The sequence below is a fragment of the Ursus americanus genome, chromosome 5, assembly GCF_024610735.1.
Source record: "Ursus americanus isolate L20-20 chromosome 5, mUrsAme1.1.p, whole genome shotgun sequence".
In the NCBI taxonomy this organism is placed as follows: domain Eukaryota; kingdom Metazoa; phylum Chordata; class Mammalia; order Carnivora; family Ursidae; genus Ursus; species Ursus americanus.
The window spans coordinates 14,352,755-14,929,470 of NC_142131.1; the positions used below are offsets into that span (position 1 = coordinate 14,352,755).

General features: G+C 38.6%; 9 protein-coding genes, 1 long non-coding RNA gene, 1 other non-coding gene and 4 pseudogenes across 26 annotated transcripts in view; 5 read left to right on the forward strand and 10 right to left on the reverse strand.

Annotated features, from left to right (window-relative positions):
- Window positions 1–2,643: 2,643 nt before the first annotated feature.
- On the forward strand, window positions 2,644–10,955 carry GLRX (glutaredoxin). Its single transcript, XM_045796451.2, has 3 exons — window positions 2,644–2,939; window positions 7,795–7,914; window positions 9,753–10,955. The coding sequence occupies exons 1-2, from the start codon at window positions 2,733–2,735 to the stop codon at window positions 7,906–7,908; spliced, it is 321 nt and encodes a 106-aa protein (XP_045652407.2). The 5' UTR covers window positions 2,644–2,732; the 3' UTR covers window positions 7,909–7,914; window positions 9,753–10,955.
- A 21,889-nt stretch (window positions 10,956–32,844) lies between these two features.
- On the reverse strand, window positions 32,845–86,049 carry RHOBTB3 (Rho related BTB domain containing 3). Of its 2 annotated transcripts, none has more exons than XM_045796453.2 (12): window positions 85,436–86,049; window positions 85,031–85,256; window positions 80,260–80,446; window positions 71,151–71,302; window positions 67,482–67,593; window positions 64,671–65,036; window positions 56,285–56,397; window positions 53,220–53,340; window positions 48,571–48,744; window positions 46,160–46,326; window positions 41,173–41,269; window positions 32,845–35,774 (listed from the first exon to the last, which is right to left on the reverse strand). In XM_045796453.2, coding segments are annotated over exons 1-12 (1,833 nt in total). In that variant the 5' UTR covers window positions 85,438–86,049; the 3' UTR covers window positions 32,845–35,658. The 2 variants fall into 2 exon arrangements, with proteins under 2 accessions (XP_045652409.1, XP_045652408.1); XM_045796452.2 differs by having other exon boundaries at window positions 71,151–71,305; window positions 85,436–86,046.
- Window positions 44,643–44,795, reverse strand: LOC123791595 (small nucleolar RNA SNORA62/SNORA6 family). Its single transcript, XR_006779458.1, has one exon. It is a non-coding gene; the product is annotated as a small nucleolar RNA SNORA62/SNORA6 family (small nucleolar RNA).
- SPATA9 (spermatogenesis associated 9) lies at window positions 85,035–148,826 on the forward strand. Of its 2 annotated transcripts, XM_045796250.2 has the most exons (6): window positions 85,035–85,174; window positions 116,652–116,748; window positions 126,381–126,469; window positions 133,773–134,000; window positions 143,280–143,375; window positions 148,349–148,826. In XM_045796250.2, the coding sequence occupies exons 3-6, from the start codon at window positions 126,404–126,406 to the stop codon at window positions 148,634–148,636; spliced, it is 678 nt and encodes a 225-aa protein (XP_045652206.1). In that variant the 5' UTR covers window positions 85,035–85,174; window positions 116,652–116,748; window positions 126,381–126,403; the 3' UTR covers window positions 148,637–148,826. The 2 variants fall into 2 exon arrangements, with proteins under 2 accessions (XP_045652206.1, XP_045652207.1); XM_045796251.2 differs by lacking the exons at window positions 85,035–85,174; window positions 116,652–116,748 and adding an exon at window positions 122,313–126,196.
- A 694-nt stretch (window positions 148,827–149,520) lies between these two features.
- On the reverse strand, window positions 149,521–163,931 carry RFESD (Rieske Fe-S domain containing). The gene is made up of 4 exons (XM_045796252.2): window positions 163,820–163,931; window positions 153,699–153,874; window positions 153,548–153,582; window positions 149,521–151,648 (listed from the first exon to the last, which is right to left on the reverse strand). Exons 2-4 carry the CDS (start codon window positions 153,871–153,873, stop codon window positions 151,385–151,387), a joined length of 474 nt encoding a protein of 157 aa, XP_045652208.1. The 5' UTR covers window position 153,874; window positions 163,820–163,931; the 3' UTR covers window positions 149,521–151,384.
- Window positions 163,932–182,215: 18,284 nt separating this feature from the next.
- On the reverse strand, window positions 182,216–185,022 carry GPR150 (G protein-coupled receptor 150). The gene has a single exon (XM_045796253.2). It carries the CDS (start codon window positions 184,322–184,324, stop codon window positions 183,026–183,028), a length of 1,299 nt encoding a protein of 432 aa, XP_045652209.1. The 5' UTR covers window positions 184,325–185,022; the 3' UTR covers window positions 182,216–183,025.
- An 8,238-nt stretch (window positions 185,023–193,260) lies between these two features.
- ARSK (arylsulfatase family member K) lies at window positions 193,261–236,080 on the reverse strand. Its single transcript, XM_045796254.2, has 8 exons — window positions 235,844–236,080; window positions 232,590–232,719; window positions 226,659–226,818; window positions 209,880–210,162; window positions 207,034–207,205; window positions 203,888–204,112; window positions 195,841–196,065; window positions 193,261–193,891 (listed from the first exon to the last, which is right to left on the reverse strand). The coding sequence occupies exons 1-8, from the start codon at window positions 235,979–235,981 to the stop codon at window positions 193,602–193,604; spliced, it is 1,623 nt and encodes a 540-aa protein (XP_045652210.2). The 5' UTR covers window positions 235,982–236,080; the 3' UTR covers window positions 193,261–193,601.
- Window positions 236,081–236,233: 153 nt separating this feature from the next.
- SKIC3 (SKI3 subunit of superkiller complex) lies at window positions 236,234–316,512 on the forward strand. Of its 4 annotated transcripts, none has more exons than XM_087861969.1 (42): window positions 236,234–236,301; window positions 245,540–245,630; window positions 247,457–247,600; window positions 248,865–248,956; window positions 249,393–249,468; window positions 250,015–250,155; window positions 252,379–252,477; window positions 252,586–252,694; window positions 258,691–258,831; window positions 260,657–260,758; window positions 261,574–261,713; window positions 263,834–263,920; window positions 264,183–264,286; window positions 264,786–264,912; window positions 265,782–265,961; window positions 266,267–266,391; window positions 268,212–268,465; window positions 269,596–269,698; window positions 272,065–272,241; window positions 272,330–272,474; window positions 272,644–272,722; window positions 272,809–272,870; window positions 272,990–273,046; window positions 274,453–274,521; window positions 276,280–276,354; window positions 276,990–277,131; window positions 279,519–279,612; window positions 281,747–281,824; window positions 284,507–284,631; window positions 285,467–285,590; window positions 286,372–286,590; window positions 287,552–287,624; window positions 289,294–289,347; window positions 289,748–289,859; window positions 292,971–293,099; window positions 296,216–296,337; window positions 298,021–298,179; window positions 302,611–302,763; window positions 307,679–307,809; window positions 310,304–310,427; window positions 312,330–312,406; window positions 313,627–316,512. In XM_087861969.1, exons 1-41 carry the CDS (start codon window positions 236,246–236,248, stop codon window positions 312,402–312,404), a joined length of 4,749 nt encoding a protein of 1,582 aa, XP_087718095.1. In that variant the 5' UTR covers window positions 236,234–236,245; the 3' UTR covers window positions 312,405–312,406; window positions 313,627–316,512. The 4 variants fall into 4 exon arrangements, with proteins under 4 accessions (XP_087718095.1, XP_045652213.1, XP_045652211.2 ...); XM_045796257.2 differs by lacking the exon at window positions 313,627–316,512 and adding an exon at window positions 241,677–241,742 and having other exon boundaries at window positions 312,330–312,759; XM_045796255.2 differs by lacking the exon at window positions 313,627–316,512 and having other exon boundaries at window positions 312,330–312,759.
- Window positions 240,383–240,804, reverse strand: LOC123791579 (small ribosomal subunit protein uS8 pseudogene; annotated as a pseudogene).
- Window positions 316,513–325,071: 8,559 nt separating the features above from the next.
- FAM81B (family with sequence similarity 81 member B) lies at window positions 325,072–370,417 on the reverse strand. The gene is made up of 8 exons (XM_087861971.1): window positions 370,359–370,417; window positions 360,972–361,215; window positions 355,958–356,076; window positions 348,321–348,450; window positions 336,401–336,507; window positions 328,647–328,782; window positions 326,881–327,076; window positions 325,072–325,207 (listed from the first exon to the last, which is right to left on the reverse strand). Exons 1-8 carry the CDS (start codon window positions 370,400–370,402, stop codon window positions 325,074–325,076), a joined length of 1,110 nt encoding a protein of 369 aa, XP_087718097.1. The 5' UTR covers window positions 370,403–370,417; the 3' UTR covers window positions 325,072–325,073.
- Window positions 370,418–387,272: 16,855 nt separating this feature from the next.
- Window positions 387,273–387,747, reverse strand: LOC123791563 (U1 small nuclear ribonucleoprotein C pseudogene; annotated as a pseudogene).
- A 31,118-nt stretch (window positions 387,748–418,865) lies between these two features.
- LOC123791564 (large ribosomal subunit protein uL13 pseudogene) lies at window positions 418,866–419,425 on the reverse strand (annotated as a pseudogene).
- A 36,491-nt stretch (window positions 419,426–455,916) lies between these two features.
- The window catches only part of MCTP1 (multiple C2 and transmembrane domain containing 1), a 501,045-nt gene continuing 380,245 nt past the window's right edge, over window positions 455,917–576,716 (forward strand). For all 10 annotated transcript variants that reach the window (XM_045796258.2, XM_045796260.2, XM_045796261.2 and 7 more), the window contains exon 1: window positions 455,917–456,636. In XM_045796258.2, coding sequence (XP_045652214.2) covers window positions 455,917–456,636 — 720 coding nt within the window. The remainder of the gene's footprint in view (window positions 456,637–576,716) is intronic.
- LOC148110041 (small nuclear ribonucleoprotein E pseudogene) lies at window positions 473,774–474,080 on the forward strand (annotated as a pseudogene).
- The window catches only part of LOC123791464 (uncharacterized), a 94,463-nt gene continuing 41,692 nt past the window's right edge, over window positions 523,946–576,716 (reverse strand). The window contains exon 4 of one of the 2 annotated variants that reach the window (XR_015724391.1): window positions 523,946–524,160. This is a non-coding gene — a long non-coding RNA (uncharacterized LOC123791464). Of the gene's footprint in view, window positions 524,161–556,282; window positions 563,512–576,716 lie in introns of those variants that run through there. The other variant, XR_015724390.1, reaches the window with a different exon arrangement.

The following is a 576,716-nucleotide window of genomic DNA, read 5'->3' on the forward strand; positions in this document are numbered from 1 at the left end:
GTGTGGGCAAAATTCTTGAGAAAGAGTCTGAGACAGAATACCCAGAGCTACAGGAAGAATAATAGTTTTTTTAAAAAGCAAGCCACAAATGACCTTTCAAAGAAGAGAACATTGTGTGGCCAAGTTCTGCAAAGTGGCAAGTCAGGAAAAAGCCTGAAAAATGTTCACGTGTGGCCAAATTTCCCAGCCCTCATCTGCCTGTGGGTCCACACGGGGTCACATGAATAGTACCAGCCACCATTCACACGCATCGCGGGCTTGCTGCCAACCATCTGCAGAGCAAGTCCTCCACTCCCTGAAGAGAAGTCCTCGCTTCCCATTATCTCTCCAAGTGCCTGGGGGGCAGGGCACAGGCCCAAGAAGAGTGCCCGCGTGCTCCTCCACACACGCCAGCCTCTGATGTCCACAGCATCTGGGGGCAGGGCCTCCCCGCAGCTGCCCTGGGACGCCCCCGAGGTTAATGGGTTCCGTCTCTTGACATGCCAAAGCTACACCTTCACGATGTCGAAGCAGCAGAGCATTCTACCCTCTGACTTCTCCCCTGAGCAGAAGCCACAGCATTTTCTGAGAAATGATGAGGACACCCCCTATTTGTCATCTGTCTGTGCTCCACGTCTCACAGAGTTCCTCACGAGAATGCCTTCTTCAGCCACGTGCCCATCTGTCTTAAGGCTTCAGACTCCAGTCCCTGGGGCTGAGCTGTGGAGCGGACAACAGAGTCCCCGTATCCCAGGCTCTGCCCCAGGTACCCAAACCCCCAGGTACCCACAGATCTTTTGGGACGTCCACTCCACCAGTTTACCAAAAACTCTACACCCACGGTTGTGGTTAGTCTGTCGGGACACCTGGCCACACAATGACTTAGCAAAGGAGTTTCAGCAGAATGGTGATAAGGAGGTCAGATTGCAATGAGGTGAGGAAAGAGTGGGAGATGAGGAAACCGCAGATAGCAAACAGAACAGCAAGTTTCCTGACACTTGGTTGTGGGGAAAGGGCAGAGGCAGGAGAGTAGGGTCGAAGGAAATGAAAGGTGGTGGTGGTTTTCAATCAGGAGGGACTTGAACAGAGTTGCATGCTGGCCGAAAAGAGCCCCAGAGAGGGACAGGCGAACCCCAGACACTGAGAAGACAAAGGCTCTGAGAGAATAGCCAGGTACAAAGCCTGCCGATGAACCTGGGGCCCAGGAAACAGAAGGCAGCACCCCTGAGGTCCCTGAAGAGATCCTGGGCCCCAGGGAGGAGCCTGGCTACCAGAGAGCCCTCTAAAGGAAGGAAGTGGGTGGCATAGGCAGAAGAGGTGAGAGAATCAGCCCTGTGCTCAGGCAGGAGGGAAGGAAAGCCATGGGCTGGGCAGGACAAGCTACCTCAGCCCCCTAACCCCTAAGCACATTCTTCTTGTTGACAGAAATCTCAGTAGCTCCCTCTCTGTGACTCAATATCTGGGTTTCTCTTTTTGCCATTTAATTTTAGTAATAATTAGAGCTGCTTCTGCGAGTCCATCTTCTTCCCTTTGTCAATCACACGATGCTGGGGGTTCCAACGACATGACAATCCCTGGAAGGGTCCCTTGCTGGCCCCAGCCCCACCTCTCCTGAAAGAGTCAGGGTAAAACTTCCTGCAGAAAAGGACTCACTTTTAAAAGTGGTGTTTCTTGGATTGATTTATTTAACTTACTGCACACAGAGGGGTCAGAACTGAACCTAGAACAGAAGACTCTGCTCCCCCTACTAGGGACTGTGGGCCATGCAGGGGAGAACATCACAGTTTCTGATGCCACAGCCCCTGCTTGAGGTGAATGTGGTGGCCGAGTTATTACACCACTTCATTCCCAAACGTTGAAAACGAAGGGGCACAAACGGAGGGTTAAACAGAGGAAAACACCCTCCTTGAACCTGCAGTTTGAAATCGTGGTGTGTGTTGGAATTTGCTTTCATGGTAAACTGATGTTCAAGGGTCCCAAATTCAAATGCTTATGGCAATAAAGAAGCAGATGTCTCCAAGACAGGAGCTAGCCCGTGGCCTGTAGCAAACTGGAGTCCCCGTCCACCCTGCTGAGAGCGACAACAGCTCCTCAGCCCCAGCTGCTGCCACAAATTGGTGTGACCTGACTTCTCGGAGAGAGGTAGAGGTTGCAGGACCGGATTCTTCTGTGAAATCTCTGGATTGTTAAGGGTTGGGAACTCATTCCATCAAAGCAATCACAACCACAAACACCCATCAACCATGACCAAGCCACAGCAAAATGGATGCAAAGTCCCAATTTCAGTTTCACTTCCTCTAAGGTGATTTCCATGTCTCGTGAGTGATTCTGTTTCCCTGTGAGTGTTGGTGTCTCTGAGACAGAAAACGAAGACTGGACTCCTAAAAAGTCACTGCTAGCTCAGCCCCCTCCCCGGTGCTGGTCTGCATACTTGATGCTTCCCCAAAGGGTACTTTGACTCTGCTCTCTGCCAAAGGGCGGGCACTCCTGAAAAAGCTGAGGACAACAATGACACCCTGGACATAGCTATTGATGAAATACAAGTATGCCATCCTCGGCATCTCAAGCTGGTGAATCACACCAGACTGAAACGACACTGGAGCTGTCTCTTTAAAACTCGAGCACGCTACCGGGCAAACTCCTCCTCCTGGGAGGTTCCTTTAAATGAGAGCCAGCTGGCCCAGCCACCGGTTTACACCCCGAGCAACCCCGGCAATTGAGGATTCCTCCCCGGGGGGCAGCTGCCTGTCAGCATGGCTCAAGAGTTTGTGAACAGCAAAATCCAGCCTGGGAAGGTGGTCGTGTTCATCAAGCCCACCTGCCCCTACTGCAGAAGGACCCAAGAGCTCCTCAGCGAATTGCCCTTCAAACAAGGGGCTTTGGAGTTTGTCGATATCACAGCCACCAGCGACATAAGCAAGATCCAAGATTATTTGGAAACGCTCACAGGAGCCAGAACGGTGAGTTCTCAAAGGCTGGGCAAAAGGTTCTCAGATTCCCTTTCCTTGTGGGGGCTGTGCAGGGGATACGCCTGCGCCTTTCTCTAGGACACCGCTAGGGCTCCGTCCCTCAAGGCGCGGGAGGGCTCTGCGGGGTGGGGGAGGGCGACGAAGAGGAGACACCACTCCAGGGAAGGGGCAGCTGGGCTGCGAGGTCCTTGCCGCCCCTGTGCTGTGCCTCCCGGTCAGCGGGCCCAGCAGCTGGCCCAGAGTGCTTGAGCTATCTGGAGTCTTTGTTTGAAGCACTGCTGGGCAATGACAGTTTGCTGCTTGCAGGGCTGGGGTTGAAAGGTGGGGTGCAGGGGCCAGAGTGACCTGTGCGTTTCTGTTATTGAAGGTGGAAATCATATGCACTCTTTCTTCAGTGTTCACTTGGCTAAGTGGGATTTGCTGTCCTTCAATCTTTTCTCTAAGCTTTCTTTAACCATAACCCAATTACTTCATTCTTCCATATCTTACCTAACTCCTCCCACTGGAAGAATCTAAAGGCTCAGGATTTGCCCCTTCTTCTGTGAGATGCTTCCAGGCCTGTGCTAGTAGGCAGTTCAGGGGCCAGAGGTCCAGCCTGGCTCTCACAATGGCCTGCAGTGTGGTCCTGGGCAGGACACCACCTCGGTGATCCTCAAGGACTGCCCCGGCTGCAAGACCAGACCGCCAAGTCCCCTTTACTCTCAGTAGACCATAAGCGTCTCTAAGAACTCTAAGAACTGCTTTTCTCTACCTCAAAAAGGCTTCCTCTTCCTCAGCACCCCGGGCTTCTGGAGGGATGGCCAGCCAGCCAGCTTGCCTGAGTCTGTTCTGGCGCTGGGTGGGTAGGAGCCGGCCCACCAGCTCACCCCCGCCGCACTCAGCGTGCACATTCTCCGACACAGTGTTTGCAGAAGCACATGTCCTGCTTCAGTTTGACTTTGACTCCCAGGCTTCTGTCTGGATTCCTAGCATGAAGCATTGGAGGCTGTTTCTCTTTGCCTCTCCAGTCAGAAATCAGTATTTTGGCCCAGAGGGAGGCTAAACCTGTGACGCTATTGCTTCCAGGGCTCCAGCTGTGAGCTGAGGACTCTTGTGTCTGATGGGGAGGTCCTGCTGCCTGGGTCCTGAGAGCCGAAGGGCAGGGCGGGCACTGCCAAGGACCCCGTCGTGATGGGTGGATGGAGCCCTCTCAGCCGGTGGCTCCCAAGCCTTGCGGCACGCTGGCATCACATGGGGAGCTTTTTAAAAAATCTGGACGCCCAAGTCATTCTGCATATCCATTAAATCGGAGGTGGGAGCCAGGCATCAATAGCTTTAAGGATGCCCAGATCAAAGGGTACACACTCTCAGCCATAAGATGGGGACGTTCTGAGGATCGAGTGGACAGTTAATAATACCGCACTGTGTGCTTGAAGTGCGCTGTGGAGGAGATCTCAAGTGTTCTCACCACACATACACAGACGTTAACTATGTAAGCGTTAGATGCGTTAACTAACTCGATTACGGTGATCGTTTCAAGATGTGTACGTAGATCAAACCACAATACTGTAGACCTTACATATATACACATTTGTCAATTATACCTCAATAAGGCTGGAAAAAATAGTTTATTTCCTACCAAAAAAAAATCCCCAGGTAATTCCAATGTGCAACAAATTTTGAGATCTCTTGTCAGCCTGGCAGCGTCTCTCCTTTAGCAGGAGAAACCTCTTCGTGCATTCATTCAACACCTTCCCCCCATCTCTTCATAAAGCAACAGTTAGTCTTGTAGTCTTTTAAGTTTGTTTTTGAATTCTTAAAAAGACCTTTCACAGGTTCTTGAGCCCTGAATGCATTCCTCCGAGGGGAAGATCCTTTTACAGGGTCTGCTTCCGGTTCCCTCCCAAGGAGGGGTTTATATCTGAAGAGACGAGAGACTTGGAAGTAGTTGCTCTTAACTTATCCTGTAATGACCTATGGTCGTGGGCACATAGTAGGAGCCCAGCAGGACCTGACTGATTCCAGAAATGTGTGTCTTCAATCAGTCCATGTAGTTGAAGAAATTGTTTGGGTTTGCTATGGCCAAAGTACCTTCATTTATTCTTTCTCTCATGCTCTTCCTTTCTGTAGATCTGAGTTTCTGGCTGTATCATTTTGCTTCTCTCTGAAGAACTTCTTTGAACATTCTGGGCAAGGCAGCTCTGTTGACAACAAATTTCCTCAATTTTTGCTTGTGTGAGAAAGTAATTTCTCCTTCACTTTTGAAGGATAATTTTATTGGGTGCCGTAGTTTTTTCAAGCACCTACTACATATCAAGGCACTTTTCTGGACACTGGAAAACCACCACGAACAGAACAAAAACTCCTGCCTCTGTGGAACTGATATTCTAGTAAACACAACAAGTAAAACAGTTTGTTGGAAGGTGGTCGGTGATAAGTGCTGCAGAGCAAAACTAGGCAGGACAAGGAGGTGGACAGTAGACAGCAAGGTCCAGTTTTAAACGAAGCCCTCAGAGCCTCACTGATTTTAGATCTCTAAAGGTGAGACAGCAATGCATGCAGAAATTTAGCAGAATGCTCCAGGCAGTGGGAACAGCGAGTGCAGAGGTCCTGTGGTAGAAGCGTGCCTGGCAGGGAGGCCTGTGTGGCTGGAACGTGTGAATTAGCAGGAAAGTAGGAGGAGATGAGGTTGAAGAGGGAAGGGTTTTCAAGCTGTTACAAGGACTTTGGCTTGTAAAGGGCAATGAGATTCCAGAAGAGTTTTGAGCAGAGGAGGAACCCCAACTGACTGAGTTTTGAAACGGTGGTGGCTGTGGGGAAAAGTGAGCATTGGAAGGCCAGCCTGAGGGCTAAAGCTGGGAGACATCCGGAGGCCATAGCAGTTACTCAGATGAAAAACAATGGTGGCCTGTACCCCGGATATAGCCAGGGAAGGGGTGAAGAGTTTGGTAAGTAGCCAAGTCACTGGCTCTGAGCGAGCACCCTGGAGTATAGTAGATGGAGATGGGGCCAGAGAAAGGTACCCAGGGACAGCACAGGCCCCAGGATCATAAAGCTTGTTTTTATGATGGTCGCTCTCTTTCTGTTCTTGACAGTAAGAGATTCTTAGGTTCCTGGAAGAGGGCGCTGGGGCCAGGAAGGGAGGACACAGCACATGTTCCTTCATCCTTCCTCAGCAGAAGCAACAGATAGCAGCTGTGTCACCACAGCTCCCCACACTGTCCTGTGCAGCCAGTAGCCCAACTCCTTTCTGTATGTGGTTTTGCTGGTGCCTAGCCTACAGGGTGGGAGGAAGGGCAGAGGGGCCTTTCAGCCCTCAGGCTAACCAACCCCTTTGCCAGGTGGGGTCTAAGGAGAGGACTCCTTATTCAAACTCCTAATTCAAACCCTCTTAACCAACAGCCCGGCCAAAGGTGGGGATGTGGCAAGCAGTAGGAGTCGTGACCGTTGCTCAATTCTTTTTGAAAATAAAGAAGTTCAAGAGTGAATACATCTCCTCCTTGTTGAAAGCTCAGATGATTTCAGGGTGCCTGGGTGGCACTGTCGGTTAAGCGTCTGACTCTTGGTTTCAGCTCACGTCATGATCTCAGGGTCCTGAGATCCAGCCCTGCTTGGGCTCCCCGTGCTCAGCGGGGACTCTGATTGAGATTCCTTCTCCCTTCCTCTGCCTTTCCCTCTGCTCCTCCCCCACTCCTGAGCACTCTGTCAAATAAATAAATAAAGCTCAGATGATTTCTATTTCATTAGGCAATGCCTTTGACAGAAGGAGCGTTGCAGTATAATTATATTGATGTTACACTGGGATTCTCTTCTAGTTCTTGCTACACTGACCACGCCAAGTGTTCCTAGGGTTATAAAAGCCCTCTTTCTCATCTGTCTCATGTTTTAAAAAATTCACTTGAATTGTTATGCCTTCGGAGGAAAATCAAACGCTTTGAAAATATTTTTTACTGCTTTCTGTCGTTCATCTCTGCAGTAAGTTTTTAGGGTTCAGGAAGAGGACCTGGTTGCTTCTCACAGTCAGGTGACCTGTACTGTTTGTCTCTCCCTTGCCAGTCAGCTTTTCTGTACAAGTTGGCCTGGAAGGTTTTGGGCCACAGTGAGAGGACTTGCTCCTCCCTTCAGGATTCTAAAAACATTCTGGAAGCTAGCAGTTGGGAGGGAGCCTAAGTGGGTCTGGAGATGATGGCATTCAGCAGGTGTAGTGACTGTGTCAGCCTGGCCTGCCTTGAGTGACCCACACATGCCAGAGGTGAGGCCAAATCTGCCCTTACTCCCAGAGCGACAGCACTTGAACATACTGTGAGAGGCCAGGAATGAAAAAAGGAGAGTCAGATACCACCACCCCCTCCCCAGCTGAGGACACAGCTCACAGCAGACAGAGATGACTAACATACCGTGAATCTAACAGTCAGGGACCGGGACCTGGCGCAAATACTTTTCTCCATACTTTTCTCACTGTGTTGAGAAACCAACTCCTTCCTGGTCCTCGTGGCTCAGCCTAAGGGCTCAGGTGTGGTCCTAGCTGCAGAGAAACCAGAATCCAACCAGTGTGGTCCAGCTGCAGCCAACCAAAATTCTTTCCCTGAAATGTGTTTCTCGAGAATGAAATTTTTAAGTTATTTTGACAAGTTAGACAATCTCACACGCTGCATTCTCCATAAGAAAAACATCTTGGCTTACAAACATTCTTTCGTGAATAAATTTACGCTGGTAAAGTTCTGACCTGAAAGAACATACATAAGGAGGTGGTAAAGTGATTTTAAAGGCTTTGGATCATGGGAAATTTTTAAAGGAAGGAAAACTGTCATTCTTTCTAACCTAGTAATGAAGCTCCTTACCTATCTTCGCTTGCTTGCTCTTTTAGGTACCTCGGGTCTTTATCGGTAAAGACTGCATAGGCGGATGCAGTGATCTGGTAGAAATGCATCAGAGAGGGGAACTGCTGAAGCGGCTGAATGAGATCGGAGCGCTACAATAGCTGTAGGTGAGTGGGGGGGGGTGCCCGGCCACAGCACTGGGAGATGGTAGAATTCTGCTGGATTTTATTATACTCCAGAGAGGCAGTTCAGCCAGAGAAAAGAGAGATGTGGGGTGATTTAAAGAACTATGACGTCATTTAGGAATTTCCTATTTTACAAAGAGGTTGTGTGGATAGGAAGAAATCCTTTCACTTGACCTTCATTTAACAAATATTTATTGAGCACTTACTATGTGCAGACACGGTACGAGGCACTGGGAGTAGGGAGGTGAACAAAAAGATAACCTGGAACCTCTCTTCTAGAGAGGTGGACTGATCAAAAACAAGTAAATAATTCCTGAAACAAATTAACAGAATGACATGATAGAATGAGGCAGGGGGTGGGGAGCAAACGTAGCTAACATGGGGAAGGAAGGCCGTTCTCAGCCGGTGGCCATGAAGGAGGCAGCCATGTAAAGATAAAGCCAAAGAGCTTCTCGGGCAGAGGAAAGAGCAAGTGCAAACTCCCCGAGCTGACAACAAGTCTGGAACATTCAAGGAACAGAAAGCAAGCAAGAACAGATCGAATGAAGTGCAGTGAGAAGGAAGAGTAGCAAGAACTGTGGGCAGGGGCCAGGCCACACAGGCCATGGTAAGCAATTTGGATTATTCTCCGCGTAATGTTGAAATCAAGGTAATTTTTGCATTACCTGTGTTCACACTGCAAATCAACTCCATCTAATTGGGTTCCCAAATGTCAAAACAAAGTTTTCTACAATTGTCACCCAAAGGAGATCCTTGGCTGAATGGAAAGCCATAGAGCGATGAACTCTTCAAAAAGGAACCAGGGTCCTTTTAGGGTCTGATGAGCTCTTCTTTCCCCCAGCTGTCGTCACTATTAGCTAGCTGCTAAGTAGGCCAGCTCCACTGACTCACGAGCAGAGAGACTCAGTGGGGGTTTTTTTAGTCAAAGGAGACTTTGACTAATGTATGGTTCTTAGACCAAAATATTCTCTGAAGTATATTTATGGCCCACTAGTTAATAACTTACCCGTGAGCAATGTGTATATGTAAGTTGTGGTGGTTACTCAAAATAGCAACAGAAGTTAAAAAAAAAAAAAAAAAAAAACAACTTCTGAAAAAGTATAATTGGATACCTTGAAATGAAGTGGTCAATATTATAAAGCTCCTAATCACAAGTCTACAAGATGATTGCAGCAAGTGAACACTAAGTCTGTATTAGCTTTCTGGCCTCACCCCATGTATCAAAGCACTTAAAACCCAAATAACTGTGGTGACAAATGTTTCCTATTCTGGAACATTTTTGAGCAATTTCGACTTAGATTAAAAATGGAAGAAAATGGGGCGCCTGGGTGGCACAGCGGTTAAGTGCCTGCCTTCGGCTCAGGGCGTGATCCTGGCATTCTGGGATCGAGCCCCACATCAGGCTCCTCCGCTATGAGCCTGCTTCTTCCTCTCCCACTCCCCCTGCTTGTGTTCCCTCTCTCGCTGGCTGTCTCTATCTCTGTCAAATAAATAAATAAAATCTTAAAAAAATAAAAAAATAAATAATAAAATAAAAATGGAAGAAAACTAATGACTTTGCTGGGAACAGATGAAAGACCATTTCCCCAACTACCTCTGCATTGGGGTAGGCGTTAGAGTCCCCCTTATTCACAAGGTCTGTTCACACTGTCCTTTAGCATTCTGTGATCTCAGTATTTTGTTGCCAACTCTATCTCAATGCCATCTGTAATAGAATGTGCTTAAATAGCAGGAGTAACTGTTTTGGTAATGGGGGGAAAAATGAAGGGACTTTACCTTTCCACGAAAATCCACGTCTTTGTGTTTTGTTTTTCTGGCAGGACAGACCCCAGGAGGCTATCCCCCTGAGAGCTGGATGGCACTTCAAATGACAACCACACTTCCTGGCAGATGGATCTGGGGCTAAAAGCCACAGCAACTGGTTATTTAAAATTCTGAAATATGTTAACCAAAAAAGGGGGGGGGTGGCAAAAAGAGCTTTTTCTTCTTTTGATTCGGTATTAAAAGTGGACCAACTTGCCCCAAACCACAGGTCTCAGAAGGTTGATGGATATCTTGGGTTTCTTCTTGATTGGCCCTTGGTTTCCAAAAGACTATGATGATTGATGGCTTAGGATTCACTCAATGACCCAAAAGGTCTTCTTTCTCTTTGGCACATGTCTCTTTCTAACTGTTCTCCATATGCCAGGACACCTCTACCTCTAAGCCAGTGTTTCTCAACCAAGTTTATCCCAGGCCCTCTAGGATGAATCTGTAATTGGTTTTCTGCTACTGCCTGAAAGGTACTTTGTTGAGTCTGACTTCATAGAATTTGCATTATGAAAACAAGACGTATTTTGAATGTGCTTTTTCAGGCTACATGGGTCTCCTCAGTTATGACCCCCATCCCACACCATCCTATCTTGAGAATCCCTGCTCTGAATCAGTGTTCTTCACCTTGACAAGTCACAGATCTCCCAGGAAATATTCAACAATTCCTTGAAGGGTCTTGAGGACCTAATTTGAGAAACACCACATGAAAACTTAAGCATGGCTGGTCTTCACTTGCTGCCACAGAGACCCCAGCTGCTGCAATCATGGGCACCTCTGTTATGTAAGATGGCCGTCCAGGTAACCCAGAATAAGTGTGTATTAACTTGTTTAGATTATCACCAGAAGTAAAACACAACATTTAAAATGTTATCACAGAAAACTTGCAAACCCCTCCCCCACGAATAGGTCTGTGAAAATGGCCGTATTTGAGAAACACTGTCCTAAATGGTTTTCTCTCTCCTTTTTCCCTCCACTCTACGAAAACTTAAAAGAGTCCCTGATTGTGAAGTTCATTCTAGAATTGCAATTTTAAGTTAATTTTCTTCTGCAGTCTCTAGTGTGAATGGTTAATTGACAGTGATTTTTGTCTAATTCTTTTCTATGTGTTCAATATCTTAAGGAATGGTATTAATGTGAACTGCACCATATTAAAACTTTATTCATCTTTGTCCCCTACCATTATGAATAAAGGCACATGCTATCGTCCTTCACTGAGTACAAATGGTTGATGTGATTTTTAAGTTTCATATTGAAATGACAAATAATTTGAATACATTAACACTAACCTATTGAATAATGTTTAGAATTCAATAATAGTTTCATTTCACATTCTATTTTTCCATTTCTTACCTAATAATACCCTTCAACCAGATGGCTGTGGACAATTGTGCAGGTTGCATACTGCACAATACTGCGAATGCCCCCCTCGGGGTTGTGTGGTATGCAACCTGCACAGTCTGTAATCCCCTCCAGACCATTTTCCCACACTTCATCCTCAGATACCCTTTCTTCACCTTTGGTTTACTTTCAGACTTCTCCTTTAAGGCCTGATTTACAGATTTTTCTCCCCTGTACCCACCCTCTCCTCTCACTGCCTTTTGACCAAAAAAAGCCATTGCCCTCTCTTCTGTACTCTAAAGCACCCGAATACAGGTACTTCAAAACTCTCCTAGGGGTGAACTGCAGTTAATTCTCTGTACTGGTCTCTTGCCAGATTGAGAAATACTCGAAGGCAAGAGTCTCGACTTAAATATCATTGTATGCCCAGTTTCTAGCGCAGAAGATCTTTTTTATCAAAGCAATACATGCGTGAGGTTTAAAATGTCAAACAATACTGAAAGTTCTTCCTCCTCCGCCCATCTGCAAACCCTGTTTTGACTGCACATTTATCAGTTTCATTTAAGCCTCTTAAGATAGGGGTACCTGGGTGGCTCAGCCGGTTGAGCGTCTGGTTCATCTCAGGTCACAATCCAGCGTCTTGGGATCAAGTCCCGCATCGGGCTCCCTGCCCAGCAAGGAGCCTGCTTCTCCCTCTGCCTCTGCCCCTTCCCACCACTTGTGTTCTTGTTTGCTCCACGCTCTCTCTCTCTCTCTCAAATGAATACATAGATAATCTTAAAAAAAAAAAAAAAAAAGAAATGTAAGATATATTAGGCCTATGTAAAAGTGTGTAGAATGCATAGTTCTGTGTAAATTACCAGCCATATATCTGCCTCCTAGGTTGAGAAATTAAACAGCTCTCTAACAGAGTCGTTCTGAAGTAATAAAGCACCAGAGAGGCCCATGTGCCCCTTCCCAACATATCCCCTTCCTCCCTCCACAGAGCTAACCACTGACTCATATTTGTTGTAATCATTCTTATGCTTTTCTATAGTTTTACTCCCTAAATATCCTCAAGCAGCACATTTTCATTTTAAAAAGCAGTAACGAACACCAACCCAGCTGTGTAAGGTAAGGGCAATCTTATCACAATCAGGTGAATGGCCCCAGGAGAAGATAAACTGAACCCAGGCTCTGAGTCTTCGACTGGCTTCGGTTTCCCTGGGAGTTTACCAGAAGGGTGACCCCGAATGAGTCCTTGGGAACCCCAGGAACCCTCTGGTTGGGAAAGCTAACATGGGAACAAGTACTGGGCATCCCCCAGAAATAGAGTTAATGGACGTGGGCTCCTCTGCATTTTCTCCTTCCATGGCCCCCCTCCAGCTACGACGAGCAGGTCAGAGCACGCCGCTTCTGTGGGAATGTGGCACGCCTGTACCCCCTCAGCTAGCGAAATGTGTGGTATGAAGAATGGAAATGTCATCAGCACAAGGCAAGCTAAGTACAGATAAGGATCTGCTGTGGGCTCATTTGGGCGCTCTCTGCTCAAGTTAGAAACAAACAAACAAACAAACTGAAGAGCCATCAACGGCTCGAGTCTGGGCTGGCTGCCCTCTATGTCCTGGCACGGCTCTCTGCCTGGGATCTCTCTTCTCTGTCATTCTGAGTACTCTGTTTCTCTCCTGGGCTGGATCTCCAGTTTCGCTCTCTCCATATATATTTGTTACAGCTAAACTGCTTTAACAAAGACGTACTCTCTCTCCTGACAGTCAAGAGGCAGGCAGGAGGCTTTGCTCCAAGAAGTCACAGTCAACCCAAAGGTTGTATGCACCACTTCCACTCACATCCCGTTGGCCAGAACTTGGTCTACGGCTCCAGTTAGCTGCAGGGGAGGCCAGGGGATGGTGTCCCCACTGGGAAACCCCATGCCCAGCTAAAACTCTGAGAAGTCTACACCAAAAGAAAGAAGGAAAGTTGGTAGATTGTGTCTTTCTCTTTTTTAGTCTTCTTTTTTATTCTGGAAGACCATATGTCTTCCACGGTTTTTAAGAAAGAGCATGGAAGGTAAATTTTTTGAAACCTTGCTTGTCTAAAAATGTTTTTATCCTACCCTCCTATTTGACTGATAGTTCATCTGTCTATAGCTTCTAGTTGGAAATCATTTTCCTCCAGAAGTTTGAAGACACTGCTCATTGTCTACCGTTTGCAGTGCTGCTGTTAAGTCTAAAGCCATTCTCATTCTTGGTCTTTTGTAGATGACCTGTTTGGTTTTCTTATTTGTTTTATACTCCGGAAGCTTACAAAATCTTCCCTTGAAGCCCCATGTTCTGAAATATCACGGTGATATGCCTTGGTGAGGGTCTAATTTTTCCATACATTTTGGGGACTACATGGAGGTTTGGAGGGTCCATAGGCAGTTTTATTGGATTATTTTATAGATAACTTTCCTCCCCTCCATTTTCTCTGTGTTCTCTTTCTAGAACTAGTAGTCAAATATTGACTTTCCTGGACTTGTCCTTTAATTCTTGTTCTATTTTCTCTTATTTTTTTCCCCTGGGGGATTTACTCATCTTTATCTTTTTATTTTTCTAGTGAGTTTTTAATTTCTGACATCAGGTTTTTAATTGCCAACAGCTTTTCAGTATTATTTCAATGTCCCTTTTTTAAAGGATTGTTTCTGTTTCATGAATGCAACGTCTTATCTCTCTGAGGTTATTGTGATTTTTCAAAACGCCTTTACTGCATTTTTTCCAACTGTGATTTGTTTTATTTCCCAGAGTTTTTTCTTGTTTTTAGTTGGTTTTTTTTCCCTTTTTCCTCTTGTTCTTATTTTATGAATGCAAACACTTTTTTTTTTTAATTTCTCAAAGATACTAATTTTACTTGGGGCTTTTCTAAAAGCTGTCTTCTGATTCCTGCATTATCTCTTTTCCCACTGAGGCCCTATTCTGTATTTCTGCTTTATATTTTAAGGCCATTCAGTGTTCTGCCCTGAAAATCTGATATCTGGCTGTCTGCACCTATCTAAGAATGAAGCCCCAAACACTGGTTAGAAGATCTGCGTGCCTGGATTGGGTTCGTCCACTGGTGAACTTCACCACAGTCTTTGTGCAAATGCCACCTTCTCAACGAGGCTCCCTGCATTACCCTATTTAAAATTTCACCTGACATTCCCTATCTCTCTTCCTTGTTTTATTTTTCTTTATAGCATTCATCACCTAATATGGTGTGCAATTTATTTTGCTTGCTGTCTGTCTTCACTAAGATGTAAGCCCCTCGAGGCCAGGAATTTGTGTCTGTGTATTTACTGCTCTATCTGCAGCACCGAGAAGACTGGTTGCACACAGTTGGCATTTGATAAATATCTGTTAGATGTTTGGATGGATGAATGAATGAATGAATGAATGATCAGGTGAGGATCCCCCAGTGGTTAGTTCTGGATGTTTTCCTTTTAAGCGGTTGGGTTTCCCCAGTTTCACAGCTGAGGGGTTGGGTCTTGCTACCAGGTTCTGGCTGCCAAGCAGGGGAAAGGGATTTGGCAGCCCCCGGGCCAGTGTGCAGTCTCTCCTGTCACCTCCTGTCACCTGTCAGCTCCTTGCTGAATAATTCTGTGGGATATGCAGGGATAGAAAGGAATATCATCCGAAGGGCACCAAGAGGTTGGCACAAGCGGTTAGCAGAGAAAACAATAAGAATAACCAGGCAAACAATTCAGAACCAAAGCTCTACTACTTCTGTTTACTTTAAAAAGAAAGTGATTCAATCTCCTGCATGTGTTCCATTTTAATAACGGCCGTAGGTCTGCTGCTTCCAGCCTGGCTCCTGGAATGGGATACCTAACAGCTGCTCTTCCAACTTCAAGGCTGTCCAAAGATGGCCCTTAAGGGGAAATAACATGTAGGGTGATAAATGGGTCTGTGTGACCCAGATCACACTATTTATATCCCCAGCAAATATTATTAGGCCATTATCTTAACACTTGGTTGTAAGAGAAACCCACGCTCCCTAATTCACTGTACCACAGCCGTTGGTAGCAGGTTCTGGAAAATTCATTAAAGAACCGGCCTCCTGAAATATTTTAAGTCAAATTTCTTTCTTATATTAATAGCAGTCTTTTTCTTATTAAATACATTCAACATTTGAATGAGTAAAATTTAATCTTACTAATTAATGGAAGAGAATTCTAGCTTGGTCCATTTAAACACAAGTGATATTTAGACACAGGTCTGTATTTACACACAGATTTATATTTGTTGTCCCCAGGTGACTTTTCTGGTGAGCTGTGCAAAGCTGAAGGGAGAGGAGAGAACAAGGGGTATTAGGAGAGCCAATCAACGTGAGGAACTTTGTGTCACCTTTCTGGGGTTGCATGTGGCACAACATTCTGGCTCTTCCTGCCCAATCAAGGTCCTTCCTCCCTGCCAGCAGGGCTGGCGCCTTGGGGTGCCTGCCGCTGAGTTTTCTCAGGAGAAAGCAAAATCACTGCCTTCTCGATTTTGTCTTGTGTGCCTTGTGAAACTTGGAATACTTTGTACATAAAATTACAAGTTGTTTTTAAGGTGGGGATTTTCTACTGCCTTTCCTTACGATTCTTCCAAGTCATCCCGAGGATTAGGTATGAATGTTCTTCAACGCAATCTGCCCTGACTGCTAACCAGAGGTGTCGAACAGGGACCAGAGGATTGGCTCTGGGAATGAAGAGCCAACAACTCCTGGGAAATCAGAGAATTCGGCCGGGAGCTGTGGCCATGAGGAGGGCTGTCCCCTCACCTCTAGGATGCAACCGCAACGTGTGGCAAGAGCTGATTCTGACTGCCTTGAACCAGCCACTTGCTTGGAAGACATCACTCATAAACCCAGTCACTGGATGACTGGCGAGTGCCACAGAGTGCAAGGGAAGAAAAGGAAGGATTACAGGCTGCCTCCTAAAAGGGCAGAATGTGGGTAGCCTGAGACTGACAAAACGCACACTAACCAGAAAGAAGCTGTGCTTCTTTTCCCACCCGGGGAAACCTGAGGCAAGCAGCACCACGGAGGGGATAAATGTGGCTCTGGGCCACTTTTGAGGACAACTTACCCCACCCAGATGGGGGACAGAGCAATGAATGCCAAGTGCCCTTTCAAACATACCCCAAGCTGGCAAGAGATGAGAAACCCCCTTCATAGGAATTTGAGGAGGAGGGATATGTGTTCCTCACTAATGAGGTCATCTTAAATATGAGGCCTCTTCTCTCCACTGGTTATTCTTTGACTTCAGGAGAGTGGGCCCTGGGAGCCGCAGAACCCTGGCATGGTCTCAGGGCTATTGAGAGGGTCAGAGAATATACACAGATATTCCCATTTTCCACAGGTATATATAAAAAGGTACCTTTCTATGTATCTTTTACTGCATCTGTTTTTTCTAATATTTCAATAAAGGTGAACAATTGGTTTACCCAGTTAGTTTTTCTTGGTTTATTTTCTTACATGGTAGCAGCAGCAGGGAAGAAAATATAAATTTGTTTAAAGAATCACGGCATGTACATATAATTATTCAAAATACTTAATTTACTTACTTAATTTATACTATTATTTCTCTATGTGGGGCTTGAACTCACAGCCCTGAGATCATGATCTGAGCTGAGATCAAGAGTCGGACACTCAACCGGATGAGCCACCCAGGTGCCCCCATACTTACTTTACTCTGAAAAAGAGAGCGTCGCAGCATTTACAGTAGCTTTTGACCATGACTGTTTTCTCAGTCAATGGTTAAAGCACAACCACTACATGTGAAGAGGCTGGGGTCTGCCCCATCTTGTAATATGGGGAGGGAGGTGGTCCACAAGTTTGGAAATACTAGAAACTATTGCCCTGTACCAAAGAGATGGCTAACACCATTGGTTCTCAGTCTTTCTACTTAGATAGATCAGAATCTAGAAAATAGCTGCGGTGTAAAGGTAATATCAAATCATGGTTGGGGCGCCTGGGTGGCACAGCGGTTAAGCGTCTGCCTTCGGCTCAGGGCGTGATCCCAGCGTTCTGGGATCGAGCCCCACATCAGGCTCCTCTGCTAAGAGCCTGCTTCTTCCTCTCCCACTCCCCCTGCTTGTGTTCCCTCTCTCGCTGGCTGTCTCTATCTCTGTCAAATAAATAAATAAAATCTTTAAAAAAAAAAATCATGGTTAACTCATCCAAAAGTCATGTGTAACGAATTTTCTCCCATGTTTCCTAGGCATTTCTAAAGGGCTATAGAATCTACCTATTAGCTGAAATAGAATATAAAAGTCTGCATGCTATGACAAAAAGGGCTTAGAAAGACCCAACTGCTCTCACCAGCTCCCAAGCTCATTCCAAGTTTTGAACATGTTTCACTCATGTGATCTGCACAGCAGCCCTATAAGCCAAATACTATCCCCACCATTTTCCATTCTAAAGACGTAAAAACCAAGACACGGAGAGGATGAGTAAGTTGCCCAGGGTCTCTCAGCAGAGCCAGAATATGAGCCCAGTAGGCTGCTAGGAGCACATAATGGTAACCATGCTGCCCTCCGCCAGGCCTTTCATTGTGAAGAAGACCTACCTGTGTTTCCTGGTCGAAAGAAAGGGCTGAAGGAAGGGCCTTTGCAGGCCCCTGGACCCTAAGCCACAGCCACAAGACGCAGTCTGATTCCTCTCCAGCGTGGACTGTCTCTTAGCTCAGAGTTTCCCAGAGTGGGTTCTTAAGGACACTGGCTCCATGCCACATTACTAAACGTTACATGACAAGAGGGGTTTGATGGTCAAATACATTTGGGAGAGGCTGGGCTACACAACACACTGGCCACAGGGCTTGCACTCATTTTGAAAGTCTAAGCGTTTTATCTGATAGAATTTAAAAACTGATGCACTTGAGGACCTCCAGTGTCCAATTCAATATGTAAGAAGCTTGGAAGTTGACAGTCTATCTCAACAGCCAGTAAAATGCTGAATAAACTGAAACATTAACAGTGTTCCTTAGATCCGTAAGAGGAACGAAGTCACAGGGTAAACCACGCCCCCCAAGTTGGAAAGACTGACAGGCAGATACAGAGAATCACAAGTTACCAGAGCCGAGAGCTCCGTGAGAATTAGAGCTGGGGGAGGGACAGCTGAACTACAGCTGGTGAATTGCTGGAGGCTCAGTGTGGACTACAGGGGGCCCCAGGCATCAGGGTGCCCCCACACTTTGTGGAGGTTTACTTCCTGGAGTTCTAACAAGGTTCTCACAGTGAATATTAGAGAAAAGTGCCCTCGTGCTTCCAGCAGGGGAAGGAGGGGGGGGACAACTTTGAAATATGCCAGAATACTTTGTTTTTTGTAACCAGGTCTATTCTCAGGAGTGAACTCTAACTGGGGCCTAAGCTGCTGGGCTTTTATCAGAAATTAACTGAGCGGGGGGAGGGGAAAACCCAATTTTGACCCACCGTAGTCTTCCACAAGGGAAAACAGAAATACCCAACTCTACTCTAGCTTTCCTATGGTGCCTGGCTGGGGGGGGGGGGGGTGACATGTGGAACTTACAGTCCAGAAGCACTGGCTCACTAAAACCTGACACCTACTCAAGAGACTAAGGAAGACTTCCCCTCCCTCCACACGTCCTACCACCACATTACTGAAGTCGTGTTTATCGCAGTTACCCAGTACACCGTGAAAAAATGATAAGGCATATTAAAAGGCAAAAACACAATTGGAAGAGAGAGAGAGAAAGCATCAAAACCAGATATAGCTAGGGCAGGGATGCTGGGATTATCAGACGGGGAATTTAAAACAACTATGATTAATATGCTAAGAGTTTTAGTGCATAAAGTAGACAGACAGCACACAAGAACAGATGGGCAATGTATGCAGAGGAAATTCCAAGGAAGAACCAAAAAGAAATGCTAGAGATCAAAAACACCATAACAAAAATAAAGAATGCCTTTGATGGGCTCATTAGTGGACTGACGTGTGCTATGGTCTAAATGCCACCACCCGCCACCATATTTCACAGGTAGGAATTCTCATGCCCAATGTGAAGGTGTGAGAGTGGGGCTTTTCTCGGAGGTGATTAGGTCATTAGAATAGAGTCCCCCTGAGTGGGGTTAGTGCTCTTATAAAAGACCCCCCAGAGCTCACTAACCCCTTCTACCTTATAAGGACACAGCGAGAAGCCACTAGCTACCAGGAAGAAAGTCCTCACCCGGCCATGCTAGCATCTCGATCTTGGACTTTGTAGTCTCCAGAACTGTAAGATATAAATTTCTGTTGTTTATAAAATACCCAGTCTATGGTAATTTGTGAAGCAGCCCAAATGGACTAAGACCGAGGAAAGAATCTCTGAGCCTGAGGACATCTCAATGGAAACTTCCAAAACTGAAAAGCAAAGGAAAACGAAAATGGGGAACAAAAATACGGAGCAGGATATCCAACAACCATGGGACAACTACAAAAGATGGAACATATGCATAATGGGAATACCAGAAAGAGAAGAAAAAGGAAAGGAACAAAGGAAATATTTGAAACAGTAATGACTAAAAATTTTCCCAAATTAATATCAGCCACCAAACCATAGATCCAGGAACCTCAGAGAGCATCAAGCAGGATAAATGCCAAAAAAACTCTATCGAGGCATCTCATTTTCAAACTACAGAAAATATAACAGAGAGAGAAAATCTTGAAAGAAAACAGAGGAAAAACCGTCTTACCTATAGAGGAGCAAACATAAAAATTACATCTGGCTTCTCTTCATAGGCCATGCAAGCAAGAAGAGAGTAGACTGAAATATTTAAAGCATTGAGAGAAAAAGCCCACTAAACTAAAATTCTCTACCCTGTAAAATTATTCTTCAAAAGTGAAGGAGAAATGGAGATTTCCCTAGACACAAAAACACTGAAGGAATTTGTTGCCAGTATTCATAATTGATCCAAGAGATAGCTGTTTATTCAAAATAATAATAGCAGCAATGTATTTGATTACATATGCTTAGGTGCACATATGGACATATGTGTGCTTCCGTATAAGTGAAATGAGTAACAGCAATGACACAGGGATGGGAGGGAGAAATTAAGATTAGCTTGGTAGTTACCTGGGAAGCAGTACAGTGTTATTTGAACTTGGACTTGGATTAGCTGTAGATGTATATTGTAAACTCTAAAGCGACCACTAAAAAAAGTAAGAGAAAGGGAACTGACATGCTATGAAAGGAGAAAAAAACTGAATCTTATAAAATGCTCAATTAAAACTACAAAAGGCAGAAGAAGAATGGAAGACAAAAATAGGAACAAAGAACAGGGCAAAAAATAAAAAATAGTAACAAATATGGCAGATATTAATCTAAGCGTATTAGTAATCATTGAATGTCAATGGTCAAAATGCACCAACTTAAAGACAGAGATTGTCAGGGTGGATCCAGAAACAAGGCACATACTTTAAATACAAAACATAAATTAAAACTAAGTGGATGGAGAAAGATATATCATGTTCACATTAATCAAAAGAAAACAGACAAAAGCTATATTAATTTTAGGCAGAGCAGACTTCAAAGGCACAAAAGTTACCAGGGATAAAAAAAGGGCATTACATAAATATAAAGGGGTCAATTCTCCAAGAAGACATAACAGTCTTTAATGTGTATGTGTCCAACAATCAACTGTCAAAATACATGAGGTACAAACTGATAGTACAACAAAGAATAGGGAAATCTACTATATATTGGAGAATTCGATACCCCTCTATCAGAAATGGACAGATCCAGCTGGCAAAAAATCAGTAAGGACATGGTAAATCTCAAAAACACCTTCAAAAGTAACTGGATATAATCAACATGGATAGACTGTTTTAAAAACAGTAGAATATATATTCTTCTCAAGCTTATGTGAAACATTTACCAAGATAAATCATAAAACACACCTTAACAAATTTAAAAGAATAGAAATCATACAACATACAATATCTGCTCTCAGACCAAAATGTAATTAAACTAGAAATTAATAACAGAAAGATATTTAGAAAATCCCAAAGCACATGGGGATTAAACAACACACTTCTAAATAACACATGGTTCAAAGAAGAAATCTCAAGAGAAGTTTGAAATATTTTTTACATAAAAATGAAAAGGAAAAAATGACTTATCAAAATTTGTGGGATGCAGCCGAAACTGTGTTTAGAGGGAAATTTATAGCATATATATTAAAAAAGGAGAAGGATCTAAAATCAGTCATATAAGCTTCTACCTTAGGAAACCAGGAAAAGAGAAAATTAAAGCCAAATTTTGCAGAATATAATAAAAACGAGCAGAAACCAATGAAATTGAAAACGGAAAATCAATAGAGAAAATCAACAAAACCAAAGCTCGTTCTTTGTAAAGATCAGTAAAATCAGTAAGCCACTAGCAAACCTACCTAAGAAAAAAAGAGAGAGGACACAAATTACTAATATCGGAAATGAAAGAGGGTATATTACTAAAGATCTCATGGGCATTTAAAGGATAATAAAGGAATACTACGAGCAACTCTATGACTGCATCTTTGATAATCTAGATGAAATGGGCAATTCCTTAAAAGATACAATTTGCCAAAATCCACACAAGAAGAAATAGACAAACTGAATAGGCCTGTATCTGTTACAGAAATTGAAAAAATGTTCAAAATCATTAGCTATCAGGGAAATTCAAATCAAAACCACATTGAGATACCACCTTACGCCAGTTAGAATGGCAAAAATTGACAAGATAAGAAACAACAAATGTTGGAGAGGATGTGGAGAAAGAGGATCCCTCTTACACTGTTGGTGGGAATGCAAGCTGGTACAGCCACTTTGGAAAACAGTGTGGAGGTCCCTTAAAAAGTTAAAAATTGAGCTACCCTATGATCCAGCAATTGCACTACTGGTATTTACCCCAAAGATACAGACGTAGTGAAGAGAAAGGCCGTATGCACCCCAATGTTCATAGCAGATTATCCATAATAGCTAAATCGTGGAAGGAGCCAAGATGCCCTTCAACAGGTGACTGAATTAAGAAGATGTGGTCCATATATACAATGGAATATTACTCAGCTATCAGAAAGAACGATTACCCAACATTTGCAGCAACATGGATGGGACTGGAGAAGATTATGCTAAGTGAAATAAGTCAAGCAGAGAAAGACAATTATCTCATTTATGAAATAAGAAATAGCAGGAAGATCAGTAGGAGAAGGAAGGGAAGAATGAAAAGGGGGGTAAACAGAAAGGGGAATGAACCATGAGAGACTATGGACTCTGGGAAACAAAGGGCTTCAGAGGGGAGGGGGGGTGGGGGACTGGGATAGACCGGTGATGGGTAGTAAGGAGGGCACATATTGCACGGTGCACTGGGTGTTATACGCAAATAATGAATCATGGAACATTACATCAAAAACTAAGGATGTACTGTATGGTGACTAACATAACATAATAAAAAATTATTATAAAAAAAGAAATTGAATCAATAATTAATAACCTTCAAAACAGAAAGCATCAGGCCCAGATGGGTTCACTGGTGAATTCTACCAAACAAGTCTTTATGATCTCTTTCAGAGCATAGAAACAGAGGGAATATACTTCCTAACTCATTCTATGAGACCAGCATTACCCCAATAACAAAAATACATCATAAGAAAAGAAAACTACAGATCAATATCATTCATGAACACAAATGCAAAGGTGCTCAACAAATTATTAGCAAATCCAACAATGTACAAAAAGAATGACACTCTTTGACTAAGTGGATTTATCTGCCCCAGGTATGCAGGGCTGATTCCACATTTGAAAATCAATTAACAGAATCAATCAATCAATCACAGGCTAAAACAAGAGAAGTCACATGATTGTATCAATAAATTCAGAAAAGGCATTTGACAAAATCCAGCACCAATTCATGATAAAAACTCTCAGTAAACTAAGAATAGAGGGGAACTTCCTCAACTTGATAAATATCCACAAAAAGCCCACAGCTAACATCATACTTAATGGCGACAAACTTGAAACTTCCCCAGTAAGATCAAGTACAAGGCAGGAATATCCCCTCTCACTACTCCTTTTAAATATCTTCCTGGAAATTCTAGCTAATTCAATAAGGCAAGAAAAGGAAATAGAAGGTATACAGATTGGGAGAAAAGAAATAAAACTGTCTTTGTTCACAGATGACATGATCATCTATGTAGGAAACCTAAAAAAAGTACCAAAAAACTTTAAAACTAATAAGCAATTACAGCAAAGTTGCAAGATACAAGAGTAATATACAAAAGTCAATCACTTCCTTATATAACAACAATGAACGAAAGGAATTTGAAATTAAAATACCATTTATATTAGCACCCCCAAAAAGAAATACTTATGTATAAGTCTAACAAAACATGTAAAAATCTACATGAGGAAAACTACAAAAGTCTGATTAAAAACAAAATCCAAGAAAAACTAAATAAATGGAGGGACAGTCTGTGTTCATCGATAGATAGATTCAATATTGTCAAGATGTCAGTTTTTTCCAACTTGATATATAGATTCAATACCACAGTTAAAATTCTGGAGATTTTATTCTTGGATATCGACAAACTCATTCTAAAGTTTATAGAGAGGCAAAAGTCTCAGAATACTGAATACAATATTGAAGAAGAACAAAGCTGGAGGATGGACACCACCTGACTTCAAGACTTAATTATGAAACTACAGTAATCAATATGTTGTGGTATTGAGTGTCTATAAGAATAGACAAAGAGATAAATGGAACACAACAGAGAGCCCAGAAATAGACCCATATAAATACAGTCAACTGATCTTTGACAAAGGAGCAAAGGCAACGCAACGGAGCAAGAAAAGTCTTTTCAGCAAATGGTGATAGAACAACTGGGCATTGTTTTGCAAAACAAAGAATCTAGACACAAACCTTACAACCTTCACAAAACTTAACTCAAAATGAAGCACAGGCCTAGACATAAAATGCAAAATTATAAAACTCCTAGAAGATACCATGGTAGAAAACTAGGTGACCCTGGGTTCAGGGATGACTTCTTAAATACAATACCAAAGGCACAGCCCACAGGGGAAAAACTGATAAGCTAGACTTAATTAAAATTAAATAGTTTTACTCTTTGAATGACACTGTCGAAAGAATGAAAAAGCAAGCCACAGACTGGGACAAAATATGAGCAAAAGATATATCTGATAAAGGACTGTTACCCCAAATATACAAAGAACTCTTAAAACTCAATATTCAGAAAACAATCTGATTTTGAAATGTGCCAAAGAACTTAACAAATACATCACCAAAGAAAATATGCAAATGGGAAACACGCAAACAAAAAATGCTTCGCATAATATGTTATGGGAATTAAAATTAAATACAACTACACAACCACTAGAATTGCCAAAATCTAAAACACTGACACCACCAAGTGCCGGTAAGAATGTAGAGCAAGAGCTCTCATTCATTGCTGGTGGGAATGCACAATGGCCCGGCCACTTTGTAGACAGTTTGGTGGAGTCGGACAAAACCACACATAGTCGTAACACACAATCCAGTAATTGCACCCCTTGGTATTTACCCAAAAGAGATGAAAACTGATGTCCACACAAAACCTGCACATGGATGTTTACGGCAGCTTTCTTCGTAACTGCCCAACTTGGAAGCAATTAAGATGACCTTCAGTAGGTGGCACTGAAAATAAACTGTGGTACAACCAGACATGGAATATTACTAAAAACAAATGAGGGGCGCCTGGGTGGCTCCTTCGGTTAAGCACCTGCCTCCGGCTCGGGTCGTGATCCCAGGGTCCTGGGATCGAGCCCCGCCATCAAACTCCTTGCTCAGCGGGAAGCCTGATTCTCCCTCTGCCTGCCTCTTCCCCTGCTCTCTCTGTCTCTCTCTGACAAATAAATAACCCCCCCCCAAAAAAAGAAAAGAAGAGAAAAGAAAAGAAAGCTACTAAGCCATGAAAAGACATGGAGGAACTTTAGAGGCATATTACTAAGTAAAAGAAGCAAACATGAAAAGGTTACATACTATAGGGTTCCAACTATATGACATTCCAGAAAAGACAAAACTATGGAGACAGTAAAAATGTCAGTAGTTGCCTGGGGTTGCAGAAGAGGGATGGACACACAAAGCCCAGAGGATATTTAGAGCTGTGAAACGATTGTGTGATACTATAATAATGGACATATATTATTATATATTTGTACAAACCCACGGCAAGTACAATATCAAGAGTGAACTCTAACATAAACTATGAACTTTGGGTGATACTGATGTATCAGCGTGTCCATCAGTTTTAACAAATGCACCACTCTGGTGGGGGATGTTAATAATGGCGGAGACTACGCATGTGTGGAAGCAGGGGTATATGGGAAATCTCTGTACCTTTGCTCAATTTTACTATGAACCTGAAACTACTCTAAAAGATAAAATTTATTTAAAAAACAAACAACTTACACTCTCAGCCTCACCAAAGCCCACATACATACAAACAACCTCTCTCCCTTTGCTGAGATACAGGAAGAAGGCAACAGAGATCAATGGTGGGCAAACAGCCTCCCTGAGAGGCATCGCCAGCTTGGAGGGATGAAACGGGGGAGGTCACTTAGGGTCGGAACTAGGCGGGCTCAACCATGCTCTAAACCCATGTACGCAGAAACAAAATTTTTATCCAGTCTTCACTGAACTCAACGTCATCCGGTGCTTATTGGACCAGATAGAAAACATTTTTCCAACTACTCATGTTTTATTTTCCTTCTTTCCTTCCTTCCTTCTTCGTCCCCTCTCTCGCTCCCCCACTTACTTCTTTTCTGTATTTTCCTTTCTTTCTTCCTTCCTTCTTTTTTTTTTTAACAACTTATTTAGCTATGTTTTATAGCCCATGTAATTCACCCATTTCATTTGTACAGTTCAATGAAACAATGTTTCTCAAACCTATAAATCTCCAGTAGGAACTGGCCCAAGACCTGAAATAGCTACTCCAAGGACAGATTTATTATTATTTTTTTTAATGGTTTAGAAGCAACATGGACTGAATTCAAATTCTGGTTAGGCTATTTCCTAGCTCTATACCTGTGGCTAAATAAATCTCTTCAGCTTGGGTTCTGACAAGAATTAAAATGAACTAATTAAAATGCAAGAGGATTAACGGAGAAACCTCACTACCTGGCTGCTGGAATTGAATGTGCCCCACAATCAGCTCCCTTTCGCTGGGATCGCTTCCTACCAGGATATGCTGATTGTCTTCCAGCCTTGGGTTATTTACTTCAAATATTAACCACCAGGGTGCTATGTTAACCAATCACAGCATTTGAAGCATCGTGATCAGATTAGACCTTGGAATAGTTTCCCCAGAGCGGGGTGGTTGCTGTTTGCTACCTGGGCTTTGGAATAAGGTCTCGATTCTTCCCACTCTGCCACTTATTAACACTGTGACCCACTTCAGGCTATTACTCCCTGTGCTCATTTCAGAAAGGACACACTGACAGCACGTGGCCCACAGCATTGCTGGGATGATAAGATAATAACAGTTAAAACAGTTAAAACTTTAGAGTGCTCACTCTGTGCAAGTCAGCGTTTTATGTGCATGACCTTACTGACTCTCCCATGAGACTGTGAAGTCGCTGCACGCATTAGCTTCATTTTATAAATGAACAAGTCCAAGGAGAAGCCATTTCTCATGTCTGAGGTCCCATGGTAAGAGGCAGAGCTGGAATCTGAATCAACCGAGGCAGTCCGGCTTCATCACCTGTGCGGTCTGTCAGCCCACCAGACGACCTTCCTCTGCTACCGTGGCTCTTCTAAAGGAAAGAATGTATGCAAAACGCCTGACACTTAGTGAAAGTGCCGTAAGTGGTAATGGGGACATAGTAAGTGACGCTTCAATCTGCCCAGGCTTCACCAGCCTATGGAATTCACACAAACTGCAATCATAAAATTTCACTCAGTTATACTCTTGCCAATAGGATGTGGGCCCCAGAGTCTCCCCAAGTTATTCCTGGGTGTCTCCTAGCCTTCCACACTGACCCCTCGCTGAAGGCCCTGCCCCTAAAGTGGGGCCTCATCCTGCTTCTGTTGTGGGTGTCTCTTGTGTCCCTCCCCAGGGCCAAGACCCCTGGTCCCTAAGCAGAAAGGGAACACCTGGGCCATAAGAGTCAACATGGTTGACTTGGACCCAGTATGTCTGCTGGGCTCTCCATCTTATACTCAACAGATGTTTCTTAAGCAGCTATTATGCTTTCTGAAACGGTGCTAAAAGACATAAAACTATGAAGTAAGAAACAAGCAATCAGTATGTCCACTGTGGTATCTTCTTGCAGTTCTGGGACCCCTGGTGCCTAGATACTAAGATCCCATACAAGATCAGTCTTTCTAACATACTCGTTAGAAGTAGTGAGGGTTATAAAAGAGAAAGTTTTCTTACCGGTGGTGTTGTGCAGCTTAGGAAAACATTCAGACCATTCTTTACTATAAATTCCAATTTATTTTATCTAAATGATCTGCTTTACATTTGGGTTCTTGCCAAGAAAATGTCCTAATGTTTGTTTTCCATCTATTCAAGGAAATCATTCAAACCACACCTGGGCACTGCTACATTCTAATCTGCCTTCTGACCCATTTCCAGGGGTTCTATCTTGGCCTCTCAGGTAGTTTGGTCTGTAGTTTAATTCTACCCCGAAATGTCCTAGTTTACTCTGAGGCAATTCTTTCCTCAGAGGAAGTCACTAGAAATTTAGAAAACCAACCCTACTCTTCTTCCAACCAAGGGGACATAAGACCCAAGAACAATGAGGTGTCCAGTTACCATGGTGACACATGGGGAGACTATTAGACGAGAGATTTCTAGGAAAATAAAAATGAATCTACATAAATTTTATGAAAACTGAAAGAGGAAACTGTAGTTATTCTTCTCCAGCTTTAAACATACTAAAGTAAAGGCAAAAGCAAGACTTCCAATCAGGAGGAGGAAGGGTTGAAGCACTCAGAAGTTTGAAGCAAGCCTGTGTGAGGGGGACACTGGTTACTTAGTAACTCCCTGCCACCTGTGAGAAGAATTTCTGGGACCCACAAAACCGGTTTAACCAAACTTTGATCTTCTAGGACCTTCAGTTTAAAAAAGATTATATATGATTATGCTCCAATGTTGCTTACAATTCTTACAGCAGCTGAATATTTTTTTAAAAATCAGAGACGACAACAAAGAGATAGACAATTTTCTGGAAAAAAAAGTATCCTGTGAAACAGTAGCAAAATATGTCATTGTAAACAAAAAAAGATTTAAGGACTTACATTTCCTGTTTAAACTCTTTCAAGAGTAGTATATAGGACTGTGTCTGAGGCCTTCCAGAGTTAATTTTACTTTCATTTATTGAGAGTTCAGAGCCGTGCATTGCCTCTTGGGCAAGAAGGTCAAAGACCCAGCACGCAGCATAAGCACAGAGAAACCGGGAGCTCCAGATGAGACTAAAGGTCAACAGTAATGTGAAGTGAGGCCTTCGCAAGGTTTAGTGCGTGATCTTGAGTGTCTGAGTCCAACCCCTCTCCTCTGACTCACCACCCTCAACCCCCCACACCCCCAAATAAAGAGAAATCATCCCGGGAGGCTCTGCTCTGACTGGCTGCCCCACAGGCCAAGGACTCAGGGGAAACTGTTGGCTTTTAGTCAAACTTTTATGAAGCAGAATCAGAAAAATGAAGAGAGGGTAACAGAGCTAGAAAAACTATCAAGGAGACAGAGGAGGGGCCTGGGTCTAGAGGTCAAAGTTCAAACCGAGAGTGGAGGGGGAGAGGGGAGGGCCTGGAGTAGTCAGAGGCTTCAGACCCAAGAGAAGTGAACTGTCCGATGTGTTCTCAAAGCATGTTCTGTGGACCAGCGGCCTGGGCATCCCCTGGGAACTTCTTTCAGAAGCAAACGCTCAGCCTCCAACCAAGACCTGTCAAGTCAGAACTCTGGGGTGGGGCCCAGCACTCTGCTTTTATAAGCCCTTCAGGTAATTCTAATGACTGCTACCATCTGAGAGTAACTGGCTTAATTAATTACTGAGTTCAAGGTATTGAGACCCCACTCAGGGCCTCCTTACCTGGTATTGATAGCAAAGGATACAATTCATGTCACCTCTGTATGAAGGAAAGAGTGTACTCATTTCCTAGTGCTACTGTAACAAACGATAACGAACTTAGCAGCTTACAACAACACACACTTATTTTCTTATAGTTCTGGAAGTCAGAAGTCCAAAATCAGTCTGACTGGGCTAGACTTGTCAGCAGGGCTGGTTCCTCCAGAAGGCTCAGGGGAGAATCCATTCCCTTTCTGAAAAACTGCTGGAGACTATCCTTCTTCCTTGACTCATGACCCCTTCCTCCCCCAAATTCCCCTCCCCACATTGTCTCCTGTCCGGACTCTCACTCTACTGCATCCCTCTCAGAAGGGCACTTGGGGTTACCAGGGACCCATTCAGGGTAATCTCAAGATCCTTAATTTAAACACACCTGCAAAAATCCCTTTTGCCATGAACGGTAACATTCACAGGTTCTGGGGATTAGAATGTGGATATTTTGGGGAGCCATTATTTTGTCTCCCATAGGAGGAAAATGAAAATATGCATTTTCATTGCTCATATTCACGTTAGTCAACACTGTAATGATGCCTAAAAAACGAATGCAAGTGATTATTACGGGGAACGTCAGAAACGGGGTGAAAGGAAACAGGTGGGAGCAAGGACTCTTTTCCCAAAGTATACTTTTTAGATGGTTTTGAGCTTTCAGCCTCACAAATACATTGCCTACTAGAAAGTGTTAACACTAAAAAATAAAAAAGAATGAGAAACCTTTTTAGTAATTTTTGGCTGTTGAATTGCTCTGCTTGAACATGGCACGTCAGAGACTAAACCACTGGCAAATTTGGAGTCAGAGAAGTTACAAGTATTTTAAGAGAAAAGCATTCCAGGGGTGATGTGGTTACTACAAGAAGAAGAAATAAGATAAAAGGACATCCATTCTTGTGAACAAAACAAGACAGGTACTAAGTCAGAGATGAGGGGCTAAAGCTCAGCCTTTAAGAACGTTAAGCTCTGACAGTTAACAGGACAACTAAGAATTTGAGAACTAGCTTCGCACGCCACAGAAATCACGTACATGCAGTTAAAGGATCATTTACATACAAGCATTATATGTGACACTGGGAGCTCCTTCCGCTTCGTTATTCACAGCAGAAACTCTTCTGTCCCCCCAGCTCATCTTTCTACTGACCTTCTATGGCAACTCCCAGGCAGGTGTCTCCAAGGATCACTTTGTACATGTTCTTCATCCCCCTCAATGGTCGGGAAATTATCACTCTTCCATCCTGTTCATCAATTCCCCAGAAACCCAGCCACCATGGTCACTCTGGGTCCCACATGCCAGCGGACTCTGGCTACTCCTGACACAGGGCAAACAAAGCTTCAAGTGTGAGCGTACTATTCACTTGCATTTACAAGTTTTTGATTATTGTTCCAACAGAAGCAATCTGGCCTTTTCAGTGCCATTTATTATACACAGTCTATGTCAGTCCCATGTTTCTTGGAGGGTTAGGGAGGGGCCGCAAAGGTAAATCAAGACATGGTCCCTGCCCTCAAGTTACAGGCAAGTAGAAACCACCAATACATAAATACCTAAAATGCAGCAGGTGCCATAAGAAAGGTATGAATAAAGAGCTAAGGAAAGACACATGCAGAAGCAATTAATTCTTATTCACATGTAGAAGCAGTTCTGAAGTCCTAAAGAGCATAAGAGATATGTTTAAGTGGGGTTTTCCAGGATATGCAGGAGTTTGCGAAATGGACAAGGAACGGCAACCCAACCCAAGGCACAGGAAGAGTATGAAGTGCGCAAGTGCACAGCCAATATCCCACACGTCAAGGCAGAGAGACGGGGCTAGTTAGGAAAGGCCGTGGTGGCAGCAAGGACTGCGGAGGTTCCTATAGGTAATTGGGGTCCTCTAGAAGAATGTGTTGGCAGCTCAGATTTGTGCTTGCAACATAATTCCAGGGGAGCTGTGGAGGCCTTTATGGGTTTAGCGGACTTTCGTAGCAGTTGGGTAACCTGGGGAGGGATTATAATATATACTGCACACTCCATGTTCATACTACGATTGCCTTGTCTTTCTCCCTCTCCTATCTGGCCTCCTCAGCCCTGGAAAGTTCCAAATTCTTTTTTTTTTTTTCTTTTTTTTAACTGAGATACAGCTGACATGTAACACTACATTAGTTTCAGGTGTACAAATAATGATTCAACATCTGTAGATGCTGCAAAATGATCACCACGTTCCAGTTACCATCCCGTTACCACATTACCTCTTAGCAACTTTCAGATAGACAATACAGTATTAACTAGTCACCATACTGTGTCTTACACCCAATGATGACATCTTATAACTAGAAGTTCATAACTTTTGACTTCCCTTTACCCTTTTCCCCCACCCCAATCCCCAACCTCCACCTCTGGCAAACACCAATCTGTTCTCTGTATCTGGGAGCTTGGTGGCTCTTGTTGTCACTGTTGTTTTAAGATGCCACATATAAATGAGATCACACGGTATTTGTCCTTCTCAGTCAGACTAATTTCATTAACGTAATACCCTCAAGGTCCACCCGTGTCACAAACGGCAAGATTTCGTATTTCTTATACCTGAATAATACTCCATTGTGTATATACACCACGTTTGCCTTATCCCTCCATCCACGGATTGAGACAGGTTGTTTCCATGTCTTGGCGATTGTAAAAAATGCTGCAATGAACATGGAGGTGCAGATAGATTTTCAAGTTAGTTTCTTCATTTTTTTTTTTCAGATAAATACCCAAATGTGGAATTGCTAGATCACAGGGTAGTTTCATTTTTAATTTTTTGAAGAACCTCTTCACTGTTTTCCAGAGTGGCTGCACCAATCTACATTTCCACCAGCATCACGTGAGGGTTCCCTTTTCTCCACATCCTCGCAGACCCCTCTTATCTCATCTTTTTGATAATAGCCATTCTAACAGGGGTGAGGTGATACTTCATTGTGGTTTTGATTTGCATTTTTCTGCTGAACATCTTTTGATGTGCCTGTTGACCATATCTATGTCTTCTTTGGAAAAAACTCTGTTCAGATTCTCGGCCCATGTTTCAATCACACTGTATTATTTTGCTTTGTTGCTATTGAGATGTATGAGTTCTTTACATATTTTGGATATTAACTCATTCTAGATAAATGATTTGCAAGCATTTTCTCCCATCCAGTGGCTTGCCTTTTCATTTTGTTGGAAAGTTCCAACTTCTTAACCCTTTATTATGCAGAGTGGCTTCTCTACTCAAAAGTCTTGGCCCCAGCCAACATTCAAGCCCACAGGGCTCACTTGCATGCTAAGTCATTATCAAAGAATTTTTTTTTAAAGATTTTACTCATCTACTTGATCGAGAGAGAGAGCAGCAGAAGAAGCAGGCTTCCTACTGAGCAGGGAGCCCAATGCGGGGCTCTATCCCAGGACCCCAGGATCACGACGTGAGCCGAAGACGGACGCTCAACCACCCGAGCCACCCAGGTGCCCCTGAAAGCATTTTTCTAAATAAAGGCAGTTATTTTGTTAAGAGAAATTCTGGTACCAGCGGTAAAGGTAATATAAATGTCTTTATCTCATCACAGGCATCTACAAAATAACAATATTCTACATATCTTACGTGTAATGGAAATTATCTGTGAAACATAATTATGCTTGAGAAACACAGGCAGTATTCCCAAATTTATTCCAACATTTCAACATCCGAGGTAAAATAATTGCAGGACACTGTGTTAAACTTGTTTTAAAAAAGGTTTATTTGTTACAAAATGTTAAATACTAAAACTAAAAACATATAAATTCAGGTCAGGCTATATTAAAATACATACATACCCTTAGCAAAATTATTAAAGATTGAATTAAACAGATGCTCTAAATAAAATAAAGTACTCTCGAGGAAAATTTTTTTCTAATTAAGTATGTCAGTGTAGTGTAGTTCTTAAAACTGCAATTGAAAAGTTAAGCTGTCTTGGAAGTTAAAATTACCCAATTGTTCAGTTTCCTGCAACTGCCCAGTATGAAGCCACCATGCTGGCTGGACAGGGTGAATTTCAGTTGTGTTACTGAAACTTCTATTTTATAAGTCTACTCTCTTATAATAGGAACAGAGAGCAGTCAGAAGTATACAAAGGGTTATATAAGGTGAAAACCTGGCCCAAAAAGAAAAGGCCTTAGTTCTATCACACAGTATCTTCTCTAATTAAAATGATTGGTAAATACATTGAAGCAGAGATGAACACAGCATACATTCATCTAGAAATAACCTTTCAATTAAAAAAAAAACTCAAAAAGAGCACTCATTTCTCCAAGATAGTTAAGTATTTTTAAATTTCTTGTTATTTTAAATTGAGTTAATTCAAAGGTACTGAAGAGTCTAGGTTTAAGAACTAATCTGATTACGGTTCTGACCAGCTCTGGAGAGCCACGACAGCAGCGTGTTTGAGTTACTCACACAGGTGGTAAAGGACCTTCGTAATAAAATCTACGTGCTCGACACCCACAGAGCACCAGCTTCCAAACTCAACTTCCATTCAGGTTAAACAACCTCAAAGTATCTATAGTCTATGAAAATGTTAAATAGTATTTTCAAGAAAATACTTTATTTTGCTCTAGAACTTAATGTTTTTTCAATTTCCTAGATCAAAAGTTACCGACTTGGAGTTTTAAGTGTTGTAATTCACACGGGGGAAAGACCACCTTAGGAAGAACATAAGGCTATTGCTGTGTTTTAAAAGATCTTAAATGTGATGAATTTCTAAAAATCTACTATAGTATTTATTCTTTACAATGTTTATCCTTATCAAATGGGATCTGCCAAGAGTTGATTATCTCAAGTAATTAAAATACAAAAAACATAAAATGCATTCCAGTAATCTGCATCAATACAATCGAATTAAAATCAGGTTTCTTGAAAGATACATATAGGGGATGTTTACTGTTTTACTCTAACAGTGTTGATATACCTCCAAGGACTAATTGTATAGTATTATGTCTAATACTGTGGTATAAAACTGTTTAATCAAGCTTTTGAATAGTTGGAAAAACTCGATGTTCTTGAAAATCATTAGAAATTAAAAGAAAAATATATCCCAATACTGAATTACAGATGAAAACAATGTTAACAATAAATAGTAATTTGGTTTTCCATCTCTCGGCTTGTGAGCTTCCGATGTAATTATTTCTGTTGACATGTGATACAAGAGAGACTGTAATTCTATCCTACTGCTATTTTCTCTCTATGTACTGAGTCTTTGATTTATAACCTTTCTCTTAACTTACTGGGTTATCTTGAAGGACAAGATTCATGCTACTCACTAAATAACCTTGCGGTCCTCAGAAAGAATTCAAACAATTCAAGCTGCTCAGTAAGTACACGAAACAAAAAACTCTTAAGCCACTGATTGCAATTTCTCTAGAAAGCATCTCTTCCTACGAGCATCATTTTAAGTGCATTTTAAATTCACACTGGTCAGTCGCTTTTACCAACGTCCTGGTCTTAGAATGAGCAAGAAGACATTTGTTCAACTGTGATAGAGCCAGAACTGTGAGTGTTTTAAAGCTGAGTAAACACAAGGCATGTGTCTCTTGCCCCCGGAGGTAGCAGCAGAGCACCGCCCCCCCCCCTACAGATGCCCCCAAGGATGGGAATTCCCACGTGATCTCTTCCCTCCAGCAAGCCTCCTTCTCTTCCCTCGATGTCAATGCCTCTTTTTTGCTTTCAGAGAGAATGATGTTTGAGTAAGAAAATGCAGTACATATCCTGCTAGGAGACATAGATAATTTGGGGGGCCCAGTACAAAGTGAAAATGCAGGGCCTTTCTTTAAACATTATTAAGAATTTCAAGATGGCGATAGCAGAGCATCGAACCAAGCACGGGGCCCTGTGTGACGACACAGGTTACACGGCCATAAAGCTAGCCCTGTGCAGGTTTCCTGCCCAATCAGGATCCCACAGAACAGACGAGGTGGTTCAGCTGGGTTGTCCACATAAAAAACAAAGTTTTCTCATGATGGTTCAAACACTGTCACTGATTTGAAACCAACTGGCGTTTTTCACTTTCAAAACCCCATGCACATTTCTACTCCTAAAATTTCGGATTGATCAGCTTTACCCTAGATTTTTCATTACTGAAATAATCATACTGGGTCTTTAAAATGCCCTTATTTTAATAGAGCAATTCATCAGACATGATGAAAATTTCTAATTAATACTACATGATTTTTTTTTAATTTAAACATTACTTAACCAGGAGGGGTATTAATATCACTAAAGCGACAGGGCATCTTAAAGAGAAAAAGAAGCTGTATGACAGCTTTATATACTAGGATGGTGAAGCCTTAGTTTTAGCCTGTGGTATATTTTGTTCCCTTTTAAGATCACAATAGTAGTTTTTTTCAGAGAACTAAGAAATACACTAAGCTGTATGGTAATTTTTTTAACGCCCATATTGGTTTCAGTCACAGAATTTTACTGGAACACAGAGGTATCCCATTCTTCTTCTTCATAATAGTAATAATAATAATAAAAAGCGTATGTATATAAAAGCTCTGGGTTACATTACTAAGCAACGACATTTCCGGGAGTGAATATACTTCCTGTATTCCGCAAGCTGCTTCAAGTACATATTCGATGGCCATCTGTGCTTTTCAACAAAACTGCGTTCTTCCACTAAAATTTTTAGAAAAAGAATGTTAATTGCATATATTTTATTTTGGATCAAGTTTAGATATTAACTACTGATGCCCTATTTAACAGATTAGATCTGAGTTCGGCTACATTTCCCCTACCTTTCCCTCAACGCTTCCACAACTGTTCAACACACTTTTGGTTAAATCAGTCATCAGGATTTAAATTATTATGTGATTTGCAACAATATATGTCTTGTCCACTGCTTCATCAAGTACTATGTATATTCTTTTGTTTTTCCGCATAAGACTTATTTTTCTTGGCGGTAACAGACTTGTTTTTCATTGACTTTTCCTTGCAGCTACCTCAGCCTCCCAAACTCCTTAAGGTCCTCTCAAGCCTATTCTCCACCCAGCCACAGTCACTCTGGTGGCAGCTGCCCGCCCCTTCTCCTCACAGCCCTGCACCCTCCTGCTTTCCAGGCCTCCTGCCTGCTTCCGTGTTGGATCCCTCCGTTCTTGGACTCCAGGCTTTTCACTCAAGTTTATTTTCCATTTCTGGTGAAGCACAACCTTTATTAGCTCCCTGAAAAAGGGGGTACATATGAAGTATTTTTGAGACCTTGCTTGTGATGAAATATCTTTATCCTCTTCACACACGATTGATAATTTGGTTTGGTATAGAATTCTAGGCGGAAAACTTCCCTCAGAATGTTGAAGACAGAATTCCATTGCATTCTAGTTTCCAAGGTTATTAAACACTCCTCTACCGTTCAGATTTATAGCTCTTGGCAAGTAATCTGTGTTCTTTTAAAACTTTCATATTTTTCTATTTATAGTCAGCATTCTTGCACGTCCCAGGGATGGACTTTGTTCACTCATAACACTGCGCGCTTAGGCGGTCCTTTCAATCTGAAGACTCGGTCCTTCAGGACCAGGATAATTTCTCGTATTACTTCCTTGGTAATTTCCTCTCCACTGTTTTATTCTGTATTAACTTCATTTACTCAGAAAATTCATCTCCTGGATTGAGCCCCAAATTTTTTTTAAAAACTTTCTTTCTTTCCTCTTTATCTTTTTGTCTTACTTTTTGGAAGATGTCCTCATTTTTATCTTTCAACTTTTATTTATTTATTTATTTATTTATTTATTTATTTATTTATTTATTTATTTATTTATTTTTATCTTTCAACTTTTATGTAGTTGTTTCAACTCTCTTATTTATTTAGGGTTCTTTGTTTGTTTGTTTTTGCTATCCTGTTTGCAATTTCCAAGAACAACTTCGTTTTTGTATTGTTTTCTAAACTACGTATGATAAAGCACACATAACATAAAATTTACTATCTTAACGATTTTTAAGTATATAGTTCAGTATCATCATGTACATGCACATTGCTGTGCAATTTCCAGAACTCTTTTCGTCTTGCAAAATTAAAACTCTGTACTTATTAACAACTCCTCATTTCCCCATCCTCTCAGTCCCTGGCAACTATCATTCTACTTTCTGTCTTTGGGAATACTATTTTTTTTTTTAAGATTTTATTTATTTATTCAACAGAGATAGAGACAGCCAGTGAGAGAGGGAACACAAGCAGGGGGAGTGGGAGAGGAAGAAGCAGGCTCATAGCGGAGGAGCCTGATGTGGGGCTCGATCCCATAACGCCGGGATCATGCCCTGAGCCGAAGGCAGACGCTTAACTGCTGTGCCACCCAGGCGCCCCGGGAATACTGTTTCTTTTTAAATAACATTTTCTCCTGCTTTATAAATTTATATCTCTTATTCTCTGAGGATATTAATTTTAGGACTCTTGAAGATTTTTTTTTTTTTCTATTCTTTGTTCCTCTAAATTCTTTCTCTTCTGTTTTTATTAATTTTATTTTGGTTTTGGTGTTTATCTTTCATGTTAGATATTGCCTAAAATACCTGAAGATCCTCAGTTGTATCCTTACGTTTAAGACTGAGGTGTGACATAGCTGTTTGGATATCTTGTGGTCATGGGTAGCACTTACTGACGGTGGAATAATTGAACAGATATCTGTTGGGTTCACTGAAAGAATTTCCAAATGATTGCACCTATATATTTTTTTTCCAGGGCCAGAGAAAGATGCTTCAATCTCATGCCCAAAGTGTGGGAGTCAAGGCAGCAACATCTGGTGCCAGAATTCTAGAATCTGGACACGGGAAGAGGCTGGTGGCTTACTATACAATGTGTACACTTCCACAGGATCCCCATGTATTCAGGTCAGCTCCTTAACAAATTCCAGCTCTACCTGGAATTTGTGATTCTATAACTCTTTTGGCTGAATTTCTCCAGGAATAAACCTCCCATCTCCAAGGATGATGAAGGAGAAGGAGTTGCCTGCCTGGGTGGGATGGAGTGCAGCAAAAGCTTCTTCATAACTTTCTTTTTTTTTTTTTAGATTTTATTTATTTATTTATTTATTTATTTATTTATTTGAGAGAGAGAGAGCGCTCACGCAAGCTGAGGGGGAGAGAATCACAAGCAGACCCCGTGCTGAGCACAGAGCCCAATGAGGGGCTCGACCCTAAGACCCCAAGACCAGGACCCAAGCCAAATCCCAGAGTCGGATGCCCAACTGACTGAGCCACCAGGCGCCCCTTCCTCATAACTTTCAACTAATTCTACTGCTTTCAGCCCCCAGCCTCATTCTGCTTTCTGAAATACCTGGTCTTGCAAATCTCTAAGGCTTCTTGGTGTTCTGCTGAGTGACTCAGCTTGCTTCTCATCCACATTCCCTTCTGTGGGTACTTAGGTTTCCTTCTGCTAAGTCAGTTCCCACTTCCTCATCTACTGTTTGACCTTATATATTAGAATTCAGATTAATGAGGTCATGATTCAGGCTGCAGGACTTGGACAAAAAGAAACGACCTAGTGGTTCAGGGAAGTTAGTCGTAGGGTTCATTAGTGAGCAAACGTGACGTAAGACTACTCCCTTGGTTAAGATTTAAACAGAGAGAAAAATTATCGCAGATGAGCTCTGGCAGCCAGCAAAAACCAAAACAAGACAAAAAACTCCACACTATATAATATGCAACATAATACTGAGCTAAATTAAACTGTGAGAATAATGAACCCATAAACGCCAAGAGTAACTTATATTCCTAATGCATTGCTGTTTGTGTTCCAAAGAGTCCAACATATAAAATATACCTAACATTTAATGAGCTATTTAACCGAGTTCTGCTGTATCAAAGCCAGCATTAACATGACATCTCTTCTCATCTCACTTTTCAGTTTCTAAACACCCCTAAAGAATTCTCAGGAAAGAGAAAACGGTTCACAGAGTTCCGATAATAACTCGATAATTTTTGAAACTTGAAAATGGGAAATTATTTAAGGGAGCTGTAAACTGTGATAAGAACCCTTCCAACTTCAAGTGACCGTGTAAGGCAGTTCAAGTGTGAGACAACAGGGAGGAGAGGTGACTAGGACATTCTGGAGGAGACATGTTCCTGTAAATGCTCAGCTCCAGGTTGCTGCCATGTGGGAAGATGGGCCCAGGGCTGCCAGATCTTCCAACTTTTCCAAAGAAGCCAGAAATTTGGATTTTTAAGATATGACATGTTACAATTTTTAAATGGTGACACTAAAAAAAAAGTAATACCATGTGGTCCAAATAAAACCTCTTGGTAGACTGTATTCTACTTTTGACCCACGGATTCCCAGTTTGTGACCACTCAATTAGACTATCTCGTTCTCCCTTATCCACCAGGGGCTTTTTCTCTGCCCCCAAGGACACGTCACAGCAGGTCCTGAACAGAAACAGGTACCACTGAATGGGAGCATTCATGATACCTTTTTAGTTCCTATCAAAGGAAGAGAAGACAGTCAGGGACACAGCCTCATCCTCTTACCCTGCTTCTCAAATTACACGGTGGAGTCCTATTTCTCACTATGCCAGGTGGTCATAACATACTTTATAGTCAATTATGTAAGTAATAAAATAAAAATGTATAACTCAAAGGATTTATAGAGCACCTTTCTCCGCAGGTTGTATAGTACTCCGTGTGTGGCATTCATCTATACAGGATAGTAAATGGAAAACAATCTCACTCTTTTAAGAATGAAGGGGACCTAAGGCCGCATAACAAAGGTAGTTCTACAATCACAATGTTCACTCATTTCATTCTGAATTGATTTCTTAAAGAATGACTGTATTAGAATGTCCCTATTAACAGCAAGAAGTGTGCCTTCTCTTTAGGAATGGAATTAGTTTGTTCCTTTTTTGCACGAAGTAGATAGTTAGGAAATATCTATATTCCGCTTTATTATGTCACTCTACTGTACTAATAACTAAGTCTACATAAGAAGGCTCCCAATAGGCATACAGTGTTGGTCAACTAACTGAATACATCTGCCAAAAATAGACTGTTTCCTGGTTTCCTCATCTGTGCAAGAAGATGAAAGAAGCCGGGGATTTTCAAATATTTCAGCAGCAGATTATCTTTTACAAGTAGAATTTTACGGAGAACCCTAAGATATAAAGCAGATAAAAGTGGAACTACTCTGGCTGAAGAGCGAAGGGGTCTAAGAACTACAAACTTAGCCTTCTCTTCTTCCTTCCCCCTCTTCCCTCAGCCATTCCTGGCTCTCTGCCCCCACCTCAGAAAACCTTCAGGAATCTCCAAGGACACTTTCCTGCTTAATGTTTAAAACTACTTAACTAGGTGATCTTTTTGCCTTTTAACTTGATTATTCCTTGAGCCTATTCACAGTATTACGCAACCATCATCACTATCTATTCAAGGTAACCTGAGCAAACCATCGTTATCTAAATTGACGGTCTACTCTGATGACTACTCTGTTCTCATTTTCTTTCCTCTTATGCAGCGCTCAGAAGCTCACACTTTGATTGGTTTTCATCTTTACGCCCTACCTTAAAGATCACACTAGGTATCCTCTCCAGTAAGTTTTGCAACATTCTTTGACTAATAAAAATACTGTTTTTTCCCAAGTAATATAATGGATTCCTACACAGATATACTTAAATAGACACATATATCAGAACAATAGACCCACATATTATAAATAACAATAGTTAAAATTCCTTCACAAGAAAAAAATGCTTAAATCTGTACTATTTAAATTTTGCTTCTAACTTAGGTGGTTAAAACCAAGATATCATTTATTACAATCAAATGCCACCTGAGGCAACCTTATCTCTCTACTTCAGAAAAAAGGTGCATTTTAAAACGGATGGGAGCTATAAAACTGTAACACAGGTCAAGCTATTTTTATAACCAGGTGACTGTAAGTTAAAGTGTCCTCAATTACAGCACTGTGTAGTTAAGAGGAATGTATTACACTTTTTTTTTACTTTTTTTTTTTTTTTTAACAACGACTATTCCTACAAACTATGTCTTAAACCTAAGAACAAAGACTGAAGTTTTCTTTTCAAAACAGTAATTGGCTATCTACCTGAAAGATCCTGAAATTCAGGTTTTTGGCTGAAGATGAGGTAGTTAGTGGCGATGAAATGGAGTAGCCAGGTTGAAAGGCAGTCGGAGTGGTGAAACTGCAAGAAAAATGGAAAGTGAAACAATGTACATAATAACCATCAAGACGATGACTAGGTGGAGAGAATGGTCTGGGAGAAGTCGTGGAGAGCCCGACTCCATCCCGACTGCGTCCAGGTATGATGCAGCCTTCTGCCTACTCTGAGAGCAGAAAGGAAAAGGGAGAATTATTCACATGTAATAATAAAATTACATCAGCGAGGAAACCAAATCAAACGAGTAACAAGCCGCCGGTGCTGGAGCCGCACAATGGCTTATACGGCGGCACGCGGCATCGGTGGTTAGCAGAGACTCTTTGAGGTTCTTAAGGATTTCCTTTAAGCTTTTAATCTTAGGTCAGGGCCTTCACTAACTGCGCTTATATCTGTGTAGCAGAGATAAGATTATGGTTAGCAAAGGTACACACTTGTCCATATCTAAACAAGTTCACCTGAGGAGCAAACCGAAAAACATTTTGTGGAAAGAATGTCAACAACCTAAGGGTTTGGGTTTCAATGTGTACATATATTTCTATGAGAAGGCTATGTCTGAACAGTTGCTTCTAACTAGGATGTAGTTAAAAGGACGCTTTTAACTAGGATGTAGTAATCCTGCTCACTGAGCAGGACTTCTAGCACATTTCTCATTCTGAGTTTCAAACGCTAATGGGAGGGAAACTCAGAGCACCACGGCCATGACATCCTCACCCTGGTGCCGATCCAGTGATGCTCACTGATCCATCTAACCGCTCAGTTCAGACTACAGTAACCTGCCGGCAGGCCACTCTGATACAAGAGTATAGTTCTTTTTGTTATAATTGTGGTTAAAATACACATAACATTTTAACCTTTAAGGGTACCAGGGGCATTAAATACATTCAGATGATCATGCAACCATCATCACTATCTATTTCCAGAATGTTTTTATCATCCCAAACTGCAACTCTATATTCATTAAATCATAACTCCCTTTTTACCCCTACCTCTAGTCCCCGGTAACCACTATTCTATTTTTCTCTCTATGAATTTGACTATTCTCGGTACTTCATAGACACTGACTCATACAATAGGTATGCTTTCTCTGTCTGGTTTATTGTACTTAGTATAATGTCCTCAAGTTTCATCCGTGTTGCAGCACATATTACAGCGTCATTCCTTTTTAGGACTAAGATTCCACTGTATGTATAGACCACATTTTATTTATTCATTCATCTGTTGATGGACATTTACGTTGTTTGCACCTTGAAGCTAAATATAGCTCTTTAAAGGAAACTCAAAAATAGTAGAGAAGCAATAAAAAATGCTAAATCAAAGAAAGATTTATAATCTCAAATCTTAAGGAAGAAACTCAAGTATTGCTTTTTCAAAAAGTATAATGTGGGAATATTTTCACATGTAAATCCACAGGTTCCTCTGATTTTCAGTATACAAAATCAGAATTTTTGAATTGTAAGACACTTTATGGTTCATCGAATCCCACATCACATTTTACCAATTTTTATTCGCCTTAACTTTTAGCAGATAAATGTGAGTGACCGCAAAGAGATAGAACAAGAATGTGTAGCTATTTCAGCAGAAGCCTCCGGCACTATCAGATGATTAACCCAGAGAAGATAACCCAGAAATGAAGGCTCGGAACATCGCCCAAGGGCTGTGACTTTAAAGAGAGGGAAGATCATAGAAATGAATAGCTGGCTATGAAAACATGGCTAACATGCAGAATTTTATTTTTGGCTAAGATTTAAGATATTGTAATTGTAGGCTCTTGGTGAAGATAGAAAACAGTTCACTGTAAGAACTACCTTTTTTTGGAAGAATATGTGCTAACCTGAGAAAGCAGTTTTGTTTGTTTATTTATTTAATAATTAAGTTATTTATTTGAGAGAGAGAGAGAGAACATGCATGCGCGTGTGTGCACACCCAAGCATGAGTGGGAGGGGCCCAGGGAGATGGAGAGAGAGAATCTTAAGCAGACTCCCTGCTGAGCATGGAGCCCGACTGGGGGCTCAGTCTCACAACCCCAAGATCACAACCTGAGCAGAAACCAAGAATTACATGCTTGTCTGACTGTGCCACCCAGGCACTCCTGACAAAGCAGGTTTAAACTGAAATAACGGAATAAAAAAGAAAGGCTTTAAAAATCCCATTAACAAAATGTTATAGCATTTAATAGCTCTGTGAAGAATAATAATGGTGGGGAAAATACCCAGAAGCTCACAAAAAAAAGATCAGATACAAAACTGGTGGCCTGAAGCAGCCAAATATTAATGCACAGATTATAAGTAAGATATTGAGTTTTTGTAAGTAAGATACTGAGTTTGAAACTTTAATACGGTTAACAGAACTTCAGAGGAATCACCGAAGTTCGACCAGTTAGGGTATAAAAGGGAGCAGAGATAAGGAGATGTCTACCTGAGTTCAAAGGACTTAATCTGATTAAGGGAAAGAAGCTTCTCTTGCATGTTAAAAGTTCAACTTGATGGAAACAGACAAATTTGCAGGTAGAATCATGGTAAAGAACTGAGAAATGTTGGGGGAAGGGGAAGGAGGAAGCAGAAGTGAGAGAATGCCAAACTGCTCAACTATACCAAAGATATGAAGGATGCTTTCTTGATAAACAACGCAAAACTAGCAGAGATGATAATAGAGTATTTGGATATTTTGATTATTCAAAAAGCTACTCAAAGTCTAATTCTGCTAAAAGACAATTTCACCTCCCAGAAGTCAGAGAAACAATGAAGGAAAGGTTAACTAAATTTTGACCAACAGTATGAACTGGCTGGTGAACTAAAACCTCAAACTAGGAACTTACAAGAGAACTGGCAAAGAAAATGATCCTGTTATCTTGCATTTGTAATTGCCGAATTAGGGACCACCAGGAATAGAACAAAGGAAAACTGGTAAATGGAGACTTAATCTGAGAAAATAGAAAAGTCTTCAGAAACAAAAAGAAAAATTCAAAGAGGGCTGGTATCTTCAACTTTTAAAGTTAAAGAGAAATAAATAAGGATAATTACATAATCAGAAAGCATAGAGTCAGGAAAAACAGGTCAGTAACAACCACTGACGCCACCATCATAAATGACACCGGTGAGGAAACGTGCGCAAGTGCACGCGTGTGACCTAAAACATCAGTGCAACTGGACAGGAAGTTCTCGGATGCAGGAACTAAAAGGATACGACGAGATAAGGAAGAGAAGATTATGATCATTTTTTTAAAGAATGACAGACTTGGTTGAATTGTATGAAAATGATATATCAAAAATGAAGAGAGATTGTGAAAAATACCAGAAAGAATGAAAAATAAATTTTAAACTAAATCTAGAGGTTAGCTATTTATCCCAAGCTCAATGTAAATACCTTACAAGGAGAGATCAAGGTTTTGTTTTGTTTTACTTGTAGCAAGAATTACTACCACAATGCACTCACTGGGCCAGAGACCTTTGTGGTGTTAGCAAAGGACTTAGCGCTCCTGTGCACACTGCCTACACTCGTGAGCTCAGTGGCCAGTCAGCGGCCTCAGCCCCAAGCTCCAACACTGTGCAGAAGGCTACTCAGTTTTTTAAATTTGTATTTATGCTTTAAATTAAATATATAAGGTCTTAAGACTTGATTATGAAAGAAATGAACTCCAAAATAGTTAAGGAGACAGAGAAGACCTAGATGCTTAAAATGAATTCCCTTCTATGCCCAGAAATACACGTTATTGCTTTATGAATTCAACTCAACATGGAGGCAAGCTTTTAGCAGTTTGTCCTTTGCCCTGTTATGTGGCTCCATTTTAGCAACTTGAAGACAAAGTTGTCCTATTTTTCTAACTTTGGATATCAAATTGATAGGGATAGCCAAATGTTGTATGCCAGATAACATTTTACAAAGTCCTGATAGTCACCAATGATGGACCAAATATATTCCTATAAAAAGATCTAGAAGGTTCAGCTTACAGCAAGTTCAATATACACCATTATATTCCACCATGGCCGCAAGCCCTAAAACTGTCATAGAGCAGAGGACAGGACAGTAGAATAACCATCGGAAGAATGCCGGGTCTGGATAAACTTCCTGCTCCCCCTTTAGTGGGAATGAGGAAATAACAGATTTTTGACTGGCACATCTGCAGGTGCCAGAAGATTTCAAGACCGCAAATCTAGTTGACTTATAGACCGACCTAGACCTTTGTCCGATTCAGATTCTAGGGTCTTTGTGACTGCAGTTATTCACAATTAGCTTAACCATGCAAGACCTGTTTCCGAGAACGTGTGGCAATGCAATTCTCAAAAACAAAAAGGCCCTAAGCTTAGAAGAAGACAAAAAGTATGGTGTACTGTAGTGATTCTCAACTCAAACGTTTTTACTGAATGTACATGAGACGAATCGATAAATGGCATTTGGAAAGTATTAATGAAGTACACCAATACCTCCTACAGACAACCAGGAACTTCAAAACATGGCCGTGAAGTAAAAACAGGAATGAATGAACAAATAAATGAGGTTAGCCTAACCATCTCTGTCAGTATGCATGGACCAACTCTGTCATTTTTCTTTTGCGAACCTAAGATGTGACTGCTCTGGGGAAATTCAACCTTAGTTCTCTTTCCTACAATGCCAATATGGCGCAATAAAGCACCATACTCTGATGACTCCAATTCAGGCCGCCATTCAGGTGAAAACCTTCCTGTCAGCAAATTCTACCTCCTTGGAAAAAACTGCTCAAATATCCGATGCTTCAAAATGATCTGGCCACAGAATTAGTTGTGAGGGCACTTCACCCTCATTTGGCCAAAATTCCAAACCGAGACAAGCACTACTGTATCTCTCAACAAACAGAAATTTTTTTAAAGTAGTAGAATTTTTAGAAGAATTTTCTTTTTTTTTTCACTCCAACAACCTAAGGTAGGTAGGGGCAAGTACCTTGGCCTTCTTGAGCAGGTCCACTATATCCAGGTTCATGGAGGCCAGCTCCCTGCTGGGCATGCTCTGCAGCTGCGTGATGATGAACAGCTCGCAGATGTGCTGCAGTCTGGACACCTGATACATCTCCGCGCAGATCAGGAGACACATAGCCTGAAAAATCCCAGCTGACGCGGGAAGGGAAGTAAGAAAAAATGGACAATGAGGCTGTTTCTGTTATGACCTAAAGCAAAACCACAACAGAAAGCAAACCAACGACAATAGAACAGGGCTGACTAGATCATCCAGCGTAGGACAGAATGCAGAGAAAAAGCCTGGAAGCAATGAGTCTGCAGTCTACACTAGTGAGCCATTTTCTTTCTTTACTTATTTTGAAAGATTTTATTTTTAAGGAATCTCTACACCCAACACATGGCACAAACTCACAATCCTGAGATCCAGAGTTGCACACTCCACCGGCGGAGCCCCTACAAATAGGCGCCCCTATTATGCCCTTTTAAAAAGAATTAATTTAGGCCTTAGTACTCCGAAGTGAATCTTTTCCTTGTTGTTTTTTTAATTCTTCAGAGAAGGCGATTCTACAATTGCCCTTAAATAATCAATTCTAAGGCTGTTATGTAATTCTTTACGCTAGCTAAACTAAATCCTTGCAATTTTGCTTCTCTTTAGTCACCAGGTGTGTTTGTTGTTTTTATTGTGGTAAAACAAACATACGATTTATCACTGACCACTTTAAAGTGTATGGTTCGGTGGCATTAAGGTACATTCACACTTCGGTGCAACCATCACCATCATCCATCTCCAGAACTTTTTTCTTCTTCCCAAACTGAAACTCTCTATCCCTTAAGCCATAACTCCTCATTTCCACCTTCCTTAACCCCTGGCAATCGCTAAGGTTGTTTGTTTTTAAACTTCCCTAGAAGTGATTTTTCAGGTTATTCTCTTTCTAAGCCCATCTGAAATTCCTTGCATTGTTTTGTAGCTAGGAACCAAGAACCCTATGTATGATCGATACTTAACATAATGAATAGACCACCTTTTTTTCTGTGATTTCCCAATGCAAACATTCTAGTACTGATCTACTTTGATTATTCACTTTGACTCATTTTTCTCCCCACACCTTTTATCAACTTTTAAAGGGCTTTGTCCTATAGTTATTAGTGCTTCTCTGAGCACTTTTTCTAATCAGCAAGAGAAGATCTAAAATCTGAAGCTTCAATGACAATAGTGGGAAGATGACTAAGAAACTAAATTTTCTTATTATTTTAAATCTGGGTCAAAATTTTTATTTAACAAATTCTCCAGTATCATTTTTCTTAAGCAAATATAATAAGCCAGTCTTTAACACTGACAGTAGCAACTCTAAGTGGCTCCAAAGTACTCTACAGCTGGCTGCAAGACCAGAATCAATTCAGTTAAAAAAGGAATTTTCTTTTTTTTTTTTTGAACTTCTAAAACCTTTCACTAGAGGGCTCACGACTTGTTTAAAACTTAAGAGATTTTAATAACAAAGGTTGAAAATCTTCCTAATCTAAAAGTAAAAGCAATAAATCTGAAGAGAGGGATGGTCTGAAATGTGTGTTTTCTTTTTATATTTGCTAGAGTACCTGGCCAGGTCTTGTAATCAAGGTCTCAGGCTCCTGATCAAGTAAACCACCAAGGATTTATTCTAGCTGTGTTTGTGGTAGTTGTGTTTGTGGTGGGAGCCATCTAGTGGCCAGAGGTTGAAGATGAATTAAAGGGGCTTCCGTGCCGGCGTCCCAAGGCTCTAGGACTGTAGAAAGGATTTTGCAATTTCTCCAAGGAGGCCCCAGCTAGAAAAAAACCTGCAAGATCTGTTCCAACCTATCGCTGCCAAAGATGATTAGTTTTTAGTCAGATAGTTCTAAGTCCGTGAATAGGGAAATAAATCCTACAGTCTGCTGGGGATCCTAAACATGTCAGGAAAAGTTTTTGGAGAAGTTAGTTTAAGGAGAGTATGACTTTAGGAGTAGTCAGAAGAAGCCTTTAAAAAACCCCACATTCCTGAACCACAGAGATGACCAAAGGGTCTCAGAATATTCAAAGTCCTTAAAAGTGCCTCAATCACAAGTTAGAGCCATAAAAGCAGCTGCCCAAACCTCTTCTCTTTATGGAAGGGATGTCCCAATCTGTAGAATTAGTGACTGGGTACCACAAAACACCTCCATTTCTAGGGTATCCACATAATCAACACACTGTTGGGGTTGGCTGGGACATGGGAACTGACTGAAAATTCATTGTTGTCCCACTACCACCTCACCTGACTACCACATTCCATGATGTCAACTCTGATCAATCTTAAGCAAAAACAAATTTCACAGAAATTTATCAAAATGAGTGACAAGGAAATAAAAAATCATGAGCTATTACCTAATATTTAGACTGCTCACCTGGGCAACAGGAATCTGTGTATAGGTATTCTAAGAATGACAAGAAAGTCTCTTTGGAAACACCATAAACTGGAATCAGAACACTCTTTGCTTCCATGTAATTCCCATTAAACATGGCTGCCATCACTTCACAACGGGCCACCAGGATGGCCCTGTGAGCTGGCACCGTTGTACCTGCAAGGTTCAAAAGCGAAATAAAGCTAAGTTACATAAACTTGCAGAGTTGTTATTCTAGCAATCTCCCTTTCAGTTAGAGTGGTACTGTGTTAGGCACAAATAGCTGATGTCAGAAAGCAAGTTTGGGGAGATAACCAGCATTAATCAGAAACTTTTTAATTTTTAATTGAAAAATAGTTCAAAAGTTGATTCTGAAACCGACAATTTATAAAACAGGCAATTATTTGTTACTCAGCTTATATTTTCTGCAGATAGAAACTCTGAAATGAAATATTTTGCTGTGTATCCTTTTAATTGGCTTGGAATACCATCACCCATTCTTCCCCATGTGCCTCCCAAGAAAACACTGCCATTATCCTTCTTGGACACACTCAAAAGAATAGGTCTTGGCCATGCTTCTGCTAATGAGAAAGAAGAAACTCTAGAAAGTGAACTATCCCTTGGCCTAAGCAATCCATGTTACAGCAAGTACGGCAAGGGACTCTTCTTGGAGCCAAGGGGAGCATTTCATAAGTTATGGAAAATTTGGAAGGGGATGACCTAGTCCCCGGATGTCTCTCCAGTGTACTACGTCCTCAGGGAACAGTGCTGCTTCTGGCAGAGCCAGAGCTACTTTGAATTTTATTTTATTTTTTTTAAAGATTTTATTTATTTATTTAACAGAGATAGAGACAGCCAGCGAGAGAGGGAACACAAGCAGGGGGAGTGGGAGAGGAAGAAGCAGAGGAAGAAGCAGAGGAGCCTGATGTGGGGCTCGATCCCATAACACCGGGATCACGCCCTGAGCCGAAGGCAGACGCCTAACCGCTATGCCACCCAGGCGCCCCTACTTTGAATTTTAAAGCTCCTCAGCCCATACCCTTCTCGGAAGCTCATTAAACTGAACTCTCTAGTGAAAGCCTGCTAAGCTCTCCAGCTACTGGGCTGTCCCACCAAGGCAGCACCAGCTGGCACATGGTGGGGAAGCCAGTGCCTACCACTCCCAGCACCTCAGGAAACCACGAATCCACACGTAGCCTTCAGTTCAGTCTAGATCAGTTTGACATCTTGTTAGTGAGCAGCCACGATGTGCTAATCACTATGTTACGCACTAAAGATACAAAGATGAAAAAGACGAAACTCCCCTGCTTGGGAGCAATTAAGCTTTTAATTTGGTGGAAGACACCACAGCCAATGAGAATGACAAAGTCTTCCAAAAAGTAACTCTATGAGCCAAACCACTCGGCTCTGCTCAATAGTCTTCACCTATATACCCCTAAAATTGCAGACCTCTCAGGAGCACATATTCTATGCTATGTAAAATATCCTAAAATATTTTACAATGAGGAACACCTGGGTGGCACAGTCAATTAAGCGTCTGACTCGGTTTCAGCTCAGGTCGTGATCTCAGGCTCATGAGATTGAGTCCTCCACCGGGCTCTGCGCTCAGCATGGAGTCTGCTTAAAAGACTCTCTCTCTGTTCCCCTCTCCCTCTCTCTCAAATAAATCAATAAATCTTTAAAAAAAATTTAAAAAATATTTACAATGATTGGATTCTTCAGCTTCTCTAAATCCAAGCAAAACGTCTTCTGATTCAGAAAAGAAGAGTTCCACCTAAGCCCAGTGACAATAATTTGTCAATAATCCCCTAGGATTCACACACAATGCCCAACATTACCAGTTCTGAGCTCAACGCTTAGAGCTATGCTTGGCACAAATGCACCTCCCAGAGGAGCAGGGAGAAGAGGCTACATACAGTGAACATTGCTACTGAGTCATCAGACACCTGCTAACAGGCATCATCCCCTCTCAGCTCTTTCCCCTCCCTGCCCTTGTGCCATTAGGCCTCCTGCTCTCAATGGAACAATGTCCACTGATGGAGATGACCAGTCTCCATGATTAAACACGCTGCTTATCTTTGTACACAACAATTCACAAAGAATCCAAACAGGTAATGCAATTGGGCTTATAATTCTAAGGTTTTTTAAAATCTGAAGTAGGACTATTAAAAAAAAGGAAAGGAAAAGCAGAAGCATGGCTTAAACAAACTAGACAGCCTCTTATTTGGGTTAAGCAGAGGGATTTCATATTGAACCAAATACCAAATGGACAGTAGATGGGGAAGGAATTTGATAAGTAACCTTGGAACTTTAATGAGAAATTTCCCATTGATAATATAGTTACAACAGTTACAAGACCAGCAGGAAAACACCCAGTACTTTAAAGCACTGTCAAACCCATTTCAAGCTTTGGATTTGGCTTGGAAAACCATTATACCTTCTGCTCAGAAAATCGTCACTTCGTTTCTCACCTTTTCCAACTACTGTTTGGTATTATAAACTGTTCCATTGTGAAACCATAATGCAATATAGTCACATTTTTCAACATAGTATAAAAACTGTATAAATATATAAACACTGTATAAAATATGCCAAATGAACACAATCCAGTGTTCTTATACCAACCAGCAATAAGATAAACCTGAAGAATGAAAGGGGGGGCATCAATTTTCTAGTTAAAAGATAAACATGTTATTTGAAAATGTCAAGGCCTAAGTATCTTTCCTTTGTAGAATTCAACTGTTGTTACAGTTTTAGAAACTTTGTTTTTAAAGGAAAATGCTTAAGAGTGAAATAAAATTTGAAAGCCCAAGTTTCCTAATAACCTTAACATAAATTATCAAAGATTTTTGTTTATACTATACACTAAAATAAAATCCTACGTTTCTCATACCTTCTTCCCATTACTTTCCAAGTTTCATAAATAAAATTTTTAGAATATTTTTTGTTTTATTCTGAAAATAGGAAACTTGCTCAGTTCAAGAGAGATTTAGAATATGTACCATGGGAGCTTTCATATACCGTTACATGCACCATCCCGATCCTCATGACCACTCTACCAGGTAGAGATCAGTGTCCCCACGTTACAGGCAAGGAAACGAAGGATCAGAGAGGTAAAGTAGCACAGGCACACCAGTCCGGTAAATACGCACTCACACAAGATCCCAGCCAGGTCTCTCTAGTCCTGGTCACTACCGGTGAACCTGCCTCCAGAGGAGACAGCACTGCTCCCTTCTGCACACTAGAGCTCTCTTACCAAACTCCAGAACCATCCTCCCACAGATGGCAGAGAAGCTGCTGCTAGACCCCGCTTCCACCCGTGCCTGCTGTCTCAGCTCCCGGCCTTGGGGGGCCGTGGTTCTGAGCTGACGACGCTACAAAGAGCAGCTGAGCATTAGCAAGGCCCCCAACTAGCCTGCCCACACCCAGCCTCTGCCTAGGTGGGGGGCCAGGCGGGGGCCCGCAAAAGAGTTGGCAGGTGGAATTGTGAGAGAAAAGCAAGAGATTATAAGGAGAAATAATTCTCCACATCACTGTTTCTTTCTTTCCTCTTAACGTGTATTTTCGTATGTGGCATATTCCTTTTAAGAAGCTTTTCAGCAGGTTACACTATGATGACGTGGGGTGTGAAGGCACCCTATGCAAATTATAAGCAAATACAGTCTCTTGTTAGCTTTTTTCCCCCAAATCATTTTTTATGTATTTCAGGGTCACCCTTATTGTCCCATTCTCGTGTCTCATGCTCACATTTCAAACAGTGCTGACTGGAGCTTATCAGAAGGCACTTGGGAAGTTTCCAATTCACTGTCTTGGCAAGTGGCCCAAGTTAAAATGAATCTTCCTGAGGAAAAATTTTAAAAAGCAAATGACTGCTAGCTGCCATACACTTCTCTCATAAAATTATAATTCTATCTTACTTCTAGTAATAGCCTACTGGAAGTTCTACTTAATACATTTGGAAACAACTCCTAGCCTTCTTGCATAGTTGCAGGTACCTGACAATTCACTTCCAACATTATGCTTTCAATCCACTGAAGTGGCAAAATTATCCAAGCGAATAATCAATAATGGGCATTAAAACAGCTTACCATTATTAAAATTAGGTAGCATTACTTTCCTACAGAGATAAAAAGCAGCTCTCAGTTGCTGTGGTGATAATTCTCAGAGTGCTGTGAGGAATAAATGTAGTAATACCTACCCAGGCCTAATGTAAGCCAGGCATGACCCTCAACGCATGCTTAGTTTCTTTGCTCAAACAGAAAGGAAGAGAACTGAGTAAGTTACAGGTAATATAATGTTAAGGGGGCTGGTTTCAGATGATTCAACAACTAGTATCTTAAAGAAATACAGGGACAAAAATATTCAATGACGTGATATTATAGATCAGTCCATTCCATGCTGGTCCCTAAAAACTAATGAAGCATATGGTAAGGGGGAAAAAAACTAGGAAAATATAAATTTCTTTTCTTGTCTTAACAAAATACTTCATTTCCCTAGACTTTGCTGAAATTCAGCCAGCATTAATCTATATCCTGCATTAGAGATTAGTCATCTCTTCACCCAAAATATTCAAAGCTGAAATAGAAAGTTAGGTAAGAAAATAAGGAGAAAAAACAAAAAGAGTTTTGAACTTTGTAAAAATTGAACCTTACCTTGTATTTCGAAGACAACATCAGCAAGCATTGGTTTATTAAGGAAAAACTTGAGGGAAGTGTTATAAAACCACAGAGGTTTTCTGGCTTGATAAGTTTTGCAATTCCTTAGACAATTAATCTATAAGGGAAAACAAAAATACAGGAGGAAATGTACGATATGCTCTGGTAATAAATTTATAGGTTGGTTAGAGAATTTGCAAAGCTGTACTAATCATCTGAAGAAATGATGACTTCCTCCTCCAGGGCACCTGTGCTCATGGCTGCCACGGGAACTTGCCCTCAAGAAGGACACGCGCTACACGAGAGGGAGCAGCGCGGCTCTGTGTAACGTTCTCAGCAGTGCGTGAACTGTCTAAGGGAAAACACAGCTCTCTGGCTGAGAAACGCCAAGTCCTGAATCCAAGCACGTCCGCGTTAGCTGGGAAACAGACAACGGTCAACCTTCTATGAATGCCTGGTAAAATATGTTCACATATACAACCTGTTCGCTTGTTCACTAGCTTAAAAAGTACACACGCAAAAACTTAATTTGTCATTTTAAAAAACACGTATTTTCTCCCATCGGATCATGTCCTACTACTTACTAGATCAACACTAAAATACCTGAGAGTGATGAACTGATTCATCTCCGTCTTAATGCACAGTCTTATAGTCCTACCCACAGCTGGGACTCCTGGAATCTATCAAAGGTCGCCTGGATCTCCACTCCGCAGTTCCAGAGAACCTCTTCCATGACTACACCTATCTGCTCACACACCTGCTCGCTCTAGGTGGCGGCCTCCCTGTAATAGTACCTCTGTCTGTCGGACTCAGGGGTCTCCAGCCCCCAACTACACCCCACTTGGGCTTTGGTGCTTTGTTTATCCTTCCTGTAATCTTTCAGACATTCCTTATTCCAACACATTCAAGAGCCAGCCCTCATCCCTCCCCTTCCCTCCATTTCCCTAGCTGAATCTCAGGACCTCTGCCTGGGTCAGAACTCTGACCTCTGCGCGGCTATCCAGGGAATATGGAAAGCTTCATTCCTAAGAAATAATCAGGCCTACAACTGCAGCAGTAGGAGTAAATGGCTCCTACTCTCCACTCTGGATTAATCCACTATGGCGGGAAATTTAAATCTTTGGTAAGAGGAAAACAAAATATTATCCGTCCTCACAAGGAGGGAGAAAACACACCCCAGACTGATTTCCATGAGCAAGGCGGAGAAGCAAAACAGGATCGTCCAAATCCTGCTCCTATAAGCACGTTCTCGGATCTTAATACACATGGAAGGAACTGGTGGAGAGGGTTCAGGTGAGTGCCACACACAGAGCAGAGCAAGTCAAAAAGCCTCACAGAATCTGAGAACCAGCAAGGGCTTCTGAAATCATCATTTATTCCTCATTTTACAGAAAGTCCTGAAGAGACTTGCTCAAAGCCAGGAATAACTCATGGCCAACTCACAACTTAATGTACATTTCCTGATTCCTAACTCAGGGTTATAGCTCTGTGTTGTACTCAGTGAATGAGAGAGACCTCTACCCTAGGAAAGCACAGGAAGAAAGCACAGAATTCATCTTTCCTCCTGTACAAAGGACGGAATTTAGTTCAGTATCACGGTATTGTATAGCCCCCAGCTTCTTCCCCAATAAGAATTCTTTTTTTTTTCCTCAGTACTTGAAGGAATGACTGTTTAAAATCACAATCAAGGAAAGGCTCAGGTTTACAATAAGAGGCAACACTTCTGTCCTCACCATTCACGTAAAGGTTATGAATTTGTATATCATCAGTACTATATAGATGTACATTATGTATGAATAGATAGGTAGGTAGATAGATCATGAATCTGGGTCAACAGATTTCTTTGTCACCTATGCCTTGAATTTGAAGGCAAAAAAGATAGGAAGATAGTAGTTTGGACAGACACTGATACACACAGTGTACATTTTCCCTGCTCTATAAACAAGTATTTCCAGAGAAATTTGGAAAAACAGCATGCAGGGTTTAGGTGCACATTCCTACAAAAGCATTATTTAGTTGAATTAGATTGCAAGAGAGCTACCACTCTGCCATCCCCCTGTGAAACGGACAGTTCTGTATACTTGCTTCCATGTGTGACAAGCTAGAAAAGGCCTGCCCCTTAATTCCATGTTACTTTGTTTACACTTTTTTTCTCAAGTCAGGAATCTTCATTAAAAGCTAGTACAGTTTTAAAATATTAACTTATAAAATATTAACTTAAAATGTCATTAACTTAGGTTGTAGAATTGACAAAGTCATCAGCATAAAAAAACTAAAAGAATGATAATTTCTCTTATATTTAACGTAAGTCTATAGTCGGCTAGGCATTGCATATAGCTTACCTTTTGATCTACTGAAGCCAATTTGTTTAGCACAGAATCTGAAATAAGAATACACTGGCTCAACTGTATAATGTAGTTGTCTCTAACATTAACAAATTTATTTTTAAAGCCCTTACAGACTGTGTAGTCTAAGGGCCTAGAGTTTTAACATGCACACATTTAGAACTGTATACAAAGTCTGTATTTTATAAACTTTGACCTTGTTTATAATTTTAAACCTATGCAAGATAAGATCTTATATCTTGTATCTTACAAATCCTTAACTGTCTACCTGATCAAATAGATTTCTCAGAACTCTTGAAAAAGGCCCACAGAGAAACCACCTTGCTCCTGAAAACTACTTGGACTTAAACTCGGAGAAGTGAGAGAGCATCCCCATTAACAAGCTCAAATGGAACTGGACAGATTCGGCAGCCCTTCATTCTTGACATAGACTGCATATTCCTGGAGCTCCAGGGGAATGTTTCAGAGGATGGAATTCACAAATCAACATTTTAAAGACATGACTCACACATATTTTAATTCTTACATGAATTCAAATCTGAGATGGTGAGAAATACATGTTTGTGTTTAAAATATTCAAATGGCAAAAATAGACTCAAGAAAAACATTTCTATACTGTTGACTCTTCTCACGACTCAATATTATTCATTCATCATCATATATTTGTTAAAATTCAAAGAACATCAAGGTAAACTGATTTTCAATAAAGGAATTTACCTTTCCTGGTGTTTTTAAAATGCATTTAACTTTCTCAATTACACTTGAAACATCCCCAGAATCTTTCACTTTCTTCCTGATGTCTTCTTCCAATTCTTCCCACTGAAAAGCACCTGTAAACAAATTAATATATGTTGGATTTTTATGTTTAAACAGGAAGTACAAAAGTAAATCTCTCATTAGATACCACTGTTCCTTCTTTTAGTATTTTTTGTCTTTACCAAATATATATCCTCGTAATTACACGAAAACATTTTAGACATTTTTAAAAAATCAGCTTCCCTTCCCCTAATGTATTTCTCAAAACCTAAAGTTTGCCTCCTTGGACAGCTGCTACCTCTTTATAATAGATGGTCACCTAAAAATGACAGCAACGGCCAGAATATTAGTTGTCATCACAAGCAGTCCTTCCGACACTCAAATTATTTACTTATCCAGGGTACGAAGGCAGATGTAGTTTTTTCATATTGAATTAAATCGTACTAATCATGGAAGGCAGTGACTACCATCAGAAGAATAAGCAGTAGGAACAGAATGCATTCAGAAGATCTCGCGCATTGTCAGGGTCAGATAAGGATGTTCAATAGCCATGTCCGTGGAACCAACCTGAAGAAGGGAGGTGGGTAACATCCTGAGGAGCTATATGACCATGGCACTGGAGCAAAATCACCGCACCTGGTACCCCAACCCACTTCCAAGCTATCTCTTCCTAGGCTCATGTCACGTCTGTCTACACTGTCAGCCCCTTTCCTCTGTGTCTGACAAAACTGTGGGATGATCTGCAAAAGTTCTCCTTTCTCCGAGCACTTGTCTCACTTGGCTTAGAGCAGCCTCCTATACAGCCTGCCTGCTCCTCAGTGGCCTTCTCCTCATTGAATCGATCTCCACACTTAATGCTGGTAAGTTTCCAAAAGTACGATTCTGATGATGATATTTGAAGAGATGACCCCTATCTATCCCATGGCTTACAGAAAGTCCTCTAACTCCTAAAAATAAAATTAACCAAGGTGTAGTGTGGTTGGGCATAACTGGGAGACCGAGGCCCTAGTTCTACCTCTGCCATCAATTACTGGTGTGACTTTAAGCAAGTCCTCTCACCGCCGCATAACTCAAAATCCTTTTTGATCTCTCAATCTGTTTCTTCTGATGCTCCCCTTTCTGTATCCAGAACTTTGCCAGATGCCCTCATGGACATCAGGGATGGGGAGAGCACATAATAAACATTTACTGAACCAATGGGAGCAGGCAATTGTAGCCGGCCTGAGCCAACCAGATCCAAAGCTACTCTGAAGAGTCAAGTGATAGTCCAGTGGCTCTCAGGCATCATTCCAGCGGAACCCTGTAGCAGTTGGCACTCTAGAGTATCTTTAAACTTCTCTTCACCTAACCCTCATGATTACTATACTGCACCCTGAGGTGAGAGGGAACGGGCAGGAGAGCCGTGATCTGGTCCATTTGCTACCTCTGTGGTGTAAATACTCGCACCATGGCCACATTCAAGCCACCGACATGACATCACAGAGCACAGAGTTGAGAAGAGATAAACACAATTGGCTCTCACAAGCTGGTGCGAGCCAGCTCCAGCACACCACTGTTTCTTCCTACCTTTCATGCTCTTTTTCTGACTTCACTGTCAGCTCCCCTTCCTTCTCAAATTCCTGAAGGTTTTCAGCCTAGAAATATCCAGGTTTCTTGTTTTCACTTTTCTGAACTAAGGATTTTTAACTTTAAAGTCACATATTCTTTTCACAATCTAATAAATTCTTTGCATTGTCTCCCTAGAAAATTTCCCAAACACACATAGACATTACAGTCTACATTAAAATGTCAGAAGTAAAAGAACCCCTGAGAAGCCAACAGAACCCAGATCAAAAGAATTTATGCCAGTGATTCTCAACCATAGCTGTGCTTTACATTTACCTGGACATCTTTCATAAAATACCATCAGGGAGGTATCATTCCCAGACCAATTAAATTAGAATTTCTGGGGCTGGAGCACAGACAGCATTTTAAAAGCCTCCCAGGTGATTTTAAGGTGCACTGGGTGCTGATTATCACTGCTCTTCCTTCAGACATTTCACCCATGATCAAAACCCAGGGTCAGTGGTACGCAGCAAACAGCAGGTATTTTTTGATTGTCTATACTCACATATGCTAAAGGAGAACAGATATTAGCTCTCAAAAAGAAATTGTATTAACTAACGAATATCTACACAATATCTCCAGTCAGATATTATCTGAGAGGGGTGCTCGGGTGGCACAGCGGTTAAGCGTCTGCCTTCGGCTCAGGGCGTGATCCCGGCGTTGTGGGATCGAGCCCCACATCAGGCTCCTCCGCTATGAGCCTGCTTCTTCCTCTCCCACTCCCCCTGCTTGTGTTCCCTCTCTCGCTGGCTGTCTCTATCTCTGCCAAATAAATAAATAAAATCTTAAAAAAAAAAAAAAAGAATATTATCTGAGAGAAAGCAAGAATTAAGTTGAAATACATAGGACTGAACAGCAGGTAAATCCCTACAGGCCACTCATTTGTCTGAGAATAGACACAGAAGGACTCAGTAACTAAATTAAGACTAGTTCATAGGGGACTCTAAGAATTGGGCTGTTCTTATAATTAGAAATGCTAACCAAGTCATCTTTGACATGTTTTGGTCCAAATAAAGTAATAATCCTTATACTGGGATTTTCTTTAGCTTTTTTAAAATTGTGATATAAACATTTAACAAGTGGAACGCCTGGGTGGCTCAGTCGGCTAAGTGTCCAACTCTTGATTTCAGCACAGGTCATGATCTCGGGGACCTGGGATCAAGCCCCAATCTGGCTCCACACTCAGCAAGGAGTCTGCTTGAGGATTCTTTCTCCCTCTCCCTCCACCCGTCCTCCCACTTGTTCTCTCTCTCTCCCCCTCTAACATAAATAAATGTATCTTAAAAAAAAAAAGAATATCTAACGTGATCTTTTTGGCAGAATTTTAGGTGTCCATTATGGTGTTGTTAGCAATAGCCATGATATTGCATGATATAGCAGATCTCTAGAACTTACTCATCGTGCATAACTGACTGAGATTTTCTGTTTAGTTCTCAGAGCACTGATTGAACTGACTGAGGTTCTGGGGAGCACGGTACACTCATGCATACAAGCTGTGCTTTTAGGCAGGGCAGAAAAGAGCATACCGCAGAATAATTCCAAAAGCCGGAAGATACCAGGCAAGCTGAGGACGAAAGCTCCCTTCCACATGTTCATGTGCTCTGGCGGCATTTCAAGCAGCCATGTGAAATTCTAAGGGCCATCCGTGGTGTGAAGAGCTCAAAGGAAAATTCTTGAGGCTCTTACATACATTTCAATTCCTAACCATCTGAAATTGTGTGCATCAGGAATGTGCAAGCATAAAGACTATCACGTATTGTGAGAATGTCACAACTGTAGGCCAATAAAGGATGACTCGATGAAGACCCAGAAACTGCTGACCCCACTCCTTCTCTTTGGCTAACAGTCTTCCAATTCCTATACAGTATACAGTGTTAGCTGTTACCCAACAGAAAACTAACATACACGAAACACCTACTTTTACTGGGTCTATTTATTTAGGAATTTGCATAGGAGAAAACACTGAAGCCTTAACGTTAACCAGACCATTCAACAGACCCTTTCTAAATACAGGACAAATGTCCATGGTGACACAATATACACAAAATTTCAAATTCCTAACGATTAAAAAGAAGAATGTTATTTAGAGGAAATTAAGACATTCTTTATAATTTGTTTTTGTTTTTGTTTTTTTTAAGCAGGAGATAGACTGAAGATGGTTTTTCAGTCCATGTTTGCTCAGGACGAATATTCCTGAGCCTGCTGCGTCCTGGAGTTCTACCTCTGCCTTACCGACCTAATAGACTCGAGTACAAACAGCTCCTGCCTGCACTGCCCCCGGAAGCTGATTTGTGGGTAGGCCACGGCTGCTGTGAGGAAACCACTACATAACTGGGTCTTCAAACTTGTGCTCGGTTCAAAAGTTTTAAAATGCTCAACAACAGCAGCAAGAAAAGCAAGGAAAACAAAGATTCCCATAAGCCTGTCCTCTTTACTGACGTCTCTAAAAATATGTGTGTGTGTGTGTGTGTGTGTGTGTGTGTGTGTATTTAAAACTTCATTAAAAATATTTTTTTAAAGATTTTATTTATTGAGAGAGAGCATGAGCTGGGGTGAGAGGCAGAGAAAGAGGAAGAAGCAGACTTCCCACTGAGCAAGGAGCCTGATGTGGGGCTCAATCCCGGGAACCCAAGACCATGACCTGAGTCAAAGGCAGATGCTTAACCAACTAAGCCCAGGCTTACCAGGTGCCCCGATAAAAAAATATTTCCTAAATAAATGGTAACCTATGCACGAGATAAAACAAAACATCAATAAGTGTTTCAACATTTGAGAGTAAGAGTTGATTTTTTTCTTAACAAATTTTCTCCATTTTTCACAATTGTCTTTACTGTACAAGTACAGCTTTAATATCTTTTTAAATATAATTTAAACACAATGTAACTCTTGTTTGAGTCTGAGGTTATACTCTATAAATACAGAATAAGTAATAGGTTCCTGCTAAAGCATTTCTTTTCCGTTCTCCTCAAAGCATCGGGGTCTCCCTGCAGCCCCAGGTCGATGGCCTGTGGCCGGGCTCTTACCTGACACCACCTCTTCTCTGGGTCTGGACATATAAGCAGAGAACAAATGGAGCAGAAATGCAATAGCTCAGTGGCAGGTTAGGAAGCCTGTCCTCTGACTGGTCAAGGGCCTGCAGCCAGCTCTCCTTGCCATGATGCACCTCTGCCTCTACTGGCTCTTCCTGGGCTCACGTCGTTTCCACCCAGCCACGAAGCACCCCCTGCCCACCCTCAGGCAGCAGCTACCACAGGGCACCTCCGGCTCCAGCTCTGAAGAGCTCACGTCAGTCTGTCTTGCAGCTGGCCCCATTTTGATTTTGTGCCCTGAGACTGATAGACTGGTCCCTGCCCTGGGCCTCTGGACTGAATGCCAGCCTCTTTGAGCCCCCTGGCTAGGGTTGGTACGTGGTTCCTCACAGGGCAGGTGGCGCAGCTGCGTGCGGTCCAGAGCATCAGCATGACGTGGGAGACTGCGTGAAATGCAGTCTCACGCCCCACCCCCCAGCCTACTGAATCAGAATCTGCATAGGAGGGGGGCCTGGGTGAGTCAGGTCATGACCCCAGGGGCATGAGATGGAGCCTGGCATTTGGCTCTCTGCTCAGCAGGGACTCTGCTTCTCCCTCTGCCCCTCCCCCTGCTCGTGCTCCTTCTCCCTCCCTCCCTCTCTCTCTCAAATAAATAAAATCTTAAGAAAAAAAAAAAAGGCTCTGCACATGAACAAGATAAGATCCCCAGCTGACTTGCATGCACAGTAAGCTTGAAAAGCACTGGTACAAATGATGGACAAGCTGTAGCCCCAACCACCTGTCGTCAGAATAATGGCCTTACTGAGGTTGATCTCCAGAATAATGGAGCTTCCTTATTAAACTCCTGTCTTGCCTCCTCTATTCCACCTCCCTACTATCGCCAGAGATGATCGTGTCAAAGCCCAGTCTGATCATGCTTAAAATTCTAGAACAGCTTCGATGAATAGCTTCCATCTGGCTTGCCAGCCTCATCTCCTGCAAGCCTTCACCTCCCACTCTATGCTCCAGCCGTGGGAAACTGTGCTTCCTGGAAAACAGCACTTACTCAAGATTACATTTTCCTTAATGTATGTTTCTCAATAAATTAACTGCTTTCAAATAGCATCAGTGTCAACACATAAGGGGGCTGAGGAAAGAACTTCTTTTTTTCTTTCACCTTTTCTTCCATCTGCATGTATTAATTTTGCAATTTAAGAAAAATCACTCCTCTGGGAAACAAACTGAGGGCTTGGGGGGGTGATGGGATAGACTGGTGATGGGTATTAAGGAGGGCACGTATTGCATGGTGCACTGGGTGTTACACGCAAGTAATGAATCATGGAACTTTACATCAAAAAATAAGGATGTACTGTATGGGGACTAACATAATAAAAAAATAATATTATAAAAAAAAAAGAAAAAGAAAAAATCACTCCCTACAAGAAAGACAAGTAGGTTCTGTCACTGGAGATACAACTAGCTATTTATTGCTACCTTATTAAAGAGGATATAACTGACTTCAAAGTGTTCATGTGCCTTCGAAAGTATTCAATAGATATTGTAGCAAACTTGCTGAATAACTCATAATTTCAACAGTAACATCACTGAAAAGCCAAACACTTCCTTCATAGTTCTCTAAACACCATTAATGACTTTTTTCTTTTAACATGTAAACATTTTTGTTTTTCAGAACTAGCCTTAAATTCTAAACTGTGAGACTCAAAGTTTAAACATAAAAATCTGTAGTAGTAAATGAAGTGTTTAGTCTGCTTTATTCATATGATGATTCACAGCTACTAGAGTCTACTCACTGATTCAACCAACACAAAACCTGCCATGTTGAAGGCGCTGTGTTGGAGTGCTCTGTAGGAGTGGTTATTTATGCCTTTCCCAAGCCATATTCACTGAATAATGTGTAAGACCTACTACCGTTCCACTCCTACATAGGTATATGTATGTACATATATAAAGGTTTTTTAAAACTTTTTTTAAAAGTAATCTCCACACCCAACATGGGGCTTGAACTCACGACCTGGAGATCAGGAGGCACGCGCTCTACTGACTGAGCCGGCAGGTGTCCCCATATACATACATTTTAATCCGCTTAAATCTTCATACTGCAACTGCACTTTTCAAAACCATTAATTTTTTACTTTAACTTATAGTAAAATTATATAACCACAGCCCAAATGAAAAAAAGCAAAATCTTATATTAACAGCTATTATTTCAAACTGAAGACTATCCAAAAGTTTCTTACAAATATGAAACAGCATTTTATTTGCAAACCTTTGAAGTCTAAAAACAGATTATGAATGTTTCTCCAGCCACATTCCAGAGGAGTGACCTTAACTTAATATTTCATCAGAACATGATTCCAAGCGAAAAATTAAAGAGAGAAGTTCTCGGAAAATTTTTACTTCAATGCTTACTTTAAAAATCATTTTACATCAATTCTTTTCCATTCTTATATGGGACACTTAGATGTGACACCCTCAATTCATTAGCTAAAATGACTCAGATAAAACTTCTATTTTTTAAAATATAGTAGCTACAAGTATTTAAAAGGACAAGAAGAAAAAAAATTGATAAGCTCTATCTTAAAAAGATAAGTGCACTGTAAGAAAAAAAAGTAAAATCTAAAAGAGTCAAAGTCAGGGTGCTTGGCTGACTCAGTTGGTGGAGTGTGTGACTCTTGATCTTGGTGTTGTGGGTTCAAGCCCCACACTGAGGTGTAGAGATGACTTAAAAATAAAATCTTAAAAATTAATTAATTAAATTAAACAAAGTTGTTCAGATCTCAGTCTAAACTAACATTAGATACTGTTTCCAGTTGCTAAACTGAACGCAAGGACCCTAATTTCTCTCAATTCCCTCCAAAATCTAAGAGTAAAACAGAAAAGTGAATAAATGGCCAGCTTTCAAGATGCAGATACTGAGGAGCCTGGGAAGCGCAGCTGGTTAAGCATCTGCCTCTTGGTTTCGGCTCAGGTCATCATCTCAGGGTCATGACCTCAGAGTCCTGAGACCAAGCCCCACATTGGGCTCCCCACTCATCTGGCAGTCGGCTTCCTCTCTCTCTGTCTTTCCCTCCACTCACCCTCTCTGTAGTCCGTGCTCGCGCTCTCTCTCGCTCTCTCTCTCTCAAATAAATCCTTTAAAAAAAGATGCAGATACTTATTTTCATTTAGACTTTGAAAATTTTGTTTCTTTAGAGTTAGTCTAGACAATAAATTCTCGTATTTTCACATTTTGGATATTTTTTTTTTAAAGATTTTATTTATTTGTTTGACAGAGAGACAGCCAGCGAGAGAGGGAACACAAGCAGGGGGAGTGGGAGAGGAAGAAGCAGGCTCCCAGCAGAGGAGCCTGATGTGGGGCCCGATCCCATAACGCCGGGATCACGCCCTGAGCCGAAGGCAGATGCTTAACAGCTGCGCTACCCAGGCGCCCCTACATTTTGGATATTTTTGTTTAAATAAAATACTAACACATCTGCTCAGTAGGAAAAGAAATTATTATTTTCACAAGTAGATTTAAAACCAGGGCAAGCAAACTTATAAGGAAGATGGAAAGCTTGAACGAATTCCTGTATATAAAGACTATTTCATGTATAATCCTTGCCTCAGAAGGTAGAAAGAAGATAAAACTGAAATTAACCAATACACCTGAGGACCACAGGCACAGTTGCTTTCAAAAGCTTAAGAGAACGTACCAGAACCATTTAACAAGATACCTGAATAAATGAAGCGCAGAATGTCCGACAAACAAGAACAGAAGAGGGCGTCTTTGACAATGACACGTAAGGGTGGGTTGCCTGGAGAATCCTGACTAGCACCTGGAAATGCAGTGTCTCTGTTGATAGCGAAGAGGTCCTGGGTAGTTCGGATGATACTGGAATCCTGAATGTCTGCGGGACTCTTCACATTGAAAAGTAGCATGAAAACATGGCTTACGGCACACAGAACAATCTTGTGGGCCTCGGCAACTTCCTTTAAATCTGGGTTGTAAAATACCACATCCACACACTGGCAGCAGAACAGTAAATTATTTAAATCAGAGTTATAATGCGATGCTTCAGCCTTTAAGACGGGCATTTTCTCTGTTTCAAAAAAGAAAATAAAAGTGATAGATTATTCTTTAGGTCTATAGACCTAATCATTTCAGGTTTCTTTTAAACACAACAAAAGAATATCTTCTTAGTATTATTAAGTTGAGCCATATGAAATTGCCAACATTTGGCCATTTGTGACCTACGAAAACAGCAATTTTGTGTAACTTAATCTAATTATAAACACATATAAATTAATTATCCTGAGATAACAGTCACAGAAATACTGTACTTTTTATAGTGCAAATGAAAATTATACTAATGCCATTAACAGCAATAAAATAGTACTTCTCATTATTTGCATGTCCCCAAATAAAATACCTCTCCAAAGACTAAATTTTAGTATGTTGGTAGTTATCATTCCTTACTTCCACCTGATAAAAAATTCAAACAAATTACTGAGCTAGCTCTGAAGAACCTAACCTCACATTTGAAGTCGTTTTCCTCCTGGGTTTGGACATGGAGGGGGGAGGAAATTGTAAAATTAAATTATGAAAACTGTAACCTCTCAAAGCCCGTCCTCAGAGTCTTGGGACTCCATTGTTTGAAACCATCTTGACCATTTTGTTTTGATCCTAAAATTAATATTTTTTCCCTCCTAGTAAAACAAGAACCAGTCTTTCCCCCTCAGCACACCTCAGGTAGAGTGTTGGTTAGACTCCCCACTTTCCAAAAAAAGGATGTAACCTTCCATTTCCTAGTTTGATCACTAACAAAGATAATGAGCCCTCAGTCAATTCAGAATATCCCCAAGAGCATCACACCCTAGGCCCTCATCAGAGACCCTAACTGTGAAATATCTGCTGGCTAGCTTTTATCCCAAGCTGAACTGAGGAAAGTGTTGTCTGTAAAGGGCTGCTTGAAAGATACACAATCTTCTAAATCAGAATTCAAACTTTTTTAGGAATGAAAATTCTTTAAAGCAAAACTCCAGTTTCTAAAACTGATAATAACAAAGTACTTTGGTGGCTAGGCTTTTCCTGAACTGTACCCCTTCCCTCCACAGCCTAAGGCACCTCACAGACCCCTAATGGCTTAAGGACAATCTGAAAGCCACATGCCCCAGAGCCCAGGATCTATCCTTAGAAGAAACGAGCACCAGAATGAATGTTCAGTGTGATACTTAACAAAAGGGCACAAGGTACCACCTGGGAGAACAGAGACAGCATTTGCTGACCAGACACTTGACACTTCGGAAAGCCCTGTCCACTACTAGTGCCCCAAGCGGAGACCCCCATGAGAAATTTCTCCTACTGCTAAATGCCATGAACTGCTTTGCTTTCTCAGAGGAACTATTGTGTTTTCTCTTCTTGAATAATAAGAACCAAGAAATTATCTATCTTCATTGTTTATTTGGCTATTCCCCACCCATCTTCTCATCCGGAAAGTATTTAAAGCAGCAGGTTTGCTACATAACAGACCAAGTCTCCACTCTTACTTTGCACACCAGGAAGTTCAAAGCCAAATTGTGTATCATCTAAGATCTATCTGCATCTAAAAAAAAAAAAAACCTGGAATTGACTTCCCATACTAATTTATGTTTTCCTGATTTTTAATTTATATAGATTTATTTAACAAGTACTTACCAAGTACCTATATTTTAAAACAATTTCCATAACAAATCAGTCTGAATAGAGTACTACTATTATATTTCTATGACATAATTATGCGATAATGTTGATAAAAGTTAATTTTGATAAAAATTATATTTATTTATTTTTAACTTTATTTTCCTCTAACCTTGTGTTATGAACATTTTTAAGCATTCAAAAAGTTGAAAGAATGATACGATAACCACACACATATCCTTCACCTGGATTTTGCAATGGACATTTTGTCATGTTTGCCTTATCTCTAGCTACATACACACTTACACACACCCTCAAGCTGCTGAACCACTTAAAAGTAAGTTGTAATCATCAAGATACTTTAGCTCTAAATGATGTCATATTCATTTCCAAAGAATAAGGACATTCTTCCATTAATCATACCCATTACCATACATATAAAAATTAACAATTCTCTCATGTCACCCAATTACCAGTCCATATTACAATTTTACCCAACTATCCTAAGAAAGTCTTTAACATGTTTTTATTGAACCGTATCCAATCAAGGTTCATGCACTGCATGTCGTTGTTCCTTCTCTCAGACTCGAGTCTACGATAGCTCTTCATCGCACACACTATTTTTTTAAAAAGCTATAGACTCAAGTTTAAGACAGTATTCCTCAAAAATGGGTTCAAGTACCACCTGCTTCAGAATCACCTGGAAACTTATTTTAAAAGCAGATTCCACACCCCATCCCAGATTTACTGAATAAGAATGCCAGGTAAGTCCTCAACATACTCAAATTTGGGAACAACCGCTCTAAGACTTGTGAAGTGATCTATAATAAATATCAATTGAACGTCTAGACATTGGTTAAAAATGCACCTGGTTGTTCAAGCTGAGGTGGTCTAATTCCATGAAATGAGTTGCTCATTTTCCTTTTCTTCATTTTTTCACTTGTCTTCTGATTTAAGGCTTGAATCATAAAATACTCCAACTAAAACATGAATCGAATTTTAATTAAAGCTTCAACAAAATTATGTATCTGACATGATTATTGGTACCCCAAATCACATTTGCCAAATGTTTTTAATGCCAATACCATCTACATGTAAGCTTTAGCAAACACTTTTGAACAAATTTTTATTTTAAAAAATGTATCAAGTAGAACAGACTGTGCTTTGTCTAAGCATAAATAAACTATCCATTCAAGAAGGAACTGTTTATTCTCTTGAATAATCAAGAAAGCCCAGCAGTACAACTGTGTGACTGTCAATAACCATCTCGTGGGCAACCACAGCAGTTAATACTAGAAAAACTCAAGGCAGGACAGACCCGGCTTTATGTCACAGAAGCTCATATCAGCTAGGGACGTTTACACATGCTCTATCTTTTTCTTGAATAAATTACATTGAAATACGTCCTTTAGGTTATAAATTAAAAATCCTGGGGCACCTGGCTGGCTCAGTCAGTAGAGCATGCAAATCTGGATCTTGGGCTTGTAAGTTTGAGCCCTACATTAGGTGTAAAAATTACTTAAAAATAAAGTCTGAGGGGGCACCTGGGTGGTTCAGTGGGTTAAGCGTCTACCTTCAGCTCAGGTCATGATCTCAGAGCCCTGGGATCAAGCCCCGCATCAGGCTCCCTGCTCAGGGGGGAGCCTGTTTCTCCCTCTCCCTGCACCCCCTGTGCTCTCTTTAGCTATCTCTCTCTCTCTCTCAAATAAACAAATAACATCTTTCAAAAAAACAAAAAGAAAATCTTAAAAAAAAAATAATCCTAACCACACGTACTCCTCGCACAGTTCCAGGCCTAAGTCTTACACTGTGAGGCTTGGGGCAAAAGAATAAATAGAGGTCTATGTACCATATACATAAATATTTAAACTTTGTAAATAAAGAAACCAAACTATTATGTAAAAGATATTCTATCTTCTTGCTTTGACAAATGTATCATCATGAAAGCCTAGAAGGCCAGGTTTGGATTTAAATTCTCAGTCTTCTCAGAGCTTCCTACAGCACAGGGAGAACTGGCCCCTAACTCCCGGGCCCCAAGACTGCCCCTTCTCTTCTCACCCCCTGCTCCATCCCATGCCTTGAGGAGCTTTATGCATACAAGTAGACATCCACGCTTGCGTATCCAAACTCTACTTTCCCCTCCCCCATTCCTCATATGCAGCCATCCTTTGGCCACCTTTCAGACCTATGGACACACACGCACTAGTAATGCAATCCACTTTCAGGAGGACTGATCCAGGAAAAAGGCCTGCACAGGCCAGAGAAACAGACTGAGAGCGCTGGTCAGAGAATTCTAGGCTCCTGGGTTTTGGAACACGGTTGCAGCACTGTTCTATTGTACAGTGTTGTTCTGGGTTGATGGAAATGCTCTGTAATATCTGTGCTATTGAATAGAGTAGCCACAAGCCACATGTAGCTATTAAGCACCTGAAATATGGGTAGTGCATCTGAGGAAGTGAATTTTCTTTAATTTAAACACAAATCGCCGCCTGTGGCTGGTGGCTACCATAATGGATGGTGCAGGTCTAGAAGGGCTACCAGCGCCAGGTGGGCATACCCCCTTGGCTCCATCAACTTTTGCCACGGCGGGGCAACTGGAGGAGGGCCAGATGGGGCTCTCTAAAGCTGAAGGGCACAAAGCCCTCTAGCCCAAGTCTTCATCCCTGACCCTTAAATACAAGGTTTAAAATGCTCCTTGCACTCGGACATTATCACCCCCACCTATACTCCTGCAAGTACCACTATTTCTTACACTCAAGATCGAAGCCGTACTTTTCAACAATCTCAAAACAGATAATTCTGATCTTATTTCCATAGTCTCACCAAGTCTTAAGGAAAAAAGAAACTGCCATGTCTTTCTTCCAACCTTGACCACATCTTCAATCCTTATCATGCATCCAACTCTAACTGCAACACCAGGTGTGAGTAACAAAGAGAAACAAGGAGGAGGACGCAGAAGCGAGCAAAGTGGGCTTGTAAGTTGGCAGGTGGGAAGAGAGACCTTGAGATCTCAGGTTCAGGAAGTGGAGCAGGGAACAAGGAGACCTCCAGACCCCCAAGAGAGCCAGCCCCCTCCTCTCCAACACATGAAACCAAGCTATCATTTTTCCCCAGTTTCCTGAATATTTCAAGAAAATGCAAGATTCTTAGACTAAATTAAGATTTTTTAAAATCCACTACAACATAATATCTTTGACAGGAAAATTAGATTTCAGTCCTCTCTACCTTTCCACCCTTTCTACTTTTAATTTATCACTGCAAATAAATAAGACAAAAGTTTCTCACAGTCATTATGATACCAATATTGTGAGTCTATCTTCCTTAATGCTATGTTATCAACATTTCTTTACATTAGTGGGCTGTATAATAGCCACTTATACATGATAGAAATCAGAACCATTTATATTTGGTTCTTATTTTATCTTTGGTTTTTATTTGGAGTTTGGTAACTGTCTGGAACAAACAAAATTTCTACAGTCATCTGTGGAGACCTCAACATGTTGACATGGATCAACATAATGAATATTCTGGCATATTGGAAAGAGTACTTGACGGAGATCCAGGGAACTAATGGAGAAGTTCAGAGTGCTCCTGCTTCATGCAGGGTTTGCTTTGGTTTAAACCTCTCATCCATGTTTAACAAATGTGTCTGTTGAGTGGAGTCACTTCTTAGAGGGTTGAAAAGATAGTTCCAAAGTCAGTTAATACTTACATGATACAGCTCCACACTATTCTCCAAGCACCACACAGTCCTAATAGAGTAGGGTAGATGCTGTGTGCTAAGACGGGCCTCAAAATGCCTATAGGACCCAATAAATGCCATAGTTACAGAGCAAGCAAATCCCAAATGTCTTTTTTTAAGATTTATTTATTTGAGAGAGAGAGAGCGTATGTAAACGCAAGCAGGGAAAGGGGCCGAGGGAAAGGGAGAGGAGAGAAGCAGACTCCTCGCTGAACGTGGAGGCCGAGGGCTCGATCTCAAGACCCTGAAATCATGACCTGAGCAGAAATCAAAAGTCGGACACTCAACCGACTGCACCACCCAGGTGCCCCAACAAGCTATTTGTATAAGTAGTTTCTATGGACATTTTTGAGCTGAATCATTTAGGAGTATACAAAATCTTGACGACGCACACGTGGAGGAAGAAAAATCATTCTTTTCAAATTGTAGTAGAAATGAAGGAGAACTTTCAGGGCCCAATGGTTTGAGTTGTAAGGCTCGTTGAACTATATAAAGATTACGAATCAAATGACACCGCAGGTTTGTGTAAGTAAATATGATTCGATATGTACAACAAAACACAACACTGTCACCAAACGGAAAATTCTAAAATATCCTATTGGACAACAGAAAATGCTTCATTTGGATAGAAAAATAAAATTATAATTTTACTCTTTACTTCTACTCTCAGTGTGTTTCTCAAAGTTAAAACCAATCATGCTTTTAAAACTAAAGTTCTAATTGAGGTTCTAAAAAATAGCTACACAGCCAACCTGACAAATGACTTAAATTTATGTAACAGGGATTGCCACTTACCACTCCTCCAAAATATTTCCCTATATAGAAGTCATCAAGGCTGTGTAGTTCAAGGTAGGTAGCTCCCAGTTCTTTGGCAAGCTGGATTCCTTCCGTCGTACTGACACAGCTCCCTCTGTCTGAGGTACACAGCGGGCACGTACAAGGCAATTCTTCTGAGAAAATAAGTATGAGTAATAACGAGCTTTGAAATTAAACAGGAAAAGAAACACACACAGGCAACCTGAACATTAAACAACAAATTAACAGCTCATACCAGAACCACAGTTCAGGGGCATTTGGTATATATACTATCAACTAGACTCTGAATAAAAAGCATCAGTGTTAATAGAAAGTTCCCTAAAGTAAACAAGCTTTGAGTGCAAGCGGAATAAACAGTATCTTAGAAAACAGAAAAACTTAAAAATAAGTGAATATATATTACCAAGACTTTTATAGTAATTAAACCAATCAACTAGTAATGGAGGACATGTTTCCCTTTATACAATGCTGACACCCTATCAATAAAAATTAACAACTTAATTGCCCATAGAAACCATGGAAAACAGTGGGTTAGCTCTTTTCCTTTTTCTTTCTTTCTGTCTGTCTTTCTTTCTTTCTTTCTTTTTGTAATAAACTCGAAATATATTCACCGAGTTGACTAGATCTGAATCCTCAAGGCTGCAAAATTTTGTAGATTTCATATAAAGTACATTTTTATTAATCCAGACATTTCAATTATTAGACTCTAAAGTATATTTGACTGCAGAAACCAAATTCAATCACTTATCTTTCTATTCAAGATTAAAAGTCATAAACTAAAGGAATAAAAAGTATTTATTCAAAATGTGAACTATCCTAAGCCTCATGGTTGTACCACGTACAGGTGTATGGCTGGGCAGGTGGTAGATCAGCATATCTATTAGGACACTCCTTAATAAAGCAAAAAATGTATATTCAACTCTAGATTCATCAGCAAGCTTTGTTTTGCTTCATGACACATCAGATACATCATTGTTTAAACGGCAGCCAAATCAAAGAGGGATAAATTCATTTCTAGAAATGCATGTTGTTATGGATTAGTTTCCCTAAGAAGCAGACTCTCAGATGGAGACTGGTGTACAGGAGGTTTATTGGGGGAATGATCTTGGGAACAAATGTTCTCAGGGATGAGGGAAGGAGGACTGGGCAGAGAAAAAAATTCAAACTGCAATATAGCTACAACAAAGATCTCAGAGGATCCTACTTGGGGTTCTGGAGCTTAGATGGCCCTTTAATGGTTCCCCATTTGGGGAAAGGCAGCTGGGCCTTTGTGCTCCTAAATCAATCAAGATAATCAGTGATTAGATGAGGGCTGCCATGGAGGGGGCAGAACCTTGAGCAGACAACTTCTATCAGCACAAAGTAATACCTAGGAAGGGACACAGCTGTCCACCATCAGCAGCCCACAGTGTGGTAACTGAGGGAGTAAGTACAGTGGCCCTCAAAGGGCATTTGGGGGACACCTGTGTGGCTCAGTTGGTTAAGTGTCTGACTTGAGTTCAGCTCAGGTCGCAATCTCAGGGTTGTGAGATCAAGCCCCACGTGGAGCTCTGCATTCAGCGTGCAGCCTACTTGAGAGTCTTTCCCCCTCCCCATCCCTCCCTGTCTGCTTTTCCCCGCTTTCTCTCCCTCTAAAATAAACAAATAAAATCTAAAACAAATTTTTTTTTTGAAAAGGACATTTGGGCAACTTCCCACAGTCTACACAACAAATTCCTTACCAATGAACTGCATATAGGTAGACCATATATATGTACACAAAGGATATTTAGGGCATGTGCGTGCTATGCATGTAACTACGTAGATAATTTCAGCTTCACTGAAAGCATTTTAGAGCTCAGAAACCAGGAATTTACATCCTCCTTTTGCAAAGGAAGAAACTGGGGCTCAGGGAAGATAAGTGACTTGTCCAAGTCTCTTTGTGTGTCTGAGATGGAAAAACAACGATAAAACTGTTACTTGCTCTGATAAGCAAAGTGATATCAAAAGATAAGATAAAAATTCAGTTTGAGTAAAGACAGTGATTTAAAAGTTAAGCATGGGTTCTCAAAATTAAGCCACGAATTCTGAGTTTTTGCTTTTACTTTTTCCAAGATCATCATGGGTTTGGAGCACATGAAGTTTCTATACAGAATTTAGCCTATCTTGAAAAATAACACATTGGTATTTCACATTCTTTACAAAGAATCATACACAGTGCCTTTGATTTTCTGAAGACAGAGGCCTTCTTATGTCTACAAAGCTCTCCTTATGTTGATGGAATGGGGTGAGTAGGCAGCCCATCTTATTAAACTGTATTTCTAAACAAAAATTGAGCAACCGGTTTCAAGTGAAAAATAAAGTGAACATAATGTAAAATAATTTTTAACAAGTAATCTTGATTTGAAGGAAAATCTATCTAATTTCAGGTTTAACCCAGCTAACCAGGGTTTTCCGTTGTGTGTAGCCATGGCCCCTTACTGACATACACGCCTAGAAAATTCCTCTTCACATCTAGTCTTCACATCTCCTCTGTGACACAGAAGACATTGCTTTTTGTTCACATGCACCCAAAAGGGAAAAAATGTCTCGTCATTATGTGGTGGGTATAGCAGGAAAACCAACAAAACATTTACGGAATAAATAAACCTACATTATGCATTTTACCAGGAACCATGAGAGGACCCAAAATAATTTTAAATTGCGGTGCCTTCTTCAGGAGATCACTCCTGTGAGCGCACCTCAGGGTCACAAGGACTCCAGACATCAGTGTTACACTTTTGGTTAACAGTACAGTCTTTTTTCTTTCTCTTATGTGACATCCTTTAAGGTGTTATCACAAATGTCTATTTTTTTTGGAAAGCAAACACACGGTAACTCTGGAATTCAAATGAATGGCATTTCTTTCAAAGCAGTGGCTTTCAGAATCTGTAGGGTGATTCTTACAATGTTGCCAAGTGCTTGAAAGTTTTAGAAATCCTTTTCAGAATTCTAGCCTAGCAATGTACTCGACTCTATCAGAATTTCAAAAAGAAAAGACAGGATGCCCATTTTGGGGAGCTTAAGGCTATGAATACCCCTAGGCATGTTCAGAAAAAAAATTCTTTTTAAAAGACAGGTTCAATATTTAGTAAAAGCCAAAAATTTGTTCAAAGCCAAATGTGGTGAAGAAGACACACAAGTCAAGCTTGTCAAAATATGTGTAACAAAGGAAAATGATGAGACTGATTGTGTTTGCTGAGCTAATTCTAAAAAGAGCTCAGGAGAGGAATTATCAGGAGAACACACAGCACAGATTCATGTATTGCAAGGGACTGGGGGAGGTTAAGCAATAAAAATCCTCAGGTTGAATATCAGATTTAGCTTGGTAATTACTTTGCAATCACATCTATATGTGAAATTAATTTCATCTTGTTTAAAACCATTCATTCACTAACTGAACAAATGTTTATTGAGTACCTACCATATATCAAACAAGAAATACACACAGATAAAAGCTCATAGTCAACTGAGCCAACATAGACATGACTGCAAATTATAATACATATAATAAATACTAAAATAAAGTATGCAAAATCACCACGGGAACAGAAGGGAAGAAATGAACTCTGCCTGAAGATTACGGAAGGCTTCACAGAAGAGGTAGTGATTTACTGGATAAGTATGAATTTGCCATGCAGATATGACAGGAGGGGCACTCCCATTAGAGGATATAGCATATACGGAGGTCTGGGTGTAAGAAAGAACAACAACACATTAGCTTCCAGTTTCAAAATGGCAAGCTAAGCTCACATTGCAACTCCTCTCCCTGCCAAATCACAGAAATGACTAAACAAAGAGGGGAGGGAGAGGGAAGGAGAAAGGAGAGAGAAATGGAAGGAAGGAAAAAGGGAGGGGTGGGGGAAAGAGGAAGGGAAATGTGCATATAGAGCAACACTCAAAAATTAAGAGGAGAGAAACTCATCAGCCCAGGAAGGAGGAGTGCCTAAAGGAGAAAGGCAGATAGCATAGGACCACTCCTCTCCCTGCCAAATCACAGAAATGACTAAACAAAGAGGGGAGGGAGAGGGAAGGAGAAAGGAGAGAGAAATGGAAGGAAGGAAAAAGGGAGGGGTGGGGGAAAGAGGAAGGGAAATGTGCATATAGAGCAACACTCAAAAATTAAGAGGAGAGAAACTCATCAGCCCAGGAAGGAGGAGTGCCTAAAGGAGAAAGGCAGATAGCACAGGACCAAAGAGGGAAGCTGAAGCTCAGAGGACGGGTGGGAAGTCACACGCTGGGCAACATCAAGAATACTCAATGCTCAATCATGGGGGAGCAATAAGGAGGCCCACCGACAACTGAGTGGAGGTCAGCTGAAGACCCCAGTGGAAGCAACGAGGCCTGCAGATCTCATATGAGCTCTCACTCCCACCCCAACCTCAGAGAGCAGTTGGGCAGAGGAGGAGAAAGGCGTTAATCCAACAGAGAATCTAAACTGCAAAACTACGCAAATTAAGAATTACCCAACATTTAAGAAGCCTCCATACTATGAAATAAAATCTCATCAAATGAAAAGACTTAGATTGTCTTCCTTAAAACAAGACTTAATAGACCAATCAAAACAGAATCTTAAAATAAGTATAATTAATTGAGAGAGGTTTTCTTCTTAAAGTATTTACATTCTTAAAACAGGTAGAAGAAATTATGAAAAACAACCAGAGATCTTGGATATGAAAAGCTGTGGAAATTTTTAAAAGTGTAATAATGCAAGAGGGCAGGATAGATCCTGCAGAAGTAATCTGTGAGCTGGGGAAAAGACCAAAGAATTCTCCTATAACACAACACAAAGAAATAAACATTAGGAAACATAAAAGAAAGATAAGAGAAACAGAGGAGAGATCCAGAAGTTTCCACATCAGTCTAATAAGAGTTCAAAAAGGACAGAATAGAGAAAATGAGGGAAGGTGATACCTGAAGAAATCATGCAGTTGAGACTTTCCCAGACCTAAAGAAAGACATTAAGTTCAAGCAGTTCAGTGTGTCGGGTACATAAGACACAAAAGATCGTGCCTACAGGTTGCAGAAGTAGTCAGGAGATAGACCATGAAGGATCATGTCTTTTAGGTAAGACATGACAAGAGAAAATTACTGAAGTGAGATACAAATACTGGATTGGAAAAAGAGTATCAGTGGGAACTCATGATTAAAAGATATGTATTTTAAAAATATATATATATCCAATGAAAGGGCCTTGAAGCAATGACAAAGTTATGAGCACCCCTAAAGCCCTGATCTTGGTTTCTAAATATCATGGCTCACTAAATGGAACCAGGGATCCCTGAAGAAATGACTGATTCCAGGTGAGCCTGGAACATCTTATGCCAGAAAACAAGGAAGCACTCAAAACTTAATTGCAACTAGCTTGAAAAGACTCTCTCCATGCAAATTTGGAGTAGTGTGAGCAACAGAAAGAATAATGAGAAGAACAGATTATAAAATATTGAATTAAAAAAATCCACTAACTATAATGATTCTAAAAGAAAGATGTGGGAGCAGAGAGAAGGGAAAGTTCTATTTACAGAAGAACACCAACTAATAAGTGTAGGTGGAATGATAGAAAATCACTATTTTGCAATCACAGTCATCACAACTAAAGGAATTATGCCAAATAATGGGCTTAGATTCTTTAAAAATGCCAATGTCATGAAAGACCAAAAAAAAACAAAACAAAACAAAACTCTGGGGAACTTTTCTGGATTAAAAGAGACGAGAAAGACATTAGAGACACATAAAAAAAAGATGTGAAGAGCGAAGAAATATGCTGGAAGAAACACTAACTGTAATTTTCTTCTCTATATAGAAAGTATCAAAAGTGGTTATCATATGAAGAAGTAATCAAAGACTATGCAGACAACGAACATAAGAAAAATTAAAGAAATGTCAAGCTGTTAAATAACAGAAATATTTTTTAGATATTTGCAGTATTTGACAGCTTTTTATTTTTTTTATTTAAATTCAATTAGCCAACATATAGCATATCATTACTTTCATATGTAGTGTTCAATAATTCATCAGTTGCATATAATATGCAGTGCTCACCACATCACGTGCCCTCCTTAATGCCCATCACCCAGTTATCCCATCCCCCCACCCACCTCCCCTCCAGCAACCCTCAGTTTGTTTCCTACAGTTAAGAGCCTCTCATGGTTTTTCTCCCTCTCTGATGACTTTCAATTCAATTATCCCTGCCTTCCCCTATGATCCTCTGCGCTGTTTCTTATATTCTACATGAGTGAGATCATATGATAATTGTTTCTCTCTGATTGACTTATTTTGCTCAGCATAATACCCTCCAGATCCACCCACATCAAAACAAATGGTAAGTATTCATCCTTTCTGATGGCCAAGTACTATTCTATTCTGTGTGTATATATATATATATACACACACACACACATATATATATACCACATCTTCCTTATCCATTCATCTGTCGATGGACATCTCGGCTCTTTCCATAGTTTGGCTATTGTGGACATTGCTGCTATGAACATTGGGGTGCAGGTGCCCCTTTGGATCACTACATTTGTGTCTTTGGGGTAAATACCTAGTAGTGCAATTGCTGGGTCATAGGGTAGCTCTATTTTTAACTTCTTGAGGAACCTCCATACCATTTTCCAGAGTAGCTGCACCAGCTTGCATTCCCACCAACCGTGCAAAAGGGTTCCCCTTTCTCTGCATCCTCGCCAACATTTGTTGTTTCCTGTCTTGTTAATTTTAGCCATTCTGACCAGTGTGAGGAGGCGTCTCATTGTGGTTTTATTTGATAGCTTTTTAGATTTGCAACTTGTCATGCTTCCTTTTCTCTTTCTAAATGTGTGTGTGTGGGGCGCCTGGGTAGTGCAGTCGTTAAAGCGTCTGCCTTCGGCTCAGGGCGTGATCCTGGCGATCCGGGATCGAGTCCCACATCAGGCTCTTCCGCTATGAGCCTGCTTCTTCCTCTCCCACTCCCCCTGCTGTGTTCCCTCTCTCGCTGGCTGTCTCTCTGTCACATAAATAAATAAAATCTTTAAAAAAAAAATAAATAAATAAATGTGTGTGTGTGTGTGTGTGTGTGTGTAATGTTGTCACTTTTTCCTTACAAAGGACCTCTAGAACTGTATAAGTTTTAGGGCCTACAAGATCAGGAACTGCCCCTTTAGGCCAAAAAGAAGGCCACTATGACAGATAATTAAATGACCAGGATCTGAAATCCAATGAAGATAAAGAGAAAACAATGAATTTGAGGTTTATTTGGAATGTGAAACCAAAAGAGCTTCTTAGCCCACTGGATATGGTGAATGGGAGAAAAACTGGGTTGGATGATTCTAGTTTGGGTGAATGCATAGGTTTGGCATCATTCACCAAGACAGGGAATTCAGCAGAAAGAGGAAGATTCTGTGGTAACACGGGTTGGAAGAGAAACTAGAGCTGGAGAAAGAGACTGGGTATTTCATCAGTGTCTATACAGGGGAAGGGAGAGCAACATATTAACAGATTCAAGGTCAGAGTAAACAGCAAGAAGAGGTGAAGCCAAAGGATGGAACCCTGGCAACAACTAAGGATCTACTGGTTCAATATGTGTATTGGGGGGCAAGGGGGGCAGGGGGTATTGACTAGTAAGAAGACAGAGAATTGAAACAACCAAGAAAGAAAGAGTAGCTTTTTTAAATGGAGGGAGAGATGTGTTCGAATAACCTCAAAGGGTGAATTGTTATTAAAATATAAATTAAAGTGTTAATTATATGGAAATGGAAATCAAATTTGGCAATAAGCATTTAACTGGTAACCCTGGGTGGGAACAAACCCAGTGTAATTGTGAAAGTCAAAGTCAGACTGTAGTGGACTGAAGAAGAAATGGGAAGTCAGGAAGTGCACTCGGGAAGTGTGGATGACTCTTTCAAGAGTCGAGGGCAGCAATAAAAAGAAACATAGGGAAGTAGAGGGGATGTGGGGTCAAGGAAGGGTCAAGTCTGCTTCATTTGTGTCTCCTAATACCCTATGACCATGACCCAAAATCCTACTCCTAGGAAACAACCTAAGCATCACGAAAAGGAGAATGAATAAATATATTACAGCACATTCACACAACTGAAAAATACACAGCAAAATAACAAGTTTAGATAAGCACCACATGGATGAATGTAGGTATTATGCTAATTGAAATTAGAAACAAGATACTACATACAGTATAATCCCATGTATATGAAGTTTTAGAACAGGTAAAACTAATCTATACTGTTAGAATAGCGGTCATCTCTGGGGAGGGGGGCTAGTAACTAGGAAGAGGCATGAATGAGCCTTCCAAAGTGAGGCAAACATTCTCTTTCTTGACCTGTAAGATGGCTGCATGGATGTATAAACGTGTAAAAATGCATTAAGCTGCACTCATGGTACCTAGTGAACTGTGTGTCCTTTACTTCGCTATACCTTAATGAAAAGGAAAAAAATAAATGAATCAAATTTTAAAGACAGCTTCACTGGGGAAATACCACTATAAAGAACTATCAAAATTCCACCAAACCAAAGTGAATTCTGAGTTGGTCCTAGGACTTCTGACAATGATATGCACAGCCACCACTGCTGGAATGGACTGAGCCAACGGAATCCATCAGCCATGGAGGAAATGATTCTCTCTCTCTCAGGCGGGACCGTCAGTGTCTCCAGCTCGCTCGTTCCTGGCTACCTAAAAATCCTGCTCCGAAGCCCAGTCCTTCTGCGGACAATCTATCCTTCCCACTGGACAGACATTTAGAATGTCAAAAGCAATCTTCCAGAGCTCAGTGCCAGCCTAATACCTCTCCTATATCAAAAGAATACAATTACTGACTTCCTTCACTTCTGTGGAAGAGCAATTTAGAAGACAAATTTGTTCCCATCAGAATCCCAGCAGTAGTCTGTGACACTTTCCTTTGATGTCTCACTATCATATCCAGTGATGGAGAGATAACAGCTGGCATTTGAACATAGTCATTTTTTTTTCCAAAAAAAAAAAAAGACCCATAATAATCATTAATAAACTTAACACTATTTAAAATGAACATGGAACCTGCACTCCTATCACAAGAAAAAAAAATTGAATACTTACCATTTTGTCTGGTACCAACAGCAGCAATGATTACTGGAACTGAATTTAATGCCCTTTTTATCACTGGAATATAATTATCCTTCACTTCGTGGAAGGAGAACTTGTCATTTACGTTGTATTTGATCACGATGATGTCGGCACTCCCAATTAGGTTTCTAGAGGTATACCAATCACTGTCAAAAATGTCCTAAACCAAAATGCAAAGAGCACTCTTTAGTCGACTTGTCTTCAAATCAGTCATGAAGTAAAATGGGACACATGCCATTTTTTGCTATAGTTTAATTTTTGGAATTCATAAAAAGAATTTGTTTTTAAATAAGTAACGACCTAAAATTAAAAATGTCTGAAGCCTACCAACTCTTCTCTTTTTACGTATTCATTTAGCCTAGACAACAGTGTAGTTGTTGTACTGTGAAGCAGATCTACAGAATTACTGAGTGTCTCATGAAATAAGCAGCCCCTTTTTAGTAGTTGTACTTAAAAATAAGCACTTTGTTTTAAAATTATGCCATACTTTTATCACCTAATAATTTTGAAAATGTTAGCACTACAGCATTAGATGCCCAAGCATCAGTATGAGTAAGGAAGCTTCAAAGGATTTTCTGTGACCCAATTAGACGCTGCAGGATTGTTCAGTGTTTTAAACTGCGATACATTGTGAATTCTCCGGAGTTCCATATATTTTATACATATTTTCAAAATTTATAAATACTTTTCAACTTTATCCATCCTTTGGACAGTACTGTATACATACGTGTGTGGTATGTCTATGTGTAGGGACATATGTTTCATAGAAAACACCGTGTATTATAAGGTCTTAACATGGTAAGAAACAAATTTTCAATTCATGTATTTAGCTTATGTAAGTCAAAAATTCAGGATAAACCTTTCAATTTTGAAATTTTCACTTCTGGACTACAGTTAATAATATTTATATTTAGAATCAGGACCAAAGTAATTTATCACAAAGCCTACTTCTTAAAAGCTTTGATATTTTAAAAGTATTTTTTCAAAGTTTTTATGTGAATAGTAGCACAAGAAAAATATATATCTTAATACCACTGCTAAATATGCATTAGTAGGTTTCTTCTCATATTCTAGTTAACTATTAATCATTATTTGTCCTTTCATGTGGCCTTTGGTATGTATTTCCAGGATATATTAAAGCTAGATTAAGAAAATAGTTAGATGTGGCTAACAGGTCCAAAAACTGTTGGGCTATGAAAGTCTGCACTTTGATATATGAGTCCAAAACAGGGTAATAATCCTGGAATCAGTCGATCAAGATCCATGTGACAGAGCTTCTACCGTATGACAGAAAATTCTAGGGAAGTGTTACACAGCAATGCCCTTTTGCAGAGAGAGCTGCTTCTCACCAGTACGTCCACGGTGTTCATCAAAGCCTCTCCCAATTCCCTATATCCACCCCAACCCACCCATTTCCCACAAGTACACTCACAGTAACAAGAACTGCAGAATTTTTAGGTATAAATACCCTATTGAAAATAGGAGCATTTAAAAATGAAGTTTAAAAGGACCAAAAGAGAAAAATAGGCAAACTATGGGAATATAAACACCAAAGGCAAAGTCTTGAACTTGAACTAAGAGGGGGGAGAAGTGAAATGGGAAACAGATCAAGAAAACGTGAAAGCTTCCCAGCAGAGTTCTGCTAATTTCCAAATCCCAAACCACAAACCCATTCAGTTCCAATTGTATCTGTTATAGTATCCGAGCTCAAAGTATACACGCATAACAAGGGTACGCAAGTGTAACAAAGAAAGAGAACAAAGTCAGATGAATGGAATAAAAAACAACAACAAAAGCTAAACATAGGTGGGACCAATATTAAACAGCCATTTAACTCTGAGAGAACAAATCAAAAGTAACTGCTCTTTGCATTCCAAACAGTTTAAAATTCCAGAGTTACTGGAGAGGTGTACTGGGCAAAAAAGAGATATTTAGAGGAAAATGTCATGAGAAAATGGGTTCGGCATTATCTGTTGTATTGAGGACACGAAAACTACAAATAATTTTATTTTTAACACAAATCAGATTTTCAAACCCTGCACAAGAAAATTGCACATGCATTACCTCACTACTTTTTGTGGAATATTTTTGGTAAACAGGAAAAGATCTAGAAATAAAATAACATAATTGCACAAAAAAAGGAGGGTAGGTTTGAGAAACACATACCAAATAATGAACTGCGTAAAACGAATCTGAAGCACATTTATGTTAAAAGTGCCAAGTATACGGCAAGGATCCAGAGTGAGGCTACGGATCTACAGAAGAAACTAGAAAAGAGAAGCACAAACTATCTCACTCCGATTCCAAGGAAACAACACCACATTTCTAATCAAGCTATGTCAAAGAGAAAATGCTCTCCCGGTTTCTAGAAACACGAAGGAAATCAAATTCTCCCACCCCTTGTAAATCAGTTCCAGGATTTCCTCTAGGAGGTTATGCAATGCAAGACTTGGAGCCACACTGGGAGAATGGAACTCATCTTGTAAAAAAAATAACCCAAAATGTTACAGCAAAACAACAATTTTAATCTACCTGACGGCAGGGCTGCAAATACAGCACCTACTAAGTACTAACACTGCTGCCTCAATGTACTGTATTTATGTAAATTTGAGTGATGTGTAGGGAAACTTAACTTTCACTCAGTATAAGTGATATATAGTTACACTAACGTTGCAATAAACACTTTATTACTATAGTAGCTACCACCTCGAGTACCTGCTACATGTCAGCTTTTATCCTAAGAACTTTACAGGTATTATCTCATTCACTCTTCAGCACAGCTCTAGGAGGCAGGAAGTCTTTAGGAGGCAAGCAGTCTTTTTATTGTATACACAGGGAAGAACAGGACTAAGAGAAGATAGTTGACTCACCAGAGAAAACCACTAAGCACCAATGCGGGGATCTGAAATCAGGTTCTTTTGCTATCAAAACCTGTGCTCTATCTGCTTTGCTATACTGAATATTCTGTTCCAGTACATGTCAAGTATCAGCTGATAAATACAATCAACTTGGATATCTCAGATGGAATTTACTTACCACAAAGAAAAGAAAAGCACCTTGTAAAGGGAAGCTCTACAAATGTTCTCCCTTATGCTTGAAGACCATTATAACCCAAAAAAGTGCACCAAAGCTCAATGTCTTAAACAGAACCAGAGTCTACACAAACAAAAGGTGATTATCACAATAAACCATAACGAATCAGTATAGGGCAAAAATCTGGACTACAGAGGCGTATTTTAATTCATTTGGAAGATTTCATTTACTACAATACCTGGGATCACAAGTATTGTTTTTTGCTAAATTAACAACATAAACGGGAAGGAGTTAACAGCTGCAAGAAAAAACAGGAAAAGTAATCCTAACATCCTAATTCAGCTTATTTTATGTTCCCTACATTTATTTACTCTATTCACTCACATTTGTTCAACTGTGTGTAAAACCAGTAAGTTTTTAAACTGTATGATCTTTCACAGTGAAATGGCCAAAGTAAAAGAAGTGTTTCATTTGCTTGCATAGACTCCAGCCAGCAAGTTCCTTACCAATGCTTCTTATCATTGGCATCATCACTATGATATATGGGAGTTTAAACCCGGTTATTGAAAAAAACCCATTTTTCATTTATTTTAGCCTATAAATATAAATATCCTTTAACTGAAAATTTATTTGAGCTAGTGATCTTTTCATCCCATAATTTGCGTAAGTAATTTTTCTCGGTATATTCCATACATTCCTTTAGAAAGGTGTATTAGTTCCCTATAGCACATAATTCAGTTTTTTAAAATTGATGTTTAAAGGTAAAATCTCACATAATGATAATTTGTATTCTTTTTCAGACACTAAGCTTTCTTCAGTTACAAAATATAATCTTTAGCTTCAGTTATAATATTGTAAGTCCAATATCAGAAATTTTCAAATAAGATTAAATGAAAACATTTAAATAATTACTGTTATTGTGTATTACATTATTACTATATTATTGTGTACTGAAAATATTTGTGTGTCAGAGAGTAGATTCCTTTCTCCTTTTATCAAGCACTCAAGAATCAGGCTAGAATTTTATCGACTTCATTACAATTTCTTTTAATTATTGCAAATTCTAAAGGTTTCTGAAAATTCCAAGCAGTTTTACTATTTCTGATTTATGAGTCACTGAAAGCAAACGGCCAATATAACAAGAGTAACTGCATTATTAAAATTAAAAACACTAATTAAAAAATTCAAAGGAGGATAGTATTATAAATGAGTGGTTTAAAATTAATTCTCAGTCTCTGTCTCTTCCTCTCCTTTCCAGGGGTCCTATTCCTGAACTGTCCCAGTGAAATTTATTTTTGCTTGTGTTGAGCTTTCAGAGGACTTTATTTTTAGAACACTAATATTACACTATCACCCACAGGGTAGGCATGAAAAAACATTGCTCTCTGCTGGTGAAACTTAGTGACCCCGTCCCTTGGGGTTGTCACATTCAACTGCCAGCTCCCAAGGGACAACCTACAGCCGTGAATCGTAGGAGTAAGTGCTCCATGTTGCCACTGGGGCTTTTTGCGTTCGAAGAGTGTTCTATGACCGGGCTGCCTCCTGCCTAATGAAACAAAGGAAAGCAAAGATTTCCCCCAAAATGTTTTAAAAACTCTACCCAGGTGACCCTGACGGTCCACATTCATGAAAGGGGGAAAACGGAGAAGAGGGAAAACCAATGAAAGAAAAGCTCTGTCAGCCTCGGCACAGAGCAGCTGCCACCTCTTACCCAGACGGGACAGTCGTGGACCACCAGCTTGACATTCCCAAACGCGCTGGCCTGATACTCGGTGAACACCGGCCGTGCGACCGTACTGGTCGCGTTCAGCAACAAGCTGCTTTCGTCCCCCGAGACCAGCGGGCTTCTCCCCAGGTAAGTGCGGATGAGCCCCGACGGCCGATTGTCCTGGTGAAACGCGTCCCCCTCGTTCCCCAGCGCCACGATGTGAATGGACCTACACGACAGTGAAGGGGAGAGGGGGAAAAGAGGCGCGTGGTCAGCCCGAGGATCACTTTAATCCGAACAGGAAGGGCGGGGGACAGCGCGCGGCGAGGATGAGCAGGAGCCCCTCGCGCTGGGGCGCACGACACGCGTTGGGGTAGAGACAATGGCAGGACTGCGACGCGTACGTACATGATCTCAAATCCAAGGGCAGGGCGGCGACTCGTAGAAAAGCTGCTCCTCGCGGCCTCTCTGGGCCAGGCGGCGGCGTATTTACCCGCAATCAGCTCATCCCCGGCCGCGTCCCCCTCGCGCGCCTCCACCGCGGCGCGGCCGACGCAGAGCGGGCCCGCGCGAGCGAGCGAGCGACAAGGGGGCCGGGGACGTGCGAGTCGGGCCGTGTGCGCGCTGCCAACCAGTCAGGAAGTGCCCGGGAACATCCCGAGCGGCCCGCCGCTCCCCGCCTCCCCGGCCGCCGCCGCCGCCGCTGCAGCCAAGAGTGGCCAGGCGCCCGGGCGCTGCAGCCCCCTCTCTGCCGCGCTCCCTGGGCAGGGCAGCTGTCGCCTCCTGCTGCTGCTGCTCCTCCTTCTGGCCGAGAGTGGCTTAGGAGAAAAGCCGGGGCCTCCGCCCCCTCGGCTGGCCTGGCAGGCGGGCGCAGCACGTGCTGGCCTTGGGGGTCGAGAGGACGCGGGGGGCGCGCTCCCCGCCGGGGCCCCGGGCCCAGGCAGCGGCCTCCGGATACAAAGGAGCAGCCCGCACAGGGCCCCGCGGAATATAAATTAATAAATACAACGCCCAAGCCTGGGAGCTCCTGATCGCCAATCCGCCTGCAGCAAGTTTGTTCAACTCGAAAGGCTGTAACCAGAGCCAGGGAAAGGGGGGTGGGGCGGTGAGGCCCCCGCTCCCTAAAGACTGGGGAAAAAAGAGGTAGGGAAGCTAGGCATTCAAGCCCGTTGGCCGCTCCAGCAGCCCAAAATTTTTTCCCCTCTTGGCCTTGACGGAAAGTGTTTTACCACGTCTGCCGCTTTGTCATTTGTCAACATGCGCTACAGCTGTTTTCTAAAAATCATACTTGTGAGAAAAAAATAAAGGCAACATTCATGCTAGAGCAGAAAGGGTTCTTTGTTCATACACCAATTAATTTGCTAATATCGCTTTTGAGGGATTATTTACTATTTCAAGCTATATTTGGCATATTTTGCCAAAAACTGCAGGGTTTTTTTTAAAGTGCTGGGGTTCTTATTGTGATAGTTTTAAAAAGAAGTTACGTGTGAGATGTTTAACGTGTTTACAAGCTAAATGCTAGTTTACTTGGAGATTTTCAGTACACATTCTGGCTACATATTTAATAATAGCTCCTTAGACCAACTGAAGTAATAACGATCATGCTAATGCAAGGATACTTCAGATTCTTTCATGATAACGCACTGAAGTAAAGGTTATGAAGGTTTCTAAAGAGACTCAAACTACCTTAATGCAAATGAACACTGGAATCCACTAACACCAAGAACAAGGGCCAGAGGTTACTCTGGGACTCAGCTTCTCCATAAACATAAAAATTTTCACAAGTGCTCTGTGTTGAAAGAGTTTTTATTTATCCCTTTCCTTATTTATTTTGCCCTACTTTAAAATTTCTTTTCTCAAAAGAGCTATTTTGAGGGCATGAGGTATTGAAGAGGTACTGAGGTACTGAGTAGGGCAGTGAAAAGACTAGGGTAAGAGGCCTTTGGAATGTGAACAGCTTTTTATTATGGGCCCTTGCTGCTCAGTTGGAAGCAGTATAATACAGTTTCTCATGCTTCTAGGGTATGACAAGAGGCATTCATTCTGTAGTCACTGGTTGGGTTTTTTTTTTTAATCTAGTTTCCCTTGCACTAAGTATAATTTCTCTTTTAGTCTCTAGAACATAAACCATCCTGAACTACTTAAGAGTTTAGGATCACCTTTTCTCTTGGGGCAACAGAAAATATTTTCTTGTCAGTCCCCTCTAGTAACCACAGGTCAAAAACAAAGACAGTAACAATGAATGGATAAAGAAAATGTGGTATGTACCTACAATGAAACATTTGGACTTAAAAAAGAAGGAAATCCTGTCATCTGTAACAACCTGAATGAATCTTGAGGGCATTATGCTAAGTTAAATAAGTCAGTCACGAAAAGACAAACACTGCATTATTCCACTAACATCAGTTATCTAAGCTAGTCAAAATCTTAGAAACAGAAAGAATGGTAGTTATCAGAGACTGGGGGTAGGAGGAAATGGAGAGTTGTTCAACGAATAGAGTTTCAGTTTTGCAAGATGAAAAAGTTCTAGAGATCTTTTGCAAACAAGATGCATATAGTTACCACTATTGTAATGTACACTTAAAAATGGTGAAGATGATACATTTCATATGTCTTTGCCACAATATGAAAAAGGGGGATCAGATTGGGACTGGCAGGAAGAGAGACAGCATTCATTTTTCTCCTCTATTATTGAGTATGTGAGCCAGGCCTGTGCTAGGCAGGCATGGGAGATATTAAGATATATAAGACTCAAGTGTTACCCTTGAGAAACTAAGTCTATAATTAAGGGTCACTATATTGTAAATATTAATCACCCAATCCTTTGAAAACATACTGGTTCCTTAAATAATTATAATACAGGCTCACACATTCAGTAGCAGAGGTAGGTACAAAGTACAAGGATAAAGTTCAGTGAACATTAAGAAGAGATCTGTGCCTGTGTGTCATCAGAAAGAAGTTCATAGAGGAAGTAAACATTGTCTTGGGTCTTAAAGGATGAGGAGGAATTGCTAGATATGGAAGAAGAGGAGAGAGGAGGAAAGAGAAAGAGTTTTAGAAAGAATGGACAGACATCATATGCAAATCACAAGTAAAGGTGTAGAGACATGGAAAATCATGGCTTGTTCAGGGAACGGCAAGAGCTGAAATTCCTGCTGGAGTGCAGATGCCTTTATTACAGCAAGCAAAAAAGGCAGTGACTTCCCAAGAGATTTCCAAAGGCAGACCTGGTGACACTCAATTATAGATTAGGAATGCCTCTGTATATATGATAGAGCTCAGCTAGGTGCTCACCAACCCTATCTTCTCTTCCAGCACCCAGAGCTAAACTACATTTCCCAAAGTTTTTACATGTAGATAGGGCCATACAATAGGTTTTGGCAGTAGAATATAATCCCTGCTGAGCAGTTAAGAAAAGCATGCCTTCTCCACTCTCTTTTATCCCTCTTTCTGCTAATTGAATGAAGCCACGTCAATGTTGAAGCCATGTGTTTGAAATTGTTGGTCTGCAGCATGGAGGAAGCCTGTGTCCCTGAATAACTGGTTATAGCACAGCTGCCCCACTGCATGCATTGTACTGAGACATGAGTGAGAAAATGAATCTTTACTGAGTTAAGCCAGACATTTTGTGGTCAATTACTACAGTAGCTAGTGTTACTTATCTTGACTAATTCAAGATCGCAGATGGTCCTTTTCCTGATATCTTAAAGATTCTTTTCAGAATTATCTTAAGACTACTTTTACATAGTTATTTTCCTTTTATTTACAATGTTTATTTGGCTTATATATTTGTAGTTTCCCTCAGTAGCATTTAACAAGAAATTTACTTTTACCAGGGTGTGACAAATTCGATTATTATTATGTCCTCCAATCTCAAGGTCACTGGGGAACAGAAAAGCAAGCACCTCTAGCCCAAACAATATGTTTTCCTATTTTCACAGCTGAAATGCCACTATTTTATATTCATTCTAATAGATGTTCTCATCCCCCAGATAAAATGTAGCCACATATGCGTGTCAGGTATGTATGAGGTAACTCAATGAGTTATTACTGATCCCCAGATCATGAATATTAATATACCAGCCTTTGAAAAATAGGCTGATTCCTTAATGACTAGAGAGGAAGCAAGTGTTACTACTAAGGGTAGATCTGAAGAATTAGGGTTGGCATAGGATTTTTCCAACTATGTTTCAAGGAAACTAGTTTTCTACCTGAGGAGGCTGGGGAGAAAGATGGATGCCTAGAGAGGTCTGAGCACCACCTTCTCGTAACTCAATCAGACCAGTGTTATTGTCATCTAATTTTAAAAAATATATTAGAGTTTCAAGTTTATTTTCAGTAAAAAGAGGGGGTTTCTAACACTAAAAAAACCCCACAAAATCTTAAAACACTTATCTAGAGCAAGGGTCTCCAAAGTGGGGTACAGAAGTTGACCCCTGAAATTTTAGAATAAAATATTTGAACTTCTATGTACAATTACATATATTTTTTACCAAAAAAGAGGGGAAAAATTAAGCTTTACTTATATTTAATGTGAAGACTGGCAGCAGCACCCCCACTTGATCCATAAGTGGGCAAGCAGCTGGGGTGCTCTGGGAAGAGGGCGGGGAGCACAGCAGCACATAATAGGGGAGGGGAGGACTCTTGCCTTTGTTCGCTTTCAACATACTGCCAAATGGTGCAAATTCTGTATCTAACTAAGTGGATTTATGTATGATATTTGAGTAAACTAATTGTTATGACATGGACCAATGGCGGTAGTGTTCATAATGCAAGAACAGGCAAACACAATTGGCTGAGCTACATTTCTGATGCCCTTTGGAAGCTACCTTGCAAAGTAAAAAACTAATGACTAATCAGATCTAACAAGGTGGCCATAATCATTGAAATTAGAAAGAACAATGTTATAATATGAATTTACACTATTACTGACTTTACCCTCAGTGCGTGTTGGAGTTAATAGATGATATTCTGAACTGATTACAATTAGCTAGCCATTTAAAAACTCAGTATTCCAAACATGAAGGCAAAACTCCACAGTATCTCCAGCATAATTAGCAATGTACTATTTAAGCAATACTTTAAAGAAAATTCATATATTATAAATGCTAAAAAGCCTCTTCTGAGCTTTCTTAACAATGAAAGTCAAAAAGCAACATATGATTGGGAAAACAGTTTTCTTCTTGCCAAGATGAAAATGTCTGAAATTATATATGGAACACAAATGGAAAAAAACAACTGCATTCCTTTGACAGCAAATACCTTGAGAATATGCATATAAAACACTGCGAAAGACCCCAAGACACAAGTACTGGAACAAGTTACACAATGTGGGAAGTTTACCATAAAGTTAAACTGAAAGCACAGATGTTTTTAATATGTCTCACATTATGGTAGATAGGTTCTGTTAGGATAGATTCTGTTTCAGTGTGGTATTTACTAGACTGTGTTTCAATAATGAAATACATTTTAAAATGACATGTTTCTGTGAGCCACTAAAGGAAAGCTACAGTAGATAATCTTTCTCAGCTACTTCTTTAAATGGTATTTTAAGTAATAATTGAATTTTTAAAAATAAAAACTATATTTTATGCAAAACTTGTGTAAGTGTAATCACTGATTAGTCGTTTTGACAAAAACTTTTTATTAAAAAAAATAATAAAAGGGGGCGCCTGGGTAGCGCAGTCGTTAAGGCGTCTGCCTTCGGCTCAGGGCGTGATCCCGGTGTGCCGGGATCGAGTCCCACATCGGGCTCCTCCGCTGGGAGCCTGCTTCTTCCTCTCCCACTCCCCCTGCTTGTGTTCCCTCTCTCGCTGGCTGTCTGTCTGTCACATAAATAAATAAAAAATCTTTAAAAAAAAAATAATAATAATAATAAAAGGGAGGATTCCAAGCTAAGGTTACAGTGAGCGCAACCATGTGAAATTCATTCATGGTACATCTTACAGGCAGTTATTCCAGCAAAGAAGTTGGGGCCAGAATACATAGTACTGTAAGATGTTAAGTCTACACCAGACTTGTGTAGCGTTTTTAAAAATTTCTTCACTGTGAAATAGAACACACATACACAGAAAAGTGCATAAAACCTATCATAAGTTAATAATTATAAAATAAACATTCCTAAACAGCTCCCAAATCAGAAAACAGGGTACTATCAGCATTCATGCAAGGGAGCAGGCACACGTGCTCACACACACACATGCACACACACCCCTGAGGCCCCTCCTCAGTTACAGTCCTCTTCCCTTTTTAAGAGATAATCACGAGCCTGACTTTTGTGATTATTATTTATCTATTTTTCTATATAACTTTACTATCCGTGCATTCCTAAACAAACGTCGTTTTGTTTCTTTTTGAACTTTTTATAAGTGGCATCACACTATATATACACTTGTGTGTCTTGGTTCTACGATCATCATCATTTGTCAGATTCACTCATGTGAATGTAGCTGTGGTTTGTTCCTCTCATTTGTTTTTATTGCTGAATAGCATCCAGTGGATACAGACAAGGCCTTTGACTTATCCATTTCATTGTAGATGCACATGAGGGTTATTTGTAGTTTTAGCCTATTACAAACAAAGCCTCAAGGACCACTCTTGTTAAATATATTTGTGGGTATGCTAGGTCACAGGATATGTGTATATTCAACTTTGGTAGATAATATCCAACTGTCTTTAAATGTAATTTTAATTATTACACTCTTCTAACAGCAGGGCATGAGAATTCTCCCCTTAATCCTTTACATATTTAAGTATACTTACTATATGTCAGATATTATATTAAGTACTTTACTAATATTTGAGTTATTTAATTTTCATAATGACCTTGTTGAGTAGGTTCTATTGCCATTCTAATTCACAAGAGAGAAAACTGAGGCACAAAGAGACTAAGTAACTTGTCCACGGCTACATAAGCAATGAGTTGAGGAGTTGGGAGTCCAACTTAGTAGACTGGCTCCAGAGTCTATGCCCTTACCCACTATGCTATGTTGATGCTTGAAAATATTTCCTTCATTATATAATTTTTGTGATGAAAAACACTGCATGTAACCTATAAAAACTCATATCTTATAGGATTTTTTAAACCCAGTTAAACATTTTCCAAATATAATTTCCATGCAGTTTGAAGCCATTTGTTAAAAATATAAACATTTACAACACCTTCTCATTAGACTGTAGAAACAAATGAGTAACAGGTAAATTAGAAATGTATTCATTAGATATTAACCAAAACCCTCACATAACAAGTGGTACTGAAAAATAAGTATTGTGATTTTGTAACCCATCTAAGGAAACAGTTCTTCCATTTAAATCCATATAACTTTGTGAGCTCTTTTCAGAGAACCTTTATTTAAAAAAAAAAAAGATTTTATTTATTTGAGAGAGAGCAAGAGTGAGAGAGAGCACAAGCGGAGGGGAGCAGCAGCAGAGGGAGAGGGAGAAGCAGCCTCCCCGCCGAGCAGGGAGCCTGATGCAGGGCTCGATCCCAGGACCCTGGGATCATGACCTGAGCCAAAGGCAGTTGCTTAACCAACTGAGCCACCCAGGCATCTCTCAGAGAACCTTTAAATAAACTGAATGTAAAAGGAGACATCTAGGGGGGCCTGAGTGGCTCAGTCGGTTAAGCATCCAACTCTTGGTTTTGGCTCAGGTTTGACCTCAGGGTCAGCCCCAGGGTGGGCTCCCTGCTTAGCATGAAGTCTGCTTTAGGTTTCTCTCTTTCCCTCTCCCTGTGCCCCTCCTCCAGCTTGCTTGTGTGCTCTCTTTCTCTCTTTCAAATAAATACATCTTAAAAAAAAAAAAAACAGCAGACATCTATGTTGCTGTATCACAAAATGTTAAACCAAGATTTAAAAAATACTGAGGCACATTTAATTATTGCTCTCTCTAAAAAGCTTTATTAACAGTAACATTATAGAGAAAATGTATTTTGTATTATTACTAATACAGTTGAAATTTATTTAAAATATGATTTACTTCATCTTTAGCTCATCTATTGAAATTTTTTCTGTCTCAGTATGTTAATTGTATTCTTAATGTATTAACAGAAACATATGCATGTAATTTATGAAAATATTGAGGGTGTGTTCAAAATTCTTTCTTATACGGTACTCAGTCAAAAACAGTTTGGAGACTATGGATCTGGCGGCTCGGGCTGTGCTCTAGAGAGCAAGCTTAGGGAAACATGGTAGTAGAGTCCTGCGCTGCCAGGATGCAGAATAGGGCATCAGGCCTGGCTGCTGGGGTGAGGGAGGCTGGGAGAGAGGAAGCAAAGAGGAGATAGGAGAAGGCAACACCGATAAAATGCAGAGCTACAGGCCCAGAAATCAGCCTGGTGAAAAGTGTATTTGTATTGTATTAACTTATCTAGTGAGAGATAAAACTTGCAAATTTACACAAAAATCATAAATTTCAAGACTAGCATTTTTTTTTTTAACAACAAGAGCTTGTATGTACTTCACATAGAGTATTGTAAGCAAAGTCACATACCAGGGTCAGTAATGATACAGTTAGTCATAAGGAAAGTTGACTTCATTCACTTTATTACCTGTGTAATTCTTCCTAGAGAAGTAGCTGACAGATTTCTTCTAGTGGATTTCTTCTAAACTGCAAGGCTGCTATATTGTCAATTCTGTTTGGAGAAGCCAAGGTGATAATCAGAATGATACTTATATGCCCAATCTAACTACCCTAAACTCTTTCAGAAAAGGTCTAAAATGTTCAAATGTTTGTTTGAATAGATATTATCCACCCACCTCTATCCTTGTGCCCAATTGTGTTTTTCAAACAAGCGTTGTTTTCCAGTTAAACTGTTACTTAAAAATACCAGAGCATATGTTCCTTTGAACCAGGGCTGCTTGTTTCTACTAGCGTTTTTCAAAGGATTGAACTTCAAAGAAATCTGGTTGTTCATCCTTTAATATGCCTGCTTTGTCATTTAGTCCTTGAAAAATATATATACAAGTATCATTATCAAGCATTATTGATGGTATCATTTACTTATGCATAATATTTGTGAATATTTCCATTTACAGCTATACAGAAATATAGACTATTAGATTTAAACATTTAAACCTTTCTGAAGATCTCTAATACATTAAAAAATAGATTTTTTTTTTCAATTTTACTATAATCTGGCTCTAGGGTTAACTGTACTAAAAGTTATGCCATTTACTATATGGTGAATAACATAAAATAAAATTTTTTTTTTTAAGTTATGCCATTTAAATGGGTAAATTGCTCTTAAGTCTTCCCATTTCTTACTTCTTCTCTGCTATGCATCCCTGCTATGACCATCCATCAGGCATTGTCCCAACTGGGCATTTCACAAGCCTGCTTTGAAATGTTCTTTTTCATTCAACAGCTTGGACAAACCAATTCACTTGACTTCTGCTCTCATACAATACTTCTGATCCTTATTTTTCTCACCTTGCTTTTTACTTTTCACTCCCGAGTCTATAATACTGTCTGCAGTTAAAAATTCTATTTTACAGTGAACAACAATTGAAATTTTCTTAGAGGCTTTTTTTCTAAGAAAAGCCCAGGTTATACCATTAAATATTAAGTTAACAGCTTGTATCTTTGGTGAATAGTCCTTTTGGCAACGTAACATCCCCTAATGAGGCATTTAAAATTTTCAGCTTAATTTAAGGAGATTTTTTTTTCTCTCTTCCTTTTGTCTTGATTCTCACCTTCTCCAGAGATCCCCCGGGCATATTTTTACTGACAGTCATCTCCATGCTTTAGAGCCCAGTCAATGTTTTAAATCTTGGTATGGGACTTCAGTATTATTTTTGATTGATATTCTCTCTTATCTTCAAGTTAAAATATCTGCACTTGCACAGCTATTATCATCTTTCCAATTATACTACCGGTTTTTTCCCCACTGTAGCCAGATCCAACCCTCTTTCCCAACCAGTAACTGCCCCCACTCCTACAGGGCTGATACTATTTCTGCTAATAAAGGGGCATGTCCAATATTCTTCCTCAAGATCTTCTAGTGTTACAAGCTCCTTCCAGTTTTAGGACCAGAATGGGACAAGGGCAATTCAATCTACATTAAAAGATTGAGTATTTTCATTCATAAGTATCTAGACCTTTCTCAAGGAAGTGATAAGTAGGAGAAACAAAGCAAAGATGATTCCGGACTAATCCCAGTGGCAAGCAGAGCTTCTCAAAATTTCCATTAGAATATCCCCCAAAAGAGAGCACCTATACAACCCCCTCCAACATCCCATCCCTAAACTCCCATCTTTCCCCACTGCCAGCCCAGGGCTTTGTTTAAATTCTCAAGTTGTGCCTTTAAGTCATAGTATATCCTTGCTGATTTAATATAAAAATAAGGATTAAGTTACTTACCAGCAGGTAAAATTAAAGGATGTGCATGTTTATACTGTGACTTTTTCCCCCCCACATACCAAATTGGCCAATCATTAAAAAAACTTATGAAATTCTGAGGGGCAAGAAAACACTTTTCTTCTAGTGAAATCTAGCAAGAAATGACATTTTGTTGAATTGGTTAGTTATCTTTTTATAGGTGAACAGAAACAAAAGAATAATCAGTAATTGTTATTGGAATGGTTGCCATGTTGGAAAAAATCCTGTTTTTATTGGTCATTATGTCCCACTCTTCAGAATAGTGGGAAAAGTTTATGATTCTATGAACGAGAAGAATGAGACACTCAGAAATGTGCAACTCTGGCATAACACAAGAAGCAAAGAAGTATAATACAAACAAAACAAACCAGTCAAAAGAGCAGAGTTTGCTTTGTTTTGTTTTGTTACAAGCATTTTAGTACTCACAGGCTATAGCCTTAAAATGGAACAGTCTGTTACTAGGTCACTACCCATGAACAGTCACAAATTATATACACTGTTAAAAACTCCCCGTGCTAGACTCTAGAATTAGGAGACATTTTCAGCCACCGTACCTTATTAACTCACTATGATTTCTAATGTATCACATAGTCCTCTTGCATTAACTGAGATTGCCACAATGTTTTGCTAACAACTCCATTGTGGTCTCACAGATTCTTATTGCAGGAGGTGAAGATGATTTCAATAGAGTTGCTGTTCTAAACAACCAAGTTCGAAGTGTCATAGGGAGAGGCCAGCTGGGCCTCACAGGCTGGCCTCAGGATGATATTGCCTCAGTCAAGTCACATTTTCCAGGGCTCATTCCTCAGTTTTGCAAGTCCAGAAACTTAATTTTGTCAGGGTGCCCAGAGTTGATCATACTCAAGGGATGAGGTTTGTGCTAACTCAATGCACAAGAGGCCAGTGTATAAACTAGAACACTAATTTGCTCATTTATAATGAGAAGGGTAACTATCAAAAGGCCTAGAAACCTATGATATGTAGCCAACACCTTCTTTTTCCTGCAGGAAAGTCTACATGGAAAGTCTGCTCTTATCTGTTCAGTTCAGCAAGCATTTATCAAGCACCTAAAGTACAAGTCATTTTGATCCCAAGGATGTTTTGTATATATAAATAAACATTTTAATTGGACTTATGCCAGCAATGAATTGTTAAGGAGACATCATTTTCCAGAGAAAACTGCCAATTTATAACTTGATCAACTTCTAAAGTTTTCTCTTCTGATTGGCTTAGGAGAGACTAATATCTATCTACATGATGGAATTAACCACAAAGATCATCCAATAGCCATATTTACAAAGCCATCTTCTAAATATAGCTCTTAACCTGGAGCTTCAAAGGAATCTGATAATCTACTGAACTAGTATGCAAACATTTGTGTTTAATGCACAAATGTTCTTTACTACTAGATTCTCATATCAGGGAGTGACCTAAAATCTTGGAATCTTCCAGAGCCAACCTGGGCAATGTGGGATACCAATACCACCCACTACTCAAAATCAGGGCATTTCTAGAGTGAATTCTTGAAAACTTTATAGCCAGTTTAACCTAATATGCCCCATTCCCTGATATTCTTATTACAGGTCCAACTATAACTTATCTTGGTCATCTAGGTTTGCCTATGCATTTTTTTCCTGCAAAACTTTTCTAGTTTATCTTCTGGAATTCCAACTGGGGCAGAGGGGAGAACCAGACCATTATTCCTCTATCCTTCTAAAGAACTGTTCTTCTGACCCAAAGGTTCATTTACTATACTTCCTTCCACCTGTCTTTGTACTGTCATGTAGCAACCTCCCAGTCAGCCCTACCCCACTTCATACACTGTGCACTATTTTTCTCTCTACTTCAAATATGTCTATGATCCTCCGTGATGTCAGTGTGCACATGAACTACTCTTTCAATTTCTTAGCCTCTTCATTTTGATGACCTTCACCTCCACTCAACTTCATCCCTCCTTTCCCATGGCCAGTCTTTAGGTATTATCCCTACCTGCAACTATTTCTCATTCATATATTCCATAACCTGGACACACCACCTTCCATACTTTCATTTCCTTCATTCAGTTGCTCTCTACTCATGCTCTCATATAACATCCAAACCCTTGACCCTTCCATGTTCTCCCTCTCTGCTAGCCCTCTTCTGTCTTCATTTCTCACCCTATCCATTTGAGATCCCATGGTGCTTCTCTTTGTCCTTAGCCTCACATTCCTTGTTCTATTGTCCTTCAGTCTAAAACCCCAACCCTGGATCCATTCAGGTGTCTGATTTTTCCATATCCATATTTGGGTTGCTAAGTAATGCTATATAAGTCACCATACAGACTGATGGTGCTAAAATTCACGGTCTCCAACTTCAACTGAGTATTTGGTACTTCTCGGCAAACCTGATTATTGCTTTTGTTCTCCAAAGTAGTTCAAACCTTCTCTCTGTCTTCTCAGATTTGACATCTCTTCCCCTTCCTCTCTTCCCTCATGTTTTCTGTCCCAGAGAAGAAGGAAGCATCAGATGGGGAACTCCCCTCAGCTTGCCACTACTAAGCCGACAAGTTTATATGCAGCCTTCAGTCACAGCGCAATAAATATCCCTCATCTTATTTAAGGCTAATCCCTCTGGTAGTGCTGTGTGTGTTCCCCTTTCGACGCTGGAGGAACTGCACTCCATCCGTTTCCTCTTTCTTCTCTGGTGTCTTCAACATTTACCTCTCTACTATTTATTATTGTCAGTATTTAAACATGTCCAAGTCTCTAGCTCAAAGCAACTTTTTTTTAAAAGAAAATATCTTTTAGTCTTGAGTAATTTAATTATTTAACTTGTCAGGACCTGTATGCTTGTTTATGACAAATTTCTAGTGTTTTAAACAGACTATTTTAAGTGCTACAGATTTGCTCACCTGGAAAATTGTTATGACTTTGAAAACTAAAGTATTATACAAGTTCTTACTGTTCAGTATTGTTGTCTTCTTTAAACTTTTAAATTATGAAATATACAAAAAGCACAAAACATAAACACATGGTTTAATGAATAATTGTGAAAACAAACGCCCATTTAGCCATCATTCATATAAGGAAATACCCCAACCCTTGTGTCCTTTCTAGATACTTTCTCACCCTCCTAGGGAACCACCATTCTGAATTTTATGGTAATAATTTCCCAGCTTTTCTTTATAAAGTTTAACTCATTCTTTGCCTACCCAGGCCCACTCTTTTCTCTTCTCCCTTCTCCACCCTCTTCTGTATACTGGGAAGTTAGCTTATATGAACTGTATCAACAGATTCCTTTGGCCTCTGGCTTCCACTTGCATTTATCAACAGGGAGATCAGAGGGAGTGGAATGAAACAGGATATTTTCCTTCCCTGCCTCCTCCCCTAGAGTCTCCCCAAGGGCTAGCCAAGTCAGTTTTATTACCAACTGTGTTCATCAGGGTAAACAAAGAAACATAATCAGCAGGGTGTGTGTGTGTGTGTGTGTGTGTGTGTGCATGTGCTTATATATATATAATACTGTCATACATACTGCGCTGAAATATCTGTCATATATATATATATATATATATATATATATATATATATATACATATATATATATGTCATACATATATATGAGAGAGAAGGAGAGAGAGATTTATTTTAAAGAATTGGTTCATGTGATTGTGGAGGTTTGGTAAATCTAAAATCTGCATGGTAGGCCAGCAGGCTGGAGATGTGGGGAAGAGTTGCAGTTCAAGTCGAAAGACTGTCTGCTGGCAGAACTCCTTCTTGCTTGGGGGAGGTCAGTCTGTTCTATTAAGGCCTTCAATTGATTGGGTGAGGCCAACCCACAGTATGGGGGGTAATCTGCTTTACTCAAAATCCACTGATTTAAATGTTAATCTAGAATGAATAAGTCACAGGAATAAAAGTCACAACATAGGGAATATATTCAATGATACTGTAATAGCGTTGTATGGTGACAGATGGTAACTACACTTGTGATGAGCATAGCATAACATATGGAAAAGTTGAATCACTATGTTGTGCACCTGAAACTAACTTGTGTGTCGATTTTGCTCAAATAAAAGAATCAAATAAATATTAATTTTGTATTTGAAAATACCTTCACAGGAATCCAGAATAAGTTTGACAAATACATGGGCACCATGGCCTAGTCAAGTTGATAAACAAAAATAACCATCCCAACAACCAAAGGCCACTATTTCTAGGAGACTTAACTCTCATGCAACTCTCACCCTCTGGGCTCCCTCTGCTTACCCTTTTGACCTTAGTTATGGCTTCTGCTGTTATCAGCACTAGGACACTGTATACCGTTCCTTATACCTTTTCTCAAACCTTGCCCATACCTTTTATTAAACAATCTTCAATTACCTAGCTTGAGAATATCAATACAACTACCCAAGTGTGCAATCCCAGAAAACAGAGTGCCTGTTTTAGAACTTGATGTAAGTAAAGTCAAGGTGTGTGTGTTCCATTGTGTCATGCTTCCTTTGTTCAGTGGTATTTACAGAAGTTTCACCCATGTAGCAACAGTTTATTCATCTTCAGTGCTGTATAGAATTGAATACATGAAAGTACCTTATTTATATATCCATTCTAGGGTTGATGTATCGATATATGTGTTGTTTCCAGTTTGGGGCTATCATAAATAATACTGCTATGAATATTCCTTACATGTACCTATGTATGCAATTTTTTCTACAGTATATGCATGGGACTGGGAGTATACATAATAAAATAGGCACATATTTAATTTCATGAGATAATGCCCATTTCCCAAAGTGGTAACCCCAATTTATATACACACATAGTATATGAGTGATTCTGTTACTCTATATTGTCAGTAAAGTAACCATCTTGTTATTTTCATACCTTTGAATTTTTGTGACTTGTGGTAGGAAGTAAGTCATTGTGATTTTAATTTGCATTTCTCTAACAAATAATAAGATTGATTTTATTGTCCATTTGGATTTCTTCTTTTATAAGTATCTGTTGAAACTTTTTGTCCATTTTTACATTGAGTAGTCTTTTTCCCTTGATCTGATGAATTATTTCTTTATGCTAGATTAGAGTCGTTTGTTGGCTATCTCTGTAACAAATATGTCTGCCCATCCTGTGGCTTATCTTTTCCTTTGTTTTTCTGAAGTCCTTCAATTTCATGATGTCAAATTTCCTTTAAAGTTAGAACTTTTTCTGTCTTGTTTAAGAAATTCCTCTCTAACCTGAAGTCATAATTTTTTTCTATATTATTTTTGTAAGTTTTATATTTTGCCTGTCACATGTAGGTCTTTAATATATCTGGAAATGACTTGTATATGATGCAATTTTACTTTTCTCCATATGGATATCCAACTGTTCAAACGTCATTTATTTAAATGAGTGCTCTTTCCCCACTGCTCTGTGGTGTTACCTATTTCATAGAGTAAGTGTCCATAAATGCATGGGTCTATGCTTTTCTATTGGTTTATTTGTCTGACCTGCCAATATCATGCTGTCTTAAATATTATGGTGTTAGAAAAAAAATAATTATGGTGTTAGGATAACTAATTCTACTCAATTCTACTTCTTCAAGTGTCTCTTGCCTGTCCTTGGCTCTTTACAATCCTATGTAAATTTTAGAAACATACTGTCACAGGGTGCTAAATGAGAAAAATATGCAGCCAAGAATACTTTATCTAGCTAGGATGTCATTCAAAACAGGAGTGATAGAAAGCTTCCAGGACAAACAGAGACTTAAAGAATTTGTGATCACCAAACCAGCCCTACAAGAAATATTAAAATGGATCCTCTAAGCAAAGAGAGAGCCAAAAAGTAACATAGACCAGAAAGGAACAGAGACAATACACAGAAACAGTGACTTTACACGTAATACAGTGGAACTAAATTCATATCTTTCAATAGTCACTCTGAATGTAATTGGGCTAAATGCCCCAATCAAAAGACACAGGGTATCAGATTGGATAAAAAAAAAAAGCAAGGCCCATCAATATGCTGTCAGCAAGAGACACATTTTAGACCCAAAGACACCTCCAAATTTAACATGAGGGGGTGGAAAACCATTTATCATGCTAATGGACATCAAAAGGAAGCTGGGATGGCAGCCTTTATATCAGACAAATTTGATTTTAAAGCAAAGACTGTAATAAGAGATGAAAAAGGATACTATAACATAATTAAAGAGTCTATCCAACAAGAAGATCTAACAACCATAAATATTTATGCCCCTAACATTGGCACAGCCAAACATATAAGCCAATTAATAACAAAAATAGAAGAAACACATTGATAATAATGTAATAATAGTAGGGGACTTTAACACCCCCCCCCCACTGTAATGGACAGATCATCTCAGCAGAAGATCAACAAGGAAATAAGGGCTTTGAATGACACACTGGACCAGATGGACTTCACAGATATATTTAGAATATTGCATCCTAAAGAACAGAATACACATTCTTCTCTGGTGCACTTGGAACATTCTCCAGAATAGATCACATACTGGGTCACAAATCAGGTCTCAACCAGTACCAAAAGAGTGGGATCATTCTCTGCATATTTTCAGACCACAATGCTTTGAAACTCAAACTCAATCCCAAGAGGAAAGTTGGGAAAAACTCAAATACATGGAGGCTAAAGAGCATCCTACTAGAGAATGAATGGGTCAACCAAGAAATTAAAGAAAAAATTTAAAAATTCATGGAAACAAATGAAAATGAAAACACAACCATTCAAAATCTTTGGGATGCAGAAAAGGCGGTCCTAAGAGGGAAGTATATAGCAATACAAGCCTTTGTCAAGAAGCAAGAAGGGTCTCAAATACACAACATAACCTTACACCTAAAGGAGCTGGGAAAGAACAGCAAAGAAAGCCTAAACCCAGGAGGAGAAGAGAAATAATAAAGATTAGAGCAGAAGTCAATGAAATAGAAACCAAAAGAACAGTAGAACAGATCAACGAAACCAGGAGCTGTTTCTCTGAAAGAATTAACAAGATTGAAAAAACCCTAGCCAAACTTATCAAAAAGAAAAGAGAAAGGAAGGAACCAAATAAATAAAATCATGAAAGAGGAGACATCACAACCAACACCGAAGAAATACAAACAATTATAAGAACATATTATGAGCAATTATTTGCCAAAAAATTAGGCAATCTGGAAGAAATGGATGCATTCCTAAAGACTTACAAGTAGAAATCCTGAACAAACCCATAATCAGTATGGAAATTGAAGCAGTAATCAAAAATCTCCCAACAAACAAGAGCCAAGGACTGGATGGTTTCCCAGGGGAATTGTATCAAACATTTAAAGAAGAAATAATACCTATTCTTCTGAAGCTGTTTCAAAAAATAGAAATGGAAGGAAAACTTCCAAACTCTTTCTATGAGGCCAACATTATCTTGATCCCCAAACCAAACAAAGACCCCACCACAAAGGAGAATTACAGACCAATATCCCTGATGAACATGATGCAAAAATTTTCACCAAAATACTAGCCAATAGGATCCAATGGTATATTAGAAAGATTATTCACCACGACCAGGTGGGATTTATTCCTGGGCTGCAAGGTTGGTTCAACATCCGCATATCAATCAATGTGATACTCTACATAAATAAAAGAAAGGACAAGAACAATATGATCCTCTCAACAGATGCTGAAAAAGCATTTGACCAAGTACACCATCCTTTCTCGATTAAAACTCTTCACAGTGTAGGGATAGAGGGAACATACCTCAATATCATAAAAGCCATCTATGAAAAGTCCAGAGCAAATATCATTCTCAATGGGGAAAAACTGGGAGCTTTTCCCCTAAGGTCAGGAGTGCAGCCGAATGTCCACTATCGCCACTGCTGTTCAACATAGTACTAGAAGTCCTAGCCTCAGCAGACAACAAAAAGAAATAAAAGGCATCTGAATCAGCAAAGAAGAAGTCAAACTCTCACTCTTTGCAGATGATATAATACTTTATGTGGAAAACCCAAAAGACTCCTCCCCAAAACTGCTAGAACTCATAAAAGAATTCAGCAAAGTAGCAGGATATAAAATCAATGCACAGAAATCAGTTGCATTTCTATACACCAACGAGACAGAAGAAAGAGAAATTAAGAAGTCGATCCCATTTACAATTGCACCCAAAACCATAAGATACCTAGGAATAAACCTGACTGAAGAGGCAAAGGATCTGTACTCAGAAAACCATAGAACACTCATGAAAGGAATTGAGGAAGACACAAAGAAATGGAAAAACGTTCCATGCTCATGAATTGGTAGGACAAATATTGTTACAATGTCTATGCTACCTAGAGCAGTCTACATATTCATTGCAAATTCAGTATTAAAATGGCATCAACTTTTTCACAGAACTGGAACAAATAATCCTAAAATTTGTATGGACCAGAAAAGACCCCAAATAGCCAAAGGAATGTTGAAAAAGAAAACCAGAACTGGTGGCATCACAATTCAGACTTTAAGCTCTATTACAAAGCTGTAATCATCAAGACAGTATGGTACTGGCACAAAAATAGACACATAGGTCAAAGGAACAGAATAGAGAACCCAGAAATGGACCCTCAACTCTATGATCAATTAATCTTTGACAAAGCAGGAAAGAACATCCAATGGAAAAAAGTCTCTTCAACAAATGGTGTTGGGAAAATTGGACAGTCACATGCAGAAAAATGAAATGACCATTTTCTTACACCATACACAAAAATAGACTCAAAATGGATGTAAGACTTAAATATGAGACAGGAATCCATCAAAATTCTAGAGAAGAACACAGGCAGCAACCTCTTCGACCTCGGCCACAGCAACTTCTTGGTAGACACGTCTCCAAAGGCAAGAGAAACAAAGGCAAAAATGAACTACTGGGACTTCATCAAGATAAAAAGCTTCTGCATAGCAAAGGAAACAGTCGACAAAATCAAAAGACACCAACAGAATGGGAGAAGATATTTGCAAATGACATATCAGATAAAGGGCTAGTATCCAAAATCTATAAAGAACTTCTCAAACTCAACACCCAAAAGAACAAATAATCCAATCAAGAAATGGGCAGAAAGGGGTTTGGGGGTTCTGAAACACACCTTCACCCCCCCACACACATTTACACCCCAATGTTGCTACTTATTGTAACAACTGAAAAAAGTAAACTGACTTTTTAGAAAAATGGAACTATTCTGTATGACACTGGAATTGTAGATACAACCACTTGCATTCGGCAAATCCCATACAGTTATACTACACAAAGACTAAACCCTAAAGTAAACTACAGCCTTTAGTTAATAATAATAATAATAATAATACAGCAAAGTATCAGTATTGCTTCAATTATAACATAGGTACAGCACCAATGCAAGATGTTAATAATAAAGGGGGAGGGAGTAATATGGAAACTGTACTCTCTGTTCAATTTTCCTGTAAACCTGAAGCTGCTTTAAAAACTAAAGTCTACTATTAAAAATAAAAGGAAAAAGTTAAAAAAAAAAGAAAAGAAAAGAAATGGGCAGAAGGCATGAACAGACATTTCTCCAAAGAAGACATCCAAATGGCCAAGAGGCACATGAAAAAATGCTCCACATCACTCAGCATCAGGAAAATACAAATCAAAACCACAATGAGATATCACCTCACACCAGTCAGAATGGCTAAAATTTACAAGTCAGAAAACAACAAATGTTGGCGAGGATGTGGAGAAAGGGGAACCCTTTTATGCTGCTGGTGGGAATGCAAGCTAGTGCAGCCACTCTGGAAAACAGTATGGAGGTTCCTCAAAAAGTTGAAAATAGAGCTACCCTATGACCCAGTAATTACACTAGTAGGTATTTACCCCAAAGATACAAACGTAGTGATCCAAAGGGGCACCTGCACCCCAGTGTTTATAGCAGTGTTTGTAACATATATAACAAAAAGCTAAAATTCTCACTTCATATGGGACTCATAAATAAATATATAAACATGCCAAAGGGAAAAATATTACCAAATATATATGTTACAAATGCAATATGTACCCTCCCCTATTTACACTTAATTTTCCTTTTCCAAAAGAATAGAAAATAATATTTGAGGGGCGCCTGGGTGGCACAGCGGTTAAGCGTCTGCCTTGGGCTCAGGGCGTGATCCCGGCGTTATGGGATCGAGCCCCACATCAGGCTCCTCCGCTATGAGCCTGCTTCTTCCTCTCCCATTCCCCCTGCTTGTGTTCCCTCTCTCACTGGCTGTCTCTCTCTCTGTCAAATAAATAAATAAATTCTTTAAAAAAAAAAAAAAAGAAAATAATATTTGAACATATGGCTTAATTTCATGGAATAAAAAAGTCACCTGATTTAATACGAATGGTACTTTATTGAAATCTTTAAAGAAATGAATGAAGTAAATGCAATATAGCAGAGCAAAGTGCTGACTGCTCCTCACTAGAGATTCTCCTCTATTTAAATCAAGTTATAGGAATGATTTGTAGATATTAGTGCAGAATATGCCAAAGAGCAGCAAATTTTTGAGTCAGGAAGATCTGGTTCTTATCCCATTTCTGCCCCTCAGCAGCTGGCGATAAGGGAAAAAATCACTTAGCCTCTAAGGATCTGTAAGCAAACGGTCTCTATGTAGTATTCCATCCCTTAGTAGATACTTCCAAAATGGATACTTATTCTTAAATATGAGAACAAAGTATATCTAGAGCCCTAAATCAGGCTCAGGTTCTCTGCCAAAAGTTTGAAGATAACACGAAAAAATATATATACGTTTTACATGTTTTATTTTTGGTTTTGCCATAATTAATTTTAAACACCTGGATTTAATACATCTTGCAGAGAAGTTATGTTTTTGTTTTGTTTTCTCTAACAACTCTGTTGACTAAAACCAAGTACTTTGTGTTGTTAAATTTTCCCTTGACAGAAGAATCTTGGCATGATGAAAGGAAACTACTAGCACAGTTGTAAATGGAACAAGGTATTGAACAATCCTTTAAGGATTTATATGTGCTCCATTAACTCTAGTTCAGTAAAAGTTACATCATGAAGTATTTTAGTCCACTGTTCTGGGGTATTTTTACTAGACTATTACTGAAGTAGAAATCTAACTTTACTAAAGCTGTGTTGCCGTCAATATGTAAAATTGTCGAGCTTTCTAATATGACTAGTGTACAAAGTGTACATCTCGTGGCCACTTTTACAGGGTGGTATTTACTCAGCCTGCAAATATTTACTTTAACACTGATCTTACTTACGTGGATCTTCTACTAACACTTTTCCCCAAGCATACAAGCTTTAACTATTTCCATAAGATTAATTATAGATCTTTTTTGGGGGGGTGAATTCCGTTTATAAAGATTAATTTTCTTGGCAACTGGCCTAATACTATTTTCTTCCTAAGTAGCAGAAGCTTCCTCCTTGTCTAGTCCAGGTCAGAGTATCACAAATTTTTATTTGATTAAGAATGAAGCTCACTGCTGATATGCTGTTTGTTGTCAGAATAGAAATGGTTCACGATGTTTTAGTTATTAAAAATAATGGGTAACAAATATTTTCACTCACAAAATACAAGTTATTTTTGTTAGAACAATTGTTAGTTTATTCTCCCATTACCTAATATATGCAAGCCCTTTTGAGGAAGCAGCCACTTGTGGAAGGTATGCTAGAATCTTTCCAGGAAACAGGGTATTATTTACTACAATTAGAGAGTTATTAATTGTGCCCCACTGGCCACTGGCCTAGTAAGATAACAGACTGACCCTGACTCAAAAAGAATTGAGGCAGAAATCTATGCTTCAGATCAAGAGACCAAGTGACCTAGGAATTAGAATTCTAAAATTGTAGAATTGCAGGGTTTTAGAAATCATAACTCACATTTTACTGATAAAGAACTTAGCGAACAGTGAATGACTGGCTAAAGTTCTCAGAAGAATCTGGCTCAATATATTCAATAGTATAAAAAATGTATAAATACTTTGTTAATTAGATATTTTAAAAATTGATATGATTTTTGTTGTATTTGCTGTTTGAACATTAGAGTATCAAAAAACTACAAAAAATACTTTAACAAAATCCTGTGGTGTAGTTTCTTCATATCACATAATTAATTGGAGTGAGGAAAAAGAAAAAAAATTTAACAATTAAGTATGAAAGATTCTATGAATCCATTCATGTGATAACATGGCATAAAATTGGGAACACATATATACATAAATGAGTGCGTGTAAAACTGGAGAAATCTGAATAAAGTCAGTGGATTATATCAATGCCAATTTCCTTGTTTTCACGTTGTACTCTAGCTATGTAAAATGCAGTCATTGGGGGACCCTGGGGGAAGGGTAAATGAGACTTCTGTACTATTTTTGCAACTTCCTGTGAATCTATAATTACTCCAAAATAAAAAGTTTTAAAAATATGAACTCCAACTGTACAAATGCTTTTTTATAATTAAATATTTAGAAATGATACATGACTGGCATTTAACATAAAAATAATTATGATCCTGGTTTGGTTCTCACCTGTTTGTCTATTTCTTAACTGATTGAGCCACCCAGGTGCCGCAAGTTTTTCCATTTCTTAACTGGAAATATCGTGTCTCCTTAACTGGGAATATTCCTAGAAATTGTGTCTTCTTGATACTCTCCATTAGAAAACTGATTAATATTCATGATTTCTGGGACCAGCTGTATGTTGGAGGCCCCCAAATCTTTCTACCAGCCCAGATGTCCCATTTAAACTCCAACTCTACTAAACTATTCTCATGTAAGAGCCTTACATGATGTTGTCCAACACCAACTTGGCACTGAATGAATAAATAAATAACTTTCCAACTATCTATAGGATGTTTGCCTTTGGAAGTTCCATCATCGCCTAAATTTGACATGTAGCAAAACAAAACTAGTATTTTCTTCCCACCACTCTTACCAACGCCACCTGCTCATTCTGCTAATGTCTATATCTCTCCCTTTTCTACTATTCTCCCATCCAACCAAGATTTAACAATTTAAATTGGTGTTGACTCTTCCTTTTCCCTTATTTACCTTATTATATCTAAGCAGTTACCTCTTCTGTTCATTTGCTCCTCAAATATTCCTTACATTTGTCCCTTGACCTCTATTTCATCTCTATAGCTACCATTTAGCCTCATTTTATTACTCAACGATTCTAAGTTTTCTGCCTCCTCCTAGTCTTGATTTACCTTCAGTCTATCTTCCATGCTAATGGCTGGTAAATTTTTCTAAACTACTATTTTTGTCAGGTCATTATACCAACTAAGATCATAGTAATCCTAATCATTGCTACTGTTTATTGAATGCTCACTGTTAACTCTTTACAACAATGCTGTGAAGTAGGCATTATGTATCCCCATTTTATAGATGAGGAAACTGAGAGTCCAGGAGATCAACAATGAGTCTGTCACATTTTTTAAGCAGCAGAACTGGGACATGAACAGGTTAGCCTGGCTCCAATCACTCTGAAAACACCATTCTCCTAAATATGTATACATCTTGCCCATTCATCGAAACACGCCCAGCCGAACCTTGGCCTGGCAAAAATAAATGCTCAGTGAATAGCTACTGCAACCACTTTATTAAAGGCCTAGAACTCTGTAGGGTGTAAGCTGAAAGGAAGGATCTCTTTTTGTCCCACTGTCCTCCAAACGTGCACTATCACTCTGCTCCAACTCTCAGTGCTCCACCTTCACTACCTTGAAATCTCAGGTCGATTTTGTAGTTTTGTGCTTGCTCTCATGTAGTAAATGAAGTTTTAGTACTTAAAGTCCAGTCCAGTGTCATAATCCAAACTCTAATCTCATTCCATTTAAAACTTTCCTTTCCTGATTGAGTTTTGCTGCAGGGGTGGGGGGGGCAGCTGGGGAGAGCTCTTACTTAACTACGTGGTTGTGACTAGCATTGGTGCCCTCAGGAGCAACAAACAAAGGTGACTGTATCATACAGAACCCTACTGGGAACTTCCTACTGCATTTCTAGCTAGATTACAGTCCTGAGAAACCCCTGGGCAGTCTAGCAGCCTTCCCCCCTCACCCTGCCCCTTCAGGTGGGGTCTATCTTGTGAAGATGTCCATCTAGGTCCCTCCACAGGTGCCCAGATCTAGTCCACAGTTTGCTCCCAAATAACATTCCCTCTCTCTCCTCTTGAATGTCATATGCTCATTTCATTCCAGCCCCACTGGATCTGCTTATTTGCCTCTCCCACCTTTCCTGTTCTCTGCCAGCTGAAAGGTAATTCCCAGCTAATCTCAACACACACCTTTCCCTATGAAGCTTTTCCTTTTTTTTTTTTTTAAATATTTTATTTATTTATTTGACAGAGATAGAGACAGCCAGTGAGAGAGGGAACACAAGCAGGGGGAGTGGGAGAGGAAGAAGCAGGCTCATAACGGAGGAGCCTGATGTGGGACTCGATCGCCGGAACGCTGGGATCACGCCCTGAGCTGAAGGCAGACGCTTAACCGCTGTGCCACCCAGGTGCCCCACCTATGAAGCTTTTCCTGATTTACCTCTTCTTACAATGATTTTCCCAGTCTAAAGTTCTGAGCACTACAGACTGTTTCGCTCCCCCCAAGTCAGTTTTACCTAAGAATATCCTGGATGAAGCAATGAAAATGATTGAACTTATTAAATACTGACTCTTAGGTGTGTATCATTTTAATGCTGTGTGTGAGTTAATAGGAAGTATGCATAAAGCCCTTCTGCTGCATACTGAAATACATGAATGCCTCAAGGAAAAAGCAGTAGTATACTTGTCCTGACCTGTGACCTGAATTAGTGGCTTTTTTCATTGAATATCATTTTCACTTGAAAGAACAACTGACAAAGAAACAATGGTTATACAGAGTTGAGTGTTAGGCAAGATATTTTCTCAAAAATAAAAGAAGTTAGGCTGTCATTTCAGGAAAACAAGTGACAGTGTTTATTGCCAATGATAAATTTAAAACAAAAACTAAAATTTGGGAAAACCTGAATCTGGCACCATGAATTTGACAACTTGTGGTGGTTGGGTAGACATGCCCCACATTCTTTGATCGAGTTCTTCTCAAGAGGTGGGGCTTAGTTTCCCACCCCTTGATTGTGAGCTGGATCATTTCTACTGAACAGAATATGGCTGAAGTGATGAGTTATTATATTGAGATTATAAAATGACTACGCTTCTGTCTTAGGTTAGTATTTTTATATTCATACTCCCTCTCCCTCCCCACTTTCTCTCTCATCACTCATCTGGGACAAGCTGCTAGGATGTGAGGTAGCCCTGGTAGAGGAAAGCCAACTGCTACAGCTTGAGAACACTCAAGCAGCCTATGGAAAGGTCCACTTGGCAAGGAACTGAGGCTTGCAAGCAACCATATGAGTAAACTTGGAAGTGGATCTTCTGAAGCCTGCCAAATGGTACATGAGTGAATTTGGAAGTAGACTGTCTCTCAATTGCGCCTTAAAATGACTGCAGCCCAGCCAACAGCTTGACTACAACCTTTTGAAAAACCCTGACCCTGAGCCACCCAGCTAAGCCACTCTGGATTCCTGACCCACAGAAACTGTGAGAGAGTAAAAACTTGTTGTTCTAAGTTGCTAAGTTTGGGTAATTTCTATGCAATAATAGGTAATACTATACCTTCCCCAAACTTAAAGACTTTTCTGATAAGAGCAGTAGTAATATTAACAAAGGGTTTTTGGGGGGTGGAGGAGTGGGGGAGGACAGGGAGGCTGTTGTGTGATAAAACATGTCAATGGCAGATCTGCATAAATCAGAGGACCAATATTATCCAAATGATCAATGCACGATGTAACAAAATTATGCATTAGAAGATCCAGTCAAAGTACAAGACAGACCAATAAATTTTAACATAACAGAGTATATGATATCTATGTTGCAACTAACCTTTGGGAAACTACCACTTATTGAAAGCTGGTATAGGATCAAAGAAGACTATGCACACTTACCAGGAAAGAGGATTATATAGTATATGTGCTGCAAAAGCGAGCACACTAGGAAAAAGTACTAAAATATTCCTTACTTTCACAACTATATTATCTGTCTGAGGCTGGATTTTCTTCACATATTTCAACTAAAACAATGTACTGCAACAGATTAAATTCAGAGGCAGATATGAGAAACCAGATGTTTTCAATGAAACTAAACATTAGAGAGATTTGCAAAAATGAAAACAACATCACTCATCTCACTACATGTTTTATTTTGAAAAATAGTTATTTTTCATAGGAAATATTATTGTCATTTTTAAAATGACTTCTATTAGTTATATATTGTGTCACCATTTATGCCAAAATTTAGCAGCTTAAGAGTATTTCTTTATTATCTCACCATGTCTGTGGGTCAGGAATCCCCATGTAGCTTCTTTGGGTTCCTCTGGCTCAGGGTGTCTCACAAAGCTGTACTCAAGGTATGAGTAGAGCTGCACTGCAGGTATCTTAAGGTTTGCCTGGAGTAAGATCAGCTTCTCAGTTCACTTACATGGTTATCAACAGGACCCAGTTCCACACTGCTGTTGGCCAGAGACATCAGTTCCTTGCCATATGGGTATCTCCACAGGAAAGTTACAACATGGCAGCTGGCTTTCCTCAGAGAGACTGAGAGAGAGAGAGGGCAATAAAGACAGAAGACACAGTCTTTCTGTAACCTAATCTTGAAAGTGGCAACCCATCATTTTGGCTGTGTTCTTTTTTTTTTTTAAAGTCAATAAATCCAGCCCACACTCAAGGGGAGGGAATTATACAAGGGCATGAATACCACAAGGTAGGAATCATTGGGGGGCATCCTGAAGCCTACCATATGAATTAATAAATATTTTATACATTTCTCAGTATTAATTTCTAATAAGTTATTATCAATAGATACAAATGACATAAACAAAAGCTATTCGGGGTCCTCAGTAATTTGTAAGAGTGCAAACAGATTTTGAGACCAAAAACTTAAAGAACTGCTCTTCTAGTAAGACAAATACTGGCTTTCCACATGGTAGAGATGCAGAGCATTATTCAAGAGTTGATAATTCATGTCTCATTTTTATTATCATTCATAACTATAAACTTTTTTCCCCAAAATGATAGTATTTATAATAGCATTATAAGATGCACAAATGCATAATGAAATATGGTAGCCTCTGCCACAAGTACATAGACAGTAGGTGTAGTATCAAGACTTATGAGTACTATACGTACTGTATATTTATCATGTATCCGAGAATACTTCATTAAAAATTTTTAATAATACTTATTCACTATATTAAGTGCTTAGACTGTAAGCACTCAATAATTGGTGACTTTATTTTATTATTATTTTGTTCAGCAAGTATTTGGGAAACTCTGGACAAAATAGTGTTAGAGTTGGAGATATATAAAGTTTCTAGCAAGAATTAATAATTTAAGCCAATATTCAGATATGATTGCCATGACACAGAATTTAATGATAGAACAAATAAAGTACAAGACTTTGGGGTGTGGAGAAAAGACAGAAAGAAGGAAGACAAGACATGGAGAATAGCCAGAAATAAAATAAAAAATTATCTTATGAAAGAAAAAGATGGCTACATTAAGAAATATGGGCTATTAATAGCATCAGATACTACAAGGCTCAAAAAGAATGAAGACTGAAAAAGGCTTAGATTTGGTGAGGAGACTTTAAAGGAAATCCCCCAGACGGCCAGAATGCAAATCTAAGTAGGAAATAAGAAAGCTGAGACAATAAAGGGAAAAGAAAACTTTGGTTGGAAACAAAAGAAGGTTGCAAGATCTAAGGAACAGGAGATCTAAATATGTGTCTCCCTACTGCTTACTACTTTCAGCATTGAAGAATTTTATGGGACAGTCTGTATTTATGCAAACCAAGAAGGGCCAATTTTGAATTATATTTGTTATATTTTTAAAACTGAAGAGCTTAATAAACTAAATTTTAGAGATTTTGCTTTGACTAGGAATTTTTCTTTTTTTTTTTTTTCTTGCCAATAAGTTATAGGTACATCCTTGATTTTTTCACCCTGTACTAAGTGCCCCTAATATCTGGTTTGATCCTGGAGAAATTACAGTTACAAAAATATACAATGACTATCTGTGATAATGTCGTACAGCTGCTAAGGTCAAACAAAATTTTGGAGATCTCTGTTTCAACTTCTTTACTGTACTGATTAATAAATTTGAGCGAAGGGATTGTAGTTCCTACAGGCAGCCAGATCAAGCCTGGCACTAATATCCCAGGATCTCTAGACTTGTAACCCTGGGGTACCTTTTGACATCATATTATGCTACATTACTTTTGATGATTTTTTCCAAAATTATTACTGGTGGGCTTTTTAAAAAAGTACTTTATTTATTTATTTGAAAGAGAGAGAATGCATGCTCATGAGTGGGGCTGGAGGGTAGAGGGAGAGGGAGAAGCTGACTCCCCGCTGAGCAGGGAGACCCACGCGAGGCTCGATCCCAGGACCCCGAGATCATGACCTGAGCAGGAGGCAGAGGCTTCACCAACTGAGCCACCCAGGCGCCCCTACCTACTGGTGTGATTTTAACAGAAACTTCGTATTTTGGAAGAGAGGGTTTCAGGGTGAAGAAACCTCTGAACAACAACAAGGCATAGTGATCTGACAAAAATTAAAAGGTGTTACCGTTTAGGATTAAATTAAAAGGTGTTACCGTTTAGGATTAAATTTTTCTGCTCCCTGGTAGTATTCTTGGGCTTCCTAAAGCCATCATCCCCTTTCTTCAAAATGATGTATGGCAGTACCTTCTCTCTTGGGCCTTCGTTTTCATCACAAATCAACCACACTTTGCACCATTTGCTCTTCTCCACAGCCAAAACTCCAAACCGCGAGGACAAGAGGATCTCCAGTTTGAGGCTGGAGTGCAGTTCTCTGGAGCGGCATTTGGGTCTCACGTACCAGGGCCCTAAGCATGTCCAAAGTTGGGGAGTGGGTTGGAGGAGACGCCAAGACTCCCCCACTGAGCCTGCGCCGCATCCGGGAGCTCCGAGAGGTTCTGAGTCCCACAATACCACCCACGCAATTCAGGCGCCTCCCTGTGCCTGGAGCCCTGCGTCTGTCCCAGGCTCCATCTGGCGACGCTCAGCCTCACGCATGACGTGTTGACGTCACACATTATGGCACGTGCGGCCGGGTCCGCCAGGACTAGCGCAGAGGCTCATGGTTACATGTATTTGGAAGTGGGAGTCGTTGGACCTTGGGCTCCTGGGTGTTTTATTTCCGTGTGGGAGGCGGCTGGTGGAGGCGAAGGCTGCAGCCCGGAATGCCGGAAGGGCCTTCGGGGAGCTGCACTGGTAGTGGCCCAGTGCGGAGGGCAAGGAGGCAGCCTGCACCTGGCATCTGCACCTGCACCTGCATGAAATGCACGGCAGCCTCCTCCAGACAGGACGCTTCCATGAGAGCCGGTGGAGGTGAGGACAGCCCTCAGGTCCATCAGCCTCTTGTGGCCGCTGCCCCAGGCTAGCCTCTGCTGAGAGCATCTCTGTTTATTGAAAGGAAAAGGGATCTTTCATCTTTATTTTTTAAACTGGGTAAGGATGAAACTTGAATCAAGAGATTTTGAGTTTTGGCGGAATTACACTATTTCCTTGAAAGTAAGCTTTATGTAGAATATAAAGGTACTGAGTTTTTAAAAACATACTGATTTTGCCCCCAAACACTAAGCAATAGCTATTCGAAGTGTTATACACCCCTGATGTCTCAGGTCCTTCTCATTTTCTCATGGGAGTTCTTCCTTGACATTTATAGTAACCCAGTTTTCTCTGTATATTGATATATTTCATTTCCAGTATAGCACTTATTAGTACATGGGATGACCTCATTTATTTGCTTGGTTAGTTATAGTATCTTCTTAATGCAAGGTCAGGGAGAACTGTGATCTGGTCTGTTTTATTTATCATCTCCAGCTTTTAACACAGTGCCTGATGTTTGTTAATTAGAGGAAATCTTTTATGACTCTTTGGCCACCCAGAGTTGGTGCCCTGCCTCTTGCTTGCAAGGAACAACATCCTATGTATATCCGTTTTATTGCATTTATATTTTATTGTAATTGTCCCTGAATATGTCTGTGTTGTACTGTGTGCTCCTTTATTTAGAACAAGGACTTTTATTATTCGTTTTTGTATCCTATGTGCCTGGCATGCAATGGGCACTCAGATTTTGATTGAAAGGGTGAAAGCTATCCATAATAGAATTTCTGATAATCTGTATCTTTTCTAAACTTCTTAGGCTATCTTAGAATATTTCTCCTCTTGATGGTATTTTTGCCCTGATATTGAAAGCCACTCACTCTAACTAAAAAAGGTAATAGATGTGGTGAAAAGAATTCAAATTTTGGAAAAGAATCTAGATAAGAGTGCTTGTTCTGCCATTTGCTGGTTTGGAGATACTTTCTAAATTTTTCAGAGCCTGGCTTATCATTTGTAGATAGAGATAGTAATATTTATATATGGTCTATATAACCATTCTGTTTCTTTGTATAGAATTTAAAAAATCTGACTTTAATACAGCTCCTTAAGAGAAAAAAATGAAGAGTTCTCCACTTTTCCATCCTTTGCCTACATAACACATATTAGACATATTTAGTTTTGAGTTTTATTGAAAATTATTCATGTAAAAAATGAGTAAAAACCACAAATTAGGCAGGTACGATTTCAATCCTTGGTCATAAAGACTTTATTTTAAATAAAGGGTGTTATTATTTATATAAATGTTATATATCATCTTTATAATTTAGGACTGTAGGCAATTAATTAGTCTTTTAACATGTAAGAATTATTTGTGTATAAGATAGCTTAGGAATACCTAAGAGGATTGGTTGGTACTGGCTGAAAATAAATGTAGTCTCATGGCAAGTTTAGATAAATTCACACTTAGTGAATTAAGTCTTGTCTGGGCTCCACTTCAAAGAGGTGTCATCAACTTGCTGTTAAAGTGTTGGGTCAAAATAAAGAGTGGGTTGCATCATTTACTATATTCATTTTTGGCACTGTTGAATGAATATTATTTTTTATAATTATGTAAAATTCCATGGAATAACTAATTATCTTTTTCATTATGCTTGAACATTATTGATTTGACCAGAGAGATCTTACATAAGTATCTGTACACTATGACTCTAAGTGAAGCGACCAAAATACACAATCTATATTGGTTCCTGCAAAGGTTACTGCAGAAGTAGATAAATCTAAGACTTCTAACCAAAGGCTGTTAAAAGTAGGGATTGTGAATACTTAAATGTATTTAATATGTGTTTCTTTTCTTGACATGCTTCAATCAAGATTGCCTGTTTCCAAGGTGGAAGGATCTATCAGAAGATATGCAGCTGCTCAGAAGCCCTTACTGGACAGTGATGACTACCAATTTGATGAGTGATATGTAAGAAAAGAATGATTTAAGTTTAAAACATAGATTTATAACAAAATTTCCAAAGGCTAAAATAAGATCTACTTTTCAATCAGGGGAATATGTTATATATAATTCTTTCAATTGTTATAGAGAATGTAGTTGTGAAACATTCATCTTAAATCTGAGCAAATTACTAGTGAAAGAGATGGCTTTTCTTAGTTCATAGAGAACAGCAATAAGTAGTTTGATTCTGTACCACTGTATGCAAGCTCCAACAGAGTCAGGCTTTTTGTCTGTTTTGTTCATGCAATGGTGAACAGTGGTAGCACGTAGTATATGCTCAGTAAATAGTGAATGAGTGAAAAAACTATGCTTACTGTTATTACTGGAATAGCTATTGATGATAATTTTTCACAAAAGTTCTTACAGCAATTTGCTCTTCAGGTTATTTCATTGTATTGTGTTTATGAAATATTGAAGAATCACATATATTTATAAATTGTGAGATATAAATAATTATAGTACATTGATATTTGTACACATCATTAAGTTTTAGAAAAAGTACGTTACCGTTACCCTTGAAATGGCCATGTGTTCTTGGTCCAATCCTGTCTTCGTCCCACCCTACTCTGAATTTTATGCTGTTCCCTTTCTTTTTCTTTGTAGTTTTACCACACATATGTGTACTCCTAATATATTGCTGAGTTTTGACTATTTTTGAACTTTATGTAAATGAAATCTTGCTGTGTTTTTTCCTGTATCTTTTCCTCATTCAAAATTATTACATTCCTAAGATTTATTCATGATGTTGCATGTAGCTATAATTTATTCATTTCTACTACTGTACAGTAACTACTAAATTATATAATTTATTTATTAATTCCGTAGTTAATAGATGCTGGAGTTGTGTCCATTTTCTTCGTTCTACAATTAGTGTAGTGAACATTCTAGTGCCTGTTTCCTAGTGCTAGTGGGGATATTGCCAGAATTGGAAGCGGTGGTCACAGCTATGCAGCTGTGCAGGTCTTCAGTTGTACTTAATAATACTGTTTTTCAAAGTAGGCATGCCAATTCACGTTCTTGTTACCACTATATGAGAATTTCTGAGCTCCACATCCTTGCCAGCACTTGATAAAATAAGAAAGAAATAAGAAATGCAAGGAAAACTTGACAAGAATACAATTTATGGAAGATTTTAACATTTGTTTTTTAGTAACACAGCTAACAGGCAAAAATTAATAGGCTGTATAAGAACTGAATAATATAATCAGTAAACTCAGTTTTTTGTAATGTAAATGTATTTTTACATTTTTTGATTAAAGAATATATGTTTCCTTTGTATGATTTAGGACATTTATAAAAAATTGTTCATGTAGTTCGTCCCAAAAGAAACCTTAAAATCAGGAAAGTAGAGATTTTATAGACCATATTCTTTGATCTAAAAGCCAATCGGGTAGAATCAAATAATAATAGAATATCAAATCTTAATTACTGGGGGGTGCCTGAGTGGTTCAGTTGGTTAAGCGTCCGATTCTTGATCTCAGCTTGGACCTTGATCTCAGGGTCATGAGTTCAAGCTCTGCTTTGGGCTCCACGCTCGGCATGGAGCCTACTTAAAAAAGAAAAAAAAAAAACTTAATTACTTGGAAATTATAAAACATAATTAACATTGTTCTTGGAGCAAGGAGGAAATCAAAGGAAGCGTTGAAATCTCTTCTTTCAAAAATGTATGGGTTAAAGTAAAAGATCTATTCAGAGTACTTTCATTATTGAAGAAGAAAGACTAAAAATACAGAAATTTTGTACTTATCTTAAATTCTTTCAGTGTGTGAATCAAAGAAAAAAGAGAAAGAAAAATATGTGAGATTAGAAATACTACAGATACAGAAGATTAAAGTAATTACACACAGCTCTGTGACAACATACTTGAAAATCTTGTATAATAGGATTTCTTAATGAAACAAATTATTTAAACTTCCCAAGAAAAAGACAAGTTTAATATACAAATGAACGTATATGAAATTTAACAGTTGGTAAACCAAATTTTTAAAAAACAATCAAGACCAAATAGTTTCACAACTGAGTTCTAGCTAGCATTTAAAAAAAAGGGGGTGGTGGAATTTTACTGTATGTAAATTATACCTCTGTTTTAAAAAAGGAAAAAGAAAGAAAGAAGAATACCAAATACTGTCAATGTTATTGTTCCAGATACCTCTGAAAGATGCAAGCCTTCTCAATTCATAGTCACATAATTTTATATTTCATATATTCCATAGTCACAGATTTTGGTACTAACCTGTTAAGTACACAAAAGAAAGCCATGGACAAATCTCACTTAGGAATATAGTTGCAAAAATCGTAAATGAAATATTAGCAAATGACTCTAGCAAGATATCAGAGAAATAATATGCTATGAACGAGTACACATTCTATGCCAGGAATACAAAGATGATTCCAATAACAGGAAAGCTAATACAGAATTTCTTATATCAACACACTAAGGGAGGAAAAAAAGTGATCATATCTATAGATTATGAAATGGAAGTTGATAAAATTCAATAACCATTCCCAATAAGAAAGAACAAAACCAGGGGTGCCTGGGTGGCACAGCGGTTAAGCATCTGCCTTCGGCTCAGGGCGTGATCCCAGCGTTCTGGGATCAAGCCCCACGTCAGGCTCTTCCGCTATGAGCCTGCTTCTTCGTCTCCCACTCCCCCTGCTTGTGTTCCCTCTCTCGCTGGCTGTCTCTATCTCTGTCGAATAAATAAATAAAATCTTTTTTAAAAAAAAAAGAACAAAACCAGAATGGGCATAGAAATACGAAAAAGATTGCTTAGAATAACACTTGCTGTTGGTCTTTTGGTGAGCAGTAAAATATTGAAGATATTTTAATTGATAACAGGAACAAGATAGGTGTCCCTTCCATAATTGTTGTTATTCAACATTATTTTTGGAAGTCCTAGTGAATGCAGTTAAACAAGATAATAAAATAATTTGTATGGACATGGAAAAAGAAAGATGACATTATTTTTTTCCCCCTTGATGACAGTGAACGCATGGAAAATCTAAGAGATTAGTGGAAAAACCAAGCTGGGGGGTGGGGTCGAGGAACTCCGCTGGAAATAATAGAAGGAAAAAGAAGAGTAGCAGAGACTTTCCTTAACAGAAAATGAAACATAGTACAAAGTCACTGTGGTCAAATTAGTATCATAATGACGTAGAAATAGACAGATCAGTGAATCAGAATAGAAAGTCCAGAAATAGTTCCCAATATATGTGTGTGTGGTAGTAGCAGTATTTCATATTGATGAGAACAATAGTTTATTTAATCAGTAGAACTAAAACAGTTGGATATTCAGATGGAAGGAAACGACAACCTATTAAAATTGAAGTATAGATGGATTAAAAAAATTTTAATTAATTTTTAAAGAAAGAAAACTGAAGAAAATTTGGGAGACTTTATGTCTAACTTAGGGCCTGGAATAACTTCATTAACAGGAAAACCATAAGTTTTATAAAGAAAGATAGTTTTATTTGACTATATGAATATTTAAAAACAAAAAAATCCTTTTTGAATATAAATTTTATTTTTTAAGATAATTTACTTTTAATTTATGAAGGTATTGGATTTTCACTGCAGTTCAAGAAGCACTGATGTAGGTTGTGGGTTGCCTATATTTTTGAGAAACTAGAAGATAGATTTAAAGTTAGATTAAGTTGGAACATTTTTGGCTACAGTATGTCATAGATGATATATACTTAAATTTTCATGATTTTAAGAGACACATAATATCTGTTCATGCCATAAATAATAATGCTGTATTGACCACTGGATTCGTATGATAATGGCTGATCATCCCATGAGACCAATAGGAGTCCCCTTAAGCTGACTTCTGGGTTCTCTTAATAGGATCCTATTAATCTTCAAAAACTTCCTTCCTTTCTGGATTGAGATCTCCCTGGTTTACCTTGTACTTCTCCTGTCCCAGACCTGATATCAGCTGTTTCTTCAAGGAGTCCTAGTTCATTGTAGTGAGGAATGATATTAAAGCCCAGATTCTAGGTACTAGGAGTGTTCTTTTCTACTGGGCTGGCAATGTTTCTAGCCATTCCAGTCTGTACTCCTAGAAAAAAATGCATTTTTAAAAATCATTTTTGATTCTGTTTACTATTACAGTGTTTTACTTTGTTCTTTGGTTTTCTGATTAGGCCTTTTTCTTTTTCTCTTATACTGAAATTCTTGATTCTTAATGTTATTAACTCAAAACTGTGTTTATCCTGTACTATAAGCAAAGTAATTTCAAATAACAAAACCAGTAATAATACTACCAAGAAAATGACTGAATGAAATTTAAAATGTCTTTTTAGTTCTTTTTGTCCTTGCAGTGTTCTGAACTGTATTCTAAAGTTCCTGGAAAGAAATCGTCTCTATGTGTTATACAAAAATTTGATACACAACTATTTTTTTAATTTTGTCCAGTTTTAGGGATTAGTTTTTAAAAATAAAAATTTTGAAAGTTTTTACATGTATATTCTTTTGATCTCTACTGCATTAGATATTTTCATTTACTTTACTCACATATTTATCAGTACTATACCTATTAATGTGCTACACTTTTATTTTCTATTCTCAGATATACAGTATAATAGACAGTCTGCAGTTAATATACCCAGCATTATTTACCCAAAAAAAAGCAGAAAGGGAAATCAAAGACAAATGTTCTCATCATGTCTGTTTTCTAGTTCTTAATGATTGAGCTTATATTGAATTAATTATTTCAGTTAATTAGGATATGTCACATGACCTAATATTCACTATGATGGGTAAAATAAATAAAAATGTAGTTGTATGTGGGAAAGAGTGTTCTTCCCATAATGTGTGATAAACATTCTGTGTGTGTGTTTGTGTGTGTGTGTGTGTGTATGTATGTGTGATGTGTCTTATGTGTACTATATTTACAGCTCAGTTGGTTGACTCCATGATAAATTTGTTAATGATAAAATTTTTCATCCTACCTGAGACATGAATATTAGGTTTGATTATATTCATTCAGGAAATATTCATTGTAATATTGTAAAATTATAAAAGTACATAAAAGCACCATCCTGGTTTTGGGAATATAGCCTTGAGCTAACTAAAGACCCTGAACTCATGGAGCTTATATTGTGATGAGGGAAACAGACAACAAATAAGTCTGACCTTCTCAGCTTCCTGCCGTCTAACCAACCTCAGCAATTCCCACAATTGTGTAGCAATGCTTACGTTGCAAATTTTGTCTCCTATATGGCCTGCCACTTTATTATAACTATTTGAAGACTTCCATTGGGCTTTCCAAGGCTACTCAGTATTAATGGTACACAACTGGAATTTTAGAATATAATTATTAAAGAATTTTTAAGAAACAAAGTGCTTCTGTTTTGAAACATTTTTGAAAAATCTACCTGTTTGAAAAATCTACCTATTTGAAAAATACCTGTTTTGAAACATTTTTGAAAAATCTGTATAAGCAAGATATATAGCAGGTATTTATTTTTGGTATTAAAAAGATGATAATTTACCCTACAGAAGAATTTTATCTAGGGTTACTTTTAAAGAGTAAGTTCCCCTAGTGCATTTCAAATGATTGAAGTTACAAACATCCTGTTTGCACGCAAGCTGCCTCAAATTTTTATTACAATGAGAAGGTCTATACATTTTCTCTTGTGACCCAGGATTTCCCAAGTTTGATCAACTTATGATTACAAGTTGGGATCACAAGAATAATAGTAACCTATACTTCACGGGTTTTGCCCCACCTGCAGAACTTCACATCTGAATCTGCTCCCTTCCCTCCAAGTATTTTTGGGAATTCCCACAGAGCGTCTAATTATTAAGAACAAATCTGGTCAGCTGCCTTGCAGGTAGCATCTGCTTGGCACTTGTGAGTACTTCTATGGATATCATTATGTCTCCCTCGGGCACTGCTTCAGTTGGCTCTGTTCTGGACACTGCATCCTCACAATGAGTACCACTGCTAATGCATTGATACTTACAAAGAGCCAAAGATCTTTGGCAAAGTCCTGAAAACGCCTCCTTTCCCTTTTTTCTTTCTGTGGGGGGGGAGGGGCACCCTAACTGTATAGCTAATTTGTGCGCACTGCCTTAAGAAAGCTGAGTAAGACTGTTTAAGGTCTCTCTTTTCATTCTATCTGAATCCCTATTGGATGTGAGATCAAGGATAGATCTGAGGGATATACAGCAGCCTATGCTCAGAATCACTCCTCTCTCAAGAAAATTAAGGCATCGTTACTTGATTGGCTTTGTCAGAGCTCGCTAATGTAATTAAATCTGGGTTCTCTCCCAGAAGGATCCTGCAGTCTCGTGTATGTATATAGGCTTTGATCAGTCTGCCGCATCTGTTGTCCAACATCAGGACCTGTCTGAGCCTATAACAGTAGATGCGGAGACCTCTCCTACACACTAAGCTGATTTATATAAAACTTTTCACTAGTCTCTGAGCAAAGTGATATACTATTGTATTTTCAATCACACTTCAAGACATAAACTTGGCATTTAATCAATTAGACATAAGTGAATAGTTATATGGAAGCAGTTTTTCTATAGTATTTTTAAAAATTTGTGTGCCTTGTTTGCCATGACACGCAACTTTTTAGGAGTAAAGAACCCAATTAACATTGATTTTTATTAGTATTTTCCTTTCTAAGCTTTGTGTACATGGAAACTTTGGGTTGTTATGAACTATATTGTTTTCCACACATTTTGTTTAGTTTATGTGCATAGATTTTTAAAGAGTCCACATTTTACAGATATAATGAGCAGAAGCTTTTCCATAGTCTTGGGGTAACAATCATTTGATGAATGTTATGTACAGGTATCCCCTACTTTTCAAAAGTTTGCGTTCTACCACTGTGCTTTTGTGAAAGACCTAGTGGTGGTACCTGATTTCACTATCCAAAAGAAATCCAAAGAAATTTTCACTTTTATGAAAAAAAAAAGAAAGAAAAATGAAAATAGTATTGGAAGTGTGTGTGTGTGTGTGTGTGTGTGTGTGTGTGTGTGTGTGTGTGTGTTGCAGCAAGCTATGATAGAGGGTGTGGGCACCCGAGCAGCAAGAGTGGCCCTGCCAAGCTCCTTCCTCGGAACTACACTCAGTATCAAGCTGTGATAGCTTTGAACCGTGTCTGTAAGCATCTGTGCTTTACCTCAATTTATTTTGTATATCCCTTTGCAATTTATTTTTGATACCCTTTTGTGTCCTAGGGTATCAGAAAAGCCTAAGAGAGGTTACTTTTTGGTCTGGAAACAGTCAAAATAAATTAATAATGTATAAATTAATAATGATCATTGCTTCTTCGCTTTACTCCGTTTTGGCTTACAAAACGTTTCCTAGGAATAGAAAAGCTCTTTCTGATAGCAAGTGAAACCTGTATTTGAATTATTTCTAATTTATGCCATCCTGAATAGCCTTGCATTAACTGTCTTTATACAAAGTATTATTGAGGATTTTTAAAATTGGGATATATTCCCAGAATGATGGTTGGTTTTAGTAATATTAATGTATTGGTATTGTTTGATATTTTCAGATTGCTTTCAAAACATTCTTACCTCTGAGAGTGATTATCTTTTTTCCATATTAAAGCCTTTTAAATACAAATAAATTTTCAGGGTTGTTATAAAATTTGGAGGTATTTGTAACTGTTGCCTAATTAATTTTTTTTAAGTATGGAGCACAGTATTATGAGCTATAAAGAATAACATTATAGCTAAAGAAGATAACCATTAACATTATTTATTTTGTCTAACTTTATTACCTGAAATAACATAAGATACATAAGGATATAGGTATAATTAAAATTAAGTAAAACCCATAATATGATCGGATATGGTCACAAATATAAAGTAAGTGTGGCAGGGTGGGATTTTTAAAAATCTCATCACCCCCTGTCTTTTTTTCATCAGTCCTCTCCCAAGGAGAGTCATTAAGAAAGCAAAGACAAAAAGAACTTTGTTAGAATGACACAGAGTCTGGTTATGCTCTAAGTGTGGGCAATATTAGCATGAGAACTTGTTTTTTCTTGTAGATTTGTTAATTTCGTAAGATGCTTAGGAGGGTGAGAACTAATAAAAAGAAAAAAAACTGGATGAAATCAGTTGGGAGCTAGGACAGACATCAGGAGTTGGCAGATGGATAAAAAGAACTTAGGGGGTCAATGAGAGTGAACAGGGAAGAAGATCAGAGACAAAAGGGACAGCCAACTGTTCCTTTGGGGTAAATACTGATAGGCACATATCATAATAGGACAAATAAAGGGTTACATTTCTAACAGACTTTCAGTTTATGTGTTCATCATTGTCTAATAAGATTTTCTTTCTGGCAATGGATTGCAGTTTCCACATATTAAGGGCGTAATTATCTTAAGTACTAGGGCCATGATGGAGGGAAACATGTTCTTCTAAGGTTAAGAGAAGTGTTTGTGGTGTGGTGAAGAGTGTTCTCAGACAGATCAAGACTAAAGACAAATTGAAGGTGGGGATCTGGCAAGCTTCACATGATAGAGGAATTCTATGATGAACATTTTTCTCTTTCCTAGACAACTCCAATGAACAAACCTCTAACACCCACAGCTTAGGCTTGCTAAAGACAATGGTCTAGCTACAATTAAATGTAAAGGCTTCAAATTAAAATGGGATTTGTGTTAATCAACTCTGAATTCATCCACACTAAAATATTAACTAGGTAATCAATCAAATCCACATGATATGAAGTTCTTCCTAGATTTGATAAATGGAAAATAATGAAGTGGGGTAGTACTAGAAGGGAAAAAGATGAGGAAGAAGTAGAAGAGGAAGAAGGAGGAGAAGGAGGAGGAGGAATTTTAAAGAAGAGAAACCATAGATTTTATAATTTTGCCTGTGTTTGACCTAGTGATCTTTATTTGAGTGAAGGACAAACTATCTGTTCAAAAGTCTTTCTGAACTAACTGCTGGTGTTTCTATTCTTCTTGGCATCATATGCGAAGCATTTCTTTTAAAGCATGTGCCAACTTTTTTCAAAGGGAGCTTTGTTCTCAGATGATCCATTAATTGAGGTATCACTGTAGAAGTTGGGTCAAAATTCCACATAATGCAGAACTTCTTAGTATGGTTTATTTTTCATTCTCCTTTCTCCTCCCTTTATGCCTTCAAACACATTCTTCCTCTTCTCACTACCAGAGTGATTTCAGAAGATTCTGTAACAAGCTCTCAGAGGCCCATTGTGCAGTAACAAAGAATTCTGGCAATGAGCTGAAGGTTCTGTCCTTGCCTGCTTTCCTGAGTGGAAGGGTGCCCTCATCCCTCACTAATGGCAGAGTAGGACAAGCGTTGCCCTGGCCTGCAAACCTGCCAAGTACTAGGAACCCAAGCAAGAATTTGTCATGCCAATCAAACCTGTTGGGTGGATATGTGGGCAGGTGTTGAAGAACTTTTCTGGAAGAAGTATATGCAATCTTGTTGTAAAGGGGATATGGGTGTGGGAAACAACGGGGAATAAAATCCCCTAGGGTTTACTTATTTTCCCAGGCACTTACAAAGTGGACCCAGTGTCCCATGTTCTTTTGAATTATGGTTAGGTGATAATTTTCCTTAAGCTTTTTTTCTTCCTAACTTCTTTTTGTCTTAGTCGAGGGGATCCAGAAAGTCATCATGGACCTTATAGATGAGTTTAAAGATGAATTCCCTACCATCCTAAGATTATCACAGTCTAATCAGGTAATGTGATTTCATAATTTTGAAAAGGATTACAAAAAGTATATTGTATTTTTAATATCATATCCATTATTTAATGCTTGACTTTGAGATCAGTGCTTGAAGCTTAGGAAGAAATTAATCTTGCCCAGAGGAATGAATTTCAAATCTTACTCACTGGGTGGGTCTATGAAAAGCAGAAAGATGGTGGACAAAGAAATGAGATGGATAAATTAAGTTTAAAGAAAATCACCGTGCTATTAGGTCGGAAATGTGGAGCTCTCTCATAGCCACAATTGCAATGTATGTAGTTTGCTACATTTTCTTAAGATTTGCTTTATATAAAAATCAGGACAACACCTAGATATATTTTAACTAAAATCTATGGCAATTAAATCAGTGAAAAAAAAATAACCAACATAAATTATAATAATGGAAAGATAAATATGGTATGAGTGTATGTTTTAACGTGGAAAGAAAATAGTGATATCAGATAAACAAAACATATGTGCATATGTTTTGTATAACCTCTGTTCCCAAAAGGATTTGAGACAGATAAAATATTGGGAGTGAAAGGGGGAATAGGTAGAGATTTCTGAAAAGACATCTGATCAGGAAAAAGTAATATCTTGTCATCTAATTTACTTAAAAGTACACAGCTCTTAATGGACAAGTGTATTTTAGTCATCTAGACCACAGTTAGAATAGAATATATTGTAAAGTTACATGGTACAGTAATAATTTCCTCATCCAGATACCAGAGTTTTGGCAATGTCAAACATGAGGAACATAGCCCAAACCTGGAAGTAAACAAAAAAGCTCTCTGAGTAACATAGTAATCACAAAGTCTTTATATTTCATTCCAAAGGAGAGACATTAGAGCTACTTTTACCCATTCATCCAGACAACCAGGCATCAGACATTTACTAAATACTTTCCTATTGGCTGGGACTGGGAGAGGGAATACAGGGATAAGACAGGATGCTTTCAGTCAGTTAGCTTAATCTAATGGAGATGGAATTGTAAACAAGTAATTGTTTTAAAATATGGTAAGAGGTAAATCCGACTTAGTGGAATGAGTGGCTCTGCCTAGGATGGTCAGAGAAGGCTTTATGGAGGAAGGATGCTTAAATTGGGTTTCAGAGGATGAATATGAATTTTCAGTAAAAAAGGGATAGGGTAAGTAGATAGGAGCAGAGGAAGCAGTGTCAGCTAGGACAAAAAGTATGAAACAGCACAGCATATTCCCAGAATATCAAGTAAATACGAACCAATGGCGTGAGTCTTGGGTCTAGACTTTGGGGAGGGCTGATACTGAAGTGTAGATATCTGGATACCTAGTGGTAAGATGGCATCCCAATGGTGGTCCACGAAGTAGGATAGAATGAGGCCTAAAAGCCCCAGACTGCAAACCAGATTTTATTAATCTGTATCTTAGACTCGGTGTCTAGTTGCTTCCTCCTGTAGCATTCCCCTAGTTTTAGTATAAAATCTTTTTAGATGTTGGAAATTTTTCTTGAGTATGCTCTGGAGTATTAAAGAAGAAATGGGCAGGTGACCATGCTTGGTCTAGGATGTAAAATGGGTAAGACTGGCACAATCTGGAAAGCCCTGTTTCCCCTTCCAAGTTGTGATTCTCTCACCACAGGCAATATTAAAGAAACTGGGTTTAATAATCTGAGAAGTTACAACTTTCTTTACAACTCCCTTCATCTCTTCCTACTCCCTGAATAGCCTCATTATCACTAGAGGCATAAATTTGGTTTAATAGTAAAATAGATTGATATTCTGATCTGAGTTCTCATTTCCAACTCACTGAAGTTATTTACTTATAAGAACCTTACCTCATTCAGAGAAGAATATAAACATAGTTACTTTATTTCTCATTTTCAAAACACTTACGTTGTTCTTTTTCCACCATTTACTTTGCTGAGATTGCCAAGAAACCCAAGTTCTTAGGGGATATTACAACAGATTGAAGTTACTTGTACTTCAAAAGTAAATTATTCAGAAAACAATGCTAATACTTGGATAACTAAATTATTTTTAAAAGGTCAGATTGTAAATGCTACAAATTTTATTATTTTGGGGATGATCCATAGTTCCCAAACATACTGAAAAGATTGGTTTTAAGAATACTTAGAGGGTTTTAATTCATTAGGTCGGATTTTAAATCTCTACATTTCATGATTAGTACTTAACACTTTTTAAAAAAGTTTTAGGCATTTATTTATTTAGGAAAAGGCCATCTTGTTGGCCTGAAACAAACAAAAGATTTGGTAGGAGTGATGGTGGGATTTTTATAGAGAGATATATCCAGAATAGTGGTTATTAAATAGTTCTTCATGACTAATGATTTTGAAGGAAATTTTCTTCCTAGGGCTGCGGGAAGTTAATTTTAGAATCTTGGCTTGAGGTCATGGCTTCTGATGTCATGTATGCTCCAGTCCAACGCAGACCCCAGTACCTTCAGTATCCACTTCCTTTAGCAAAAAAGTGATTTAAAGGTTTGCATTTGTAAATTGCATATGATTTTCATAAGAGGATTTAAAAATATTAAAATATTAAAGTTTTATATTCAAACAAATGAAAAATGTATTAAGTTTTAACTTAGATGATCTTTACTTGAATGAGAGAAATCTTTTGTGGTAAATAGGGTCAACTTTTGTGGTTTTAATTATGAAGGGTAATTATGTGTTTTATTCTGTAATTATCTTGCCCTTAACCTTATACTATAAAACTGGGAGTTGTAAGCAGAACATATTGGAATCCATACAAAACTTTGGATTTTTATAACTGTAGATGTACTTTTCTGAATTCTCTTGGCTTCTTCTTCTTTTTTTTTTTTTTTTCTTTTAAAATCGTAGGACAAAACTCTTGGGGCTGCAGCAGTGATGTCTGGAAATTACTTTCATTGGTATAGAATTTCCAGATGTGATGAGAGTAGGACTGTGTTCTATAATTCAGTTACCCTTTTGTCTTTCATGAGTTGTTTCAGTGGGGCACTGTCATAACTGTGGAAGTTACAGAGCACATTGTACATTGAAAACTTTCAGGGTGGTTTCTAATTTAATATTTGGTATATTTCCCTAGTTAATTTGTTATATTTTCTGATACTCTTCATTCATTCATTTCAACAAGTATTTCTATACCCTACTCTGTGCCAGACACTATTCTAGGTACTGGTGAAATATCAGTGATCCAAATAGATACAAAACACTGCTGTCATAGAACCTACCTCCTAGTCAAGTAGGAAAACAAGAAACAAGGAAAATGAGCTATATATTATGTTAATGGTAGGTCTTAAGAAGAAGAAGAAATACAGCAGAGTTATGAAATAAGGGTAGGGACAAGGAGAATAATTGACCATTAAGGTAGGGTGACCAAGAGGGTCTTAGTGAGAAAGTAATTCTTGAATTAAGACTTGAGGGAAGTAAGGGAGCAAACCTTAGTACCTTTGAAGAATCAAACAGCATAGCTTGTGCTAAGCCCCCGAGGTGGGAGCATACTTAACAAGTTCAACAAGTAGGAGGAAAGGGAGAAAAAAAGACAATGAGGTTAGGGAGGTAAAGAAAGGACAACCTTTGTAGGGCTTTGTAGACCACTGTTTGTAATTTGGCTTTACACTGAGTGCACTAGGAAGCCACTGAAACAGCGGAGCAGAAAAGCAAGATACAACCTAAGTTTTAATTCTCTCTCTCTGGCGGAGGTGTTGAGGAATAGAATGAACATAGATAGACAAGGATGGAAGCAGGGACACTGGTGAGGAGGCTAATTAACTAGTCTGGAGAAGAGAGGGTGGATAAGTTCAATGGACTGAGTGTTGGCACTGGAGAGTAGTGAGAAGTGGTCAAATTCTAGGACTATTCAGAGAAAGAATTGAATACGACTTGCTGACAGGCTGGTTTTTTTGGATGTAGAGTAGTAAAAAGCTGACGTAATAGAAATTGGAGTTCAGCATTGAAACTGCTGATGATAGAGAGATGAGTATGGCTCCAGAAAAAAAAAAGAAGAAGAAAAGAAAACAGAAAGGCAGGATATATTCAAAGAATGGGGCTCAAATAGCGAAATCTGGAGCAGGATTCTCAAAACAATCTGATTAATCGATACTAGGTTTCTTGTGGTAAATGATCATGACCTTTGTGTGTCTCTGAGGTGGCGGAGGGGAGGGAAGTTGGAATTTCTTTTCTCACGTTTGGTAATGTACTCAGATGATAATGATGACAAAAAGAATCATGTAAACTTGCACATCTTGCAACCAATTCCAGGATGCTTAGGACAGGAGTCAAACAAAACAAACCAGGAAAAAGAAATGAGCACTTCTTAATTTGGGGTCAAAGTTTAAATTTACACACATGGCTTGGTAGGAAAATATATAGCATGCATAGTAGACAAAGGGAAAAGCTGGTAGCTTAAACAAAGAAAAAAAAACCCTTTATTTAAAAAGTTTTCTATTAGAGCCTATTTTAAAAATTCACTGAAGATAAGAGTGAGTTGGAATTGTCACTATAAACTGGTACTATTTAAAAAAAAAGAGAGAGAGAGAGAGAGAGGAAAATCTCATCTCATTCTGCATCTCCAGGATTGTAAGTAGCCTCTTCTCTGTTGTTTCCTTTCTATTCTCAGAGCCACAAAAAAACCACTTTACATGCACCTCAGTGTCTAGATTTGGTTTCTAATACCATTCCGAAAAGCAATAATGGTCTTCTTGGGAACAAGCTGATTGTATGTTTTGTGTCAGGGAAGATAAAGGTGGTCAGAAACATTTTGTTGCTAGAGGTAATATTTCCTTCAGAGACTGAGATATCTATGAAAGTTTTGAAAAAGGAAAGCATTTTAAAAACCATGAAAGGAGGGGCAACTGGGTGGTTCAGTCAGTTAAGCGGTTAAGCATCTGCTTTCCGCTCAGGTCATGATCCCAGAGTCCAGGGATTGAGCCCCACATCAAGCTCCCTGCTCAGCAGAGAGTCTGCTTCTCCCTCTCCCTCTGCCTGCTGCTCCCCCTGCTTGCTCTCTCTCTCTCTGTCAAATAAATAAAATCTTAAAAAAAAAAAAACCAACCATGAAGGGAAGCATAGTTATCAAATTGTAATGATTTCAGCATTAAAAGGAAATAAAGATGATATTAACTAGGAACAAGTTGAGTCTGTTGGAAAAAGGCATGAATTTATGACAATACTAAAATGAGAAGCATTATTTAAATGTATGCTTGAATTTTTAAAAATATTGTTTATCATAAATGCTATATTTTGGTCAACACAAGTTTTATGATCCTACAGGAGAGTTTTGATTCACAGATTATCAATTACAAGAAGTCTTATTCCTCTACAGAGGTAAAGATTTAGAAAGACAATTTTGTAAAAGACAGGAGGGTTGAATGAATCCATCTAGTAAAGTGTTTGGAGGAATGAATCAAGATTAGTTAATAGAAATATCTGAGTAAAGTCAGTGAATCCAGGCCAACAAGTACAGATCATCAGAATTTTGTAGACACAAAACAAGGAGAGGGAAATTTCATAACGTTAATGTTTCATCTGCAAAAACTAAGAGTCCTTAAGGCACTGACTGACCTTGTAGACAAAATTTCAGCATAGGTAGAACTGCATATATCCCACTCTTGTTCACTGTGGCAATCTGGCCCCACCTTTTTTTTTTTTAAGATTTTATTTATTTATTTGACAGAGAGAGAGACAGCCAGTGAGAGAGGGAACACAGGGAGGGGGAGTGGGAGAGGAAGAAGCAGGCCCCTAGTGAAGGAGCCTGATGTGGGGCTCGATCCCAGGACCCTGGGATCACGCCCTGAGCCGAAGGCAGACGCTTAATGACTGAGCCACCCAGGCGCCCCTGGCCCTCACCTTATGACTATAAATTACGAGCGAAAACACAGTAAACTGTACTAGAAGTAAAACCAAACATTCTAGCTGCTCCAACTTCAGGAGGAGCTGGGAGGAAGAACCAGTGAGGCAAAGCATGAGATCACAAGAGAAATTCAATCTGCGTGTGTAGGAGCGCTGGACAGTGCAGGACAGTGCAGGTAATTGTGGTTTCTCTCCCCGGTGCGCTGGAAACCAAGCTACAGAATCAAGTGATTGCACCTGTGTCTCATTTTGCTTGTTTCACCCACCGCAAAACTGCTTTTAGGGGTTGCTCTGCTCTAAACTGGCTTGAAACTGCAGCAATTCTAGCAGCCCACAACTCAGACGGCCTTCTCTCCTGTTTGCATTGACTAGGAAGGTTGAGACCAAAGGTGGGCTAATGGGACTTTTTCAGTAAAGTTAACAGATTAAGCCACAGTATGACACCAGATGCCACAGATGCACATCCTCCTTGACAGGTGAGTAGTTTGTGGTTGTCTCCAGTCACAGATGCTAAACCATTAGGAGAAGCGTAGGACTTTAATGACAAAACCAGCGATAATAAAATCATTTCTTAGGATAACAGTTGAGGCATTTCAAGTAAATATACAGTACATTAGCTCTTAAGCAAATACATGTTGCTCGTTGTAGACCAAAACAATCCATCTTAAAGATGTTTTGTACTTATATATTTGGATTCAATAATTAGAGATTCAAAGTTGCTTATTTGTATTATAAACCATTCATTTCCCCCAAGTCCTATATGAAAAAGCCAGCATAGCCCATAAAATTGCTTAAATGAATAATAACAACTCTATTCGCTGTTGCCTGGAATGCAGTCTAACCACATTGTAAGTAATTTCTCTGCGGTTCACTTTCTGGTACAGCAGGGAAAGAGCTACATGTCATATGTTTTGCTAATGCCACAAATTTTTTCTGTCTGAACGCTCACAAGTTTTGAGGTTTTCAGAAGTAAAGTTTCTTAAGCTTGTTAATTGGTATGTAGGGAATTTGTTTTATTTTTTTAAAATTGAACCATGTGGTATGTATGAATGCTTTATCATTTAAATTTTTAAAATAAACTGGGAAAATATTTGTAACAGTTTTGAATAAGAATTATTGTTTGAATAATTCAAACATTGAGTAATATTTGAATAAGAACTGCTTACTTTCGAAAGTGCTCTTAAAAAAAAAAATCAGTGCAAAAATAAATAAACCCAGAGAGAAAAATGAAAAATTTAGATCTTTTGGCTTGTAACTTAAATTGTGGATATTTATGCTAAGGCAAAACTCATACATTTATTCAAAGATTTAGGTACACGGGGTATGGGATATAATTATTGGACACCGAGTATATGCGTAGGGCCATGCGTAATATGCTGTTATGTGGTACTTGTTCTCGGTCTGAAGTAGATTGTCATAACTCATGGGAGAATCACACACCAGTCACTTTTTAGAGGCTTATTTTCCAGAAAAGAGAACCCATGCAGAAAACATCCAAAATCAGAATGGCTGTCGCCTTAGCGAGGATCAACCGAGGAACATTAATTCAAGGATTAAACAGCATATCCAGATCTTCCAAATCAGTGGCCAAACTTCTGCAGCCTCAGCTTGCTTGTAGACTGCTAGAGTTAAGGGACATATCGCATCGTTTGCTGAGGGAAGTTAACGCACCGAAGCAACCCCTCTATAACGTGCAGGTGAGTGCATATTAACATTTGCACAAGATATGGACTCTTTTCTAAGAAACTGCTTTGAAATTGCAAGATTTTAAAATGGAGCACATTTGATTGTCTTACATATAAAACAAGAATAGTTGGATAGGAAATGAATGGTTTGGTCTTTTTTCACTATAGTATATATATTCTGGTTTAAATAAATCTGAAAGAGGAAGTAATGTGGACTTTTTCCCACTTTGTTATTTGATTGAGCTACATGAAACTGTACATTTCAAATGGTTCAACCTAAATATCAGCAGATTACCACTTACGTCAAACCTAAAAAGATTCCTATAAGCCTTAAAAATGATGGTTTTGTTCCTTTTCCCCCATAACCCTGCTATGTTTCCAAGATAATCTTTGTTTGACTGAACATATTTGACTATATTCAACTATAAACTCATTTTGCTAGACCCACCAACACAGTGTATTTCAAATGACAGGCTCTACGTTGTTTTATTGAGGCTCTGTTATATTTTGCTAAGGACAACAGCTTTTAAAACTTTTTCAGGACCAGTTTCTTTTTTTCTAAACTTTATGGCATAGAACTCTGGGTTTTTCCATTTGAGCATTATTCAAAGCATTCTAAATGTTTGTTATAAATGATTGGGAATCCTGCAAGCCTGGCACCTAAACCCCAGAGTGAGTCATTTTGACTCTGTTGTTGAAGGGAGAAGAACCCTGGCTCAAACAGAGTGAAGCCAAAAATCTGTATTAGTTCCTGTAGTCAAACAATCCAGAGTTGATAAGTTTTCAGGATATAGGTACTCAAAAGATGCCTTCAGGGTCCTGTTTTTCTCTTTCTACCCATCTCCTGGCTCTGCTTCCTCTGTGTTGACTCCATTCACAGACTGACTTTCCCTTCGTGGTTACAAGGTGATTTGCAGCTGTTCCCAGGACCCCATCCTTCCAGGTTCAATTACGGCCCCAAAGAATGACAGTCCTTGAGCCAGCATTCCTGGCCAAGTCCTGAGGGTCACTCTCAGAGAAAGGCTTACTTCTAAACTAGGGAAATGGGATGCACTGATTGGCCTCTGACCCGATTGCATTGCCTGCTTTCTCCCTGGATGGGGGTTGGAGCCCCATCCAGACCACATGACCAGAGAATGGAGAAAGGATGAATCCTCAAACCAAATTTTGGTTATTTTGAAAAGATGAGAAAAAGGATGATGGATGGCTAAAATCAACAAAATATCCATTCCCTAGGAATCTCTCTTTAATCAAAGATTTTAACATTTCCAGAAATCATGGGATAGGTTCAACTAGGAATTACCTGAGAGAGCAATTATAAAAAGCTCCCTTATAATACCTGATGTTTGAGAAAGTAAAAAATGCTTTGCGTTTGTTACCTACTGGTTTCTCTAAGCAGTATAAACCTTATTCCTGTATCTTTAGGTTGTCAAAAAGAAATACAGAGGAGCTGTATCATTTCCACTGAAATACATTTCTAAAACGAATGTTTGGCCTTGATGTTTCTTTCCTTGCATTGTTAACCCATAGTTTTTATAGAGGGTTGACATAAGAAATGTCCTTTGAAGAATATTTCTGTATGTATTAGGAAATCACATTTAAAGACACTCTCCATTATGTTATTCAGTCTTTCTTTTTGCTTCTCTTTGCTGAGTCGGAACTGAAGAATCTGAGATTTTACACTGTTTGCGAGCTAACAAGTTAGGGTGCTACAGCTGTACAAACACATACACCGAGAGGAGACACAAGACTCCCTTGAATCAGAGACAGAGATTGTTTATTTTTTTTTTTAAGATTTTTTTTTTTTTATTCGACAGAGATAGAGACAGCCAGCGAGAGAGGGAACACAAGCAGGGGGAGTGGGAGAGGAAGAAGCAGGCTCATAGTGGAAGAGCCTGATGTGGGGCTTGATCCCATAACGCCGGGATCACGCCCTGAGCCGAAGGCAGACGCTTAACCGTTGTGCCACGCAGGCGCCCCAGAGATTGTTTATTATTAACCGCAAAAGCAGCAGCCAGAACAGCATCTTGTGTCATTTCCCGAACCCCTCAGTTCCAGCAGGGCACGTGATGAGAGCTGCGTGTTACCTATGCATGTAGTAAGTTCCATCACAGGAGAGGAGACTGAAATTAGGAGACTCGGCTTTTGTAGGAGTGCTGGCGTATTGGCCCAGCCTGGGAGAGAGACAGAGACAGAAACAAAGGGAGAAAAGGTAAGAGGGGGTTGGGGAGAGAAATAAATGTTTCTGGAGGGTTTAAGGAGAAGGCTTTATCTTTAGTGCCCCGTGACATGTCTTGGGAAGTACATCTCTAGATCTCTCCAGAGGAATACACTTTCTCTAGCTCCTAAAGCTGTTATTCAACCACGTCCTTTGCTCAGTAGGCCCAATCTGTACAGGAACTAGAGATATCCACAGAGAATTGCCTCCCAATACTCAGGAAAATTCAGTGGCAGGAAAGTAATCTCTTTCCAGTTGAATTTATGTTTCCTTTCATCCAATAATGAGAACTGAAAAACACAACACATTTGCCTTTTTGCCCGACAGTGAGTTTCCCAGGTAAATTTAGAGCTTTATTGTGATAATGTATTCCAGGAACCTGAGGTGGAGGGAATCAGTGACCTGTCCAAGGTCCACATGCTGACTGTGACTGTCTCTATGACATCAGTTCAAAATCAACACCCATGAAATTTCTTCCCCTTTGCTCTTATTCTAATTGTCTTAGAACCTAGCTTTAATTTTTAAAATTCTTATCAATAAAATGCTTCAAAATATATAAAAGAGTTTATCAGAAGTCCCATCCAAATGCAAATTGGTAGTAATATTTTGCAATATAGCCTTTGGATATCTCCTTTATAAAAAGAAATATAGGGGCGCCTGGGTGGCACAGCGGTTAAGCGTCTGCCTTCGGCTCAGGGCGTGATCCCGGCGTTATGGGATCGAGCCCCACATCAGGCTCCTCTGCTATGAGCCTGCTTCTTCCTCTCCCACTCCCCCTGCTTGTGTTCCTTCTCTCACTGGCTGTCTCTATCTCTGTCGAATAAATAAAATCTTTAAAAAAAAAAAAAAAGAAAATCTATTAAAAAAAAAAAAGAAAGAAATATAATTAACCATGTCCCAATACATTCCCCATTTTTTTCTCTACAAAGGTAATCATTGTCCTGAGGTTGATGTGAGCATTTGTGTGCATACTTCTATAGTTTCACTACATTTGTATACATTATTCTCCATATATTTAAAATTTATATAAATGGTATTATACCGTACTCATCCTTCTGAAACTTTCTTTTTTCACTCAACATTTTTGAAATGTGTAGCTACGGTTTATTATTTTATCTTCTTTGTAGTATCCCATTGTAAGACAAAATAATCCACAGTTCATTATTGGACAGACGGGCAATTTAGTTTCCAATTTTTTTTTGTTTTGCAAACAGTATTTCATTGAACACTCTTGTAAATGACTCCTCATCTCTGTGTGAGAGACATTCCCCAGGTATACATCTAGAAGGGGGATTACTGGGTCACGAGGGACACATATCTTCAATTTTATTAGCTGTTGTCAAAATGCTTTTCACTTTCTTGTGAATCATAGTGGTTCTTGAATCTGAGGATAATTTCTTCAGTTCTGGAAAATTCTTAGCCATTGTTTGTTCAGATATTACTTCTTTCTCATTTTCTCTAATCTCTTCTTCTGGAGCATCTGTTGAACATACTTTGGACATTTTCATTTTATTCTTTATATCTGTTTACCTTCCTCATATTTTCCTTTTACTTATCTCTTTTTGATACTTCCTGGGACATATACTCACACACTTACTGCTCCGCCTTTTAGTTCCTGGCACAGGGAAATTTCTTTCCCTCCCTCCTTCCTTCCTTCCTTCCTTCTTTCCTTCCTTCCTTCCTTCCTTCCTTCCTTCCTTCCTTCCTTCCTTCCTCCCTCCCTCCCTCCCTCCCTCCCTCCCTCCCTCCCTTCCTTCCTTCCTTCCCCCCCCTCTTCCTCCCTCCCTCCCTCTCTCCTTCCCTTCCTCCCTCTTTTTTCTTTTTCTTCTTTTTTGTAAACTCAGTCTTGTATTACGTTTTGGAGTTTGATTTTATATAGAATTTCTAGGAGTATTTATATAGAATTTCTAGAGAATTCCACATTAGCTCAGTCTACCCTACTACTGGAACCAGATGTCCTTCCTCTGGTATCTTTTACGATTTTAATATATGGTAGTTACATTTCTTTCTGGAAGTAAGTGGAGTATTAGTCTACTTTTTTATTTATTCAACATATATTTATTGAACATTGATGTGTAAAATCACTAGGTTAGATACCAGGATTCATAGATGTCTTGCTCTTGCCCTCTATGGACTGTGTGGATGATAGGTTAGTAAGCAGTATCAGTGGAGTGTAGCAAGCGCATGATCAGAATGTGCAAAGTGTGGTATGGAAGCATCAACAAGGGGCATATAATTCCACAGAATAGTCAGTGTTGGCTTCCTAGAAGATAATACTGGATCTTGAGGGAGGAGATACTAACCAAGTGAAGAAGTAGGAGAATTATCCCCAGAAGGGAACATTGTCTATTAAGATGTTGAGGTCAGAGAGAGTATAACTTATTTAGGAAATGTAAGCAGTTCCATATGGCTAGAGTGAGACAAGTGGGAAGAGTCTCAGAGATTCCAGGGTCCTTGAGGGTTAGGAATGAGGAATAAACTCTACTTGGATAATATGGATTAGCCAGGGTAGAGAATCAGAATTGCTACTGAGAGGAATTACGTTGTAGCAAGCAAGAAAACAACGTATCTCAGATGTAAAAGTCTCAGTGAAGAAGAAATAGAAGTATAAATAGTGAAGATAATGGCCTGGAGAGTCGAACAACGGAGTAACGTAAGAGGTGTGGTGGAGGTCAATGGAGCATATCCAGGGTGCCAGTGTACCAGAGAGAGAAGTGGCACAGAGTGAGGGAGCTGTACCAGCCCTGGTACATACGTTGCTTGGCTGTCTTTCCATAGTGCTAGAGTTTAGCTTACCCAGAGTGGATTCCAGCATGAATTCCTTCAAGGATTGAAGGAATCCTGCCTGTGTCAAAGTGGAACTTTCTGGTGTGCAGAAGTAAAAGGAGTGAAAACTGAGATTGCTAATGCAAGGGGATATGCTTTGTAGGTGCATGGAGGACATCACTTTGTGTGGGAAGGTGAGCAACCTCGTTAACCTATCAGGAGGTGTTAAAGATCCTCTTCATATATCTGACTTGTCACTGGTCTGAGGATAATTCATGATAGAAAGATACTTTTGTACACAGAGCACCTTAAATGGTTCTGCCAAACTCTGTTGGATATTATGTAGCTGGGGATGCCAGTCCAGCAGATTACTCCCTCAAAAACATGTAATAAAGGAGCGTTTTCATTAGGACACTACCTATGACTAGGATAGTGTTTCAGCCCTCTGATATGGTCTGAGACGAAGCATGCAGTAATAGTCTCCTCAAGGTAATTAGAGTATGAATGTTGTTACGGGAGCTCCTTGCCAATATGCCCAGGCCTTTCTGATTGTATGCTCAGCCCTAGAGCAAGTCCTCTTTATGTTAGCATATCCAGAGATATTGGGCCCAATATGAACAATCCAAAGACCCAGCTGATACAAGTGACCTGAAGAGATCCTGACGGCTTGTTGTAACATGAGCACATTGCTGGAGTCAGTCTTCTCCAGCTTGTTACAAGAGACTTGCTTTGCACCTGTCTTTACGGGTGCTGAGTCGGGTTGTTTCTCAAACCCTCCCAGCTTATGCAGGACTGAGATTATCGCGAGTTATCTGCTAGTTCTAAAAGGGCCTCAGGAGCAGAAAACTCTGGTTAGAGAACTTCTTGGTGGTTTTCACCATCGCCAGCATCAGTATTACAGAATGGTGCATCTGCTTAGCCTCGTAAGCTGTCTGGGTGAGTTAAGCCTGCAGCTGCTCTAGGCTGGTGACCTAGATAATCCGCTCGGACGCTCGCTTCAGCCAGGACACGTCAGCTCCCAGACAGAGTTGTTGACTTTGGCAGGGCAATGCAGGGCCACCGGAGCTCTTGTTATGATAGAATCTTCCTTATATATGTCACAGTCTTCCTTATAGTAGCATTAGAGGTGACTGTTTCTCCTTTATACAGGCACTGTGGAGTGGTGTAGGCCAGATATGGGCAAAAGTGAAGAAAACCCTCACCAACTAAAATACCCGCGACTTACGTGGATCCCAGTGAACTTGTGCTCCCTTTTTCAGGATGAAGATCAGACACTTTTCTAAGTCTAGTTTCTTCCTCACCCCCAACACTTCAACGTAGACTGGGGTTTAAACTCAAACCTCACATATTTTGTGTAAAAAAAAAAAATATGTAAACCTCAAAAATATCAAGAATGTCTGTAGGTCCTCGATGGGCCTGCCATGAGGTTATCTTGGATGGTATAATTCAAGACCTGGGGACAAAGGACAGTTCCTAGAAAGTAGAATCCCTGGAATCTTGAAGACATAACTTCTCCAGGTTGGCCAAGAGGTTGGGACATTAAAGCTTTTATAGGACCATGTGAGTAAGAGCTTATTCAAGAACAATGTTCCACTGCATAGTAATACTGGGATAAATGAAGTCAAATAACTTTCTTCACTGTGGACTGCTAGGAGTCCTTCCTGTGCTCATGAGTGCTGTGGGTTGCTCAAGCACAGACAGGGTCATGAAGCTTTTCCAAACCTACAGGAAATACTTTTTTCTGGGCCAGTGCTTCTTGCAACACTTACTTGTGAATCACTGACTTAAAGCTCTTCGGTGACTCCCCTAGTATCCTTCGTCAGGGTAGTTTGGAACAACATAACTAAGTTGGGCCAGGTGATTCTTTAACCTTCAAGTCATCTATAAGTAGATCTTTATTGTTTTCTAAACTGCTTATGGTTTGCTTTTTTTGTGATTTATCTCCATTTTCCTCCATGAAAATAAGATAAACACAGGTACTTCTTTTATAAGGTGAGGCAAAGTTATGTGACAGAGGTGGAACTCAAAATGATGTGAAAGAAATTTTGTTAAAGATTGAAATGTTTTTACTGTTGAAATATCCATATATCTGAGATGTTAGTATGACCATATCCTATATATGTATATATACATATGTATATTAAGAACTCAAAAAAACATAAGGGCATAATATTGATATCAAGATTCTTTTAACTTAAATATGCAAATAAAGTTAATACAAGAAGTTCAGATAAAAATTTTTAATTGGTTGAGATGATCTAAATACAACCTTTGATTTATAAATCTCCCCTATTTATCTATTTTATCATACACTAGTCCTGCTTATAGCATGCCAAAAATGAAACAGGGTGGTTTGTAATATGAAAAACATGTATTGGAAGTAGGTCATAAAATTGAAAAATGGCTACTTGCCAGTAGCCACATAAATTTTGGAGGAAATGTATTTTCTACAGGAATGAATTGTTACAGGAATAGAATGTATTTATTAAAAGCACTAAAATGGTGAAAAAGTGACCCTTAGGCAATACGCGGATTCCTCATTCAGAAGCATAACATATATCAGATATATAATTTATTTTGAAACTTTGAAAAGTCATCAGTTTTAATTACTTCAGGTGAAGGACAAAATGTGGGGAAAAAAAGATGCAGTGAAACAGAAACAGAGAAATTTCTCGTGCATGCAGACACCACTTTTATTTTTATTGTATATGGCCTACCAGGTATTGAATATGGACCTGTACATTGCCACTGTACATTCATATATTCACAAACTCATGAGTCTTTTACTCTCCTAGGAGACATTTTGTTGGAGTGTATCTGCTTTCTTCCCTAACGTCTGCTCTCCACTTGTCTTTTTGTCTCCCTGTAGCCCAATAGTGGGATTCAAAAGCATGCTATCAGTTTGATTCTTCTAGCAAGAGGGAAGGAGCAGCAGCTGCTTCAGTTCCTGGAAACTCTTTCCAGAAGCCAGGAACTCTGGGAAATTTTCCAGACTAATGGAGAGAGTGGGCTAAAACTGCCCCTACCTAATCCCACATGTAGGAGTCAGGATGGCCTGAAAGACAAGGCATAAGAAGGAATGCCTTCCTCCCCTGACCTGCCCCTCCCCCACCTCCATCTCTTAGCTGGTAGGCTACATAGTATTCTTGGCTTCAGCATCCCATAAATCACTTAAGAGAGAAGAAGGTAAATTGCAATTTTGTTCTTTATTCGGCAGTGGCAGCAGTAAGCAAAAACTGAACATACCGCAATAGGCACTTAGAACACAGTGCCATAGAAATGTTTGTTCAATAAAATGTTATTATGCATTCTTCAGAAGCACCCTTTAAAAAGCTGCGATATGCCATTGAGTGGATACAGCTTAATTTACCTAACCATTCTGCTTTCAGTTGTTTCCATTTTTCAATGTCGCGAAGAACTTTAACGTACATATACATACTGTTCTTTCTAGTTTGTATGTACTTTACTGTGCATTTACGTGATTTTATTAGCTGCAGCCTGTACCTTTGGGAGTTATCGAAAGCATTGAGTGTCTTGGCACTTACTTCGGAGCAGCATGGCTAACTGCCACTTCGCCGCTGAATGGGAAGGGCATGTTTTTCTTCATGCCCTCCTTTCATATCCTACTCAAGGCAACAGAGGTGACCTAGAAGACAGTATAATTCCCTTAAACTAAATATATTCTGCTACATTTGGGGCAGAGACTCCTATTACCAGACACTGGAAGCCTCTGAGAGACAACTTTATGATTCGTGTAAACCTTCCCTGTTTCAAAAAAGCATGCTGGATGGGAGCACAGTGCGTTTCCTGAAGCTTAATGATCATCTAAGGTTAATGCCGGCCTTCAGCCGTCTCATGATTAAGGTTTCCAATCAGGTCATTAATCTGCAGGAAATGCTTAGTATTTCGATTGCTGTTTGCTTAACGAAGAGGTGAATTTAGTAAAGGATGATTACTTGAATCTGAACAAAGAAAAGACTGTTTTTCTAACATGCACAGTGGCACCCCCTAGTGAGCACACTTGTTAAATGTAAAAAAGTTAATTTAGATTTTGGAAATGCAAGGTTTTTTATAGATCTTTCATAGGTTTTTATAGATCTGCCATGGCAAGAGAAAGTATCTTTTTGTAAATAAATAAATAAATAAACCGATATATTTTTGGAATGTGAAAAAAACCGAGATAGACCCAGTAGACAACTTTCTTTAGAAATATTTAAAATCTCATTTTGCAGTAACATTGTAAAATTTAACATTGTAACATTGAAAACTTTTATTATAATAAGAAAACTATTTTTCTGTTTTTGCAGGTCAGAAGGGGTTCTTTGTTTGAAATCATTTCTTTTCCAGCAAAGACTGCTTTAACTAGCATAATGTATGCCTCATATGCAGCACTAATTTATTTGGTAAGTTAAGAAAATTATTAGAATGTGGGTATAAATATACTTATTTCATGTAATGTTAAAGATATATTATAAATGCATAAGCCAAGGCACTGTTCTTTTGTTGTACAAAATAATTTTACATTGAAAATTTACTTTTCTAAAAAAAAAATTATTTTCTGAGGTGAAGTCAGTCCATTTCTAAGGCAAGTCAATCCACCAAAAACAAATTTACTTGAATAAAATTATTTTTATAAAGGTTATTACTATTTGGTCAAAACATTTTGGTTTTACTTTCACTTAGCTATGGTGGTTTTGTTTCAGCCATTGTGCCATGGTTGGCTAACACTCAGTATTTCCATCATTTAAGTCTATGATATTGGGGAACACAAGTATTAGTGTATTTTGAATTACAAGTGCTGTAATTCAAAAATGTTCATTAAAAAGTGTGACAAAAGGAGCTCTTTTGGTTAAGCATCCAACTCTTAATTTCAGCTCAGGTCATGATCTCAGGGTTGTGAAACTGAGCCCCGCATCAGGCTCTGCACTGAGCGTGGAGTCTGCTTGGGATTCTCTCTTTCTCACTCTCCCTCTGCCCCTCCCCCACCTTTCACAGGCCTGCTTTCTCTCTCTCAGAATTAAAATAAAATAAAAACAAAATGTAACAAATATATAAAGGATTTTTATAAATTATAAGGGGTTATTTTCTTTTAATCCATTGCCATTTATACTTACCTCTAAATATTTTTTAAAAGTATAATACAGAGAGAAAAGTATGCAGCTTGATGGATTATCACAAAATCTATTTATCTACCACACACATCACGAAACAAAATGTAACCATCATTCTAGAAGCCTCTTTCTTGCTTTCCTCACAATCATGAACATCTTCTATAAAGGGTGACCACTATTTTGACTTCTAATACCATAGACAGTTTTCTTTAAATTGTGTATAAATGAAATAATATACTATATATTCTTTTATATTTGTCTTTTTTGCTCAATTATCATTATGAGATTCATTCATTGCCTACAGCAATAATTTGTTGGTTTTCATTGTTGTGTAGTATTTCATTGATTGAATACATATATATTCAATATATATTCTCTCTATATAAGTCAGTGTCCACACTATGGTTGAAGCTTTATATTATTTACAGTTTGGGCAGTTGTGTATATGGTTTCTATGAATATTTTTGTACATGTGTTTTAGTAAAATTTCTGGACCACACAATATGCATATGTTCATCTCTAGTAGATACTGCCCAACAGCTGCTATTGTCAGTCTTTTCCATTTTAGCCACTCCTGTGAGTATGTAGTAGTATCACATTGTGCTTTAATTTACATTTCCTTGATTATTAATCAGACTGAGTTCCTTTTTATGCATTAAGTGAATATTGGGATCTTTTTTTGTGAATTTCTGTTAAAGTCTCTTCTGTTTTTCTATCTTTTTTATTGATTTGTACTTTAAAATATACTCTAAATATAAACCCTCTTTTGGTTATTTCTTTTATTCTGTGACTTCCTTTCACCCTTTTAGCAGGGTCTTTAAAATAGAAGTTTTTAATTTTAATGTAGTCCAATGTTTAATCTTTTCTTTATGTTAAGTGCTTTTTATGTCTTAATTAGGGCAGCTTGACCTATATCCAAGGTCATGAAACTGTTTCCCCTGATATATTCTAGGGGTTATTATTTTACCTTTCACTTTTAGATTTACCAATTCCATCTGGAATTGGTATGAGGTAAGGGACAAATTTTTCCTCTATGGGTATCCAGTGGATCCAACTTAATTTACTGGGGAGAAAAAACTTTTCCTTTTGCCCCAGAACATTTCTTTTGTCATAAATCAAGTGTCTTTATATATGTAGGTCTATTTATATATTCTCTGTTCTATTCAGTTAATCTCTTTTTCTATTTTTACACTGATTCAACATTGTATTATTTATAAGAGCTTTGTAAGTCTTGATAACTAGTAAAATAAGTCCTCCCTTCAATCCAGGAGCATAGTATATCCTTCTATTTATTTAGGTCTTCTTTAATTTTTCTTCATAATTCTTATGGCTTTTTTGTTAGAGGTCTTACACATTCTTGTTAATTTTTTTTATCATATTGAGACACACAATAATAAAGATTAAGTTTTCCCATCATCTATAGATTGATTGCAGTCCCAATTAAAATATGAGCAGGTGTGTAAGTTGACTAGTTTATTTTAGAATTTACAGGGAAATGAAAAAGGTCAAGAATAGCCAAGACATCCCTGAAAAAAAAGTAAAGGAATTTACTTTTATAAACATATCCATAGTTTTTTAAAGGAGCCAAACTTATAAATATTTTGCAAGTGTTAAAAATTTTTGAGAAGTGCTCAGTATCTTAAATGTGACTCATTCAAAAATGCCATCCAACTGAGCTAGGGTACAAATATGCTGCAAAGAATGGGTGGGATGAAATAACTGTGGCGAAACTAAAACAAATTAGGCTAAAACCAAAATTAAACTCTAACTTCTTGAAGGCTTTTGAAATCATCCCACATGACTTGTCATTCTATAAACTTTCTAAATAGGTATTAGAAACAATTTTTTGGTGACCTGATAATTGGTCACATATGCACCCAAGATCTAGGAGAGGTCAGAGCTGGAATTATGAGTTTGAAAGCAAATAATTATATGTTGGAAGTTAATATCCTGTGAGTGGAAGCATTGTGGAAAGAGTGAAAAGTCTGGAAGTGAAAAGAGTGGAAAATCAACAGAAATGTAAAAAACAGCAACATTTAGGGTGAGCTAAAAAGAAATCCATGAAGGAGACAAAGAAGCAAGAATCAGAAAAGTAGGAAGAGAACCAGGAGAGAAAGTGTCAAGGAAATAGAGTCTCAGGAAGTTGTGAGCAGTGAAGTGTCAATTACCAGCAGAAAAAGTCAAGTAAAATAAAGATTTGAAACGTGTTCATTAGATCTAGTAGTAAAGCTGTTGGAATCAACCATCTTGTAACTATTTCAGTGTGATAGAATGAGGAAGACAGAAATGAGAAGGTTTCAGTGAAGAGGAGATGATAAAATCAAAGCCATGAATATAGACCCCGGTTTGATCAAGAAAAGCAAGCATATATAGCAGTCAAGAGAGAAACAGGGTGCCAGGGATTTTTATTTTAAGATGGAAGATACTTGAGCACATTAGAAGTTTCAGGGCAAGAGGCAGTCAAGAAGGAGAGGCTGAAAGGCAGGGAATAATTGGTAGAGAAGAGGTAAGGTATAGATTAAAAATAAACATGGAGTTACTGACCTCAATCAAGAGGCTTCATTTTCTGTGACTGGGGTAGAAGTGGTTAGAATGGGCACAGATAAAATTTTGTAGGTGAGGGAAGAAGAAATATATCAAATAGGACAGTTTTTAGGGGGCGGGGATGGGAGAAAGAGAAAGTGCGTGTGCACGAGCGTCTTTCTGCTAATCAGTTGAGTAATAAGATCCAGGTTTTACAGCGTGAGGGGCAGAGGGAGAGGGAGAGAGAGAATCTTAATCAGGCTCCATGCCCAGCATGGATCCCACCATGGGGGGCTCCATCTCACGACCCTGGGATCATGACCTAAGCCAAAATCAAGAGTTGGATGCTTAATGGATTGAGCCACCCAGGCACCCCCCACATCTTTTTTCACAGCATGGCACGCATACAAAATGGTCCTACCAGGGGATAAATGGATGAAGCTGTTTGCAGCTGGAAGTGGTGGTTCTCAAGGTTTATAGCTCTAGGTTGGGATATACTTGGATGGCAGTGCCTTAATGGATGAAGACATTTAAATATCTCAGTTCATCAGAAGTCTAGAGTTCGGTGGTTCCCAGGCTTATACAGTGGAGCTACAATGTCATGAATGCAGGGCCTGTCCATCTTTCTCCTGCGCTATCTTGTTTATTGTTTCTGGTTCTTAGGTTTGCTGCCTCTCGCTCAGGTATCCTGTCGATATCAGTGTCCAAAACAGGGAGGAGGGGATAGTTAGGAGCAAAAGACAAAGAGTCTTTCTTTTTATATAGGTGAAAAACTTTCAAAAATCCCTTCTGACCTCCTCCTCAGCAGATATATTTTATTTTGTTGGCTAAAACAGGGTCACATGACCACATGCTAACTGCAGGGAAGTGAAGGAAAACATCTGGTATTCCCTCATTCTATAGCGGGGTACAGGCCGAGAAAGGAGGAGGCAGGAGATCAGGAAAAAATTGAGGTTGGTCAGTCAAGGCCCTCAGTCATTTCTCTATTACCCTCTTTAGGAAAACCTTCTAAGAATTTATAGCCTATTATGTGAGCTTTAGGCATCGCTTTGGTAAGATAAGCTAGTTTAGGTCTTCTCATATTTTATGGATTTTATTATTGTTGTTGCCTTAAATACTTGGCATCATCGTCATCTTCATCATTACAGTTCTTTGTGATTCCCACTTTTGAAAGCTCTATTTCTCTGTGTGTTTTGACATTCAAGGTACCGAATGGCATTTTTTCTGAGGGAAAATGGATCATGTGTTTGCTTAGAAATCATTGATCTACTAGCTTACTAAATTCTAACGAATATGTTTAGCCCTTTCAATTGTACACATGGGTATAAGCAAAGGGTGGGGGGAGAAAGTAAAAACAAAAAACCTACTTTGAGATAGTAACACATTTGGGGACAAATTCCATCTCCCAAAAAATGTTTCATTTAATTCAAGAGAAGAAAGGGGTCTCATTTAATTAAATCAGAGAGGAAAGATGTAAAACATTTAATCAATTGGGGGGGAAAGAGGTAAAGTATGTCTTTATTGAAGCATACTATGCTTTAATTTTCTTTCTAGATTATGCTATGATATATTTAGAACAAGGAATCAATCTCCTGATGCTTATCATGTGCCAGGAAAGGAAGTGCTTCTTTATTAGAATAAGGAGATTAATGACTTTATGTTACACATTTTATTGGACTTATTACTGGATGTTCAGTAGCTTAAAAAGAAACTTTACTTTTCAAAAATTTCTTTATTATTAGACAGTCTGTGTTAATGCTGTGCTGGAGAAGGTAAAGAAAATTTTCCAAGAAGAAGAATCCATAAGGCAAAACAAAGAAGAGAGTGAAAATCTTAGAAAAGCCTTTTCTGAGCCTGTGCTTTCCGAGCCTACGTTTCCTGAAGGTGAAATCAAAGCAAAACCTTATAGGTCATTACCGGAGAAACCAGACAATATTTCCGATCGCCCCAAACTTCCTGCTAATAAGTTGAGTAATAAGATCCAGGTTTTACATTCTGTGTTTGACCAATCAGCTGAAATGAATGAATGAGCAAACTGGAACGTAAATATCACTGAGTGGAGCCTGAGAGTTATTATCTATTCATATTTCATCTAACAAAACCAGGAAACTAGTTTTCGTATATTGACTGCTCTGCTTTAAAAAAGGGGTGGGGAACTACTAAAATGTCATTCTCAAGTATTTATATGGTAGAGAAAATAAAATGAATCTTGATGTAGAAGCATGACTATGATATTTTTTAATGGACAAGAAAGTGCACCCTTCGGAGGGTTAGACTTTATGCTATCGTTTATAACATGGCTATATTTATAATATATTTATGTTTTTGTTAAAGACCTGTTTCAAGTATCTTTCCAATTACAGTTGGCCCTGGAACATGGGTTTGAACTGTACAGATCGACTTACATGCAGATCTTTTTTGATAAATAAATACATGATAGCACTGGAAATGTATATTTTCTTCCTTATGATTTTTTAAACATTTTCTCTAGCTTACCTTAAGAATACATGATGTAATAATACAACACTCAAAATATGTGTTAATCAACTGTGTATGCAATCAGTCAGGCTTCCAGTCAACAGTAGACTATTAGTAAAGTTTTTGGGGAGTCCGAAGTTGTATGTGGATTTTCAACTGTGTGTGGGGTTGGCAGCCCACCCCCCCTGCAATGTTCAAGGGTCAGCTGTCCTCAGCTGGAGGGAAAACACCCTCCATATCAAAATACTACAAATCTTTTTCGGAGATAATAAAAGGATATTTATTTTCTATCTACAGGCTGCATAGTTTGAATCTGCCTATTATCGAGCCTTTTTTTTAAACTCATCTGTAAAGTTATGAAGGACTTGTAATTCACAGATGTAATAAATTTATAAAACAAAATATTAATTACAAATCTTATAGAAGATTTCTTTATGTGAGGATAGGCTATGACATGACATTTTTTATTTCCGGATTTGGAGGAACACATTTAGAACCAGAAATCAAGTCCATATTACTCATTGTTGCCCCTGGGTCCTGAGAGAAAATGCTTCTGGTACTGGCCCTGCAAGAGAGGGCCACTTTTCCGCCTGCAGAAGGTACTTTGGTTTCTTCCACGTGTCTTAAATTCTGGACACGTGTTAAGACCTGACTGGTCATTGGAGGATTAGCACCTGATATAATAGGCTAGGATGTACCCATCGAGTGATGGCACATTTCCTGTACCTGGGAAATAGCCGCTGCCATAAAAGTATTTATAAAAAGCCCAACCCTGACTTTTCAGGAGTCTGAGAAATGAGTAACCAGTGCGGTATCACCTCATGTTACCCATATTCCATCAGAAAAGGAAATGCAATAATATGTAGCAAAGGGCTCTGTAATCAGACCCTTAATGATAGGTACTTAATTCACTTAGTATTTTTGCAATAACCAAGGGAAAGAGTCCAGGTGGCTCCCCTAGAATGTTCAGTATTAGGTTTGGGGCTTTAATTCAATCCTAGGCCACTAAGAAGATTACTGTGCTTAGAGACAAGGTTCCAATTTTGACAAACAGTTTTTCGCACTCTGAATTCGTAATGTGATCATCGTGGTTCTGATTCTAGTTATGCTTGTATTCTACTGCCTGCTGCCGAGTTTCAGATGAGAAGCACCCAGAGCGTTACAGTACGGTGTGGGCACCAGGCAACCAACCAGAACAGTGCTGGCCATAAATAACGGGCCTGTGACCGCAGGGTGGGCCAATTTAACATCGACCCTGCCTGTGAACTCAGCAGAAAGAACTCTGAGGAACAACACCCTCTATCTCATCTCTGGAACAGTTACAGGAAACACTTAGTTCTACATACATCACAACATTCTCAAAAACAGAACAAAACAAAACCAAACCTTTATTTGAAAATTTCACGTAGGACATTCAAAGTACTTTGGCTCACTGAGTAAGAGACTTCACATCTCTCATGGCTGGGCAGCAGCTGTGTGTGCCTTCCTTGCTTGGAGAGGGTTTGCTTTGACCAGACAGAAACTGTGCCAAGATTTATTTGGTTTCAATGCACAGTACATGAGGATTAAGAAGTGCACTTGTGGTGAGCACTGGGTGTTGTATGGAAATGTTGAATAAGTTTCTTATTTTTAAATGAAGCACTGTAAATTGATCCCATTTTGGAGGCATTGTTTTAAGTGTAAAAAGTCTGCCATATATTTGGAAAAATTGAATAGTTGAGATATAAGCATTTCAGTGTATTTAAATTTTACCTAAAAAAAGTAAGAATAACAACCAAATGGCAGGGGGCAGGGGGTGGAGAGTGTGTCGAAGTATCAGTGAAACAAGAATACAAGAATAGAAGAATGGAAGAATGCTGATAATTGTTGAAGCTGGGTGATGAGAGCTTATTATGCTACTCTCTTTAGTTTGTATATATTAAAACTTTTGCACGATAAAGTCTGCTACATCAAGATAGGGATTCCCCCCCCATTTCTTATTAGATCTAATTTTTTACCTTTTCTTCATTGTGGCTACTGCAAATATTTTCACCCTTCTTAAAATGCACATTCCAAACCTAAAACCTTCAGGTTCCAATCAATCCAGAGGACTGGATGAAATGTATTCTATAGATCTTGATAATAATCCTTCCATCACACTAAATATATGTACTTTTGAACTGGTCAGATTTATATGATTTTTTTAAAGATAAGTAATAAATATGCCTATGTTGGAAAAATTAATACTTTTTGGTACTGAAGCACGATTATTCTAATATACTCAGAACATACACAACATTTTTCATTGCCATATAGTTTTATCAGAAAGAACTCCGAATTACTTTGAAGTCTCCAGTGGCATAAAAATCAGAGTCACACTTAAAAGGTTCATTAGAAAGAGTCACATAAATATCCCCATTGTCCACTGTCACTGTATGAATCCTTTGCTTTACTCCCTTGGAGCACCACTCGGGTTTTGCTGATGGATCTCTAGGGTTTATAGACTGATACAGTCCTTCTCCCGTTGCCAAAGTAATTTTGTATTTATGCCACGGGCAAACTATACATGGTCGTCCATCAAAATCCTGGGGAAGGAAATAAATGGTTTAATAGTCTGACATTTCCAACATTCGCAATAAATCTCAGACTCAACAGATTCCATTGCAGAAAAAACAGGTTAAAGAACAGGCCGGCTTCTCTTTTTTCCTTCCATTTACAAATTATTCAGCATAAGGCAGAACCTAATCTTGGCAGTCATCAAGTCCCCTCTGCATTTGATTAGAAACCCAGTGTGTGAGAGCTCTATCAGAAAACGAGCTCAGGGGGCGCCTGGGTGGCACAGCGGTTAAGCGTCTGCCTTCGGCTCAGGGCGTGATCCCGGCGTTATGGGACCGAGCCCCACATCAGGCTCCTCTGCTATGAGCCTGCTTCTTCCTCTCCCACTCCCCCTGCTTATGTTCCCTCTCTCGCTGGCTGTCTCTATCTCTGTCGAATAAATAAATAAAATCTTAAAAAAAAAAAAAAAGAAAAAGAAAATGAGCTCAGGCAACTATACCATGTGACTGAAGCTACGATGTTATCTATTAGATGTTAATATCATTTCCTTGACAGAAAAGGGACAAGGGCATCAAGTGCTTCTAAAGGAATTGTCACTAGCTGCTCGAAGAATGGTGAGCTTCAAATATAAATTTAAGAGAGGTTCCTAAAGGCAGGAGAGTATATGTTAACTAAAGAGCAATTTTTGATCTCGAGTAGTCAACTCCCAACTTTTTAATTGTCTCAAATGGGTGCTTCTCAAATTTTAAAGAGCATGGGAATCCCCGAATCTTATTTAAATTCAGTAGTCCTAAGGTAGGGCACGAGATTCTGCATTTCCAAGAAGCTCCCAGGTGACACCAATGTTGCTGGTCTATGGAGCACACTTTAAGTAGCAAAGTCTTACAGGTCTCAGTATGGTCCCAAACTGAAGGAGATTCTTTCACATTATCACCACCAGGTGCTGACGTTTGCTTCTCTACACCAGAAGTGCAGTAATACTGACATTGTATCCCCACGGAACAGTCAACAGACATCACATTTTTATAATTCATAAATTCATGTTCATGATTTAAGCACACATAAGTCCTTTAACTTGAGGACAGGTGTGGAAGTAGGTAGATATGAAGTAGAGAGAGTGAATGCTAAGTTTCAGCTTGTATTTTGTACCACTGGCAGGTGGCAGGAAGGAGAAGGATGGAGAAAGATCAGTTTTATGAAGTAGAAGACAAGAAAGTAGGCAACTAGCTAGTTTGGGAATGCAAGGAAGTAAGTTCCTGCATTCTTCCCTCAAATTAACCTTCAGTGTGTGATTTTCTTTTTAAAATATACATATTTATATGTTTACTACATTATTCACATAATATATACTCACTGAAAAAACAAACTGTGTAGAAGTGTATAAAGTACAAAGCAAATATTATTTTTTATTTAAAAAGTAGGATCTCATTACACCTAGCATCCAATGACTTGCTTTTTTCACTCAAAAATATATTGCTGACATCCCTCCATACCAACACATACAGATCTGCCTCATAAATTAATGAGGCAGTGTTGCATAGTTTTCCATAGCATGGCTATTGAGTTTATTTTAAATGTTTCTTCTTATTAAAAACATTTAGGTTGCCTTCAATTTTTCATTGCAACAAATAATGCCACAGTAAACCTCTCCCATATATATACTTGAACATTTGTGCAATGATATCTGTAGGGTCGATATCTCAGAATATAATTGCTAGGTCAGAAGCCATGCATACTTCCCCTATTTACCTGTGAAACAGTTTTCTTTACATTGTAGGACTGTGAATTCCTGAAATATTAGCAGTTATACTCAAAGCATTAAAATGCAGTTCAAACCCAAATATAAATTATTTTTCCATACAGAATGAAATAAAGAATATAAATAAGAAACATGTGAATTTGTAGAGAACAGATTTAATTTTACATACCTCTATATCTCCCAAATGTAAAGGTCCTCCTGAGTCTGAAAAGAAATTGAATATTACATCTAGTCACTAAAAAAAAATAGCCTTAAATTTTGATAGTTTTGTGGTTAGTAAACAAATATACAAGGTTTACAAATGAAAAATAAACTCTTACGGTAACAGCGAATATCCATAGCATGATATTCTCCTTTGTGGTAGAAAATGACCACTTCTCTATCATGGACAACAGCTGTCATTCTTTCAGATTTTTTAATGTCCTCTTCTCTCCCAACATAGACAGAAGAATATTCCTTCATTTCAGGATCTTGTTCAGAGCCATCAAGATCCATGCTAGTTGAACAAAAGAAAAAAGAGGCAAGTAGTTTTCACAACTTTGGCTACAACTTAACTCACAGAGATCATCATGTTATTATATATTTAAATGCTCTAAGATTGATGGAGGCTTTTTTTATAGCTATATAAAATGAAACATTCATAAATACTGGGTTATAGTTAGTCATGATTTTGAGTTAGAGACTCTTAAAGCTTGCCAAAATTAGGGGGGACTCCCTACTTTGAGGCTGGACCCAGATTCATTTCAATGTGTAAGATGGATATTTCAGAAGTCGCAAGACCCAGAGACTGAAGTTTCATTTTTCTTTTGTTCCCTGTCATTTCAATGCTAAACAACACCCAGTTATCAGTGTTGTTTTCAGCCTTCTCTTAAAGGTAGGATTCTTTGATAGTTGGAATAGTCTTGGATCTCTTCATTGAGGTGACTCATTTGATACTGCCTGGAGTGGACAGCCAGGCTTAGAAGTCAACCAGATAACTATACTAGCACAAGGGGATAGGTATGAATGGGCACATTTCATTTTCTTAACTCAGACAGAAACTAACATTACTTTCTTCTGCCTTACTTGGGAATTCAGAGAGATGGCTTTCTCTTCAATTAATTTATATAAGTATATAAACCCATATTTCTAAACAAAGAACTTTTAGTAGAGAATTTTCAGGTACACTAAATATATTTTTTCTCAGCATAGATAGTCTATTTTTTTGAAAACGCTTTTATTTTTTATAATTTTTTTATAATTTTTTATAATTTTTTTCTATTTATTTTTTATAATAATTTTTTATTATGTAAGTCACCATACAGTACATTCCTAGTTTTTGATGTAATGTTCCATGATTCATTACTTGTGTATAACACCCAGTGCACCATGCATTACGTGCCCTCCTTAATACCCATCACCGGCCTATCCCAATCCCCCTCCCCCCGCCCCGCTGAAGCCCTCAGTTTGTTTCCCAGAGTCCGTAGTCTCTCATGGTTCATTCCCCCTCTGTTTACCCCCCCTTCATTCTTCCTTTCTTCTCCTACCGATCTCCCTATTTCTTATGTTCCATAAGATAATTGTATGTTCCATACGATAATTGTCTTTCTCTGCTTGACTTATTTCGCTTAGCATTATCTCCTCCAGTCCCGTCCATGTTGCTGCAAATGTTGTGAAATCGTTCTTTTTGATGGCTGAGTAATATTCCATTGTATATATGGACCACATCTTCTTAATCCAGTCATCTGTTGAAGGGCATTTCGGCTCCTTTCACAATTTAGCTGTTGTGGACAATGCTGCTATGAACATTGGGGTGCATATGGCCCTTCTCTTCACTATGTCTGTATCTTTGGGGTAAATACCCAGTAGTGCAATTCCTGGATCATAGGGTAGCTCAAATTTTAACTTTTTAAGGGACCTCCACACTGTTTTCCAGAGTGGCTGTACCAACTTGCATTCCCACCAACAGTGTAAGAGGGATCCCCTTTCTCCACATCCTCTCCAACATTTGTTGTGAAAACAACCCTTTTAAAGAGACCTTATATATACTTTAAGAATATAGTCATAGTCTGTTAATTCCACGTGAGAAGGAAACATCAAGATACATCAGTGTCAGGACTGTCAGGCCTTGTAGAGGATTTTCCTGAGGGCCTCCCACTTGGGGGTATTTATTTTATGCTATGACAGTTTCTGAATAAAACTATATATCCTGTTTTGCCAAGAATTGCTATAATTTTTCTTTCTCCACTCTTAACCCCGTATCTTTCTTCTTATACCCACCATTTTTCTATTAGAGTAGTTATCCCAAATTTTCTGGAAACATTCCTGCTTTTCCTCCCTATCTCAGGATGGAGACTTGTTGTCTATAACTTTCAAAAAGTGTAAAGAACCATGTATAATATTATCTTAGGGTTGACAAAGAACTTTCTTCCCTGGGCAAGAGCACATTTTGAATCTTTGCACATAATGAAATAAAAAATCACAAGATGGGGCGCCTGGGTGGCACAGTGGTTAAGCGTCTGCCTTCGGCCCAGGGCGTGATCCCGGCATTATGGGATCGAGCCCCACATCAGGCTCTTCCGCTATGAGCCTGCTTCTTCCTCTCCCACTCCCCCTGCTTGTGTTCCCTCTCTCGCTGGCTGTCTCTATCTCTGTCGAATAAATAAATAAAATCTTTAAAAAAAGAAAAATCACAAGACACAAACTGGGTCAAATGACTTTACTTTTTATTTCTTCAATAATTGCATTTCCGGATATCCCTGCATGGTTTCTGCCCTCTGCTGGAGAATGGGAATCTTCAACCATCTGGACAATATCCAGTTTCACAACTGGCATAAGGCAAGCTCACTCCCCGATACGCGTGGACAGGAAAGAGGCTGCCTACAGCATTTGGGCATGAGATCTTATATGTACCTCAACCATTATCTTGGAGCAGTGCTACTCCAACTCCTTTATTATATGAAAGAAATTAAAAGTTCATGGTAACATCTAATCACAACCTACTTTTTTCTTTGGGTCACTGATGGACAAGTTTCTCTGTCATCTATTTAGGGAGGAATATATGTCTAAAAAGCAAGCAAGCAAAATTCTCAAGAAGTGACTACTGACAATAATCTTTAGCACAGAATAACAAAATTTCAAAAGAAAAATTTCACCAGTGGATCTTCTCCTTTTGCCAAGTTCTCTTTCCTTGTCGGAGATTATCATTTATTTAATAAATATTTTCTGAACATGTAGTATGTCACTGGCACTTCGAGGAAATAAATCAGATCAGGTCTCTGTCCTCTAGATAGTATATTCTAGTTGGTGAGATCAACAACAAATACCAGTAAACACACAAATGAGATAATTACACACTACCGAAGCAGCCATGAAGAAAATGAACTGGGCAATATGAGAGAAAAGGGGAGGCCATTTTGGAAAGAAAAGACTGGGAAGGTGACTCTGAAATGACAGTTGAGTTGGAACCTAAAAATGCAAATGAACTAGACATTTTAAGAGCTGAAGGAAGAGCATTCCAGGCTGAAGGAACAACAAATATGAAAGCCTGAGGAAAGGGGGAGGTAGGGGCAGGAGGCTTGGTTAATTTGCGGAACAGATAGGAGACTGGAGCATAACGAGTGAGCTTGGTGAGACAGACAGGAGCCAGGTCGTGCAGCACTGTGTGTGGATTTTGTTCTAAAAGCAATGGGAAGGCACTGAAGGGTGTAAAGCAGGGAAGGGTGACATGATTTATTTTTAAAAGAATGCCCTTGCTGTGTGGATTGTAGCAAAGTAAGAAGGAAGCACAGAAATCAGAAAGCTATTGCAGTGGTCCATGGGGGAGAATATGGTGGTTTGGACCAGGGTGTTGACTCTTCTGGGGAAGTAATAGTAAAACAGTAAAAAGTAATAACAACAACAACAGCAGCAACAGCAGTAGCTACAATCACACTGTGCTAACTACATGTCAGGCACTGTTTAAAGACTTCACATTTATTTAACTCATTCAATCTCCCAACGTTTTACCACAAAAAGATTAGACTCTAATTGTGCAGTGAATAAACTGAGTGAGGTCCAGAGAGGCTTAAGAGGGCCAAGACCAGTAGAGTGTCCAATCTATTGCTAATCTAATGAAATTCACTCACTGCTCACTACTCTATCCTACGTTCTCCTCAAATGGCAGGTAAGTGGTAACCCAGCAAAAAAGGCAGGCTATGAGGTAAAATACATTCTAATGCTGGCCACCTCTTCACACAATGATCCATGAACAAAACACGGGCTTCCTAAGAAGCTGTCCCAAAAGACTGGTTCTTTCATGAAGAGTTGGACCCATGCCATACCCCTTTCTCCTTGTAATTTCACTTATTCCTTTAACCTCCACTCTCCTAGAAATAAAATACTGGTTAATATCCAAGCAATGGTTTATATCCAGAATTATTATTACTACTCTTTTCCCAGTATTTTTAAAGTTTGTCTCCTATTAGAATCTTAAATACTCTTTTGGTCAAAAATAGAAATTGAAAAGTGAGAAGAATCAAAACTAAGAAATCTTTCAATATTGTTCATTGATACTGGCTCAGGTGTCAACTCTGCATAGGTCTGATCCAGTCATTTTTTAAAAAAAAGATTGTGTTTATTTGAGAGAGCAGGGGGAGGGGCAGAGGGAGAGGGAGAATCTCAAGCCCACTCCGCAGAGCACAGAGTCGGATGCAGAGCTCGATTTCAGGACCCTGAGATTATGACCTGAGCCGAAACCAAGAGTCAGACCCTTAACCGAGTGAGCCACCCAGGTGCCCCTGATCCAGTTCTTGAATCAAAATAATGATTTGTATTCATCACAGTATAACATTTAAGAGCCATTATTTGACATTCAATTAAGCACCAGTCAGCCTTAAAAATGGCATATATGTTCATTTTCTTTTTTTTCTTTAATAGTTTGGGGCCTCCAGCCCTTCTTTTTTCTTTTCTTTTTTTTTTAAGATTTTATTTATTTATTAGAGAGAGAGAGAGCACGAGCAGGGGGAGGGGCAGAGGAAGAAGCAGACTTCCTGCTGAGCAGGGAGCCTGACCTGGGACTCGATTCCAGGACCCTGGGATCTTGACCTGAGCTGAAGGCAGATGCTTAACTGACTGAGCCACCCAGGCGCCCCCATATATGCTCATTTTCAATCCAAAATAACTCTCCAGTCATAATGTCTCAATAGATGTTTATGTTGACACAAGCCTTCCAAAACAAAATGTAACAACTATTTCTAAAGGTGGTGGCAAGGCTAGGTTTTATTTAACATTTTCAATTTCAGTTCCATTTTAACAATTTCATTATTTTATGGATTTCATCAGATTGGGAAACTAGAGAAAGTTCCAGATAACTTGAGAGGCATCCAACTCTGTCTTATACAATATAAGGCATTACATATAGGAAAGGAAAAGGAAGTGAATCAAAGTGATGGCGCATGATAGCCGCAGAGACCCAGATGGGTGTTAAACATTAGGAAGGTTGCCGTGGAATGCTCATATCAAACAAAATACAACTGCCTATACTTTTAGATACTTCACGAAATGACAAATCACATGTCAACTTCAAAAATTCTAATTTTAGAAAGATGATCCTTCCAAATCCATGTTCTCTTCAAATACAGTAATACTGTCATATTCACAGGAAGTTGTACAGAACGATGATGTACCTTTCTTGATAACAGAAAACTACCATTTTTGGGCGCCTGGGTGGCACAGCGGTTAAGCGTCTGCCTTCGGCTCAGGGCGTGATCCTGGCGTTATGGGATCGAGCCCCACATCAGGCTCCTCCGCTATGAGCCTGCTTCTTCCTCTCCCACTCCCCCTGCTTGTGTTCCCTCTCTCGCTGGCTGTCTCTATCTCTGTTGAATAAATAAATAAAATCTTTAAAAAAAAAAAAAGAAAACTACCATTTTTATTTCACTCAAGTCTCAGTTTAACATTTTACATACAAACATGTGTATGCAACTTCTTTAAAAAGGGCACTTGGACCTTGATGAACCTAGCTTAGGATGGTTATAAACTATAGACCCAATCCCCACCCCTCAACAAGAGGGAACATTTGTTATGTGGCAGCACCAAGAGTCTCCAGGCTTTCTGATGGCTTCTCTAAATATTTAATCTTGTATGACTGATAGGAAGTCTAGAAACGTTGGGAGGAAAAGAACACGGAGTGTTAAAAAATAAGTTTGTAAAACAGAAATTATTATTTAGAAGTAAAAATCTCTATATGAATGTGTTAGGAGTGACCTTTAGAAAGTAGGAATTTATAGGCTACTATTTTGAGAAGGGTAATTCTGAGCCATAAGGAAGACAGATATTAGATCTTACATAAACCTGGGCTCCAAAACTGAGGTGTAGGAAGTGGGATGTTTGTGTGTGTGCATGTGTGTTGATGGGGAGAGGCAGGAAGGAACTTTGAATTCAAGGTATAAAGGAAAGCATTACACAAATCAAGCTTAGGAAATTACAGAGATGTCAGATTTGTACTCTGAAGTTTGCACTGTCAACTCTTGATCTAACCTAGTCACTTTTTAAATGATGGAAAAAAGAACATGCTATTTAAAAAAACTATTTCACAATAAGTCAAACTGAGAAAGACAAATAACATGTGATTTCAGTCAAATGAATAAACAAAGTAACAAAAAGCAGGATCAGACCTATAAATACAGAGAACTGATGGCTGCCAAAGGGAAGGGAGTAGGGGGGGAAATGGCAAATCGGCAAACGGCAGTGGGAGGTACAGGCTTCCAGTCAGGGAATGACTAAGTCATGGGAATAAAAGACACAGCAAAGGGAATACAGTCGGCAATATTATAACAGTGTTGTATGGTGACAGATGGGAGCTACACTTGTGGTGAGCACAGCATAACCTACAGAGAAGTTGAATCACTACGTTGTACACCTGAAACTATTGTAACATCGTATGTCAGCTATACTGAAACAAACAAGTTAAAAATTATTTTACAGTGAAAAACAAAAATATAGTATTTTTGCGAAAAGTCAATGAGGACCATGCCATGATTCTCTGGATTAGCTATGGCTGACAGAAGGCTGGATTACCACAACTCTAAACAGTTATCTTGTTTTGCTTGATATTGGCAGGTACCCAAAGTATACAAATTGCTCAGGTGGTAGGACTTACTTCCACAGTATTGGGTGTGCAGACTTTATCACATTTTGTGACAGGACAGATAGAGGGGCAATAAAGATAAGAAAAATGGGAACAGATGAACTGAAATAGGCTGAAAAAAAAAAAAAGAAATCTGGAATTTGCAACACATAAAACCGACAAAGGATTATGATTCAGAATACATGAAGAAGTTCTACAAACCAGTAAGAAAGTTCAAAAAAAAAAGAAAGAAAAAAAAATGAGAAAAAGATACAAACATTTCATAGATGAAGACGTCTGAATGGCCAGTGATCACATATAAAGATGCTCAACCTCATCAGGAGGAAAAAATAAAAGAAATGTAAGGCAAAGTCACAAATGGGATACTATTTTCTATCCAATTGGCTGGCGAAAATTATACCAAGTATTGGTAAGGATATGGAGAAATTGATGGTGATGACATCAAATAGCAATACCACAATTTGGCATTTCTAGACTTTTCTAACATATTCATGACCCATTAATCCCCCTTTAAGTATATTATAGAGAAGCATGCACAGACACCAGGAGACATGCATAAGACAAGCAAAAGACAGGAAAAAACTCAAAATGCATCAACCGTAGAATGGAGAATTTTTACATTCATTCAGTGGAATGCTATATAGTAGCAAAAAATGTCTGGGTACATTAAGTTGGATTAATTTCAAAAACATAACTTTAAAGGAAAAAGTTTTTTTTCAAGAACTCAGAGTATGCTTCTATTTTTACCAAGTGCAGAAACAGGCAAAACAAAACAATATATAATGGATACATGCAGCTAGGGTAAATTTATAAAGAAAAGCAAGGTGATAGTAAACACAAACTTTCTTAAATGTCTCAAAATATCACATTTATTCCTATATTTAAAATTACTCTTTTAACATTTAAGTTGTATCCTACTGTATATTTATGCAGCAAATGATCCAAAAATCAAGAAAAAAGGGGATAAAAATGGCACTTTCTATCCTCAGAAAATGTGCCTGTGCACTTAGATCATGAATGGACTATTTGAGAATTTTGTTCAGCTTATTTAAAAACTTGGCACTAGAAGAGGAAATAAATGAATATTTACTTTTCTTTTTCTAGGCAAAAAATTAGAAAAGAAATACTAGTATCAAGCAAGTAACAAAATACATGAGATGTGGAATAGTACCAAAAGTTAATTAAGTTCTCCCCCATTTCCAAATAAATGAGAACGAAATACAATCCTTCAAGTTTCAGTTTCTTTGGACACAGAGTTTTAGCAGAGTATGCACCCCAACCAAGGAAAACTGCAGGGAACTTTGCAGGAACTGATAAGAAATGAGCAGAGAACGCTGGGCTCAACGATAAAGGTTTCAGAGAATTATGATTACAGTCTTGCATTTTGCTTAGTAAAGTATTATCGTATCTCTCAAATAATGGTCATATTTATTTATGATATCTGGTTATATTTATAATTAACACCCACATTATTCTTAAATATTATGAATATCACGGTCCATTCAGACAATAACAAAAGTCAATGCATTCACCTTAATTACCATTACTTTGATGCACTATTCATATGCTCCCACATATTTCCTCTATTTCGAGTCGACTTTAAGATAGCAAATCTTAATTAAATAAAAAGAAAGTGAAAAATTAACTGGTCTATACAGTTTGGGAGCTAGATGAAGAAAAGTTACTCCTGAAAAATTTAGCCATTTTGTTCCATTTCCTCTTAAAGAAATGTTTTTTGGTCTGTGCCTCAAATAGGTTTCTAAAGGTGCTAATACCATATAAACTTACGGATTAGCTAAATGGATCATGTGTCTCTATCAGATACCATTCCAGCACAGGTTGAAATTAAAAAAAAAAAAAAAAAGTAAGTTTCCATAAGACACTGGAAACGAAAGAGAAAATTAAAGGAACGTACTTATTACTCCTCTTGAGCTCTGACAAAGGTGCTTTTACTAAGTCTGGGGCCTTGGTCTACACATTATCAGAACGCATAACTCCACGGTGACACCCCTGCTTTTAGTTCAGAGAAGAGAAATGCCTTAGATAGTAGTTTTGTATCTTTTTGGATGGCAGAATAATAGTAGATAAAACTAGTTATCTTTCAGTGAGTACCAACCTCTTGGACTGTTTGCATACCTGAGTTCATTAATCCTCGCAAAACCTCCAAGGAAAATAGCATATTTATTTTCCAGATGAGGAAACTAAAGGTAAAGGAATCTTTTTAACGAAATGTTTCCTAAAACCACAAAGTAGCAGTCAAGATACAAACCTATATCTTCTGAATTTAAATTCGATGAACACTGGTATATAAATCTTAACATTTCATCTAAGTAGCATCCACAGGTTTATAAAAACACGTGGCCTGCAAGTAAACTGTCTTAAACGTACAAAACCTTTTAGCAAAATAAAGCTATCTGTGTACGTATATGTGTATGTGTGTATCACCAAACATGATTCCACATTTTTTAAAATTTAGGAATGCTAATGTGCAAGAGTTGCATCAACAGATGTTTAAAACGGAATAGTTTCCTAATCTTTTAATAAATTCACGTAGCTGCTCTGGGATCCGCTACCATGTCCCTGCTATTAGAGATCTGTGATCACCAGGTGAGTTCATCTGGTTTTGAATCCCTGCTCTGTGTGAACTGGGGCAAGTTGCTTAATTTCACTGTGCTGCAGTTTGCATGTAAACACACACACACACACACACCTCTGCCAAAATGCTTCACTACAAATCAAGTGTTTTAGAGCAGGGCCCGCCCGCGGGGAAACGCTCCAATCCTGTTAGCTGTCATCTCTAAGTCCTTCCAGCTCTGACAATTTATCAACGCAAGACTTCAAGCTGTATTTAACATTTTAGTAAAGTAGTTACACGGAGAGGCGCTCAGGAACCACAGGCACAGTCTACGCGTGCCTGTCCTGGTGGACTGTTCCACCGGCAGACTTCGGGAGACGAGTACCTACGACCGCCAGGGCTGCGTAAACCCCGGGGCAGGTTCAGCGCGTACGAATGCCAGGAAAGCTAGTGCTTAAAAACGCCCCTCCTGCCCCACCCAGGAGGCGGGTCCCGCGTGGGCCCAGACTCAAAGGGGAACAAGCTCGGCGGGCCTCGCTGTCACTGGGCGGAAGCCTGCCCGGAGGTTAACGTTTAATGAACTCGTGCCCTTCCTGAGAAGGGCGGAGAGCAAAGACCGAGGAGACCCCCTCGACCGCTCCAGGCCGCCAGTGCCGCCGCAGCTGCGGCCGCCGGAAGCCCGAGCTGAGGCCCGCCGCCCGGCCGGAAGCAGCGGCGCTCGCGAGCCCCGCCCAACCCCGCGCGAGAACATAACTTACCTTCCTCTAGTTCCTTGCTCCGCCTCCGCAAAACCGGCCAGCCGCGGAGTCCGCGTGACAGTCGTGCGCCAGCCAAGGTTCTGACCGACGCGCGGAGCCTCCGCGGGGCGGGGCGAAGTCGCCCACGTGACCCGAGAGCGCCTGGACCCGGAGAGTACCTCTGTGGCACTGCCGGCTGATGGCCCTCCCACCCCCGAACTGATAGTCGTGAAAGTGTGCTTGACAAACGTAGGTGGCATCTATTTACTTTTGAATGTTAATCTCATTACATTTACCCACATTTTATTTTATTTCAAGTTTTTTTGCTTATTTAAGGAATCTCTACACTTAACGCGGAGCTGGAGATCAAGAGTCTTAGGCTCTTCCAACTGAGCTAACCAGGCGCCCCTTGCATACATTTTAAATGCACCCACCAATCTCATTCTCCGGAATTTACCTAATAAAAAAATTTCCGAAAAAAAAAAAATTTCCGGAAGCTCCTTATACATGTAATCCATGTATAAGGATGCTTATTGCAAGGGAAGAATAAGAATAGCTGAAGTGATCGGCAAAAGGGAACGATGGTTAAATAAAATATAGTGTGGACATGTGAATTACTTTGTAGCCATATACTCACAGGCCAGATTTCATGAATGTACTGAATGTTAAAAAGGAAAGTATACAATACACAATTCTTTAGTATTAGTAAAAATTATTTCTCAAGATACAAATAGGTATGTTTGCACATAAGCTTTTTATAAAAAATTTTTTTTAAAAAACTTAGTGGTTGCATTGGAGGTGGTGGTTTTTCACTTTAATTTTTTGAACATTGCAACTTTTTCTCTGTACTTTAGGAGTTAAAAAACAATCAAAAACCCACTTCCTACTTGTATTCAAAACTGGAAGGTAGTTGAGTCTGGAATGTTTTTTGAAGTGTCCTTGACTGTCTTCTAATACTGTACTTCTTAACTCGGGTTATGCCTTAGAGTTACCTGGGAGTTTTAGACAGTCATGATGGCCAGACCAATGAAACCTGGGGGGTGGGGGTGGGGGGTTAGGAGGGGTCAATATATTTTTTCTAACTTCCCAAGTGACTCCAGTGTGAACTCAAGGTTGAAAACCACAATCTATATTTAATATCCTGAATACTGATCTCAGATCCTAGAGTGGCTCAGTGGGTCTCAGGCAGCTGAAACCCAGGGGCCTTGTCCATTTACTTCAGTGTACCATGCAAATACCATTTTTTCTATAAGCCCAACATAAAAGAAATTGAGAAACCCAAAATGATGGATTTGCCTCCAGAGTTTCTTTTGATTTCTGTTCTGTTCAGTATAGTTTTAGGATGACAGTATTTTATGGGATAACTTCCCTTTTGACCATTTATTTCACTGATCCAAGCAAAAACTAACCATCTAGTTTTGATGAACTGCTTTACCAAAGAGATAATAAAATATATTTGGATTATTATAATTTACATTATCAATTAGCCATCCAAATTATTTTATGACCATGGAGGGTATTAGAAGTCTTTTGGTTGTGTCATGGAAGGACTAAATTAGGTTTGCTGTATCTAATGAAAAGTCCTTCTTTCTTGCCTTGGCATAATCTGGGCATTAAAATAAGACACATCTTAGATTCATTGACCTTAAATCTGGTTTCTAATAAACTAAAGACCTCAGTTGTTATGCACCCATATGTACACAAGAGGGAGAGAGAGAAATGGAAAGTTTCTTTTATCTCTACCTAAAGTATTAATGGGGTTAATCATCTAATAATATGAAATGCCTGGAAAACTTTAATGGGAGTGTGGGAACACTTTCTACCTTTTCTCTCCTTGGAACCAATCTGCATCTTCCTCTAGAACCTTCCTCCATTTTTGCTTTCACCTTTTCCTTTCCTACTATTGACACCTAGTGGTAGCCCTGGCGTGAGTTTTGTTACCTACCACAGAAAGCAACTTTGCCTCTGTGAACTTGCTCCTCAGTATCTTTGTCTAAAAGTTTTAAATGTCCCTTTTCATCTCTGTGAGCCCCTCTCCTGTGCTCTGAGCATCAGGCTATGTCTAGGCAGGCTTTTTTGGGACCAAGCCTTTCCGCTTAGAGATGTTCAAAACCTGCCTTCAATCCTAAACTGTAATCTGTTTTGTGAGCTAATGAAGACATCAGTGTGCTGATAGTTTCACTATAGGGAGGTTTGAAGAGTATCAACCATTCTGGATTTCCTGTTCGTTCAAACCAGAAAAGGGTGACAGCATTGCTCTTATTAGGCTATTGGGATTCAGATAATGAGAAAGTGAGGGTGGCTTTAAATACAACCTTTCTGCTTATGACTCCTAACTGAAAATCTCCATAGTATTCATTTGTTGTGGCCACCTATATGACATTCCTACCTGGATATTGTGGCAGAAACAGTGGTGTTCACCAAGCATCCCATCTACTACCCTACATTTCCAACCCCAATTTCAGTTGGTTGAGGCTCTGTGACTACTTTTGGCCAATGGGCAGTGGGTGAATATGCAGTGTGTCACTCCTAGATTGAAGCATAGAAGAGCTCCTATTCCACCTCTCCAGTGTCTCTCTCTCTCTCTCTCTTTTTTTTTTGTCACAACCACAGACATTCTAGATGGTGGACCTCTACCAGCCTGGGTCCCTGAGTGACCATGTGGAACAGAGACCACCCACCAGTCACTACCTTCCACTGAGCCATTAAAGATATGTAACAAGTGAGAAATAATCAGTTTGTTGTGTTAAGCCATTGAAATTCTAAGGTTGTTTATGATTGCCCCAAAGCATAATTTGACCTAACATCTCATTGCTATCTTCGTTTTATGTGTTCAAGATTGAAATATTAAAGTTCTCCTGTAAACCTATACTTCCTTTGTTCCCTCCATCTCCATAAGTGACAGCCTGTTCATCTACATGCTTAAGGGAGAAACCTGGAAGCCATACTCACATCTCCCCTTTTCTCACTTCTCCTGTGCAGAAAAAAGAGTTGACATAGCTGACCTAAAACTGCTATCCTTATAAAGCTCTGCTTATAAGGTTGGCCCCTAGCTGGTGTCTGGGAATTTGGCTGGCAGATAGTTCCCTACCCTGACATAAGATTTTCCCTAAACAAGAAGGATGCCTCACTGTGACTAAATTGTTTGCACAAACAATATGGTTTATGCCGACCACAACCTGCTTTCCTTCTGGGAGTCTAAAACTTTGGTACATGCTAAGCAGAGGTGCCTACATGACCAACCCCCAATAAAAACCTTTGGGTGTTGAGTCTTTAACAGGCTTCCCTGGGCAAAAACATTGCACACATGTTTCTGCATTTTCATTGCTGGCTGTATTACCCCTCCAGAGAGGGAGAGAACATAAGGAAGCCTGCACCTGGATTCTTCCATTTTCCACCTGTGTCCTTTTTCCTTATGATCCAGCTGTGTATCCTTATAATATCATTATAATCATCTTAGTATGATAAGAACTATATAATGAATTCCATGAGTCATTCTAGTGAATCCCCAAATATGATATTGTCTTAGGGACCCCTGTGGTATCCCCCCATATCTAATCCAGCACTGAGTCATGTCAATTCTACTTCCTAAAATATACTTCAAATTATTGCGCTGCTTTTCTTTATTTGCTGTCACTACTCTGGAAGGTGTCATCATCTTTTAGTTGCATGGGACTTTAAGAGGACCCAATAAAAAACACCTTTTTTTTTTTTTCCTGCCTGAGTTTGGAACCAACTGAGAGATACAGTAAGAAATCAAAGTGTAAACTTTATTTAATAATAAAAATCTAGATTAGGGTAGCTTAAATGTGCAGTCAAATGGATTTGCTAACATCTCCTGAATTAAATTTATATGCCCAAATTGCTGCCCTCTACCTTAGAGCTGTCCATCTTGAGAGGATGGACCAGATCGTACTCTCTTTAGGCACATGCTTTTGTAGAAAGGAGGGGTTGCTGAGCTGAGCATACCAAAAAAAGGAGTGAAAGTTGGAGATTTTGAGATTTCTTGCCCACTGTGAATTTTATGTTGCAAGTGGAACTCCAAATCCTGGGCATTAAGCAAATGCTACACATGCTGACCGTAAGTAGGCAGCAGAGAAGGGAGCGTGGTCAGTGAACACCACGTTGTCTGTAGTGAGCCTCGAGCAAAACAGTGGCCATTAGTACCAAGCCAGGCTAAACAAAGTAGGCACAGAGCTCCGTGGCCCCAGCAGAGGGCCTTAGGTGATGTGCGTTCCAGGGTGCAGGCTGCTGCTCCTTGACCTTGAAGCGTGTTTAGAACAGACTCATTCTACCACATTCATTCTTAGCAAAGGTAGGAAGGCCAAAAGACCTCAGAAAGCAGGCATAGCTAAGGCAAGGATTAAATTACAGGAGAAATGTATCTACACAGAATGATATTTACTGCAATTAGAGATAGTGAAGTTAATGAAACATAAGCTTCAGGTCCCCTCACATTTGTGGGCCCTTTCCAAGGTCCTGGGCAGCTCTAGTTATGTGTTCCCATGGTCATCCTTTATATCCTTTTACTATAATTTGAAAGCACACAGAATTACACAAAAGTAGTACAGGGAACTCCATCACAACAGCCATTTAAAAGTACGTTGCTAATCTGATGCCACATCAGCCTTTAATGCTTTAGTATATATTTCTGCAAACAAGGACATCCTTCTACATAACCACAATACAGCCATCAGAGTCAGGAAGTTAACCCTGCCATCTAAGCCTCAAATCCAGTTCAGAATCAAGTCGATTTAGTTGTCATGTCCGTTTCACTTCCTTGCCTGGGACGATTTCTCAGTCTTTCACTAACATTCATGACATGCACATTTTCAAAGATTATAGGCCATATATTTTATAGAATGCCCCCCCACCTGCAGTTTGTCTGACATGTCTTTTTTTTTTTTTTAAAGATTTATTTATTTATTAGAGAGAGACATCCAGTGAGAGAGGGAACACAAGCAAGGGGAGTGGGAGAGGAAGAAGCAGGCTCATAGTGGAGGAGCCTGATGTGGGGCTCGATCCCATAACGCCGGGATCACACCCTGAGCCGAAGGCAGACGCTTAACCGCTGTGCCACCCAGGCGCCCCTGTCTGACATGTCTTTATGATGAGATTCAGATTCTGCATCTTTGGCAGGAACTTCACGTAGACTGGCCTCGGAGCCCCCTAGGGCTGTATTCCCTACTCATTCAGCTTGAAGGAGACTCACTACACTACTGTGTTGCCATCTACCCCACTGGGCCTCTGTCTCTCCTCTCTAAGCCACCGTATGTCCCCCCAGTCCCCTAGCCAGCGTAGGTGTCTGTACCCTGTCCCGTCCTCCCTGCTGGCTTTAGGACTGCATTGTTCGTGAGGGAGAGAGAAGAGAGAAAGGAATAGTTGTCATAAGTTTTTGTAAACATGTGCAAGAGTAAGATAATTTAACTTCAGTGGATGAAGGCCATTGTCTCTTTTCCTTCTGTCACACAGGCATTTTTGGGATTTGGCTGAGAGACATTTGAGTTGGAAATGTATTTAATTTGTGTTTGGTGGGATATATTTATATGGTTTGCAGCCAATTGTGGTGTACGTTAAGTTTTTGCTGGCCGTCCCAGTGTAAAAACAGCCTCCAAAAATACTCCCAGTGCCCACTGTGATGGCTCTCCTTATATGCTAGCACGCAGGCCAGGGTGTTTTCAAAGTGTGAGTACGGGCTGTGGTGTCTGCCCCAGGGATTATGGAAGTTTGGGGAGAAATAAGATTTGAACAGATAGAGCCACTATTCTATGGAAAATTTGTCTTATCATTAGACTCTTGGTAAAATTGTAAGCACAGGATTCTGTTCTCATAGACGGTACACGTGGGATATATAATACAGCCTATAAATTCATATATCTTTCTTGATGGGAATCACATGAAGTAGAATTTATCATAATTCCTATTCTATAAGTACACAAACCTATACTAAGACTACCGTTTGTTTTATGCTTTCTGTCGATTAAAAAAAGATTAGGCTATAGGGAAGATCAAGTTATCTTTCTATTGTCTTTATGTAAAATATTTTTAAATCGTTATTATATGAAGGGACGAGTAAAGAGTGAGAGACAAAAATTGTAGGCAAAAACTATGATAGTAGTGTGTCTAGCAATTAATAAATGTTTGCTATTATGTTCGATTTTTAATATTTGTATCTTTTGTGATTATTTGCTCTGAATTTTCACTTTCATACCTAATTTTTTAATTTATTATTTTGTATTCTTTTTCTTGAAGAGAGCCTCCCTGTCCCACCCACTGTGACCTGGATCTACTCTGAGCTACATTTAAACTGCAGGGCAGCTGAGCTCCGTGCCCGCTACAAAGCGCTAATGAGTATCTAACTGGAAATTGTCCAGGACAGCGTGGGTGGGCTGCCTGGGCTGCTCCAAATTCCATTTGCATTCTGGCCCAGAAAGGGAAGCATGGCAGAACTAGCCTTGGATTCGTGTAGATGTCACATGCTCAAAGTCACTCCACACCACCTCGTTGAGTCCAGATGGTGCTGGAGAAAGCGTACCTAGAGGCAGATTGCTTAGCCAAAGTCAGTGGAAGCAGTCACTGAGGCACAGGAGTGAAAATACATGCTCCAAGAGAGCTCCGTGGCCGGACATAGAGGCCCTGCTCAGTTAAGTAGGAGCACTCAGAATGGAAATGACAGTGAAGAGATTTTTGATCTGTAAGAAGAGAAAGAGATGGGGACCTCCACCTTTGCAAATTTCTAAACTTGTAAGAAGGCAGATTCATTTGCCTCTGTCTCAGGTAAATGCATGGATGGATCTTCTCCCCATCCCCAGAGTTGTTAAACATGATGCCAAATTAACCTTTTATGAGCGGATTTCTCCCAGTTGAGTTCACCTCCCAGGTTGTAGATTTGGACCACCTGCATCCACCAACTGGCATCCACCCTGGGGAAGCCGAGACCAAGCGCCTTTCTTATCTCATAGCCTAAGCCTCCTCTTGAGAGTCTTTGGAACCCCAAGTACTGGGTTCTCAGAACAGTTTTGCTTGGCCATTGTTCTAGGAGTGGGGGGTGGTTTGTTTCCTAAGTTAAATAGGGGGGTGAGGAACCAGTGCTGCAGTAAAGTTCTGCTTCCTGTTGACACTTTGAACTTTTTAAAAGAGTGAGGCTCATCATAAACTGGGAAATGAACAAATAGAGCCTCAGAGGTCCTAAAGGAATTCCCCGTTTCAGGGAGAGCACTCTGCACTCCGCCTGCTGAAGGAAGGATCCGCAAGTCCCCCGTACTTCAGGGGAACTCTCCAGCAGAGGCTACGTGAAATCGGCAACGAAGGTCTTTAATTTTTTCATACAAGATAGGAAATTTTGATTTTTGAACTGCAGTTCTTGGGATTTGGTTATCTTTGGGCTTTAACCTGCAAGACGATTTAATCTCTGAACCTCAGTTTCTCCCTAGACATTGGTTTAGAACCTAAATAGGGAGAATGTTTGTTTTGGTTTTGATTGTTGTGTGTTTTGGTTTTAATTTGGCTCCTCTCACCCCAACAGTGGAGAGATTCCAGGAGAGCTGGTCTGGTTGAAGTCCCTTCACGTGAGGCCAAGGGGTGAGGGCTGTGTGGTGCTGTCTAACACTCCGCCGAGCCCAGCGTTCCGGGCATGCATGCGCTGCATTAGAGGTGGGTCTCCACATCTCTTGAGAGCAGCATTTTAAGTCTTGACACAGTGTCTGACTTCTCCTCATCTTGTTATAGAATTGGTTAGGTTCATGCAAAATGCTGCCAGGATGATTCTCCAATATTCCTCACCTTTGCTGCACCTGGGTTATCAGTTTGTGGCACAGTTCTGATACTGCTGTTGATGCTTCTGAATCTGGTTTCCTCAGGCCTTAGGGAGCAAGAATACCTCTGCCACATGGTCTTCAAAACTACGGCCTTACCTCAACTCTGGCTTTGTCTGTATATGGTAGAATATATCTTCAATGCTTCAGTCCCTCCCGCTGTGCCTCTGTTCCTTCTAGGAAGGCTTGGGTGAGTTTCTAACGTGTTAACTTGCTTCTTAGGTTGGTGTCTTTATCTGCCATATGCACTGCTTACCAAACTGAGTGCCTTCTTTCCTTCCTTTAACTTACTCCTTGCTTTCTAGCCTAGACTTTTTCCCCCCTGGATCTTCCCCAAAGAAGCACTGTGCAAAAGCAAATTTTTCTTTAATTGGATGATCCCAAGAGAAGATAACCTTCCACCAGATCAACAGCTAAGCCAGACCTGTGCTTGCTCTGGTATTGTCCAAGCTGGCTTGACTTTAGTGTGTGTCATCTTGGTTGTGCCTTCTCTAGGGCCCTAACTCCACACATTTCTACTGCCTATTCCCTCGAAGTGTGGGCATTACCAATATCCTACTTTTGGTATCACTTTTGAACTCACCTAAACTGAGTATTTTATCCTGATTTTCCTAGTCTTCTTCTCCCTTAAATCTGTATTATCTTTAAGGAGGTGGTTCTAATGGACTAGCCCCAGAGGTCAGGCTACAAAGTCCATATGTGACTGCTGGAAGCCCCGTGTGTGTGTGTGTGTGTGTGTGTGTGTGTGTGTGTGTGTGTGTGTGTTTTGAAAGTGGGGACATTTCCCAAAGAAAGGATTATTGCAAAGAAGGCAGAGGTTCCTAAAACGTGTTCACTTGGAGGGTTGTTTTGCGCTTAGCATATTGAAGGCTCTGAGAAGTCCTGCTTTCAAGAAACCTGGTTGGGAAGAGAGGAATCAAATAGAAGTTACAAGGAAGTACTCAGAAAAATTCAGAATGTGGGATATTCTGCAAGACAACTGGCTTGGTTTTTTCAAAAAACACAATAGCTTTTTTTGTTAAAAGGTCAGGGAGGCCATTTTGGAATAAAAGAAACCAGGAAGACCTAGCAATCAAAGGCAGAGTGTATACACTATGATTAGATTTTGGCTCAAAAGGAAAATATTCAACTTACGTTGAGGACAAAAGTGAAAATTTGAATATGGACTGAGTATTAGGAGATTTTAGGAAATGTTAACTCCCTTAAGTGTGGTAAGCTCTCGTAGTCATGCAAGAATGTCTTAGGAGCTGCATGCTCAGGTATTCAGAGGTGAAGGCTAATGATACCGTGTTTGCTGCTAATTTTCAAATTATTCAAAGACAGCAAAATATATGTAGATGTGTAAAAGGAAAGATGGCAAAATGTTAACGACTGTTGAATCTCAATAGTGAATACGTGGGTGTTCTTTTGTATTATTCTTCAACACTTCTATGTATTTTATAATAAAAAACTAAAAAGAGAGATCTATTTAACCTAGTGTTCTAAACGTTTAACTGAAATTCTCTTTTTCCTTTATGACATATTAATATGGAAGCATCTGTTGCTTCGCACAGTATACTCTGGAACATGTTGGCCTAGGTCAGGCTTTCAGTGGCTACATTTAAAAAATATGCAATAATGATAAATGCTCAGTGAAGAATACAAATCCTTTTTAAAAATTCAGAATGCCCTCAAAAAACTCTATCCAGCTAGCCGAGGAAATGTTTGCTACATGTTTGCTACCTCGCCTACAGGGCAGCAGTTCTAATACTCATTTTAACACAGTGGTGTGACTTCACTGGCCAAAGGAATGGAGTTCACAGCTTGTAGGGTGGTTCTTGAATGTCTAGAATTGCATTATCCAAATACTTTGTTTTAATGTAACCTTTTAGATGATGATGATCCAGGCTAAATTCTCAATCAACTGTATCCTTCCGTCCTTAAAGATTTAGGTGAAATGATAGATGGCTTAGAGCACTTTCAGGAAGAGAGAGAAACAAAACTTTGCAGGCATAATTGACTCTATCTGGGATGAATTTATAAGGAAGCCCTATAGTCTCTCCTGGTGGTTGTTAATTCTATGTATCAGCTTGACTGGACCAAGGAATGCCCAGATATTTGGTTAAACATTATTTTTGGGTATGCCTGTGAGGGTGTTTCTGGATGAGCATTTGAATTGGTAGACTGACTAAAGCAAATCGCCTTCCGCAATAGGACTGGGCATCATCTAATCCATTGAGGGCTTCAATAGAACAAAAGAGCAACAGAATACAAAACCGGAGAAAGGGGGAATTCACTCTCTCTGCCTGACTGTGCTGGGACATTGGTCTCCTTCTCTCCAATGGGAACTGCACCATCAGCTCTCCTGGGTCTCCAGCTTGTAGATAGCACATCGTGGGACTTCTCAGCCTCCATAATTGCTTGAGCCAATTCCTTATAACATATAAATATATGTGTACACACACACGATTGTTGTTTCTCTGGAGAACCTAGACTAATACATTCCTTATAACCACTTGGATGACTTTAGAGAAGACAGCAACTCAGGCTGGTTAGACAATGAGAAAATTTACTGTTTCACATAAGACAGTCTGAGGTTGGATGACTCCAACTTTGGTGAACTCAGCTGCTCAACTACATAATCAAAGACTTGGGTTTTTACCTTTCCATTCTTTGAGCTGGATGATGGTGGCCTTCTCTTAAGGTTATCTCCGTTCTGTGGGTTACACGATGGCTGTGAGAGCTTCAGGTCACATCTATAAACTACACCATTCAGAGGAAGAGAAAGAATTGCCTCTACTGATACCTCCTATTTAAAGTTAGGAAACCTTTGCCAGAAGCCCTTACCGCTAGTTTCATTGTCCAGAACCAGTCAACCAGCAAGCAGAATGGGATGACCATGGTTGACTTAGGTATCTCCCAGAGCTGGGGGAGGGTTATCTTACTTGATGGGTGAAGTGGCAGTTGTGAAATATGACACCGAATTCTTTGACACTTCTTCCATTAGAAGGTAGGGTTTATGCCTTTAAAATCTGGGCAGGTTTATGACTGCTTCAAGCAGTAGAGTACAGAGGAATCTGTATGACTTCTGAGACAAGGCATACCAAGCCATGTGGCTTCCATATTGTTCACTAGAACATTTGTTCTTGAAAACTTGAGCTGCCTTAAAAGAAGTTTGACTGCTGTAAGGCTTCCATGCGGTAAGAAAGTCAAAACCCCGTGGAGGGCCATGCTTAGAGACTCTAGTCAGTAGTTCCTGATGAGCCCTGCTTTTGAATATTTCAGCCAAGGCAGCAGATATATGAGTAAAGAAGCTCCCCATTGTAGACCCCAGTCATTTGAGTCTTCCCCCACTAAGGCCCCAGGTACCATGGAAGAGAGACAAACCAGCTCTCCTATACTCTGTCCACGCCCTGACCCACAAAATCCATAAGTGTAATTAAATGGTGGTTATTTTACACCACAAAATTTGGGATAGGTTGTTGCATAACAATAGATAACTAGAACACATTAGTCCCGAACAAAATTAGGATTCTTTTAGTAAGGCAAGAGAATAGTTAGAAAATGGTTGATGTTGTTATGGACAACCACAGAGCCTGCTCTGTTTTTGATGCTGGCTCTTATATTGATGTCCATGGACATTGGGTTTCTCTAACATACCCAACTTTTAGATTTTTTTTTTTTTTGAACAAAAAGTGTTTCCTAAGGTTAAGTGATGTTCTTTGGGGCAAATAAAAGACATCCTGGGTAGCTGGGTAGCTTATTCGATTAAGCATCTCTCTTCGGCTCAGGTCATGATCCCAGGGTCCTGGGATTGAGTCCTGCGTAGGGCTCCCTGCTCGGTGGGGAGCCTGCTTCTCCCTCTCCTCCCCACTCGTGCTCTCTTTTGCTAGCTCTGACGCTATCTCTGTTTCTCTCTCTCTTCAAATAAATAAAATCTTAAAAAAAAGAAAAAGACATCCCACAGGCATGATTTTGTTCAGACATTTTGGACCTAGGGTCCCTCCTCAAGCCTCTGAAGAGTTACATTCTAGACTTGGTCAATCCAAATTGACACCAAGCTCCCCTGCAAACACAGAAGCTCTGTGGAACAAAAAAGAAGCAAAACCATCCCTTAGTCTAATCTAATACAACCTTGAAATAAAGTTGAGATAAAGGCTAGCTGAAATAAGGAGACTCCCAAAATTCAGTGCCTTAAATTTATTTCTCTGTCACATAATCTTCTGTATAGTTTAGGCTGTCTTTGTCCTGCAAGATCCAGAAAGGACCCAGATTCCTTTCATCTTGTTGCTCTGTCACCTTCTAGGATGTTGTCCACATCTGCATGGCTGAACCTGGTCATGGTTACATTGTGTGACTATCATATCATATTTTCCAGCCAACAGGAAGGGGAAGGGCAACATGGAGGAGCCCAATCTCTATGTTTTAAGACCCAAGTCTGGAAGCCACCCATGTCACTTTTGTTCACATTCTGTTGCTAAGAACATAGTCACATGGATCTAACTAGATGCAAAGGAGACTGGGAAATGTAGTCTCTGGCTGAACAGAGGAGGGGAAATGGATTTTGGTGAATAGCTGGCAGTGTTCTCCATTCCTAGCAAGTCAGTTCTTTACTTGGATAATTTGGAGGCTAAGATGATGAAACTCTGATATAATCGTGTAGTTTTTCTAAAATGCATTTAATTTTTCAGGTAGCCATTTTTTAATGTAACACATTCTTTCCCACCTCACACTTGTGTGCCCAGGCTGCGGCTCTAACAGACACAGTTTACATAAAGCAAGACCAGTATCTTAGGCTCAGATGAACTTCTTGGCTATCACCTGTTCAAATGACAAAACAACACCAACATCAATGAAGAACCCCTCACGGCTTTACCTCTGCCACTTACTAGCTGTTTGATGATGGGCAAGTTATCCTTAGTCCCAATTTTCTTATCTAATAGATGAAGAGGATTATGATATAACACTTAAAGTTGTTGTGAGGATTAATTGAATTGATGCTTGTAAAGTGCCGAGCGTCATAGAAATTATTTAGGGCAACCTTCTTGGGTCCCCTTTCTCTTTGGGAGCCTTGTACTATTGCTCAGTACTATCGCTTAATAAACTTTGCTGCCCACTGCTAAAAAAAAAAAAAATTAATAAATTTTAGCTATCATTATTATGGTTCTCATTATTTATCTTATGGGTATTTTGTAAGGCACACAATAGTACCTTACTTAATAAAACTACCCAGAACTGCCAGGGTTTGGCAATAGATTTCACCACATGGAAAAAGGGTTAACTCTTTCCCTTGATCTTGATATTCCCTTTGGGGTTCTCTGCATTTCAAGTTGGTGTGAAGTCTCATCAGATTACATGGTGAGCAGTAAATATCCCAATTTGACATGTGGTGGAAGACTAGAACCCTGTGTTCTGATATCTGGGTCATTTGACTTCCATTTTTAATGTATCCAACACCATTTTACTACTCTGACATGATTTAGTTATCTATTGCTGCAAAACAAACAAACCCCCAAACTTCATGGCTGTGATTTCTTATTTCTCACAAGTCTGTAGGTTAGCTCAACAGTTCCTCTGTTCGTCTCCCCTGGGCTCACTCATGTGGCTGCAGTTAGCTGGAGAGTCAGTTGGGAACTGGGCTCAGCTGCAGTGGCTGAGTAGCTGAGCCTCCCTCCCCATATGCTCTTTCATTCTTGGCTTCTTCATGTCATACTGATACTAGGGCAGCTTTTCTGAGAGGGCAAGCCCCATGTGTATGTGCTTTTCAGTACCCTGCTTGTGAACAATCTCCTGATGTCCACTGCCAAAATCGGTGACATGACAAAGCCCAGACTCTCTGGGAAAAGATTACACAAGGGGTGGCTATCAAGAAGAGTGATTCATTGGAAGCTATTATATAATTACTCCAACCCATTTTGTGGTTGTCAATTCCAGGTTTGGCCAACCAGTAATAGTTGGTCCTAAGTTCCCACCCAAAAGCTAAATTTTAAATGGAATGTATGTCTATGATAAGTGATATATATATATCTATATATATCTAAAAGTTCCTATGTACTTTTCACATGATGGATCTTTAATAAATAGCCAGTGAATAATTAATGAATGAATCAGTCATACCACCAATGGTAAGAATTTGCAAATAATGTCCTATATCATTAATAATTATAGATTGAGATTTCTCAACAAAGTCCTTACCATGAAAATCAAAGTTCTTCATAGAATACAAATTTTTTAAATATAAGAGTTACATTTTTTTGTTTTCTTCCCTTTGCTCCACTATGCTCAAGATAGTGTCCAATACGGTTCTTCAATACATACTGGCTGATGGACTAAATAAAAGTACACTTGGAATGTTCTTATTTCTTTGATAAAGAACATGCAGTAAGCTAAAATGAGACACTTTTTCTTGCCAAACTTTTTCAATTACAGGATGCTTGCTGTCACAAATAACAGAAAATCCAGCTCAACTGCCTCAAACAATAAGAAAATGTATCTCATTTAACAGGACATACCTCTGGTGTTTGATCTGACAGCTCCGTGAGGTCATTAAGGACTTCAGTTCTTTTCTTCTCTCCACTCTGCCATATGCATAGTGTTGTTGTCATCTTCTGGCTTCTGATGGTCAGAGGTGGGCTGCCAGCAGGCAGGAGCACTACATGCTTCCTCATTCACCTTCATTAAGAGAGAGAGGGAGAGAGCATATTGGCTCTCAGAAGGGTTAAGGACTTCTTCCTAGAAGCCCCAGCAACTCCTCTTGCCCTGTAACACGTCTCACTGGTCTTAACTGGATCACATGACCATTCCTGAGCAAGCCGTGGAGGGAAGAGGAGTGAAATTACTTTGATGTGCTTACACTAATTAAGGTCCAGTGTTTGAGCTTCCCTCAAAGCACTTGACTCCTCATAAGAGGCATTAGATACAAGAATCTGAGTCCTGCTAGAAAAGGAGAAATGGATGCCAGGAAGGCAGTCAACAATTACTGTGAACAGTATACCTTCTGTAAGGCCCAACTTCCCTATTGCTATGTGCCACCATTAATCTTCCATAGATTGATTTCCCAAGATCCCTTGCTTCCCTTCATGTAATATTACTCAACTGGATTTTATCCCTTATGACCCAGTGTTAGAAAATAATAATAACTATTATATATTGAGTACTAGGGCGAATCTGAAGAGACAGACTGACAGGATCCCCCTCCCCCCATCAAGTATTTTACATTTTTACATATATCGATCCTATGAAGTAGATAATATCTCATTTTTACTGATAAGAAAACCAAGAATCAAAAAAAAAAAAAAGAAATAGAAAAGAGAAAAGAAAGAGAAAAAAAGAAAAAAAAACAAGACTCAGAAAGATTCAGCAAACAACCTAAAGTCACACAGCTACTAAGTGGTAGAGATGAAATTCAAGTCCAGGTCTGTAGGCTCTAAAGACTGCTCTTTTCATTATACTGCCTCACAACTCAGCAAAACATCTGTTTAATTTAATTAGACTATTCATTTTCATTATAATATCTTCCCTTCAATAAAGTCAGAACATTTTAGGAATGCCAGGGAAACTCCTCCAATTTTTGACTTTCTTTTGTGTTTCCCGGGAAGCTTCCTAGGAAGCTTAGAAAAAATCTACCTCCTCTTCCACAAATCAGCTCGACTATTCTATTTTTAGTAAATGAATTATAGCTAGTCACTAATTGTGGTTTTAATTCCACTCCTGGCTGTTTCCTACATACTTTCTGCTTCGAATTATGTAATAGGTCATGTTTACTTATTTTAGCTGTATGTTACCATGCAGCCAGTTATTTTTTTAAAAAAAAATATAGAATTCTTTGTATTTAGGTTTTAAAGTTCTGGTGATGACATTTACATTGCTATCTATATGAATAGTGCCTCCTGGAGTCCTGCAGTCTAGGCCTGTGTGCGGCAGCCTAGTTAAAATCTAACTCCAAGGGGAAATGTGCAGTGGGTGAGGGTATATTATTTGATTCCTCCTCAACTCCAAATACGTGGTCTGGTTTCTCCTCTAGTCATATCCTATTTGGGTAGTACCTAGAAAATAGATCAAGGTCAGGGTCAACTGTTCACATACTTTTGCTGTGAAGTGTGAATGGTATGTCCCACTCAAGCAAGAGTCTAAATTTAAAATAACCTTTGGGGGCTTCCTTGATGGGAACAGAACTGAATCTCTGAGTTGTCTATAGCAATGAAGGTTCTGGAGATCAAATTCTGAGGTGATGCTTCAAATTTCTTAACCTACAATGCCTCTAAAGATGAGAACCAAGTCACCTAGATCTACCTTCTATCTTCAAGTGTCAGATTTAGTTAAGATTAGGGAAACTTCCTTAGCTGTGGAAGTATTTCAGTATGAATTGGGCTTAGCCAACTCTTCCACAAAATCTTGGGAATATACAGTTTAATTTCAAATTAACTACATGAATATATACTCTCTATTTTTAACCCAGATGGAGATTTCTTAAAATTTCTCTAATAGATTATAAAAATCAACTTAATAGTTTGGCAATTGTATGAAAGTTTAGTCTTGCCCTCCCATAAACATTTCCCCTTCTTTTCTTAAAAAATGGAAGTCTCATTTTTTTTTCACCCCTTTACTGTGCAACTCATATCTTCCACTCAATGTCTAAGCCATCATGGTGGCCCCATTTCCCTTGCAATGGTCTGCATACTGATATATGATATAATTGTGGCCAATGAGCCATGCAGGAACATGTGCTTGGGAATTGTGAGAAATGTTTCTTCATTCCTATAAAGTGAAAAAAAGAGAAATTCTTCCTTTTCTGGACATTGTCATATATGAATGTGATGCCTGGAACTGTAGCAGCCATTTTGTGACCTCAAGGAATGCAGCCCTTAATGTCAAGTCCACCAGCTCAGGATGGCAGAATAGAAAGATGAGAAGGAGCTAGGTCTTTGATGTTGAAGTTACGAAGCTACTCGACTAACCAACTCTGGAGCAGCTCTACCACTGGACTTCTTGTTATGTGAGAAAATAAGTTTAAACCAGCTGAACTCATTTTTCTGTTAGGGTGCTCTCAATTGCAAATAACAGAAACAGCAACTCAGCTGGCTTAAATCCTCAGTTGGGAACATTCCAAGTGATGCAACAGGTCATATTTTGAGTCTCTCTGTGCTTCTGCCTTGATCCCTGACTTTACCTGTTCCCCCTTTCCCATTGGTTAGTCCTTCATAACATCATTGGAATGACCGCTTCAGTCTCCTGAGGTTGTCCAGGTGTACTTTTTCAGTGACCCAACACCCTGAGTGGAACCTTATTAAAGCATATGTGCTACTGTGCAGTAATTCTCAGATTGTCTCCTACATATGATTATAAGGCCTTTGAGGGAAAGATGTGTGCTATTAATTTTAGTATGTCCAATGCCCAACACATTGCTTGGCACAAAATAAGGAATTAATATTTATTAATGAAAAATGCTAATGAATGTCAAATGCTAATGAATAAAAATAATATGAAGACAACTGTGTTCTCTCTTTGGCTGACTTATTCTTATATTATACACCATAGTATCCTATGCAGGGTGGGGGAATTAAAAAGATGAAGGAAAACCTTTAAAACATTTTTATTTATTTTTTTATTTTTTAAAGATTTTATTTATTCGACAGAGATAGAGACAGCCAGCGAGAGAGGGAACACAAGCAGGGGGAGTGGGACAGGAAGAAGCAGGCTCATAGCGGAGGAGCCTGATGTGGGGCTCGATCCCATAACGCCGGGGATCACGCCCTGAGCCGAAGGCAGGCGCTTAACCGCTGTGCCCCCAGGCGCCCCCCTTTAAAACATTTTTGACAGAATTTGAGAGAAAGGTAAATCAAGTTTAGTGGAGATTTTTGTAAATCTTGTATTCATTCTATATTTGCCTGACTCATATGATGAATTATTTAACAAATATGTGGTGAGTGCCTAGTACATGTCAAGCATTGTTTAAGAGTTTGGGATACAGAAGGGCGCCTGGGTGGCACAGCAGTTGAGCGTCTGCCTTCGGCTCAGGGCGTGATCCCGGCGTTATGGGATCGAGCCCCACATCAGGCTCCTCCACTGTGAGCCTGCTTCTTCCTCTCCCACTCCCCCTGCTTGTGTTCCCTCTCTCGCTGGCTGTCTCTATCCTGTAGAATAAATAAATAAAATCTTTAAAAAAAAAAAAGTTTGGGATACATCAGTGAAGTAAACAGAGAAAGCCCTCAAAGAGCATTGACTCTACAAGTGAACTCTAGCAATCATATCATATCCCCTTTCTCCCTCTTAGTTTGGCATTTGTGAACGAACAGGAAGCACTGTCATGGAAAGCTCGCAGATTCTCAGATGAAAGACACTGGTAAACATGTGGATATATTGTTCATAAGTGCTGCCACTTCTTTCTAGAACCAAGGACAGTTAAGAGGAGGAGGTCACGGTTTAAATCTGCTTCTTGACTTTGTTCTCAGCAATACACACCAATAGGCATTGCCTTCATTTTTCAAAAGCGAGTTTTACATATACATGCAACATGGGGGGGGGAAGGGGAGCGGGGCAGCTTTCTTCCCAGCTGCACATCTCTGTGAGGCCCCACCTGGGACAGTGAGCCCTGCCCGGACGCACCACCTTGGTGTTTCACTTCTCTAGTTTGCGGGGCACTCTGAGCTGGGAGACTACACCTGAGCACAGCACCTCAGCTGTAAAGGCTAGTTTGGGCACAGGCACAATTTCCTACAGGAACTGGGCATATCTGAAAGGGACTAAGGGAAGCTTTTACACGTCCCTCCTACAACCCCAGCTTCTATTGAAGTGAAGACTGGAAATAAAGGCCACACTGATTTTCTTCTGAGAAAACACATTACCATGGAAAAAAAGTACTAATTGCTCTCTGGGTAATGTTTTTATTTTACAAATACTCTGTGGCTCTGCAGTGACAGCATGATTACATTTCTGACAGTATCACTGGTACAATTTCCAGGCTCCTCAGGGAGAGCGGTGTGGGGATTTTCCTTCTGGAAAGCAAGGCAGATTCTCTGGTCTCGAAGGTACGCTTGATTTAAACACGATTCAAAAAAAGTAAAAACGGATGATAACACAGCAAATAATGAAAGCTTGACAATTGAGCTAAACCAAAAGATCTTATCCAGAACACTATGGGAGCGTCAAAGAGAACTGCAAAAATAACTCTGTATCTTTGTTTTTACAACTTCCCAGTGGCTCAAACTGTCTTCTCCAAACTGGGAAATATGAGAAGAACCGAAACGGAGAGAAAAAACTGGAAAAGTGTAGGAAAATGTAAACATTAGAAAGAAACAGAGTGTAGGATGGGGACAGCTTCAGGGGCAATCTCTGAGACTCTCCTGCCCGTTATGATCTAGATAGACCCGGGCCAGCCTCGTGTTCCGTGGAGGCTGTGTGGCGGCGACAGATGACCCGTCTGGCCATCGAGCAACTAGAAAGCGCTTTCGCAGGAGCAGGGCAGCGGCCGGGGGCGCGGCGGGGGTGGGCGCAAGCCGCCCTCCTCGGGCTGCTCCCGTCTAGCGTGGTGGTAATGGGGGTGGGGCCAGCGGTGGCGGTGAAGCGCTTGGTGGCCCCCGGCCCCCTCATCGTCCTCCGCTCTTCCCTCCCACGAGCAGCAGACTGCGCCCAGGCGCCTTCGCAGCCGCCGCAGGAGCTGGCAGTCGCCCGCCTGGAAGAAGAGGTAGACGAAGGGATTGAGAGCGCTGTTGGCCACCCCCACGAGGTGCAGTGCCGCCGCCAGGTCCTCGGTCTCCCAGTCTCCCACCTGTCCGGACGACCACGCGGCCGCCAGCCGGGCGGCGAAGTAGGGAAGCTCGCAACTCACGAACAGCAGCGCCAGCGCCAGGCTCATCTTCACACTCTGCACCTTCGCGCGGGGCAGCGCACTGGGCGCAGGGGCTCGGCCGGGAGTCGCCGACCAGGGCGCTGAAGGCGGTGGGGCCTGGGGCAGGCGCTGCCACCAGGCGCAGAGCAGGCGGCTGCATGCTACGCCCATGACCGCGACCGGCGCCACGAAGCCCGCGACGGCCTCATAGAGCGCGTAGACCTGCAGGTGCCAGCGCGGCAGGGGCGCGAAGATGTCGCGGCAGCGACGCTCCCCCGGCCAGGGGCGGACGGCTGAGGGCGCGGCTGGAGGCGGCGAGGGGGCGCCCCCGCGCACCACGAAGGCGGGGGGCAGCGCCAGCAGCAGCGCCAGCAGCCAGCCCAGTGCGGCGAGGGCGCGCGCGGGCAGCGGCTGGCCCTGCGGCCGGCGCACTGCGCGCTGGCGTTCGAGGGCAATGAGCACCACGAGGTGGGCAGAAGCGCCGCGGCCGGACGCCTGCAGCAGCTGCACGAAGCGGCACGACAGGTCTCCCGCCGCCCGGCGCGGCTCGCCCAGCAGCTCCCAGGCCAGCTGCGACAGCGCGGTGCCTCCGCACGCGTACAGGTCAGCCAGCGCCAGCTGCACCAGCAGGAAGTCCATCTTGCGACGCTTGGGACCCGCCCAGGGCCCGCCACCCCCGCACAGGCGGCACAGCACCGTGGCGTTGCCGGCCACCGCCACCACCAGGATGACCCCCAGGAAGGCCAGGCGGATGCCGCGGCTGGGTGGTCCGGGAGGCGGCGGCGGAGGCGGCCCGGGGGCTGGGGCCCCCTGTCCGGAAGTGAAGTTGAGACCCCAGCCAGGAGAGACAGGTACGGAGACGTTGGGCGCCGGCGAGAAAGTTGAGGGGCTGAAGGGATCCTCCATCCTTCGCCTGGGGGAAAAGGAGGTACGGAAGCGGGCTGGCAGCGCGCGGGAAACCCAGGTGGAGGCGAGGCAGTGAAGGGCACGACGCCGCGTCTACGAGTTCCCAAAGTTAGTTGAAAACGCACACACACAGAGGGAAATGGATTCGGGTAGACTTGCGCTTAGTTGTTTTTATAGGTTGTCCTCGTCATTTGTCACTCAAATGTGGGTTGTACACTCGAGGAACACACATGATTCTTACTCTCCACCTTCTCCGGGTCTCTCCTCCCAATCCCGGTGGATGGCCCTCCAATCTCTGCGGCGGCTCCCGCGGTGCGCTCGCGGTAGCCGCGGACCACCGAGCTCTGGCGCCTCACGGGTTCGCTGTCGACACGGAGAGCACAGCAGGGCAGAAGCTCGCTTTGCCTGGCCTTTGCAAAAGCTCACGTTAGCTGGGACCAACACACCAGAGAGGAAGGTCCTGACCGAGATTGTACCTCTCAAAATGGTTACGGATTGCCAGTAGGAAAAAAAAAAATAACAACAGACACTAGTTTTGATTTAAAAGAAAAAAATCGAAAATACCATGGATCTGCATGTACTAGCATGAGAAAAACAGGAAACACAAGAAACCCAACAGCATTTGGGGCAAAGAGGAGCCCAGTAGATGAATCTTTGATAAAGATATGCCTTCCTCTGGCCAACAGTCAGAGTATTTACTTGCCGAGAACTGAAGTAATGATATTGCTTGGCAATTCAGTGGAGCAGTGATTTGCAGATGTTTCAAATACTCCTCATTACTAACTAGAAGCAGTGGATCACAGCTGCTCTCAATGATGTAAAATTCACTGCATTAGTCTGAAGAGGGCATTAATAGGTTTCATGCAAATGGTAGTACATTTGTTGATTTTTCCCGTAATATTTTCATCCAGTGACGGATGTGTCATCATGGCTCTTCATTCTCTTGATTCTGTTTTCCAAGCAGATGGAGGTTGCTGGGAGGGACTACGCCCCCAATAAGCCTAGAGAAAAGGTGACTAAGAAAATGATAAGACGGCCAATTTTTAAAAAAGAAATCCAAGTCACAGGAAATGGTTTAGATTCAATGCTGTCTCTTTTATTTTAGCCCTATCTCCTCACAAACAAATTTTAGTTTTCCTGCTGGAAGCATCAATTTGTCTTTTATGCAGCCTCCACATGATCACTGTGCAAGTAGATTTCCTGCGCTTCCTGGTCTGGGCATCTGCTGGGATTCACTGTCCCAGGCTGGGGACACATTTGGCACTTTAAGAGGCTCCCGAGAGGAGGGTTTGGTGGGTGCAGGTGACAGTCAAGACGACTTGAGGAATCCTAATTTCCAGACTGTTCTCCTTTGGCCAGAGACCTTTGTCATTTTTATCATCCTCTCCCCTGTCTCAGGCCTAACAGTGGGCCTGACACAGTCTAGAAATCAGGAAATAATGTTTTGAATTGCTGAACTAATGGATATATGATGCATTTCAGAGAACTTTGAGCAAATGTTCCTGCTTTGTCCATAAATCCATCAACCTAAGGAAAAAAAAATGCCTTTCATACCTACGCCAGGATCATCCAGAGAAGGCCAGGGAAGCTCTGGGGAAATGGAGGAGGAGCCATTCTTGGTGGAACACTTAAAAAAGAGGTAGAGCGATAGCCTTGGGAAATCAAACTCTTGGTTTAATTTTCACATTCTCCCCTCAGAGGGTTTTGCCGAGGCCTTTCTCTTTGTAACATACATCATCCCAGCTTATGATCCGCTTCTTCCAGGGAGCTCTCTCTGAGCAATACCCATAATTCAATGATTCCTCTAGCCAATACCAGCTTAATATTTCTCAAGATAATTCTATAATTTGTCTCAAATTTGTTGAAATGCTCTCATATAACAAGACTCTGCCAGCGAAATTACATTTCACAGAACTTTACTAAGACCTGATAAATCATTGATTTAAAAAAATAATTCTTCTCAGAGTGAACACATACACAGAGTTTGGAAAGTTGAATAGAACTAGAGGGCTGACAACAACACAGTTTTCGTGTCCACACATCCTCACTCCTCCTGCCCCTCCTCTAAACAGAACCCATTTAGAATCGATTTGCTGTTTCTTCTGGCATTTACTTAATTCCAGAATTCTGAACAGTAAATGCGTAATGCGCTATGTATTAGCTTCTCATTGGATAATTTCTCCCTTCCCATACTTAATACAGTAATATTGTCATTTTGGGTTAGATCTATATTTGGTGTTTACATTATTATGAAATGAAAATATTCCCAGGTGAAGTTGTAGAATATTATAAATATCATTTTCTTTTTCTTGAAGTTAATAATTCCATTGTTACATAGCTAGTTCTTCCCGTACCTCTAAGTAGTCCCTCAGTTCAGTTTTGCAACATAGGGTAGCAATTCCAGTTTATTTTTCTTGGAAACTTCCTTACCGGAGACCTCCATCCATTTCCCTCCTATGTGGGCTGGTTTCTCTCTAGGCCTACTATACAACTATCATCCTAGAATGTCTATTTGTCATCACTGAAACTCTGCCATTCTCTTGAGTTGGAATTCTTGTTTCTTGGATATCTGGTCATTTTTCTTGTTTTTTTTTTTCCCCTTTTAGTAGAACACATCATCCAACATGTCGGAAGATTAAAAAGATCACGCAGAGGCTGAGGACATAGCTGTGAGAGTCTCGTTGTGCCTATTTCTTGAGTCACGTGGAATCAGTCATGTTGCCCTTCAGGACAGCTGTTACCCAGGCAGCTCTCTTTACCACGATCCTAGAGACTCCTTTCATTATCTCATGCTGGGTTTCCTGCTTTCTAATTTCGCGTGTGTGTGTGCATGCATGGGAGCGCATACGTGCTTGTTTTTCTTCTCTATTTCCCTGCTTGGTAGAAAGCATCCTTCAGTGGCTTCTTGAGAAAGGATAAATTCTTGGGATATTGCAGGTCTGAACATTTCTTTATTTTGCCATCATGCTTAACTGATGATTCGGCTGGGGTTAAAATTCTACACTGGAAATGCTTTCCTTCTGAATTTTCATGGCATTGCGCCATTTTCTTCCGGCTTCAAAGTGTTTGTGTTGAGAAGCCTAAAGCCGCTCTGGTTCCTGGGTGTGCCAATGTGATCACTGTTTTTTCCATTCTAGAACTTGATTCTTCTCTTGTCTCTGACAAATTTCACAAGGATGTGTTTAGTTGGATCCACTGCATGGGTTGTATTTAACTGCATTATTTCTCTAGTGGCCTTCAATCTAGAACAATTTCCCAGTCTTTCTTTTTCCTTTCATGACTCTGACAGGTCTGAAGTGTCCATGACACATGTTTCGTAGACTGTCTCCAAAGTGGTATTCGTTTCCACATAATTAAATTTGGAATAGAGTCTTTGGCTGAAATACTACATGTAATACTGTGTTCTCAATGCAATCATTTCAGAGACATACAGTCTAGTTTGTCTCAATACCAGTGATGTTACGCTTGACAAATGTTTTTAAAACACAAGGTTTTGAGTTCTGTGCTCATCCTCCAGAGGTCGCCACTCCCTGGCCCTCTGTCCACCTGACCCACTAAAGGGGTTCCATTAGCCCTGCCCCCGGTCCTTCTCATGAGTGCTGCTTGAGGTCCATGAACCAAAGTTCATGTGTGGGGGGGTTCCCAGAATTTCTATTGTTATTTTCACACACATTGGACATTTAAGGATTTGTCAAAGTATCAGTTGTTTTGTTACCCATTCTTTTGGCTGCCAGTTCCCCTCCACCCCCCCGCCATGTTTTTCCAAAGGTGACCCAGTTTGAGTATCTCACCCCTTCTCAGAGGAGCTTGCCACACTTTTGAATTCAGTTTACCTGTTGCCTTGCAGCCTCAGGCACCTGATGGCCTCAAAAAAAGCTTAGATTATCTGGCTTTTTTTTCCTTGATTTTTGTTAACATGGGAGGAACATTCCCTTGCAACCTTCCCTATCCTATGTGAAAGCAGAACTCTCAAAACATTATTTAAGGAACAAATCCTTTGCTATATTACAAAATTGATGCTTATTTTGTTGTCTAACTTCTTGAACAGTTTATTTCCTCTTAATAATAAAAAGTTTAAGGCTAAAAATACTCTGGGTATAGTTCTGGTTGTGTGTCACATGTTCTGAGCTTTCTCATTTTCTTTATTTTAAAAATAGCATAGAACTGTAATTTTTTGACCTAAGAATTATTTAAGATTCTGCTTTATAACTTTATTTTTTTTTTAAGATTTAATGTATTCATTTGAGAGAGAGAGGGGCAGAGAGAGCACAAGCAGGGGGAGCAGCAGAGGGAGAGGAAGAAGCAGACTCCTCGCTGAACTGGGAGCCCAACATGGGGCTCATACCAGGACCCTGGGATCATGACCTGAGCCAAAGGCAGTTGCTTAACCATCTGAGCCGCCCAGGCGCCCTTCTGCTTTATAACTTTAAATTGTGTTTTTAAAGGGCTAAAAATCTTACCTGAAAGCTTAATATGTATAATTATAAATAACACACACATATATCCACAATATATGATCAGTGTATAAGAGAAGAATTCTAGCACAGGTCTAGATCTTTCCCGTTTTCCACAATGATTTTCTTCCACCTAGTTCGTGTTGAGACATATCTTTCTTTTTCATGGTCCCTCATTGCCAAGTTCTTAGTTTGATTCAGTGATTTATAGTATGATTTAATAGCCAGTAAGAATAGTCCCACCTTAATTTTCTTTTTTCCATAATTTTATTAGGTATTTTAGGCTTTTTTTTTCCATGAAAACTTTAAGATTGTTTAGTCCAATTAAGAAAAAACACCCCAAACTCTATTCAGATTAAAATCAGAATACAAAATTTATACATTAATTCTAGAGAAGTGACATTTTAATATAAGATCCTCCCATCCAAGAACTTGCTGTCATTTCATGTTCATATCTTGTTTGTATATTTCAGTAGAACTTAGTAATTTTTTCATCTATGTTGTGCCTCTTGCTAAAATTTATTTTATATTGTCATAATGTGAGATAGTTTTCCTAATTTTCATTTTTACCCAGTGATTATTCTTATAGATATATACTTATTTTTGTATATGTAGTTATTTAACCCATTTCACCAATTCTAGTAATTTTTTTTAGGATGCCCTAGGTTTAATGAGATGGAAAACCACAAAGAGTAGAAGGATAAATACAAATCTACCACTTTATTTTAACAGAAACAAATAAAAACATATAAGGCTCCCAGTTGATGTGGATGGTTCTGGTCCAAGGACCATCATTTGAATAACAAGGTTCCAGAACCTTGGTTCCCAGATTTTGCTGCATATTAGACTCATCTGGGAAGCTTTTAAAAATCTCAGAGCTTATAGGTGGGAGCCGGGCATTAATAGTGTTTAACAGCCTCAGGTAATTCCAGTTTGCAGCGAAGTTATGAACCATTGTTCTAGACTAGGGGTTAACAAACTGTGGTCCACAACAGGTCAAATCCTGTGTTTTTGTAAACAACGTTTCATTGGAAAGCAGCCCTGCTCATCTGTTTACGTACTGTCTATTGCTATTTTCACGCTACTAGGGTAGTATTGAGTAGTCGTGAAAAAGTTGTGAAAAAGACCATATGGGTCACAAAGCCTAAAATATTCACTATCTGGCCTTTTTATAGAAAAAGACGAAGAAGAATAGAGTCCTCTTGTCAACTCTCCTGTGCGGGCTTTTGCTAGAACTGTTTTTAGAAGGCTCTACTTTATTGAGAAGGCTACTCCCTTTCAACTCTGCCCTGCCGTGGCCTAATGTGTTGGTTTTTTAATCCAGTGTGTTATCTGAAAAACTCTAATTCCCAGAAAATTCATTCAACAAGTGTTTATTATTCTTCTGTGTGTCAGGCACTTGGGATACTTTAGGAAACAAAAAGGACAAAAAGCCATGCCTGTACGGAGCTTCCATCCTATTGGGGTAGGAGGAGTGGGGGACGGTATAAACGAATTAAGTATGTGAACTCTACCCTGCATTGGATGGTGATGACTACCACAGAGAAAAATAAAGCAGGGACGTTCTTGTGAGAAGGGAGCAGTGGAGCAGTAGTTCGAAGGAGGTAGCAGAGTGAGCCATGTGGAAATCTGAGGAAAAAACCGTATTCCAAGCAGAAAGCATTGACAAGCACAAGGGTCTTGAGGTGCTGGATGCCTGGGGTGCTAGAAAACAGCAGGGATGCCAATGTGGCCAGAAGAGAGTGAACAAAGTGGGAGTGTGGGAGGAGAAGTGGTCTGTGAGAGAACATGCAGCCAGAAAGTTCAGGGTCCTATAGGCCTGGTGATGATTTTGGCTTTTACGGAGTAAGATGGAAAACCCGTGGAAGGTTCTGAGTATCCACTGAAGTGATGTGATGTGGTACATCTTAACAGGGTCACTCTGGTTGCTGTGTTCAGAAAAGACTGAAGAAAGCCAAGGGAAGGTTCAGGGAGACCTCTGAGGAAGCTACTGCGAAATTCCAAACAAGAGATTATGGTAGACTGGACACGGTGGAGCAGTGGGGGCAGTGCAAATGAATCCGAAAGATTGTCCTCAATTTAGTTTGTAATTAGTTTAGTCGGTTTCTCTCACATCCTGGCATTCATGTCTTAGTTTTCCAAGTTTTTCTGATGTTTCTGTTTTCATGGTTAGATACCAGTTTGAATTAGATTTTGTCTTAAAAACTCAGTTGGACCTAAGTATGATCCTATATCCAATATGCTTAAACCACTGTGGATGGTTGGTTCGTCCAAACTATGAAGACATCTTGAAGGCCTTGGGTAGAACGAGATGGATTGTATTTATCTTCACATGCCTATGTTTTCAGAACCACATTTCTATTATTGCTTTATTTTCCCCCTGTAATTAGCATATACACCCACACACTAGCTATCTCATGGTCTTTAGGTTTAACTAGGAGATGGGAGGTAGATTTGTATATTTTCATTTTAATTGTAAGAGTCTAATATTGGGATCTTTTCCTTAAGGGTTTTACTTTAAAATGTATCTGAAGTGAAGTTTATTTCTCAAAAACTCGTATGTAACTGCAAAGATAAGCTCATACAAATTCACCGGAGAAGAGTAAACAAAGGAGATGAAGTGGTTCATCATGAAAACTTCAAAGACAGTTTGAAGAGGGAGTTAGGTAGAATTATCATTTGCAGATCTGCTTTTTACCTGAAAAATAGAAGATACGACTTGAAAAACTGGTACCAAAACATATGGTATTATTGGCATAAAATTAATATATAGAAAAAGAATCTGCATATATAAACAGCCAGTTAGAAGATTTAATGGAAGAAAGGTCCACCTAAAACAGCACACCACCAACAAATGATAAAACAACTAGGAATAAACTCATCTCTGCCTACACTTCAGGATCACCAGCTAGAGAGCTTAACCAGACAGTGAGAAAGAACAGTGCCCAGATGCCATCCCTAGAATTCGAATTTCACTGGTGTGGGGTGGGGCCTAGGCAGTATTTTTTTTTAAAGGTCCTTACTTTTCGAAAATTCTCTAAAGAAACCGATCCGTATGAAGAAGACTTAGACTAGTTCTAGGAGATCAAAGAAACTTTGAAGAACAGGAAAAGGGTGCTACATTCTTTAGAATAACTGAAGATGGTAAGTCAATTTTTCTAAAATAGGCTATAAATTGAATATGATTTCATTAAAAGACTAACAAGATTTTTCATTTCTGAGCTAGGCAAACTTATTCTAAATTTGTGTGGAAAACCTAAGTTAGCAAGAGTGGCCAGGACAACTCTGACAAAGGAGAGTGTTGGAAAGGACTAGTCTGACCAGAGATGAACTACCACATCAGTTAACAAAGTAGATTGGTCCACTGGAAGATAAAAAATGCTCTGAAAGCACCCAAACGTAAATGAGACTTTGGAATATGATAAAATGACATTTCAAATCAATAGAGAAAAAGATAATTGATTCAATAAAAGGTGTTATATAATGAAGTGGCATTTTTCTAACCAAGGGGACAAATGTTAGTTTACTCAATAAAAAGTCATTTGGGTAGCCATCTTAAAATAACAAACTGAAGTTAGATTTCTAATATGGAACACATTCCAGATGGGGAAAGATCTAAGGACAAAAAATAAAACTCTAGAAGTTAAGTGGCGAATACCATGCTGAATGCGTGTGACATAAAATCCCAAAGCCATAAATGCAAAGATGCATAAGTTTGCGTGAAAATACCAATTTCCACAGGTTAAAAACACCAGAACAAAGTCAAAAGACAAATTACAAAAAGGAAAAAAAATGTGGAGCTTCTCTTACAGACCAAAAGCTAAGATCCAAAACCATGGGTGTAATAAAAAAGACAAGCAATAGAAAAACAGGCAAAGAATAGAAATAGGAAAGGTCGCAGTGAAGGAAATTCAAATGGCTGTTAAATATATGAAAATATGATTTATCTTACCCATAATAAAAAAAATAAAAATAATATATATTTTTTATTTATCAGGTTGATGAAGGATGTGAGGAAGTGCCTCACTGGTGAGAATTTAAATTGGTCTAACTTCTTTGGAGGGAATTTGATGTAATTTTTCTAGATACAGTCTTGCCCCAGCAATTTTACTTCTAGGTATTTTTAAGTGGGAGGAAAAAAAAAAAAAAGAGCAAGATGCAGAACATTTTGTAGAGTAAGCTACCTTTTGTGTGTGGAGGGAAAACACAAAGTTTGTTTGTTAGATACAAGGTGTGGGTCTAAAAGGATACTTAGGAAGGTGGTTACCGTGGTTGCCCCTGGAAGGGGAACTGGGAAAGGAGGGAGACTTCAGGCTCATAGTTAACTCTTTTGTACCTTGTGTATATATTACCTATTTAAAAAAATAGTAATAAAGTCAGCCACATCCAGGATCTGTGTCCCATCAAATGCTCTGAATACTCCCATGAAACACATCCACATGATTTATGCCCCCTGAGAGGCAGATAACTCGTCAGACACCATCAAATACAAATAACTATTTTATGGTTCATAAATCATAAGATAATTGTTAAAATTGTCTATATTCCATACTTTTCAGAGGAACATAACTTTATACTATTTGCTTCCATCCTTTTAATACCTCCATTAAGTTGTTAGAAGTTAGTAAGAATGAGGTCTTGATAGTAATCATTTTTGAAAATACGTAATTCTGTAACGATTACTATTTTATTTTAAAATAGAATACGTTCTTTAAAAGGAACTAAAAATCAGTAATTATTAAAACAAACATATAAAAGCTAATCATGATCTCTTAACATATCTCTCTATTCGTTGCTCTCGAACATTATTTTCTAACTTTAGTTCAGATTTTAATAGGATTAATGGGGGTTTTAAGCCACCGATCAATCGCACTTTCATACTTCCTTGGTTCTTTCAGCCAGTCCTGATGCCACCTGAGGTTCGCTATAACATTGGAATAGTTCTGCCCTACACTTTGCTTCCACTTGATAAACTGCTCTTTGTTGTATTGGTGGACAGAGGCAGAAACCTTAGGGTAGTTTATAATGGAACGAAGCTTCTGATCCAAAGAATACGTAACTTCTGGAAATTTTGTAGCAATATTTGTTAGCTCATCTGGATCTGAGGAAAGATCTGGAAGAAAAAAATGAAATAGCTGTCAAAAGTTACCTGCTACAGAAACATATTTTAGAATATCATGACTCTGTGACAGATAATGCATTTGAGTTTATTTTTATTTTCAATTCCTCTTAGCATAATAAGATAAAGGACTGTATAAATGGTAAAGAAATATACCAAAGGTGTCCAAATTACCTTCCTACTATCACCCTGCTCTCTCATTTTTTTTCTTATCCTTTCCTAGATGACAGAAATAGATGAACTCATCACTAGTAAGCTGGCTTAGCCCTAATTCTTCCTGGTTTTGATGCCTTGTTTACTTTGACATACGGAGGAAAAAAAAATAGTAATGCTTTTATTGTCCCATTGCAACAGCCCCAAACTTGCCAGATATAAGAATTCTTTACATAGTCAAGTCATATTCTTGCAACTTCACTTACTCTTAGTTTTCCATATACTTTAGCATCTTGTGCTTGGATTTTTTAACGTTCGATTCATCAACACTGTCCATTTGAGCAAATAGCCATGGAAATAAGAATGTATCTCAGTTGCTACCACCAAGAAAAGAATGATAAATATTTTGGAACATGATACCCTTTTTTACCGAGGTAAAAGGAAGTCAGAGAATATGACTGGATGTCAATCTAATTAGAAAAATCGCAAATCAAAGATCTTATGACAATTTACTTAAGATAATAAATGAACATTACATGTTGAGGGAAAAACCTCTATGGGCCTATATGGTGTATTTGCCAGAAGAGCTCTGAAAACACTGATGAATTTGTTAGGTGATTTCAGATGGTACCTCTTTGGGAAAGGGAAGTCAGTGAACAAACCCTAGAGAATATAGGAAATGTAGGCTCACCCATTGATCCTTTTACAGTCACATCTGCTTTTTGCAGAAAATGTCCAATGAATGAGCAAGAGATGCCCATTACACATCAGGATGAAAATTTAAGGACTACCCTTTGAAGCCAAGAATCTCCTGCTCTTAGAGTTAAGAGGGGAGGTGGAGGTCAATCAGTTTAGCCCCTAAAGAATTATTTGGAGTTAGCAATTTTGACATTTCTAATTGGAAAGGAAACTTAGGGGGAAATGAATATTAATAATGGAGTATTTTATGTGAAAAAAGGGGGCAAAGGATAAATAAAACCTGAATTTAATAATGTTGCTTTAAAATTAATTCACAAAGGGGTGCCTGGGTGGCTCCATCGGTTAAGCGTCCAACTCTTGATTTTGGCACAGGCAGAGAGAATTTCTCAAGCAGACCCCCTCTCAGTATAGGGCCTGATGTGGAGCTCAATCCCAGGACCCTGAGATCATGACCTGAGCCAAAATCAAATCCCCTCTGTGCCCACACACTCTCTCTCTCCAAAATAAATAAATCTTTCTTAAAAATTTAAAAAATAAAATTAATTCACAGAGTAGTAAAACTAGCAGGCATCTTTATAGAGTAGGAGCATGGATTTTGAAGTTAGATGTGGCTTAAAATCCCAGTTCTGCCACATAGCTGTGCGGTCTTGCACAGGTATTTGAATCCCTTTGACCCCTAGTCTTCTCTATAAAATGAGGATAATGGTATCATCTTAAATAATAAATGTAGCATGTCAGGATTCACAAGATATAGGGGTTAATCTCCAGAACAGCTGAAATCAAGGTATAATGAGAGGGTGTTAACTACTATTTAGGAAAGATAACCATGACTATTAGAAGACACCTTGATCAGAGAAAACCATGGTTTCGATCTTGAGACCCGATCAGAAGCCTTCAGACACTTGCTCTGAAATTCAGATGATTTGCAAAGCTGCAGCTCACGTGGGCAACCTTTTGTAGATTGTCCTGGCATGAGAAGCAGCAGATATTTATTTATTTAACCAATGATTTCTGGATCTCTTGAGCAACACCATGGAGTCAGCTCATTCCATATAATACTACACTTAAAAAAAATGTATCGACAGATTTACCGAAGAGTTGAGGCAATACTGAAGTACCATCAGAGTAGGCTATATACTTCCATTGGTTAGTCCGAAGCATATACGTGGAAGCATTCACATTGCTTCCATGGAATTCACTCAGAATCCAGGGCGGATGTAGGTTTTTGAATTTATGCGCATTCTTAAACATTTCTGATGATAATGGCAACAAAGAGTATCCACTCAGGTTCTGAGGCAAAGGAGCTCCAGCAATATCTATGTAACAAAATAACATAATATTTCTAAATACCTTATTCTTTCATTAGTTGAGATATATGTAAATGACATCATTAGATGCTATGGAGACCAAAGACCACATATGGACATTGTAAATAGACAGCCTAGGTCCAAATACTTACTTCATGAGCCATGTGGCCCTGGACATGATATTAACCACTCTGAACCTCAGTTTCCTCATTTGTAAAAGGGGAATAATAATCATACCTGTACTTCATATGCTTATTTTAGGTTTAAATATGATGATTTATGTAAAGTTCTGAGAACAGTACCTGATAGGAAATCCTCAACAGATATTAATCAGTCCTTTATTTCTGAATGATAAATAATTACAGTTGTTTCTCACATTTGTTTCACCAGATATTAAGATAAAAGACCTATATGAGAAAGGGGTTTAGTAGTCATATATGTTTGCAAAGAATGATTAAAATTAAGTATGTAAATTTATTGTAGATGTAAATGTTTTTCTGATATATATCATAAACCTTTAAGGGTGGTATAATAGTATGCCATTATTTCCAAAGTTATTTGATGACATAACATTTTTAAGTAGCATATTGAGGGGCTAATAATATTTTGCAGAACATATGTTGGAAATCCTGGATTATACTGATGTAGGGAAAAATACTTTATTTTCCCCTTATAAACCTATAAAACATAGCATGAGAAATGTCTAACTTAAAAAGAGGTATTTTTAAAAATTGCTTTTAAGGTACCTGGAACTCAAACTATCTTTTTCCTATAGAAAAATTACCACTAATTATGACTGGGTACTTGGGATGGTTCCAAAATGAGTTTGCAGTTGCTTTCCACCGCTTTTCTGGTTTCCATGTCCCGTGTTTTTTAGGTATAATTAAATATGTCCAATGAAAAACAAGAAGTAATATATCTGCAATGCTAGGAGTTAAACAAAATTGAATAAGAAAGTTAACATGACTAAGCATTTGAGGAAAAATACGTCAATTGCAGGAGAACAAGGAGGTCGAGGAAGACCTCTATAAATCTTCTGAAGGTATGTGTTTTACATATCACGTAATTTAAAAATCCGTATTCTCCCATTTCCTTGGAGGGGGCATATTACAAGTACTAATCTGCCAATCAGTCATAATCACGGACTTTTTTGAAGAAAGAAAGAAAGATTAGAGATAGCTGGTTAAAAACAAAAGGAGTAAAGACATTAAAGAGGATGTGTGAGACAAAGGGACTGCCTGAGATAAAACTCACTGAGCCACAAGGCAGCAGGCCCCTACTGTGAGGTCTACCGTAAGGAATGCAAGCAGTGGGGAGCAGCTGGCTCAGGCTGGTCTCCTGGCAGCCGTCAGGGGGCACCACCAGTGAGGCATAGAAAGGGAGAGAAGAGGACTTCAAAGATGACTGGGAAGCAGGGACCAATTGGTATATACCCAGGACTGGGAAGTTCCCGTATTCAGCATTTTAATAACCTCTGATGCTTAGAAATACCTTATTTAAGATCTATTCTCAGCCCAATTTTCCTTAAAAAAAGTTTGGAAGACTAAGAAAATTGTTTTTCTGTGTTTATATGAGAAGTCAGTAGTAAACTGGGAGAAGAGCGCAGTTGAGTTTTTTTAATTCATTCAACAACCTAGGTGCTGTTCCAGGTGTAAGGAAACAACAGTAGAGAAGGCAGGTAAGCTCTGCTAGAGCTTACATTCTAATGTGGGGAGACAGACGCACAAACGTGTCAGGTGGCGCTGGGTGCAATGAAGAAAAATCAAGCAGGGCAAGGGAGACAGAATGATGGCGAGTGTGTGTTCAGGTGCCGTTGTATATAGTGTGGTCGGGGGAAGGCCTCTCTGATGAGGTGACATGTAAACCCCAAGGAAGGGCCAGGGTGAGTCCCGTAGATACCAGGGGGAAGGGCAGCCCCCTAGGGCAGAGCAAATGTACAGATCCTGAGGCGGGAGCCTGCTTAGTCCACTCCCCAGACACCACGGAGCCCTGAATGGCTGGAGCAGAGTAGGTGAGGGGTGCAACTGTAAAAGAGGACTGAGAGATCATGTTGGAATCCCAGGCCCAAGGAGAGATTCTGAATTTTACTCTATGTGAAAGGGAAACCAGCAGAGGCTTCGAGTAGAAGCACGCCATGCCTGACCGAATGACCTCAGGGTGAATTGACTAAAAGCGGTCCGTGCAGCAGGTGGGTGGAGGAAGGTACTGCAGGAGCCCAGGCAAGAGAGAACAGTGACTTGTTGCCAGTCTATTAGGAGTAGTGTTATATACCTTTGTAAACTGATGAAGAATAAAACCCCTGTCAAATATCCAGAGTACTTAATAAATACTTGAGCTATTGATTAGCTTCTCTGTGCTGCAGGAAATGGGGTATTCACTTCTCATACATTTATCAATGATGTCCTTAAAAGCACGTTAGCCTGAACTGCATTTCAAAAAGCTCTTTGATCTTCATTTAAAACCCCTTTTTGGGGCATCTGGGTGGCACAGCGGTTAAGCGTCTGCCTTCGGCTCAGGGCGTGATCCCAGCGTTGTGGGATCGAGCCCCACATCAGGCTCCTCCGCTATGAGCCTGCTTCTCCCTCTCCCACTCCCCCTGCTTGTGTTCTCTCTCTCGCTGGCTGTCTCTATCTCTGTCAAATAAATAAATAAAATCTTTAAAAAAAAAAATAAAACCCCTTTTCATACGTTTTTTCCTTCTGGTAAATCTGTCATTCGAATTCTGTTTTAAGTAAATTTCATCTTTCTTGGTAGTATAAGCAAAAATTAAAAGTAACTGCAGGATTCTCAGTAAAGGGCCTTGAATTTAAAACAGTGAACGAATGGGGGAAATGCAGACCTGGATACATATGATGGTTTCCTGAAGAGAGAGAAGATTGTATTTCTTCCTGAGCATATGAGCGGATAAAAGACTAGACTGGTACGGCAGTGACGCACACTGCGTTCATGTTTTATGGCATACTGAAGAATACAAACTACTAATGATGACATGCCTAACATTAATCGTTTGCCATGTTCCAGTCATTGTTCTAAGCTTTGCAATAGCCGCTATTATAGTCACGTTATTGATAAGAAAATTGGAGACCAGAGATGTTAAGTAACTTGCCCAAGGCCAATACTGAAGGAGGGATTTGAATTTCGGCAGTCTCAGGCCAGGATCTCTGGATTCTTTAGTACGACAACACACGTCTTGCTTTCCTGTAGTTACTCAACTTCACCATATTTTTTAGGTAATAAAAACAAAATAGTCTGTGTAGAATGCTTCTCCCAACCCTCCACTAAGATCTTGTAGCAAGAAGGGGTTTGCAATTTGAATCCATCACAATTAAGCATTCTTTTAAACACAACTGCGTTTTTACATAATTACATTTTCACAATTCAAAAAACACGGGTTTCTCTTTTATGTGAGAGGAAGGCAGGTATTTCACAAAAAAGATCAACTATTAAAAGAAAAAATTCACATGAAGTTAAGTTTAAAACAGAAAATCAAAACAATTTTAATTTTAAAGTGAGACTACCTTTATTTCTAATGGAGCCAAAAGATGCCGATAATAGGTTATTAAAGAAGAAAAAATATGGGGGAGAAAGTTTTAAAGAATAATCTCTGAAGTGATATCAACTTTAATAGCATAAAGAATTCCTGTTCATAAAAATGGCACTCTTCTGCCAGTATTAGAAAATGATAATGTGAAAGTATACCAGAAAGGACTATTAAGATAAACAGACTAAGAATACCCTTTCTACTTTATCATAAAATACCATTTTTATAGGAAAGAAAAAAAAAAACTCTTTTAAAGTACCTTTTATATTTTTTCCCCAAGTTTTTATTAATTTTACTATGCTGTGCAATACTAGTTGCAGGTGTAGTTAAAATACCTTTTAAAAACTATTTATAAATTTAGACTTTTTAATAAAAGCATTGTAGCCTCTTAAATTTGAACAGGCTCTTCATAGTAAGGTAGGTTTATTAAAACAGGAATCTCAATTGGTTTTTCCTATTTAATATCCTTCTATTTGAGGTGTTTTTAATCACCATCTCTTATATGATATTTATGAGATTCATAAGGGAAGAGGAGGTCTGGCTGGAGGCTTTGATCTAAGAAATTTAATCCCATACTCTGTGTGTAATTTAGATTCATACAAAATAATACAGCTATGGCTAAGCTAATAAAGAAAGGGCCTTTAGAATCCTAAGAATAGATTATGTTTTATATCTATCGTAAACTCCTAATTGGTTAGAAGAATCACCAAAAAAAAGCCCCTTGTAGATATGTTATCACAATCCGTGTATCTTACTTATTAAGCAGAGGTGAAAGAGAACATACTGTCCTACGGGTCCAATTTTTGAGTTAATCTTCACTGAAGTAACTTTAAACTCTTCCAGTACTGAGCAACTTCATTTTAAAAGGTAGACTGAAACATCAGATTAAACACAGACCATCAGAACAATTCTTCCTTGTTGGCTGGTGAGAATGTTCAACAAGGCAACAGTCTCTGTTTATGGCCGTTCATCCTGGTGTAATTGTTACTAGTCTCCAAAAGGTGCTAATTTGCACAATAAATTAGATACACCCCATCTCACTAAATAAAACAAAAACCCCCTGTTTATACAGTTTCAAGCCTCCATTTTCTTTTCGATAATTCATGGGGGCCATTTTCACATATCATGTCACCGTTTAAAATAAAATTGACTGTTTTTTTACCCAGTCTGTTACTACTTGGTATTCATATTGTTTCTGATTTTTTAACTTAATGCAATACCACAATAAATATCCATGGAGATAAATCTTTGTATATAGCTATAGGTTTTTTTCTAAAATTGGTATTTCTAGGTCAAAGAGTATGCGTTTTTATTGCCTCCAGAAAATCTGTGCCAGTTTATACTCCCAGAAGCAGAATAAGGAAAAGCCTATTTCCAATATAAGACTTCCATATATATATATTTTTTCTATATTTCTTATATATATTACATGTATCGATATATATCTTATAAAATATATATATTCTTATATATATATTCTTTTTAATCTTTGCAAACTCTGAATGTGAAAGAAAACTGGCTTCTTGTTTTAATATTTTTCTGACTACCGAGTTTGAACCTTTAAAATATCTTGGCCATTTGTGTATCTTCTCTTGTGAACTGTTTGTTTATATCTTTCTGTCCCTACTTTAGTAGGGTATTTCTCTTTTTCCTATAGATTTGTAAGAGCTCTATGAATACCAATGCTTTATCACTTGAAAAAAGGTTAATTTTAGATAAATGATAATGTTGCCATACTGTTTCCTGGTTCCAACACAAGATTCTTGCTGTACCCCTTCATTATTCTCTTTCTACCTTATCTCCGGCTAATATCTGGTCAGTAGGATGTTTCAGTGTTTTATAGAAAAAGACCCATGCACAGATGTTCTCCTTCCTGCCCCAACCACATAAATGTAATTTTTCCCTTTTGGTGATAAAAAGAAATTTGTAATGAAACGTATTATAAACTGTGCTAAGCCTGAAGATGCTAATTTCCAGTTTAGAATTAGAGAGACACCGATTTTTGGCTTAATTTCCTTTACTCTAGTTGGGCATATCTCATCAACACATGATCTAAATGTTGTTAATATATTCTGTGGGGAAATGTGACTCAGAAGGAGTCTATTACGAAGAATCAGTGAAAGATAAAAATAAGTAAAAATCTACAGAGAACTGTGAGTTTTAGAAAATTGTAATAATTAACAAATTGCAGGAAAAAGAAATTGGAGAGCACCTACATAATTTCCAGAAGAGTAGGGAAGGAATGGAAGGAGTTTCTGGGAATGCTTGGTTTTGGCTAATGAAATGCTTATTGTCATGCAACACAAATTAGCCAGGGATAGGCAGGTATCCCCCTAGGTGTCTTATAAATCCCGCATTCTAACCAATTTTATTTAGTGTTTTCTTACATAATCTGTTAGCTAAATACATTGTGAAATCTTCCATTGTGAAATCTTGCAGATGCCTTTTAACTTTTAAGATATATAAAATGGCAAGTAGTATTAATGGTGGGTCAAAATTATAGAGTAGAAAATTTGCATTGTAGGCAAATATAAAACAATGTTTAAAGAAAAATGACTTAAACAATGCATATTAATCACCTTACATATCAGGTGATAGGCTACTAAGCACAGATAGAGTAGGACTCACTGCAGACAGCTCCCTGTACATAATGGTCAATTGAGCTGCTAGAGTCAGAAAGACAAACAAAATGTCATATATCACTAGGAAATATATTGAGGGGATACTGAGAAAGAATCAGCCCAACCTTTCATGATTGTTTGCAGTTCTGGTCACTGTCCTTCAAGAAAACAGAACAAAGCTAAAAAGTTCAGCAAATTTGGAAATGGGGTGGGGAGACTTCTACATGAGGAAAAACCAGGGGAGCAAACTACAAAGAAATGCCACCATCAAGAAGCCCCTGTTCCACCCCCGACCTGGGTGGCTCAGTCAGTTAAGTGTCTGTGTTTAGCTCGGGTCATGATCCCAGAGTCCTGGGATCGAGCCCCACATCGGGCTCCCTGCTCAGTGGGGAGCCCGCTTCTCCCTCTCCTGCTCCCCCTAGCTTGTGCTCTCTATCAGATAAATAAATAAAATCTTAAAAAAAAAAGAAGCACCTGTTCCTAAAACTATAAAGATGATAATAAGAGAGACACAAACATACATAATCATATACACACTTCTTATCAAAACAGAAATGAGGAAGTAATCAGGATTGCTTGAAAAGTTTGGGAGCCAGAAAGCGGCAGAGATATGGCTAAGTGTGATAATTGCTTTGGGACATAGGGGAACCAGCAAATGACAACTAAGAAACTGAAGAGATTAAAAATATCATCAGGCAAAAGAACAGCAAAGAAGTGTGTTCAAATATACAAGAAATGATGTAAAATAAGAGAGAAAGGGAAAAGGCACTGAAAAAAAAATTAACACTAAAGAATTTTAAGACCCTGGAATAGTCTTCAGTTAAATGAAGGAAAGGACTTCATAGCAGAAGGAAGGAGATGAAAAAGAACTTTCTTATGTCTTTGGTTTTCAGATACATGTTTCTTCCACATTTCGATATATACCTATGAAACATACATATCTTATGTTGTATTATCTTCTTCTTTCATCAAAATCTATTTATAAGTAGATGGTACTTTCTGTAATTGATGGTGCCTTAGAACAGAAGGATTTCAGTATTTAAATGTTACTGAATTTAAAGTAGTCTGCTAAATTAGATAGAGACTAACAGTTCTATATGATTTCCTCTGAATTTGCTGACGGTATTGTTCTGTTACCTTCAACAAAAAACTGTTAGCTACCCCTATCCATACGTTGCTGTTCTAGACGTATGGTTATGCTTACAGACATTAAAAAGCTAGTAAAGTTCTCAGCACAGAACAATGTAAAGATTCTGAAGAGAAACAGGTTCACACATCAGATTAAGAGACTTTTCTAACGCTGTACAAAATTAGTAGTTTCAAAGTGGATAAAGTAACCCAGAAGGGAGCTACTTACACTTTTGAGAGGTGGTGGTAGAGAGTCACGTGATACACAAATCACATCTGTAACGTTACGAACCTGAATATCTTCTGTGGCTGACTTTATAGTCATGTCCTGATTGTGAATCTTCTGAAGGGAAGAATGGCCATCGTATATGAAGGCTACAGGAACCTGAGGACGACCACCCCCATTTTCCAGATGTGGATCGGACTCACAGTTAAAGGACTTGCTCAAGGTTATGAACCAGTCAACAAAGTCTCTCACTACTTCGCTTATTCATTTTCCAACACTATTACAAATAAGTATGGACAGAATTGTGTTACTTACCAAGCATAGTCGGGTAAATATCCACAAGAGAAACCACAGTTGGTACTTGTAGGTTGGCCTTAATTCCTGGTCCCATCATCAGGAGTGGAACGTGGGCGCTAGCTTCATACATACTCATTTTATAAAACTGACGATGCTCCATGGCCAGCTCCCCGTGGTCTGAGGTGAACATGACAATAGTGTTCTCGAGAAGATCTAACCGGCGAAGAGCTAAAATAATTTCTCCTACAATACGAACCAAGATAAATCTTAATTAGCTTTCGGTTTGTGTTCTATCACAGTGAGTTGTAACAGCTGTCTCAGAAGAGGATGCTTCTTAACATCCGGATGTCAGCTAGTGTTCTTAAGTAAGTTATGCCGTATTTCACGTGCCTGCCCCTCACCTGACTGACGAGAGAGAGGAAGGAGAAAATGTAGTACCGACAGGATACGTTTCTTTATTTGGAGATTATGCTGGCTTGCTTTCTATGTTCCTATCAGAGATTGGGGAAACTTTCTTCCCCCCTTAGTGACTTAAATGAAAAAAAGAAAGACAACTCTAGATGTCAGCACTGTACTGCGTCTCAGACAATGAAAGGATTGGTATTATCACCAACCCACAAATTCTGCCCCATGGGAGGTCAGAACTCTTCCTCCCTGCTACCCCTTCTCCCAGATCCCCAGTTGGCAGGTCAGACTTAGCATATTCTTGGATAGGGAATAACTGGGCAATATCTTTTGACCAGTCCCTGTCTCTTAGTGTCCTCTTCCTTGTAATTAAGAGAATCACAGGAAGGCATAGTCTAGAGAGAAGAGTCATCCCTATTTTAGCAGTTTCCAAGTCCTGGCCTACAGGGGTCTGTCTTATTAAAAACAAAACCCACAGGTGATTCGGAGGGTCTGTCAAACTGAGACCCACTGTTCTATGGAGTTATTTACAGAGTGCTGACCATCAAGATCTTCCAACTGGACAACTACAGTGGCTTCCTAATGGGTCTTCTTGTTCATATATCTCTTCCCATCTAACTCTTGTACCACTTGGGTGGCTATCTTTCTAAAATATCAGATCATGTCATACCCCAGCTTAAAACTTTTTAAAAACTTTCCATTGTCTAATTCTTCAGCAAGCTCAGGACCCTCAACTACCCCCTAGACCTTTCTTTTATAGTCCCAAACTACTTAGAATCCCTGAACTAGTAATAACTAGGTTGGACTTCCTTGCCTCTGTACCTGTCTGCTTGCTTCTGTGTGGAATGCCTTTTCTCCCACCTTCTACCTGGCAGATTCCCATTCTTCCTTTATGACCTAGCTCAAGCATTATCTCCCTGGCGAAACATTGCCTGCTCCTCCAGGTAGACGGACTCGCTATCCTCCAAGGCCTCTACAACTTGTATTCTGCTGTAGTTACAACAACACGTTACAAGTGCTGGTGTTTATACTCACTCCGTAGATGTTTACTGAGTTCTTACTATGTGCCAGGCACCATGGATGCAAAGCTAGGCACCTGGGATGCAGTCTTGATTAAGACTGAAGTCCCTGCTCTCATGAGGCTCCCCTCGTTCAAGGGAAGCAGGCCATCGACAAGTAAATAGATGGAACAATTGAAGATTATGATGTAAACAATCAAGATGATAAGGTAGAGAGTAAGGAAGATGGTGGGGCTGGTATACTAACGTATGGCGGTTGGGAAGACATCCCCGAGGAGGGGATAGTTGAACTGACAGCTAAATCTGAGAATAGCCAGCTGTGTAAAAAGCAAAGGGAAGGGCATCCCAGGCAGAGGGAAAAACAAATATAAAGGCCCTGAGGTGGAGCAAGAGCTTAGTGTTTTTAATTAAAGTGTGATTTCATAATAATATTCAATTAGTATCAGCAGTGCCCCAAATAGTGCCTGATAGCTAGCTAGTGGGCACTAAGTATTTGTTGAACAAACACAGCGAGCAATAAGAAATACTCTCTGGTGACAAGACTAGTGTGGATATCACAAGATATGACCTATTTCATAAACTTAGTAGTTGAAGTGAGCTGCTGCATTTTTTTTCTCTAAGAGACGTCAAGAGATATTCCCACACCCCCTGCAGCAACATTATATACACAGTATTTCACCTTAGTGGCAATGGATGAACGGATAAGCTGCAAACTTTCAAAAGTGATTTCCAGGGGCAAATGGGTGAATACTCATTAGCATCAGAAAATATGAAAAAAATTCATTTGTAGGGATTTAGGATTAAAGAAATTTACTTTAAATCTCATTTGCATTTAAGATTGAGTATTTAGAAAATCCTTAGGACTTTTAATTCATATTATACTTGGTATATTATAAATAATTTATCCTTTTTTTTTTTTTTGGCTTTCTGCTTTATACTTTTCTATTTTTGTCCAGTGAATGCTTTTTAAGAAACTGCCGCTCGTTCACTCTCAAAATTTACTTTGTACAGAAGAGGTGCCTCCCTCATTACACTAATGCAATTTGCATACTCCAAAGTATAGCAAAATATGAAAATACCTGGTTAGATGATTTTTTTAAACCAAGCGTTCTCCAATCTAAACTGGAAACTGCCATTAACTCTACAAATGAGTAAGCAAAACATTTGCTTGACAGTCATCTTATGGAAGCAGGCAGGGTTTTGAGCTGAACTGGGGAAGGAATTCAGTATGATTCTGGACCAGAATACACATGGGGAAAATGATGTCAGGTTTAGTTAAATCTTGCTCTAAGGGGCCTGGGAAGAATGGTTTTGTCTTCTAATTATTACAAGTCTGGGAGAATTCACGAGATTCTGTGACTAAACTCTTATCTCTTAGAATCTAAACTGCCTTACAATTACCTGTCACATGTGTACCTGTGTTTGGTTCAATACGATTCCTGTTTAAAGCAGGTAATACCCTTCTATGGTCCTGTCTTTATGTATGAACAAATCTAAGCATTTATTAATTTATGAGTAATTAAGATAGAAAAGGCTTTTTATTCTTTGATTAATAATGCAAACTATTCAATTTTTATATGTGTCAAGGTTTTTGCAATTCTAAGCCTTTACCATCTAAGCAACTGTTGTAAAACATTGTCTGAGGAAGTTCATACAAGTCAGCAACCAGCATGATCACAATTTGTTGGAAAAACATTATACTTTTTCTTCATTTAATTGCTTATTAAATATACCACCTACCAAGCATGGCATCTGTCTCAGCACACATAGCATAATAAAAGGCCCTAATATTTTTAATTTCTTTTTCTGTAAACTTTCCAGTGCAGTTTTTTGTATAAGAAGAGTAATAATCTATAGGGTGCATTTCTGACAGAGGCAACCACTTTGGGATTTTGATGGCATCATAAGAAACCTAAAAAGGAGAGAAAAACAAGGTAGTAATATTCTTCTCTTCCAACAAGGATGCATGGTGAATTAGACAATGCTTAATTACTTAGGATTGTGGAAGAAAATAGTTACGAGTTATGTAAAGAAAATAGTAAATCAAATACATAATTAGGAACAAATTGTTAATATTCCTAGTAAAAACAAAAGGTATATATTAATATCTGTATACATAGTGAGACAATTGTGAAAATTATTTTTATAACTATAATTTCCATTATACAATGAAAAACATGAGCTATTTTAGACATTATTCAGTCCAGAAAAAATACCCAAGCTTTTAAAAAAATTTTTAATTAATTTATTTTTAAAAGATTTTATTTATTTATTTGACAGAGAGAAAGAGAGAGAGAGGAAGCACAAGAAGGGGGAGCCACAGGCAGAGGCAGAGGGAGAAGCAGACTCCCCACCGAGCAGGGAGCCAGATGCAGGGCTTGATCCCAGGACCCTGGAATCATGACTGGAGCCGAACGCAGATGTTTAATCATCTGAGCCACCCAGGCGCCTACAAGCTTTTTAATATAGTGTGTGACTCACTCAAAATTCCAGAATCAACAACCTGAGAATCTAGATTCTGTTCCAAATAATTCGCTAGTAGAACTGCCAATATCTAGTGAGATAGCCAAATGTTTGCTAAGAACAAATACAACTTTTTTTTTTAAATGATTTTTTATTATATTATGTTAGTCACCATACAGTACATCCCCGGTTTCCGATGTAAGGCTCGATGATTCATTAACAAATACAACTTTTTAATACATATGAATGCTTATAGTTTTGGTGAAAACAAGACTAAACTTAAGTCATATCCTTCTTTTAGTCATGTGACTTAAAAAACTCAGATATCTACTTACTATATACTTACAAGTTATTTGATTCAGTTCATTAGGCTAGTACTAATTTTTCAAGATAGAGCCAGTTACAACTTTTTCTGAAAACATGAAGTATCTACAATTTTGATATTGTTTCCTTTGAAACAGGGTTAACTAAACAGCATTTCTGATTATAGTTTTTAAAGCAACTTAAATTCAATTTAAGTTGATACCTTTCAAAACACAGGTGGTCCTCGTTTGCATGGTTCAGATGTGCATGGATTTCATTTACCACAGTTTAAATACCACCAGTCCCCCAACAACACAAATTTCAATTACCAAAGTATATTAACTGTGACTTACTGCATAAAGTACAAACTTTCACATTCAAATACTGCTAATTCTTTAGTTTACAGATCCCTGTATATTACAGGTGTGTGTCCCAATCAGGGACTAATTGTGTCATTTTTTTCAAAGTCTACCAGTGATTGGTCCCTGGATATCGTTTATTCAGTATGCATACATACAGCCAAATGTGTAGTTGGGCCGTCTCCTTGTCTCTCAGTGAGAACTCCATGTGACATTTTACAAAAATGGATAATCGAAAAAGGGGATTGGTCAAAAAAGATGAATGTACAGTAAAGAAATAAAAAGTGGTAACACTGTACGTGAAATCTGAATTAAATCTTAATTAGAATTATAGAAAAAAGAGCCAACCTGGGAATGTTGACACTGCCACCATTTGATACACTAGCTATGCAGCTAGAGGAACTTAGTGAAGATAAACTCACTGATAAAAATAGGAAGGTCGTTGCAAAACAAAGGGATGAACATATCCTAGAGAAAGTGACACTGGCAGAAATCTATAGGTTAAAAGAACTCTCAGAAATATATCATGACTTGGAAGTGCAAAGGGTAAAATGTTGGAAGGTGATCCACATTTAGAAAGGGATAGGACAGTCTGCCAAGACTTAGAGAAGATGCTTGCTCCGTATCTTGTTACACAGTGAGAAGACAAGCACTGTTCAAACTCTTTTGATTTTTTTTTCAAAAACCCAAAACACTTTAATTCTTACTATTTCTAGTGTCTTCAGTTACAGTGCATTCAATATTAGTTTTGTTGTTTTTTTTTTTTTCATTTCCCTGCACATTTATAACCCAAAGCAAGAGAGGTTTAATGTTCTGACAAATGTTTTTAAGAGTCCTAGAAAAATGGTCATTTTCTCAATTGACTGTTGAGATCTCTTTGTACAGTTTCAGCTTGCATGGTCACTTTTACCACCCTGACCTCTGCCAAGTGAAGATTGCCTGCCTGCACTATTAAGAGAACGTCTTTTTTCTTTCTTTTTCCTTTTTTTTTTAAAGTATTTGATTTATTTAAGAGACAGAGAGCTCACAAGCTAGAGAGGCAGGGCAGAGGGGGAGGGGCAGAGGGAGAGAGAGAGAATCCTGAGCAGACTCCGCACTGAGGGAAGAGCCTGACCTGGGGCTCGATCCCAAGACCCTGGGATCATGACCTGAGCTGAAACCAAGAGTTGGACACTCAACCAACTGAGCTACCCAGGCACCCCAGTTTCTTTTTTTATAGACACATTATATGTAAATGTGTTCAAATCAGAAGTACATTACTGAGTTTTAATACTTATTTGATTTCTGTAAAATTGACCCTTTGTTTTTTGCCAACCAGTTATTGGTCATATTTGATTTACTAAGATACAGAATTTTCAAATTTTTCTTTAAATTGATAATCAAAGAAACAGTGGGCAAGTACCAATAACATACAGCTTATAATGTTAACTTGTACTTTTGGGCACACAATAGTATACTTACTTTATTAAGCCAGTGAAGAGATGTGTGAAATGTCGAAGATCCAAAATTTTCTCCTGAAGATGGTGAAGGATATGGATGTGGTAAATTTAATCCCAAGTACAGAACAAATGGTTGAGTGTTATTACTTGCTTCCTTCCTTAACCAATTTACTGCTTTGTCTGTATTCTTCCAGTCCTTTTCCATTACTCTTACTTTAGTCTTTTTAGGGATAAGATTAACCATAGGTCTGCCTTCTTGTCTGAGTAAGAAAGCAACATCTCTTGTCCATGCTTCAACACGGTTGCTGAGGAGGCAAAAGACAGGTGTATTATAAGGTACTAGAAAAGTTAAAAATACCGACTAAGCATAAATATAAGAAAGCATTATGGAAAACAATTTTAGACTCAGTCATGTAAATGTTCAGGCTCACTACACTAGATCTCATTAAGAGAGTTACTGAGACTTGCAAACACAAAATCCAGGGGGAAAAATGACAAGAATCAAATATTCACCTATGTGTTCTTTAAAACTAAAATAAATTATTTAGAAGGGTTACTTTTTCTTATAACAAGATAATTAATAAAATAAAAAATGTTTCAAGTTCCTAGTATTTCTCCTAAATTTTCTAGCAATTTTTTTTCTGTCAGAAGAAGAGAGGTTTTTATTTTTATTCTAGTATAGTTAATATACAATGCATATTTGTTTCAGGTGTATAATATAGTGATTCAACAATTCCACATATTACTCAGCGCTCACCAAGTTAAGCGTACTCTTAATCCTCTTCAGCTCTCTCACCCAACTCCCTACTACCTCACCTCTGGTAACCATCAGTTTGTTCTCTATAGTTAAGATTCTGTTTTTTGGTTTGTCTCTTTTTCCCCCCTTTGTTTATTTGTTTTTTAAATTCCACATATGAATGAAATCATATGCCTCTGTCTTTCACTGACTGGCTTATTTGCTTAGCGTTATACTTTCTAGCTCCATCCCTGTTGCTGCAAATGGCAAGACTTCATTCCGTTTTATGGCTGAATAATATTCCAGTGTGTGTGTGTGTGTGTGTGTGTGTGTGTGTGTGTGTGTGTCGCATCTTCTTTATCCATTCATCTTTTGATGGACACTTAGTTTGCTTCTAAAATTTTGCTATTATAAATAATGCTGAAATAAACAAAAGGGTGCAAGTATAGCTTTGAATTAGTGTTTTCTTATTTTTTGGGTAAATACCCAGTAGTGCAATTACTGGATCATAGGGTGGTTCTATTTTTAACTTTTTGAGGAAACTCTATACTGTCTTCCACAGTGGCTGCCCCAGTTTGCGTTCCTATCAACAGTGCACCAGGGTTCCTATTTCCCCACATCCTCACCAACACTTGTTTCTTTTGATTTTAGCCATTCTGGCAGGTGTGAGGTGATATCTCATTGTGGTTTTGATTTGCATTTTCCTGATGACGAGTGATGTTGAGCATCTTTTCATGTATCTGTTCGCATTGGGATGTCTTCTTTGGAGAAATGTCTGTTCATGTGTTCTCATTTTTAATTGGATTATTTGGGTTTTGGTCTTAGAGATTTTGTACATTAACCTTTTATGGGATATGTCATTTGCAAATATCTTCTCCCATTCCGTAAGTTGTTTTGTTGGTTGTTACCTTTGCTGTGCAGAAGCTTTTTATTTTGATGCAGTCCCAACAGTTTATTTTTGCTCTTGTTTCTCTTGTCTCAGATGTATCTAGAAAAATGTTCTTATGGCCAATGTCAGAGATATTACTGCCTGTGCTCTCTTCTAGGATTTTTATGGTTTCACTCTCACATTTAGGTCTTTAATCTATTTTAGGTTTATTTTTGTGCATGGTTTAAGAAAGCAATCCAGGTTCATTCTTTTGTAGGTAGCTGTCCAGGTTTCCCAACACCGTTTGTTAAAGAGACTGTCTTTTTCCCTTTGTATATTCTTGCCTCCTCTGTTGAAGATAAATTGACCATATAATTGTGGGTTTATTTCTGGGCTTTGTATTCTGTTCTGTTGATCTATGTGTCTGTTTTCATGCCAGTATCATATTGTTTTGATTATTACAGCTTTGTATTATAACTTCAAGTCTAGACTTGTGGTACCTTCAGTTTTGTTTTTCTTTTTCAAGATGGCTTTGACTATTTGGGGTCTTTTGTAGTTCCATACAAATTTTTGGATTGTTCTAGTACTGTGAAAAATGCTGGTGGTATTTTGATAGGGAGTTCACTAAATCTGTAGATTGCTTTGGGTAGTATAGACATTTTATAATGTTTGTTTCTCCAATCCATGAGCATAGAATGTCTTTCCATTTCTTTGTGTCATCTTCAATTTCTTCCATCAGTGTTTTATAGTTTTCAGAATACAGGTCTTTCACCTCTTTGGTTAAGCTTATTCCTAAGTATTTTTTGGGGGGGGGATGCAATTGTAAATGGGATTGTTTTCTTTATTTCTCTTTCTGCTGCTTCATTATTAGTGTATAGAAATGCAATGGATTTCCATACATTGATTTTGTATCCTGCGACCTTACTGAATTCATTTATCAGTCCTATAGTTCTTCAGTGGAGTCTTTAGGGTTTTCCATATATATAGTATCATGTCATCTGCAAAGAACAAACATTTTACTTCTTCCTTACCAATTTGGATGCCTTTTATTCCTTTTTCTTATCTGATTGCTGTGGCTAGGACTTCCAGCACTATGTTAAATAACAATGGTGAGAGTGGACATCCCTGTCTATTCTTTGACCATAGAGGAAAAGCGCTCCATTTTTCACCATTGAGTACGATGTTCACTGTGGGTTTTTCACATAAGGCATTTATTATGTTGAGGTATGTTCCCTCTTAATCTACTTTGTTGAGAATTTTTTTTTTCATTGTGAATGGATGTTGTACTTTGTCAAATGCTTTTTCTGCATCTACTGAAATGATCATATGGTTTTTATCCTTTGTCTTGTTGATGTGATGTATCACATTGATTTGTTGATACTGAACCACCCTTGCATCCCAGGAATACACCCCATTTGATCATGGTGAATGATTTTTTTAAATGTATTGTTGGATTTGGTTTGCTAACATTTTGTTGAGGATTTTTGCATCTATATTCATCAGAGATATTGACCTGTAGTTCTTTTATTGTCGTTGTACCTTTATGTGATTTTGATAATCAGGAAAATGCTGGCCTCATAGAATGAATGTGGAAATTTTCCTTCTATTTTTTGAAAAAAGTTTGAGAATAGGTATTAACTCTTTTTTAAATATTTGGTAGAATTCACCTGTGAAGCTGTCTGGTCCTGGACTTCTGTTTGTTGGGAGTTTTTTGACTATTGATTCAATTTCATTGCTGGTGATTAGTCTGTTCAAATTTCGTATTTCTTCCTGTTTCAGTTTTGGTAGGTTATATGTTTCTAATTTACCCATTTCTTCTAGGTTGTCCAGTTTGCTGCCATATAAATTTTCATAATATTCTCTTACAATCCTTTGCATTTCTGTGGTGTTGGTTATTTCTCATCTTTTGTTTCTGATTTTGTTTGAGTCCTCTCTCTCTCTCCCTCCCTCCCTCTCTCACTCTCTCTCGATGAGTCTGGCTAGAATTTATCAATTTTATTGATCTTTTCAAAGAACCGGCTCCTGGTATTGATCTATTGATTGTTTTAGTTTCTATATCATTTATTTTTGCTCTAATCTTTATTAGTTCCTTCCCTCTACTGGTTTTAAGTTTGGTTTGTTCTTCTTTTTCTAGCTCCTTTAGGTTTAAGGTCAAGTTGTCCCCTTTAATGTTTCTTGTAGGGCTGGGTTAATGGTCATGAACTCCTGTAGTTTTTGTCTGGGAAACTCTTTATCTCTCCGCCTAATCTGAATGAAAGCCTTGCTGGATAGAGTATTCCTGGCTGCAGATTTTTTCCTTTCAGCACTTTGAATATATCATGCCAGTTTCTTCTGGCCTGCAAAGTTTCTGTTGAAAAAAATCTGCTAATGGCCTTATGGGGTTTCCCTTGTATATAACTGTTTTCTCTTGCTGCTTTTACAATCTTTCTTTATCACTGCTTTTTGCCATTTTAATTACTATGTGTCTTGGTGTGACCCTCCTTGGGTTGATTTTGTTGGGGGAGCTCTGTGCCTCCTGGATTTGAATTTGTTTCCTTTCCCAGATTTGGGAAGTTTTCAGCTACTATTTCTTCAAATAGATGTTCTGCCCCCTTTTCTTTCCTCTTCTTTTCTGGGATGCCTATAATGCAAATGTTATTATACTTGAAGTTGGTGAGTTCCCTAAGTCTATTTTCATTTTGCATTTTTTCCCCTCTCATCTGCTCAGCTTGATTACTTTCCATTATTCTGTTCTCCAGGTCACTGATTTGTTCTGCTCCTTGTAGCCTGCTATTTATTCCATCTAGCATATTTTTTTTTAAAGATTTTATTTATTTATGTGACAGAGAGACAGCCAGCGAGAGAGGGAACACAGCAGGGGAGAGGGAGAGGAAGAAGCAGGCTCCCAGCCCAGGAGCCCGACGTGGGACTCGATCCCAGAACGCCAGGATCACGCCCTGGGCCGAAGGCAGACGCCCAATGACTGCGCTACCCAGGCGCCCCCCCATCTAGCATATTTTTAATTGAAATTACTGTGTTCTTCATCTTTGATTGTTTTTTATCCCTGTGTTAAGGATCTCACTGATGTCCTCCAATCTTTTCTCAAGTCCAGTGAGTAACTTTATGATCATTACTTTAAATTCTCTATTAGGCATATTACTTAGCTCTGTTTCACTTAGGTCTCTTGCTAGGATTTTGTCCTGCTCTTTCGTTTGAGGCATATTCCTCTGGCTCCTCATTTGGCCTAACTCTCTGTGTTTGTTTCTGTGTGTGAGGAAAGTGAGCCATGTCTCTTGCTCTTAAAAGTAGTGGATGGGGCATGCACTTTTTTAACAAAGTGGCACTGGTTCTCTTCCACGGGGGATTGACAGCTTCTGCAGAGATCTGGCCCGCTGGGGCCACTCCGCATGGCACAAGCAAGCTGGGTTGCAGCGCTTACAAGTTGTGCAGGCTGGTCTTCTTCCACAGGGGATGTGCAGCCACTGTGGAGACCGAGGCCCGCCTGGGCTTCTCTGTAAAGTGTGTGCCAGTGTGGGGTGCAATTTTAACAAGGTGTGTGTGTGCTCTGTGGGAGCTGACAAGCTGGAGTCAGCAGGACCCAGGCTGTGCAAAGGGCAAAGTTGGGAGATACAGTGTTGGTAAGGTTTGTACTGGTTATCTGGGGGAGGGGCCCCACCGTGCTGGGACTGAGGCAGGCCCACCTGGAGGGGGAGGGGCATGGTGTCAGCAAGTTAGGTGCTTATGCTACACTGGTTTCCACAGGTGGCTGTGTGTTTATGCTGGGGGGTGGGGGAGCGAAATGGTGACTACCAGCTCCTTTGTTCCAGGAGATGTCCCTCACAGAACTCTGAGTTTGGTAAATAACTGTCCCTCCTGCATGCTCCAGGTGATTTTCTTTTTTTTTTATAATAATTTTTTATTATGTTATGTTAGTCACCATAAAGTACATCCCAAGTTTTTGATGTAAAGTTCCATGATTCATTACTTGTGTATAACACCCAGTGCACCATGCAATATGTGCCCTCCTTACTACCTATCACTGGCCTATCCCAATCCCCCACCCCCCTCCCCTCTAAAGCCCTCAGTTTGTTTCCCAGAGTCCATAGTCTCTCATGGTTCATTCCCCCTTCTGTTTACTCCCCCTTCCTTCTTCCCTTTCTTCTCCTACCTATCTTCCTACTTCTTATGTTCCATAAATGAGTGAAACCATATGATAATTGTCTTTCTCTGCTTGACTTATTTCGCTTAGCATTATCTCCTCCAGTCCTGTCCATGTTGCTGCAAATGTTGTGAAATCGTTCTTTTTGATGGCTGAGTAATATTCCATTGTATATATGGACCACATCTTCTTAACCCAGTCATCTGTTGAAGGGCATCTTGGCTCCTTCCACAATTTAGCTATTGTGGACAGTGCTGCTACGAACATTGGGGTGCATATGGCCCTTCTCTTCACTACGTCTGTATCTTTGGGGTAAATACCCAGTAGTGCAATTGCTGGATCGTAGCGTAGCTCAATTTTTAACTTTTTAAGGGACCTCCACACTGTTTTCCAAAGTGGCTGTACCAACTTGCATTCCCACCAACAATGTAAGAGGGATCCCCTTTCTCCACATCCTCTCCAACATTTGTTGTTTCCTGCCTTGTCAATTTTTGCCATTCTAACTGGCATAAGGTGGTATCTCAATGTGGTTTTGATTTGAAGTTCCCTGATGGCTAATGATTTTGAACATTTTTTCATGTGTCTGTTAGCCATTTGTATGTCTTCATTGGAAAAGTGTCTGTTCATATCTTCTGCCCATTTTTTTATTTGATTGTTTCACGTGTATTGAGTTTGAGCAGTTCTTTGTAGATCTTGGATACTAATCTTTTATCTGTAGCGTCATTTGCAAATATCTTCTCCTTCCGTGGGCTGCCTCTTAGTTTTTTTGATTGTTTCCTTGGCTGTGCAGAAGCTTTTTACCTTGATGAAGTCCCACAAGTACATTTTTTCTTTTGTTTCTCTTGTCTTTGGCGATGTGTCATGAAAAAAGTTGCTGTGGCCGATGTCAAAGAGGTTGCAGCCTATGTTCTCCTCTAGGACTTTGATGGATTCCTGTCTCACATCGAGGTCTTTCATCCATTTGGAGTTTATCTTTGTGTATGGTGTGGGAGAGTGGTCAAATTTCATTATTTTGCATGTAGCTGTCCAATTTTCCCAGCAGCATTTATTGAAGAGACTGTCTTTTTTCCACTGGATGTTTTTTCCTGCTTTGTCAAAGATTAGTTGCCCAAAGAGCCGAGAGTCCATTTCTGGGTTCTCTATTCTGTTCCATTGGTCTATGTGTCTGTTTTTGTGCCAGTACCATGCTGTCTTTGTGATCACAGCTTTGTTGTATAGCTTGAAATCCCGCAACGTGATGCCCCCAGCTTTGTTTTTCCTTTTCAGCAATTCCTTGGCGATTCGGGGCCTTTTCTGGTTCCACACAAATTTAAGGGCTGTTTGTTCCAGTTCTTTGAAAAATGTCATTGGTATTTTGATCGGGATGGCATTGAAAGTGTAGATTGCTCTGGGTAGCATAGACATTTTAACTATGTTAATTCTTCCGATCCATGAGCATGGAATATTTTTGCATCTTTTTGTGTCTTCTTCAATGTCTTTCAAGAGTGATTTGTAGTTTCTAGAATATAGATCATTTAGTCTCTGGTTAAGTTAATTCTGAGATACAGTATGATTTTTGGTGCTATTGTAAATGGAATAGATTCCCTAATTTCTCTTTCTTCAGTCTCATTATTCGTGTATAGAAATGCAACTGATTTCTGAGCATTGATTTTGTATCCCGCCACATTACTGAATTGCTCTATAAGTTCTAGTAGTTTGGGGGTGGAGTCTTTTGGGTTTTCCATATAGAGTGTCATGTCGTCTGTGAAGAGAGACAGTTTGACTTTGCCTTTCCCTTAAGATCAGGAACAGGACAAGGATGCCCACTCTCGCCATTATTATTCAACATAGTACTAGAAGTCCTTGAAACAGCAATCAGACAACAAAAGGGGATAAAAGGTATTCAAATCAGCAAAGAAGTAGTTCAGGTGCTTTTCTAAATGCTGCTTCTATGCTGAATCTCCTCAGGCTGTCTGTCTTGCTTTGTTGTTAAGGGCAGGGACTTGGCTTCCCATTACCCTGTATGCTGTCTCAGCATGGAACCTGCTTATATTTAAAGCTCTGTGCTTTAAGACCTGCTGGTTCTAAGAACTCATGAAATTTGGCCACTTTTACTTTCAGAGAGCCAGATGCTGTGGGGATCTGTCTTCTCTATGCAGACTCCCTGGTGTGATAGTCTCTCACCCCTCTCCATGCCCAGGGCTCCCTGCCTCCAGTGGCCAGACTTGCAGGGTTTAGCTCCCCACTACATCTCTACCTTTCCCACCCTCTTCAATGTGGCCTCTCCTCTACATTTAATTGTGGAGTTTGTTCTGCCAGTCTTTGGGTCGTTTTCTGGGTATTTTGCATTGATATGAGTGTTACTTGCAATAAGCACAAACACACAATGTGTAGGTTCCTATATGGCAGCATTTCTCGAAATATGGCCCAGGGATCTCTGGGAGGTCCCTGAGAGGCTTTCAGGGGAGTCATGAGGTCAAAACTATTCTCATATTAGTAAGATGTTATATGCCTTTTTCACACTCAATCTCCTATGAGTGGACAAAGGGACACAAAATTACCACATTTCTGATAAAGCCATCCACAACAGGTTAAATCCTGTCCGGTTACCCCTACCTAAAATCCAGTTCTTTATAGCCTTGCTACTGGAAGTGGTCTGTGGACCAACAGCGTCAGCATCACCTGGAAGCTTGATACAGAAGTCGAATCTCAGGTCCCATCCCAGACCCACTGAATAAGAAAGGGTATTTAACATGATGCCCAGGTGATCTGTATGCATATTAAAGTCTGAGATGCATTGTTCTACACAACAGTCTAAGAATCCTTTTATGCAAAAACGTCTCAATTTCTAGATAGGATCATCAAAATAGTATCCCATAAATGGGCTACCTTGGTTCACTGCCAGAAAACAAGTTGATGGCCAAATGCACTATCAAACAATCAGCAGTCTGATTCTTTTTAATAATAAAATATCCTCCTAATATCAATGAAAAACCCCTACCTAACATATTACCAACTATTTAATGCATACTTTTGCATATATGCCATTGCTGTGTGGGTTTTCTGTACCAATATGCCAAATTCTGCTGCAGCGTTGGACACAACCAGTCTGCAGGAAGCACAGGATTAATTAACATAGTAGCAATCACTTCTGAAAAAATATGGCACATTACAGCTGATTACATGACCATTTTCTTTCAAGATGAATTCCGAGGTGAGACTTAACCTGCACCTTCCTAAGATAATTAATGCTCAGCCTTCAAGAGTTTTGTGGGTATCTCTTTTTCTCTCTCTCACACACATACACAATTATTGTTTCTGATAGGATTTAAACAGCTAGATGTATCTCAGATAAGCCTCCTGAATGAAAACATTACAATTCTGAATAATGACCTTGAAAATTTTGGTATCAGCCTAACAGATTCTATAAAAGAAAAAAGAAATCCATACTCCTTTCCAGTAAATATTCTTCTCTCAATGTTGTGAGAAATACACACACCATTTTTAAAGAACTTATAAGGCTGTCATCTATCTTCCTCACATATATAGGACACTCAAAAAACAGTCTGTTTTAGTGGAATGAATAAACTCTAGCAAATTTAGGTTGGAACATTCCTTTTCAATATACATTATTTAAATGCTGAATATATGCATGCTCTCTCATTGATTAATTTTATTAATTCCATTTTTTTGGGTGACATTAAAGTGGCCAGTGCTCCTTAATCTTTTTTTTTAAATTCATAGCGCTATTTGTAAATAAGATGAAAATCATGGATTTTCACTAAATGATATAATTTTCACTAAATGATTTATTATTACTAATGCTTATATAATATAAAATATTAATTTAATAATGTTAACATAATACTTCATACTTTAAATATTTCATGATTAGTTTTTATTATAAATATATTTTTATATAATCATATTAAATGCATAGTAAATAAATTCTCTATTTTCATGGCTAACTACAATAGAATGTAGGCAATAAAAGAGCCACCTGGAAGGATGGAAATACTCAGAGAAGAACACAGGAAAACTCTGAACGGATGACAAATTAGATCAATCAAAAAATTACACGAACGAGGGATGCCTAGGTGGCTCAGTGGGTTAAGCCTCTGCCTTTGGCTCAGGTCATGATTCAAGGGTCTGGAGATCCAGTCCCACATCGGGCTCCCTGCTCAGTGGGAGCCTGCTTCTCCCTCTGCCTGCAGCTCCCCCTGCTTGTGCTCTCTTTCTCTTTCTGACAAATAAATAATTAAAATCTAAAAAAGTTCATTTAAAATAATCATGGGGCTTGACCAGAGGGCAAAAAATCTGTTCAAGGATGAAAAGAATAAAACAGAACCATTCCAAAGTTGTTACTGCTATTTTTTTTTAATAGAACAAAAACTTTGTGGAGATGCTCAAATTCAGCTTACCAGATGAAACATGCAGGGTTTTTTGTTTTTTGTGTTTTTTTTTTTTTTGCCAGCTGCCTGAACTTGTTACTGAAATCCTTCTCACATATGAAAGTTTTACCTTTCATTGATTTTCTACAGGAATTCTGGTTTATCCAATGTTCTCCAAAAGGTTTGTATTTTCCTACTTGGATGCCTTTGTTTAAAAGTTTCTCCTTTCTGTCCATTTTAGCCTAGTAATGTTCTACTTCTATGAAACCTTATCAAATCTAAAATGCTATTAAAACTATATATACCATACACACACACACACACACACTCTTAAGAAAAAGACTGCCAATTAGGCTATAACAGAATTTTGTAATCTCAATAGTAAGATGCATTGCAATTTCAGAGATATCTTAAATTGTGGAAAAGAAAGAATAAATTAAATACAGCACTTTACAGCCTTTACTCCCATCCCCTGAAAACAGAATGCAACATATTTTGCCCTGTACTGTAGTGATCTAGACCTATTTTTTTTAAAACCCCTTTTTAAAACCATAAGTCCTTCAGCTAGGTCATATCTGGCTAATGTTAAATTGAAAAGTTAAATCTCCCTATTATTAGATAGCTTCAGACTCTTCTCAAATAGATTGCGATAAATTTCCACAAATCGCTAACACTGGCCAAAGTAGGAGCTAGAAACTTCACTATAGGCAGCTAAACCCTAATACATTCAAGTTTAGTAATTAAATGGGAAAAAATCCAAGAATAGTAATGAGATTGTAGGCTCAGAGCGATCCACTGATGTCTCAAGAAACTGATCTAGGAATTATGGTAGACAGCATCCAAAGATAGCCTCAGGGGCTGTTTCAGCCAAGAATTTGCTAGTCATCAGCAGACTTGTTTCCTTATCCTAAATTATCTGAAAATGCACCCAGAATAATGCAAGCTGTTCTAGATACAGTAAAGACAGTAAGATGGTGGTAGTGGTGTGGGTTCTATAAAAGCTTCTAAACTGACCAAAGGAATGGATGCCTTTCTCCATGATAAGGAAAAGAAAAAAATAAACTCCTCTTTGTATGGAGAAAACCAGTCTAGAGATATATAATCTTAGATCATAAAATAATAGTGGATATGGATGAGATATACACATATTTACCACTAGGCTGCAGAATTGAAAGGGACTGAGAGAGAGCTCTATGGTTGCTATTCTGAGTTCTGTCCCTTCCTTCTTAGTCACACTAATTCTACTGAGAAAGCCTGCGTTTCCTGGAGGCCTGACGGCGACAGGAAGAGTGGTGTAAGCAGCTCATGGTTTGCTTCACGTTGCTGTTTGCCAAGATGTTCAAGCTTGAGAACTCCCCAAAGCAATTCTCTCATTTTGGAAGTAGGCCTTTATTTTTCATTTGTTTCAGAGGAGTGAAAATTGCCTAGCGTGACTTGGCTTCAGAAAAACATGAAGTTACATGAATTGAGAACATAGATAAATTTCAGTGGAAGTAGGATGACAGAGGATTTGATTTTAGGTTTTAAACTTTTAGCTAGGAAAGAGACGACAGCAGCTTTTTAAAACTGGCTTCTGATGCCATTAGAATGTAAGTTCCCTGAGTTTAGAGATTTTTGTGTTTTGATCACTCCTGTAGTCCCATCATTTAAAAATAGTGTCTGGTACACAGTACTTGGCTTCATTAAGTATTGGCTGAATAAAATACATTGGACTATACTTTTGTAACTTAAATAAGAATCATCTTTAGTCTTAGTATTTTAAGGAATATTACTCAATACTCAATTTCTTTATTAAATTGTGCTGATCTTAGAAATCTAGTTTTTAAAATGTCTATATAAAATACCTCCTAATTCTACACACTTCCAAGTTAACACATTCTTTGGTTTTGTTGATTTAGAAATATTTAGAATATTTTGCTTTAGATCATATTTTCTCAATCTCTGCACTATTGACATTTTAAGCTTGATAATTCTTTGCTGCAGGGTGGAGGCGGATGGTGGAGGGTCTGTTCTGTGCACTGTAGACTGTTTACCAGGAACCCTGGCCTCTCCCCTCTGGATGTCAGCAGCATTCTCCCAGGCCTCGTCAGATGTCTTGGGAAGGGGTTGGTATCAAAATTGCCCTTGGTTGAGAACCATTGTGTTTGATATTGAGAATGTGCTGGCAAAACAGTCTTATCTGATAGTAAAAATTACCAAAATAACCTAGGAGTTAAATATAAACGTTTTCTTTCAGTTGCTAATAAGATATGGCAAATTTGAACGTAATCAAACCCATTATAAGTATAACACCTACAATGTGAGGGGAGGTTAAGTAGATAAATAACTTGCCCAAAGACTTACAGTTAGTAAGTAGAACCGTAATGAGTACTACCACCACTACTTGTTTAACAGTTGTCTAGAAGAAACAAGTGTGAAGCCCTTAAAGATCCCAGTATAGTGTAGTATATTATACAAAGAAGGGACACAAAGCTGGACTAGCGTTCTTAAACTGATACAAGAAGAAAGTATCACTTGAGGCCTAAAAAAGACAGATGGAGTATTATTGTAGTAAACTAAAGAAACTTGTAATTCTTTTTTTTTTTAAGATTTTATTTATTTATTCGACAGAGATAGAGACAGCCAGCGAGAGAGGGAACACAAGCAGGGGGAGTGGGAGAGGAAGAAGCAGGCTCCCAGCAGAGGAGCCTGATGTGGGGCTTGATCCCATAACGCCGGGATCACGCCCTGAGCCGAAGGCAGACGCTTAACCGCTGTGCCACCCAGGCGCCCCAAGAAACTTGTAATTGTAACTGAAAATACAAGTAGGTTCAAAAATGGCCAATTTCAGTGGAACAGGTAGCAGAAAGGGTTATAAAAACAACTTCTGACTTTGAGAGTCAGTCTACCAAAATGCTGAATACCCCTATTAAGTTTGATATCGAGAGACTTTTTTTTTCCTGAGACCCATTTTTCAATTTGCACAGAAAAATCTAAAAGATAATGTGCCATAATTTATATAACCTTTGCAGATATGCTATTAGTAGCAAACTTGACCTATCTGTCAGCTAAATAACTGTGTGGGTATATTCAGCCCTAATACAAACAGTCCTGAGAGCTTATTTCAATTTCCTAAGCCCTGGTGAGATAGGAAAATTAGCTATAAGCAATTATTATACTGAAAATCATCTTTGATGTCCCAAATGTCAGCATTTAAGTGGCTTTTTTCCTTTTACTGATTTTAAGCCATAGGTTAAACAGAACATCAATGTTTATCAAATAATAAGCTACAGCCAGATCAATGTAACTTCCTATCCCATTCATTCAGACATTTGATTCTGTGCCTACAGTGCACTGGTACAATATTGGCAAGGAGAATAAAGCAATGAAAAAGAGAAACAGGGTCCTTATTCCTGAGGAATAAAATTCAGATCAGATTTTAACCATGTCATACACAGAATGATAGTTATAGTTTGGCCTCAGATTCTTTTTATTATTGGATTGGTTGAGGAAACCAAGAAAACAATAGGATAATAACATAGGACAGGGGGGTAGTATAGGATAGGCTAATAAGAATAGCTACATTTTACTTTGGATTAAACTTACTTTCTTTTTTTTTTTTTAATAATTTTTATTTTGTTATATTAGTCACCATATAGTACATCCCCAGTTTTTGATGCAATGTTCCATGATTCATTATTTGCGTAAACTTACTTTCTAAAAAGTAGAAGAACTTTAAAAAGAAATTTGTGAAACTGCATGAAATAATTAGCAGTGCAGCACACCTTAGGAAAATAAAGGGTTTGGGGCGCCTGGGTGGCTTAGTCAGTTAAGCGTCCGACTTTTGATTTCTGCTCAGGTCATGATCTCAGGGTCATGACATGGAGCCCTGCATTGGGCTCCATGCTGGGAGGTGGAGTCTGCTTAAGATTCTCTCTCTCCCTCTCCCTCTGTCCCTCTCTCCCTAAAAAAAGGAAGAAGAAGAAGAAGAAGAAGAAGAAGAAGAAGAAGAAGAAGAAAAAGAAAGGGTTATGTAAATATTAGACTATAATTCTGATTAAGCCATTTTTATAATAATAATTTTTCCCCTTGATTAAATGCTTATTCTGTGCCAGGCAGTATTAAGTATTTCATATTATTTCATTTAATCTTTTTACATGATCTCTTATATTAATTCATTTAAAACTCCTAATCATCCAATGATGTGGGTATTATCTTTTTTTAAGATTTTTTTTTAAAGTAATCTCTATACCCAACATGGGGGTCAAACCCACAACCCCAAGATCAAGAGTCGCATGCTCCACTGACCGAGTCAGCCAGGTGCCCCGAGGTGGGTATTATTAATTCCAGTTTTCAGATGAGAGCATTGACACTTATAGAAGCCAAGTAACTTGCCCAAGCTCACAAGGATTGTAAGCAGGGAAGCTGGGCATTTAACACGTCCAATGGACTCACAGCCTCTGCCCCTTCTACTGTGTTTACTTCTGCTTCCACCCTTTTCTTCTCCTGCATTACTGGGCAGAGCAGGGGAAGAGCTTTTTGCACAAGACTAGCTTGTGCTGTGGTCCACAGCTAGTGAAAAGCATGTGAGAGGAATGAAAGAGCACATGCGTACTGAGGGGGAGAGAGAGTGGTACGCTGGGACTAGATAATGTAGGGTCTTAAAAGCCATGTTGTGGGTTTGGGATTTTAGCCTACCTACAGAGGAAAAAACCACAGGAAGATTTTAAGCAGGTCAGGCACTTGATCAGATGACTATTTTAAAAAGATCACTCCGTCTGCCTCTAGGAACCAGATCAGACAGAACAAAAGTTGGAGGGCCACTTCAGTATTTTAGGCAGGAGAGGCTTTGGTAGAGATGATAAGTGAATAAATTGGAGAGAGATTTTAGAAGTAGAACTGACAACACCTGGGGATGGATTAGAAGGCAGAGATGGGGAGAGGATGCAGTAAACCCAAATCCTGGGTTTGCAGGATTGGTATCTTTTAGATTTTGGAAGGCAGAAGAGGAAAGACATTTCACCTTATCCAGAAGAATAAGACTAATACTCAGATTATTCTAGGTTATTTTAGTATCCGTTCACCCAAAACTCATTCTATTAGTTTCCTAGGGCTGCAGTAACAAATTACTGCAAATAGGTGGCTTAAAACAACAAATTTATTCCCTCACGGTTCTAGAGGCTAGAAATCGGAAATCAAGGTATTGTCTGGGTGATGCTCCCTCTGAAGGCTCTCAGGAAGAATTCTTCCTTTTTCCTGGCGTCTGACATTCTTTGTAGCTGTGATCACTCCAGTCTGCTTCTGTCTTCTCACCGCCTTCTCTGTGTGTCTATGTCCTTTTCTTTTCTAATGAGAACACTAAGTCATCGGATTTAGGACTCACTTTAAATTCATGGATGACTTCCTCTTGAACCCTTAACTAACTGCATCTGTAAAAAGGATCTATTTCCAAATAAGGTCACAATCTGTAATTCCAGGTGGACATGAAGCTCTGGGGAACACTATTCATCTCACTACATTCACCGTTATTTTTATTGAATTTATTTTTCTGGTTCTCACCATAATCATTAGTATCATCATCATCACTACTACCACTGCCATAACCCTCAATTAGCACCTATAGGCAAGAGGTACTGCTCTAAGGCTTTAATATGTATTTGTGCCAGGAGTCACGAGTGTTGGGAGACTCTAAGCACATACCCAAGTTCACTAGGAGAACTCACGGGACTCAGCATCTCGTTGTACACATAGCTATGATTATAGTGAAAGGACACAAAGCAAAATCAGCATAGGGAATGATATTTAGGCTAAGTCCACAGCAAACCATTTTCAAGCTTCCAGTGGAGTCACAAAGGGCACAACTTAATTCATCCAGCATCAAACATGACAATGCATGTGAAGAACTGTGTATTACGAAACTCATTAGTACCCACGTTGTTATTGGGGGTTGATCATGCAGACACCCTCTGCCTGCCACATACCAAAATCCCAGACTCTCAAAGGGAAAGCAGGTGTTCAGCATAAACCACATTGTACATTTCAGGTATAGAATAAGTCACTTTTATCAGGGAATAGATGGAACACTCCTGATATCCAAGTTACTAGATATAAGCCACGCGCCAATCTTGAAAGCAGGCCTTTCTAAGGATAGCTGTCTCAGACCTGCTGTGCTAGCTTTTTTTTTCTGCAGATCTCATTGCATTTAATCCTCCCAACAAAGAAATTAGAGGTCAGTAGTAAATAGAGAAAGTAAGATTCACAAATAGGCATTCTGATTCCAGATCTCGGCTCTTAACCACTATGCTTGGCTGCCTGGTTTTTGAGGACTTGGTAAAATGAAAAAAAAAGTTATAATAGACTGAAAGGAGACAACTGACAAAAGAAAGCAGCAAGAAGATTATGGTCTTTAAAAAAGATTATAAACTGTGTTCAGTACATAGTAGATATTGTATAACAAAACCCAAAATAAATTTTGAAGTAAACAATTTTATAGACCTTTCATGTTTAAGAAAAACAAAAATTACCAGCATATTAGCAATTTTAATATTTTAAGATTAAAGAAAGGTGAAGTTTTAGCCAAATTGACACAGTTGAGGGATTAAGAGCTTTACTTTCACCTTTGTGGAGAAATAACAAAAGCCAAAAAAGAGTACATGTATGTGCTATAGCAGAGGGTAGCACATTAGCATTCTTTTGTTTTACTTTTTTACCTAATGGAGTGATGTCCTGAAGTGTAGTCCAGTTTTCCAAATTTTTGTGTCCGGTAGCCATGCTTCTCCATGATATCCATCCATGTTGTATAATTTGGATCTAGGCCCTTAAAGTTATTCCAAGATTCTGTTAAGTGAGTGAAGAGGCCACTCCACATTGCTGGGGGTAGGGGGAGAAATTGGGATTAGTGTAAAGCTTATCGATTTGTTTTAACTATGAAGACAATTACAGCAAGAAAAGAATCTACTAGTTTAGAGCTCGTGCTCTTGAGTAAGACATAACCTGCATTAGGTGCTTTACCTAACATTTCTCTTTGTTACCTCGTGTTATCAAAGGGAAAACTCTGCAAGGAGTTACTATTTCTGTTTTACAGGTGAGTCTTCAAGGCTTACAGGTTAAGTTGTTTAAGGTAAATACAGCTGGAATTATGTATAAAGCCTGTTGGACTCTAGAGTCTTTTTAATCATAAAAATAATCACTCAGTGTTTATTTATTTTCCAGGTCAGTCGAGTGAAGTACAGATCTTTTCCCAACATCCTTAAGGATGTTGTTCTTATACTGCCTTTCCACAAAAAATTTAAGTGTACTACATCTTTGCTGTTATTTTCTACAAGTATGATTGTATCCAATAAATCTTTCTTCATGTATTAACAAGACCTAAAGGGAGAAACAGGCAGCAATACTGTAATAGTAGCGGACTTCAATACCCCCGATTCAACAATGGATAGATCATCCAGACAGAAAATCAATAAAGTAACACTAGACTTAAAAACTACATGTTAGGCCAGATGGACTTAACAGACATTTACAGAGCATTCCATCTGAAAGCAACAGAATTAACACTCTTCTTAAGTGCACATGGAACATTCTCTAGGACAGATCATATGATAGGCCACAAAACAAGTCCTAATAAATTTAAGAAGTTGAAATATCAGTTATCTTTTCTGACCACAAAGGTATGAAACTGGAAGTCATTTATAAGGAGAAGACTGGAAAATTCACAAATATGTGGAGATTAAACAACATGGTACTGAACACCAATGGGTCAAAGCAGAAATCAAATGAGAAATAAAAAAATATCTTGAGACAAATGAAAACAGAAGTTTAACATATAAAACTAATAGCATGCAGAAAAAGCAGTTCCAAGGACTAAGTTCATAGAGTTAAATGTCTACATCAAGAAGAAAGAGCTTGAAATAACAACCTAACTTTACATTTTTAAAAAGATTTTATTTATTTGTCAGAGAGAGAGAGAGCACAGGCAAGGGGAGCATCAGGCAGAGGGAGAAGCTGACTGCCCACTGAGCAAGGAGCCTGATGTGGGACTCGATCCCAGGACCCTGGGATCATGAGCCGAAGGCACTTAACAGACTGAGCCACCCAGGCATTCCCCTAACTTTACATGTTTAAGAACTAGGAAAAAACCAAACTAAGCCCAAAGTTAGTAGAAGAAAGGAAATAATGAAGATTAGAGTAAAGAAAATAGAATGGATCAATAAAACTAAGAGCTGGTTTTTTAAAAAGATAAAGAGACAAACACTGACCTAGACTTACCAAGAAAAGAGATGATTCAAAAATCAGAAATGAAAGAGAAGTTAAAATTGATAACACAGAATACAAAGAATTATAAGACTACTATAAACAGTTACATGCCAACAAATGGGAAGACCTAGAAGTGGGTATATTCCTAGAAGTATACAGCCTACCAAGACTAAATCATGGAGAAATAGAAAATCCAACAGACCAATCATGAATAAGGAGACTGAATCAGTGATCAAATACCTCCCAAGAAAGGTAAGTCCAGGACCAGAAAGCTTTACTGGTGAATTCTACCAAACATTTATAGAAGAATTAATACCAATCCCTCTCTCCAAACTCTTCTAAAAAATAGAAGAGGAGAAAACACTTCCAAACTCATTTTAAGAGTCCCACACTACCCCGATAGCAAAACCAGAAGAGGACAGCCCAAAAGAAGAAAATGACAGGCCAATATCCCTGATGAACATAGTGTGAAATTGCCAACAAAATATTAGCAAACTGATTTCAACAATACATTAAAAGGGTCATACACCATGATCAATTGGGACTTATTCCAGGCATGCAAAGATGATTCAACATCTGCAAATCAATCAACATGATATACCACATTAACAAGATAAAGGATAAAAATCATATGCTCATCTCAATAGGTGCAGAGAAAGCATTTGACAAAACTGAACATCCATTCATGATAAAAACTCTCAACAAACTGGGTATAGAAGGAATGTAGCTCAACATAATAAAAGCCATATATGACAAGCCAGAGCTAACATTATATTCAGTGGTAAAAAGCTGAAAGCTCTTCCTTAAGATCAGCAACAAGATCAGGGTGACCCCTCTCACAATTCTTACTCAACATAGTAGTAGAAGTCCTATATAGAGCAACTAGGCAAGAAGAAGAAATAAAAGGTAGACAAATTAGAAATAAGTAAAACTGTCTCTATCTGCAGATGACATATATAGAAAACCCTAAAGATTTTACCAAGAAACTGTTGGAACTAATCAACACATTTAAAAAAGTTGCAGGATATAAAATCAATATACGAAAATCAGTTGCATTTCTACATACTAAGAACAAACTATCAGAGAAATTAAGAATAGAATCCCAATTACAATTTCATCAAAAAGGGTAAATTACCTAGAAAAAATTTAACCAAGGAGGGGAAAGATCTATAAACTATAAGACACTGATGAGAGAAACTGAAGAAGACACAAATAAATGGCAAGATACTCTGTGTTCATGGATAGGAAGAATTGATATTGTTAAAATGTCCGTACCACTCAAAGCAACCTACAGATTCAATGCAATCCTTATTAAAATTCCATTGGCATTTTTCTCCAAAATAGAACAAACAATCCTAAAATTTGTATGGAACCGTATAAGGCCCCAAATAGCCAAAGAATTCTTGAGAAGGAAGAATAAAATGGGAGGCATCACACTTCATGATTTTGAATTATATTACAAAACTATAACCACCAAAACAGCATGGTATATGGCATAAAAGTACACTTATTTCGACGAAAACAAAAGAGAGCCCAGAAATGAATCCATGCATATATGGTCAATTAATGTAAAACAAAGGAGCCAAAAATATATAATGGGGAAAAGGACAGGCTCTTCAATAATGCGTTGGGAGAACTGGACCCTTATACCATGCATGAAAATCAACTCAAAATAGATTAAACACTGAACACGAGACCCGAAACCATGAAACTACTAGAAGAAAACGGGGTAAGCTCCTTGATATCAGACTTGACAATAATGTTTTGAATTTGACTCTAAAAGCAAAGGCAGAACAAGTAAAATCAACAAGTAGACCTACATCACACTTGAAAGCTTCTGCACAACAAAGGAAACCATCAACAAAATGCAAAGGTAATCTATGGAATGGGAGAAAATATTTGCAAATCATCTATCTGATAATTAATACCCAAAATATACAAAGAACTCCTACAAAAAAAATCTGATTAAAAAATGGGCAGAAGAACTGAATAGATATTTTCCAAAGACACAGAAATGGTCAAATAGTTACATGAAAAGATGCTCAGTATCACTAATTATCAGGGAAATGCAAATCATGGCCACAGTGAGATATCACCTCACACATGTTAGAATGACTGTCAAAAAGACAAGAGATAGTGAGTCATGGTGAAGATGTGGAGAAAAGATGACCCTTGTGCAATGTTGTTGGAAATGTAAATTGATGAGGCCACTGTGGAAGCCACTATGGAGGTTTCTCAAAAAATCAGAACTAGAACTGTCATACAGTCCAGCAATCCCACTTCTAGCTATATATCCGAAGGAAACAAATCCTTATCTCAAAGAGATATATGCATCCCCATGTCCACTGCAGCATTATTTACAATAGCCAAGATATGGAAGCAGCCTAATTGTCCACTGATAGATGAGTGGATAAAGAAATGTGATTTTATATTTATATATATCACATATACATACATATATATTTCACACATACATACACACATATATATACACATAGAGAAAAAGGAAACCCTGTCTTTTCTGACAACATGGATGGAACTTGTGGGCATTATATTAAGAGAAAGAAGTCAGAGAAAAACAAGTAGTGTATGATCTTACATATTTGTGGAATCTAAAAAAAGGGAACTCACAGAAACATAAAAGACTGTGATTGTTAGAAGTGGGGGTTGGGAGGTGGGGAATATGGGTGAAGGTGGAATGTACAAATTTCTAGTAATAAGTAAGTTCTGGGGATATAATGTATAGCATGGTGACTACAGTTAATAATACTGGATTATATATTTAAAAGTTGCTAAGAGAATAGATCTTAAAAGATCTCATCACAAGACAAATTTTTTTAACTATGGGAGGTGATGGATATTAACTACACTTACTATGATAATCATTTCACAATATATACATATATGATGTCGTTATATTGTACAACTAAATTAGTACAATGTTATATGTCAGTTATCTTGATAAAGCTTCCATTTCCAGGTACACACATAGTAGGGTTGAAGAAGGTTTCTTTTCTCATCTAACAAAATGATTTCTTTTTGAGCAGTGAAATCAGGGATCATCAGGGTTTGAATCCTAGTAATGCCAATTACTGATGGCCTTTGATAAGTTACTTAACCTTTTAGTACTTTTGTTTTTATATGCAAAATGGGGGTAGTAACAATATCTACTTTATGGACATGTTATTATTATATCAATTAAGACATGTAAGGCACTTCAAATATTTGCCAGACCCTGGGTAAGAATGCAACAAACGTTAGTTTGTATTACTATTATTCCTCCTCTTTGTTCAAACTCTTTAAAATATAGTTCTTCTAGGAAAAGCATCACCTAATATTTTTGAAACCTTTAGAGTTCATTAAAACCTTTTTACGGATTATTTCATTTGATGCTGGGAACAACCCTGTGAGATAGATAAGGAACAGACAGATATCTAACCCTGTAGATAAGGAAACTGAGTGACTTGCTTCCCCTTGAGGATTACAATCCAGGACAACACCTCACCCTAGTCCACTGCTCATTCCACTTGTTCAACAAGGAATACAAAACTAACAAAACTGTTTTAATATCCCTGGGCCTTCATCACTGAACTATCATTTAGTGCTGTGGGTTTCCTTTACTCACTGGTGGTTACATAGGTGATTGTCCTGGCGGTGAAGGGATATGGGACGCAAATCACACAGAAGATCATGTCACGTATGTCCTGACAGACGTGCTTTTTACGCATCCCAAAGCAAACAAACATTAGAAAGGCAGGAAGGAAAACAACTCTGTCAGAGAACAGAGTTTATTTTAAAAATGGCTTTTCCCCTGCTTCTCAGTTATTCATGGATTAATACTGCTGATATTTTACCATTAAAACTATGCCTATTTGGTAATTACTCTAATAAAAGTGAACAAATAAATTTGGGATAGAAGTGAATTGAGACTGAAGAGAAACAGATAAAGTCTGTAATTTGAAATAATATGGAAACATTCAGAGTAACCTGACGTATGAAAATTCTAACTACTTTGTGGTATGCTCCAAAGTCCCCTCCCAATCCCCTCTACTCTTCCTGAAAATTTTCTTGAAGATACAACTCTTCTAGGAAATATGAGTATTTCCTCATTTGCTTGGCAGAGGATTTTTAGTCACCAATCATAAGGAAATGAAACAGTAACACATGAATTAAACACCACTTTGGATGATATAAATTCCTACTCTTGAAAAATAAAGTAGAAATTCCAATAACCCCCAATACATAGCTTAAAATATGCATCACTTGTATTAAAATTTTTATTAGATGACAAATATAACTTACTATTGTACTTTTGGTTATAATCTTTTAAATTGTGAGAACATTTTTATGTGTGTGGCCCCTCCCATTAATATTAAGCATGTTCTTACCTGCACGTGATGGGCAACAAATTGGAGAGTTTGTGTAGGCATTCAGAAAGGAAGTGCCACGTGCTTTCATAAAGTTAATAAAAGGAAGTTTCACTACCTGACTTCCTGGATAAAATGTTAGCCTTCCATCCTGGAATAAAGAAATTTAATTAATACAGATTGCATTAGGAAAGAAGAAAATTATTTCCTTTAATTTTAACCATAAAATTTACAAGTAGTAGACTTCAATATGATCCTAAGGATTCTCAAAAGAAAAAAAAGTATAGAGAGTGTTACCTCTATTTGCCTCATAATATTAAGAATTTAATGTTACACTTGGATTCATTTGAATATAGTAAATAAACTAAAGGACTTCCTGGAAAGTTCATTTGGGGCATGATGGACTGATGGAATAAATATTTATTAAGCATTCACCATGTTACAGGTACTGTGAAAGATCCGGAAATTCAGTGGTGAAAAAAATAGAGTCCCCGGCCCCTTGAAGCTTATAGTTTAGTGGGAGAGCCAAAAAGTATACTGGTAAATAAAGCATTAATAATTACAAATTGTGATATGTGCTTTGAAAAAACCCTGAGATACAGAATAACAAGGGAGATGTACTTTACATAGAGTGAACAGGGAAAGCTTCTCTGGGAAGTATAAGACCTAAAGGGTAAGAAAGATCCAGCAGTTCTTTAGGCTGGACATAAGTGAAGATGTCAGTAGCAGCTAGATAAATGAGCATGATGATTAGAAGAGATATTGGGGCTGGAGATGTACATTTTGGAACTGAAGAACTCTTCTTGGTAAAGAGTAAAGACAGAAAAAAAAAGAATATTTTAGGTCTGGAGTTATATCTATACCATATTTTCAACGTAATTATAAACAAAAATACAGTCTTAAAATGAGTTAATCCCAATGTGAGAAATACATAAACCCTTGATTTGTCTGAGATTTCCAAAAGGATATTTAAAGTAGGCTGTTGATTACAGACAGGAATCTGGAGCTCAGAAAATCTGTGGTGAAATAAACATGGGGGTCTTTAGCATATTCATGGTATTGAAAACTATGATATTGAAAGAAACCTTTCAGGCAGAGAGTGAAAAGGGAGGAAAGAAAGGAATTCGAGGAGTCCCAAATAAGAAGAGAAGGTGTCATGGGAAACAAAGAATGGCCACCAAGGGAGGAATATGATATGAGATCGAGCACCATGAGGCGGAGAGAAAATAGTGTGTCAAGAAAGAGATAACATCAGGTATGTTGAGAAACTACCTAAAATAAGGCCAGAAAATGCGCATCAGTATTGGTATTAGTTTCTGCTCTAACCCTTATTATTTCCTTCTTTCTGCTTGCTTTGCACAAGCTTGTCTGGTCTTTCGATTTGTCTCCCCTGGCATTGAACCTTTCCCCTGGTAGTGAGCTAGGGCAAGGGCGATTGGGGCACTAAATGTATTTATTTATTCATATATACATATATATATGTTTATATACTATATATATTTATCCAAATATTTATAAAATATAGTCTGTATAAATATATACATGTTACATATATTTGGATAAAGAAACCAAAAAATCATGTTAATGTAGTTAGGAACCAAAATACTTGGTATAAAAGAGATACAAGTGCAAAAATCAAAGAATTAATAACCTTGTAATCTTAAATTTGAGTTGAAACTATCAACATGCTCTCATGTTTTACTTTTTCTAATATATGTACTTTCTAGATCTGTCCATTGGAAAGGTCTAAAAGCAATGAAAAACCGGAACACCTGGATTATAGTCTAAACACAAGATAGGACAGGAAATACACAAGTTGGACATGGAAGTCTATCAAAGTAAACTGCTGAAGATTATTAGGCGTGGGTCAAAAGGACTCAGGAACAACATGAAGGGTCTTTCACTAACCAAAGATGGGACATTTTGAACATCAGTAGGTATAATAAATGCAAAGGATTTAAACACAAATACATAAAAACCTATGTATTCATACTATACTGAAAAAAAAAACCCAAAATATTTCAGTCATCTTTGGAAGTTTCTAGGATGCTTTCATGCACCACCCAAATTCCCTTTAGGAATGAAAGAATGCCTCTGCTAATGAGAGTTGCCTTGCCCCAAATTATGCTCCTTTCTGGGAGCAGCGCACAACTAATGGCCATCCAACATGAGGGTATAAAGGCCTAGCCCCTTCACCCCAAATGGAAACAGTTCTGAAGCAACATACTAGTTCGAGAATTACCCATAAAGCCAGCTGAGGCTTCTGTTGAGATAGTAATACAACTTAACTTCTCTTTCTTTGCACAATCCTCCTTTCTTCCCTTCCATTTGATCTCAGGAGCACTCCCTAAAAAACTTCTTTCATGTTAATCTCCAATACTGCTTGTTCCCTAAGTTTAGATAATCATAAAGATTACTTTGAATAATTTTCTCAACAAGTCCTATGAGCATATCCAGATTATGAAATTTTAATCATCACAGGTTAATCAATGGGAAAGGCAATAGAATATAGTGATTAAAAGCACTCTTTTGATGCAGACACGCTTAACACCAACAATCTGTGTGACCACAGTAACACCCAGTGATAAAGCTAGTATTGTAACTCATAATCAAACATTCGTCTAAGCGGTAGTTTTAAAATCACAGATAATACTAAAAGTTTCAGGTACTGTTGATACTAGTATTCTTTTGGGTGATGGCTTGGGAAAGTTCCAAAGACTGTTGAAGTTTGGGATTAAACAACAACACACCCACACAATTTCCATGGAACATGGGGGAGTGGATCAAATTACATCAACTAACGCACTTAAATCAGCACTAACAGGATTATCAGATACCTGGGTAATAAAAATATTAACTTCATTCACTTCTCACCCAGCCATGAGTTCCTGTAAACTTGAAGTGGAAAATGACCACTGGGAAGCTAACACGCTCTTATGGAGATGCAGAATGTTATTTTTCCCCACAGTAGACGCAAACTGGCCTACGGACTTAAAGTGCATTAGTAGTGATAAAATTATTGGGTCGAGGGCAGCATTAAAAAAAATGCAAAGGTGTTATCAGATACATTTTACTTACTAGATTGTTTTATATGTGCATGGTGTACGGGTGTATACGGGGCCTCAAAATAAAATGCATTTTTTACTCTGCGTCGGGGTAGAATATGTTTGAAAGTCTCTCAGATTCTGCTCCCCAAAGCCTGCAGCACAGTAAAAACTGGGGGCCAGTCGCTAGTCTGGCGCGGGACGCCTACTCTCTTGCCCTTCGGTACTTACAAAGGAGTCGCTCACGACTAGCACCACGTTGGGTGCAACGGGCCAAACCCGAGCAGCTCCTTTTCTCTGCCCACCTGCCCCGGGATCTGGTGCTGCCAGAGCCGAGGCTGCGACCACCGACACCCACAACAGCAGCATTGCAGAGAGCCGTTCAGAAACGCTGGGAGCTCGGCCCGCCGCCGCCCTCTAGGAACGCCTCTGGAAAGAGGGCGGGGATCACAGAGCTCATAGTTCGGGTTTCTCCTAGCGCTTTACCCATGGAACTACAATTCCCAGCAGGCTGGGCGTAAGCACATGCGCAAAGGGGGGTTCCCGGCCTTAACTCACATTAAGACCTTTTAAGCAAATACCGAGCGAACTAAACGCTCAGTCACTTCCAGTCACGTGAACGATGCCTGGGGAATGCGCATGCGCTCAGATTCCAGCCTTGGCGTTTGGAGGAGAAGCATCTGTACCAGGTGGGTTAGGGTCGCTGTAGCTTTGGCAGAAGTTGGAAGTAATACGCGGTTGAAATGGTACCTACAGAGAGAACGGGTCAGAGGCCAGGACTGGTCATTTTGTGACGCGCAAGCATGGCCGAGTATTAGGACCATGAACTGGGCAGTGATGAGGTGGCAGCGCGTCTGTCACTTAAGTTGGATGGGGCGGTTCTTTGTGGGGCCTCTTGCTGGGCCGTCTCAGGTGTGATGTGGATTCGTGGGACTCCTCGAATACATTCTCCCAAAGAAATTTCTAGCCTGCCTCATCTTAACTGCCAGTGCAGTAAGGATTTATGATGCTCCGGTGGAGTGAGGAACGGGGCCTAGTAAGTCAGTTTCATGTTCTAGATGGGGAAGAGCTTAGGTGCATCTTACCTTCAGAGTGCAAAGGAGAGAAACCGAACAGGCTCTTAGGGGAAGAAATACTGAGCTGTGTGACGAGTTCGATTAATTGACAGGTTCAGAATAGCATTGTTTTGCTGCAGAAAAATCACTGGTCCCACTTGACTGTCGAAGTACTTTGGAGAATTCTGGAAGAAGCTGATTCCTGTCCCAGAGCCAAATTCTCATTTCATTATCATAGTTTCAGATATATAATTTCTTCATCATGTTAGTCGTATGAATATTTTGACAGGAAAAGGAGTTGCAGTACCTAACATAAAATCAACTCAATTTTATTATTTTCCGTAATCCTTACTTTGACCATTTTGCAGATAGGAAAACTGAGACTTGGACAGGTTAAGTGATTTACCCAAGATTACACAGGGGGCCAGTCTGAGCAGGACTTGAACTTTAGTAGTGGCCCTAACTCACTACAGTTCTCTGTCCCTAGTTAATTATAACATTTCATGACATTCTGATGAGTTTAACTCTATTAGTGTAGACAAATTCTTAATCAAGAAGCATGCTGAAGCTCTTTGTGAGGATTCAAATATATGAGCAATAGTTCCTGTCCGCAGGGAACTTAAACTCTAGGGAAATAAAGCTAACATACATGGCATTGCCACCTTATAGCATGGGAGATAACATAGGTAAGCTATGTCATGATCAGGTTATGTTTCAAAAATTTGTTTTGAGTTAATTTGGAGTGTGGAAAGCATTTCACCATAGAAACATTGTTAACTGACTTTTAGTTTTGTAAAAAATATATCCAACTTTATCTGTGGGGTGATACCATTTCTGTGAACTGTGTTTACTCTCTCTGGCTTTGTTTTCACAGGGCATGTATTCTGAGTTCCCCGTCAGAATGACAGGAGCACATCTTTTTTTCCCCTCTCTTTCCCCTTGTCATGTCAGTGGGAGCAGGTGCTGCAGTGAGTTGGAACAAGATGGATATTTTAGGGCCCCAGAGACATAACACTGGAAGAATCTAAGGGACTTCTATTCCCACTACCCATCTGACATTCAGTTTGTCCTACAACATTCCTGCCAAGTGAATTGTCCAGTCTGTGCTTTTTTTTTTTTAGCCCATTCCACATTTGCCATGTCTGATTATTAAAAGTTCTTATTTTGAGCTGAAGTCAGTCTCCCTCTACATTTAATCATTCATTGGTCCATTTCTCTTTATTCTTATGTGAGTAATCTCTCCTTTTCAACAACCCTTTTCACCTCTTTCTCCACCAATTTTTTTTTTTTTTTTTTTTTTTGCCAAGGCCTTCCCAATTTCCTTCAGCTAATTATGTAATTGCAGGTTTCTTCATCATTTTGGTCACTCTTTTCTGGACTTAAAGCATTTTTGCTAATCAGTAACTATCTGAAAAGGTACTTTTGAGGTGTGTTTGTGTGTATCGCTCTGTTTGCTCATGCCGACGTATGTGTTGCATTGAGGGTAGGTGCTTTATTACACGTACGTTTAAATCATCAGTTAAAGATTTGTATGTTAGAGATTGCTTGCTTTTGTGAGATACTCAACTGCAGTTTAGAAAGATCTTCCATTAAAAGGTCTTGGTATAGATTTTGATTCTTTATAGTTCTTTTAACGTCCAGTATACCCCCAGCATTATATTCTGCCTTAGGAAAAGGAGGCAAAATGTGAAGTTAGTGACTATGTGGAATAAATTCGGTGTTGTCTTTACCAGCTGTGATTTTGTGAATATTTGTTGACTATCTACAATGTACTGGATACTGTAGGAAATAGAATAATAGAAGTAGTCTTTGCTCCTAAGGAACTTCCAGTTTAGTTGTGGGAAATAAACACACACACCTATAAATTTAACAATATAAAATACATAAAATAACAATATAAAAGACATAAAAAGTATAGTTAGTTGCCAAACATACAAAAACAAAACCCAGAATATCTCAAAGTGTACTTTGGAGAATGCTGATGTGCTTCAAAATGTTAATTGCTGTTCATTAAAATAAATGTTCCATAGTAACATAAGTTTTAGAAATGCTAGGTTAAACTGTCTTTGGATAGTTTATCTTCAAGACTTTTTAGAGCTTTTAAAGTGCTAATATATATTTAGGATGACTTTAAAAGAGAGTGAGATATATAATTGGTAGCATTCACAAAGTTACTAGATGGTGTGTTAATACCTTTAAGCATGTTTTATTCCTTGGAATGCTTTTTGGAAATGTTGGTTTAAATTAAAAGTGTTAGATTAGTGAGATTCATCTGAGTAGGCTTTATGCTTGACGCTTGAATTTGGCTTTCAGTTACATGTACCATTTGACTAGATAGAAGCAGTGTGAAGAGGCTGAATGAGAGGAGCAAAGATGTGAAGTGGAAAGTATTGGGGGACAGTGAAAAAAAGTTATGTGAGCTGATACTCAAAAAGAGATTCTTCCTTTCCCATTTTAGCAAATTGAGAACTGCCGTTTGGCAGTGGGATAGCTGAATGTTTAGAGCAGGCTTTGGGAGCTGGACAATCAGCCATTTATTGAGTACATATTACTCATTAGGTGTTGAATATGTAAGGAACCCCAACAATCTAATACTTTTGTGTAGGGTTTTATTGACCTGGGAGACAGGGCATATCAATATAGCATGGCAAAAAATATCGATTAAGTTTAAATTGAATAGCTCAACTAATGTTTCATTGATTTAGAGTATAGGGTGGTCTCTTTTGCAGGATTTACTCTGGACTAGTATTCACGTAATTCAAGAGGGTACTTGTGTTTGATGATAGCCATCTTTTGAAGAACACTGGCAAGAAGGTTACTACTTGAGAGATCAAGGAAGGAGGGAGTGGGGTTTTAAATGTGTAGAGAAAGTTTGTAGTAACCATGTGGATTAGGAATAGAAAAAAAAGTAGTGAAGTTGATTGAGAGGGTGGCAGTAGATAAAGAGAATAGAACTAATATACGGTTGACCCTTGAACAATGTTGGAGTTAGGGGTGCTGACCCGCCATGCAGTCAAAAATCCACATGTAACTTATTCCTCAAAAAGTTAACTACTAATAACCCGCTGTTGACCAGAAGCCTTATAGATAATATAAGGTTAACACATTATTTTCTATGTTATATGTATTATATACTGTATTTTTACAATAGAGTAAGGTAGAGAAAAGAAAAGGTTATTAAGAAAATCCTAAGGAAGAGAAAATATATTTACAGTACATTTATAGTACAGAAAATACATTTATTGGAAAAGAATCCATGTATAAGTGGACCTCAAGCCCATGTTGTTTGAGGGTCAACTGTGTCTTATGTTCAGGCACTCCATTTACGTAGATATCAAATAAGTGATGTATGTAATCCCCACGTTACCAGTGAGGAAATAGGCTTGGAGTAATGAAGTAAGGTGTCCAAGTTCAGATTGTACTAACCCAGATATATCTGATTCCTAAGCACATTCTGAACAAGGTTAAGTTTTGGCTTGGTGGGTGGGTATGCAACGAAGGGGCTGACAAAACCTGGGGTGTTTTGTAAGAACAGAGTTGAAGTGACTAAGTAATTATAATCAGGTTGGTTTGGGGCTTTAAAAAGTTAGTGTAATGGATAGAGTCAGGTTTTTACTTTTATTTTACCTTTCCCTCCAAATAAGGGTAACCTTGTTTTAACTTTTATTTTACTTTCTTAAACATTGTTTGGATCACAGTACTGTTTTTTCCATTGAGGCATTTTATTTGCACGTATGTATTGCATCCATAGAAAAAAAAATCCCAGGATTTTCCCTCCTGTGTATTTTCGTCTTATTCATGGTCCATGATGCCAACTGAGGTTATCAGCACAGTGAAACAAATCTGGCAGGATGGGAGCAGATTATTCTGCCATTTTTCTAGATCTTTGAGTTGTACATCAAATCTGGGGCTGATCACTCCACACTTGTTCAACCTGCCCATGGGGTTCACAGCAATTTTTCCAGCTCTGTGACCATCAGTGATTTCAGATTTGCCAATGTAACCATGCTTCATCATTTCAGTTAGAAACTGGCTGATGACTTTAGAGCATGGCCTAATAAGAACCTTGTGTTTGCCTCTCTTTTTGGCATTGCTAATGCTCTTGAGAACACCTGCCAGGACATTCATGTGCACCATTATGGCAGCATGGAAAGATGGTAGAAAGAGGACAGGAGGCCACAGTGCTTTTTTTCTTAACGGTTAGACCCTTTTCTATCAACTAACCATTCTATTTAAGTATACTCCCAATACATGTTTCAGTCTAGTAAGTTTACTTCCTCTTTTTGGTCCAGACCCCACCTGCTTCACCTAAATTTTTTTTCATTTCCTGGTTTAAATAACATTGCTATTTTTTTTATTCAGTTTTTTGAAACCACTTCCCTTCTGTTTATGAAGCATTCTAGATTAATTTTGTTTGATGAAATTTATTCCAGAGATCTCATCGAAAGATACTTAGGATTATATCATGTAGAATTTGTGTTAATATTCCAGATGGTTGTTTAGCTGGGTTTTGACATTTAAAGAAAGTTTTCTCTATTTTCATTAGATTATAAATTAATCTAGTTACATGATGTGAGCAACATTTTACATATTTATAATTCTTTTTATGACTTAAAACAGGTTCACTTTAGTGTAGTTAGGCAGCAAATAGGGAGTAAATAAGTACTGTTGATTGTCCTTGATTCAAAACAAAGTAGCATAAAAATAGTTGATACCCTTTTTTGGCTTATTTTATATTGAAGTTCATGTATTTTTGAGTTTCTGGAATGTTTTTTGGGAATTTTTCTGATTGCTTATGGAAGTTCCTTTATAACCTGAGGCTACGGGAATACAGACCAATTTGGAAATTTTGGGAATGAAAAAAAGATTGAAAAATTGTACCTAATTATTTCTTGTGTTTTTAATTATGAATTGTGAAAATTAAACCTGAATCTGATGTGTTAAAAAATTCACAGTTTTCACTGTTTTTCATTCTTTGTATGTGCCCTCTCATATTTTACTTAATTTAGATGGATAATGGTTAAGGAACAACCTGAAATTCAATTAAAAGGAAGATAGAAGATAATAGGTAAAGGGTAAGTGTCTAGAATGCTAAATAATAGGTAATTGGAGTCTCTTTTTACTTAGTAATTGTTTTTTACCAATTCATTTCTGAAGAAGGGTGTGATGGTGTATAGGTTGTTATTGCCAGACTACAGGTCATCCAAAAACACCTTTAGACTTTTGTTATTAGATTTAAAAGTACTATATTTTGCTTTTCCGTGATTAGCCTCCATTGTCATTATTGTTATTATTTATTGTTGTTGTTTTTGCTTTGTGGAGTCATTGTATCTACACAATGGAATGTAGCTTTAGGTTGCATAGCTTTAGCTGGGGAGTGTAGGACATAGTAATTCGTTCACCTACATTTGTTATTTTTGAGATTTATCATTTTGGCCTGTGTATCACTTTCTATCTTTTTTTAAGTGCAGTTATTGCTACTTTTTATGCTTGATATGTTGAATAAAAACCTTTTTTAGTTTGGTAGTAGGAACCCTTTCATTGAGTTGAAAGTGTGCAAAATGGCTCACCTGGGTGGCTCAGTCAGTTAAGCGTCTGCCTTCTGCTCAGGTCATGATCCTGGGGTCCTGGAATCTGACTCCGCACTCAGCAGGGAGTCTGCTTCTTCCTCTGCCCCTCCCCTTGCTCATGCTCTCTCTCTCTCACTCTCTCTGTCTCTCAAATAAATAAAATCTTTAAAAAAAAAAAAGGTGTGCAAAATGAATACTGTTATTGAAAAAAAATGACAAGATTGAGAGGAAAAAAAATAGGAGAGATTATCCGGGGCTGTGGAAGAATTTTAAGGACACTTATAAAAGAGCTAGATTTTTCTTTAAAATGTTGGAAATGATTGCAATAGAGGGAAATGTCCCAAATAGAGGTGTATCATTTTTGTTTATAGGTTTTTGCTCTATGAAAGGAAGTGAGTTTGATGATACCTAGTATGTTAGTACTTAGGAAAGTTTTTTGTTTGGAAAATGAATGAATGAGTCTCTTTTTTCTCCACTCCATCTTCCAAAATAGGAAGTTTTTAGGGCTAGAAAGGGGCAGATTATTTTGTCTTTTCAAAAATTAGTTAATCCCATAAAACTGTATCTATGTATCAATATTGTCTATATCTGTGTCTGTATATTTCTTGCTGTATAAATGTTAGGTGAAGAGAGAGGGCCTCAGTGCTAGTGTATTATGCTAAATGCCAAATCAAATGAAGAAGGAAAAGAAAGAAGAACAGAAGATCCCACTGCAGCAAGGGTAATTGTCATTACATATGGAGACATACAGGGATATGGAAGGATGTTGAACAGTTGGTTACCAAGAGAAGAATGGAGTTTGTCTGTTGTGGTTTTTAAAAATACCTTATGTAGAGGCATTTAACAGCTCTGTTTTTTCTGCTCTATTTAAGTGACACTTGTCTGTGTCTGACTTTTAAGGTCTTCTGTAGTCTAGTGTTTTACTTTATCCAGTAAACCTCATTTTCTTCTGTTCTTTAGCAAGTCCCTTCTGCTCCACTGAGCCCATTTTTCTCATTGTGTCCTACACATGCCACATTCATTCCTATTTCTCTGACTTAGCCAATGCAAATGCTTCTGACTGGAGCAGTTTTCCTTCTTCCCTCCATTCTTAAATCCTGTCTTCTTGTATCCCTTCATTACTTCACACCACACTTCTTTCCTTCTTTAAACTCCTCTTGCAGTTGTACTCATTATCCGTAGTTCAGCATTTGATTCTCTAATGACTCAGATGTCTTAGGTTTGGTTTAGATTATATTCTTTAGAGCAGGAGCCTTCTTTTCTATTTCTTTTATGGCATATGCAGTGCATGGTTTGGGGGTCGCATGTTGGATTGGTGGTGGCTGGTTCTGCCTTGTGTGATTGTGCTCCCCCTCAAATCCTGGGTGGTAGAGATGGTGATCTTTCCTTCACAAAGTTGAATTCTTCTGTTTGTTTTTGCTTGGTCTTATTTTGAAACTGTTTTTGTTCTTTTTTAACTTTTTTCCACTTGGGTGTCTTTGTTTTTATCCCTTTCTTTTGGTCCAGATTAGTTGTTACATCATTGATTTCTCTTCTTTTTAGTCTGCAGATTTATCTACCCAAGGTAACTTTGGTGCGAGAAAAAAAATCTTTTTTAAAGATTTTATTTATTTATTCGACAGAGATAGAGACAGCCAGAGAGAGAGGGAACACAAGCAGGGGGAGTGGGAGAGGAAGAAGCAGGCTCATAGCAGAGGAGCCTGATGTGGGGCTCGATCCCACAACACCGGGATCACGCCCTGAGCCGAAGGCAGACGCTTAACCGCTGTGCCACCCAGGCGCCCCTGGTGCGAGAAAATTTAATGTGAAACCAGCATTGAAATTTGTTGCCTGTTCCAGTCAAAGTTTGTAGGCTAAAAAAAAAAAAAATCCTGAAGTTTGCACCTGTAAATTTATACCAAGATAATTTCAGGTAAGAGAACAATTTCTAAAATAGGAGCATATGAATTATGCAGCTTTAATTGTGTAATTAATGTAAGTAGGCAAAAAGTTACTTTTTGCTTATTTAAGGAATCTCATTGTAGCTGCAAATAAATTGATTTTATATATTAATTTTTATATTATTTTGATCTAACATTCTTTAAGTCAAAAGCCTTGGTTTTTAATTTTTTTTTAATTATTTTTTTTATTTCCCTACTTTCTTAAACTTTGACCTGCACTTGTACATCAGCTTCTTTGGGTATAAAGGGTGTCAGTACACCGTGTCAGCAAGCCTTCTTCTTGGTTCATTTTGCTGCCATGAACATCTGCAGTCTATAGTGGATTAATATTTACCCAGTTTTGTTTCCTGAAGAGATTAGAGTTCAATGGAGTTGTCAAAAAATACAAGTGTGTCTTTTCTTCAACATGGAGTTGTGATTGGATCTGAATTGTTTACTGGTAAATCTGAATAAGTTGTAAAATCTTAAAATATATTAGGTTATTTAAAATTAAATTAACATAGCTTAAATTAAATGAAGAAATACTTTGTCTACCAATTGAAATATCTTTTTGTGGTTGAAATTAGTGCATAATCCCCTAGCATATTCATCACCTTCATTTAAGCGTAAACATTGCATTTATTCCTCTTCAAAGAATATTATATTGCTACAACTCGACAGTGATGCTTACTGTGAAAAAAGTTAATATCCTGATTTATATTTTACAGAAACCAGCATTAAAACAGAATGCTTTCTTATGCTCTTACATCATCAAAGTTACTGAAATTAATTTGTATTCGTTTTTTACTTTGCGATTTGGACTTATTCTATTAAATCTTCCTTGGCGTAGAATTGGATTGAGATTCACCTGTGTTTTGGGTCCTAGTCCATTAGATCATCTGTGTTTTAGCTACTATATGAAGAATGAGTATAACTCAAATACAACGGACTTTCAACAAGTATTTATTAATGTATACAATTTGTCAGATACTAGGTGCTGGCAATGCAGCAGTTCACAACAACAACCACAGACAAAAGTCCCTGCCTACATGGCATTTACATGCTAGTGGGTTTGGGGAAAAGATAATAAATAAAATAAGTAAGATATATAGTGTATAAGATGCTAATGTTAGGGAGGGGGCCAAGGGAATTTTGTGTGCTTGGGTGCGGGGGGAGGAAGGGTTGAAATTTTAAGTAGTGTGGCCAGCCAAGGTTTCACTGAGCAAGTGACATTTGAGGAAAAATCTGAAGAGGAGAGGGAATACGCTAGGGACCTTAGAGTGGAAAGAGCGTTCCAGATAGAAAGAACTACATGTGCGTTTTTCAGATAGTTTAAGTTTATTGGTATTATTGTAGGTTCACTCGGTCTTTTTATTTCCACAGGATGTCCAGCAAGGAAGTAAAGACTGCTCTAAAAAGTGCCAGAGATGCAATCAGAAACAAAGAATACAAAGAAGCTTTGAAACATTGTAAGGTAACTGATATATTTTTTTATTCCACAGAAGTATGTTACCCATTTACAGGCATTATGGATTTGTAATATGTGTATCATTTATTGTCTAAACGTAACAAAAGTGGTTAGATTGTTTAGTCTACTGTTAGAAAATTACATTGGCCATACTCTAAAGTCAGACTCTCAAAATCTGAATGTTTTGTATCTTATGATGGGTTGTATTATGGAGCACTACTGTATCATAAAGTTTTCATTCTTTAATGGTAATTTGACAGTATAATTCCATTTGGTTTGTGAATGGGAGACTCAAGATTCTAAAGCTCCTCTGTAAGGTGCTGAGGGGAATGTACCTGTCCAGAGGGAGAAATTGAATGTGCAGGAGAGAGAGTGTAAGGGTAGGAGTGAGAGAGGATGGGATCCTGAGCTTGAGAGGGAGGTCTTTGATACTCTCTCCATCTTAGCAGGGGGGAAGATAGGTGTAAATCCATATACTGTCAGATTTGTAGATTTGGGGGTAGGAAGAGAGGACTGTTCTCCTCTCATGTCTTCTATTTTCTTATAAAAGTATAAGCTGAAAGTAGAGGAAGAATTAGATAGGAGGTTTGGGATGAAAGAAGGTATGAAGTAGTTGTTATTTAACTTACTAGTGAGGATTGAAAGGATTGCCAGGCCCTAATGAATGTTCATTTGAAGTTTCATGTTATTGAAGTAAAATCACTGAACTGAGTTGTGTAGTTTCTCCCTTCATGTTCAGCTACTCAAGCTTAGAAATGGGCGTGCTGGGATTCAAGTATGGATGTTGAGAAAGGTGATAAGAAAGAGAGGCAAAGGAGTTGAGGATGTTTGCAAGGGAGAGAGGACAGTGATGGGTCAACGAAGTCTAAGCTGGGAAAGGAGAGATGAGAATTGAGAAGGGGAGCCATAGTCGAATAAGGGGAGGTCACCTAATTGGACATATCAGAGGTTAAAGAATCGTCAACTTTAGTAGTTATCTTGTTGTTAGTTTTTTGGGAGACAGCGTTGTTGGATAGAATGGAATTTGTGCTATGGAGTGGTGAGAGATTGCTACAAGTGTCATGTGGATGCATAGAAACACAATAATCTGTCTCAGTTCATGGAAATATTCTTATTTTCCCAGAATATGTAAAATCTTAAGAGCTAATTTCATTTTAGCTACCAGTTTTGTTTTCTGTCACTAGAACATCTTTGTTTTCTGTTTCAAACTTTTACATTAGCCAGTAGCTGTTCTTTCTGAAAGCAGTAGCTCTACATATAATTTTTATTCTCATTGACAGGTGGTATTTTAACATTCATTGCTGCTATTTATTTTGAACATATTTGGTATGTCACATTGGGATCAGTTTACCTTCCTACCCTGTTATTTCAATGAAAAATCTGTCTGATAGTAGGAAATGTTATCATAGTGAAGGAAAATGTGAGCATTGGTTAGGGTGAACCTATACGGAAAACAGTTTTGTGAGTTGATGGGTGGCAGTGTGGAGTGGGGGCAGGCAAAATGGTTGGGTGGTATGAATAGTCTTAGTCTTCTTTTTATACATAGTATTTTCAAGGAGCTTGGGGAGGCATTTGATGGAGGCATCAGCATTGGTTGGGCAGCTTTTAAAAAATATTCCTCATATTTTGGACTCCTTACAATTACTGATCCACTCCAGCTCCTTCTCTCCTTGAGGAAACTGAAGACCAGAGAGGTTAAGTGGCTTTCTTAAGATCTCCTAGTTAGTGGTAGATCCAGATTTTCTGACACTCAAGTACACAGTCTTTTAGTTGTTGTTTGTTCATTAGCTTTTAAAATTTAATGACCTGTTTTTTAATTTTTTTTTTATCAGACAGTGTTAAAACAAGAGAAAAATAACTATAATGCCTGGGTTTTTATTGGTGTTGCTGCAGCCGAGTTAGAACAACCTGATCAGGCCCAGGGTGCCTATAAGAAAGCTGCTGAACTAGAACCAGACCAATTACTGGCTTGGCAGGTATGTAGAAATTTTTTCCTGTATTATGGTAAAGAATTTTTTGTCCCATTTTTTAAAATATAGGTAGCAGCTTTTAAAAAAGCGCTTAAACCTTTATTTACCCCACAGAAGAAAAAAATTTTAAATTTAAAAAAAGGCCAATGGTCCTATTTAACATTATTTGACATCCAACCCAATGGATTATTTCCAAAGGTGAGGATTGGAATTGAAATATGATTATATAAATCTCTAATTTAATTATGTGTGCATATGAAAGACTTACCAAGAATATTCTTTATGCTTATTCAAGGGAAAAGAAATGTATATTAATATGTTTTCTAAAGGTAAAATAGAAAAAATTTGCAAGTTTATATATTGAGTACAAGTGAAATTCTTTTTTCTTTTTTAATGTTCTTCATTTTTTTTATTGGCTTCCCCAACTTTTTCATATTTAATAAGTTTGTTTCATATCTCAATCACATCTTAGAAATTGTGATTAATAGTAGGCAGTAGGCTTGGGAGAACATGAACCTGTTTGTCTCATGTTTATGTGAACAAGAACATGGAGTGGAGTATCTGGTAACACACTTAAAGAGGTGCCTGCTTTTATTATGTATTGATTGATTTAAGAAATCTGATCTTTCTTTGAAGCAAAGACGACAGGTTCCACAAATTACTTGGATTTTTTTTTATTTTGACCATATAAAAGTAGTGTCATATAGTAATGCCTTAAGAGTTAAGTTTTTTGTTGTGAAACACTTCAAATATATTTTCAAAGCTTTTTTTGAAGATTTATTTATTTGAGACAGAGAGAACACGTGCATGTACTCATGCATGAGTGGGGGGTGCAGAGGGAAAGAGGGAGAGAGAATCCTCAAGCAGACTCCCTGCTGAGCATGGATCTTGATGCAGGGCTTGATCCCAAGACCTTGAGATCATGACCCGAGCTAAAAATCAAGAGTTGCACACTTAACTGACTGAGCAACCTGGATGCCCCGCTTCAAATATATTTTCAGAAGTGAAGAGAATGGTATAATGAGCCCCTCTGGCAATCACCTAGCTTCAGTAAAAATCCACACGTGGCCAGTATTTTTTCATCTATACTTTCATCTACTTTCTCCCACCCCTAATTATTTGGAAGCAAATCCCAGACATATTACTTTATTTGTAAATTATAATTTTCTTTATCATAAGTAATCTTTATAGATCGTCACTTTATTTAGCAAAATGAATGTGTGAGCATTAGACTTTTTAGAAGAGTAATCTCTACTGTTTCCTATTTTAGGGGTTAGCAAGCTTGTATGAGAAATGTAATCACATAAATGCTAAGGATGACTTACCTGGTGTTTACCAGAAGCTCCTGGATCTTTATGAAAGGTAATCATTGTATGGGGAAAGGCCAGTGTCTTTAAAAGCTTTAATTCGAATAAACTGATTAAATCTTACATAGAAGTACTCCAAACTTTTATTGGGAATTGAGAAGCATTTTTCTTTCATACCATTGTTACAGAATCTTTTGATTATGATTGAAACAGAGTCAAAACACTGTTAGTAAGAGGATTGACTAATTTGGGAACTTTGATATAATTTTCAGTTAATATAATGGAAGATATTATTTCTTAAACCTTTTCTTTTTCAATGAGAGGTTCATTTTATAAAATTTTCCTGTGTTATGAAAGAGGATATGTTCTAATTTAAAATAGTACCTGACAGTAGCATTGGGATATTTTAATTTTAGTGTCTTAAGACCTTGGTTGTTTTCATTAATCAGATTCAAAATCCTTTTTTTTTTTTTTTAATTTTTTATTCTAAGTGTTGACAAACAGAAGTGGTGCGATGTCTGTAAGAAACTTGTGGATCTATATTACCAAGAAAAGAAACACGTAGAGGTTGGTTAATGATTTGCTGGGGAAGTAGACTTCTTTTACTAAAGCCATTATTAGAAGAAACCTTTCATTTAGCTTAAGGGAAAATTAAAAAAATTAATATGTAGCATGATATTGAAAGAATATAGAGAGATATTACAACTTACATTGTTTTGAAACTAAATTAAAATGCAAGTTTTAGTTATCCTAACTTCCAAACCTGTTTGAAACTGGGCAGGGATAAATAAAAGAAGTAAAAGCATCATCTGTAGAATTTAGTGACGGATTTGTGGTGTGTCCATAGCTGATGCTATGAGTTACGAGGATTGGGACATGTAGTCATTATACCTGTTTCCACTCTGGTATCTCAGTTGTACTTCTAATATAAAGGCTGTGTGGATTTGCCCAGTCACCTTATTTCTTGTGGAGTTCATAGTAGATGAACTTCTGTGCTTTTGCTATTTTTACATATTAGCAGATGAAAAATATTTTTATTCATAGATTTTATATTTTAATTGGCATTTATTATATTTAAGATTAAAAAAAACATTTAAATCTCCTTCTTGATAGGTAGCCCGAACATGGCACAAATTGATAAAGACACGGCAGGAGGAAGGTGCAGACAACCAAGAGCTTCATCAGCTGTGGAGGAAATTGACTCAGTTGCTAGCTGAGAGTACTGAGGATCAGAATAATGAGACCCAGCAATTGGTATTGCCCCATTTATTCCCTACAGTTTGTATCATGAAATTGATCATTTAATTGAATTTAGCAAATGGAAACATAATGGTGTAATGTAGAAAAGTGTTTTATAAGTGTTCAGTTTTAAATTCATAGAGGTTCTTGCTGATACAGTCAGAATTACTGGCCTGCAGTTTCATACTAAGTCTGGACAGAGTGGACTTGGTGTTTAGGGTATCATAATTTACCTCCTTGTGTTCATAAGAATCCACAGTCAATTAGTAATTTAATCACTGTGAAAAAGAAACTGAAATTGGCTTTCGCAAAACTGCTGTAATATCTAAAAAGTTGTACTTACTTAAAGGTATGTTTAAAGGTATGTTTCTTTATGTTTGTGAAGTAAGAGTACTAAATTACGTTGAGGTTTAGCAACTCAGAATATTTCGTTTAAAGTATTTATTTAGGGTACTTATATCTAGAAATATTCCATTTTAGTGTTTTGATTTGAAGTAATTGAAAAGAATTTTTAAAAAGACTATAAAATAATCCATTGATTTTGAACTGTAATTGGAAAACATCTCCATTCTACTTTTGTATATTTGTAAATTTAAAAGTAAACTTAACTTCTTTTATCGTACATAGGCATTCAGTGTATACTTGTGAAATTCAAATGGACTTTTTAAAGTAAGCAATTATAGACTGAATATAGGATGAGAAGTTCATTTTTTGTATGTTTTTTCATTCATTAATCCTTTTTCCAGAAAATATTTATTTTATATAGAATCTACTATATATGTCAGGCAGTGTCCTAAATGCTGGAGATAAAAATAGAAGAATATGATTTGCATTTGTTTGTATGTTGATTTATCTGTGTATAGATTTAGTTGTGGAAAAAAAATTGAGCAGTGACAAAATTAGGTGATTTGCAAACTTCTCTTAAATCATATCTTAGTATTATGAATTCATTGTTTTCCTTGAAAAACCATAAGTTACCAGAATATCAAACATATACCAAATACCAAAGTAAGTAAAAATTTTTTTTAAATTATCTGTACTATGCTCCTCCATGAAAGAGAACTAATTATACTTGTCACTTTAAGAATTGATTTTTAACTGTTAAAAATAAGATAAGAGGATTTCGGGGTGGGCTTATTTTCATCTTGAATTCTAATGATAATTTTGCTTATTTAAGTGTGTTCAGAAAAAAATATATCACCTGTTTTCCAGATGGATTAGTTGCATTGCAATTTTTTTAAACCCCTTGCGCTAAACTGCATAAGTTAGGCTTCCCTTTTTGTAAGATTATTAACTTTATCAGAGGAGTAAAATTTCCCCTATTTATGTAGACTTTATACCATACTTCACAAAGAAATTTGTAGTAGTGAACTGTATTACGAGTTTTCATTTTAAAGTCATGGAGGGGCTCATGGGTAGCTCAGTCATTTAAATGTATGACTTTTGATCTCAGCTAAGGTCTTGATATGAGGGTCATGAGTTCAAGCCCCACTGGGTGTGGTGCCTACTTTAAAAAATAAAAGTAAGAAAAATAAAGTCATGGAAATTCATTTTTAAAAAAAGTTATAACTTATGTAACTAAATGAATGGTATCCTTAAAGTGCTTGATCTGGATTCTAGTATTGTTGTTCTTGCTCAAAACACAATCAGAAAGCTTATTTTGGAATTCTCTGCAAAGTCATTTGGTAATACTGGATAAGAAGTGATTTTGTTATAGTTTAGTCATATTTCTAGTTTTCTTTTGACAAAAGTAGAACTTTTTTTTTTTTCGTAAATGTGTTTAAGATTGAAGATTTGCCACCATTGAAAATGTTCTAAGGAACATACTGGTGATTTCAATAGAGGTGTTTTAAAAATGATCTGAATAGTTGCAGTTACACTGGTATATAAATAAGACTGTACCTCTCCAGTTGACTACTTTACAGGGAACAGCAAGCACTTACAAGGATGTTTTGTTAAATTCATGATGCTAATTTATAGTTATCTCTCATTAGTTCAGTGCAGTCTCCTGGCCAGTTGGAGCTAGACTATATTCTAAACCTTGCATAGATGTTTCTTTCCACATTGAAATTGTCAGGGCCAGACAATATATAGTATAGGAAAATATGAGACAATAAAATACATTTGCTGTTTGTTAGTTGAGGTGGTATATTGTATAAGTGAGTCTTATACATTCAACTATTTATTACGTTTGTCATTTCAGTTTGCTAAAGATGATAGCTTTTTTGTTTGTTTCAGCTTTTAACTGCTTTTGAGAATGCACTGGACTTATCAGATAAGATTCCTAGTGAAGATCACCAAGTGCTTTATAGACATTTCATTCACTGTTTATCCAAAGTAAGTTGATTTTTAAAATCTCTAATGTGACTTTTATATTCTAATTAGGAAAGTGTTCACAAGTATATTTTACTATTACTTAGTTTATTTTACTTTTATGTTTTCAAGTTTCCTCATGAGACTGCTAGATTGAAGAAGGCCTGTGAAGGAATGATAAACATCTATCCCACTGTACAATATCCATTAGAAGTGCTTTGTTTGCATTTAATTGAATCAGGTAATTTCTTCCCTATTATATTGTGTGTTCTTGAAGTGTATGAACATACAGGAGTGTTGTTGCTATCAATCAAAACCTGTTTCAGTGCTTACCCTGTGTAAGGTATTGTTTGAGTATTTCTGGACAGAAAAGGAAGTACAGTGTGTTGTCTTTCTGCACATGAAGAGACTAATAAGTGTAGGAAAGTATAATGATACAGAGGGATTATGAATTACTGAGTTCATTGTTGATCAATAAAGTCTTCTGGAAGGTGGGAATTGAAGAAAATCTTAAATTTTCCATACAAATTAGATAAATAGGAGGAGGTAAAAGGTACTCTAGATGGCCTGAGCAGAGGTATGGAACTAGGTTGAAATTTTTGGGAATAGTAAAATAGTTTTATTTGCTCTAGTGGAAGGAATAAGACAGATTTTGGTTGAGAAGGTTGGACTATATTGCCTAGGTCTATGACTGTCCTACATTCTCAGCGTTGATGTTATAACGTCACAAGGACATGGTTATAGATGCTATAATACTATAAAGTAATGAAGTTTGTGAAGGAGCTCCTTTTTTAATGAAATAGAGCAGATTCAAGTCAGAGAGTATGTCTTAGCTTATGCCTTGTGCTCTTCTTTGTGTCTTTTCTTATGGGGGAGGCGAGAGAGCTGATGAAAGCCAGCCTACTGGAGTTGCCAGAACCTGTGCCTGCGGATGTCTCGTGCCCAGGGCTGGTGTTCAGTCAGTTTACAGGAGGTTGACCCAATTGCTTTTCATACCAGCCTCTGCCCTTTATGTCAGTATCTGTGCTGAATAGATTTTTACATAATTTAACTATCACTCCTGTCCATGCCTGTATTCAGTGAATGAACAAAGTTCACAGAAATCACTCACTGAAATAGAAATAACAGTACCAGCACCAATGTGTTAGTGATTATAAAGTTTGTAGAGCTTTACTAATTTAATTGTTTTCATTTTGTTGCTAAATGAGTATACACCTGGGAATGTTTTGTATGTGAATGACCATCACAGGTCTCATTATAGAAAAATTGTTGAAAACTAGTGATAGAGGTAATTGAGGGAAAGTGCCTGTTGGAAAAGTATCATTGCATCTATCTTGGCTCTCCCCACTTTAACTTTGCCTTCTAAGTTCTACTAGTACTTCCACCCCCAGTGTCTGAATTAAAATTCAGAACTATTACCTTAAGTGTTGGATTTTTTTGTTGAGAAGTAAGTGGATCCCCATTACTTTAACTGAGTCAGAGATAGATTTGTAAGAGTACTTTTCACTAATGTGAGAGAAGAAATACTAAATGTAGCAAATCAATTTATGAAATATAAAGTCAAATTAATATGGTATGCGGGATAGGTCGTATAGAAGGTAGACTAGATTGGATAGACGAAATGCTCTCGGGAATGAATGAACTGGGACTATGATAGTGGCAATAGAAAGTAACAGATGAATGAAAAAAATAGAAGAGATTTGTTAAGAGGTAAAGGGAAGAAGAAAATAATTTTACTTTTAGCTGTCTTGAAAAGTTGGCCTAATGTGGAATAATCAGCCATAAAAAAGTTGCGTTGTGGAGAGGAGAGGTTAGTGGACATTCAAAGGGAAAAATGCCCATCTGGCTTGTAGATGGGAGATCAATACAAAGGCTAGACATAAGGTTTGGAAATCGCTTGCCTGTAGATTGAAGTGAAGTGAAGTGGAGTGGATGACTTCAGAGGATGACTAAAGAGCAAAAAGCTGAAAATTGTGTCTTGGGTGGTGCTGGCTGGCTTGAAGGGAAAGGGAGGGAAAGAGGAAGGTAGAAAACAGAGAAGCGGGGATGTTGTAAAGCAACAGAGAAGGCAAGAAAGAGCATTTCAGAAAGGGGATCTGTACTGCCAGATTGAGCAACTAACTATATGATTAGGAGGTTTTTATTAGGGCTATCTTTTCTAACCAAAGTGATTGAATTGGAACTTAGATTTCAATGATGGGAAAAGAGTAGGAAGAAGTGGTTAGCAGATACTAAAAGAAATAATCCAGGGATTTGGCTGACTGCATTTAAGGGAGAGGAGGAGGAAGAAGCATACAAAGGGGTTGGTAAGCTTTTAGAGGACTAGGAGAAGAATTGAAGTAGTGTTGCCTAGTAGGAGGTTCAAGAAGAGAGGGCTAGTTAACATTGTGACCTTTGCATTAAGATCAAGAAGGATGAGACATAGTTAGAGACTTTCAATATGAAGAGCATGTTTGTGAATTTTGGGTCCCCCCCCCCCCATTGACAGGGTACAGTTCCAGAATTCAACTAGTTTCTTCACATTTTAACATGAGTCCCAATACATTCCCAAGATGAATGGGCTGATTTCATACTTGGTCTCTGGTACCCATTCCTCCACCCTTTTTCTGCTATTACAATTGCTATTGAGTAATTAATGGCTGGTGTTCACCCTTTTTTTTTCTCTCTCTATTTTCTTTCAGCTATTAATGGTTTGTACTATTCCCTCATTCTTGACCTGGTTGTATGCCAAATGACACAAGAGGATACTTGAAATTTCTTTTTGAGGACTGATTGAATGCTTTCTCAATAAGTACACATATGCCTATAACATTGGAGTTTTTGATTAAGCGTGGCCCTTTATTAAAAAAAAAAAAAAACCCTACAAAATTATAGAAGAAATTAAGTCAACAAAGTCTGTAGAGTTTTGCACATAAATTCAGTATTTGACAAAGCGTTCTAGAATAAAGAGATAGCAAATGGATTGTACCGAATGATTAGAGAGTGTGTTGGTTTATATGAAAAAAATCATTCCTGGAGAGGGTATTTTGCAGAATTGGAAGAAAGAAAGATTTATATCCTGGTAAAGGGGAGGGGGTAGGTGGGATAGGTGGATATTTACACACAAGGAAGAGTTTTTTCTCTGTAGACTACAATCATTGGTTGTGAGAGTTTATGGGATGGAGCCATTCAGGCTTAGGTACTTTCTAAGGTAAAGCATTATTCTGGGGGTAAAAGTTGAACAGTTAATGCCAGACAGTAAGAAGCTGTGCTTAATGATTTCTTGTTTTCTTTTCATTGCTCCAAACTTTCTGTGTATGAAGAACTTCTGAAACTGTAAGGTATTTAAAGGCTGACCTATCCTCCCCCAGTGTGTTTTAGTATCTGCGGAATTCGCTACTTCACAGCAGTTAATCACTGGGTTCTCTTCCACTGGGGATAAATGTATTTCATTCTCCTTTGTCCTCCTTTACATGTTGAGACTTGAAGATTCATTTTCAAAATGACTCAGTTTATAAAGCTTCACATAACAAGTAGTGAATAGCTTTCACAGTTGTCAGCTGATGAAATGTTATTTCATGCTAAGTGACCTTTTCGGTTTATTTTATTTTCCTTTATATTTGAAATGAGGGAGGATAAGAAAGCTTGGTTCTTCAAATCCAAACATGAAAGAGCTTAAGATTTTGTGCTCTGGAAATGTTAGAAAATACGGATGAAAATAAAGAATTGAATATGTGCCGTTTTGTTTTTTTTTCCCTCAAGCTAGGTTTATTTAAAAGAAAAATTCTATAGTAGTGATCAGTTTCTTTGTGATGTCAGCAATTAATGTTACTTTTAAAAATCACCTTTTTTTTGTGGTTAACTTTAGGAAATAGAATTCTCATAGGTATTATTTGCCATCTACCCTGAATCTCTTCAGAGCACCTTTTATTCTTAGAGATTTAGCATTCATCAGCCCCAAAACTAGCTTGCCTTATTGACAAATAAAAATAGTTTGTCAAACTTGTTTTAAAGTTGTTAAGTCTGGAATCTTAGAATCTTTTAAATATTAAAAAGAGCAGGTAAGTTAAAGAAATGATTTTCAATTCAAAAAAGAAATCAAGTGTATTTCCTCTCTGTTTCTATCCTCCATGTATTATTTAGCTAGTATTCAACAAGAGTTAGTATGGAGAAGAGGATTGAGAATTGAAGCTTTGGAATATCCCTTGCCTCTACAAAGGATCAGTGATGTTGTTACTACTGTTGATAGTTTTGGGAGCACTAGAGAAGATTCCTCTAAATGTCATTTGTTCTTGGTCATATGTAGAGAGTACATTTCCCAAGGGCTAGAACATAGTCTCCCCAAATCTCTTATGGTTTCTGTAATTGTGCTCTCAGGTATTAAGGAAGATTTATCTTATTTAGAAATTTTTCATGTTCATCTTAGCTTTTTAGAAACAATTTTCATCTGTAAGTTTTTAGGTACCGTGCATATGGATGATCCTTGGGATGATGCATGATTGGCTTTTCTTTCCATCACAGGTGTGTTCTCTATAATAAGGGCAGTTTATGTAGCCTAGGTACTCTCATGAATTACATTTCTATGGAGTAAGATAGTTCTGACTCAGATGGCTAGAAATTGAAGGTAAAATTTTAATAGCCTTTTTATTTTCTTTTTTAGAATGGTGAAGATTTTTAATTTTCCATAGTAGTTCTCAGCCATTACTTATTAACAGACTAAGCCTTTTGGTACATTAATTCATAATGGTATTCTTAAAGAATCATTACAGTATTTAATGGATGCCTACTGGGTACAAGATACCATGCTAGTCCCTACCCTCCAGAAGTTACTGTTTAGCTACAGAGGTAGCAACTATAGTGTATATATAAGACTAACAATAAAGGTAGTATATGGTGTTGGTAAATACTCTTGGCCTGCGGTTCTTAAAGTAGTCTCTGAACCTGTAGCATCAGTATCATTTGAGAACTTGTTAGAAGTGTCAGCTTTCAGGTCTAACATTAAAATCAGAAACTTTGAGAGTGGGGATTAGCATTCTCCAGGTGATTCTGTTGTCTAGTTTAGACAATACCACTGGTTGAAAAGGGGAGGAAAAAATCCCATTGGTTTGCTTGGGAGAAGGAAGGTGTATGAAACTAGGCATGTCTGCTTTTGGAAATTACATTTATGGAAGCCATAGCGAGAACAGGTTGATAGAAGGAAATTCATGTCTAGAAGGATAATAATAGCTGGCTCAGGCCTTTTATACTTGCTAAGTAAAAAAAAAAAGTAGTATTTCTTCCACTTTGTTTTCATATCTCACCTAACAGTATCTAAGTTTGAATTCTTTAGCTGTTAAGAATTCTTTGAATTTTTGGTACTAACTGGAACTTCTAAATCAATGTATAATATCATGGATTATGCACTGGTATGTATCTGGTTTTCAAAAATTTGAAATATATAACCTAAATGGTAACATGCAAGGAATTTATCTTTGACATCTGAGACTAAAAGAGTGGTTCCACGTGTGGTCTGGGGGCATAAGTTTTATATAGATTGTAAAGTATCAAGCTGCTTTTTCTAACAAGTTATTTTTATTTGTTCCTGTATTTATTGCTTCAGGTTGTAGTTTATCTTAATTAGTTTTTAAGAATTTTCTTACATGATTAAGCAATTTATTAAAGTGCTGAGTACTCTTCACAGTTTATTCTCAAAACAGAAATCATATTTTCTACTTATTTTTATGCTTTTCTGGGAATGGAAATCCTGAGATTGAGGTTGGAGAAAATGGAAATATAACAAAATAAATAGTGTTTTCTAAACTAAATTATTTTACCAAAATAAATTTGAAACAAATATAGGCATTGGACGACTGTTACATAGGTTTAACCATTAACTTATATAGGAAAAGAAAGTTTTTGAAATAATGCAGAAATGTACTGCTGAACTTGTAAACCTAAGAAAAATGTGACCAAGTTTTTGTACAGTATCTTGACAAGTAGCCTGTCTTTTGGTCGTAGGATTCTGGAAGAATCCACTCGATTTGGCATCCTGGCAAGGTGGTTTCTACTGCTGATACTTAAGAAGATGAAGAAGCATAATTTTTTAATGATATGTTAATATTTTTTTGGTATTTGTTGGTCTATTTAAGTTTTGAATTCCTGGAGTCAGGATATGGTGGAGGATGTAAGACAGCATTTGAGCTTGAAGTATATATGTTTTGGCAATTGGAAATTTGGAGTATGTATGCTAATAACTTTTCTTTATTTCTTTATTTCCAGGTAGTCTTACTGAGGAAGGACAGCAGTATTGTTGCAGACTAGTGGAAATGGATTCCAAAAGTGGCCCAGGCTTCATTGGTTTAGGCATTAAAGCATTACAAGACAAAAAGTATGAAGATGCTGTTAGGAACCTAACAGAAGGTAAGTGTACAGTGTAGAGCATGTAACATGAGGTATAGTTGTAACCAAACTCAAGGGTATCACTGCTTTGGGTGCATTAAATTGAACACAACTTAAGGAAGTGTTGAAGCAACATTTGTCACAAGTAAGAAGACCGGGAAATAGCCCTTAAGGCAGTGTCTCCCTGTGGGGTTAGTACAGGAAGCTTTTATTCAGTATATTAGGGGGCAGGGGTAGAGGGCTGGTGTATACATTAAGAAACAATATATTCATATTCTCTTCCCCTGTTTAAAACCTTCCAAGGGTTTTCAGCTGCCCTTAGGATAACATGCAAACTCCTTCACAAGGTTTGCAATCCTCTCAAGTCTGATTTCTTGCCCTTTCCTGCTCCCATGCTTTATTTTCAAGATAATGAGTCCATAGGCTATTAATTAGGCACTTTGCGGGGCACCTTGGTGGCTCAGCTGTTAAGCGTCTGCCTTCGGCTCAGGCGTGATCCCAGGGTCCTGGGATCGAGCCCCCATCCAGCTCCCTGCTCGAGTGGGAAGCCTGCTTCTCCCTCTCCCACTCGCTTTGCTTGTGTTCCCTCTCTCGCTGTCTCTCTCTGTCAAGTAAATAAATCTTTAAAAAAAAAAAAAATTAGGCACTTTGGTTGAGCTACATATGCCTAGCATGTCAGCATGCTAGTGCATACATTGTATGTTCCAAAAATGGCCAAAAACCCCATCCATAACAATAAATCTTATTATTATAATGAGCTAAAGGTAACTTCAGAATCACTCAGGTGGGTGTTAGTACAGGCCCTCAGCTCCAAAGTGGCTCCAACTGGCTTATGCAAGAGGCAATCAGGTAAAGCATCTAGCAGGTTCCTGGGTAGGATCTGCTGGTTGTACGAAACAAAACACATTCCTTCCCTGTTTTTGTCCCTTCCCCTCCTCCTCCTGCTCATAACTTTCAACCCTCTGATCTGAACAACTCCCCCTTACATCCTAGCTAACATAGTCAGCAGGCAGTTATCTTTGGGCCTTTCTTTGAGGAATATATATTTAAGATAGAAGTGTAAAAAATACACACTCTGGAGTCTGCTTAGGTCTGGATTCCAACTCTGCCACTCGCTGATTTCAAGACCTTGAAAAAACTAATTAAATTCTCTGTCTCAGTGTTTTCATTAATAAAGTAAGGGTAATTACATATATATACACACACACACACAACATAATTATTTTATGTATATATATATATTCTCCCCCCCCCCAAATCCTTAGGAATCTTAAACTTAGTTTTGTCAGGTATGATGTTTCTGGATGAACTTACATTCAAATAGAGATCTGAATAACAAATACAAGCTTAGGGTGGGAGGAGCATTTCAAGCCAAGAGCTGAAATAGCCTGAGACTAAGAGCACGGCTGGAATTCAGGGTAGTTCAGCAAGATTGAGAATGATCTATGGGAGCAGGAAGAGTCAAGAAGGGAGATTGGAAAGGGGCCTTGCACACCTTGTGAAGGAGTTTGCATGTTATCCTAATGGCAGCTGGGAACCTCTGGAAGGCTTTAAGCAGGTGAATTTCATAATTCCATTTGTTTTTATAGAGATATTCTGGCTACAGTGTAGAGAATGAATTGGAGTGGGTGGCAAGCACTTGCAGTGATCTGGGATAAAGATGGGGGAGCTGGGAGCTGAAGTAGGGGTGGTAGAGAAATGGATTGGGGCGTGGAATCAGTATTGTGAATGATTATTTATGAGAGACAAGAGAGAGAAGGGATCCGATTTGGGGAGTAGATGGTGTTGCCATTTATCTTTGTAGTCATAGAAAGCTTGGATTTTGTGATTGCTTTTATCCTTTTAGGGTTAAAGGAAAGCCCTCTTTGCACAACTGGATGGTATCATCTGGCAGAAGCTCAGGTTAAAATGCACAGACCTAAGGAAGCTGTTCTTTCATGCAATCAAGGTATTCCTGACATCTGTAGGGTGACCAACCCTGTTTCTTTTCATATTAAAAGAGAAAAAGACAATGGTTTAAAGAAACTTACATGCTTTATTTTGTATTTTAATTTACTAATCTAAATTTCATTGAGGTGGTTAAATAATGCCAAGGGTATATGCATGTAGTATATTTTCTTTTAAACTAACAATAAGTATTTTTCAAAGGATCCCTGCACTTGGAATTTTGACAGTCAGTTTAGGCTTGTGTGGAGGTGCTCTGTCATTGTAACAAGGCAGTTTCTGGTGTGTCCGGGACTTCAGGAGTTTTTGATTCCTCTGATGTAAATAAGAGAAGTCTTAGGCATCTGGAGCCTATTTGAATGTGATCAGATGGGTCACGTGAGGGGATAGGAAATCATAAAAAGTGGCTCACTGCTCTTGACCCAGCTGGTGGCCTAGCCTCTGCAGTTGAGAGACAGTTCATCCTGGTCCATTTGAATTAAATTTCTTTTCCCTTAGTATCCCTAATTCGCTAAGTTTTTTACTGATGCTTTGGCTAACCTTTGTTATGTAGCCGATATAGATAGCCATTGTATTTCAGGATGTTCGTGTTATATGTTACGTAAAGATAGAGATTTTAAATTTAGATTGTTTTAAATGCAGATATTTCCATAAAGAATTCAGGGAAGAATTTATATTTGGCTCTGAATTATTCTTCATGTATATTGTTTTGGCAATTTATTCTTATCGTGTCTCCAGTTTATTTTTTATTACCCTTAACAAGAAGAAAAAAATGAAGTAATATGGTTGTCTTCATTCAGATATCCTTAATTTTGTCAGCTCTGAAGAACATAGATAATCTTGGTGTGTCTGGTCGCAGTCTTCATCAGAAGAATCTTTGTCTCCGTTTGAAAGCAGAGGCTTTGATTAAACTCTCAGATTATGAATCTTCAGTGGAAGCAATTTGTACTCTTGATCAGGTAGTCTTACTGGGTTTTTCCCTTCAACTTTTTTTTTTCCAGTCAACCAGGCATCAACCACTCTCTCCTTATATTTACTTTTAAACAGATTTTGCGTTAGCGGTATGAATTCACCACATCTGCATTTTCTAAATCATTCACACACTTGGAAATTACTGAAGTTATTTGTTTGCCTTTTGGTTAAGTACTTACAGTGTTCTTCATATGGTGCAATTTCTTTCTTTAGTTTTGTTCTTATTCTCCTTTTCTCTTTTTGGCCTCTTAGGCTGTTACTACTTGATTATTATTAATTTAGGATTCTAAATTTTTTCCTCCAATAAAGAGTTCATAGATTATTGCTAAGAACAATGAAGAACACAGTAGCTTCGTAGTAGACAGTATTGTTTATTTGTTTTTCAGTTTAATAAAACAAAAGGAGATTGATATTTAAGAAGGAATCCTATTTCTTAATGTTTTTGGTTCAAGCAATTTGAAAATCCCTGGCAAAAAACTAGTAAATTATGAATTATAACAGCATGGTGCTTTTAAATATTTTTGTCAGATAAAGACTATTTTTTATCTAAAATTAAAATTATATCACTCAGTTTATTGTGAGGTTTTGAATTTTTAAAATATCATTGTTTTGTATATTTCAAAGGGCTTTGCATTTCATAATATTTCACTAAAATTAGAACAGTTGTCAGAATCCTTCAAGAACTAATATCTTAATTTCTTATTTTCTACTTATCTTCTACCAGTAACGTATTTTGTATTTTGTATGAATGCTTTGAGGAGGTCTTTCCAACCTTTTTTTTTTTTTCCACACACAAAAAGAAAAGTTTCTTGGAGAGTTGATGAAGTCCAGGTCTGAAACAGAAAATGTATAGGATGAGCTCAGGACATCTTAGAATGCTAGAAAGCAAGGAAACTATGAAAGCCTACTAGAATTATATTAGAAAGGCTAGGAACTACCATGGTTTGGTTGTCACTGGCTAAAGGGGGAGTTTGAGCACCAGTATCTACAGTGGATGTAAAGATATCAAATATGTTTAAATTCATGTATTCAAGATGATACAATACAAAAAAATCAATAAAACATCCTCAGTAAAAAACTCTGGAGGATGCCAAGGAACCATTTGGAAAGATTCAAAGTATTTATCCTGACTTTCCTTTATGAACTTTTCCTCAGAATAATCAAATAGGTAATGAGAGGAGGGAGATTTTTTTTTAAGTATTCCATCAATAAGGAAGGAAGAAATACAGAATTAGAAAATCACTAGTTTGCAATCCATAATGAATTAATAGGTCTAGGCATTGAAGATCAGTGGTTGCTAACTAACGTCACCCAAGTAAAATAACCAAGTGCGTGCACATATGAGGCATTCCTGCCAAAGCATCCAACTTGAATCATATTAAGTGTTGAGGCCTAACTACTAATTTATGGGAGATACAGGGGACCAAAGAGCATAACAGGACCGTGAGAATATATTCAGTAAAATCCAGGCTGTGAGAAATTGTGAGAAGCAGCCCATATTTTTCAACAATTAAATTGTAAGGGAGGAAAAAAATGGAAGGGAGCCCTATAGATTGAGGGAGATTCAAGAGACATCAGCCTCTTGAAATGGATGTACCTTATTTGGATTTTGATTAAAACAAATAAATTCTTAAAATATTTTATGAGCAACTGAGAAATTTGAACACTTGCTGATTTTTTGATGATACTAAGGATGTATTGTTGGTTTTGTCTAGGTGTTTGCAATGGTAGTACATTTATGTTATATAAAAATGAACTTTTTAAATATGCTGAAGTATCGGATGAAAAGTTATAATATCTGGGATAATCTAAGCAGCAGTGTAGTGAAATGGATAGAGGTGTGGATGAGAAAAGATTGACTTTGAGTTAATAATTTTGAAGCTGGATAATGAGTACATGTGGGATTATTGTACTATTCTCTAATTTTTTGATATGTTTTTGAAATTTTCTCTAATAAAAACATTACAAAGAATGAATGTGTTCATAGTGATAAAAATCAGGACCTGTGTGCCTTTACTCTATGCTCTTCTATGGTCATTCTTTAATTAAAGCAAACATTGCTTCTTTGTGTTGAAATAGACTTAATTTCTTTACAATTATTTTCTAGGTTTCTGATGCAAATAATATCCCAGGACTTTTGGTTCTTAAAAGCTTGGCCTATCTGAACAAAGGCTCATTAGATGAAGCTTCAAAGGTTGGTTTTTTTCCATTCAAACTGGGAATTTTTTTGGTGGGGAAGGGGCAAAAGGAGAGAGAGAGAGAGAATCTCAAGCAGGCCCACTCACAGCAGAGAGCCTGATATGGGGCTCAGTCTCACAACCTTGAGGTCATGCCCTGAGCCAAAACCAAGACTCAGGTGCTTAAATAACTGAGCCACCCAGGTTCCCCAATTGGAAATTTTTTTAACTACAAGTGACTTAATTTGGATAAAGAATTGACAGATATCTACTTTATAGATTATGGAAGACCTTCTCTCTTCCTACCCTGACCTAGCTGAAGTTCATGCCCTGGAGGCTTTGATTCATTTTACCAAAAAGGACTATCTACGAGCAGAGAAATGGTAAGGATATGTTTAGATTGCTCATAGATGTAGTCATATCTTCATGTATTATATTTCTCAACAATTCAAAATGAGTAGGTTTGATAAAGATCCATTTCATATAAATTTGATCTGTGTGTTAGTATCTTTAAGAAATGTGTTTAACATGTAGCACAGTATCTGTAAGAAAATTCTATCATGGGTATGAAATTTAACTAGCTGATCATAATGGTCAGTGAGTAGATACAGTGTTTGATGTGTCCTTCTAAATGCTTAGCACATTGGTAAAGCTAAAAGGCCACTGTGCTTTTATAAGCTCCTCTTCAAATAATATTTTTTCTCATTATAATCTAAATTCTAAAGTAATAACTTACTTCTGATTTAGCATTTTTGAATCACTCAAACTTTGTCCCAACAGGGAATTTCCTACATTGTGTGCGTGTGTGTGTGTGTGTGCCTGTGCGTGCGTGTGCGTGTGTGTGTGTTCTATGTATCTTTTTACTTTCCTTTGGTGACTTAGTTTTCAGAGAGCTCTTGAGAAAGATGCTGAAGTTGCTGAATATCATTACCACCTTGGGTTAACATATTGGTTCATGGATGAAGAAACAAGGAAAGATAAAACAAAGGCTCTTACCCACTTTCTAAAGGTAAAACAAATGCTATTCAATTCTTAGTTGAAATGGATTTGTAATAAAATCATAAATAATAATCATATAAGTTAGGTATTTCAAATTACTGTTCTCTGAACTGTTTTATTCATTTATTTTTAATTTATTTATTTTAGAGAGAACAAGAGCATGAGTGGGAGGGGCAGAGGGAGAGGGAGAGAGAGAATCTCAAGCAGACTCCACACTGAGTACTGAGTCCAGTGCGGGCCTCTGTCTCACAACTGTGAGATCATGATCTGAGCTGAAACCAGGAGTAGGACGCTTAACTGACTGTGGCACCCAGGCACCCCAAACTGGTTTTTGTTTTTGTTTTTTTTAACTGAACTTTTTTTGGTGTTTCATCTCTCACGCATTAGGTTTTGTGAGAATGTTATGTGGGTTTTCAAGGAGAAAATAAAAAATGTAAAAGTTACTTATTTCAGAAACACACATTATAGAAGATGATACATAATTATCTCTGGAGAAATACATTGTTTTTAGGTAATTTCCACTGTAATATTATGTGCATATATACTTCTAGATGTTTAATTTCTTATATTTTAGATGTTGTAGATCTAAAAGTCTTACATTCTTATTTTGATGCATGAAAGAAGGTTAATGTAATAACTCTAATTTCACATTTCTTTTTAACAAAGAAATAATATTTTTACACTTGTTTGCATTCTATAAGCAGTGACAACCATCTTTTTTGTTGCTTTAAATCTTACATTAAGGGATGTGTTGGCATATTTTTCTATGTTTAACAAAAGTGTTCCATTTTTCTTTTAACCTGTGTTTTTATTTTTTGTGTTTTTAAAGAGAACCACACAAACTTTAATATTGTGTTGCTACCAATCTTTATTTCAAAGGCTGCCAGACTGGATACATACATGGGCAAAGTCTTCTGCTATTTAGGTCATTACTACAGAGATGTGGTAGGAGATAAAAACAGAGCCCGTGGCTGTTACAGGAAAGCTTTTGAATTAGATGATACTGATGCTGAGTCTGGAGCTGCAGCAGTTGACTTAAGCGTGGAGCTTGAAGAGATGGTATGTCTAATAACTTAAACACTTAGAAATATTTTTATATGTGTGTACCTGAAAGTTATTATGTTTTATTTTTCTTTGTAGAGGCAATAGAAAAATTTTTGCCACTGCTTGTGGAGTGAATTTTCTTTTCATTGGCAGACATTACATTACTCCTCACTTATTTTTGAAACTGTAGTTGAGTATATACCAGTATAAGTTTAAAAAATTGGAAGCAGTAAATGAAAATATGTTTGGGTACTTTACATAGGTGTTTTGTATTTTTCTGAAACTTGAGATCTCTATTATTAGTCTTTTCTTAATTTCAGGAAACTGCCTTAGCTATCCTAACAACAGTAACTCAAAAGGCAAGTGCTGGAACGGCAAAATGGGCCTGGCTCAGGCGAGGACTATACTATTTGAAAGCTGGTCAGCATTCTCAAGCGGTGGCTGAGTAAGGCACCTTATTATATTTAAACTATTAGCATATTGGTTCCTTAAATTAAACTCTGTTTATACACAAAGTGGACTTTACAAGTTGCCTCAATCCAGGTTATATTTTGAGAGAAGAAATGGCAAAATTTATTTATAATTGATTGGTTGTTATTATCTGCAAGGCACTGAATTGCAAAAATGGACGCAATGATGTCCATTTGTTAAGGAGGTAGCCATTCTAATGAAGTGAAGTCTTCCTGGTGTTATACATATAATAGGTTCTCAGTGGAAACTTAAAGAATGTTAAAAAGCTGAGGCTGATACCTTTGTTGTTCTCCCAATGACACGCTTTGTTTTGGGGCAGGAAGTACATTTGCCAGCTTCACATGCATGTGGTGCAGCTTGTTTTTAGTCTTTTGGTTTGAACTATACTTAAGAATAAATGAAATAGAGGAGCCTGGCTGGCTCAGTTGGTGGAGCATGCGACTCTTGATCTCAAGTTTGTGAGTTTAAGCCCCATGTTGGGCATAGAGCTTACTTTAAAAAAAAGAATAAATAAAATATATTTAAAAATAATAAATTCATAATAATAAGAAGAGAGATAGGTGAAGGGGATTAAGTGGTACAGACTTCCCATTATAAAATAAATAAGTCACAGGGGTGAAAAGTACAGCATATGGAATATAGTCAGTCATGTTGTAATAACTTTGGTGATAGATGGTAACTACACTTATCAACTACACTTATCATGGTGAACATTTCATAGTGTCTGTAAATTTCAAATCAGTATGTTATACACCTGAAACTAATATACTATTGTACGTCAGCTGTACTTCAATTTAAAAAAACAAAGACTTTCTGTTTACAAGGAAGTGTAACAGAGCCTTGGCATTTCCTAGTAATGAGAATATAGCATCTCTCTATCAATTTAATTAAGTTTATAAGACCTCAGTCTGTATATAAAGTTTTTTGGTTGTACTACAAGAGATAAATTTCATTTATTACTACAGTCACACTGAAAACTTAAAATGAATACTTAAATGTGAATGATCACAATTAATTATAAGCCTTGTATATTTTCTTTCTAGAAAGGATTAGAAAGTACCTTTTTTGTGAACTAACAAATCGTTATAACACAGTTATTTTTTTCCTCTAATTTGTGAAAACATTAACAAATATATATGTATATTTGGATCGAGATAAAATTTCTGATTTGTGTCAATACCTAGAATACTGTGATATTTCTGTTTTGGTGTAAGGAGCAGTGGGGGATTATTAATTGTTATGAGGCATATGGAGATACATACCTATTCTGGTGGGAAACTGGAATTCTTCCAGATAGTCAAGGAAAAAAATTCTGGCCAGCACTTGTTTGAAAAAGCATTTTGTTCTTACTCATTCCAAATTCGTAATAAAATTTCTTAGAATTAAAATATTCAAATTATAAGAAATATATTGAAGTTGTAAAAGGAACAGGTATACCTGGTTTATTTTTTTTTTAAGATTTATTTATTTGTTTATTTGAGAGAGAGTGCATGAGCGGTGGGGGGACAGGCAGAGAGATAGAGAATCTCAAGCAGACTCCCCACTGAGTGTGGAGCCCAAAAAAGGGCTCAGTCCCATAACCCCAAGATCATGACCTGAGCTGAAATCAAGAGTCGTCACTCAACTGACTGAGCCACCCAGGTGCCCCGTACACCTGTTTTAAATAGCAGTTTTATAAATAGAAGTAACCATGGATATATGTGATTCAGTTGAATTATTTATTTTATATTTTCTTTTCAGATGTGGAAGTAGTTCTTTTACTTTTAGTTCTCTTACTATTAACTGAAATTTTAGTTTACAGGCAGCATTAAGGGCAGACCCAAAGGACTTCAATTGTTGGGAGTCATTAGGAGAGGCATACTTAAGCAGAGGTGGTTATACGACAGCCTTGAAATCCTTCACAAAAGCCAGTGAGCTGAACCCAGAATCCACATACAGTGTGTTTAAGGTTGCAGCAATACAGCAAATCCTAGGCAAATATAAGGAGGCGATAGCTCAATACCAGCTGATCATTAAAAAGGAAGAAGATTATGTGCCAGCTTTGAAAGGTAATTTTTTAATACCCCCTTGACTTTTGTGATACTGGACTATAAAATCCTGAGTAAACTTCCTAAATGTATTTCATAACCTGAAAAAGACTTTTTTCGTCAACAGCAAGTGTCTTCTTTGATGGACCTCTTATAGTATGACTTGTTATATAGATTTGAATATAGAAAGATCAAATCCTGTTTCGTAATAGTAGATAAATAGTAATGTGATAAACATTTAACTTTTAGACCAAATAGCATGTTAGCTATTTGATGGATCTCTCAAACAAGAGTTTCTCTGCTCTTATATTTTAATAATTAATTCACTATATCTTCAGAATATCTCAGTACCTTTTAATTACTTTTTAACTTAGATTTTTTTTCATTTTTTGCATTTTGGGGACAACTTGCATTGTTTTGTAATTACCTAAATTAATTTTAGTTTCTCCATATATACCTACTCCTTAACAAATGATTTTTGGTAATATAAAGTAAAACACCACCGTCCACATATAATCTAAATTTTATGTGATTATACCTAACCACTTAAAAAAACCTGGAGCCCATTATATGTCCTTCATTTCTTTTTCCTTTTTAAATGAAACAATTGGGGTTTAAGTCAGAAGTAGTATATGTTGTTAGTGATACATAACTTAGGTCTTAAAAACTTTTTTTTTAATTTTGTAAAACTTTTCTCAAGAGAAGAATTCATATTTATCAAATCTTTACTGGGCACTTCAGGAAATTGCTATTTCATTTAATTTTTACAGTATAGTTTCCTATCCAGTTTTGAATACAAAAGATCAAATCTTATTTCACAATAGTTAATAAATAGTAACACGAAGGAGTGAAGCATTTAGTAGCATTTTTAAAGCGGAGGTTTTGAGTTAAGTAACTTGCCCAGAGCCAAGGAAATTCTTTCCCATAGATTTTTATCACTTTTAGTACATGTTTACTCCAAAAGAACCCTGCCATTTGAATTTCTATACTAAATGTATGTAAGACTGTACTTAAAGATAATTTTTATACAATACTACTGAGTTTTGTTTTCTGGAAAGTGGCTTTAATATCACACCACTATGTTTTTTTCAACTTTATTCTAAGTCTTTCTTGTATGTGTTTTAATAATTGCAAACTTAACCTGATTTTAGGTTTGGGTGAATGCCATCTTATGATGGCAAAAGCAGCTCTAGTCGATTATCTTGATGGAAAAGCTGTAGACTACATAGAAAAAGCACTGGAATATTTTACTTGGTTAGTATTATTCTTATTATTCATTGTGTTTATTTTCTTAGAATTATAATAAAGCCAAAGTTAGAAAAATCTTTATTCTGTTAGATGAAGCAGTCATTATGCAGAATATCAAACCTAAAGAAAAAGGGACTAGCCAATGAATTCTATAATATACATGTTCTATTACTTTTGGATTAGGGAACAGATACCATTTCTTGCTCTTAGTAGCAGCTGACGTGCTAGATGCAAAGGGAGGGGTGGGAGGGACGAAGCGGTCTGTCAGGGGAGTGGCAGCTTGGATGTAAGGTATCAGTGTTACAGTCCATAGTAAGGGCCTTTATTAGGTATATTGGTAGGGCTGAAGGTGAGGGGAAATGAGCAATCTCATTGTTTCTGGAGAGAATCTGTGTAGGAAAACAGTGATGTCTAATATTAAGGGAATCAGAAAAATTTGAGTAAATTTGGTGTTTTATTAGAACTGTAAATTCACTAGCTAAATAGAAGTGTTATTTATGTTAGATGATTTTTAAAAGTCTGTTACACATACATTTGAATTTTTTTTTTTAGACATCTTTCTTGTGCTCCCCTTCTTTTCTTTTCCTACTTGCCTTCTCTTCTGGTTCTCGTTGATTTGGTTGCCCAAAATTGATTTTCTTTGAGTATGAACCAAATATGAAAAGAAAACTTTAGCCTTTTCTCACCCACAGATTTTTATTGCTACTTTTCAAGTCTCACATAATATAGATCTTCCCAAAGAGGAGAGGGTATTGTGAAGAGGGCATGCTTCGTTTGAACTAGTATTTAAGAATAAACGTGAACCTTTCAGTGATGATACTTGATGTACAAATACTGCCTTTCTGACAATGGGAAATTTTGTTCTGGGTAGCATGTGGCATTCACAGCCGATTATATGAAGGTCTATAAAATTTGTTAAGTGATAATCCCCAAATTTATGTTTACTTCTAGACTTAAAAGTTCATATTACCGTAATTCTTATGTAAGGGTGATAGAAGTTATTTCACATTACAGATATTTTATTTTTTATTCAACTTTAAAGGAAATAAGAATTTAGGCTGTTGAAATTGCCTTTGTTTCTCTCTTTTTCCCCTCTATTTTCTTCTTTCATGCTGTCAATTTTATTTTTTATTTTTAGGTATTTTTATTTTATTTTACCTTTTTTCAGCACAATAAGCATACTCTTTAATTCCCAAACTCCCCTATTTCCCCATTCCCCTACCTATCACCCCTCTGGTAACCATCAGTTTGTTCTCTATAGCTAAGAGTCTGTTTCTTGGTTTGTCCCACTTTTTTTTTTCTTTGCTCATTTGTTTTGTTTCTTATATTTCACATATGAGTAAGATCATATGGTATTCGCCTTTCTCCGACTGACTTATTTCGCTTAGCATTATACTCTCTATCATGCTGTCATTTTTAGAAAATATGCTAGGATATTTAGGCAGAGGAACTACAAATGGTGTTGTCCTTCCTCCTGATCCTCACAGTGGGCTTTCAGCGATGACTGCCATAATTAATCTTATTTCTCAGGAAGATATTGGAAAATGATTTTTGGCTGGACTTTTTTAGTAGAAAAGGCTATGAGAAATGTTCCATCTGCTTGTCCATCTGCCAGTAGCATAGTTGTTTGATAGCGGATTATTGAGAGTCGGCTTAAGTGAAATTGTCATGTTTTAATTATAAGATCTTGAGAAAACTGAAGAGAAATGGAGAGCTGAGATTTTTTTCATTCTAAAAAGAAGTGATCTTTATCATCATAATTAATATTTTTATTTACTCTTTTAAGCTTGTGCATTCAGTCTTATTTGCTTCAATAAATATGGATTTTCACATTTTCATATTTAGCTTTTTGGTAATCTTGGTCTCAGAAAGTAAAAATCCTTTGGACCACCAAACATATTTAATATATTATACATTTACCAGTCTTTTTTATTTGACTGAATATCAACAAGCCAAAACATGAGTTTAGAATAATTAACTGTCAGAGAGTTACCAACTTTACTGCTTTGGTTATTGTTTAAAAAGACAAACACAGAGAGCATACTTAAAAAAAATTCAGTATTAATGGTGAATTGGTCCTGGAAAACTTATTGTTTTACTTAATGTGATTTCTACTACTTCTAACAGAAAGAGTACCAAAGAGATGTTTGCAAAATTTCTGGCATTTAAAATAATCAGTTCTTCCCCATCCCTCCCTTTCTTTCTTCTTCCTAATAGGGAGTTGATAAGATGTAATCCATTTAGAAAGAATTTAGTAAAGCATTTACTGTACTTAACCAGGGAAGTAATTCGTAATTAAGATTGTAATGAGAGAGATAAATTTCCTATTGTTTGGAAAAAATTTATAAGAATCACACTGTTTATTTTTTTAGGGCTCTGCAGCATCAAGCTGATGTGTCTTGCCTTTGGAAGCTAGTTGGGGATGCTTGTACCAGTCTGTATGCTGTCTCACCATCTAAAGTGAATGTTAATGTTTTAGGAGTCCTTCTAGGTCAGAAAGAAGGAAAACAAGTATTAAAGAAGAATGAGCTCCTCCATCTTGGAGGAAGGTAACTTACAAAGATTGCTAGTTAATGACATTCACTTTGAATTAGGACATTTTAACAAAACGTAACATTTATTTTTATATTTCCATAGGTGTTATGGTCGTGCGTTAAAACTGATGTCTACATCTAATACGTGGTGTGATCTTGGAATTAATTATTATCGCCAAGCACAACATCTAGCAGAAACAGGCAACAATACAAATGATCTTAAAGAGTTGTTGGAGAAATCTTTACATGTATGGTTTTGAGAAATTTTTTATAAGCTTTTTAAAAAACCAAATGCTTTTCTGATAGATGTTTTTGATATAGTAGATACTGTCGTGTTTTCACATAAAACCACATTTATCTTGATATAAATGCTGATGTTCCAAGATATAGAAATTAATCTAATTTTCAACTTTTCAGTGTCTGAAAAAGGCTGTGAGACTTGACAGTAAAAATCACTTATACTGGAATGCTCTTGGTGTGGTTTCATGTCACAATGGTAAGAACTGAGTAACACTTCAATATTTTTAGAAGATTGTCTGTTTTAGTTAATAAAGTTCAGTTTCATCAAATTCTGTTTTTCAGGTATTAGAAATTACGCCCTTGCTCAACACTGTTTCATCAAGTCTATCCAGTCAGAACAAATTGTGGGTGTTTTTTTGTGTCTGTCTATGATAAAGAACTTCAGAATTTAGTGTTAATAATTTTCTGAGACTGCCATGTAGGCAGGAACCTAATTGTGTGTATATATATATATGTTTTTCAGAATGCTGTTGCATGGACCAACTTGGGAGTGTTATACCTTGCAAATGAAAACATTGAGGTAAATGTGTTGTCTGTTTTGTCACATTCAAAGTAAAAATGTTCTTTATATATGACCTCTTCGTAATCGCTCAGCTTCTTGTGGAGAAATACTTTGAATATTATTGTCTATTCAGTATGCCCTCCTATATACTAGATAATTGATGACATTTAGTTTGTTATATATGTGAATAGTGAATGTGTAAGATTTATTTTCCTTTCTATACAACTGAAGAAATTTTGGTTTTATGATTATGTTGGGTTTTCATCTAAAGATTAAAACAATTGTGTTATGAATTATTTGGGTGTTTTTCTTTTTATCTGTACACGTGTAAGAGGAGCCCGGTGTAGGCTTTTTTAGGGTAGGGTGAGGAAGTCAGGGGGATGATTAGTACTGTCTTGCAGCTTAAGTTTAACCTATGCTTGGGTGATTTCAATTGGGCTTTAGTGATATTAATTCATTTATATGGCACGATGTAATTTGTCATACTTGAACAGTTATATATTAGAGAATTAGAAATACAGTAATTGGAAACGTGTTAGTAGGTCATGTTTAGAAGTTTCCGTAAATCTGTAGATAATAGCACATCTGTACTGTTTTGTGTTTCAGCTATTATATTGAATATCGTTCTTTTAAAATAGCTTCAGTAACATTTTCAGGGATAAATTAACTCACTGCAAAGATTGCTTCAGGAGACTGTAAATAGAATGAAGGAGAATATTAATTTGGGGCTTAAAATATGTGAAAATATTTTTTAAAAATTTAAACAAAGCTAGATCTTAGTTAATAAGCTATGGATGTAGTTTTATGATAGCAAACTCAGTTGCCATCCATGAGCTTCCTTTTTCATAAGAAAAATAAGACTGTTTCCTGTCACATACAGATTACTGAGTAAAGAGCATAAGGTGGCATATAACAATAAATGTTTGTAGTAGAAAAATAAGCATGCACCTTAATGTGTCCAAGTGAGGTATCTTTAAAGTTTCCTGACTGCTTAGCACAGATTTATGTTGATCATTCTTTTTTTGCCCACTATCAGATACGTGTCATAGACCCCATTGTTGGTTAGTTTGTATCCGACCACTTAAGCTTCAGGAGAGGGCAGTACCTACATCTGTCAGACTTGTGGCTAGCAAATGGATGGTTAATTCTGCAGACTATGAGGTGCATCCCTATATTGCCCTTTCACTGGGAACAGAACCCCTAAGCCTGTAGAGAGATCTGTTGTGCCCAGGAGTTTTTAGGACTGTGTGGTTAAAACATGGTTTTAAACATTGCCAGTTGTGTTTAAACAATGAAGTCTTAGAATTGTAAGTGTTATGTTGACAAGTGTGACTTACCTTATTCTCTTAGGCTTTTTAAACATAAGCAATTTAATACTAAGTAAATAAAATGACATCTGTTATTTTTTTGACTTTTTTTCCTAGCAAGCTCATGAAGCTTTCAAAATGGCTCAGTCTCTTGATCCATCTTATTTAATGTGCTGGATTGGACAAGTAAGATATATATGTTTATTAATAATCCTAGGATATAAACAACCTATAAACTATAAATATAAACTACTATAAAGTAGTATAAGTAACCTATTAATGCAAATAACAATGATGATAATGATAACAGGTAACATTTGAGGACTTCCTTTGTGTCAGTCACTGTGCTAGTCTCTTTGTATATATTATTTCAGGTAATCGTTCATCAATCCTCTGAGATGGTGGTGGTTATTAACTTTTCATGGATAGGGAGATTGAAGTTTAGAAATTGTAAGTGTTGTGCCCAAGGTCATACAACTTGTAATGATTAAGCTTTGATGTGGGGGTCTTTGAGCCCCATCAGTCTGACATTATGCAAAAAAAAAAAAAAAAAAAAAGACCAAAAAACCCAGAACTCTGTTATTTAAACGCACATTTACCAAAAAAATTAACATTGACAAAGATCATTTTGATTATGTTTTCCCATTTTCTATAAAATCTTTATATTTGATTTGATGCTTGTTTGTGAGTATTCTTCCTCTGCTCCCCTAAAGTTTAGATTTGTGTACTGACAAATAGGAATCAGGAGATTCGGTTCTGAATGTGAGTCCATCACTGACTGATTGTTTTATCTTAACATATCACTGCTAGATTTCATTTTTCTTACTTGAAAAAGAAGAGGCTTGCCTGAGTGGCCTCCAGTGTCTTACCTAGTTGAGAAGTTGTAATGAATTAGTAAGTGGTTGATTGTTTTGGTTCAGAGAATAGCAGGGGCATCACCCATCTCAGAAAATCATTAATCAGAATTTAGATATGTTTTATTCTACTTTTGACTTTTGGGCTCAAATTCTAGTTAATTGCTGAAGCAAGCAGAGTTAGAAAGGTAACTCTATGAACTGTAGTAGCATCTGGGAGCAATGGCATTACTACTAATCTCTGTGTATGTTATTGGACTCAAGGGGCCCAAGAGTTTGCATTTCTAACTGTTCCCAGGTGCTGGTGCTGGTCCAGGGACTTGACTTTGAGTACTACTGCTCTAGGTCAGGAGATTTTGGATGCTAATTAGAGCCACCTAAGTATTTTTTTTAATATTTCATTTCTTTTTATTCTTAAAGATAATTTATTTCGGACATTAACTGGTAGATTTAGTTAAAATGGTAACAGTAAAAGTGAGACCTAATATTATTTTTTAAATAATATTAATAATGATAACTTAAAAAACATGATTTTTTTTTATAAAAGATGGATGAGTTTGAAAGTAATCTGACCTTATAGTCTATAAAGTTAAAGGCATATAGGTATGTTATTTAAAATTCTGGGGCACTTAAAAAAATTAATATGTTGAAACTCTATCCCAGGTCTGTGGAAACTAGAAATCTAGGGTTAAGGACCTCCTTCTTTAAAAAAAAGCTTATCTAGGTGAATCTGAGGTGATCCTATGATTAAGAACCCTACTGCGGACAAATACCAGTATGAATGGATCAAGGGTGAAAGGGAAGGGAGAAGATAGTGCAGCTTCATCAGTGTTCTGAGGAATTTTTATGTGGATTATTCCACCACTGCCTGGTTGCAGATGGAATTCTGAAAGCATTTGCCAGTTTAAGGGCCAATTTAACAAGTCATTCTGGTCCTCTGAGCCATGGGAATAGAGTAGCCAAGATTTAAAAAGAAATTAGCTCTGCTTTTAAGCATAGCTAGTATACCTTTGATTCTTCCAAATAGTTTCATTTATTATTGTTCTTATTCCTTTTAAACACATTAAGAACCTCTTTTTTCCTTTTATAGGCTCTTATTGCAGAGACAGTTGGAAGTTATGACACTATGGATCTTTTCAGGCACACTACAGAACTCAGTATGCATGTAAGAATTTGGCCATTCTCAGGATTCATTAATGAATAAAGCATTATCCTTGTTGAGAAAATGGATACAAGTGGTATCAGATGTTAATAACCGCAGTTTTCTCTACTCTTTATTCTGTCTTAGAAACAGATAAACTGTCTTTAAAGAACTTCTCATTTTCGTCTTCTGTTATCTTTCAAAAGCTGATGAAGAAATGACATGGATTTTAATAGATGTAGTAGTCATGCAGAATTGAAACTGAGACTCTAGGAAAAAATCAACAAGAGATAAGGACTAGACTTGGTTAACATTTCTTGGTTATTTATGGAAGTGTTTTAGAACCCTTTTGATTGGTAATTGTTAGTTTTATCTGTCAGAGTGGTGCTGAGAAGAAGGAAATCAACCCAGTGGGTGACTCTCTGTTTTCTGCACTTTATTTAAATCCCATTTGATTCTTCTACTTAGGGTTGGAGCAAGTAATTTAAATGTGCTCTTAGCTGTGTTGAATCATAGCGACTCTTTATTTAGAAGACACTTAGCAGATGACTTAAAGAAGACTAAGATGTGATATTTGCTGTATTAAAGTCTACTGTTTATAATTTTTATTGGTATATTTATTAACTTATGTTTACTTGTTAACCTTGTCTTTTTTATAGACTGAGGGAGCAATAGGTTATGCTTACTGGGTCTGTACAACATTGCAAGATAAAAGCAACAGAGATACAGAGCTATACCGATACAACATTGTTCAGATGAATGCTATCCCAGCAGCACAAGTTGTTTTGAGTAAATACATAGGTAAGGTGTTCAGTATTTGAATAACTATTGACACAATTTAGTTTTTAAAATTAATTAATTCCAAATTAAATATTATTAGTGTTCCTTAAGACATGAATTTGTTTTTTTTTTCTCCCAATGGCCAAGCAGTCTCCATTTCAAATTTTAGTAATGACTTTTGAAGAGTGATGAAAATTGCCCTTACCTAATGCTTGCAATAAAACTGATTTTCATGTAGTAGTGGAAAGCATTTTGGAGCCTAATGGGCCTGAGTTGCTGCTGTTCCATCTCTGCCATTTATTTCTCTGCAGAGAAAAAAACTTCTATTAGCCTTATAAAGTAGAAATAATAATTGCTAGGTGGTAAACATGTGAAAATTAAATGAAATAATCTGCATTAAATTCCAAAACTAGTGTGTTTAACCTCCATCTGATTTTTCTTCAGTATACTGGAAAAATACGTTTAGGTTTAGGAAAAGGACAGAATGGTGAGGTTTCATTAACCTTTTATTGTAATAATTTCCTTTCTTCCTTAATAAAACTACGAGTTTTATTGCCAGTTTAATCTTGCCATTTGCAGCACCATGGATGGAGCTTCAGAGTATAATGCTAAATGAAATAAGTCAAGTAGAGACAAATAGAGCCAAATAAGTCAAAAGAGAAAGACAAATACTATGTGATTTCACTCAAATGTGGAATTTAAGAAACAAAACAAATGAACAAGATTAAAAAGCAAGAAAGGTGACAAACCAAGAAGCAGACTCTTAATTAACTACAGAGAACAAACTGATGGTTACCAAAGGGGAGATGGGTGGGGGAATGGGTGAAACAGGTGATGGGGATTAAGGAGGGCATGTGTGATGAGGGGTGAGAGGTGGAAAACTACCAGTGACTTTTAATCTTTGCTCCACCTCTTAGTAGCTATGGTGAAACCTTGGGCATATTAACAAATTGAATTAGTTTTCTCATCTGTAATACAAGAATGAAAGTATCTATTGCTTTGAGTTTAAATGGGATGATTTGTGCAAAATGCAGGCAGAGTACCTGGCATACCCTAGCTGCTCAAGAAATGTTAGTTTCACTAGTCTTTTATTTATCCCTTGACGAAATTCTAAAAAAGAAGCAAGAAGTTTAAGCAGGCGCAGGGACATGAATATTATGAAGAATCAGATAAACTGCAAAGCAGAAGAGAAAATTTCTCATCACAGGTATGGAGAGGATTGTAATATTCTTCCTGCATTGAGCCTGGGATACTTGAGCAGAAGGCAGCTCGTTTACAAACATCAGCACTTCAGCGCACTACATGTTAGGCAGTATGCCAAAATGAATGACTCGAAAGACTATCTAGAGCCTCTGTGAGAGTGCGTGGATCAGAAATTTTACTGTTAAGTTTCCATAAGAATGGGTAACATTCGTAAAGGATTTACACAGAGAGGTAAATCTTTAGCTTTCTACAAAATTCAGATACCTAGAACAATGAACACAATTCCCTGACGGTTATGCACAGCCTAGTTTTTTACCCTATAGTGGGGCCGTATCAAATACTCATTTAAATTCAGTTATATGTGGTTTGCCATAAATGAATGAATGAACAAATGAATAAGTAAGAAAGAAAGAGGACGGAAGGAAAGAGGTGAAAAGAGAGGGGGTCAGAGAGAATGCAGGCAGTGTCTTTGTCTTGCTGACAGTTTGCCTCAGAGTGTGTGTGCTTGGAAGGCATGAATCTCTTCCTAGTTTGACTCAGTTTTGGTGTCCCTCTCTTTTGTGACTTCAGGATTTTTCAAGAATAACTTTGTGTGATTTTCGCTTTGTGCTCTTAGAGCCTACCCATCACATAAATTGTGATTGCGCTGTACTTTGTTAAACAGTTTAAAGGATTTGAAAGCTTATTTCCCAATACTACTTTTAAGTAAATCAGATGTGTTTCTCTGTACGTTCGTATACACATGATGTTTTTTGACACTAAAATTTCAAAATACTGCATTGAAAGTGTCCAAGTCATCGTGGGTTTTTAGTGTACAGTACTGAGTTTATTTTTTTTTAACACGTAGAAATTGGAAGAGAACCACCATCAAAATTGCAGGAAAGATTAAGTGACTAGTCAAAGAACTGAATTTCCTTATAAATCTTATGACTACTGTTAACATGAGCTACAATTTCAAATTATTACACCTTAGGGGATAAAAATGTTTAGACTTTAAGATGTAACTGGAAACAATAAATAATTATAAAACATTCAAAAATTTAGAAGTTATAAAATGATTACTAGTATTTTATAGTCAAGATAAATATCAGACTATTCTTAACAATGCCAGTGATCATAGGAGATAATCTGGTATTTAAGATACTGAAAATAAAACTAACACGACAGCATGCACTTGTAAAGAAAAGATATTTTTGGATTTTCAGAAAGAATTCAGAATTATGCTCCAGCTTTCACAATGTTGGGTTACTTAAATGAACATCTACAACTGAAAAAGGAAGCCGCAGATGCATACCAAAGGTAAACTCTACATTTAATTAAAAGTGGTCCTTATTTGTTAGTTGGCCTTTTTTTATTTAGTCTCAGTTCATAAGGAAGGTAATAAACAAATGCTCTGATTCCTTTCCTGATTACTTATCATCTATTATTACATATTGGAAGATGAAAAGACCCAGTTTTAAATTTTCAGCTATATTTGGGTTTCTGTTGCTCAATCCAAGAGAGCGATAGAGAGGGAAAAAAAAAAAATCTCTCAGATTTTGTTTTAGAAAAATCTTTCACTTTAGACTTTGTCTAGCTTTATAAAAAAAAACCACTTAGATCATTCAGAGAAGAAATGAGAACATTATGATATATTTGTTTGAATTTAAGATCTATATTTTATTCAATAGTTTTGAACTGCTTTGTGCCAAGCATTGTCCTTGTCACTGGCAATTTAGCAGTGAAAGAAAACAGACGCAGGCTCCATTCTCGTGGAGCTCCTGTTCTAGTGGTGGGGAGACATATGATAAGCTTATAAACATCTGTGGTGGTAATAATTGCTAAGAAACAAAATCAGAATGGGGTAAAGGGCCAGGGAATATTCAGGCAGGTAGTGAATTTGAGACAGGTTTAAGAGTGCTAGGTTTCCTAAGGAGGCAGTTGAGGCTTGGCCGGAATGAAGTGAGGCTCTAAGCCATTTGGTTAAGAGGCAAGAGCTTCCAGGCAGAAGGAACAGCAAGAGCAAGTGTTCTAACACAGGCGTGGACTTGGTGTGTTGAAGAAACAGGGACAGTGTGCTCGAATGAAACGACCAACCAGGAGTGGGTAGGAGATGAAATCAACTTGAAGGTTTATTCTTTGCAAATGAATTGATTGGTAAATAAGAAAATGTCTACTAATGTCGTGAATACTAGGTGAAAAGTTAAAAGTCCTGATTCCATGTATCATTGCCCTAAATCTAAAAAGTACTTAGAAGAAGCCTTGTCCTATAAGAAATAATTGAGGTACCCGAAATGCTTTGCCATGTCCTTTTATGGATCTCTTGGTAGTTCAAAGGAGTCATCACTAGATGGTACTGGAGGCTACATAATCAAGAAGGTATTTTTCCAGGTGTATGTGGAGGTTTATAAAAAACCACAAGTCTGTTTCTTTCAATGTCACAATAAGCTTACCTGTAAAGAAACTGTAGAAATATGGTAGAATACAACAGTGAGCAGGATTTTTAAACAAAGAAGACTAGACAGCTTTACAGTGCTTGCTTTTTTTGGTACATATTATAATCACAAACATTGTGAGTCTAACATTAGTTAAACATTTAACTTAAAATAGCAACTTTACAGTCATGTGGATATGCACTACTCTTCCTTGACTGATCACTGCTATTGTTTTCTGCCTTAGACAACTATTTGAGGCTTAAAACCACAAATTAGGTATAAATCTAACCATTATAGTTTTTAATATACTAATACTGTCTTTTAGATTGCTTTGGCAAATTTTTTTCGTGTAACATCATAGATATTAAAAACTTTCCTTGGATATTTCTCCCTAGATAATTCTTTTTAAACAGAAAAGAAAAGTAAAAACAAAAATCTTACTAAACATCCAACTCCTGTTAGTTGTTAAGACATTTTTCTGCCTGTCCAAAGGGGACTGAGCACAAGGTAAAAATAAGGCCTTTAGGGACTCCTTATGATTCTTTTCTTAACTAAATACTGCTTTAATCTATTTCTCTTTGTAACAGGTAAGGGCCCATGAAAGCACTCAATTTCCTGGCTTCCTAACTCAAACTACTGGTATATAAATATTTTTAAGGTTGTTTGCTATATACTTGAGATAATGTCAAAACTTAAAATAGTGACACCATTGTTTCCCATATTTAGATTAAGGGTTTTTTTGGAATATTTAAAACTCAAGTATGATAAATGATTTCACTTAGTAAGAGATCACCTTATTAAAGTAATTTTCCTGACAGTCTAAAATCTAAATATTAAGTGCTTTTGTTTTACCAACTTGTTGTTGCAAACAAGTTGTTATGTGAACAAGTTGTTATGACAGCATTAAAGAATTGGAATTAAATGAAGAAAACAAAAATCTATAGATTCTGTTAAAGAAGAAGAGGAAAAGAATGCTGTTGCTCATAGGTAACTTAAAATGCCTTGTCCTTCTTTTTAAGGGCAATGTTATTGTTACAGAGTGCTGAAGACCAAGATACTTACAATGTTACAGTAAGGAATTATGGCAGATTGTTATGGTAAGCATATTTTTTCCCATTAATTCTGTGACTTTACTAGATTTTTCTGGTGACAGCTATGGGACAGTGAGGTGGTGACAAATTTCCAGAGTAGTGGGGCATATATAGATGAGTGGGCTAATAATCTCCCAAGGATACATAATTCCCTCAATACTGGGCTTTGTTAATAGTTTCCTGTTCCTGTACCGATACCTCGGGCCACTGTGCGTTAGCGAGAAGCAGTTTTAGAACTGATGGTTGCGGACTGTACAAGAGAACATTTCAAAGAGAGGCACTTGCTATCTATTGTAATAGAACCCTAGTTAATTGGAAGAGGAATTGGATTTATTCTGATTTGTTTGCTGTTTATACTTACATGGGGAATGGCCACTAAGGAGCCAGAAATCCTTTAGAAATAGTACAAAAAATTTTTTGTGTATGTGCATTTTGGGATGGAGGGAGAGCAATATAGCTTTCTTCAGATTCTCAAAGACTTTTGACTTCAAAAAGAGTTAAAAAAAGAAAAAAAAAGGTTAATACCCAATTATTTTAAAGATTAGAATTAGGTCTGGAGAACAGAAGTATTATGGGAGCAAGGTTTTTGGCTCAAATTAGGGAGGTGTTCCTCAAGCTGAGAACTGCCCCCCAATCGAATGGTCCAGTTTGAAACACGTTAAAACTAGTTTGATATTTTGGGATTAGCGCCTGCATCTGTTAAAGAGGCACATAGTAGAGATCTGAGGTGGCCAGTTATTTTCTTTTATAACCGTGTAACTGAATCATATTCATAGACAGGAAAATATTATTGTTCTGACTGCTTTTCCCTCCAGTTCTTTTAAACTGTTGTGTTTAGGAGTTGATAGTTTTGTCATTTCTAAGATTTTGTTGTAGGAGAAGATAGATTGTAAGAAATTATGTTATAGTATCTGGTTGTTTTAGTTTTGGTTTCATATAATGTAAATAGTTTATTTTGTATTTTTATTTTTATTTTTTTTAGGGACAGGGGAGGGCAGAGGCAGAGGGAGAGGGAGAGCCCTAAGCAGGCTCCATGCTTAGCACAGAGCCCGACATGGGACTGAGTCTCACAACCCTGAGATCATGACCTGAGCCAAAATCAAGAGTTGGACGCTTAACCGACTAAGCCTCCCAGGTGCCCCATCATATAATGTAAATATTTTAGAAAAAAATCTGTGTTTTCTATTGAAAATAGATCATGTCTTTTTAAATGTTTTTATTATAAAATATACTAAACATGCAAAATGCAGTAAGTAGTATACAGCATAATTTAATGAATAGTCACTGCTCAAATATAACAGACTTTAAAATTGTCCATTGTCTTCAGGGTTTTTTTCCAAAGAAAAAGTTACAAATAAAATTGAAGCCCCTCCTTTGTGCCCTTCCTAGTTCTATTCTATTCTTTACAAAAGTGACACTTGTTTGAAGATAATGTTTATTAAAAAAAAAAAAACACACAAAAAACTACTTTTAATATATGTATGTATTTTAATATATGTATTACATATTTTAATATATGTATGTATGTGTATTTAATATATGTGTGTATGAAAGCCCTCTTTCCTTCACCAAAATATTTATCAAAATTTGAGTTTTTTTGACTTTAGAAACCATAAAATTTTTTGATTTTTAAGATTTTTCACCTTTATGAGACTAATTTTAGAATCAAAGATTGCCTGTAGTTTTAGATTTCACACCCCCCAAGATTAAAAGGATTTTCTGAAAAGATTTCCAATAACACATTAAATATATAGAAAGAGTTTCTGATTATGGTGATGGATATGAAAAATAAGAACCTCAAGGACACAGTGCATCCTTTCCAGGTGATGGCAGCTTCTCTTCATTTTTAAATAAGCAAAACAATTATGTTTTTGTTATTAAAAAGTATTGTACCTTAGGGGTGCCTGGGTGGCTCATTTGGTTAAGCGTCTGACTCTTGATTTCAGCTTAGGTCATGATCTCAGGATTCTGAGATTGAGTGCTCTGTGGGGCTCCCCGGGGAGTGTGGAGCTAGCTCAAGATTCTTTCTCCTTCTCCCCTCTTTCTCCCTACCTCTCACCCCTCTGCTCATGGGCCACGCACTCTCTCCAAAAAATAAAATAAATTTTAAAAAGTGTTGTAATTTAGTATTGTATGTAACAATTTTTACTTTTCTTACTATTAAATACAGAAAAGGTAATCTGTAGTTCTGTCTGTGGAATTTAGGTTATCTTTATAGTGTCCAAAAAAAAAGGGGGTATGCAGGTAAACAGTTTATACAAAGGCTAGGTTTGATTTTAACTAGGTATTTTGTGCTTGTTAAGCTTGTCAGAGATGCTAGAACCACACTCATAGAGCAATATTCAACCAATATATTAAGCGTAAAGAGTTCGGTAAAAAGTCAACTTGAAATTATTTTTATACCTTGGGATTTTAGTTCAAGTTTGTTAATAAGACACTTTGTAAGTTAGCAGAACTAACCATTTTCACATGTAATTTAAAAGAAAGCGTGAAGTTAAATTGCCCCAGTACATCTTATTTGAAATAAATGATATGCCTTCTATTTTAATATGTCTTTTCTATAGCTTTAACACTGATAAAGTATGTGAAGGTATTAAAAGAAACTTGGTATAATAATCTCTCTGTATTCTTATGATATAAGCCAAAATTGCTTTTAATATTGAAAGTAAGTTATGTTTTGCTTCTTAGTTCCATTGGTGAATATGATAAAGCTATCCAGGCTTTTAAGTCAACACCCCTTGAAGAGTTGGAAGACCTCATAGGTTTTGCATTGGCTTTATTTATGAAAGGTCTATATAAAGATAGCAGCAAAGGTGAGTAGGAAGCTAAAGGACACATCTTACTTTTTCCAGGGCTGAGTGGAATTTAATCACAACAAGATTACATACAGAAAGATGGAACATTGAAGTGGGAGTAGAGGTTGCAGTTGTTTATTAAAATCCAGCCGGGAGTCAGGAATGATATTAGGTATTTTTTATATGTTCCTTCCTTTAGTACATTATTATGTGAATAGTCCTTATAGCAGTGTTATGAGCTGAGTGTTATCTTAATTATTTACATAAGGAAACAGCCCAAGATCACTTAAAGTAGAGTTAGCATTTGAAAGCAGGTCTTTGCTTAAATGTAAATTTCTGACAAGTGAAGACCTTGACATTATTGGTAGTCGTGTGTTTCATTTTCTCCAAAAATGCTCATTGAGTACATTTTCATTTTCTCCAAAAATGCTCATTGAGTACATTTCTCCAAAAATGCTCATTGAGTACATTTTCATATATATATATAAAGCTCACTATAAGTATCTATAGCTTGATGGAGTGACTGGTATGCACATGGAAATGTCTGTGGTATCAATGGCTGCAGGCGTTCACGTCCCTTAAAGACTTCCCTATAGATTCGGAAGGTAGAAGTTTGGGAATGTCTCATAATAATCCTAACGATATCCCCAGGATCACCTTGCACCCAGCTAAACCAAGTTAGATTATTTAATATAGTGGACTATTTTTTTTCCGTCCACTTGAAAATAAGGAAACAAAAAGATATAATTTTATTTAGACCTTTTAAAAAAATAGGGTTAGAAAGGGAGAAATTTCACTGTCAATCACGGTTGTGTTTATATTGTTTTGTTTTTGTTTCCAACTCTGGTAACAGCCTATGAGAGAGCCTTGTCGATTGTTGAATCAGAGCAGGACAAAGCCCATGTCTTGACGGCTCTGGCGATAGCGGAGTATAAACAAGGAAAAATGGATGTAGCCAAGACATTGCTATTTAAATGGTATGTATAGTTGACATCAACACTTAACATGACCAGTTACTTAAACATTGGATTAAAAATTGGAATGATGTAAAATGAAGTTTTTAATGTTGTAGGAACTTTTTGGTGAACAAGAGGGATTGGAATGACCGGGTTGTGAACAGACAGTCATAGGTGGAGCTAGAGATCGTGACTTAATTCTTAGCTCTGCATCCATCCAGTCCTTCAAAACCATCCTGTACTCTGTGTGTATTATTAATTTGTTTAAAAGAGTGGTTGATCACCTGATCTAATAGGATCTTAAAATTTTAATGAAGGGAGTTCTAACTGGCACATTTTTTGGCCTCTTTGGTCCCCAAAGAGACTTTTTCCTCTTTATTTTTCTAGTTAACTTGATAAACTTCATTTAAAATTAAAGCTTTAAAAAATGTACCAATATAACTTGTAACTATTTCTATGTTTTTGGAATCAATTAGTAAAATAACAGCCTACAATATCTGTGGTTATTTATGGGTTATATGGTTAGTTATTTTTCTAAAGCCCAGACCCCAAAACACTATTTATAGTTGTTTATAAAACTTAGGTATAATGAACAGAAAAGAAAGGCCCTTGGTATTTTGAACTGCTTTAGACATTTAGGGAGATTGCTGTCCCTAGAAGCCAAGGAATCTGTTTTAGATTTATCTTAAAGCTGGGCTTAGTTTGGTGAATCTTTAAGTAAATTGCTTTTTTACTAAATGTTAAATATGTTTTAATAGTTACAGACTACTGTACTATGGCTAATAGACAAAAATATTTATAGCTCTATCTTAAAGGAACCAACCACAGAAAGCCTTCAAGCCCTGTGTGCTCTGGGATTGACAATGCAGGATGCTACACTGTCAAAAGCAGCACTTAATGAATTACTGAAGCACATCAAACAGAAAGATGATTATCCCAACTGCCTTCTTACTTCAGCGATTTATGCACTGCAGGGCCGCAGTGTGGCAGTGCAGAGACAAGCATCTAAAGCTGTTCACAGGTAAATTCTGTGGTTGTAAACTTGGAGTAATTACACTTGATGACCTAATCTTGACATTTAGACCGACTAAGAATATAAAATTAGTGAAGCATATATTTTTGTAAAACAGAATGTAATTTTATGAAATTGCACTTAGGACCAGGTAGCTGACTATACACATTATTTCATCTATAAAGATTTTTTCTTAAATTCAGTTGATAAGGAGAAAGAGAACAAAAATTTTGCACTTATTCAGTAAGTTAAGGCCTGAATCTCATTTTAATACAGAAGTCCTTACTTATTCTCAAGTTAGTGATATGGTCCATTTGTTATTTGATACTGTCCAGCATGATGGTTTCAGGAATTTTTGGCCACTCAAACATTCACTAATGTCATCAAAATTTAGAAAATAGAAAGCTCTTATTCCTAGCAATAGTGGTTATTTGTTTTATTTCCTTTTTTTAAGATTTATTCATTTTAGAGAGAGAGAATGCGTGCATGCGTGAATGGTGGGAGGGGCAGTGGGAGAGAAACTCAAGCAGACTCTGTGCTGAGCATTGAGCCCCATGCAGGGCTCAGTCCTACAACCCAAAGATCATGAAGCGAGCCAAAACCAACTCAGCCACTCAGGCACCCCAGCAGTAAAGTGTTCTAAATGAAGTTTATTTTCCTTTCACAATTTTCATCTCTGTCTTTTCCTTGAACACAACATATTAAATTTCCTTTGCTTTTCTTAATGGCTTTGTAATTACCATATTGCTGATTTTTCCTTCTTATTCATAACGACTCTTGGTGTATATAGAAGATATGTTTTCTGGAAATTAAGACACTTTCATTCACACATAGACTGTTAATATGAACTTGTTTTAGGTGTCTACAAGATTTTGCACTTAGGTACTAAATAAAATGTTCGTTGCTTTTACTTTTTGTGGTTTAAAGTAACTCCCATCTCTAAGTCTTTTGCTTTTGATGATCTCTGTAGTAACCCGGCTGATCCTGCTCTTTGGTCTTTGTTGTCCCGAGTAGTCGCTCAGTATACTCACCGAAGTGCAAAGGTGAGTAATGTTCTAAATTCTGGCAAAAAGATAAAATAACATGTGATATAGAAAGTAATATAATTTTTAGAATATTAACATTATCATTCTGGGAAATAACTAATACAGCAGAGGAGTTCTGTTATTCAACCAGATTTTCCATTAGTCATTCGATAAGTAAGTAGTACATTGAGTTTCTTCCATGTACTATTGTAATGTTCTGGGTGTTATGAAAGATACAAAGAAGTAGGTGGACTTTTTTTTTTAAATACATACAGATTATGTTAATGGCTATGTGGTTAGGTTATGTTTATAATGTTGCCATTTAAGAAGAATTAACTGTTGTGTTTTTTGAATCCCAAAAGATAGTTTTATCTGAAAGCTCTTTAAAGATAAGAAAATAAGAACTAGAACACTGCTAATGTCTAAAATCTAAAAATATGAATCTCAACATGAAGTCACTGATGTTCTATGAAAGGGGTTATATGTTATATTTTAGTTCATAATAGCTAGATATTTTTAGGGGTCTATAAAATATTTTGTTAATTTCTTTGGTTACTATGTCCTTTCCTAGTTGCTTAATTAGTGGGTAAACATAATGGTAGTAGCTAATATGTTTTGAATACTTACTATGTCTAAGACTTATTACGTCTTAAGTCTGTGTAGGTCTGATTTTATTTGTTATTCCTACTGGTTTTTGCACATGGTAGTTCAAAGAACCTAGAAGAGCATCATTGTTAGATACTAGAATGAAGTACTTATTACGTGCCAGCTATTGTATATATTTTGTCATTTAATCTCAACAACCACATGAAGTAGCTGCAATTCATGTCCATTTTGTAGAGGACACTTGAGACATAGAGAATTAATAACAATAGTGCAAAACCACAGTTAGTATTTGTGGTAATGGGTCATTCCAGATCTAACCCCTGCCCCCTCCCTCTATTCTGCTATGTTTTCTGTTTTCTTTTTAATCCATCTTCTATTTGTTTTATAGTGATATATTTTTAAAGATTATTTTTAGCATTCGTTATATGCTAAATATGATGTGTAAAACATTTCTGATACAATTCCAGTATAAAATTAGGAGAACCGTATACTTCTGAATTAAAATCATTCCCATAATTCACTTTCTTATCCAGGTAAAATATCTAACTGAATTTAAAAATTAAGGATTTCAAATTGACTTTACAAAAACTATGATGTATATATTTTTCTCATTTTTACTTTTGAGTTGATTAGTGAAGCATTGATTTGCTTCAAGGTCCTCTGGCTATTCATTTTACTAGGAACTACAGAAATTTTTAAAACACTATATTTTCATGGAGTAAAACCATGTTAATCCTAAAATAAGTTTGGGATTCTGTTTCTCTTTCAGTCTTTCTTTCACATTCTTTTATTGTTAGGAAATATGTACTTGTGTTTGGTGTAAAATTGTGTAACTTTTGCACCGTTAATGAGTATTTTAAAAGAGCAGAGTTGAAATGATTGTAGTAGAAAAGATTTTTTATAAAAATACTAAACTTAAAAAAAATACTAAACTTGTCTCTTAAAGCAGTAATCATTTGATACTTCAGGAGTTTGGAAGTTGTGACTGTGATAAAACAACTTTTCAAGTAATTTAGTGGAAAGATTTTCATCAGTTTATTTGTGAAAATTTATGCATTTATCTAAATATTTTCTATTATAGGGAGGTTCTGTAGCAGGAAATGTGGCTCATATTTTGGACTCGAATCATGGAAAGGTTAGTTTTCTTCAGTACAAAGGAAATGTCCTGCTTGTTAAATAAAATTATTGATGGGGGCGCCTGGGTGGCTCAGTCGTTAAGCATCTGCCTTCGGCTCAAGGCATGATCCTGGTGTTATGGGATCGAGCCCCACAACAGGCTCCTCCATTGGGAGCCTGCTTCTTCCTCTCCCACTCCCCCTGCTTGTGTTCCCTCTCTCTCTGGCTGTCTCTCTGTCAAATAAATAAATAAATAAAATCTTTAATAAATAAATAAATAAAATTATTGATGAAACAATAAAATAATTTTTCTCCCTAGGTTTAGGAAGTCACATCATACCCGACATAGTCCTATTATTAGTCAATTTGAAAGTCATGGAGCTATAAGGATAATTGGTTAACATTTTTCTTTTATGCAGAAGGCGTTACTGTACACTGCAGTAAATCAGTTAGCTATGGGAAGCAGTTCAGCAGAAACTGAAAACAATATTGCACTGAAGACCATTCAGAAAGCAGCTCTTCTTTCTCCAGGTGAATATAATATAATCCATTTCATTAATTCAGATTCTTTTGGTCTTACATTTGTGGCCTATAGGTAAAAGTTTGCATTTCATGAAATAAGGGAATTTTAAGAAAATATTCTAAGGTTTTGTATTTTATTTGATTATGTTGCTTTTGACTGCTGATAATTAAGATATAATCAATTCTTGAAGCAGGGTGAAAGGAATATGTGCATAAAGATACTTTGTTACTCTTTATTGAAACTCTGAATTGTGTGTTTTCGAGAAGTAGTTTTATTTTTGTTTTCCATCATCTGGTTTCATGAGGTTTACCTATAGCTACTAAATTATTTAATGAACATATTTAGTTATTTTAGTTATTTTTATGGGTATTTAGCTCCTTAAAGAGTGGAGATAAGTCTTCTGGGGTAAATGTTAGAATGTCAAGGTGATCGCCTCACCTGAGTTAGCTCTTCTTTGTGTCTTTGATCACATTGATCACTGAGGAACTACCTATGACCACATAACTATACTTCCATTATCATTGCTAGAGGACTGGAATACCTGTCAGTGTGTATTTTTACATAATGGTATTTTTAATGTGAGATATAGAATTAAATAATTTTTTTTCCTGCAGAGCACTTCAAGCATTTGTTAAATCAGAAAACTTTTGCTTTTGCCTAGGGACTGTTAGGAAGCAAATTGTACAAAGTAAGTCCAGTGTTATCTTCACAATAAATTTAAAGATCCTAACTAAACCGCAAAATATTTAATAATTACACAAACCAACATCTTGTTGTTTTTTGTTTCATTTATGTAATAGAACAATAAGAGACCCTAAACATTTGGATTTGTCTTTGTTATACATTGGATAAGGTTTTGATTTTTAGAGGTTATTTCAAGAAAGTATTAGATAGAATTACTCTCAAGGATTTTCATCATGGATCTAGTATGATAAAAGATCTGTTATCTTTTGATTGCATGAGTGGCATAAACTTTAGAAAGGTGAGATTGCCCAGGCAAGGTCTTCTGTAATGATCTTCTTGTTTTCCCATGTTATCTGGAGAAATACATACTCAAGGAATTAGAGTCATCATATTAAGCTGCTTAAAACAGGGACTGAGTAATGAAGCTGAGTGCCTGTTTGAGACTTGTTTTTGGAGTCCAGTGAAAGTAGATATAATTGTAGTTATGTGTAGTAGCTGTATACCTAATCCTTGTAGATCTTTATCCTTGTAGAACTTGTAGAACTATGTCAAAGTATAGTTTTGATAGATGGTATTCAAAGGATTCTTTTCAGAAATTTAAATATAATCCCAAGAATTTAGAATTAAATAAAAAAATCCAGTTTCTGCTAGGTTAGTGCTTCTGTAATATTAAAAGGTATTTTTAGCAAATTATATTTAAAAACTTTTAGGTTCATAGTATATACATATATTATCACTTGGTTTCTTAGGGAATTTGAGTTGCTGATTATTTATGGAAGAGTTAATGAAAGCAGCAATTCTTTTGAATTGTGACAGAAGAAATTACTGCCATGTAATATCCTTTTCCTCTCTCCTGAAATTAAAACTATACCCTGAGATCCCTGAAGGAGTTCTTCACTTAATCTTAGAAATAAGTTAATATTCAGAAACTGAGTCCACTTCATTTGGAATTTTGGGTATTAGGCCTGATGACACCTGAGCCATCATCTAGTTCACTTGCCTTGTTTTATAGAAAAATGAGTCCTTAAGGGAAAGCTGGCACACATTTAGCTAGGGGCATTGTTAGAACTAAAACCCAGATCTAAGACTTAGTCACGTGTCCTTCATTATACAATAATCAGATCTTAATGAATTCTAAGGAATGGTTCCCATTTCCTTATTCTGGAATTTGATTATATCTTTTGTTATTTAAAATAAGGTAGTCATTGTCTTGGGCAGAAATTATTTTATAATATGGAGATATGCATTTAATTTTTTGTAAAAATTTTTTATCTGCCTAAGACTTCTAATGATTCCTGTACTATTAGCAGTAATACTGATCTTCTATAAGTGAAGTAGATATACATTTCAGGCATTTGATAGGGGATATATATTGGATGGAACAGTTAGATAAGAAAAAATATAAAACTTAAGCTAAAATTTTTGTTTAAATGACTATATTGTTAACTAGCTCCCCTGTGGGATTTTAAAATTATTTGTCTTTTTGTTTGTTTGTTTGGGGGTTTTTTGGGAAGATTTTATTTTTAAGTAATCTCTACACCCAATGTGGGGCTCAGACTCCCAACCTTGAGATCAAGAGTTGCATGCTCTACCAACTGAGCCAGCCAGGGGCCCCAAAATTATTTGTTTTTTTAAGCATAACAGGACTAAGATAGTGATCATGCAAATATTAACCTGTAAAATATGACTTAAAAAAGACCAAAAAATAAAAACTCTTCTAAGTTCTAAATTCTTTTTCACCTTCTTTTCACAACTACCTTTTTTTAAAAGAGGCATCTATATATGCATTATCTTTATTATTACCGCCTCAGTCCACTGCTCCCCCTCTCCTCTGAAGCTGCTGTCAAGGTGTAAAGGAAAGAAGGAAAGATCAAATCAATGAAAGGATATATATAATCCTAGAATTGCTTCACTTGGAATGATAAAATGACTTTCATGCTTGGCTGTTAGAACATAGGTAAATGGAGTTGTCTTGAGCTTTTCCGTTGGCTCGAACTTTTCTTAAAAACTGAGAAATAGTATTATCTTGCTTTTCCTATGACTGAACCTTTAATACAGGGTTTGAGTGATGACCATAAGTGTCTCTTTGAGACTTGCCCTTGGTGTCCAGTGAAAGTGAATATAATTGACTTTTCCACAGTAGCACAGTACTCTAGGCAACTGAGCTAACCAGCCATGGAAGAGCTTAATAGGATATTTTTCATCCCCTGCTGTATTTTGAAAAAAAGGCAAATCTTGAAGGATGAATATAGTAATGTGTCTTCTGAAAAGAAGTATAAATTCATTTCCTTTAAGAAAATGGAGTTTTTCTAGAGATATAACTTATTTTTTTTAATTTAATTTGTTGGTATTTATAAACTGTTAGTCTCATTTTTTATAGTTTCTCAGCAATATGTTGATATTAACAAGCCTTCTAACTACATTCCTCTGTTCAGGTGATCCTGCTGTCTGGGCTGGGCTAATGGCAGCCTGTCATGCTGATGACAAACTGGCTCTAGTGAACAACACTCAGCCAAAGAGAATGGATTTGTACTTGGCACTGTTGTCTGCTGTTTCTGCTTCAAGTAAGTTAAAAAAAAAAAAAAAAAACATTTTATACACAATGAATTCAGGGTAAAGTACTCAGAAGGATATTGCAAAAGGGTGGTGGGCACAATTAGCCCTCCACTAAAGGCTGAATAATCTCATCTGACAAAACAAGCCTTGAAAAGATGAAATCATTTTCTAGAGGCTTAACTGCATACAAAAGAAAGCTCAAGAACGTTACAGGAATACAGAATGTTCAGCATTCAACAAGGTAAAATTTACAATGTCTGGTGTCCAGTTAAAACTTAATAGGCATGCAAAGAGGTAGAAAAGTACTGCCCATAGTGAGATAAATCAATCAATAGAAACAGATCCACAGATGACATGCTAGAAATCTCTTTAAAATGTAATTTACTCTTTAAAGCACATATTATGACAATAGCACAAAGAACAGGAGGAGAAACAGAAATATTCTGTTGTAAAATGTTTATACTGTGAAGTGGTATAATATTACTTAAAGGTAGACTGTGGCAGGTTAAAGATGAATACTTTAAAATGTTAAGTAGATACTAAATAAAGTTATAGCTAATAAGCCACCAGGTAGATACAAGGAAATCATAAAAAATAATTCAAAGAAGAGGAAAAAGGAACAAAGACTTAGATAAGACAGATAGAAAACAAGTAACACATTAGAGTTAAACCCAACCATATCAATAGTCAAGTTAAATGGTCTAAACACCCCAGTTAAAAGACAGAAACTGTCAGATTGAATAAAAAAGCAAGAGCCAACTATACACTTCCTAAAAGAAACAGATGAAATATAAATTTATATTTAAAGACAAAAATAGCCTAAAAAGTAAAAGGTTGGAAGAAGACATACCATGCCAACACTAATCAAAAGAAAGTTGGAATGGCAATACTAATTTCAGACAAATTGGATTTCAGAGCAAAGGATATTGCCAGTGATAAGGAAGGTCATTTCAATGGAACCGGTTCATCAAGAGGACATAATAGTGCTAAGCATTTAGGCACTAAGTAGCAGATCTTCAAAACATATAAAATCTGCATTGTATTTTACAATCAAATAGGTAGAAAAAAACTTGTGAAAAAAATGTATGAAGCAAAAACTTACAGAATTGAAAGGAGAGACAGACAAATCCACAATTACGTAGTTAGAGGTTCAGTACTCTTTGGTAATTGACAAAACAATTGAACTAAAAAGTCGGTAAAGATATAATAAAGACTTGAACAACACTGTCAACTAAATTGACCTAATTGACACTTACGGAGTACTTCTAATAATAGCATTGTCAAGTGCACACAGAACATCTACCTACCTATCTTATGGCCCATAAAAAATTCTAAGTAAATTTAAAAGACTTCAAATCATATATAAAGCGTATTGTCTTAATGCAATAGAATTAAGTTAAAAACCAGTAACAGAAAAATATCTGGAAAATTCGCAAATATTTAAAAACTAAATAACATACTTCTAAATAATCCAGTTTAAAGAATAAGCCAAAAGGGAAGTTAGAAAACATTTGAACCATTTGAATGAGAAGGAAAAAAACATTTCGGAGTTCTACAATGTAGAACAATGTAGACATTAGGAAATAAGGAAGCCTTCAAATCAGTGATCTCAGCTTCTCTGTAAGAACAAGAAAAAGGAAGAGGAACTTATACTCAAAGTAAGCAGAAGAAAAGAAGTAATAAATAGTAACGATCAGTGAAATAGGAAACAGAAAATCAACAAAATTGAAAACTAGTTTTTTGAGAAGATCCACAGAAGTTGATAAGCCTCTAGCCAGACATCAGGAATGAAAGAGGGTATGTCACTATAGCTATTTAAAGGCTAATCAGAGGACTTTGTGAGCAAGTTGACACCATTAAATTTGGCAATTTAGATGAAATAGACAAATTCCTTAAAAGACACAAAGCTCACTTAAGAAGAAATAAATAAACTGAACAGCTTTGTATCTGTTAAAGACACTGAAGTTATAGTTAAAAATCTTCCCACAAGGGGCGCCTGGGTGGCACAGCGGTTAAGCGTCTGCCTTCGGCTCAGGGCGTGATCCCGGCATTATGGGATCGAGCCCCACATCAGGCTCTTCCGCTATGAGCCTGCTTCTTCCTCTCCCACTCCCCCTGCTTGTGTTCCCTCTCTCGCTGGCTGTCTCTATCTCTGTCAAATAAATAAATAAAATTAAAAAAAAAAAAAATCTTCCCACAAAGTAAACTCCAGGACCAGATGGCTTCATTGATGAATTCTCCCAAACATTTAAGGAAGAAATAATACCAGTTCTATATAAACCCTTCCCGAAAATAGAAAAGTTGGTGGTTCTTCCTCTGTGTGGCCAGCATTACCCTGTCACCAAAAGCAGGCAAAGACTTTAACAAGAATACTACAAATGCAGGAATTCATAATAAACTGTAGCAATTCAAATCCAACAACGCATAAAAAAGATAACAATATATCATGATCAAGTGGGGTTTATCCTAGGAATATAGTCCTTTACATTGGAAATGTAATTTACCATGTTTATAGTTGTAAAAGTGCTAGACAAAGGGTCTCTACTTTATGATTCCATTTATGTGAAATTTGAGAGAATGCAAACTGATCCATTGTGTCTGAAAATAATTAGCGGTTGCCTGTAGACAGACAGTAAGAGGAGAGGTATGTGGGGGGCAGAAGTGATTACAAAGGGGTAGGGCGAAACTGTTTATGATGATGCATATGTTGATTATCTTGATTGTAGTGATGGTTCATAGATATATGCTCGTGTCAAAAGTCTTCGGATTGTACAGTTTGAATATGTGCATATGTGCAATTTATCATATATCAGTTATAGCACAGTAAATATTTAATTTTTTCAGTGAATTATTTTTAGTTTTACTGTAGATAAAGTGATTTTTTTATGTAAATCACAGGTCTATAAAGTTTTAAGTTATTTGTCCACAAATATTCCTACCATGAAACTTTTCAGAAACCTGGCATGTATTAAGATAGTCTATGGTATTCCTGTAATACATGTAAGTTTTAAAAATTATATATGCCTGTTAAGTCTAATTGTAATACTTCTTTAGCAACTAATTACTCCTCTGAGAACATGTTATAAATTGCAGAAGAAAGTAACACTGACATTTTTGTTAACAGTTAAAGACAAAGAATTCCTTAAGGATTATAACCAATCTCTTGAAAAGTGGTCTCTCTCCCAAGCTGTCACTGGTCTAATAGACACAGGAAGAATATCTGAAGCTGAAGCCCTCTGCACAAAGGTATTATTATGAAATGGAGCATTGAGATTTAGGGATTCTTATCTTACTTAGAAGATAACATTAAACATGGAATGCATGTTATTTAAAGGACATGTGGTGGTGGTGATGATAGTGATGATGATGATGACACCACCCAACATTTACTAGTACTTCCTGTAAGCCAGTCAGTACATTTAGCAATTTGTATTTGAACTTCACAAGAATATATGACATAAATACTTACTATTATTCCCTTTTTATAAGTGGATAAGCTAAGCCTTAGAGAAGGTAAGTAATTTACACTAGAGTTCACAGCTAGAAAATGATAGAGTTGCCATTTGAACTCACATTTTGTCTGACTCTAGGACTCAGGGACTTCATAGGTCTTTGTTGGGGGGTACCGTTATAGACGACGTCTTTTCCTTTGATTTCTGCTTACTGCCTTCAGAATGGTATATTTTCTGGCATCTCTGTATTTTTCTAAAGCCCTGAACCATAGAAAGACAATGAGGAGTAAGTGGGTGAGTGAAGCTACCTTTTGCATACCTGGATTATACGCTTTGTGCGTAAATCCTTAGCACCTTGCCTAACACATAGTAGGGGCTCAATAAATATGTATTGAATGAGTGAATCAGTTTCATAAACCTACTCAGAAATAATTGAAAGAATAATACGAGTTTTAAACATCACTTTTTCTGAAAACATCTTTTTTCATAAATACTTACCAGATTGAGATTGTATTTTCTTTCTAGAAATTTTTTGGGGGGGCAGGAGGGCAGGCAGAGATGAATTTTACAGAGAAAGAAGAATGGGTCTTCGAAGATACCTTTGGTGTTTGAATTCTCTGAAAAGCAGAATAATAAATTTTCTCTTTTATTGAAGAATTCCATCTAAATTCAGGACAGATTAGTATTATGCAGTGAGTGTTTAATAAGCAACTGACAGTTGCCACGCTCTCTCTGACAGAATAAGAGATAGTTTTATGAATCTTATTATTTTTTTGTTCCAATCTCTTAGAAGAAAGCAATCACATATATTTAAGACTATGACTTAATTTAAAAAATAAAGAAGTATATTTTTGAGGGACAAGCAATAAAGAAGGAAATGTTTAAAACAGTGGAAGACTTGTTTAGAGAAGTTTCTTAAATTTCATATATATAGGGAAGGAGGTACATATATATATATATGATTCTATGTGTGTGCTTGTGTATAAATAATGGCTTAGGGAAATGGGTATATGAGTCATTTCTCTTACAGTGTTTAGTAAGTCTATGCCTAGAGAAGGACATCTAATGAATATCTTTGTGAAGAGATTGAAAAAGGAAAAAAAAAGCTATAGCTCTTCTTATCTAGTTTCTTCCAATAAGGAATAGTGTTAGCCTTCACTATTCATTTTATGTATTTTTAATTCACTTATTTACATTCAGAACTTAAGTTTTTCAGGATATCACCTAAGAATAAAACAAATCAAAAGACAAACTAAATCTAAAATAAATGACTTAAAAACTACAGTAATAGCATTATCAGTTTTAATTTAAATGTGAAGTTTGATATTCTTAAGATGTTCATTGTTTTATTTATTTTACTTTTGCAGTTCTTAATTTTTTTCAGATTTTTTTTTTTTCCAACATGGAGAATAGCTTAATTGCCACTTAACATTCAAGAATCTATCTGATGTATTTCTATTTGGGGTTTAAATTTTAGAATTTAAAAAGTAACCCTGATCAGCCAGCTGTTATCTTACTTTTGAGACAAGTTCAGTGTAAACCACTCCTGGAGTCACAAAGCCCTCTCCCAGACGCTGTACTTGAAGAGCTGCAAAAAGCAGTCATGTCCAACTCCGCCTCTGTTCCAGCGTGGCAGGTAAATTTTCTCCTCTCATACGTGAGTCCTGAATTAGAATGCTGCATGATACTGGATGAAAGCAGGGGTTAAGCTCCATTTTGTTGTGTTGCCTTTAAACTCACCGTATATCATTTTCAAGATTTAGAGTATGCTGTATTGTGATTAGGAAGACTAAGGAAGTTTAATACTAATTTAGGATCTGCTGCTACCGTGCTTCAAAGCTTTTTAAATTGTTGATTATAAATTTCCTCGATTTAAAACAATGTTGAGAATACTGTCTTTTACATGGTGTTGATGTAAGAGAGCTAAAGAAGTGTTTCGAACATTTTGTCATGATGTTAACTCTACGTTTAGAGAGAATCATTGTAGTTTTTCTTTAGCTACAATGTAGGTAACGCATGGATTTTGATGATTACTTAATGTTTTTTGAAACAGTTATGGATACCTGAGTCAACAGAATGTCCTTTTAACCGGCTCTGGTTATCTACAATGACAAACACATAATGATCACCATGTACTTTATTCTTATTGATGTTAAAACACAGAAAAACATGTAATTACTGTATTCAGTTTACTACAGTTTCCACTGTGCTCCAGAGAAAGTTATCAAAGGGGCTTTTTGATGTCGATTTTACAGAAGCTTATTTTACTATAATTTGTTCTTCATTTTGATCTTTCATTAAAATAACTTTTTGAAGTTCCTGCTTAAAAAGATTATCTAAAGGCATAAAGTAGTTTGATTATGTAAGCTAAGTCTGCTTTTTACCCTAATCATTGGAGGAAGATGGTGCTTTTTTTCCCTCTCTTCAAGTTTGCCATATGAGAGTTAAGATAATATAATTCTGAGGTCAAATGGATACTGATGATTTCATCATCAAGAGGAAAATACCTTGTCAAACTAAAAGGGAAAAATTAAAAGATAAACTATATAGGAAGTAGAATCTTAAGAGATAATGTGTGTTTTCTTTTATATTATGATATAATCCACAAAGGATAGAGTATAAAAATCTTAAAAGTACCCCTCATTACGTTTTTACTAACATACACACCTGTTTAGCTGCCACTTATATGAAGATACAGAACATTTCCAGTAACCTAGTTGCCTCCCCATGCCTCTCTCTGATTTCCCCCTATTTCACATAAAAAGGAGAAGCACTATTCTGACTTCTGTCACTTCTGTCTAGTTTTCCTGTTTTTGAACATCTCGTGAACAGACTATTCTTTTGTATCTGGTTACTTTCATTCAGTGTCATGTGTGAGACTCATTTTGTTGTTTCAACAAACTCATGTTTGTTGTAGGCATAGTTTTTCCATTTCATCGTACGAATATACACTTGATGGACATTTGGATTATTTCCAGGTTTTGGCTATCCTGAGTAATGCTGCTACGTCTGCCCTTACCTGTGCCTTTCAGTGGGTGATAAGGGATATGTGTATTTACTCTGGTAGATCCTGTCAAACAGTCTTCTAAAATGGTTGTCCATTTGATGTTCCCACCAGCAAATGTTGAGCATTCCAACTGCTGATATTGCTAGATGTGATTAATAGTTCCCTTTTCGGTAGGTGGGTAATAGTATCCTGTGGTAGTTTTAACTTGAATTTACCTGACTGATGATGTTGAGCCAGTTTTCATATGCTTACTGAACCTTTGGATGTCCTCTTTATAAAGTGCCTTTTCTTTTGTTTTTCGTGGGCTGTTTTTTTTTTTTTTTAATTGATTTTTGGAATTCATTGTATTTTCTGGATTGAAGCGCATTTTGGGTATTTGTATTGCACATATTTTCTCACGTCTGTACCTTGGCTTAGCATTCTGTTAATATTATTTTTTGATGAATAGTTCTTAATTTTAATGAAATCTAACTTACCATTTTTTGATAGTTAATGCTTTATTGAAATGTTCTATTTAAGAATGCTTTGCTTACTTTAAGCTCCTGAAGATATTTTTTTGTTTTCCTTTAGAAATTTTTGTTTTACATTTCACATGTTAGGTATATGATCCATCCAGGATTAATTTTTGTTAGTGTTGTAGGATCAAAGTTCATTCCTTTCTTATGTGTATCATAAGATAGACATATCTTATGGATATGTCTATCCATAGATATGGATATGGACAAAAACATTGTCCCAGCATCATTCCTTGAAAAGACTATTCTGTACCCACTGAACTGTAGTGATGCTTTTGTCATAAATCAGGTGACTGTATCCATAGGTCTCATAGGGCTCCTTCTTTTCCATTATCTATTTGTTTATTCTTGCTTATAGCTTTATAATTAGTTTTTATGTGTGGAGGTGATATTAAGACCTCCAACTTCTTTTGTTCTCCTTCAAGTGTCTAAAGTCATTTTAGGTTTTTTGCAATTGCATATAAATTGTCAATTACCCTGCCTCCTTCCCCCACAAACAAAAGCCCCGCTAGGATTTTGATTGGAATTACATGAATCTGTAGTCTAATTTGGGGAGGACTGATAAAGTAATACCACTGAATTTCTCTATCCACAAATGTGGTATTTTCCTCAAATTATTTAGGTTCTAAATTTCTCTCAGTCGTGTTTTACAATTTTCATTGTAGAGGTCTTTTACATTTTTTTGTGTTAAATTTATAAGTAGGTGGTTGATATTTTTTGTTGGATTACAGATGGTATTTTTTTCTTGTATGTTAGCTTTAAACACTTAGAAATGCAGTTGATATTTATATGTTGACCCTCAACAACCTTGCTGAATTCACTTATTTTTTTAAACGATTTTAGGTTTTCTGTATACACAATTATGTCATTTGTAAATAATAAAGTTTTACTTTCTCTTTCCAATATTTGTATATTGATTTTTTTTCTTGCCTCATTGCACTGTTTATAACCTTGAATACACATGTTAAATAGAAGTGGTGGTAAGACAAGTGAACGTTCTTTTTCTTATTCTCAACCTAACGTAGAAAGCATTTACTATTTCATAATTACATATGATTTTTGTTGTAGGTTTTATCATATTATATATATATAGGATATATCATTTATCATATCATGTTCATGATATACCCTCTTTGTAATGTTTGGAAAATCTGTAATGTTTTTCCCTTTTTCATTCTTATATTGGTAATTGTGTTTTCTAAATTTTTTCTTGATAATAGCAGTTTTATTAACTTTTCAAAGAACCAGCTTTTTGTTTTGTTTTTCTTCATTATACTTTATTTACATGTTATTGATTTCTTTTCTATATTATTTTTGCTTTCTTTGGATTTAGATTTTCTTTTCCCTAGTTTCTTCAGATAGAAACTTACAGCATAGATTTTCCATCTTTCTCCAATATATGCATCCCCCAAGATTTTATGTAGTGCTTTCATTGGCATTCATTTGAAAATGTTTTCTAATTTCCATTGGGATTTCTTCTTTGATCCATGTGAGTTTTTTCTTTTTGCTTTTTCATTTTTGGGGGGTGGGGGTTTTTTCTGTTTGTTTTTTTGAGAGAGAGAGTGTTAGAATGAGAGCGAATGGGGTCGGGGAGGGGTGCAGGGGAATCTTTAGCGCAACCCTGAGATTATGACTTGAGCTGAAATCAAGAGTCAGACACTTAACTGACTGAGCCACCCAGGTGTCCCGATCCGTGTTTTTTTCTGAAGCATGTGGTAAAATTTCTCATATGGGAGAGGAGGATTTTTTTCAGTTATCTGTTACTGATTTTCAGTTTAATTTCACTTAATCGGAGTAGACTGTATAATTTCAGTTCTCTGAAATGTGACCCAGTATATGGTCAGATTTAGAAGATGTTGCATATACGTTTTCACTGAATATGTGTACTGCAGTTACTGAGTATAGTTTTCTAAATGTATCATTTAAGTCAAGTTGATTAATTGTTTAAATCTTCTATATCCTTATTGAGTCTTTTGTCTGTTTCTTTACCATTAATGAGATAGGTGTGTTAAAATCTCCAACTTTGATTCTGCATTTGAGTAGTTTTTTCCCTTTCATTTCTGTGAACTTTTGCTTCATTAATTCTGTGTCTATATTAGGTGAATACAAATGTGGGAGTGTTATATCTTCCAATTAATTGATTCTTATAATTATGAAACAGTTCCTTTTATTTCTTCATATTTCTTGTCTTCACGTCTACTTTGTTGGAGGTTAATACAGCTATACAAACTTCTTTTTGAGCAGTATTTACATGATATATCTGATTTTACATTCCATTTTGACTTTGTTCCTGACTTCCCATCATGGAAGACTCTTTAAAAAGACTTTGAAGTGGTGTGGCTAGTAAGCTATTGCTGATAAAATGGGCAGAATGTCTACTCCTTTCTTAACCTATGATTTTTGGATGTTGGGGGGCACAAAAACTTACCAATAATTAAATTAAAAATTTAAGTTCATCGAAGTTTATTGAATTTATTGGAAGTAGAGTGCCACACTATGTACTAAATTTAAATTCTTTCGGTTCTGTTCTCTTTCTGTTCCTCAGTGGCTGGCATACATATATCAGTCCCAAGGAATGATGGGTGCTGCAGAGATGTGTTATAGAAAGAGTCTACAAGTAGCATCCCAACAGGGCAGTTGGAGTGGGAAGCTGTCGAGTCTGTTGAGACTAGCTCTCCTTGCTTTAAAAGCCTACATGGTAAGATCATATTATAATTATGATGATGAAAAAACTGATTCTTTTATTTTTCTTTAAGATGACAATGCTTTCTGTTGAGTTCTTGTTGTTTCTTCACCTTCTTGTGTGGCCTCCTCATAGACTTTGTATTTGGGCTTTTGATGGAAATAAGAGTAATGTAAATCCATAGATTCCAGCAGAACATTGTCATTGTTTGGGGAAGAAAAAAACAAAGATTACAATTTAAAAGTTGAATTATGACAGAATATACATATTTGTTTCCTGTTTATAAGTTAGAATTAACCCAGGTACTCATCTGTGACAAAGGTGCCAGTGATTTAACATTTCAGTCATTTCTCAGTTAAATTTGACATTCTATAAGAAGGACTTATAATAATTTTTTGTTTGACACCTGTTTTTTGATACAAGGTTAGATATATTAATCTAGAAGTCTTCAGTACTAGCATGGAAAACTCTAAAATAAATGTTTAAGTGTGTGTGTGCTTTGGGGGGCAAACTGCCGAACAGTGTATATGATATTCTATTTGAGGGTATGTGTGTTTGATACATGTTTTTTTCAAAGATTTTATTTATTTGTCAGAGAGAGAGAGAGTGAGCAGGGTGGAGGGGCAGAGGGAGAGGGAGAAGCAGGCTCCCGCTGAGCAAGGAGCCCAGTGCAGAACTCCATCCCAGGACCCTGGGACCATGACCTGAGCCAGGAGCAGACGCCTAACCAAATGAGCCACCCAGCCATCCCAGTGATACATGTATTTGAGAAAATATATGTCTAAATGTATTGTGTTTGTGTGCACATGCTTATGGGTACATAGATAAAAAAAGAAAGTTAATGACAGTTTGGAAAATAGCACAGGGTCTTTAAAGAAATGATAGAGAAGAAGTTTTCATTTTATATCTTTTGATAGTGTTTGAATTTTTTATCATATGCATGTGGCTTCTGTAATTAAGAGATAAACTGTCATTCTGTGTTTTATATGATTAGAAGAAATTGTCCTAGGTAGGCCTGAATTAATTCATGCTTTTGCCATAGTAATCCATTGCCAATGTTATTTTCTTGATTCAACTAAGCTTTCTGACAAAGATATTTAAGGATTAGGAAATTTTTTCAGCTGTGGTGCTATCACTATAGAACACATTTAAGAGCTCCTTAGGTCAGGGGCCCTGTTTTGGTCATCTTTGCATCCTTGCTTTACCACTCTGCCCCGTACATAGGAGCTCTGCAATAAATGGTTTTTCAGTGAATGTATAAATAATAATAGTTGTCAAATTTTTGGTGATTTGAGTGAAAAGAAATGATGGTTAATGGTAATTGTAGGCCATCAAATGTTTTGTTTTGTTTTGTGTGCCCCATATTTATGTTTAACAAATGTCTTTGAGACATTGATGGCTGGGGAGCTATGGAAGCTACACATAGTACCTTTTGGTCTCTTGAATATGTGTACTGGAGTTGATACCCGTGTAGTCTAACTTATTATTTGTTAGTTGATAAATATTTTTATTTGGTGGTATGTATTTTATCTGTTCTAATGTTTGGAAATTAAATCTGACCTGGAATAAAACAATAGCGATAACAATAGCAAACATATGGTGCTTAGCCTGTGCTACTGTTAACAGAACTTTACACATATTAACTTATTTCATATTCACGGTAATCCTGTTTTACAGTGAGGAAATTAGCTTGCAGTTTAGTAATACCCATATGTACCCCATCTCCTCCCATCAGCCACTACAGCCAAATAATATTCTCTCTAGTTCCTTTGGTTCTGGTTCTACCATGTATTCCCCGTGAAAACTTCAGCCAATTAAGCTGTTTAGAGCCTTTTTTTTTTCCTGTAGGAGTAGAGATAATACTACTACTTTGCCTTGTTACAGGGTTGAATATCAAATGAAATAACATTTACAAATGCCTTTGTAAACCTTCAAACACTGTTCACGTCTAATTTGTTCTTATTGTAACATTTGACACCCAGCAGTTTTTGTAGAAGAATATGAGATGCCACGTTTCTGTGGTAAACAGCTGGCAGTGTACAGAAGATGAGTATGGTAAAGTTACACTTTTATGAGAGGCTCCTGTATGTGTGGTAATATAGGACTAGGATATTAAACTGAGAGGTTCAGCTAAGATATTAAATACTAGATTTCAGAGATAATAGATTCCAAAGTGAAATACAAGTCAAGGTACAGACTTCCAAAGTGAGTAGAAACCTAACCCGTAAGGAAGCTATAAAAGGATTAGAAGTTGGAGAAGGATTATGCAGAAGTTTTTTTGGAGAGAGCTGTTCTGTTTCTCCCCCATCTGTATGGCACATTTCCACACACAGATGCCCACAAATGTGAGGAAGGGAGAAAGTGTGTATTTTTTGCTCTTAGTCTGTACACAATTGGGCTTCATCCTCCAAGGTAACTGATTATGGGATAAACAGATGAAGAGTGAGTTAATTAATTAATTAATTTAAAAAAAGAATCTGTCTGAATTCTGTCAGAGAAAGGGAGGTTTTGCTGTGTGGCCTCTGAGGTCCTGGAGGCACATGTCTAGAAGCATATAGACAGGTATGACATAACCTCAGGAGCTTGTGGCTCTCCACCTGCTGTGTTAGGATAGAGGAAAAGAGGTGTTTGGAAAGTGAGCACATGCCCTGGCAGGGAGTGGTCTGCAGTGGGTGAATCCCAAAGGTGGGTAAGAGTGTATGCTTGGGTACAACATGGAGGGAGTGAAGGAGAGTTGCTGTGACATGGGTTTGGCAGCACTCCTAGAGTTTGTCGGAATGAGCGGGGCCAGTGCGTAAATGGATTGGCATAGGAGGTATCTTAGATCCTATCCAGTAGGGCCTCCTAGAGGAGTGATGGGATCTCGGCAAAAAGGAAACTACAGGTTTCCAGGTTGCTTAGAGGATGTGGAGAGTAAGTGAAACAGAGTACATTTGTCCAGGTTAGTGGAACTACAGATGAGTAGGACTGCTTCACAGGCATGCATTCGATGCAGTTGCTCAGGGCTCCTCACTTGGTTTAATGCTCTCCAGCATCTTGAAATTCTTAATTATTTTTGAACAAAGGGCCATGCATTTTTATTTTACATTCGGCTCCACAGATTACATAGCTGGTCCTGCAGATAAGAGACTACCCATGAAATTGGGAGTCTCTGATAAAGCCAGGAAAGCCTGAATGAGAAAAAGAGATTGAAATATCAGGCCTAGAGAGCAAGGCATCCTCGTACAGTGGCAGCAGTCAAACACAGACTTCTGGCATTTCAGTAGCTGTCTGAAAGTACAGTTAGCAAGGAAAGGTGAAGGTTGGGACGAGGAGCAAGCCATCTGCTGCTATCCGTAACCAGACCCCATCTGGGAGCTGTGGTGGGGCAGGATGCAAATACTACCTTTGAGTGAAGATTGAAGTATTGAAAGGAAGAAGATATTCTAATTAAGATTGTGATGACTCTAAGAAAAATAAGTATCAGAATCGTGGAGCCTACTGTAATATACATCCAGGGACAGAGGAAAAGTACTTCTTCATATAATAAATTTTAAAGACACAGTGGAAGACAAAAATGTGCATTCTGTTGTTTAATATACCAGGTACATAGAGACACTTTTTCCTTATATAATAATCTTTGAGCTAACTTTATAGAATATTTTATATGAGAGTACATCATAAAAGCAACCAGTGAGAGTTCTGTGCTCTTGGTTTTTAAAAATATTATTGGGAATGAGGCACCTGGATGGCTCAGTTGGTTGAGTGTCCGACTCTTGGTTTTGGCTCTGGTCATGATCTTGGTATCACGAGATGGAGCCCTGTGTTGGGCTCTGCGCTTAGCGCAGAGTCTGCTTAACATTCTTTTCCCATCTCTCTCCCTCTGCTCCCCCCCTAAAATAAATAAATTAATTAAATCTTTTAAAAAAATAATATGAAAAATAAAAATATATTAGGAATAGTTTTATTACTTTTGAGCTTTGCCTTATTTTCTTTGCCAAATGTACCCAAGGTCTCATTGCTTCCATCTTTATAGAAGATGCCTTACAATTTATTTTCAAATTTATTATCTTTATAGCTTCCTCTTTCTTGATTACACACATTATTGCCTGTACTGCACTCAGTTTATTGCTCTAACATTCTTTTTTATAATTTAGTGTTTGAAATGGACTAGGTATTAACTCATCCTATTGACTTTATTAAAATGTGTACTCTAGATACCTGTAAATATGAAATCTTAGTTTTTAGTGAAAGTTTGAAGTTTTTAATGAAAGATTTTAAGTGCATTTTTCTTCTAACGGAATTCAGCAGACTGTTCACCATTTTATCTTCACTTTATTGTTTCTTAGGAACATACTTATCTGTTATTTCTGAGTCAGTACATGTTGTAAGAAACTAAAGCTTGCAACATAAGTGATGTATAGGTACCTTCACATTTTCCTTATAAAGTAGAATTCTTTAAAAAGTTCTCAGTATTGATGAGTTTGATTGATCTGCTTTGTACCTTTTTTCTGTTTTGGGATTTTATTAAAATATTTAATTTCAGCCCTCTCTCTCTCCTTCGATAATTTTTGAAATGTGGGAATTTATCACTACCAATTAAAGAGTCATGTTAAATTGAGTTGTGTATATTTGGTAGATCCCAGGAGCTTAGTGACTCGTAGAGTTCATACACCTATATAGTAGAATAGTGCATTTTCTTTTAAGAAATATTTTAGTGTTTTTTAAGTAATATTCCTCTTTGAAACCTTTCTTTTTTCCGGTCTGCCCTGTTCTGTAGCTTTTTAAGGGCAGGAATCAGATTGTAATCATTCTGTAGAACAGTGGCCTCTGTAGCATTTACAAGGTGACTTGGACAAGTAGGCACTTAATAAAATGAGAGTTGAATTTCATTCTTTTAAGGTAAACATGTTGAAAGCCTCAATTTAATATCTGTCTTATATTTTTACAGGCTAATATTTCCAATGATCACTGGTCATCTTTGGTTCAAGAAGCTACAACTGAGGCCTTGAAACTTTGCTTTTGTCCATTGGCTGTCTTTTTACAAGCTTTGTTACAATTCAACCGCAAAATGGGGGCAAGGTATGAAGAATTCTTGTTGCCTTTTTTTTTTCTTGGAAATGTTTCTTCACTTTCAGTCCCTCAAGGAAACAAAGATTTAGAGTTAGCGTAACAAACTTGGTGTTATTCATTTATCTGTTAACTACTTTGGAAAGGCTGTTGAAGTAACCAAGTAAGGAAGAAAATAGTCTTACATTTGTTTTACAAAAAATAATTTGGTACACAGATATAGAATATGAGAGTTTGGGCATGACAGCATTTCAAGTGAAGAAGGGCTTGGAGATTTGCTGTCTCTGGATGCACCAACAGTATAATGTGGATTCTAGAAACAAAATAAAAAATACTGAAGTTCAAGGCTAGATTGAATTAAGTTTATGCAAGGTACTAAGCTATGAAAAAAAGTAATGAATATTGAGAAGACAGAAATATGTTTATAAATAATGAGGTTTTTATATCTAGAAAAACCCAAAGCTTCTGAGATTAAAATATACAAATTTTAGTGATCTTTTTTTTGGAGGATGGGGACGGGGTCAGAAATAAATTTGAAAAAAATTACTTAAAGATCATGTGGATGAAAAACCAAGCAAGAATATTTTAAAATTCTGAGAATAATATCTAGCTTTAATGGATATTACACATAATACAGAGCAACTGTAAGTAAAACAGTGGTTTAGGAGCATTATGTTACTGCAACACGATAGACATTGTAGACAAAGAGCTTAATATAAATAGGTTGCAAAGGTCACATCAGCATCTCAAAATAGGAGTGAAGGAAGGATTAAGGCTATGACTAATCAGCAATTCCAGCACCATTTATTATTTATTTACTTTTGGTCAGTTTTTTGTATGGCTAATTTGACCAAGAAATGTTTTAGGCTATAATTTATCCTTCCTAATGAACTTTCTCCTGCAGCTCAGTGTGGGTGACTTAGTGGGCCTTAACCTCTACCTCCCTGTAATCTGTTAATACCTCCTATAATTTTTATCCCCACCAAAAATCATCCCAAGTCAACATACACACAAAGAAAAAAACTGTACTTACTATGTGATTCGTATGTAGAAACATCTTCAAGACAAGTTCTTTAGTTTCTGCTTTAAACCAATTACTATTTTTTAAATTAATATATTTTTATTTTTTATTGTATTATATTAGTCGCCATACAGTACTTCATTAGTTTTTGATGTGGTATTCAATGATTCATTATTTGTGTATAACACCCAGTGCTCCATGCAATACGTGCCCTCCTTAATACCCATCACCAGGCTAACCCATCCCCCCACCACCCCACACTCTGAAACCCTCAGTTGTTCCCCAGAGTCCACAGTCTCTCATGGTTCATCTCCTCCTCTAATCTCCCCCCCTCCAGTTTTCCCTTCCTTCTCCTAATATCCTCCATGCTATTCCTTATGTTCCACATATGAGTGAAACCATATGATAATTGTCTTTCTCTGTTTGACTTATTTCACTTAGCGTAATCCCCTCCAGTTCCATCCATGTCAATGCAAATGGTGGGTATTCATCCTTCCTGATGGCTGAGTAATATTCCATTGTATGTATGAACTACATCTTCTTTATCCATTCATCTGTTGAAGGGCATCTTGGCTCCTTCCACAGTTTGGCTATTGTAGACATTGCTGCTATGAACATTGGGGTGCAGGTGCCCCTTCGGATCACTACATCTGTATCTTTGGGGTAAATACCCAGTAGTGCAATTGCTGGGTCATACGGTAGCTCTATTTTTAACTTTTTGAGGAACCTCCATACTGTTTTCCAGAGTGGCTGTACCAGCTTGCATTCCCACCAACAGGGTAAGAGGGTTCCCCTTTCTCCACATCCTCTCCAACATTTATTGTTTCCTGTCTTGTTAATTTTTGCCATTCAGACCAATTCCTATTTATAAGATCCTCTTATTCAGGACTTTTGAAGTTACCACAATTTGTGTTGTATCTATTAGTACGGAAGTCTCTGGAGTCATAGATGTTAGTAAATAAGGAAAGAAAAACTTAGAACACAATTGCAAATCAGCGTTTTATTACATGGGTTTACATATTGTACACGTCCGTTAAAGCGTATACTAAAAAGCCTAATATTATACACTTTGACTCTGGTGTAGATTATCTTTTTATTGTTTATGGATTTGTTTTCAGTCTGTTTTCAAAAAGGATTAGAGCTACATAGAGCATTCAGAAGTGCTCATGAAATAGGAGCCTTTCTCCTCTATTTGGAATGAGCCTTAATTTACTAATTGCAAAACGAGAATAGTGACAGCAACCTGACCTTACAAGGTTGCGAATATTAAATGTGACCATATGTGTAAAATACTTAGCATAGTACCCAACACATAATAAACACTTAATAATTGTTAGCCATTATTATTACCTTTATTCTATTTCATGAAAGTATCAGTACCACGTGTGTGCAAAAGAATGAGAAAGATAATGTGTGTGAGACTAGTATATGAAATATCTTATGTTAATTTAGATGCTTTGGACTAAATGTAAGTATCCTTTTCAGAGAGACACGGCGACTTTTGGAAAGAGTGGTGTATCAGCCTGGGTATCCCAAGTCTATTGTATCAACTGCACGTTGGTATCTGCTGAGACACTTACATGCCAAAAATGACTACGAGCTTATTGATGTAAGGCACTGGTTTTATTTACAATATTTCATTTTGGATCTTTGTTGGAGGAGGGATGAGGGTTGCCGTCCTGTGCATTATAGGGTATCTAGCAGCATTCCTAACTACCCTAAGCACCGGGTGCCAGTGGCACTGTCCTCCTCCCTCCACCCAGCTTGTGACAACCAAAAATGTTTTAGACATCTCAGATGACACCAGTTATTGCCCCTCGTTGAGAACCACTGATTTAACCTGTAGGAAGTACATTCTCATAATGTGATATGTGGAATAAAATAGTTAGACAAAGGTGCTAGGTGCTGGTTGTGGTATTTTTCTATGACCATTGCACTGGAGGCAAATATGTAGGATAGGTTTGGAAGTAGCAGGATTTAATGGGATCTTGATATTATCTTTGGAAATATTATTTTACTTGTCTCTTCTGTAAGATGCATGTGACAGTTTCTGCTCCTCATGGGATAGCTCTGGTATCTACACAAACATATATGTATGCGTATCTAAAATTCTTTTTAAAAAGGTAGAGTATATAAAACATATAGGCTAAGATTCTCTTAACTTGAGCTTACAATTTACAAAATACAATGAATGTTAATGAGAAGCTTTTTAAATATCTAAAGCATTTGAAGTATTGTTTGCCTTTCAGTGAAACTTACAATATTTAAGAAATATTAACAAAAACAATGCTTGAAGAAAGGGATTTTAATTAACATATTGCAAACCAAAAAGAACTTCTGTGACTGTTGTAGACAGTTCTCCATGCTTTTCTTGCATTTCTAAGCATCCTGTGAGCAGATGGCCTGACTGCTCTTTGTTCCAGACTGTCTTTTCAAGGATGTTTTTATAGGGAGCCTTGGAAGACAGACGCAAGTGTCTCCCTCCAGAGCAAAGGGTAGGCCCATTATAAAAGATTCCGGTCTCCTAGGTGCAGGGTTCCTCTCTTGTAATGCAAACCAGTATGGATATGGGAATCTATATACTTTCATCATGTCACCCATGTGAGTCTTAGGGGCCAAGGGGAATAAAATGTAAATGTCTTGATGCTCATGTTACACCATGAGTGATATAGACCTTTGTCTCTGTTCCAGGAGAACCGTGTTTTTTGGCAGTATCCATGAAACTGTGCAGGCTAACTTGTTAGCTTACAAGTAGAGCAAAATCTGGGACCCTTCACAGTGTTCAAAAATGAACAAGCAAAAAGTTTTAGTAATCAAATGAGCAACCGAAATTAAATATTATAGTTTATGGAACTGGTGAAAACCTTGCAAAGTTTCTTGATAGAGCCTAGAATCTAGAACCTCAATTCTAATATTTGGTTTTAAAGGAGAGGAGTATTGGGGCGCCTCAGTGGCTCAGTTAGTTAAGTGTCTGCCTTCGGGTCAGGTCATGATCCTGGAGTTCTGGGATAGAGCCCCGTACCGGGCTCCCTGCTCAGCGGAGAGTCTGCCTCCCTGCTGCCTCCCCCCACCCCTTGCTCACGTTCTCTCTCTCTTCCTCGCTCACTCTCTTTCTCAAATAAACAAATAAAAATCTTTAAAAAAAAATAATAAAGGAGAGGAGTATCACTTGCACAGTTCTGTGTATAAAGTGTTCTTTCAGGTAAGGGTTTAGGGATGACAGTATTGTAAACAAAACCACCACTTTAATTTTATACAATACTGACGAAGGGTAACAGTCAAAATGTTGCATCCATACTAATTGAGCACTTGAATAAACTGTGCTTATCTTTGATGTTGGCTTTGGCTAAGCGATTTATTTCAGCAAAAATGACTGAAAAGATTGCACACAGTCACTTTTTCTTGTGGTGTTTGATGTTGCTTGCTGCCTTTTGGCATACTTGGCTTCTGTGAATTTAAATATAGTTATTGTTAATAAAATACTAATGTTCCTATATGTGATTTCCCATAGGTGCTGGTAAACAATGCCAAAACTCATGGAGATACAAGAGCATTGGAATTGAATCAGAAATTGTCCTCAGAGTAACAGTATGTTATTTTATAGTAAGCAAGCAAAGAAAAAGTTATTAGAAAGAATCAATGAATCAAGACTTTTCCCCAAAGCACCATTTTAGAAACCATAGTTAATGATCATCCATTTCTATTTTAAATCTAAAGACACTTAAGTTCTTAAGCTAGGGATTTAATTTTCCCAAAACTCTTAATATAACTTTAATTTGAAAAATGTGTTTGATTGTGAGAAGTCCATAATGAAAGGAAAAAACATGATTCCCTAGGTGTCCATCAGTAATTTGTAAACCATTCTTTTCCCCATCTTGCATTGTGCATAGGATTTTTTTGTACCCCTTTACAATAAAGCTTAGTAGCCATTTTCCAAATAATATGCAAAAGCAGATTAGCACAGTGCAGAATTTTACTTGTTAAAAAATAAATTGAAAGATGTAATTTCTTCTGTGAATTCTGGAGTTCAGCAGACCAACTCATCATAACATCTAAATAATCTTATAGCCTATTTTACTAGTGGTTCATCTCAGATTCTGTTGAAGAAGTGTAATGTAAATGTTGGTAAGTCTTAGACTGCTAATGGATATGTTTGTATAATTCAAAACTCTCAGGTGTATGGCTGCATTAAAAAAATTAATGGAAAATTTTGGAAAATAATGCTGACAGTGTTTAATCAATCATGTAGTTTCTTCAATGAGGATGAAAAGACTTGAACCTTCTGAAATAAAAAACATAGTGTCTTTCTTTATAGTATTAATATCAGATATAATTTCTAAATTTCAAATTTTAGACTTGAAAGCACATTTACCTATTTTAGTTTTTTAAACTTTTATATATCTGAAAAAACTATATGTTGCTTACTTTGGATTTGTGGGTTTAAAAATATTTTCAGATATTTACACATATTATTTGTTGTGTGAAAATGTGTGATTGTAGACTTTATGTATGTAGTTTTTCTAAATCAGCTTTATGGTGTTATTCTGTAAGATAATATAAATTGATAATATTCTGTAATTAAATTTTACTCCAGAGGTTAATCTACTGAACTAACTATAATTTGATGAATTCCCAAATTTGGCTGAATATTATCATCATTCAGACCTATGCAATCAGAATCTTTAAGGATAAGGGCCTAGGACTCTGCATTATAAAGGCATGCCTAAGAGATTCTAATGTTCATTCAGGTTGGTGAACCACTGGATTAATCCAATGATGATTCTTCCCTTTACTTTTTTCTTTAACAGGATCAAGCACTTGCCATTCTCTGCCCATTTCTTCCTTATCTTCACAACTGTCCAACTGATCCAATGCTTTTAACAGCCTGGCCCACAGACTTAGCCAGACATGAGCTGCAAAAGGTTACATATGCCTCTCTGGTGCCTGTGCCCTCCTGCTTCCTCTGGAAAGCACTTTATTTAGCCTTTACCCCAGAATGGGCTGGATCTATCTGCTTAAATGCTTATGAGTCAGTTCTTGTTTTCCATCTGCTTTCTGGGGTGTCACTTGCTTCACAAGGTTACTTTCTCCTACAGTGTGGACTTGCTTAGCCTTTGCTCCAGGGCTGTAGCCAAGGAGTGACCTTTTGACTAAGTTGCCTGGTTCTGGCCTCCGAGGACCTCAGACCCAGGTTTTCTAGAAAGGAAGGTTCAAAAACACGATAGTTAATACCATCTCAGGTAATTCTTTTTTGCATGGATGTACACACATCTTCTCTTTTCTTTGTTATCTTCTCTTAAAATTACTGCCTAGTTATTGTGAGGCTCAAATCATAAACATATGATTTTTACAGAGCTTACTTCATGCCAGACCTATGCTAAGTCATTTAATCCTAGTAAGTAAAGGAAAATAGTGCTAAACAGCATGCTTAAAGCAAGTAAAAACCTGAAATGGAATCAGTGTTACCAGATTCTAGGAACTTTAAAGTAGCCAAAATTTCCTTTCATTTTATATGTAAGTTTAGAGAAATTACATTAAAAGTTATTTCCAGAAGTGTCAATATTTAGCATTCATATTAGGTGTTTCTTTATTTGAGAGTTATAGTGCATTTTTGCTAATTTTTATCCACCATTTGGCTCTTATTGATTAATTAGGTGTTTATAGTCTAGCTAGACATCTGATAATCATTTTCTGTGAGAAAAATATATTTTAGTTTATGAGTAAACTTTCAGAACACAATCTATTTGTTTGGGATCACTTGTCATATTTCTAGAATGTCCCTTGCATTAATTTCTGATCAGGATTAAAAAAAAAAAACACCTTAGTTTAAAATGCTATGCTCTTTTTTCAGTTTACAAAATGAGCTGACAAACTTCCTTTCATTTGGGAAGCTACACAGAATAGGATTGGACAGAAATACTCAGATTCTGCATTAAGGGAATTAAAGATATGGTTACCTAAACTAGCATAAAAAAAAAAAAAACTACTCTGAAACATTAGGTAAATATTTACTGATATGTAATATATGAATATGAAAAGATATGTGTTCTGTTGCTTCATAGAAAAGTATGGTACTTGTTTTGGGGACATTTAAAAAGAACACAAAAAGAAGCATATTTTATATATGAGTCAGAGGGACTTGCAGATCTGTTTCAGTTTTTGCCCACTTTTAAAAATGTGGAATTTGTTTTGGCATAGTTGACCCTTGTCTCTCTACAGGTGTTCCTTTCTTCCACTTTAGTTGCTAATGGACAGAAAGCTTCTCAGATGCGCATGTGTAGACTCAGCTGCTGGTTATAAACTGATCATCAATTTGCAGGAGAGGTTTTTCTTGTTTTGTTTTTTGCATTAGAAAGATACATTTGTATATCAGATACAAGTACAATAATCTACCCATATATGTATTTTTTAAGACTTCTTTTTTTTTTTTAAAGATTTTATTTATTTATTTGACACAGAGAGAGACAGCCAGCGAGAGAGGGAACACAAGCAGGGGGAGTGGGAGAGGAAGAAGCAGCCTCCCAGTGGAGGAGCCCGATGTGGGGCTCGATCCCAGAATGCTGGGATCATGCCCTGAGTCGAAGGCAGACACTTAACGACTGCGCCACCCAGGCGCCCCTTTTTAAGACTTTTTATACGGAGAAGGTAAAAAGTCAGAAAATTCCCGTTAGAGTATATACCTTATTTTTGTTTTCGAAAATAGAGTCACTTAAGATCTTTTGCACTGAAAATCCACTCAGGGTGTCTAGCTGTCCCTCTGCCATATAATAATGGGTTTTCCCTCCTTTGGGCTGACTAAAATAGGAACTTTTTGAATAGCAGTGTTTTAAATTCTAATGGACCTAAAAAAATATCCTGTAAAACTATAATTTTTTTTAAAAAATGCTAAGTTATCTTTAGACCTCAGAGTGTTTTGAGGGAACTTAAGAATAGGATCTCTTTAACAAACAGCTATTATGAAACATTTGAAATCCTTTTTTCTTGTATTTTCAATTTAGAATTGAAAATACCGATTTGTTTTAATGAAGGGATAGGGTGCCAGGAGAGGGATAATTAAAATTGGAGTATCCCTTGGAAAAGGGGTTGGGTTTCATATTACATCACTGGAGTGTTGAAATAATTTGTGTGTCATCATCTCTCCTGAGTTTGAATCAGTACAAAAGTTCATTTGGGCTACATACTTCCCCTGTATATTGTCCCTATTATAAAAACATATTTAAATTATATTAATTTTTCTGAAGAGAAGATGGGCAATAAAGAAATGTTTATCTTGCTATTTCTGCTTCTATGTGAGGCAGAATAATGGTTCCCCAAAAGTGCCATGCCTAATCACCAGAACTTGAGAATATGTGGCGAAGGGGCTATGCAAATGTGACCTTGACATGGAGAGATTGTCCTGGATTATTTGAATGCACCCAGTTTAATCACAGAAGTCCTTAAAAGTAGAGAGCCTTTCCGAGAGTGACAGAAGGTCAGAGGTTCGACCTTGCTGGCTTTGAAGATGGAGGAAGGTGGTTCCAGCCATGGAATAAAGGCAGGCTCTAGAAACTGGAAAAAGCAAGGCAACTTTTCCAGTGGAGTTCCCCGAAAGGGATGCAGCCCGTCTGGCACCTTGATTGTCACCTGCTGAGACCCATGTTGGATAGCTGACTGACAGAACTGTAAGATAATAAATTTATCTTGTTTTTAAGCCACTAAGTTTGTGGTAATTTGTGATGGCAGCATAGAAAATGAGTGCATTGCTCACTGTGGATATTGTTAAAATGAATATACATTCCTCTGAATTTGAATTTCACTAGATCACTGAAATTGGGGATTATCATCTTAATTGTTGCCCCAAAAAGGGGTCATCAGATAAAGATGTGGAGTTATTAAAAATGCTTACTGTGAAAATATAAATGGCATAAGTATTTGACTCTTAAGAATACGTAGCTGTTTATTTCTGTAACAGTAGCTGAATTATTCTCACTAACATGCTGCTTTCAGCACAGTATCACCATATAGTTGATCAAGTCCTTCACTCTCGTTCTCCTTAAAAGAACTGCATTAAATTATACTCACAAAACCTAAGTGGTGTGTTTTAGTATTTAATGGGTATGTAACTGGTGAAGTCTTGTGTCTTGGCCTTTAATTTTCTGTAAATTTATAAAGCCGGGGCCTTGAGCTAGATATCTAATGGCAGCAATCTGTTATTTTAAGGTCATCAAAGTTTTCTAGGTCCAAAATGAGCTGGTGCAGCACCTGTGAAGCAGCAACTCTGGTTTCCACTAAACGGAGGGCCCCCCTTGTGCTTGCAAACCTGAGGGTAGGACCCTTTTCCAAAGAGGCCTCCCTGTAAAAAAGTAGTTAATCAGTTGTAGGTAGTAAGACTCTGAGAAGGAAAGTAAACCTCCACTCAGAGCATATTGTAATGGAAAGCAGCATCTATGAATGGTTGGGTGTAATCACACGTGCCTTCCACGTGCCAAATAGTTATACGTCATACAGAAAGAGCACCCACATTACATAAAATAAGCACATTGTTTATCTGACTCCCAGGTGGCTTAAGTAACTTGAGTTTCTAAGACCCTGCCTTTTTTAAATGCCATTTCCTCCCCTTTGATCATACAAAATTATAGTGATTGCTTTCTCTATGGAGAAAATATGCCGCATAGTTTAATTGCCTGATACTAAACTATGTGGCATATTTTCTAGAAAAACCACTATATACAGGCTTTAAAGTTCTAATCTTAATTGTTCTGTTTAATAGATCAAGAAATAGAGTACAGACAGTCTTTACAAAACGATTATTTGCTGGCTCCAAAAGTTTGGAAATTAGCCTAAAAAGTCAGGTGGTGTGGAAAAAAAGATACGGTTACAGGTTCTATCTTTGCAGACTGAGTTATGTGTTTCTGGGCACAAGAGAAAAGCCAGCTGGAGCGGAAGATTTTTCGTGTGCAAAGAAGGAGATTAGAGAGAAAATATACTGCTGAGAAGGCAAATTTATATTGTCATAAGCAGCTTCAGTATTTATTTCTGAATTGCCTGCGGCCAACTCCATAGTACCTCAGAACAAGTGCTATTTATATGTGGTTGGAAGGCTTCTCTGTCTAAGGGCGAGGCTCAGAATGATTTATTAACTCGCTAGAATCAGATTTATGATCAGCAGTGGTGAAGACTTTGTGAACATTGGGAAACATGTAGGCAGGAATAAGATTTCACGCAAGTCAAGCAGCTTCTAACAAAGCCAAATAAGATCCGGCATCGCGAGCATCCTGGCACTGTCGCTTGCATCAGCAGAGGGGCTTTCTGTGCTTATGAGGCGGTCGTCATTGCCCGCCAGGGCTTCGGCAACCAAGCATATGCACGGGCGGGGATAGAGAGAGTGCCTACTATGTGCCAGGTTCTCCCACACCGTTACCTCATTGAAGGCTCACATCATTTTTTACAGTAGATACTATCCTCATTTTACAGACCAATAAAAAAAAAAAAAAAGGAAGCTCAGAGATATTACTTTTCTCTGTATTCTTAAGTAAATAGAATCAGGCCCCCAAGGTCAGGTCCAATACTATTGTCTAATTTTGTAGTAGCTCCTGACACTTCAAATGTCAGTGAGTTGAAGTATGCCATTGGGACTGACTCGGTTATCCTGCCAAGTTGTATTCTGATACTGCCATTTACCTAGTGCCACTATCTGAATTCTAGACAGAATCTTAGGAGAAAGGAAATTCCTCCAAAAGACTAACTTGGAAAATTTATTTTTCCCCCAGCTTTATTTGCAAACTTAAACCTGTGCAATGATGAGGAGTACTCCACTCGTTCGACTTTGAACTTAATAGAAACTGAGACTGGCAGTGAGCTAATTGTTTCAGTTTGTTCTTGATAACATCACAAGTGCCGAACCTTGGTTTTCTCTTTGGCATTATTAATCTCTCTTCAATGAACTTTCTTTTGGCCTTCCACATGTCTTAGGTAACTAGCACTTGGTTAATTTTGTAAAGACCTTGTTTTACTTACTTTTCAACTAATCCCTGCAGAGGAGGTAGTTGATAAAAGCCCCTGGGTGTGTTTTTGTTCCTTTCTAAGGGTTTTATGTTGGTGGTGTGAATACTTAAAAGCCTTTAAGTGCTAAGCAGTGGACTTTAGGCATAAGGACTAGACAGATTCCTTGATATAGGAGTTGTTCTGAGTTGCAGAAGTAGGTTTGTCCACCACCATTCACATGTCTCCGTAAAGGCCCCCACCCACTTGAAGTCCATCCCTGAATGTCTCCTTTGTGAAAGCGGTGCATTATTTTTTGGAGAAGCATCTGACAGTTGGACACTAATGACTTTGACCTGACGGTAATGGCTGTTGGGTTTGCTTTGAGAGCCAGAACTTACAGAGGAAATATGCTTCACCACACGTTGGCATCAGCACCTTGCCCACCTCCAGTCAATGTCTATAATGTTTCTTCGTTATGTTAGCCTCCCTCCCCAGAGACAAGAGAAAGAAATGCTTTTAACGCAGAGGAATTCTTGCTCATTATAATTTTGTTCCAGGAGAAATCTATATTTTATATTTCTTTCTGCTTTGGTCCATTGCTAGATTATTGCAAGCCAGGCAGGGTATTTCTTCTCATACATAGTGCAAGGACCTTTATAAACTCAAGTATTTTTAGATACTAATCCGAATCAGAGTTGGATGAAAGAGTATCATGGAACTTGTCTTTCCCATCAAAATCAAAAGCTCTGTTTATTATTAATCGGTACCAATTATCAAGCACAGTACCTACTACGTATCAGATCCTACATTAGATGGTCTACATATATTTAGAGAAATAATACAGTAGAATATTTAAGAGCTCTTCTCTGGACTAATGAGTTGAAATTCTGGCTGCACCTCTGATTAGTGGTGTAACCTCACAAAAATTACCTAATCTCTCTGTGCCTTAATAGTAGACATCTCTTTGGAGGATTAAATGAGTTAGTCCAGGTAAAGTGCTTAGAAAAGTCTCTGATAACAAGGTAGGTGTTTTATCCCCATTTTAAGGGAGGAAACTAAGACTTCAAAGTTAGAGAACATATCCAAAGTCACACAGGTAGTGACTGGTGGCACACTGGTTTTAAACTAAGGTCAGACCTCAAAACTCCTCAAGACTTCTCAGCATAGATGTTTAAATTATTTTTCTGTTTTCTCAGTTTGTGTCTTTTGGGACTGTGAAAGAGGACCTGGTTTCTGACATACTGCTGAACACATCAGTCATTTTTTACCCACACCATTTATCACATGTGTAAATAGCTTCTGAAAATGAAGTAGCAGAACCAAGGAATGGGTTTATGGAAAATTTAGTCTATGAAGTTAGGAAATTTCATGACTGTATATTTAAGGAAAGATCTGAAATAACAAATCTTTCCCACAAATGAGTGTGCCTCTAATCTCCTGGAGAGGGAAATGCCAAACTGGGCAGGGGCCAAAACAGTCTAATGTTTTTCCTGACAACAATCCTTCCTCTCTCTGGAAGAGCTCAGCACCATTTCTGCATCTGAAAAGATGCAACACTTTTTTTTTTTTTTTTTTTAATGGCTGGAAGGGTAGTCGGGAAAGCATTTACAACTGTTCTACTGAATTGTGTAATGTACCCACTTTTGGACAGGGTCCTCTTCAATAAGTGGGGATTTAATGCTGGGTCTGAAAGCATTACTGGAAGAACTCCAAGTTGATACCATCTACTAGAGGAACTCACAGGGAAGACTGAAATCCTCAAAAGATGATACTTCCTCTCCTGCTTCGCTGTTACTGTCCTCAGATAGTCACCTAGAAACTTCTAGGTTCCTCCTCTTCTTGTCCCCTCAGTGTCCCATATCCTCAGGATTTTCCATGCACCTCTGATTCTGTATCTCATGGTAGTCTTCATATCCTCCACTCCCACTCCTCCCAACGCTAGGTGGTCTCTTCTTTCCTCGTCCGTAAGTCCAATTACTATTTCTATGCTAGATCTTCAGTTTAGATCTTTCTCTCGTGCTCCAGGTCATACTTCTCAATCACCGCTGGGTACCTCCATTTGGACAGTCCCATAGATACTTCAAAATTAATTAGTTTAAAACTGAGCTCATTATCTCCACTCTTCTCCATTATCTCCTTTCCCATCCAAATTGCTTCCCACGCTGTGTCTGTAATGTGTTCTGCACACTACAACCAGAGGGATCTCTCTAAAATGCAAATCTGATACTGTCACTCTCCTATTTAAAATCCTTCAAAGCTACTCAAGGTCTTGAAGATAAAGCCCAGGTTCCTCTCAAGAGTTATAAAGCCTTTTGTGATCAGACACCCTAATCTCTCCAGCCTTCTTTTCATTATTTTCCTCCTCAAACTTTCTCTCCCACCTCCCACGGCATACTCTTTAGGTTCTGACCATACCTTGCAGTTCCTGGCATGTGTTCCATTCTCTTAGCCTCTGGGCCTTTGCCCGGGCTGCTCTATCTCCCGAGCCCCCTCCTCTACCAACCATGGCCCTCTCCCTTGCCTAGTGTCTGCTTATAGAGGTAGAGGTCTCAATTTAGGTATCCCTTCTGGAAGACCCCTTTGCCTGATTTCCCATATTTTCCTAAATTCTTCTCTCAGTTGTTCCATCACACTCTTTACTTGCCCATGTGTTTGAAAGTTTAATTTTTGGACTATAAGTTCCCTTAGAGCAGGGTCCATGTTTAGTTTGCTCAATAAGGTATTCCCAATGCCTAGCACCTGAATGAATGGAGGCTGCAAAGATGTAAAAAGTAATATCTCACAGAAGTTTGGAGACCCCCTTCCAAAGGTAAAAACACAGATACGTATGTGTATGTATTATAGATCAAGTTTCCGCCTGGTGTTTTTGAGTGCTACTTGCTGCTATCATGGGTGATACCAGTAGAAGTAAGCAGACATTTGTTAAGAAGAAGGGAAAGCTGCTAATGTCCAGGGAACTCTGGGAATGCTTTTTCTTTGACCTTGGGCCTTATTGCTCTCCTGACTATCGGGTGATGAGCATATCCACCCCATGATGGGGCTGAGAAGGTGCTCACCTTTGTAGCATAAGGTGAGGAATTTGGCCTTCATCTTCAGTGAGGAAGCAGAATCCTTTGAACATTACCGTTTAGTCCTCAGTGTAAAAAAACCTCAGCGCAGGTTTTGACAAGAGGAAGGAAATGGCAGGAAGCACTAGGAGGCAGCAGGACCCTTGGACTATCCGAACCTGTTCAGATCGTGTTGGTGCCTAAACTGAGAACTCTCAGAGATGATCTAACCTATGCCTCAAGTCCACAGGGTGGATCTGCATTGCAGATTCTGTGATGTTCAAACATCCTCCTGTATTTGTGGGAGACAAGTCTGACATTTCCCAGGGGAGTAAGCGTTGGTATTTGATGTAGAATAAAGTGCCATGCATATTGAGCCTCTCGAGGGGGATTGTTTGTCCTGGTCATCTTTTTGGATCCATGGCAAAATACATGCAGAGGGAGGGAGGCCCAGAGGAGAGGTGAATTTGTGGTGAAATGACAGCTCTTAAGCTCCAGGACCCCTCACTTATTGAGCCCTAGCCAGGTGTTTACAAGGTTGATGGAAAATTCGCAGAAGTAGGACATTTTAACGACAATAGACCGTTGATTAAGATCGTTGTCTCCACTCCCCTTTCCATTGATGTCAGGTACCCCTGGAGCGGCTATGGCCGTCTTTGGATCCAGCAAAAGAAAAGTTGACATGGGGATACATTTGGGTTAGAGGGATATGTTTATGTTGTTCGTGATCACTTCTGTATGGAGGTAAGTCGCAGCTGTCCTGAGGTAGCCGTGGCTTTCGGGAATATTCCTACAGACTTTGGCGCCAATTCATCAGGACAGAACATTAACAGTAAGTCGAAACTGTATAAACTTTAGGCCCTACAAAACCTGGAGCCACCTTCTCTCTAGGCATAGCTCTCAGGTCATCTAGAGCCTATGCAAATCTGTGAACACCCCAACTTGGGATTCCAAGCAAGAACACTGACAGAAGACCCTTTGATTCCCCTCCTACCCTCTGGCATTACTCTCACTTCTACGTGGTACAACCCCGTCACCACCAATGAGAGAGGTCCATTCTGCAGAGCCTTTGGCTTGATCCTACACTATTATTTGAACCACAATTTAGAGCATTTTTGCTTACAAGGAAAAAAGAACTATAGAGTAAAAAATGGGTATGAATGAGATGACATGGCTCTTGTTCTATATGAATTTCTAATTTAACCCTTCCTATAACAAATTGTTTGGTTCATTACAGAGAGTTACTGTTTCAGCCTAGTAGTATTTTTACCGTGGTGGTGATTTTTTAAAATACATTTTTACTGGAAAAAATATTATGATAATGTAAAAATAATAAATTCTTATGTAGAAAACAAAAGTATAATCCAGTCACTGCTATGTTTGTTGTAAATTCCTACTTTTTTTGCATACTGTATGGTATGCATATTCTGTTTAACGTATTTCAGAATATTTTTTGACACAGTTGGGATCACATCCATATTGCTTTGCAACTTGGTTTTTTCACCTACCAACGTATCTTGGCTATCTTCTCGTGTTCTTTTTAAGGGTTGGAGAGCATTTTTATCTGGTGATATCATTAATTTCATCACTTGCTAATATTTAGGTTGTTTTCAGGTTTTTTGTTTTGTTTTGCTTTGTTTTTACTGTAACAAATGGTGCTGTCATGAACATCCTTTGTCATTTATCTTTGCACATTTTAGAAGGTTTTTTATTCTCTGAAATATAAATTTCTTTCCTTTTTTTGTAATATAAATTTCTAATAGTAAAATTCCAGGGTCAAAGAATAAATACATTTTAAAATGTTAATAGTTGTTTCCCAGTTGCTCTCTTACTCACTGTACCAGTTTATAGACTCACCAATAATATAGGAGTACACATTTCTCAACAGCCTTGTCAATCACCTTCATTTTTGGTGGTCTGCAAATGGTACCTAAGGGTTCCTTTAATTTGTATTTAATGGGTTGAATGTCTTTTCATATCTTCATTTATTATTGTATTCTTCCATGACTTGTCTGTTCATTATTATTATTTTCTTATCCACTTACAAGAGTTTAGGATTACTTGAAATATTAGTCCTTTTTCTTAGCATGACACTTGATTGCAAAGAATACTTGCTATTGCATTTTAAACTTTTAAATTCTGCTATGAAAATCCTTTGCAATATAGTCAAGGATGCTGTTTAACAAGTAGAGATGTTTCATATAACTAAAAAATTGGTGGACAGTGGTCAAAATTTTATTTGGAAGGTAAATTTGTACTTTATTAGTAGAGAAGTTGTCACTTCTCCCTAAACCAAGGCAAGAGACTAAGTCCGAAGCAAGGCGTCCTCTTGCCAGGTTACAAAATGCTCTGTGATTAGAAATTAGTCTTTGTTCTAGCAGGTCATGTGTGACACAAATAGCTTATTTTTATTTTTAATGGTTTTACTACCCAATACCAGGCTCTACAGCTAACATTTATATCTAGAGAAGTTAGAAATATTTTCATTTTATAGGTAACTAATTTGAATTTGGCACCTAGATCAAATTATGTTAGATGTTTCTCATAGAAACCAGTGTATTCTCTTATTTTGCATGGTTAGCTCTGACTTGCTCATAGTTCTGATACATTGAATACAAATGAATCAATAATTTTATATGCATAGGTTAGACTTGCTATAAACACTGAGATTGTTAGCAGACAAAAATCTCTGGATCAGAGGTTGCAGTTTGGCAGCCTGCTGGTTATATCTGCCCCACAGATACAGTAAATATTTTGAACTAGTTGCTAATGCTTGTAAATGGCTTCATATAAAACCTGATTTCTAGTTCCTCTTGGAAAATAAAATTTGGGCACTAATGGATTAGATACATATTGATAATGAACTGGAACTGCATGGCGGCTAGTCTTTTATAGACGGGGTAAGCGGTCTTCAGTTTGCCGCAGTTCCTGCCCTTTTATGTTTACACGAGGCCCCTTCACTGGTTGATGGACGTTTTGTAGAGTGCTCTTTTTTATTTGTAGGCAAATAAAAATACAAAAAGCCATATCTGTAAAAAATTCCTTAACATTTTCATTAATAAATTAATGAAGACATCATAAATTTCTTTGCTTTATTGGATTTTCTGGCACATTTCATCTCCTTAAAAAGGTGGTAAGAAATACAGAGATTTAAGAAGCAGTAAATACCCCAGAGATACTAACTTCTTTCCAACTTTTACCAACAAACCACTATATTGGCTGGTGAAAAAGATGACCGAAAAGTTTTATACCTCCTGGAGTTCCACTATCTTACGCTGTAATTCCTTCAGGTCTTTCTGTACTTTATATTTCTCTAAATCCATCTTTGTTTTCTGTATTTGTTGGAGGGAGCTGAGAGAGTCATGAATTGATTTAAATCCTGGAAGAGGATATGAGAATAGGTACACTTAAATTAAATAATACATTGGAACTTAAAAAAAAAAGTTGCTAATCAGTAGTTCTGCCATAATTGATCATCATTTAATTAAAAGCATATTAAATTCCATTAAGACCAGTCTAAAAATGTACAATAATCCATTTCTTATATGTCATGAAGATGCATTACTGGTAGGGTTTCAGCTTGTGTCTGGCTTCACTGTGAAAATTTAATTCAGTTCCTCTCCTCCTTGCCCAAATACATTGCATAACAAAATAGTTCTATATTTCAAGAAAGAAATTTAAAATATTTTCTTCTCTATTTTGATAAGAAATTTTGATGATTTTTTTAAAAATTCTTGTTAACCAAATTGAAGATAAAGAACACAGGTGAGATTTTAAAACTTTTCAGAAAGTAATCTGTTGGGGGACCTAAGGAGTTGCCACCAGCTGTTCCCCTGCACCCCCACCCCCGGCCCTTTGTCTCTCTTGTGCAAGTCTAGTCACTCATGGCCACAGACTTACCAGACCTCGAGCTTCTTAGAGTACAGCCCATTTCTTATTCATTGGGCCTTTCACATAGTCATGTCTCAACACATTTTGATTAAAAGCATAAAGGAGCACACCATTAATTTGGAATTCCCCTTTGCTAGAATTCCAGGTTAGTAAAATGAAGAAGCAGAGTGCAAATTCCTCTCTAGCTCATCTGGGGATGTACTAATGGAATGAGTATAATTAAACCTCTGGTGCCAAGGTAGAAAACAGGGCCCTAAAAGAAGGGCCAGTTAAGTTAGCAACATGATTCCTGGCCAGATAATTCATTATATTGATTTGGCAGTGGGAGATGTGGGGTAGGGGCAGCGTGGGTCAGGTTTCCAGGCAGCAAATTTTACTATTTTGCTAGGAACATCTAGCAGAATGAGACCATATCATCTTCCCTAGATACCTTCAAGGCATCTCTGTACAGGACCAAAATTTGGGAGAATTTGCATGAATTTTTTGATAGCTAGAAGACAGAAAATGAGATGGGTGTTTCTTTAATAAAGGAACCTCTGGTTCCTGGTGATTCCCTCAGGATCGTGACTCGAGGCAGATGGCTGCTCCACAGCACCTAGCCATGTCCTTCCCTTTGACAAATTAGATGAGCCTTTCAAATTAATCCTCTTTGATGTTAGCTCAGCTTGACACTGCTGCCATTAGCCTCCTTAAGAGGGAAAGCAGTCATTATACTGGACTCTGTTAATTCATCTCTCTTTGTCACTTCTAAAGGTCAGGTCTCCAGTCTGACATCTGTCCAGGCTCATTACCTGCAGTTCAATGAGAGACATTTGATTTCAGGTCCTAATTTCATGAACTACCACAAGTCAGGTCTTGATCTCAAGGACTTTGCAAGTCTAACAATTCTATGAGTCTATGATCTTAGTAAAAAAAAAAAAAAAATCTCACAGCGTTGGCAAGCTTGTGACCGTCACTGCCAAGTTGGAATGAAGGAAGTAAACTTGTTTACTTATGTTCCAATGGTATGCTGACATTCTGTGGGATATTTAGAAAAGTCAGATTAAATACAAAAGGATATCGATAATGACAAGACTGATCCATGGCCATGAGCTCAAAGTAGACAACTCTGAGGGATTGGGTAAGCAAGGACTAGTGTTCTTAATTAAGGTGTCTGCTCACCTGATTGATATTCACTCTGCATTTTCTCTAATTCACCCCAGATGTGCTTTTCCAGTTGGTTCATCTTTTTGGACAGTTTATTTTCTATATGCTTTACTTTGCTTAGTTCTGCTTCCTGTTTCTCTGTGTTAATGAAATTCTCTAATTTGCTCGAAAGCTTCAGTAATTTTTCTTCCATTTTATTTTCAGACTTTTCCTATAAAAGATACCATGTGATAAAACTCTGCAGAAAAGAAAACTTATGTGGATTGGTATTTCAGCTTAGAGAATGTTTTTAACAAGTTCACTTTTCCATGTTAAACATGAAAAATCCCACCAAGTTCCCTTGTGTCTAAAACTGTTCACAAGTGTGAGTTCATCCCTTTGTTTGGCCTTGTGAATTCTGCATGTGATGGGAGGAAAGAAAAGAAAGGGCTGTGGTGTTGCTGAAATGCCCTGAGGATTTGGAATTATAGTCTAGTGTTTAAAGAAGTGTGGCCAAGGAAGGCATTTTAGATACCGCTTGACCTAAGGTCCTTGGACATGCTCCTGTTAGGTGTCCGTATTCCCTTGAGCTTCATATCGTCACGTGGAAGAGTTCAGCTAGAATGGTGATTCTTGACCCCTGTTGTCTATTCATACCACCTGGCCATCACACCACCCCCCAAAACTCTGATTTAATTGGTCCACAGTAGAGCTCAGGAATTTATCTAGTTTAAAAACTCTCCAAGTGATTCTGATTGAAGCATGGTGGGGACTTCTGGGCAGCTCAAGCTTCATTAGCTGCTCTGCTCCTTCTCACCCCCCACCGGGAATTTGCGAGCAGAAGCTGGTTGAGACTGACTTAGCTCCCTTGGTTCTCCTGTCTTTGGCCCTGCCTGCCTGAAGGAGGTAGACTCCAGCCTCTCTCTTACTTGCAGTGTGAAGCTTCTGCCTGTAGGTGACCCGTGGTCACCTAGTGCTGCCTAGAACTGGTGGAGGAGTCTTTCTAAATCCAGGAGAACTAGCAGGCCCTCTTGGCTGCACATCAGACCACACAGACTTCAGTAGCCTCATCAGTGATAAAGCTGTCATGGTTATCACCATCTCTTGGACTCCTGTCTCTGTCAGCTGCCCAAAGCCCCTCTACCGAAGTTCCAGAAACATCTTATTTGAATCATCAGCAAGGCTGGCAGTCCCTGGTGACACAGATGGCCTTGTGCTGCTCTCCCGTTGGGGCTGGCAGCTGGCTGGCTGGGCTGGCTAGAGTGGAAAGGAACCTGCAATGAACAGATTTCCCCCCCATCCTGGTAGTCTTGCCTCAAAGCTGGGGGTTCTCTACAAAGTTGGAGCTGGAAAAGGAGTTTTGAAAACCTTTGGTCTACAAATGGATCTTCGGACAGGTAAACGGACTTGTCTATGGTAGAAGTTTTTAGGCTTTACAGTGTCCAAGTGTCACCCAGGGAGCTGGCCTGGAAGGACAGATCCCCAGAGGAGGACCCAGGGGGTCTGATCCCGCTCCGGGTTGGGACCAGGAATCTGTATTTTTTAAAAAACCAACACCTGTCTTTAAGTTATTCTGCCATAGGTAGAGCACACTCGGAGGTATGGGTTCATGGAGTGGGAGAGTAGCACACCAGGACCAAAAGTCAGGCCTCGGGAGTCCTATCCGGGTGCAGGAAAGGTAAGTTATAGACAGTGAATGTGACTGTGAATGTCGCAATGAAACTTTCAAGACCTTGACTCACTGCTAACATCCAGACAATGACTCTGCAGCTGTTTACTTCATGAATAACAGAACTCCTTACCAGTTTCTCCTGTAGGAGCTTCAGACATTGATTTATATGGCCAAGGTGCTCTTTTTCATAGGTGATGAACCGGCTTTCTGTCCATTTTTGATGGTTCTCAACTTCCTCATATAGATTTTTTGAAAGTGAATTAAATCTAAGGGGGAAAATATTTCTATTTTAATAGGTAAATTTAAACATAAAACCAAAATTTAATATTGAAAAACGCTGCAGTTTTTTTCTGATGTCTAGCAAGTACTTACGGTTTGATGTGGGAGGTGGGGGCTGAGGGGCACAATCTGGGTTCCTGCCCTGAGCTTGCATTCAACCCAGCTGCTGACAACACCCCTCCTCATACCTTAAAATACACATATACACAGTGACAGACACATAGACACGCAGAAACACATGCGTCATCCACGCAGATTTCCTCTTAGGGCCCGGGGTGCGCTGTGTACGTGGAGGAAGCACTGTGATAACTCACTGGGGATGGGGATTCCACTCTGTGGAAGACGTCAGCAAACTTTTTCTATGAAGGGTCAGGTAGTAAATACTTTAGGCTTTGTGAGCCTTATGGTCTCCACGGCAACCACTTAGTTCTATAAGGACGCAGTGCTGCCAGTGCGGTGGGAAAGCAGCCACAAAAGATACAGATAAGCATGGCTCATTTATAAACAAAGAATGAACATGGTTGTGGTCTAATCTAACTTTATATATGCTGAAATTTAAATAGCATATGATCACATGTCATAAAATAGATTGTTCGTTAAAATTAGTAAAAAGCGTGCCAAACTTTCTTAGTAGTGGGCAGCTTTGGCTAAGGGTGGTAGTTTGGGGAATCCCTGTTCTACAAGGTCACTTCCCTGCTGGGGCTGGGGGAGGAGCTGGGCTGAAGAAAAGTCAGATAAGGACTGGGGAAGGGAGCGGGAAGAGAGCCCCAAGAGGACTTTGGAAAAGCAGAGCGTCCGTGGGGGACGGTCCTTGGTTGTCTTTTCTGTGTCAGGTGAAACTTCAGTAAGGGCTCCGTTGCTTCCCGTGGGTCTGTGTGGGTTCTTTGGGGGGTGGGGTGCAGGGAGGGCTTAAAGAAGTCCCGAGTCACTCATGTGGAGCAAAAACCGTTCTAATAGGCTAAGGTGCTGGAAGCGACTGCTGGCAGCAAAATGATGCACCACAGGAATGTTAAATAACAGAGAAGGAAGGATTTTTAAAGATGGAAGTGGGTGTTATTACAGAGAGTAAAGGATTGGAATCCTATATCATCAGTTTGAAAAGTCACTGTAGAGTGGCTGAGGGCGTGAGTAGAAAGGAGAATCCACAGCTGGCACGACTGAGAACCCTGGGTCTGAGAGGAGGTGGGATGAGGATGGGGCCTGGCAAGTGGTCCCTGTATGTTTTCCGCATGCGACTTGCTTGTAGTAAGATGTCAGTTTCAAATTGCTTTGTAGAGTAGGCGGTATATTAGATAGGCAGGCACGGTGCATGTTGTTTGTTATTGAAACTATTCAGACTACCTTACAACAAGTGGGTGGCTTGAAATAATCATTGCTGTAATGTTTTCAGGACAAATTATAGGCAGATAATTTAGTTCATGGTATTTGTCATTGGAAACTGCTTAAGACATACTGGACATATATTGCATGTATATGCCTCTTTAGCTTCCCTGAAAAAGTGTTCAAACTAGTATTTGGAAAGACTGGTTATATGAGGCTATTTCCATTTTTATTTAGACCGGGGGCATCTAACAATGTGCAGAGACATTTTTGGTTGTCACAACTTGGAGGTGCCACGGACATGTAGTGGGTAGAGGCCAGAGATACAGGCGAACATACAGCAGCACACAGGGCAGCGTCGCGATAAGGAGTTATCCAGCCACGTGCCAGTAGTGCCCGCGCTGAGAAACCAGGGTTTGGACGATGAGACCAAGGAGCGGGAAAAGTGAATTTACCAATAGTTATATTAGTTGTAGTATAATAGCTGACTTCTGTTCTTCATCTCTGTGAATGACCACATTTTTTTATAGGAGAGAGAGATTTTCACATAGAAAGCGTGCCTTGATTCAGGTGAGTTCTTCAACAATGAAGAATATACCTTTGACCATTCTTCCTGTTCTTAATTTAATTGTGATTTCCAAACACCTATGCTACTGGCTAACAGCCGAAGGAACTCAGACATATACGTTCCCAACTGACACATGGACAACCTCATTTTAGCCGACTGTTTCCTATGTCTGGAACACTCTTCCTTAGAACACACATTGGCTCCTGCTCTCTTTCATTCAGATTTCTATTCAAGCACCACTTACCACCTAAATATAGGACTTTTTTTAAACCGCACTTAAAAAAACAAAAGGTTTCATTTTCCCCATCTGACTCTCCCTATTCCTTTACCCCACTTTATTTTTCTCCAAAATGCTCATTACCATGTGGTATATATATATATATAATTTGTGTGCTGTCTGCTTCCCTAGAACCTAAGCTCCACGAGAGCATTTTGCTTTGTTCAGGGCGGTGAACAATGGCTGGAATACAGGATGTGCTCAATGAATAGTTGAATAAATGGATAAACGATTCATTCTTTCTCATTCAGTACCTTTTACTAGGGCTGTTCACGAATAACAAATCATACACTTGCCAAGATATTTAGAGATCTAGTCTTCAGTTTTCATCTCCCCTTTCCTGTCTCTGGTGGAAATACTAATTAATAGTGATGGTTAGGAGGGACAGTAAATCCCCAGATAATCAAGAGGTAGCTTTGCAGTTGGGAATCCAGCCTTCACTGTTCACCTTTACTGTGTATATAAATGAGAGCATTTACTCTCATTACTGATACAGTATTAACATCCCTCTGAACACCAGGGAACCATTAAATGTGCCCCAGTAATATCTTTAGAAGCGCATATCAGTAATTAGAATTCTGAAATTAAAATAAAGTCATAAAGAATGAGTTACTGCTTATGATCATTTTACTTCGAGGTTTTGCCTGCGGTTGGAGACTCGCTTTACTGGTAACCATCAAAAGTCAGACTCTGTTTATGAAAATATGAGAGCATTTTTTAAAAAGCATTCTTCTTGAAAGATAAAAAGGACAAGCTAAAATAAAGGTTTATATAAATCTCTTTCTTTCCTTAGACTTTCCCCTAACATAATGGACACGATTTTCCAGGAAGGAATTACTTTTCTGTGAATTACAGAATTTACAGTTAAAATCTCAACAGAATGAATTTATCTTGGATGACATTCACATTTTAGTTCCCAGATCCTCTATTCCAGTGGTCATGGTAGTATTTCTAGCAGATATAGGTAGATACAGATAGGAAGATAGGGAAGGAGGGAAGGAGGTAGATGCATGGGTAAATAAATAGATTTTTTCCCCCCTTTTTCAAAAAACACAAAAGTCAGACTTTTAAATCATGGCCAGAGACCTTACTAGATAATGTGAGAAACAGTTTTTACAAAAATCTTCTATTGGTGGAATCACGTTCATATACATACCAAGGACAATAATGAGGGAGAAAGTTACAAAGGGTAAGATAAAAAATTTACCGGGGATCTATAGACATAGCACATAGCTGTGGTGAATGCGAATGGTGAGGGGAGTGTGGCTCTTGCAGCAATCATCCTAGTGGTCACTGTGGTTATGGTCGACATACATAAATGAGGACATAGCCCGTTCTGGGCCTTTGTTTCTTTTTTTTTAAAACCAGTTCACTTATGTCTCAAGCTCATTGTCTTGCATTCAATAAGTGATTGAACTTTTCTGGAAGACATGAAAAGTTTGAATTCTTGGAAACTCTTACCATTAACAGACTCTCAAGAATTCAGATAGTGGCTTTTACAAAGTCAGTGTTTGGAGATTGAATCTAAGATTTTAAGTTTCATGTTAGAAGAAAGAAATTAATTCCAAGAAGCATTTTTTCCTACTAAATTTGTACCTATATACTTAAACTAATTTCTTCTTTAGGTCCTGTGGTTTCTAATTAGTAACACTAATAAAGAGCAACTCCAACTCCATGCTGATAGGAAGACTTTTGTTTATCATTCCATCCTGGACTTGAGCTTAAATCCCAATACCGTCATAGCCTCATTCCTTCATAGTTTCAAGCAGATGTGATCTTTCCATTCCCTAAATTCATTACCTAAATTTCTGTAGCACAATTAGTTTACTAATGGTTGGAATTGTGAGATGGAGGTGTCATAGATCGGTAAAATAACATGAGATTTGAAGTCAGACTCTAAGTATGTGACTTGGGGCAAATTATTTAATTTCCATGATTGTGTTTCCCCATCACTAAAATGGGGATAAGAGCTGAATGCACCTGAATATCTTGATCACTTAGTGATTGGTAGATATTTATAAGTAATAATTAGCATATTTATTTTCTGTCTACTGATATATCTCGTTTAACATTGTCTTAACTTTTATTTTACCTCGGGTTAGCTTTTCACTTACTTATGTATTTTCCCCGAACGGTATGTGGCTATGATTTTGTCTTCGACTATTCCAAAACACAACTTACGTATTATTGGTTTTCATAACATTCATTCATTCATTCATCGGCTTCTATTTGTGTCTGGTGTGCTGTGTGCTGAGAATACAAAGATGGATGAGACATATCCTTGACTTAAGTGGTTAGTAACTTAATACTGTGGTAGCATTTTCAAAGCTGTGTGGGGAGATTTGAGTCTATGCATTTGCTTCATTGATCAAATAATTTTTCTTTTCTTATAAATCACTGTCAATTAAACATTGTAGGAGCAAGAACTATCTAGGGAGTGAATGGTTGGTACTTCCCCTGCCGAGCCCTTGCTAAAAGACAACTGTATTTTATGATGACTAAGACTCTCACTCTATAAGCACTAAGTTGTTGACTTACGACATGACTTAGCTGAACATCTGAGTAACACCCTTCTGGAAAAAGGGGGCTCAGTGCAGGGGTTCAGATGAAAGAGGCAGTGCATCTCCTTTGTCAGTTCTAGTGATCATGCCAAAGGCCCAGGAAATCACTAAAAAACCACTGACAGCACTGGGGCTTTTAAGTTCTATATAAGATATATGTTTAATTGACCATTAAACTTGAAATTGTTAAAGTTTCTAAAAGGTAAAATTGTCCAATTAAACTTGCTTTTGAATGTCATTAAAATGCTTTTAATCCCTTTATTCAGAAACAGTTGTTTCTTTAAAAAAAAAAAAGAAAGAAAAGCAAATACTGTACCCCATTCACTTTAATTTGAGATATGCTTTGAAAGGAAAAGAAAAAAAAGAAAGCCCTACCCACCTTACCTTCTCTTGGAAGAAAATATATTTGCAATACATATCTCAGTCAAAGGGTTAATATCCCTAACTTGAGGGAATCCAACAAATGATAAAATGGGCAATTCACAGAAAAGGAAATTCACATGGTGAAGGGAATGCAAATGAAACAAGAGATTCAATCTTCATCCTTAACTGGCAAATATTTTAAAAAAGAATCCAGTATTGGTAAGAATGTAGAGAAAGGTCTTCTCAATATTTTGCTGGTGGAATTGAATGTAGCAATGAATTGCTATATTTAAAAGGAATTTCTAAAAATTAATAAATAAACTTTTTGGCCTAAGAATCTTGTCTGTAGAAATAAAAACATCTACATTTAAGAATATTTAAGGATATATACACACAATATTTTTTTTTTTTGGTTTGTTTGTGGTAGCTGGAAACTGAAAAGAATCTATTCGTCAATATGATAAATGGTTGAATTAATTATATCATATCTGTAAGTTTATTATGCAACTATTAAAAATAATGTTAGAATAATATTCACTGGTCTAGAGAGATAACTAAGATGTACTATAAAAAGGCAAATTATCGAGTAATGTGAATAGGATGTATTTTTAAAAGCCATGCTCTATCTATAATATATGATATATATAATATATATAAACATCCTTTTTCTGTTAGATATTTATATTAACAAGGAGGAAAGTAAGGAAGGACACATCCTTGGTGTTAGCATTGGTTATATTAGGAAGCTGAGATGAAGACCTTTTTTTCCATCTTTGTTTTATTTTGTTACTTTTTAATTTTAAAAAATTGATGAAGATTTAAATAAAAAAGAATTAGTTGTGTATTTAAATGAATTATTAGGGCTCATAGGTATTTGCCTGTGGAAAATTTTGGTTTATAAATTCAGTGTTACCTACTGTAATACTAATGAAATTTTAAGACTTTAGTATTTCAAGTGAGAAAAAGATTCAAGTTTATATTATTACAAAAGTGCCCAGATTCATATTTAACTATTTAGATGACTCATCTATAAGCCGATTTTTCATAGGACTGAAGATGGAAAAAGCACGCCACACCATCAATAAGGCAGTTAACCCTAGTTCTTACACCTTTCATTTTCCTTGATTTGCTGTTTGTTAATACACTTTAACCTTTAAGCCAGTTTTCTATTCCAGATTATAAATCCCCTTTCTCTCCAAGTAAAATCAGTTCTTAACGTGTACTTCTAGAAACAGTTTACTTTTCTACTTCTCCTTTGGGCATGTTATTTAATTGTATTTAGTTCTAAGCTAATGGGATTAGATCAAGCACCACACAGGTATTTACTGGGCATCTTCACTGTGCTGGAATTTAAGCACTGAGACATGATTTTGTAGATTGGTATTTTCTCTTTACTCAAGACATTTACTTCTTTGAGTTTTAGGGATGACTACAGTTTTTCATCAATTTCTGGGACACACCTATTTCCCAATTTAACATCGCTGAAATCGGGAGGTGTCTTGAAAATGATGGTATGCTACGGTGTAATTGTTAGCATCACATCTTAGAGGTAAAAAAAATAATAATGGTATGTCTTATAACCAGTGGCACTTAGATTTTATGAAGTACTGTAAAGATGGGGGGAAAGGGAGCAAGCAGATGATATTCAACATACTGGATTTGACTAAGTCATTAAACCCAGGTGATGTGGGACAGAGAGGAAAAAGTACGAGGCGAGAAGGGGCAGTAAGGTGGTATCGTCCAAGTGACTAGAATTTTCCTCTGCCTGCAGCAGGACTCTAGGAAATGGTGGTCACTTAAACAAGAAAGGAGGATTTGGGAATAAGGAGGCCACTAATTGGAATGTTTGTGGAGTCTTATCTCCTTTACCGTCTTCTCTATTGCATTGGGGGAAACTCAGTGAAGGTGGGACAGAGACCAGTCTGAAAAAAAGGGAGAATGTAAAGGATCAAGTAGAGAATCTTAGAAGAAATTTTAAAAGGAAAGCTTTTAAATCAAAGTTATTTTAAAAATTATTGGATAGTCTTGTGGAATTGTTGTATATTCAGTGAAGTGCATTACATTGAGGCATTTTAATATATAATTGATGATAAGTTAAAATTACTCTATAGAAAAGATCCGGCTGTATACAAAGAGAATGACAAAATTATTATTCACCTTTCCTTTTGTTAACTTTTTATTTAAATTCCAGTTAGTTAACATACAGTGTAATATTATTTTCAGGTATACGACATAGTGATTCCACGCTTCCATACAACACCTGGTGCTCACCCAGTGCCCCCCTTGATCCCCATCACCTATTTCACCTATCCCCTACCCACCTCCCCTCATAGTTCCTTTATTATGAATAGCGTATAGGTTGCTTTAGTGTAGAGTATTCTCTCCATCAGTTTGTTGCTTTATGTCTTGGCCGGTTTCAAATTCCTGGGGTGGGTTTTCATTTAATGCCAATACTTTCATTAGGCAAAACCTTTTGGAATGTACTTAACATAATTAAAAATCTTCCATTCACTTACTTGAACTCCAAAAGGTTCATTTCATGACGATAATCTGCCTGGACCATCTTTAAATTTGAGATTTGCTCAGAACTGGAAGTCTCAATCTTTCCTAAGAGCTGCATTACCTAATGAAAGTACAAAAGGGAGCTTTTGTGTGTGTGTGAACAAAATCACTAGCACTTACATTAATTATGCTTATTCCTAAAAGAGCCAAGAAACAGACTTGAGCCTAGAGCATATTTGTGTTTGAAAATGATTTTTTCTAAAGGAATGATTCAATAGAACTATCTTCAGGGAAAGAATTATAGGGCAGTGTTCCATTCTGCTGTCCATAATATTCTTTTTGATAATAGGCTTCCTAATGATATAACAAAAAAGCATAGAATTGATATTAGTTTATCAATTTGTTAATTTTAATTATTTCTTAACTTTTTCCCCAATTATAGTGTAAGGCACTATATATCCTCTATCACCATTATAGCCTTAATGTACATTAGGTGGCCAATGGCAAATATTCACCAAATACTTATTGAATAAATGTTTAAAGGCACAATTAGACTCTGAGGAAAATGCATGAGTGGCCTAAGATTAGGCTTCAGGCATTTCCAGGGAGGAGTCCAACATGAGCACAAGGGAATTCCAAGTGAAATGACTTTAGGGCATATAAAGATAGGAGAAAACAAGTTCCATTTCTGGACGTTAGGATAAGAGTGCGTTCCACATAACCAGAAACATTGAGGAAATTCCTTTAGGTAAAGGACTGGATTGAAAAATAGAACAGAATTGCAGCACATAATCGTGCCTACACGAATCACTGTCCAAGGGTATGAAACTATGCAGTGGGCTTTGGCCAAACAGAATTTAACTCCTGAAACAGACAGTCGCATGGAAGAGAGTTAACAAAAACTAAGTTCCCAAAGAGATGAATACCAGAGGAATTTAAATAGATAAATGTTGGGTGGGCAATCAGTAGCTCATGAATGGCTATTTATAGGAGATACCCTTAAAATGGGCTAAGTGAGGAGGTATACTTCAAGGCAGAACTGTTAGCAATAAAATAATAGGCAAATATATTCCTGGCAAAAGCAAAGGAAAAGAAAGCTGGCAGAACAATATTGTTAGGCAAAATGTTATTCTAGGTAAAATATGTTAAATGGGACAAAGGTGGTCATTTTTACAGATGAAGGCTAGAATCCCCAGTGAAAAGAGTTTTGAGCCTCTATTTACATTTTATTTTGAACAAAAAGTAACAGCTGTAGAATTACAAAGATAAATGGAGATGATATATTAATGAATTTAAGTGACTTCTCTTTGACCAATAAAAGTCGAATAGGTAAAATATAAAGATATGGGAAGACATGAAAAGTATAGTTTATTTAGTAGATTTATATACCAAACACTCTAACTTGCAAACAGCAAGAAACACTCATTCTTTTCCCACGCCCAGTGAGCATTTGCAACAATTAAGCAGACATGTGACTATAAAGAACTCAAAGTTGGGGCATCTGGGTGGCTCAGTCGGTTAAGCGTCCTACTGTTGATTTCAGCTCAGGTTATGATCTCAGCGTCATGAGATCAAGCCTGAAGGGCTCTCTTTCTCCCTCTGCCCCGGCTCCCCCCCAAAACAAACAAACAAACAAACAAACAAACAAACAAACAAACAAAAAACTCAAATTATTCCACAAAGCAGGAAAAGCAGGGATCATGACTCTGCATGAAAACTAGAAATTAACAGGAAAAGTATGAAGAAACAAAAACCTAGCCATTTGAGTAAAGTTGCCTCTTTTAATTCTGTTGTTTAATTCCAGTGTTTTACATGGAAATGTGCCTCTCAGATCTCCTACTCAGAGGATCATAACTGGCCAAGGGCCCCGTCTGTTGTGTTTAAAATGCATAACTACAGTGGATACCATGCTTCCCGTTGGCTGCTCCCAGCCAGTCTCTTAATAGTTTTCCTTTGATGAGTGACTTTGGTTCAAAGAACTGGATGAAACTCGTAGAATATCTCAGACCTTCCTTTTTTGTCTTTTTACAGGAGTCAGACCTATTTTGTAATCTGATGGCTCTCTCCATCTTTTTTAGGAGCCTCCTCATTTTCCTTCAAATTTTTTCCCCTCAATTAATCTCTTCTTTTCTTTTGTTTAAACATTTGTCTATTTACTTTAGAGAGAGAGAGAGAGTGCACGTGAGCGTGAGTGGCGGGGGCAGAAAGAATCTTCAAGCAGGCTCCCCACTGAGTGCAGAGCCCATGTGGGGCTCTATCCCATGACCCATGAGATCATGACGTGAGCTGAAACCAAGAGCTGGACATTTAAGTGACAGAGCCACCGAGGGGCCTTCCCCACCTGCCCCACTCCCTGGTTAATCTCTTGCATATCAATTCCTTTATGGAATTTGCTTCTCAAGGGACTAATTCTGGTGTCAAAGAATAACTCAACTCTGCAATTACAGTTTACTTAGGAAAGGATAATAACATATATCGACAGGACACAGCCACATCCATGATCACAGGTAAATTTGTGGCATTAAATGTTTCCATAATTATTTAAGACAGAATAAAGCCATATAAACTAACCATTCATTTCACAAGGTTAAAAAGAATAACAAACCTAACGAAGAGAAAGCAGAATGAAGAAATTGACAAATTGTGATAGGTGGAATGGCTCCTTTAAATGTCCGTGCCCTAATCCCTGGAACCTGTGAATATGACATGTTAGATGGCCAAAGGGATTTGCGGCTATAATTAAAGCTACAGACCTTGAAATAGGGAGATTATCCTGTTTTATCCAAGTGGGCCCAATTCAATCATGTGAGCCTCTAAAAGCAGAGAACTTTCTCCAGCTAGAGTCAGAGAGATTTAAAGCATGACATGGACTTAGCCTGTTTCTGGAGAGAGACCACATGGAAGACATGAGAAAAGGCTGGCACATCAGGGAAATTCAAATCAAAACCACACCAAGACACCACCTTACGCCAGTTAGAATGGCAAAAATTAACAAGGCAGGAAACAGCAATTGCTGGAGAGGATGTGGAGAAAGGGGATCCCTCCTACATTGTTGGTGGGAATGGAAGTTGGTACAGCCACTCTGGAAAACAGTGTGGAGGTCCCTTAAAAAGTTAAAAATTGAGCTACCCTATGACCCAGCCATTGTAATACTGGGTATTTACCCCAAAGATACAGACATAGTGAAGAGAAGGGTCATATGCACCCCAATGTTCATAGCAGCATTGTCCACAATAGCTAAATCATGGAAGGAACCAAGATGCCCTTCAACAGATGACTGGATTAAGAAGCTGTGGTCCATATATACAATGGAATATTACTCAGCTATCAGAAAGAACGAGTTCTCAACATTTGCTGCAACATGGATGGCACTGGAGGAGATAATGCTAAGTGAAATAAGACAGAGAAAGACAATTATCATATGATTTCTCTCATCTATGGAACATAAGAACTAGGAAGATCGGTAGGGGAAGAAAGGGATAAAGAAAGGCGGGTAATCAGAAGGGGGAATGAAGCATGAGAGACTATGGACTCTGCGAAACAAACTGGGCTTCAGAGGGGAGGGGGTGGGGGAATGGGATAGGCTGGTGATGGGTAGTAAGGAGGGCACGTATTGCATGGTGCACTGGGTGTTATACGCAACTAATGAATCATCGAACTTTGCATCAGAAACCAGGGATGTACTGTATGGTGACTAACATAATATAATAAAAAAAAATTAAAAGAAAGAAAGAAAGAAGGCTGGTAGCTGGGGGGAACGTCAGTCTTGAACCGACAGCCAGCAAGAACCTCAGTCACACAACTCCAAGAAACTGAATTTGGCCAAAAGGTTGAATGAGTCTGGAAGAGGGCTAATTCCCAGAGCCACCTCAAAGGAGCACAGCTCTACTAATATCATGATTTCTGTCTTGTGAGACCTTAAGCAGGGGATCTACTCTAGCGTTGGCCTGCAGAAACTATGAGATAATATATTTATGTTGCTCTAAGCCACTAAGTGTGTGGTAGTTTGTTATGACAGCAATAGAAAACTAATACACAAATATTAAAAATTAATAAGCAAGAAAAAATTATAGGATTGCTATGTAAATCCAAGAGTCGTTTCTTTGAAAAGGTAAGAGACAAAGTTTTTCTCAGTCTAAACGTAAAGAAAATATGTAGACACTAAAATTAGGAATAAGAAAAGATAATTATAAGTGTGATCCAAATAACGTAGTGAAAATATTCACAAAGCTGAAATTATAGATGAAGTGGAAGCCAAATAATTATAGATTTTAATTCACCTCTCTCAATCCAAGACAGAAGAATAGACCAAAAAAATAGGTAAGGATACAAAAGACCTAATCAATAGGTTTGAGTTTGTTGATTTAAGCAATTTTTTAGATATTGGTTGAACTTTTTGCCCTAAAAATGCAGAATATATTCTTTTTAGAGCATGTACAAAATTTTACTATCCAGCCAGCAAATAAAGCCCTCAAGATAGTCCAAAAACTGAGACTGGTATATACAATAAAAATTTCAATTACAATGAGATAAAACTAAAAATGAATACCAGGATAACAAAAAATCCTTAACTCAGGGAAAACAGCAGCCCCTCTTAAGCTGTTCAGTCAAAGGAAGAGTGCAATGTACCACTGCAGAATTTCTAGGAAACAATAATGAGAACACATTATCAACCCTAGGGAACACAGGGAAGTAGACAAATGCTCAGGGAAAATTCAGTCAAAGTGCTTTTATCAGTAAAACAAAGACTACAAATATATGTAGTTCGAAAAGCTAGAAAATGAACAGCAAAAGAAATCACAAGAAAAGGAAAAAGATAAAGACAAAAGCTTACATTGCCGAGAACACCTGGAAAACAAAAGAGAAGCAGAACTTAAAAATACATAAAAAGACTGGCTCATTGGAGAATAATCAGTATCGTTAAGACACAGCTCACCTAACTAATCAAAGGGGAAAAAAAGCACAAATAAAATGGCAAGGGGAAAAAATATAAAAGCAGAAAGAATTAAAACAATCCTAGAAGTATTTTGCATAATTTTATGGAACTTATTTTCAAAATCTGGATGAAAAGTTACTTTTTTTCCAAGACCCTTAAAGAGATGGAGCCTTTAAACAGGCCAATTTCCACAGAAAAAAACGGAGCAAAAATATCAAACGTGGTTCCTTACCACTAAGTCAGTAAGACCATATGGCTTCAGAGGCAAAACTACCAAATCTTTAAAGAATAGATCGTTGGAATGCTCTTTAAATTATTTCAGAGCATAGAAAAAGAAGGGAAACTTCCAAATTATTTGTATGAAGTGAGCAAAACATCAATTCTAAAATCCTAAAAAGTTTGTACAGAAAGACTAATCTTGTGTATAAACATGGATGAAAACTTCTCAAATAAAATATCAGCACAGTATCCAGCAGCACAACTTAAAAAAAATCATACACAAGTGCAATTTATTTTTTAAAACAAGAATTATTTAATAAGAAATATGTTAATACAAATAATTATGCTAGTACAGTTTAAGAGAAAACTCACATGACTATCTCCACAAATGCTGAAAAGGCATTTGCCAAACTCATAATCATTCTTAATTAAAAACAAAAACTCAATAAAATAGGAAGAGTCATGCATCAAACATGTTTACTGAGGAAACTTATTTCTCTCACCATGAGGGAAACACTGGGGGCATTTCTGTTAACATCAGGAACAAGAGCAGGATGGCCAGTATCCCCATGTTACTATTTAATATCATACTGGAGTTATTAAAACAATTAGAACACGGAGAGAAATTATGTGTGTGAAAATGGGAAAAGATGAATAAACTTATTATTGAAAAATCATTTGATTGTGTGCCTGGAAAACAACAGCAACAAACTGAAAAATTTCTATAATCACAAGAAGAATTCACTAAATTAGTAGAATATAAAATTAATATAGCCTTCATTATATACAACTAACAACTAGTCAGAAGAGATGATGAAACTTCATTACAATAAACTAAAAAGAAAAAAGATAACAAAATCCCAAAATACCCTGAAGATGATACATACATGAGGAAAATTTGAAACCACTCCTGAAGGATAGAAAAGCAAACTTGCGCAAATAGGAAGCACACTATGTTCTGGATAAAACATTCAGCATTATCACTCTGTCAGTTCTAAAGATTTTATATATTTATTTGAGAGAGAGAGAGAGCACAAGCAGGGGGAGCGGCAGAGGGAGAAGCAGGCTCCCCAAGACCCTGGGATCATGACCTGAGCTGAAGGCAGCTGCTTAATTAACTGAGCCAGCCAGGCGCCCCTACTCTGTCAATTCTCAATGTAATTTATAAGTTTAACATGATTTCAATAAAAATTAAAATTGAATGTATTGATTTATTTTGCTGGGACTAGACAAACTGATTTTAAAACATTGATTACCACGAAAAGGGAGAAAAGAAAGCAGTGAAAGGGACTGTCTGTACCAGGTATTATAAGTACTGGGGCACCTGGGTGGCTCTGTTGGGTAAACGTCCAACTCTTGGTTTCTGCTCAGGCCATGATCTCATGGGTCTTGAGACTGAGCCCTGCATTGGACTCTGTGCTCAGCGGGAGACTGCTCCGGATTGTCTCCCTCTGCCCTTCCCCCCACTTACGTGCTCTCTCTCCCCTTCTCTCTCTACAATGAAGAAATAAATTTAAAAAAATTAAAGTACTATAAGGCCTCAATGATTAAAATAATGATTAAGACACATTATTAGGAAAAACTCCAAATGTATCAAGAATTTAAATATAAATAGTAAAGCCATGAAAGTGGTAGAAGAAAATATTGAGTAATTCAGGCCTTTGTATGGGGAATTTCTTTCTAAGTGTGACTTAAAAGAAGTCACAAAAGAAAAAATTTGGTAATTTAGCTACAAATAGAGAACGTAAGCATGCCAAAAGTCAAAAAACAGATGACAACCTGGGAAAATGTATTTAAGATCAGATCATAGAGAAAGGCTCATCTCCCTAACATATAAAGAGCTCCTCGAAATTGAGAAGGAAAAGAAAAACAGACTAATAGGGAAATGGATAAAAGAGATGAACAGACAGCTTCCTGAAAAAGAAATACAAATAGTCTTGAAGATACGAACCTCATTCACAATAAGAAAAACTAAGTGAAACATGGAGACTATCACTATCTTTTTCCTATGAGAACGGTAAAATTCAAAAGTCAGCACCATTGGTGAGGCACGGGGGACACAGGACGTTTTCCACATTGTTGGTGGCTGTGCAGTATAATCAAAGCCCCACAGAGAGCGAGATCTTCCAAAATAACAAACATGTACTTAGACCCAGCAATTACATTTCTGGGTGTTGGTCCCACAAACATACTTATACACACACACACACACACACAATGACATAAGTGCAAGGTTATACACTGCAGCATTGATTTGAAAGAGAGAAATATTAAAAATAGCCCAAATGTCCATCTGCGAGAAATTGGTTAAATGAGCTATTATACAGACAGGAACAGTACGCAGTTGTAAAATCGATGAGGAAGCTCTCCATGTACTAATTGTCTGATCTCCCGCATATATTTGTTTAGTTAGAAAAAATAGAATGAGGGGCACCTGGGTGGCACAGCGGTTAAGCGTCTGCCTTCGGCTCAGGGCGTGATACCAGCGTTCTGGGATCAAGCCCCACATCAGGCTCCTCCACTGGGAGCCTGCTTCTTCCTCTCCCACTCCCCCTGCTGTGTTCCCTCTCTTGCTGGCTGTCTCTAACTCTATTGAATAAATAAATAAAATCTTTAAAAAAAAGAGAGAGAAAATAGAATGAAAGACCTAAATGTGAGATAGGAGTCCATCAAAATCCTCAAGGAGAAAATAGACAGAAACCTCTCTGACTTCGGCTGTAGCAACTTCTTACTAGACATGTTGCCAGAAGCAAGGAAACAAAGGCAAAAATGAACTATTGGGACTTCATCAAGATAAAAAAAAACTTCTGCACAGTGAAGAAAACCAATAACAAAACTACAGGCAGCCTATAGAATAGGAGAAGATATTTGTAAACGACATATTGGATAAAGGGTTAGTATCCAAAATCTATAAAGAGTTTACCAAACTCAATGCCCTAAAAACCAAATAATCCAGTTAAGAAATGGGCAGAGACATGAACACTTTTCCGAAGAAGACATCAGATGGCTAACAGACACTTGAGAAGATGCTCAACATCACTCATCATCAGGGAAATACAATTCAAAACGATAATGAGATACCACTTCACACCTGTCAGAACGGCTAACAACAACAACACAAGAAACAACAGGTGTTGGCAAGGATGTGGGGAAAGGGGAACCCTCTTGCACAGTTGGTGGGAATGCAAACCGGAGAAACGCCACTCTGGAGAACAGTACGGAAGTTCCTCGGAAAGTTAAAAATAGAACTACCTACCCTCTGACCCAGCAATTGTACTATTAGGCATTTACCCAAAGGATATAATACAGATTTGAAGGGGTACATTGCACCCTGATGTATAGCAGCATTACCAACACTAAACTATGGAGAGGGTCTGAATGTCCATTAACTGATGGATGGATAAAGAAGATGTGCTTTAGGGGCGCCTGGGTGGCTCAGTCATTAAGCATCTGCCTTCGGCTCAGGTCATGATCCCAGGGTCCTGGGATCGAGCCCCACATCAGGCTCCCTGTTCAGCAGGAAGCCTGCTTCTCCCTCTCCCACTCCCTCTGCTTGTGTTCCCTCTCTCGCTGTGTCTCTATCAAATAAATAAAATCTTAAAAAAAAAAAGATGTGGTTTATATATACTGCAGAAACTAGAATGAATATATATATACCACATATATATACCACAGAATATATATATACACACCACATATATATATACCACAGAATATATATACATACACACACACACACACCACAGAAACTTGAATGAATATATATATATAAATAAAATCTTAAAAAATATATATATATATAAATAAAATATATATATACCACATATATATACCACAGAATATATATATACACACCACATATATATATACCACAGAATATATATACATACACACACACACACCACAGAAACTTGAATGAATATATATATATATATATATATATATATATTCATTCAATGGAATATTACTCAGCCATAAAAAGAATGAAATCTTGCCATTTGCAACAATGTGGATGGAGCTAGAGTGTGTTATGCTAAGTGGAATAAGTCAGAGAAAGACAAATATCATATGATTTCACTCATATGTGGAATTTAAGAAAGAAAACAGTTGAACGTATGGAGAGTGGAGGGAGGGAGAGAGGAAAATAAACCATAAGAGACTCTTAACGATAGAGAACAAACTGAGGGTTGATGGAGGGAGGTGGGTGGGGGAAATGGGATAGATGGCTGAAGGGTATTAAGGAGGGTATATCTGTGATGAGCACCTGGTGTTGTATGTAAGTGATGAATCGCTGAATTCTACTCCAGAAACCAATATTGCACTGCATGTTAACTGTATGTTAACTGAGTGAAATTTAAATTAAAAAAGATAAAATAGGTGCATAGTAATATATATATAATATGCTATCTATTTTGTAAAAAGAAGGAAATAAGAATATATTTGCACTTGCTTATATCTGCCTAAAGGCATATGGAAAGGATCCACAACAGCATAATAAAAATGGTTTTCAATGAGGAAATGAAAGAATGTGATAATTGGTGACAGAAGTGAGCACAAAAATTCTCAGTGTAGACTTTTTTTTTTTTTTAAGATTTATTTATTTGAGAGTGAGAGTGCACTGCGGTGGGAGTGGTGTGAAGGAAGAGGGAGCAGGAGACAGAGAGTCTCAAGCAGACTCTTTGTTGAGCATGGAGCCCAATGCAGGGCTCAATCCCATGACCCTGACATCATGACCTGAGCTGAAATCAAGAGTCGAACATTTAACTGACTGAGTCACCTAGGCACCCCTGTATTTTCTTACATAGATTTGATTTGTGAACCATACATATCATATGTATCACTGTAAAAAAAAAAAAAAAAACTAAGGAGGAACTATAGTCAATGTCACTTTTGAACTTAGCCGAATGACTACACAATGACCGTATGGCAGAAAATGCTGGAATGTTTCAGTATTGGGAAATGTATTGACATAGCACATTTAGAAGTCCAAAGATGTACACAGGTGAACAAATAAAAACCCAAACCAGAAAACAACTAATATGAGGATTTAGGCATTTGTTGATGTATACAAGGCAACTTGTAAAGTTAAATATTCAGTCCTAATAAAGACTAAATACTAATAAATACTAATGGAAGTAAGTAGGAATTGATGGATACTTCCTTAACGTGGTTAAACATATATCAAAGCAACAGCCAACAGCAAACAACAAAGGCATCTCCAGTATAATCCGAAACTAAAGAAGCTGTCCTCTATGACCATTTTATGGTCCAGCACTTCATGACCATTTATGACCAACACACTGTATTTAACAGCAACCTGGAAGTTCTGGTCATGGCTTTACGAAAAAAAGTACTGAGGTTTTAAATCAGAAAACCAGAGATAAAGTGGTTATGGTTTGTTGTTGATATGACTGAATATTTTGAAAAGCAAAGAGAATCAACCAAAACACTATTAGGATTAACTAGATGGGTGTATGGGTGTGGGCCAGGTGAGTCAAACGGGACTACAGCAAACCATGTGCCCCTGTGACACTTCTGCTCTTGTTAAACTGGATCCTATGAACAAATAACCAAACACTGATCTCCCCCCAGTTCCCAAAAGATTTCCACTTTGTTCTGCCCAAATGACTTCAGAGGAGATGTGCTTATTGTTACATGAAATATGTGACAAAGTGGGGTGCCTCGGTGGCTCAGTGGTTAAGCATCTGACTCTTGATTTTTGGCTCAGGTCATGATCTCAGGGTCCTGAGATTGATCCCCACTTTGAGGTCCACACTGAGCATGAAGCCTGCTTAAGATTCTCTCTCTCCCTCTCCCTCTGCCTCTATACTTGCTCCCTGCTCTCATGCACTCTTAAATAAATAAATAAATAAATAAATAAATAAATAAATAAATAAATAAATAAAGATGTGACAAAGTAGGACACAGAAGAATTTGCATTAGCTCCTTTAGTTAAACCATTGACTGGGAAGTGAGAAACGAGAGGGATTTCAGGCAGAAAAGAGCACAAGTAATATGGAGGCCATACAATATCTTAGAGTGAGTAGGGACCTACCAGCAGCTTGTTCAGTAGGCGTGAGGGGTAAGCCAGGAAACATGGGGTAAGCTGAAGAGCTAAGCAGGGGCCTTTGTAGAGGTGGCCTTTAAAACCAGGCCAGTGGAGGATTTGTATATTATTTTGTGAGAGACACAACCTACTGTAGGAATATAACATCATCAACTCACATTTAGCTCGTGTCTTTAATAATAATAGCTTCCATGGGAAATTACTTTGCTTATAATCTTTGGTTCTACAATCTTTGAGGAAAACCCAGAGAGTAAGGGAACAGCAGCAGCAGTGGAATCAAGCAGCACAGGCTCGCAATGGGTGGCTGTGTTGGAATAGGAGACGCTCATTAAATATATGTTAATCGGGCTGACAGTGCTCATGGTATCTATGCACGAGCTGTCATATTTAAACTCTTTGGAAGTGGGGTGCCTGGGTGGCACAGTCATTAAGCGTCTGGCTTCAGCTCAGGGCGGGCGTTCTGGGATCGAGCCCCACATCAGGCTCCTCTGCTATGAGCCTGCCTCTTCCTCTCCCACTCCCCCTGCTTGTGTTCCCTCTCTCGCTGGCTGTCCTCTCTGTTAAATAAATAAAATCTTTTAAAAAAAAACCAAAACTCTTTGGAAGAAAAGAGTTCTTTTGAAATATTAGCACTTGACTAGGCATTTTGATAAGCTATAATGATCTTCTGGCAGTAACACATAACATAAGAGTTCCAAATATTTTCAGTTACCTTCACATCCAAGTTCTTAGAAACAGTTTCTAAGGCAGACATAAAATCTTGAATTGTTTTTTCAGTTCTCCGGTGCTCGTGCCTGATGAAGTGAATGTCTCCAGAAAGCTTCACAATGCTGGAGTCACATCTAGCAGCAAGATGAAAATTGGTTGTGAGATCAACAGGCTCCAACATTTTTAATACTACAGTAGGATGTGTGCATTCCCCCAATGGCAAAGGTTCTAAAGTTCTTTGAATAACGAGTTAGTAGATAAAGGAGCAAATGCAGAAATCTTCATTGTTCTCTTTTTTTCCTGATGGGAGAGAAGCTACTTTGGATAATGATACATTGACTGAAATCAAAGAACTGGGTTGAAGTAGATGAAGACATTGGGAGAAAATGGGGAGAATTTTAGATTTTCAGTCTGATATGTTAATTCGGTCATAGGAGTTTCAACAGATTTTAATGTTTTGGGAATACTGCTTGCTGCCTATGGTTAGGCAAAATTGAAACTTTTTCCTGTTCTATATTGCATTCTGAATCCACTTTCCTCTGATTAGTCTCTTTCGTTGACTCCAAGATCGTCAATTCTCTTCTGGCTACAAAGAGTCCCAGGTTGCCATCATCTTCCAACCCATCTTCAAAAACCAATTTCCCTCCTCTCGGCCCCAGTCAAAACTCCTGTTCCTCGAGTGGCCTCAGTCAAGTGTTGTCTTATATTAGGACAAAAACAATTCACACTAACATGTGAATAAAGTTTTGGCCCAAAAGTTGCATTGGTATCTTAAGGAAGGAACCCTAGAGAAGTGGGGTTAGAGGTGAAGATCAGCCATCTTCCCAGCGTGTCAGGGAACCGCACGTCACTGTCACCACTCAAGGCTTCTCCTGGGAGAGAACAGGTTACATATTGTATTATACTTTCAATACACTCGTGTGTGCATGAAAGATAGGATGTAGAACGTTGAGGGACTCTGTTGTTTATATATAAAGTTATCAGAAATCACTTTGAAGTTTATAATTTTATAAAATAACTCTTTTGACTGTCCTCAAATAATATTTATTAGGAGGCACATTTTCATGTTGTCATGCTAAGTGCTATAAATAGTGTTTGTTTTATAGCTGTCAATATATTTTAGGATCTGGAAATGAATTTGTTTTTCTTAAGATTTTTGGTGCCAAAGTTGGGCCAAAAGTGAGTAAGATGGTAATTTTGCCTGAGAAATCCTTTCGAGAGATACTGGGGGACTGTCGTGGGGGTGGGGAGACTGCTGGGAGGAAAAATCAGGAATTGATCTGGTCAAAAATGGGAACAGGCTTGTAACGCACCACAGTCATGGGCAAAAGCCGTTTGGTACGTAGAAACCGTCGTTGTCAAAACAAGTTCTGTTGCTGGTTAGTTCGGATATTCTTACGTGAATCCACGCTAAGATCCCCAAAGATTACATAGAAACAGTGGCTGCTGTCACCGATCCCTGCCACTCCTCACTCAACGCCCTCCTTATTCGACCTTCGGAGACAGCTGGTCTGTGCCTTGTAGACTAATGGTTAAGGGCTGGTCGCTGGTGTCACAGTGACCTGGCTTTGAATCCGCTCCTTTCTAGCTTGATAGGGTTAAAGACGGAGGAATGAATAGACAGGATTTAGCTGGTACCTGGCACTGAGGAAGCGCCCCCACCCGGTCAGCAGCTTTATTTAGTCCTTCCTGCCCCACTCCCCCCCCCCCCCCCCCCCCGCTCCCCCGCAAAGACACACACCGCCAGCCTCAGGCCACACACGGTTTGTGTTGTCTACCCGGTTGTCTAGTGATTATTACCAATGTTCGGTCACTTCAACGTGATATCTTGATTTAATTGTTCTTACAGTAGTGTTTCTGGGATTACAGTCTTGATCCATAGATTCAAATCTCTGAAGAAAATTTTCTTGTCTTATACCCATGCATAGTTTTTTCCTGAAGAATTCTTTCTCTTTCTTCTTGAGGGGGTCCTACAGGGTCTATGTGGAAGTTTTACTTGTCTGCTGTATATATCATTTTGCTACAACCATTTTTATATTGAAAAACATTTTCTTTCTGTTTTTTATGGTTTGCTCATGTTTGCTTTTTTAAAAATAAATTATTGGGTTTTTTAGCTGTATTTATTCCGTTTGGAGGGCTGCCACAGCATATTTAATCTCTGTGATGTTTCAGGGTTTGCTTTTTTTTTCCCCATCTTATTCCTGAGCAAGTCCAGTTTATCGATCTCATTCTTTTATATGATAATCTCTTTTGGGGGGAAGCCCTTTTATTTCTTTTTTTAAAAAAATATTTATTTATTTATTTATTTATTTATTTATTTATTTTAAATAATACTTATTTTATGAAACTAAAACATGCCTATAGTTTAGAAGTCAATAAAAACTAAAAGGCTAATTACAAACTATAGTGATTCCTTGCTCGGCCTCTTCCTGCTTTTCTCAGTTCTCCCTGGACACAAGTGCCTGTCTTTCCCCCCAGTTTCAGAGGTTCCTGGCACAGCCAACTCCTATGCTTTTTGAGAATTCTGTGATGTAAAACCACATCACTCTCAGCTTATCCCACAGATTTAAAATGGGTTTTATTATGTCTGCTAAGTCAGTTTTCACACGTCTGTTTTCTAGGTTCTGAGATTTCTAGGCTGATATCCTCTTTGCGGGTATGTTTTTAAGAGAAACATCATTTTTGCTGTAGATTTAGTGGGACTTTGGGAAGGAGCAAAGCTATATGTGACTGTTCAATCAGCAATCTTTTCTCTCTTTCTTTTGTTCTTAACTTCTCTGAAACCAGGAGAACCTTTGGTTTGAACTCTTCGTGTGTTTTTCTGGGTAATTCCTCTCATTAAGGTATGTTCATCAGCCTTCTATTTTTCTCTCTCGGTTGATGCTGGCGGGGGTGCTTTTTATGTACAGCCTGGGTTCTTCCTAACTATCATTCTCACATCTTTGAATGATTCAGACTACCTGCAGGTCACCAAGTGTGTTTGGTGAGGACTAGACCGCATCCTCCACTTAGGCTTGTGGTATCAAATCTCTTATTTCCTTAGGCCTGGCGGGGGGGGGGGGGTACATCTCCCCATTTTCTCCTCAAAAACTAGATTGGTGTATTGCCCAGCCCATCACTGAGCCCTAGATTGTCTGTTGTGACACTGCAGGCCTCCTCCACCTCCTCGGCCTGTGGCATGTCAGTATTTCTCTCAGGAGTGAATTCGCCAGCGCGGAAGTAGGTTCCAGATGGCTAATAACATGATGGCGGCGTCAGCTACACTCCGCGGCTGCTCTGTGTTACTGGCCTGAATCTCTAAAGCCCCGTTTCCGGTCTCTCCTGTTTCCCACCTGAGCTCCTAGGTAATATTGCTCCATTCGAGTTATTTGGCCTCTGCCTTTGAGGATTACGACTCTTGATCTGGAGCAAATCATCACGTTTAAGGTCGGGGGAGGACTTTATCAGCCCAGACATCAAGTAGTTGGTAAGTGGACTTTGTGGTTACCGGTTGTAGCAACGTCCAAGTTACACTGAAGATGGAGTTTTTGTTTCCCTTCTTATGTTTTTAACTGGCTTTAAGATGTCTCACGTGAGAGAAGTGAAGTGAAAATGTTTTTATTCAACTATCTTTAATCAGAAGTTCCTACTCTTAGCTTTTCAAAAGTTGACAATATCCTTGATATCATTATTGTTTCTCTGAAGGTTATGACTTCTGCTTTTAATCACATACCAACACAATTTATTATTTTTTCATAAGCAGCTCTGCCTTCGGGGTCCAAACCAGCAAACGTGGCTAGAAGTTTGGCCGCCTCTGGCCGCTGCTGTAGGCTAAGTCACAGCCATCCCTGTGGGTATTCTTTACATATTTGCTTTTCCTCATTTGCATTTGAGACTCTCGTCTACGGAAAAGAGGAGAGGGTATCAAAAGCAGGCGAGATAACTTTGAGAACCTCATCTCATTGGAAGTACTTGCTTTTAAACTGCCACTTATTTTGGAGTAGGAAATAAGGTGCAAAATTCAAAGCACATTGCTGTTATTAAATACTGGGTTTGACTTATGCAGCAGTAAAATGTTTGCTAGGAATTATGTTAAAATAATCAGCTTAATCTCAGTTATGCCAAGTTACTAATTGGAATGAAGGTCAATATATGTGGAAAGACAGTCATTAATTCAGTCTCAGCTTGTCCCTTAGTCACTTGCCTGGCAAAAATGCACAAAATGGGAGAGGAAGAGTGAGTTTAAGTCTCGTGGCTTTTAGCCAGATTCTGTCTCAGATTAACAAATAGATTTAAGACATTTTCATAAAAGGGAGACATTTCAAGGAAAAATAAGACCTTGTCCTAAAATCACTGCTTAAGATTCATGGGGAAGGTAATTAAGCAATTGAAGAGTAAAATGGAGGAATAGGTGGCTCTTGGTTCCCCCTCCTCTGGATGCACCAAATAGCTACACCCAGATCAGTTCCTTCTGAGAAAAATCCAGAAACTAACCTAAAGACTCCTACATATCCGGCAACTAAGAAAATATTGAAATGGGTAGGGAAAGCTGAGACACACTCATGCTGTAAACCCCTTTCTTGGCACAGGACCTTCCTTCCAACTTGGGGGGGGGGTGGACTTCCAAATCCCAGCTTCTCCCTGTAGAGTGAAGGGTTTGGACCACACAGCCACCTGAGAGACTGGCTTCCAAATCACCCAGCCCTGAGAGCTGATGGCCGCAGGTCCCTTGGGACTTGAAAACAAAGGATTAGTTTTAAGTGACCACAAGATTAAAAAATGGACAAAAGATCTGAATAGACATTTATCTAAAGATGACATACAAATGACCATCAGGTACAATAAGAGGTACTCAACATCACTGATCATCAGGAAACTGCAAATCAAAACCACAGTGAGATATCATCTTACACCTGTTAGGATGGCTATTATCAAAATAATAAAAAGATAACAACTGGTGACTAGTATGTGGAGAAAAGAAAATCCTTGTATAGTGTTGATAAGAATGTAAATTGGTACAGCCATTGTAGAAAACAGGATGAAGGTTCTTTGGAAAACTGAAAATAGAACTATTACATCATCCAGCAACCCCTCTTCTGGATATATACCCAAAGGAAATGAAATCAGTACTTGGAAGAAATATCTGCACTCCCACGTTCATGGCAGTGATATTCACAATAGCCAAGAAATGGAGACAACCTAAGTGTCTGTTGACAGATAATAGATAAAGAAATTGTGAGACACACATACACATTCTGATTATTATTTAGACTCAAAAAAGGAGATATTGCCATTCGTGAATACGTGGATAAAACGGGAGCACATTACGCTAAATGAATTAAGGTAGACACAGAAAGAAAAAAAACAACTGCATCATCTCATAAAGAAGCTGAAAAAGTAAAATGTGTAGAAGCAGAGAGTAGAATGGTAGTTATCCAGGGTGAGGAGGTGGAGGAAATGGGGGAATGTTGGTCAAAAAGTACAAAGTTACAGTTAGGTAGGAAGAATATGCCTGGAGACCTAAGGTACACTGTGACGATTGTAGTTAATAATGTATTGAAGAATGGAAATATGCTAAAAAAGTAAATTTCAGATGATCTTATCACACACATAACATGGTACCTATGTGAGGACAAGATATATTAATTTGCTTGACTGTCGTAATCATTTTAGTATATATATATATATATATCTCAAATCATCATGTTGTAGACTTTAAATATAAATAATTTTTATCTTTAAGAAAGGAGACAAAAAGGAAAAAATAAATTAGAGCAGAGCAAAAAGAGTTGCACATCTTGTTCTTGATATTATTCCATTCATGTCTCAGTTTCATTTAAATCTGTTATTTTGTCTTATATGTAAGGCAGGATTTACAAAAATAGAAGAGTAGGTTTGAAAGCAGTTTGCAGAAAAAATAAATGATTGCGGTATCATTAGCACACCACCAAATGGAACCAAATTCCAAGTAGTATTCGAAACAGATATTTGGTATCTATCTTTGCAAAATCATGGCACATCTAAGTCTGATGGAGGGTTTGCTAGTGTTTGTTTTATTATCTTGCTTCATGACTTACCCAAACATTAGAAAATTTCCTTTGTGTGTATCAAATATGATATAATGAAATGTAGAATTTTGTATATTTTAGACATATAAACATATATTTATAAATAATATAATTACATATCTCTGTGTGTGTGTGTGTGTGTGTGTGTGTGTGTGTGTGTGTACACAGGTACTATTCCTATAGATTCTGTTTTCCGAATGTCTGTTACCTGCTCTGGACTTCCATGGCTAGTGCTTTAGTTAAGCCCTTGACATTTGGCAGCTTGATTGCTGCAATAGGCTTCCTTTTATTTTCACGCTTCCTTTCTGTACCCCAGCAATTCAGCTACTACCAGAATGTCACTAAATATGTCATCCCCTTACTTAAAATCTTCCCATGGTTACTTATAACCTCTACATAAAGTTCAAACTTCTTACCTTGGCCCACAAGATCCCTCAGCATCCAATCTGGACCACCTGTGAGCTTCATCTCCCCATCTCCCATCTCTCCCTAAATGCAAACCCCAAAATACCAAAACGAAAACACTCTTCTTACAGCCTGTCACAGTAATTCATCCCTCAGTTCTTTTGCACATATTATTCCTCCTATGTGAAGTGCATTTCCCATCCTTCCTTGTTTAGCGAACTGCTATGGATCCTTCAAAACTCATCTCAAGTGTCACCTCCTCCAGGAAGACTTCCCTATGCCTCAGTCTGATTTGGACATTCCCATGGCACCATAGGCTCTCCTGGTAGTGTTCATCTCATTTCTTATATTTGGAGCTTGTTATCCCAGGTAGACCATAAACCTGAGGTCATGGGGAGTGGGAGGTGGACCACGTTGCTGAATCCCTGAATCCCAGCATACTGCCTGGCATACTTAATGCATTTTTTGTTGTTGTTGAGTTGAATGGACAGATACTCTAAGAGAAGTTTGTCCTAGGTATTAATCACCTAATTCTTATTTGGTCATTAACATTTCAGAGCAGATTAACAAGGTGGAGATTGGGTATTCCAGGAGAGAGCAAAGAGGTGCTGGCAGAAGATGCAGAGTTGCAAAGGTGTCTATAGTCAGCCATTCACAAGTGGTCTTTGATATGCCTCCTAGGGTGGTCCTGCCATTGTCAATACCCACAGATTTTTGCTAACCTGTATAGCATTAATTCCTTTGATTAGAAATATCATATGAAAGATACTACACAAAATTTTATCCATTCAGAAGTAAATCCCTTCTGTTAGACTTTCATATGTCATTCTTATATATTTTAAATTTTTCAAACATTGGAATTTGACACATCCTGGGATTTTGTTTGTGGCCGTGAGGCAGTGTCTTTGTATAGATGTTGGCATTTGGACAGTCAAGGGCTGTAAAGACAACACAATTCTTGTCACTTCCAGATAGAACCAAACTGGACATTGCGTATAAGGGGTCTTTTATAAAACCCTTGACTCTCACAGGTGGCATAAGGCTTTCAAATTCTATCATATGCTTTCTCAACTACCACCTTGTCAGTTTAGCCTCATGTAAAGACAATATCTACTTTTCTACTATATGGAACTTATTTGGGAATGAGAATTTAGTGGGCAAGAACTGACTGTTAGATGCTTCTTCTCACCTGGCTACTCTTCCTCGAAGATCTCCAACTCCTTGAAGGTGTTTGGTGTTTAGCTCCTGTACTGCAAAATTAGTTCCTGTGGCCACCTGGTCTCGAGCTCTTATTTGATCTTCCAAAACCTGTAATTTTGAGTGAAAATTCCCATTAATTTTCCATCACACATGATAAGAAAATATAATTTAAAGCGGAGGTTACCAAATCAAATGTGTTTCCTAATTAGGCTGATAGTGGAAATGAGTGAGAGAGTCTTATGTCAGAAAGAGGCAGTCCCTGCCTTGTCTGAGGGAAGTGGTGATGGCCTGATCCCAGCAAATTGTTGCCAGGTAGGAATAATGGCTCAACAGTGTTTCAACACAAGTCAGAAATCTAGATTTTATGTTAAATATTTTGATTTTTGAGAAAGATTTATTTCAGAGGGCGAGAGAGATGGAGAGAGCACAAGCATGATTGAGAGGAGGGGCAGAGGGAGAGAGAGAATTCCAAGGAGAATCACCACTGAGCGCTGAGCATGGAGCCTGATGTGGTGCCGATCCCCTGACCCTGAGACTATGATCCGAGCCGAAACTGAGTCAGAAGCTTTACCGACTGAGCCACCCGGGCACCCCTAAATCTTTCAATTTTTAAATATTGACACCTTAGTCAAAATCTTTTATGAACACAATATGGGCCAAATAAAACATTTATTGTGCTGTTATGGCCATGGGTTACCATTTGGCCATCATCGATATAAAAGCTTTTCACAAAACCTATTTCAGAATTGGTGGTAGGTTTAGAAAAAGGGATTCTTCGTATGGCATCAGGCAAAGCCCTTTATAGACTGACTCCGAAGCACGGTGGAGCTAATACAACTAACACATGCAAATCTGAATCAGACTGTTTCACTTCTGTGGAGTGAGAAATGTTTATATTCTTGGTTTTTTAGAGAATATGAGAGATTTATGGCTTGAAGTGTGTTCAGATTTTGCCCTCGAGTATCCTTAGTCATGTCTTCAGTATTTCTTGGTATTCTGAAATAGAGCTGAACTACCAGGTTGGCAGTTCCAAGAATAGTCGTTTAAAATTTTTTTCACATTCATATGTATTAATTTAAAAATTTTTTAAAAATCCGCTTGTCCACAGAAAAAATTTCTATTTTACTTGACATTCCCACAAATTCTAATATAAAGTGAAGATATATAAAATAATTTGTATTTATTCATTAAAAAAATGAGAGTATAAGACAAGTTCATGATTTGGGGAAACACTGTAGTTGTTCTATTTGACCAAGGCCTGAAATACATTTAAATTTGTGTTTATGAATTTTATGAGGAAAAGAAAGATTTTTGTAACAAATGAATGATAGAAATCTTAAAGACCATATGCAGGATCTTTCTCATTTTTAAACAGGCAGGTCGAGACAACCCAAGGGCAAATAAAATTGTAATTGAAAACGGAAGTGTCAAGAACACTAGCTTTGTTTTTATTTGTTTTTGCATTCGTGTAGGTGTCTTAGTCCATTCGGGTTACTCTAACAAAACACCGCAGGCTGGGGAGCTGCTAAAGAACAGAAATTTATTTCTCACACTTCTGGAGGCTGAAAGTCCAGGTCAGGTCCAGCTGGTCCAGTTGTGGTGAGAGCCCTCTTCCTGTTTGCAGACTCCCTCCTTCCTACTGTGTCCTCACGTGGTAGAAGGGGCTAGGGAGACCTGTGGGGTCTTTTTTAGGAGGGCACTAGTCCTATTCATGAGACCTCACCTCCTAATACTATCACACTGGACATGAGATTCCAGCATATGAATTTCTGGGGAGAGGGGAGAGACGCGGACATTCAGACCATAGAATAGATGTCGTTTTGCTTTGTTTTAGTAAATAATTGTGATGAAAAGGAAGTTGCCCTACTAAACACCAAAACATTATATGAGACAAGGATAAATACATCAGTGTAGCTAAATAGATATGCAACCCTAAATAGATCAGTGTAATGTAATGAAGACCTTGGTAAATATGAGAAAGAAAGGCGCTATCCTTGAGAATCACAAATCAGTGGGGGAGGAATTTCACAAATGGTGTTGGGTCTCTGGTTATTTATTCAGAAAACAATCGATCTAGATCCTTACCTCATGACATACATCAATATACATTTTAGAAAAGTAGATTAAAAATATAAACAAAAAGTTAAGCCATAAAAATAACAGATAATACAGGTGATTATTTCAGTTCTAAATGAAGACATTTCGATTCTTCAAAATAATGAGAGAAATCTCAAAGCAAAATATTGAAATGTTTAACCTTATGTAAAACTTGATAGAAACATTGGAAATATAACGAAGGTGTACACAACAAACTGGAAAAACATTTATGACAAACGTTATTGCCAAGGATCTCAGTTCTCTGCTACAATCAGCATGCACCTGTTGGTGAAAGCCAATTATGCCTATCTTTTCCCATCTTTGAGTTTGGTGTTTTGGTGTTTGAAATCAATCATAGTGAGAGTATTAACAACACAAACCACGTTTTTATCCTTCAGAAAATATTTGACTGTTGGTTGTTAAACATTTGCCAAGGTACCACCAACTATTATCCTTAATTAATAAAAAATCTCATCAAATCAATAAGAATTAAAAAGCACTAAAACTCTAAAAGATAAATTGGCAAAAGACATTAATAGATGCTTGACAGAGAAAATGCAAATGGTTACAGTCACTTTTAGAAAGTGAAAAAAAGAGAGGGGCGCCTGGGTGGCACAGCGGTTAAGCAGTTAAGCGTCTGCCTTCGGCTCAGGGCGTGATCCCGGCGTTCTGGGATCGAGTCCCACATCAGGCTCTTCCGCTATGAGCCTGCTTCTTCCTCTCCCACTCCCCCTGCTTGTGTTCCCTCTCTCGCTGGCTGTCTCTATCTCTGTCGAATAAATAAATAAAATCTTTAAAAAAAAAAAAAAAGAAAAGAGAAAAAAAGAGAAAGATCTTATTTCTATACCACCAATTTAGCAAAGTTAAAACAACAAATCTCAATGCTGGCATGGGCACAGTGAAAAAGCATTCTCATATAATGCTAATGGAAGTGTAAGTAAGTATAAACTTTCCGGAAACCAATTTGACAACACACATCAAGAGCTTTTACAGTGTTCACACCCTGGAGTTCCACTTCTAAGAATATATACTATGGAAATAAGCCAAATACAGATGTATATTTATGCACAAAGATATTTTAATATTAAGATAATAATTTAGGAAATCATGGTGTATGCACCATGCGAAGAACCTTTAATGACATGTGAGGATTTATGATACAATTTTATATTAAAGATTGTGTTTACGAATGCAGTGTCAGCCTCCTAAATGGAATATGAGGAAGGACTTGAGGGAAATTACTCTGGCTGTTTGTAGAGATTGCCATTTGCTGATGGAATTATGAGCATTTTTCCCCCCAGGTTTTAAATTTTTTTTCTAAGTTTTCACAACAATTATAATGAACAAGTATTGCTTTTATAAGCTGATAGGAAAAAACACAAGAAAGCAATGTCATACACAAAATTATTTCCAAGTTTAAATTAATTTTAAAATTTATAATTAGCTGCCAGCTTGAAAAACAGATAATTTGGTTATGAAAAGGAATAAGCAACTTAAGTGTTATAATTATGGTTGATTAAAAACTATTTTTTTCATTCCTTTCAAAGGCCCAAGTAAAGCTTCAGCTCACACTCAAACCTATCTTGCTGGTCAACCTGCAAGGGCTGAGCTGGCTAATGAGTTCGAGTTTTTAAAAAAATACTTGAGTAGTATCTATTTCTCTGTAAAGTGCTTAGCACTTTATAGTCTTAATTATTTACTAGAGGTAAATAGTTTCTTCTTTATAATGTTTTAACTATGTTATCTACAGACTTTAAAATATTTTCTAATTCAGTTTGCTACACAGACCAGTCCTCCTCATTTTCCCTATATATGCCAACTCCTTAACAGGATTGCAAATATTTTGAGATCTTACAGTTTTTGGCAAATGATTTTTCTTTTTTCAGAGCTAATCTAAGACAATCAATTATTCTAGGAAAAGAAACTCTTAGCAAGATTTCTAGAGATCTGGAAAATTTCCCCCCCTTAATGTTAAGTGTTTTATTGAGGCATAATTAATACATATTAAAAGGTACAAATCAAAAGGTATATCTGGATGGATTTTGACAAATATAATCAACCATTTAACAACCACCCAGATCAAAATATAGAACATTCTAGAAACATTTTATGTTTCTGACAATGCTATTTTCTTTTTAATTACCAACAAGTTTTGACTTTTAAATTGGTATCTTATTTTATTTTATTTTATTTTTTTTTAAAGATTTTATTTATTTATTCGACAGAGATAGAGACAGCCAGCGAGAGAGGGAACACAAGCAGGGGGAGTGGGAAAGGAAGAAGCAGGCTCATAGCGGAAGAGCCTGATGTGGGGCTCGATTCCAGAACGCCGGGATCACGCCCTGAGCCGAAGGCAGACGCCTAACCGCTGTGCCACCCAGGCGCCCCGTGGTATCTTATTTTAGCACTAATGCTATACTTGATTTTGTCATTATCTCAAAGGCACTGAGCCGCTAACCTCTTGTCACTTTCTTAATGCTCTTATGCCTAGAAACACCTTTGACCACTTTGAGAAGTGCATTGACTTTTTAGGCACTGGGGTCAATTCAGATTGTGCTAAATACCAATAAAAGAGCTTTTTAAAGTTCACTTTGATTTTTTGATGATTACATGAAAAGAATCTTGGAGATTTAGGTTAAAATGAGCACCTAAACACAATGTCTGACATAGTGTTAAACAATTCTCTCTGCTGTCACAGAATAGACACTGAATGCTTTTTGAATAGAATTTCCTTCTACTTTTTGGCATAAATGAGCAGTTGAAAAGTTGAGCTGTTTTTCTCTGGGGCAACACGTTGTATTCATTTAAACTTAAGCCATAGTGATTCATTTCTATAGTTGAAAGATGATATTGATGGTTGATAACTGTCAAGCGATGATGTCAACATAAGGAAAACAAAGAACTACCTCAATATTTTGGCTGAGTTTTTTGACGATGCTGGTGATGGTCTGAATGTGGTTTTCCAGTAGCTTCCTGGCAAGCAACTCCTCTTTTCGAAAGCCGTGGGTCCCCTGAAGACAAGCAGAGATGTCCTCCTTGATGCGGAAGGCTTGTTCAAGGAGGAAAGCAATGGTGCGCTCCTGGTTGTTCAGTCTGTCTTCTAGCTGACTTCTCTGGGTGTTTGGAATCACAGGAAGAAAAGAATGACTCCTGGTCAGGAAAAGGAAACAACACCAGCGGCGTTACAAGAATGAGTTGGAGGAGCCAGAAGCAGAATGTGCATCGTCACTTCTACTCCAGTCTTATCTCCCCTGTGAGAAGTTTGGAAGTTTGGGAGGACTCTAAGCACCTGCCTGGTTAGATTCCTGGTTTGCGTCTCATCTAAGAGGAGCTGACTTCTGCCTTGGTCTTACCTTATGCATCTTTCATGTTTCCTAAGAAGGAATCATCTCATACTTTACCCACTATTCTAATAAGTCAAGTTGGATCCATATAAATTTAATGTCTGAAATCCACATGGAAGAGAATGTTGCCTTCTAAGCTGGAAGAAATGATAGCTCAAAGGCAGAGATTCATAAAAGAATCAGAAGTTCAATGAAAAAGTAAACACAGTAAATTAGAAAAGAAACAGACAGGCTGGGGCTTTTTAGTATTTGGGTAAAGAAACATGCAAGATCCTGATAGCCCCTACTGGCATTAGGACATTTCTCTTTCCCTTCACAGATAAGCTTCTGGAAGGACAAGCTACTTTTGCTTTGTCTTTTTTTCCTTCTCTTTATTGAATTTACTTGGCTTGTTTTTGTGACCTAGTCTCTGAAGAAGGGCAATGAGGTGCATGGCTCCTCAGGAGTGCAATTTCCTGGGCGCACTATGGACTTGACCAAAATGCCGACCTAGTGTGCTGCTGGCTTCCTATCCTCTCTTCCTCCTAACACCTTGGAGAATCTAGGAAGAAAACTTAGAAAACTGTGAAAAACCCTTGTGCCGTGGGGACTATTTTAAACTGGTGAGTGTGTAGGGTGGGGTTGTGTAGTGGGTGCCATGATGTGCCCCCCCCCCAGCTTCCTTTTCGGGAAGGAGGGACTTCTTTCCCCAAGTGTTGGGAGTGCTGCCAGCTTGACAGACCTCAGCCGACAGCTTCTCTGGGAACTGCCTCAGTGAAGAGAGCCACTTTTGCCTGGGGCTATGTCCATTTCGTGCGGCAGCTTGAACTCAGTGAGTGGTCAACGTGTGGATATGAAGGCCTGGCACGTTTGCTCTATCTCCGAGCAACTTGGAAGGACTGTCCCAGCTTCAGAGCTCCCTGTGGAATCATATCATGATACTTTTCTTTCTTCCCAATTCTGTTTCCTTCCCTTCCAGGCAGTGACCCCAGAGCATTCCACGTGAGCCTTCTGTTCACCAATCTCTGTCGCAGAGGCTGTTTCCTAGGCAACCCAACCTCAGACCTGCTTTGGTAAGAACCTGAAACAGTAAAAAACAAAACAAAACACCAAAAAAAAAAACCCCAAAAACAAAACAAAACAAAAACTTGGGAAACAACTGACCTTGGGCATTTGTTTTTACATCGTCCTACTCACAGGCCCCAATGGTGGGAAAGCAGTTGGTCTCCTACTATTACTTCTTCCTAAGGAGCAAAGGTGAAGACCTGATAGGGCGAGTTGTTTCGTAGGATGAACAGTGGTGGATTGTGGTTTTACTGTGCCTGGGGCTTATCCATACCCTGCCCCTGAGTTTACTGGAGCGGACAACCTCCAGGGAAATTAACTCACCAGCCAAAATAGCAAGACATTTGAGGAGCACAGTCTTTAACAAAACCAACTAGCCTACAAATAATCTGCTGGATTACAGATTTCTACATAAGAGAAATAGTAAGATATAAGAAACAGGACATTTTTTAAAAGGCTAGTAAACAATAAAAGAAAGGGGGCGCCTGGGTGGCTCAGTCGTTAAGCGTCTGCCTTTGGCTCAGGGCGTGATCCCAGAGTTCTTGGATCGAGTCCCACATCAGGCTCCTCTGCTGGGAGCCTGCTTCTTCCTCTCCCACTCCCCCTGCTTGTGTTCCCTCTCTTGCTGGCTGTCTCTCTCTGTCAAATAAATAAAATCTTAAACAAAAAAAACAATAAAAGAAGGGAAGATGTTAGAATGAAAAGAAAAAACCAGAAAACATAAAAGTAAACAAGGAGAAATATTAGGCATAAAAACTATAATAGTCAAAATAAAGAAAAAAGATGGGAAAAATATGACAGAGGAGATAGCTGAAGGATGAACTAGTGATTTGGGAGACTGGGATGAGGAAATATACCAGACAGAAGAAAGGGTCACACAATTCAGGTATGTCAGGGCCAAAATTTAAAACTCATCTATGTGACTCCAAAATCAAATGTTAAGCTTAACTTTCCTATATTCCTGTAATTCCAAGAGATAATAAGCAGAGGCAGGGGTCGTGCTTTGATTAATGCTACTCATGTGATCTATTAGAGTGGCAGCGGAAATGACACACAGACACGTAGAAGTGTCCCTAGGCTCTGTATCCATTCTTTCCTGAGTTCTTTCTTCCTTCCTTGGTCCTGGCCACTATTATCTCCTCTACTTCTGTGTCCGAACAAGAAGTGCATCCTCCACACAGCAGCTGGAGTGGTCTTCTAAAAGCCTAAGACCCTCCAATGGCTTATCCATTCTCTGAGAATTAAGTCCTTGCTCTCATTTCCAACCTCAGCTCCTCCCACTCTTCCATCCATTCACTCTTATACAACCTCATGGATCTTCTTTCTGTCCTCCACACATGCCAAACTAGCTCCTCCCCCGGAGCCTAGGCACTTGCTGTTCTTGCTGCTTGGAATGCTCTTCCCTGCAGTCACTGCATGGCCGCCTCCTTCTCATTGCTTTTGTCTCATATCCAGCATCCCCTCCTCAGACAATCTTCCCCTCAGTCACTTTCTATCATAATACCCCATTTCATCTTCTCCCCAGTCATTGTCTAAAATTATCTTACTTGCTTGTGTGTGTTTTCCGCCCTCCCTCAGTAGAGTGAAAGCTTCCTGTGGGCGGGGGCTTTGCCTAACTTGTCCTCCACAGTATCTCCAGCACTGAGAAGAGAGCCTGACATGTAGTAGGTAGTCAATAAATATTGGCTGGCTGACTGTTTTTTTCTAGCTGGACTGTTTATTCCCTTAAGACCTATTAGTTGTTGGAAATTGAGGGGGAAATGGGCCATAAAGCTACAAATTGGGAGAACCTCAAGGTTTACAGTTTCTTCTCTTCAGCAGTGTGAAGTAGCCTCAGCCTGGGTGAGGCTTCTCTTTCCTTTCCCTGCACGTCTGAGGCACAGAGAAGGCTTTGCTTCGGGTTTCATTAGATTCCCTCTACCACTCATTTGCCTCAAAAACGTTCTTCTGGAAAATTACAAATGGATATATATATATATATATATATATATATATATATATATATATATATATATATATATATATAATCCATTCCTCTAAATCCCCAGCATGCTGATGGTACTCCCCTGGATTGGCTGTATGAATCACAGGCAGAAGGGAAGAGGATGTCAGTCCCTGCTGATGGTGACACATAGCCTAGTGGCAGACTGCACATTTACTTGTTACCTTCCTTGAGTAAGCACTTCTTTCTGGCCTCTCCACAATCTGCAGCCTGAACGTGCCAGTGAGAGAGTGTTTGGCCCTTAGTCTTCCATCCCACACAGACACTTGTGAAGGATGCTGCACTCCTCTCAAAACTGAGTATTTGTGTACTCTTAGGTGTTCCCAGTGTGGCAGACATTGTTGGTTAACTCTTCATAGCCGCCTCCCCAACCCGCATGGCTTCTGCCTGATTTGGTTCATCCTCCCATCCCCCATATCCTTCAGCGGGGCACGGTAATCACGGTGGTCTCCTTCGTCTGGGTTGAGATGCAATTGGATAAAGTAGGAGCATATGAAAGAATTCTGGCCAGTCAGGTGAAAGGGGAAACATCTTGTGGGGTTTCTGGGTAAGGTTTCTTTGCTTTCAAGAAGAGATACATAAGAAGAAACTTCCCACTCGTTTGCTGGATGTTGTCATGTCTGTGTGTGATGTCTGGAGCTGCTGAAGCCATCTTGTGATCATGAGGGAGAATAGGATGACAAGGAGGAAGGATAGAAAACACCTGCTTGATAATGTTAAGCCTCAAAATTAACCAAACTCTAGATTTTTAAAAATGTGAGCTAATCAACCATTTTAGTTGGAGTTTGTGTTATGTGTAGCTGAAAGCACTGTATCTATATCTAATAATCTACCAATACAAATTATAGTTGAAATAAAAATGTCAGTATTTACTAAATGTCTACTCTAGTCCATGCTTAGTATATAATAGTCTGTCCCTCAAGGAACTTGGTCTAATTCAGTGTTTCTCATAAAGAAACTTGAACTAGTACCATGGGGGTGGAGGGAAGTCGTTACACACACAGATTCCTTGGCTCTACCATAGATTTGTTTGATCGCAATCTTGAGGGTTGGGAGGGACACTGCAAGAATACATATTTTAAATAAGCACTTAGGTGTTTCTAAATGCCTTCTAAATATTGGGCATCATTGATTTATTTAACGCTAGTCACGTGAATTAGTGAACGATATAAGGCGGAATATAATGAAGTGCTAATGTGTGAAATAGAGAATATGAGCGATCAGGTTACGTGGATAGTCAGAAGCAATTTGACCAGGGGCTGGGCAAGATAGAGGGTAGAATACGGGTTCCACCATTTACCAACCAAGGGTTTCATTAATTCATCCTTCAATGGGGCTACCAGGCCTACTTGGCTGCATGGTGGTGAAGCTCTGTGTGGTTCATGTGGGAGGCACGGTGGCGGGGGGGAGGGTGTGAAACCAGTGCCACAGAGCTGCAGGGTCATGAGGAGCCCACGTTCACTCACTCTTCGGGGGTGCTATTGGCTGGTGCCAGCATTGTATCCAGAGAGAGCATGAGGAATCAGACCGAAGCTGGCAGAGAGCAGAAGCGGGCTGCCAGCTCTGCTCAGATGCCGGTCTGTGGTCCTGCCCAATGATGGGCTTCGGTGACGTTGCTATTTGTCACGCGGAAGGAAGCCTCTAGGGAGGGCAGCACGCACTGCTGAGCTAGTGCCTATTCGTGCAACCCGGGGGGCAGTAACTGACTTACAGAAATGCTGGACTCTGTGGTTGCCTTTAGCTTTTAAAGTTCATTTTCTGAAGTTACTTTACACTTAAATGGAGAGCATTCCTTTTTGAGTTATCTTTTCATGCTTAAGGGTTACTATAGCTTGGGAGTTTGATTATTATTTATTAACGATGTTTAATGAAGCACCAGATAATGCTCTGTTTAGTTCGATTTACATGATTCCTGCAAGATAAACAGAGAGCTTGTATGTTTTTCCACTTCATTACCATAACGAGAGAAGATCGTTGTGCAATTGAGCTTTCTAAATCAACCACAAGAAAAACACACATACGAACATTCTCAGTCTTCGAAGAGAGCTCCCTGATGCCATTGTTCAAAGCATCAGACCATCCAAATGGCTAAAAACTGAACAACAAGAGGTGGCCACTCTGATTCTTTCAGTAAGTTAAAAACAAAGAGCAAGCCCACTGTTTTATTAGTAATATTTTATCAGTGGGCCTTATACCTAAATTTAACTGTGAATATTGAAATGACTGAATATTCCAGACTAGTCCAGATGGAGTTACTAACCACAGGAGGAAGAATTCCCAGGGGCCTTTTCAGAGAGCTATTTAGGCTTTAGAGAAATCATTGATTATGGAGCCGACAACGGGCTCTGAACAGATTTTCCACAGACTCGGAGTTCTCGTTCTCTGCGATTCCGTGTGACTCGCACCAGCTGTGCTGTTGCTGGCAGGTGCAGCGGCACAGAGCGCCTCTCACTTCTCTGCCTGTTCTGTTCTTGGGAACAGAGCCCCAAATTGACTGAGGAGATTCTGATAACCGTTCTGGCAACCTGTAATACTCAAGACGCAAAAATCTGAGAGCTGAAGGCCTTTTCTAGAACAATGAGGAGCAGAACTGAAGAAAATTTTCATTTTTGTGACATCTATTATGACTAGTTCCATTCTCAGTGCCAAGAGTCCTGTGAAAAATATACATATGAAGTGAAATTTTAGGGAACATTTGGATGCCTCACAAAAATAACCTGTAAGTGAGTGCGGAACAATGGGATTGAAAATGTTTTCTGTCGTTTCTCCATGCTTGTTTCTGACCACCCTGGCAGATGGATTTGGGCAGCTAGAGAAGCCTCCGTGGCTGAGTTTTACATGATACTGAATGCTCTAGGGGCCTAAGGGAGGCAACTCCAGTTTCATGAGTACAGTCTGGGAAGAGGCCGACCAAAGCCGGTAGGGTTGCACCAGCTCGAGGTCTGCATGGAAGAGCCTGGAAAGGGCAGGACTCTAAATAGGGACATAGCTGAGAAGAGACGGGAGAAGGAGACTGGTTGTGGATAGTTTCTAGCAAAAAGTTATATACTGTATGAGGCAAACACCTCACGTTAGTAAAATTTTCGATAAAATTACAGAATGCATGATGCACTTGCGGTGACTGGCTTTCTTGCGGGAGGCATTCAGGGGCTCCAGAGTCTGTGTGATGGAGGAGGAAGACATGGTGGGTTACACTTACAGGCAAAGCGTATGCAAACTGCAGCAGCAAATTGTTTTGTTGGTATTTGGAGTTCTTATCACACTTTGTCGTGCTTTTGTGACACTCTTCCATGTTGCCTGGCTATTTTCGGGGTGTACGTGTTGTTTGTAGGAGTCTCCAGGATAAAGAACACTGCATTTGGAGTCTGGAGACTGGGGTTCAAGTGCTGTCTCTGCCACTTACTATCTCCAGCCTTTCTTAGGTTGTCCAGAAGAGAGCTCCTTGTATCCTGTGGAGATCAGGGCTCCTGCCTGACCCAATCAGTTGAAGGATATCGATTTACCTAATGTACTTGGGGTGCTTTGTGATGTCCATAAGTGTCATATACGAATGTTCTTATGATGATTATTAGTAATTATTAATGGAATTATGGGCTGAATTGTGTCCCCACAAAAAGATATGTTGAAATCCTAACTCCTAGTACCTCAAAATGTAACTATTTGGAAATAAGGTCATTGCAGATGTAATTAGTTGGGATGGCAGGGTAGGGTGGGCCCATAATCCAATATGATTGACACCCCTATAAGAAGATGGCCTTGTGAAGATGGAGACCCAAGGAGAATACCATGTAAATATGGTGGTAGAGATGGAAGGGATGCATCTAGAAGCCAAGGAACACCAGAGATTGCCAGCTGTCACCAGAAGCAGAGAGAGAGGAATGAAACAGATTCTCCCTCAGAGTCCTCAGACGAAACCAACCCTACTGACACTTTGATTTCAGACTTCTGACCTCCAGTTGTAGGGCAATAAATATCTGTTGTTTTAAGCTACCCAGTTTATGAGACTGTGTTATGGCAGCCCTAGGTAACTAACACAAAGGGAAGTTCCTAACCCGGGTCAAATGTAAGGAACTTATTATTACATGACCTGATTTCCATATAATGCTTATAATCGACATGTCACTTTCGTAAAAATTATTTCCTCTCATCCCCACAACTACATAGGTAAATTTTTTCTCAATTTGGATGGAGACTGAGCCTTGGAGATTGGCAGTAACTCGGCTGGGAAATGTTTTAACCTGCTTCTTTGACTCTTTCCTATATCACAGCAACTTTGCTTAGACCAGTTAGTAGCTCTTCCTGTCACCTTGTGTTTTCTCAGGATATATTATGTAACCACGAGTTACCTTTCCTCTGCTTGGCTCACATCTCTCCGAGGAATTCTTAGGGTCCTCTCTGAGGCCCAGAGGCTGGAGGGGCTCCCTCTCTGCTCTGGAGAACTGAGTCTGGCCTCAGTCTGACCTCAGCACAGTTCTCTCCCTTGAGCAGAAGCTCCTACCTGTGGCAAGAATCCAGAGGGCCTCCTGGGTGGGGGGAGGCGCTGAACTTCATCTGGGCAGCCCCTGCCCTGACTGACATCCGGGGGTGCTGTGGGTCATGCCCAATTCCTGCAGCTGTGTCCACCCACAGCCAGAGTCTCGCCCATCACAGGCAGGGGGGTAGAGATGGAATCTAGAAGATGCTAGACAGGAATAAGAGACTGCATTGAGGTTGACGGTGGTGCCTACCAGGCAGGGCTAAGACGCTGTGAGTCCAGGCTGGCCGCACCTCACAGATTGTAATACAAATCTGTGAGTTTAAAATTTTTATCATCTTTATTGTTAAAGGTAATATTAAAAAATGAAAAAATTTTTTTCATTTAAATTTTTCTCTTCTCATTGACTCATTTCATTTGTTTGATAATTTTTCTTCTGTGGTCATAATGTATATTTTAGGATCAGAATTATTTTATTTTATTTTATTTTTTAAAAATTTTATTTATTTTTTTTTGAGAGAGAGAGAGCGTGAGCGGGCTGAGGGGCAGAGGGAGAAGCAGACTCTCCACTGAGCAGGGAGCCCAATGCAAGTCTCAGTCCTGGGACTCCTCCGGGATCAGGACCTGAGCCAAAGGAAGACGCTTAACTGACTGAGCCACCCAGGCACCCCAGGTTCAGAATTATCTCAAAGCTACAGTGAGTCCAAGAGAGCTTCTAATCTAACCTCTCCGTTTGGCAAATGAAAGAACCAAAGCCAAAAGACATTATGGGACTGACTGAGGTCATACAGAGATGAAATCCCAAGTGCTCTAAAAGCATTAATTGTTGCCTCAGACCATATCCTCCTTCGACATAGAAAATAGAAAACTCAATAGACTATGCCTTGCCTCTGTGATCCTACCTTTACCAACTGGAATTAAAGGGTCTTTTGGACATTGCCCATGTATCAATAATGTGTCATATTGTCAAGCCCCCAGAGTTGTCTCTCTTCTGCAGACCTTCCCTGGATTAGCTCCAGGTGTGGCACTATAAACAGCAGAAACACAATTTTCTGATGATTCATTTAATATACTTAAACATTTCTGAGTTTGTATAACAAAATGCTAAAAGATTTACTTGATGTATTTTGAAAGTCATAGTTAACTCTATCTGATCTTTTCTTATGTCATTCATTGCCTGTGTTGTATGATTCATAATCTGTAGGAACTTATGGAAGTTACGTCAAGAGGAGGCTATCAAATGGCTCGTTCTGTCAAAGAGAAAGGAATAGCCTAGAGAAGGTCATCTTCTGAAGTTGCTTATGCAGTCTCTTCCGAAAGCAGAGAACCAGTTTAGATGAACTCAAAGATCTCAGTCAGGCACTTTAATCTTTAGCTGAATCATTAAATACAGTAAATAGTTAAAGCCGGTTGCAATGTACAGACTTACTTGTCGACATACTGAACTAGATCTGTAGAATTCTTGGTTGACATTGTGGCAGGAGATAATCTTACCTAAAACAAAGGTCATGGGTTTAAAATGTATCATCAGCTACTTTATAGGTCGTACCCATCTTATTTTTACATAAATATTTTAATTTGAAACAAAATATATGCTATAGACCGTCAGCCCAGTTAAACTTCCACATGCTCCATCTGTATTTCTGGAGACCTAAACCAAAATCAAGTTCTAGAAAGACGCTGGAGAGCTTCATTTCATAGATTGGTATCACAGTCAGGAAAAACTTATTGGACAAGTCAAAGCCATGGATTGTTCTTAGAAAAATTTGGAGTGAAATAGCCAATGATTATTGGATGAGTTACTAAAGAGGTTCTCACAGAGTGAATTTACTCCAACATGCTCATTTCTGAGGGGAATCAACCAGTTTTCAGAAACAAAGCGCACAACTAGAAATCTAGTCTAGCCAGGTGATTTTGTTTTCTAAGAAACCTGGATGTCAGATTATTACAGTCAATGAGAAATGAAAGCAGAGCACAGTTTTGTACATGACTTACTAGTATTTAACCTACGTGGCCATATGAACACTTAACTAATTCAATAATGTGGTACTACTAGAAAGTTCCCCTTGTACGAAAGTTCACAATTTTGCAGCATTTCTAGGAGGAAAGAGACTGCCAAATGCACTCACTGTTTGACATATGCTAAAACTGTTTTGAACTCTAATGTTCTTTATTTTTAAGATAAAAAACAGGACACCGACTTATGCTCATTTTAATAGCCCATCACTGAACTGGATTCAATCGGGAGCGTGTGAGTGGTATTCTGCCTCAGTTTCAAACTTAAACAAAATAGTTTCCTGGGATATTTTTCTTAGTTTATGTTATTGCACACGATCGTGGTGAGCAGAGTAGATAAGATCCACAAATAGAAATCATTTCTTTTGCAAAACTACCACATCTTACTTCTTAATTTAGCACCTAAGAGACTAAACTGGAACGCTCTCTCCTCCAATAAAACATACAAAAAAAATGAGTCTATTATCAAGGAAACTAATAAAGACCCCCTGACAATAGTCAGGCTCTCCTGATCCCGCCCACTTGGCGGTGGGTGACCAGCACAGGCTCAAGGCTGCTCAAAGTGGAGCCAGTGACCACCCCGATCATGCTTTAGGCCCTCTCTCCCCCTTGCTGAGTGGCGTCTGAGGCTCCAAAGCCAGGTCTTCCCCTAGAGGATGGATACACTGATCCACTGGGTACCCAGGGGTCCATGTTATGGAAACCATCCTAACTCCCTACAGAACACGACTGGCCTTCTGCCCTGCTTTGTGTTTGGACTCTAGTTTCGAGCTGGAACAGAGCTGGACCCTGGGCTCCTGGCCTACTCAATGCCTGCTCCTCTTCTCACCTCTCCACGGTGACCCTGCACTGGTCTGTCTGTGGTATCCCCTCAGCACCTGGCTGCCCCCTGGCCTTCCATGTTTGGCACCTAGGAGCCCTTTCATTCCCTTTTGTGGAATGCACGACTATGTGAATATTGTGTCCAAGGACACTAAATTACTGCATGATTGTCTCCTTCCCCCTTCTCAAGTGAAACAGTGGGATATGTATCTTTTACTTTTATGTTATTTTCAAGTCTTATTTTGAAGACCATAAATAACATCATCTTAAAAACACAGCTACAACTCATATACTTTTAAAGTAACAAATGTTAAACCTGATAACAGAGGAAATTTGGAAAAATATAGAAAAGTAAAAGATACAGAAAAGAGAAATTCTCATTATAATTGTACTACCTATAGAAAGCAAAAGCTGTTAACATTGTGGCCTATTTGTTTCCTCTTCTATGCAATTTCTGATGTATCTAAGCTAGTAAGTAAATTTTCATATCTTTGCCAATTGCATTTAGGAGGCAGCTCTGTTTCACCTCTATTCCTATAAGCTAGAATATAATTATATAACGATTCTCACAAACAACTTGGTGGCTATTCCCTGGACTTTTTACATGTATCAGTTTTCACCTGTTTTATAACAATACTTTAAAATGCTGTGTTCCTTTATGGTTTAACTAAGGCCTATAAAATACTTTCACATATATGATGTCCTATAAGCTGGGAATCACCATCTTTACTGAAATCCTACCCTATTGCAGAAAGAATTTAAGATGATTATTTTTAGAGGCGAGGAATCTGAGGATTAGAGAAGTAACAGACTTACCGAAGATCGTATAGATGATAATAATAATCATATCATAGTGACTGGCTGAATCTCTCTTACTTGCTAAACCCTTTAGCTTAGTGCTTCGTTCAAACCTCACATCTTTGGATGATAGGCCTAATTAGCCCATTTCATAGAAGAGGAAACAGGTTAAGTAATTGCTGGAAGTCACACAGCCAGTGGGTGCTACAGCCAACAGCTTCCAAAAACCAGTACTTGACCCTGGGCTGGCTTTCCAGTGCTCTTACCATCACCAGAGGCTGTGTCCCCTGGTGAGATCTAAAATACTGCTTCTTTGAATTTTTTTTTCATTAACGACAAGTACCAATAAAAGAAACTTATATAGCTATTCTCTTTTTCATGTTAAAGCTAAAGTCTTTATCTTGAATTTATCAGAGTTTCTTTTGAATCTTTATAAAAAATAATTATCAAATGTTTGTTCATATTTAACCCTGCATATTAAAAGTCAGTCCAGTGAACGTATTCACGTATTGAGACCCTTTCTCTTTTCGGATTGTGTGGTCATCAGTCACTTTGTCAAAGCAGAGCAAACAAGAAATGTAGGTAGAGTGAAAAGAAAAGCAACTCTTCTAGGACTCCTTAGAACTCTCTGAACAACGCTAAGCTTTAAAGAAGCTGAACAAAATATTCTATTTTTACTATTAATGTCTAAAAGTACTTGCTTTCTTTTCTTGGTCATTGACTGGGCCAGGAAGGGGGCCATCAGTTTCCGTCAGCTGTTCCTCTGCAGTCAGGGAGGCACTTTTGTTTACATCTGTATCTAGGCAACCAGAATGCTGAATCAGATCAGGAACTAAGGCAAGTGAATTTTTGCCTTGGTGGTTATTATTATTATTTTTTAAAAGTAAGAACAGTTTCTGTACATATGGTGAACGTTAAGGGAGGCTTCTAACTTATTTTATACTCCCCTCTCTGTCTTCCCCTACATCAATTCTTCACCAGGCCCCCATCACACCCATAGTCGTCTAGAAGAATTCATCGTCCCAGGTACTTCCATCAGACATTTAGGAAACTTTGTTGAGATGCAGACACTTAGATCAAACTGTTATAAAATAATAGGAAACGATTGCTCGCTCTGTCGTGCCCAAGCCATCCAAGGATCTCCTTTGGGATTTATTACCTTGTTTACATGTGGTAAGAAATATAAGTAAGATCGTCGAGGATGAGAATTTAGAGACCTTGAATAATCCATGAGATAAATACCTGAGCTCATGATGCTTGATTTCCTGGGCTTTATTTTTTGTTGATCTGACTTTTTTGAAAGGGAGCAGAGATTTTTTATTTTGTCTTTCAGAAAGCAAAGCTCTGAGGAAACCTGGTTGCAATCTGACTAAAGTCTTTGTGTTTCAGGGGCACCTTCCTAGGGTGGCTCAGTAGCATTGTGACTGCAGGGAGGATCTGTGATGTCAGTGGGGTTGGCCCTCACACTTGAGGTCAAGTCCCTGCGATTTCAGAGCTTCAAGGGTTTTTAGTGCTCATCCTCGTAAAATCACTAGGTCCTTCACCTACTGGTCCCATTGTGTGTGTGTGTGGGGGGGGGGTGATTCGGCTGACATTTCACACCCTTCCCCTGATTTCACCATCACATTTGATAGAGGAAACCGGTTTCCATCAAATTAGACAAAGAGAATGAACTGCTGAGGAACTCCCCAAACTTCCTCCAAGTGTGCTCGCTCAGGAAGCTGACGCGTGTGGGCCACTAGGGGGAGTCTCACAAAAGAATGCGGCGATAATGACAGGCGTGGTGGGTCTGGGCTTTAAATGAATTAAAGTATTGAATTTTGGCTTTGTAGGGAAAATGTTGTTCCATTACTTGGCCAAAAGGATGTTGATTGTTTCAGCTCTGAAACATTTCCCTGAGTTCTAAAGTCGGGATCTGCAGATTTTGGTAATACTACCTGACCCTCGTATACAGAAGTTATATTATTGGTTGAGTTAGTTTTCAAAGTATGGTGCCAGGTTTGCCTTGCTCTGGGGACACGTAATGTTCAGGATGCCAAATGACATCTTAGATCCCACAGGTAAATACCGCTCATGATTTTTGGCTTCAGCAGTATGTCTTCTAGTGCTAAGCTGAGCTCTTAAAACTTAGAAATACAGTATTTCATGGTTTGTAAGGTGTCCAAAAGGCTCATTACACCATCCTGGTCATCATTTTATCAAGCACCAAGGGGGACTGGTACACCATGAGTGACAGCAAGTGGCCATGGATACCAAGAGAGAGAGGGTTGGAACCCTAACTCCTCAACCACCTGGCTATTTACTTTGGGCAAAATTACCTCACTTCTTCAAGACTCAGTTTTCTCATCTGTAAAGTGAGCTAATAATATTGATCTCCTAAGGTGGTCGAGAGGGTTAAATGCAATGATACACTTAAAGTGCTCAGCTGAGTGTCAGGCTGGGACTCCACTAAAAGGTAGCTATTATTAGTGATTATTTCACAAGGTGGCAATTATCCAAGAAATACATAGACAGGGTCTGTGTGAGAAAGGAAAACTGGATTTGACCTTGTTAAGAGATCTTTTGTGATTCTCTCTCTCCTTAAATTCAGCTTCTAGTCTGTAGCATTTGGCTAGAAAAATGGACCCCAGTGAAATGAGAATCTAACTTGTTTGTTCTCGAAATGGTTGCTTGTACAGTGCACATAATATATTTGTACCCTTGGATTCCCACCTGCCGAATGCATATGTAAAATCCTTCCTGGAAGTCCTGGAAGTCAAAGACCTCTTCTAATCCGGGCTTGCCGCGAGTAGAGCCTAAAGTACAAAGGCCGATAATGTTCAATTTTGATCTTGAAAACTTAACATTATATTCTGATATTACTTTAAATATAGACATAAGGAAATAATTGTGAGGTGGTGGTCAGTGAAGGGTTTGGTAAGTGTTAAGGGTCAGCTGTGTGTACAACTGCTGTGTGTTGTGCACTACACAACACCAGCGGGTGCCTTTTACACAATAACACAGTAGATTTTCATATTTGTTACAAGTTTTCAGGTTTACGTCAAGCAAATATCTTATACTAACAAGCTAAGTATATCAGGACAGTGTTCTGATATGTGGGAGTAAAGGGTCTTGAGAAAGGGGCACCTATTTTTTTTTTTTAAGATTTTATTTATGTATCTGAGAGAGAGAGCCAGCACATGAGAGAGAACGAGTTGGGGGTGGGGAGGAGCAGAGGGGGAGGGACAAGCAGACTCTGAGCTCAGCTCAGAGCAGAGCCTGACTTGGGGCCCCGAGATCATGACCTAAGCTGAAATCCAGAGTCAGCGGCTTAACTGACTGAGGCTCCCAGGCAAGGGGGAGCCCATTTCTCACTCACCACAAAAAGTGTGTATGGACCAGGGGCAGCCTGGATCCTGGGTGTCTGCAGAGTGCCATGTCCTCAGCTAACCAGCTTCAACCAGCCCTAGACCACAGCAACTAGTAGTCGTTGGCCGAGTGTGTCCTGTTCAACGTCGTTTTCCTGTAGGTCACCTGCGACCTGTTCTCCTAAGTGCCCTTAGGCCATCCTTCCTGGCAAGACCTCAGTTGGACCTGCGGACGTTTCCTCGTGCTATTCCAATTGAAGTTTGACCTGCTTTAGTCTTCTAGGAATCTCTGATGTGTTTAACACTTAACAGTTTAGAAGATGTTCCTCAGGTTCCATCTCATGACTCTTCTGAGGAAGGCAGGGCAGACACAATATCCCAGTTTCACAGATAAAATTGAGAAGGTTCAGAGAGATGAAGTGACACACGTAAGTGAATGGTGAAACCCTGACTGACTAGTCAGTCCTCAAGTCCGCTAACCCTTAGCCTTGTGTGTCAGCCCTCCTGGGATAACCATGCTGGATTGTGCTAAGGTGTGAGTGTTTGACTTCCATTCTGAAGGAGTGCTCAAGTCGAAGCGAGTCCTGAATGCTTCCTGGCAATTATATTTCCTTTCTACAGGACTTTCCTACTCTCCTAGATGACCCTCCTACTTTCCCTCAGCCCTCAAACTGCCAACAGCTGCTCCCGTCCTCACTCTAGCTCATGACCTTTCCTTTCCATTTAACCAAGAAAACAGAAATTATCAGAAGAGAATTTTGAGGAGTCCGCACGCTATGTCTGTAGACCTATGTGCATCTCTGTCCTTAAATTTTGTCTCAGCTCCTGCTTCAATGAATGAACTGTGCTCCTTGTTTAGGTCCCACTTCCTTTCAACTATTCAAAGACCCTTCTTCTCTCTTATCTAGATCATTCTCATCAGCACACAAACATGTTTTTTTTTCCTTCTACCCATCTTAAAACAAACAAACAAACAGCCTTCCTTTCCTTTATGTCCTTTTAACTACCACTCTCCCACCCCTTTTCTGCCCAGGAAAACTCCCTCAAAGTGTTGTTTTTATTTTTCTCTTTCTATTTTTTCTGTTTGCTATGGTCTAAATTGTACCCCCCCCCAATATGTTGATGCCCTAACGCTGAATGTGATTGTATTTGGAGATAAGGTCTTTTAGGAAGTAATTAAGGTTATAGGAAATCGTAAGGGTGAGGTCCTAACCTGATAGGACTGATGGCCTTAGACAAAGGGATCCCAGTCTCTCTCGGTCTCTGCACACACACACCGAGGTAAGTGGGCACAGAATGAGAAGCCAGGTGGAGCGTCCTCACCAGGAACCGAATCTGTCAGCACTATGATCTTGGACTTAGCAGCTTCCAGAACTGTGAGAAATTAATTTCTGTCACTTATGCCACACAGACTACGGTATTTTGTTAGAGCAGCCTGGGCCGCCTAAGACTCTCTTGAATCACCAGAGTCCAGCTTTCTGTCCCAGGCACCTTGCCCTAAAACTGCCCTTGTCAGAGTTCCTTGTGACTTCTCTGTTGTATGTCCGGGGGTCAGCTCCTCCCTCTTCCTGTCACTTGCCCCATCAGCAGCATCTGACAGAGTTGAAGGCTGTCTTTTCCTTGAAGCTTCTTCCTTACTTGGCTCCAGGGCAATGTGTCTCCCAGGCTCTGCTATTCTTTCTCATGGGTTTCTCATTCATCTCCCTCACCTCTGAATAGTGGACCAATGGTTTCAGTATTCTCAGAGCTTTACTGAAGGTCCCACATCCCGGAATCCTCAGCCTTGGGCAAACCAGAATAGCTGGTCACCCTGCCTGTGAGTGCGGTTCCCCAGAGCCCTGTCCTTACACTTCGAGACTCAACACCTTGATGAGTTCACCTAGTCTCAGGGCTGTAAGCTGGTGATCCCTCAATCCCCTATTCCCCAGAGCTGCTGCCCAAACAGCCTTCCCTACTGCAGTAAATGGCAACAGCCTTTTTCCAGTTGCTCAGGCCCCAAACCTTGGAATTCTACTTCGCTTCTCTTTTTCTTTCAAACCCAGTGTTTGCCCCACCTTAAAAAAGTATCCAGAATGGGTCACTTCTCATTGCTTCCTGTGCTGCCTCACCGGTCCAAGCCACCAATGTTTTTCCCTTGGACTGTTGCAGTGGCTTTCTAAAACCAATCTCCCTTCTGCCAAACTTGCCACCTATAAATTATCATCAATGAAATAGCCGGTGATGTTGTCAAAGAGTGATCAGGGAACCCATCTACTCAAAATCCTTCACTAGTTTTCCATCTTGTAAAAGATGAAACCTTTGTAGTATCTACAAAATCTTTTCAAGGCGCGTGTGGTAGAGTCTTCCTATAGCCATCTGACCTCATCTCCTACATCTCCTTTCCTTGCTTACTCTCCTCCAGCCACAGAGGCCGCCTTGGTGCACCCCTTCAACACGCCGGCCGGCTCTTGCCTCAGCGCTTCTGATCCTGCTGTTGCCTCTGCTTAAATGACCTGGGAAGGGTGCTGGCCGTATTTTGATAGGGGTTGAATTAAATGTGTAGATTGCTTGGGGTACTATAGACATTTCACAATATTTGTTCTTCCAATCCACGAGCATGGAATGTCTTTCCATTTCTCTGTGCCATCTTCGATTTCTTTCCTCAGCGTTTTATAATTTTCAGAGTACAGATCTTTCACGTCTGGTTAGATTTATTCCTAGGTATCTTATGGTTTTTGGTGCACTTGCAAATGGGATCAATTCCTTGGTTTTTCTTTCTGCTGCTTCATTAGTGGTGTGTAGAATTGCAACAGATTTCTGTACATTGATTATGTATCCTGCGACTTTACTGAATTAATCATGATCCCAGGGTCTTGGCGTCCCACATCCGGCCCTACATCAGGCTCCACGCTCAGCGGGGACTCTGCTTCTCCCTCTGCTCTGCCTTACCCGTACTCTTTCTCTCTCTCTCGAATAAATAAATAAAATCTGTATAAATATAAGCAAAAATAAAACTATATACTTAGTATTACTGTTTCCCGCTGCATTTCCTCCTTGGTATTTATCTGTATCATACACATTTTACCTTTCTTATTGTTTTTCCTATTAGAATCTAAGCCTCACAAGGGCAGAAATTTTTGTCTCTCTCTTTTTTTTTTTACTGTTCTGCCTCAATGGCTAGAACCGTGTCTGGCACACAGTAAGTGCTCAATAAGTATTTGTTAAATGAATGAATAAATGAAGTCCATCAGTATGTATAGACAACATTCTAAAGAGGAATTCAGAAGTATAGGTGACTTCCCTCTGGGTTTAGGTGATGCAAGTGGCACAAATTGTTGAAGGAGTCGACATTTTACTTGAACCTTAAAAAATACATGACTGGTAGTTCCGAAGGTCTGAGGGGCACGACCTGTGGTTTGACTCTTCTCTCTGCTACCCTAACAGCCCTCAGAACACTTCCAGGGGCTCTTCCTGCCTAGGACCCTACACTGGCACTTGGAGAGAGGAAAGACCTCTCTCTCCACCACCAAATAGTTCTTGCCATATTCTTCTGCTGTCTGACTTTCCACCAGTGTCTGTTAGGAAGAATCGGATTAGGGACATCTGGGTGGCTTAGTCAGTTAAGCATCTGCCTTCAGCGCAGGTCATGATCCCAGGTCCTGGGATCGAGCCCTGCATCAGGCTTCCTGCTCAGCAGCTAGCCTGCTTCTCTCTCTCTCTCTCTTTCAAATAAATAAATATAATCTTTAAAAAAAAAAAAAAAGGAAGGCTCTGATTAATCCAGTGTGGACTTTACACCAGACAAGGGATGATGCCTTAGTTCAGGCATTTCAAACACTGGTGTATATAAAACTCATGTGGAGAGCTTCTTAAGCCATAGATTCCTATGCCCCACCCCAACTAGTTTCTAAACAAGCTCATTTTTTTTTTAAAGATTTTATTTATTTATTTGACAGAGACAGCCAGCGAAAGAGGGAACTCAAGCAGGGGGAGTGGGAGAGGAAGAAGCAGGCTCCCAGCGGAAGAGCCCGATGTGGGGCTCGATCCCAGAATGCTGGGATCACGCCCTGAGCCAAAGGCAGACGCCTAACGACTGTGCCACCCAGGCGCCCCTAAACAAGCTCATTTTGATCCAGAGATCCAAGCACCCCACAGCGAAATACTCGAAAGGAATGAATTTCTAATGTTGGCATTCCTAAAGTCCTACAGAGAACATAATTTTGGTCAGGGGACCTCTCTAATGTTCCTAAAAATTGCTACTGTATTCCCATAAACAATCATCTAATTGTCCGTCTGTCTGTTCATCCACCTGCCTGCCCCTCTGCCCATGCGTCAATCCATCCAGTCCACCATGCCTCCCTCCATCTTTGCCTTAGATCTTGTGTTTGTGTAAATTTTCCCACCTGATAGCAGTGCTGGAGGAGATTTGTCCTTTTTAAACAACTGCCCCAGGTCCTAATTACCATCTGCACCTCCCCCAAGGCCAAGCGCCCCCCTACCGGGAAGTCTGCCTTCAGGTGCCCACCAGGAATTTGCTGGCATTGCTACCTTGTGTTTGTGTCTGTCTACTCCTCCTCCTTTCACTTGCTGGAGAGGCTCCCTTTTTCCATTCTTTGGTTTCCTGTTACCCCTTCTGTCTCCCCTACCTCAGAACAAACACCTTCTCCCCAGACACCTAATTGTAGCCAAGCTGCTATGGTGAATTCCCACGTCCCTTAGCTCTGTTTCCTGCCTGTTAATCCCACTGCCCTTTATCTGGCTTTGGCCGATAGCAGCCAAGTAAGTTGACTAACCAAATTAGGAAGTGCAATACTTTAAAATATGGGAACTTTGATAATTGCAATGACATAAAATGCCAAGGGGAAAAACACACTCAGGGCAAGTGGATTCATCTTTGTATTGGTCTATCACACATATTCACACATAGAAGCAGAGCCCCAAACAAAAGCAAAACACAACAACTGAAGATACTGACAAAATCCCACGTGGCTGATGATGCCGTATAAGTAGGTAAACTAAGAATTCCAAGTCAATGACTATTTGAATGACAGCTAATTGTGTTGCTACCAGATACAGGAACCATGAATTTTGGTGGAAGCGAGAAAAGCTTGTGCTCCTTGTTAAATTAAAGAATCTTTAGGATCCTGGCAGCAGACTATTTATTCTTGCTGCTCTAACCCCATGGCTCATTTTTCTATTTCTCAGTACACATCTCTTTTGCTGTGGGGACACTTCTCCCTCTGCCAGGGAGGCCCTGAGTGAGCCTTGTGGATCCAGCAGTCTGCTCTAGAAAAGTCAGCTCAACATCGCCAGTAGTGTCAGCTCACCAGGAACGGGCTGTGGTGGGCAGCCATCCCATCTGCGGCCCTAATGATCCCGAGGAGCGTATTTTTGTTGTATAGGAAGACCAGTGTTCCCAACCATCCAGCAGCACATGAGCCCCAGCGCTTCAAGGTGAACAGAAATATCTGTTTGGAAAGTATATTAATAGAGTCTAATCCCAAAATCAATGAATGTATTTTTGGCCCTAGACATCCACACATTTAGCCAAATGGCTCTAGGACAGAATTTACTATGGTGTGTGCTTGTCTCATCAATAGAAAGGATAACAAAACCTGTAAGAGAGGAGTTGGCCTGTGCTCTGGGAATACTTCTTTGCCCCATCGCTGAAATATGTAAGATTCTGTTCTGTACAAAACTCACCTCTGAGTAACCTCTGGGGTCCCCACCTGCAGTACGGGTTACACATGCACATCTCCTCGTGGTTATGACGTCTGACATCTTCCCCTTGCCCTTCTTCTAAGATGATTTATCTTTGAAAAAATTACAGTAAAATAATTTTGTCCAGTGCATTTTTTCTTAGAAATTTGTGATCAGTTTTTCATAGGTATAGCAATAACTAGACCAAACTATAATGTAAGGAGATAGGAGAAAGGTCAAACATTGACTGGATGCTTATGACACGTAAGGCTCTGTGTGTGTGTATTTATATGTATAGTTCAGTTAATTTTCACAACAACCAAATGAGTATAAGGTCCTATTTCACAGGTGCAAACTAAGGAACTTTATCAAAGTCAGATAGCAGTGTTTCTGACTAAAGTCTATGTTCTTTCCATCTGGCCAAGCTACTTATCTTTGAAGTCTCTCGATACCTTCATCTTTTTCTGCCTCCTTTTTGGCATGACTTCTGCCCCTTGCCAGACAGACACCTTGTGTTTTAGATACTCAGGTTTTCTGCTGAATCTGTCCCATCAATCATTCACTCATTTATTCTGTCAGTCAGTCATATAAACATTTGAACATTGCTTGGGTCCTCTAAGTTCTTTCCTGGACACCCAGCCTATAACGATAAGCAAAACAGGAAAAAAAATTCTGCCCTCACGGACATTCTAAAAGGGAGTGAGCAGTGAGTACCCAGGCGTTCAAGAGCAAGTGTGATGAATACAATTATCGAGACTAGCAAAGGCATGGTGGCAGCCCAGAGGAAGGCCATGCAGCAGCCTGCAGGGAAGGAGGAAACAGAAGACTCCTCGGAAGTAGTGACTGCTAGGGAGAGTCTTGTGGCCCTGTAGGAACCGCCCCCATTGAGAGGATGAAGTACGTTTCTGTTCAGTGAATGCCCATCCCCATGGCCAGGAGGACAGATGGCAGGAACAGGGAGGGTTGATAGTCACAGCTGAGGCTATATAGGGAGTAGAAGCCAGATGCTGAGGGATCTTGTATCTTTGTGGGCATTTGAGGAGTTTGGAATGTACCCTGTAGGTGATGGAGAGCTGAGTGGTCACATAGTAAGTATTTACTGAGTCTTGGAGTGCAGTGCCTGTGTTGAAGTGTTAAAACCCAGCCTGGAAAATTAGTCAATCTTTCTTTTCAAACAAAATGGACAAAAAATAAGCCTTGAAAAATTATTTTTTAAGAATTGGAGTGTCTATGTTTATGTTTTAAATATTCTACTCAATTGTATGTATATATATACATATATACTTTTACATAAATGTAATAGATCATAGAAATACAATAAAGGATTAATACTCTGAATATGTAAAAATATATATACCAGGGAATATAGCAAGGAACACTTATAAACATCCCTTATGAAATAATCATTGAAAAAAATCATTATACACATTTTGATGTGTTTCCTTCTAGACTTTTTTCTGTGAACACATACATATGTAATTAGGAATATAATTGACATATTATACATATAATTTTATATTCTAACTTTTTCATTTAATCTTAAGTATATGTATATTTTGACATTTTACTTGTTTTTATATATTTTTTGAAAAATAGTATTTTTTTTTATTATGTTCATTTAGCCAACATATAGTACATCATTAGTTTTTGGTGTCGTGTTCAATGATTCATCAGTTGTATATAACACCCAGTGCTCATCACATCATGTGCCCTCCTTGATACCCATCACCCAGTTACCCCATCCTCCCACCCCCCACCACCCACCCACCATGAACCCTTAGTTTGTTTCCTGGAGTTGAGAGTTTCTCATAGCTTGTCTCCCTCTCTGATTTCTTCCCATTCAGTCTTCCCTCCCTTCCACTGTGGTCCTCCACACTATTCCTTATGTTCCACATCTGAGTGAAACCATATGATAATTGTCTTTCTCTGCTTGACTTATTTCACTTAGCATAATCCCCTCCAGTTCCATCCATGTGATGTATAAGTATATTCTATGGCTACCATAATTTTATTCTAACTACTTCTTTAGTTTTGGACATTTAGATTGTGACCAACTTTCTTGGTAATGGAAATAATACTGCAATAATATTTTAAACAAAACCATTTCATATATCTCTGATTGTTCTCTAAGAAAATAATGGAACAAAGGTTTGGAATATTTGTGAGGATCTTGATACACGCTGCCAACTTGCCCTAAAAAGAGATGATTAGATTTTTGTAAAGCAAATTGAAAATATGTCACAAGAGATGTAAAACTTTTATACCCAAATGCAGAGACTGCACATCTTAAAATGTATTCTAGGGAAATATCCCAAAATACAGAAAAAGACTTACATACAACATATTAACCACAGTTTTAACAAAAAATTGGAATCAGCTTAATTGTCCAACACTGAGGAAGTAAGAGTATTACTTTTTTTGGACTTATTTATGACAACCATTAAAAAAGTTTATTAATAATTATTTATGAATGTAAAATAAACACATTACAATTGTTAAGTGAGAAATTGGGATACAAAATGTTATATACAGTTCGATTTAAATTATGTTAAGAAAAGGGGCGCCTGGGTGGCACAGCGGTTAAGCGCCTGCCTTCGGCTCAGGGCGTGATCCCGGTGTTATGGGATCGAGCCCCACATCAGGCTCCTCTGCTAGGAGCCTGCTTCTTCCTCTCCCACTCCCCCTGCTTGTGTTCCCACTCTCGCTGGCTGTCTCTATCTCTGTCAAATAAATAAATAAAAATCTTTAAAAAAAAAAAAATTATGTTAAGAAAAATCCCAAAAGAGATTTTATCAGAGCTTTCTGGGAGGTAGAATTATGGGTAATTTTTTTCTTCTTTCTAATTTACCGTATTTTTATTAGTATGAATTGTTTTTATATTTTAAAAAGTGACTAAGACAAGTCTTTTTTTGTTGTTGTTGTGCAATTGTCACTTTTTTTCCTCCTGGGTTTCCTTACCAATGTCATTTTTTGGATAAAATTTCAGCCATGATTTCATTTTCTAGTTGTATGCATCAATTTTAACGTTTTCTTAAGAAGTCATACTAGAAATCACTAGAGTCTCCTAGCTACAGCCCGCTTTGAAGCAAGCAAGCTGAAAAGTGCCTTTTCATTCTAGAATGTCTTCACAGACTGCACGTGACAGAGAGAGATATGGGGTTTAGGATCAGGAATTCTCGCTGGGTTCCTGCCGTGCCCGATTCTCTGCATCTCTTAGAAAGTCGCAGCAGAGAAAGTTCTTGTCTGATCTATTATTGATTTGTGGAGAAGTAGGGAGGGAAGCACTTTCAGAGCAGAATGTTGAGCTGCAGGCTGAGAAAGCACTTTTCACTCCAAATCTGAGACTCCATTTCCATCAGTCAATAATCTGTTCTAGATTGTAGTTTGTTTTTATTTTTTAAGAGGGATGAGAAAATTATTTGATGTGACATAAAGCAAGAAATGTTTTGAGGGGAATTCACTAGGAAGCTTTTAAAATTTTTGTGAGAATTGAGGTATCTCTGTAATTATTTTCTATTTGTATTTTAAATTCGACTTCCACATACACACATATATATAATTTTAAATAAATATATAAATGGTATGTATTTTAAGTGAAGTCTTTTTTCTTTCCATTTCTGCTTCTCCCTCCCCCAACCCTCTCACCCATGTGAGGGATCTACCATGTAGCCTTAGTGGGAGACCTTTATAACTTCAGAATATGTCAAGTGGGTTAAAGCACCCCTTTCCCACTCAGATTTTTTGGTGAATGTTGCACTTCAAATATTAGCCATGTTTGAGAGGGCTATGGCTGTGGCTTCTCATTAGTAGCTGGTCTGTGCTAAAACTATACTGAGAGAAGTGAGCTGATTTTACGTTAGGAATTTAAGATCTAAATGTTGTTTCTGGCAAGTGAACAGATTCTTTTTCATGCTACTTCAATTTTAAGATGATTCTATGCCTTAAAAAATAAAAAAGACTTCGTGTGGGCATTTCCAGGGAAGGGCATGAGGAACTTTCTGGAGTGATGGAAATGTTCTCTATCTTGACTGTGGTGGTGATTACATAGGTGCAGAGTGTTTGTCAAACCCTCTTGAACTATATGCTTAAAATGGGGCCATTTTATTGTAGGTAAACTCTACACAAATAAAGTTTATCGGACAAAAGCATTTCTATTCACTTAAACTGTGGCTTTTGAACTTGCTGCGAAGACATTGTCACTTATGACCACAGTACTCCCCCCCCCACCCACCCATGATGACATGTGGGTTTCAGATGGTTTATTCTAGGTGGCCATCTTAGGTTTGGGGCGTGACGGAGAAGCAGACGTGGCTTTGCAGGTGACAGGTGCCACTCAAGGAAATGTCATCAGAGCTGTTTGCATCGCAACCTCATTCCGCCAAAGAAGCTGCTCCACTCGGTCTTCTGCCAACAGCATCTCCCTGGTGGTGACATAAGATGTAGAAGGAGGCCGTTCTTGATTTGGTGTCATGGAGACAGAATCCAATTCTCTGTCTCAATATTTCTGTCTCTTCTCTCTCTAAGACTGTATCACACCTGGGTCAGGCAGAGTGATAGGTATGAGCTAATAAAACAAACAGCACTATTTCTGAGCCAAGCATCTCTCCAGCTGCTTGTTCGAGTCTCTATTAAGGCAGTTCTGGCCTAAACTTAATTATGTTTTTATTCTATTGTTTACTTTAATCATGGTGTTGAATAAACTGTACTACAAGAAATGGCTGATGTACCCTTGGTTAGAGAGTACAATTTGGACTATGAAATGGATAAAGCAGATTATTTCATTACCCATCCTTGCCAATACGTGGTCTTATATTAGACACCATCGGTTGTCTGTTGTCAGGGAGACCCAGCCTTCCATTTGCATCTTGCTTCATGTTCAAAGCTGCAAAGCTGGTGTTCATGAGCACTCTTCACTCGTATTACTAAGTCCCACGGAGAGTCTATTCTTTCTGGCTCTAGCCACAGCTGGGGTGCAGGGTAGTGTTCACTGGGGAGGGGCCTGTGTGGGGCTGGGAAATGCGGAAGGTGGCAGAAGTGTGGCAGTGAGAGGGTCTGATGGGGAGCCGGCCTGGCCTGGTCAGACAACAGCACGGGAGTGTCGGAGTGAGCCTGTGACCTGCGTGTGAAACACGGTCTCCACCAAAATGTCTCCAGTCACCTCTGTCCCAACCTTTAAACCATGTTTCATACTTACTTTTTTTTTTATATGATTTTTTATTATATTATGTTAGTCACCATACAGTACATACTTACTTTTTAATATTCACAAATTCAGTTTAAAAATGAAATTTTTAAAAGACAATGCAAATGTAACCTAATATTGGGTTTTTAACAATGAATAAGTGAATTTATGTAAATAACACTGAGTAAAACTTGACTAATTCAAATTCACTGTGCGGAATCTGGGATAGCTTATGAGGGTTGGATTGAAGTTTTGTTTTTGCTTTTTTTTTTAAGTGAAAGAGTTGACAATTTTATTTTCACATTTCACAATACAAAGGAAAATTGCCTTTTTTTTGGTCCCATTACTCCCCTGTGAAAACTGTTCTGTCTCTGATAGGAAGGGGGAGCAAGTCTTCCTTGTCCTGTTGTGAGAAAACACTCACAGTCACAGCACCACGATCTCCTGATGAAGTAGAACAAATAATATAAAATGAATATAGAGAGGTTCTTGTCTCTCCTTATCTGTCTGGCCAAGTCATTCTTGACTGAGTGGGCACCAACGTGGGACAGGCAGAAGGGGTCATCATTGGGGGCCCAGGCATCATTGGCATGTCCCATAGGTGGCTGCATTCCAGGAGCAGGTCCCACTGGCATCATCCCAGGAGGAGGAGGGCCCGTCACTGGCATCATGGGAGGGCCCCCCATATGGGGCATTGGCCTCGTACGGGGGCAAGGAGGGCCCCGGAGCCTGGGGGAGGTGGGATCATTGCCCCTGCAGGAGGAGGAGCAGAGAATGGAGTAGGAGGGATATCTTTCCTGGTTGAAATGCAGCGGTTGTTTTGTCCATCAGGCTCTGGCCTGCTCTTCTACCCATTTCTCATAGTAGACTTTCATGTTCTTTTTGTGTCTCCTACTGCTGCAGTGTGTCTCTCTCACAGATGGAGAGTCATGGGTGAGGAATGTGTCGCAGTAATCACAATAAAACTTAGCCATGTTGCTCTGCAGGCTGTTGGCCACTCTGTCCCAGGATTGAAGGGTTTTTGTTTCTTTTTTTTTTTTTAAGATTTTATTTATTTGTCAGAGAGAGAGAGAACACAAGCAGGGGGAGCAGGGGGGAGCAACAGGCAGGAGAAGTAGGCTCTCTGCTGAACAAGGAGCCTGATGTGGGATTCGATCCCAGAACCCTGGGATCATGACCTGAGCCAAAGGCAGATGCTTAACCAACTGGGCCACCCAGGCATCCCCAGGATTGAAGTTTTTGATAAATTTTTTTGTAAATTCTTTTTTTTTGGTAATCTCTTTTTAAAAAGGTTAAGAGCCTAGATGATAATGCTAACGGTATAAATAAAGTTGAAGAGGGATATTGAAGATACTTATGAGGAAAAGTCTCACTACTTTGAAGAAAGAAGAATGGATTTATGTATGTGTATCTGGTATGTACATATTTACTTATTTTATTTTAAAATCTCTTCAAAAAGTCCTTGGAAATTCCACTGGATAATTCTTTGTTAGCCTAGTTTGTTCAAGTAATAAATGAATAATACATAAATGCAACTGCATGGTTAATAGAATAAAACTACATATTCAATACAGTAATTTGAATGTATTCGAATTGAGAGAAAGATATTCACATTATAACACTTAGAATGTGTAATAATGGAACTGAATACATGATGAAAACTGCAGAAATTAATCCAAATATCCAATAAGAATTTGTTGTTAACATCTCTCCAGGTGACACACTGCAGTAGAAGGAGCTAGAACGTGCTGCCACACTAGGTGCTGGAGTAGGGGATGATACTGCCCCACGCTAGCCCTCGGTCCCTGCAGGGGCCCTTCTCCTCTTGGTTGTGTGGTGAGTATGCCTCAAGGTGGGGCAAATCACCTTTTAAAGGAAGATGCCACCATGATCCACCGAGGAGCATGCCCACTAGTGCCCTGGGTTTTGACAGGGGGGCAAAAGCCAGTGAGGGCTGGTTTGTTCCTGAAAGGGAGGAAAATTGCTGGGATGTGTGTGGGAGATTGAGAGAGCCTCCAGGTGTGGATTATTTAGGGCTTGAGGTGACCGGTCCTTTGTCTGCAAATCTTCAGTCCTTGCTAGATTCCTTAAATGCTGGGGGAGAATGGTATTTTTATTTGTTTGTTTGTTTGTTTTTGGAAACCAGTGAACAGTTAGTGTTTTGTGACTGGTTTACACTGGTGGAACAGAGATCCAAGCACAAGTATAGGAGCTGACATAAGAAGTATGCCCTGTAGATTCCACTCCATCCAATTTGTGACAAAAAGCAAACCTTTGTTGGAGGTAATGACTCCAGTTTTATGGTGGAGCAAAACCATGAAAAGTAGGGCAGACCTTCCAAACATTAGATCGTGGGTGACTTCGCGGAGCACCAAGTCAAACAGCTTTTGAAAACTTCCCTATTTTAGACTTTCCAGTTTTATGAAACAATACAATCCCTTTATTTTATAAATCAGTTGGAACAGGGTTGTCTGTTACTTACAGTAGAAACATCCTAACTGATATAAATAATAAAAAGAGTTTTAATACCCTGTGTGTAGACCATACTCTTTATATCTTAGGTCAGGAAGCTGTGATTCAGCCAAAGTTTCTGGAAGAAACCATTCCAGACCAGGAGGGTTTTCAACCCCACTGGTCACAAATAACAATGAGGTGGAAAGAGCCTAAATGTTCCATCATGCGATGGCTGTGCCTCCCATTCCCCAGGGGGCATCTGATTGTGCTGACTCTTTGCCCAGTCTCTAGGGGACTCCTCTTATTAGAATGACTTACTAATAAGGGATGATAAGGGAAGTAACAAAGTGGGAAATTCTGTGACCAAGACTTGAGGACAAAGGGAGAGAAAAAGGCGGCTCTGGGGGTCGTCGGGAGGTGCTGAAGGGGAGGAGGGGGAGAGCCAGACTCCCCACTGGTCATTATCTTGGCCTGGCTCCTTGCTTACTAGCTCCTTAGAGACAAGAGGGGGAATCACTAGAAAGGAGGTTCTGTTACCCTGACTCTCTGCTCTTACCAGGAAAGACTGCTGTCAAAGGTGCTTTGAGAACAGAGTGACCAGTCCCAGTTTGTTCAGGACTTTCCCAGCTTTTGTCCTGAAAAGTCCTGAGCTGTGGAAAGCTCCTCAGTGGTTGGTTGCCCTAGAATCCTTTGGAATTTGATGTGGGGCTAGTGGCTCGGGGCCTTGCAGGAAGTGGTGGTCTCTGGGACTCAGTATTAGTAGCAAGGAGGAGCAATGGGAGCTAGTTCGGAAAGTATATTTTTCACAAGAGATTTACTTTTCTCTCATTTCAGATTGGATTCCAGGATTCCTTGATCCAGAGAAAGGACAGAGCTGTCACTCCTAAGGTTCCTGAGCACACTGAGGTACCAGGAGGCCAACATGATGAGGTTGTGGAATATAGGTGAGGTTCAGTGGGGTGGAGTCCGGAGCCAACAACCAAGAAAGAATTTTTGAGGTGTCTTTGGTGCAAAATTGGTTGTTTATTAAAGCACGGGGACAGTACCCGCGGGCAGAAAGAACTGCTGCGCCGGGTTGTGAGAGGTGGCTGTTATATACCATGGGGTTGGGGGAGGTTGAGAAAATACTTTCATATGTTAAAGAAGAGTCACAGGATACCGGAGGACTTGCCATTGTCAAGTTAAGGTTGTTTTGCCCTCTAGCAAGGCGTTAACATCAAGATGGTTGGGAACTTCCTGGAGGGGGCAGATTATAACGACATTTAATTGTATCTACATTCCCTTCCGGAAGCTAGGTTATTGATTGGTAGAAATTCTTGTAAACTGCTAAGACATTTGTAAACTGAGGGAGACTTCAGTCTTGCAGGATTGTGGTGTCTATAGGTTAACTATTTCTTTGTCCTTTAGGGCAGCCAGGAGTGCCTGAGGAACCTCACATACATCCCATGGGGGGGGTTGCGGGGTGTCAGTTTCTGCTTTGTCCTCAGCTTGCCTTCTGTTCCCTCGTCACACAGACCCGACTTCTTGTTCTGGGGACAGAGATAAAGGGATTAGAAATATGGGGTGCAGTGGGGTGGCTGCAGAGGCTTGGCAATGGAGTAGTTTCTTCCTGCCCCCACCTGCCACGGCAAGAAGCTGGCTGGTTAACTTTACTTTCTCCTGATAGGAAGCAAAGTACATTCCACAGTTCCTGATGCAAGAAGCCATCGCTTTTTGAAAATAAATATGGGAGAGGCAATCAAATCCTGTTACAAAAAAAATTCCACTGATTTCAACTCAAAATATGTGTACATGAGGGAAAGACCCCTGGATAAAGGTATGAAGAGATAAAGAAGTGCCGTGGAACACATCAGAAGCAGCGACCTGTCCTTTTGCAGGAGTTAGAAAATAAAGCAGTCACACTCTTTCATTATAGTAAAGGCCTTCCAACACATGGGGTGAATACCTGCTGGTGTAAATTCATAAAGAATAGAGCTGAAGGGGTAGAAATATCTACAGAATCGTCAGTGAAAACTGTGGAGGTAATGTTGGAACAGGACATAAAAGAAGGGACAATTGACCTTTGACCTTGGTACCTTCAGATCGTCCTGGGGACCTTTAACAGTTCTGTTTTTTTGAAGGAAGAGTTCATGGTCAGATGAGCTTGGGAACCACTGGTGCCCTTCCTCCCCCCTCTTCCGCGGGTACAGTAACATGTCGAACTGCTCACCTTTGCTTAACCATTTCCAAACGTCATATAATTAGATTCCGCTTTTATTTTAAATTGAGAAACAATTATTATCGTCCCAGGGTAATAGTGACCCACTTTCAGAAATACTGTCTCAGAAAGTTTGTTTTTGAGAATAGTCCCAGTGAAAAGCTCAGAAAGGAATTTCCTTGAAATTTTTTTAGAGGTAAATGGCACCTTCATTGGTAGACTTGCATAGTGCGGCTCCCTCCCCCAACCCAGGGACCAGGCCAGCTCAGTACCAACTGCTCAGGAGATGGGTTCTTCCACTAAGACTCAGGTTTGACATTGGAATTCCTGGCCTTTCAGAAAAGAAGCATCATCTTATTTCATTGGAGATCTGCATGATTGAATCTCTGTGAATCTTCTTTTTGAACAGACACTTAAAATCCAAATCTTTAGAAATCCTGCCAAGAGTTAAAAAGACAAGTGTGGAAAATTAAAGTGGCCATTTGAAAATCAGAGTATTTCAATTAAAAAAATGTATCACTCAAAAGAGATATTGAAATTCTTTCTAAAATTTGGATGGAATTAAGAATAAAGATTATCATGTGTGAGTAAGGACCCATTGGGAAAAGACTGCTATTTGGGGAAATGGTCAAACTGGTAAGATACAAATGTAGTTCCTACCCAAACACTATACTATGCTTACAACTGCAAACCTGTTGAAAGGGCAGAACATAGGAAAATTACCTTATAAATATTTTATAACTAGAGAAATTTTTGCTGAGCAACCTAAACATAGCCTTTTAGGTTAGAAGCAATATACTCCTTTTCATACGATGTAAATAGGTCATCCATCATTATTTGAGAACATTGTTTTTGCACTGAGTTAAAAAAAAAGGAATTTTATTCAGATGAGAGGAAACAAGCAGCACTGATTAAAAATATTTAGGAAAAGTGTGTATTGCATTATCTTTGAAGAATTCTTATGAAGATTTGTTTTGATTGAATTACCCTTTCTAAGTTAAATGAAGCCCTGAAGAAGTTTGTTATCACTTGACTGAAGTTCTAGAAAAGTGTCTTCTCAGAGTTATGAGACATAGAGAGGTGAGTGGATGTGTTAGCTTTGGAAGAAGCTATGTGCTCTTTCTGAGGCAGCCACTTCTGTACATGGTACCATGCCTGGGAAAATGGTGAATGGTCAATTTTTCTTGGGGATTTCCACATCTCCCAAGATATTCCTTCTGCCCATCTTAGTATCTCCATAGGCGTCTGGGGGCTTTCAGTTCTCCAGCTGGCGAGGGTACCTCTTTCCAGTTCCTAGAGCAAAATGTTGGAAACAATGTAATTGTAAAAAATAAGAAAATGTAAAAAATAGATTCTGATGAAATACAAGTCAATCATTAAAATGGTGATTTTGTCCTCTAAAGAAATGTTAAGTGAAAAAGTACATAAATTCTGTGTTATATCCTCCCTATATATAAATTCTATTTGTACATTTTCTGTTTTCTCTCTCTCCACATGAGTTATGTTTAATTTTATTTATTTATTTTTTAAAGATTTTATTTATTTATTTGAGAGAGAGAGAGAGAGAGAGAGAGAGAGTGCGCACGCACGTGTGGGGGGTGGGGGTGGGCCAGAGGGAGAGGGAGAAGCAGGCTTCCCACTGAGCAGGAAGCCTGATGCCATGCTTGATCCCAGGACCCTGACCTGAGAGGAAGGCAGATGCTTAACTCACTGAGCCACCCAGGTGTCCCACTTTTAATTTTAAAATACATTTATTTGAAAACAACGAAAACATTCCACTGAGTACGTTTAACCTGAATACCACGTCTAACCTGAATACCAAGAGGATCTCAGGATGTCTCATGTATGTGCAAAAATTTTGTTATAAAATAGTCTTTATACACACATATTTGCACATATGTGTTCGCACACTAAAATGTTAATAGCACTCTTCTCTTGGTATAATTATACTTGATTTTTGTCCCTTTTTATGAGTTTTATTAATTCCAAATCCCCTACATGAATGTGTATTAGTCTCCTAATACGAAAAATAAAAATGCTTAGAAATAATAAAACTATTTTCCCTATGGTCCATTTTTTTGAATCCCTGGTTTTTGCTGGAGGAACTGAGTTTTTTTGTGCCATTATGTTAGTATCTGGTGCAGACCTTGAATTTTGTGTCAAGAAGTCTGGAGACTAGCCCTCGCCCTCGGCTCATCAGCCCTTCGGCTGCGGACGTGTTCCTTGGCCTCTCTGGGCCTCAGTGTTCTTCTCAACAAAAGAAGAGGTGCCCTGAGGTAACTCTCTGGTGAGTGTGGCTGTGAGTGGCTTACTTCCCCAAGTAAGACCTGGTCACTCTAAGGGGCTTGTGCATCAATCCCTAGGAATACATTTAAGTGATAAACACTTTTGTAACCTAACCGGCAGTCTCGTATAAGCGTATTTGTGGCCTTGTGGGCGTTGCCAGGCCCGTACTTACCCCTCCAGGACAATGGGTCTCACGCGGGAGCCTGCATCAGAATCACCTGGAGCCCTGTTAGAATACAGCCTGCTGCGCCCCAGCCAGAGTTCCGGATTCTGTGGGGCGGGGGTGGGGCCGGGAAACTGCCTTTCTAACAAGTTCCAGGTGCTGCTGGTGGTCGGAAGAATCCTACCTCAAGAAAACACCCCGGTTCGGAGAAGGCATTTCCAATTTCTGTAAGTGTTTTGTACTTCTCCCCCCCCCTTTCCAAGATTCTTAGAAAAGTGTTGTGAAGGTTACTCAAGGATACCTTCAAGTCACTGTTAATTTTAAACATTGCTTTGAAAACAGTGAAAACAGGATTCCACCCGGTGCTGTAAGTAGGGGCGAATGAGGAGACGGACGGGAGGCCGGGGTCGGAGGGCGCGCCGGGGAAGAGCGAGTGCGTGGCTTCGGTGGGCTGGAGTCTGCGGCGCGGAGCGGGCGCGCGGTTTCTCTGGTCAATTAGGACGGTGAGAGGACTTTTTCTGTGAGGCACGTTTATTTTTTATTTATTTATTAAGATTATTTATTTGAGCGAGCGCGCCCACGCGCAAAGCGAGCACGTGCGGGAGGGGGAGGGGCGGGCTCCCCCCGGAGCAGGGAGCCCCAGGCGGGGCTGGGGCCCGAAACCCTGGGACCATGACCCGAACCCAAGGCAGGCCATTAACCCACTGAGCCACTCAGGCTTCCCTGTGAAGCACGTTTAACCTGGATACCAAGGTGATCTCAGTACGTCCCGGTTCCCGGCTTGGCCGTGGTCGGCCTTCCCAGTGTCCCTTGCCTGCTACTCAGCGTATCCAATCGATGGCAGCCGCTAGGTGTGCACGCGAGACCCCAGCAAACCCAGACAGGGAAGCTGACAGGGCAGCCTCCTCTGCCTGTGGAACCAGTCCACGTTCTGGAAATAAATCGTGAACTGTCACTTCTCATATCTTTTGCACATTACCACCACTCCTGCCTGGAATGCCTCAGACTAAGCGACTTCTTTGTTTTTCTGTTCGGCCAGCTCTCTGTAAGTGACTTCGCTCTAGGACTTAGCGCGTCCTGCCGTCACGGTGCCAGGCGGTGCTGCCCCCTCCATGGAACTGGAGATATCTTGGGTACACAGCTGGCCTTGGGTTCATCTCTGCATCTCTAGCACCTGATAGATCCTTTGCCAAATGTTTTCTGTTGAAAATAGGTCCATGGATATTCACAGGCAAAATTTTATCTTTAATATAAGTAAAAGGATCAGTAAGACAAGACCAAATTCAAAAATAGTGACTTTAAGCCACTGTTCTATTTTCTGGTCAGTACTAATTCTTAATAATATGAGGATGTGTTACTTTTACAATTGCTGTCCCCAAATAATTAAAGAATGTTCTTAAGTATTGAGAAGATCTTATGCCTCATCTCACGTCAACCATGGATTTATCTGGCCTGTTACTTGGAAGACACAATTGTTAAGGTGCATTGACTCAAGTTATCAAAACCCCAGAGTGGAAAAGTGACTCGTATTTATTTATAGTAGTTTTGACCCTCGAAGTCCTGCTGAGCTAAGCTGTGTGCCTTTTCAGTCTGCAGTACGTGAAGCATTCTTTGGGGATTGAATCTGACACTATTACAGGTAGATCAAGGAGGGAGTTATTTCAGGCAGCCGAGATGGTTCTGCCTTTAGTAGGAGTTAAAGCAATGCTGTTTGCCAAGTTTTCCTAAAAATGGCATGTAACCTCAGAGATGAGAAATAGAGCACAAGGTGGTCATGACCTGATTGTTGCCAGGTGAGACATGATGAAGGGTAGTTGTTCTAAATATGCTTGGCAAAGAATCTGACTTTTTATCTGGATGACTTTACAGGGTTCTGACACTGCTGTATGCTAGCTATATTAGTCCTTGCTAAAACAGAAAATTAAAACGGAAGTTTTGAATGAACCCTCAGGTGATAGATAACAGTATGATCTGTGAGACAGTGTCCCATAGGAATTTCCAAGTAAGTGTCTAAAAATCAGTTACATACACATCAGTTACAGGATTCTATATCTCATCCACCTCCAGGATAAAAATGAGTCAGTTGTTTAGGATCAAGGAGAATTTGTGAGGAAGATGTCCTTAGAGACCTAGCCCCCAAGGAAAAAAAGTTCTATGTGTGTAGGTACTTCCTCTGCAGGGCAAGTCAAGAGAAAGGGGGTTCAAGACTTCCATGCTATCTATCCCTTGGAGAACTTGATATGTGTCCCCTGAAGTTAGGAGGACACAGTGGTCTGGTGTCTGACTCCTACCTAGGAAATGTTCAAAGTGAGAGTTGGGCTGACTATGTGCTGTGGTCTCACTTAGCCTATGGGATGGGATAAAAGGCGCAGGTCTGGATGAGAGGGACTGAAGATGACTTCAAGTCAGAGCTCTGTCAGCTCCCCCCGTTTGGATTAGTGGCAGAATGCACATACTTCCGGAAGTGAAATCCCAGAGCAAACATCCCAAGGCTCAAGGACAACAGCTACTCCAGTACTGGGATTCAGTCCACACCATGGCCTACTCCAGACTAGGAATGATGGGCTAAAGGCAGGATCAGAAAGCAAGTCAGTCAGGTTATCAGTTTTAAGGTATGTTAAGATATAGTTGGGATAAGTCAGAACCAGTTACTTCAGGTTTCCATATGCAGCCTCTTACATAATGACCAAAACATTAATTAGTCCCATTCCTGCTGAAGAAAGCAGTGACCTCCAGTGGAAATTAAAACAACAGCAATCATAACATGGAACCCAACAACCAATAAACAAAAACTGCATGTTGGCAGATCACACATCACTAAACGTTGGACAAATTTAAGGAGTGTCAATTAGGATAGGGGCCAAATGATTAGTTTGATCTGTGATACCCACATCCACATGTTGTGATTTAGCGTTGTGTCTGAGAACCGCTGACTCACATGGTTTGGCTCTAAGCTCGTTCCTCCACTCTTGTGGAGTCTTCTCCCTAACACCTTATCCAAAAGTCTTATTTGCTTGCTTTGCAGGGGAACGCAAGATTAGGGCATTTCAACCACAGACCTGTAAAATAAGAAAATTATAATCTCCTATTTAAATCAAGTTTGGTTAAAAAAAGTATAACTGAATTTGATGGATTTCCAGTTCCAACTAGAAATTATTTCTGAAGAGCTGGGAAAGAATGGGAGTCTGTTGACACATGAGGTTTGAGACAAGACTCGAATTGTCCATTACATGTTAGATGGGTAAGGTGAAGGTGACATATTTTCAAACCAGTGACTATAAAATGTAAACTAAATATAAACTTATTCTATATCTTATCATAAAGTGTATATTTGTCTCTGTTTGCTATGAAGGGCATTGAGCTTTCCTAAAATATTATGCTGATTTGAGTAGTTTCAAAGATTATTGATTTGTAGTTCCAGACTAGACTACGATGTACATAGAAACTCAATTTATTAGAATGTGTGTTACAGAAAACTGTTTTTTTTCCTCCACTTAAAGTTGTAAACTAGTTTTTCATGAGAGGTTGATTCACCATAGGAGGTTAAGTGTTGGTAATAGTTAACAGATGCTATAATTAATCTAGCTCAGATTAACCCAAATAGAAAAAAATAAAAGACCGATGTTTCTTAACATTAGGAACATAGTTAAAGGCACAACTCTTCTTTTTAATATTTATTTACAACTAAAATGAAAAGTCTAACATATTAGCTTTGGGTTCCTCAAACCAATCACTTTTCAGAGGCATACAGTGCTTTAATTGACAGGGCCTACCTAGGTCACATCTCCCTTCCCCACCAACAGATGGAGGACCATCCCCACTGATCAGAGAGACCTAGAGTGCATATATGCAGATTTGTGGGTGGAGGGGGTGTTTTGAGTATAGACAAGCTCTCCTTCATATGTAGACAGCCTTGTCAGGTCTGTCCCTCTTTTATTCCTTTCTTCCTGGGTGGGGCTTCTCAGTGTGCACACACTGTTCCTTCACATTGGACACCTAGCTCCTGTCTCATCTCTAAACCCTCTAGCTTCACAATCATAGCCCCACGTTGGAAGTTACACGGAGCACTTGAACTTTAAAAAGTACTGGGGCTGGAAAGAACATCCAGTGGGAAAAAGACAGTCTCTTCAACAAATGGTGTTGGGAAAACTGGACCACTTTCTTACACCATATACTAAAATAAACTCAGAATGGATGAAAGACCTAAATGTGAGACAGGAACCCATCGAAATCCTAGATGAGAACCCAGGCAGCAACCTCTTTGACCTCCTCCACTGCAACGTCTTGCTAGACAGGTCTCCAGAGGCAAGGGAAATAAAAAATACTGGTGCCTAACCCCACCTCCAGAGATTCTGATTCACTCGTCTAAAGTAGAACCCTTTCAGTTGTGTTTGGGAAAAGCTTCCTAGGTGATTTTGATGTACAGGCAGGGTTGAGAGCTGCTGCTTCAAGCTAAACCTGGTGCTGGGCAGAAACTGTCCATCTTGCACCCAGAGGAAGAGGATGTTTGAATGCTAACCTGCCTCGGGGGTGTTGCAGTTTGACCACATCCAACTGTTATGCTAAAGGAGTGAGGCATTAGTGGTGACATGTCTGTCATTTACCAGGACAAAGAAAGCATTTGGAGAAAGGTCAGTGTCTTCTCATGGCTTCTGAAACAACACCAGAAGTTGTCCCTCATTTTGCCCTTGCCTGTGGTTCATCCAGTTTATAATTAACCTGAATGAGATGACCCACCAAACAGATGTTGGTCATTGATTTTTAGAATGGGAGATGTTTCAAAGTGCAGGCTTGTGTGTGTGTGTGTTTCCTTCACCAAAAAATGATTCACTCAAAGAGAAAGACATCTTTACCTTTGGGTTTTTATACTGATTGTTTTTGCATTTTCTCTGCCACAGGATTGAATTGTCATTGCTTGGCTCTCGAGAACAAAGTTGTATATTTTCTGCTACATGAATCATTATAAACAACAGCTTTGGGAAGGCACTCTAGGGCCAGTAATTATACTGATGAAACAGAAAGACTGTATTCCAAGTGAGGTTAATTTTAGCAGAAGTCAGATAAAAATGTTGTCAACTCACAGCAAACATGCTGGCAATGAAGCCAAAGTCGTTGGTGGCTGTGCCTGGCTGAGTGGTTTCCAGGGCACCACAGAAAGCAGACTGGCCCTCTCGGCAATCCCAAATTGCTTAAATTTTGAAGTAGATATATTAAGCTGATTATATAATAAGCCTTAGAAGTCACAAGTGGAAAGTAATCCTGAGTTAGAAATGTAACTAAGAATGTAGAAAGCTGAAAATTTAAAGTGTGTGTGTGTATTGGGGTGGGGAGAGGCTCATAGATCTATGTGACTGATAAGTGATCCAAACTGAGGACGTTTATTTCTCCAGGGAGTAAGCTAGTCCGTGAAGAAGACCCCTAAATGGAGAAAAATAGTGTTGCACCTTATGATGAAAGCAATTTTGATGTCACTACCAAAAAAAAAAAATCCATGTTTAAATTTTGTTTAGAATTCTGTTTTCTACAAAGAATATACAGCTCTTTTAAGAAACCACTTTGGCTCCATGTAACCAGTGTCTCAACCCAGTTTGCAGAAATGAGTGTTAGTGGTTAATTAAACAAATGAGTCCTTCTGAAAAGGTAAAAAATTAAGGCTAAAAACCCAAAGGTATTTGGTAAAGAAGTCTGCCACTGAGGAGAACTGTGGCACAGGAGGAAAGGTGTTGTTATATTCTCATTGGAAAGATGCCACATGCAGCTTTTTCTTTTCCTTTCTTTCTCATGTGGAGAAAAGCAGCAAAAATTCTAACCACAAAAGGCTTGAGTATAAAATAAGGTCTTCCCTATTGAATCATTTAAGCCAGAGTAATACGCCGACCTGGTATCTAACCTAGAGATTAAAGATCAGTTGACAGATAAGTAATTTCATTAGTATGGAAAAAAATCCCCATTCAAATTAGCTTAATCAGTAAGAGAATGAATTGAACCTGAGATGTTCATGGGTGGAGACGCTATTTCAGAATCTACTAGATAAGGGAACTCTAAGGATATTGGTAGGTGTGTGGCCTTCCCCACCCTTTCCCACACATCTGTCTATTCCTTGCTTCTGATTGTTCCAGACTAATTTGAATCTACTTCAGTCTCTTTCCGTGGGTCAGGCAAGATGGCCGTTCACAGCATTTTTGATAAACAAACATGGTAGAAAGAGAGGAATCTCTCAACATCTACGTATCAACCTTAGAAAATTCTCTCATTGTCTCTGACAGGGCTGTAAGCTCATTTTTAAAAAAATCTCTGTAGTCAGGGCTATAGGTACTGCAACTGACCCAGTGTGGTAGGCTGCATTTCTGGAATTGGAACTTTGCTGATGTGATTAAGGATTTTGTGATGGGGAAGTTATCTGGTGTTAGTTTGCAAAGCCCAATGTAGTCACAAGTTCCCTTATAAAGGGGAGGCTGGAGGGGCAGAGTCAGAGAGAAGGTGATGTGACCGTGGAAGCCAAGGTCAGAGTGAGAGCGAGATCTGAAGAGGTTAGGCTTCTGGCTTTGAATATGGAGGATGTGGTCATGGGGCCATGAGTTCAGGCAGCCTCTGGAAGCCAGAAGAAGCAGAGAAATGGCCTCTAGAAGGAATGCAGCCTGGTGAGAGCTTGACTTTAGAAATTCTGATCTCTAGCCCTGTAGAAAATAAATTTGTATTGTGTGAGTCACTAAATTTGTAGTCATTTGTTACAATAGCAACAGGAAACTAATAGACCTAGTCTGTGCCCAACCCACCGGGTTACAGGAACGTAACGATTGATAGATAGCCCAACTAGGAGCGCATGAAGGGTGGGGCAGAGATGATTTTTCCACTGAAAGACAAAAACAACATATATATCCTATTAAGCAAGCAAAATCGATGCTGAGCAATCTGAAAGTTGGAGAAAGAATTCCAGAAGTAGTCTGTAGAAGAACTGGGCCCTTTTCAAATAAAATTAATAGAAAGAGCTTGTTCTCTCTAGCCTTTGCCCATCTTGTTCTCCTGTCTTCCCCTGGGAGGGAGGAGCTCCTGGAATGGTATGTATTATTTTAGTGGACATCTTAGGAGGAATCAGTGATACATATGCTTGCAAGAGAGAATCAGTCATACTATCCTTGTAAGGCAGTTCTCTATAAACTAATAGATTTAAATAAATAGCTGTTCCTGAAGTATTTGTTTCCTGTGCAAAGTGGTTTGGAGAAGTAAATTTATGATTGGTGGATACATTTATTCAAGGTAGTTTGAAAATGCTAGCTGACTTATGAACTAGGGACTAAGATGAATAACTAACTTATATTTTGAATAAAGCCAAGAAAGGAGTCTCTTTCCCATTTCTCTGTTTGCTTATGATCATTTTTTTTTGATTTCTGATTTTCAAACTTCAGTTATTTGTGAAAGATATCAATGATTTTTGCCACTTCAAAGCACCGGCTTTTCCCTTATTAGTATTTTTTCTTTAAATCAACTCATTTTAAAACTTTCCACAAAGAAAAGGTAATTGTAACAATCAACACATGACTGTTAAAAAAAAAAGTCTGTCACCTTAAATCATTTAATGTACCACCAGTTTTTCAGATTTAAAACTTTTGAATACTTTTAGCTTACAGAACAACTTTAATTAACTTTTATCTTAGCTATACTTGCAATCTAAAAGCATAGACATCAGCCTTTGACTTCTAATAAAAACAAAGAATAATTTGGACAAATACTCCCATTAAGAACAACTAAAATGGGTGGACAGAGTATGAAAGTAGTCTTTTCGAAGGTATCAGAGAACTACTGAGGCTGCAGAGAATTATGGGACTCAGATCCAGGATAGGTAAACCCAGAGGGATGCGCTCAGAATATTTGGGCTGCTTTTTCCACCGTGATGCCTGCCACGTTCAGAAATGTGGGTTGAGAACCTGAAAGGCTGAGCAAATATTTAACAAACTCATGGGACTGGGGTGGAAAATGAAGAGAAGAAGGTCTCTGACAAACTGCTAGGCATTGGATTGGCACCCCATAGATGCATGCATTACCCAAGTAAGGGTGTATGGAAATTGGACCAGTGCTCTCAGATACTGAGGCCCAGATCATTCAAATAGTTTTAATCCCTTTTAGTATTAAGCAAATCCAAAATTGCACTGTTGATGATCCCTACCAGAAGTAAAAGTGAATTCTCTTAGGCAAAAGATAATATCCTTATAAGGTTCAAGTTACACTTATTATTTTTAATTTCCAATATCTGGCACTCAGTAAAAAATAAAAGACATATGAGGAAACTAGACAATGTAACTAAAAACTACAAACAGATTCACAGAGAATTTAGATAATAAAATTCAAAACCATGTGTGTAATTTGATTAAAGAGGTAAGGGGTGCCTGGGTGGCTCAGTCAGTTAAGCATCTGCCTTTGGCTCAGGTCATGATCCTGGGGTCCTGGGATCGAGCCCCACATTGGTCTTCCTGCTTGGTGGGGATCCTGCTTCTCTCTCTCTCTCTGCCTGCAGTTCCCCCTCCTCGTGCTCTCTCTCTCTCTGTCATATAAATAAATAAAATCTTAAAAAAAAGAGATAAAAGACAAGGTCAAGAATTTTGCAAAGAGCTGAAAGTTAAGTGAAAAGAAATGAGAAATACAATGTAGTAAATTAATGACACCAAGTTGGGCTTAGAAGATCAGATACTACTGAGGAGAGAATAAACAGAGTTATAGGTCAGAGAAAACATCTGGAATGAAGGAATAAGAAGTTGGAAATACTGAAAGAGAAAGATACAAAAAACATATAGAGAAAAGAAAATACGTGTTTCCTTGAAGTCACAGAAGAAAAGAAAAAGATGGAGAAGGGCAAAAGAAATATTTGAAGAGATAATGGCTGAAGATTTTTCTGAAACTGATAAAAAGACCTCAAGCCATAGATTGAGAAGAAATACAAGCAAGGTAAATGCAAAGAAAATCACACCTGGACACATCATGCTAAAACAGCTGAAAAAAAAATGTCAAAAACAAAAATGTCTTACAAAGTAATTAGACTAAAAAGGCAAAACCTGCAAAAATAGACTCCAGAGCACAGTAGAGTAGTATTTTCCAAATTACTGAGATAAAATAATTTCTAGCCTACAGAAAATGAGGATAAAATAAAGACTTTTTCAGACAAATAAAAACTGTCCGAATTCATCACCAGAAGATCTGCACTAAAGAAAATACTAGGTTTTCAGGTAGAAAAAAATCCCAGATGAAAGCTTAGAGATGCAGGAAGAAATGACAAGCACTAAAAAGGGTAAATCTAAATAAACATTGACAATATGAAACAATAATGCTATATAAACATGTAAATAAAATAAACATACTTTAAAGTACTATAAGACAACAATAGTATTAAGAGAAGAAGTGAATGGAATAAAATTATTCTAAGGTCCTTGCGTTATCTGGAAGGAGATAAAATACTCTTCTAGATGTAGGCCAGTAAAAGATGATTGTTACAGCCTGTAGTGTAACCACTTTAAGAACATTCAAATACTGTAAAACTAAACTAAAAATTAATGAGAGTGGGATTAGAATTAAAAAAATCAATCTGAAATAAGAATGGAAATACAAAGACAGGAACATAAATAGTTCTACAATACCAACCCAATAGCTACAAGTACTCTTAGCTCTCAGATAGTGATCTCTAAGTACCATTTCCCACTAAAGGAACAAGAGTGTCTTGGAGAAATGTCCAGTCCAAGGAGACACTGAAGATTTGCTTTGTCACAACAAACAGGAGAGTTATCAAGGGCTACTTGTCAAATGAACTCAAGAGCCAACTTGAAATGATTCTCACTAGTTTAAGGTCATAAAATTTGATAATGAGAATAATAAAAGCAAATATATTTAAATCCATGTATTTAAAACCATAAAATTAAGAAAGCTCCAACAAACTCAGAGATTGTCTTTTGAGGACACAAGGGCACCAGCTCATTATAAATATAGGGAAAGGATCAAGCAGTTATAATTTTCATATAGAACTATACCTCCAAGTAACCAAGTAGTTGACAAAGAAAAGTTCCTTCTTATGTATTTTAAGTAATCAAGAAGAAATGACAATTAGGAATTCATCATTTTACAACCCTTGCTGAATTAATGGATCTGTGAACCAACCATCAATGGTTCTTAACATCACTTAAAAAAGGCACTCAGATATCATGTACTTCCTTATGGAAGTTTTCAGCAACCCCAGCGAAGTGGTCTTGCAAAAAGGGAAAGAATCAAACCTGAATGTGATCAAGCTTCTAGGTATTACCATCAATTTAAAGGAGAAGAGGACCATGTTGAAAGACGTACTGAGAATACAAACAGCAGAAGTCAGACTGTGGGGAAAATCCATAAGACAAACAATCGAGTTTCTGTAGCAATAAAATTGCAAGGGAAAAATAATTAGTTTTAGTAGGAACCTATAGATTATTAAAGACTTAAGAGTCATATTAACTAAATGTAATTATGCTCTTTGGATCCAAATTCCAATTAAAGAAGCTTTAAAAATAATATAGGCCAGTTGTAGTAATATGAACACAGAATGAATATTTGATAATATTAAGGAATTATTAATTTGTTTAGGTTTAATGATGAAATTATATTTTAAAAGGAACATCTATATTTTTGAGATATGCAGTGAAATATTTGTAAATAAAATGGTCTGACGCTTAAGATTTACCTCAAAATAATCTGATGGGGGTAGGGAAGTAGGAAGAAGTTTAGAAGAAACAAAACTGCATGATAATTTTTGAAGCTCTGTGATGTGTGAGTCAGGAAACATAGTACATTGTGTCTACTTTAGTATGCGTAATGACGAGTCAGACTCCATATTTTGGTTGACTGCCAACAACCATTAAGTGTCGTCACCTTCCCTCTTCCCATTGTGCCCCATATCTACACCAGCTGATAAGAAAGCCTTCCCTCTTTGGCACTTGCAGGAGATTCAGTCCCTTAACTGCAGTAAAAACCCAGGCCAGTCTCCTTTCTTTGCGCTTTCAAGCAAACCTGCGTGAGAGACCTGTCCTTCCCTCCCCCAGAGAACTCAAGTGTATAGCCAGTTGGTCAGAAGTGTGGGTGGCCTGGGGACTCCACTTACAGCTGGTATGTGAAGTGTCTTGTTGGGTACTGGGCTCTTGAACTGGTGGCGTCTGTGCTGTCTCTGGGTGGTCAGAGTCAGAATTCACTGCAGTCCACAGTCCACCAGTTGGTGTCTGAATAACTCCTCTTTCATGTGCAGAGATAGCATCATATCCATCTTTTTCATTTTTAAATATACCTCCTAGAACGACTGGGATGTTTCCTTTTTATAAGAAAAATATGAAGATTTGGGTAGATCAGAAATCGTAAAAGCAACGAAGTGATTCTAGAAAGCAAGCCGTCTCTGGGGAAACAAGAGGCAGTTTCTCAGCTGAAGAGAGAATACCATTACACTGACTCCACTCAAGCACTGATTACTCTTAGAGGTTCCTGCTTTCTCTCTGACAAGTCTAAAGCTATTTTATGCACTGAAGATTTCAGTTGCTAAAAGTAACTTGTAGCTGAAAGCAAAGAAACATAAATTAATCTAACCATGCAACATGTATTTATTTATTTATTAAAAGTTTTATTCGTTTATTTTGGAGAGAGAGAGAGAAGGTGCATGCAAGTTGGGGGAAGGACAGATGGAGAGAATGTCAAGCAGACTGTCTGCTGAGTGTGGAGCCTGACGTGGGGCTTGATCTCACCCCCCTGAGAACATGACCTGAGACAAAATCAGGAGTCAGGATACTTAACCAACTGAGCCACCCAGATATATCACAACATGTATTTATTAAGCGTCTACTATACCCGACACAGTTGTAGGCATTGGAGATCCATGTGGTCAAGGCTAAACGTAGCCTCTGCTCTTATGCAGCTCATAGCATAAAAGGGGGGGGAGCTAGACCCCAAAAAGTAAGCTAATTATTTAACATCTACAATTGTATTAAGTGCTATAAAGAAAATAAAAAAGAAACAGAATAACTAGAAATAATGACCTTGGTGATGATAAGCCAGCTATGTGAAGAACAGAAGAAAAATGGGGCCAGTTTTTGTGGGTGTAAGACCTGTTTATTCACTCAGGTCCCCATGCTTAGAAGGGTCACATGCTTGGTATAAAGCTTTGCTCTTCACCATCTTGAAATTATTAATGAGTTTTGAATAAGAACACCTGCATTTTAATTTTGCAGTGGGCCCTGAAAGGGTGTAGCTGGTCTGGGGAAAAGCATTTCAATTAGAAGAAAACAGCGTGTGCTCCGACTTGAGGCAGGGAAGAACAGGTTGTATGAGGAAAACTGAAAGAAGGCCAAAAAGGAGTAAGGAACAGAGTGGCAGGAAGTGAGGTCAGGGGGAGGCAGCTGATCTGGCAGCCGAGGAAGTAGACTCTCTTCCACTGCCATAAACTCAAGTGTTCCCATTGGCCCCGGGACCACTTCCTTGAGAAGTTCTCCTGGAGCAGGGAGTGCTTTTCAGATAACCCATCACCAGACTGGGGCTCAAGCCTTGCAACATAGGTCAACAAGACATTACAAGGGTTGAAAGACAGCTAGTGACCCGAGGCTTCCCCTTGATGTTCTCCTGTCCAGGCAGAGGGTCACTGGATGCAGAGGTAGTGCTCACTGGGGCCACTGCTGGGATGGAGCCTCCAGAAGCCTATCGTCAGGGGTTCAAGAAGGCGTACACATCAAGTAGAGGGGTCTGCAAAATGCCTAGGAATTGTTTTTCTCTATGTTCTTGCGTTAAGGTAATATTTCAAGTCCAGTATTATTTCTTTGTAGAAAACTTGGCATTTTAACAGAGTCTCCTCTGATGAGAAGAGTTAAGAGGCATTTGTAAAGCTGGTTGGCTATTACTAAGTTACACATAGCAAATAGTGCCATCAAGTGATGAGTACCTGAAATCATTTGTAAGTTTCAAGTGTTTTGCTTTATCTCTCAAACAGGATATTCTAGACCTTTTTATTGTGTTAGAAGCAGCTATTTTTTATTTCTCTAAAACTTTAAGATCACCAGGTATCCAGGAGACAGGGGTTTAACGGACCTTTCTTAGAATTGGTAGGGGAAGTGAAAGTTGCTATCAGTTACTCTTTTCCCCATGTGGGAATCCAAAAAAGACCTAAAGACCCTTGGAAAGGAGGCACAAGGAGGTAGGAAGATCATGTTGGAATCACCTTGCAAGGTATTTCTCTAACATGTCTAAATATGAGGTCCCTTATCAGTGAGGACCCCCAGGTAAATGGTCCTGCTGAGGTCCCTAGCCCTAGATAAGGGGCACAGGGTGGATATAGTGATTGGCACTGGTACAAGACGGCCTTGGTAGGTTGCTTAACTTATATACCCTCAGTACCTGCCATATCTCTATGGATTGGTAATTGTTTAGCAGGTGTTTCTCATCTGAAGAAGGAAATTTATTAAGACATAAAAATGGTATCTGCTACTGTTGAACGCCTACTATGTGCCACACACTGCTATACATTCTCATACTTAATTCTCACAACAAATCAAATACATGGTTATTAACCTTCTTCTTCTATAGTTGCTAAAAGTGAAGCTCAGAGAGGTTATGTAAGTTACCTAGGGACTAAGGTCTTAATGCCAGTGAACAGCAGCCTAGAATTTGTACTCAGGTCGTCCTGACGTCATGGTCCATCCTCTCAATGATTACCCCATTCCTTGCCAAGGAAGCCTCTTCTCCCACTTGCCAGAGAGCTGGAGCAGAGCTAGGGCAAGCAGTCAGCATCTTGTCATCTTCAGACTGGCTGACTCCTGATTGGCTCAGTGCTTACGGAAGCAGATGGAGCAGACACCAGGATTCTGCCGAGCTCAAAAGAGACAATCAAGCCCTGCTCCTTCCATCTTTTTTACATGACATTTTGTTAGTTTGAAATGTTATTAAAACCAGGGCACTCAAAGGCAAAGATGGGCACAGTCTAATTCAATGCATATATGCATTTAAAACCTAGATTGGGTGTACTATATTTTTAAAATACTGGCCAGTTCTGCACAATGGGTTTTGTTTAAATACCAGATGGCTCCAAATACCCAGCCAGATTCTCTCAGGGTATACAGGATTTTTTGGCAGTAAACGGACATTTGGGGAGGTCTATTAACTCTTCCTGACCACTGGCATGGTAGCTGATGCTTTTAATACAGTGACTCTCAAAAGGCTTCTCTAGCGGTAAAGACAAACTCATTCAGAGAATTCACAATGACCTAAATGCATAAGTAAAGTAAGTCATAATTAAAGTTAAGAAGTAAGTGACTTAACCATGAAACGACAATGGTGCATTAAATGAAGACAAGATATAATGTCTCTGAATTGGGTATTTACGGAGATGAGTGAAAATAATGATCTAACCATACCAGCCTCCTTTCTAGCCTCTGACTTTGGGGAACTTTTCCAGCCTCCAACTTTTGCATATATGTTTCCTCCGCCTGGACATCTGTCCCCATCCGACTCCACAGCATGACTGCCTTTTTCTCATCCCCTGGTCTCAGCTGAGATGTTATGTCCTGAGAGATGACTTCCATCACAGTTTTCTCCATCAGCCACTCTCTACATTTTGACCTAGTTTTTCTAACAATTGTGTTGGTGTTTCTTTCCTGCTCCTTCTTTGGGATGTTATCTCTGTAAGGGCGGGAGCCAGTGCCTGGTTCAGTGCTGTGTCCTCAGCTCCCAGAGCACACTGGCTGACACATTCAGGGAATTGATACGTATTTGTTAAAAGAATCAGTGGCTATTCCTTGATATATTTTTTAAAAGATTTTATTTATTTATTTGTCAGAGAGAGAAAGCACAAAAGGGGAGGGGCACCCAGAGGGAGAAGCAGGCTCCCTGCTGAGCAAGGAGCCCAATGCAGGACTTGATCCTGGGACCCTGGGATCATGACCTGAGCTGTAGCAGACGCTTAACCCACTGAGGAACCCAGGTGTCCCTATTCCTTAATATTTGACAATACTTTACAAGTATCAGGTGTCTTTAGAAAAAAACTCTAGGGGCGCCTGGTGGCACAGTGGTTGGGCGTCTGCCTTCGGCTCAGGGCGTGATCCCAGCGTTGTGGGATCAAGTCCCACATCAGGCTCTTCCGCTATGAGCCTGCTTCTTCCTCTCCCACTCCCCCTGCTTGTGTTCCCTCTCTCGCTGGCTGTCTCTATCTCTGTCGAATAAATAAATAAAATCTTTAAAAAAAAAACAACTCTAAATTTAATCCATACATTTAATTTTCATCTTAATAATTGTGAATATTTTCAAAATTTCCGATATTTCAACTACACAAGTTGACCTCACATGTTATGATACATTAGAAATAGCAAGTGAATGTGTGGGACTATAGATTTTTTCTTCTCTTTGAGGGAAAAAAGAAAAAGTGCAGTGTTATGTGGTGATTCAAGGCAGAGATAGCCTTGAAGCGATAAAGGCAGAAGTTGGCCTTCACATCTGCCTGAGAGAGACGAATATGGACAAAAAGAACAGAAACAAATCCATTGCTGTGTGGAGAATTCATATGGAAGGGCTCTTGACTGAATTAATGATAGCAGAGATGAAAAGAAAAATACTACATAATAGAGAGTGGTATTATAGTTTTTATCTGTACTAAGTTTGAAAATTCTTCATTGTTCAGTTATTTCTGGAGGTATAGGCTGGTATGAGACTTGGCTAGATTGTTGAAAAATAGGAAAATACATCCAGACTTCTTGTATAATTAGAATACGAGGAACCAAAATGATGGCACAGGTCTTTCAAAGTATTTGGAGGTACTAAATTCAAAAGGGCTTAGACTGAAAGCCTGAAATTTTGTACTAATCTGGGTAAAGTAAAATTTAATGATACATTTAATGATACTACGAATCGCCAATTTAAGAAGGAGGGGGGCACCAGACTGAGGAGGAGAAAAATGATGTGGCCTTGATGATACTAAATGCTGGATGTCTTTGAGTCTTTTCTCACAGATGGACTGACACTAATAGCATAAAAAATATTACGATAGGTGGAGAAACTGAGTTTTTAATTAACCCAAATTTATCTCATTTGTTCTTATGCTCCAAATAAAAACCAAAGCTCACATTTGAAATTAATAAGCCTGCCTAAGCCTATGAATTTGGCATCTACATCTATCTTCATATGAATAATAACACATTTTGGGAAATACGTGCCTGCTTGATTATTCTTCATTTACTCTTTGATCTTCAAAGTGCTTCTTTGTAAACTGATTCTTCTACACTTTGTTTTCTCTTAAAAAGATTTATTTATTTATTTATTTATTTTAGAGAAATCGAGTGAGTGAGGGGGAGGGTCAGAGGGAAAGGGAGAGAAGGAGAATCTCAAGCAGACTCCCCACTGAGCATGAGCCCTGGGCTCCATGGGGCTCAGTCTTACAGCCCTGAGATCACGATCTGAGCCGAAACCAAGAATCTGACCCTTAACCAACTGGGACACCCAGGCACCCCTCCCGCACCTTTTTTAAAATCCCACTGAAAAGCTGGGCAGAATCCTTGCTTAAGGTCATCTGCAGCGTTATGGCACCCAGCTATGAAGAATACCGAGGGCTCCTAGGATATTCTGTAAGCTTCTTCAAATCAGGTTGCCCCAGTTATAAACTGGATTTCAGTGCTGGAGAGTCATTGGAAGTTGTAGTATCTGCAGTTTTGGCCCCATGGAGCTTATTCTCTTATCTTTGGGTAATAGAACACCCATGTCTTTCCTTGGGGACACAGCCCTGGATGTGATCCAGACATGGCCAGGTAGCCCATTCAGGCCTCTTGGCGGAAGTATTTGGTTGGTGGTGAGCACATGACCCAAGCTGATCTGAGCAGAACTGATGCTGGCACTTTTCACAAAACAGTAGGAAGAAGGCTTTTCTCCCCTCTAGACCTGGAACTATGCTCATGTTAGCCTTAGAGGAATGAAGCCCACCATGAGAATTTACCCTGTTGGAAATGAAGCAACACAGGATGGCAGAGACAGGAGATGGAGAGAGGCTGCTTCTTGACAACTTTATTTGAGCAGGTGAATTCAGCCTTGAGTTCTGACTGAGTGGAGAATCATCTGTCCTAAAGTTCAATGCTTGTTCAAGGGCCAATGACTGTTCATAATGAAGTTTTCATGCATTCATGATGAAATGAGAAAAAGCAGCTGCAAGGCAATGAATTTTTCAGGAAGCTAGCTTTTCAATCTGAAGGACTGTTCCAGTTTCTAAGATTGTATGCTTCCTATAATTTTGATGTTAAAATGTCCTTTCTTTGTGATAGGAGATGGTATTTTAAAAATGTCTTTACTTGGTATGTGACTTACGTTAAGTAATGATGGCTGCTATAATCCCCAGATATCAATGGATTAACCCAATAAAGTTCATGTCTTCCTCAAGTAAAATCTGAATATAGGGGGCATTACGTTCACTCAGGGACCCAGTCTCCTTCCATCTTGTGGCTCTGCTCTCAGATTTCTTTGAAATTTTAGTAGTTCATAGAATTCCCCCCAAATTGGTAACCAATGATCTAGTTTAATTTCTTCATTTTATAAATGAGAAAACTTAATTGCAAAAGGTTAACTGACTTGCTCAAAATAACACAGCTATAGGGGTGCCTGGGTGGCTCAGTCAGTTAAGCATCTGACTCTTGATTCAGGCTTAGGTCATGATCTCAGGGTCATGAGATTGAGCCCTGCATCAGGCTCCATGCCAAGTGTGGAGTCTGCTTGAGATTCTCTCTCTCCTTCTCCCTCTCCCGTTCCCCATCTCTCTCTCTCTCTTAAAAAAAAAAAAAGTTAAAATATAAAATGATTTTCCTTGTATCATCTAAAATCTTTTAGTACCTCCAATGTTACCTGGTGTACACTTTGGGAAATACTGCCCCAAACTGACAACTCCTAGCTGACTATGGTTTATTTTTATTTTAATAAATTAATTAAAAAAAATTTTTTTTAATGAATGTGGTTTAGATTTTTCATTCTCCATACCTTCACTCACAGTTTCTCCCACCGGGGATATCTTCACCTCTTTATTCCATTGTCCAAATTCTCTAGTACCCAACAGAGCTTCTTCCTTAATGAAATCTTTCCAGTCCTTTCAGACCACAGTGACTTCCTCCTTTATGGGCCTATTGCACCTACTGTTCTCCTCATTCTTTTGACTTTTGTGGCAGACTGCACTGCTTCACCTTCAGCGCTCTTGTCTGGGGTTATTATTTACTTTTTCATTTTTCTATGTCAGGTACATCTCTATAGCCTTATGCACATTTTCATGATTAAACAAAAGCAAAAGTGTGATGGATGTAGTAAATGAAATCAAAAGAAAAACAAGTGATGATATCGCAATCTATTTTTTTTTTTTTTGAAGAACCAACCCTTGTAGATGGGAAGGTACTGAAGAGGGAGGTAACCTGAGAATTGAAATAGGAAATACCACCTGAGCTCAAACCTATTCTAGTATTTTAAGACTCCAAAAGGATTCTAAAAATGGTCCAAGGAACACAGAGGTGAAGGATACTGAGTTGTAGGTAACAGGGATTGCTTTAATCATATAGAAAAATGGAAAAGTTAATTAAGTCAAATTATTTTGTCCTCCCAACTACTTGGGTTATTGAACGCGTAGCTTTGTTGGCCTCTTCCCTTTCCTGGGACATTTCTTTCCTCATTCGTGCTTCAATCAGGGAATTTCTCTTTGCTGCTTGAAAGTGGCTGTAAAGGTCAGGTGGGAGAGGAGGCTGAATTCAAAGGATGACGTGGCTCAGGCTCTGCAGGAAGAGAGTTCACCTTGTTCCCTTTGGGGAAGGAGGTACAGAGGTGTTTGAGCTTGTTCTCTCATTTCTAATGTCCTTGAGTCTTGAGTTCACTTTGGGTTTAAATGGGCCTTTGTGTGTCGTTGTTGTTTTTAAAGAATCAGAACCTGCTGAAAGATAAAATGTTCTATTTCATTGTCTGTAATTGAAACCATAGGGAAATATGGATTTTTTTTTAAATGGCAGACTTACCATTTATTTTATTTAAACTAAAGAACTGAATTTTTGAAATTGTTGGGTGAAATTAGTAAAGGTTAAAATTTATACATTTAGTTCTAAGATAATTTAGGTGGAGAGAAGCAGGGAATGAAAGCTAAGAGTTTTTTAGCATTTATTTTATGCCAGATATTGCAGTTCATTCATCTATCCATCCATCGATTCATTCAGCTTTATCAAATAGGTGATGTATTTGTTGTTTCAAAATTTGAAAGGTCCAGAAGGGTATGCAGGGTGCCTGCTCTTCCCTCCCCGGGTCCTCCAGTTTCCCTCCTCAAAGGTCACCAAAGTGATATGATCTTTTGTATCCTTAGAGAAATATTTCATGAATATTAAACTAATATTTTTTCTTTAAAAAAACTTTTAAAATCTTTTGAAATTTTTAATCTTTTAAAAATTGTGGTATATTTCATACTTTTCCTTTCGTACCTTGGTTTTTCACTGAACAAGGTACCCTAAAGATCTCTCCATATGCATACACAAAGAACTTCCTCACTTTTTATAGTTTTATAATTTTCTGTTGTATGGATGTGCATTATTTCTGTGTATTTAGATAATCTCTAAGGCTCTGTAATTATAATTCTATAATAAACAACCATGCATGTATTGTCATTTCATAATGGTGTGAGACTGTGACAAACTTGTTGAAGTGGGATTTCTTGTTCAAAGGATATGTCAACTTTATGTGATGGATGTTGCCATGTATCTCTCCTCAGATGCTGTACCAGTTTCCTTTCCCACCGGTACAGTAGAAGGATTTAATGTTATATGTTAATTAATCTTCCCCACAGTCCTATAAGGCTAGTATTATTATCCCATTCTACAGGTGAAGAAACAGAGGTTCAAAGGAATAAATGTACTTGATAAAGATGACACAGTTAAAAACAAACAGAGCCAAGGTTTGAACCCAAGCTTGTCTGGCTATAAATCTATCTTCTTTCTGCCCCCCTATGCTCTTCTATTTCTTTAGTTTTGTTGAAATACAGACACAAATTTCTTTTTTTAATTATTATTACAGGCACACATTTCTTTATAAATGTTTATTAAATTCACATACTTGTAATAAGAATACTTATAATAGTATTCAACTTTAATATAGCACTTAACTTTTCAAAATGCTTTCATGTTTGTAATTATATTTCATAGGTCCAGGGAGATAGGTTATATTTGTGAGTGTTTTGACACTGATAAATTTTTTTTTAAAAAACCCACAAAATATTTAATTACTTGCATAAATTCACACAGTGAGCTAGTGTTGGAACTGGGTCTAGAAACTTGCCTTTCAACTATATAGCACTATGTTAGACACAAGGTATGTCAGGGGCTGACCTGCCTTGAGTTCCAGTTGCAGGAAACTGGCAGGAAATAAACAAGAGCACCCACTGGTCTTCTCATTAGACAATGACGATCCTTGGGCCTTCGAACTCAGGCTAGGGAAACACGTTTGAATTTGTCATGCTCTTTAATTAAGGATTTTTAAAAAAATGTTGGTACATATAGTTTGGGATATTTTTCCCCCTAAAAGATGGGGACAGACTCCTAAATATGGAGTGGTGGGGGAGAAAGGCTATGGTTACAGGATAAGACGAGAAACAGTCAAATTCTGGACACCATGTAAGACTAGAAGCTACTTAAAGTAGAACTTGGTTGCTCCTTTTAAAAATGAGTATTTGATACATTAAAAGAATATAAGTAAAGTATGTGTATGTTGTAAAACACAATAAGAGAATGAACACCTGAGGATCTACCATCCATTGCAGAACTCCCACACACCCATACCAGTGGGACTACCTGTGTAATCCTCACCCTTCCCGTCTCCCTACCTCCCCTAGAGGTGGTACTATTTTGAATTCTGTGGGCTTTAAAATCCATTTAATCACACATATACATATGTATATTCCTAAACAATCCACTCTTTAGATTTTGGGAGAGTTTCTTAATTCCTGGGACATTGTATGAACTTAATAAATACTTGAACATTGTTGAAAGAATGAATTATTCACAAACAAGGAAGCTCAATCCATTCTCTTTCGCCAACTGTTGAAATTACCAAAGATGTGGTACATCACTAAAACCTTTTTTTCTTTTTTTAAGATTTTTATTTATTTGTCAGAGAAAGAGAGAGAGAGGAAGAAAGAGCACAAGCAGGGGGACTGGCAGGCAGAGGGAGAAGAAGGCTCCCCACTGAGCAAGGAGCCCCGTGTGGGACTTGATCTCAGGATCCTGGGATCATGACCTGAGCCAAAGGCAGCCGCTTAACCTAACTGACTGAGCCACCTAGGCATCCCAAAAACCTTTTGTCCGAACAGTGTTCTTTGATACTTTTTATGTGTATTTCTGTCAATACTAAGAAAAAAGGCTCCTGTTGTTAACTATTGAGAGTAAGAGGGTGGGACTCTTCAGACTAAAGCAAGACCCTAATGCAAATCTCTTTTTCATGCTTTGTAGGCATGAGGATGGATGTTGTTGAAGATTGTGTTCTCTTAGGGGATCCCAGAACTTAGTAAAAACAAAGTTATGCATATAACAAAATTTCCCTCTTGTGAAAATGTAAATTATTTAAGTTAATCAAATACTGCAAACACATTATATTTTTCAAATAAAATGGATAGATGTACTGTAAACACCCTAAATATATCAATTACAATATACTTCAGAAAGAATTTAGAGTTCAGAAACTGCCAAAATCTGTAATGGGAATCAGGTCATTGGCAAGTGTGGCTAATTTTATCCCATTGTCATGGTGCAGTCCTAAGGCGACAGGCTAATCAGAGAATGCACTTTCTCTGTGTTGTATCAAGAACTGAAATGACTGTGTTTATTTCAAGGTCTCGGTTTAAAATGCAAACTCATCAACCAGCAACACTGCAATTAAGTCCTCAAGAGTAGCAAAGTTCTTTTTAAAAAATGGTGTTAGTACGGCTTGTTCTAGCAAGATAGGAACAAGCAAGATGAGTTAGATGTTCAAAGCTAGAAACAAAGCACTCTAAGAAGGTACACCAGGCAATTCAGGGCTTCAGGGGTATTAATCCTTTAGCAGGCGTGGGCCTTGTGCTGTTTAAGTGGATACAGGAAAAACATATTTGGAGTGTGGGTCTCAGGTAAAACCTGGTGACAAAAATGAAAGAGAAAGGTAAATAAAAAACAACAATGAAATAACAATAACAACACTTAGCATTGAGCACTTGCTGTGTGTCTGACATTACTCTAAATATTTAATGTATTATCTCATCTCATTTCATCAGTCTTATTTTAAATAAGAGTAGAAAAGTAATATCCCCTAAGTCCACCGGTGGTAAATGATAGTCAGGATTTGAATGATGTAGTCACTGTTAGTTTTCTATCGCTGCCATTAACAAAGGGTCACAGATTTAGCAGCTCAAATGACACGTTTCTTCCTTATATTTCTGTAGGTCACGAGTCTGACGAAGGTCTCACTGCACTAAAAGCATGGCTCTAGGGGAGGATGTTCCTGTGCTTTCTCCAGCTTCTAGAGTTCCTGCCTTCCTTGACTCCTGGCCCCATTCCTCCAACTTCAGAGCCAGCAAAGGCAAGTTGGGTGCTCACAGTGCACCACTCTTACCTCCTCCTTTGTCTTCCTCAGGTACTATGAAGGGCTCTTGTGATAAAATGGCCTCCCTGTATAAACTAGGGTACTCACCCTATGTTAAGGTCAGCTGATTAGCAATCTTAATTCCTTCTGCAACTTTAATTTCCCCTTGCTACATAAGATAAAATCTTCACCATTTCCAGCATTAAGACATGGACTGTTGTTTTGATATGTGTGTGTCCTCTTCTGTATACCGCACAGTCTGATTCCAAAGCGGGTGCTCTTTACAATTTCACCCTACTGGTAGAATGCAAAAATGTTGTTCATTTATTATTTTGGGAAAGCTGGTTTGCAGATTTTTAGTTACATATAGTCCAAAGTGAATATCTCTTCAGGGAAAAATAATTTGAAATAATTAATGTGGTAATTTGACCTCAATGTTACTTTATTTGGAATTGTTGCTTTGTTGGTAGGTATCTAAGCATTAATTGTTCTCTGAGTATAATCCATTAAGTATATAGAGTTGGAGCCCTCACCACTGAATAGAAAATTCTGGAGCAGGCAAGTCTTTCTGTGAGGAAGTGGCCTGTTTGTCCACCTGAGCAAGAGCAGCCATGCACAGCTGGATAATCAAGGCCCAACCTTGCACCTTCTCCTGGTCTGGCTGGACTGAGTGCCCTCCCTATTTCTTGCCTGGGACTTGCACCCAGCCTGTACGATACATTTAACCCTACAAATTTGTCCTCTCCCTCTGCCTCTACTTGCCACAAACCCACCTTTACTTACTGGTGTTGGCAGCTGGATTCTGTTTAAATAATAGACCTCCCCCCCCAGTCCCCTCTGCCCCACTCCCCCATACACTCTTGCCTTTGATCAACCCTTATTAGGTCCTTCCGCTGGTTTAGCTCACTACCTGACTGAGCGTTCAATGTCAACATGACATGTGCAGGCTCTTCTAAAAAAAAGTTTGGACAAAAAAGGAGAGCAATAACTTGGAGCTATAATTAAAGGGATGGAGATCTCCCTGGGTGTGTGTACCACCTGAAGAAAGGAGCCTGTGCAGAATGACAGTGAATCTGCAGAAAGATTGAAACTTTGAGATGCAGGATGGGATTAAATCAGGAGGGTAATTCTAAGAAAGACCAGAAAATCAATGTGGCTACAGATATGGGAGGGGAGATTAGGGTTGAAACCAATGGAAAATATGCTGGAGGGACCAGAATTTCTCTAAAATAGGGGGAAAGATGATCTGCAGAGAGGGAAGGGAATGGGAAAACAAATATTTTTGTTTCAGCTATTTCTTGCTTGGTAACAAACCACCCCAAACTTAGTGGCTTAAAAGCTGCCATGTATGATTTATGATTCTGAAATCTGAGCTAGGCTCAGTTGGGCAGTTCTTCATATGGTGTCAGCTAGACAATCCAAGATGGTTCCTGCACTCCTGTATGTGGTGTCTCAGCTGGGATGTGGGATGCCTGGAACAGCTCGGGCTTCCTCCCAGCACAATGGTCTCAGGACTGTCAGACTTCCTTCATGGTCGCTGGCCACCAAGAGGGAGAAAGCAAAAAGCTGCTGAAAGGGCGGGGCCAGAACTGGCAGAGTGTCCCTTGCGTCTCGCTCTGTTGGTCAACACAAATGAAGAAGCCAGCCCAGACTTAAGGGGAAGGCAAAGAGATCGCACCTGTTGAAATCTTGAGCAGCAGGGACGTATAGGGAGGAAAGGAACTGAAAGCAGTGGTCTTTGAAGTCTCTCCATCACAATTCCTGAGGGTTTGAAGACCCACCTGAGGTTGGAAACTATCTGTTTTCTACTGCCAGCAGAACATATTACTACAAACTAAGTTGGCTTAACCCAACACAATTGATTCATTTACTTTGAAATAATGTATTCATTTCTGATCACACAATACAGGGAAGCAGCAGGGCAACGCCTGTATGGTGTGCGTGCCCAGTCTATGACTGTGAATGTGCAACCCCAGGCTCCCACTGCCCCCCCCCCAGCACTCTCCCTGACAGCTGTGGTGTATAGTACCCGACATGTGGGAAGCTGAAACAGATGCCTTGTTCCAATTAGTTTTCTAGCTTGCTCGTGCAAATACCAAAGCTAAAGTAACTGGTTGTCCTTAACTCTCCATTTTCTAAAACTCTCTTGTGAACTAGTATATCAGAGATGAATTTTGTCTGCGCAACTGTTAGAGCTGTTTGAAGTACATTTGAAATACATTTGCAGAAGACTGTTCTTTTTTAAACAGAAGCAGTGACCAAGGCCCCTTCTGTGCTTCAGCTCTCTAAGGCCCACGCTGCCTTGACACCTGGATGGCTGCCCCTGGATTCCCGCCCCCCCCCCCCCGCCCCATCCAGGGCAGGGATGGAAAAGGGAGGCCAGGCCAAGCATGAAGGATAAACAGTGTTTATCATGCTCAGGCCAGGAGTCCATGGGTCTTAATAAATACCTGCATGTGTTTATCAATTTTCTTCTTCATGGGTTTTTTGTTTTTTTTGGTCTTGTTTCCATAGCCTCATGAGCTGGGTTTTTTCCTCCTGTTAATGGATCTTGGCTTTCTCCTTCCTCTTCTCTTCCACGGTGGCTGTCACCCCCGGTACACTCAGCCAACCTCCTAGCACCAGATAGGTAGGCCTACTTTCACCTAGGCCTCAGAGGCACAGACTCAAGAGCAGCAGGAACTACCATCCACTTTTACTTGTCATAAGGTGACGGGATCCCGTCAAACACCTAGAGGTGGTGTAGGGCAGCCTGGATTCAAGTGGTCTCATGGGGCAGCACACCTGAACGGGCCTGCCCTTGTTTCTGTAGAAATTACCAGAAAGGTTGATGCCCTCCTAGTGCAGGAGTACCACCTTGCATTCAACAGTACCTCCTTGGTCACGATGTCTGCTGTGTGGCCAGGAGATGGCATTGGCCACCAAGCACTAGGATCTGCCCCCTGTCATTGTTGGCAGCCACAGAGGAATGCCACATGTTTATTGCCTTGAGGATCTGATTTCAGAAATCTAAAATGAGTCCTGTGGGACTAGAATCAAGGTGTCTGCAGTGCTGTGTTTCTTCTGGAGGATCCAGGGGAGAATTTGTATCCTTGCCTTTTCCAGCTCTCTAGAGGACACCTGTATTGTTTGGTTTCATGGCCTCTTCCTCCTTCTTCAAAGCTCATCACCCCATCTCTCTAGGTCTGTTCTTTTCCTTTGATCTTGACACTTGGGCTCACTTAGGTAATCGAGGATAACCTCTGAATATTGAGATCTTAATCACATCTGCAAAGTTCCTTTTTCCATGTAAGGTCACATATTCCCAGATTCTGGGGGGGAGGGATGTGAGTATCTTTGTGGAGGCCATTATTCTGTCTACAGAAACTTAACCTATGAATTACTGCCAGTAGATTAAGTTTTGAGATTTCTTCAATAGTGTGCAACTTCATAGCAGGGATGGTAGAGAAAGTAAATTGCTGAGTTACTACAAGTTTAGGGATTGGTAGGGTAGGGTTAAGATTTAGGACAAGAAGCTAAGTGAACGAAAGAGGCTGGTAGATGTTACTGAGTTGATTGATCAAGGGGCCTGGTAAGGAGGAAAGTAAACCCAGGAAGGGTTTGGCAGCTTAGGAGAAGAGTGAGATTTTTCTTCAACTTCTTAACTCTATTTCCTCTTTGATATGGCTTTTACATTTTATTAGCTTCCCCCTTGAAGGGGTTTCTGAGAGGCTGCAGTGAAAGCACTTTGATTTCCATTACAGAATCCTTCCTCTTTGTTGGTAACATCCAAAGATTGTTGTTTTCAGGTCATAGTAGCCAGTGTTTGAACTCACAGGTAATTTCTGTGGCAGGTCATTTTAGGATGAGAGATTATGTGGTCCACTCAGTATAGATCTCACTGTGTCCCAAGAAGACGAGGGGGCATCACACAGGGGAGCATACATTCTGCTGCCTGATTCACAGTTTTTTTCCTGAATAAATAAAATTGTTTTTATCAGTCTTATGAGGAAATCCAGTGAAACAAGAACACTTTGGCACATGTTTTGTGAATCATAAAAAAATGAGTTTGCTGCTATTTTCCCACAGGTCTTGACCAAGATGGCTTTAAAGTACTCTTTAGCTTGATTAACTTTAGACAGGCTTCTTCCTGACTAGAAGCGCCTGGATCTCCCTTTTCCAAGAGCATTTACTTTAGAAAACTTGTTATTGTATATCCTTTACTCTGCCCCTTTGAGATGTAAATCTTTCAAACTGCCTCTTGCCAGTTTTACAACCCAGAAATGTCTTTCTCAAGGATCTGAAAGCCACCTTTTTTTTTTAATTTTTAAAAGATTTTATTTAATTATTTGTCAGAGAGAGAGTGAGAGTGAGAAAGAGAGCACAAGCAGGGAGAGCAAGTATAAAGTAACTTTTTCACTATGATCGAAGTCATGAACACCCATCTCACTGTGTTGAAACACAGCGATGCCCTCTGGATTGAGAGGACCTAACCACCAGGGGACCTGACAGGGTAGTGGGCACCAGAATCCCTGGACAGTTTATTCGATTGTCAAGCTCCATCCTCAGAGTTTCTGACTGAGTAGATCTGAGGTGGGGCCTGAGTATTTGCATTTACCTTTCCCAGTGATCCTGACGCTGGTCCAGGGACTGCAGTTTGAGAAACATGCCCTGTACTTCATGGTGATCTCAAATAGAGGTGCCTTTCTTTGTTCTTAGGTCTTCGTGCCGTAGTCCTTCAGTACCAATACTCAGCTGTCCTTCCCCCACTTTTTTTTTGGTCAGCTGTCAGTATGTCTGTCCCTCACAGTAGTCTGACTCCTTTAGTTCCTTCTAAACTGCTTCTTCTCATTTCCTGCTGACTGGGAAAATCAATCTGCAAGTTTATTACAACTCTCTTTAAAATAAGTGCATCTATAGGCTTATTCATGCATTTTTTCACTGAGCCAACGTGTATTTGTCTTTTCCTCTGAACCATCACTCAGGGGAAAGGCCTGAGTTTGGATTTAGGCTACTCACATGCCTTGCTTCCTTTATTTTCTGTCTCCCAGCTGGGCTTCAGAGAATATATTTTCCACATAAATGTGGAATAAGTGAGGGATAACTGCAATAGCTACTTAGAGAACATGTAATATAGAAGATATCTATTAAATTTTTGAAAGGACATTGCTCTGGAGATATTGCTACATAACATTCCTTTATAGAGAGAATGACTAATTTTTTACCAAGATTGTTTCGGTAAAATCTTTATAAAAATACGCCATTAATTGATAATATCCCTCCTATATTTGTCATCAGCCCTACTTTTAGGAAATCATCTGTTATCCTTAAAATACTGTCATCAGATTATCTTTATCCTCTTGGCCCATCCATGCATACTACAGTGTTCCTTCATACTTTACTAAGATACATGGATTCTGCTAGAAATATAATGGAACAAACTCAGCTTTAAAGGAGGCCTTTCTCATAGATAGGAAATCCCCATTTAGCAAAGAAATCTACTTTAGCTCATCTGAGAACTTTGTGGCTGTTAAGCTCTGAGTATTTCTTCCGTTTTTCATTACCCTCCAATAGATATTCCTTGACACCAAAAAGTTGTTCCAATTAAAATTGATGCTGGAGTAGTGGGTGAAAAAAACAACTCTCACAAGCTGAGAGGGAAAGGAGAAGCCCCAGTGTTGGGTCCACTCCAGCCTGGACACCAAGACAAAGTATAAGACTGTACAACCGAACCATCTCCCTCTCATCCTTTGCTACAGCTGTCATCTCAAGTCAAGGGCAGTGAGCAACTGGGAAGGAGCTGGGCTTTAGGGGCGAGCATACCTGGCCTCCAGATTCTTCTCTGTCACCAAGTAATATGACCAGGGAGCCCCGAGACTCTTACTTTCTAGGATTCTCCTTTCTTTTGTTATCTAAATAAAATAATTCACACTCTGAGAGAAGTTCATCACCTCCCCAATATTTCTGAAGATTTTAGGAAGAGGGACCTTTAGGATGCCATTCCTTCTTGCTCCAAGTTTGATTCTCAATCCCTAGTCATATTATTCTCTCCTGTACCTGCTTTCCTTTCTCTTCCTCACTTCACCCTAAACGTGAGCCACACAACCAAAATGCTATCAGTGCAAGACTTTTAAGGGTAACAAAGTTTTACTAAGCTTTGACTGCCACTGAGAGTCATCGGACACAGTGCAAAAAAACAGCTATGAATTCAGTGCAGATCTCACTGTCCCCAAAAATACATCTACCATTTCCAATCAGATGGCCTTTTTCTTTGTCAGGTTCTGACTTGCTACTAGGTGACTGGCCATACTAGTGACCTAGGCACTAGGTGACGTACTGGGCACTCTCCATTCTATTTATTCCTGTCTTCCAGAAATCCTGTCCTCCTCTCAGATCACTAGAGTGCAGTCTAAAAACTTCTGTTCCTTTATTATACAGAGCCATTCAGTTTCTCAAACTCCATTCTAGACTGGTTGTTGGTTCCTTCACATAACCCAAAACAAGCTCTTCTCTGAAATTAATTTTATTGCTGTGTTAGAGTGGAAATCAATGACTCTAGTCATCTTTTTTAATTGCATTTTTCCTGTCCAAGACATGGCTGCACGAATGTGTATCAGCCAATTGGTTTAGCTGAGCTTCAGTTGACTCATCTACTTCATGTCGTTATTATCAAGATTATATGTAAAAGCCCAGCATAATGTTTGCCAAAAGGTAACTGACAACCATGAGAAATTTCCATTAGAAAGGATAATTAATAATGGCATCACTTGGGTAGTATGAGCCAACACTCACAGCCTGATGTGCCAGGCTCAAACCTGAGGGTCCCATACTCTGGCACCAGGGATTGCATTTCCTGATGCCCTGGATGCTACATTTTCTGGCAAATACACGGTTAGAAATATTAGGCAAATCATCACACCCAAGAGCTAAATATATCACCACTACCCCCAACAGCAAGGGATGGTGTTCTATCTTGCTTATGTTGTTTACTTCTTTCTCTCAGAGAGGAGAACAGAGCTGGACAGAGGCCCAGCTATGTGCTACACGCTTCTGCAATCCATTGCCTGCCATCATATATCTGCTTTGAGAATAAACTGCAGTCACAATTTTACAGGGATTTAATTTCCCAATGAAACCAAAGTTGGTCTATAGATCATCTACAAATCATTTAAACTGACAGATGAGTTAATGTCAGTTAATGTCAATGAAATGAGTTAAGGTCAGTGAAAAAGGAGCCAAATTTAAGGTGACTACCAGGGTGTGGACTTGAATCAGGTCCCACCAGCCTACCTCTTGTTCCCGGGTTACCTTCACATCAAAGGGACCCAAGGCCTTCTCTGAGGAAAGAGACACTGACCCCCTGTCTCTCTTTCTTTTTTACATTTCCAAGATGATTCCAACTCCTACAAGACCTTTCCCAGAACCATAACTCAAGCGCTCATCTAAAAAGAGGTGTGGCCTAAGTAGGTTTGCATGTAGTGTGCACCAGCTGTGTGCCAGGATCTCTGCTTTACATGTATAATCTCTTTACATGCGTCATCTCGATTATCTTCCCAGATACACAATGAAATAGATAGTATACCCATCTTAAGGACAGAAAACTCATACTGGGAGAAGGTAAGGTACTTGAGCATGGTCACAGGATCAGTAAGTGAATAAAGGGGATTCAAGTCAAGCTCTGTCAAATGTCAAGTCTCAAGCTTTTCACCACAAAATTCTCCCTGTGTGGGACCATCAGCCTACCATCACCTCCAAGAAGATTTCTGCTTAGACTCAAAGAATTCAAGAATTCTTAGTTTGGAACTGCTCACAAAATATTTCCAAATACCTTTATCTCTACCCAACTGGGGACTGTGTGGCATTGCTTTTTCCACCATTTTTGGCTGACTTGATAAAGTATAAGGTGCTATCTCATAATACATGAGTGATTAATATATTGATGCAGAGCCCTAGAACCACCTCAACAGGAGTACTCTTCCCAGTTCAGCCAACGTCATGGTACTCTCTACTGTTCTAATTCCCAACTCCCATTATGGCATTTCTTTCCTTAAAAACTACCTTTCACCCTCTGATGTGACTCTGCTTAGTGTTCAAAGCCCTGTTCTTCCTGGCTGTAATGGAATGTTTCAGCTTCATCTTTCATTGGTCCACACATTTAGAGGGCCCTCCTGTCAAGTGAAACCACTCAGGGACTGGCTCACATGCCCTGACCCTTTGCTAGTTCAGGGTGGAAGTTGAGAGTAAATTTCTCTGTAATAAGAAGTAACAGAAACGTACCACAATGAGATACCACTTCACACCTACCATGAGATTGGCTATATTATAGGATAGCCAAAATAAAAAAAGTGGAAAATGTCAAGTGTTGACGAGTATGTGGAGAAATTGGAACCCTCATGCACTGCTAGGGAATGTAAATGGTACAGCCAATATGGAAACAGTTTGGTGGTTTCTGAAAGAGTTAGATACAGATCTACCATATTACTTAGAAATTCCACACCTAGGTATACATACAAAAAAGTTGAAGGGAGGGACTTGAACAGATATGTCTACACCAATATTCATAGCAGCATCATTCACAATAGCCAAAAGGTAAAAAAAAATGGATAAACAAAATGTGGTATATACATAAAATGGAATATTATTCAGCATTAAGAAGGAATGGAATTTTGATATATGCTACATGGGTAGACTTTGAAAACATTATGTTCAGTGAAGTAAACCAGCTATAAAGACTACATATTGTATGATTTCATCTTTATGTATTATCCAGAATAGGTAAATCCACAGAGAGAATAGGGAATTACTAGTTGCCAAAGGCTAGGATGTGGGGGAATGGAGAGTGACTTTTTAGTGGGGATGGAGTTTCCTTTTGGAGTTATGGTAATATTCTAGAACTAGATAGTGCTGATGGTTGCACATTGTAAATGTACTAAATGCCACTGAATTTTATACTTTAAAATAGTTAAAATAATTAATTTTGTTATCTGCATTTTATCACAATAAAAATACAAACTATAGAAATGACATAAAAACTGTTCTATCATATTTATTCCATAACTCATTTATCCAAGGATGCTTGCCTTGAGGACAAATGAATTTCCAATCCTAATGCAATAAATGTTTATTTGGAATTGTTAATAACAAAAAAACACCCTCAACCAGATGTCAAAGTGAAGGAACTGGGTACCATTTTTTTTTTTTTTGTTATTAAAACTCTAGGTATAATGATTGACATGGTATGTGGTTATGATTTGGGAAGTATTAATATTTTGAGGAATTTATCAAATTGGTTAAGATGTCCTGGATTCAAGTCAATTCAGTAAATAACCATCCCTGAGAAATAGTAAAAGTGTTTTTGAATGTTTACATCTATATTCCTGAGAAGCTTCATGACAGAGATTCTGGAGCCCAATCCCACCACTAAAAGTTGCATTTCAGACATTCATCCATGGGCACCAATTATCTATTAATCTATTAATCAGTGGTGAGGAATGAAAAACACTTTGTAGTCTATGCAAGTCCAAAGGGAAGGACAGCCTTGGTAAATCCTCACCTTTTAGTACTGGTAACCACGTAGAAAAATTGTTCAGTATATCAAATCTAATACAGCAGTTAAATTTCTATAAAAACAGAATTAATTTCCAGACAACTTAAATGGACAAATACAATCGAAAGAGAAAATGTGCATTCCTCCTACCATTCGGGGCAATGATTTACATAAAATTTGCAGTAATTTCATCTTCAGCTATTTATTGGGAAATATGATATTATTCCTGGAGTCATTACAGACAATCAGTTGGAACAGAGTTGCCAGGAAAAAACATTGTACAATTTAATGTTGGGCACTCTTCCACTTTTTTTCTTACAGCTATTGCTTTTTGAATAGCAGTTCTGACTCCAGAATCTTCCAGATTTTTTCCTTCATAGATTGTCATCTGCAGTCCTGGGGCTGGTTGAGATGGAGCGTATATCACATGGTAGACATAGCAGTGACTTTTAAAGCTAGAAGATTCGGATTAAAATCTCTTCTCTGCTTCTTTCTAGTTGGAAAAATGAGTCCCTTAAACTTGGTCTCTCTTGATCCCCATGTAAAATAGGAATGATAATCTGTCCTCCCTCCTTCAGGAGGTTGCTCTGAAGATTAAAATGAGGTGCTGATTGTGAAAGTAAATTTTAAGTGGCGATGTTGAAAACAGTGATGACAACAGTTAGCAATTACAGCTCTTTACTACCTGCTCGTTACTTACAAGGAATCCAACCACTTGCGCTCTTCCTATCCTCTTGTCTTATGGTTGTTGAGGTGGCTTTCTTGGGAGATTGTTAAAGAAAAACTGGACGAGATGAGCAGAGTTGTTTTTATTTTGATATTATTGCCAACAAATAGGGGAGAAAGCAAAGACCAAGTCTAAGATACCTAGCTCCACAGAGAAAAGGGTTGGAGAGACTTAAATTTAAGAATTAGCATGGCCGATCATAGGCCACTTGTGTTTGCTAATTGGCCTCAACCAAAGGAAAAGTAAACTTTCTCATAGCTTCATGACAAAAGTAGTTTTACCACTTGAAGCAGGAAGGTGGAGGAAGTGAGGCTCCTCCACTCCCAGGAGACTAGGAGAGAGGGGCGCTATAATTGCATTTCTAAGGCCGGCTTTCTGGGTGGCTTAGTGGGTTAAACATCTGCTTTTGGCTCGGGCCAACATCCCAGAGTCCTGGGATGGAGCCCTGCATAGGGCTCCCTGCTCAGCGGGGAGCCTGCTTCTCCCTCTCCCTCTGCTGCTCCCCCTGCTTGTGCTCTCTCTCTTTCTCTCTCTCTGTCAAATAAATAAATAAAATCTTAAAAAAAAAAAAAAAAGAATACCTCACACAAGGAGATAGGGAAGTTACCAAGTGTAACCATACATCTGGTTTTCCTGGGACAGTCTTGGTATAAATATATTGTCTAGCACTGTTAAAAATAGTATTTCCTTTACTCTTGAAAGTATCCCCGTTTGGTTGACAAATTATATAGTTGCTCTGTTAATAACTTGGAAAGATTACAGTCAAACTTGTTAAAATCAAGAGATGTATTGGAATTTAAATGAGAGTTGAGGTATTTGGTAAATTCCCACCCCTTATTCCTTGATAATGACAGATAATAAGATTTTAGTTTGTCAGTACTTTTCGTGCTCAGACTCATTACCGACTTTCTTTAGTCAAAGGTGGATTCTCACCATTCTCCAAGCGGGGTTTTAAGCTATTCTTGTCCTTTGCTGAGCAGGACCTAGAGACCTTCATGGCACTGGGGCAGATTTGTTTCTCACTGAAAGTCTGGGTTCCCAGCCAATTTGCCTTTGCATTCCACCTTCTTGGTTACTCACTTTTTAACCCCTGATGGGGCAGTACTCTTTTTTTCTCTTTCCTCATCAAAATGTTATCTGGGAGAGGGTCTAAAAACTTAAGTGCAGTGAGGAAAAAACTGAATATAGTCTCACCTTGGGATGTTTGCATTTGGAAAGAAAAGATTGTATTAAGTTACTGAAATAACCTGCAAATGTCATTCAATGAGTGGAACTGTTGCAAGACTCAGGAGGTGATGCAGTAGTTGGGGGCACAAAACAGAGGCCTCCTAGACTGAAGCTCTAAGCCTGACCTTCCAACCTACAGAAAGCATCATGGGGCCAGTGATGGGATCTAAACTTGGTCAGAGTCCCACCATTCAAACCCAGTGTCAGTGATGCAGCAGGACCACTAATAAGTGCATCTCGCCAATCTCAGTTAGTTCTAGATCCCAATATTAATATACTTTCTTGCAAGTCACCATATTCACTGAATTCTTCTTTTCTCTCAGGCCTCCAGTCTCATACTCTGTCCTCCCAAGCTGATCAGATAAATTCTCCCTAATATCCAAACCAGAGATTGACTTAATTGAATCCATAAATGGAGTTGCTTCACTGAATTGGCTGTCAAAAATTGTTTTACAGCTATGGATTTTTATAGCTCCAGGGGTGGCACTTAAAGATCAAGTCCAATGCTTTCATTTTGCAGAGATGGAAACTGAGGCACAAAGAGGTCAAGTGACCTACCCATGAAACACACAGTTGGTTGTTTCAGGAATTAAGATGAAGACCTAGGTTTTCTGATACAATTTTTCTCTTTGGGCTGTTACTTGGATACTCAAAGAAGGAGTAGGGAACATTTCATAATTACCTCAATTTTGGTTTAGACCTTAAAATGAGGAGGAAAATATTGAAAGTGGAAACTGGGGGACTGCTTTTATGAGTGAAAATATGAGAATATTTTTCTGAAGGCTCTTTTGGGGATGATAAAAATATAGAAACAATTACATAGAATCTTGTTTAAAAAAACAACAACCCAGCTGTTGTTTTACCAGAACACACTCTGTAGTTCAATAGACCTTCATGTTCAAGTGAAACAATAAGATCAGTTTATTTATGCACACATTTTCGTCTCCCTCTACCATAACAGACATCCTATTTTTGTCAATGCTTTTTTTCAAATGAATGGGCAGCTTCCACCTACTTCAGGTGAAATAGGAGACTTCCCATTACACAGTCAAACTGAGGGCAGGATGATTTGGTACTTGGAATAGTGATACCAAATAGCTGTATTTCTCAGTTCCTCCAGCTCCTCCCAGGTCTAGGGGGAAGGGCAACTACTCCTTGAAAGAGTAGTCACTTTGGGTACTTCTCCTCCCCATAGGAAGTATCAGACAATGCAAGGGTGTCACTTTGCACTAATGGGGAAAAAAGAGAACCAGGAGCAAGGATGATGACAAAACATATCTGAGGTGCAGTTTTATATAGTGAAATTTTCTATCTCGTTTTATGAGAAAATACAGGTATTGAGTTGAAGTTTAATATTATGTAAAATTTGCACCCTCGTTAATGACCAAGAAGTATTACTATTGTTAAAGTGCTCATACCTCATTCAGTTTTAAAATACCAATAATCTAAAAAAAAAGTATGTTTAAATAATCATCTAGTGTTGAGGGAAAGGAAAGTTTCTTTCAAGGAAGTACATTTTTCAGGGACCTCTGAGTGGCTCAGTTCATTAAGCATCTGATTTCGGCTTGGGTCATGATCCCTGGGGTTCTGTGATGGAGCGCCCTCCCTCCACCCCCACCACCTCGCTGGGCTCCCCATCTGCTTCTCCCTCGCCCTCTGCCCCTCCCCCTGCTTGTGTTCTCTCTCTCTCTAAATAAACAAAATCTTAAAAAAAAAAAAAAAGGAAGTACATTTTTCAGTTGGCTTTTCTTTCAACAGAAGATCACTGGTTAAAGTATATTTTGTTGTTTTACCCTGGGCTATTTCTTATAATTTCTTATCAGTGCTACAGCAATGTAAATGGTTGGAATTTTTAGGATGTATTTATCTGAAGACAAATTTTGTATCTGCAAAGAAACTTACAGCTCATTCCTTCCATCTCTTCTTACATAAAACAAAACAAAACAAAATAAAACAAAATAAAGAAAACCAAGGCCCGGGAAGGTTGAGATTCATGTGCTCAACCTTGGAGAGACCAAGACATTGCTGGGATCCATGCTAGGACTGTGACCCACGAACGAGACGTGACTAGATTTCAGTGTAGTCGGGGTTGTTAGAATCCCTTTTATTCCTATTATTTTTTCCCCAAAAGATTAAAAATAAGAATTTATTTAAGTTTAATCCAACTTCTCTAAGTTCTGTATAAAATATGATGTAGAGAAGAATACGAAAACAAGAGTAATAACAAAAGGAAAGATAGTGAAAAGCCCAGAAAACCAAGAATGCCTTAGAATCTAATTTACTGGCAACAATATAAACAAATTAGTTATTCCTTCTTATGAAAATATTTTAATTTTTCAAATGTAGAGGAAATAGAAGATTAGTTCTTATTATGACGTATGTTGAAGCAACTCAGAAAACATTCAAAAAAATCAGAAAATAGCTAAAAAGAGGCCAGGATACCGTGAGAATGAAGACAAGGAAACCTGCCCTTATGACCAAATCTAGTAAGGAAAAGGCCAAAGAAGGACAGATGTTCTCACCACCACCTATAAGGTAGTTTCTCATAGAGGTGAATTAAAAAAAGAAAAGGAAAGGAAAAAGAAAACATGTAATATTTTAAGACATAAAAATATTCTAAAATGTGAATTCAATTTTACTCAAGAGGAGAAAGGTAATTTTAACAGAGGAAACACTTAAAATAGTCCCAAAGAAATAGAAAGTTACTCAAAGTAAAAATAAGAACTCATGAATCAGTGTCTTGAGTATAAACTTTATCTTCCTGACACATCATGCATTATGCAACTATAAAAAATAGTGAAACAGTAACCAGGGAAGAGAAGCTAAGGTCAGTGTTTTGTATTCCTCAATATAATGAAGATAAATGAATAGAGAATAGAATCATATGTGCCAAAACCCAGTAGGAAGCAGACTTGAAAATACAATAAATCAGTTAGTATGCTTTGAGGTATATCTGCACCATCGACCTAGTTTATTTGCAACAAAGAAGATCAAGTAGCCCTATTCAAACCCTTTAAAATACTTAGTCAATAGCCAATTTAGAATGAGTTTTTATTTATTAAACATTTGTTATATAGTTGTCACAGGCATTGTGATAAATATTTTGTATGGATTATTCCATTCAGTACACTCAATACAGTTCTTTGAGATAGATACTGTTGTTATTATTCTAATTTTGTTGATGAGGTAACTAAGCCCAAGAGAGCTTCCATAACTTGTCCAGAAATTCTGTAGCTCATAAAGTTAGTATTTGAACCAGGCAGGCTTACTCAAAAATCTAAATGTTGAGCCACTATTCTAGCAACACTCTGATGCCTCTACCATGGTCCCTGTCCCCCTGCAGCTTAAAGTCTAACAGATTTTTTTAAAATTGTAAAATTTAGAACACTAACACTGAATGAGACCTGCCCTTTAAGAGGCTAGAAATTAAATCATGGATCTCTCACAAGCATTTTTCTTATTAAGTATAGTAGAAATTGCATATTTTAAATGTCATGGAAAGGATGGGCATTAGCCCTGATGCCAGAGGAAAGACAAAACCACTCAAAAGACAAAGAAAAAGAAAAAGAAAAAAGGAATAGTCTGCAACTGAAAAAGTTGAGAGAACTCAAGCAGATGTAACTAGTGCACATGTTGGTGTTCAGGGAGATGCCCGAGACTGGTGTCAGCCTGGTAGTTGTCCTGCAGTGTTTGCATGACCCGGAAATGAATTGCAAGGGATACTGCCCGGGGGGTTCTGTCGTCGGGCACATTGGACCACCTTAAGGGAGGCCACTTGGCCTCTGGCTGAAGGAGACCAAAACTGCCCTTTGTCTCTCTTGCTGGATTCCTTTCTGAAGTCCTTGTTTTGACCCTAAGCCATGCTGCTGTCCTTCTTCTGTTGTTTCTCTGGCATCAGAAGGATATACATGGGAGGATGCTGAATTTTCTCACAGGATTTTGTTCTCCTCCCAGGTTTCCCAGGTGCCAAACTGGCTTCTTCAAAGGAACATGACGCTAATCTATTAAAGACAAGAAACAAACCCAGGGGGACTTAGTGATCTTGTACACAGTTAAATATATTAGAAGCTTTGAGTCATTTTCTTCTCGTACTTAATCTGACGAAAATGCAATTAGTATAGAATAAATGCCAAGATTGTGGTGATAGATGTTTTAGTCTCACTTCTCTGGAAACCTTTCCTTGTGTTAAAATACTTTGCTGAGGTATTGAGAATCCTAGTTCTTAAGAGGTAGAAACATTTATTTCCTGTTAGTTGTTTTAGATTATTCAGATAAATTTAGCACTCAATCCGATTTGCTCCAGGCAATTGTAATTTACCTTGAAATGTGCTGTGCTTTGTTGGAATCAGCAAAGGGGGAATAATTACCCCCAAAGTGTGAAGCAGACACTAATCATTATTAAGGACATTTTTTTTTTTTTTTAGAGGCGGAGGTTGAAACAGTTTCTTATGTATAATCGGTTCTCACGTTTGCTGATTTAGATTGGTGGAATTTACATTCCAAAAGAAGGAACCAGAAGCCAAAGAATTATCCTTAGACCACTATCCTTAGTCTTCTGATGTTCAAATAACATACCCTAGAGACACTAGTCTTATGAGCTCAGAACCCATCTCCTGTTTCAGTGAGACAACTTCCTTTATGAAACTATTTTGGGCATTTTCCATGAACTATGGCTGAAAAATATTTTATCATGTACTTTACGGAAAAAACAACTCGTGAAACATGAGGCTTTTTATTTCACGAAATTAACTTCTGAACTTTGTCAGTTTAGATATAAATGTTTACATAGTCATACGTTATTTCCTTACTTTTAAAATTTCTTCTAATTTATGTCATCTTGTTATGTGCTAGATAGCCTTCAAAGTGACCAAATATTTTTTTAAAGAAGGCAGAGTTTTTTTTTTTTTTTAAAGATTTTATTTATTTATTTGACAGAGATAGAGACAGCCAGCGAGAGAGGGAACACAAGCAGGGGGAGTGGGAGAGGAAGAAGCAGGCTCATAGCGGAGGAGCCTGATGTGGGGCTCGATCCCGTAACGCCGGGATCACGCCCTGAGCCGAAGGCAGACGTTCAACCGCTGTGCCACCCAGGCGCCCCAAGAAGGCAGAGTTTAAATAAATAAACTATAATAATTTCAAACAGTATGCATGTTATATTTTGTAGTTACTTTTAGAATGAACACCATTTTGTAGACGTGTTTATATTTACAATATTAATATAGTTTACATATTTATAATTTTAATGAAAGTACTGTCACTGGCTGATGTATCATAATTTGTTTGACCATATTCTTTCATCCCACGTGAAAGCACAGCTGCAGTACACAGATTTCATGAAAAGAATGATTATTACCATTAAACATATTACCTGGCACATTTAATCTTGAATTATGTGCTTGAATATTTTTTTTTTCATGATGTGCTAGAAGCAGAGCCACCATGTATCGATCTTCAGCAAGGGAAAATAAAATGCTGGTATGCTTGTATGTGCTCCTGCAGATGGGTATGGTCCTCTTTCAAATTATAAAATTTGGGCGTGAAGCGGCATAATAGTATTGCAGGGAAAAATAAGTGAAAGATAAAAGTAAAATAAGACTCTTGGGACTATTTCTCAAGAGGAAACTATAGACACTTTTTAAGTCGAACCAGGGAACCTGAATTTTTTTTTTTTAAAGATTTTTTTAATTTATTCGACAGAGATAAAGACAGCCAGTGAGAGAGGGAACACAAGCAAGGGGAGTGGGAGAGGAAGAAACAGGCTCATAGAGGAGGAGCCTGACGTGGGGCTCGATCCCATAATGCCGGGATCATGCCCTGAGCCGAAGGCAGACGCTTAACTGCTGTGCCACCCAGGCGCCCCGAACCTGAATGTTTTTGAGTGAAAGTTTGTGGAATGTATACACTCTTGAGAGAAAGATGTTTTTTTTAATCTTCCCTGAAATTTATTTCAAGTTTCTTGATGATCTATGATAAATAAACCCTGGAAATATTTAGAAGGAGATGGAAATTATTTGAAAAAAATTTTTAAGGTTTTTATTTAAATTCCAGTTAGTTAACATACGGTGCAACGTTAGTTTCAGGTGTACAACATGGCGACTCAGCACCTCCATACAACACCCCATGCTCATCACAAGTGCCCTCCTTAATCCCCATCACCTATTTCACCCATCCCCCACCTAGCTCCCCTCAGGTAACCATCAGTTTGTTCTTTATAATTAAAAGTCTTTTTCTTGGTTTGCCTCCCTCTCTCTCTTTTTTTTTTCCTTCCTTTACTCATTTGTTTTGTTTCTTACATTCCACAAATGAGTGAAATTATATGGTAGTTATCTTTCTCTGACTGATTTCACTTAGCATAATACACTCGAGCTCCATCCATGTTGTTACAAATGGCAAGATTTCATTCTTTTTTATGGTTGAGTGGTATCTCATTACATATATTTATATATCACCTCTTCTTTATCCATTCATCCATTGATGGACACTTGGGCTACTTCCATACTTTTGGCTATTATAGATAATGCTGCTGTAAACATCAGGGTACATGTATCCCTTCAAATTAGTATTTTTGTATTCTTTGGGCAAATAGTAGTGCAATTGCTGGATCATAGGGTAGTTCTATTTTTAACTTTCTGAGGAAACTCCATACTGTTTTCCAGGGTGGCTGCACCAGGTTGCATTCCCACCAACAGTGCAAGAGGGCTCCCCTTTCTCCACATCCTCACCAACATCTGTTCTTTCTTGTGTCGTTGATTTTAGCCATTCTGACAGGTGTGAGGTGATAGCTCATTGTGGTTTTGATTTGCATTCTCCTGATGATGAGTGATGTTGAGCATCTTTTCATGTGTCTGTTGGCCATCTGTATGTCTTTTTGGAAACATGTTTGTTTATGCCTTCTGCCCATTTTTTCATTGGATTATTCGTTTTTTGGGGTGTTGAGTTTTATCCATTCTTTATATATTTTGGATACTAAACCTTATCATATATGCCATTTACAAATATCTTCTCCTATTCAGTAGGTTGCCTTTTAGTTTTGTTGATTGTTTCCTTTGCCGTGCAGGAGATTTTTATTTTTATCATTGGGAAATACTTCAGTGCAAGGGAGTATGGACTTACTTTTTAATTGCACATGGATTTGTTTCATTAATTGTTTTTATTTTAGCAACCATCAACATTATCTTTGTGTTGCTATGTAGAACTATTAACATTATTCTAGGTTAATTGTGGGAAAAGTACTGTCCTACACTTAAACAAATGATAAACTTTAATGGAAGAAAGGGTATTTTTGTAGGAAAACAGTAATCATTGCCAGGGAAAGTCTCAGCTGCATGAAATCAATCAGTGAAGGATAAGGATGGCTAAGCTCTTTTCAAATTCAAATCCTATGAATCAAAAGGCTAAGATGCAGTCACAGAGAGATCTGGGAGAACGAATACCTCTGTGGCCAGTAGGAGAGAATTATTTGCTTGTTTTCATACCGATCATGAGTGTTCATGCCTAATGATTTTGGCATCAAGGATAAGAAAGGCTGACATTTTGGTATAAAACTATTCCATATCCCATTGTATTAATGTGTTCTCCATGTTCAAGTATCTAGTCCAATTTCAAACTAATAAAATAGTCAGTGGTGTTGTTCAGAAAGTTGTTCATTTTCTGATCAAACCCTTGCAGTTAGATAAAGAACTTCTAGACCTTTCTTGCCTCCTTGGAGGAAAGACCATCCTACCCCAGTGGGCATCGAGAGTGAGACGCAGGGGTCAGAATAAGCCCATCTCTTCCCATACCTCCAGGTCTCCATTAGCAGGACTGAAGAAGGGCCTCACCTTCTTTCTATCACCCTTTCTACCCTTCTTTTTTTAATACCTCCTCAATGATCCCGGTCTTGCCACTTTCTGCCTTATGACAGGTAGACTGTGCAACAGAATTACCTTGGGGGACTTGTTCCAAATGTAGATCCCAGGTCTCTGTAAGAATTTCTGGGGAAGGGTTTCTGGAATCCACAATTTTACCAAGCTCCCCAAGTGAGTCTTACATACACTGAAGTATGAGAACTGTTGTTTCCAGAGTCTGAAACATATGGTATAAAGTTTGCAAAGCACCTTTATACAGCAGCTCATTAGATCCCTAGAGGAATCAAATTAGATAAACATGGTAGGTACTATTTTTATTTTACAAGTGGAGAGAATGGGTACCTGTAATGCCCAATGTCTTTTTTAAAAATATTTATTTATTTATTTTAGAGGGGCAGGGAGGAGCAGACGGAGAGATAAACTTTTTTTTTTAAGTTTTTATTTATTTATTTGCCAGAGAGAGAGAGACAGAGAGAGAGAGTGCAAGCGAGCACAAGCAGGAGTCAGGAGGAGCAGCAGACTCTCTTCTGAGCAAGGAGCCCACTGTGGGACTCAATCCCAGGACTCTGGGATTATGACCTGAGCTGAAGGCAGACACGTAACCAACTGCACCACACGGGTGTCCCAAGGGAGAGAGAAACTTAAGCAGACTCTGTGCTGAGTCCTGGTTCTGTCACTTTCTAGCTTACAACTTTGGGCAATTCACTTCAAACCTCTGAGTCTCAGATTGCTCCTCTGACAAATAGATTTAATACTATTTGCCTTACCTACCTCACAGGTTTATGGGAAGAATAAATGAGATAATGTAAGAGAAGGAGTAAACCATAAATCTCACTATTTCACAGTCTGTATTATTCATAGGCAGTGTGCTGTATTAAGAGTTTTTGAGCTGTATTATGGTTTGACCAAGACATTGGGCATTACAGGCACACCTGGGTGGTGCAGTCAGTTAAGCGTCCAGCTCTTGGTTTCGGCTCCGGTTATGATCTCAGGGTCATGAGGTAGAGCCCCATGTCTAGCTGAATGTGTTCTAGGTATCAGGTAGTAATATTCTAGGTGCTTCGGATACATCAGTGAATAAAGCAGAGTTACCCTTCTTCATGGTACTTATTTTATGGTGGCAGAAGATAGACAAACCATAAGCATAAAAAGTAGATTATATGTGAAAAGCACTATGAGAAGGAAGAGAAAAAGACAGGATAAATAGAATCAGGAGTGTAGTTAGCAGGAGTGGTGATAGGGGTATTGGTTGTGCTTTTGTGTAGGGTGGTTAGGGCTGGTCTGGCTCAGACAAAAAACATTTATAGAAGTCTTAAAGGATATGAGGGAGTTAACATTGAAAATATCCCAGCGAAATGCATTTTAGGCAGAGGAAGAGCCACTGCAAAGACTTAGTGGGTAGGAGAGAGGGTCAGAGAAGAAATGAGAAGTCAGATTGTTTAAGGTCTTGCCAGGCTTTGGCTTTTATCCTTTGTGGAATGGGAAGCTATTGGAGAGTTTTGAGCAGAGGAATGACATGACATATTTTATAAGCTTAATGGATTATAATGGTTCCTGTGCTGAAAAAAAGGTGTAGGGTAGTATGGATAGCTCTGAGAGACCAACTGTAAAGCTATTTTCCAATCTGGGCAAATTGCGATAGTGGACGAGAATTGTAGGAGTAGAGTTGATGGGAGATGGTCAACTTGTGGATATATTTTGAATATAGAGTCATTAGAATTTCCTGATGTATTAGATATGTTTAGCCTGAACAACTAGAAAGAATGGAGTTGCTATCAATTGATATTGAAAAGGTTGCAGGTACAACAGGTTTGATGGGGGAGGATAAGGAGATCACATTTGGACATGATAAATTTGAGGCATCTATTTGACGTTCAACTGGAGATGTTGGGTAGGATTCTGGGATTCTGGCGTGATCTTGGGCTGTAAATATGAACGTGACTGTTGGTGCCATATAGATGGTGTTTGAAATCATGTCTGGCTGAGACCACCATGAGGATGAGCATAGGTGGAGAAGACAAAAGGATCAAGGATAGATCCCCGAGGCACTACAACATTACAAGTTTGAGGGGAAGAGGAAGAGCCAAAGAAAGGAGACTAACAAGTTTTTCTGTGAGCAAGGGAGCACAAAGTGTTAGAGAGAAAGTGAAAAAAAATTATCAGGAAGGAGAGGGAGCACAGTTGCATCAAATGTTGTTGTTAATTTAAGATGACAGTAGGGAATTGGCCATTGGATTAACAGTGAGGCGGTCATTGGTGACCGTCACATGAGCAGTTTGGGTAAAACAGGATGAAAGCCTGATCTGAGTAAACGAACCAGTGGGGTGAGAGGAAACAATGCCTATTGATAACACCTTTAAATTGATTCAAACTCTAAGTGTCTAAAGCTTGACTCTTATCCTCCTCTTTATTCTTTCTTTAGGATATTTTATTTTTATTGGTGGCATCTGCATCCTCTCAATCACTTATGGTCAAAGCCAAAGAGTCATCTTTTACTCATTTATTTCTCTCTCTCGTATTGCCCCACATTAATCAACTAGCAAGTAAATTTTACAGAAAAGTACACTAGAAAAAAATATGCACTTTAAAATCAGACACAGTTAGCAAGTTATTTGATCTCTTAGCCTCAGTTAAGAAGGATAATATTATTTACCACCTAGGATTCTTGTGGTGATCATATACATATGTAAATAAAATAATAAAATATATATATGTGTGTATGTATATGTATATGCATATATATATTATATATAAAATATATATATGGCATCTAGAACAAAATAAGAGCTCAAAATGTGTTGTTTCCCTCCTGTGTGTCACTCAAAGTATTTTAAGATCTCTTCCTTTTTGCCACAACCTTAGCCTAAGACACTAAGGCTATTATAACTTATCCTTTTGTCAATGCATTCTATAATGTTTCCTCCAGCTTCCCATTTTGCCCTTGTCCAATACACTGTCAGACCAATCTCCCTAAACCACAGCTCAAACCATGTCACTTCTACAACTAAAAAAAAAATGTTTAGTGACTCTCCATGACTTAGAATAAAGTCCAACACACTATATAAATGATGGCAATATTTGGCTCCTCCATGATATGTAGCGCTCCCCCCATCCCCACCCCAGAAGTTGCAAGAGTAAGCTGGGCAAATGAGACCATTTGTTGATTTTTGAGCACGATCTTACATTGTGCTTTCGCTTATGCTTTTCCTTCTATTTGGTATTCCTGCTCCTCGTCTCCACCTGTCAAATAAAACCTTACCCGTTTTTCAAGGCTTAGCTCACATGCCATGTTGGTCATGGAAACTTTCTGATCCACATCACCTACCCCGTCTGCCAACCAAAAAAATCTCTCTCTTCTTTATCTCTTCCTAAAGCATCTTTTATTTCTTTAAGAACTCAGATCATTCTTTACTGTTTAATAATCATTTCTGAATGTGTCAGAGCTCCCTTTCTAGAATATATGCTCTGCAAGGACAAAGATCAGGCATGATTGATCTTGTGTTGAGGTAGCACTTAGGACAGACTCTGTACTTTGGAAGTACTCATAATGTGTATGTCGAATTGAATTATTGGGTCCTTTTACTGCATTTTTGGCTTTAAAATTGCAGTTATTGTCTTAGAAGTTACTTATGTCATTTGATCTTCTTAGTTGTTCATATTACTACCACAGAGAATAAATCCCAAGAATAATCCAAAACTATAAAAAACAAAAATGACTTGGCTGAAATTGATGCAATCCCCCTTCAAGTCTACTACAGTGAAATAGCAGAGTCATCTCTAATTCAAATTGACCGAGTGATTTTGAAACAAATGCCTTTTCAATCATTATTTATAAAAGTTATACTGACAGAAAAGCAGTACGTCTCTATTGTTCTCAATGGGTTCAACATAAGTATTATCTATTCTCTCTAACCCTTTACCTCCTTATTATTGTTTCCATCTCTTTTCACTGGCAACTTAATTTCGTTAAGCGAACCAATAAAATTGCTCTAAAATTGCTCTAAAATTGTTTGCTCTAAAATTGTTTGCCATTGTATCATAAACAAAATTGTTAAAATACATTTAAAATAAATATTTTAAAACCATAGCCAGGTTAGTCCATATTTATTGGAGTGAGATTATGTAATACCAATTCCACCATCTTTCATTTACAGATTCAAGCCGGGAATGCCAGGTTGTGAGTCTGGCAATAACTAGCAAATCCAAACATATCCCAAGAGCTTTTTCTGTGATGATATATACTAGTTTGATATATTAAAACTATTGTTTGTTACAGGACCACTGACAAGTTTACTAAAATAAAATAGTTACCTGTCTTGGCTGATTCTGAGGAGGGAGCAATATTCTCTTGGGCAATGAATATAGAAGGACTGGCATCTGTTACGGACTGAATGTTTGTGTCCTGCCCCACGTTTATACATTGAAACTGTAACTCCTGCAGGGATGGTGCTTAGGGGTGTGCCTTTGCAAGGTGATTAAATTTGGATGAAGGCTTGAATGTGAGGCTCATGATGGGATTCGTGGCCTTATAAGAAAGGAGCCCAGAGTCTTTCTCCACCTTGTGGGAGGGGTTCCCCCTTGTGGGGAGCCGCAAGAAGGTGACCAAGTGCAAAACAGTAGGAGAACTCTTGTCAGAAACAGAATCTCCAAGCATCTTGACCTTAGGCTTCCCAGCCTCCAGAACCATGAGAAATAAATGTTTGTTTTTTTACCTACCCTGTCTGTGATATTTTGTTCAAGCAGCCTGAAGTAAGACAGTATCTATCTATCTATCATTTGTTTTCCAAACACAGGCACTTTTGTTGTCTTTCTTATTTTCAATACAAACTCAGGCTAGTGAAGTCATCTGTGACTGCACACAGTTCACATTCAGCAAACATTTTCTGAGTGCTTGTTATGTTCCAGGCACTAGCTAGATGCTAGATACTTTCACATGCATTAACTCATTGAATTGTCACAATAATTTGGGAAGTGGGCATTGCTACTCCCATTTTACAGATGGGAAAACTGACTCCAGATAGGCTAAGTGATATAACCAGTAGTTGTTGCCTCTATAAAGGAAAGGTCTGTTCTGTCTCATTAGTTGCTGGAATCTAGTAGCTAGCACAGAGGTACTAGTATCTCAGTAAATACGGGTTTGATAAATTATTGATAGTAAGTAAGGGATAAAGCTGAATTCAAACACAGATCTTCTAATTCCAAGCCTTCTAATGCCCAGTACATTGTGTCATATACTAATATAGTTGATATTAATTAATGTGACATTAATTAATGTTAATATATTATTTGTCCTATATTAATTTTACTCTTTATTTTAGAAATATTAAGGCTTTCCTATATTGTTTTAAAAGCTTAAACAGTTATTAAATGGTTTTTATTATAAAGCCAACAAATGGTTGTAAAGATCTGACAACTTAAAATTGTATGATGTGAGAAATGCTCTTTGCCCCATACCAGAAGTAACCACTATTTAGAGTTAGGTATATTTCCAGGGTGCCTGGGTGTCTGAGTTGGTTGTGCTTCTGACTCCTGATTTCAGCTCAGGTCTTGATCTCAGGGTCGTGGGATCAAGCCCTGCATTGGGCCCTGCATTGGGCTCCATGCTGGGCATGGAGCCCACTTAAAAAAAAATAAAAATAAAAAGGTGTATTTCTTTCCGGATGCCCTAAGTGCACACATGGGGTATACATTTACCTACATATATGCTTCTAAAGATAAAAAATGGCATTCTCATGTTGTTCTGTGGGTTTCTTTTAATTTTAAATATATATTAATTTTTCATATCTTGCAGTTTATTTTTTATTTTTTGAAGATTTTATTTATTCGACAGAGTGAGAGAGTACAAGCAGAGGGAGTGACAGACAGAGGGAGAGGGAGAAGCAGGCTGGGGCTGAGCAGGGAGCCCTCTCTGGGCTCGATCCCAGGATCCTGGGAGCATGATCTGAGCTCAAGGCAGACACTTAACCGACTGAGCCGCCCAGGGACTCCTCTTGCAGTTTACTTTAATAACTATGTTGTATTCCCTTATTTTTATGCGTTGCTATTTAACCAGACCCCTACTGATGAATATTTAGATTGTTTGAAAATTTCACTATTATAAACATGCTGTAATGAATATACATCTTTGAACATTTGTGATAGTATATTTGTCAGATAAATTACTAGAAAAACTTAATGTTGGAGGAGGTCATAGAGAGGATGCGACTGCTGGTTGACCAGAGAGCTGTCTGTCCTTAGACTGTATATTCTACCTACTATTGTATGACAGCTCTCTTATCCCTAAAATGTATGTTCTGCCTACTATGCCCATATTAGCAGCTGTTTCAAGGATGCAGCCTTGAAGGTGTTGTTGAGACCGGGTGCACTGAATTTGTGACTGGACCCAGTTAAGTTCTCTATAAACTTATACGATTCTGGTGGGTGGGTATGGAGATTGATAGTCTCCATAGACAAGCTGCAGAAGTTCCTTTGCTTATTGAACCTATGTGGGGAGGGGGCGATTTGATATTATATATAAATAATAAAAAATTTGAATAATGAATTTCATCCAGGAAACTTCCCAAGGTGGTGGACCAACACTTACTGGGTCAAATGGTAAACATTTTCAGCATTTTGATTCCCCAAATTACCTTAACAAATGTGTTCCATTTTACATTTTCACTAATAGTGCATGAGAACTCCGTTTAAAATAAGTAATACATGTGAAAACTGGGTATAATCTATTTAATTTATCTTTTCAAATATTATTGGTTAGAAAATGTGGCATTTAAAAAATTGATATTTCGTTACTTAATGATGAACTTATACTTGACCGTCTGTATTCCTTTCTCTGTGTATAGCTTATTCTCTATGCACTAATTTCTGGTAAGTTTCCTCTTGGGTTGTTGTCTTAGTATTCATTCTGAATGTTAGAACGATTTGTCTTTTGCCACTCATGTATGTTTTTTATGTATGGGAATTTGGTTGAGTGGACAAGTTTAATTTTCATTTGCCCAGGTTTATCAATCTTTACTCCCCCCAGTGGTTTCTGGAATTCCTATTATAATGAAAACCATCTTCCTAATTCAAAGATTTTTCTAAAAAGATTTATTTATTCACTTGAGGGGGGGGGAGGGACAGAGGGAGAGAATCTCAAGCAGACCCCCTGAACCCCACCCATGGAGTGTGGAGCCCCACATAGGGCTCGTTCTCATGACCCTGAGATCATGACATAAGCTGAAGCCAAGAGTGAATACTTAACCAACTAAGCCATGCAGGCACCCCTCTAATTCAAAGATTTTTAAAAAATTGTTTATATTTTCTTCTGTAGTTTTTATCTTTATTAATGTTTTGCTATATGATTCAAACAAATATTCATGTTATACTAGCTGTTTGTCAGGCATCTTATGTTTTAGTGAATGAAACAGGCAACAGTGTCTGCATTCATGGAATAATGTTTGATCCACTTAGATATTCCTCTAATATGCTCAATTCAATTTGCTATAATATTCTTAATTACTTTAGCATTGGATTAGTAGTTGGGCTATATGAAATTTACTTGGATAACAGGAAGGAGGTAGGAATACATTTTTGTTTTGTTTTTCTTTATAGGATTAGTTATTTATCTCAACTAAGTATTTCATCTTTTACTGTTGATTTTCAAGTAACGTCCTTATGAAAAACTAAATACCTGTAGGTACTTGGGTTCATTTCTAAACTCCATTCTGAACATTGATCCATAGAGTCTATTTCTGAACCAGGACTATAATTTAAAAATTACTGTAGTTTATAATGAATTTTGATTTCTAAGGGAACTAATTTCCCCCTGAATCTCTTATTTTACAGATTTATTTTTCTGATTCTTACAACATACATAGTCTTCCAAATGAACATTATAACTATTTCCTCATGTTTTAAAAATTCTTGGTATTGTGATTGGGATCACATTGACTTTATGGATTCATTTAAGTATAAATGATCACTATTCAATACTGAATGTCCTCACCCAGGTGATTTTCATTTATTGAGTCTCCTTTTATGTCCCACAATAAAGTTTTAAAGCTTTCCTCATATAGCTCTTAGGTTTATCTTATTTTGTGCACTTGGTTTTTATATTTTGGTTTTTATTTTTAATAATCTTATTTTTCTATTTTATTTTATAATCTCTGTAGAAAGAACAACTATTGATTTTTATGGATTAATTTTGTAACTTACTCCTTTACTGTTTTTCCTTATTGTTTTTATGTTTTTTCTTTAGTTTTTGAAGTACACAATGATTATCATCTATAAATAATGAAAAATTTGCTTCATTCTTTCTAATATTTGCACCTTATTTTATTTTCTTATTTAAATGCTTTGGCTCTCTCTTGCAGAACACTTATAAATGGCTGTGCCATTATTTGGGTTCCTTGCCTGGGTCTTGAATATACAGAATTGCCTTTATTACTGCTTTGCCATAAATATTATTGCTGGCTTTGGAGTTTATGCATATAGTATTATAACATGTTAAGAAATTATCCATATCTTTCTTTTTTTAAAAAAAGATTTATTTATTTAAGAGAAAGAGAGAGAGAGGGCATGAGCAGGGGGAGGGGCAGAGGGAAAGAATCTCAAGCAGACTCCCTGATGAGTGTGGAGCCCCACTTGGGGCTGGATCCCATGACCAGTGAGATCATGACCTGAGTGAAACCAAGGGTTGGATGCTTAGCCGACTGCGCCACCCAAGCACTCCTGTATCTCCTTCTATTTCACTAGGATTTTTAAATTAGTAAAGGGCGTCAAATTTTGTTACATGCTTTGTATTATTTGATCTCATTTGACCAATTAATAGGGCATAGTATTTTAGTAAATTCCCTAATATTAAACTATTATTATTCCACTGTGGAGATGCATCTAACTATATTATGGTGTATTATTTTTTACTGAACTACTGATTTCTATTTGTGAATTTATTTATTTATTTATAAATGGAAATATGTTATTATGGCATAAATATTTATTTGCAACTTGCTTTTTTTGACTCCGCAATGTTTTGGTGATCTTTCTTATGTGAACATATCGATCTACCCCTTTCTTTTTGTCTGTTGCATAAAATTTCATAGCATGGATAAATCACAATTTATATAATCACTCCTGTGTTGAAGGACATTCGCATTTTCCCTTTTTGTTCTTTTATTTGGCTATTACTAACCATTATTGCTATTTCTAACAATGCTGCAATATGATCCTTACACATATAGCCTAATCTATGTGCAGAGTTCGGGGGTGTTGGGGGGGGAGAAGCTTAGGAGTAGAATTCCTGAGTCATGAATTATGTGCATTTAAATACGTATTGCCAAATTGACCTCTTTCTTTTTTCTAAGATTTTATTTATTTATTTGAGAGAGGGAGAGAGAGAGGGAATGAACAGGGGCGAGGGGCAGAAGGAGAGGGAGAAGACTTTTCACTGAGCAAGGACCTTGATGCAGGCCCTGATCCTAGGACCCTGGGATCATGAAGGCAGACGCTTAACCGACTGAGCCACCCAGGTGCCCCCAAATTGACCTCTTAAATGGCTATAATAATTCACATTGTCATTAGTAATAACTGTGATATATACTCCCCACACCCATACCAAAGCTAATACCCTCAAGCAATTTTATATTTTACTAATTTCTGTAATAAATTTTTAAAAGTATCTTCATGGGGTTACAATTTGCATTTTTCCTGTTTTGCTATTTTATGAATTTCCCATTCATGTTCTTTGCCTATTTTTCTATTGGGTTGTTTGTCTTTTTTGTATCAATTTGAGGAGTTCCTTATAACCTCTCTAGTTTAATCTCTAGGCTGTTATATATTTTGTAGTTATTTCCCCTTCCCCATTTTGTTTTTTATCTTTTATTTTTTTATGATGTCCTTTCTTACAAATAGTACATGCTGTGTAGCCTTTGGAAAACTCTGCTGTACACTTGTAGGAGACTATGACAAAGGCACATGACAGCTTAGAATTATTGGGAAAATAGCTTTGGCCTGAAAGGATCTCAGGTCTCTGATCAGATTCTGAGAGCCACAGCTCTTAACCTTGCCACATCTTTGAAAATAAAATTTATATCAAAATCTTCTTATTTGAATGTGGTCTCTATTTTCTGCTGTAACCCTGAATGATAAACCTATCCTGTCTAGATACCAAAGGGCAGTCCAAGGGGATGGAGGGAAGGCAGGGGAGAGAGGGATAGTGATAGGGATAGGGGGAGAGGGAGCTGGAGAGATAGGGTGAGATGGGGGGAGAGAGAGAGAGAGGGAGTGTGAGAGTGAGAGAGAAAGAGGAAGTTCTCTTTACTCCCAGAGGACAGGGCTGTCGCAAACCCATTTAGGGTGCAGACGCACTAACAAAGATTAGGTGGCGCTCTAGAGCTGGCAGGAGAAGGCCCTGACATTGAGCTTTTTTGAGCCTGACTCATCTCTTGTATTATGGATGCCTAGTCAAGTGCCAGTGGGCCTAGGTGGCCTCACAGTAGAAGCTTAGTAGGAGTAATTGGGCCCAAGCTGTATAAGAGAAATGACAGATGTCAGGGGCCCCAGCCAGTGGGAGCCAAGGTAATGTTGAATCATCTGGGAGCTTTTTCGGGCTCTGATTAGGGTGGGAAACACCAGATCATATGAGTGCAGACTTGCTCATGAATGCTAGCAGGCAAAACAGGTAGACAAGGCATATCTCTCCCAAAGCAGAAGAGGCAGATGACATTGCCCTGGCTGTTTCCTGCTTTCATGAAGATGTGAAAGAAACAGCCTTTCCCCAGTTACCCAGATACCTTCTTAGGGAGAGTAACGAGGGGAGAGAAGCCTACCTGAGAGACATTTTGTTGCAAGAAGACTATAGGCGTTTCCCAAAGGGACTGTCTAAATGATTAAATCTTGGTGATTGTTAAAGTCGGGTTGGATATTTCATTCTTTTTTCTCCATTAACTTCTGGTTGAGTGACATTAGTCTAAAGGAAACCAGATTAGTTACAGAAAACATAAAGGAGCTATATTTTTCTCTTCATCTGCCCAAAAGTTAGCCAGACTGTTTTTTCATTCCAATACACTCCTATTTGCAATGTCAGACTCTCCTTACTGTCCCTAGCCTTCTTGCCATATATCCAATCTCATTAGTGCTCAGAGGTCTTATTTATAGATGACAGCCCCCATAAATGGTGCATGTCATTTTGTTTATTTATGGCAGCAATTTTTCTGCCTCAAATTCATTTCTTCACCCGAGGCTGGGGGAAATGTGCAGAGTTTCCAGGTGCTGCCTTCCAGCTTGAGCCAGAACTTTGCAGTGCCAGACCTGATGTCTTTGGAGTTTAGGCTATTGTCTGATGCATCCTGACAGAGACAGACAATTCTTGATCTTGGAGTGGTTAAATAGTGCTTGGATCCAATCTGTTGAATTGTAGAATTGAACGAGAAATAGATCCACATACACTGGGAGTCGTGGGAGTAAGGATGGCCCAAACTCTGGAAGATGTTGCTACCTGTAATTACCTCACTGATCTCACTGCTGGCTTTATATGAGACCTGGGCCAAGTCCCCTCATACGTTGGTTTCTTAGGTGTTCTGTCAAAGGGGGAAAACAATACCCGTACTACCTATGTAGTTATACAGACAGAATTTAGAGGTTTAACTGTGAATGGTGGCAAATGTCAAGATTAGAACAAACCAGGGGGATAGACTTACAGGCTACAAATCAGGGTCTGGGAAATCTATTTTATTTTATTTAATTTTTTAAAGATTTGTAGTTATTTATTTATTTGAGAGAGTGAGAGAGAGTGAGCATGAGCAGGGGGAGCAGCAGGCAGAGGGAAAGGGAGAAGCAGACTCCCAATTGAGCAGGGAGTCCCACACGGGGCTCGATCCCAGGACCCTGGGATCATGACCTGAGCTGAAGGCAGGAGCTTAACTGACTGAGCCACCCAGGAGCCTCTGGGAAATCTATTTTAGCCAAAATAGTTTCATTTAAAGTAATTTTCTTCATAAAATACATAATACTTGATTTTAGTTTTCCAAGGATGATTGTACACATTTAGATACTCCCTCTTTCCTTCCTTTGCCTACTTCCCCGATGGGATTCAGACAGAAGGTTCACTCAGAATAAAACTCTACAAAAGTTTTTTCTAACTAGTTCTTGCTCATGTATTCCCTAAGCAGGCATTTTTAAGACAGAGCTTGCCAGAAAGGCAGCTCAATTTTTAGGCAATGGTTTGAAATCAATAATGTGAATTTTTTAAATAACCCTTTTAGCTCAGAGAAAAATGTGTGAGTTATGGGATTAGATTTGAAATGTACCCAAAACTGATTGCAACCTGGGAAAGCATGATGTTAGGTGAAAATAGGGGAGCAGTGTGATTCTCATTAGCAGAACGACCAGATTTGAAATAACACAGTGAAGAGGAAAGTTCTGCCCTGTTTAGCTCTCAGTGCTCTTACCATTAGTGACTATTGATGTGTCTCAATTCTTTGTAACATGGAGCCAATTCCTCTAATGCCCTACTGTGAATGAGGCAACCTGGGGAGATATATTTTGTTCTTCTAGTCTACAATGAGAATGTGCCAATCAAGACACGTTGGGTTCTAGGAAACTTGTGGTAACTAGAATTCTAACGATGTCTTCCCAAAGATTCCTGGCCTCCGGTTATTCAATCAGTTACTAGTAGAGGTATAGCTGTGAAGGGACTTTGTAGGTGTAACTGAGTTTCCAGTGTGATCACATGAGCTCCTAAAACTAGAAGCCAACAGAAGAGTTAGTAAGAGAGGTGAGACAGAAGGGGAGGTGGTTGAGATCTCATATGTGAGAAGGACCTAGTCTGCCATTGTTGGCTTTGAAGATGAGGAAGAGGGCCAGGAGCCAAGGGACGCAGGCAGTCTTTAGAAGCTAAATATGACTCCTCGCCCCAGTTCCTGTGGACAGCTGGCAAGGAAACAGGGATCTCAGCCCTGCAAGGACACAGAACTTAATCCGGCCAACAATCTGAATGAGTTGAAAAATTAATTCTTTTCCAGAGTCTTCAGAAAGGAGCACAGCCCCTCCAACACTTTGATTTCAGTTTTGTGGGACCTGAAGTAGAGGAACCACAGAGCCATGCTGTGCTCAGATGTCTGAGCCACAGACATTGTGAGACAATAAATGAATATTTGTTTTAAGCAGTTCTGTTTGTTATGAGAGCAATACAAAACTAAAACTGGCTAAAAATCTAGAAAAATTAATTTCCTACTTAATAATTAATATATAGATAACTACATAAGGCAAGGATCAGAGTTAAGGAAGGCCTCAAGGATTGACTGATTGTGTAGCACAATGACATCCAGAACTGAGGTTGTTTGTCTCTCCTCTGCCAATGCTGGGGTTCACTTCATCCTCAGGTTCAGAAGGAGATGGGGACAGCAGTTCCAGACATCACACCAAACATCAAAACATGTGGATAAAGAAAAGAGATCATTCATTTTGTGCCCTTTCTTTATGAGTGAAGGAGCCCCTCAAATGACTACTCCTCTGTGTCAGAGTCTGCTTGTTGTCCCCCAATATCCACCTGCCCCTTCTTCCTCAATAATGAAACCCCAGATTTCTTAGCTGGACACATGACTGCCCAGAATAAAGATTTTACGGCTAGACATGGCCCTGTACCTGAGTTCTAAGCCCTGGGATATAAGAAGAGTTGGGAAGGAACTTTAAACGTGGGGGCAGACTCTTCCTTACTCTTTTCTCCTGTCTGCTGGAAGGTGAATGTAATGACTGGAGTTCCACTGATGACGTGAAGCATGAGTGACTTTGAGAATCGTGGGCCTGTGTAGTGGAGCAACAAGATAGGAGTGCCGTACTCAATCTGAGTGACAACCTCCCAACTTCTTCAACATTTTTATTCTTCTAAGCTTTTATTTAAATTTCAGCTAGTTAACATACGAGCTGTATTATTAGTTTTGAGTGTAGAATTTAGTGATTCAACACGTCCCTACAATACCCGGTGCTCATCATAAGTGCTCTCGTTAATCCCCGTCACCTCTTTAACCCATCCCCCCACCCACCTCCCTTCTGGCAACCATCAGTTTGTTCTCTTCAGTTAAGACAGACTTGAACATGTTGAAGGTATATGTGTTACTCATAGTGGAATCCAGTCCTAAGTAATGTACCCTTAGCACTTCCAGGATTGGTTACAGATCTGACAAAAGGGATGAAATGACCATGATCACTTGAGACTGATCTTCCAGGGTATCGTCTACACTAGGAGGTAAATCATAGATGAAAACTCTGGTTCTCAAGGGGTCTCCCTTTCAGGGTATAGACTGTAGGCTGGGGGATACACTTTGTCTTTATAGTCCGCTGTAAGAGAATTGTATGGCCCAAAGGAATCTTGCTGGAGAACATTACTTTTATTCTCATTGAATGGTCAAATCGGGGACCTCATTAGCTAAAGATTGAAATGTCCATTGCATGTGTTTTCGTTTGGGTTCCCCCAGAAGCCAACTTAGCAACACGGACTCAAACACAAGCAGTTTATTTGTGACATGCAGGGTGCAGTGTTAGGGGAGGAGATGTGTGAGACAGGAAGAGAAGGAAGCTCAGAAAGTGTGTGTTATCAACCCAAATGGCACCAAGGGCACTGGAACTAGGAAAAAGATAGAATCTCTCCCTCTGAGTTATCCTAACCCAACCCCCTCTCTGAGGGAGCTCAAAATATCTATACATCATCTCCTGGAACTTACTGGTTTAGGACTATTCCAGGCACTTGAGGAAGGTGTAGTAGAGAGATCAGATACCCACCGTGAAGTGCTGAGGCCCGAGGGATAGGAATAGGGCCCTCGGAGCTTCTGTGAAATGGTATATATTCAAAGGGGGTTATTTACATGCACATCCAGTAATACCTGCTTTTGCATATACCGGTGAAAGTAGGACATCAGACCTGGCATGAGTAGATGGATTATATCCTACACTGGAGAATTGTTTCAGAAGCTTACATAACTTTTAAGCTGAAAAGGACCTTGGAGGGAAACTAGTTCAATTTCTTCATTTTACAAGTGAAAAACTGAGGCTCTATGGGCTGCCTGTGGTTACAGAGCACTTAGGTACAACACCAGGCAAAAGCCCATGTCTTGTGACTTTGTGCAATGTAGAATTGGCATTGAGAGGTGGGCAGCGGAAGGCTTTTCTCTCCCCAAATCTCCACTTAACTCCTTCTTTTATAAGGACAATTGATTGAAAAAATATGCAAAAACGGCTTAAACCTCCCCTCTCCCCCATTCGGGCTACATGACATAGGAAAAATCCTATGCCTTTTCAACGTAGACATTCCAGAGCACATCTTGGTCTAGGACCCTAGAATTTTTAACACTCTGGTTAAGAAGAAAATAGGAGGTGGCTTAGGTTAAACAAAGTTAATAGAAATAGCTTCTCTGAAATTACTTAAACTGCATTTGAGAACTGTTGAGAAAACTTGCAGGGAAGAAAAAGGCCCAAACTAGTTCACACCTGAACAGGGCTTTATTCTGTTGAGCTGACTGTATAGTCAACATGTGAAACTGTGATGACTTGCTTTTAAAAGGGTCACAGTGCTTCTCTCCACACAGGCAGGGTTTTTCCATGTAAGTTGAAACGAGTCAGTCTGGTAGTTTTTCTTCTTTTTGGTTACAAAGTGATGCAATCATCTCTGTTGTAGACAGGCTTTACTCATCAAAAACACTGCCTACGTTGGCTTTTAATTGGATCCTTGTGAGGTGGGTCAGGCCAATAGACGATATTATCCCTATTTTAGAGACTGATAGAGGAAATGAGGCCATGAAGGCATCTGGCCCAGGGCTGGGAGCTGGCTGGGACAGCAGCCAGAGCTCTACTGATGAGAGGGCTCGTTAAGTGCCATTTAGTTGGCCTTTAACTCAATTAGTCCCCCAAATGTTGTCCTTATGCTTGCATTTATGTCCTTGATCTCATCAAGTGGAGGTTGTGGTTCTGTCCAAGACAGTCTTGTTGCTCACGCAAGGCAAGGACATGGATTGGTGCATCTTTTGAAGCCTCTTTCAATTATTTTATTCTCTTTACTTATGTGTACATTTTAAAACTAAAGAAGGTTTGTGGCTTCGGAATCCCTAGACCTGGGATCTTCTCACTACTCAATGTGTGACCTTGCAAGATCATGTCACATGCCTCAGACTTGGTTCCCACATCTACAAAATAGGGTTGCTATGAGAATTACAGATAGTGATGCAAACCATTTAGCCAGTGTTTGAGTACTCCATATCTAGACTTGCCTAGTCCTGTTGCTTCTAACCTGCAAACATCGTGAATCTAGAATTTAACCACTCTCATCACTCCTCAGCTAAAGCTCAAAGCTACCCTTGTCCCTCGGGTATTATAGTGAGTGATAGCTCCTATCTAAACTTTGTTTCCAGGACACCTGGTGGTTCAGTCAGTTAAGGGTCTGCCTTCGGCTCAGGTCGTGATCCCAGAGTCCTGGGATGGAACACCACTTTGGGCTTTCTGCTCAGCGGGAGCCCGTTTCTCCCTCTGCCTGCCACATCCCCCTGCTTGTGTTCTGTGTCAATAAATAAATAAAATCTTAAACAAAACAAAACAAAACAAAATTCTGTTTCCACCCATTCCCTTCCTCTACTTTATTGTCAACAAAAAGACTGAGTGAATCTTTTGAAATGCAAATTAGGTAATAAGGAAACTCTCCTCAGAGCCCCCTAGTGGCTTCCCATCCACCCAAATCCAGAGTCTCCACTGTTGCCTGCAGAATCCTACGGGACCTGGCTCTTAGACATCTCTGCAATTTCTTCCCCTCCCCCTCTCCTCTTGCTTTCTCTGTTCTGCTACTCTGCTGTCTTTGTCATATCTAAGTCTGAGCCAGTTCCTGCCTCAGTCTCTTCACATTTAATGTTCCCTTTTCCTGGAAAAATTCTTCAGATTCACTGCTTGGGTCCCTCCCTCACTTCCTTTGGGTTTGTGCTGAAATATTACCTTACCCATCCCCTTCCCAACCTCCTGTATGTCAGTGTGTGATGCATCTATTAATTTCCTATTAATTCAAGCAACAGATGCTCTATCAATATTTAAGATGGTTAGTAAATTATAATAAAAAGAAAAGCTATGTGCCATGAATTTTGCTTTCCCTGTTGGGTGGCTATCTATCTTCTTGGTATACTCTGTTGCCTGCAATAGATCTTAGCTCAGATGATGCCTCCAGCAAGAAATCTTCCTTGATCAGTCAGGCCAGAAGTGATTCTTCACTTCTCAGCGATCACTGTGTACCATTCCCTTTTCCCCCTGTGTTGTCGTTTTTATAAGTATCTTTTCTTAAATATAATAAGACATTGGGTATATTGTGTACAACTTTATATAATGCAAAATTTGTAGGACAGCCTTTCATTTTATAATCCACTTTAGATATTTAGGAAAAGTTACATATGCAAGTTACATACACGTACATATTCAAGTTGTATAAATGAATTCACATTGATGGATAAGTGTTACTTGGGATGGATCATAGAGCCCAGAACCCAAAATCTCAGTTAGTATTTTCAAGGCAAAATTAGGTGGAGGAGAAAAATGAAAATATTAAACTACAAAAGTCAATTAACTGCATCATTAAGACTATATGAATATAAGTCTGAATTGTATGGAGTTATCTCCATGGGTCCACAGATCCGTGTCATATAAATCTGACAAACTGACATATTTATAAAGAGTTTTGGTAAGAAGTGGTGGTCATTTCTTCTTACTTGTTTATGGCAGTTCTACATTTCTTATTTTCTCTATGCTTTGGTTTACCATGTCTTAGAAATATCAGTAACAAAATAATTTTTCTGTGTGAGAGAAGAAAGACCTGTATATTTCAGTTCTTTTTGGACTATCATGGTAGTTCCGTACTGAGGTAATTTTTTGTGGTCATGGTACTTTAAACTTGATTGTCTTGTGTAGAAAAGCCTCAGGCCTAAGTCCTTTTTCACTTAATTCTTAAAACAGCCCTTTGGGGCAGGTAGGTATTAGTTAATCACATCATGTTACTCTCCTGTTTAAAATCTCTCTAATGGCTCCCCATTTCATTTACAGGAACTTCAAATTCTTACTGTGGTTATGGGACCCATCCCACCAGGACCCTGTCCATTTCTCCACTCCATCTCTTACTCTTTCAAACCTTGCTCCACTCTATATGGCCCGGTCTCCATCTGTCCTTGAACATGCCTAACCAACCTGCTTCCTGCCTTGGGGCCCTTGCATCTGCCGTTCCTTCTGCCTGGAATGCTGTAATCAGATCTTTCAGGAACTATCTCTTTGTCCTCATTAAGTCTCACCTCAAACTTTAGTTTCTCAGTAGACTTTTGGTTTAAGAAAAAACAACAACCAAAAACCCTTTGTATGGGGTTGTCAGATTTAGCAAATAAAAAATACAAAACACCGGTTGAGCTTGAATATCAGAGAAGCAACAAATGGTATTTTAGTGTGTCATGTACAATATCTGGGACATACCGATGCTAAAAAATTATCTGCAATTTAAACTTAACTGGGTGTCCTGCAGTTTATCTGGCAATCCTACCTCCATGGCTAGTCTGTTATGGTACCCTGTTTTATTTTCTCCACGGGACTTTTCCTTTTAGAAATTCTGTTTACAGTTTGGCTCTCCTGCTGGTAGGTGAGCTCCATGAGGTTGGGGCCCTGTTTGCCTTGTTCACAGCTTCATCCTCACAGCCTATCATATTGCTTGGCACAGAGTCGGTGCTCAATAAATATGTGTTAAGTATTTGTTATAAAGGTAAAAAAAAAAAAAAGACTAAAAAGCCAGGATGGTAAGACCTGGAGGGCATACTGATAGCTAGAGGCGACTGGAATCAGACAGTATAGTGCCAAAGCCCAGGGAACTCTCATTTTCCACGTTTAATGGTGTGGAGGACAATGGAGGAGGGAAGGGACATGGTGTCACCTGCTTTTCAAGAAGCACTCTTGTACAATCAGAAGACCCTTGGATCAGTAGATTTAGGGAGAAGCAAGTTCTGAAAGAGCTAGACGAGACCTTTTCCATTTGCGTTGCAATGAAGCAAAGGAAGTAAATGCATTTGAATGAAAAGATTCTCCGCATTTGGGATGGTGTGAGAGGCAGTGGACATCCTCCACGTCTTCGTTCACCATAAACTCCCCGCAACTTTAGGGCTGGCTATTTTACGGTCACACTCCGGAAACCTCTAGACCTGGAGCACAAAAAGAACGACCGGTGTACATGCAAATAAAGAGCAACGAGGGCGGATGGGATGAAGTCAAGACAGAAGAAATCAAACTCTCTTGTTGGATCCAGGGCACACAACGGGGAGGGAGCAGCAGTGTTCAGCCCCAGAATTCTGTCAGTTTCACTTCTCGATATGGACTCTCTGTGCCCCACAGGACGCACCCAAGGCGCATAATCTTCTCTCTAGCTCACTTCATTGGACCCAGACACTAGCCGGCGCGCGCGTCTAGCCGTCGGCCCAAGGAGAGCTACGTGGGGAGCTGTGGCCAGATCCTGGGGAGCAACCTGGCTCGGGTCCCTACCCATCTCCACCCGGCTCTCGCCTGCCCACCTTCCCACCCAGGAGCTGGAGGATGGTCCCGGGGTGCTCCCGCGGGTCGGCTGGTCGCGCCTGTCTTCAGCCCGATCCGCCCTGTTGTGTGAGTCGCGCGCGCGCCCAGTTGGGAGGCAGCCGCCCCCGCCGCTGACAGGTGCTGCCCTGAGGGCGCAGGGCGCGGTCCCTGGCGCAGCTGGACGCGCACGCTCCGCCGGGCGCTCGTAGCTTCTCCAGCCCAAAGCCAGCGAGGAGAGGGAGCCAGGGCGCGGCCTGGGGCACTCCAGGGGACTGGAGCTGCGGAGCTCGGAGCTAGAAACTTTGCAGGCGCGGCGGCCAGGATTCGGTGGCAGCACCAGCCCACCCCGGCAGGTGCAGGAGGAAGAGGCGGCGCCGGAGTCCGGCGGCCAAAGAGCCTTGGAGGCGGCGGCGGCGGCGGCTTTCCCCCGCGCTGTCCTGAAGCCGCCGGGCACTCCCGGCTTCTGCTGCTGCGCCCGTCGCCGCCGCCGCCGCCACCGCGGGGCTCCGGGAGGAGGTGCAGCCGAAGAGGGCGGAGGAGAAGAAGAAGGAGGAGGAGGTGGAGGAGGAGGAGGAGTGGAGAGGAGGAGCAGGGGGTGGAGGATGGAGCCCCGGGCAGCCACGGCGGGGTCGCCCGAGCCTGCAGCGGCGTCCTCCTCCTTCCAGGCCCGGCTCTGGAAGAACCTGCAGCTGGGGGTGGGCAAGAGCAAGGGCGGCGGGGGCGGGCGTGCAGGGGGCCCAGAGCGCCGCACTGCGGACACCCCATCGCCCTCCCCGCCACTCCCGAGGGGCAGGCGGGACGCACTGGCCGGCGTGGGTGGCGCGGGCAGCAGGTGGAGCGGCTTCAAGAAGCGCAAGCAAGTGCTGGACCGCGTCTTTTCCTCCTCCCAGCCCAACCTGTGCTGCTCCTCGCCGGAGCCTCTTGAGCCCGGCGGCGCCGGCAGAACCGAGCAGGGGTCCACTCTGCGCCGCCGGATCCGTGAGCATTTACTCCCCGCGGGAAAGGGGCCGGCGACGACCGCCGGAGCAGCGGGAGGAACGCCTCCTGGCGGACGCTCTCCGGACTCGGCTCCCTCTTCGTCCTCCGCCTCATCCTCCCTGTCCTCCTCGCCCCAGCCGCCCGCGAGGGGGGACCGCGCCCGAGATGAGGGTGCACGGCGTCGGGGCCCCGAGGCGCACTTGTGCCATCAAAAGAGTTCATCCCTGCCGGGCACTGCTTGCCTGGAGCAGCTGCTGGAACCGCCGCCGCCTTCCGCAGAGCCAGCTCAGAGCCCGGTGCAGCCGCGGACCCCGGAGAAAGGCGAGGAGCTCGGCAGCAGTCAGGTGAGCGACCTGTGCGTGTGGCGGGAGACTAGGTGCGCGGGACACGCCTCCGGCTTCGGGAGGTCGCTACGCGGGAGATGCCAGGGAGTGGAGGTGCTACCTAGTAAATCAAGTAGTGAAAAGAAAACATTCCCGATCCTGCTCAGTAAAGATACAGTTCTGACTTGCACCCTGACGTTAACTTTTGGTAGAAATAACACCTACCACGAGAAGCTGTTTGGGTAGCTTTATGCGTTGCCAATGAAAACTGAAGTATTAATAGTAGCCAAAAGGGAGAGGAATAAAGTTAGACATAAAATGGGTGCTTTTTTTTTTGGAGGTCTCCTAGGAGAACTGTCTTAGCTAAGTCTCACCCTCTCTAAAGAAAAATCCAGCAACTTAAAAAAAAAATTACAACCGTGTATGAGGGTGCAGAGGGGCCATCATTGGAAACAGATGGTTTGCGGGAAGGAACAGCAATGCGGAGAGGTGAATCATTGGCAAACGTGAGGCCGTTTATTGGGGAAACTCTTAAAGCAGGAGTCCGCTTGTTTTCTCGCACTCCCTTCTTAAAAGTTCCGGCTGCAAGTAGATCGCTGCCCAACAAGTGGACAGCGTAAGCGTCTCAGCCGAGTTAGTCAGATTCGTTCCTAGGGCCTTTTCCAAGTTGTAATAGTCATCTGAAGCGGTTGCGTTTTAACTATGCTGCTTTTTGTACATCGTGTTGCCTCTTTATCCAGGCAAGAGTTAAGTTTGGTCCAACAAGAGCCAAGTAAAAATGAACTTGTAGGATTCTTAAGGCGTTCCACTGAGCAGCTGCTTTTGCTCTCTGGGTTTTGGAGAGCAGATGCGCTCTTAATACTTACAAATTGTGTTAATGCTAACAAACAGTTTGAAAGTTCCAGTCTATCAGTGACCTAAAGAGCTCTTTTCTTCCAATACATCTTAGCTTATTTAAATTCTCATTATTTTGACTCTGGTTAATTAATCTTTAGTTAATTTAAAGGTTAATCTTTAATTAGATTGAAATTTGAGCTACAAAAAAAAAAAAAAACGTAAGGCCATGTTTCCAACAGCAAGAGACAGGAATAGATGGGCTATCAATTGAAAAATTTTATGGATTATTAGCTAATTAGCGTAGTTTCAGAAAACAAGCCAGAATACGGGTGGGTAACCGGATGTTATTGATGTTCTAGAAAAAGTTTTTAGTTATTCTGAGAAAAGTAGCTCTTGATAACATTGACAAAGAGTCTAAATAATAATAACCATGAATTTTGCATACCAAAGACCTCAGCCTGTTTTGGAGAGCACACTAAACTAACATCGTGTGTGCCCTCACCATATGCTTTACATCCTTACTGGATCCCATCCTCCCAACAACCCTACAGGACAGACGTTCTTGCTGACATTTTATGGATTAGGAAACTGATGCTCAAAACATTAAATATCCTTTCTAGGGTCACATGGCTAATAAGTGACAGACAGAGGTTTTGTACTAAAATTCTTCAGAGTCTTTTTACGTGACTATATCTGCCTTTGACAGCTTTCAGAGCTGCTTGTGCTTCTGAGATGACTCCAGTCCTATGATTACACTTGCAAGTTTACAGACATTCTGGGGGTTTTCCCCACTCCCTAGAATCAGTTCCATGATGTACTAGCTATATTAATTTGTTCTTTTCTCTGTGATACATTATTTCATAACTATTACATCATGTTTACAAGTGACATTATTCATCATACCATCTATTGTTCTAAAGAAGCTTTTTGTTATAAGCAACCAGCATTTCAGTGAAGACATAAAAGGAATAACAAAGCTAAAATACCTTTCAAAGAATAGGTGAAAGGTGGGGTATAGGCAGAACAGTAGCCCCAAGGGGCTTGTTTGAGGCCACACAGTCCCAGGAAGAGGCTCCATTGTTGGTTCCCTGCGTCTGCTGCTCATGGAGTCAGTTCCTTGAGGAGTGGACAGCTTTCTGTTAGGAGTCACAAATCTGGCTTTCAGCAGCACTCTCTTGCCAGTGCAGAAGCAGGATTCCTTGGTCCTCTCATGGCCTCTTTGCCCAACTCCAAGAGCTCAGCTGGCTCACCTTGTGATGAGGAAGAGGAAGAAATAGAGTTGGAAGCTGGAATTAGAAGAGGACTCCCTGAGGCGTCCAGGAATAGGTTGAGTTGTGTGGCACCCTTGCAAGCTTCCTGCATCACTCAGAGATCTTTCTTTGCTCTCCCAGCCCCTGGCCTCAGAACATATTTGGGCTGGGGGAGGGAGAGTGTAGCATATGCAGATTCCTGTGCTGTTCACCAAGCCAGATGGGTACACATGAAAGACAAAGACAATAAGAGCATTGAATACATCTTCAGATTGCCTAGATAAAAAGAACTTTCTTTCAAAGAAGAAAGAAAATTCATTGCAAAAATAACGCAAATGTCTCTATCTCTCTCTGCTTGATCCTGGCATTAGCCATGTTCTCCAACACCTCCCTACCGCTCCACTTCCCCCCTCCAGCTCAGCATGAGGCCACAACAACATATGTGCATAAATTCCGACTCTGGGTGGAGGTGTTAAGCAAAAGCAAAAGCAAGAAAATAAAAAATAAATAAATAAAAGCAACTACATCAGTTTGAACTCCTGGGGGAGAGAAATCACTGACCTACAATGATTAATACTGAGCAAAGCATGCTGCCTCCCAGGCCCCTGCCAGCCACCTCTTGCTACCCTGTGGTCTTCAGCCCAATAGACCTCTGAAAGCACTTTAACAGGGTTAATAATGCTTTGTTTTGGGGACATGTACATTATTCAAAATGTTCTGCTTTGAGAAAAAGAAAATAAAAACCCATTTCTTCCCACTGATTCTAGTTCACGTGCTTGGCCATATTGTCATACCAGATGCATTTCATTTTCTGCAACACAGTTGGGAAAGATGCTTTCTCAATTTGTGTGCATATCAAAAATATGCCAATTTTATGTATTCTGTCTTGATGAGTTACTAAAATTATATTTTGCTAGAATCAGGAAGCCAGTATTTTAAGATAAAGAGTGAAGAATGAATATGTCCCATTTTTTAGGGCTTTAACGAAAGCATAAAGTTTATGAGTGTTAAACTTTTATTGTTTTTTTCTTTTAAATTCATGTTGTTAAAATTGCTTCCATAGAAAAGCAAAAAATTTTTTGTAAAAAAAAGTGGCTACATTATTCAGGATATAATAGAAATGCTTCAAAACATAGTAAGAGGAATAGTCATTCATTGGGTAAAATTCCTAAAATACATCTATAATCTCCAACAAAAAGTAGAAAAATATTTTCTAAGATGAAGTCTATACATGCAGTGCAAGTTGGTTAATTATCTGACCTTTTAGAGAAAGTTTATGTTTTCAGAAATGATTTAAAAATGTGATTTGGGTTAATTTTTGCTATTTTCCAAGTGTCTTTAATATTACTTCAAAGAACATAACTTTATCTTGGGGAAGACACAAATTTAAAGAAATGTAATTCCTAATGTGAATGACTTAAAATCACCAAAAAACAAATACTCTCAAAAACAAGCCCTACAAGCAATGTTAATAGCTTTTCAAAGCTTTTTCAAAGTGAGAGAGGAAGGATGAGATCTTAGGGCATTTTGGAACAAGGCATGAAGTTTGATGTGTGATAGCATTCTAAAAAATATGGGGATCATCGGCTTATTGCAGAGGAAGAGAGTGCACAGTGACAGGTTTACTTTGGAGTGGAATTATTTTCCTATGGCTTTTATGTTCTATACTGTGTATCTGGAAGATTTGAATGCAGCTATGAATCTCGTATATATGGAAGTGTTATCAAGTAAATATTATGGGAGCTCAATAAACCCAAGCAATTGCTAGTATATTATGGTATAACAGTGTATTTTTGCCACTGCTACCATTACAAATAAGTGGGTGGCTGAAAAAAATTAACGGGGAACTTTGCCGGTCCTCTTCATTTAAGATATAAATTATTTTACTTGCATAGGTGGTAAAAGTAGCCTCAGATTAACCAAGGTGGTACTGGTGACATCATTATTTCACAGAGTAATGAAAAAATCTTATATTACTTTTGGCAAGTGTGTGCACATTATTCTGGAAAAGTGAAATAAGTATTTAGAGAGAGAAAATGGGATTAATAGATTCATAAAGATAATAGGACAACCACTCTCCTTTTTTTCTTTTGCCCCGTCATTTGGAAATAAAGGATGATTTTACAAAATTAAAGGTTTATAATATATCTTTTGTTACTCAGAAATACATGTAGTGTGGTTTCTTGGCTTGTGATGGTTATCAAAATGTTTGTGAACTCTAGGTTGACGAAGAGTAAATAGTATGTCTAGATAATATTATAAGCATTGATGAATTAATTCTTCATATTCCGAAGTTAGGGTTGTGTATTTTTTTGTTAATTCATAGCTATTTGCAGTGTCATAGTTGTATGTTTTAGATAAACAGAAATTATGTTTTTGAAATCTGCAACTTTTTGGTTTTGACTTCTTTTTTTTCCTGGAAAACTTACTAAATATGATATATATTTTCTTGCCGCAATAAGCTAAGAGTCCTAAATAAAACCTTCTCTTGGTAACGGAGAGTTATTGTTTGAATACTGGCTTGTTTGTTTGATTAATGTGAATGAAGTAAATATTGTGCTAGAAGTTGCTTTAGATAAACTTTTTTGTTTTTCATAAAATCATGGTATAAAGCAAATCTGCATATAGCATCTGTATAAAGCATAAAGTTGATCTTTCTGTAAAGTTAATTATAGAAAGGTATGAGACACCCTTCCTCATGTCATTTTTTCTGTTGCCAAATAATCTCTACTGTTTTTATTGGTGATTTTTGATTTGTTGAAGCCGTTGACAATCAAACATTTTTTCCCCCGCAAGATTAACTTTATGTGCCATTTGCCTTCTTTGTCACTGTCAACCATTCTTCCAGCTTACATTGTTTTTTATAAATCAGATGTGGAAAGTGATTACTACCCCTCAACAATTGAAGATTTTGTGCAAATAGTTTCCCCCTCCAATGAAGACCAGTTTCTTCTTTCTTTCCTTCTTTCCTTCTTTCTTTCTTTCTTTCTTTCTTTCTTTCTTTCTTTCTTTCTTTCTTTCTTTCTTTCTTTCTTTCTTTCTTTCCTTTCCTTTCCTTTCCTTTCCTTTCCTTTCTCTTTCTTTCTTTCTTTCTTTCTTTCTTTCTTTCTTTCTTTCTTTCTTTCTTTCCTTCCTTCCTTCCTTCCTTCCTTCCTTCCTTCCTTCCTTCCTTCCTTCCTTCTTTCTTTTCTTTTCTTTTCTTTTCTTTTCTTTTCTTTTCTTTTCTTTTCTTTTCTTTATTATATCATGTCAGTCACCATACAGTACATCCCCGATTTCCGATGTAAAGTTCGATGATTCATTAGTTGCGTATAGCACCCAGTGCACCATGCAATACGTGCCCTCCTTACTACCCATCACCGGTCTATCCCATTCCCCAACCCCACTCCCCTCTGAGGCCCTCAGTTTGTTTCTCAGAGTCCATAGTCTCTCATGCTTCATTCCCCCTTCTGGTTTCTTATCTGAGAATTTATTTTTTCAGCAGAATATCAGGCTATGATTTTCTTCATGTTTCCAAATATTTGTATTTAACATCAATCTGAATGCAAGCAATGCAAAAACCACCTGTATTTTCAATATAATAAGATTTAAAAGTCCTGCATACTGCCTTCTTGAGAGAATAATATTCCTGTGCAGTCTCTTGAGATATTTTATACCAGCCTGGTTTCTCATCCTTTTGGGAAAAATTACAACACATGATAGATGAATGGACCTCTGGATGTGTGGGGATTATTGCGTACTCCTAATCCCACAGGTTTTATTCAGTGAGGCCCTGTCAGTATGAGTAACTCACCCTATTTTGCTTAAGCCTGAGCTCCCTTCACCAGCACGGCTAGAGTAGAATTTGGCAAACCTTAGTACAATCGACCTGTCTAATCAGCATTGTAGAGGGAAGGCTACCCAATAAGTGGTTGCTGAGTGAATGAAGGGATGAATGGATGGGCTAGAGCTATTCAGAATTCTCTGGAAAAGTTTCAAAAGCACTTTTAGTTATATAATGATGTTCCTGCCTTCTTGTTTCCAAATCCTTTTACGTCTGGCAGATGTATTTGACCTTCTCCTCTTCCTTAGCTGGTGGCTTGGCTTTTCTCAGACTGTACTTTAATTCCTGGTCATGCCCGTGGGTGTGAAGGGAGGACATGACACTTACTAACGGGCCACCATCTAGTATCCACTTGGAGGATGGAGGAGTGATTTCTACTTCTGAGGTCTCTGGCTCGGGGACGCATTTTCTTGGTGCCAGTCTCTGACTCTGGGTACCCTTTTTTGGCACCCAGCTCTCCTTTTCTGACCGCTGATGTTGCACTGCACATCTGGATTTCCAACACCTTGTGACATAGTCTCACTCACTTATGATCTCTAAGTCTTGATCTCTGCTTGGATCTTAGCTCAAGATAATTTCCTGCCTGCATCACTGCCACCTCTCCTGAAACCCATCCCCTTGAACTAGGTTAAAATCCCAGCCTCGGCCAGGAATCCTGTCCTCACTAGCCTGGTCCACTCTGTTGCCTCTTGAATGTCAAGTGTGTGAACTCTGGGTCAGACTTTTGGTCAATTGCTTTTCACAGTGACCACATCTAATGCTGAGCCTATTTATGAAACACTAAAGCCTCCCTCCAGAAAATCTGCATTGCCAGTTAATTGCATTTGCCTATGAAGGCTGTCTTTATACCTGGAGCGCTAGACTACAGCTGATCTTTTCGGGGAACACTGTTCATTGTCTCTGTCATCCTGCCTCCTTCCCTCCTTTTTTTTTTTTTTTTTAAGATTTTATTTATTTATTTATTTATTTATTTATTTATTTATTTATTTATTTATTTATTTATTTATTTGACAGAGAGAAAGACAGCCAGTGAGAGAGGGAAAACAGGCAAGGGGAGTGGGAGAGGAAGAAGCAGGCCCCCAGTGGAGGAGCCTGATGTGGGGCTCTATCCCAGAACGCTGGGATTACGCCCTGAGCTGAAGGCAGACGCTTAATGACTGAGCCACCCAGAGCCACCCAGGTGCCCCTGCCTCCTTCCCTCCTAACTTGAAGTCCTCACCATGCCTCCTCTTTAATGTCTATCCCCCTTTTCCTCAGTCCTGCTTGCTTTCTTCTTTCCTCTTAAAATTCTCTCTCCCTCTGTCTACGTGGAAGATGATTTTCATGGTGAATCATTAAGCATCTGGAGCTGTGCTGTCTCAGAGCCACTAGCCACACTTGGCTCTTAAACGCTGGAAATACGGCAAATTCGAATTGAGATATGCTAAAAATGTTAGATGCACACTGGATTGTGAAGGCTTAGCACAGAGAAAAGAAGGTAAAATATCTCATTATTAATTTTTTATGGTGCTTGTACATCAGAATAATATTTTGGATATGTTGGATTAAATGGAATATATTATTAAAGTTAATTTTACCTGTTCCTTTCCATTTTTTAAAAATATAACTACCTGAAGATTTAAAATTATGTATGTGGCTCGTATTTTTATTTCTAGTGGACAGCACTGGTCTAGAACAGAGATTGAAACTTCACTGCTCACAGGGACCATCAGAGAAAAGAAAATGAGCATAGAGGGTTTGATGGGGTCCATGGTGAACCAGGGAGCTCTTGCCCCATTGAAGGGGCAGCTGCTTTTCAGCTTCAACAGGTTATTGTCATATCATGAAGGAAGCATTGTTGCCAGAATTTCTAGATTCTTTAATACAAGCTAGAAATCTGGATTTTCATGTGAAATCTCCAGGTCCTTGAATTTTTGGCAAATGATTTGAAAAAATATGTTTTTTAAAATGATAGTCCAAATGAAATATATTTCTGAGCTGAATTTAACTATCAGTTTGAACTTCTGGTTCAGGGAGCTCAGGTCCGATTTCTCCTCTCCTCTCTCAGTGCTGGGCATATGTTATCTGGAACATAGGAGGTGTCAATATTTTACAAAATATTGGAGTCAGGACTGGTGGAATTGAAGCCAGAATGCAGTGGACTGAGGGGTGTGAGAAAGAGAAGCTGGGAACAGGGAAAGAAGCCAAGCAGTTTGGCTCTTTAGGGGATAAAAGAAAGTGGTAGTAGGAGAGCAGGAACCAGTTTGTTCCAGAGTTGGGATGGGATCTTTGGAAGATTTTTGGTTTATTAATGGGTATCACCTGGAGTGGGTTGATAAGTAGGAGCCTCTGAGGAGGGAGAGGTTGACACTTAAGGAGAACAGAGGGATAGATGAAGGGGTGACGTACCTCAGGGCATGGGTCAGAGTAGGCCCCAGAGTCTAGGGGAAGTGGTAGCCTCAGCCAGAAGAGGGGTTCCTCTTCCATTGCAAATGGGCATAGTAGATGCAGGTAAGAGGTAGGCTTGGTGTCAGCAATTCAGGGGTGTTCCCACCTGATGGCTTCTGCCTTGTTCTGGAGTGTGGTTGGGATTTGGACCCTGGGAGATGGTGGTGGTGGCAGGGAGGAGATACTGCCACAGTCACGGAGGTGAATAAGTGTGCTGTGTATTCAAAACATGGGAGTCAATGGTGGACTGAGGCCTGGGGTCAGGAAGGAGGGTACTGGGAAGTAGAGGTGAAGATGAAGCTGTGGCCAGACTGTGGGCACTGAGCAGTGCATCCGGGGCACCTGGATGTTAAGAACCCTGGAGGTGTCTGAGCAAGGGAATCAGGGTCAGGTGAGCATCAGAAGGCACTATTAGCAGCAGGAGCCACAGAAGTCCTAGGGGGAGCCGGAAGCTGGGCAGTAACTTGACCTTGGGGATGGGAAGAAAGAAAGATTTGAAAGACCAGTGATTTGGCTGAACCGTCAAGGAAAGGAGAGTGGAAGGACATAATCACACCATGTTTTCCCCTTTACTTATGTCTTTGGTTTTTCTTGGTTCTGTTAAAAAAAATGGTTTTATTGGAAAGTCTTTTTCTGGGGAAGGGAGAGGGAAGGTTGAGTTTTGAATTTGCATTTATGGTTCGGGATGTCAGGCTCCTGAGTACCAGATTGTCACCTACTTACCGTCATAGCTCATATTCTTTATAGTTACTTTGAATTCTTCCTGAATAAAATAGTTTTCCTTTTCTCTGCAGCATTAGGCACTGAAAATAGTGTTAATGGAGTAATTGAGAAAGGGTAAAACATGTTTGTTAAACAAAATCAGGTAAAACAAGAAAACCTCCCACATGACTCTGTTTTATAGATTCTTATGGACCTGGTATCAGAGTGGCTAAATATTGATGAAATAGTTAAAATGAAAAGTTTTAGAATCCATGGGCTCCAATGGAAATTTTCATTCTTGAGGTGTTTTGTGTTTCAAACATATTAAAGTTTGTTTTCTTAGATGAAAGATTGATCTGTGCATGGCAAATGATCAATTTCTGAAAATTGCAAATAGGTATCTTCTCAAAATAGAAACCATATTCTGTCTAGACCCTTAAGCCATATTTGACTTCTGTTTTTTTATTGAAGTGTAAAATAGCTTTTCGTAACAGAAAAATCCAGCATTTCTATAGTCGCTTTTAAATAGTGTTTTCACCACACCAAATTAGAAGTCTAAGTGTTTTCCTAAAGTATCTTTTGAGATTGGAATAGATTTTGGAGAGAGAGCTTCTCTCTCTCTTCTCTCTCTCTCTCACTGCAGAGCTGTTGCCAAGCCTCATGCTCCCTAGAGGTGGGAAACCCTGACTCAGCATGGCCCCCGCTGTCTCCTGGCTGAGAGCAGGCGTGGACTGCACCTTCCCCTTCTCCTCTTTGCTCCCCTCTGCTTTTAAAGAGAAGCCAGAGCTGAGGAACAGGGCTGGAGTCCAGCTGTGATTGTGACTGGCTTTGCATACATGCCAATTCAACTCTGTAGTTTCAAGTTAAAAAAAACCATTTACTTAATCATTTTGGTTGTCACCCCTCAATCCTTTCCTGCTCCCTTTGGCTCCCTAGGCAGCATTCATTTACTCTAGACCCAGCTGGTGTTTTTTTGACTCTCCGGCCTGCTCTGTAGGGATCAGCTGAGTGAGACGGGAACCAGGTGGAGATGGAGGGAAGCCTGCATTTTCCAGTTTCCCAGGCCCCATGCCCTCTGCCTCTTTTCAAGGAAGACGGAGCTTTGTTAAGTGATCTTATATTTATTCCTTTCTGCCTGACATTTTTACTTTCTCTGACTTGAACTTTTTTTCTCCCTGGGTATATGCCAGAACAGAGGAAGAACCATATGGAACTTACTAGGAGGGGATTTTTGTGTATTTTGGATTACCAACAGTGGTTAGGCTGTTTACCTCTCACAGGACTCTCTGGGTGGGGGTATTATGTAGCTCTTGGCTCTTCATTCTCTGCCTTGCTGCTCCCTGGCTTTCTGCTATTTTACTTCTCTTTCTTTCTGGGAACATGGGCAGGGAAAATAAAAAAGGAAAGTCAGGCGCTTTTATTTGTTAGAAGCTTTTATAATTTTTTAATAGTGAAGTTTAAATAGCTCCTATGATGTTTTGACATTTTGTATTGCTTTGACATATGCTGTACACACACACACACACACACACACACACAGTGTTACGTCTTCTCCAGGTATGTTGTATAAACATACCTATTCTTTCACACACACTGTTTGCTCCTGGAGTCAAAGATGACCATAACTCCAATATTCTTCTACTATTTTATTTTATTTTACTTTATTTTATTTATTTTTATTTTTAAGTAGGCTGCATGCCCAACATGGGGCTTGAACTGACGACCCTGACATTAAAATCTCGTGCTCTACTGACAGAGCCAGCCAAGCACACCAATATTCTTCCACTTCTAAATTAAATGTGATAGTATTTCAATGATAGCATTGTCTTTACAACCGGCTTAAGTCTATGTAGTCTGAGTAGTTGTATAATAACCAGCTCAAGCAAAGAGAGAGAAGAAAAAACCAATCAGCAGACAGTTTTCGTGGCTTACTATGGGGTGTGTTCTACAAAGGGAATGAGTAGTCTTACTTTGAATTTGAACTAATGTATAAGGAATGGCTTTTCTTCAGCAGAATGATCGTTCTTTCCTAAGTATCTACCTTATTTACAGCCACCTTTGGAAAGAATTATTCCCTTAATCTTTTGAAACCTAGACATCACAATAACCACTATTTGTCATTAGTATTTTCAAGCCTGGCCTGGCTTTACCCTCACAAATAGATACTTACAGTTAAAAATAGGGAGGTGTTTTGGTGAGCTGCTTTATTGATACAGTTCGTGTTTTAATTAGAGCAAAAGTGATACCTTTAGGATTGGAAAGATGTGTTCTCATCTGAGGATACTCCTGATACTCATGAGGAAGCTCGTTTTGTGAAATCACCTCAAAAGACAAGTCAGAGAATAACTGATTTAGGCCTTTGCTTTTGTTGGCTTCTTAAAAAATGTTCTGTTTTCTGTTAATATTGCTACCGATCCTCACTGACTGTTTTTGAAAATATGTTCTTATACCATTTTGTCACTTTATTCATCCTCTTAATTATATCTGGATAGCCTCCTGAATGGGGTATTTATTTGTGTCCATTGCATATTTTAAAATCTTTTTTTTTTCTTTTAGGCATATGAATCCAATGTGAGTTTTTAGTAGCTACACAAATTTTGTTTGTATTTGGTGCTAGAAATTGGTCGTGCAAACTAGTTTTACTTAAGTGCCCATTAACTTCTTCCTAGCGGTAAGGCTTGGCTTTACGACCCTGCATTTGAATTAACTTTTGTAAAATCGCAGCACACGCTCCATCTTCCGAAGTTAGGTCACATGAGGTAGGACATGCTGAGTGTCCCCCGCCCACCCAGGCTGGGCTGTCTTTGTAATTGTAGCCTCTCACCTCTGACCTGTGGCCCACGAACCGCGGGGCCTCTCACCCTGGTGCCATTTTAAAATGACTCTTTATACCTAGTATTAAAAATTACTAAACCTACAGAGTATTTATTATGTATTGATACTAGTCTAGGTGCTTTATATGTATTAGCTCATTTCTACTACAATACTGTCTGAAGTAGGTTTATTACCTTTTGCATTTTCTGGATGAGGAAACTGACTTATAGGAGTTTAAGGGACTGCTCCAAAGTCACACATCAGCATAATTTGGAAGATACAAGGCAAGGCTCTCTGAAGGAGGTTGTGCTGAGGAGCCTGGCCTAGGGATATGGAACTTCAGGGGAAGTTTGAATGAAGTTTTAAAACCTTGTCTTTTCCCCCATCTCAGTAGTAACATTACAGCTCTTCTGCCGTTTCCTTCCCGTCTTTCTTATCTGAAGGTTATCTCATAACAAGTAATTATAATAAAGACAGACCTTATGTAACAGAAGATTTTGGTGTCAGGCATAATCCTAGCTCTCCCACTTACTTTCTCCTGGTGCTAAGTCCTCTTAGTGCTCTTAGACTGCTAGATAAAGATATTGCTAGCAACTTTGAATGTCAGTCTTGCTTTAAAAAAATTTCTTCCTCATCAGGCAACCCCGCTAGCTCATCGCCACTATTTCTCTTATTGGTATTGTCATTGGGAATGCTTTATAAGTTATGAGACCCTTATAATTATGTATTATCTATGTTTTATAGCCTTCCCTGTCTTCTCACATCAAGGCTTTCTTGTTCTGTTTCTTGTTCTTGTTCTATTAGGGAAAGAATGTGAAATGAAATTGATTTATTTGCTAGGCGCTCTTTATATGGTATTTCACATAGTCATTATAGATTATGTGCATTATTTCACTCAAAAGCTCACAACAGTTTTGACAGAGAGGTATTATTAGTGCATCTTATACCTGGGAAATGATTAGAGAGGCTAACTTGTATACAGTCCAGGTTCTGTCCATAGCTAGTAAGCGGCAGAGCTTGGGTAACAGACATCTGATTTCTGCCAGGGCCGTAACTTCTGGAAACCCCCCGCTCCACTGGTTAGCAAGGCCACATCGGTGCACCAGTACCGGGTACATGACTGGTACCCAAACCACTGATTCATGGTTGATTCTGGCATTACTTTAACACCAGTCTTACCAAAGGGTCTGAGTCTCAACTTTGTTTTGGAGAGACAACTGGAAGAATGTGCCATTCTTGGTTGGAAGAAAGTATCCAGAAAGATGAGTAAGTTTGAATGGGTTAGTGTGTTTCTTTGCATGCTCAGTTCTGAGAGCTCGTAAGTGAATATTTTTCAGAACATTCTTGTTGTGAATTCTGTGCGTGTATCTGGACTTCCAATCATGTTGTTAAATGCCTATGAAAAATGAAGCTATGCGTTCTATACCTAGTTAGTCTAGGTGTTAGGATCTCTGGACAGGAAAACAGCTTGTTTTCTTAGCAACTAGTTGCTGGCGACTATGCCTGGTTGGAGTATATTCCTTTAACAAGGAAAAGGCAAGATATAATATCTTGTGAATTTAGTATGACTTCTAATGTTTCTTGATGATAATAATAATGGCACCAAAATCTTAGTCATGAGAGCTTCACAGGCATTACTTCTTCTAGCCTTTGAGACAACTCTAAAAGAGGCTAGAACTCTGAGCCTCATTTTACAGATGATTCCGTGGAGGCTCAGAAAGGGTGAGGAGATGGCTCAGGTCACATAGCTGGTAAGTGATGGAGCTGGGATTTTTGTGCGTGAGTAAGTGGCTGGCTCCAAAACTCATGAGTCTCGCTGCCATGGTTCATGGCTCTCCTCCACACTGAAGCTGCTCCATCTGCTCACGAGCGCTGGCTCTTCTAGATGTCGTGGAATGGTGAAAAGAGTTGGTTAAATGTTCTGTATAATGAACCAGCCCCAGATGTATATATGTAGCTGGAACATTTTCTTCTGCTATAGTACCAACAATTTTGGTAATCTGTCTCTCTTCTTTTCTCTCTGCCTTCCTCACATATTTATGAAATATCAACCCTATGGTAGACATGGTATCTTGTTAATACCTTGATAAAGAAGACATACCAATTCCTGCTCTCTGAAAGTTTATGATCTAGTAGGAGAATTTTCCATTACAGTTTTCTAAAATACACAGATTGTGCTCCATTATAATCGTAATAATGGAGTCAGAGGAGTACAGAGAACTACAGGCATCAATTTTAAGTGGTCCCAACCTAAGCTTGCAGGAAGGAGGGGGGCAGGGACTGCTTCCCCGAAGAAGTGACATTTAGGATGAGAAGCAAAGAATGAACAGGAGTTGGCCAGGTTTGCGGGAGCAGAAGGAAGCAAGGGATGTGGCAGATAGTTCTGGGCACAGGACAATGCAATGGAAGGCACTTAGAGAAAATTTGCCTGGGCAGCTGGAATTCGGTAAAAAGAAGGTATGGGGATCAGTCTGGAATGGTTGGAGCTCTTGAGAGCTCAGATGCTCGTCTATGAAGAGGAGAACCATCTTCAGGAAGTTCATGGCTTTGGTCTGAGAACAGCTGTTCTTTGCTGCTACCCGAGGGGCCACATTGTGCTCACAGACCTGGTTTGTAAAGAGGTAGAAATGTTGATTGGGGCTACTTCCCTCTCCTAAGGTGTATTTTTGAAATGTTTGTAAGAAATAGAAGTACCTAGTAGATGAAAATATCTTTCCCCCTGGAAAAACAAGCCATTTCATTCTTCCTATTGCCTTTTTATTGTGCACTATTGGAAGGTAAATGAAGGCAGGAAATGCAATCTAATCTCCCCTTGTCAGTACTCAGGGGAGAGATTCTAAGAGACAGCACATTTCTGAGCCTAAGTAGAGATGAAAATGAGATAAAGCCTGGTGATTTAGATATTACAACGGTAAATTATGGAAGACACATATTTTGTGAGCTTCCAATGTCTTTCCTGAATTTAGGATGGGGAAAAAAATGAAGAACCTTGGAAAGGGATTCTGTAAGGAGGCGTACATTTAAATCTATTTTGTTAGCGTAATCATGAGTAATTAGGAAGACTGCTTGATGAACAGATCTAAAACATGGTAAAGGAGATTTAAGTTATATATTTTCCTATATGTTTTCTTAGATATAAAACCTAAGTTTTATATTTTCATGTACAACCAATATTTACATTTGTGAAACAGATTGGCAGTAGTGCCTAAACAACAAGGAAAGCTTAAAGGGTATAAAAGCTCACTGTGATGTTTGTTGTGCCATGTTACAGTAGGGAAAAAAAGGAAATACAAAAATACAAAAACTTCTCATTGAGACTCTAGTCCATCAGACAAACCTGAGGTAGTAGTATTAGTAGCCTGTTTGCTACTTTATGAAAGCCCAGGGTACGGATTCTAGCATGTCCAGCAAATGAGGGCTCAGAAATTATACCAAGACCTGCCCAAGTCAGGCCTGCCAATCAAGCTTTGACTTCCCCAGCCAATCACGGTGATGACCTGCATTCTCTTCATAAAGAAATACAAATGTACGCAAATCCGTTATTGTTGATTCACCTTCAAGTGAGGAAGTCTATGACTTCCAACCCATGGACTCCAAAAACCTCAGTTAGTGCCCTGGGGTTAAAAGGAAGACTCAGTGATAGCTCTCATGAAGTAAGATGGCTCCATCAGCACTACAAAAAAATCAAAACCCGAGTCTTTGAATTTTCGTCCATGACCTTTTATATTTATTTATCCCAGAAACTTGCAGGGGACATGGATTGGTTCTTAGAAGGAAAGAACTATAGACTGGCTTCCTAAAAAGATGAGCAGATGTGCCCAGAAATAAAAAGCCAGTTGTGACCTGTAGCATTTACTGAGACCAGTATAAAATTGGAACCCTAATTTGGTCACAACTGGAGTTTATTGTTAATATTGGGTTCTGTTTCCTGGAAGTTGATTTCTGTTCCCTTTTATAGAGTCTTCTTTGGGACTGAACCACTGAAAAGCAAGATTTCTTTACTAGAGGATGTAGTATGGAATCCTCTTAGTTATCCTCCTCAGGGCTCAATGTTTGCTGCCTATGAGCTATACTCACATGTCTCTGTTCTAGCTTCTGTGGACCCATGCCCCTGCCCTCCAGAGATTTGTCCTCTTAGTTGGGGAAATAGTAAATATACACAAAAGCGAAATGTCACTACCAGGTAGTGTAGACCCCCCACTGTTAACTAAATAAAACCGTGGGGATTCCTCTTCATAGGAGATACAGAGGCTCAATTACCTCATGGTAACTGCTGTTGGTCTGGTTTGCACCAGTACTAGTGTGAATAGACTTTTGTCCCCTCAGCTGTCTCTACTCATTTTCTCTCAGTGATCCCATGGCCATGTTTTAGAAATAAATGTGCTAGAAAAGGTAAAAGCCCATACCCTGAAGACACTTTGAAGAGGGAGCTTTGTTTAAGTTAGAAGGCAGTTCTCAAACCTAAGAGGTGGTTAATTCAGAGGGACGTGGATCTGTGCTGTGTGCTCTGGGCCTTGACAAATGGAATCACCCTTAACTCCCTCTAAAAGAAACCAGCTATAGACCTAACCTGGAGCTCCCTGCCTGAAAGCCTGATTCTCTGCTTGGGGCAGCAGCTGATGAGAAGGAGGGCGGGTGGAGCTGGGCGGGAGGGAGTGTGAGTTCCTGCTGCAGAACTGATGCCTGGTGTGCCAGGAGCCAGGAGATGCACCTGCTACTGGGGCTGGGCCCTCAGGTTCTGCCAGGTGGTCCAGGCTCAGGAGCACACACTGGTTCCCATCATAATAATGCGAACATCTGGGAGAAGTGGGCAGGAATGCAGATATCTAATGAGATGAATGGAGCCCAGACACAGAGATGTCTTATTCAGGACCCTTTCCTTGTAAGTGATGGAAGCTCAACGCTTTGTGGCTATGGCTTCAACAGAGAGTATATTGGCTCGCTCCTCATAAGACCCAGAGCAGGTTGGATGCAGAGCTTCAAACAATGCCATCAGCTCTCTCCGTCTCTGCCCCTCCCCTCGGAATTGTTTGGCTCTGGGCAGCTTGCTCAGGTGGTTTCCTCCAGCAGCCCTTGGCACACAGTTCTTTGGAGTGAGTCTCATTGGAATGATTGGGCTCTTACTCTACTCCTTGTGGCCAGGGGATGAGGTGCTTGGCCAGGTCATGGGTGTACCTTGGAGTCCCAGAGTGAGGGGAATCCAACCTAAACCACGGGGACTGAAAGTGGGAGAGAGCATGTCCTTAAAGGCAAATCAGATTGCTGTGGGCATCGTCAGCTTCCACCATGGCATGTGGTAGGCCAGAGCCTGAAAGCACAGAAGGTGATGGTTTATCATCCACCTCATCTTCAGATACTTGCAAAATAGATCTCAGATTCAGGTGTAACTTCATGAACAAGTGGACTTGCAGATAGAGGGCTGTGTCATTGGTTTTGGTGAGTGCACAAACTTTGTATTAGTTAATGCAGAGGGGATTCATTCTAAAACAAAGTCAAGAAAACAACTGGGTCAGATCGTGCTGAAAGGAGATAATATTACCCTGCTCCAAAGTGTTTCTGACTAGAAGTGATCAGCGAAGTGAGAAATTCTTGAGAAGGCCGTGTAATTTGTTTTTTTGGATGTCCTTTGTTGGGAGTGTAGTTCTAAAACATTTGTTCACATTGTTTTGATTACCTTCATTTTATTACTAGATGACAATAAACCCTGTGGGATTGTTTTTATTAAAAAAATACTGCTGCGGGGTGCCTGGGTGGCTCAGTTGTTAAGCGTCTGTCTTTGGCTCACGTCACGATCCCAGGGTGCTAGGATCAAGTCCCATAATGGACTCCCTGATTAGTGGGGAGTCTGCTTCTCCCTCTACCCCTCCCCCCTGCTTGTGCTCCCTCTCTCTCTTGTTCTTGCTTTTAAATAAATATATAAAAATTAAAAAAAATATTGCTGAGGGCAAGCAGAAATTTCCCATGTGCACTTGGGGTTCTGTCAATAATCAGCAGTTGGGAAGATGAATGATTGAGCACCTAGAACTCTGATCTGTGAGCTGCTGGATCTAGCTACTGGCTGGGGGCACAGGGCTCACAGCAGCCCTGTGTTCTTAATGTAAAATGAGCATAGTGTATAGAATAAAAAAGTATGTCAGATTCCTTTTTTTAATGCCTTTCTATACTATTGTAAAGCCATAGTAAGAGATGAGTAGTTTTATTTATTTATTTATTTATTTAAAAGATTATTTATTTATTTATTTATTTGACAGAGATAGACAGCCAGCGAGAGTGGGAACACAAGCAGGGGGAGTGGGAGAGGAAGAAGCAGGCTCCCAGCAGAGGAGCCCGATGTGGGGCTCAATCCCGGAACGCCGGGATCACGCCCTGAGCCGAAGGCAGACGCCTAACGACTGGCTACCCAGGCGTCCCTGAGATGAGTAGTTTTAAAGTCAGCTTTGGTACAAATGACAACACTTGAGTTAACTTAAATGCTGTCTCATTAATTGAGGCCTAGAATGTTGGAAAAGAACCTATAAGTCATACTTTTCACAGGTAGATACTGAGGAAGTTATACTGTCTGGGGATAAATACACTGAGGAAGTTAAGATACTATCTTCTCCTTTCACAGGGTCTAGTATATGAGCAGGTCCTGATTCACACCCCGCATAGAAGCAGTTCCATTTATACAAATATGCTTTAGTAGTATTCATCCATTGCTGCCTCAGTTTCTCTGCTGTCCCAACTGTCACACTCTGGAAAAAAATTGCCTTTAGAGGATCTCCGGTTTCAGTAGAAAGAAAGAGAAGGAATCATGCAAAGGAAGAATGGCCAAGGCGAGCTGCCTACCCCCGGGGTGGGGATCCTACTGGTTGACTTTGCCATGGGGGAGAGAGGACTGGGCAGACTGTGTTCAGAACTCACTAAGGTGCTAGCCTCTCCAAATCCCACATTTCTCTACTGTAAAACTGGGGGAATAACATACCTACCTGATGGTGTCCTTTAGAGGGTCTAGTGAAGCAGCGAGAGTTCCTGGCAAATGGTAAACTCTCAATATATATTCATTGCCCCCCGCCCACCCTGTCACTGTTAATGGGCTGTTATTCTTCACTTTTGGCTTAACGAGTATTTTCTTTAAAAGTTACTCCCTTGTCTTCTGGATCCTTAAGGACTGATCATTCCTACTTTAGCATGAATTAATTCAGTTAGATTCTTTCCTCCTCATTCCTGGATAGAAAACTATACATTTTGATTGGGGTGGGTGGAGTTGGTGGGAGGAGAATGAATTAGCTCTATCTGTAGAATTTGGGGCATTGACCTGGGCCTGAGGGGCTGCTGCAGGACTGAGTAGTTGACGGACATGCGAAGAGGCTGGGAAAGAGTAGAGCTTTGAGTGGAGGTGTGAGAGAAGGGAGAATGCTATCTGAAGACTTTCTTTGATCCAGAGCTTTGCTGCAGAATGACTGGATCTGGTAAAGGAGTGAGGAACCTACCATGTTCTCTTGTCCCTCATAATCTCTTGCCCCCAGAATGTGGGCTGGAGCTGTTAGGAGGTCTCATCTGGAAACCAGCCCCATTTGTGACATTGCTTCCTGGGGCCAGTGAAGTCAGTAAACAGCTTTCTGGAACCTCACCAGTTCAGGAAACCAGGGGCTGCCTGCACTTTATAGATAATAGTTTTGTAATGATTGGCCTTCCTACACTTGGAAATTTTTCTTCCCCACAGCCCAAGTGGAGTGTCTCCAAAGGGGTCACTTTTAGTTACTTCCTTTGCTTAGTATATGCCTTGCACATAGTAGATACCCCACAAATGTGAGATCAAATTGAATAATTAGTAAATAATTTTTCTATTAGTTGAAGAAAAACTTTTTAAAAGTATTAGGAGAATAATTAGGGACAGATGATATGGTATGACGTAAGTGAACTTTATCTTTTAGTTTTCTGATATTTATTGAATAGCTTTGGTCATTTATTAAAAGAATAGCTCAAGGAGCTGTTTAGCTGCAAGTTTTTAAAAAGTACTTAACACATCTTTATCAATTTCTTAGTATTTATGCAACAGTGAACTTTTTCAAATAAAACATTGCATGAGTCCAAAGTTCTGTTTTTAAAGAAAGGATTTAAATTGTCAGACCCAGAACAATTACATAAAGTCTGGAAAAAAACAAACAGATGAACCCAACATAAGAAAGTTAAATGCAAACTTTTGTTCACGAAGTCGTAAATTTTTGAGTTAGGCTACCTCTTATTCTCCTGAGAATATCCCACATTGCTGCAACTACTACAGGGATTTTATTTTTCAAGGTTAAACAGACAGAAATAATCAATTTCTCAAGTACAGATTTAGAATGTGATTCCTACTCTTTCTCTGCTCACAGCTCTCCACATAGTCCTCCCTCAGGTTTTTTTGCCAAGAACTGATTTAGACATCTTCATCTCCTTGTTGGTCCTTTTATATTATTTATATTTTTATTTTTATGTGTCATTTCCTTTCACTTCCTAAAAGTGGGGGTAATGCCTAAGAATAGTGGTGCTTTTGGTATTCTCTGAAGATATTTCCAGAGTGCCTACCCAGGCACTGTGCTAGGAGTGGTATGTAGGGGTGCCCGCCCTCCTTCACTGTTTCACAACTGAATTGAACGACAAGCTCTCAGAAGTTTCCTTGATTTAAAAAAGTGTCCGAGGATTGTAGACTTCATTTTCAAGAGTTTGATGCTTTTAAGACCTACTGGCAAGAGTAAATGAGCAAGCAAAGACTTAGTGAGAACAGAGCCATTGTGGAAACCGGTGCTCCAGCCACATCCCCTCCTCTGGTGATGTGCCCTTCCTCCCAGCTCTGGGGCTGTAGGCTGTGACTTCACAGCTGTGTCCCTCACTGGGTATTGCCCTCGACCACGGGAAATTGCCTCTCCCAAGGTTGGCCCCCTCCAGGGGGGTGCTCAAGCCAATGACTGCTTGATGAGAGGTCATAACGGCCCAACCTTCTCACCTCCATTTGGGGCACCTCTGCCATCCAGGCTGCAGTGCTCCCTGTGGGATATATTTCGACTCCGTTGAAATCACATCGTGGGTCACCTCCTCCCTCCCACTCCTGCCGCCCTCACATCTTTACAGGTGCATCTGCGGGGCACCACCTTTACCCCAAAAAACCATCTGCATGAAGTTCTTCGTCACAGAGAATGTTTCTAAGAAACTCAATCTAACAGACAACATTGTTGAATTTCTTGAAGTGATCTCTAAGTTTTGGGAAGAAACAATTAGATGTCATGGAAACAATGGTAATGGTTTTGAAGAGTTTGGTGATACATGGACATTTTGAAGACAATCAAGGGAAGTTTTGCTGGTGTGGTTACACCCAGGCTTAAAATAACATTTACGGGAGGATGAAGAAACACAGAAGTGCCAGAGGGGATGGGCGTTAGGTGGCACCAGAGGGCAGCGGAGTTATAAGGAGGTAGAAAAATACTATAGGAAATTATTTATTATAGATATATAATATATATATTAAATAAGTATTCTTAAAAATATCACCAAATGCTAACGTGGGAGGAATCTTTTTTAGCTACAGAATCACACTGTGGCCTGGAAATTCAGAGGTTGCAAAAAATTAATTGAAAAGCGCCTGCCACTTACTATTCATATACTATCTCACCACAAAGATCAGGAAATGATCTTTAGCTGTCAAATTAAGAATTCTGTGAATTAAGTGTTCTTTTATTATTTATAAAATAATAAGGTCTTAAGGTGATTAGATGGTTTTCCTAGTAGTACATTTGCCTGGAGTATAGCAGCTATTCAAGTGTTTATTGAATGAATGCAAGACAATGCATAAGGCTGGAAGTTGAATGCAAATTCTGGATTTCTTTTTACTGTTTAGAGGAATGGAACTTACTTCAGAAAAGCTGCACAATCTAATGGGACTTCCAATACTTTTGGTTATTATTGAAATTAGGTAAATATATCATTTCGACTTTTTAAAAACATAGAATGAACTTCTAGGAATCTATTACTAGGACATAATCAAAGGTCTGAACCAATCTTCATGCAGATATTTGTTATTCCTCTGCTACTTTAAATAAGGAAAAATTGGAAATGGCTCAAACATTCAACAATAGGGAAATGCTTAAAGAATTTAATAAACTCTGTAGGTTATTATGTGGTAATTTAAAATATTTTCAAAACATTTATCAGTATGCATATTAAATGAGCTTTATTTTTAGAACAATTTTGTAATTACAGAAAAATTAAGATGGTACAGCAAATTTCCATATATTCAGCAATCAGTTCCCCTATTATTAACATTCAACATTACTATAGTACATTTGTTACAGTTAATGAACTGACATTATTATTAACTTATAGTCCATACTTCTTTCAGATCTCCTTAGATCTTACCTAATGTCATTTGTCTGTTCTGGGATCCCATCCAGGATACCAATTATATTTTGGCATGTTTCCTTAAGGTCCTATTGACTGTCATAGTTTTTCAGACATTCCTTATTTTTTTTTAATTTTTTTTTGAAGATTTCATTTATTAATTTGACAGAGAGAAACAGCCAGCGAGAGAGGGAACACAAGCAGGGGGAGTGGGAGAGGAAGAAGCAAGCTCCCAGCGGAGGAGCCTGATGTGGGGCTCGATCCCAGAATGCTGGGATCACGCCCTGAGCCAAAGGCAGACGCTTAACGACTGCACCACCCAGGCGCCCCAGACATTCCTTATTTTTGAAGACCTTGATAGGCTTGAGGAGTATGGTCAGATATTTTGTAGAATATTTCCCAATTGGGATTTGTCTGATGTTTTTCTCATTATTAGACTGGGGTTATGGGTTTTGGTAGAAGGACCACAGAGGTAGAGTGGCAATCTCATCAGATCTTATCAAGGGTGCATACTCTCCACCTGACTTATTACAGTCAATGTGAACTGTGATCACTTGCCGGAGGTAGTGTTTGGCAGGCTTCTGTAAAATTATTCCCCTCCGCCTTCCCATACCGTATTCCTTGGAAGGAAGTCATTATGCACAGCTTATACTTACGGAGTGGGAACTTATGTTCCCCTTCTGTGAGGGTGGAGTATTGACATAAATTGTTTGAAATTCAGCAGAAGTGATTTATCTAGTCTCCCCATTATTTATTTATTCAATCATTGATTTATAGCAGCACGGACTCATGGATTTCATTTTGTACTTTGTGTTATAACCCAACACTAATTTATTTGCTTTTTGCTCGGATTGTTCCAGCTTTGGCTATTGAGAGCTCTTCCAGTTGGCCGCTGTGTCCCTTTAGCTTACTCCCATCTTTGTATGTGTATTTATTTTCTTCAGTATTTCCTTACTTTCTTATTATAAGATGCTCAAGCCTCATCCCTTATGTTTCCTGCCTTAGTCCTAGAAATAATCATTGCCCAAAGAATCCCTAGTTCCTTTTATTAGAGAATGGTATTAGAAACCAAGGTCTGGACACCAGGTGTGCTCATTGCTATTGGGAAGCATTTTTAGTGGCATAAGACAATGTTTATTATAATCTGAAATTTTAAAAACGCATAAAGTTAGATAAAGAGTGATATCACTTTTGTATATGTAAAAGCTATAAATAAAAGTTCATAGAAAAGTAAAGAAAAATTACCAACATAGCAACAGTTCATTTATCAAAGGATTGTAAGATTTTTATATTTTTATACTTTTATTCCCCCCTCCCCACCCCAGTTCTGGATCATGAATCGTATATCTGGCAATTATAAAAAAAAAAAATAGCAGCTGGTGTTTTTTTTTTAACATAAAATTATTTTTCTTTTAAAGATTTTATTCATTTGAGAGAGAGAGAGGCAGAGACAGAGAGAGAGAGAGCACAAACAAGGGGAGAGGCAGAGGGAGAAGCAGACTCCCTGCTGAGCTGGGAGCCGGATGGACATGGGTCTCAATCCCAGGACCTGGCAATCATAACCTGAGCTGAGGGCAGCCGCTCAACCATCTGAGCCACCCAGGAGCCCCTAAAATTATTTTTTATTTTATTTTATTTATTTATTTTTAAAGATTTTATTTATTTATTCGACAGAGATAGAGACAGCCAGCGAGAGAGGGAACATAAGCAAGGGGAGTAGGAGAGGAAGAAGCAGGCTCCCAGCGGAGGAGCCTGATGTGGGGCTCGATCCCAGAACGCCAGGATCACGCCCTGAGCTGAAGCTAGACGCTTAACGACTGCGCCACCCAGGCACCCTGCCCCTAAAATTATTTTTTAAAAATAAAATGAGGCACAGGGCACTTAGGTGGCTCAGTCGGTTAGGCACCCGCCTCTTGATTTCAGGTTAGGTCATGACCTCAGGGTTGTGAGATCGAGTCCCATGTCCTGCTCCACACTGAGCATGAACCCTGCTTAAGATTATCTCTCTCTGTGTCAAATAAATAGTAAAATGAGGCAGATCGTGTTGATGTTGCCCATCTCCTTACTGATCATTAAGCAACATTCTCAGGGTATATAACATGAATTGAACCAGAAATTGTTATCAACATCTGTTCTGAGGAGAATTTGAGTACAGTCAATGTAATGAGGGAAGTTTCCCAGTGACCACAGTGTGGTGAAATGTCCTTTCCAGTATTAAAATAATTAAATAATTCAAGAACATTATTCTTATGTCAGGGTTTCTTAAACTTCAGTAATTCATAGTTTCTGCTATACCTACCCACCGTCTGTTCAATATGTGTTTAATGGTTTTCTCTAAACCGATTTTTTGTTTTTAAAGATTTTATTTATTTATGTGACAGACAGCCAGCGAGAGAGGGAACACAGCAGGGGGAGTGGGAGAGGAAGAAGCAGGCCCATAGCGGAGGAGCCTGATGTGGGACTCGATCCCGGTATGCCAGGATCACGCCCTGAGCCGAAGGCAGACGCCTTAACGACTGCGCTACCCAGGCGCCCCTAAACCGATTTTTTTTAAAAACTCTAGGTACACTTAAAAAATTCTTTTTCACTACCCGAGGTAAAAATCTCCTATCATGAATAGAATGTGAACAGAAACCAAATTACATTGGGACAAAACAATGTTTTTAAAGTTAAAAAAATAAAGTGAAGGGTGTGTTGATGTAAAGTCAGCATGTAAAAATATGGCCTAAAATTTCTTTATGGTTTTGGACCCTATTCCAGCACCTCATCTTGCTTTTTCTTACTCTCTCCAACTAAGGTACGCTCTTCTTAATTTAAAGCATTTTGTTGGTCACAACCCTCCCCGTTATGCTGTTTCTTCTGCCTGGAACATTTAGTTCATGTCCACTCGTTTGCCAGCTATCAGCTCATCCTCAGGGAAGCCATTCTCTGTCTTCCTGACTTGATCAAATCCCCAGTTATAGTTCTTTCCTTTATATACTCTGCTTTGTAGCATTGTTCCCAGTTGGGATGTTATAATAGTGAGATTATTTGAGTGCCCATCTTTTTAGTTTCCTCCATGAGGGTGTGGATCTGGACACACTGTTGTATTACAGGCATGTTGGACTGTGCCTGGCCTATAATAGGAACTCAATACTGAAATGTGTGAATATATGAATACAACACTCCCTCGGTGGTTGACATGATGACATTGACATTAGGAATGATCCAAACATTCCTTGTGAGTGTAGTATTTTTCCTCTCAATTTGGTTTTTTTCCCAGGTCATGTTGAATTTGACTAATATGAGTGATAGGGTACAAACACCAACTAGCTTTTTGTGCCCCTGAGAAGGATTTTGAGGTTCAAGCCTTGTCTTCCTCCCTACTCATCTCAGACTCCTGCTGGCTGTTTGGCGGGTGGCATCTGTCTGGGTTCAGCAATGGGAGGAGGGTTGGAAGGGAGAAGCCAAAGTATTTCTCCTATCACCTCTGTGCTTCTTGGAGAGGCTCTGGCCAGCGTAATATGTCTCCTATGCCTCCAGGCCCTGTACCCCCAACTCATTCCAGTGTGATACCTGCTTCATTGGGTGACCTCAACCACTGGGCCCCAGTCACCTCCTCCCTTTGTCCATCCTTCCTAAGAGCGACGGTAACTGTCTGCTTTTGCCAAACTCTGGGTTGCCTTGTGGTCCCCTGTTTAGCTTCTTGGCTTTTCCACCATCTGTGCAGCCAATTCCCCACATTATATAATCCTTTTGCTTCGAATACTCAGAGTGGTGTGTATTTTCATTATTGCACCCTAACAGAACTCTTCAGAAATCGGGCTAAAAAGAGAAAGAGGAAACAAACAAACTAGCCTGTATGCCTCTGTGATTGTAATAAAATGATTTCTTTAGTAAAATAAATGCATAAATAAATTCTTTTGAAACAGTCTTTCACTATCAAATCCCAGGAGTAGTATGCCCCACTGCCTAATATATAGACCAGTATGGGTGTGCTGGGAATGGTCTGCTGGCAGACAGGCCCTAGACCAGCCCAGATATTGTTGGGTGCACTGCAGGATAGTTTCCTAACACCCTGCTAGAAAAGAAACCCGCTTTTATTTTCCTTCTTTTTTAAAATTTTATTTTATTTATTTTTAAAGTTTATTTATTAAAACTTAAATTTTTTTTCTTATGTCCAGTTAGCCAGCATATTTTCCTTCTTTATTCCTTTATTCCTTCTTTCTCTTCTTTCCTTCCTTCTTCTCTTTCATCCTTCTTTTCTTGAGAAATAAATAAGAGTAAATCAAGGAACAAAGCAAAAGAAGAAAGGTGTAAGGCAACTCAAACTAGTGTTCTTCCTATTTAAGTACCATGTGGCAGAACTTGATGTGGATTTTTACTAGAAGAGTTCCATGAAGTACAGTTTTTAGTCCTTTATTTAAGAGCATCTGATGCTTCTGATTAGCCATCGATGCCCTGAGCTACAGATGAACCACCTTCCTTTGCACTAGTTTATGGCTAAACCTCTTCCTGATTCAGTGCTAGGGTGTACACGTTGCTTAGGGAGGGCAATGACTCCCTGATTGTTGGGCAAGAATCGTTGAGAAGTTCTGGAGCCCAGTCCTTAAAGGCAGGCTGCATTTTGATGCTAGGGGAATTAGCCTGTCTTTAATTCCTGGTTCTCTGACCCGCTGCTTTATATGTAATATCTGACCTTTGTTCTTTGGGCTCCTGTTTAAAATAGAAAGCATGAATCACAACCCTCTAATTTTATCTTTTCTGAGAAGATGGTTAACACCAGCTCTTCTTAGTGTCCTCAGTGTACTTTTCTAGCCTCGGGCTCTAGGACCTATAACTTTCCCATTATTCATAGGGCTGGGGGTAGGATCAGTGCACTGTGGGGGGAGGGGAGTACCATCCTGGCTTTGCTGTGTCATTCAGTTCATTATCTCCCTGCTCTGAGTAGAAAGCTTTTAGTTTTATTTCCTTCCCAGCCCTAGTATATGGTCAGGAAATGAAAGAATGAATTCTAAGGACCACTACTCAATTCTCTAAGTTATCGAAATCCTATCAATTCTTTAAAATTGAGGGAAATCCTAATATCCTCAAATGTCTCTGGCTATTTCCACTTAGCCCTGAAGCTCTCCATCACGTGGTAAAGACTGGCTCTTTGCCCGGTACGTGGCTAGTGCCGGGAGTACAAACAGTAGTAGTGAGACGTGGTTGCCACTCTTGAGGTGACAGCCTAGAAAGTTATTTGCTCACCTTTGGAAAGATCTGTATAGGAATGAGAATGTTTAACTCATATAACCTCCTGCACCCTCTACAAGTTTGGAACACAACACTGACTTTCAGATTTTCATGATTATGACCATATTAAGAAATACATTTTACAGCAGACTCTGTACACACACCCATGTACACACGCACAGTTTAAAATTCAAGAAACTTCAAGGGAACCTCTGATATTTTCCATTCCAGTCCATTTTTTAACAGAGTTGCTGGTTTTGATCATTTTATTGATTTTATGACCCACTGATGGGTTGTAACCCACAATTTGGAAAAAGCTGATATCAATATAATTTGGAACTGTTATACAAATTAGTATAACAATGCTCCCAGAAGATGCTTAATCGACTTGGCTAAATCAGAGCCGAGAGTGCAACATCCTGGAGTTTTCTCTCCTGCCTCTAAATTTCAATAACACCTATATAGATAATTAACTCGGCAATTAATATATGCAGTGGGTTTTGAAACATATTTTTCTACTGTCTTAAACACTAATTGATTTTTTTATTGCTACTTTGTTTTTTCTCACTATATTTTAAGCATCTCAATACAGTATCCATGTCTGTGTTTCATTACAGCCCCACGTCACTCACCATAATAACTTATATAGAAGAGTCAATGTTAATTTTATTTGAGATTAGATGCTGAAAGACATCATTTGTAGATGATCAGAAAGGACAACAGGCTTTATTCACAGTCAAACTTGAGGTTAAGGTATAAGCTCTGGATCCAGTCTTCGTGGGTTGGAATTCTGGCTTCACCATTTACTAACTGTGTGGTTATGAATGAAATGCTTCAATAGTTTATGGTGTGGCAGACTAAGTTATTCACATTTTTATTGACTGAATTTTTAGCAGTTGTAGTAAACTTGTCTAGCGAGTTAAAAAAATCTAAGAATTTATTGCCGATTCAATAAGAAGTTAATATAATAATGGATATTTTATGGCCCAGACTACAAGTATGTTTAGCAATCATGAAAATTGCAAACTAAACAATAGACTGTCTGCTGTTAGGATATTGGATTAAGCTTTCAAATGAGCAAATTTACAATTCTCCCTCCCCACCACCGTGTTTCATATGCAATGAATTGTCTTCTTTTCAGAACCTTTAATAGTCATGTCTCTGTATGTTAGTTTGGATTTACACATTTATTATTTTCTTAGTACTTATACCTTTATTTTATTCTAATGGTGTGTCTCGTGGTTATAAAAGGATATATGTCAATTTGGCCCTTTCTTTAGTAATGCTTTTCATGAATTGTCACTGGGTACAAGAGCAAAGACAAAGATTCACCGTGGCATCATCTGTGTTCGGAGTACATTGTTTAATTGCGTCTTGGTTCATTTTCTATTAAATTTGAACTAGTGTGTGTCATACACTATCCCTTCTTGTTCTGAGTGGAGTTGTTAAACTTTATTGCGGTCGGTGGGAACTTCTGAAATTATACTGGGAGAGTGCTTATCGCACCCTCTGACAATGTTCTTGTACTTGCACATAACAATTCTTGTAGAGTATATGGATACAAAATGGATATTATAGAAAAAAAATCTTTATTTTTAAAAAAGTCATTGATGTTTATATAGATGAAATTTTAGAAAGCATCTCATGTGTTCTCACCCCTTAGTCTCTTGTATATTCTGCAAGTTGCCTTATAATCTGCCATATTTATATACTAGCTGGTGATTTTCATTTTCCAAACATGCCAAGTATTCTTTTCTTGAATGATTTATATGTTAGTCAGTATTGGTACTTATAAAAAAAACTATTTTTTACAACAATCATCTAGAAGGTACATAAAATAACCTTATTTTTCTGTTCTGCCAGGGTTGTTAATGCATTATTAGATGGGCAAGTTGCCAAATTATTGGTAGATTTGCCCTGCATTTGCTACAGTGTTTAAACTTTGGGAATTAAATCAGTCCTGTTGACAGTATGGGGTCCAGTGTTTAGGACTGCAGTTGCTTCCTCACATCTATTATTTTTCAAACTAAAGGCAGAAACAAGTGAGAATTAGGAATATAATTTTATATATGGGAAAAATAGGAATGGAGCTCCTAAGAAATAAAAATATAAAAGTGCAGATCCTAGACCCAGACTATGTAGGGTCAGGTCCCAATTACAATACTTATGAAAGGGCAAATACAAATGAGAGATTAGAGGCTTAATTCTTAAAAGTAAGAGATGAGACTCCTACTTCCTGCCTTTTCTTAGAGTATTTACTTCAGAGAACTTTTAAGTTCTCTGTCCCTTTGAAATGTGTGCAAATCTTTTAAAATGCCCCATAAAACTTTCGCCCTCTTGAAGACCCAGGAATATCTTTCTCAGGGACCTGTGAAGCATCTCTTTGAAATGTAAATTTCAGGGAGGATAGCACCCCTGCCTCCCAGTTTCTGTGGAAGAGGAGAAGCCTAACTTTGGTAGGTTGTCCAGTTCTGAAACTACCTTCAGTCATAAAGATGTGAGAAGTATATTCTTCCTTTGGATAATTGCCAATTAGCTAGCACAGATGATCCTGAGTCACCAGATGAGTTTAGGATGAATGCTATGTGACAAATGGTGCATCAAGTCCTGTAACCTGGGGCTTAGTTATCTTGAGAGCATGTATGTAATGGGCTGTATCTGCTTGGCTGGATACAAGGGTGAGATTTCTTTCTGTCTTTGCAATCTCTTAGGGGAATGACTGTGGCACACATCACATTCTGGTTTGATGTTTATTCAGTAATAGAACTGTTTTCTTAACTCTTCTCCCTTTGCGGAGAAGTTTTTCTATGGTTGGCAGGAGATTTTATTTTTAATTACATTTCCCCAGTGCTTACTAGATATGTGATTTGAGGCAAGTTTCTTAATCTGTGTGTGTCTTATCTGTTTCTTTATAGCTTCCTTATCTGTTAATTGTAGTTAATAGTAGTACTTATCACTACTGTTTTTCTAGGATTGTTGTGAAGATTAAATATAAAATGACTAAATAAAGTACTTAGAACAGAGCCAGGTAGTAGTGGGTACCATATGAGTATTAACTATTACTATTATTATAATACAGAGAAATTTAAAATGCTCACTAATATTTTAAAAAGCAATTTTGGCTTTACTAAATTCTGGTTCCTACTCAAATATACCATATTTCCAGAAGATTTTCAATGAAAAGACCATTAAACTAAGAAATTTATCAGTAAGACATAAAATCTCAGCCCAGATTTCACCATCTACATGGAAATTGTGGAGTTACTTTCCCTAAATTTGAGAAATCTGTGAAGTATTACTCTTTCATTGATAATAATAACTCATGAAATCAAAGTCCTTACCACAGAGGCTTGCATGGCCTTTGTCTACTTCTTCAAGCTGAACCTCCTACCATTCTTTCCCTTGGTAACTAGAAGGTAGTCATACTGGCATTCTTTAGTGTCCTCTAACAGCCTAACCTGTTCTCACCTCAGGGCCTTTGCACTTGCTCTTCTCTCTGCTTGGAAAGCTCTCCTTTCACATCTTTGCACTGCTGTCTCCTTCTGATCATTTTCTCACTTGATCCTGTTGTGTTTTACAGCAGTTGTCTTGATCAGAAGTTCTTGCCTATATTTGCTAAAGCTGTGATTATGAATATGTCAGCTTCCTGAGAGCAGGAACCCTACTTGCTGAATCCCTGCTTCATAGTACAGTGCCTTGAACATAATAATGTCTCAGGAAGTATTGAATGAATTAGTGAATGAATAAAATATACTACCCTTATCAACTGGTCCTTCCCTGATTTAGCAGATGTTTGTTGAGTACCTCATCCACTGCATACTGAGGGAGGTTCAACATTGTCTACGCAAATCTCACTACTTCTTGCTGACGTTAAGATGTGTATCATAGAACTTTAAAAATATAACTGTAGAACTATACATCTGTAATGAAAAAGTGGGAAATGAAAATATAAAAAGGAAAGACCTGCGGGTTAAACATTATGCTAGCACATACTTTTCGCTTTATGTGTTATTATATTCATTTTTATAGAAGAGGAAAAGAACTTCAGAAGTTATTAGGCAGCTTGTGAATGGATGGGTCAAAATTCAATCTTATATTGGTCTGACTCAGAATCTTGTTTTCTTTCATGGCACTAAAAATGAAAACCCTGTCCTCTGTCAAAAACTGTGAAGGGTCTGAGATTTTGCTGTTCTTGCAAGTAAGCAAGTTAGTTGCCACAATTTCTTGGATGCTGACAGAAGACACTACAACCCTGGGTCAGAGACAAAGGACTTTATAACTTATGACATAGCAGATGAGCTTTTTTTTTTTTTTTTTTTTTTAGCATCTGTTTTCTTTTGCTTTTCACAAGTGACCCTGATTCTTCATTGCTCATACAATAAAGTCGAAAGTCCTTAACAAGAAATATTAGGCCCTTTGTGAAGTGACCCCCACATAACTCATCTCTCAACACTTAGTCAAACTGTGCTCCATTCATACTGTAGTTCTCCAGGTTCCATGCTTATTCGTTTCAGGTGTTTCAGGTCTTCTCCCTTTGCTTGAGATGCATTTCTCCCTTTTCTCACATGTTTACCTCTTTTTCTCCTTTAAGTCTCAGTGTACATATCGCCTCTTCTGAAACAAATAAGCCTTAAATTCCATTTGTATTTTCTGTACCTATCCCTCTCTCAGTACTTGGTGTAGTTATTCTAGTTTCCTTTTCATTATTTTTAAGTTCTTGGAGGGCAGAGACTATCTTGGTTTTTTTTTAGGTGAATGCTTAGGACCAGCACAGAGCCTGGCCCTGAGTCGACCCTCACAGCCATTCAGTGAAAGAGCAGATGGATGAGTAAATAATGGAGTAATTCAGGAGTTAGCGACTAAGGACTTCCAGATCAGGGAGAGCAGGGATGACCTAAATGATATAACATTTCATTTACATTTGGATAGTTATGTATATTCCAATGGAAGGAATGTAGAAATGTCTTATAGTATTGCTTTTATTCCTAATCAGTTGTTTTAGAAAAAAAGAAGGGTTATCACACTTTCCCCTATCATATATTCTTAAGTTTAAAAATATGCATCTGGAAGGTCAAGAGAGCTGACGTCAAATAGTTATTGTCTACCGGGCATTGTGTTAGGTTTTCTCCACACTTTTAGAATTCATTTTATCTTTGTAATAGTCCTATGAAGATAAAATTAATTTCCTCTTCTTCCTAATGAAGAAGTTGAGGCTCAGATATGAACACAAAATGCCCCAAGTCACGTGATCAGAGTAAACCTTTATTAAGGGCATGTCAGGCATTAATCTAAGCACTTACATATAATCATGTACTCTGAGGTAGGTATTATTTTTATCCCCATTTTTTAGATGAGGAAACAAACACAGAGAAGTGTATTAACTTCCTCATCAGTTCACTCCTTATTACCATGTGTTCCTTTAAGTCCTTGAATATATTTATAATAGCTGCTTTACAATCCTCATTTAATAATTCTAACACCTGAATCATCGTTTCATGGTTTGTTTCTCTTGACTGCCTTATTTCTTGACTGTGGGTTGTGTTTTGCTGTTTCTTCTTATGTCTAGTAATTTTCTTATTGTATGGTGTATATCGTAGATGATATATTGTATGCAGTCTGAATTATCTCCTTTTCTACTCTAGTAGAAAGTCCTAAGGCATGGGGTCTCAACTGAATGCCTAAGGTTTTCAGCAAGATCTCTTCATTCTGGTCGCACCAGAACTCCATCTTCCAGCCCTGTGCAACGTTCGTACAACCTTGTTCGGCTCTCATCTCTGTATCAGATGATGTCTGCTAGGCCTTCTTACTTGCAGCAAAGACTTGTTATAAATCTCTGACTTCCAGCCTGCTCTCTTCCCAACCCCTGAAGCTTGGGATTCTGTTCTCTCTGCCTCACTGGCTTACTATGGTCCCTGCTCCACTTGGTATCTGTTATTCAGTGCTGCCCCAGGAAAGGCCAATCCTGGACTAACTCTAGGTTTCTCCTCTTTTCAGAGCCACAGTTGTATGCTACCTATACTTTGGTGTTCAAAAACAGTGCCCTCTTATATTTTCCCATTTTATAGTTGTCCCTTCCTTTTTCTGCTTTAAACTAGTCCCATCTTTTCTTTTCTTTTCTTTTTTTTTTTTTTTTAAAGATTTTGTTTATTTATTCGACAGAGATAGAGACAGCCAGCGAGAGAGGGAACACAAGCAGGGGGAGTGGGAGAGGAAGAAGCAGGCTCATAGCGGAGGAGCCTGATGTGGGGTTCGATCCCATAACGCCGGGATCACGCCCTGAGCTGAAGGCAGACGCTTAACCGCTGTGCCACCCAGGCGCCCCTAGTCCCATCTTTTCTTATCATAAGAGATTTTCTGTGAGTTTCATTTATCCACTGCTTTCACAGTCCCTTATTACATCATCAAGAGGGGCATGTTTAATGAAACTAAATTTCCCTTGTTCTCATAATTATAAGGGGGATCAAGGTCCTCATGTCATACGGTATATATATAATATAATATAATATAATATAATATAATATAATATAATATAATATATATAATATATGTATATAACATATAATATATGTATATCTCCTTCCGAGACCTGGGATTCATCTCGTTTATTGATTTACATATTCTCAGTAGCTATAGTTGTACTTATCTCCATTTCATGAAGGGTTAGGTTGGGTTTTGTTTTGTTTTGTTTTTTTGAGGTTTTATCTTGTCCTTTCATTTGGAACATCTTCCTCTGTTTCATCTCACTTGACTCTCTGTGTTAGCTTCCATGCATTAGATGAGCAGCTACCTCTCTCAGTCATGAAGGAGTGGCCTCATGTAGAAGATGAACTTTATCATTCAACCTTGCCCTAGATCTTGGTTGTCTTTTAAGGCTTTCTGATTATCCAAGCAGCTCATTTTATTTTTCATAGCTCCCAGTAGTTGAAGGTGCCAAGTCCTTTTCCAAAGGGGAAGATTTTGTTTAGCACATAGATGGAGACTGATTGGAAGCCAGACTCTCAAGGAGCAACTTTGAAGTGTGCAAATATATAGAGTCCTGTGGGGTGAAAAGCATAAGCCCCACTGGCCACCAGTGCAAGGCAGTCTGAAGCCGTCCCCTGGAGAGCATTCACAACAATTGGCACTCCAGGTGACGGTATAAGCTCCTTTCTGGGAGATACTGGCAAGCTGTCGTGAGGCAGAGGCAGAGGGAAAGTGTAGAGATAGTGCCTGACAGGAGAAAAAAAGAAAATAAGGGGAAAAAAAAGCCTAGAGTTTTTCTTTTTCTTTTCTTTTTTTTTAAGATGGTGTCCACTGGCTGGAGCAAGACAGAAGGAGAATATAAAGATGGTGCCCACAGTCTCTATCCCCAGAAACACCAGAAGGCCCCAAAATGTGTGTCAGATTAGATACTCATCCCTCAGGCTGATGTTCCAAGATGACCAGTTGGGCTGTTCCCGTACAGAGTCTAGGCACTCCTTGATTATTTCCATGCTATGCCCTGAGCTGGGTGAGTCCAAGTGTGCAAGCCCCTTAAGAGCCACGTCCCAGTTTGTTGTAGCCTTGTACGTCTTGTGGGTGTGAGCCCTGTTGGTTTTCAAAGCTAGATGTTTTGGGGGCTCATCTCTCAGGAGCAGGTCTTAAAAATTGGGGCGCCTAATGTGGGGTTCAAACCCTTTGCTCCTTAGGAAGAAGTTTGGGGTTTTGAGTTCCCTCTGGATCTGGCTCACTGCACCAGAAGTGGTTTATGGTGAGATTGTGTGCCAGCCTCTCCCACTGCTTTGTCGTGTGCTTTGTCTGGCTCACCCAGTGCATAGGAGTTGTTCAGTCAGTTCAGATTTTTTTCAGAGGAAGTTGTTCTGTATGTAGCTATAGATTCTGTGTATTTGTTGGTGGGGGGAGCAGTTGAGTTCAGTATCCTCTTGCATTGCCATCTTGGACTGGAACCACTGGAAATTCTAATTTTGATGGAACTTCAATGACTTCTTTTTGGGATTAGTGTTTTATGACAGTTTTTTTTTAAACAGCTTTATTGCAGCTTAATTGTCACATAATAAATTTCACATATTGAAAGTGTATACAGTTTGATGAGTTTTGAAATACGTATACATCTGTAAAATCTTCATTATAATAAAGATAAGAAACATTTCCATGGATCCAGAAAGTTTCCTTATGCCCATTTTAATCCCTTCTTTCCTCCGTCCTCTTGTCTAGGCTACCGCTGATCTGATTTATGTAATCATAGCTTTAGTTTGCATTTTCTAGAATTTTATGTAAGGGAGATCCTATACTATGCATTTTGGAGGGGCCTGGGTTTTTTCACTCAGTATAATTTTGAGATCTGTTCATGTTGTTTCAGGTATTAAGAGTTCCTTCTTATTGCTTATTGTATGGATATATTTCAGTTTGTTCATCCTGTCCATCTGTTAGTGGACATTTGGGTTATTTCACTTTTCAGCTATTACAAATAAGGCTGGAAATGTAAAATCTTCCAGTAAAATAGTCTGTGATTAATTCCCACAATTTAATAATTTAGGGACTCTTGTTTAAAAAACTGGCTTTTAAATGGTGCCAAATCAAGCCGACCAAGGCCTGCTAGTATTTCTTGCAAGGCCGGCTACATGGCCTCATCCTGCATCACTCACCTGTCTCCTGACTCCCTGACCAGTGCACATCCATTGATGGCAGTGGGTCACATTTTTGCACCCTGACTCAGAGCAGCAAGTCTGGCACTCTCCCTCCAGGACCCCTGGGGCATACCACAGAGGTCTCTTGTTGAATGACCCTTGTTGCCCTGGTGTAGGACCCAGCCCCTCTCCCCTAGCACTAACCCAGGAGGTACATAGGGCATTGGGCTAGACTAAAGAAAAAGGGCAGATCATGCAGGGAGAGGACTTTGTTCTTTGATTGCTACCCTAACCTCGACCTCTAACTTGTGATTCCCCTCAGCTCCTAAGATAGATGTCCTAATATCTCTTAGAGACCCAGACCCCTAAATTATCCTTCTCCCTCATTTTGGTATGAAGGTGGAGAGGGTACGTATCCCTTCTCCCTAATCCAGGGTCTGTAGATAAGGGATAAGAGGTTGTTGTAATGCCTATGGTGCCTCCGTTAGACTCTCTACTTATTCCATTGCAAGGGTAGGGGACTTGGGGCCGGGAATCCATTCACCAAAGCCAGTATGGCTTCTCATTGCTTAAGATCTCTGAGGGGTTTGGGTCTAAATGAATGTGTGTCAGGGGAGGCTTGCTGGTGGGTTAGTGGTCCTCAGGATGTGATAGAAACATCTAGTGTGTAAAATGGAACTTGGCATGGGATGTTGTGGACAATGAACAACTATGAGTGAAGGATTGGAGCTGGGGCAATAGGAAGGGGCCTAGGGCCATTGGCTGCACAAAATTTCATAGCTGTCTAGGTACATCTAGAGTGGAAGGGGGAGGGAGCTAAGCTGGGGCAGGAATGCTTGGGGCTTGGCATAGGGGTGGGAAGGGCTATCTTGGGGAGTTCTGACCACTGTGTTATGTGTGGAGGGTGTCTTCCTGTGTCCTGCAACTTCTGCTGTAACAATAAACTGTAGAGGAACTGAAAAAAAAAAAGATGCCAACCATTAGAAAATTTTCAGAGTCCCGATTAAATTTCCAAATGACTGAGTTTGCATAGTACTTTTCCTCTCTCTCTTTTTTATTAATGCCTCACCAGAAATAAATGGAAACAGAGAGAAAAAGTAAAGAGTGATATAACAATTTAGAAAAATCTAGTTTTGTTGGTTAAAGATGAACCTGTTCATTTCTTAGTCGAAAATAGCCCCAGGGCTGTGTTTTAAATGAATAAGAGTCACATCATTTGAGTGAAATGATTTTACGCATTTCTCTAAACCTTTGCATAGGCGTTTTGATTCATGAAGGTGTTGATGTTCATTAAACCTTACGGTCGGTTTATATTTTTATTTTCTCTACCTATTTTCACTCAGTGACAGACTGTGGTTCAGTGTTTCCTTTTTTGGTAAGTATGTAACTTTCTAGCTCTTCAGTCCATTTTGCTTTGCGTGGTTGTGCTTTAAGTCTCCTCCAGAAGAGGAAATGACTCATTGCTATACAGTAGCATGTAGGTGTCTGATGAATGCTGCTGCCAGGTAGAAATAGACTGTACTGCCAGTGTAAATGGAGTTTTACAGCTACGACACTCTGAAGGGTTTAAATTTTCTTAGGAATTTAAATTGAGGGAAAATAACTTCAGACGTTGGTAAGGGCTTGATGTTCTTTGGGCAAATTAAAAAGTGGTACGAATGTTAAGAAGTCGCCAATGGCTTAATGAAAGAATGGCATGTTCCTTGAGATGTTTTGCCCCCTAAAATGTTGTTTGGGGATTGTGCAAGTTTGGGCAGGATGATACCTCAGGTGTATTATAGGCCCGATGCATCGGATCAACACAGATCAATTTTTTAAAATTTAAACTCAATTAGCCAACATATAATACATCATTAGTTTCAGATGTATGTTCAGTAATTCATCAGTTGCATATAACACCCAGTGCTCATCACATCACATGCCCTCCTTAATGCCAGATCAATTTTTAAGATTTCTGACTGTTGTGAATTCACAGAAATCTCCAAGTCTATGTGTTCTTCAGACTGCTGTGGTATAAGAAATGGGGAAGTAGGTTGTACAATATCTTCCTCTGCAGACTTCTTAATGTTCTAAAAATAATGGCATTGTCCTCATTTTAGAGACCATAAGAAGTTGAGTTGCAAATAGTACATTGTCCTGCAGAGTAGCTACCACACTGAAACATGAAAACAGTTTTTACCTCTGTGGAAAGACTGCTGTGAGTGCGTTTTAGGCACAATTCCCACATGGATTTGGTTTATTAAATATGAAGCACAATTATATGTAGTAGATACCTGGTTAATTACAAGTTTTCTTAATTTATGGCGATGCCTAGAGTTGCACCTTATATATAATACATACTTAATAAAGTTTCATGAGAATGGGTGAATTAAAATCTGAAAGATGTGTGCAGTAAACTCTAAAATTGTTCTTTGTGGTGTGATTATGAAACTATGTTTCAGACTTTGCAATCTGTGGAAATAAATGCAACCCTTTTTATTTCTTAGCTTGTTATACTTTTATTAGTTTGATCATTTAAAAACTGTGCAATATTGTAGTACCTCCTGGGATTTATGAAACTTGATCAAGAGTCTGTATTTAAGAACAAAATGCCAATAAAGGGAAAAAATAGAATATCTCGTTGATTTAGAATCAAATAAGATAAATAATATTTACAGCATAAAATATCCTAGTAGAATGTTTTCTAACATGTGCTTTTAATCAACATGAAGAAAGGAGAGAGTATGTGTTAGTAGATAACAAAGAAGAATATAAGCTGTAAGTATAAAAAGAAATGTAGATAATAAAAAATGATGAGAAATTGTAAAGGTAGAGAATTGTTTTGGTTAAATGTAAGACGGTACATTGCCAAGACTTCAGTGCGCATGACCAAGTTGGAATCCGCCTAGGTATATGCAACTAGCAAAGATCTTAGAAAAATAAGCCTGCACTGATTTGATAGGTCAGTTTATTAAATATTCAAAAAAGCATTTTGAGTATTCACTATTTGTCAAACACTATCCTAGATGACTGATGTAGAGCACCTGCCTTCAAAGGGTTCACGCTGTGCTGGGGAGGTGGAGAAGCAGACCAAAATTACAATCTGGAGTTTAGGGATGTATTACCCTTCAGGCTTGACCTCACTATCCAACCAGAACCCCTTGTCAGGTCTGAGCATTCGGGCAGCTCAAGAGGAAATGCCCACCCTACCGTTGTTTCTGTCATCCCTGAACTTAGGCGTGAACACTAGTTTGGCATCATATCTAATCTATACAACAAAATCTCTTAAGTATGCGAGGTATGACATCATACTTAAGGTTAATGTCTGAATGTTAACTTTTCAATACAGATAAGTGTTGTACATACAACTTAAAATGATAATATCCTTATGTGCTTTTTTTAAAAGATTTTATTTATTTGAGAGTGAGTGAGAGAGAGAGAACACAAGCAAGGGGAGCAGCAGAGGCAGAGGGAGAAACAAGCTTTCCACTGAGCAGGGAGTCCAATGCGGGGCTCGATCCCAGGACCCTGGGATCATGACCTGAGCTGAAGGCAGATGCTTAACTGACCAAACCACCCAGGCATGCCTCATTTTGTGCTTTTTGTGTCGAATGTTGAATTTCGAGTAATTAAATAAATAAAAAAATAGATGGATAAATAGCACAAATACTAAGATACTGTGTTAGCTAGATGACTTCATGGAGGATGTTATATATTTTCAATAAATGTTTATTAAATATAACGTATATCTAAATATATACATTATAGAAATTTAAGTAATAATACATGAAAGAAGAAACCAGATTAAATCACAATATTTCTAATCTTTATAGAATCCTAATATTTGTAGAAATCTTTAGGACTCAAAATTTCATGAGGAGGAAAAATTATACAATAATGAGTAATAACATCCATGAGAACTCTTTAATCAGACATAATAAATAATATACAAAGTGTGAAATAAATAGTATTAGAAAGAGTGAATTACCTCAAAATCTCAGTTGAAAGTGAGCATCTATTTAGTAAGGCAGGTGTGTAGCGTGGTAACGTGGTGCCATGTAGATTGCAACCTTTAGGTGCAATCTAATGACAGACGGGGCTGAGAAAAAAATGTAAATTTTTACATGAAATTATGATAATTATAATACTAGTTAACATATGATAAAATTTTACAGTTACTCTTACTGTCCATAAACTTGTGTGTTTTGGTGAAATTAACTTCAGCCTCAGCTTTGGCTAAATGTGGATTTTAGGACTCAGCCTCCATTGGATGGAAGTGTACACAGGTATTCGTAGAACATAAGAGGAAGATCTTTGACTCGGTTCAGGTCAGGGGAATGTTCCTGAGTCGTCTCGAAAGATGAATGGGAGTTGGTGAGGTAAAGAAGGGAGGGGTGTGGTGACTACAAGGAAGAAGAATGGACCTCCAGGTGTTTAGCATTACTGAGGCCAAGACTGAGGCTGGGATTATGGCTGGAGATACTGAGGAGGAACTGGGTCATGCAGGATTTCTCTGCCAGGCTTGATGGTTAAGCCTTTCTCTTCTGAAAAAGCATAAGGAGAGGAGTGACTTGCTCAAAGTTGTATCATTCTTGATAATTTGAGTGGCAACAATGTGAGGTTGGATGTGAAAGAGTTTAGGAAGCTACTGGGATAATGAAGGGACAAGGTGAGGAGAGCCCAAATGAGACATTGGCAGAGTTGAGAAATGTTTCAGATGTAAAATTAGGAAATGTGATGCTTATTGGGTTTGGGGAACCTGAGGGAATTCTCAGAAACTGCCTCGGCTGTGTAGAGGAGTAGCCAACTGAACTGTGGTAGGTTTAGAGATGTGAATGCAAGGGGAGGTGAAGTCAATGGTAAGAGAAGGTGTGGCATTGAGCTTTGTGCCAATGAGTTATCCAGATAGAGCCAGAAGAGATCTGGATGCATGCATCTAAAGCTCCCAAGAGCCAGGCACACCCTGAGGGAGTTATAGGTGGGTGATGGATAAAATGATCAAAAATATATAGGGTGATCCACAGGTGGGTGATGGATAAAATAATGGAAGAGGGTGGGATCACTTGAGGAGAGCAGCAGAGTGTTAGAAGGTGATAAATGCTATGGTAAAAAGAAACCCAGAACATGGTCAGGAGAATGAAGAGGGCTGGAGTTGAGGGAAAGGGTTTGATGTTTAAACTGGCTAGACAGGGTAGGCTTAATTGGGAAGGTGAGATTGGAGCACAGGTTTGAAGGATGTGAGGGAGTCAGCCATGCACATGTCCAGGAGAAGAGTATTGCAGGCCAGAGGGGACAGCCAGGGCAAGAGCCCTGACTTGGAAGCATGTCTGCAGTGTGGTAGGAACATGGAGGCCGGGGTGGCTGGGAGGGGTGTGTGAAGTGTCGCAGGGTTTAAGCAAAGTAATGGCATGACTTGCCTTCGATTTTAAAGGAATCATTACAGCTTCTGGGCTGGGAATAGACTTGGGATAGAGACAGCAGTGTAAGCAAAAACCGGAAGGAGGCTGATGCAGCAACCCACAGAGAGCTTCTAGCCTTATCTCCTGCTGAACCCTGGGCTTATTGCATATATGCCCCTCGCCTACCTCAGGCCCTTTGTACATGCCAGTCTTCTTATGACCTATCCTTCTTGCTGTTCATCTTTGCCTAAGTAACCCTGCCTGCTCTTTCAGATCCCTTTTAAATACAACCTACTCAAAAAAGAGGTCTTACCTCACCATCTCTGACTACACTATGTTCCCATTGTTATATATTCTCAAGACTCTTAGTGATTTTCTCTCTTGGAGCTTGTTTATAAATATGTGATTAAATGAGTCTACGTAGATTCCTTGGAGACTTCACTCCATGAAACATCTATACTTTATGAGAACAGAGACTTATGACACTCAATAAATATTTGCTGGATAAGTTGTGAATGAATAAATGCATGATTGAATGGATGAAATAATGAGATGGAAGGAAAACACTAAGCCTCTGACGAGTCATCAAAAGCACATGCCCTTTGCCTGTCTCTATCCCATTAGTCCTCTAGAAACTAGAAAAGCAAAGCAGAGAGTTGTAAACATGTACCCAACAGTTTATGTAACTCAATGCAGGAAAATGCCTGTGGCAAGAGAAAATAATTAGCCATTTCACTGAACATCTTTAACTTAAGCCAGATGTTCTCTGAGTTGAAACACTTGATTACAGACTGCTAGGAGTGCCTGCTGTTTGCATTTTATGTTTGATTTTTACAAGTGTTGTAATTCAAACCTGGAACAAGACTCACCAGATAGATCTGGTGACACACCTTTAATTAAACTCTTTATTAAAACCTCCAACTATGAACATAAATAAACCCCAAAGCCCAGTAAATAAATTTGAGAGGTGTTCTGAAAACGTAAAAGCCCTAAACTGACTTACTTTTGTCTCTTCTCTTTGCACCCATCTCCATGAGAGTTCTTTAGGGTGCCTGGATGTGCCTTTTATCATTTTCATGATTTTACCACTGGAGGGCTCAGTGGCCTTTTTCATGTCTCTTTTAAGAGACCAAATGTTACGTTGTGCAACAGTAAGACTTGGAGACAAAAAATTTTCTCCCTCTTTTGAGAAAATCTGTTTTTTGTTTTTAGGGAGGGGGTAGATTTAGGTGCCTAAGTGTGTGTGTTGATTCGTCCAAATTGCTTTCATAAATGCTCTCAAAGATGGAAAGGCTGGCCTTTGCTATATGTAAAATGAAATCAAATAGGGCTGCACTAACCTCTCTCCCAAAGAATACAAGGGAAACAGGATCACATCCAGCAAGACTTTCAGCATGTGTGTGTGCCCCCGTGGTGTGCTTGCGTGTGCATGCTGGTAGTAGTGTGGAGGAGAGGTGGGGGTTGCTGAGAGCTCTGCACGCCTAGGAATTATAGGATTAATGTAGTTGGGGTGGGAGTGGGGATATTTTTAAGGACTGATTGAAAGGATAGAGGAGTGAGTGGGAAAGAGTGGGCATGGATTGTTCCGGGACTTGTGGCTGGTTGTTTTATTGTGAAGATTGTGATTGCAGTTCTTTCTCTGCATGTGTTATATGCGGATGTGGTCCAGCTTCTCTGAGGCTGCTGCTGGAGTGCAGATTGAGCAAAGGAATTCTGATGTAAGTGCTACATCAGTTTGGCATGTATTGGTTTTTTTTTTTTTTTTTTTGCAGTATTTTGGAGGCATCCAGGGAGTAACAATGAGGCGTTATGCAAATAACCTAGAGACAGTGTTGGCCCCCAAGGGAAAGTATAAAATGAACACAAAGCAGAGAGATGGAAATATCAGAATGGCTCTCCCAGGCTTGGTAAGACTTAACTACAAACTATTGGAAAAATTAACATATGTAAAGAAATAATGTACCACTTGGAAGGGAGATAGGACTTCTCACTCTGACACCTACACAGGATCAGAGGAGAATCTGAGAAAGAAACTAGAGGCGCCTAGCTAAGAGCTGCTCAGGAAGGCTGGTGTGGCAACTTGCATCCTTTTCACTTCCCCAGCATGGTGCTGGAGGCTTGTGCCTCTAGGAGTTTGAATTGTCGATGAATTCTCCTTGTCCTGAGGTCATGCTTCTTTGACAGTCACAAAGTAAATCAGAAAGAAAGTCTGAGACCAGAAAAAACTAGTTTTTAAAAAGGAAATACCAAGCATTGTAATTATAAAATTTTCTTGAAGTATTTTATTCATGAATCAAAGAAAGGGTTTAGTGAGCATTTACTATGTGCTTAACATTGTGTGTTTTTCACCTTTGTGTCCCACTGCAATTTGCCAAGAAAATAAAGTGGAATATCTCTCTTCCTTGAAAGCCTGATTTCCCCTCCCCCCCCCACCATGAAATAGCAGCCACAACTTCTAGTAGAGGCTTCTTGTGTAGGCAGAGAACAGCCCTCAAGGGGCTTAGCTGTCAGGCTCCATACCTTGGTCACACCTAGACGAACTGAAGCAGTTCCTTTACTCACAGATTTTGGGTCTATCCTACCAGAGTTATTCTCTTCTGGGTGGAGTCCAAGCTTACTCCAACTCACTGTGTCCCTAACGGCCTGTTATGAAGCCACCTTCAACAGTTGTTTCTGGAAACTTCAGTTTGGGCTCAGCAGTGATGCCTGCTGCTTCTGGGGAAAGGTTAAGGGGCAGAGAGTTGGCAGCCAGCATCTCCTCTAGACGCTGTGTATGGGCCTGTGTATGGATATCTTGCCTGGCAGAGTGCCACCTTGCCGATCCTTAGAGGATCTTTGGGATTTCTGGAACATGCCAAGAAAAGGGACTAGAGATAATTACTACATACTAAGCATTCCTAGAAACTTCCTGGGGATGTTACCTGATATAGGCAAGGAAAGATTACATGAGTTGTAAGGAAGCATCAGAATACCTAGCCAAAAATGGCTTCAATAAGAAGGCCATTTTAAATCTCACTTAATGGGGTATTTTGAGACTCCAGGATCAGTTTGGCAGCTCAAGAGTCTTGAAGGATGAAGGTGTTCTTCATATTTCCCTTGGGATCATCAGCATGTCACCAAAGTCTCTCATGTCATGGGATGACTCCAGTGGTTTCGATTGTCTCGTGTTTCTTGGTGTGTTATATGTGGATGCGGTCTGACCTCTGTGAGGCTGATGCACCTGCCTGGGAATTCTGACATGAGCACCACATCAGTCTGGCATCTGCATACATTTTGCTTGTTTGTTTTGGTGATTTTTAGAAGGGAAAAAGTGGTGTCTCTCTGTATCTCCCTTTATACCAGGAAGGAAAAATCTTTCCCATGATCCAGCAGGCTGCTTTTTAGGTCTTTCGGTCAGAACTGGATTGCATGCCCACCTCTTATCCAGTTACCAACCCAGACATATATAGCTTCAATTTAGACCAATCACAGTTGGCCTCTTAGGAATAGGCACATTGCTACTCACCGGTCTCATAGGAAATAAAGGATGTAACATAAAAGGAAGATAGCCAGCTGTTAACTATCTTTTCCAAGATCAGAAAAGAGTAAATTGACTTGAAAGACATTAAAAAGAAGTTAGAATGTCTCTAAAGGAAGAATGTGCAGACAAGAAAGTGGTATTGTGCACTTGATCGTATTATTGGCAGTGAACATATTTATCACTGAAAATCGAATAAATGGATTTTGACTAGAACATAATTTGTCCTTGCTTGGAATCTGGAAAATGAATTAAGTGACCGTAAGAGTTTTTGTCATGTTGATAAGGAAAAATGTCATCAACAAGGAATGAAGTAAGAGGTATATTCGAATCATAAGTGGATTTGGCCTCTCACGCTTTGAGAAACAAGTTCAGAAGTGTAATCTGTTTCGTTTCTGTGATCGTGTTCTTCTGGTTTGATTGGTCTCATACTTTACTGTGTACACAAATAAATTGGGAGCTTGTTAAATGCATAAATTCTTGGGCACCACTTTTCAGAAATATTGATTCAGAAAGTGTGTTGTCTATTGCTGCACAACCAGTGATGAACTCAGGCAAATAAAACATTACCCCACTTATTATTTCACAATTCTGTAGTCAGAAGTCATTCTGGTGGGCTCAAGTGGGTTTTCCATTTAGGGTCTTGCAAGTTGAAATCGAGGTGTCAGCTGGGCTAGGCTCTTAGCTGCAGGCTCTGGGTAACTATCTGGTTTCAAGCTCCCTCCTGTTGTTGGTAGAATTGACTTCCTTGTGGTTATAGAGCTGAGACCCCTTTGTCCACCCAGCTGTTGACTGAGGACCCCTCTCAGCTCCTAAAGGCTGCTCTCCATCCTTGCCACATGGCTCCCTCCATCTCTGTGGCAGAGAACATCTCTCTTATTCCATCGCTCTCACATTTCAATCTCTATGACTTTCCTTCCTGCAACTAGCTAGAGAAACCCTCTGCTTTTAAAGAGCTTGTGTGATTAGGTTCAGCCCACCTGGATAATCTCTCCAGTTTAAGTTAACTGAATAGTAACTTTTATTACATATGCAACATCCCTTTCGCCATGTAACATAATATTAGTGAGTGAGTGACACCAGGGGATGGATATCATGGGGGGACATCTGAGGGTTCTGCCAACCACAGCATATCTGGTGTGGGACTCCTATATCCTCATGTTTAACAAACTCCTCGTAAGATTCTAGGGCAGCTCACAATTTAAGTGCTCTTGCTGAAACATAGTCACAGCTGTTCTTGGGGATTAAATCAAACCCCTTGGAATTAGAAGTCTTAGAAAGGAAGGCAAACAATGTGTATAAACAAAAAGTTAATGTGTTGATGCAGTTTTGAGTCAAATTGCTATGGTAATATAAGTGACAAATGATCACTTAACATTTCCAGGGTCTGGAGAGTGTAGCAGTGGGTCAGTCATGTGGTAAGAACTATCTGTATATTTAACTCTGGGTTAGACTCTGGACTGCTTTATAGCTATGAGGAATCATGTTCTGTTTTTACTTTTTCCCCCCCTTGCAGGCCAGGAGGGTGTTGTTAGAATATTGACTGGTTTATTTGGCACGTTTATATGAAATAAATGCAGGGTGTGTGGTGGAAGTGTTTGAATTTGTAGCAAATACTCTGGGATTTTACCTAATAACCCGTTTTCCTCCTACTTGGCTGCAATGAGGATACCTTTTTTTCTCTTTTTTTTTCATTTTTGCTTTTGTTCTGGCTTCGTGCAATTGACATGATTATTTGAGATTCATTCATGTTGCCCGTATCAGTCATTCATTTCTTTTTATTGCAAACAGTATTCTATTGTATGGATGTACAACAATGTTTGTATCCATTCACTTGTTGATGGACACTTGGGTTGTGTCCAGATTTTGACTATTGTAAATCTACTGTGAACACTCAGATACACACCTTTGTGTGGACTTGGCTTTCACTTTTCTTGGCTAAATACTTAAGAGCGGCATGACTAGATCAAACAGTAAGTGTATATTTAAATAAGCTACGAAACTATTTTCCAAAATGATTTAACATTGTATACTCCCAGAGGCATGAGAATGCATGAGAACGCCATCTCCTCCACACCCTCATCAAAGGTTGGTGTGGTCAGTCTTGCTTTTGAGCTGCTCTGATAGGGCTGTAGTGGTATCTTGTGGGTTTAATGTGCATTTCTCCAAAGACTAATTATGTTGCATATCTTTACATATGCGTATGTGCCATCCGTATATCTTTTTTGCGAAAGTGTCTCTCTTGCCCACTTTTTAAATACAAGTTTAAACAAATTATTATTGAGTTTTGAGGGTTCTTTCTGTGTTCTGGATTCAAGTCCTTGATCACATACATGATTTGCGAATACTTCCCCCAGTAGTAGTTTGTCTTTTCATTCTTTAAACCATGTCTTTCAAAGAATAGGAGTTTTAATTTTGATGCAGTCTAATTTACCAATTAAAAAAATGTTATGTATGATACCTTTATTGTTGTCATCTAAGAAGTCTTTGCCTGACACAAGTTCGCAAAGATTTTATCCTATGTTTCCTTCTGGAAGTTTTATAGTTTTAGATTCTACATTTAGGTCTGCGATCTATTTCTAGTTAATTTTTGCATGTTGTGCATGAATTGAAGCTCCTTGTTTTGCATATGGATGCCCAATTGTTGTAGCACCATTTATTGAAAGATTATGCTTTCTTCACTGAAATAATTACCTTTCCACCTCAAATATTAGTCTTCCTTGTAAGTGTGGGCTATTTCTGGATTTTCTATTTTAATCCATTGATCTTGTTCTCTATTTTTACATCAGTACTATACTGTCTTGAGTACTTTAGATTTGTGGAAATCTTGAAATCAGATAGTAGTAGTCCTTTAACTTTTTTTCTTTTTCCAAGTTGTTTTGGCTATTCTAGGTCATTTGCATTTTGACATGAATTTTAGCTTCGGTTTGTCAAATTCTACAAAAAATTTCCTGCTGGGGTTTTGATTGGGTTGTGTTGAATCTCTAGACCAATTTAGAGAGAATTGGCTTCTTATCAATATTAAGTCTTCCCACACATGAAATCAGTTTGCCTTTCTATTTATTCAGATTTTTAATTACTCTCGGCAGAGGTTTATAGCTTTCAGTATTAAGGTCCTTCTCATCTTTTGTCAGGTTTATATCTAAATATTTCATATATATGAGGCTATTGTTTATAGTATTCTTTTAAAATTTCAATTTTCTATTTCTTATTGCTATTATATGAAGATCACAATAGATTTGTGTATATTGACGTTGTATCCTGAAAGCTTGCTAAACTCTGATATTCTGTCTAGTAGCTTTTTTGTAGATTCATTGGCTTTTTTACATAGACAATTATGTCATCTATGAATAAGGACAACTTTACTTCTTTCTATTCTAGATGCCTTTTCTTTCCTTATTATGCTAGCTTGAACTTCCAGCAAAATACCAACTAAAAGTGATGAGAATGACCATCACCCTTGTCTTACTTATGCTCTTAGGAGGAAAGCACTTAGTGTTTCATCTTTATGTTGTTAGCTGTAAGGATTTTTAGTTTAGCTTTTTAGTTTAGTTTAGTTTTGTTTTTGTTATTTTGGAAATGCCCTTTATTAAGTTGAGAGAATTTCTTTTAGTTTGGTGAGAGGTTTTATCAGAAATAAATGTTGGATTTTTGTCAATTGCTATTTTTGCATCTACTGAAATTATCAAATGGACTTTCTTCTTGAGTTTGTCACTATAGTGATTACGTTGCTTTTTAAAAATGTTAAATCAATCTTGCATTCCTGGGGAAAACACCACTTGATATATTGATTTTTATATAATGTTGGCTTTGATATGCTAAAGGTTTGTTTTAAACTGTCATATCTATGCTCATGACACTGTAGTTTTATTTTCTTGTTATGTGTTTGTCTGGTTTGGTATCAGAGAAATGCTGGCCTCTAGAATTAGTTAGGAAATATTTCCTCTTCCTCAGCATTTTGGGGAAGAATTTGTGTAGAATTTGTATTATTTCTTCTTTAATGTTTGCTGGAATTCACCAGTGAAGCCATCTTAGCCTTCAGTTTTCTTTGTGATAAGGTTTTTTTACAAATCGAATTTATTTACTAGTTTAAGGCTATTCTGGTTATCTATTTCTTCTTGAGTCAGCTTTAGTAGTTTGTGTCTTTCAAGGAAATTCAAGAAATTGGTCTAAATTGCCAGTTTTGATTGGGATTGTCATTTACAATATTCACTCATCCTTTCAGTATTTGTAGAATGTGTAATTATGTCACTGTTGGGTTTTAAATATTCATATTTACTCATCCTAAAAGTAGACATAAGTTTTCTGAGACAAGGACAGGCTGTTATTACTTACAGCAATAACGACATTGGTTCCCCTACCCTTAACATTTCTCCTTTCTTGGGGGACAAGAGTCAGGAGTCACCCAACATATACTTGGGGGTTTGAACTGTAGGTAAAGAACTGCAAAAATTTGAATCTGAGACCTTATGTAATTGTTGAACTTTACCCTCCTGAAAGAGAAAGAGAAAGAAACTTAATTTTCTCTTTGTAAACAAATTCTCCTTGGAAAGAGGAGGGAAGGAAACATCTCAGTGTTTATAGCTTTTTGTTTGAACTACTACAGTAATTTCTTGGAACCTACTTATTCTTAGTGTTATCTGTATATGTCTTTTCTATTTCATAAGATTATAAACTTTTGAAAAACAGGCACAACTGAAAAAGTACTTGTCATGGTGTCTAATATACAGTATATTTTAAGTTAAGTATTTAAATGAATAACAACATGTGTTTGCCTTCTTTTGAGCTCTTTGAACATGCATTGTCTGAACTGTTTTGGTTGTTATTCACTGAGCTTTCTACCCAACTAGATCAAAAGCTTCTTGAGGGTCAAGGCATATCTTATACTTTTTTGTGTTTTTTTCTTTACAATTTGATAAATCCTTTGTATACTTATTTTTGAAACAAAGACTTATTTGATTGATAATGTTAATATAAAAGAATGATCTACTGATGAAAAATGGTATAATGTGTATTATAAAATGTTATCCTTCTATTGAGCCCTCTGTCCTTGGAAGGGTATATAGACACATTCCATCACCAGAAAGAAAGTAATGTTATTTCTTGACATTCACACAGATTCTAGAAGACAGTATAGATTATTTTTTATGCTTCATATCAAGTTGCCTTTTAGCTGGTGCAGAGTCTCAGTTTGGAGTCTGATCTTTCTCTGGCTGTTCTCATTTTCTTTTTTTCTGAATCCTGGAAGCTGTGAAAGTTCTCAGTTTTGTCATTGATTCCATCTAAGAAGAGGTGATGAGTGGTTCTCTCAGTGCTCATAGAAAAATGCCATAAGCCTTCAGTGTATACCTGACTAGAACATCTGTACACATAACATGCTTTTCCTTTTCTAATATTCACCATCATTCAGAGCAAACTCTAAGGGGTTCATGTATTAAAAGAAAGCCACTATCTCTGCTCTGCTTTACCTGTTAGGTGTTGGGAGTGAGGAGGAGAGAAAAGAGCTAGGGAGAGAAGAAAAATGCAGTGGTGCCACAGTAAAATCATAGGCTATTCACATGAAACATGGACAGACTCAAATCTCAGCTTGAATTTACCAGTTTCACCAAGATTCAAACTGTCAGTTTCTAATTTCTTTTCTAAAACTAAAGAAATGTATCAAACCCTTGCCCTGTAGTCTGTGAGGCTTAGTGGGCTTGTCTGAGTTGATTTGCCCAGAAGGCAGGAAGAGTGGAAGCAGTTACAGAGACCTTTAATTCCGAGCCTCTTTCTTGACAGCTATCGAATCTCTTCTTTTCTGAATAGCCAAAAACCCTATTGTATTTTATAACCCAGCATCTGTCTGGACTTGCATTTTGTAAATAGCCTCAAGAAAATAAAGTGTTCTTTCTTGATGACCTCATATAGAAAATGACCTTAAATTAATTTTTTTCTTTGCTTCAAATTCATCTTGAAATTAGTTTAGTATAAAATGAGATTACACTTTAAAAGCAAATTATTAGGTTTTGGTGGATATTTGGACATTTTTTGAAAAGTTGCATTTTTTTCCCTCAACAATAATTATTTTCACAATTCACGAGTAAAAAAAAATCCCACATTTACAAAACTTAACAAAATTCTCTCATGGAAATTAGGGGAAGGAGTTGAATACATGTTGAGTTTCGAAAAAGGAGTGTTTTTGAGGGTGTGGCAAATGGTGAGGGAGGGATTAGTTAACAAGGGAAATAACTATGGAAGGTATTTAAAGTGGACATACAGGCCTCTGACTGAAATCCACTCCAAGCAAGAAAAGGCCTGCATATGTACACAGAAATTCTCAAGCTTTTTGTGCTGATTTGACAGCTTACAAAATATTTGTTGGTGTTGCTTTGGTGGACTGGAATATTTGTTCAAAGCAGGAGGTGGTAAACTCAAAAGAGGAGGAAAGGTTCTCTTTAAATTAAATAACTATAAAAATGACATAGCTGTGATACTCTACTCGAACACATACAGTATGCTTTCCTAAAGACAACAGTAAGAGCAAACATATTAACAATAAATATGTTAAGGTCCAGGTGGTGACCAAGTGAAAAGGGTGGAGAGAAGAGGGAAGGCAGAAGGGGAGATAAAGAGAAGAGAAGCTGGAGAGGGAAAGACCCATAGGCAAAGAGAAAGACAAAACAAAACCCCAGGAACAGAGCAAGGCAGATTTAGGGGATAGGCAGAGAACCCTGAGGAAAGAAGAGAAGGCAGCAGCAAGCACTGTGGAGTCTCAGTGGAATCTAAGGTGGGAGTGAAAGGCTGAACTGTTCTTTCTCACTTGAACTTGGAGCATTTACCACTTTTGGAAATGTTAAGAGCTAATTAATAGTATAGGACAAATATATATACATATATATATGTGTGTATATATATATATTCATTTGCTCCTGGAGTGTTGAAGTTTATACATGCTTGCTGGCAGCCAATCTCTTTTGGAGCTGGTACCTTAAAATTGCTCTCATATCCCAGGTCAGAAGCCATCACCACCTTATGTGGAGTGACCCAACATGTTGTCAGAATTTTTGTTCAGAGGGAAATCAGTTGAATTACTTCAACTTGTCTTCTTAATACCTGTACTGCTGACACTTATATCAGGTAGTGAATAACCTGACCTTTTAACTGCTGTGTTTTTGTGGGTCTTTTTATTAATTATTATTATTATTAATTTTATTTTATTTTATTTCTTTTTTTTTTAAAGATTTTATTTATTTATTTGACAGAGAGAGAGACAGCCAGTGAGAGAGGGAACACAAGCAAGGGGGAGTGGGAGAGGAAGAAGCAGGTTCCCAGCGGGGGAGCCTGATGTGGGGCTCGATCCCAGAACGCCGGGATCACGCCCTGAGCCAAAGGCAGATGCTTAACGACTGAGCCACCCAGGCGCCCCTGTTTTATTTTATTTTATTTCTAAGTAGACTCCATGCCCAGCGTGAAGCCCAATGCGGGGCCTAAGCTCATGACCCTGAGATCAAGATGTGAGCTGAGATCAAGAGTCAGACTGAGCCACCCAGGTGCCCCTGGTCTTCTTAAATAGTAGCAAATAAATAGCCTGTCAGCTGTGAATAGTAGGTGGGCTGAGTTCATAGGGAAGGCAGAGGAACCATTACTATGTCAGAGCTGCATTAGTCTACTGGTATGAGACGCCATGAGCTGTTTTGGTGCATTTATCTGAGAAATGAGGAGAAAGTTCTTTTGGTAAGCTAAAAATACCTGTAGTTGACTGGTTTAATTTTCAGATTTTAATTTACATTCTCTTTCCAGCTGAAGCCTTTCAATATGTACACTTCCACTTGCAGGAGCATGTTCTGATGCATGTTCTCATTTATACATGGCAGAGAGGAAGTTGAGAAGTAATTGCATGTCTTCTCCATTGGAAAGCTAAAGACTTATGTTTTTCTTTTCAAATGTTTGGATAGAGGAGGTGATCAGGAAGAGGAAACATGACTTGGGGGTATTACAGAGGCAGTTCACGTACCAGACAGATGTCCTCAGATGATGCCACTAAGATTCCAACCAAGTCTGAGGATCCCTTTGTACACATTGGCCATTTGATGGTGTCTTTTCTGTATTTGTGATTATAATGAAGCAGTGATTCTCAGTTCTATCAAAAAAAGGTCCTCTTTTTTATAAGAAGTAATTTGTAATGACTCATTTAATATAAAATGTATACTTTCAAAAGATTAATACGGTCTAACTATTATAAAGGAGAAATAAGAGAAAAGCAATTTATAGTAAAATATATATACTAGTTATCTAAATACTTAACACAGCTGTCCTGTTACCTACAAATGCACCCTAGGGGGCGATGCTACCCTCCTTGTAGTAAAGTAACATTTCACACAACTGTGCTTTCCTTGTCGCTTTGTCTTTGGTATTTTTCTTATTTCTGTTATTTGTTTCACTATGTTTCCTTGTAATTGCTAGAAAATGAGTGTAGGAATAGAAACAACTAAGTTTATGCCATTTACTTCAGAAGGATTTCAGCTGTGGAATTCTGGACATAGATGACTAACCTGACATAGTGATACCCTTTGTATGCTGTTTAGACCAAAGTCATGCATTTCTGCATCATGAAATTGTCAGTTTCTTCTGAGGCAATATGAAATTATGTCAGTCCAAACATTTGTACTGATGACATAGGATATTTATGGTGGATCTAGATGCTTTACCTCGTGGCATTTTATTACCAATACATTTTCAGAAAAAAAAGTCCAATTTTTTCTACTAAAATGTCACCGATTAGCAGAATACAAAACCTCAAAGATGCCTTTGAGATAAGGCAACATCATTTTGATATTTATTGAGGTGAAATCTTCTGACCTAGAATGTCAGAAGTCTTGCCTAGAATATATGTGAAGTTACAATATTTTATTGGGAAATTAAATTTGGATTAATGCTTTCAAGAATAAATTTTAAAAAATCAAGATTAGGTAGCTTGACTCCTTTAGAAGGAAATTAAGGAGCAGATATGTACTTGATAACCAAAAATTAAAAGTGGAGTGGAAAAATTAGGGCCATACAATGAAGGAAAAAGGAAATCATACTCATTGGCATGTAATTAATTTTAGAATGTAAATTTATAAAGCCATCACCTTAAAATAGAATTGTAGTTTAAATATTCCTGTTAATAAGTTTTTTGCTTTTGAAATACTACAGATCCTGTGACAAAGCGTTAACTGTTATCTATTTTTCATCTTCTGGCCAACTACAGTTAGTGAAACTTATCTATGTATAGAGGCTGTATGGCAGGGAGGTTAAAAGTGTGCGCTGTGGAGGTCTGTCTCCTACCTCTTACCATCTATTAGCAGTGTGAATTTGGGCAAGTCACTTCTTTGGCCTACAAAAAGACATAATAATAATATTTACCTCTCATGAAGTTGTTGTGGGGATGAAGTGGGTTAATGTGGATAAAGCACTAACAGCCATGCCTAGCACAGAGTAAATGCAGGTGTCATCAGTTATGATTCTTATCGCACGTGAGCGAGGACAGTGATCTCTCATTTTTTATCTGTGTGTGGATTATTCATATCTGTCTCTAGATAATTATCCCCATGTCCTTGAATGAATAAGCACAGCCCCTTGTTTTTACCCAGATGTGTCCCAGCATGGATGCCTATCTTAAGCTGTGTTCCCTAGGAGCTGACCTTGACAGGATTTGTTTCTGTGAACATTATTTATTGGGAATTTTGCTCAGAAAAGCTGGTAGGATGCTGGGAAGGCAGGACCAGAAAGGAAGCAGGCCCAACAAGGCTGTGACATCAAGCAAAGTCTCAAAGGCACAGCTGGCTGGGTCTTGCAGGGAGCACCCAGAGACAAAACAGGCCACACCCTGGAGGTGCCCATCAGAGCAGGGGAGCTGGTGTGATCACACTCTTCCATCCTTTGGGCATTGGTAAGTGTTGCTTCTGGGGAAGCATGAATTCCTAGGCACTTTTGTCTCTGCTCTGGGGCCTGAGTAGGAAGAATTTTTGTTTGGGTTGTTGAAGATACTAGATACTGTTGTTCGAGGCCATGCAAGGTATTAGGTTTCTATATTCATAACGAATGAGTTGACACCTTTCATTTTGCTTCGTAACTGCTGGTCACTTCTGAAATGCCCGTGTGGTTTGCTTTTCAAATGGATCCCGAAAAAAGAAAAGAAAAGAGCAGATGACAGCATTTAGTAGTTTAACTTAGGCGCCTGGGTCTAGTGAGCCTGGGGTCTGGGCCAGGTGAGTCTGGGGCAGAGGTCTAGGTAAACACTGTTTAATTTGACTGCTTAGTTTCTCTGAACTGGTAGAGGAAGTTTCACCCCACAGTTTACAGCGGTGCTGAGAATCTTGCCGCACAAGTGAAAAATGGAAAGTTATACCAACTAATGTGCTGGATCCTGTGTGCTAGGCTCCTGAAAGTGATACTTCATTTAGTCCTTATCACATGCATGTGAGTTGGGCATTACCCTAATATTAAGGCAAAGGAAATGGAAGTTTAGAGAGGTTGAAGCTTTATACCATACCCAACACTGAAGAGCTAGACTTGCTTGTGAAGGCCAAGTCTGTACTGTTCACTAGTTCCTATAACATAGGTAGCAGGGGAAAGCTTTATATCCTGATTTTGGTTGGCATCTGGAGACACAGAATTTTCTGTCTTTGAGCCATCATGACTTTTTAGTGTTACTGAGCCATGAGGGAGTAGGGAGTGTGTGTGCGTGCGCGTGTGTGTGCGTGCGTGTGTGCGCCTGTATGTCTGTAAAAGAGAGAGACACAGAGAGCTGAGAGACAGAACCATATGGAGAGAGACAGAGACATACACATAGAGAAAGAGAATGAACATAATCGATAGTTCATAATCGATAGTTGTTCATAAATATTTTTCCTCTGCGCAGTGAAAACCACAGTGTAAGTTGTAGAGCATTGTTTGCAGGTCGTCCGCTTTTTTGTTGATTGGGGTATAAGCACACAGATACTGCTTTTTGATTTAAGGGGGGGGCACACTCTTTGGACAAGAGAAACAGTAACTGGGTCAAAGGATTAAGAAAAAAGTTCATTTATCTTATTTTACTTTGTTGGAAGCAAAGTAAAACTCGTGCCTTCCTTTAAGCCAATCCCTGTGCACCTGAAATTGTACTGATTGAGAGTCATTGACTCTCTTGGTTGATTTAGGCAGTTGTTTAAATGCAGGGAAATTGGACTGTGGACTGATTCTTTGGATGCCTGAGTGCTGTGCATGATTCACCAATAGCCGAATCTAAGTATCCCCATAGATGTTGGCAAGGTGAGTCTTGAAAGTTCTTTTGGTTTTATCAGGAAGATGTCTACAAGACTGATTCCCATCTCTGAGGGGCTCGAATAGCTGCTGTACACATAGAAACCTTATTCCAAGCAGTAATGGCTCACTTGTCTTCAGTCCTGCAGGAACTTGGTTACACTGGAGAATAAAATTTCAGAACACGCTCTTTACGGTAGCTGACGCTTTCCTCACCAGAGCCGTTGCATTTCTCATGTTGCTAAAAATCAGAATTTCCTTTATTTGTACTGTGTTTCCCAAAGTTTACACATGATTTCCTGCTATTTAGATACATTTCTTAGAAATGTTTTCAAATAGCCTCATTGTTTATTATGAAAAAGACCTAGAAAAACAGAAAAGCATTTCTATTCAAGCTGATCATAAATGTTTGATATGATCTTTAAAAACATGCAGATGAACAGTTTTTAGGCAGAGTATGCAGAATGGCTTACAGATTTTAGAAATAAATTTTATTTTTTTATTTTTATTTATTTTTTTAAAGATTTTATTTATTTATTTGACAGAGACAGCCAGCGAGAGAGGGAACACAAGCAGGGGAAGTGGGAGAGGAAGAAGCAGGCTCATAGCAGAGGAGCCTGATGTGGGGCTCGATCCCATAACGCCGGGATCACGCCCTGAGCTGAAGGCAGATGCTTAACCTCTGTGCCACCCAGGTGCCCCTAGAAATAAATTTTAGACTCAAGCTAACTCAAAAGAGGAACTGTTACACCTGAAGAAAATTCCTTCTGATGGTCTCAGCGCTTGATATTCTCTCACCTAAGACCCCTAGTGAATTTTTCTGAATTTAGATTTTCTATTACTGTACTCGTTTTTTCAGTTTCTAGAAATATGCAAGGAAGGCTTATGGAATCAATAACAATTAAATAATAACTGATATAATTATTAATACCCCTGATTAACCGTCATAACCAACAATGAGCCACTTGTTAAGCAGAAAGTACCTAGTTCACTCCCCTGCAAGGGGGCTTCAATGAATAGTTGTTCATATAATGTGATGTGCTATATCTAAAAGCATAATGAATGTATATGAATTATATACTTATGAAATGTAAGGAGATATACATAAAACTGTTCAGTGTGACCAAAATATTTAAAATGGACCTAACTAAAATGATTATTTTAACTGGTCATCAAATTCTACCTTAAAAAAAGGGCAAAGGCTGTAGCAGAAAAAGGGAAAGATTAAAGTTTACCTTTTATCATTTTATAAATATTTTTCATTTCCCCTCGCGTTTTGTGGTAGTATAAATGAAGACATCATCACAGTACAACTGTAAAACCACGTAGCAGGGTTCTTTAGAAGTTGAGAAAAAATAAGGAATTTTATTCAGTGACTAAGCTCAAAGAAACTGATGAATAAAGAGTCGAGAATCAATGCTTATTTTGTTAACGAAGGACTGATGTTAGATGAATCTTTAGCATTGGCAAACTTTGAATGTTAAAATATGATTCTTAATTGAAACTCGTTATTCTCCAGAATCCGTTCTCTCATTCTTACTCAGTAAGCGACATACAAGATCCCCTAATTTCTACCTGGTACCTGGGTGCATGGAATAAAGACCTTATTTTGCAGTTAGTTTGCAGCAAGCCGTGACCACGCGACTAAGTCCTGTTTGGACATGACAGTTAGAACACAAACAGCTCTCTTGGACTGTGAGGGAGAAGCACATGCCGAAAATGGCAGAGCAGCGAACTAGGCAGTACTGGGTGCCTGGCAACACGGGATGCCATACCAGACCCTGCCCGATGATGACCTCCAGTCTTTTTCTTTTTTCTTAAGATTTTATTTGTTTATTTGCAAGAGAGAGAAAAACAGAGACAGAGAGAGTGAGAGTGAGCATGAACAGAGGGAGGGGCAGAGGCAGAGGGAGAAGCAGCTTCCCCACTGAGCAGGGAGCCCGATGTGGGCCTGGGTCCCAGGACCTGGAGATCATGGCCTGAGCCGAAGGCAGACGCTTAGCGACTGAGCCACCCAGCACCCCTCTTTTTTCAATAGAAATAAACTATTGTGTTGAATCAGCTCATTTTCAGCTACTGGATTGAGATCCCTTTTTAGAGTCCAAGTTTACTGAAGTTAACTTTGGAAGATACTTCAAATCATTTTTCTTTTTGATCCCTTGTGAGATGATTTTCTGTGCAGATTCCTCAGGTTAATAAAATTGAGTGGCGCATTCCCAGACCAACAACAGCTTTGAAGGCCTGGTTTACAATAAGACCTTATGTGTCAGTCCTCAATGATCAGAGAACTCAGTTGGCTAGAACGTGTGAATGGGTCTGGTACGTGTAAAAAGAACTTACACTGAGCTCATCAAGACTTCATATGCAGCAACTATTGGCTATCACCTGAACAAATGAAACGACCAACATGTGTATAAATATATTTTGATATTAAAATGTTTCCATATTAAAAATGGGTCTACATTTTCCAGAAGGCACAGGTCAGAGCATAGAAGACAGAGGCGTGGCGGTGGTGATGGTGATGGTGATGGTGGTGGTGGTGTCAGCGTCTTTGATGTTTGTTTTAGTCTATCAACACGATTACAGATGGTATTTCTAACTGCGTGTCTCAGATGTACCCCATTGGTCACCATGGGAAGTAGAGGACAAACTCAAAGCCAAGTGCAACCCTAAGTACAGCTCTCAAGAAGCATTATTTCTGTTTTGGTCCACATGCAAAATCTGTCCAGACAGATGGCTTTGTCTAAATGGAAGACAAATTCAGTCTTATAAAAATGCTTCGGATAAAGCAGATTTACTTCCTAAATGGAATCTTGTATTCTTTAAAAGTTATAAACATACAAACCCAAACTTCTCATTGGCACTTTCTAATGAAATCGTAACCCCCCCCCCATCTATGATAAGCTTTATATTTATGTGACTGCCAGTCCCTCTTTCAAAGCATATTGGCCTGTTAGCTGATTTTGAGGAGTTGAAATGATTCTGACTGGTATGTTTTTACATGCTGGTTGTAGCATCTCTGCTGGACAGTGTATTTTGGGCTCTCTAAAAGAATGTCACTTTCTTTCCCCGGTAAAGTTAAAAATGTTTTGCTTTTATTTAAAGCATGTTAGGTCTCTTTTGCATAATTTTTCTTGCCTTTACTGATGTTTGCAACACTTCTCAATTTAGTACCATCTGTGAATCCATCAGCTTGCTATTTACTGCCTCTTTTAGATCATTAAGGGAGATGTTATGGCAATAATGCTTTATTTACATGTCACTTTTCCAGGAAACTCAAAGTATATTTATAAAGTTATTGTATTGAACAATGGCACCCATGTGAGGTCAAGAATTTTACAGTTAGAGAGCATTTCAACACTAGTATGACTTATTTCAAGAAGAAGGAAATATTTCAGGGATGGTAGAGTCTAAGTATGTCTGTTATTAGGTATTCTTGTTGCTTTGAGCTGTCGGGAAGTTGTTGCCCTGCTTCTGGTTGGTTGTGTAACAACATGAGAGGTGGGAGTCATTGTCTCAGATTGATGATTGACTTTTCCCTTTTTTCCAGTTCCCTCTTGGCCCCAGAGTCAAAGTCTTAATTATTGTGAAGTGGCAAAAAGCCAATAATGTTAGAGGGAGAAGGAGAAACAAAAGAATCAGATAAAATGAATTATTAAGGACGATAAAAAGTTTCACCATATTGTCTCTCTTCCTTTTAAATTATGGCATCATCAATGTTTAGACATCCTTCCAGCAGCCTGCAGACCAAGGAATCCTTCGTGAAAATGCAGAAAAGGAGAATCTAGTTCCATTGCTGAATGTGTTTTTTATTTTATTTTATTTTAATTTAATTTTTTATTTTAAAGTAGTATTGTACTGTGTCCATCCAGTTGTGCTTGGTTAGCCCAGAAAGCAATCTCTTCTGTAGTTCCTCAGTTCTTTTACTGACTACCCAATGACCTAGACCACTAGCAGGTACATATGGAACCTCAGTTCTGGGTTAGTGCTTTTTTTATGCCTAGTATTGAATGTCAGAAATGAAATGTCATCTGTTAGCAACTTATACCATCCCAGAACTTTGGGCTCCCAATTTAGGTGATGCAGGTTGTTGCTGAATTGAGTTTGAGATCTATCAGGTATTTATTATGGAATTAAAGTCAGGATCATCCAAATGTGGTGTTTAACAGAATTCTGTCTGATATTTGGCTTCAAAATTCATATTTTCTCTTATTTCTTAAGTTCGTTAATTAATTTGCTTAGAATTTATTTAGAAATAAGCTTAACAGTGGAGAATCAAATGAATAAAAATGAGGGGGCGACTACAGGCATTTCTTTCAATAAGAATATAAAATTTATGGCAAATTTTGGAAAGTGGAGTTTCTGTGTTTTCATTTAAGTTGCTCCCTAGGGGACTGAAGAATACATGTGGATTTGTTTGATGGACTTTTATCTCAATTTGCTGTGTCTGCTGGGTGAGGCTGAGGCTTTTGGACCTAAGGCTAGTACAAGTGCACTGAGAGAGGGCTCAGTGAGGGCCATCTAAAGCTGACATTAAGTTTTTACTAGAACAGCAGTGAGACCTAAGGCCCATGTGAGGCCCAAAGCAATTAGACTAGAGACTCCCAAATTTAATTCATTTGAGTATTATCGTCTCATTTTTGCCATATGTATTTACAACCTTCATTCTTAACCTACTCATTCTCCTTTAAATCAACAGAGTTTGGGGACTTAAATTATTTTAAAAGGAAATTTTATTTTACTACCACAAATCAGAAAAAGCCTCTTTGAAAATAGATGGTAACTATAAAAATAAATAGACTGAAAACCAAAAAAAACCCAAAACAACAACAACAATAACAAAAAACGTACAGCTCTAGCTAGATGATGTTACCTGCAGGCTCAGCGCCTCCTGAGAACATCTTTCTTCTGCTAAGACAAGAATGGAGAGATGTTAAAGGCCTGCTAGCACCAAACTCAGATTTTTCTCCTTGATATTAGAAAATTGAACGGTGAGGGGCGCCTGGGTTGCGCAGTCGTTGGGCGTCTGCCTTCGGCTCAGGGCGTGATCCCGGCATTCTGGGATCGAGCCCCACGTTGGGCTCCTAGGCTGGGAGCCTGCTTCTTCCTCTCCCACTCCCCCTGCTTGTGTTCCCTCTCTCGCTGGCTGTCTCTCTCTCTGTCAAATAAATAAATAAAATCTTTAAAAAAAAAAAAAGAAAAGAAAATTGAACGGTGAAAACTTTGTCAATCCCTGAGTCAGAGTTTTTAATGTACTGTTACCACCTGAAATGATAGTCCAGATCATGCTTTGGGAAATATAGGATTAAAAAAATCGAATAAAGGACATGGATCTAAAAGCCTAATGAACTCAATAATTCATTTATCCCTTCAACTAATCATGTGCCCCAAACTGAGATGCAGTTGACCAAAGCACACAAATCCTTGCTTCCGGGGACTTACCATGGAGCCTAGATCTTTCCTACCATGTCCTTTTTTTTGTGTCCCAGCTCCTGCTTGTTATCCTTGTCCAATGTAATTTTGCTGTGGGGACTAGAAACTTCTTATCTCTTCTGACATCAGTCTGCTCCCTTTGTCTAAGGCTCAACCTTGGAATGCACCTTGATCTTGTCCGCAGGCAGAACTTCTCCAAACTTCTAGCAAATTTAAATAAGATTTCAAGTTTCTTCTGCCATTCCTGCAATTTCTACAGGATCAGAAGAGTGAGAAAGCCAGGAGACACATCTGCTATTATGAGGTCCAGGATCCTAGTAATTTTTTCCATTTGTACTACTCTTTGGTAGTGAGTTGGTTTTAATCCCCAAATGTGCTCTGGGGGCTAGACTAAACAACCCGGTCACATGAAGTATCTAAACATTGCCTGGTAAAATTACTTCACTGAAGGTGGTTAATATAAAGGACATTTATTTTATTAATATGACTTAGTACACTAGTAAGTGTTTTTCTAGGTTTCCATGTACAATCTTGCCTTCAGTGTTATTACCAAGCCTGAGAACATCTTCAGAGTCAATACCTGTGATCTCCCCGGTTAACTCTCCATTTTCCCATAGAAATTAATCTCATTGTACATTAGCTGATGTCATGAGAACTTAATAACAAGGATTATGGCTTCATGTTCCATTTGTCAGAGGAAAGCAGTCATGGCCAAGACCAGCTGGGCTAATAGGTCCCCCTCATCTTTATTGGAACAGATATAAAGAGTTGTCTGTAGTTAGAATGTGCGACCTCCAAATTCCCTTTGTTGTTCTGACTAAACTTCGGTGTAATTATATAAAGTGCTTTGAGAAGGGGGTATATATACCTATTCCATTATCCTTCTAAATTTAGATATGATACATTTTGGCATCCTCCAGGGGAAGAAAAATCTTAAAAACTCTGATGAAAGCAAACCCACGAGCAAATTTTATAAGTAATGACAATGGTAAATTCCAGGAAAGAAAAGCTATTTACAGTGTATGCTAGGAATATTTGGAAACAATACTAGGAAATATGAATGTGCTAGAACGCATGAGTAATACATATTTTTTTGAAGTTTGCAGTGGCATCAGTGAGCATACATCTGTGGTCTTATTGAAAGTGAATCTGTCTTGTTGCTTTTTGAAAGCTTTACTGTGTGTGCCTTCAATTGTAAACTCCACTAGGGCTGTATATAACCATATACATCTGCTAACTGGAGTCATGTACCCCTTGGGGTAGTCGATAAAAATGCTAACTGAGAAGAGTTGAATTGCTCTCTTTTTATTTTGTCTTTTTCTTCCAGAGATAGCTTCAGGAGAGATGAAACAGGCTGCCCTCTTGTACTTTATTAATAATAGTAATTTGGAGCTGAAGTCTTTGCTTGGCATGCAAGACAACAGGGAACAGTTGCACAGCTTAGATTGGAAAGGCAATAAGTATGTGTTTGTTTGCTGCCAGATTATCCATCAGCTTAATGCAACTCTGCAATTTCTCACTTTGCTATAACAGTGTGTTTATAACAATAATTTATAATTCTGCCATCTCATTCCTCAGCATGTGTGACCTACGTTTCTTGTAATGGCCGCTTCTGAGTGTTGTGATGATGGAGGGACTTTGACATCTGGTGGAATTTCCTCTAAACACCTTAAGAGGAGCTCATGTAGGCATTTCTTTTGGGGCATCCCAGCAGGTACCTGTCAGGCTTGGGAGCCTCATGCTCTTTTGAGCTGGAAAAATGCCAGTGGAACACAGTGTCAGAGGAATAAAGCCAACAAAATAGTCTCGCTATGGGTAGCTGTGGAAAAAGGACAATCTGTAAGATGGAGTAGTTCTTAGTAATTCTCTGGAAAGGCAAGGGATGATTTTCCCAGCACTAGTTCTTTGGACTAAAGCCCAGACTTCCTATGGACATACCATAGCAAGAATTCCTGGCAACATAGTGGGGTCTCAGTTATGCCAGCCTACACTTACAGAGACAGCTATGAATAGGAAGGACATTGACACAAGGGCATTGACAAAGTTATGACTAAATTTATAGATAACACTTAGTGTATGTATTTTCTCATTGGAAAAGGAATCTCTATTCACCACAGGCTTTCTTAGACTACTGTGAAAAACATGTTAACAACAAATGCCAAACAAAGATCAAAGAGTTAATTTACTGGTGATTTGTTTCCATTTAAATCAAAGAAGGTAAATTCTTGATTTATCAAATTGAGAAGTGAACTAATGTGTTAAATAAATTAATCTGAAAATTATTTGAAATATTTAATTTCAAAAACACCAAGAAAATATTGAGTTGTTCCAAAAATGTTATCCCTTCAGGTAGTGTAAAAGTTTTTGTTTGTGCTTTTTCTTTTGCTTTTTAATTCTCTAGGTCTTAACAGTATGCACAGGCTAATATTAGTCAAGGTATTGAGGAATTCTCAGTGTATATACTCCTTTTTATTTAAGTATCATGAGCATGTAAGATTTTATATTTGGGGTGTTGAAGATGGTAGTTGTTGATTGAATGCATCTGGGGCTAATATGCACTGTAAGTGAGGTTAGGGGAGCTTGGGAGAGGCCTTCGCAGCAAGTTAACAGTGGATTATTGCTGTCATTTGCCTTAAACATTTTTCAAAGAATCCTTCAGTTGTCCTTGAAAAAACCATCAGCAGTGATGGAGTTGATTGAAGAATGGGAGAAATAAGTGAAGTCTGGGGTAATTCTAGTTCTTATTATCAAACACTGTTCCATTGTATTGGACTTGAAGCCTTGCTTTTTTCTTTATAATATTTTTCTTTATAATGCCTGATGTTCCCGGGAGGGTAAATATGACAACTGAGCTATGAGTTGAGCTACAACTTTGAATTCCAAGGTAGAAATCCTACCCTAGAGGAAGTCTGAGGTTAAGACTGGGGAGAAGCTAATTAGCATCTGAGTTGCCCTTTCTCAACTTTCTTAATAGTAAATCACTCTGAAAGTAAGGGAATAGAAAGAATAGCTCCACTAATTTGGGACATGATCCAGGTAGTTTGTGCTGACTTAGGCCTGCTCTGCTCCAACACGGATATACATAAAAGGAGCCATGAACCAGTTAGGAATTGTGTTCTTCACATAACAGACCCCTCCAACCCCCTCCACTCCTACCAAAGAAAAACCCAGTGGCTTAAATATTACAGAAATTTTATTTTTCTCACCAAACTAAAAGCTGGAAGGTAGGTAGTTAGGTAGTTACTGGCTCAAAGATTCCAGAGTCTAGGTCCTGCAAATCTCTTGCCCTTTTCTTTGTGGTCTTATGGTTACAAGATAGCTCCATCTCCAACATTACATCTATTTTCCAGGCAGAAAGAAAGGGAGGGAAAAAGTTAAAGGACTCATGCTAAGTTAGCATGAGTTTACTCTGTTTTTGAGAAACTGCTTAATCTACTTGTATCTCATTGGCCAAAACCGTGTTGCAGGTCATCTTCTGCCTGCCAGAAAAGCTGATAATTGTTTTCTGGATGAGAACATTACTAGTCCTCACTCGCTAAATTGACATTCTCTTAGAAAAGAAAATGGAAATGGTAGGAAATTAGTCTGTTATAAAAATCTTATTATTAATGTTACCTCAAGTAATTCTCAAATCTATTCATATTTCTTTACTTCCCTGTTACCATATTTAACGAATTAGAGAAGAGAAGAGATCAGTTAATTGGATTGATCAGAGGATGAATCATGAGGATGTAAGACTTGAAGATGAATTTTGGAATTTAGTTATCATTTGGAGAAGAAAGTGGAGTATTAATTCTAAGCAGAAGGAAAGAAGGAATAAAAGCCCTAGGATGGACGTGATCATCGTACATATGAGTGTGATTATGGTTATGGGCAAAGAGGCAGTTAGGAGATCAGACTTGCATGAGCTGAGATGTTTGGAATATCTTAGAGGTATTTCTTTAAAAAGTAGATTGGATGAAAAGAACTGTGTAGGATACTCAGATCTGATTGTTATATAGTATTATGGGGAAGCATGAAGCAATCCAAAGTGTACTCTAAGAGAAGTTCTAATTTTTAAGGTCTGAAAAAGAAGGAAACTCATCACTCACTGTAGCTATTTAATATGCATTTTCCATTTCTATACTCATTATCTTTGAGGCCACCTTGAATTTTCTATGTTTTTGGGGCAATTTATATTTCATCACCTTCCTGGAACATAAAGAGTACTCATATACTTACAGAATCAAATTAAATTGAATTTCCACCCGCTCACCAACGTTCATGGGAATGGTCCATGGCTCTTGCTATATGAGAGTCTTCATAATTTCACTCTCAGTAACAGAACTACCTATCTGGAAATAGGGTCACTGACAAGCAGATCCAAGGGGAAGGGGACGCCATAAATCGAGAATAAGCAGAGGAAGCTGTTCTGCTTGGAGAAAAAGTGCACAGAGAAGTGAATGGGAAGGTGTCACACCAAGGACCTCAAAGTTTCCAGTTCTTAGAGGTTTGGCTTCACTTTTCCTTCAATGAAAATCTGGTGTCCTTTCAGTAACTTTTCTTTTCTTAGACTGGTATGGATGGGTTTCTCTTTCTTGCTCTCAGTTATGCTTGACAAAGACAGAAACATATTTTAATAATATTCCTCTATATCCCTATCAGGGGGATGAGATTACATTTAAAAGAGGAGGCACTATTGATACATTATATTTTTTTAAATGACAGTTTACAATCAGTGCAACCACATTCCAACCATCTTATTCTTGCATGGTAATCATCATCATCACTCATGTTTGAAAATTGTAGAATTGATCGTGAAGTCTTTATAAAATTAAAGTCCTTGTCATCTCTGAAGTTCATGCAGACTGTCATAATCTATTACTTACATATTAGTCCAATTAATTATCACAATTCATCCAATATTAGAAGCTCTAATAACATAGGATAGGAAGGATATCTTTTATTGGGAAAGTTGGATGGTTCTATAGGGACCAATCAGAAGTGTGTTTAGTAAAAAGACCACAAAACCATGGTTATGAGCTACCTTCTGTATTGTTCTGAGACTTTTGGTCTTACCACAGATATCACAATCACTTCCTTTGTCTATTGGATGAGAATTAACTCATGAGCCAACCTTGACCTTGAGTGCTTCATCAGAGTGAATCCAGGGATGCTGCAAAGCAAGCACTAATCACAGGAGAAGGTGTTGCCCCCACTGCTTGGTTTAAGCACCTGTCTGAGAGGACGAATGAAGGTCAAAGGAACTGCCGTCATCAGGGTCATAAACTTGGTTTGTTGTGGTTTTACCTTATGGAAGTCCTCTCTGTAATAACATTACAAATGTTTAGATGAAAAGGACTTCTTAAAATTCCGATTAATTTAGGAAATCCTCCATTGGAGGGTTTGAATACTGTCTATGGTAACCTATCCCTGTGTCTGAGTCATAGCTCCTTGGAAAAGTGAGGTTTTAAGAAGTAGGGTGAATAGATGCAAACCTCCAGTGTTCTGCCCCTGAACACAGTAGAGCTTTATTTTGAGGGGAGAAACGACCTAGCACTGCCCCTGGATTGGGTAAGGAGCATCTGGAGGCTGTAACTCACCTCAAGGGGATAGGGAATACATGAGGGCCTGAGATGTATTGAGGAGATGAGAATTAAAGGGACAAGAAGAAACTCTCCTTTCTCACAAAATCCTTTTATCCCCTATGTCCCCATCCCCCGCCCCCACCACTGTGTTCTGCTTGTTTTACTAAAGACAGAGGAAGAATTGTTGTGTATTGAGCACCTGCTACAGCCAAGGCATGGCTTTAGGCTCTTCCATGTCCAACTGCCAGCCAGTCTACCAACCGTCTTGGGAAAACTTAGATGACTCCGCACAGCAAGGTTGTCTGTGGTGGTCTAACTAGTGTGAACTGCCAGCCATCGGTGAAAATTAGCCCACGCAACTGTGGAATCAGAAAAGGAATATCCATTAGAAGGACTTAGAAATAACAAGTTGAAAAGTTGGGTACATTTATTTTTGATCGTTTATACAGAATTTGATTTTTTTCTTTGCCAAGTAATTTTTTCAAAAGAGAGGCAGAGAGAGAATGAATTTCTGAAAACCTGATTCCTTGAAAACTGTTTCACTAGTCAACACAAACAAGTGTCAAATTTGGTGGCTTTATAAGAATCATCAATTATATATTATAAGTGGTTCTTAGTAAGTCCAGCGTTTTATACATGAATCTGATCTGTTTTCTGCCTCCTAGAGGGCTGAGCTGCTGGTAGTTACATTTATGCTATAGGAGTTCTAACTTTGCATCAGAATATCTGTGTGGTGTTCCTCTGCATGCAGTACAAGTGGGTTATTTGGTTGCAGGAGTTAGCAGTTTAGTCTGCAGCAAGTAGAGGGGATGGTTATCCTCTCTTGGATTTTACCTTTCATCTATATTATTTCTTTTGCTGGTTGTCTACATTACTATAAATCTTTTCTTTAGACATAACTGATATATTGAGTACCCACTTGTATTACAGTGTGCTTGTAGAACTTGAAAGAACTTTACTGGAGGGGCGCCTGGGTGGCACAGCGGTTAAGCGTCTGCCTTCGGCTCAGGGCGTGATCCTGGCGTTCTGGGATCGAGCCCCACATCAGGCTCCTCCGCTATGACCCCGCTTCTTCCTCTCCCACTCCCCCTGCTTGTGTTCCCTCTCTCGCTGGCTGTCTCTATCTCTGTCGAATAAATAATAAATAAAATCTTAAAAAAAAAAAAAAGAACTTTACTGGAGAGTTTTAGGTTTTTTATTAAACTTAAAATTTGTTGTAATTTACTAGGCATAGATTATTGTGTGATAGTGATCTCTCCTAGAAGTAATATATGAAAGGAAATATTACCTAAGTTAGCTCTTTATACTTCCTTTTATGGTTTTTATTTTCTTTCATTTCATTGAATATTCTGAAATAATCCTTAAAAAATTAATATGCTTTGTTGAAAGATTTAAATAAACACCCAAGAAAATCTATTTTTTATATTAGAGAACAGATATTCTAGTTATGTACTTCGCATTCAGATAAGGTTTAGGCATGTGTAAATTTCTTTTTCATAGGAAAATGAGGTTGATTTCCCACGTGAAGACTTAAAAATTTTTATACATATAGAAAATTATCATGTAACAATGTGGTTTGTTATTTTAAGAATCATATGTTTTTTGGAAAGTGGACAAATAGATGAATAACATTATTGACAAAAACACTAAAAATAAAGGTAATCATCAAACCAATGAACTCCTTGTAATTCAAAGAAAAATCTGTGTAATTAATTTACAATAGATAATTTAACATGAATTGCTTCATTGGAATGTTAGTGTTTCTCTAGTGGTGAGTTATTAGTAGAGATAATTCAAATGGTGATTGATTAGAGGATATTTATGGAATTTATGCAAGTGATATCTTAGAAATTCATAAATTTGTATTTCTGGATGAGAAAATTAACACACTTGGTGAGAGTTTATTCACTTTTTGTGTAGTAATACCTTATAATCTCATTGGATATTGCAGAAGGTTTCAGTTCTCCAAATGGCCACAAACTAATGGCAATTAGTGCTTGCAATTAGTGTTTTTCCCCTTCAAACTAAATTTCTTTAAATTTGAGAATCAGACATGTATAAGATAGGATGTTCCTGTTTGATATTTTGTGCTTTCTCATTTTCATGCACTGCTAAGATATTTTCTTGTGCTCTTTTGGCAAAAGGAGAAGTTAGCATAGCACAACTATTTTTTTTTTTTTACCTCATTTTATTCTTTTAAAAACTCAGTCTTATGCAGCATCGAACTGGCAAAAATAGATGGATCTTAATTCACATTTATAGGGTTTGTAGCAGATCTAGAAAACATCCCTGAGCACACACATCAGAAGTTGCAGGTCATTGAGGGAAATCGAGCAGGGAGAGTTCTAGGACATACTACCGATTATAGCTAAAGGTTGTGGCTAGAAACTTTGAATAGAAACAGCATCATAACCGGTCTCCTCTTCCTCTCTCAAGTTTGTGTACTCCTTACAGAGCTCATTCTGATGTGTACAAGGATGTACAAGTAGAACAAAGATACTTACTTTTTTTTTTTGGTACTGTAATAAAAAGAGAGATGGAACAATTTTATTGTCTTATTAAATATAATTTAACCTTAAGAATTTCTATTCAAATGTTTATTTCCTTATAACTTCTACTACACTAGGCATTTTACCTAGCAATAATTTTTTTTTTTTTTTTTGCTGGAAGTCAATTCAATGTTATGTAATATTATAAACCTGTCAGTTTATTGCTTATTTTTAAGTTTAAGTGCTTTTCACTTGGTGATGCCACAATTCAGTAAACATAGCTCTTAGCATATTTAGAATAAAAAAAATAGGAGATTGTAATTTAGTAGGGGAAATGCCTAGTTTTGGTGACTGTAGTATGAAAAGTATGGGTAAAATGAGTAAGAGAGGCAAACAAAACAGAATTAAGAAATATACCATTAATTTTGACTGAGACTTTTGGGTAGGGGTGACATTAAAAGGAGCTTCCCAAAGGGAGTAATTATTTAAGCAGGACCCTAAAAGATAAATAGGACAGGGGTGGGAGCATTCCAGATGTGGGTTGGTGTTGAAGTTGCCTAACATGAATTAAATTGTGACCATCGGTGAGTCTCAGGTGTATTTGGAAGCATCAAAGAATCCATATATTGGTAAATTGAGGCTAGATCCATGCAAGGGGTTGAAGGCTGTGCTGAGGAATCTTGACTTCATTCTGTGAATATTAGGGATTCTCTGAAGGCTTTTGAATAGAGGAGTCATCTTTAAGGACAGTAACTCTGATGGCAGTAGGAAAGATGTAGGTGAGAATGAGAAAGGAGGAGGGAAGGGGGGCCCAGGCACATGGAGATATTTCTTGGGAGGCTACAGGTAGTTCAGAGAGAAACAGTGGATCAAGGAGAAGGGGAAAAGAGGAAAAGAGGGGAGTAAAAAATTTTCTTCTCAACATTTTGACTTAGTCCCTGGGAGCTCTTAGCTAAAGGTGGAAATTTTGGAAGACAGTGGGTGAATAAAAAATTCCATTTTGGTCATGCTGTACATGGGAATTAATGATATGTCCTTGTGGAACAGTCATGCATTGTGATAAAAGTCGTAGTGATAAGGGCCTAGATAAGTTAAATGTCTTCCTACAACTGAAGAAAACACACACACACACATATATAAGGAACAGTTACAGCAAAATAAAGGCAAAGAGGAGATGACAGAGAACAGGGTCCTGAAAGCAAAGAAGGAACGGTTCACAATGATGAATGCTATAGATTGGAAAAGTGGATTGAAACTTGAGAATTCATTGACTTTTCTGATTAATGTATCATCGGTGCCTTATAAGAAAGTAATTTTTAGGTAAGGAAGAACATTCTAATTAAGGACAATAAGGACTTTTTAGATTTGTTTACTTATTTAGGAAAGTTTCAAGATGAACAGATTTGATACTTACTCTGTGTCTCCCTATGGTTCTTTGCTCCTGACATCCATTGTAGATGCATGGGTTTAGGACTGGCTGCCGGTTCCTCTACTTGTATGCTTCTGTTCATGTTATTTAAACTCTCAAAGCCTAAGTTTCTTCATCTGCTAAATGGAAATAATGTAATGTCTACCCCAGAGAATATCGGGAATGATGAATGCATGTGAAAACATTTTATGAATTGTAAAGTAAGTCCCATACAAATGTAGCTGTTACAAAATTTGTATTGGCTTTTGAAGAAGTGGTGGATACAGAATGACAAACTATTAATCTGTTTCTTGTTATTGTTCCAAGGAGTGATTCTTCTTTTTCTTTCTTTTGGATGTGTTAGAAAGTGATTCCATGTCTTACTTTATGTAGAAAAATTTCTGGGGTTGTATTTCTGGTCTCTTCCGTCTCCCCAGGTTTTCTAATCACTAAATTTTGTTCTTTCTCTTACTTTCATTCTTATTTTTCTCCTTCACCTTCTCTCTCCTTTTCAGTCACATTTTCATAAATGTATTCAGTAAATATTTGTTGCGCTTGTGCTATATTCTAGAAATTTTTGGGGGGATCTGAGCATATACTAGTCTGCAGTCTTTAATTTATGTGTGTTTACCAGGCAGTTTTATGAGAATCTGCATTTACCCCTCTCAATTACTCTATCTCACTCTGACAAAACTCATTATTCATATTGTAGGCCTCAGCTTACTTCAGGTTTACTATCCCTGATCTACTTCATTTTGCCTAACTCTGATCAATTTAATCACAATTAGCAGTGATATTTAAATAGCATTCTGAAGAATGTGCAGAAACTTCTTAGCATCATCTCTAGATCAGGGTATACACATCTCCCTATCTGTGTTGTCAGAATTTGAGGGGAGTAAACTTTCAAAATATGTATTTCAGCCTGAAAGTTGTCAAACCTCTATCTCCTTCCCTTATTCCAGAAGTATGTTCTCTACTCCCCACCCTCATTGCCCTGTATTGACGAATGTTTCTGATGGAAATTGGCCAAATTCTTCAGTGTGTTAGAATTAGTGAAAGAAAAAAGACTGAGATTCATTGGTCTATTGGATAGAAATAATATGATATGTATATGTCAGTAGGTATAAATATGTAATTTGATGTATATAATGAACAGGTTCCTGAAATCACATATATTGACATTTAGTAAATTAAATACTTAAATTGTAAATGTAGATACAATTCAAGTTCTCTGACCTAATGTAAAACCTTCCACGTGTCTTTTTAAAAATGATCTATAAAGTGAAGGATATAAATGTCCTTTTATCTCCGTAATTCCTTGATTCCTGGTAGTTAGGGATTCTTCCAATTTGTTTCTATAATTTTTTTCTTATAATAACAGCTTCATTGAGATATAATTCACATATCTACAATCCCTCCATTTTAAGTGTAGAATTCAGTGGTTTTAATATACTGATAGAGTCGTCTGTCATTATACTTTGGGAAAATTTTTATCACCCCCAAAAGAAATCCCATACCCATTGTCACTCATTCTCTATTTTGTTCCAACCTTCTGACCCGTAGGCAACTACTAATCTACATTCTGTCAGTATAGATTTCCTTATTCTGAACTTTTCTATAAGTAGAATTATACGGTATGTTGTCTTTTGTGTCTGGCATCTCTCATTTAGCATAATGTTTCCAAGATTTATTCATATTTTAGCTTGTATCAGTATTTCATTAATTTTTATTGCCAAATAATATTCCATTGTATGGATATATCACATTTTATTTTTCCATTCATTAACTGATGACCATTTGGGTTGTTTCCACTATTTGGCTATTATGAATAATGTTGCTCTGAACATTTGTGTTCATTTGTACATACATTTTCATTCTCTAGGATATATAACTAGGAGTAGAATTTCTGGGTCATATGGTATCTCCATGTGTAGACTTAAAATTCCCAGTTTCCCAAAGTGATGTATTATTTTACATTCCCACCAGCAGTGTATGAGGATTCTACTTTCTCCACGTCATTGCTAACATTCGTTATTATCTGTCTTCTGGATTATAGCCATCTTGGTGTGAAATGGCATCTCATGTGGTTTTGATTTGCATTTCCCTCATGGATAATGATATTGTGCATCTTTTCATGTGCTTATCAGTCATTCATATTTCTTTCTTCCTCCCTTTCTTCTTTCCTTCCTTTCTTCCTTTTCGTTCATTTGTTCGTTCTTTTTACAAGACTTTATTTTTTTATTATTTTTTTAAAAAAGATTTTATTTATTTATTTGACAGAGATAGAGACAGCCAGCGAGAGAGGGAACACAAGCAGGGGGAGTGGGAGAGGAAGAAGCAAGCTTATAGCGGAGGAGCTTGATGTGGGGCTCGATCCCATAACGCCAGGATCACGCCCTGAGCCGAAGGCAGACGCTTAACCGCTGTGCCACCCAGGCGCCTCTACAAGACTTTATTTTTAAGTAATATCTCCACCCAATGTAGGGCTTGAGCTCACAACCCTGAGATCAAGAGTCTCATACTCTTCTGGGGTGCCTGGGTGGCACAGTGGTTAAGCGGAAATAAGTTCATGTCATCTACACATTGAGATAGTCTCACTACTTCCTTTCTAGCCTGGATGTTTTTTCTTTTCTTGTTAATTGTTCTGGCAAGAATCCCCAGTGAAAAGCTGAAAAGAAGTAAAGAAGAAGACATCCTTGCTTGTTCCTGATCATAGGGGGAAAGTATTCAGTCTTTCACCATTAAGTATGGTGCTAGCCATGGGTTTTTCATAGATGCCCTTTATCATAGTGAGTTGGCCCCCCTCCCCTTTTTAAAGATTTTATGTATTTGCTTGAAAGAGAGAGCACAAGCAGGGGGGCAGAGGGAGAAGCAGGCTCCCCACTGAGCAGGGAGCCCAACTTTTAATCCTGGTTTGTTGAGGCTTTCTTTGCTTTGCCTGGAATGTCCTCTCTTCTCTCTTCTACCTCCAGAATTTTCTCAAATTCTCTAAGACCAGCTTAAATGTCTCCATTCAATAAAGCTAATCTTCTCCCTTTTTCCACTTCTGGCTTGTAGGGTTATAAGTCATAAAGGAATGGAAGAAATTGACTTTGAGTCACTTTTAAAAAGACTTTTTTTCAATTTGGAAAATGTCCAATTTTGAATTCAAGTCTTGAAGATCACAGAGCCCTCAGAGATAATTTAACCTGTCATGTGATTTTCAAGCACAAAACTCTAACAGTGAATTTGCATAAGCAGGAATACATTTGCAAAGTATAAGTTGATGCACATCTGTTTGTGTAGTTAGTAATCAATGTATTTGTAAAAATCTAATAAAAATGTGTCCTAGACATACAAGATCTAAAATGATAAATATTGAATATCCTTCAGTAGAAAAGGTATTGTGAGCTATCTGATCCAGTGATATCAATTTTTTAGTAAGATGGCATATTAATTGAAAGCTGAAGAGTAATGATTTTTACTTGCCTGCATATTAAGTCACAATTCACTTCTGCTACTTCTCAAATAGTAAAAGTGTTGAGTTTTTCCTTCACTTGGGGAGGTTAGCTTCTAACATTGTTTTACTGGCTTTCTTTAACTCACTCATTCACTTACTTAGCAATTCATTTATTTAATTAATTTTTGAAGTGTGCACTTAATTTGTATAGGAGATATAAAAAAAACCCAGAAATCCTTATTCTGCTGAAATTTGTAATTTATTAGAGAAAATAACATGACTTCCAGTTCAATATGTAAGCCTAAGTACTTGTGTCAGCTTCCCTTTGCCCCAACATACACACATGCGCGCACACACACGTACACACACGGACATGCACACATCAGCACAAAGAGGAGACAAGCTGGGAAAACAGATATAATATAGAATAAATTTAAGTTTGTTACTGATGCTAACCAGTATATTCTGTGACTCATAAACATAAATGGACACAAAATATTACTATATTCTTTAAAAGCCAGCAAAATGAAAGATGAATCAGTAGAAATGATTCCAGACAAAAAAGATAAGTTAGGGAACAAAATAGAAATGAAGAATATTCAATTAATATGTTCTAATGGTTTTTTATATCCATAAGGTAAGGCAAACGTGATATGATAAAATTAAGAAAATAATCTGGAAATTTTAATATATAAAAATAAAGTATAATAACATTTGAATTGAGTAAGTCACAAGTTGCTTATAGTGGAAAATAAAGTAAGAATCTGAAAGATAAAGCCAAGGAAACTACATAAATTTCCTAAGAATAAATTACTATAAAGCCAATGCTGAAACAATAGAATTTTATTCCTTCATGGTTCTGGAAACCAGGAATTTGAAGTCAAGGTGTCAGTAGGGTTGGTTTTGTTCCTTCTGGAGGCTTCCATGTGTCTCTCCTAGCTTCTGGTGGCTGCTGGCAGTTCTTGGTTTGCGATGGCTTGTAGATCCATCACACTAGCCTCTGCCTGTCTTCACATGGCCTCCCCCTCTGTGCCTGTGTATGTTTCTCTTCTCTCTCTAAGGATTTACCATTGAATGGAGGACCCACACTAATCCAGATTAATGTCATATTTACCTTAATTACATCTTCAAAGACCCTTTTTCAAAATAAGGCTATATTCTGAGGTTCCAGGTGGGCATATCTTTTCATCTACTACAGAAGCATATCACAGAAATGGAAAATATAGGAGATCAACAGTCTTTAGGGAACCAAAGAATAAATCCAGTTGAAGTCACCATTCAAAATATTTGACCCATGGTGTGGCATAGGCACAGATTGATCAAAATGGAAGCTATCCAGTCAGAATTGATGCTAACTCAACATTAGCCCAGGATTGCAACGTGGAGGATAGGGGCTGTGGAGCAGAGGAAATCTCAAAGGATTAGTAGAAGAAAATTTCTTCAGACTTAAGAAAGGTTAATTCTTAATTTTGAAGGAGCCCAGTAAATGTCAAACAAGATAAATGGAAAACAAAAACAAAACACAGGAGAAATTCATTTGGATACCTCCTAGGAGAAATTCCCTAACTCTAAGAATAAGGGAAAAATCTGAAAATCTTCTGATGAAAATAAATGATTTACCTATGAAGAAATGTTGGAAATATGAATCAGATTTTTATCCTAGTATCAGATGATAGAACTCAAAATAACAGTATCTTCAATTAACTATCAGAAAAATTAGGGGACAGAGTGCCTGGGTGGGACAGTCGTTAAGCGTCTGCCTTCAGCTCAGGGTGTCATCCCAGAGTCCTGGGATCGAGCCCCACATCAGGCTTCTCCACTGGGAGCCTGCTGCTTCCTTTCCCACTCCCCCTGCTTGTGTTCCCTATCTCACTGGCTGTCTCTCTCTGTCAAATAAATAAATAAAATCTTAAAAAAAAAAGAAGAAGAAAAAAAAGAAAAATTAGGGGAAAAGAAGTAATAGCAATAAGAAAGAAACTTCCTATTCACAGTTTCTGAAAAGGAAACTGGAGTAGGTGGTGGAGAGGCAAACTTTTCATTTTATGCCCTTGTGTATTTTGTGGTTGTTGCTATTGTCATTAAGAACAGTTTTAGATTTACAGCAAAATTGAGAGGAAAGTACAGAGATTTCCCATATACTCTGTATCCCATCTGTGCAGAGCCTCTTCCACTTATCAAAATCTGAAACTCCAAAAATTACAGGCTAGCTAACTTTAATAAGTTGGTTAAAAATGAAATGCAGCAAATTAATTTATGGCAGATTGAAGGTGTATTTTATTTTTTGTGTAAAATTTGTAAAAACTTACTGTTTTCTTTTTAATTATATGAGTAATGTAAAAATTCTTTATTTTTATAGAAATAAGTAAATGGGACAAAGGTTCCTTTGAATACGTCCCCAGCCCCAATCTCTATGCATTATATATATGTTATGTGTATGCAGAGGACATGTTGCATTATGTGTATATATATATATATATGTGTTATGTATGCAGTAGACGTGTTGATAGATAGAGAGATCCTTATGTAAATACATTCATGGCTCCATGTGAGTGTGTGATATTTCTACGTAACTGGTATCTTACTACACATGTTGCACAACTTGGTTCTTTTCATTAACATGTGTTAGAGAGCTTACTATGTTAGTCCATAAAGATTTACCTCATTGTTTTTAACTGCTACACAGGATCCCTATTTATTGCCTGATGGGTGATCATTTATTTTACTTCCAGATTTTTTTTTTTAAAGATTTTTATTTATTTATTTGACAGAGAGAGAGGCAGCAAGAGAGGGAACACAAGCAGGGGGAGTGCGAGAGGGAGAAGCCGGCTTCCGGCTGAGCAGGGAGTTTGATCCCTGAACGCTGGGATCATGACCTGAGCTGAAGGCAGATGCTTAAGGACTGAGCCACCCAGGTGTCCCTTGCTTCCAGCTTTTGCTCTTCAAACTATAGTCTGCATGGAACCTTTTTGGGCATGCTTCATTGTGCCTACCTATGTGGAGATTTCTATAGGGTAACCACTGAGTAGTAGAGTATAATAGAGATTGCTCTATTATAGGTTATGTACCTTTTATGTCTTGGTAGACACTTTTAAATTGCTAAATTAATTTGCTTGTGCAGATCTAATCTTACTAATATTACAAAGTATTAAAGCTTCAAAGTGGGCCTTGTGAAAAACAATTTGTTCCTGCTCAGTTTAATTTCCTCAGTAACAAACTATAGCCCTGTAGATAAGGGGAAGAAAGAAAAACAATATATTGGAAATGAAGACTTGGATTGGAATTACTTAGTTTTCTTACTAGTGAGCATGGGAAAACTGCTTTGAAATATACAATGGTTAGCTACTCAATTAGCTATGGTACCAAAACAAAAAACCAGTAACAGCATCAATCTGAGAGACTTTTTTGAAGTTCCTCTGGTTTGATACTCTTATTTTTTTAAAAAAGTGAACGGAATAAAAAGCAGACTTAATAAAACCGAGAATAGTTTAAGAATAATGGGGACCTTGGGCTGTTTTAAGAAAGTCATCACTAAAACAAGGATCTTCCTCATTGGTGGTACTATCCAGTGATGCATTCCAGGGATGTTTAGAATGAATTCGTTCAGCTGGTAATTGGCCCTCCTGGCTGGATACTTTCCACCCCTAGGTTTCCATAGCTCTTTTTGCTCAAGACACCTATTTCCCAGTTTCCTTATCTGTAAATTGGGGCTACCTATCTTAAAGTCTCCTTGGGGAGGGATAATTTTAATATTTTTATTCTTTGCATAGTATAAACAGTGAAATGATAACTTATTATGATTATTGTTGTTGAAATATAGTTTAAGAAGAAATATGTAAGAAAAACTCTTAAGACTAAATAAAAGAAGGATAACTCACTATAAAAATGTAACCCAAATTTCCCAGTCTTTTATTTTCTAATATAGGGAATAGAGGTGAGTTACTTCTGTTTTCATCTAGTATAAGCTGCATCTCTCTGCATTTATTCAGCACAGACTTAGAGAGCTCAACGTAAAATATGGTCAGGGATGCCTGGGTGGCTCAGTCGGTTAAGCTTCTGCCTTCGGCTCAGATCATGATCTCAGGGTCCTGGAATCGAGCCCTGAACTGGGCCCCCTGCTCAAGAGGGAGCCTGCTTCTCCCTCTCCCTTTGCTCCTCCCCGCCCTCATGCTTGCTCTCTCTCTTTCTCTCAAACAAATAGATAAAAATCTTTAAAATATGGTCAGGTTACCAAGATACATGTTTAATCGGTCACTATAAAAATTTGACAGAGGGCACAGTACTTACTCTTAGTAGTGATGAAAATACCTAGGAGTGAGTCTGCACACTAGCTCAGTGGTCTTCTCTCTGACTCAATGCAGAGATTTCAAAAAGATGAGGGATCACATATAAAGGAGACAACTGAACGTTTTCAGAATGTGATATCATGGCTAGCATTCTCATCTTCCCACATCTTTAATCTCCCTTTGTGAATTAACTCATATATCCCTCTAACTTTTATATGCATAAAATATTCTTCCCACCATGAGCCATACAGCTGCCATTGAAACCTGGGTCTAGGAGTTCTTACTTCTGAGCATGGTCATCTTATGCCTACTCTTCCCCATGTCCTTTATTTCAGAAAGCCCCAGTGCTCTGTTAACTGGACTTTTGGATCCAAACCTGTACTCTTTATAGTGTCTGCCTGTCAAATTGGCAATTAATGTACTGTCTGCTCCTGAACCCCTTTCTGGTCCCTCCTTTTCTTTTTTGATGTTATGTACATCCTTTAGTTCTCTCTTTCCTTCTGGAAAAATACAGGTCCTGGGGTGCCTGGTTGGCTTGGTTGGTTAAGCAACTGCCTTCGGCTCAGGTCATGATCCCAGAGTCCTGGGATTAAGTCCCGCATTGGGCTCCCTGCTCAGTGGGAGCCTGCTTCTCCCTCTCCCTCTCCCCCTGCTCATGCTGTCTTTCTCTCTCTCTGTCAAATAAATAAATAAATAAATAAATAAAATCTTAAAAAAAAAATGCAGGTCCTTAGTAGAGAAGCCCTTTCTATGATCATACTGACCAGGGAGCTCCATTTCCTATGCTCCCCACCATTGCTGAACATCTACTTTTTATTTCCTTTTGTCTTCCGTCACAATAGTTTCTCTTTCTCTCTTTCTCCTTCTCTCTCTTCTATTAGAAATAGATATAAAATATTATTCTTTTTTTAAGAGGAAATTTTTATTGGGGCGTTTGGGTGGCTCAGTCAGTTAAACGTCTGACTCTTAATCTCAGTTCAGGTCTCGACCTCAGGGTCATAATTTCAAGCCCTGCATCAGCTCCACTTGGGGCATGGAGCCTACTTAAAAAAAAAAAAAAAGTGATTTTTATTTCCGCATCCCTTCCTTCCTGGTAAAAGGAAGGCAGATAGTGTATTGAAATTTCTCCTCCAGTCAAGCTGCCTCTGGGGCAAAACTCAAGATACTGTGAGGTTGCTATGTCCCAGATCTTTCCTGGAAATGTCATAAGCAGGAACTTCTCTGTCATCTGTCATTCTGAATCCCTGGAGTGTATTCTAGAATGTGCTGTGAATAAGGATGCTCTTCGTGCTACCTCCTGCACTTTGGTTCCCTGCCATCTTTCTAGCGTCAGGATTCAAGGTCTTACAGGCTTGGCTGGACTCCACTTTGTACTTCTCCTGCTGGTGCCAAATTAACCAATCTGCCTTTCTATTTTGGACCTTCTCTGAAAGCTTTCCAGCACTTTCTTATTGTCAAGGTCTCTGTCCCCAATTTTAAAGCCTTAAGGCCTGCATTTTCCCTTTTATGCCTCTGGCCTCATTTGATCAATGACCTCTCTAGTGGCCAGGACCCTGTTTTTGTGGGTGCTTTTCTACATGTTTGGAAGGTTCTTCTCCGTGCCATCCACTTTCTGCCCTGGTTCCTAGCCCAAATGCAGAATGGGCTATTTTGGTTACTCTTTCCCCTTGATGGGTTCAGGTCTAGATAGGACTCTGGACATGTTTTTCTTTTTTTTTTCTTTTTTCATGTGAGTGTCATAAGAGTCATTATTATCTCCATAATATCAGTTGAACCTTAGCATGTTGGAGAGTGACAGCACATGTCCCTGAATACCTGCATCAAATAGAGGATTTTTGAAAACAGATCCTAAGAAGGAAACTTCAAATGGTGGAAAGTAAGTGAGGTGAATATTTTAAAGAGGTGTCTTTCTTGTCTTTCTCTCAAATCATGCTTCTGGATACCATCTGATCATAAGATGAACCCTGCCTTCCCCTTTCCTTCACACAGTTTCAAGTTCCTGTTCACAGTAACAGACAACTTCTCACGGCAGAAGAGTGGGGTTAGGAGCAAATTGTAGGGAGCCAGACTACCTGGGTTTGCATCTCATCCTGGCCACTTCTTAGGTGTGTGATCTTGACCCATGTTTCTTAATCTCCATTCCAGGGTTTCCCCACGTATAAAAAGGACTAATGATAGTGCCTCCCTCACAGGGTTCTAGTAGGGATTACATAAGTTAAAGCCTATTTTATTATCTTGAACCAAAAAACTAAGTGATAAATTCTGCTTACCATATTCATCTGAGCTTAAACTGATGTAACACTCAAATTTTTTCCTGAAGTTACGTACATTTATCATGTCTTCATTCTCTACCTGTATCTCCTAGTATGTTTGTCCATGTAAATGCCTTATGTTTATCTTAGAGCACAGTGCTCCATGCAAATATTACTTAATAAAAACTTTTCAGTGAACTTGATAAAGTGTTGAGTTTGCAAAGTTCTCAAAATATTTAAAGCCTAGGGTCTTAATCAGCCTGATTTAACTGTTTATATATTTGGTCTTTTTGTGAACTTTATCCTCTGCTTTTTACGTAAATATAATCTGTTCTCCCAGAATGGTGAGGCACCAGCGAGGTCATCTACAAATGAAAAATCCTTTGTAAACAGAAAAATGGTATGCAAATATGAAATATATTAATAGTAAGTAGTTTTATAGACTCAAAAAATAGTTGTCTTCAGGTGAAAATATGGCAGTTGTGGTTAGATTCACGTAGTCAAAAAAGCCTTGATGATGATAAAAAGTGCATGAGATGTTTGCCTTTAATTTGGTGATCAATGACTACAATTACTTATTTGCTTATTAACTGTCTTTAGCTATTTATTAAACTTTAACCATGCTTAACATGATTTTTTAATATATTGAGATTACTAGAGCATAATTTTTTGCCTGCTAACTTTGATTAGGGTACAACTTTGTACAGGTTTGAAGAAAAGCAATGACCCTTCTTCTCAGACTCAAGGTAGATCCACTTACATGACAGGGGAAATGTTATATGCTTTACATTTGATAATTCTTTATTTTCTAGTTTCTCACCTAGCCTACCTTCACTGTCAGAAGATCTCACCACCAAATAGCAATTCATTCACTCAGGATATCCCTGCTGATGTGGAAAAATAGGAAAGAAATGTCACTGGAACCGTAATAGGCTTTTGTAATCTTGGTTTCAGTATCGATACAAACAGCCTTTGTACTCTGAAGTCCTCTGATATTCTTTAATTAAAGGTCTCCCAGCCCTCCCGGGAGGCCTGAAAATGGCAATCATGTAAGCTAAAATACATGTACTATTTTATGAAATGTGGTTTTAAATACTTTTTAAAGACATGTAAGAGTATTTGTCAACGTCTTCTAATTTTTACTAAAATCAGAACTTACTCCCTTGATTTTAACATGCGTACATGTGTATGCGCTTGTACTGTATCCTACCGGTTCCCTAAAAGAGATTTGAAAAAGAATATGATATATTACTAGGCGCAGTAAAACTAATGAATTTTAATAGACGTTACTCCAGAACTTGGGAAAGAAAAAGAAGCAAATTTGTTCAAGAGGCTAATATAGTTATGTAATGAGTAGCTGATTTATTTGACTCTCAGCTTCCTGGATGCCAGGGAAAAAATGGAAATAGGCTGAAATACAAATTCTCAGTATCATAAAGGAAAAAATCATGTCAAATTTTTAGTGTACTGTATTATGAATGTGGTTGTACATACATGATTCGTCACACTTAGGAAAAGACTTGTCAAACAAAACATATGCCTCTTTTACTATTTGTATTTTTAATTACTTCACTTAGGTTGACGTAAAAGCTTTTTTCCTCGGGCATATTCTCTCTGTGCACACAGTTTTGGGTAGCAGCAGAATATGTGTGATAGGGAAAATGTTACTGTAGAGAAAAAAGTGAAAATTTTGAGTTTATCTAATGTTTAGAATTTTGGCTGTATAATTAGGATTCTGACTTGTACAGTAATTATATCAATAATTGAGAAATGAATAAAAAGAAATTGATTTCAAAGTTTGGAATTTGTCTAGAAAATGAAGACCTTTATTTTCACTATAGCTACTTAGAGTTTGTTTCCCAAAGCACAAATCCCTTTAAAAATCTTAGCCTATGAAAAGAATTTTAAGCACTAGGAGAGAAATGGATTACTCAGCTATAATAATGTAACTTGGAACAGGGGTTGGAGTCAGTTCAGGAAACATATATTCTTCTTGGTTGTTAGTGACACACGTTGACCATTTGAAAAAGAAGAGTAGATAAAATATTTTCAAGCAAACCAATATATTATTTTTACCTTTCTAAAAATATTTGAGAAAATGAAGCAAAGGAAAACAACTCATAGGGACTCATGACTGAGAGCCATGAATTAAATGAGAAGGTGTAAGGGTAGAAAATAAAAACAAATTTCTCCTCTGGGTAAAAGGATGAAGACTCCAGCAGATGGCTTCTTAGATTAATGGCCTCCTTTGCAGATTCATATGTAGAATAGAAAGCAATGTATAGATTGGCATATATTGTTGTATTTTTGTCAGCATTATTAAACTTTTTGAAACCTAGGGATATTTAGAAGATTTTAAAAGTTTTATTCTGCTTAAATTAAGTTTCAGTCTGAACAGAGACATTTTTAATGTGAACCCTTTGTACAGATATTTAAATAGTGTTCCCTGGCATATTTTAAGGTTTCATGATGAGTAGATTTTATGTTTTCATTATAAAAATTAAAATGGAAAGAATAGAGAACATTTGCTTAACAATTTTTTATTTCAGTCTATTATATACTTTGATCTTCAGAATCAAATAACTTGTAACAAAGTTGTGGAAATTCATGAACTGTCTGGGAGCTATTTAACTGTACAGGACTTTACGTTTCATGCTGGTTTCACACCATTATCATGCTCCATAAAACCAAATATATTAGTTAGTTTTCAACTCTATTGGAATTTTGAAGATTTCAGAATTTTAGTCCCTGAAAGAGTCTTATTTTTGGTTACTTATGTTGTTTAAATGAAAGTTAATTCTCAAACTTTATCAAGTATCCATATAGTAAATCTCTCTCTTCTGCCAAGTTTTTCCCCAAATATGCATCAAATAGCACTTGTACAGTATTTAATACATGGAACATGCTTTCCGTTTTATTTGGTTGATCCTCCAGTCTTGTCAGGAAAATAGGGAAGTAATTATTTTTATTTCTGTTTTTCCAGTAAGGAAACTGGGGAGCAGATAGCTGGTAAGTGTCGTATATTTCAGGTTTCAATAGCTCAGCTCTTTACATATCGGAAAATATAGATTCCATATCGGAATGCCCTTAGTAGATTTCCCCCCAATTTTGAATGGGAGGAGATTAGAAAGCCAATATCTGTAGAATATAAATGTCTAAAAAGAAGAGGTTTAGCAGAAAAAAAGTACAAAAAGAGCTTGGTGTATTGCTTTTATGGTGAATAATTGATTCCCTAAATAACCAACCCCACAGTAACTGAACGCTGTCTTTATGCTTAGCATCTCAGACATCTTTCCCCGTGTCTTAATTTTTTTAAAAAATTAAGATGATGATGCTATCTCCTAGAACTGACTTCTCTGCAGACTAGTTGGAGATTCCAAATATCTGGGCATCAGAATTCATTGCCAGTTCCAGGAGATGTAAAAGGTAGAGAGCTGTTTGTATCCTTCCCAGGTTTCCCTTCCAGGCTGTGGTGTGTTGCTGGAGTATGTGTATTAGGAACACATTCTGTTGCTTTAAAAACGCAGCAAAAATTGAGGCAGTTGAAGGCCATTAATAAAAGGCTGATAGCTTCATCTTTTAAACTTACTTTTCTCTAACATATACTTCAACGTTTTTGCCTATGTGTCACTCCTGCCAGGTATGGGTATCAAAGCCACCAATCATTATTTTCCATGTCATCTAGTCTCCCAGTCTGTTTGTTGATTCTCTGAAAGTGCTTGGTAATCAAAAGTGCATAGTCAAGGGAAGGTGTGTTTGTTAGATGTGTTCCTGAAGTGACAAGTTTATTTGTTTATTTAAACCTTAAACATAACACTGATGAAGCATATGTGGAAGAAATACAAATTAAAACCTGTGCAAATTATGTCACCATCAGAAGTATCTCACTAAACTGTAAGCTTTAGGGTTTCCATTTCCCCACATGCCCTATGTTGTGGAAAGGTAACAGGAAAGAGGCTTTATCTCTCACTGATTTCTTGGCTTGTTTTTTTCCCCTCCAGCTTTATTGAGATGTAATTGAGATATAACATTATGTAAGTGTAAGGCGTACAGTGTGATGATTTGATATACATATCTTTTGCAAAAATGTTTACCACAGTAAAATTAGTTAATACTTCCTTCACCTCACATAGTTAGCATTTTGTTTTTGTGACAGTGAGAACATGAAAGTTCTACTCTGGTAGCAACTTTCATGTGTCGTTAACTATGGTCACCATGCTCTACATTAGATCCCCAGAACTTACTCATTTCAAAACTAAAAATTTGTACCTTTTGACCAATATCTCCCCATTCCCCTAAGCCCTCAGCACCTGGTAACCAACCACCATTCTACTTTATGTTTCTATGAGTTTGATATTTTTAGATTATACATATAAGTCACATCATACAGTATTAGTCTTTCTTTGTCTCACATATTTTATGTAGCATAATGCCCTCAAGATCTATCCATGTTGTCATAAAAAGGCAGGATTGTTTCTTTTTTATGGCTGAAATAATATGAGTGTGTGTGTGTGTGTGTGTGTGTGTGTGTGTGTATGTGTATGTAACACTCTTTCTTTATCCATTCATCCATTGATGGACACTTAGATTGTTTCCGTCCATGTCTTGGCTATTACAAACAATGCATATTCTCTCTTTCCCATCCTGCCCTTTAAGGCCATCTAACCAGCATATAACATGCCCGCACCAGGACCTCCCCAAATACTTCATTGCTTCTATTCTCAATTTCCTAACCTCCTTTTCTGTCTGTCCTACAGTCGTGTGGATACTTAGTTTTTAAAATAACTTATTGAGGTATAACTTGCATACAATAAAAAGTGCAGATCTTAAGAGTACAGTTTTGTGGTTTTGACAAATGTGTATACCATGTAACCAGTACACTAATCAAAACGCAAAGTATTTCCATCATCCCAGAACACTCCCTCCTGTCCCTTTGCAATCACTTTTACCCCTCTCTTTCGTTCAGGCATCCACTGATCTAATTTTGAGCACAATAGATTAGTTCTGTTTGCTCTAGAACTGTATATAAATGAAATACTGACTTCTTTCATTCAAAATAATGTTTGTGAGATTATCTGTGGCGTTGCATGTATAAACAATTTCTTCATTTCTATTTCTGAGTGCGATTTCATCATATCACTCTACGATAAGTTGTTTCTCCATTCACCTGTTGGTGGACATTTGGGTTATTCCCAGTTTGGGACTCATATAAACAATGCTATATGAGATTATGTATACAGGTCTTTTTGTTTTAATAAAACTTTTTATTTTGAGATAATTGTAGATTCACATGCAGTTTTAAGAAGTTATGGAGAGATTCCATGTACCATGTATTCAGTTTTCTCCAATGATAACATCTTGCAAAATTATAGTATGTTATCACTACCAGAAAATTGGCATTGATATAATTCACTGATCTCGTTCAGATTTTCCAGTTTTACTGATTTGTGTGTGTGCATGTGTGTTTGTGTGTGTGTGTGCACGTATGTGTGTGCATTTATTTCTAGGCAATTTTATCCCGTGTGTGGTTTTGTATATCCACCCCTGCAGTTGGATGCAGAACAGTTCTATTACCATGGAGATCTCTCACGTTGCCTTTTTATAACCACAGGCATCTCCCCCCATTCCTAACCCCTGGAAACCACTAATCTGCTGTCCACGTTTATAGTTTTGTCACTTCAAGTATGTATAAATGGAATCACACAGTATGTAACTTTTGAGATTGGAATGTTTTACTCCACATAATTCCTTTGAGATTTATCTACGTTTTACCTCTACCCGTGGTGGTTACTTCCTACTGGAGGTTGTTTCAGTTTGGGGCTATTATAAATAAAGCTGTCATGAGCATCAGCGTAGTGGCTTTTGTGTGAACGTAAATTTTCATTTCTGTGGCATAAATGCTCAAGAGCACAATTGCTGGGGCATGTGGTGATAGTAAGTTTAGTAGAACTGTTTTCTGGAGTGTCTGTACCGTTTCACATTTGCAGCAGCGGAGTATGAGTGATGCACAGCCCTACATCCTCACGAGCATTTGATGTGGTTACTTGTTAATTTTAGCCATTCTTTATTTTGTAGTGATACCTCATTGTGGCTTAATTTAGGTCTTGAATGGCTAATGGTGTTGAGCATCTTTTCATGCACCTGTTTGCCGTCTGTTTATCTGTTTCAGTGAGGGATCTCTTCATGTCTTTGGTCCATTTTCTGTTTGGATTTTTTGTTTCTTTCCTGTTCCCTTTTGGGAACTCTTCCTGTATCTAGGGACTAGTCCTTTATTGGATATTTTCTCCCACCTATAGTTTGTCTTTTCATGCTCTTTTAAGGGTCTTTCACAGAGCAAACATTTTTAATTTTAAACAAGTTCATTTTACCAATTTTTCCTTTTGTGAATCAAGTGTTTGGTGTCAGGAGACTATTTGCTTAGCTCTAGATCTCAAAGATTTTCTCCAATGTTTATTTCTAAAGTGTATTTTTTTTCGTAAAGGCTTTATATTTTTACATGAAATCTGTGATCATTTTGAGTAAATTTTTGTATAAAGAGGTATGTCAACCTTAGTCAAGGCTCATTTTTTTTTCTTTTTTTTGACTAAAAGTGTCCAATTGCTCCAGCACTGGTGTGTGTGTGTGTGTGTGTGTGTGTGTGTGTGTGTAAATGGCTATCCTTCTTCCAGTGAATTTCATTTGCCTATTTGTCAAAAGTCAGTTACATATTTTGTGTGTCTATTTTTGGTTCTCTATCCTCTGCCATTGATCTCTTGTCTATACCTCCACCATTACCACGCTGACTTGATTATTTTTGGTATACAATAAGCCTTATTATCAGCTAGAAGATTTTTCTCCTTACTTTATTCTTCTTTATCAAGACTATTTTAGCTATTTTGAGGGCTATAATTTCCCATATAAATTTTAGAGTAAGACTGTCAATGTCTACAAAGATGGAATTTTGATAGGAATTAACACTGTACACCGATTTGGAGACAATTAACACCTTTAGTATGTTGAGTTTTCCAGTGCATAAGCAAGGTATGTCTCTGTATTTATTTGTGTCGTTGTTTACTTCATCAGCGTTTTGCAATTTAAAAAAATTTTTTTTTTGACAGAAGAGAGAAAGAGTGCTTGTGGGGAGGAGCAGTGGAAGAGGGAGAGAGAATCTTGAGCAGGCTGCATGCCCATCATGGAACCCGAAGCAGGTTTTGATCTCACGACCCTGAGATTATGACCTGAGCTGAAACCAAGAGTTGGACACTTAGCTGACTGAGCCACCCAGGCATCCTGCATTTTGCAATTTTGAGCATGAGATCCCATACTTGTTTGTTAATTTTATACTTAAGCATTTAATTTTATTTAAAGTGATCCTAAATACTGTTATTTTCTGAAAAGTATCAGAAGTCTTTTGCACAGTGCTTGCCTTCTCATTGTCTAACCTATGAGACAGAGTGAGCATCTTCTTATATATTGACAAAGAGTAAGAGCAAGAGTAAGAGTAATTTTAAGAGGAAGTTTTTGGCAAGGGTGACTTCTGGGACATCATCACCTTTTCCATCAGAACGACTTTTCTCATTTATGTTGAAAGTTCCTCTACGTGCTTATCTAGTTTCTTGAATGGTGGCAGTGTCTACGTTCCCACCACTGAGTATTTCTTCTGTAACCTCATTTACATTTGATTCAGTTTCACTTCCAGTGTTGTCATTTTTCAATCTTTAATACATTTTAATCTTTGTTGGCTAATTCTCTCTTGCAGTTATACATTTTTATAAAATAGCACATGTGTTTATCAGCGGGAGACAAGGAAACATCAAAAGTCTATGCTTTGCTTCTGCAAATGAACTGCATAACAGATACACCATGACCAGTCACAGACAGATTTAACCAGAAGTGATGTGATCAGTTATTGATTATCGTCTGCATGTATTTTTTTATATAGTGATTTGTGGACTGAAGGGCCGACAGCAAAGTTTGTACATTATGCAATTACTTACAATTCAACTATTATGGTAACTAGAATTTGAACTCTGTTGTTGAGGGACTGGTGTTTATAACTAAACCATGGTGACTGAGCTCCATGAATATTAAAGTGTGCAAAATGAGGACTGCCCGTGTGTGTGTGTGTGTATAACACAATGCCAAGATGTGTGATGATTTCTATGAAGTAAAATGAAGAAGGAGTGGGGATATTGAGTGTGCATGGGGAAGTGCTGTTTTATATAATGATGGAAGTCTTCTTGATAACCTAACATTTGACTAAAGACGTCCAAATGAAGTGAGGAAATAAAACATTGCTAAGATCAGGGTGAAGAAAATGTTATGGGGAAGGAATAGCAAAATCCAAGCTCCAGAGGCAAGAATGAACTTGCTGTGTAAAGGGAACAGAATGTCGGCCAGTGCAGCTAGCGTGAGCGAGAGGAGAGTAATCAGAAGATTAGCTTGGAGAGGTGTGAAGAGGACAGATCATACAAGGCCTTATAGACCATAGTAAGAACTTTGGATTCTATACTTTGTGTGATGGGAATCCACCAGAGAGTTTTAAGCAGAGGAGTGATATAATTTTATGGGCTTTCTTAGATCATTCTGACAGCTGAACTATAAAAATTGGCTGTGGGGCAGCTACAGTGGAAGCAAGGAAACCAGTTGGGAGGCTTTCAGAACAGTTCAGGTGAGGGAAAATTATGCTTTGGGTCAGAGTTTTAGCAAAAGAGAAGGGAGAAGAAGCCAGCTCCAGGTTATATATATATCCTTAAGACAGAACTGAGCAGACTTATTACTAGATTGGGTGTGGGCTCTGAGGAAAAGACAGGGATTAAATATCATTCCTGGTTTTTAGCTAGGGCAACTGAGGGTATGATAGTAATGTGTACAAAGATGGGGAAACAACAGATGGAAATGGAGTGTACAAAGTTGTCTTAGACCTGGTAAGCTGAAATGCCTGTCATCACTTATTTAAAGACCAGGGAAGGCATGTGAGCTAGAGGTAGAGATGTGGGACTCCTCTACATAGATGTTACTTTGGGATGTCTACATCCCAAAACGGGATGAGGATCCTGCAGGGAGTGACTAGAGGACAAGAGATTGTGAAGGACCGTATCTTGTGGCAACCAACTGCACCAGTGAGATAGAAGGGGAAACTCCAGCAAAAGAGATGATAAAGAAAAGCCCGTGAGGCTATGGGAAGACCAGTGCCCAGAAACCAAATTTGGATAGTGTTTCAAGAAAGGGGAGGTTAACAGTTTTGTCAAAATGCTCCCAGAAGGTCAAGTAATGTGAGCTAATTAACCATTGAATTTGGTAGTATGAACAGGGGATGTTTTGGCAGAGTAATAGGGCTTAAAGCCCGGCTGGAATATCTGAGGACAGGCCGGGCGGTGAGAAAATGGAGAGAACAAATATTGACCACCACTTTGAAGAGAGTTGTTATAATGGAGAAGAAGGAAAAATGAGGTACTATTTGGAGCAAGATATTAGGTCTAAGGAGAAGTTTTATATATGTATTAAATATAAAACTCTATAAAAATTTATAAAACTATATATATATGTATATATATATATATAATTTTCAGAATATTATGTTTGTATGCATGAATTTAGTTACCACAGGTTAGTTAAAGAACACCAGACCCTCAACAAGTGTGTTCCAATTTCAGTATATTAACTGTGACTAAAGTACAGACTTGGCTCTTACCTCTCCAGTACACAAATGGTGATGTAATTAACCTGTGTGCATCTTGAGCAGTGACAGTCCTATTGCTTCTTTCAAAGTGTATTAGTGACTGTGAATCTGTTATCTAGCTCATGCACAGACTGCAAAACATAGAGGTGTTTTACTTATCTCTCAGTGATTATACCCCTATAGTTGGGTTTTTAAAGCACTATTCTAAATGTGAAAATTTGCTTTTTACCTTCAAACACAAAGTCATTAATTCAGCCAGTGGACCATAGAACTATTTCAGTGTCCAAAACCTCTTATCTTACATGGACTTTCAGACAGGGTGTTGAATTAAGATCATGAAATTTTTTTTAACTGAGTTTGGGAAAAAATAAGATATAACACATACAACTGAAAATATTCAACCATCATGGGAAGAAGTAACAGTGAATAATAGGCAGGCAGCATGGCAAAATCTTTTAACTTACTTTACAAATAACTTTGCAGTATTTGAATTAAATGTAAATGGAGTTATAGAAGAAAGAACTGACTTGGAAATGTTAGCACTGCTTGTAAGTGTTAACGCTATCTAGATTTGAGGCACTTATAGATATGCAGCCATGTAGTGAATGCACACTTATCCACACAGATGAGAAAAGCGGCAGTCATGTATGACGATGTCCCATAGGAAGTGATGCTGGCAAAAAACTACATTGAAACAACTCGGGGCGGGGGGGCATTTCGTGACTTTGGAAAATGCAATGGATAAAGTGTTGGAGGCTGATTCAAACTTAGAAACAAGTATGCCAGTTCACCAAAGCACAGAAAAGATGCTTGCTTCATATTCTAAGTCATACAATAAGAAGGAGGCAAGTTAGAAATGTAGTTCAAATTACTCTTGCTAAATTTTTTTTACAGAGAAATGAAGCACTTGAAGTTCCCAATATTTCTTATGTTTTAAACTAGAGTATGCTAAATAAACATTAGTTTTACTATTTTTTTCATTTCCTTATACATTTATAACGGACAATAGACATAGTGAAGAGAAGGGTCATATGCACCCCAATGTTCATAGCAGCATTGTCCACAATAGCTAACTTGTGGAAGGAGCCTAGATGCCCTTCAACAGATGACTGGATTAAGAAGTTGTGGTCCATATATACAATGGAATATCATTCAGCTATCAAAAAAGAACGATTTCTCAACATTTGCTGCAACATGGACGGCACTGGAGGAGATAATGCTAAGTGAAATAAGTCAAGCAGAGAAAGACAATTATCATATGGTTTCTCTCATCTATGGAACATAAGAACTAGGAAGACCGGTAGGAGAAGGAAGGGATAAAGAAAGGGGGGGTAATCAGAAGGGGGGATGAAGCATGAGAGACTATGGACTCTGAGAAACAAACTGAGGGGATGGGGGGTAGGGGAATGGGATAGGCTGGTGATGGGTAGTAAGGAGGGCACTTATTGCATGGTGCACTGGGTGTTATACGCAACTAATGAATCATCGAACTTTACATCAAAAAAATAAATAAAAATAAAAAATTAAAAAAAAAACACAACAAAAAAAAACAGGTAATTCTACTGCAAATCTGGATTTACCTTGAAGCTATTTCAAGCAGTCTTTACCAAAAGTCATGCTTTAGAATGCTTTAGAATTTGATTGAAAAGTGGAATTTTTCTATAGTGTAGGAGTTGGGGGGTTTCGTTTGTTTGGTTTGTATTTTTTTGGCATGATAGGAAGAGGATTTTGCTTTGGAAATTCTCGTTTTTTCCACGTGCCCCCGATCCAAAGTGTTGTTCTATTTTCTCCTCAACTAAAAATATAGCTTTATGAAAAATAGAGCTGAGGGTACAACATCTGTTGAACAGGTAGTGTCAGCCACCCCAGATGACAAACAGAGGCTAAGAACAGGAGGTTGGTTTAAAGTTTGTGCCATTTGCTGTGTGTTTGCTGTGCTAAACAGCAGCCAGTGTTCGAAACTAGTCCTCTTAGCTTAAAACTCGCCTGACAATAACGAAGCTTGTCAGTTCAGGATGGCGTTGAGAGCTGGAGAGGTGTCAGATGCTTGTGTTCAACATTGCTGAATGAATTGCAGTCTCACAGGATGATTTTCACTTGTATTTTAACTTAAAAAATTGGTTTAAAAGCACAACATGAGTTTAATTCCATTTTACCCATTGTACCTGAAAAAACAAGTGTTTTATTGTATCCTTGTCTTCAGCAGTATTAAAGTTATTTCTTCATTACTTGTGTAAGTAATATTTACTTATGCTTATTTACTCAAGCATGGATCTTGACTTAAGCATAGCCATTCTCTCCTCATTTACCAAAAACCTAACATTTGTCTCAATAATATAAGAAATGTTGAAGTAAGAAAGACAGGGGCACAAAATGTGAAAAAAATAAAGAATTCAATGTATGGCTAACAGAATGGGGATAGAAAAAAAGAATGGCTTTTTAATAATGAAATAAAATGTATATGTGAACTTAGTAAATATCCTGTTAGTTTGTAGACATTTTTTTTTTTTGTATTTTAGAATAATGAAAAATGGTAATAATTTATTGAGTACTTACTTTATGCCTGGTTCAGTTTTCCCTGCTCTCCGTGAAATAACTTTCAGAACCCACACAGCAACCATATGAAGGAACTACCAGAACTGTCCCCATTTTGCATATGAATTGAGTGAGCTTGCAGAGATGAGGTCACTCGCCTAGGGCCACAATGTTAGTAAGCGGTGGAACTGCCCAGCTCCAAACCGACCACGGTTAACAGCCGCGCTCTGCCAAACAGATGTGGCTTGTGGTGGTGTTGCTTATCACATTGGTACTTTTTCAGATGGCTGTATGTGCAAAGAAACAACTCTTTGTTCCGCTAAGCCATTTCTGACTAAATTCAATGAATGTTCTAATTTCTAAGTCTAATGTATATCCAATTCAGTGATTAAATATGATTTTTAAATATTAGTGTTGCCAGTGTGTTAATTACATTATACCACTTTAAAAATTGTATTTAGCTGTAAACATTATGATCAAAATAACACATTTACATAGATGAAAAGGTCATATAATGATCCATGGCTTAGATAAGAAGCTGTGGATCTCTCCCTAACTTTCTTGGCACACCCTGCAGCTTTCCCCCTCCTTTAGTCCTAACACGAGGATTCTAGTTCTTTCCTTCCCTCTACACATTCTCCTAGTATATTTAGGTTACATTTTTGTTCAATGCATCGTCAACGTTTTTAGTTTTATGACTATGTCAATGTATTTCACAGTTACAGCATAATTAATGTCCTTTCATGTGTAACTGATTTTCCTAATTTTTTTTGTTTAGTTTTCTTATGTCTTTCCACATTCTCCAGTAACTAATTTTCCATATTGTCACACTTGTCAAATCTACTGCTCTTTTTTTTTCCCCACCTTGGAGACATTCTTGCTAGAATTCTCCATCCCTAGCTTCCATCTTGCTGAACAATTGTCATCCAGGGATTCCGTTTGCTGTCAGCCTGGGCTTCCTCTTCACTTCCCTTAGGTTGGATCCCACTTCAGGGTCCATGTACATCTCCTTCTCGGCTTACCTCTTTGTTTTGGTGGAACATACCCTCCAGTAGTTTACTGAGAAACAATAGTTGAGACGAATTTTCTGTTACTCTTCACATACAAAAATGTCTTATCTACCGTTTGGTTAATAGTCCTGGGCCAAAGGGGCGCCTGGGTGGTTCAGCGGTTAAGCGTCTGCCTTCGGCTCAGGGTGTCATCCCAGAGTCCTGGGATCGAGCCCCACATCAGGCTCCTCCACTAGGAGCCTGCTTCTTCCTCTCCCACTCCCCCTGCTTGTGTTCCCTCTCTCACTGGCTGTCTCTCTCTGTCAAATAAATAAATAAAATCTTTAAAAAAAAATAGTACTGGGCCAAGAAGTAATTTTCTCTTAAAATTTGAAGATGTGATTCTTTTGACTTCTCCCTTCTAAAGTTTCTTTGAGAAGTTCAAGCCCTTTTGATCTCTGATTCTTTGTACTTGACCTGATTTTGTTTCTTGGTTTAGGATTTTTACATTATACCTGATTCTGAAATGTCATGATAATGAGCATTGACATGAAGTTTTTTTAATAGTTGTGCTGATCACTTTGTGGGCCATTTCATAACATGGATGTTCTTCATTTCTGGAAATGTTTGGTTCTTCTTTTGCTTCCATTGCTAGCTCTCTGTTCTCTTTGGAACATTCATTTATTTATTCAACGAATAGGGTTATTAAGCACCTTCTCTGTGCCAGGCATTGTGATTCTATGCTTGAGTTTGCAGCAGTGAAAGCATTGCTCTCACTGAGCAAGTTAGTCAGATATTGGGCCTTCTCAACTGAGCCTTTAATTTTCTTTTTATTGTTGTTCATCTGTTCATCCACTTTGCTCTACTTTCTGAAAGATGTCCATGGCTTTATCTTCCAGATTGTTTCCTGATTAATTTTTAACTTCAATTCTTTTTTTTTTCTAGTTGCTGCTGCTTATTCTCTGATTATTTCTTTTTTATAGTATCCTGTGGTTTTTTTTTTTTTTTTCTTCTCTGTCTCTGAGGAAATTAACTAAAACAAAAATTTTTAATGTATTCTTCTGTTCTCTGCATGGTCTCTATTTACTCTAAATTGCTTTTGTGGTTTGTTTGAGTCTCTGTCATGTTAGTGGCTTTCCCTAAATGTGTGATGATCCTTGTCTATGTGTTAGTATTTAAGAGTTAAGTACTAAAATGGTAATTAGATACTATGCCCGTGTGTGTGAGTTTATCATCTGTTAAAAGGAGGCAAGAGGGAAGACAAAGTGGAGCTGGGACGGGACATGATTGCTGGGATCAGAGTGTGGTGTGCCTTGTGTACCCAGATAAGCAGTTTAAGCTTCATTCTAGAAACGCTGATAATCTAAATGATATTCATGTTAGGTGAGTCTTTTGCAGTTATTCCTTTTGAAGATTTCATTTATTTATTTATTTTAGAGAGAGAGTGCATGAGCGAGAGAGAGAATCCCAAGCAGATGCCGCCACTGGGCATGGAGTCCTTTGTGGCGCTTGAGCTCAAGACCCTGAGATTATGACCTAGGCTGAAATCAAGAGTCCCATGCTTAACTGACTGAGCACCCAGACACCCCTGCAGTTACTCCCTTTAGATGCAAATTTCTGGTCTTTTTTCCATTGTCTCATAAACATTTCTTCCTGGCTATGATAATAGTTTAATATTAGTGACTAAATATTAATCTATTGCTCTTAATTGCTATATCTATTGTAATATAATTAGTTCTTGCATTTTCTTTTTGTATTTTGGGTTTTTTAAAAAAATATTTTATTTATTTATTTGACAGAGAGAGAGAGCACAAACAGGGGGAGAGGGAGAAGCAGGCTCCCCACTGAGCCAGGAGCCCCAGCAGAGCCCCATCCTAGGACCTTGGGATCATGACCTGAGCCGAAGGCAGAGGCTTACCTGACTGAGCCACCCACGCCCCCCAGTTCTTGCATTTTAAATACAAATATCAAGGAACAACTCTACCCAGTTATACTGTTACTGTCTAGGGAAGTGCTGAGTTCTAATTCACTGAAATCAATTACAGCCTCATTGGCCCCAGTGTTAGTCGCTCAACAGTGTGTATTTTCTGGGTACATGTTGTAGTAACTAATTTAAAAAAGGTAACATTGTCATTCTTTGTTCCATAGTACATAATAACTTTTCTTTGTTCAAAGTCCCCATATAACTTCTGACTCCCCGAAAAGTTAACTTCAATTAGCCTACTGTTGACTGGAAGGCTTACCAATAATTAATAGTCAATTAATACACATTGTATGGTATATGTATTATGTGCTATATTCTTACAATAAAGTAAGCTAGAGAAAAGAAAATGTTATTAAGAAAATCATAAAAAAGAATATATTTATAGTTCTGTAAGTGTATTTATTGAAAAAAAAATCCACATGTAAGTGGACTGTGCAGTTTAAACCTATGTTGTTCAAGAATCAATTATAATTCCAGGTAAAATAAGTGACAGTGTTTAGTTCAACAATTTATAGAAACAGAATACCTCAAGACACAATTTCTTTTCCTTAAGAAAAATGGCTGAAAAAATGTTTCAGTATGTGGTATATAATTTGTGTAAATTACTACGTGTGAAGAAAGTAGAAACAAAGTTCCTGTTCAGTGAATTTATATACTTTTTTATTGTTAGGGTCTGAGGCTGTTTGTTGTGGTCTCTCAGAGCCCTTTGCCCCCATAAGCTTTTGGAGATTTGCCCTCTGGTAATAGTGCCCCAAATAATGGAGCAATAGAGTAAAGGAGTGAGGTCCTCGGCCTCAATGCAAGGAGATGGCACACAGTGGCCCAGAAGATCCCATACTTTTCTCCATTCGCTTCATTATTCATTCAGCACAGAGATGTTTTATGTAGATTATGGATCAGGCACCACTAACAAAAAGCAATTTTTACATGTTGGTAAATCTTTGCAGTACCTCCCATAGAGCCAGACATCATACAGGCACCAAATAAATGTTGGATGATGAAGAATGGTAATTCATCTATGCCTGTGAAGAAGGTCAGGGAGGGCTTTCTAGCACTCTGGCAGTTGAATAGAAGAAAATCCTCAGTGAAGCTACCAACACAGGAGAGAGTCTTAAAAGTAACAAGAATTATGAGCTGCATTTGACAAGAGAGGTAAGAATCTAGCCAAGGGACCGTGGAATGCAGCAAGAATCTACTTTTTAAGTGTTTTCATGAAAAACACACTTACTTATATTTTGATTACATTACTATTGGGAGGAGTGTTTTGATCTAAAGAGATGAGCGCTTCTAGAGCAGGCTCACCTCTTTGGAGCACTTCAAGCCCTTATGAAAGAAGAAAAATGAGAGAGGAATTCCTTTGAGTGGCATAGAGAAAAGTAAACACACTGATTCCATTTTCTCCTTGGGGGAAAAAGTGTAGAAAGCCAGATCTTGAGCAGCCTGAGCAATTTTCACTTTCATGTAAGACTGGAGCTCATTGTTAGTGGTAGGGAGAGTAGGAGGTGACCTTCTGTCATTTCACATATGTCAGGAGAATGCTTTTTCAAAGACTTTATTCAGGGAATGCAGTTTATCAACAGTGGCTATAGATTGAATATCAGTGTGTACGGGGACTGAAGCTACCAAGAGAAATGGTAAGAGTGGCGTTACGGAAGCTTTGACCAGGAACCCAGTTACAAGGAAAGGGATGTTACTGTGGTCCTTATGAGTCCTGAAAGGGAGGCAGGTGAAATGCAAAATTCTGTGCCAAATGGGGAGGTCAGAGGCAGTGGGTAGAAATCCAGCATGGGCAAAAACACAGGAAATAGCCAGACAGAATCAGAAAGTATAAAACTATGTCTTCATTTCAGTTCAGACCAGGCATAAGCAAGCAGTAGGGGACTGAGTCCTCAGAGGTGGAATCACAGAGACTTACAGGTTAGGACACAAAGGTCGTGGTTAATCCTGTGGTTGAGGGTCTAGCCACCTTCAAGGGCTGACAGTTGTGTCACAAGCTGGTGAGGGTGAATTTGGTGGCTGGTGGTCTTTGCAGCAGACAGATCCTCTGAGGATTCTGCAGTTTTATGTGCAAATGGCATTTGAATTTCTCAAAACAAGTCACGCCTATTAGCTTGCTGATTCTCATGATAGATCTTTGACATAGATTGGTGTAGATGCATAATCATGATTTTTTTAGTATCGAGAAAAACGATTCCACACAAAACCATCAACTTGGCCAGCTTCGTTTCTACCATAAAAAAATCACAGATTCTGTGCCACTTATGCAAAGAGGGAGGGCTCCAAATATGTTCAGTGTTTTATCTTTCCAGAGTACAAAGTAGGATGGTGTAGGGTGATTGTTGTGTTTATTTCCTTTGGTTTCAAACTGAGGCACAAATGACTAACTTTTCACCAAAATGTCATCTCTCTTTCATTATGTAGAGTTGTCTCTGGGGAATCACTACTCAGCAAGGAATTCTATTTCTCAGCTTTTGTTTAATCTAGGTGGGGCCATATGACTACTTCCCACCAATGATTGTGAGTAGAAACTGTCACTTCTGGGTCGGGGTTGTTAAGAAGTGGGTGTGCCTTATCCATCCTTCTCTGTCTTTCTGTCAGCTGGTTGCAAGGGATGCCCTCTAAGGCCCTCAGGATGGGAGAGCCACCAAATGAGAGGAGCCTGGGTCCTTGATTGACCACCTAGAGAAAAGCCACCTGCCAACTAAGAACATTCACATTAGAAAGTGGGAAACACTTAACTCACTTAACTCAACATTTATGTTGAGTTAGGCCAGTTGGGGTTTATGTTCAGCATTTGTCATCACCCTATGTATTTCCTCTTACAAATGGGAATGAAAAAGAATTACCAGATTTAGTAAATAAAAATATAGGATATTAAGTGACTAAAGCCACAGGCATGAGCAAGTGAAGACCACTAACATTCTATATATATAGAATATATATACATATGTATTTATATATACATATATAAAATATATATCTATATTTCAAAACTGTAACTGTAAAAGGCATTAAATCAAGCAGAATATTGAATCATCAAATGGTAATATTATTCAATATGTAATATATCAAACTGATAATAGATTTGAGAATTTGCAGCATTCAGCTATTTAACCATTCTTATTTAGGTAAAATATTCTCAGTCCTAAAACAATATCTAGCTGTTATCAATGTAAATTTAAAGTGAAGTTTGCAAGTCTTTGTATCTTAATGCAGTAACATAGAGTATTTAAAAAATGGAAATCCAAAATTATTAGGTTATACCAAAAAGTGTATTTATAATTGTGTTCCACTTTTTTAAAAAGTGAAAAAGTTAAAAAAAAAAACTTAATTAGTTATTTTAAACATAAACTTTAAGGGATTGGGAATTCATGCTATAAAATAACAATATCTTTTAATATGGTAATCATTTCTAAGAATAAATTTAAGTATATTAAAAGTGGGAAAATGTTGCTATTATTTTTGTATTTTTCAAACAAAGATTCCATAGTACTGCTGGAAAACAAGAAAGGATATCAAGAGTAGAAGAGAAATAATGAACCACGTCTTCTTATGGTGACTAACATAGCATAATAAAAAATTATTTAAAAAAAAAAAGAGAAGTGATAAATTTGCAAAAGTTACTGAAGCAGATTGGGTTCACCTCTAATTCTGTTTCTCAGGAAAAGGTGAATCAGCATGAGCTGCTTACTGGTTTCCCCTCCTGGAATTAACTCTGTAGAAACTATAAAAGGAAACAAGGAAATAGGGTAGGATAACATTTGTGTTTCAGTGCATTTTTTTAAATTCTAGAGGATATCTTTTGGGGTCATTTGAGTCTGATTCTATGAACCCTAGTTAGAACTCTTTATATTACAGATAACTGAGAGCACTGCAGAATAACTATAGACAGGCACACTCTATTCTATCCAATAGACATTCAATTGGTTTTTCTTCTCCCCTGTGGAATAGTTTTCTGCCTATGGCATATTCATTTAAATGGGCCTTACTCCTTTCATCTGTAAATGTGTCTCTCAACAGATTCTTTTTTTTTTTTAACTGAAAACTTTATTAGAGTGGTTTTAGGTTTAAAGCAAAATTGAGGTGAAAGTAGTGAGAGTTCTGTCTCCCTGTCTCACTCTCCCCCTTCCCAGAAACTCTACTGTTAACATCTCTTACCACAATGGCACATTTGTTTTAAACGATGAAGGTACATTGACATACCACCCTAAGTCCATGGTTTTTATTAGGGTTCACTCTTGAGTTGTACATTCTATGGGGTTTGATGATTGTATAATGACATTTACCTACCACTATTGTAGTATCATACATGCCCTAAAAAACCCCAAACCAAACTATATATATATATATATGACATCCAGTTAAATTTAGATTTTAGATAAATAGCAATATCCATTAACATAGTAATCATTTATAAGAATAAATTATTATTGTAAAAGTTGCATGCTTATTATACTAAAACTATTCACTGTTCATCTGAAATCCAAATTTAACTAGACATCCTGTATTTTATCTGATAACCCTAGAATTATGAGTCAGCAAATTAAAGAGTTGGTGACATAATTGTGTTTAGATCATTAAGTATGACTTTGTTGTATGAAACCTTTTATTTTGGAAGAAATTTGTTTATTAGCAAATGTTTTCTTTAATCCTATCCTCTATAGTGGATTTCAGAGTTTAAAACCCAAAGGCATTTACTGTTGCAGTTAATGTGAAGTGAGAATTTGCTAAGGGGCTACTTGTAAACTTGTCCTGAAAATGAATAATGAAAGTATTGAAAAATAAAATGGAAATTAAACATGAGTTAAATGTTTTACACAAGTAGATCTTTTTTTTTTTTTTTTTGATGGAGACCAATAATTCTACCACTTCAGTTTCATATTCTTTTGATGGAGATAAAGGAAAAAAGCTCACTGCATTTTCAAAGCAAATTATGCAGAGCTAAAGAGCTGCATGGTGGGCTGGTTCCTTTTCTGCCTCACTATAAAGTCACGGAAAATAGAATATATGAGTTCATACACAGAATTAATAAATCATAGATACAAAGAATTTCGAAGAGTTACTGATTAGAGAAAATAAAAATTGATTGACTTTATGGTATCTTAATCAAAACTTCTTAACATAAAGTAGAAAAGCTGTAAGAAAAGTGCCTTTTCATAATAAAAGCAGGAGATAATGAATGTGACAGATTTAAATTAAGGGAAAATTAGTGATTCTCTACTATCATTTAATTAAATCCCCCCCTTTTTTTACAGAGAGGGAATGGAGACCCAAAAAGTCATGAATATGCCTCAAGACACACAGCTAATTAGTGCTACAAAACCCAGCCATGTGCTTTTTTTCTTATGTTCATCTCTTTCTCCTACAGAGAAATTCCTGCAATGGAAGCAAACTGAGAATAAAGACCAAATTCTGTTTCATCAAAATTTCATTTCTTCATTAAGAGGAAATACTTACATTTAATTGCCTTAAAGCACAAAAGTACAACTTCTGTGATATGACACATCTCTCCAATAAGAGTGGCAAATCATACAAATTCTAGATATTTAAATGTAGAGACAAGGTTTGTATAGGACTGAATACACAGTATTCAACACCTGTTAAGGAGTACTACTACTCTATGTAATGATAACATTTTATATGTCAGTGTTTTTTTTTTTCCCTTTCATTTGAAACAGTGAAGGGATTTGCTCTGCAAGAATGAACCAAAAGAACATTTAGACTACTTCCATAATAAAGGATGGATTTTTACTGTTAAGTTAATGCCAACTAAGAAACATCAATGCATGGCATACATATTGGGACTCTCGCACGGTTAACATACATTTTCTGTCTAACTCAGAAGGTCATGATGTATCTATCACATTGACAACTGGGGCCATGTTCATTCAATAGTTACTGATTAGCGACTGGGTAACAGGCACTGTGCCAGGCTCTGGCACAAACGTGGGCTTTTCTCATTCTTTCCACTTCACTGTACTAAATCTTTAACTCCTTAAAAATAAACACAAGATTAAGGTATTTTGGGTAAAATAGTAATTAGAGAAGTGTACTGGGGGTAGATTCATATACAGAGACAACAAATTCTGATATATACATTTTTTAAAAACTCAAGTATATTTTAATAGTCAATAAAATTAAATTTCTGAAGGTATGGGGTGGAATAGACTTGTTCAAAGAGTAAGAATGATATTTCTGATATTGCTTTCTGGTTTAGGCCATTTTGAAGATATGACTTAATATTTAACCCTCCTTCCTGCTAATATTATGCCTTTGCTGAGTGGAGCCAGAAAATGGTCCCAGATAATGCTGTCAGGTTTATATATAAATCCTCTGGGAAAAGCACAAAGTTGAGTAATGTTCATATCTGATAGATAAATGGTAATAGTGACAAGGAATCTCACTGTTGCAGGATGAAGTAAGCTATTATTGAAGCTGGGAGAAATGAAAGCTATCTAAAATTTTCCTTGCCACCAAGTGATGTGCGTACAGCTTTCACAGTTTCTGATTGGATCGTGACATTCCATTAATATTTTGGCTGAAATGTCTCATAGCAATGTAACGAGTCTTTTAAAAATAATCCTTTAAAGATAGTTCGATAAAATCCTGCTGACCTAATAGTCTGTAGACTTAGCCACATGTGTGGTAACCTGTTTCCCTCCTAGCCCATAAATGATCTGAAAGAAGAAGTCATATCGCTTTGTTCTCACTTAACCGTCTTTTCCCTCATGGCTTCCCTCTTCTGTAATTTTAGGCCAGCAGTAAGTGTTGAAAAACCCTGTCCAGTAATTGTTTCATTTCTTTTTCCAAAAATAGAATTTTTATTATCTTATAAATGAAGAGGCAGCCTTCTCCAAAAAATGAAATTCTGTTTATCATGGAATATTCAGAGAAGTAGATAGAGATCTACCTGTATCTAAATATAACCTTACATTAAAAATGTCAAGTGTTTACCTTCCTCTAAAATATTCTTTTTTTTTTTAAGATTTTATTTTTATTTATTTGACAGAGATAGAGACAGCCAGTGAGAGAGGGAACACAAGCAGGGGGAGTGGGAGAGGAAGAAGCAGGCTCATAGCAGAAGAGCCTGATGTGGGGCTCGATCCCAGATCGCCAGGATCATGCCCTGAGCCGAAGGCAGACGCTTTAACCGCTGTGCCACCCAGGCGCCCCCCTCTAAAATATTCTTGATGCTTTTCTTAGGCTGCTTCTCTTCTCCCATCACACGTTCTTCCTCGGCACCTCCTTTACACCAGGAATGTCAAACTGCCTGCATATGAAAAGACTCCCAACTCTAAATGCCGGGAGCTCAACTGACCTGCAGGTACACATCCTCAGCTGCCCACCTGACATCTCACCAAGTCTCCCAAATGGACCACAGCGTCTTTCTTACGAAACTAATTCCTAAATTCCTCTATGCTACCCTAGATTATCTATATGTGGGAGGATAGCAGAATAATGACGAGCATAGGCTGTGAAATCAGACTGTCTGTCTTCAAATCTTGACTTTGTCACCTTCTAGTTGGTGACCTTGGCCAAGTTACTCAAACTTTCTGTCCTCACTCTCCTGATCTTTAAAACAGGTGTAATACCTGTCTCTGGGTGTTGAATGAGAATTGAATGAACAATCTTTCAGCAGTCCTAGAACATAGCTTATGTTCTCTAAATGTTAGCTTTTATTACTGTTTCCAGTACATGCATAATCTAGTTAGTTTCTCAAATTACAAAGTACTAAATTTCCTTTCTGTCTTCACAATTTATTTTATCATCTGGATACATCATCACTGCTCCCTAAAAATCTATTTTATCTGTCCTTCCTTTTTCCCGTAACATGATCATTTTAGTTCAGGTACTCATCATTTCTCACCTAGAATAACCTATCTCTCTGCTTCCATTGAATTCTCCTTTACTATTTGTAATTGGTCTAATAATGTCACTTCCTCGATTACAAAACTTCAGTAACTCCCTTATGGTCCACAAGATAGAATAAAAATTTTTAGCAGTGTACACAGGGTTCTTCATAGTCTGGCTTCTTGCGCTTGCTTTTCTCATTTCTTCTCCTGGATTTTCCCCATGCATGCCTTCCATCCATACTTAGCTATTTGCAGTTCCCCAAACATACCATGATGTTCTCATGCCTTCATTTTTTTTCCACATGGATTATCTCTGCCTGCTTGTCTGCTTGGTGTATTTCTCATTTACTAAGACTTAGCTTCAAGGCTACTTCTTCACAGAAGAGCTCTCTGATCTCTCCAGGTAGAATTTGCTGCTTATGTTTCCATTTTATTCCTGGTACTTTCCTTATTTCTTTATGGTGCAACTTCCAGGCAAATGACTCTCAAAGTCTTTACTGTGCACAACTAGAACGTGCAAAAATTCAAAGTCATGGGTCCTACCATAAGAAATTCTGGACCAGTGGATCAGGTTGGAGCCACGCCTCTGTATGTTTATGAGATCCACAGATGTATCTGTGCACATCAGTGTTTTAGACCATTCTTCTGTTTTACTCATTACTTTATCCTTAGAATCTAGCATTAGCATGGTACATAAGGATATATTATGGTACCTAACAAATGCTTGTTGTGAATAAAATATGGCATTCTGTTTCTGTTGGGGTAACATACATAGTGATAGAGCAGCTAACATATCTGGTACATAGTAGGTCATCAGAAAGTGTGTGATGTTTGGTAATGTGAATGATTGAATGAATGAAAAGAGCTCAGAGAAGCTAGGGAAACTTATCGTAGTGCATTGAATCTCTCAAATATTGCAGGTGTGTTATTCTGAACTTTTTAGTTGTTGAGGTTTGAAGTAATGGTTGATCTCTCTGAAGGCATATTTGGAGACATGGTATTGTGGTTTGAAATTTTTTACACTAGATGAGCAGACAGATTCTTTTATAAAATTGACAACCTGTCATAAAAAATCAGGTACTCTGACTTTAATTCTTCTCTAGACATGGTGTCATTCTACTTCGACATGGTTGTAGACTGGGATGGTTGCTTCCAGGTAACATCAAATGCTTTTTCAAAAAATAATCATCTCAAGGACAAATACTCCTCAGAAACTCAAAAATTCTACACTATAAAGAAAAGAAAGATATATTTGCATTTTAATCATTTACTTTTGAGTTTAGCAATTTACCTAAAATTACATGTGCTGTTTAAATTATATGCCTTTTGGAAAATGCTGGGAATAGGTTTGCCATAATTTTTTTTTTTCTGGATCCCTGACAATAGCATCCTTAGAACATACTAGATTTAACATTTATTGCAAAAGCATATCCTATAATATCAAAAGCTGTCATGGCCTTTTTAAATTTCCACTTTCACTCTGTTTTTTTTTCCTTCTCAGCCAGGTTCTAGAATTATTTTGTACACAGAGGATTATAAAATTTTTATACAGAGCTCTATTACACAGAGGTGTGTGGAAAAGTGAAACCCATCAAAAAAATGTCTCATGACTAAAATGTCAAGATGAGATTTGCGATAAATGAACGATATGTAATGACCAAAAATACTAATGGGATGTGTTTACCGCTTTAAGAATGCTTACAAAAAAAGAGCAAGATGTCACAGTTCAGATGGTTTGGGTCTTTATAGAATCAACAGCTAAGCTCAATATATAACATGTTAATTTTGCACACTTGCTGTCAGTTCCACTTAGTTACTTCATCAAGGACTTTTTTAAAATTTGGATCATACATAATTTCTTCTAGGTATTATGAGTATAGAAGATATAGGCTTAGACTAAATACCAATGTTCGGCAAAGTAGAACAGGGTCCGCCTTTTCTCTAAAGGGTCAGGTAGTAAATATTTTATGCTCTGCAGGCCACACAGTCTCTGTCATGACTGCTCAGTTTTGTCACTGGTTCAGGAAAGCAGCCACAAGCAATACATAAAGGAAAGGGCATGGCCATGTTTCAGGACATTTTTATCCTCAAAAACACGCAGCTGGCTGAATTGGCCATGAGCCATGGCTTGCTGATCCCTGCTCTGCATAATCATGTTTTTGATTCCAAAACTGAGAAACTATGATAGGCTGTGGTGGCAGTGGCTTTGTGTGTACATTGTCTACTAATCATAACTAGAAATCTTAAACTTGTCTCCTCTAGCCCCATCTATATCACTGACCATGGTTAAGGTGCTAAAGTTTTCTCTTCCTAGGGTTTCTATATGGGCAGTCTAATTACTTTGCTAGAACAATATGCACTAGAAAATTAACTTTCAATGTCATATTTATATCTAGAGGCAATGCAAGTAAATTCATGAAGTATTCAGTTTATCTGCAGGGCACCCTAGGGCCCAGGGCCTTAATCCTAACTCTTAGCTTTCCAGGGCTTTTTACGGCAGCACCTTCTTCTAGCAAAACAGAAGCTAGTCGATTGGTTAATATTTTCTAATACCTATCAACTACTCTGTAATGTATTTGGATTTCCATAGGCTTTCTTAAGGTAATGTTAACTCCAAAAAAAAGTAGAACTCTCATTTATTTATATATTTATTTGTTTTATTTAGAATTTTCACATAAGTACTTCAAAAAAGTATTAGGGGCACAGAGTACCATCTTAATGATGGCAGCTCTGGCCATCTTATAGAAGTGGTATAAGAGCTTTATGGTTAGCATTTAGTCACTCTTCAGATCAAACTTCCCAGTGAGCTCGGCTGATCTGGGAAGACAGAATGCATGAGAAAATATGAATTAATAAAGGAGCAGCCATGAATGCAAGTATATGGATTATTAAAGTTTCAGGGATATATATTTTATTGCCAAATTAGTGTGCTGAAATATTTGGTTTTGTGGCTTTAGCTGACCAGTGACATGGATATAAAAACCTCAAGATTTTTTTGTCAAACATATACAGTTAATTACAGAAGGAGGCAAAGACATTTACAATAAATGTACAGATTGTGACAAATGCCCAAGTTTCTCAAATTGGAATCTCATTAGGAGTGTCTTTGTTAGTGAGTCATTTAATCTACCTCTATTCTTTATCTCTAGAACCAGTATGAGTGTGGCTGTGAAGAAAGCAGATGAAAATTTTAAGGAAATATTGTAAAATATACAATGCCAGGAAAGTGTGTTTGTGAACAAGTCTGGTTTGAGCTGAGACAGGTGGAGAACAGGAATCTTACTTCTCCACACTACTGTAGAATGCATATGCAGTATAATTAAAACCCACAAAAGAGGTTTCCAAAGTGGTCAGGCATTTGATTCAGAATATCTGTAATTCACTTTGCAATTCAGATCATCACTTAGGAGTTGTGTTTGTTGGCCCTGAAACATCTCATGGACAGCCAAGTGTTGGTCATTAGTTTTCTTTTGCTATGTAATGAATTACCATCAACTTAATTTAAAACAACGCAAATTTATTCTCTCTCAGTTTCCATGGGTCTGGAGTCAGGCTAGCTCTTCTCAGGGCCCTCTGCTCAGAATTGCACTAGACTGTATTAACGCGTCAGCTACACTGTGGTTCTCACCTGGGCTAGGGGTACTTTTCCAGGTCCAGTGAGGTTAAGTTTGTTTCCTCGTGACTATAGGACTGAGGTTCCTGCTTGTTTTGATGGCTGTCACCCAGGGGTTGCTCTCAGCTCCTAAAGACCACTTGAGGGCTTAGTCATGTAGCAGTCTCACAGTATGGCAGCTTATGTCTTCAAAGCCGGTCAGAGAAAACTCCCTCCAGTCTGCTACTACCAGCCTTGTGTAGTGTAACATAAGCAAGGGAGTGACTGTCTCCATCCCCTTGGTCAGATAGTGGAGCCAAAGCCAAAGCAAAGTCAGCCTATTTTATCGAATTCACAGACCTCCCACACTCAAGGGAAAGGCATTATGTGGGGCATGAGCACCAGGGGGCAAGAATTTGGGGGCCATCTTACAATTCTGTCTACTATAGTTAATGTGCAGTTTTGGTCTCTGTCCATGGTTTTGGGGTCTGTGTGGTTTAATGGGCTCTACTCATCTTGTTCGTAGGTTGTGATTTTTTATGCAAGGGAATTAGGTGAATGAGAGTTCAATAATCTTGCCAAAACTCTTCCTTAGAGCATAGGAATGTGCTGAGCCTGGTTTTCCATAAATTATATGCTATTTCCTGCCTTTCCCTCCTTATAACATTGACCTCTGCAAGATGCCTTTAATTTTAGCTCAATATCTCCTCACCTGTGTCTTTATGTTCGAATCATGCAGTCCTTGCTTATCTTTCTAATCATTCTTCAATATACACTGCATATGAGTAGAACTCTAAATAGCTAATATTTTTCTTTAAAGCAAAGGCTTAAAAGGAAAAGTTGATTTTATTAATAATTAATGGTGTGTTTATATTCCTAATGTGATCTATTTTGTTTCCATTCATAATGATTGGGGATATAACTATAAAATTATTCAGCCTTATACTTTCTTTTTACCAAACATAGCTACCCAACATAGTACCTACATTGTGATGACCTCTGTCTTCTCTATAAACCCATGCAACTCATCATATTTGCATTTTAACCAACTTTCCTTTATGTATCGAAAAAGGAAACTTCTCTAAATAGGATATCACCATCAAGTTTCCCTCTAGTAAATGATGGGAAAGACAGAATTTTCACAAAATTTATTCATCATGGTCACACTTTTCATTTAAAAAAAAAACAGTTCTGGTATTTAACATTATTATGAAAGGTACATCCCGGTTAAGTTAATTTTTCTAATATTCTAGGTACTCTAAATTTCATTATCTTTCTTTGTTGTTGCACTTATTTTAAAAATTGCTCTATGTAGGAACTTTGGGCAACATCCTTTGACTTTTAGTTACATGATTGAATCAGTTGTTTGCCATAATTACACAGAGCCCAATCTTTTGGTTTTTAGTTAGGATCCGGTATAATTTCATTTTGAGGAAGTTAATTTTTGTAAGCCAAAAAAGACTTAATTGGTATGTAAATGTGGTGGCAGCTGTCTTATTCTTTGTGTTGGACGCTAGAATTTTAGAGCTGAAATGGGACTTACAGTTTGTCTACTGCTATTGCTCTATTTCACAGATGAAGGAATGAATCCCAAGGGAGTTAATATCTAGTAGAAATGCATTCAGAGTTTGGACGTGGTGCCCCGGCCTCAGGTTTCTGTGGGCATAAACATTTCCTTTTGCTGTTTCAGTGTGCTGTGCTTTCAATTGTATCACCCTAAACCCTGCGAGCTTCTTCCTCTTCTAAAAGACACATCGTGGTTTAAGTTAATTTTTCCAGTATTCTTGGTGCTCTCATTTTCATTAGGTGCTCTAATTTTTTTTTTTTTTTTTGCTTCATAAAAAAAAGCTGGCATAATAGCTTTTAGCAAGAAACAACTAAGTCCTAGGCTTGCTCCTAGCTCACCTTTGAGGGGGGACACAGTGTGTCAAATATCCGTTGGTGGCTGAGTGACACAGTGTGACAAGATGTGCACAAATACATCATCAATAAAGCAAAAACAATAGCCACCACAACCATCAACAACTCAAAGGTTTCTTCTGTTGACATTGTTAGGATACCAATTCTAAGTGAATAAAATGTTCAATGTATTTTATCACAAAGGAATATTTCTTGCATCATTAAAAATTATTTAGTATTTCTTTCAGGCGTGATTTTCAGAGAAAGATAAAAATATAGTCTCTGAATTTTTTTTTAGAAATACAATAAAAATCTTTGATTTTAGAAAGATGAGCATGGATAATTCAAAGGCCTTTAATTACTCATTCTCTTTGGAGAGGAAAAAAAAATGTCCTTAAACACAAAGACTGCTCCTAATGAGGCTTCAGAACCCTGAAGACCATTCTGGCAACTGAGAGCTCCATTTCCTCCTTATGGGAAAGCAATTTGGCTCAGTACCTGCTGATTGCTCCTCAGAGAGAGAACCATGCAGCGGATTTAGGGACACATTTTTCACTGCTTCAGAACTTTATCTACTGACATTACAGAGAGCTTTTTGAACTTCTGTGCAAACTTTGATGTTTGGGAGCATTTTCTCCCATTTCATTCTTTCCCTCCCCCCGCCCCTCCACGCGCAGGTCCCTGAGGGATCTGGTGGCCGGTGGTCAGTACCACAGTGCCTGAGCCTGCTCTGGACAAGAGGGGCGGGGGGGGGGGGGGCAGAGTTCACTGTGCGTTTGGCCTGCTGAGCTGGTTCCTTGAACTGGCCAGGATTCTGTTTGGGTTCCTTGATCTTCTTGTGTGTTTACAGTGATTATTATAATGGCATATTGTTATGTTAACAGTGTGGCTATGTTCTCTTTTCTTTCCCCTCAATGGAAAGGTATCTTTCCCCTGCTATCCTGCTCTGAAGGAATATTTGCCAAAGCAACGAAACAAAGGAATAGAATTGAATTGCAATCATCATTAATGAGGCTGAATAGGTCTAGATTCACTTTCTGGGTCCAAATTTAGCCACTTTGTGAAGTTAGTATTCCCCCCCTCCCCGCCCCGTACAGGGCAACATTCCCTAGGTTCCAAACGGAGAATTATCCTAGATATTATCTGTATATCTTGTGATGAACCTCCAAAAAGAATAGCTGAGAGCTAAGGCCCAGGATATGTGAGAAATCTTGTACCCTTCATATAGAAGGCATTTCTTTGGCTTTTGGCTTTCAGTCTGATATGCCTGAGGCTTGCTGCCCAAGCTCATTTCCCTTGCATGCCTCATTTGAAGATGCAAAAATAGTAGAATAGAATTTGGAATGATCTTGGTGTTTTGATCAGATTTAAATGAGGAATAAATCCAAATCATCTCTCATTTTTGAATTTCCATTGAATCTCACTAGGGTGGTGGAGGGCAAGTGACATCTTTAGGCTTTGTTTCAGTTTTTCTTTTGACGATATTAAATGATTTTAGATTTTAAAAACTGGTGTAAATTGCATTCATATTCCAAAGCTTTTTTTCCCCCATACCGTTTAAAGGAAAGATAAATGACAAAGTATTATCTTTGGCTATAACCTAGAATATTCATAAGTAAAGATCTAAACAAGTGCTGGTATTTGAAATTGCAAGTTGTCCAGGGAGAGAGACTAGGGATGTTGCTAGGGTGTGTGTGTGTGTGTGTGTGTGTGTGTGTGTGTGTGTATGTATGTGTGTGTAAGTGGTTCAGGGGCTGCTCTGGGAGTGCTGGCCTTTCTGGTTGGAGGCACTGAGTCAAAGGATAGAGCAGAGAGGAAATGTCAGCTAAGAAACCACTGCTGGTGAGCGGAAAGAAGGATTTTGCCTGAACATTAAAATAAGTGGCAAATGGTAGGATCTCCGAATCCTACTAGCTAAGTCAGAGGGCAAGGCAGGTAAGTAGGGGAATGGGTTGACCGCATTATGGAAATACAGCATTACAGAGAGTTCAAGGTGGTGCCAGTAATGGGCTATATTTAACTATTAGATCCTTCTCTAGTGGAGCTGTAAAATAATGGTCCTTTCAGATGCTATTACATGATAATAAGCTTAATGCAATAATATTATATTTAAATATATATACATATATATAGTCTTCCTGTGGCATCATTTAGACATATGAAATAATTCAGTCAACTTGAGTGTTTTTTTTTTTTACTTTCTTAGAAGAAATGCTAAATAATTCTAATACTTTTGTGGTAATCAAAAATGATATGTAATCTTATTTCCTAGTAGAATAATATTCAGTTTATTCATAAATTGGGTTTTTTTTTTTAAGATTTTATTTATTTATTTGACAGAGAGAGACAGCCAGCGAGAGAGGGAACACAAGCAGGGGGAGTGGGAGAGGAAGAAGCAGGCTCTTAGTGGAGGAGCCTGATGTGGGGCTCGAACCCAGAACACTGGGATCACGCCCTGAGCCGAAGGCAGATGCTTAACCACTGCGCTACCCAGGCACCCCAGGGTTTTGTTGTTATTGTTAACTTTAAGTCCATGTTTTAATCCAAAAATTGTTGGATAACACTGCTAATGAGAAAACTTCTCAGCTAAAATCAAAGTTTCTACTCTTAGGCTTCACATATGACTCATGAATTCTTAGTTAGGGACCCAAAGTATGAAATTTAATTACCTCCTTTTCCAAAGCTGATTAGAACCAGCAGTGTAGAGGGAGGTCATCCTGCTAGAGGTTGGCTCCTTGACAGCCAAAGGTACAGTCTAATAGCAAGGGAAGAGAGAAAGCAGAAAGCAGAGACATAATTGTTGCATTAGTTATGAAAATAGAGGTGCTTATAACATCCCAGCCATCGGAAGAAGTTTGAATTATCATCCATTAGGTTATATACTGAAAACAAATATTGAGAAGGGATAATCCATTTTAGGACGCTTTCATCAAAAATGGTTAAAATAAAGGGCGCCTGGGTGGCTTAGTTGGTTAAGCGTCTGACTCTTGATCTCAGTTCAGGGCTTGATCTCAGGGCTGCTGGTTCAGGCCCCGTGTTGGCTCCCAGCATGGAGCTTACTTTGAAAAAAAAAATGGTTAAAATATGAAAATACTCCTTTTGTAACCTGAGAAGTTGAGGTCCTGTTTCTAGAACTTTTACTTATGTAGAACAGTTTGTTCTAGAAATTTATAGTAAAATGTGTTTGTAGAGAATTGGGCCAATTTGGGGCCTGTCAAACAGAAAACTTGTTGTTAAAACCTGTGAGCCTGTTGGTGAGGATGGAACCTGTTCAGGTGTCCTGAGCTGCCTCTGGTTTCTCTGTGTGTCCTCCTGACAGGGGTGAGACAGAGTGTCCCAACTGGCAGGCATTCTGAGCAAGAAGGGACTGCCTCTGAAACATGGGAGTCACGGTGGGCAGGGGAAAGGAGATTCTCAGTAACCCACGGATTTGTTGCTTTTTGGCATTGGCCCTTGTCGTTCCTTTTAGAATTTTAATTTTCTTGTCATTAGGAAATAGACTACCTTTCATTTGCACAGTGATGTTTGTAGTTTATATTTCTCTTCCACATCTTTCATCGCGCTTTAAGCACTAGATTTTTCTTCACGAGCTTGGGTCACTCCATGGCTTGAAGCAGCATAGTTACTATCGTTTACCTTACCATTGCTCTTCTTGCTTTTTTAATTGTTTTTTTCCTGTTGGTGGATTATCAGGTTTTCATGCTATACACATGGGGCCCAAGGTCAGCGGTCCAGAGCAATCCTGGACCAGGACCCAAAGACCAGGACCCTTTTCATTCCCATTGGTTCGATGCAACTAGATGCTGAATTTTGACTGGAAATGGTCATTTGGAAAAATAAAATAAGATAAAAACAGAGAGGGAGGCAAACCATAAGAGACTCTTAACTATAAGAAACAAACTGAGGGTTGCTGGAGGGGAGGTGGGTGGGGGGATGGGGTAACTGGGTGATGGGCATTCAGGAGGGCACCTGATGTAATGAGCACTGGGTGTTATGAGCAACTGATGAGTCGCTAAACTCTATCCTGCACCTAGTAATACACTATATGTTAACTCACTTGAATTTAAATAATGTATAAAAAAAATGGAAACGGTCCTTTGTTAAGTTTTTTCCTTAAGTGGAAGTTAAATTTGTAACTTTTAGTGACTGTGTCCTTGGTCCACAGTCCCTGCTTGTATTTATTTTGTTTCTTTACCCATAGTGACTGTAATAATGGAAAAAACAATGATAATTTTCAGTTTTCCAGGAACTGAAGGCTTTAATTATATATGTCTGCAAGGAAATGTGACATAGGGTCTAATGTGGAATGAAATTTCCAAGCATGCTGAGGAGTTGTGCCTTGTATAGAAATCTCATGTTTGATTCCTAATTATAAGCACAAATTCTATTTTAAAAAGTTATTATTTTTCCTGTTAGCTTTATTCCTTGGCAGGGAGTTCAAATTAGTACTAACAATAGGGACACATGATAAGCCACGATTCTTGTTAACTGGAGACTTGGCAATTAGGAGAATCACGTGGTGCCTTTCTGGAGACAATGACCAAGCTAAAGTCTGTGTTATTAAAATCCCTAATAACCAGAGTTAACTCTGTACACAGCCTTCACGAGACCTGCCTTAGAGCTTTTAGACAGTTACCTAATACAAAAAAAAAAAAAAAAAAAAAGAAGATGAAGATAATTCTAATGACAACTCATTCTGAGTATATTTAAAAGAAATGAAGTTTGGGACACCTGGGTGGCTCAATCGGTTAAGCATCTGCCTTTGGCTCAAGTCATGATTCCGGGGTCCTGGGATCGAGCCCCACATCTGGGGATCAAACCCCTGCTCAGTGGGGAGCCTGCCTTTCCCCTGCTGCTCCCCCTGCTTGTGCATGTGCTCTCTCTCTCTGACACATAAATAAATCATTAAAATAAAATAAAATAAAATAAAATAAAAAAGTGAAATAAAATAAATGAAGTTTTAGTTCCTTTAGTTCACAGTAGCTCTTGTATAAAAACATTTTTTGAAGTGTGCAATAGACCACTGTGGTTATCTATTAGTGTTCTAATGGAGACTAGCAATATACATGATGTCTTACTGTGTTTACTCAGGTAGTTTTTCTTAGTCTTCTGATAATTTTTTTAAAGAAAAACCTTTTAGCTGGCATCTTACTGCCTCACATAAGTGTGTCTGATCTGGTCTAATCAAAATATTGATTTAAATGAATGTAAAAGTTAAATTCTAATATGAAAACCAGCACTGGTACCTGCCCCCCAAGGTCCCCCCCCCCAAAAAAAGAATAAAGGATGGAAAGAGGGGAGGGGAGGGGGAATCAAGAGGACAGTGAGGAGGAGCAGAAGCAGTGATTTGCCAGATCCTGGGAGGTGAAGAAACTCTCTTGACAATTTGGTATCAGATGGTAAAAAGGAGCAAAACACAAGCCAAATGTATGGGCCTTTGCTCTTTAAAAAAAAAGCCAAATCTCAGTCCTTGCACACTACTGGCTTTGATCTAAATTGAACCATGGGGGCGCCTGGGTGGCACAGCAGTTAAGCGTCTGCCTTTGGCTCAGGGCGTGATCCTGGCGTTATGGGATCGAGCCTGACATCAGGCTCCTCCGCTATGAGCCTGCTTCTTCCTCTCCCACTCCCCCTGCTTGTGTTCCCTCTCTCACTGGCTGTCTCTATCTCTGTTGAATAAATAAATAAAATCTTTAAAATAAATAAATAAATAAATAAATTGAACCATGATTTAAGGGTCCCCCAACCACTTGAATAAGTGCTAGACTTGGGGGGGGGTGTTATCAAGTAAAACAGGTATCCTTGATTTAATCCATAAAGTAATGTAGGCAATTAGAGTGTTTCAATAATATTGGGGGGGGGGGAAGACTTGATCTCTTGACTAACCAGCATATGTCCATTCTAGTCTTCTCACACTTTTTATTTGCTGGGTCAGATCCTTTCAAATGTCCATCATGAAAGCAAAGGTTAACTTTCCAATAATAGGTTCCAAACTTGTAGGAATCAAACTAATGAGATTTTATTAAAATGTCAAAATGCCCACTTTTAGTTAGCAGGCCTGACTAAGTTTCTGTGAAAGAAAAGTTTCAACTTGGTACAATCCCATCTTTAAGGTTTTTAGGAAAGAGAAATAACACAGGTAAATCACTCTGCCTCAGTATGAAGGTCAGTGAGTGACTTTCTTAATGAGGTTAGATAACCCCGGTCTCTCGGCTTTGTCTTGGGCTTCCTCTGTGGGAAAACACCTCCATTCTGAAATTGCCAGTCATGGGAGGTATCTGTAGTGTTTTCTAGCACATTTTCATTAAATTGTTCTTAAAGTAAAATCATAGTCCAAAGGTATATTGTGGCAACTGTTTTTCAGATGTCCCCCCTCCAAAAAAAAGTTTTTACTTTGTGAAGATTTCAAGTCCTCAATATACTAGTTTGTTTTAAAAGTTTGTACATAGAATAATTTCCTGTTTAATGAAAGATTCCTTTTGTCCTCTCAAGGTTTCGTTTGGAGTATAGAGGAATAATAAATGAACCAATTGTGTTCACATATTTTTTCCTGTTACTTATTGGCCTGGAATACCTTCCATGTCACATGGCCAGTGCCAGACTGCAGACAAGGACATGAATATAACTAGCGCTTTTGAAAACAGGACTGGAATCAATGGAACAGCTTACCCAAAACACAGTTTTTGCAAATATCAATTTTTTTAAGGAATGTCTGATTACTCTCCCGAAGGCAGAAACCTCTCTAAACTTTGTAGACATGAGACAGTCTCCTGCCATCTCAAATCATCGGTGCATGTGGGAGTGGGAGCGGGAGGGCTGGAAGATAGCAGAAGGCCAGCCTGAAGTAGAAGGTTAGCTCTCGATGAGGGGACTGAGTTGAAGAGGAGCCTGGGCTAGATGACCTTAAAAGTACCTTTAAACATCAAATTTTGTCATTTTAAATATGTGCCCATTCTTCTCCAGATTATGTGTTTTTAAGCCAACTCTTCAGATGTGAAAGTTGATTAATAGTCCCTTATACGTTAATTGTTTAACCATTTTTTTTACTTTCAGGTATGCAACATAATGATTTATTAAATCCTACTATGTATCAGGTTAGGTGTTAGTAATACAAATTTAATGATACTTTCACTTTTGAGGAGATCACAGTTAGTGGGGAGTGGGGCTGATAAGCACTGAACGTTGCCCAGATGGAGACAGATTCTGTGGATCTGAAGCTATTTAGTTTTTGGCCTGTGCTCCTGGATAAGGAGCTGCAAATAGGAATGTTTTGTCTAGAAACTGATCTGTGAGTAGCAAGAATTCCTCTTATCTAGTATCAGGCTCAAAATATCTTTAACTTTTTTATATTTTAATAAGGTTCATTTTGAGAGTCCTTTTAAAATTCCTTTGACTTAAATTAGTTTGGGGGAAAAAAGAGAAAAATGAAAAAAGAAGCTCTCCTGTCCCCAGGAGAGGAGACGCAGGTACTGTAGCAGGCAAATCCTGCTCTCACCTGCGCTCGCTGTCATTGGACACGCTGCAAATTCTGGATCTTTTTATTTCCTTAAGAAATTTGCATTTGCCGGAAAGAACACCATGCAAATATCTCTAAATCTCTAACCATGCTTCTTCATGTTGGGTATATTCTCAAAAGGTTCCTAGGTTACTAAGACATTAAGCATAATATAGTCTAGTTCTGTTTTCTTTGTCTTGAGCAGCACATGTTTCTGACTATTAGCACACACACATTCATTCTTCTATTCTCTGCATTTATATTTTGGGCTTTGACATGAAGAGCTACCTTTTTTGGTGAATGTATTAAATCACAGTTATGCTTCTTAATTGATACGAAATTATATGAGTATTGACAGAAAGAATTCTAAAGGTTTTGAACAAGTACTAAATTTTTTAAACTGTAAGTTTAGGGATGCCTAGGTGGCTCAGTTGGTTAAGTGTCTGCCTTCAGCTCAGATCACTATCCCAGGGTCCTGGGATGGAGTCCTGCATCAGGCTCCTTGCTCAGCGGGGAACCTGCTTCTCCCTCTCCCTCTGCTTGCATCTCCCCCTGCTTGTACTCTTTATCGCTCTCTAACAAATAAACAAACAAAATCTTTAAAAAAATAAAACTGTAATTTTAAGATCACACTGTAAATAGTTCATATGTATACACACACACACACACACACACACACACACACACACAGAAGAGAAGATATAAATGAAAACTCTGACAAATTCAACACTCCAGAAGAGGATCTAGTTGAAAATAACTGACAGTGGGATTATCATTACATTACAAGATACTATACAAAATATACTCCACTATTTTGTATATATAGTATAATGTACTCTACACTACTTTGTCCAGATACCTTACAGATACTAGTCAAAAATTGTCATCCAGATAATAGGCAATTTCTGAATTTCACACTCTAGAGGCAGTGCCAGGTCAAAAATCAAGTGAGAAAATGAGAAGATAATTATACGTTGTGATGAGGACTCACAAGAGTGATATGATAGGGAATGGCCGGTGGGGTGAGGGTAGCGTGAGGACAGTGGCTTGCATGGATTGTCAGAGAAGGCCTCTATGAAGAGGTGATGCTTATTTTGTGCACTGAGAGGTGAGAAGGCTGACTGTTCCCTTTGTTAGCAGACCTTTCCCTAAACTTTTCAGAGGCCCTGCCAGACTAATGTACACGTTCTGTTTAAATGGTTTGTTTGTATAATGAGGCATTTTAGAAAGGAAATTTGAACTGAAAAACCGATGACTCTTTCTTTGTATATGTAACTAATCCAGTGATCTGTCATAAGATTCCTGCTCTTCTAGAAAGATACCGGTGAGTCTAGTGAGAAGAGCGTAGATGGGGACTGAGGAACCATGTTCTTGTTCAGTTCTGCTTCTACCATCCTTGTATCATAGAAACTCCCTGGACCTTATCTAAAAAGTAACACAGCTGGCTTCAATGCTTTCTACATTCTTATGCAGGCCCCAAAACATCACCACTATTGTGAGGGTCTAACAGAAAAGTCTGTGCCCGCATCACTCAGTCATGATGAACTCACTAGCAGACACAGCACAGATCTTCTCCTGGGAGAATGAGGACAGGATACTAATTGAAATTATTGTGAAAGATGTCTAAAAATGGGGAAAACACTTCTCATTAAAAAATAAATTCGAAGCAATTTGAAAATATTTAAACTTGCATGAGTATTATCTAGAACTGGAGTTTTAATATTTTCAGTAGGACTTTCATTACCATATTCCCTATAATTCAATATTCATATATTAGTTCAATGAACATTTTATAAGACTATGTTGCATACAAATCATCACGTTCAGTTTTCTTGTGGGGGGACCAACATGTTACCAACTTTAGGGGAATAGTCTTTCGTGGTTGGTTGACCACACATACAACCAAACAAAATTATTTATTGTTTCTGTTTTGCCCCATAAACATTTGAAGCAGCTTACAATAACGTGTATATCAGTAGAACAAACAGCCTGGATGAAGTAAAACATAGATGGAGTGGAAAGCAGTGTTTGATGAAGGTTCAGCAAGCAACAAAATCCCACAGAGCTGCCAAGGTTGAGGTGAAATTTCAACTCTGGTCCTAGTAGTGACCAAAGCTAAAAGAGAATCTCCACATCCGTGAAAAGAAAAGTGTGTTGACTCTTCAGGAGAGGCAAAGCCTTCCCTAGAATACACATCTTAAAGTAATCGCATCTTTTGAATTGGGGGATACTGTTTGGTGATGACATTCATTGAGCACTTAATATGTGCTAAGCATCCTAAGTGTTTTACAAACATTTTCTCATATAAGCTTCACAATGACTCTGTGAGCTAAAGACTGCCATGGTATTGATGATAAAACCAAGGCTTTGAGAATCCAATAAACCTTACATGCTGCATAGTTCCTAACAGTTGAGGCAGGGCCTGTCTTTGTCATCATGACATTTTACCTCCCCTGTGCAGTGCTCCCTGCCTTCTCTAGCTGGGAGCCAGGTCATAACCAGCAAGTCAGCGACAAATACAGCACCCAACATCATAAAGCTGTTGCTTACAACATCTCCGAAGGTAAGCGGGGGGCATCGTGCTTTAAGGAATTCAGGAAGAATTTCTGCTGCAAAGTGAGAATGAGTGTCAAACACATGGCTTAGAAAGTTTTTGTTCACTGAGGTTTAAAATCTAGGCTATTTCGAGGAATAGATGGAATGGACTTCACGAGCAGTCTTTGAAAAATGTAATCTCTCCCCATATGGGCTTGATGAAATTGATCTGGAGACAGGTCCAGGCATGAGTCTGGAGTTAGTCTTTGGTGATTCAAGGGCAGATCAATGTGAGGCAGGAAGAGTAGGGGTGACTGCTCTGGCTTAAGGGTTCCAGGCCTTTATGAATTCTCTTGCCCTGCCTCTTCCTAACATTCAGGTTCTAGTACTCAATATCTCAGTTTCTTTATCCATAATATAGGGATAAGAATAGTATTTACTTTATAAGATTATTATAAACATTTACAAAACTAATGTACGTAAAAACCAAGAGCTGGGTAC

What these genes read in the sequence shown, in the direction of transcription:
- GLRX (XM_045796451.2), top strand. Translation starts at nt 2,733, where the DNA reads ATGGCTCAAGAGTTTGTGAACAGCAAAATCCAGCCTGGGAAGGTGGTC. An exon ending in CGCTCACAGGAGCCAGAACG is followed by an intron (nt 2,940 to 7,794) that starts GTGAGTTCTCAA and finishes TTGCTCTTTTAG; the next exon opens with GTACCTCGGGTCTTTATCGG.
- RHOBTB3 (XM_045796452.2), bottom strand. An exon ending in TCCACGACTGTCCCGTCTGG is followed by an intron (nt 80,447 to 85,030) that starts GTAAGAGGTGGC and finishes ATTTTGGTTTAG; the next exon opens with GACATTTTTGACAGTGATTG. An exon ending in CACAGATTCCTGTTGCCCAG is followed by an intron (nt 46,327 to 48,570) that starts GTGAGCAGTCTA and finishes TTCCCGCGTCAG; the next exon opens with CTGGGATTTTTCAGGCTATG.
- SPATA9 (XM_045796251.2), top strand. Translation starts at nt 126,136, where the DNA reads ATGCCAATCAAACCTGTTGGGTGGATATGTGGGCAGGTGTTGAAGAAC. An exon ending in GAAGAACTTTTCTGGAAGAA is followed by an intron (nt 126,197 to 126,380) that starts GTATATGCAATC and finishes TTTTTGTCTTAG; the next exon opens with TCGAGGGGATCCAGAAAGTC. An exon ending in ATGCAGCACTAATTTATTTG is followed by an intron (nt 143,376 to 148,348) that starts GTAAGTTAAGAA and finishes CTTTATTATTAG; the next exon opens with ACAGTCTGTGTTAATGCTGT.
- RFESD (XM_045796252.2), bottom strand. Translation starts at nt 153,873, where the DNA reads ATGGATCTTGATGGCTCTGAACAAGATCCTGAAATGAAGGAATATTCT. An exon ending in TATGGATATTCGCTGTTACC is followed by an intron (nt 153,583 to 153,698) that starts GTAAGAGTTTAT and finishes ATTTCTTTTCAG; the next exon opens with ACTCAGGAGGACCTTTACAT. An exon ending in TACATTTGGGAGATATAGAG is followed by an intron (nt 151,649 to 153,547) that starts GTATGTAAAATT and finishes TTCCTTCCCCAG; the next exon opens with GATTTTGATGGACGACCATG.
- GPR150 (XM_045796253.2), bottom strand. Translation starts at nt 184,324, where the DNA reads ATGGAGGATCCCTTCAGCCCCTCAACTTTCTCGCCGGCGCCCAACGTC.
- ARSK (XM_045796254.2), bottom strand. Translation starts at nt 235,981, where the DNA reads ATGCTGCTGTTGTGGGTGTCGGTGGTCGCAGCCTCGGCTCTGGCAGCA. An exon ending in TAGTCGTGAGCGACTCCTTT is followed by an intron (nt 232,720 to 235,843) that starts GTAAGTACCGAA and finishes TCTTTATTCCAG; the next exon opens with GATGGAAGGCTAACATTTTA. An exon ending in TCAGGACATCACTCCATTAG is followed by an intron (nt 210,163 to 226,658) that starts GTAAAAAAGTAA and finishes TTGCCTCCTCAG; the next exon opens with CAACCGTGTTGAAGCATGGA.
- SKIC3 (XM_087861969.1), top strand. Translation starts at nt 236,246, where the DNA reads ATGCGCATGCGCTCAGATTCCAGCCTTGGCGTTTGGAGGAGAAGCATC. An exon ending in TCATTCACTGTTTATCCAAA is followed by an intron (nt 252,478 to 252,585) that starts GTAAGTTGATTT and finishes TATGTTTTCAAG; the next exon opens with TTTCCTCATGAGACTGCTAG. An exon ending in TTGCTTTAAAAGCCTACATG is followed by an intron (nt 302,764 to 307,678) that starts GTAAGATCATAT and finishes ATATTTTTACAG; the next exon opens with GCTAATATTTCCAATGATCA.
- FAM81B (XM_087861971.1), bottom strand. Translation starts at nt 370,402, where the DNA reads ATGTCAACCAAGAATTCTACAGATCTAGTTCAGTATGTCGACAA. An exon ending in CTAGTTCAGTATGTCGACAA is followed by an intron (nt 361,216 to 370,358) that starts GTAAGTCTGTAC and finishes TTTCCTGACCAG; the next exon opens with GAGTCATTCTTTTCTTCCTG. An exon ending in CTTCGAGGAAGAGTAGCCAG is followed by an intron (nt 348,451 to 355,957) that starts GTGAGAAGAAGC and finishes TCTTGCTGCTAG; the next exon opens with ATGTGACTCCAGCATTGTGA.